This window comes from Bubalus bubalis, chromosome 16 (genome assembly GCF_019923935.1).
Source record: "Bubalus bubalis isolate 160015118507 breed Murrah chromosome 16, NDDB_SH_1, whole genome shotgun sequence".
NCBI classification, from domain to species: domain Eukaryota; kingdom Metazoa; phylum Chordata; class Mammalia; order Artiodactyla; family Bovidae; genus Bubalus; species Bubalus bubalis.
The window spans coordinates 19,926,134-20,461,095 of record NC_059172.1 but is presented as its reverse complement, the minus strand read 5'-3'; the positions used below and the strand labels follow the sequence as shown (position 1 = coordinate 20,461,095).

The 534,962-nt window shown below is 45.5% G+C and overlaps 4 protein-coding genes and 9 long non-coding RNA genes across 16 annotated transcripts; 6 read left to right on the top strand and 7 right to left on the bottom strand.

Moving 5' to 3' along the window:
• The first annotated feature begins 16,201 nt into the window (after nt 1–16,201).
• On the top strand, nt 16,202–18,524 carry LOC123329594. The gene is made up of 3 exons (XR_006545148.1): nt 16,202–16,788; nt 17,092–17,558; nt 18,252–18,524. It is a non-coding gene; the product is annotated as an uncharacterized LOC123329594 (long non-coding RNA).
• A 27,797-nt stretch (nt 18,525–46,321) lies between these two features.
• Nucleotides 46,322–59,009, bottom strand: LMO2 (LIM domain only 2). Of its 3 annotated transcripts, none has more exons than XM_025266246.3 (4): nt 58,733–59,009; nt 57,717–57,948; nt 53,436–53,651; nt 46,322–47,333 (listed from the first exon to the last, which is right to left on the bottom strand). In XM_025266246.3, exons 1-4 carry the CDS (start codon nt 58,992–58,994, stop codon nt 47,114–47,116), a joined length of 930 nt encoding a protein of 309 aa, XP_025122031.1. In that variant the 5' UTR covers nt 58,995–59,009; the 3' UTR covers nt 46,322–47,113. The 3 variants fall into 3 exon arrangements, with proteins under 3 accessions (XP_025122031.1, XP_044785211.1, XP_025122032.1); XM_044929276.2 differs by lacking the exon at nt 58,733–59,009 and adding an exon at nt 58,210–58,369; XM_025266247.3 differs by lacking the exon at nt 58,733–59,009 and adding an exon at nt 58,072–58,191.
• A 3,034-nt stretch (nt 59,010–62,043) lies between these two features.
• LOC102411413 lies at nt 62,044–77,096 on the bottom strand. The gene is made up of 3 exons (XR_006545270.2): nt 76,633–77,096; nt 68,768–68,831; nt 62,044–62,357 (listed from the first exon to the last, which is right to left on the bottom strand). It is a non-coding gene; the product is annotated as an uncharacterized LOC102411413 (long non-coding RNA).
• A 53,401-nt stretch (nt 77,097–130,497) lies between these two features.
• On the top strand, nt 130,498–159,999 carry LOC123329729. Its single transcript, XR_006545269.2, has 4 exons — nt 130,498–130,635; nt 143,944–144,103; nt 156,243–156,326; nt 159,867–159,999. It is a non-coding gene; the product is annotated as an uncharacterized LOC123329729 (long non-coding RNA).
• LOC123329728 lies at nt 158,129–162,270 on the bottom strand. 2 transcript variants are annotated; one of them, XR_006640080.1, is made up of 3 exons: nt 161,223–162,270; nt 160,875–160,980; nt 158,129–158,583 (listed from the first exon to the last, which is right to left on the bottom strand). It is a non-coding gene; the product is annotated as an uncharacterized LOC123329728 (long non-coding RNA). The 2 variants fall into 2 exon arrangements; XR_006640079.1 differs by lacking the exon at nt 158,129–158,583 and adding an exon at nt 160,265–160,385.
• A 36,451-nt stretch (nt 162,271–198,721) lies between these two features.
• Nucleotides 198,722–202,026, bottom strand: LOC123329593. Its single transcript, XR_006545147.2, has 3 exons — nt 201,838–202,026; nt 200,704–200,778; nt 198,722–198,982 (listed from the first exon to the last, which is right to left on the bottom strand). It is a non-coding gene; the product is annotated as an uncharacterized LOC123329593 (long non-coding RNA).
• A 29,870-nt stretch (nt 202,027–231,896) lies between these two features.
• Nucleotides 231,897–234,627, bottom strand: LOC123329727. Its single transcript, XR_006545267.2, has 2 exons — nt 234,386–234,627; nt 231,897–233,444 (listed from the first exon to the last, which is right to left on the bottom strand). It is a non-coding gene; the product is annotated as an uncharacterized LOC123329727 (long non-coding RNA).
• Nucleotides 234,155–269,306, top strand: CAPRIN1 (cell cycle associated protein 1). Its single transcript, XM_006062386.3, has 19 exons — nt 234,155–234,327; nt 234,894–235,103; nt 247,314–247,376; nt 247,486–247,572; nt 249,926–250,164; nt 250,244–250,326; nt 253,307–253,444; nt 254,674–254,726; nt 254,804–254,890; nt 256,075–256,230; nt 256,353–256,461; nt 258,629–258,690; nt 259,162–259,272; nt 259,451–259,600; nt 260,665–260,815; nt 264,684–264,878; nt 265,377–265,480; nt 265,877–265,940; nt 267,471–269,306. The coding sequence occupies exons 2-19, from the start codon at nt 234,894–234,896 to the stop codon at nt 267,533–267,535; spliced, it is 2,127 nt and encodes a 708-aa protein (XP_006062448.2). The 5' UTR covers nt 234,155–234,327; the 3' UTR covers nt 267,536–269,306.
• A 4,279-nt stretch (nt 269,307–273,585) lies between these two features.
• NAT10 (N-acetyltransferase 10) lies at nt 273,586–311,751 on the top strand. Its single transcript, XM_006062385.4, has 29 exons — nt 273,586–273,742; nt 276,257–276,379; nt 276,720–276,811; nt 279,930–280,101; nt 281,465–281,587; nt 283,258–283,319; nt 284,725–284,839; nt 284,935–285,042; nt 287,833–287,966; nt 289,939–290,032; nt 290,170–290,268; nt 293,001–293,137; nt 295,601–295,725; nt 296,157–296,307; nt 296,588–296,684; nt 297,566–297,682; nt 298,550–298,651; nt 298,747–298,821; nt 299,383–299,499; nt 300,332–300,465; nt 300,633–300,681; nt 303,475–303,571; nt 303,657–303,767; nt 304,682–304,854; nt 305,369–305,488; nt 305,799–305,897; nt 306,262–306,335; nt 307,281–307,364; nt 310,948–311,751. Exons 2-29 carry the CDS (start codon nt 276,272–276,274, stop codon nt 311,057–311,059), a joined length of 3,081 nt encoding a protein of 1,026 aa, XP_006062447.3. The 5' UTR covers nt 273,586–273,742; nt 276,257–276,271; the 3' UTR covers nt 311,060–311,751.
• Nucleotides 311,752–317,405: 5,654 nt separating this feature from the next.
• ABTB2 (ankyrin repeat and BTB domain containing 2) lies at nt 317,406–504,249 on the bottom strand. Its single transcript, XM_044929273.2, has 17 exons — nt 502,083–504,249; nt 366,851–366,997; nt 359,203–359,416; nt 339,723–339,875; nt 338,239–338,404; nt 335,276–335,365; nt 334,607–334,708; nt 332,270–332,366; nt 331,877–332,012; nt 328,324–328,553; nt 326,705–326,883; nt 326,040–326,145; nt 325,818–325,920; nt 325,198–325,288; nt 320,988–321,056; nt 320,248–320,361; nt 317,406–318,980 (listed from the first exon to the last, which is right to left on the bottom strand). Exons 1-17 carry the CDS (start codon nt 503,461–503,463, stop codon nt 318,783–318,785), a joined length of 3,576 nt encoding a protein of 1,191 aa, XP_044785208.2. The 5' UTR covers nt 503,464–504,249; the 3' UTR covers nt 317,406–318,782.
• Nucleotides 392,023–393,211, top strand: LOC123329726. The gene is made up of 2 exons (XR_006545266.2): nt 392,023–392,161; nt 392,978–393,211. It is a non-coding gene; the product is annotated as an uncharacterized LOC123329726 (long non-coding RNA).
• Nucleotides 495,502–502,074, bottom strand: LOC123329725. Its single transcript, XR_006545265.2, has 2 exons — nt 498,850–502,074; nt 495,502–497,675 (listed from the first exon to the last, which is right to left on the bottom strand). It is a non-coding gene; the product is annotated as an uncharacterized LOC123329725 (long non-coding RNA).
• Nucleotides 504,250–504,287: 38 nt separating the features above from the next.
• Nucleotides 504,288–510,983, top strand: LOC112579578. Its single transcript, XR_006545264.2, has 2 exons — nt 504,288–505,017; nt 510,533–510,983. It is a non-coding gene; the product is annotated as an uncharacterized LOC112579578 (long non-coding RNA).
• Nucleotides 510,984–534,962: the final 23,979 nt, after the last annotated feature.

Here is a 534,962-nt window from a genome sequence, read left to right as displayed (position 1 = left end):
CTCTAAGCAGGAGTCAGGAGCGGGGTTTGAGTTGTAACTGAGTTCCATCTTGATCTATAGTATATTCTCTGTCATTTAAGGTTTTAGTAGATAGAAGATTTCAAGAGTAAAAATAAAACAGTGCTAAACCAACAGATCTGTAGGATGGGGTTTTGTCTGCATTTCTTCCCTGAGCCACAGTGAAAGACCATGCTCCCCTGGAGAGGCTATTTTTGAAGGCTTTGATCAAACAGCTTTGGCAGAGTCTTAGGCTTAACTGCCTTTATGTGTTCTAAGGCATTTTTTCTTTTGTTAACATACCTCTAGATTATTTAGTGCAGACAGAGGGAAGAAAAGGATCTGATAAGCACCAATTTGTAGGGAAGACTGAAAACCTGTAACCATTGAAATACCCATGGAGCATCTCCCTTCACTTCTTGCCTTTAAGACTGACAGTCAGTCCTCTGGGGATTGCATCACCTGGGCAAAATTTAAGGATCACCATTTATACTCTGAAAATATACTTGGTGAAAAAAGACAATTGCTTATAAACTGCAGAAAATTTCAAATTGTGTCTAAGGTGAGCCTGTCTCTAAGTTCCAAGATATCCTATCCACCCTTTCCTGCCGGTCTTCCTTTTCTTCTCTCCTAAATCAGAGGAAATGATGACCTCTATCTATACCTTATGTAGTACCTGTGTGCAACTCAGATAATCACAATAATGGTGGTGGGAATAGAGTTGTATAAAATGAAGGTAGTGATGTAAATGTGCCTCATATACTGCCTAACCAATGGTTTTAGAAACTCAGAAACACTCAGAAAACATTTCTTGAATTGTAATCTGTTGCAACTCTATTCAGCAAATATGTGTTGAGTGCTGTGCCCGTGATTTTAGGCTATACCAGATAAAGTGATAAACAGATGTGGTCTCTACCCTTCTGTGCTTTATTCTGTTTTGCCGTTCTTGTTATTCTTCGTAAGGAGGGGCATTATGTTTCACATGCACAGTGTTGTAGATGAGTGAGTGAAGTGGCTCAGTCACGTCCAACTCTTTGCGACCCTATGGACTATAGCCTACCAGCCTCCTCTGTCCATGGAATTTTCCATGCAAGAATACTGGAGTGGGTTGCCATTTCCTTCTCCAGGGGATCTTCCCAACCCAGGGATCAAACCCAAGTCTCCTGCATTGCAGACAGACGCTTTACTGTCTGAGCCACCAGGGAAGCCTAATATAGATGATAATACACCTAATTCCATATCAGAAGACCCAGATGCTAGCTTTTGCTTCGATAGAAACAAGCAGTGTGATCATGGGCTAGTCATTTAATATAATTAGTCTTAGTATCACCTGAACCAATAAGATGGTTAAACTGGGGTTTTACATCTTTAAGAGCTCTACTAACTGTAACAGGTCTTTATTTTGTTTAGAGTTTGTACTATCCAATGTTGGAATTACGATTAGGTTGACTGGTTACGAAAGGGTAGCTTTTATGTTTTGCTTGTAAAGTCTAAGCTGCCAAATTTGGTCTACAAAGTCTTTTTCCATCTTCTTTGTCAGATCATCAGAAACATAGTTTGGATACCTAAACTCATATGATTTTGATAAGAAACCCACTTTAGCAGTTTATCTTTTTTTTCAAGGAGGGAAAACCATTGACAACAACCACAAAACAGGCATGATTTCTTGCTTAGTGAGGAATCAGAGCTTCAAAAGTAGGCTGATTCCAGCTGCCAGCTGTCACATGAAAAGCTCTTGTGAGCTAGTCCACCTCAAAGAGATGAGTTATCTTTCATTTTCACAAACCCTGCATCTATAGAGTCCATCAGTGCTTAACTATCCTTACCCTTTATCTGATTTTCCATGGCCTCATGTGATGTGTAAGCCAGACAGGTCTAGGTTTAAAAATACTTTTTGCTGTGAAAGTTAATTGTTAATTGAAAGTTGATTGATTTTTCTAAGAGTGAGCCTCTAAACATGGCCAGAGCTCATTGATATTGACCAACCCAACACCCCCTTGCCAAACCAATGTGTAAACATGAAGTAGATAAGAGAGAGGGGAGTGTGGAGCATTCACCAGAGAGAGAAGGCCGACACAGATTTTGAAAATGGTATTAATCATAATGACTTGGAAAATTTTTGACAAACTTTTTTTAGACCTTGCAGATTTAGTTAAGGTTTAATTTCATGAAAAGTTGTTGGATAAAGTTTTCCAGACCCAGATCAATAAGTATTCAACTTTCTGCATAGATTCCCTGAGCTTCAAATAGCTTGGTGTTCGCACAACCCAGAAGAGCCGTTTTTGAATTTTTATATGCGTGTGTATCACCAGTGTAGCTTATTAAGACACATATTCTGATGCTTTGGTTGGGGTGAGGACTGAGATTCTGCATTTCCAACAAGCTCCAAGGTGATGCCTGTGTTGTCTCTGAACCATATTTGAGTAGCACCATCCTGCTAGAGTCACCCCAGCTTGTGGAAGGGAAATGAGAATAGTCCTTACTCATGAGCTCCTGGCCAGGACTGTCTCTGGCCAGGCACAGAATTTTATGGAGCTAAACATGACCCTCGGCCAGTACAGCGAGTACATTACAATTCAAGTGGCGGGGTGTGAACACTTAGAAACAAAGCTGAAAGGCCATCGGGCACATGGGCAGCAAGGGGAAGGATGTTAGGATAAGGTATTTTTGAAAGAAGGTGAAAATTAATATGCTAAGATCTTAATTTTGTTGCCATTTCTAATGTGTGGATAATCTGTTCTTAATTTAGCCTAAAAAGTCAATGATTTCTTTTTTACATAGTTAAAAAGTGGCTGTGCCAACCGAATTGAAATGAACTACTTTTACTTAATGGTAGTAAAAAATGGGGGATGACAAATAAATATGGCATGAGGAAAGACAGAGTATTTTCCTGGTGGGATTCATTTGTTCAACAATGTATTGAGCCCCTGTGATGGGCCAGGCCCTGTGCTGAGTTCTGGAATCCCTGCATCAAAGTTTCCCTCTGCTGGGGGAATACTGACCTAAGGCAATTCATCTGAACCTCTATCCTTCTAAATTCCCCTTACATCCATGGAGCAGGGAGTGGGGACCCAGAGTGCTTGTCCTGGGGGCACATTATTTGTTGTAGGAGAGAAGTGAGAAGGGAAATAAATGCCTGTCAAGGCTATGGTTTTTCCTGTGGTCATGTATGGATGTGAGAGTTGGACTGTGAAGAAGGCTGAGTGCCGAAGAATTGATGCTTTTGAACTGTGGTGCTGGAGAAGACTCTTGAGAGTTCCTTGGACTGCAAGGAGATCCAACCAGTCCATTCTGAAGGAGATCAGCCCTGGGATTTCTTTGGAAGAAATGATGCTAAAGCTGAAATTCCAGTACTTTGGCCACCTCATGCAAAGTGTTGACTCATTGGAAAAGACTCTGATGCTGGGAGGGATTGGGGGCAGGAGGAGAAGGGGACAACAGAGGATGAGATGGCTGGATGGCATCACTGACTCGATGGATGTGAGTCTGAGTGAATTCCAGGAGTTGGTGATGGACAGGGAGGCCTGGCGTGCTGCGATTCATGGGGTCGCAGAGTCGGACACGACTGAGCAACTGAACTGAACTGAACTGAATTGTACCCACGGGTAATGGAGAAGCCAGGCCTTCTCTTTCTCCTCCTTCCTCTTCCTCAATTCCTTTTCCTCTTCTGCCATGGGGTCGCTAGAGTCGGACACGACTGAGTGACTTCACTTTCACTTTCCACTTTCATGCATTGGAGAAGGAAATGGCAACCCACTCCAGTGTTCTTGCCTGGAGAATCCCAGGGATGGGGGAGCCTGATGGGCTGCCGTCTATGGGGTTGCACAGAGTTGGACACGACTGAAGTGACTTAGCAGCAGCAGCAGCAGCAGCTCAATTATTACACATTTTTCCTGAGCCAGGGTAAAACACTTGGATGTGGAAATCTGCCTGTAGTGAACAACCTGACCACCAGAGGGCAGCATGAGACCATGGCTCTGCCTGACCATTACCCAGGTCCTTCTAATGAGTGGCTTCCCCACCAAAGGTGAGGATGTCAGGTTCCCAATCCTGTCTTGCTCATCCCATGAACTTTTATAAAATCACGAATACCAGGGCTCCATCACAAGCCAATTGCATCTTAAATCCCTGGGAATGGGGCACAGGCGTTGCTAGCCTTTTAAGTTTCTTTGGTGATTCTATCTATCTGCAAAGGGTTAAGAAACACTAATGGAGCAGACTGAATCCTGAAAACTGGAGCGGGCTTTTAGGAATCACCTAGCCCAGCTCATCTGTTCCCATTTCACAGCTTCGGGACCTGAGACTCAGAGATAGAAACAACAGGCCCAGGGATCATTGGAAGAAAAGGGCCTAGGAACCTGATGCTCAGCCTTCAATCGATCCTCCGTGGCATATGCCTCTCCAGCCTGTTTACACCAGCCTGGGCACCAGGGGCCAGCAGCGAGCAGCTCTTCCCTCCCCTCTGACCTCAGGGCTGTGTGGTCCCTGGCTCAAGAGACTCCTCCTGCTGGAAAATTTCAGGACTGATCTACAGAAATCACCACCTAAGTGCTGAGGGTCAGAGCCCACCTGCTCTAGGAAACCAGAGGCGGAAGAGAGGGAGGGAAGGTGGAGGCAGCCAAGTAAGGCTTCCTGGAGGTGAGGCAGGAGGAGAGGGCTGGATTGCAGTGCCCACCACGGATGGTGGGGGCCACATGCCAGACCAGAGGAACGTCCAAGGACCACCATGGAAACGTAAAATCATACAAGCACTTTGGAGCACAAGTTTGGGAGTTTCTAATAAAACTAAACATAGATTATCATATGGCCCAGCTGTTTCACTCGTAGATATTTACTCAAGAGAAATGATTACACCCATGCAGATACTTATACATACATAGTCACTGCACTTTTTAAATTCATAATAGCCAAAAAGTAGAAATAGCCCAATTGTAAATCAACAGGCGAGGCATGAACACATGTGCTGCATCCATTCAAGGGAAGACTTCTCAGCAGTGGGAAACCTCATGGGGTTGAAGGGAAACGTTCGGGAAGCGTTCGCTGACTTGACAATGGCAGTGGCGATTACATGGGGTTATACCGTTGTCAAAATTCTTAACTCTACACTTACGATGGGTGGGTGCCTTTTACATCCACATCATGACTCATCAGATTTTTAAAAACTCACTCTCCTGGCGTGATTTTATTTGCTCAGCAACGACCCCCTAGGGAGGGAAACACCTCGTGTTGCAGGTGGATAGGGGTCAATTGCAGGAGAGATGTCCTTGACTAGGAAGTGGGGTGGGGTCCACAGGCTGTGGATAAACAGGCAGCAACATAGCAGCTGAGAGAGAAGGGAGAGAGGGTGTGGGAGTTTTGGAGGGTGTGATGGGAAGGTGTGAAAGTCATTTCAGAGAGTGGGAGACAAAAAATGGACCTCAGATCTGCGCCCTCCTCAACTCCACCCCGCCCCATTCCCCTCACCTCGGAGCTCCTTTTCCCCCAGATTCCTCTTCTCCCCATCACTGTCTCATTTGAGCAGTTTGAAGAGGCTGCCAGTTCAGTTTAGAATCAGACTTGTTACCATCATTATGGAAACTCCAGGTCCTGTGACCTGAGGGCACGCAGCCGGGCCAGCATCCCCCGAAGACTTCTGCTTTGTTTCCCAGGTCCCTGCGACTTCCAGGGCTCTGGGGTCTTGGGGATACAGTGGGGCTCTCAGGGAGCAGGGTGCTTGGGAAGCTCACAAAAAAGGCATCCACCCATGGAGTGAGGAGGGTGGAGCAATAACTGAGGGCTAAGGGTGGGGAACTGGCCCGGCAGGCACAGGGACAGACAGAACAGCAAGCTGCCAGAGCCCTGAGACCTAACAGAGAAATCTTGGTCTGCAGACTTGGGTTTTCCCAGGGCTGCCAAGCATCCAGGCAGCCAGGGAATCCGACGGTGCCACTCCCAGCAAAGTACCCAGCCTGGTCTCCCTGCCAGAAGGACACCAACTCCATCCCTGTCCATTTAGACCGGCTCCTCCATGGAGGGGACTTTATGGACATCTGTCACTTCTTCACCTTGATTCCTGTTGTGTCTTACCCTGAAGAGGCAAGAGACATTTCACGCGCATGCCTATGTGTATGGACACTCAACCTACCAGAGTCAACTCTGAAATTTGTGGTTTTAAAAAATGACCTTGACTGCTAAGGAAGTTCACCTGGGCTTGGAGCCTAGGGAGGAAGTGCCTGTTTCCAGCAGCTGCTGAGATATGAATAGTTATGGAGCTAGACTGTTATTAGAAATTGAATGCTCTTAAATGATTTTGGCTAATATCTTTGTAAGCAGAGGACGGTAGCCCTGGGGTCAGGAGAGACTGGAGTGTAATCCCACTTCTCTGCTCTGTGACCCTGGGCAGAGCCGGGCTCTGATAACTGAGGACTAATCTGGCTCTAACGACATCATTCTCCTCCTTAATGCCAGGTTTCTCCAGCCACCCCCACGTTCAGAGAAAAACTCGGCATCAGCAGAACCTCTTCTCAAAATACCTTCACTCCCACAGAGAGTATTAAATCTGTGAATTAGTGTCAGGGGAGCTGCAGAGTTGACCCCGGCGGCCTGGGCAGGGCAGTGGTCAGCACAGATATCAGGCCCGGCCCTCCATCACGCAGGATGGGGGAGTCACAGTCTGGAGCCCAGCCCAGTCATCGGTCCCGACCTCCAGACCTCTGTCTCCTTTTGGTCAGAGATGGGTCTTTCCCACCATAAACCACAGAGCGTGCCAGGACCCTGGGTGCGCCCAGGAGATGGGGGCTTGACAAGGAGTGGGAGAGAACTAGAGAGTGGGCCTGCCTGAGGCTAAAGGTCATGAATTTGGTCATGGGGAGTGGGGGAATGGTTTCTCCAGCCACCTCCAGCTATACTCCTGGAGAGGGGAGCAGGCTAAGAGCTGATCTTGACCAGGGTTGCCTCTTGCTGGGGGAGCCCAAGGAGGGAAGCTGTGGTGTATGCCCAAGGCTGTTTGTAACAACTGCAACATGTCAGCTGGAGAGGAAAGGAGATGAGGATGAACGGAGACTGGATTTAACCACACCTAAGCTGTGTGATCTTAGGAAAATATCACTTAACCTCTCCAACCTGCTCTTTCCTCTTTTACAAAATGGGCATCCAAGGGCCCATTTCCATGAGGCTGTGAGCACTGAAGGATGACCTTGGGGGACACATGTTCTGGCTGATCAGGGGCCCTGGACACAGTGGGCGCAAGCGTTGCGTTACCGATGGTCCACGTGCACAACTGTGGACCGAGCGTCCCTGGGCAGCACCTGCCAGTGTGAAGCTGAGCCAAGCACCGACGGTCACCCTGCTTCCCCTAGCCCATCTCCTCCTGCAGAGCCACGGGCAGACACCCCCTCTTCCCTCGGGGCTGCCGTGAATGCGTCAGATGCTCCCATAAGCAGGCCGTCTCTCGCTGAACTCGGCTGCTGGCCTGTGGGACCCCCCAGCCACTCCTCTGCCTTTCTCATCACTAGGGCTGTGATCAGAACTGGACTCGAGGCCCCTCGGGCTGACGTCTCTCCCCAGCAGCTCCTCACAGTCCCACGAAAGGACAGCTCAAACCGTGTGGGCCAGACGCCTGTCCGGGCTGTCCCGCCGTCTCTCCCGTATACCTCAGCTCACGCCTTTGAAATGCAGGGTGCTTGCCACAGCCTTTCCTTTATCTGTGCTCAGCCAAGCCTCAGTCTCCTGTCAATTTCCTCCCCTTCACCCGAGCTGCGAGTCCTGTGGACAAAAACAGTCAAAGATTACGCTCTTCTGCCCGCCTGGAGCGACCGTCTCCAAGCCCAGCCCAGCCCACTGCTCTGCTTGGCTGAGCCTCCCCAGGTTTCCCTGCTCCGTTTCTCTCTTCTCCTGCCCCAGGTGGAAGCTGCCCACAAACTCTTCCTTCCTGACCCCTCCCTCCCGCTCTTGACTTAGACCTCATTTCTGTGCCGTGACCTCTTGGGTGACCCCAGCATCATGTGCTTCACCAATCACAGCAGTCTACCCTCAGGGACTGAACAGCCTATGAAGATAGAACCTCTGATTTGTTAAATCTCCAGTGCTCACAGTTCGTGGAGAGCCTGGTGGGATGAGGGTGTGGATGGACAGAGTGCAGGTTGGTCTGGCCCCCAGCTGGGACCCAGTTGGCTCTGTTTCCTGAGCCCACTCCACGCCTAAGCCCTCACTTCAGTGCTGAGGTTTCCAGCCAGGTGTGTCCTTACCGGCCTCCCACACCTGTGTCTCTGTCTCAAGGTGGAGTTCGGCTTGTCCCCACGCAGAGCCAACAGAGGTGGCACTTTGACTCTTTTGGTAGAGTAGTACCTCCCTTTTCTTCCTTGTTCAAAACTAAGCTCCGGCAGCAGTGGCCCCGGTTCCAGTCTTTCCCACACCCAAAGGGCCTTTCTCCTTCAAGGACACCTCCAGCCTCTCCAGCACCTCCGTCTTCATTTCCTCTTGACTTGATAACCAGGCCTGTGTCCCTGCTCTGAATAAACTCTCAAGGGACCCTCTCCACCCTCCAGCTGTTGCCTCCTTCCTCACTTCATTCTTGGCCAAAGTTCTCCGATGAGGGACCTACATCCACCATCTCTGTCTCCTCTCTCCAGCTCTGATCCAGACACCTGGCTGCAGCCTCACGCTGCACTGGACGCCCTGCTCCTTCCCCTCCCACTCTGGAGCACCCCTGCCTTCTCGGGAAGATCCTCCAGGGCAGTGTGGGCACCTGGGCCGTAGGACAGGGTAGACAAGGATCAAAATTCCATCTCCACACATCTGTTCATCTGTGCAACCTGCTGCTGCTGCTGCTAAGTCGCTTCAGTCGTGTCCGACTCTGTGACCCCTAGACGGCAGCCCACCAGGCTCCCCCATCCCTGGGATTCTTCAGGCAAGAATACTGGAGTGGGTTGCCATTTCCTTCTCCAATGCATGAAAGTGAAAAGTGAAAGTGAAGTTGCTCAGTTGTATCCGACTCTTAGCGACCCCATGGACTGCAGCCTACCGGGCTCCTCCATCCATGGGATTTTCCAGGCAAGAGCACTGGAGTGGGGTGCCATTGCTGTGCAACCTGGTGCCACTCAATTCCTACCTGTGAGCCTCAGTTTCCTCATCTGTAAACTTGAGCTGATTACAGTTCTTAATGAAATAACTCACTCACGTGCTCAATGTTTGTTCCCTCTTGTCATCCTGACCCCATTTGCCTCAAAACCCCCTCCTCCCCAGAACTTCAGTGATATTTCAGCCCTTAGCTCTGCTTTCAGCCTGACTACTCTTTTTCCCTCCGAATGCACCTGAAGCTGGCTAGCATCAGTTGAACCTTGTGTCCCAAGCTGTGTTCCCCATATCTCACTTTCTCAGTATGTGTAGCCTTCATGTAGATGCTGCAATAGAACCCATTTAACAGATGGAGGTATTAAGGCACAGAGAAGCTAATAATGACCCAAGAAGATACAGCCAACAGTGGGCAGGACCAGTGCTCAGAACCAAGTCGTCCGTCTGGCTGTAAGCTCCTTGCTTTTAACCACGAGTCCATTCTGCTGCAGTTCTGAGTGCTCCAGGCTGGGGCTGGGGCTCCTCACTCCTCAAAGCAACTCTCCCTTTCCCTGCTTCATTTGCTTACAGAGCTTTGTGTATTTATTTTCACATCTCAGTTCCCAGCCCACCTCCCTCCTCTGGACTTGCCAGACACCTCCTCCTGGTGGCCTGCGGTCATCTCAGGATCAGAGAACCCCGTACTTACTTCAGACCCCTTCCTCTGGCATTGAACAATGTGATCTTGCAGCAGATCAGTGACTTTCTTCCATTCAGCCTTGCAGACTAGCTTCCGGCCAGCTTGCCTGTCTCCTGTACTGGTTGTGAGCTGCCGAAAAGCAGAATTTGGTCCCCTGAAGGCCTCTCTCTGCCTCACATACCCTGAAGGCTGATTCAACTCTCTCTCAGATCAGATCCCCTCCCAATTTCCCTCTTTCTGCTCAGGGATCTGTTACTTATCCTTTCTTCCTGCTTCTGAAGTATTGCTCCTGCCCCACCCTTCGCCTCTGTCACCCACATCCCACCACCCAGGTCAGGGCTGCCTTCCAACGGTCTCTCAGATTCCTCACGGCCGCCTCATTCCAACTGCCCAACTGTCATCCCACCAGACCTTCACCACCTGGCCATCCCAATGGCTTTCTGGCCCTTCCCCTTATTTTTAAATGTTGAATCTAAATAAATAAATAAATGTTGAGTCTAATAATCTAAAACATGGTAATGTTTTTTAAAAAGAAAACAGTTACCTTGAATATAGCTGTGGGTCAACAGTTCACTACCTGTGACTTACAGATGAATAGCTGGAGCTGGGAGGAAAAAGATCTTTTTTTGTTTGGGTTTTTTTTTTTTTTTTTGGCTGTGCTTTGGTTTGTAGGATCTTAGTTCCCTGACCAGGGACTGAAACCGTGCCCTTGGCAGTGAAAGCTTGGATTCCGAACCACTGGACTGCCAGGAAATGCCATTGCCACTCTCCGCATAAGGAGAAAGGTCTTGATGAAAGAGCTTTTATCAAGACCTCAGGCTCCAGAATGGCCCCCAGTCCAGGATCACTGCCTTCTGGGTTTTGTGCCCTTGTGTAGCTTCCTTCCACTTAGTCTCAAGGTTGGGCTGTATGACTGGAGAATATGGCAGAAGTGATGGCATGTCATCTTTGAGGTGAGGTTATATAAGTCCTTGGGACAGCTCTCTGTTTGTCTGTCTCTGTCTCTCTGTGTGTTAGCTTGCTCTGAGGGATGTAGGACACTCAAGGCAGCCCATGAGGCAAGGACCCCGGGCCTTCTACCAAAATCCACATCACATGAGTGATCATCTTAGAAGCAGATCCTCAGCCCCCTCAAGCCTTCAGATGACTGCAGCCCTGACTGACAGCTTGACTGGACCTCATGAGAGACTCTGAGCTAGAAGGACCCATTAGGCTGCCCTCAGATTCTTGTGCATAAAAACTATGTGAGATAATGAATATCTGTTATTTCAAGCCACTAAACTGGGGAGTAATGTGTTATACAATAGGGGGCGTCTCTGGTCAGAGATCAGATCAGTCGCTCAGTCGTGTCCGACTCTTTGCGACCCCATGAATCGCAGCACACCAGGCCTCCCTGTCCATCACCAACTCCCAGAGTTCACTCAGACTCACGTCCATCGAGTCAGTGATGCCATCCAGCCATCTCATCCTCTGTTGTCCCCTTCTCCTCCTGCCCCCAATCCCTCCCAGCATCAGAGTCTTTTCCAACGAGTCAACTCTTGGCATGAGGTGGCCAAAGTACTGGAGTTTCAGCTTCAGCATCAGTCCTTCCAAAGAAATCCCAGGGCTGATCTCCTTCAGAATGGACTGGTTGGATCTCCTTGCAGTCCAAGGGACTCTCAAGAGTCTTCTCCAACACCACAGTTCAAAAGCATCAATTCTTTGGGGCTCAGCTTTCTTCACAGTCCAACTCTCACATCCATACATGACCACAGGAAAAACCATAGCCTTGACTAGACGAACCTTTGTTGGGAAAGTAATGTCTCTGCTTTTGAATATGCTATCTAGGTTGGTCATAACTTTCCTTCCAAGGAGTAAGCGTCTTTTAATTTCATGGCTGCAGTCACCATCTGTAGTGATTTTGGAGCCCAGAAAAATAAAGTCTGACACTGTTTCCCCATCTATTTCCCATGAAGTGGTGGGACCGGATGAAATGCAGGAGATTCAGGAGACTTGGGTTCAATCCCTCGGTTGGGAAGATCCCCTGGAGGAGGGGTGGCAACCCACTCCTGTATTCTTGCTGGAGAATCCCATGGACAGAGGAGCCTGGTGGGCTCCATGGGGTTGCAAAGAGTCAGACCATGACTGAAGTGACTGAGCATGCATGCATGTTGCACAATAGATAACCAACACAGAGAATGGGATCCACTCGTTCACGTCATCATTTAGTACATTTCTTTTGAGCTGCTACTATAGGTCAATGATCCTGGGTACTGGGTGTATAGCAGTGAAAAAAAAAATTAGCCAAAATCTTTACTATCAGAGTTTTTACTCTAGTCAGGGGAGTGACATAATTAAAGGAAAGAAAGTGAAAGTGAAAGTTGCTCAGTCGTGTCCCACTCTTTGCCACCCCTTGGACTGTCTATGGAATTCAGTCCATGGAATTCTCCAGGCCAAAATACTGGAGTCAGTAGCCTTTCCCTTCTCCAGGGGATCTTCCCAACCCAGGGATCAAACCCAAGTCTCCTGCATTGCAGCCAGATTCTTTACCAACTGAGCCATCAGGGAAGCCCTAAAGGAAAGAGCGATGTCAAATGGTGCTAAATGCTATGGAGAAAAATTAGTATGAGGATGAAATGTAGGGCCCATATAGGCATGATGTTGCTATTTTATACCAATTGTTCAACAGAGTCCTCCCTAATTAAAGTGCTATTTCAGCAGAGACCTGAAGAAGATGAGTAAGCAGATATATAGGGAAGAGCACTCAAGGCAAAGGGAACAGCAGGTACAAATGGCTCAGCATCCACCCACTTCTTACCATTTCATTGCTCATCCCCAGCACAGACGACCTCCCATCAGGCATAAGTTGTTAGACTAACCTCCTAACTGTCTCTGATACCAAGTCTAAGCTTGTTCTGCACAACACACGAGCAAATCAGGAGACAAGTTGTTGGGGCGAGGAATAATGACTTTATTCAGAAAGCCAGCAGACTGAGAAGATGGCTGATTAGTGTCTCAAAAAAAAGCCAACTTCCCCCCAGCCCAAATTTGGGCTTCTTTTATACAAGAAGCGGGAGCAGGTACAGGGTGTGACTGGTTGTTATAAACTTGATGACTGCGGGGACCACTGTGAGGCTGCCCATTGGTGGAGAAGGACAGCCAATGGCTGCCTCACCCTTAATACAATTCCCCACTGTCAATATCCATTCCACAGTCTTGTGGAAAAAGGGGGTGATGATCACTGTGGCCAGTTTCAGCTGAACACGGGCCACGAGGGGTGATCATGGAATGGAATTGATCAGTCTTGGGCCAAGAATATTCTTTAAAATGTTTAGTAAGTAATACAATTATTTGTCTACAACTATTTGGACGTATTGAAATCTCTTCTACAATGAGATTTTAATCTCAATGCTTATCTTTTTTGAAGAGCAACCTTAAGTCTTCTGATGGTTCACAAACCCATGGCTCTCTAGGCCCCTCAGGAGTTGGGTCATGTTTAATGACAGCGGGGCTCCCTTACCTCAAGTGGGATGAATCCATGGCTTTCCTGAAGCTAACTTAATAGATGACCGTGTGGTAGGTAATACCATGTATGGTCCTGTCCACCATGCAGCTGGCTGGTGCTCAGGCCCTTGCTCTCTCCAGGTTTTAAGGAGGACTCAGTGAGACAGTGGCACCCCACTCCAGTAGTCTTGCCTGGAAAATCCCATAGATGGAGGAGCCTGGTAGGCTGCATGGGGTCGCTAAGAGTCAGACACGACTGAGCGACTTCACTTTGACTTTTCACTTTCATGCATTGGTAAAGGAAATGGCAACCCACTCCAGTGTTCTTGCCTGGAGAATCCCAGGGACGGCGGAGCCTGGTGGGCTGCTGTCTATGGGGTCGCACAGAGTCGGACACGACTGAAGCGACTCAGCAGCAGCAGCAGCAGCAGCAGCAGTCCCCAGGTCAGAAAGGATGTAAGGCTACTTCAGTTGTTGGATATGCACACTTGCCGGAGGTAAACTCATGAACAGAGGTTAACATGGCACACATAGTTTAAACATAATTGGTGACTGATGGACAGTCTTTCAGAGCACTTATAGATTCTCCCACCCAGGCAGACACCTGGAAAGGCCTTCAAAGGGGCTTAATTTAAGCCTGCTTCTGGGAGCCTCTCTGATCTGTAGTAGGGCCTTATTCTGAGTTAAATGGACATATTTTAGCAATGCTCCTTTTTAATGTTACATTCATTTTCTTGGTTTTTCCTGCTGACTGTGGTCTCCAGGATGTACGTAACTTCCAATTAAATCATAGTGCTTTGGACACCTGTTGGATTATACTAGATACAAAAGCAGGCCCATTATCACTTTGAAGAGAGGCAGGCAGTCCAAATTGGGGCATAATATCTTTAAGGACTTTTAACCACTTCGGAGGCTTTTTCTGTTCAGGTGGTGTATGCCTCCACCCATTGTGAAAGAGTGTCCTCACAGAGTAGATGGTATCTGAAATTTCCTGTGTCCTGGGGCACTTGAGTCAAGTCTATTTGCCAGTTGTGGGTGGGGCAGGTTCCTCCGTGTTGGGTCACTATCTGGGGAGGTCTGACAGCAGTCTTTGGGTTATTTTTAGCACAAATCACATAATTTTCAGTGACTGGCTGAAGATGGTCCTTTGTAGGTTATATCCCATTATATGTTTTTAAATCCTTTGTAAGATGGCCTCTCTCCCATAATGGGTACTATTACGAATGGTCTGCAGCACAGTGTCCAAGAGGGTCTCAGGAATCAAAACAATTCCTTGTGCATGACATTTCCAGCCAGGTGAGGTGTGGTTAAGAGTGAATCCCCAGCTGGTGTTCTGACAGGTCAGTCTGCGGGAGGAGTTGATTGGCTCAACAATCCCCTTCCTTTGCTGCCTTCTTTGCAGCTTGGTTGGCCAACTGGTTGCCCTTTATTATTAAGAGTTTTGGTCTTCTAGTGGGCTGGGTAGTGCGCTGTGGCCACCTGTGAGGGCTTATGGACTGCTTCTAAAAGAAACGGGATTTCAGAAGCGTGTTTTATGCCTGTATTGTTGCAATTGAGGTGCTCCCTTTCTTTCCAGATTTCCCTGTGAGCATGCAGCATGGAGAATGCATAGCGAGAATCAGTATATTTTTTACTCCCTTCCCTTCAGCGAGTAGTAGGGCTCTTGTCAGAGCTATGATTTCTGCCCCCTGGGCTGAGCTCCCTGGGGGCAGGGCTTCAACAATCCTTTTAAGAGTTACCACTGCGTATCCAGTGCATTGCCTACCTACCCTGGCCCATGAAGCTGTTTCCATTGGTAAACGGTTCCATATCTGGCTCAGCCAAGGGTTGGCCAGTTAAGTCCAGTCTGCTAGAGTGCACCAGCTCCATGATGTGTAAGCGCAGTGCTCTGGGGATGGTCCTGAATCAACCAGGAACAATATGGCTGGATTTAGGGCTGCTGCTGCTGCTGCTAAGTCGCTTCAGTCGTGTCCGACTCTGTGCGACCCCATAGATGGCAGCCCACCAGGCTCCCCCATCCCTGGGATTCTCCAGGCAAGAACACTGGAGTGGGTTGCCATTTCCTTCTCCAATGCATGAAAGTGAAAAGTGAAAGTGAAGTCGCTCAGTCATGTCCCACTCTTTGCGACTCCATGGACTGCAGCCTACCGGGCTCCTCCATCCATGGATTTTCCAGGCAAGAGTAGTGGAGTGGGGTGCCATTGCCTTCTCCGGGATTTAGGGCTAAGTGACCTGAAATCCGGGAGAAGGAAATGGCAACCCACTCCAGTATTCTTGCCTAGAGAATCCCGTGGACAGAGGAGCCTGGTGGGCTGCTGTCCATAGGGTCACACAGAGATGACTGAAGCGACTTAGCATGCATGCATTGGAGAAGGAAATGGCAACCCACTCCAGTATTCTAGCCTGGAGAATCCCGGGGATGGGGGAGCCTGGTGGGCTCTCGTCTATGGGATTGCACAGAGTTGGACACGACTGAAGCGACTTAGCAGCAGCAGCAGCAGACCTGAAATCTTACATTGGGAGGGTCTAAGAGGATGGCTTAGCACTTTCACATTCTCCCAGAAGTCAGTCAACAGCCCCTGTTTTGTTCCAGTATAGAAAGGACATAGTTCATCCACCTCACTAGAATGGAGATGAACTCACAGAGAACAGACTTACAGACACAGATAGTGGGGAGAAAGGAGAGGGTGAGAAAAATGGAGAGAGTAGCATGGAAGCATATATATTACCATATGCTGTGTTCTAGTATATACATACCAATTTGCTGTATGACTCGGGGAACTCAAACTGGGGCTCTGTAACAACCTAGAGGGGTGGGAAAGGGTGGGAAGTGAGAGGGAGGGGACGTATATATAACCTATGGCTAATTCATGTTGATGTATGGCAGAAACCAAAGCAACATTGTAAAGCAATTATCCTTCAGTTAAAAATGTCTTTTTTTTTTTTTTTTTTAAAGAAAGGACATGGTAAGGGAAAAACACAGTGGTAGGTTGGCCCAGGATACACTTCTTAGCTTCCTGAAGTCTGTCACAAGTACTCAAGATGGTCATCCCTTAACAGTCTGTTCAAGTTGTTCTGTGAAGTAGGCAACAGGTGGAAGGATATTCCCCGGAGTTTGAATTAATGCTTGCAGACTTACGCTCTGTCTCTCATGGACATATAATCTGAAAGGTTTCTTTAAGCCTGGTAGTCCCAAAGCCTGGGCTGAGACTAACTTTGTTCTCATTGTTTCAAAGACTGTTTGGCACTCTTTAGTCCAAGTTAGGGGCTAAAAATCACGTCCCTTTAAAGCCTCCCAGGCTGGTCTGCTCCCCACCTGTACCTTCTGCATTTGTCTCTTGATCATCTCAACTCAAATCATCAGGCAAACCAGCAGCAACATCTACAGCAACACTGACAGTATTGCTCTTAGGGCCACCCTGAAATGGGACTTGACTTCACGCTAATCCCACCTGAACCCACAGACTCCTATTCTGAGACCCTCCCTGCCCCTAATCCTACCAAGGGAGAGCCCACTTCAGGATACCCCTGCTTCCTCACAGAACATCACAGGAAGCCATAGAGGCTCCCTGTAGCAGGTTGGTCTCCACTTCTGCCCACTGGGGGGGTGGGGGCTCTGCTGGTCCCCCTGGGCAGGATGGTCCCTGACTCTTGCAGTGCTCTGGCTCAGACACTCCTCGTCCCAGTGCCAGGTCAGTGTTACCATCTGGGGATGGAGTGAAAGATCAGCTGGGAGAACTTGCCCTTCAGACCCCCCTGATGGTTACAGTCACTGATGGAGGCACCAGGGTGAAACAGCACGGAAAAAAGCATCAGCTGAAACTGGTTTTGCCTCCTTAAATAGGTTGATTGATTAATGAAACCTTGATTCTATTTTAAAGAAACAGCATTGTACCCAGCGCAAGATGGGACGCCTGTCTTCAGGATGACCCTGGAACCAAGAATCTTCAGTCTACAGTGCTCAAAGAATAGATAGGATGCCACCAGAGCCCTTTAAAAAGCAAGACGTCCTTCAGTAAGGAAAATCTGCCTTCTAGCAACAGGAGTGGCTTATAGGGATGCATCCAAGAGCAGCCAATCAGCTTCCAAGTTTGAAATTCCCCTAACCCCTTAAATTTGGCCCTGAAGCCTGGATTAAGGAGACAGGTTTGAGAGCTTTGCCTCCTGTCCCCTTGCCCGTGGATCTTCCCCCAGTAAAGCACTTTTCTCAAAAGACGGATTGGTAGCTGGATAACAAGGGCAAAATCCAGTTAGTCGGCAGGACAGGGCCTTCTCTTCCCACCTTGGGGGCACAGAGCAGGACAATACAGGGCACTCAACTTCAAGGCTGAAGCCTGAGTCCTGCAGGGTAAGGGTGGGAACTACTGCACAGAGTGGGGAGCGCGCCCCTACTTGGAGCCTACACTCCAAGGCTCCTGGGTACTCTGCAGCCCCCAGAGCCCCGAAAGCCTTTCTCCAAATCCTCCAGGGTTAGGGTCAGGTTGCCCCATCCTCATGCTGCATCTTGCAGAGAACAAGTCCCTCTAAGTTCTACCTGGAAATACAACTTCCCTGAAGCACTGCGGAGAGAGCTTCCCTGGTGGCTCAGAGTGTAAAGAATCCGTCTGCTAATTCAGGAGACTAGATTCGATCCCTGGGTTGGGAAGATCCCCTGGAGAAGGGAATGGCTACCCACTCCAGTATTCTTGCCTGGAGAAGCCCATGGACAGATAAGTGGGCAGGCTAGAGTCCATGAGGTCCACAAAGGGTTGGATACGACTGAATGACTAACACACACTTCGGGGGCTCACTGGATCCTACGCTGTCCCCTTTGGGTTGAAGGATCCCAGAGTAACCACAGGGCAAAAACTGACCCCTGGGACCCAGTGAGGTGCTGGAGAGGAATCTGGGCAGGAGGGAGAGGTGGGGGGGAGAGCCATGCCTAGGTTTGGGTCCCACTCCCCAGCATCATCTAAGATCACCATCCCTCTTCCCTATCCATTCCCTTAGCACTGCTACCCCTGTGCCTTCCTGTCCCTGTTTCTTTCCTCCCCTTCCCCAGGACAAAATGACCAGTAACATCCCGAAGATGGAGCTGGCCACACTCAGAGACCTGGGCACCGTCTCAGCCCAGTTCTGCCTGCCCAGTGTGGTCACAGAGACCGCAGTCCAGTGTGGGGGGGTGTTGGTAACCCGTGGGCTCCCCTTCCCGTGCTACACATCTGGGGACCCTGCACTTAAAACGCCGGGGAGGTTATCTTCCGTCTTGTCTCTGAATGGGGGGCGGCTCAGAAGGAAACCCAGAAACAGGGTGTGGGAGGGCGGCCTTGCCTGCTTGGTCCTGGAGCAAGGTCCACGGCCCTCCCACCCGGGGTGACCCTGACACCCAGCCCCTGGGACACCTGGGCAGAAACCAGCCCCAGTGAGGAAACTGCGCCCGTGGAAGTAGTTCACCTGGTTTTCTCCTCCTTTCATTTTGGCGTCGTTTTCCAGAGGTCCACCAAGAGACTCCAGGCCTTTCCAGCATGCCACTGGGTTAACTGGGGGAGATTCAGGACTTGGGTCCTATAGGAATGTTGACAGGGAAGGACACTACCTGGTGGTCAGTGTGAAGGTTATCGAAAAGACGTCAAGGGAAACTAGGAACCATCCGCCCCCACTGGGAACACCTACCCCTTTTACAGGGACATTCCACCTTCACCCCCAGTTCCATCCTGCACCTGAAGGGGGCCCCAAAGTGCACACAGGAACACTTCAGCCCCCAGTCTGTCCGTATGCTTGCAAATTGTGGCCCCTTGGCCCCCTCGGACCCCAGGGGTGTGCTCAGCAGTGCCCGTCTGTAGTCTCCAGACATCATGACCAGGGGAGGGCAGCACCTGGGGTTCCTGGGGGTAGGAATTCCTGGGGGCAGGGAATTTCAGAGTCCTCAGCAGCCAAAAGGGGGTTGCCAAGGAGACACATCCCATTGCCCCCAGGATTTCTTACCTGGTTGGGAGAGTGGTGAGTCTAGAGAAGAACCATAACACAGCCAGGCTCTCTGACATGTGGGTCTTTTGTTGTTCATTTGCTAAGTGGTATCCGATCCGACTCTCTGCACCCCTCACAATGCAGCGCACCAGGCTTCCCTATCCTTCACTCTCTCCTGGAGTTTGCTCAAACTCATGTCCATTGAGTCAGTGATGCCATCCAACCATCTCATCCTCTGTCACCCCCTTCTCCTCCCCTCAATCTTTCCCAGCATCAGGGTCTTTTCCAATGAGTTGACTCATTGCATCAGGTGCCCAAAGTATAGGCGCTTCAGCATCAGTGGGCCTCTTGCTCTGATTTAAAGGTGGCAGTACCTCTTCCCATCTGTCTCACTCACCTGGGTGTCTCCTCTGCCCTAGATGTTATTTTTTTTCTCATTTCTCCATCCTTCTAGGTGGCCTCCATTTTTGGGGACCCATTCCTGTCTATCTCATTCCTGCCTCCTTGCCTATCTCCCAGGTGGCCTCCATCTCTTCTCTCCCTTTAGTCCCATTGAGCATGTCCTTATCAATGATAACATTCCAAGCTTACTTAACATCTATGAGTCAAAGACTGCTGTAAGTGCTTTATACGTGTTAATTGACTTAATTCCTGTAAGAACCTATGCTGTAGGCCCTAGTTTCGCCCTTGTTTTTAAGATGGGGAACCCAAGGCCACTAGAGACTAAATCTTTGCCAAAGATTACGGAACTATTTAGAACTGGGACATAAACCCAGGTCATCTGGCCCCTGGGTTTGGCCCCTTAACCACAACACCTGGCTGCCCCTCTGCTGGGTTTCTTTTCCATTTTGGGGCTTGACTGAGGCAGCGGAAACTTCATGCAGAGTTCTACACGCAATCTTGGAGCGAGTTTCACTTCTCTGGATCCCATGATCTCTATAGCTCCGTGGGCCTATTTATAACCCATGTTGCTTTGAGTTTGTATTTCACTTCAGCATTTGCTAACGTCCCATTTGAACTTTCTAGTCTTGTCTCAGACGACTTACAAGGAATGAAGAGAGTAGCAAGGGTGAGATGTCCCTGTGCAGCCAGAAAGTTGGTGGCAGGAAAAGCAGGGTCCCCCAAAGAACTGGTGAATGGGCGGCCACCAGCTCTGCCCTTCCCTCTGCATGCTTGTCCTTCAGTTCCCACCGCAGAGTCTGGTGTCGATTTCATATCAGAAGAGGGCTCTTTGTCATTACTTCCTATCCAGTGCTTGCTCACTTTTTGAGGACTGGAGCCTCACCTGTGAGTCTGTCATAGCCCCCAGATCTCCAGTTCCTTCAGGGAGACAGGTTCTCAGGCGAGATCAGGGCCTATTTGCTGAATTCAAAGAGGTTCTTCCTGCATGGGAAACATGGACCCTGGGAAGAAGCCTCAGAAAGGAGGTTTAACGACGTGTTGGCTGGTCCTGCTCTGCTCTGGCCGTCTCTACAAGAGGAGGAGGGTCTGTCCTCGGACAGCTGAGTTCTGCCATCATCACCCCTCACCACCACCCGCCAGAGATCATAAGCGGCAGGGAGGCTCTGGAGGCCAGATTCCCCCCAAATGCTGGACTTTCCAACTTCCATCCCAGGACCATCAGACTGACTTGGCTTGAATTATCTTTTGGAATTTCGGAGGCTGGAACGATGCTTCCTGTGACACTTAGGGCTACCCTGAAGTGGGCTCTCCTCTGGCAAAGTTACAGGACAGGGATAGGGTCAGGATAGAAGTCTTCTGGGCTTAGATGAGTCCAACTTAAAAGCAGGTCCCATTTCAAGGTGGTCTCAGGGCCCCTGGACTCCAGTAGAAGCCCTTGCTTTTTTTGTTGCTGTTGCCTCTGTCATCGTGATGATTCAAGTTTAGAAAAGGGGCGGAGTAACTGCTAACCCACATTGATCTCTCTGCTTAGCTACCCCAGGGCAACGCTTCCTATTTTTAATATCAACCACAGCCATTACCTTGAGCCTGTTCCTTTTGTGTCCATTAGTACTGCCATCAGTTGTCCCCGCTTCCTCTTACATATCCAATCTCTCCCTCTTAATTGGCTCCCCTTGGCATAAAAATGCTTCTGTGGTCTGAAAATCCCTTTCCATTGATCCTGCCACTCAAGCTACCATCCTATTTCTCTCCTTTTACCATCTCCTTTTACTTCTTTAAAAAACAAAAAGTAGCTCTAAAAACTAATCTATGCTGTTAGGAGTCAGGAAAATTATTTGTCGAGCTGTGGACTATGTACATTTTGCTATATATGAATACACATGCTATACATGTATCAGGAAAATGTTTTAATATAAATACATATATGCATAAAAGAACATAATTTGAGTATGTGTCTTACATAATATTCAATAAATATATGTAAAATCTATTTTAATAATGTACAATAATAAACATGCGTGTGTGCTCAATCGCATCCAACTCTTTGTGACCCCATGTACTTTAGCCTGCCAGGCTTCTCTGTCCATGGGAGTCTCCAGGCAAGAATACCAGAGTGGGTTGCCATTTCCTCCTCAAAGGGATCTTCCCTACCTAGGGATCGAACTGCCTCTCTTGTGTCTCCTTCATTGGCAGGCAGATTCTTTACCATTGCACCACCTGGGAAGCCAGAACATATGAACATATGTTACTTCACTAAAAAGTTCACCAAAAAAGAGAGTAGCCTAACTCTCTTTTCTGCACCCCCTTCTTTCTTCTCTCACTCAATCATTATCCTTCCCAGCAATCTGGCTGCCACACCCACCTTCAGAGATTACCAGGGGCAGTGACCCTTGCTAGACCCTTCTTCCTCACTAGATGCTGTCGCTAAGCTCTCCTGGCCTGCTCTTCTGTCCCAGATGACTGACTGATGTTCCACCTTCTTCTCCCATTTCTCAGGTTTTATTGCTACCATTGACTCTTCCTGGGATTCCTTTTGTCTCCATCTCTGCCTATCAAGGTTCTGCTTTCTGGCGCTGAACTCAAAGAACACCTCCTCCAGGAAGCCTTCCCTATTTCCCCCAATTCTACATTCTCTATGCTCATTTGGTACTTGGGGGGTTGCTCTGGAATAGAACTCTTCTCATTCATTCAACACTCGTGATGGGTCAGGAACTTGATACTTTCTGCCCTGTGTTAGTTATTGGTAATATTTGTATTCATTTACTTTGGCTGCACTGGGTCTTCGTTGCTGTACAAAGGCTTTCTCTAGTTGTGGCGAGTGGGAGTTGCTCTTCTTTGTGGCGCTCAGGCTTCTTGCAGTGGTTTCTCTGGCTTCAGCTTTCGTGTTCTAGAGCACAGGCTTAGTAGCTGTGGGGCATGGGCGTCGTTGGTCCATGGCATGTGGGATCTTCTTAGACCAGGGATTGAACCCATGTCCCCTGCATTGGGAGATGGACTCTTAACCACTGGACCACGAGGGAAGTCCAGGTATTGTTAATACTAACTTTTGCTATTTGAATGCAAGGAACATAGACTGGCTCAATATTTTACCTCAAATACATTGTATTAAGTCATGGGAATTTCTTTTTTTTTTTAATATTTTACAGGATTGATTTATGCTTTACAAAACTGGACTCATACTACATGGGAATTTCTTATTACCTTGCCATCTAACAATTTGTCTTCTTCTGAGAATAGAAAATAGTATTGGATTTATGACCATAGTTCCTGAGCCAAGTATGCCAAAGGTTATGTTATCCCTTTCTAGTAAGATACTTGTGAGTTTGCATCTCCCTACCCCCTCTCACTCCCACTCAAAGTTCTTTTGTTCAGGGATCCTGCTGGCTCACCTGCAGTTTTAGGCAGATGTGTTTTTCCTTTGACGGTTTAGCCTGGACCCTCTGCCTCCCCAGCTCCCACTTTCTGCAGGGTCAATGGCTTTAGACCAGAGGAGACAGTACAACTCACCCCGATGTCCTGGGGCCAGTGATGAAAGTCCTGAACAACCAATCTTATCTCTGCTAGAGTGAGTGACCTTTCTTTAGAAGCTGAATTGTTGTTGTACCCCACTCCCCTGTTTTTCTACCCAAAATAGAAATGAACAACATCAGACTGGACCCCAAGAATGTCTTTACAATGGGGATTTTTCTCCTTTGGCAGAAGATTGAAAGCAACAATATAAAATCTAGATGCAGTTGGGATTGGGGCTGCCATGTAGGGTTATTTCAGTTAAGCACTGCATGCTGCTCCTCATCTGAAAGGGCACCATTTACCTCATAGACACATTTATTATCCTGAAAATGTTTGTATGTTTATTATTATTGTTTATCACAAAGATACGTGGTTTGTATATTTATTATGACTTCCTGGCAGATGGCAGTAAAGCGTCTTGTTTTAAGAGGTTTAGTATATTTTGTTCTGCTTCCACGTACAAAGGAAAAATGAGTCAATAATCAAAACCAATAACTGGTCTAACATCATCTAAAATATTTTTGCTTCTGAACAAGAAACTGTTTTTCTATTGATATACTGACAGTTGAGTATTTCAAAAATTAAAAGAAATCATCGTTGTTAGTGTACAGCTAATTTAATGTTTCATGTTGCATCACATCGTCTCCTGTTTATTTGCTGTATTCAAAAGGTATTGCTGACTTCCCAACATAAATCTACAAGAAGTTTCATTATTCTATGAGTCACCATCAAACTACATATGCTCAAATGGTCTATAAAATAAATTATATGCACATAAATTAGAGATCACCATTTAACGACCTAGAAATTACAAAATAGCAATTACTTGTTTGGACATTCTGTTAGTGAGAGTATTAACACTTGACAATATTTATCATCTTGTTGAGTATATATTTTGTATGTTATATACATGTACGATTCTAAGATAAAATATGAATTGATTTTTAATCAGATTCTATAAAAGCATTTTTAAAATTGATTTCAGAATCAGAAAACAGAAGAAAATGAAAAAGAATAATTTAGATCATTAAATACATTTTGGAGAAAATGGAATGAGGGGTCAGTCTACTGGATTAGGAAGGATATAGAAGAGAAAACATTAAACTGGAGATCTATCTATCCGCATATAGGTATATGTATATTCTGCCTATCCAGGTATCCAGCTATGTAATCTGAATATTTAGCAATTTGAATATTAACAACACTCCAGCTGAAATTTGTCTATCTTACATAAGAAATTATGGAACTTTTTATTAAGTTTATTTTCATCAAAGTTTATCTAATTTAACTATCATCAGTGCAGGTGAGAAGTTTTCAGAAATTGTATATTCATAAATTCTTACTAGTGACCAAAAACCCTACAGTATTCTACCTCTAGGATTTCTGTGTTTTATCTATATTAAAAATTCTCTGGGGATAGAGGAAAGTTATCAACTGAAATGAGAAAACATAAGGAAGGACTGGCAGTATTCATCACACATTACCAATAAGCTGATAAATGCTATGACAGTGTTAAGAACTTAAAGTTGAAATATGTATTTGAATATTACGTGTTGAGAGAAATGCAGACAAAATTGACTTGAAAATGAAAAACAACATTGGGAGCACATCAGTTCAGTTCAGTTCAGTTCAGTCACTCAGTCGTGTCCAACTCTTTGCGACCCCATGAATTGCAGCACGCCAGGCCTCCCTGTCCATCACCAACTCCCAGAGTTCACCCAGATTCACGTCCATCGAGTCAGTGATGCCATCCAGCCATCTCATCCTCTGTCGTCCCCTTCTCCTCCTGCCCCCAATCCCTCCCAGCATCAGAGTCTTTTCCAATGAGTCAACTCTTTGCATGAGGTGGCCAAAGTACTGGAGTTTCAGCTTTAGCATCATTCCTTCCAAAGAACACCCAGGACTGATCTCCTTCAGAATGGACTGGTTGGATCTCCTTGCAGTCCAAGGGACTCTCAAGAGCCTTCTCCACACCACAGTTCAAAAGCATCAATTCTTTGGTGCTCAGCTTTCTTCACAGTTCAACTCTCGCATCCATACATGACCACTGGAAAAACCATAGCCTTGACTAGACGAACCTTTGTTGGCAAAGTAATGTCTCTGCTTTTGAATATGCTGTCTAGGTTGGTCATAACTTTCCTTCCAAGGAGTAAGCGTCTTTTAATTTCATGGCTGCAGTCACCATCTGTAGTGATTTTGGAGCCCCGAAAAATAAAGTCTGACACTGTTTCCACTGTTTCCCCATCTATTTCCCATGAAGTGATGGGACCAGATGCCATGATCTTCGTTTTCTGAATGTTGAGCTTTAAGCCAACTTTTTCAGTCTCCTCTTTCACTTTCATCAAGAGGCTTTTTAGTTCCTCTTCACTTTCTGCCATAAGGGTGGTGTCATCTGCATATCTGAGGTGATTGATATTTCTCCCGGCAATCTTGATTCCAGCTTGTGTTTCTTCCAGTCCAGCATTTCTCATGATGTACTCTGCAGAGAAGTTAAATAAACAGGGTGACAATATCCAGCCTTGACGTACTCCTTTTCCTATCTGGAGCCAGTCTGTTGTTCCATGTCCAGTTCTAACTGTTGCTTCCTGACCTGCATATAGGTTTCTCAAGAGGCAGGTGAGATGTTCTGGTATTCCCATCTCTTTAAGAATTTTCCACAGTTGATTGTGATCCACACAGTCAAAGGCTTTGGCATAGTCAATAAAGCAGAAATAGATGTTTTTCTGGAACTCTCTTGCTTTTTCCATGATCCAGCAGATGTTGGCAATTTGATCTCTGGTTCCTCTGCCTTTTCTAAACCCAGCTTGAACATCTGGAAGTTCACGGTTCACGTATTGCTGAAGCCTGGCTTGGAGAACTTTGCCAGAAGGGAAGCAAAGACCATATCACAATATCACAAAGATCCTCTCATGGCAGAAACTACTGAAGCCTGAGTACCTGAGTCATGGCTGCTCCAGCAAAGCGCAGCCGCTGCTCCTTACCTTGGATGAGGGGTATCTCCTCACCGCTGCCACTCCTGACCTTGAACGTGGAGTAGCTTCTCTTGGCCCTCCTGCACCCGTGCAGCCACCGCTCCTTGGACATGGGGTTGCTCCTCTCGGCCACCGCCCCTGACCTCGGGCGTGATCACAGAAAACTAGTCCATCTAATCACATGGACCACAGCCTTGTCTAACTCAATGAAACTAAGCCATGCCCTGTGGGGCCACCCAAGACGGGTGGGTCATGGTGGAGAAGTCTGACAGAATGCGGTCCACTGGAGAAGGGAATGGCAAACCACTGCAGTATTCTTGCCTTGAGAACCCCACAAACAGTATGATGGGAGCACACAGTATACCTAACTCAACTTTTAGCCAGGCCGCATCTAGGGAGATCACCCATGGGGCCTCAAGTACGGAGATGAAAATGGCCTTTCTTTGGCAGAAACTAAAAATTCGATAACATAATGGCACATTGATTAACAAATAATGTTATACATTTTTAAAGGCACAAAATATAAAACCAGATAATTAAAATTGTAGTAGATGTGGGGACTTCCCTGGCAGTCCCGTGGTTAAAATTATAGCGGATGCAATGAATTAATGAATTTTGAAAAAGGTAAGAAATGAAATTATTATTGGATTGTTTTGGAAACAACCCCTGGTATAAACCTTTTAGAACATGTCATGTTAGATCTGTGGATTTCCAACAAGCAAGCATTTCATATGTGAATGTCTAACAGAGGAGGTTGACCAGTAGATAACAAGACAAAAGAAAGCATATACATTTTTTCAAGGCAACTTATGAAAACTGAATCTAGAGAAATATTGGATTCAGTAATGCCACAAGTATGTGTAGAGAAGGTAATGAATTGCTACAGAAGATTCTCAAAAAACAACAACAACAAAACCCCTAGGGGATTCTATATTTTTTGTTTTGCATATTCTTTACATTTGGCATTGAATGATGTGGCAAAAAGATATTCTGACAGAACTGAATTTTTTATATCATCCAAGAAATTGTATAACTGCTCTTTTTGCTTCAGTCAAATGTTGAAGAATATTGAACATGCATTTATGGGACATAAAATTTTAAATCATTGTTGAATAGGAGATGGGAAAATTGAGTAAATGCCTTCTTGCTACTAAAAGTTAATTAGAGGGAGTATGCGGTGCTTATTGATGTTACAGATAAAAACAGATTCTCAAATATAAGTCGAAGTACACTTTTGAAAACATTCTCTTTAAAAAGCATTGCTCAGTATTAACTGAAATGAAGGAAAAACTAATGTTGTAAGCAAAATTAGATGGGAACCAAAAGTCAACATCTATTATGCCCTCAAAAGTATATAATGGGCTAAGAAAATCTTTCAAGAAAAATGAATTTATGATAATTACAAATTATCATATTTGTATTAAACAAATATTGCTGTTTAACAAGTTGCAACTTCTTGACATTGACTCCAACTTATTTAATATAGAAACACCAGACCGGGGGAGGGGGGAGGGAGATTCATTTCAAATATTATTTCCACAATAAATCTACCTCTGATTCAAACTGATTTCTATTTTTTATGTAACGGTAACAATATTTCTTTAAAAGAAAGGTTTACATATGTAAAATAGATAGCCAGTGGGAATTTGCTGTGTGTCTCAGGGAACTTGAACCAGGGGCATCGTATCAACCTAGAAAGGTGGGATAGGGAGGGAGATGGGAAGGAGGTTCAAAAGGGAGGGCATGTATGTATACCTATGGTTGATTCATGTTGAGGTTTGACAGAAGACAGCAAACTTCTGTAAAGCAATTATTGAAAACAACAAAATTCTCTAAAGCAATTATCCTTCAATTAAAAAAAATTTTTTTAAGTTTATATTGCTGAAATTATATGATGGTCTTTACAGTAGCCTAGATCAGTACTTCTCAAATTTTCATGTGTATACAGAATGCCTGGGATCTTTGTTCAGTCACTATGTAATGTCCGACTCTTTGCTACCCCATGGACTGCAGCATGCCAGGCCTCCTTGTCCCTCACTGTCTCCTGGAGTTGGCCCAAGTTCATGTCCATTGAGTCAGTGATGCTATCCAACTATCCCTGCCTGGGATCTTATGAAAATGCAAATTCTGATTTGGTAATTCTGGGATGGTACCTGAGATTCTACGTTTCTAACAAGCTCCTGGTGATGCCCTGATTCTGCACAATTGAAGGAGGTGAGTTCTAGATATCTTGTGTTATTTGAAGAACTACTCTCAATGTGAAGTACCAAAGCTGGGTGGAAATGTACGACTGAAACTGAGTTTTATGCATCATTCATCAATGTACAAAGAACTAAAAATCCAAATTTGTCTTTTTATAATCAAATATTCTCCCACCAAAATATTGTGATGTTTTTATGACAATAATTTACCAGCTCCATTTCCAAATAACTTTGAAACTTTCAAGTTATGACTAATTTTGTCAATATCAGTATCAGTGAAGAACGTGGCATCTCAAAATTATATACGCTAAAAACTATGTTAAGTCTGTAGTGTCATAAGAAAGACTGCCAATCTGGTGAACATTTCTATAAAATATGAACTATATTAAAAAGTAAGCACCAAAAAGTAAGTCAAAAAGAATTATTTCTTCCCGGGCAAGATGTCTATCAATTTTATAACAAATTATTAGATCCAAGTGACTTACATTTCTAATATGATCACTAAACATTTGAACTTTCTCTCATTTTATGATAGATCACTTAGCTGTGCAACTCATATAAAATTACTGTTTTTCTTTAGTAACTGTTATTGAGAAATAGTTAACTTTTTTAATTTGAGGAAGGGGTAGGTTTTCAGATTTGTATAAGAGGCCACGTGGTCTGGTGGTAGCCCTGGTCTGGGTAGCAGTAGTGTCGGTCACTAAGTCGTGTCTGACTCTTTGTGACCCCATGGACTGTAGTCCACCAAGCCACTCTGTCCATGGCATTCTCCAGGCAAGAATACTGGAGTGGGTTGCCATTTCCTTCTCCAGGGAAACTTCCCGACTCAGGGATTGAACCCAGGTCTCCCGCATTGCAGGCAGACGCTTTACCCTCTAAGCCACCAGGGAAGCCCTGTAATGTACATAATAAGGAATAAATAAGGTTTGGGGAAGTGTACATGATAAGGAATAAAATGACCTATGAAACCCATTTACCTGGTCTCAGGGTTTTCAGATCAGATCAGTCGCTCAGTCGTGTCCAACTCTTTGCGACCCCATGAATCGCAGCACGCCAGGCCTTCCTGTCCATCACCAACCCCCGGAGTTCACCGAGACTCACGTCCATCGAGTCAGTGATGCCATCCTGCCATCTCATCCTCTGTCGTCCCCTTCTCCTCTTGCCCCCAATCCCTCCCAGCATCAGAGTCTTTTCCAGTGAGTCAACTCTGCATGAGGTGGCCAAAGTACTGGAGTTTCAGCTTTAGCATCATTCCTTCCAAAGAAATTCCAGGGCTGATCTCCTTCAGAATGGACTGGTTAGATCTCCTTGCAGTCCAAGGAACTCTCAAGAGTCTTCTCCACCACAGTTCAAAAGCATCAATTCTCCGGCGCTCAGCCTTCTTCACAGTCTAACTGTCACATCCATGCATGACTACTGGAAAAAACCATAGCCTTGACTAGACAGACCTTGGTTGGCAAAGTAATGTCTCTGCTTTTGAATATGCTATCTAGGTTGGTCATAACTTCCCTTCCAAGGAGTAAGCGTCTTTTAATTTCATGGCTGCAGTCACCATCTGTAGTGATTTTGGAGCCCAGAAAAATAAAGTCTGACACTGTTTCCATTGTTTCCCCATCTATTTCCCATGAAGTGATGGGACCAGATGCCATGATCTTCGTTTTCTGAATGTTGAACTTTAAGCCAACTTTTCCACTCTCCAGTTTCACTTTCATCAAGAGACTTTTGAGTTCCTCTTCACTTTCTGCCATAAGGGTGGTGTCATCTGCATATCTGAGGTGATTGATATTTCTCCCGGCAATCTTGATTCCAGCTTGTGTTTCTTCCAGTCCAGCATTTCTCATGATGTACTCTGCACATAAGTTAAATAAACAGGGTGACAATATACAGCCTTGGTACCTTGAAATTCCTGTCATGTGATTAAAAGAGTCACACAGTATAATCTGGCCTCCAAATGGATTGTTACAAGGATATTCATGGTACTAAGGAGAAGAGCATTCTTGACTCTAGGTCCATCTGCCAGATACCCAGAAAGACCAACCACCAAGACCTTGTGGGAAAAAGAGGCACTGTGGTCCTGCATGGCACAGAATCCTGGAATCAGAAACTAGTCCAGCCTGTAAGGCACTCAAGCTAAAAAGTCCCTTTCTTCTGTCCTCAGCAGTCCACACGCCAGCCACACAAGCGTGACTCATTCTTGCCCCGCCTCCTTCCTTGTTCCCTTCTTCTGCCTTTGCTACTCTCTCTTTGTGGGTCAATTCAAGAGAGAGAATCTGATTGGACTAATGCAGTCACTTTCGGTCCTGCTGGACAAAACTCCTTAACTAGAACCCCCTTGCTAAGGGGGTGCTAAGAGGACACCCTGTGGCAGTTCTTCTAAGCAGGGGCCAGTGCATAGGAACCCCTTGCTTTCAGAATGGGGATATGTGGGCTGCCTGTGTAGTGAATCTTTTGAAAACAGTCCTGTTGTTTTAAAAATAATTTTGATGGAAAAAAAAATTTTTATAGAGGACATCTATTTCCCTGAATATAATAGTGATGCCTGCCTATTTTAGAAAATATAATAAAAGATAAAGAAAAAATAAAACAATCACTTAATTACGATGTATTTTTTTCTAGTTAGATATGTATATGTAAGTATGTGCATGTGGGCTAAGTCTGACTCTGTGAGACCCTGTGGACTGTAGCCTGCCAGGCTCCTCTGTCCATGGGGTTCCACAGGCAAGAATACTGGAGTGGGTTGCCATTTCCTACTACAAGGGATGTTCTGGACTCAGGACGGAATCCGCATCTCTTAAGTCTCCTGCATTCTCAGGCAGGTTCCTTACTATGGCGCCACCTGGGAAGCCCATATGTAAGTATACCTACATGCATATATAAAACCTTTATAAAATTTGAGATTACACATTTTTTTTTCCATTTATGTTGTGAGAGTTTTTCCTAGGTCATTAAAAAAAATCTTCCAAGACACCCTTGCTAACGGTTCTCTTATACTTCAAGAGATGGGCCATTATCAGCTGCTTCACTATTGCAGAACAGATGTTAATTTTTAAGCGGACTTCATCTGTATGGAAATGTCGGAGGGATGGCTGTGGGGACAATTCAGTATGTCGTGCTTTGGGGCTTTCATCTCTAGGCCAGACTGAGGCAAAATATCTCTAACTTCTGCCTCCAGGTCAGCTTTGGCAGCTCAACCTCCATCTGCACCCGTGGAAACTCAAAGAGGTGGAGGACCTGGCCTGGGGATTTTCTGCACATATTTCTGGGAAGGAGTTGGTGGTAAAGGGTTACAGAATTAGAGAGCTAAGCCGAAGGGCTGCGCCTGGAGGCCATCCTGCACGCTGAATTTACAACAGGAACCTGGGAGTCGTATAAATGAGTAATGCTTCATGATGCTCTTTTCCAAGCGAGCTGCAGAAATTGGCAGGGGCCCTTCAGGGTGTTGTCGATGTGTCTGGAATTCAAATAATTTGATTCTGAGATACCATGACAATGGGAAGCAAGGCATTACCTTGAAAGAATGATGGCAGAGACAGCTGCTACAACCAATATTCATGGAAGATGTGGCAGTAACAACTGTTCTCCATCCACTGTCCTCCCGAAATTTCTATCCTGTCTCCTTCCAGTTGCCCTTACTCAAGGGCATTAAATTAAAAAGTAACATCCCTGGTAATTCTTCTTTATTTTTTCCTCTAGTCCAGGCAGTGAAGAATTGGGAAAGTGAAATAAAAACCTTGACTGAAACTGATATGTCTCTTTAAAAAAATGATACTGACATTAGACACAGCTCAGAAGAGCGTATTTGAATATCGGGTAACATTGCAACATGTAACATCACTTGCTTCTTCTTTTAAATTTGTCTTTGTTGACTGAACGCATTAATAATTTTCCAAGGTGTAATAGCTGGGAGGATTCTGTCAGTAATAACAGGAAATCTGGTGAGCTGGGTCCTGTTATCTTTCGAATCACAAGGATTTTGCTTGTGCCGGTTGTTGCTTCCATTAGGAGAGCTGATAACCAGATCCATATTTTATTTGCCCAAATACATTGCTCATGCTACCTCTTATTTGTAGAGTGTTTAGCTTTTCTGAAGCACTTCTTTTAAGAAGCCTTTTTACCTATGGTGTAGCACTCTGGAGAAGAACCGTGGGTTGTGAGCTGCTGGTCGCAGGCTTGCCACTGTGACTTTCTTTCTATATATCTCCTTTTCTCCATCTAAAAATGGGAAGTGTTGGCCTTTTCCCCCATGTCCCCAATTCCCTGATTCTATTAACTCGTTTGACAATTTATTGCTAGTAGTAGCATTGACAAAATTCCCAGGTACCTTGACTCCATATTTCCTACAAAAGTCATATTTCTAGACAATCCTGGTGGTCCAGTGGTTAAGACTGTGCTTCCATGGCAAGGGACACAGATTTGATCCCTGGTCAGGGAACTAAAATCCCACAAGTCTTGCAGTGCAGCCAAAAAAATATATATTTATTTAATATGAATTGGGAAATTTTAACATTTTTACTCTTTATTAACCTATTGATTAGTTCTGAGAATCTGAACATGTACATAATAATTGTGACCATTTAAAGAGCATTTACTCTGTGACCAGTACTGTTCTAATGCTCTATTTTCACAACCCCATGAAGTAGGTAGGTAGGAATTATTATTCCAACCTTAAAATTGTAAGAAGTAATTTGACATATCTGGTTTCTGCTACAGAAGTACTTTGAACAGACAGTCAAGAAGAGGTAATGAATGGATGAAAATTTATCTATAATATGTCCCCCAACTGTGACTGTTTAGTCACTTAGTCTGTGTCAGACTCTTCATGACCACATGGACTGTAGCCTGCCAGGCCCCTCTGTCTATGGAATTCTCTGGAGAATACTGGAGTGGGTTGCCATTCCCTTCTCCAGGGGATCTTCCTGACCCAGGGATCGAACCTGAGTCTCCCACATTGCAGGCAGATTCTTTACCATCTGAGCCACCAGGGAAACAGATTCAGCCTTTCTCCTGGATTTGTGAAATTAGGATCGAACCTTAAGACATGAAGCCAATGTCCAAGGAACAAAGATAAATTCAGCAGTGATATCAGGTCACCTTCATGAAAACTGTCCAGGAATGTGGTCACGGGTGTGCCCTGAGGAGTTATGATTGACTTACAGGTCTCTTGCTATGGAATTAGTATTGCAGCTGGCCAGCCTTTAGACCATTATTCCTTCCTAGTTCACAAGCACTTCATTTACAGCCATGGCTCCAGGGTCAGAGCCACTGATGTACTGGGGAACCTAGAAGGCTTACAATTGGGTCTATATTATCAATCCCCTGTTGGCCACAAGCAGCGTCCTTCCATTACTGCAGTACTCTATTCCATATGTGCCAAGATATGGAAATATTAGGAAGCATTAGAAGAAAATTTTTCTTTCTTTTTTGCTTGCTCTTACTGGGAAAGAGAATTCCACCAAAATGTCCATTTCAACTCAAAGTCAGGAATTCCTTGTGGAACAAAAAAAGAGAATATCATGTGTAAACCAGATAGTCACACAAAATAACCCAGATTTATGTGTATTCCATGAAAATGAGGTCGTATTTCCTTAGCGGTCCGCCCCTCCCACCCAACCTCTCTCTCTTCAGCATGGTAAACTATACTACTTGTATCCAAAAATATTTCTAAAGACTGGAAGTCACAAGACAGGTCAGCTTCCCTCTGGCATCTATGGCCACCATCTTGAGTTACTGCTGGAGTGTGATGGCCCAGAAACGGTGCCTGGGGAGGCCACTCATTTGGGCCTCCTTCCTTCACACCAGGGAACCAGGCCCTCAGCCTCTCAGATCTAGATACGTGATATCATCAGTGTCCCAGAGGTGGTGGCAGATGGGAACGCAACTCACACAAGATTAAACTAACCGAGAATGCAGTTATAACATTCCAAAATTAAATTATCTAGGACTAACTCTCCCTGTCGGAAAACTACCAGGGAAGCCAAACCAGAACAGAAGGCTGTTGTGAAGGCTATTGAATGAGTCAGACAATGACTAGAGGCTTAGAAAGTGTCCCTGAGCTGGCGACTGAATCTTGTGTCGGTCGGGCCTAAGTTCTTTCATGCCCCTCTGGAATGAATACCCCCTACCCACAATCCCAGTTCCTAGAAACCATTGGTTTATTTTACATCACTGCTTTTCCTTTTTCTAGAACCTCAGTAAATGGACTTGTATAATACATAGCCTTTTGTGTCCGGTTTTTCTCAGGGCAGTGATTTTTGAGACCCATTCATGTTGCTTGTATCAATAGTCTTTAATTTTTCCTTGTATTGCTGAATAGGTTTCCATTTGTGCATCTCCTTTAGCAAAATATCTATTCAAATCTTTTGTCTATTTTAGATGAGTTATCTCCAAATATTGAGTTATAAGGGTTCATTAAATATTCAGGATTGTTGTTTAGTCGCTAAGTCATGTCTGACTCAAATTTAATATTCTTATGCTATTTTAAATGGTCTTTAATTTTCTTTCAGATTCTGATTTTTTTGTTGCTAGTATATGTAAATACAATTGATTTTTGTATTCTGTTGCCTTGCTAAACTCCTTAGTTCGAAGTTGGCTTTTTGGGGAGATTCCTTTAAATTTTATACATAATCAAGCTTTCTGTTTATGAAAAGGCAACTTCACTTCTTTCCCAATCCACTCACTTTCTAATTCTTTTTTCTTCCTTACCATACTAGTTAGAATCTTTAGCACAATGTTGAGAAGTTATGAGTGGGCATCCTTGAATTTTCCCCAAACTGAAAGTTTCAATCTTTCATATTATGTATAATTTTAGTTGTGGGTTTTTCATATTAATAGATTTTCTTTATCACATCTGTCTACATACACACAGCACATCCTGTTGGCTTTGTTTCTTTGGAGAACACTAATATCTTGTGCCTTTTATATAATCTCTTGTGTGAAAATCCGTATGTGTGCTTTAATCAATTCTGGGCTATTATCACCCATTATCTCTTCGAATATTTCCTCTTCCTAGGTCTCTCTATTCTTTCTTTTTGGAACTCCTAGTTCAGTTCAGTTCAGTTTCTCAGTCATGTTCGACTCTTTGCGACCCCATGACTGCAGCACGCCAGGCCTCCCTGTCCATCACCAACTCCCGGAGTTCACTCAAACTCATGTCCATCAAGTCGGTTATGCTATCCAGCCATCTCATCCTCTGTCGTCCCCTTCTCCTCTTGCCCCCAATCTCTCCCAGCATCGGGTCTTTTCCAATGAGTCAGCTGTGCATCCGGTGGCCAAAGTATTGGAGTTTCAGCTTCAGCATTAGTCCTTCCAATGAACACCCAGGACTGATCTCCTTTAGGATGGACTGGTTGGATCTCCTTGCAGTCCAAGGGACTCTCAAGAATCTTCTCCAACACCACAGTTCAAAAGCATCAATTCTTCAGTGTTCAGCTTTCTTTATAGTACAATTCTTACATCCATACATGACCACTGGAAAAACCATAGCCTTGACTAGACGTACCTTTGTTGGTAAAGTAATATCTCTGCTTTTTAATATGCTGTCTAGGTTGGTCATAGCTTTTCTTCTAAGGAGTAAGCATATTTTAATTTCATGGCTGCAGTCACTATCTGCAGTGATTCTGGAGCCCCAAAAATAAAGTCTGACACTGTTCCCACTGTTTCCCCATATATTTCCCATGAAGTGATGGGACCGGATGCCATGTCTTAGTTTTCTGAATGTTGAGTTTTAAGCCAACTTTTTCACTCTCCTCTTTCACTTTCATCAAGAGGTTCTTTAGTTCCTCTTCACTTTCTGCCATAAGGGTGGTGTCATCTGCATATCTGAGGTTATTGATATTTCTCCCGCCAATCTTGATTTCAGCTTGTGCTTCATCCAGCCTAGCATTTCTCATGATGTACTCTGCATATAAGTTAAATAAGCAGGGTGACAATATACAACCTTGATGTACTCCTTTCCTGATTTGGAACTAGTCTACTGTTCCATGTGCAGTTCTAACTGTTGCTTCCTGACCTGTGTACAGATTCCTCAAGAGGCAGGTCAAGTGGTCTGGTATTCTCATCTCTTTCAGAATTTTCCACAGTTTATTGTGATCCACACGGTCAAAGGCTTTGGCATGGTCAATAACACAGAAGTAGATGTTTTCCTGGAACTCTCTTGCTTTTTCTATGATCCAGCAGATGTTGGCAATTTGATCTCTAGTTCCTCTGCCTTTTCTAAATCCAGCTTGAACATCTGCAAGTTCACAGTTCACATACTGTTGAAGTCTGGCTTGGAGAATTTTGAGCACTACTTTGCTAGCGTGTAAGATGAGAGCAATTATGCGATAGTTTCAACATTCTTTGGCATTGCCTTTCTTTGGGATTGGAACGAAAACTGACCTTTTCCAGTCCTGTGGCCACTGCTGAGTTTCCAAATTTGCTAGCGTATTGAGTGCAGCACTTTTAGTAGGTATAGGTTGACACTTCTCATTCTAACTTCCATTTTTCTTAATCTCATTCTGGGTGATTTTCTTAACTCTGTCTATAGGCTCATTAATTCTTTGTTAAGCTGTTAAACCCATTAATTGAATTTTAAATTTCAGTTCTTTTGTTTTTCTTTCTAGAAGTTCTATCTGATACTTGTTCAAATCTACATTTTTTTTAAAAAAATAGAGACTTGTTCTTTTAATATACTAAGTAAATAATATATTTAATATATTCTTAATATATTTGGTCATTTTAAAACGTATTTATTTTATATTATCCTTTAAACTGTTTTTCTATGAACTGAAATTCTTGGGGTCTATGTGTGTTATATTTTCTGATACTTGTTCATAGCAGGATGTATACTTTGCATTTTACTTATTTAAAGCTCATCTTGAGTGAGGCTCTAGATTTTCATGGACATTTTGCATAATCTAAGTTTAGTTTTCTGTGGAAATTCTGCATGATCTGCAAGTATGTTGCTTCAGAGAAAGTTGGTATTTGTTTCTTCCCAGTGAGACAGGAAGAATCACCGGACCAGTGTAGATCTTTATTATAATTTTCTAGGCTGTGTGTGTTTTGTCAATTCAGAATCTGTACAGGCAGTAGGCCTGAGATGTTGAGTACCCAGGGGAAACTTTTGCTTGCTCTCATCCAGTACATCCAAGCAGAGATTACAAAATTCCTTGACATCTCTCTGAGTCTGTGGATAGATTTTTTTTCCAGTCCACTCTTTCACTGTGGATATGGCTCTTTGCTATCTCTGCTTTCAGGTAGGTTTTTGCTTCCACTTCACAATTCTTATCCCTTAATCCCTGCATGGTGCCACACTGCAGTGGCCAGTAACTCCCTCAGCACGTTTCAGGAATAACTTGATGAAAATTTTCTGACCTTTATTTCTGGATCTAATATTTTCTATATTTGTTTTTCCTGCAGTTCAGTTTTGCATTTAAATATCTTTTAATCAATTACATTAAAAAAGTTATAGGTGTTGTAGGCATTATCTTAGGGTGTCATCTTCCTAAACAAAACATTTTCCAGTTTACATTACGTTACTATTACACCTTTGAGTGTTGGATCTGATGCCTCTTCCCTTCCCTTGTTCAGTAATGCTGGGTATACACACTGTTGGGCACCTTGGTTTCCTTATAAACCATGGCAGGCAGGATCCGGAGCTTCACTTTCTAGTGGTTACCAGAGGGAAAAGGGTTGGGGAGTGGGGCAAAATGCGTAAAGGGCATCAACTGTATGGTGATGGATGGAAACTACATTTTTGGTGGTAAGCACACTCTAGTATGTGGGCTCAGTGGTTAAAGAATCTGCCTGCCAAAGCAGGAGACGCAGAAGATATAGGTTTGATCCTTGGGTCGGGAAGATCCCCTAGAGGAGGAAATGACAGCCCACTCCAGTATTCCTGCCTGGAAAATCCCATGGACAGAGGAACCCGGCAGGCTATAGTCTATAGCATCGCAAAGAGTTGGACATGACCGAGCACACACACACACTCTAGTGTAACAGAAGTACACATGAAACTTATATCATGTTATAAACCAGTTACCTCAACTTAAAAAAGAAGATTCATATTCTTTTCTAATGATACCAATTACCCAGAACTTAAGACCAACCATCTTTTTTTCTTTAATCACCAGGTAAGGAAGGAAAGATTTGTCTATATTCAAATGAAAATATTCTCTTCTCAGTAGTTCATTTCCTTTGATTACACAAAGCAAGTAAAACCTTAGCAAACACTGCAAATTGTGTTGCAACAACCACCATGAAGACAGTGTTTCTTCAACAAAATAATGATACCCAAGATGGTTAAGGGAGAAGGCAATAGCAACCCACTCCAGTACTCTTGCCTGGAAAATCCCATGGACAGAGGAGTCTGGTGGGCTGCAGTCCATGGGGTCGTTAAGAGTCAGACATGACTGAGAGACTTCACTTTCACTTTTCACTTTCATGCATTGGAGAAGGAAATGACAACCCACTCCAGTGTTCTTGCCTGGAGACTCCCAGGGATGGAGGAACCTGGTGGGCTGCCGTCTATGGGGTCGCACAGAGTCGGACACGACTGACGCGACTTAGCAGCAGCAGCTGCAAGATGGTGAAGAATCCCCTATTATAGTAATAACAAGAAAACAACCATGTTTTTAGTGTATGCTAAGTAATTTCAGTTACCTCTGACGTGTATCTTGAGCCTATTGACTTTTCTCCATCCTCATTGCAAACACACTCGTCCAAGCCACTGTCATTTCTCACTTGGCTTAAGCAATATTCCCCCATCTGGTCTCTCAATAAAAAGCATGTTTAATAACAATAGTGATAATAAAATGCTGCTGAGAGTCAGAGTTTTATTGCTGGAAAAATTGTAGGAAAACTGTAAGAGAGAATTTATTCTCTGAGTAAGTTTGGACTGGATAATTTCAAAAAGCTTTTTCAACTCTGGGATTGTATTATTCTGATCAGGGAGTTTCAAATTCTCTGTGGAGTAGAATCAGGTTTTGTTTTTAATTTTCAAACCACCATGGACTGATACTTTGGTAAAATACAATAGAAAGTGAAATGACCGGAAAATTTTAAAAATTAGATTCAACAGACATAAGATTATCAAATTGCTTTGAGAGTTTTAAAATGTGTTTTAATTATGGCTTACCACATAATAAAATACCTCAGAACTCAGCGGCTTAAGACAGTTATTTATCTCACATAATTTCTGTGGGTGAGAAATTCAGAACCAGCTTAGTTGATTGATTCTGAGTTAAGAGTCTCTCATGAGTGACATTCAAGGTTGCAGCCATCTGAAGACCTGACTAGGGCTTGAGGCTCTGCTTTCAAGGTGGCTTCATCATGTTGTAGGCAAGTGCTGGCTGATAGCAAGAGGCCTCAATTCCTTTTTACTGCGTGGCCCTCTCCGTAGAGCTGACTGAGCATCTTCATGGCATGGCAACTGGTTTTCTCCAGAGAAAGTCATCCAAGAGATAGCTCAGTGGAAGCCACAAAGTCCCTTATGACCTAACCTCAGACATCACACTGTATCATCTCTGCAATACACTATTGATTAGATGTGGCCATGGTTTAGTTGCTCAGTCGTGTCTGACTAGATGGGTTTGTCTTATGTGATACGAGAGAGAGACCACACAAGCATGAAGCTGGGAGGAAAAACTCTCTGGAGGAACAGACTCACAGACTTAGAGAATGAACTTATGGTTGCCAGAGGGGAAGGATGGGGGGAAGGAATAGTTAGAGAGTTTGGGATTGACCTGTACACACTGCTAAATTTTAAATGGATAAGCAACAAGCTCCTACCATATAGCACAGGGAACTGCTCAGTGTTATATGGCAGCCTGGATGAGAAGGGCATTTAGGGAAGAAAGGATACATGTATGATTTGGCTGAGTCCTTTCGCTGTCCACATTGTTAATTGGCTATTCTCCAATGCAAAATAAAAAAATTTTTAAAAAGACTCTCTGGATGTATCTTGGGAGACTGGCTACTACAAATGCTTACTCCCAATTTCCACACTTCCCTGTCTGTACACCAAATTTTGAGGAGCAAATTCCTAATCTATAAGAAGCTTCTCATCTTGCAGATGAGGAAACTGAGGTCTGCCTGAAGACATACCCCTTAATTAGAGACAAAAATCAGGTTTCGAGTTTCCATTTCAGCATTCTTTCTATCACATCACATTGACTCCTCTCTATTTTACCTACTAATTTTCTAAGTGGCATTTGCCTGAGCTTCTCACTAAGTAATGAGAATGAATCAGGTGAGGTGGAAAGACAGTGGGCGACACTCAGAAGCTGCAGCTGTGGGTTTTCTTAGATCACTGCAAAGCTATCTTCAAGGTGGCCATCAAATAGGATAATTCAGTGAGTCTGGTTCAAAAGCTTCACAATGTGACAATGGAAATGGACTTGATTTAGCTTCAAAGATTCTATTAACTCAGAGAAACGATGATTTTCTGGGAGAATTAACACACAGCCACTGAGAGAGGACGAAAGTCACTTTAATGCTTTGAAACTTCTTTCAACTCAATTCTTAGATCTTCGCACAAAACATTATAGCTTAGATTCCTGGTCCTATAACACATTTCAGAGCCAGATGATTACATCGTGATCCTGATTTCAAAGGACATGTAGAATTTGTACCAAGCTCATTTTATAAGGTTGAGAAATCACCTGCTCCAGAAACTGGCACTACCAGACCAGCTGAGAAACCTGTATGCAGGTCAGGAAGCAACAGTTAGAACTGGACATGGAGCAACAGACTGGTTCCAAATAGGAAAGGGAGTACGCCAAGGCTGTATATTGTCACCCTGCTTATTTAACTTATAGGCAAAGTACATCATGAGAAATGCTGGGCTGGATGAAGCACAAGCTGGAATCAAGATTGACGGGAGAAATATCAATAACCTCAGATATGCAGATGATACCACCCTTATGGCAAAAAGTGAAGAGGAACTAAGAAGCCTCTTGATGAAAGTGAAACTGGAGAGTGAAAAAGTTGGCTTAAAGCTCAGCATTCAGAAAACTAAGGCCATGGCATCTGGTCCCATCACTTCATGGGAAATATATGGGGAAACAGTGGAAACAGTGTCAGACTTTATTTTGGGGGCTCCAGAATCACTGCAGATGGTGATTGCAGCCATGAAATTAAAAGACGCTTACTCCTTGGAAGGAAAGTTATGACCAACCTAGATAGCATATTCAAAAGCAGAGACATTACTTTGCCAACAAAGGTCCGTCTAGTCAAGGCTATGGTTTTTCCTGTGGTCATGTATGGTTGTGAGAGTTGGACTGTGAAGAAGGCTGAGCACCAAAGAATTGATGCTTTTGAACTGTGATGTTGGAGAAGACTCTTGAGAGTCCCTTGGACTCCAAGGAGATCCAACCAGTCCATCCTAAAGGAGATCAGTCCTGGGTGTTCATTGGAAGGACTGATGCTGAAGCTGAAACTCCAATACTTTGGCCACCTGATGTGAAGAGTTGACTTATTGGAAAAGACCCTGATGCCGGGAGGGATTGGGGGCAGGAGGAAAAGGAGACGACAGAGGATGAGATGGCTGGATGGCATCACCGACTCGATGGACATGAGTTTGAGTGAACTCCAGGAGATGGTGATAGACAGGGAGGCCTGGCGTGCTGCAATTCATGGGGTCGCAAAGAGTCAGACATTACTGAACTGAACTGAACTGAGAAACTGGCACTGAGTGGATCCTCCTAAACGCATCATTCACATTATCTGTATTTGGAAGGAATTGCTGGCTTGGGACACATAACCATTACTTCTAAGGCCAAAAGTGTATTAAAATCGTGACAAACAAATAGTACAATACCACTGACTTCTAAACTAAGCTATTTTCACTCTATCATCTCTCCTGTTCTAATTAAATAAAAAACCCAAGACAAGAAAAAGTCAAGATTTCTGAAGTTTTAAAAAACGTTTTACTTGTTAAAGTATCAAGTTTAAAGAAAAGATGCTAGAATAAAAATCATGCACCTATGCATCCTTTACCTAGATTCATTTGTTAACTTTTTTTTGGCTGCACCTCACAGCAGGCTGGGAATTCCCCGACCAGGGATGGAACCCACAACTTCTGCAGTTGAAGTGTGGAGTCTTAACTACTGGACTACCAGGGAAGCCCCTTGCCTTTAGCATTTTTTTACTCATTTGCTTTGCCATTTATTCCTCCTCTCGCTCTCTACACACACGCACACACACACACACATATACACACCACATGTGAATTTCTTTTGAGAATACGTTCCATATGTCATGACCCTTTAGTCCTAAGTATTTCAGTACCTACCTAATAGTAGGGATAGTCTGTTTTGTAACCACAGTTGCCAACCTCAATACATTTAACATTTGTGCATTAGTTTGAACTAATCTACCTATTCATATTTCAATATTACCAACTGCCCCTATGATGTCCTCTGTAACTTCTCCCCTCTCTGGTTCTGGAGGGAAAGAAAAGGGCCAGGTATTAGATTCCGTCACCAGGTCTCCTTAGCCTTCTTGAATCTGGAACATTCCACAGCCTGCCTTTATTCTTTATGACACCTACATTTTTGAAAATAGAGTTTCATCTCCTCTCTTTTTGAAAATACAATATTCATCATTTTGAGTTTGCCTGGTAATTTGTCTCATACTTAGAGCCAAGCTCTGTCTTCTCAGGCAGAATGCTAAAATAGGGATGCTGTGACCCCCTGCAGAGGATCACATCTGGAGACACACACAGTCCAACCATCCCTCACTGATTACCTGGTCAAGATGCTGTCCAATTTCTCCACTGAGTGATTATGGATTTCCCCCTTGCAATGAATAACAATCCGTGGGAAGGAACTGTAAGACCATCGAAGTACCCTGCTCTTTCTCTGTTGAAATTTAGCAGCTGTTGATACTTCTTGCTTGATTCTGTCATTTCAGTATGATAGTTTCAGAAGGATGACTTTCCAGCTCCCACACTGTCTTCACATTTACCAGTTAGCATTCAAGATTCTGCAGTAAACGAGAGCCCTTTCTTCTCTCCATTTATTTATTATCGGTATGAACCCACAGATTCTTATTTTTCTCCCAACACTTTGTAACTCATTACTGTCCTTCATGATTTTCGTAATCAAATTGCCCCAGATTTGGCCACTGATAGCCCCTTCAAGCTGGCTTCTTTGTCCTCGTGACATGCCTACATTTTTTAAAGCACTTCCTTGTTTTCTAGTGTAATAAGATGTTCCAGGCCCATTTTGTACCTCCCTTGCACCCTTACTCTGTCCCTCAGAGATTCCTGGGTTTGGATTTTGATTTGCCATGCAGACTCAAAACTGTGGAAAACCCCATCTACCTGTTTATTTACTCACTGGTCCAGCCCCTCTCCAGCCAAAGGTGACCATAATCACCACCACCATGAAAACTCTGGGTTCATTTGACTGCCTGCTCTACAAGGTCGAGGTCTCTGAGTCTTTGCTCTTGTCTGTGTCACCTCCTTGCTGGTTCGGGGACATTTAAAATGCCCCCAATAGCCACGCATGGGCCAACTAAATTGTTCCTTTACTTGTGTTTCCATAACATTTTTTACATACATTTATTATGGTGTTAATCTGGTATCATTGTACTTTGGTTACATTCCTGGCTAGACTGAAGTCAAATATTTTCAAGTGACCTGGGGAGGAAGGTATTTATTTTCCCTAAACTGCAGATGGGAAACCTGAGGTTCAGGGAGGCAAGCCTAAGAGAAGCAGCAGGGCACAGGGTGAGGTCTTGATTACAGCCAACTTCTGCCCTGTATTCGCTGTAGGACCTTAAGCAGGTGACGAAGCCTGTCTGTACTTCAGTTTCCCTGGAATCAATGTGGATGACAATGAACAGTGGGGCTGTTTTATGGTGTAAAGGAGTTAATACTTGTCCAGCCTCTAGAATAGTGCCTGGCACATGGTAAGTGATGGGTAAATGTTTGTTAAGTAATTAAGTGATGTCATTGCAATTCAAATCCCAGTCTTATGATGATAAAGCTCCTAGCCACTGCTCTGTTGTAACTTTGTAGGATTAAGATTCCCTGAGAAGCAGTGATTCTATTTTTGTTTCTGCTTAGTGGCTAAGTTATGTCCAACTCTTTGCGACCTCATGGACTGTAGCCCGCCAGGCTCCTCTGTCAATGAGATCTCCTAGGCAAGAATACCGGAGTGGGTTGCCATTTCCTTCTCCAGGGGGTCTTCCTGACCCAGGGATTGAACCTTGGTCTGTTGCATTGCAGGTAGATTCTTAACTACTGAGTCACCTGGGAAGCCCAGTGACTCCAGACAGTAGTTCTATTAGAGACAGCAATAAAAGGAAGCTAGTTTGGGATATAAAACATGAATAAGACAAGAGGAAGTGAAATATCCCAGCTAACTGCTGAATTAAGTCATGGACTGGGGAAAGGTGCAGGTACCTTGTCCTGACTCTGGGTCTTGGGGCACTGGCTGCACAGCCAGGTAAGGACCACCAGGTAAATTCTGGGAGTTGGTCCCTCTCTTTACATGTCCTTGTCTCAAGTCAGTTGTGGGTTAGACATTTGACCCCCTGGGGTGACATCACAGAGACTGCCTATGCATTCACAATTCTGCAAGATGGTGCTATAGACAATCAGAAAAGTTACTTATTACTTTACTGAAGATGGGAAAGGCATTAGCCAAGTTCTTGAATGTTATGTGTGTTGTACTACTGTGGGGGTTAAGAATAAAATTTACATTTCTAAAGCAAGAATCATTTTTATTCTTACCTAACAGTTTACATAACTAAAATCTATTATTATTATTAATAATGTCGATATGCTTGAAAATGGTGGATTGCATTGTGATTGTTCTGGCAGATGACAACTGCTAGCTGAGTTACAAAATTATGTAAAAGTTTTCAGTTTAGAGACCAGAGGTAGACAGTGTTTGTCTACATGTGGAAAGGTTACTCAGGGATTAACCATTGTGTCAAATATTAGCTTTTAACAATTTAGAGCAGATGCTCTACCAAACTGGGAGATGTTGGAGAACATTCTCAAGCTTGAGCATGAGTCAGGAGCATTTTTAGGGCTTGTTAAAACAAAGATTGTTGAATCCCATCCCAAGCATTTCCAACGCATTTTGTCTGGGATGGAGCCCATGAATCTTCACTTTTAATAAGTTCTCAAGTGACTCTGATATTGCTGGTTCAGGGACCACAATTGGAGAACCACTTCCCTCTGTTGATTTAGAACAAACATCCCCTCACTGGCAGTCCCTCCCACCACCTGAGTTGAAACTCAGTATAACTAGATTTGATTTAAACAGGCCACCCTCAGCAGTCGAATTTCCCAACCACTTTTAGTATTTTACAGACCAAGGGAGCCATCACTTATTTCTCCAGCAGAAAAACAAACAAAACCCAAGCAAACCTTAAAGTTTTTAAAGGAATATCATGGTTTCTTAACTGTAGTACTAGATGCATGTTTCTGATGTCTTGATAATTAAACACATTAGGACTTCGTAGTACTTGCCAATATTTTTACGTAACAATTGAAATACACCTGCTAGTCTGTCATTGGGACATTCTTGAACTATACCTGAGAGGTGGTGACCAGCAGGTGGCGCTCTGAGTCAGTTCACGGTGGCCTGGGTGCCGTGAAAGGCAACACTTAGACAAGGTGCCTGCTTTAAATCCTCAAAGTAAGGTTCTTTTAACCACTTGTCATAAAACACCCTGAGACACACGTCTTGGAAAATCGAAGTGTCAAGCTCAGCATCTTTGCCACATTTCAAACTAGGTAATTACCTTCTCTCCCAAAGGGAATCTGTTTTATGTATTTGTGTCCTTTCTAGGTTACAGGTTTCCCAAAGGCAAAGATCTTGCCTTCCATTCACTGCATACAATGCTGAAGTGAAATGCTTGTTTTACAATAACAATCTAATTATTCCACGTCCCTCTGAGCTACACGATGACCTGTTACATACTAATTGCTAGTAATATAGAAATGTGCCTACCTCCTATAAACCCCACACATAAACCTAAGTTTTATTTGACCTAAAGGTAAATTGCTTGTTTATTTCTCCTTTTTCATATAAAGTCATTTTTCTGCCATCCCAAATTGTAAGTCATTGCCAAATACACAACACTGCATTTTAGTCAGTCATTTTTATTTTCCGCAGTTTTTTTTTCAAACTACACACAACAAATACTTTGATATAATCTAAGATAATAAAATAGTTGAACAACTTTTTTTTTTTTTTTTTAGATTTACATTTGTATAGAAACAATCTGTGGAACTCCTCACTTCAAAACTAAGGTGTCTAAAAACAGTGATTCATCAGCATTGCTTTAAATAATTGTTTGGTTAAAAGTTGCAGTTTTCATTCTCAACTAAAATGTTGTCTCCATGCAGTGTCCCTTGGGTCCAAAGCTTAAGGCCTTGGGAAGGTGGCCAAGAAGAAGAGGATGGCCATTCTTTATCTCTGTCCTTCTCTCGTGTGGAGGACAGTGGCTGCAACAGGGTTGACATAAAAACCAGGAAGAAAACAAATCAATTGCACATCTCTAGTTTTCAAGGGTCAAAGACATAACAAGTCTGGGCAGAACATGTCCCTATCTGTAGATGGAAATCCCATCATGATGGCACCGCAGCCCCCCACAACTCTCCTTGGCTAATCATGTCAGTTATTACCAGAGGCTGTGGCCACTGTCCCTAAGTTCTCCCCCAAGGCCAGTCATTTTGTGACATTTAAGTTCTGCCCCATGCATCATGTCACTTGGATGCTGTGTCTTGATTCTTGGTGCCCAGTTAGAGTCTACCATCCCCTAAGAAATGCCTCAGCCCACCCTCAAATCCCCAGAATGCCCGAGAGCATAAGACCCCACAGAGACAGGGACTTTTCAGTGAATCTCCGCCCCGAGAGGCTGGGGCCCCTGGCCTATATCATCCCATTGATCTTAGTCCACTCGTAGATATCCTGTTCACACACGATGTCGGAGTTGATGAGGAGGTATCTGTCACCCACGCAGAAATGCTTCTGACAGGCGGCACATTTGAAACATTCCAGGTGATACACTTTGTCCTTCACCCGCATCGTCATCTCATAGGCACGGATCCGCTTGTCACAGGATGCACAGAGACCATCTTGGCCAAAAAGCCTGGGGGGGAGAAAGACAGAGAAGCTAGAAAGGCAGGTGCAGAGGTAAGACTGGAAGAAACAGCCTGAGGATGGGTTCCATGATGTAGGTTGGATTTCCAAGATGTCGCGAAGCAAGGAAGAGTTGGGTCCAGACAGACGGCCAACTAATTCATCCACCTCTCCACAACTGACTATGACTAATTCATAGTCTTTCCTAGAAGGAAGAGGGTCCTCTGACATGAAACCATGCCTGGGGCATTTGTGTTTGGCATAACTCGTCCTTCTTCCGAGCTCTCTCCCTGCTTCTAGGATGCCCTAGGACCTGCCTCTGTGAAAAGAGTCTTAACTGAAGTGATTTAAGAGGTTAGCTGTGTGTAAACTGATATAGCCATGATGAAGAAGAGTATGGAGATACCTTAAAAAACTAGGAATAAAACTACCATATGACCCAGCAAGCCCCCTATTGGGTATATACCCTGAAAAAAGCACATTTCAAAAAGACACATGTTCTCCACTGTTCATGGCAGCACTATTTACAATGGCCAGGAATTGGAAGCAACCTAGATGTCCACTGACAGATGAATGGATAAAGAAGTTGTGGCAGGCGCGCGCGCACACACACACACACACACACACACACAGGAATATTACTCAGCCATAAAAGGAATGAATTTGAGTCAGTTGTGGTGAAGTGGATGAAGCTAGAGCCTGTTATACAGAGTGAAGTAAATCAGACAGGGGAAAAACAAATATCATATATTAACACGTATATATGGAATCTAGAAAAATAGGACTATTGAACCTGTTTACAGGGGAGGAATGGAGACACAGAGGTAGAGAATGGACACAGCAGAGGAAGGAGAAGGTGGGATGAATTGAGAAAGTAGCATTGACATATATACACTGCCATGGGCAAGATAGATAGCTAGGCGGACGCTGCTCTGTAACACAGGGAGCCCAGCCTGTGCTCTGCGACAATCTAGAGGGGTAAATCAGGGCAGGGGATATATGTATATCATATATAGTTTTACATACATAATTATGACTTACTCATGTTGTACGGCAGAAACAAACACAACATTGTAAAATAATTTTCCTCCAATTAAAAAAAAAAAAAGGTTAGGCATAGATTGTGTGTTTCCTCCCAAGGGAACTTTTATTTTAGAAGGGGAGCAGGAGTAAAGCCCAGGGGCCTTCTTGAGAGGAATGCAATGAAATGGGCATCTTTCTGAGGCTCCTCCCACACACTATCACATCAAGGGCTCTAATTCCACCCACGGGGAGGGCTGGTCATTAACTTCTCCGGAGCCACACAGGCCATTGCACACAACAGCTTCTGGGAGATGGAGGGAGCTCAACAGTGAACAGTCCCTCAGCCACTCGGGGGACGAGCAGTATCTCTCCATATTGAATGGAAGATCCTAATTCAAGATCCTCACTGGCCCAATGGCATAAGTCTCTGAAAAACTTCTCTTCTGTCATCAAAATCAAGACCCTCCTAAGTCTCAGTTGACTGGTCATTTATTTTAAGCAATATGCGGTGTCAAAGCAGGAGATGCACTATGGTGGAGCCTACCGCATGCTGAGTTGCTTCAGTCCTGTCCGACTGCGCAACCCTATGGACTGTAGCCCTCCAGGCTCCTCTGCCCATGATTCTCCAGGCAAGAATACTAGAGTGGGTTGCCGTGGCCTCCTGCAGGGGATCTTCTTGACCCAGGGATCAAACTCGCGTCTCTTACATCTCCCGCACTGGCAGGTGGGTTCTTTACCACTCATGCCACCTAGGGAGGCCGGAGCCTAGCGCAGTGGTTCTCAAAGTGTGGTCCTGGGACCAACCACATTGCATCCCCTGGGAACTTGCTAGAAGTGCACACTCAGGCCCTCCTGACTGAGACCTCTGTGGGTAGAGGCCCAACCGTCTGCCTGGTCCTGAATACGGCCAGGTGATGCTAATGCAGGCTGAAGTTTGGGAATCAGCCCACACGAGCTGGATAACACAAGTGCTGGAGTCAGAAGACTCAGCTTCAGGCAGGCCCGGCCCTGAGTACCTGAGTGACCCTGTTGAGACCTCTGTTGACTGTGCGCTCGTGGAATGACAGTCATCACAGCATCAACCTCACCCGGCTGTTGGAGGATGGAACGCAGCAAGTCAAAGCTCCAGTGCTCAAGGGTGTAGCCAACGCTGGATGGGCTTTAACACATTTTGGGGGTATTCCCAAAGGGGCCAGTCTTGCTGCCTGATTACATGGCATGTCAGCAGGTCTTTTCCATGGGAAACCTTCAGAGAAGTTTTAGGTAAATGCTTGTTCTTCTCAGAAGTTCTTAGGAACTTCAGCGTAGCAGCGAATCAACTGGTAGGTTCTGAGAGGATGTAGGGGCGATGAGAGCAGTTGACAAATTTAGAGCAGAATGAATGGAACCAGGAAGACGCGGTCCGTGGGTAGAGAGCTTGCAGTTACAGACAGGCTGGCTAGTTTCCCTCCAAATCCCACTCTCCATGAGAAGATCTCCAAGTGTTTTCAAAGCCCCACCTGGGAGCAAACTCATTACTGGGGGAAGAGCACTTCATCCCAAGATGGCAGATGGTGGAACTGTCGGGAACTACCACCTTGGAGGCCATGGAGTGGAAAGACAGTTCTGATTTCCTGATTGTTCAGTCAGAGGAGTTTGGGCCTGAGTGAGAATAAACGACTCACAAAACAGCATGCGTGGAAAGCAGCCAACCGCCTGGGGTGTGTGGCCCTTACGGAAGGGGAGCGTTTATTAAAGGGAAATCGGGGGGTAAATTACACACACGTCAGGCAGTTAATGACAGGAAGCATGAAGGACTAATATCTGGGAGACACCTTCAGATCCCAACATCACCTCCAATCAGCCAGTTCTCCTGGAGCCAGGGACATCCTCTGCCTTGGCTTCCATGTCTTAAGCTGTAAGACAAGAGAACTGGAAGGGAAGGAAGGCCTCTACAGCCCCTTCCAGTTCTGGTGTGCTGAGACTTCACTAAGTGAAAATAAGCTAGGACTTGACATCTAACTTGCACATTCACCTCTGGCACCAAGAATTGGTAACTTAGGCTGGCTATCCCAGAAACTGACCCTGAGGCCAGGATTTATTAAGGATGTGTCATCAGGGAAAACAGGTACAGTGGCGAGGGAAACCAGACAGAAGATGGAAGGCAGGCCAAGTTGCAGTCTTGGGCCAAGTCCCCCAGAAGGGAGCTTTGGCCTGAATGCATGGGGACTCTGGGGTGTAAGTTATGTCTCCAAGTGGCCTTGGCTCCAGGCAAGATTACTGGACTTCGGTCTCTGGCAGTGCCAGCCACTGGGCAAGGTCTGCTGGGCATTGGGTGGGTGGGTGGGGGTACTGGGCAGGCTTCTGGCTTTAACAGAAAGGTGCTGTTGAAGGTAAAACAATAGGGGGTGGGGGCTGCACTGAGCACAAAAATCATAAAAAGAGATCTGAGGGGATCTGGACTCGGTACTGACATTAACAGCTACTGTTAAGTTCCCAAGAAAACCACATAAATAGCACAGGGTTTATTTGGGTTCAGGCTTCCCTGGTGGCTTAGATGGTAAAGAATCTGCCTGTAATGCAGGAGACGTGGGTTCAATCCCTGGGTCAGGAGGATCCCCTAGAGAAGGGGATGGCTACCCTCTCCAGTATTCCTGCCTGGAGAATTCCATGGACAGAAGAGACTGGTGGGCTGCAGTCTATGGAGTCGCAGAGAGTCGGATACAACTTAGCAATTAAAAGTTTATTTAGGTTCTGCATGGGGATCTCCTGATTATATGAGGCTAAACGTCTGAAAAAGACTTTAACAGGCCAGGCAGCAACTGGAAACCCTGGGGAGAAGCTCTCCCCAGGTGGGGGGCGGGGGAGGGGCGGGGGCAAGGACTGAACACCATCCCAGCACACATTTCGTCACTCCTCCAACTTGCCTTTTGCAAAGGCGCTGTCAGCTATGTTAAGAATGCAAGCAAACAAGTCCATGGCTGAAGGGCCATGCCTGCAGCAAGAAACGATTTTTCTCCTCTGTCAAGAGGTGTCATGTCTGAAGCTTCCACCTGCCCATTTTAATAACAATATAAATATGAAAGGATGGCTGGAAACGCCTGCACTAACACAGAGTTAATTAACATGTTGCCTAGGAATGTAGCAGGGAAAAGAATTATTTCATGTCACCAAGACACAAGTTAATTAACACTGGGTTCTCCCAGACTATTTTTTTTCTATCCTTTTTAAAAATGCAAGAGATTAACAAGCCCAGGCAGCACGGGGTTTTCTTCTTGAATGTTATATAAAACCTCAGAGATAGGGAGAAACCTGGGCTCTTTTGACCTTACTCTATCTGTACTTCATTTAATAAGATTCAAATGATTTGACAGGAATGTAGTCAGGGGGCCCAGTGGGAATCATTTACCCGTCTGCTTTTCCACACTGATTTGGCAAACTAGTAGGGAGCAGAATCAGGTCTCTATTTACCCCAGTTCTATGTTCTTGTTCCTTAATAATAATAGTAATAATAAATGGTCAAAATTAAAATCATGATCCTTGGAAACTTGACTTCTTTTCTCTGAACCACCAAATTTGCAAGGACTTTAATCAGGAAATTTAGGGGGGAGAAAAAGCTTATTCTGTCAGTCTCTGGGTAAACAGATAAGCTTGCTTCACCATGGAATTGCCTGCAGTTTTTTTTTTTTTTTTTTTTTTAATGTAAAATGCTCTGAGGGCAGGTTTGGGAGAAAGAGCTGGCCTGGCAGCCAAGGGCACTGGAGTCTAAACAAGCTTCCCTGGGTTGGGTGGTCCTAATGTATTAAGGCTGCATGCTCCACAGACCCCGTACCCCACGAAGACGGCAAAAACATTGACAGCTACACAGTCGAGCAGATTTGACAGCAGAGGGCATGGAGTTACCTCTGCCGCAGCTAATACGGAGCTGGAAATTTCATATGAAACTAGAACATTCCAGGCAAAGGCACTCGTTTGAGAGTCGGAAAATTCACATAGCCAAACGTATGACCCAGAGTATCCGAGATAGCTTCAGTGCCTGTCTCAGTGGGTGTTCTAGAGTTCCTCTTTTGCCTTTCCATTCTTCCATCACTTTGTTCATTAGGTCGGGAAAGACTCTAATGATAAACGTCATGAGGGTTACTGAAAGACAGCAGCTGACTGAAGCGACTTAGCAGCAGCAACATCTCTTTGATACCCATGCACCATGCCAAGCACCTTACATGTACCACCTCATCTAATTCCCACCCCTTCCTGGAAGCAGGTACTGCTGTTCTATAACCCCATTTTACAGATGAGGAAATTGAGGCTTAGGAAGGTTATGTAACTTGTCCAAGGTCACAGAGCTAGAAAGTAGGGATGCCGGGGCTCAAATCTACAGCTGACTTCAGGGCCTTCCTGCTGTGACCAAAACTGCTTGGTGTGCTGCGGTGAGATTGTACTTTCAATTTTTCTTAATTTATTTTTAATTGAAGCATAATTACAATATTGTGTGGGGTTCTGCCATACATCAACATGGATCAGCCATAGGCATGCATATGTCCCCTTCCTCTTAGCCTCCCTCCAACCTCCCACCCCATCCCACCCCTCTACGTTGTCTTAGAGCCCCAGATTGAGTTCCTTGAGTCATACAGCGAGTTCCCAATGGCTATCTATTTATAAACATTAGTGTATATGTTTCCATGCTACTCTTTTAAAATTTCTGATCACATTATATTGAGATCTTACAAAAGAATACTTATAACCTGTGCATATGTTTTTGAAGCATCAAATGAGCTGCTAGGAATCCACCCTCAAACTTACAAGCTTCAAAACTCCCAGTTCCCTTGGCATACCCTGTGCCTTCCTTCCCCACCCTCTCCCTTTGTCTGACCCCCAGAGGGAACCATTATTCTGAATTTTGTGCTCATCACTCTCTTTAAAATCACTCTCTTTTTAAAATATGAGAATTGGACCACACAGGCATGTGTCCCCGAGAACATGCTTCTCTAACAGGAGGAAAGGCCAACTGCTCCCCTGCACAGGGCAGCTGAGACCAACGTGATCTCACCGGCCCAGGTGGCAGGCGCCAGGGAGACAGAGCCAGGGCCCCAGGAGGGCGGCAAGGTCGCACCTGAGATAGTCTCGGCGGCAGAGCTTCCGGCCCAGCTTGTAGTAGAGGCGCCGGCCCACCTCGCCCAGCCGGCACCCGCAGAGGTCACAGCTGAGGCAGTCCTCGTGCCAGTACTGGTCGATGGCCTTCAGGAAGTAGCGGTCCCCGATGTTCTGCTGGCAGCCTCCGCATGTCAGCAGGGACGGGGGCATCTGCAGCACCTCGTCCACCGGCTCCCTGGAAGGAAGGCCATGCATTAGGGATGGCCTCACCTCGGGGAGACCAGCGCCAGGGGCTCAGGAGTCATGCTGCGCCCCACAGAGAACCTCACTCAATTGTCTGGTGACATCGGAGAAAGGAGGGGAGAGCATACACCTAGGGCAGACGACGGCAAAGAGGCCCCGCCAGCCTTGGGTTAGGACGGGAAAGGGCTAGTCCCTACGTTCTAGATCCTGGAAGAAGCAAGGGCGGCACCCAGGCAAAGGGTACTGCAACCCCCCCACCTATAGCCCAGCCCCCTCCCAGACCTGTGGTCTCTCTTCTTCTTGATCCCCCCTCCCCTCCTACTCTACCTCCACACCTCATCTCTTTCCTCCCCCCATATCCCGGAGCCAAGGGCACTGCCCAATTCCAGAGGAGACACCAGGACTCTAAGAGCTGCTTGTGGCCAGAACAGTGACTAGTGGGTTAAACGTTTTCAAATTCCCTTTTGAATCTCTGTGCCACCTGGACTCCATCCCTTTCCAACTGCACGAACGTAGAGATGAGGATGAAAGGGTCCCCAAATTATTTTAGGTTACTTTCTCTTTCCCAAATAAAAATACCATCAAGATATAATAGAAATTCTCATTATTTTTAACAGAAGCTCCACATCCTATCCTTCTTATGGAATGAGTCCTTGAGGAAAAATCTCAAGGTGTTGATTAAAGCCACTGTTATATTTATAAAGGAGATCAAACAGATCTTTTTGCACATGAACACTTTTACAGCAGCAAAACTGATTCGCATGAAGTTGATTTAGGAAAGAAAATGGGGAGGGGCCAATAGTTCTTTTCGGGAGAGAGTGTGGAAGGCAATTAAACACTGAAATCTCCTCCAGGCAATTGTTAAGAGTGAGCCTGTGACATGCGTTCTTTTATTACAAAATCATACAGTGTCTCCAGTTCACTTAACTGGAATCTGAATCCTTTTGTTTTACATTTTAAAAGAAATAACTTTACTTGGCAGAAGAAGATAAAAAAAATAGAGTGCGAGAAATGATTCCTGCACCAGATGGGACATAGGAAAAACCGAATACCTGTTGATCTGTAGCAATTAACAAATGCTCTCTTGAACTTCATTCAAACACAAATCTATTTTTCAAAAATCTATTACGTTTGGAAAAATGGACCTTCTGCCAACTGTGAAATTCCCAAAGGGAATTTCCCCCTTGGTATCTTGAAGATATAAATCTGTGTCTCCTATTTCCAGCTGATGCTGGCTTACTTGGTGACCTTGCATCCTGACTGGCCTGTGCCCACAGCATTTAAGGGCCTTTATACTTAGGAAGGATGAGGCTCAGGGAATCAGTGTTGATAACACACTCTGACACCTTCAGAGAACTCTGTCTTTAAAGTGCACGCTTCCCTGTGAATATTCAGGCATATTGAAACCGAGCCCACACTTTGTAGAATGGGTATGAGGGTCGTTTGTGAGATGATCTCCTTTTAGACCAGGGAAGTGTAAAACCCAAACTAATTATCTCCTAAAACCTTGACTTTAAATAGAGTTTTAAACATCCACTGAAGCCTGACTTGTCTTTGTTTCCACAGGTTATGTATAAAGACTTCCACCCTCCCTCCTGAAAAATAAAACACCCAGCATTTTCCTGTGCCTCAGAATCACTTCTCTTCCCTTTTCACAGCCTGTGGCCTTACTTTAGGCTTTCAGAAACATTCATGGAACCTCAACACCACTGGATGGCCTGCCAACCAACTGTGAAAGAAGAGAATTTGCACTTAGCTGGTGCAAAACTGCCTGGAATTGAAATGAACTGCTCCTGTTATTCACAGGGAGGCAGTAGGGGCCACCGATGGCACAGAAGAGGAAATCTGTGTGTGTGTGAATTCTGGCTGTCTTTCTGTCTAAATGTTTCATTTGCATAGGCCTAGTCAAGTTTCTGGGTGTAATTTGGAGTTGCTGATCAGACTGACCTCAGTCACACTGACCCAAGTATGTACGCACTGAAGCATCTGGTAGGGTAGTGGTCCACAGGAGAAATGTGAAGCCAAAAAGCTACTGTCTGTGATGGCCTAAGATGAGATACGAAAGGACTGGATAAGATATTGGCTCTATCTTTCTATAATTAAAGATAATATCACATTATCTTTGGTGGATGTTCCAAGCCAATAACTGTGGGACTCAGCCTCTAATTAATATTTTACATTCTCCTAGAGCCTATCTGAACATTACACCTCAATACACTTTGGCCTGGATTTCTGGGATAATTTCTCAACAGTTTCCAAGGAAGATATGGGGAAAAAATGTTCTGCAATAATTTCTCAGCTAGCTGGTCCATCTCCAATTAGAGCCTATCTTCATTGGGCAAATAATAAAGCAAAGGATAGAGAAGAGCACCCTACTGAGCATCCTTCCGCAGATGCCTGCTGTGTTATGAGGTGAAGATGTTTCAATTTTCCAGTCTCTCTGTGAAAAAGTACAAACTTTGAAAGGAGCAAACTTCCTTCAGGGAACTGAAACCTCCAGATTTATCTTCTAATAAAAAGATTAGTGACTAAGTTCTGTTGATCGAAAAGGCATTAGGCACCTTTCAAAGGTAATTCATCCAATTCACTCTATTGTATTACTATCATCTTGCCCAGGCTCTGAAAACTCAGGGCTAAGTTGTAATTCTAGGTTTGTAAAAAAAAAAAAAAAAAAAAAAAAAAAAGTGAGCAAAGCACCCTTCCCAGAGTTTTCCTAAATAAATACTTAAAAAAAAAAAAAAAAAAGGCAATGTTATTTTTTTTCCCTGAGAATTTAAGGAAGCTGGGTTTTTGTTAGAACAAACCTGACTCCTTGTAGATCTGGCTTCTGAACCTTCAAGATTGAATAGTGATGTTTATATTCTCACTGGATTATGGTTACTTCCTGTGTTTTATGAGAACACGCTGAGCTTTTATGCTGGTAACTGAGGGTAAAACCCAGGTATATAAACACCATAGGAGGCTGAAATTGGGAGGAGGTATTTCAATCAGGAAAGCACAATTCTTTTAAAGCAGGAAAAGAAAACAAAACAAATGCCTCTTAAAAGCACAAATGGACAAGTCATTAACCAGCTCCTTTGGTCTGTGTAACAAATCCCTTCAAAGGATTTAGATGGGGACTTCAAAGGAATAAAAATTCTCAAAACCAGACAGCTAATGAATCTTAAAAGGGCATTTGCGCTGACGGGAAAATGACATCTTAAACATCCCTTTCTCCCCATGTTAACACTGAGCAGTGTGCTGAAGGTAAAGATTGGGAAGAGGGTGATACTTCAAGCCAGTCGGGGCTCAGAAAACAAATGCGGTTCATTTAGAGCTCTGGTTCCCAGATCCTAAACCCTTTGAGATTGTGACAAAAGCCGTAAGACTCCGCTCTCTGGAAAAATTCACCTAATACCCAAAATGGTGCACTAACTTTGGAGGTTCAAAGGTACCCATCGGTGGACTCCGAGGGGAGAGGCGTGTCCGCGTATCCAGACTAACTCCCGTGTTGTTCGGCTGCTCTAAAGTCTCTGGAGGCCTGAGTGAGCTCCGAGGTGAACTCTCGCACCTCCTCACCCGCGGGTCCCCGGCGCCGTGGGCAACCGCTCCACCTGCGGACCCGGAAGGGGACCGTCGGGGACCCGGGGTCGGGGGCTCCACTTGTAGTGTCCCCCTTTCCAGGACCAAACGGACAAAGAGAAGGAACGAGAGGGAAGAAGGGAGCAGAATCGAGTCCTGAAGGCTCTGGGGACTGCACCGGCGCGCCTCTAACCTCCCCCTGTGCATGCTCCTGTGCAAACTTTCTGGCCCGAAGTGGCTTTAGGGAGCGTCCCAGGGAGCCGCGAGGGGCCCGCTGAGGCGCCGGGCCGACCCCTCTTCCTGCCGCCCGCCACCCAGCCCCTCTCCCAGTGTCCCTGGAGTCACCCAAGAGGATGCGGGAGCCCCGCGCACGGCAGAGGGAACCAAGGGCACGCCGCGGGCGCGCACCTGGAGCCTTCTCGCCGGCCGCCCGCCCCACCCCGCCGCCCCGGGTCGCGAGGCCGTGGACCCTCGGTGGCAGGGGCGTCGCACTTACTCAGATGGGTCCAGGCTCTTCCTCTCGATGGCCGAGGACATTGGGGAGGGAGGTGGCGTGCCAGGCGGTGGGGGCGCTCCCTTTGTGGCGCGGGGCTGGCCGGCTGCCGGGGCTCGGACCCCCTCGGGTGCTCGGGCGCCGCCGCCGCCGCCGCCGCTCCTGCGCCTCTTCTTGCTCCGGCGCTCTGGCGGCGAGCTCGCCCCTCCGCGCTCAAGGACAGTCACCGCGCTCCCTTCAAACGCCAAAGAGAGAGAGCGAATCACCGGGCTGCCGGCGCGCCGCGGCCGAGGAGGGGACCGGGGCGCGCAGCCTGGCCCCGGGCGGCTGCAGCTGCTACTGCTGCTCAGGACTTAACCTTCCATCCCGGTCCCGCCGCCACCGCCGCCGCCGCCGCCGCCGCCGCCGGGTCTGGCTCGGCTCGCGCGCTGTCGCCGGCTCCGCGCCGCCCGCGGGGATGGTGCGCGCCCGCCCGGCCGCCCCGCGCCCCTCGCACCTTCAGCCGGGGTTGCGGCGCGCAGCTCGCCGCCGAGGGCAGGGAGGGGGCGGCGGCCTGGGGGCGGGGAGGGGACACCGCGCCTCTCTCCCCCGGCTCCCTCCTCTCTCGGGAAGGTCTATTTTCGCTCAGCTTTCCTCTGTCTCTGGTTTCATTTCCTTTTTCCTGATCACGATTCAAATACAATAGAAGGAAATCACATTTAAAGAGACAGCTGCCCGGTCCTCCCCCCCCATCATCTTTTTTCTTCCCTTTTTTTTTTTAAACGGGGCTCCTGGGGATTAGCGATACAAACAGCGGCAGCCGCAGCAAGACTGAGTTGGCTTCTTAAAGGGGCCAGCGTCGGGGACAGGGAGACTCGCTCAGAGAACACCTCTCCTTGGAGAGGCGTCTGGGTTGCCTGTAAAGCATTCTTTAGGGCTTTCCCTCTTCGGCGTTCCCCTTTTGGTTAACTAAGATTGAAAGTGACCAGCGGGCCGCTCAAGGAAGAAAGAAAAAACGAAAATGTGAAATAAACACATACAGAGATGTACGGTTCCAAGTGGCTTTCGCGCGCGTCCGGGGTTGGAGGTCCCAGGTCCGCGGTCAGGGAACGCGGAGATGCCCCCAAGACAGCGCGGCTCTGCTGGCAGAGGACTTGTGACTGCGTCCGCGCTCCAAAAAGACGACAGGAGCTGTGCGAGCAGGGACCGCACGGGCTGGGTACGCCTGAGCAGTACCAGGGGCAGCAAATCCCGAGGGAGGGTGTTTGGGAGGGACCAAGCTGGTCTGAGTCTCCTCTCCATCTGCTGGTGGCAGAATTCCCTCCCTCAGCATCTTTAAAAATCGGACCCCTGCGGTTAAACTGGCCCTTCCTGTAAAGGGCCAATAGCACTCTTCACAGAGAAAAGTGCCTCTCCAATGATGGAAAGCAATGCTTGGAGACTATTTTGCCCTGGGTCAGGAAAAGAGAGAGAAAGCAGACTTGTTTAGTTCAGGTTTCCCCTCTAATCTCAAGGACAAATTCCAAGAAGAGTAGGGAATGTAGAAGGGGAGAGGAGGAAGCTAATAGTCTTCTCTTCAATAGAGCAAAACTTTAGGTCCCTTGGGCCTCATCAGAGTTCCCTGAAAATAATTGCATCCAGAAATTATTACTAAAGGCCTACTTGTGCATGCCACAAGTCTTGTAAAGAAGAAGCTACCAGTATTCTCAGGATCCATGGTTTTATAGGAGCAGTCTAGATCATGGTCATGGGCACTGTCTTCCTGTTTTAAAGATGGCACTGAAGGGTCTGGATGAGTTCACCCCGGAAGGTGGTGGTTGAAGTCAGAAGTACATCCCTGTAGGCTTCGTTTTCCTTGTTTAAAGCTGATTCTAACTTCTTACATGCATGCCTAGAATTTACCATTGTCTGCATGCTCTTGTCCTTTTCTTATGTCCATGTCCAAAGCTTAGGTCCCTATGGGTATAATAAAAATCTCTCCCTATTTCCTCCACCGTCTCCTCTGTGTGTGTGTGTGTGTGTGTGTGTGTGTGTGTCAAAGGAAGTCTTAAGAGTAGCTGTGGGTCCAACGCAAGCCTTTCAATCTAAAAAGAACTTCTCCTGCTCAGGCCCTTGTTTTTAATTAAAAAAGGAAAAATGTCTAGCATTTTTAAGTCAGTCTAAATTACGTGATAAACATATAACCCACCACTCTACAATAAAAAATGAAAATAAACAAATAGGCTTTGATGAGCAATTCACCTGCTTACAACCAATCGATGTGTTGGTGAAACGCTAAGACTTGGGCATTGGACTGCCTGCGTTTGATTTAGGCTCTTACTTATCAGCTAGTGGAGCCTATCTAGGAAAGTCACTTAATCTGAAGAGGCAGTATTGGGTAGTGGCTGTGAAGCCAGACTGCCTTCATAACAACCCACACTTTCCTACCTGTGATCCTAGTGGAAGAGCAGGAATTTATAAACTCCCAGGATCCTTATCTGTCAATGGGGGTACCAGAGCCTATTGCATCAACTGCTGTGAGGATTAAATGAGTAAACACATGCAGTGTGGCCCATAGACCTGTAATGAACTGGGGGTAATACTGGATATGAGATTACATGCATGCAAAGCATTTGGTGTATACTAAGCACTCATAAATGGTAACTTCTGTGTTGTAGGAAAAAATCGCCGGGAGAATTTAGAGAGTTTGAAATTAAATTCAAAGGTGAAATGGAGGTTAAAAATAAGAACTTCCCAATTTCTCACCTAGGTTTGAAAACCTGTCCCATTTTTAAAAAGCAAACAGAACAGTGTCCTTTCACTCCATCTCCTTGTGCTCGTATGCAAAACATATATGCATTTTCCAGTTTAATGTTCACTATCTTGGTGACTACGTGATGTGTTTTCATCTGCTTGCTTTTATTAAATCTGATAAGTTGCTTCCTCCCTTGCTATATAGTTTTGCATGGAGCCTTAGTTGTTAAATTAAATATATCCTTGGGTTCCAGGAGGTAACCTCCAAACGGCCAACTTTGGGACATGAAGTTTCCTTTTAATAATATGCTTCTGTTTTGACCCGAATGTGTAAAGAAAGAGTGATTACTGATGACTTTGGGTCAGTTTCTTATCTTTCACCACTCTTTGGGGAGAACTTCCTTAGAGAAAGTGAATATTTGAAATGGTATCTTAAGATTTCAATTTCACACACAGTGGTTGTAAGGAATAACTGCCTGCCGGTGGGATTTCATTTCTATTCAACGGGCAATTAAATTGCTCAAATTTAAGTTTAACATTTAGAATCGAGTCTCAAAATGTGTTTTCATTATGAATAATTTTAAAGCAATCATAACCTTATTGTATCCTTCCATAGCAACCTTATGCTTTATGTAGAAGAGCGACTCAGTAACTAGGAGGCAATTCGAACATGTAAAATGGTCCTTGAGAGTTGAGGAAATCTGGACTTGATCCCTCCCCAGTGGGTTTGCAATTTAATTCCTTTTACGCACCCCGACTCCTTGCGAATCTTACATACCTTAAAATTTAGAAAATTTCCAAGTTTTCCTTCCTGAATGTGAATGTCACAGGAAGACTGAATCAGTTGGCATGATGATTCTGACTCTAGGTGGATTACTTTCTTCCTGTTGGCATTTTCTATTCTTTTTGCTTATTACATCTAGAATTGTTTTCTCAGGAAGAGCAGTTTCAAGTGACTAAGGCTACATTTCTTTGCTAAAATGGACTTCTAGTAGAAAGGAAAACGCAAATGTCATTGGGAAGATGCCAAGAATGACAATTTACCTCTTCTATTTTTTTTTTTTTTTTGCAACTTTTAGAAACCAAGTTGCATCATATACCTGTTAGTTGTTACATTCACGTATAGGAACAAAAATAAAGATTTGTCTTATTATGGCTTCAGCTCCCATGGAAACTTCTTTAAACAACTCAGTTGTCACAGGAATCTGGTTTCCAAACTCATCTCAGAAGATTTCAGGGCATGTTGATGGACATATTTTCAGAATGTTAGATCTATCAGTAACATTCATGAAAAATAAACCAGTTTTCCTATATAGGAGAAAAAAGCCCCACAAATCTTTTTGAAAAATCTTCATCAACTGAGTTTAGGAGATGAGCATAGGTGTCAGAAGGCATAACGCAGCTGTTTACCAGCTGGGTGACTTGGGGGAAGTTATTTTACCTCTCTGAACCTCAGATTCTATATCTGTCAAATGGAGGCAACAGTAAACTCAGCAGGGCTGGGACTAGAGTAAGGTCACAGGGATATCTGCTTACTTCACAGGAGTTTTAAGAAGATTCAATAGGGTCATGTGTATAAAAATGCTTTGCACAGTGATGTAAATGCTCAGAAATAATACCTGTTGTTATTACCCCATCTTTCAGAAGTCATCACTGTGTCAGGAAGCAGCCATCTCCTAGCCAGTCAGGACATGCACCAAAGAATGCTGAGACTGGGGTGCTGTAGAAAAAGCTGAAGTGTACCTAAGACATCAGCTGGCTTCAGGCTTGGGAAGCCCCCACTTTCCAAACAGAAATTCAGGAATGTGACCATTTAGGTCCTAGGTAGGCTGTTGACAGCTTCATCGCTTCCCTTCATCTGCTTCAGCCACATCCCTGATTGCATGTTTCTGATTTTCCCCTTTCCAGCAACTTCTAAATCACCTGTTAGGACTGAGATGAGAGACAAAGTCAAAGTGCTTAAGTAACTGCCCCCAAATGTCACAACTCTACAGCAAGGTCTTAAGCAGAGTTAAACTCATGGCATGTCTGAGTGGAAGGAGCTTCTGAAATGTGATTTCTCAGCTTGCTCCTTGGAGCAGTTTAAAGTGTTTCCCTAGTAGGCTCCACCCGTTCCTGCTCCAACCACAGCAGCTCTGCACCTATTGACATGTTGCTCAGCCTCTCTGGACTTCAGCTTCTGCATCTGTAAAGTGGGCATATTCAGGGTACCTATCTCACGGAACTGCTATAACAATTCTGTGAAATGAGACATATTATATAAGGTACTTGGAAAGGAGACAGGCACAGAGTAAGCTTCTGCAGAAGATTCGGCTTATACAGAGAGATTCCAGCTTTAAAATATTTGAACACCCGTTGGTGATTCAGGGCCCCATTGATGGACAAGGCAAGTGAGACCTAGAGTCAACAGTTCCTTCTTCTGTCTCTGTCCCCTTCAAATCCTCCCCCTCCTTCTCTCTTGGGTACCAGATCTTGAATTTATTTGCTGCTCTGAATTCAAGGGGGAGTCAGAGCTGGGCGAGCTGACTCACAGAGCTGTCCTGATGTCCTTTGTTCATGAGATTCATATCCTCCCTTTAGTTTCTCAGACGCAGCCCTGCCTGAGTGACACAACACAGTGCCTGGGACGCTCAAACAGCACACCTGAAATCCAGCTCCTTTCTGTGGCCTTGAAGGCCTTATCCTATCTGGCCCCTTCTCCTCTTTTTCATTACAACCCCTTCACTATGCTAGATCCACACTGATGTTTTCCCTAAACTTTAAAACAAACCAAGTCAACTCCTATTGGAGGGCTTTTGCACCTGTCCTTTCCTCTGCCCGAGATGCTCTTCCTCTAGAGCATCCTATGGCTCCCATGTATTTCATTCTGGTTCAAATGTTTATCCTCATAAGAGCCTTTTAAAATCCCATTTCTTATCATCCTCCATTCCCTTATCCCGCTTTATTTTTCTTCCTAGTATCATCATTACTTCTACTTTACTACATACGTGTTTGTAGTTCTTTTATGGGTTTGGTTTTGACCTTTCTTCCCAGCTAGAATATAAACTCCATAAGAATATGACTTGTTTCCAATTGTGTCTTTAGGACCTAGAATGTGCCTAGCACACAGTAGGCTTTCAATAACTGTTCGTTGAATGAATGAAGGAATGAATAAATGACAGCCCCACTCCCTGTGGCCAAAGTATGCCTGCACTATGCTCTCCAGGTAAAAGTTGAGAGGGAACTTGAAGATCACTTGTTTTCCTAGAGCATTGCTATTGGGAGAAAATAAGGGCCCATATACCATTCAGAGTCAGACCTAGGAATTTGGTTTGGGAACCAGATCAGACTCTTGGCTCCTAGGAACACACAGATACAGGTGGTGTCAGTAACAACAAGGACCTGCTTTGAAGCTTGATTCTCCACTGCAGGTCCCCCATGCCCCCAAGGAGATGTAGTTACAGTGGGCCAGTGCATAGAATACAGTCAATTCTATGGGTAAAGGCAGGCTTTGGATATAGATCGGCTTGTTTTAGTCCTGGTTCTTTCAGCTATGTGGTTTTAGGCAAATCATTTGATAGCTCTGAGCCTCAGTTCCGTCACGTGTAGAATGAGGATAATTATATCTTCATCACAGGGTTGGAGGAATAAAATGAGATCATGCATGTCAAATGCTTAGCACAGTGCTCAATGGATGGCGGCTATTATTAGAATTAATGAAGCTAAGAGAACCTCAAAGGAGGACAGTCGACCAGGGCAGGCCTTTCTTGACACACAGGTGGATAACTGGAGTTATGTTACAATATAGGGCTCAGTCCAAGCAGGTGGGGTCAGCCTCCTTGCCTGGGGGACTCCTGCCTTATCTTACCAGCTCGGGCAACCCCCAACCCCCAGGGGGCAGGGGGGTTAGACTCACAGACAGTTGGCCCAGCTTCATATTCAGATAAGCAACAAAAAGAGATGGCATCAGGAGCCTGTCCTGGTCACTGGTTCTTCAGAGTTGGGGGTCTCTGGTCTGAGACATCTCACTCCGGATAGACCTTCCATTGGAGGAGGGGCTGGGCTGCTTCTGGGGAAGCAGTGTTTTCTGGCATTCGTGTCTAGCTGAGGGCCCTGAGCCTGGCTGGGGAAGGGAGTCTGACCTTCCTGATGACACTTGACTTCCTAAGCTCCACACTTCAGGGGAAAGGAGTCTTGTATGTGATGCTCCTAGAAATATCTGTAGCTGAGGGAGATATCTTTCAGCCAAAACCAGGGAAAGAGCTGCTTGCTTCTTAGTGCCAATTTTCTCTGCTTCCCTTCAGCTACCCCTCATGTATCTGGCTGCCTGATTAACCCATCTGGACTACTCTTTTCTTCATTGTCACCACCCTGCTCAAAAATTTGCAATGACTCCCTTATTGCCTGTGATCATTGGCAAGTCGCTTAGCCTTTTGGGATCTTGATGCTCTCATTTTATAGAAGAAAGAGGTGGACTGAAAGGTTAGAGCTGCAACTCTATGTGAGATTCTGTCCTTCTAGAAGATCAAGACAAACTCTTGATGAGTCCATGAAAGATGCTTGTGACCCTGCCCATCCCATCGAATCAACTTCATGTCCCAAACCCCTAGAGCCTGACCCTTCCCACCAACCAGGCTGCTCCTCTTTGACCTCAGACATCCGGCTCATGCCCATTTCTATGCACTGTTTTATTCTGTTCTTTCTATCACGAATGTCTGCTTTGTCTGTGCTCCAAAACTTCGGTGCTAGAATTGTAGAAGGGTTAAGAATAGAGATTAATAAACCTGGTTTCTAGTCTCCACTTTACAACTTACTATCTGGGTAATTAATCTTAGGCAAATCTCTGTGCTTCAGTGCCTGCAGTGATAAAACAGAGGCGATGATAAATATAGGGTGAAGAGGCATGGCTGAGATAATGTATGCAGCAGGCAGAGCACAGAGCCCGGCACACAGTGAGTGCTCGGTAACAGCAATCATCCTGCAGTTTGTACAAAATCCTCCCCAGTCTTCTCTGCCTCTCCAGATTGTGTCCATCAACCTGGAGCCCACTCAAGCCACATCTCTGCACTGAAGGTTTCTCTGCCCCCTGAACTCAACTCCTTCCAGCTCTTGGTTCTGGGGCCTGGGTAGGTGCTCATTAGACTCTGCCTTGCAAAGCCATGATTTTATGTGTGCACACCATCTTGCCATCTCATAAGTGACTTATGTTCTTAGAAAAGAGAGATCATAATTTTCATTTTCACTAAATATGGAGATATTCAATAATTCCTTTTGAATTAAAGACTCCACATATCACCACCATGTTATCAATTTCCCAATTCCTAGCTTCATACTGACATTCGTCAATATGTGAGGGTCTTCCTGCTATCAGTATTGAGGATGGCCCATGCTTTGTCAGTTACAGACCTCTTTAAAAACCTACCAACTCAAAACTATAAAACTCTCATAAGAAAACATAGGGTAAAAACTACATGACGTTGGATTTGGCAATGACTTCTTGAATATGACACCTTTTATTGTCACAGGCTACAAAATGAAAAACAGACGAACTAGACTGCAGGTTAAAAACTTTTGTGTATGAAGGACAGTATTAGGAGAGTGAAAATGCACCCTATGGAATGGAAGAGAATATTTGCAAATCATATATCTGATAAAAGGTTAATATCCAGAATATTTAAAGAACTCCTATAATTCAACAGCAAAAAAAACCGAATTAAAAAATGGGCAAAAGACTTGAAGAAATATTTCTCTAAAGAAGATATACAGATGGCCAATAAGCAAAGAGAGAGAGTTTCAAGAAACAATAATCATCAGAGAAATGCAATGCACAGCCACAGTGAAGCACACTTCACATCCATCAGGACAACTATTATCCCCCAAACAGAAAACGACAAGTGTTGGCAAACACGTGGGGAAATTGGGAATTCCATGGTCTGCTAATGGGAATATAATATATATGTTATACACAACATATGGGCTTCCCTGGTAGCTCAGCTGGTAAAGAGTCTGCCTGCAATGCAGGAGATCCTGGTTTGACTCCTGGATCGGGAAGATCCCCCGGAGAAGGGATAGGCTACCCACTCCAGTATTCTTGGGGTTCCCTGGTGGCTCAGATGGTAAAGAATCTGCCTGTAATGTGGGAGACCTGGGTTCGATCCCTGTATTGGGAAGATCCCTTGGAGGAGGGTATGGCAACCCACTCTGGTATTCTTGTCTGGACAATCCCCAAGAACAGAGCAGCCTGTCAGGCTATATTCTATGGGGTTGCAAAGAGACACAACTGAGTGACTAGGCACAAGTGTATAATATATATTATATATATAATATATTAATGTAATATAATTTATGGTATAAGCAGGTTCTGCAAAAAATTAAAAATAAATTAATATACGATTCATCAATTCCACTTCTGGGTATATACCCAATAAATAAATATGCATAAAATGTGTGCACACTATCTTGCCACCTCATAAGTGACTTACATTCTTAAAGAAGAAAGGTCTGCCTTAAAAAAGAAATCCTGTCACATGCTACAACATGGTTGAAACTTGAGGATGTTATGCTAAGTGAAACAAGCCAGTCATAAAAGGATAAAGACTGTATGATTCCACTCATACGCGGTACCTAGAGTAGTTAAATTCATAGAGGCAACGAGTAGAATGGGGGTGGCCAGGGGCTGGGAGAGAGGAGAGTTGTTTTTCACTGGATATCATATTTCAGTTTGGGGAGAATAAAAGACCTTCTGGAGATGGGTAGTGGGTGAACACAACCTGGTAAAAGTTAAACGCCTTTCCCTAGGTGCACAGCTGTCCAAGGTGCAAAGAATTTTGCCTTTCATTTCAGGCAGCTTGCAACCTTCTCAGGTTCATCCATAGATATATTTAACAACATCCAATGTTATGGTGGTGCTAGAGGTAAAGAACACACCTGCCAGTTCAGGAGATGTAAGAGATGTGGGTTCAATCCCTGAGTTGGGAAGATCCCCTGCAGGAGGTCACGGCAACCCACTCCAGCATTCTTACCTGGAGAATCCCACGGACAAGGGAGCCTCGCAGGCTACAGTCCATCGGGTTGCAAAGAGTCAGACGTGACTGAAGCGACTTAGCGCACACACACACAAGGCTACAGTGAGCCCTGTTGCATGAACTCTGAGACATTCTTTGGGTCCCCCAGTGGCAATCCCTGCCCACTTAGGCCCCCATCAGCAGTGCTGGTCCCTGACTTTCGGATGATCTTCTTTGCAGGCCCACTAGGCCCCAAGGACGGAGAAAAGGGGGCAGTTTGTTACTATGTACAGCCTCCTCCTTAAAGGGACTCACGCTGTCATAGATTCCTATCTGCCCTCTCCTCTGAGAAACCGAGGGTTAGCATATAGCAGGCACAGGCTCCACATGGAGTGGTGGTGGCAGGATTGGGGGTGGGGTGGGGGGTGGTCCCATAGTAGAGCATCTTGAATGCCCCCTTCAGGGCACAGTCTCTCTCCAGACGCCCCTGGGATGCTCGTGGGCCCGTTCAGCTCTTCCCATGCTATTAGGCTACAGTCCTTCCCATCACGCTGCAGAAACTGCCTTGGTCATAGCCTGCAAAGGAGGAGCTGTTAAAAACTCTTCCATTTGTATTTTCTGCATGGCTCTCCATCTGGAAATATCTTTTATCTGGCAACTTTTGCAAAGTGAACTGAATCTTGAAGGAGGTCCTGGCAGGTTTATGCTGTCCTCTCCATCACTCCAATAAGTCATTTCCATCCTAACCTTCACCAGAATTGAGGAATCATGACTTGGTCCCGAAAACGGGACAGGCATGGCATGGCAGCAAGTCTTCCTGCCCCTGAGGCAGCTTTTTAACCCTGAAAACATCCACTGGAGGGCAAGAGTGAAATCTAGAAGAGTACACTATATACTCTTCTCTCAACTCAAACATTACTTCAGCAGGGAAGCCCCCAGCCTCTCATGACTGTATTAGGACCCATCATTATATGACCCCACTCCCAAGCTTTTTTTTTTTAAATATTTTTTCCTTTTTATTTATTTAAGTAGAGTTGATTTACAGTGCTGTATTAGCTTCTGGTATACCACAAGGCAATTCAGGTTTTTTTTTTTTTTCAGATTCTTTTCCATTATAGGTTATTATAAGATACTGAATAGTTCCCTGTGCTATTCAGTATGACTTTGTTGTTTATCTACTCATGGCCAGTTTGGATCACAATGGATAATTCTACGTTTTGTGGTTGTTAAGTACTGTTGGGTTCCCCCAAACACTGCAGGCTCCTTCTGTGTTGGAATTGAATCCAAGAGCCTAGCCCAGCATGTATTAAGCACCCAATAATTACTTACTGAAGGAATGAATGAATAAAATGCTCTTACCTGCCTCTCCACCAGTTACTTCAAGTCCAGGGTGAAAAATAGCTTCTTTTCAGAGTCGGTGTTACTGAAAGAAAAGGAGAGGAACTCTCTGGTAGGTAGTTAGAAGTAGAATGGAGGGAGAAGGGAAAAGAGTTCTTTATCTTCAGTTAGGGAAATGTTTTCACAGGTCCCTGATAAACTAGGGACAAATACCTCCAGGGCTTTGCGATGGCCTGAGCGTCCTTGATAGTGTGGCTGGGTGGGGCAAGTTGAGCTTTGGCATGGGGCAAAGGGATGGATTCTAACGGTTTCTTCACTGGTTGAAAAGGCTGCTTCCTGCCCAGCTTTCTTTTTTTTTTTTCTTCGTTATGTACCAGCTCAGCTCTTAACGCGGAGGAGTGGCCCCCTTCTCTAAGTGAGTGGAGGCCGGCAGAGCAGGAGCCATGCTTACCACTGTTGTTGGGCCCGTCAGCTGGATGGGCCAGTTGCTCTGAGAAGGCAAGTGTCCTGTTTGTGCCTCATACTTTGCAAATCTCACATCCCTGCAGGTCTCAGAAATCCCCCCATCCCTGCCCACCGACTTAGAAAGGCAAGTAGCCAGGCTCCCACTTGACTGGAGAGGAAATTAAGACAAAGTCCTTCCAAACCTGAAACCTGCCTCAACTAGAGCGCCAGGGAATATATATTCACTGGACTCTGCCAGTCCTGCTGACAGGAAGGTCTTTTGACAATTTATTTTTCAAGAGGAAGAGTTTCATTAGGCAAAAATCAACTAAAGGCTATATTCAATACCTACTAAATGGTACTTGTTGGAGCTGTTTTTTGAAGATTATAATTAGGAGTAGATGGGCCCATTGTTGTAATTAATAGCTGCTTGTTATTGAGCATGAATATGTGCCAGGAATCTTATATGTTTTATCTTAGTTAATCCTAATATAACCTTCTGAGATGAGCAGTAGTAATATTTCAATTTAACAGATAAGGAAATTGAGGGTCAAAGAAATTCAATAACTTGCTCAAGTCACACCACTATGTAGTAAGGAAGTGAATGTAAGGTCTTCTGACTCCAGACATTCACTCTTATCACGTCGTGCTCAGTCCCTCAGTCTTGTCTGACTCTTTCCGATCCCATGGACTGTAGCCCACCAGGCTCCTCTGTACGTAGAACTTTCAAGGCAAGAATACTGTAGTGGGTTGCCATTTCCTACATTTGCTTGTTAACAACACATATTCTGGGGCCCACACCAAATCTACCAGATCAAAATCTCTTGAGGCCTCAGAAAGTCCCTGGACACTCAACCTCCTCGCCAGACACTAACACAGCACTATTTTATTTTCATCCCTGTACTGATCACTATCTGAGATCTTCTCACTTATGAATTTGCATATTTTCTTTCTTCCCCATTAAGTGACAAGTTCCACAAGTGCACCAACAGCACACCCAAAGTTTTATCTCCAGATACTAAGTAAGAGTAGTACCTAGTAAGTACTCAACACTTAACTTAATTACTGCATACATTAGTAGACACTGTCCAAAGCACTGCGCTAAGGATGCTGAGTTTGGAGACAGGTTAGGAGGAAGAGAATTATTGTTAAGTACTACTGTCTCCCAAGGCTATGGGGTGGGGAAATGTTGGCACACATGCCACATATTTGCCACATATTCCAGGGAAAGAAACTCAATCCTAAAAAAATTAAGTGCAAGATGACACAGCACATCAGTGGGCGAGCCAGGTATAATGTTGTCCCTTCCTCGAGGACCTTTATCTCTTACTTGGGAAGCCAAAATGAATGCATATGTAATGGAGAACAGATATATGATTTACAGCAAGGTGCTGAACAGAGATGGAATCAGATTAATTGGATTAAGGAGAAATTGGAGTGGGAATAGATGTGGAAGGTTTTCTGGAGGAAGCATTAATAGAAAGTGAGGTACCCTTGATGAATAAATACCTGGGTATTTCCTTTGTGTCAAACTTGTACTGTGGGCTTTACCTAGAGTGGGGTATTCACATCTCTTACAACACCCTAATGGAGTAAGTACTGTGATCATAAATTTATGGATGGGGAAACTGAGTCACAGAAAGGCTAAGGAACTTGCTACAGGTCACAGAGCTGAGGCATGAGTAGGAATAAACAGCTGAGGTTTCAAAGCCCATAGTCCTAAGCACCCAGTGAGTGAAGCAGGTGTGACTGGCAGGAAAGAGCCTGAGTAAGTGTCTGGGTGTGGGGTCAGGAGTTGGAGGTGTGGTTCTGGGGTAGTACTGATGGAATAAAGATAGGTTCAGGTTTCATTTCCCTGGAATATTGTTATGATTCAACTCGACAACCTGTCTGCCATTCCCCCTTGTTTAAAGGCATTGCCTGTCCAAACACACCACCCCTTGGCTGTGATCACAAGTGACTCAAAGATTTATAATCTAATCAGACATTGGCAAAGTGAGGGGAATCCCTAGGTGAGCAGCCCCCTGACAAGATAGCTCCCTAACCTCTTCAGGGAGAGAAAGCCTGTTCCTGGGGACATCAATATAGGACAGGAGCCCACCTGCTGAAAAATGCCAGGAGGTGATGGAGAAGAGAGATTAATTTCAGGTGGTCTCTTATTAATATACTTGACTGTGGGCTGTACTGACTTTACATAACCCGTTCAGTATGTGAGGTCCACTTTCTGGTGGGAGGGTCCCTGGAGCAGGTCACCCAAGAGGCAGGGAACATTCAGAAACTACAGACTTCAAGGTACTTTGCATAAAATTTGGTTCTGGTTTGATGGCGCATCTGCTGGGCTATTTAGATGACTTTGCCTGCATCGCTTATCCACACATAGCAGGAAATTCCCTTGAGGACACATACTCCTCCTCTTTGAGGGCACATATATTACGGTGGTAAGGTCATCTGGAGCTAGTCTGCCATCTGCCACCCTGGCAGTTAGGACTTTTGCCCTTCAGTGAAAGCCTCAAGTGTTGCCACTGTTTGTTACACTGTGAACATCACAAGATTCTAATAGAACCTCAGACATTTCCTCTGCTGCATCTGCTATAATACACTCCTTATGTAATCGAGCCCTTAGTCCCACTCCTCTAGCCCCAAGGTGTCACTTTTATATCTGGGGCCATGCATAGAGAAATGCTCATCATTTCTGCTGGGGATTGTGACCAGCAGGGTCCCCTCACGGGGTGGTTGGAAAAGGTTAAGATCAATGGAGTCAGTAGAGTGTGCGGTAAGTTTAAGGAGTTGGGACATTAGGAGTGAGTTATCTAGGGGAGGGACATTGGAGAACCAGGTTCCTTCTGTAGCTTCTAATCACTCATGTTCCTTTACTATCTGGGCCTTTACTATCTTGGAGAGCTGTGCCTCCCATCATGCTATGTGGGCCTGGGAAGACACCAACACAGGCATGTGGATTTGAATGGTTACATGATCCAGACTCATGGGCCAGGGACCAAACTTGATAACATTCAATCAATGTCCTGTCGGGTCCTGGGTAAGACAGAGCAAGACCTAGAGACCCAGACCAGTAGCATCAGTATGGGTGGGTGTAGGGGGGAGCCTTTTTTCATGAGTCTTGGGTCATCTGGCATGGTGTGAATAAGGAAGTGGCTTGCCTGTAGGGGCCGAGTGCACCCAGTGACTGGGCCTCTGGGGTGTAGCCTTGACCATGTGTACATGCAGACTAGCTTGGGGAGGGCCTTAAGCAGGAGGCTTGCTTTAGGAGGTTTAGGAGGGGAAGTTTTAGCCACAGTGGTAACGGGGTTTATTGTGCTCAACGGGGAGGAGAGGGTTAAGTTTGGAGGTCTGTCTGGTGTTCACCTCTTTTGAGTGTATGGTACATGCTGAGTGGGCTATCCCCTGAGGGGAAGATCCCTGTGTTCTGGCAGGGGCACCCTGGCAGATGTTGTGGGTAACTGGGTAGTCATTCTCTGAGGGGTGGTTGTCTGGGATCAGATCATCACAATAATGCTGTGATAGGCTCCCTGGGCAAGTGCGGCTCTTGACCCAGGTCGTGGAAGCACAGGTGACGTCAGAAAGGCTGTGACAAGGATGCAGAGGGTAGAAGGCGTGTTCGAGGGCACGAGTTGCTGTGTGCTGGGCATCCAATTGGGCATCACAACTATGGCGGAGGAATCTTCAGAAGTGGGCACTAAAATGCAGAATCACATTCCATTTTTATTTTCCTGCTGGCTGCTTAGGATAATGTAATCTGCTTGGCCGGTGGTGTTGGGGAAGAAGAGGGGTACGCTCCAAATAGATAGGAATGACCGTGTGGGTGCCACATTGCCCAGGTGTCCTGGCATTGAGTAGGAAAACTGTGTCCCAGACTGAGGCTACATCAGCCACATCAGGTGGAGCCAGCTAGTGAAAACCTACAGGTTCGGCAGTAACATTTTCAGATGTGTAGGCCCCCCAGTGGTATTCAGGGATGTCATTCATAATGCTAGGGGGCATCTGTATCCCACAGCCATGAACGGCTGTCCTTGTTTCAACATCGTGTGGTAGGGAATAGAAAGCCTCAGACACATTCTTTTAGAACATCTCTTTTGCTTTTCTCCAAGATCCACATGGTGGTAGGTGTCGGTCCAAGGGCTTTCCCTACAAGAAGGGTCTGAAATTAGCTAGGCTTTAAATTCATCATAAATGCCATCATGGGGGACATTTTAGAGGCTGGTGGTGCCTGTTCACCAGGCTGGTAGAAACATAGTATCGGGGATTTTACTGTTCTGTGTATGGCCAGAGGGTGCCAGTTTAATGTCCAGACCAATGTGCCCTTGGTCTGGACATTAATCCTTTGTGGAATGAGTGCTGATTGAAAAAGGATGGAAGAATGGAGGACCAGGGGAGCTTGTAGCCGTTGGATACAGGAATTCATGACTGGAGTCTGGATCTCCCATTAGAATCAGTAAAGGCAAAATGAGGTCATTTTGTTATGGGTGAGGGGCCCATAGGAGCAGGGATCAAGGGAGATAAAAGTAGTAAAAGAAAACTGATTTGGGAAACTACATGCCATTTTGTAGCTTTAAGAAAAAAAAAAAAGCCAACTCTATAGACATCTTCAGAATTTAGTTTTATAATAAAAACTGTTTGAATAATTAGACCTTTACATTCCTGAAGATAAAATAAACATGTACTCTTTTATCTTATCTTGCTCAATAAAATTGTTCAGAAGATCAAACGTGGTAAAGACAATGTAAAATTTAACATTTTAATACTGACGTAGTACACTGTTTTACTTAACATTTTGGGGAGTAACTGCCTCTGACTTCAACTCAAGAAAACAGCTTTTGTTGCTAATGTAATCAGTTTTTGTAATGGCGTCAGCAAATAAAGGGATGCTTATTATTCAAAAAAAAAAAAAAAAAGATGCATTATCGCCGAGTCCATAGTAGCACTATGGGAGGGGCGAGCCAGTAATAGTCAGGGGTCCTGTTCACTGTGACTGGAACATGCGAATCTGGCCCAGGGAATCTGGGATAAGGGCCCATCTCAATCTGTTCTTCACTGGGAGTGTGGTTAGGCTTTTTTCCTCAGTCATTCTGCTGAGACTGACAAAGTGCACCCAGCTCTCTCCCCTAGGATTAAATATTTCTGAGAGCAGTAGAATATGGCTGGAAAAGGTGAATGTAGCCTCATATTGGAGGTGGTTCTGAAGGTCAGTCTCTAAGACTATGAACTTAATGAGCCATTAGCTCTTTGCAGACTTTTGAGCAGAAATAGGGATGTGACTGGATTGCACTGGGGCTGGGCTGGGGTGGGAGAGGCAGGAGGTGTCTTTGCTGTCTTCCTCTCCCTGGAATCTTATTCTCCAGATGCAGGTTCTCCTTATTAGAAAGGCCTTCCTTCGTCCCCAGAATAAGACACTGATAACCCTGACTGCCCACTTCCTTTCCCCACAGCACATGCACCATCCAACCCCCTATCTGTTTACTGGCTTATTTGTTTAGTGTCGGTCTCTCCCTCTCTAGTTTGCATATACCATTCAGGCAAGAGCAATGTTTGTTTTGTTCACATAAATGTATCTCCGGGGCCTAGAACAGGTCCCGCCATGTCTTAGGCGCCCTAAGGTGAATAGGTGAATAGAGTGTATTATTGCCTCATTTGATGAAAGGGGAAATTGATGCCCGGGAGAGGTAAGCAACTCACCCAGATAAGACAGCTAGCGGTTGCCAGAGTCAAGATTTGAGTCCAGAAAAGCCTGATTACAAAGACTGCTCTTCCCATAGGGTACAATACTCCAGAGGAGACTTAGACCATTATAACTGAGAAAAAGGGTCTTTAATAAACTGAAGTGGGAACCTCGACAGAAGAAGAGGGTTAGGTGGTGATGGAAGAGAGATGACAAATCCACTTGACTCCACGCTTGGAGTCCGGGAGGACAGGAAATTTCTTGGATACCCATCTGAGCATGCTGTGCCAGGCACAGTGCTGGACATCAAGGATTCAAAAGTAAACAAGACGCAGCCCCCACCTTGAGAAGCTCACCATACAGGAGTGGTGTGTCAGGGGCACACTTTCTGAATTCAGGGAGCAGGAGGGATCCCCGAGCCCCCACACAGCATCAAATGGGCATGCTGCCGGGCTCCCTTAGCCAGGCGCTGGCTGAGTAGCAGCATCTCATGGTCCTGTTCATCTGTTCAGTACAGTCACTGAACACGTGGGTTGTACCAGATGAAGTGGTGATATTACAGATACAGAGGCGGGTTAGACAAGGGTCCATTCTCAGGCGCATACAGAAGCAAGAGGTGGCAAAGCTTTCACTCTGATTCATTCACCAGCTAGAAAACAAGTGCCTCCCACGTGCCAAACACTACTAGACTCTGAGGATAAAACAGTGAACCAAGTAGTTAACATCCCTATACTCAAGGAACTTACAAGTGGTACATAATTGTATGTGGTATTATTGTTACTATTATTAATAACAGCAATGACTGGCAAGGGATAAGTGCCAACTGCTGTCAAAACACTTATGTGACTTATTTCATGTATTCCTTACAATGACCCTATGGTTGCCCCAATATTACAGAGGAAGAAACTGAAGCTGCCATCTCCCTAAAGTCTATGATTTTCTGGGAGCACAAAGGAGAGTATAACTAACTGTGATAAAGTCAGAAAAGGTTTTACAGGATTTTTCAGCGGGCACCTAAGGACATATGAGCGTCCTCAAAGCAGAAACACTGGGGCAAGATCCTGGAATGGTGAAAGCATAATGCTTTCAAAGGGTACAAAGGGTAGTTGAGAGAAGCATCATGATAAGATATGTAAAACCTGAGCCCCGTGCCTGGCAAGAATTAGATATTCTCAAATGTTTGTTCCCCTTCAGGACCCCTGTGGTGGCCGGAACACGTGACCACTCTCTCCATGCCCTTGGATTTTTAGAAGACATACAAGTCATCATGCCCATGGAGGTCACTCCAGGACGATCTCTGCCCTCAATTCAGAGTTGGAATGCTTGTCATTGCCAGCCAGGGCAACGCTTCATTGTATGAGGTCTTTGTACAAACACACACACCCACAGGGTTGCTGGGGAGTTTGTGGTAAACACCAGATCAAAATAACTGAGTGGTCTTTGTGGCTGGTCTAGAGGAACACATTACATGAGTAAATTAGCAGTTCCCCCACGACATGAGCGACCACGGGGCGCACACACACAGAAAACGCCTGACTCACCGTGGGGCCTCTCCAAGTCACAGCCCATGAATAGACACTCTTCCTTCCTCCCAGAGAGAAGCCAGGGTGCCAAATACACCGGAGAAGCTTAAATGCTCGTCTCTGCTACGGAACAGTTTTATTTTACAAGACAAATCTAATGATCACTTCTTCTGGCTCCTGGAAGAAGAAAAAAACCATTCCCTCTTGACACTGCACTCATCGGAGAGTTAATGAAGCCTACTCACCGGTCGATGATGTAATCCTGGTGACTTCCCCAATCAGCTCTAGGCCGCCTGCCCCCCGGACGCCTTCCCAGCTAATTGCCTGCTTCGCACCTGTTCCTTCTCGGGAGGCTCTGGCACCCTAGTGCCTGGGGCCTGTGCTACCTCCTGTCTCTGCCAGGACACCCGCAGGCCCTGGTGGACAGCCAGGCCCCCTCCACAGCCTGGGGCTGAGGGGGTACTTCCTTCTCACTTCTGCTCGGGGTCAGTGGCTGTTCTGCGAGGGGATTGCAAGCCCACGGCTCGGGGGCTGGGCCTGTGGGCCGCCTGGGTGTCTGACCGGATGGAACATGGCTCCCGCAGTGAACGCTCACACCACGTGTGCTCTGCGTGGCACCCCTGTGTCTTCAGGGCAGGGCCACTGCAGACAGCAACTGCCTGATGGCTCACATCCTAATTCAGACCCTCCTTCTCTGCCTCAGAAACTGGAGAAGACTCATGATTACAGCTTTGAACCAGCTCCAACAGACCCTCTGCTTCCAAGAAGCCATCCTTGACGCCATGCCTGCATGGCACCCTCCCTCCTAGGGCTCCTCCTGTTGCTCTTCTCCCCTGCACCTCCGGCCGGTATTTACTTTTCCCTCAGAGTCAGACACCGCTGAACATCTAAGCACACTCGCTCAATGGAGCACCGTATTATTCCAGTACGGGGATGCTGCAGGCTATACTAGAATGTTCAGAGGCTCAACACAGGCTTGGATCTGAAGCCTGGCTCAGCCACTTACTAGCTGGACCAATTCAGATAAGGTACACAGTCTCTCAGAACCTCAGCACCCTCATTTCTAAAACAGGGACAATGGTCCCCACCTTGCAGGGCTGTCGGGTAGATTAAATGAGATAAGGCAAGGAGAAAGAGCATGACCCATGCAGGACTGTCTCAGCCAGCAGTAATTTCAGTGTATGGATTTGATCTGCTCTTCATTCGATGTGAAATTCTAACTTGGCTCTTTTTTTGAGCCCCTCAGGGCCTGGTACGTGTATGTGTGTGTGTGTGCATGTGCACTCAGTTGCTCAGTCTTGTCCGACTCTTTGCAACCCCATGGACTGTAGTCCACCAAGCTCCTCTGTTCATGGGATTCTCCAGGCAAGAATATTGGAGTGGGTTGCCATTCCCTTTTCCAGGGGATCTTCCTGACCCAGGGATCAAACCCAGGTCTCTCTCATTGCAGGCAGATTCTTTACTGTCTGAGCCATCAGGGAAGCCCCAAGGCACACGGATAGGCAAACAGAAGTCACTCATAAGCAGCTGGGTTTGTATTGGCTGCATACTGATAAAAGAGACTCCTGACTTCTACCTCTCCTTTGCCTTTTTTTTTTTTTTAGCTGTGCTGGATCTTAGTTGGGACACCAGGGGTCTATTTGTGGCATGCAAGATCTAGTTCCCTGACCAGGGATTGAACCCGGGCTCCCTGCATTGGGCACATGGCGTTTAAGCCACTGGACCACCAAGGAAGTCCCCTCACCTTCCTTTGTCTTCACTACAAGGCTCCTATCAGCAGCTCTCCAAACCCGGTCTCTTTGGTCCTGGGCTTTGGGGCCGCATCAGGCTCTCCTTTCTTTGTGCCCCTAGTGAGCTCACTGGCTTCTGAGGTCCTGGTTTCCATGCTGTTGTTGCATCCCTAAAATGGCTACTTTCCCACCAGAGCCTGGTCTATCATCTGCCTCCCCAACCTTTGTCATCTGTCTGCTGGGCCAGGCCCTACCCCAGGTTGACAGCTCACCAGGCCTCACCCTCCAAGTGTCTTCTGAGCATAAGCAGCCCAGCCTGGTCCAAAGATAACCTTTTATAGCTGATGGTACCTCCTACCGTCCAATTAGGAGCTTGTCAATAACTGGGCCATCGCTCTTCCTGCAGCAGCTGACAGCACAGGGGCCCACCAAGTCTGCTCTGGGAGAGTGGAGTAAAATTATTTTGGTGGTGGAGGTGATGCTGAGCACATGAGTTGGAATCTAGGTGAATCTGAATCTAGTCCAGCTTCCTTGTTCTGTGAACAGATGCCTCATCCTCTTTGGACCTGCAGCAATAAGCCCAGCCCTTGGCATAGAGCAGGCACTCAATAAATAAACACAGGGGAATTGAAAAGACCAAGGACACATTTTTTAAAACTAGCAGGCTCCCTTTCTCAATGCCTGTTGATGTCCAATTCATTTCTCTTGCAAATAAGAAATTTCTTTTGCAAATAAAGTTAGCTCACATCTAATCTCTCATAATCTTCCCTTCCCTTTACTTATGTGGTTGAAAATCAACTTATACCTGAAAAGAAAGAGAGCTGATCCCTTCTTCTTTCCCCTTTCATCTTCTCTTAATCTTAGGATCATGGCCGGGCTGTCTGAAACTCAGGGCCATTTTCAGAAACTAGCGCTGATGAAGGAAATATGACACAATCGAACATTTTTCTTATCTGGCAGTGTGGTCTGGTGGTTCGCACAGAGGCTCTGCAAGTCGGAAGTCTGGCTTTCTATTTCTGGGGCTTAAGGGAAACCATGTAACAGCAGTCTTTGCAGCGCTTACTCTTGCTTTCTCTTTCTCTTGTTCCCTGTAATGAGTCCGAAAGGGAATGGCTTTACCCACAGCAGTTAGTATTTCAACCAAGAAAGGAAGCGTACCATCCTGCTGGCCCCCGCTTCAGCCTTGGTTGAGGCTGTGAGGGTTAGTGGTGAACAGATGGAAGATAATCCAGAGAAATGGAAAGTGAGGCTGATGACCCCAGAGTGGTTTGGGGCTGAGAGTCTGAAGACACCGTGATGACTGGTTTAACCACATCAAACTAAAGCTTTACTCTTGCTACAACCCAGAAGCCTGAAATTGCCAGAGCTCTCAGGGTAGGGGCTGGGGTGGGGATCTTATTCGGCTAAGGAGCACCCTGTGTGCCTGGAAAAGGAGATGGGAAATCACTGGATTTGCCTTCCAGGGAGTAATTTCAGAAGTGAGGAAATGGGGAACTCCTTTGAACTGAAGTAGAAAAATGGGAAGAGAGAGGGAGGAAGATCCAAAAAAGAGGGGATATATGTATATATATAGCTGACTTTGCTGTACAGTAGAAATGAACACAACTTCGAAAGCAATCATATGCCAATAAAAATGAAAACAACAAAAAAAGAAAGAGCCAAAGTGACAACGAATTGAATGAAACCAGAAAAGGACAAAAAGAGGCCGGAATTAAAATGAGATCCTCGGAGGGCAGAAGACTACGAGAACACACTTTGTTGCTGGCCTAGGAGAATTTACACGGTGGCTTGTGAAGGGCCTCCTAAGAGGGTATTTGTGTCAAACCAGCCTAACAGAGATAGAGGCATAAATTTCCTAGGAATTCCACTATACCCCAAACTTCGAAGTACTTCAAGTTTTGAACAGCCTGAACCTTGGTAGAAAACTTTCAGCCTTTGATTGATCAAATTCTCCCACTGTAACTATGCAAGTTCTGGGACTATATCTAGAAAGAATAGGGCCAGTTGGGGGAAAATAGTCATTTAACATGCCATTTCCTTCCTCATTTCTACTCCGCTGATCTTTAGGTCTCAATTCCTGCTACTGTAGTTGTTGTTTTAACAACCAGGAAGCTATGAGACCTTTTGGGTTATCTTTAGAGTAACACCCTGCAGAAAGTTATAGGCTGAGCCTTGGGCTGGGCCATCTTTAGAGTAACACCCTGCAGAAAGTTTTAGGCTGAGCCTTGGGCATTTGCCACGGACTTATTGCTTTGAGGTTCTCTTTACTGGGATGGTTCAAACATTATATTTTCCCAGTTAGTTATATGTGCATTTTGCAAAGTCTCAGACTACGGTGGGAATATGTTGTTTTATGAACTCCCAATGGTAACACACAGAGAAGGAGGCTGTTTTGTGTGTTTTGGGGGTGCTTTAAGGAAAAAAATCTCTCCGGAGAGGCAACACTAAGCAGAGGATGCTGTAGTCAGAAAAACCTTAATTTGAATTCTGGCTCAGCTCTTTATACAGGCAAGCCACTCACTCACTGAATCTCCACTGTTCGTCTATAAATGAGGATTATAAAGCCCTCTTCAGGCTGTTGTGAGGATTTAGTAAGACATAGAATTGGTATAATTTCTGGCACATAGTAAGTGGTAATTTATTGCCCCTCTATGCAACCTGTGACTTAATTTTTAAAAATTAAAAAAAGGGTTTTCACTGTGGAGATTTCTCTCTAGTGTATTGATGTTTATGGAGAAAAAGCTTTTAGTTGGCAAAGGCTTTCAAATTGGTATGGTCTTCCCTAGTGGCTCAGATGGTAAGGAATCTCCCTGCAATGTGGGAGACTTGGATTTGATCCTGGGTCGGGAATATCCCCTGGAGAAGAAACTGGAAACCCACTCAAGTACTCTTGCTGGGATAATGCTATGGACAGAGGAGCCTGGTGGACTACAGTCCATGGGTTCACAAAGAGTTGGACTTGTATAAGCTCACTTTTGTACAGTGATCAAATCAGCAACAACTCCCATGTGAAGTGGAGCTGAGCAAGGTCCCTGCACTGCTCCAGAAGACAGCAGCAAAGAAAGAGCAAAGCACCTGTGTCATTTTGATTCCAATGTGTTACCACCTTTATGTATCAGATAACACAGCTTAAGCTGGGTCCAGACATGTTGGAAGCAGACTGGAGGACCGGTGGGGTACCATCCCTGCGCAGGATCCAATTACCTGCAGGACTAAGCTGCTTCTCAGAAGATGACTTGTCTCAAGGAGAGGCAAAGTTGAGGGATATTTGTCTAATTCAAGGACAAGGGGTAACAGTGGAGAGAGGGCAGAATTGTTTCTGATGACAGCTAAGGCACCCACAACAGAGCTCCGGAACAAGAGAGCTATAATAAGAGTGAGTGAAAATTGAATCAAAGGTTTCTCACTCAAATATCTGGGGAATAGAAAGACGCAAGACATCGGGGCGAGCTCCTTGGCTGTGAGCAGAGATGGTACTGGTGACTTCAAAAGATGATTGCCTTGGTTTCGGCAACAGCATGGTGTTTTTGATTTGTTTTTAGTTTGTTTGTTGGTTTGTTTTCCTGCTGATTTCCTACCTAGTGATGTGAAGATTTATTTAGTTTTCATTGGGGGGCAATTAAAATATTAATATTTTATGAGACTGCAAAATACATCCTGAAAAATATAACACTAGTGTTCTGATTCTCTACTTCTCCAAATCAGAGCAATGTCACATCTGTTTCAGGAAGAACAGATTATAATTGACAGAGATATCAGGATTTTGTCAAGATTTATCAATATTAATTTGAAAAGATTATGTACTGAAAACGGCAACATGTATAAGGAAGCTACACCCAATTTTGACCCACAGATGCATTCACTTGTTCAACACATTTATTGAACGAATGCCTGTTATGTACCAAGTTGGACACAGACATCAGTCTGGTGCAGACATAAGTGCTGTCAATACACAGAGTCCACAAGAAATATTCCTAGGAAATTTTTTGCCAAGACTATTTTAGGGGGAAATGTGATGGATCTGGAGCCCCCGGCAGAGCTGGAGCCAGGGGAGCCTATAAAATTATACCTGATCACAACACCCTGTGACCCTGTTTTATCTGCAGGCTTAGATGCACAGTGGTTTAGACACATAACGCTTATCTGTGGGAAAAAAAAAATCGGCTCAACCAGGTGATTTCTAAGATCTCTATTTTGTTTGAACGTCCACAAACTGAAACTCAAAGTAAGCAGTAACAAATCACTAACCTGGCATTTTCAAAGCAGCATATATTACTTTGGGATCAGTTTCATATGGCCTTGGCTGATCAGCGTCTGAAATGGTCCACATCTTCCCCCTCTCGCTTTTACCTCTCTTTTGGCAGGATCAGGCACTACTTCCCTGTATGCCCTTGCTGCCATGTAGAATTACAAGCCCCCAGATAATAGCCAATAGGGATTTCAAAATGAATTCATCTGATTTTTAAATATTGGCAAATGATTCAAAAATATTTTTAAAACCTTGAATGGGCCAACACTGTGTACAATCAAACAACAACGACAACAAAAACAGCAAGCTAACTTTCACCTATTGCCTCCGGTTTGCAATCTGATTTTTATAATTAGGACTGGACTGAGTTAGGAGAACTGGAATCCAGTCCTACCTTCCTCTGATCTCTGCATGGCCCTGACCAAGTCATCAAACTTCCCTGGGACCCAAATTTCCTCATCTTATGATGAGATTTTGGAACTTAATATTCCTTCCAACTCGGAGAGCTTGTGCCTATGTTCTAGAGCAGGGCATCATGAATGGACATGTTGGCTCATGATTATGTTCCTGTTTTGTGTTCAAGACTAGAGTGTAATCCATGTCCTTTTGGTTGGGAGGCGAGGAGGTTCTGGAGGAACTTAATGGCTTACCTTTCCTCCTCTTCCCTTTTGTATTTTTAAACTACTGAGAACTAGACCAGGAGGCCAAGTGGGAATTAAATTGCAATATATGTTTTATAGCAGGTAAAGCTGAATAATGACCTTGCTTTTAACCTGTGGCCAGAGTCAGAGCCTCCCATTACCTCTTCCCAACTTCAGGCCAAGCTACCTGCTTGCAGACAGTTAGGGCTGCAGAATAGAACCTGACACTGACATTCTTAATGAGAACCTGGCCTCATCACCTCTTGGGAGCGTTCCTGAGTAACAGCCAGCACCCAGCATGCCCCACCTGAGTCATGCCCCAGGTATGCTCACCTGGACCAGGAGCTCCAGGAAGTAGAAGCAGAGAGGAAACCTGACTCTGCCTGCAGAGAGGCCACCAAGGACAGACACAGGGCTGTTGCTAGTCCACATGGTGCCTTTGGAAGAATTTTTTTAAAGCTTCCCCTTCCTCCAAGGAGACACAACCACATCTTGGGTCACAGCTTGGCAAGCAGGAAACAAACTGTGTTTCAGCCCAACTCAACCACTTGGCTGCATGATCACAGCAATGGCTGGCTTAGGAGCTCGCGTCGTAGGGGCCGAGGACAGAACAGCAAGGTGGGGATCTTGAGGGCTCCCTCTATACACTCGAAGTTATTGTCATAAGTTTGATGGTAACACTGACCAGTATCATAGCCACTAGTCACATGGAGCTACATAAATTGACATTGAAATTAATTGAAACTAAAAATTTCATCTCTCAGTCATACTGCTGCTGCTGCTGCTAAGTTGCTTCAGTCGTGTCCACCTCTGTGCGACCCCATTGACGGCAGCCGACCAGGCTCCCCCGTTCCTGGGATTCTCCAGGCAAGAACACTGGAGTGGGTTGCCATTTCCTTCTCCAATGCATGAAAGTGAAAAGTGAAAGTGAAGTCACTCAGTCGTGTCCGACTCTTAGCGACCCCATGGACTGCAGCCCACCAGGCTCCTCCGCCCATGGGATTTTCCAGGCAAAAGTACTGGAGTGGGTTGCCATTGCTTTCTCTGCTCAGTCATATTAGCTCTGTGTTAAGTGCTCAATAGCCACACAAGGGCTCCTCTGGTGGCTCAGATAGTAAAGAATCCTCCTGCAATGTGGGAGACCTGGGTTTGATCCCTGGGTTGGGAAGATCCCCTGGAGGAGGAAATAGCAACCCACTCCAGTATTCTTGCCTGGAGAATCTCCACGGACAGAGGAGCCTGATGGGGTCCATGGGGTTGCAAAGAGCTGGACATGACTGAGCGACAAAGCACAGCCACACAAGAGAAGATTCTAGAGAGTCCCTTGGACAGCAAGGAGATCAAATCAGTCAATCCTAAAGGAAATCAACCCTGAATATTCATTGGAAGGACTGATACTAAAGTTGAAGCTTCAATACTTTGGCCACGTGATGTGAAGAGCCAACTCATTGGAAAAGACCCTGATTCTGGGAAAGATTGAAGGCAAAAGGAGAAGGGGGTGACAAGAGGATGAGATGGTTAGATAGCATCCCCAACCCAATGGACATGAATTTAAGCAAACTCTGGGAGATAGTGAGGGACAGAGACACTTGGTATGCTACAAGTCCATGGGGTCGCAAAGAATCAGACATGACTGAGCGACTGAACAAGAACAAACCACACGAGGCCAACTGGCTACCATACTGGACAGTGCAGATACAGAACATTTCCATCACAGGAAGTCCTCTGGGATAGCATTCTTACTTTCATGGGATCATTCTTGGTTGTAGTAAGCACGTCTAAGTCTTGACCAGCTTGCCTTTCTCACCTCCCTCTTGTCACTGCCCATTATGTACTATATTCTCCAGCCTTTTAGACCATTCATGCTGCTCCTAATACTCTGGGTCATATCAAATCACTATACTTTTGTTCATGTAGCGCCTTCTTCCTAAAATTCCCTTTCTCTACTAATTACTTTTTGTCTAATAAAATCCTGCTCACCCTTCAAAGCCCAGGTCTTATGCCGATTTGCCATATCCCCTAGGTGGACACTCTTCACTCTCAAGAGCTCCCGGAGCTGCTCAGTCATCTCAGCACATTTCGTGTTGATTCTAATGGTGTCTGCCTGTCTTGTTTTCCCTGCTCATTGTGTGCCCTGGTGGGCAGGCCTTATTCACCTCTGTCTCCAGGGCTTGTGTGACAAAGACCCTCAAAGCTGCATCTCTGGAAGGGAACATACCATTAAGACTCTGGGCGAGGCAACTGTGTAATAATATCTTTAGATACAAAGCTTTGAGATTCACCAGCAGTGTTGTGCCCTCTCTGTCTCTGAGCCTCAAACCACTGGGAGATTGGCACTGTTTTCCCCAACTTCATGAGGGAATAGAGACTCAGAGAGGGGCAGTCACCCAAGATGACTCAGCTAGAAATGACAGAGTGACATTTGGACAGAAGTCTCGCTGCCTCCAGAGCTCAGATGCTGGGGTACCTCTTATCTGAGGGAGAGGCCTGTGAACGCAGCCTGGCAGACCTATACTGGGTTACTTTAGGTGGGACTAGGACAGTCGTGTACGGATGTGAGAGTTGGACCATAAAGAAAGCTGAGCGCCAAAGAATTGATGCTTTTGAACTATGATGCTGGAGAAGACTCTTGAGAGTCCCTTGAACTTCAAGGAGATCAAACCTGTCAACCCTAGAGGAAATCAATCCTGAATATTCACTGGAAGGACTGATGCTGAAGCTGAAGCTCCAATACTTTGGCTACCTGATGTGAGGAGCTGACTCAATAGAAAAGACCCTGATGCTGGAGAAGATTGAAGGCAACAGAGAAGGGGTTGGCAGAGGATGAGATGGTTAGAAGGCACCACTAACTCAATGGACATGAATTTGAGCTAACCCTGGGAGATAGTGGAAGACAGAGGAGCTTGGCATGCTACGGTCCATGGAGTTGCAGAGTCAGATGCAACTTAGCAATTGAACAACAACAGGACAAGGCGTTCTAGTTAAGCAGAGAGTTCAGGGCAGCTATACACAGACACCTGCCCCTACCCACCCACACCTGCCCCTACCAGGGAGATGACTGCACCCTGGGAGATTCTACAGGCTTAATTGCTCTGGACAGGGCTGGGCCTAGTCCAGGGACTCCCATTTGTCCTTTTATTTTCCTCTCTGACTGTGTTGTTTTTTCCTGTTGACTGGGGATGCAGTAGAAAAGCCAGTGTGACTCTGAGCTGGGAGGGGACCTGTGTCCCTCGCTTTCCCTTCTGCCTCGGCTTCAGGTCAGATGCTCTTATCTCCACTCTGTCCTCAGAGTCACCATTTCCACAGCAGGTTTAGAGGAGTTGAGCAGTTTTATGATGACATAAAAAAATATTTCCTTCCTGTGAGAGGCTTCAGTGTCATAACTAACTCCAGGCATCTTATTACTAGAACTCTTCCTGCCTAGGGAGAGATATTTTATACTCAAAATTTGTTCAGAAGAGTGGACAAATGTGGGCGAAGGAAGCCCAGGTTGTTCGGTACAGCCTGCCCTCCCACCTTGACCCCCGAACAGGTTTCTGGGAGCAGTACTGTGGGGCAAGGCAGTAAATGACACAGCTCGATCCTCTGACCTCACAATCGCTTCTGTGTTGTCTTTCTCTGCTCTTGCCCTCCTGCAAATTCTCATTTTCTTGTTTCCCATTTCTTTCTTCTGCACACACCTTAAATATCTCACAGAGTCCCCCTGGCATTGTGTGGCCTCGTGGTGGGACACTCAACACAGAAAATGCTTTGATGTGGTCTCTGAGTTCTGGCTGACCACTTCTGCCCCCTCCCAGCCCGCCATGAACTATGCCTTGAGGTCCTGATTCAGCACAAAGGGATTGAACTGTGAGCCAAGATACACACTGGCGGGGAGAAACACCCGCACATTCAGAGCCAGGTCATTTGGCTCCTGGCAGATCACCTTTCTCTCTGGCCCTGCCCGCTGCCCCAGCCTCGGGCCTCCTGCACTTGTTATTCAGACCTTGGCAACCTGATTTTCTGAGCACTGGGGTTCCTGGTCTGTCTTTGTCCCTGTGTGTGACATTGGCTGAGCCTAATCTCTAATTGAGGACCAGACTGACAACCTGTTGTCTCCTCTGCTTTGATTTAGCATTTTCAACCTGGGACTGTCCCCAGCTCATGTAAGCCCTTTATAAAGCCTGAACCTCTTCTGAAACTAAGCACTTTGATGTAGCCCCTAGTGTGAGACTGGTTGTATTTGAACCTTGGTCCTTGTCACTTACTAGTTGTGTGGCTGTGGATACATTATTTTGTCTTCCCAAGCTTCTTACCTCTTACCTATAAAAGGTAGAGATTATAACATCATCTCATGAAAGTGTTGTAAGGATTCATGGCAAATGAGATATGTAAAGGGCTTCTAACATGCCTGGAACATATTAATATTATAGAAGAGACTCAATAAAATACCATTATTCTTATCTTTATAAGTGTTTTCATTAGTTTCCAAATAAGGAACATTTTCCCCTTTTTCCTGAAACCTAACAGGCTCAAGATGATTTTCATGGAAGCATCCTGAATTCCCACAAGATTGATGAAGAAGGCCCTGCCCACATGGGATGGCTCCTACACAGACCTCTGGGGAACCCACAGTATTTCCTCTACTTCCAACCAACTCAGGACTTAGGATATTTTATGTTCATGAGCTGTCTCCAGGCCTGTATGCTGATGAGCTATAACACATATGCATTAAAAGTGATTTTATTTTCAGATTTACAAACAGCACCAGTCTTCCCACTTTATAAGGCCAGAGAAGGGTCACAAGGTCAGAGCTCTAGCCCAACTGTAGAGAATGTGCCTCTGGCCCAGGGAGGTCCAGAAGACACTTGACTGTCCCTCTCAGAGCTGCTGGACGCCCAGGCCTCCCATCCTAGGAGCCTATCAGGCTGACAAAATCTAGAGGTGTCTGAAGTACAGAGCAGGGCTGGTTGTGGGAGCAGGTGGGACTGAGGTTGGGAGAAGGAAGGCTGAACCAGAAATACCATGAGACCAAACAGATGGAAGCTGATCTCTTGAGAACTTGACGATTATGTCCAAAAGAGTATGAACAAAGCCCAAGTGCAATGTAAGCAGATGATGATGACCAAGGAACCCAAACTGATGGAGCAGGCAGAATGGTATATGTAGACTGGATGGCCCCAGAGATCAGAAAGAAGAGCAGTGAGAGAAACCAGTAGCAAGATGCACAGGCAGGAATTCTGCTATAGAGCCCAAAGCTGCCCATCCCTGCCCCTGGTCTCCTGCAGGATGAGGGAAACCTAGAAACCAATGCTGGGAAAAGGATCAAGCAAGGGGGACAGGATTTGTAGCCTGCTGCTGGGGTTCAGAACTAGGGCTCTGGTCTATCTCGCTAGGTTCTAGAAGAGCCAGGGAGGTGGGTTAGCACCACAGGGAGCAAGGAGGCAGAAAGGCACAGCACAGTGCTTATGACCTTAACCTCTCTGTACCCAGTAAGGTTTGCCTCTTTGGCACTCACCCTCCCTTTCTTGGTAATAGCCCTTGCCATTCCCCCAGGAAGCCATCTCTTCCCTGCTTTCAGTCCCTGCCACCTGTGTAGAGTTCTTACATCCAGCCACCAGAGTAGACCACATGACCAAACCTGGCCAATCAAAGCACTGTGCCTCTCTGGCCACTGGGATTGGCTCAGAGAAGAGCAGTTACCTTAGGTAGCTGATGTTGCTGCAACCATTTGTGGCCAGGCAAAATGGAGACTGAAGGAAGAAAAAGAGTAGAACAAAGAGGAGACAGTTTCTAATGATGCTGTTGCAGCCCTTGAATCCAGCTGTTCCTGGAGCTAGTCCCTGGTCCTGGGTTTTCAGTTGCATATATTAATAAATTCCCTATTAGCAGAAATAGGGAATTTATTAATGCAGCTTGGTCTGCATTTTCTATCACTTTCAACCAAAGCATCCTAACTGAAGGCTGAAGCAACTGAAGAGAGCCTATTTTCAGGCACAAGTTTGCTCATTGATAGATAGCAGTTTCCTGGTGTGGTATGAGGCCAGGCTCCCACTGGCCCAGGGCTTGGGTAAGACTCAGGCTACAGATGCCTGACATCACTGTGGATAGCCTGGCAGGGCTGGGTTGGCAGAGAAATGATCAGAGATACAGAAAGCCAGGTTCTTTCTAATGCCTTACACTCTGCTTTTGTATCTGCATCCATCTACCCTTGAAAGAGTTTATATTTATACTATACTTTCAAATATATCTTTATATTTGTATAACTCTATCTATCTATATATCTACTCTCTTGCCATGGAAACACCAAGACAGAGAAAAGTGTAGATGAGTCTCCTAGAAGGCAAGTCCCTGGAACAATCAGACTAAGAATCCCATTAAAAATTGAAATTTTTAATGACAGCAAAAGCACCCATTGCTGATATCTGTTACAGTTCCTGATTTATTCCTTCTTATAGGCCTAAAATGTGAAGACTTGGTTGCCATATGAATTAGTTTAATTAGTATAACTGCTGAACCAACAGACCCCAAAAGCCTAATGACACAACATAATTGAGATTGACTTCATGTTCTCGTAATGGCACTGGCTTGGTGAACAGCTCACAGGGCAGGCTTCTTCTGTGCAGTCATTCAGGGATCCAGATTGATGGAGGTTCTGCCATCTTCAACGTGTGAGGTCCCCTGGATTCTAGCCAGCTGGACCAAGAAAGAGCATTGTGGGAGAGGATTTTATGGGCCAAACTTGAAAGTGATGAGCAATTTCTTATTCCTTGACTACAATATAGTCCTGTGGCTGTTGTTACATGCAAAGGAAACTGGGGGATGTAGTCTCTCTGTGTGTCCAGGAAGGAGCAGAAAATATGTGTCATCAGTCCCTGCAACTGCATTTGATGTTTCTTTTCTGAATTCTGAAAGGTGCTTTGATCTTGCAATTTCTTTATTAGTTTCTTCTTGGGAAACTTTGCAATGCCCAGTGGGTTTGGGACTATAAGAACTGCCCTAGAGACTCTAGCAAATTATTTCTCCCGTGTACATTCAGCTGGATACTCAATTCATATTTGTTGAATGGATAAGTGAATTCAATAAGCCTGTTTGAAAGTAATATATTGTTTAACAGATCCAGCAGTTTCGGTTATTAAAAACTGGGGACAATAAGACAAAATTTACTATTTAACCCTAGAAATCTAATTTTCTTAGAATTTCTGCTTAAATGGATATCTCTTCCCATCCTCATTTTACAAATAACGTCAACATCATAGAAAGGAAAAATCAAAGTAGTAGAAACAAATACACATGCTCTTTCCCATTTAACTCAACTGTTATCAAGTACAGGCTACTGTCCATAGTGTCGCAGAGTCAGACACTGAAGTTACTTAGCACACACACAGCCGGTTACTACTGAAACTTTTCTCTCTTTGGGCTTCCCAGGTGGTGCTAGTGGTAAAGAGCCTACCTTCTAATGCTGGATAGACCCAGGGTTTGATCCCTGGGTCCAGAAGATCCCCCAGAGGAGGGCATGGCAACCCACTCCAGTATTCATGCCTGGAGAATCCCCATGGACAGAGGAGCCTGGTAGGCTATAGTCCATAGGGTTGCAAAGAGTCAGACATGAATGAAGTGACTTAGCACACAAGGGCAATCTTTTGAATGCTTGAGAAAACTGCTCTCTCTCTCTCTCTCTCTCTCTCTCTCTTTGTGTGCCTCTAATATACAAAAGTCCCAAGTTCTCAGCTGGTCTCAGTTTCTCTCCTTTATGGCTGCTGGAGCTTGAATATCGAAATTCCTCACCAGGGCTTTTCAATAGTATGGCTTCCTCCTGCAATGTTGAGCCTTACCATTCATTTAAAAACCATTTAACTACATGTTTTCAAAGTGCTTCCACTGCCAGGGTTTTATTTGATCCTCCAAACAACTCTGTGAAGGTGAGATGAGGTCACTGTCATCCCCAGCTCCCAGAAGGGTGACCAGGTTCACACATTAAGGTGGTCAGAGAGCTAGAAACCAGCACCCAGTTCATCTGCCTTTCCACTAAACCAGGGGTCCCCAGCCTCTGGGATCTAGTGCCTGATAATCTGAGGTGTAGCTGATGTAATAATAATAGAAATAAAGTGCACAATAAATGTAAGGCACTTGAATCTTTCCAAAACCATCCTCCCACCCCATCCGTGGAAAAACTGTCTTTCACAGGGCTTCCCTGGTGGCTCAAATTTTCCAGGCAAGAATAGTGGAGTGGGTTGCCATTCCTTTCTCCAGGGGATCTTCCCAACCTAGTGATCGAACCCAAGTCTGCATTGCAGACAGATTCTTTACCATCTGAGTTACAGTGGGCTCTAATGAAGATCCAACACAGCCAAAAATAAAAATAAGTAAATAAAATAATTTAAAAAAAAACTGACTTCCACGAAACCAGTCCCTGGTGCCAGAAATGTTGGGGACCGCTGCACTGAACCATCTCCTGAAAAAGCGTTGTTTTATTCATCTCAAATAAATCCCCTCCCTTCACCGTTTACCCCTGTTTGCTACTGCAGATAAGGAACAGAAAAAAAGACCAAAGATCCAGATCAAGATAAATCTCTTATCCTCCAGTCAACACAGTCTGTATCCAAGCCTCAAAGCAGTTCCCCTAACAATAGATAATTTGTTCACTCAACTTCCTGTCTACCTTATTTATCAATAAGGAATTTGCATGAATTTTCCTCATTGTAACCTAAGAGGCTTTCTACTATTATGGGCTGCATCTTACAGGGAGTAGACCCATTTTCCTCTAAACATCCAGAAAGGTATTTTGAAAATAGCAGAGCAGGGTGTGGATTTGTTTTGTTTTTTTAAAGTATACAGTGGTTTCCTCACTTCTATAAATACAGTCAGAGTCACTTGTTGGCACTGTATCACTAGGGGCTTAAAGATAGAAACTGGGTTGATTTCTACATAATGATCCAAATAAGAAAGCCTGAGAAATGAGCCCTGAGCCGCTAAGCCCACTGCAGTGTATATAACTGGTTTATGTTTAGCAGTGGCCACGGCAAGTTTTCCTGATTTGTGAGCATAAAAATAAAGCATTTTTCCTGTGGATTATTTCTAACCTGCAAATTTTTTCCATAGCCAGATTTGCCTTGACCCCAGGGGTAAACCTTTAGTGAGCAATGCTTCTCGCTGGCCGTTCCCATGATGCTATCAATCCCATTGTAGGACCAACAATTAATTATAACAATAAGAGAGACATTATTCATCCAGTCCTCCCTTCCTGCTCTTAAATTCATAAAAATCACTGCCACCTGGACAGCTGTTGATGTGCATGTGTGTGTGCACACGTGTGCACTTAAAGTGACCTGATTAAAATTATGTGTTAAACACACAGTGGAAAAACCCTGAAAGGAAAAACGTCAAAATAATGAAAGTAGCTGCTTAAGAGTGGTGGGAGATATGTCTTTTACCTTACTCTCTTTTTCTAAAAATAACTGTGATCCCGTTTGTTACATGAATAAAATTATCATTAATTCAATATAAAAAATTTAAATACTTTATCCTTCTTCAGTGTTTATTGAGCACCTACTATGTGCCAGGTTCTCATCTGGGTCCTGAGAATACAGGATGAATAAGATAAACACAGTTCCTTCTTTCATGGAGGTTCTCTCATAAATAGGGGAGACAGGACATAAACAAGTAATTATATATAACTGATTTATTAATGCATGTATTTAACGAGTATTTACTGAGTACCTACCACATGGCACAACTGTTGCTAAGCACTGCGGTTCAGCAGTGAACAAAGCATGTAGACAGCTTTGCCTTCAGGAAGATTACATTCTAATGATGTAAATACTGATTTATTTCTAGTTAAAATAAGTAGCACGAAGTAAAAGTACAGGGGACCTGCCTCATCTGATATCCCTGAGGAAATGACATCATTTTAAGTGCCTCAGATAAGATGAGGCTTTGTTTTGCCCGCCAGGACTGAGAGGGCTTTCCTGGACAGGGCAGGAGCTTCCCTGGGAGACTAAATTCTGGCTGAGGCTGCCTGAGTTCCATCTGCTTTAGAGAGTAGCCTGGTGGGAGAGATGCTCCCGGCGATAGGCAGACAGTGGGTAGGGATTTGAAACTGCGTCTCCATTAGCAGTCGCCATCCATTTTTGCCCCAGTGCATGATGTCTGGGATGTCCTGATACAGAAAAAAGCAAGGCCGTCCTTCCCCTGTAGCACAGACAGTAACTAATGGACCCTCCTTTCCCAGACGGGAAAAACAGAGCAAGAAAAGACAAACCCAGCCTGAGCCTGAGGGACCTGTGCTTCGCTGCTCAGGAGGAAGCAACTGCTCGATTTCTGGTCTGCCCTTCAGACAGCAGAGCTGCAGGTTGCCCGCCTAAACCGCTTTAATGCACATCACACCTGGGTCTACATGGAAATGGTGGAAGGCACGAAAATGGAACACCCAACCTTTGTCCTCACTTCGAAACCGCAGGTAAGTATTTAGGTCTGTGTTGTATCGATCATGCCTCCCACTGGCACCAGGAAAACGCTGTGAAGCAAGTCAACTTCCCAGTGACAAGGAAGTCATTCTCCTAATCCGCTCTCACTGGACAATCAGGTTGACAAAAACCATTAAGTTTTCTAAGATTAGAAATTCACTGTCAGAGGGAGCCATGTATAGAGTTTTCCACTCCATTACACCCAGGACAATAACCAGAGACCAAGTGACAGGAAAAGGTTTCTTAAAGTTTCCTGTGTCCTTGGGTGGAGGGAAATAAATTAACAAGTGCCTTCCTTTTGAAGGACATGGATTATATATTATCTCATTAATCAATGCAACCACTTCCGAGGTGGGCTGCGTCGTTGCCTTTGACAGAAGACTAAGCTGGGGCTCAGCAGGATTCAGACACCATCTAAAATCACCTGGCTCATTCACATGAGACGGGATTGAGAATCAGAGGCACTGGGCCAAGGAGGGGTCTGAAAGCTAATGACCTACTTGCTTCGGGTTGAACTGCACTTTAACCATTCTTAACCTCATTTCCCTCTGAAAGATGCAATGGTTCTCTAGTACCAGGGTCACCAACCTCCGGGTAATGATCTGAAGTGGAGCTGATGCAAAAATAATAGAAATAAAGTGCACAATAAATGTAATGCACTTGAATCATCCTAAAACTATCGCCCATCCACCTGGTCTGTGGAAGAACTGTCTTCCATGGAACTGGTCCCACGTGCCAGTTTAGAGACCACTGCTCTAGCAAGCGGAAGTACGCTGCTGTAGTGGTGAAGACAGAGGGTGCGGTAGATCTACGCTTGTGCATCAGCTCTGCTCTCACTGTGTAACTTGGCGGAAGTACCTGCCCTTCTAAGCCTCCTCCTCCTCCTCTTATTCATAAGGAGGCAATAATCTAAAAGCACTCCTCCCACAAGGGCTCTGGAGATTAAACGAGATCACATACATAAGGCATTTAGCATCTTGCCAGATACATGACAGGTACTGAAAATAGGAGTCAGTTACTAATAGGAAGTGGCTCTTTAACTTATTTAACTCAATTTGATGATAAATTTATATAACTTCATTACTAAAGGTTTGGAAAATAGAAAAAAGGAAATACCACTCATATTCATAATTACTCTTATCATCATTGTAATTCCTTCCAGTATTTTTCCAATGCGTCTTTCTTCTTTTATAGATATATTTATTTCTTTGTATTTCAGTGTCCATAAATAAAGTTCTTTTGGCACACAGTTATGCCAATTTCTTTATGTATTATCTATGACCAAGCTAGTGCTCAGTGGAGTTGAGTAGTTTTGGGACAGAATTTGGCCGGGAAAGCCTATAATAGTTACTATTTGGTTTTTGACAGAAAAGGTTTTCTGGATACCTGATCTAGAATATATGCTCTTGAGTGGAATTTCTATGTTATAGGGTATGCACTTGTAACATCTTTACTGGACAATGTCAGTTTCTAAGATGGTTGTACCACTTTTATATTCCCATCACTACATTCTTACCAACACTTGGCTTTATCTGAATTAAATGTTAACCTGTCTATTGAGTGTGCAGTGGTATCTCCTTGTGGTTTAACTTGCATTTTCCTGATTATCAATAAACATTAAGCACATTTTCAAGTGTTTATTAGCTATTGGATTTCTACTTCAGGAAATGCCTGTTCAAATCTTTTGCCCCCTTCTCTATTATGTTATCTGTCCTTTATCTATTCTGAATACAGTTCCTTTGTCATTCATATGTGTCAAAATATCTTCTTGCTGAGACGCGTCTTTAAACCTCATGATGGTGTCTTTTAATGAACAGAAATTCATTGTCTTTTTTTCAATTAGCATCATACTAATTCATTAATTTCAATTCACTTATTCATGTTGCTTCTGTCTTTATTTGAATAATTGCACAATATTCTATGGTTGACTTACCCATTCCTTCATGGTTGTTCAGTCGCTAAGCCTCATCTGACTCTTTGCAACCCCATGGACTGCAGCACACCAGGCTCCTATGTCCTCCACTGTCTCCTGGACTTTGCTCAGATTCATGTCCACTGAACTGGTGATGCCATCCTACAATCTCATCTTCTGCCACCCTCTTCTTTTGCCTTCAATATTTCCCAGCATCAGGGTCTTTTCCAAAGAATCGGCTCTTCACATCAGGTGGCCAAAATATTGGAGTTTAGCATCTTTCCTTCCAATGAATATTCAGGGTTGATTTCTTTTAGGATTGACTGGTTTGATCTCCTTGCATCTAAGAGACTCTCAAGAGTCTTCTCCAGCACCACCGTTTGAAAGCATCAATTCTTTTCCTCTGAGGCTTCTTTATGGACCAACTCTCACTTCCATATATGACTACTGGAAAAACCATAGTTTTGATTATACAGACCTTTGTTGACAAAATGATATCTCTTCTTCCATTACCTGACATTTAGGTTGCTTTCAACTTCTCCCTGTTATCACCTCACAATATGTTGGAAATGGTGTGGGCCCTACCCTAGACTTAACTGAATGAGAATCGTTAGAGAGAAGGACCAGGAATTTGAATTTTAAAAGGCCCTTGACTATTTTCATACACAATTAAGTTTGAGAATCACAGCTGTGGAAAAACTCACACATAGATGCATACGGATGTATGTACAAGAATGTTCACAGCAGCTTTGTCTGTCATAGCCTCAAACTGAAGACTACCCAAATGTCTAGGATCCGTAAAATGTTCCAAAGCAGTAAAGTAGTAAGTGGAATAATATTTAGCAATGAAAATGAAGAAACCAGAGTCGTACGTGATGCTGTGCTGTGCTGTGTCTGACTGTTTGTGACCCCATGGACTATATAGCCCAGCAGGCTCCCTGTCCATGAGGAATATGGATAAGTATTAAAAAAATAATGTTGACCACTCATACACACACACACACACACAAAAACAAGTCTAGACACAAAAGAATATGAACTTGATGATTCTGTACAACAACAGAAGGTTCAAAAATAGACAAACTGAATTATACCATTTTGGGGTGCATACTTAAGTGACAACAGGAAAGTGAGGCAAGGAAGGTATACTCATTAAAGTCAAGGTTATTCTATTTGAGGAAAAAGACAGCACTGTGTTTAGGAAATAGTACATGGAAGTTTTGGCGGGCTGGCAGACCAAGGTGATGGTTACCTATGCATTCACTTTATAATAATTTGTTAAAATATACATTTATGTTTTGTTCACTTTTCTGTATGTGTGATTTGGGGCTTGCCTGGTGGCTCAGTGGTAAAGCATCCACCTGCCAATGCAGGAGATGCATATTCGATCCTTGGGTCGGGAAGATCCCCTGGAGAAGGAAATGGCAACTCGCTTCAGTATTCTTGCCTGGGAAATCCCATGGACGGAGGAGCCTGGCGAGCCACAGTCCATGGGGTTCAAAGAGTCAGACACGACTTAGCAACTGAACCACAGAAACTTGTGTGATATATTTCACAATAAAAAAATTTGAAAGAAAAATAGCTGCCAGAAATGGTGACTCTGAGCTAGCCCTGTGTGTGGAACCTGCCAGATCCACTTCACACCTTGCCTTCCCACTTGGCCAAGTCCCCGAAGCCCACCCAACTGCAAGCTGCAAATTTATAGGCCAACCAAGCCCAGATGGTTTCCTGTGATAGCTGCTAGGGGCACAATAATGAATACATGTCTCCCCGCACGTTTCTGAATGCGTTTTGGCAGGATTTTTACTGCAGGCAGTAAAACCTTGTTACAAAGTCCCTCACTGTCTCAGGAGCTTGGTAGCATTGTGATGGAGCCACACCACCTCTTGTTATAGGCAGCCCGTCCTCCTTGTCCCACATAGAATCTTTGAGAGGGGGCTTTCTCTCATTGTCCTCAGAGGCCATTTGATTGATTGTTACTAATAATCACTGTGTTTCAGGACAGAATCCGATTCCTGTCCTCACAGCTGGAACTTCCTCTTTGCACTAATTGGAAAAACATCCTCCGGGAAACGGGGCAGCTTTATTGAGTCAATCTTTGGCCATGGCTATGTCAACTGGCAAGATGAAGTTTGCAGCAGAGAGATGAAAGCTCTGAAACCTTCCTGGTGCACTGGCCCCAGGACTGAGACCAAGAAGCCAGGCTGACTGGATCGACATCCAGATCCCCATTCGGAATCGTTAAGGGCCACATAAAGGAAGGGCTAGCTTGACAGGTTGGGGTCAATGCAGAAGTCCAATAGCCATCCCAATTAATGATTCCCTAGTTTCCTTCCCCTTCTTTCTCATTAGCAGTAGCCCTGAATGTTAGCTGCATAATTAAGACCACATTTCCCAGATTCCCTTGCAGTTAGACAGGCTCATGTGACCAATTCTGACTAATGAGAAGGCAAGCCATATATGGAACTTCCAGGAAGGGTCCTTAAAGAAAGAGTATATGTCCTTCTCTTCCCTTCCTTTCCTTGCTTTTGGCTGGAATGTAGTTGGACAGGGTTCAAGCCATCTTGAACAATGGGGTAACTGAAATGGAGTCCATGCCAGTGGATAGCAAAACACTGGACCAGCCCAGCAAAGCACTGGACCAGCCCTGGACTCACTTCCTGAACTTTTTCAAAAGAGAAGCAAACTATCTTTTTAAGTCACTGCTTTGGGGGATTTTCTGTCACTTGTGGTTGAACCCAATATTAACTGATACAAAGCATTTTTATAATGGAAAAGAAATGAAAGCAATCTCAGTAACCCATAAAAAGTGACTGGTTACATTTATTTGGCCATTTGCTGACTCATTCATCACATTTTTAGTGAGTACCTACCCCATGCCTGGCTCTCATCTAGGCATTAGGAATACAGTGATTTTAAAAAGAGAGAGAGCGATTGTCTATGCCCTCAAGAACTTTGTTAGAAGAGGAAGCAGAAGGCATCAATAAATGGACAGCTAAAATGTAGCTTAATTAGTGGAACCATAAAGGCTGAGTTGTTTAAAAATATACTCTAACAAGGTGGGAAAAATGTTCATGACGTATTGCTTAAAACAGTAGGTTATTAAAGATCATGCATAGTGAGTCCAGTTTGTAAAAGAGCATATCTATTTGCAAGGAGAAAAAGCAAAACTGATGGATACTTTGTCTGAACACCTTGAACAGTCCTGGCATTTAGCAGGTGAACAATAAATGGTTAATTAATAAAAGAATCTATCTCAGGGTGGAGGGATATTTCTATTCTCTTTTATACACTTTCCAAATGTTCCCCCTAGAATATATATTACTTTTGGAATAAGGCGAAATATATCACCATTCGGTAACAATGCGAATTATAAAGTTGAGAATCCAGACAAAAGCTGTCGCATAGAGATTTTAGTTAGAAGGTAAACTAGGCTGTGCTTAAGAAACTCAAGTCTGAGGTCTGAGTTTGGTCTCCCCCTCGGGGGGAGGACCCCAGAACCGTCTGGTTCTCTGCCCCAGGCACTGTCTGCAGGCCGGCAGGAAAGTTTGCCCAGGGCTTTGTTCTCCATTTTTAGTGGAGCAGGGCTCAGTGCAGCCAAGTTATTAAGCACTAACCCTATCACTTCTCTTCCCATGGCTCCTCTGCTGGGCCTCCTGCCCCACCATTAAGGCAGCTGTTGTTGTTTTGTAGAGGCTAATTAACTCCACACTGCATGAAGCCAGACGATAATTGGCCCCTTCACTTAATCAACTTTAATGTCTCTCTTCTGGTGGACCTGGCTGCTGCTTTTTGTTCTCGATCCCCAACAAATGCAGATCAAGGGACCTGGCAATAACAGCCTCCAGTGGGCACACGCAGCCCCTACCTGTCACCTACCATGGGGGGCAAAGAGGCTCATTTTGACCCTCAGCTCAGTGGGCAGACTCTTAAGTTCACAATTGCTGGAGCATCTTGGGACCTGGGCTTATTGCTTCTCTTCCAAACATTGCATGATGATATGAGTCATCAGATGGTTGGTTTCTCAAGAGAATCAGCCTCATCTCTGCCTGTTGCTGACACATATTTAAGGCTCTAAAACCTAACTAACTTACACAACTACTGTAAGTACATCTTACTGTTTTTTTCTGTGGCGGATGCATGTCAAGTCCTTTCCAAACCAACACGACCACCATGTAGCTCAGGGCAAGTAAGCAGTACATAGTTTTAACTGAAGAAAAAGAAATACCACTCTTATACCCATTTGCCAGATGAGGAAACTGAGGCAGTAATAATATTTACATCCATGATTGAAATGACATGCCCACTCATTACAGTCATAGACCTATAAGATTAGGACTGACATTATGATGGTCCCCATTTTTGGAGAGAACTGGAGGCTTTCAGAAAGAAAAATGCCTTTCCTAAGGTCACAAAGTGAGGTAGACAAAATAATGCCTCTGCAAAGACATTCACATCCTAATTCCCAGAATCTATGAATATGTTATCTTACAATGCAAAAGGATTTTGCTGATGTGATTAAGTTAGGATATGAAGATGAGATTATTCCAGATTATCAAGGTGGTCCCGATATAATCACCATGATCCTTATAAGAGAGACAAAGGAGGCTCAGAGTCAGTTGGAGATGTAAGAACGGCAGCAGAGAAGATGGAGGAGAGGATCAAAAGCCAAGGGATACAAGCAGCCTCCCAAAACTGGGAAAATAGAGATATGGATTCACCCCTGAAGCCTCCAAAAGGAACACAGCCTGCCAACACCTTGATTTTAGACTTCTGACCTCCAAAAGGTCAGTTTTCATTCCAATCCCAAAGGAAGGCAATGCCAAAGAATGTTCAAACTACCGCACAATTGCACTCATCTCACATGTTAACGAAGTAATACTCAAAATTCTCCAAGCCAGGCTTCAACAGTACATGAACCAAGAACTTCCAGATGTTCAGATTGGATTTAGAAAGGCAGAGGAACCAGAGATCAAATTGCCAACATCCATTGGATCATAAAAAAAGCAAGAGAATTCCAGAAAAACATCTACTTCTGCTTCATTGACTATGCTAAACCCTTTGACTGTGTGAATCACAAGAAAATGTGGAAAATTCTTAAAGAGATGGAAATACTAGATCACCTTACCTGCTTCCAACAAAATCTGTATGCAGGTCAAGCAGCAACAGTTAGAACTGGACATAGAACAATGGACAGGTTCCAAATTGGGAAAGGAGTATGTCAAAGCTATATATTGTCACCCTGTTTATTTAACTTATATGCAGAATACATCCTGTGAAATGCCAGCCTAGATAACTCAGAAACTGGAATCAAGATGGCTGGAAGAAATATCAATAACCTCAAATATGCAGATAACACCACCTTTCTGGCAGAAAGCAAAGAGGAACTAAAGAGCCCCTTGATGAAGGTCAAAGAGGCGAGTGAAAAAGCTGGTTTAAAACTCAACATTCAAAAAACTAAGATCATGGCATCCAGTCCCATCACTTCATGGCAAATAGATTGGGAAACAATGGAAACAGTGACAGAGTTTATTTTGGGGGGCTCCAAAGTCACTGCAAATGGTGACTGCAGCCATGAAATTAAAAGATGCTTGCTCCTTGAAAGAAAAGCTATGACAACCCTAGCAGCATATTAAAAAGCAGAGAAATTACTTTTCCAAAAAAGGTCTGTCTAGTCAAAGCTATGGTTTTTCCAGTAGTTATGTATGGATGTGAGAGTTGGGCCATAAGAAATGCTGAGCACTGGAGAATCGATGCTTTTGAACTGTGGAGTTGGAGAAGATTCTTGAGAGTCCCTTGGACTGCAAGGAGACCTAACCAGTCCATCCTAAAGGAAATCAGCCCTGAATATTCATTGGAAGGATTGATGCTGAAGCTGAAGCTCCAATACTTTGGCCACCTGATGCGAAGAGCTGACTCATTTGAAAAGACTCTGATGCTGGGAAATATTGAAGGCAGTAGAAGGGGATGACAGAGAATGAGATGATTGGATGGCATCACTGACTCGATGGACATGAGTTTGAGCAAGCTCGGGGAGTTGGTGATAGACAGGGAAGCCTGGTGTGCTGCAGTCCATGGGCTTGCAAAGAGTTGGACAAGACAGAGTGGCTGAACTGAACTGACCTCCAAAACTATAAGATATATATTTGTGTTAAGCCACTCAATTTGTGGTAATTTGCCTCAGCGGTTGCATGAAACGAATACTGACTTTGTCACAGCAGCAGTGGGGCGACCAATACACACTAACAGTGGAAAAGTTAAAGATCTTGGGTTTAGGTATCATAATATGAAGTCTCATTTTGACTGAATTGACAAGATTTCCCTGTACTCAATCAATATGTGGTGATTGTAGATTCTACCTTCCCATAAGAGAGGCAGAACCGTGCATGCGGGACTGTTGACTAGCTTCTCCTTGGGGCCCATTATGCCCTCTGCCACCTTCCCAAGTCCATTAAACACTTTTTTTTTTCTTTGACTGGAGTATAATTGCTTTACAATGCTGTGTTAGTTTCTGCTGTACAACAAAGTGAATCAGCTATATGTGTACATTTATGAGCCTCCCTCCCCCCACCCCATCCCAAACCCCTAGGTAATCCCAGAGCACCTTGCTAAGCTCCCTGTTCTGTACGATAACTTCCCATTTTACACATGGTAGCATTATATATGTCAATGCTACTTTCCCAGTTCATCCCACATTTCATACTTCTTACTCCTCTTTTACTTCCCAAGTATCTAAAACCCAACTCTGCCAATATAGTTCATCTGGAGAAAACCAGGGTTCTGTGTCTATCTGAAGATTGGCTTTAACCAGGACAGGATGAATCAGAGAGCTTGTGTTTGGTGTTGGGGCGACAGTAGGGAAGGGTGATTAATTCTTGCATTTGAATTCTATCAGTCCCACTTAATTCCAGTGTACCTCCATTTCATCCTTTAAAAAAAGGTTGTCATGAGGGTGAAATGAAACCTGTATGTCATGCTTAGCACAAAACCTGGCAATGATAAATACTCAACAGATGTTGGCCATAAAAAAAATCAATGCAAACTGAGCTCCACTCCTCAGAGCCCTAAGGGTCTAGAGCAGCGGTTCTCAAGCCTTAGCACGCATCAGATTCACCTGGAAGGGACTGGGCCCCACGTCCGTAGGCTTGAGGTGCGTGCTAAGTTGCTTCAGCTGTATCTGACTCTGTGCAACCCTATGGATTGTACCCCGCCAGACTCCTCTATCTATGGGATTCTCCAGGCAGGAATACTGCAGGGGGTTGCCATTCCCTTCTCCATGGGATCTTCCCCACCCAGGGATCAAACCCAGGTCTCTCATGTCTCCTTCATTGGCAGGCATGTTCTTTACTACTACCGCCACCTGGGAAGCCCTAGGTTTGAGGTAGGACTTGAGAATTTGCATTCCTAACACATTCCCAGGCAGTGGGGATGTTGCCCCACCAGGAACCACACTTTCAGAAGCACTGATTTTACGCACAGGGCAATGATCATACCTTCCATGCTATTTGTCCCTGATGACCAGCACAATGCCTGGCATATAACAAGCACAAATGCAACAAATATTTGTGGAGTGAATACATTTTTCCCTCTGTCTCCCTGAGGCTTTAAATGTCCAGGAAGCTACCCTTCTCCATAAAAGAATTCCATTCTCTATCTTTTTTTATCGCCATCATATTTACTACAACTTGGCACTGACAATCTCCTCTTCATAGACTCTCTGTTTTCCCCTTGAATACCCTCCATTTCCCCAGCGAGTGTCTCTCTCCAGGATCTCAACCTTTTCCATTAACTCCATACACTGCACAGCCTGTTCCAGGACATCAAACTTTAATTTAAACAGAAAATAATCAATAAGCTTAGCAAATTGCCCATGGCAACCTCTGCTGAGTGAATCAAAGGGTTTTATAGGTAATTTAAAGGGTGTCCTCACTCATCCCTCAAGGTAAAGCTTAGCACATTGACAGGAGCCCTTTTCTACCCTGACCCGGGAAGCTCTGGAAGGAAATGGAAGGACCTGGGTTCTGGGGATGGGGGAGGCTGAACCAGGGAGGAAGGGTCTGTCTTTCAGGATTAAAAGCTTTTAAGTAAAAAGTCCTGACATTCATTTGATATTGACCCCTGTGTGAGTAAGGGGTTTCGGGTTTGTTTGGCTTTTTTTGATGTTGCTTTTGTTACAGCATCAGAAACAGACTCTGGATAACTTCAGAAAATACAACTATTGAAGAAAAAGGCTAAATGGCTGGGTCTCAAAAATATTTGAAACCAGGGTGGCTCTCTTGAAGGCATTGTTTGGGGTGCTCCTGTGCTGTTTTCTGTCACTGTGTCTTGATTCAGGATTCATATTCCATGTGAGCATCTGAACAGCCTCCGTGGGTCACATGGTCCTCCTTTGGCCTGGGAGGATGGAGCACCCTGATGAACAGTACCACCAACAGTAAGTGGGGAGGGAGAGCTAGTTCCCCAAAGGAAAACCAAGATAGAGGAAATGAACAAGGGAATGGCAAAGGTGAACTGGCAAAAATATGTTTCTACTACAGAACTCTTCTGGTCTGGTTTTGGCTTATCACGTTCTCCAAACGAGCAACCGATCTAGCAGCATTTATGAGTATTTATGAGATCCTGGGGCCTCTGCAGGACTTTGAAGGGCCAGAAAGCACATTGCTTGGTTATCTACCCAAGCCAGGGAGCTGTCTATCATTTTCTAAGAATATCCCCAAACTCCTTTGAGAAGATTGTCCAACTACTAAATATTAATATTTGCAAACAAGACATTCTTCTCTCTATCAGGGTGATAGTAAATAATTGGCAACTGGAGTGCCCTGGGCGTGAACTAATCAAAACTATCCCAAATGTAGTGAACCCATAAGATCAAACCAGCCCATGCAATCCGACCATCTGTCAGGTGTCTCCTAAGTGGGGCATTGGAAACCTGTTTCCTTTGATCTTCACAATGGAGGCCGAGAACATTTCCTCATCCCTTGGGAGAAGTACTGGGGTCTTCTTTCCTGAGTTTCACAGGCCCATGGCTTTGTCTGGAACCTCAGGATTTAGTGTGGCAACTCTTAAGTTGGATGCAGGCTGCTTAACAGAGCTGCAATGATGTGACATTTAATCTGCTGCTTTCTCTTGCCTATTGAACTCTGGGGCCTGGATTCAACACCCAGTTTTGCTGCTTACCAGGTTGGTGACCTTGAGCAAGTGATTTACCCTTTCTGAATGTACCTTTTCATTTGTAAAAAGGGGATAATAATAGACCCTGCCTCATAAAGACTGTTGTAAGCATTACAGGAATTAAAGCTTATAAGGTGCTTAGCAGTATGCCTGGTTCATACTTGGCACTCAACAAAGGCTATCTGTTGTCATTATTATGTTATTAACATTTATTTTCTGAAAACATCAGGGGCAGAGAATCCTTGGAAACAAGTGTGTTCAGCTGCTTCCTTGGACAGAGGGGATTCTGAGGCCCTGGGAGGGAGTCATTCACCCAAGGCTGCATGGCCAGTTGGTGCAGTGCCTTGACTGTGACCCAGCCTGTGGCAGTAAAAGGGATGACAGTGGTCGTATTGACCTCATGTATAGATCAAGAAGGTGGGTACCTACGGGGTGGTATTGGGAGCCTGGGAGAACTTATCATAGAACCTGCCTCAGCCTTGGCTGTGAACAGCTGAGCTGTGCCAGCACCTCTTGCCACTCCCTGGGGAGCTTAGGGAGTGCCTCAGTTTCTTCATCTATCAAATGGGAACTTTAGTAGCACCTGCCTTCTAGGGTTGCTGTGAATCAATAATGCCCCTGATCAGCTTAGAACTTGCCTAACACTTAATTCTCATTAGCTAGTGTTAGTATCAAGTCAAAGGTGGTGGGGAGAGGGTGGAAGACCGCAGGGATAAAGATTTGGAGAACCTGGCTTGTGTCTCTAACTTGGTTTTATGCCAGCTACGTCCTTACGAGAGTAATTGGCATTTCTGACTGCCTTTACTCATGTGCAAGTATTTTTATATACCCTCTCATTTCATTTAATCTCCATGCCACCCTGCAAGCTAATTACTATTATTAGTCCATTTGAGAAATGAGACAGAGGTTAAATGACTTATACTTTATCCTTAAATTTGTTTATTATGGAAAATTTCAAACACGCATAAAAGAAAAGAGTAGGATCACAAACCTCCATTTATCTATTCACAGCTTCAACAACTATCAACATATGGCCACTCTTGTTTTATCTATATTTCCCCACCAACCTTTTATCCTCCTTCATTTATGAAGCATATTCCAGACATCATATTTTTCATCACTAAATATATCACCAGATGATAAGGACGCTTTTAAAAGACAAGTACAGTACCAGAATTCTTTTATATCATCAAGTAGCTATTCCTCTTTTATGGTTCTTATGTATCTTAATTGTTTTCTTAGAACAACAGTAATTTTTTTCACTCAATGTAGTATCATAAACATTTTACCATGTCATTAAATATTCTTCAAAACACTGTAACATATAAGCACAAATGATGTTAATAAATCCGTTAATTTGCTGAGCCAATCACCATTTATAGATATTTACATTAATTTTACTTTTAAAAGGTGCTTCCGCTAAAAAGCGCTTCCCTGGTGGCTCAGATGGTTAAGAATGCACCTGCAATGCAGGAGACCTAGGTTCAATCTCTGGGTTGGGAAGATCCCCTGGAGAAGGGAATCCACTCCAATATTCTGGCCTGGAGAATTCCACGAACTATTCCATGGGGTCGCAAAGAGCCTGACACGACTGAACAACTTTCACTTTCACTTTTCTGATAAAAGGCTGTGATAGGCTCCATTCTCCCCTTATTCTTTAGAATAGTATCCCTATTTTACTTTGGTGTAACAAAAAAGATAAAGAATATTATTTCCCAGCTTCCCCAGCAATTAACTGAGGTCAAGAGAACATCTTTAGTTAGTGAGATAAACAGAAATGGTAAATGGGGCCTCTGGGAAGGTTGCCTGGAGGAAATTGACTTAGCATTGAAAATGCTGTATTTTAGCCCTCCTTCTTTCCCTCCTGTCTACTGCCTGGACTTGAGTAGACTGGCTGGCAGTCCAGCATCATCTTGAACTATGAATATGGAAGCCACGCTCTAGAGTGGTAGAGCAGGATAGGAGGAGTCTGGGTCTCTGATGATCCCAGAGTCAGAGGTCTGTTAACCCCCAGACCTCCTTTAGGTGACAAAGCAATAAATGTTTTGTTTATGCCACTGTTATTATGGGATTTGGCTTTGTATGCAGATGAACCTAGCTCTAACAAAATCTTTGCACGTGGGCATTCTTGTGTACAGCAGTTTGAATTCTTAGCTTGTGTTCATATTTCCATTTCACTTCTCCTACTAATCTGTAAACTTCTTCAGAGCAAGCATTTCTATTTTACCTTTTTATCCCATATAATACCTATCCACAGTGCCTGGCACAAAATAGAGATTTTAAAACATTTTTTAAAATAATGAACAAACATGAATGTGGAGACGTGCTTGATCTTAAACATCTGATTCTGCTTAATTTCCTTAATTTTAAAAGGAGGTATCCATGCCTACTTGGAGAAAGAAATGGCAACCCATTCCAGTATTCTTTCCTGGAGAATCCCATGGACAGAGGAACCTGGCAGGCTACAATCTGTGGGATCCCAAGAGTCAGACATGACTTAGCGACTAAAATACTACTACTAAAATTCACATTGGAGAGGGAAATGGCAACCCACTCCAGTATTCTCGCCTGGAGAATTCCATGGACAGAGGAGCCTGGCAGGCTGTAGTCCATGGGGTCACAGAGAGTTGGACACGATTGAGTGACTAACACATACATGAATACCTACTACAGGAGCTTTTGAGAAAAACCAATGATCTGTCATTGAAAGATCTACAAAAACTATAAGAGTTTATCATGAAGGAGGACAAAAGAGCAGGGCAGAGGAGGCCTTGAGGTCAGAACATACTTGCCTTCACACGGAGCGACAGGAATGTCTCATGGCTGGAGCAGAGCTATGGAGGGGAAGAGGGATTTTACAACCCATGGTGAAGACATACATCTCATATTGGCGTGAACCTTATAGTGTTATTAAGAGACTTGACAGTGCTTACCAGAGTGCCTGTCACGTGGTAAGCATTTCCTATGTGGTGATTATCATTATAATTCTTGTTATTAATGGCAGGTGGTATAGTCATAAGACTGGGGACCTCCCTGATGGTCCAGTGGTTTAGAATCTGCCTGGCAATGCAGGGGACATGGATTCAAAACCTAATCAGGGAACTAAGATCCCACATGGCTTGGAGCAACTAAGCCCACACCGCAACTACTGAGCCCAAAGTGCTCCAGAGCCCACACGCCACAGCTAGAAAGCCTGTGTGCCACCCTACTGAAGCCCCCACGCTCTGGAGCCCAAGTGCCACAACTCTTGAAGCCCTCGCTTCACAACTAGAGAACCCATGTGTCACAACTAAGATCTGACTCAAATATTAAAAAGAAAAAAGAAAGACAATGGGCCCAGGAGTCAAAAAGAGGGCTCTACTACTGGGTTTCAATTTCAAGACACTAGCTAAACATCTTTTGCTTCTTGTGATTTCAGTTTCATCGTATGATAAATGAAGATGTGGAAAATGTAGGACCAGGTAAATGACTGTCAAATTTACATGAGCTTTAGAGCCCTTTGCTTGATGAAATATTCAATGCAAAGTCAGTGTCAAATAGACACAAAGGGGATGACTGGGGCAGGAGAAGGCAAGGGGGCCTTGAGTACCGCTGCTATATGCTTGGCCTTCTCTCCCTCACCATGGCAGCCCTTCAGGGGTCTTATGGAGGCACTGCTTAAAAACCACAAGACTAGTGCTCAGCGTCATTCGTCATTAGGGAAATGCATATCAAAGCCACAATGAGGGGGAACACAGAGAAGTTTTAGGGCACTAAAACTATTCTGTATGTTACTGCGGTGGTGGATACACGTCATTGTACATGTGTCAAATTCCATAGAATGTACAACATGAAGAGAGAACCCTAATACAAACTCTGGACTTTGGTGATAATGATATCAATGCAGCTTCACTAATTGTAACAATCGGTCCCCTGTAGTGTGGGATATCCATAGTGGGGAAGGTTGTGCGTGTGTGGGAACAGGGTAAATGGGAACTGTGGACTTTCTGCTCAATTTTGCTGTTTCTTTTGAAGTGACAGAAATGTTTTAGAACTGGATAGAGGTGATGGTTATACAACATCGTGAACATACTAACTGCCCTGAACTGTATACTTTAAAAGATTAATTTTATATTATACAAATTTTACCTCAAATTCAAAACCAAAACATCACACTAGAAGCTCTCTGAATTTTTTCCAGTTCCAGTGCTTTGCCATCCACGCCCACTGCCACTCACCATCTGCAGGAGGATCGTAATTTTGAAGTGGGTTCACGTGTGCAAGTACCCAGAAAGAGTCCCACAGTCTATTTTGACTGTTAGTCCTTATTTCCATCATCCCCTAAACCCTTCGTAGGATTCTGAGGGAAAAGGAACCCAGGAAAAGAAAGTTTTGAAAGGATAAAGAAAGTATGGAAAGTGCCAGAGCATGAAACACAGACAAGGTATGAATGTAGCATAAATAGGGGTGAGGGGTGATGGGTACCCTAATGGAAGGCCCCTGAAATGTGCCAGACTCCATCTCGGAGAGCAAAGAGACAATTATACAGCTGAAGGGCTAACTAGCGAGCTATTCCTAGTGTAGGCAAAAAAAAAAGTTGGGCTCTTTATTGCCTACAAAGGTTAAAAGGAAAGACCCTCCAGGGCTTCAAGGAGTCTGTGGAAGAACTCTGGACCAGTGCAGTCCAATATGGTAGCCACTAGCCATGTAGCTGTTGAGCAGTTGAAATGCGACTGGTCTGAATTGAGACATGCTAAAGCATAAAATACGTATGAGGCTCTGAAGATTGAGTATGAATAAAAATGAATGAAAATATCTGAATCATTTTCCTATTGATTACATGTTGAAATCTTCATATTTTAGATACATTGGGTCAAATAAATATAATTAAACTCACCTATTTCATTTTAGTTTTTTATATAGCTACTAGAAAATTTTAAATTACCTACATGGGGACTTCCTCGGTGGCCCAATGGCTAAGACTCTGTGCTCCCAATGCAGGGGGCCCTGGTTAGATCCCTGGTCGGGGAATTTGCTCCCACATGCCACAGCTAAAGATCTCATATGCCCTAATGAAGACTGAAGATCCCACAACTAAGACCCAGCACAGCAAATAAATAAATAAATATTTTTTTAAAAGTAGTAAATTCTTCCTTATAAAAGAAAATCACATGCATGACTCACAATGTATTTCCCTGGGACAGCATAGCTGTGTAGACCATTGTGTTACTCCTTCAGGGCAGAAGTGGTGCTGTTCAGGGTCTCTGTCCAGGGCAGAGACTACTCAGGCTTAAGCACCTTCTGGAAATACAGAATTCCTAAATGGTTGCCTGGAAATGTGGGTGTGTCTCAACTTAAGAAAGCACAACATACAGAAGCCAGTAAGAAAAGCAAATTTTCTTGCAGCCTGGGTATGAATACAGGTGCATCCAAAGCTTAAAGTCTTCCCCCCCCCCATTTTTCTTTTTTAAAAAATTAATTAATTAATTTTAATTGGAGGCTAATTACTTTAAATATTGTGCTGGTTTTTGCCATACATCAACAAGAATCACCCACGGGTACACATGTTCCCCCATCCTGAACCCCCCTCCCACCTCCCTCCTGACCCCATCCCTCTGGGTTGTCCCAGAGCACTGGCTTTGAGTGCCCTGAAGCAACCCCATTTTCTCAAAAAGACCAGATGGCCATAAGCATAGTGTCAGTGGAGGTGGGAGGCCCCACTGTGCTTTTCCCCAACATCCCAATAAATCTCCCAGAGTCCCAGGGGTCAAGGTCATAGAATTTCCAAAATCACTTGAAATCGACCTGGAAAATTGTAAAATGTTTATTCTGTGGCAGAGTAAAAGTTGCTGGTTTTCTATCAAGGTAGAATATAAGAACAAAAATCCAAGTAGCCAGTCCCTCACACCGCCATTTTAGTCACAGTCTGCCGGTGCTTTTGGCTGTGTTACAAAATGAAATAAATCCCTTTATAATCCTTCATACTGGCTCCAAAAAAGTATTTTCACAAGCACCAGAGCAGACCCTTTGGGCATTATTTTTTCCTATAAAAATGCTCATCTCCACTCAAAACCTTTCTCTTTTTTAATCATATCCCCTTACAAAATGGTAAACTGAAATGATTTTGGTGCAGGTTCTGTTGGATGGAGCTGGGGAGGAAGGAAATGTGGGCAGTGGTCCAAACAGAAATCCCCCTCCCAAGCTCAATATCCTCCCCAAACTCTCCGTAATCCTCCCCAGATCACTCACCTTCGATGGTCTCTGCTTCCACGCAACACAGCAAATTTCCCATTTTCTGCCTGGAAACATTTCTCTTGCATTGTCGTTACTTAAAACTTCATAGTTTGTAGGGTCTTTGAGCAGCAGGACACTCCCCTTGACCCCCACCCCTATACCTAGCTCAGTATGACTTCACATAGCACTCAATAAATAGTTGTTGAATGACTGAATGAAGTTGAATCTGATATTTGCCAACTCTGATAAAATAGAGGAAATCAATGTCAGTATTTCCAGCTAGATAGAGAAACAGGACAGCTATATAAAATGATCTGAAGGAAAAATTGCATCCAACACTTTACTTTCAGGTCTCTGAAGGAGGCTGTTATAACAATGGACTATAAATACAGGATGAATGCTATATCTATAAAGAAGCAATTCCAACACTGGTCTGCAAGAGCCAAGAAAATCCAGCTTCTTCTCCCCGAGTATATACACAGGTGCACTGTGTGGAATGAAATCCACTTAACTTGATTTTATGGACAGTGATTCATGCAAACTCAGTTCCAAACTGCTCGGCATGGCTCAGTTAAATAAATTACAGCAAGAGTAAGCCAGCCAGCAGTAAAGGCAAAAGACTGAAAATAAAAACTCGAGGTTGAGGACTGAAATTTTAGGAGAGCCTGGTGCGCCAGAATTGTCTTTCTTCTGGGGGTGCTGTAGGGGTTTGAGCAATCTTCAAGGTCAAGGCCCTGATTGGACTGATGGGGAAACTGAGGCCCAGTGAAGACTGAGTATATGTCCAAAGTCACTTAGTGAATAAGTGGCAGAATCAGGGCTCCTGGATCCCAAGTCAAAGAATTTTTCATCTTATCATCAGGCTCCTGAATGTAGTGTTCTCTGTCACAGTACCAGGTACAACCAAGAGAATCAACATGTATCTGTGGAATGGAAGAACTACCGCGTCTGCTGGGCTGGGGCTAGCCAGAGTCAGCCTGAGGGATACAGGGGAGAAAGCTCTATGAAGACCCTTGAGACTAGATACTCCTGTGTTTAGGGACGGGAGAGACTGCTCCTAGCAGCGGCCCTACATCCTCAGTGTTCCAGCTCCCACCAGGGGAGACACAACCATCCCCACACTTTGGCCTCCTATTTATTATGTGGGATAAAACTGCCTCAGTGCTCTGCTTTCCCTCCACTGGCGCTCCCCAAGGGCCTTCAAGGATAAGGCATCACTGCCCAGCTGCGGAGATAGGTCAGTGGGGATATTTGCCTCATTAACCCGTTAGCATCCCCAGGCACTGAGCACACAACAGGACAATGGTGGTGTCTCTGGGCTGTTCTGGGAGGTAACACTGCGTCCTTATAATAAATTAACTGATGGCTTGTTTCTAAGCTAGTTTGGTAATTTTTTGTTCCATGCAACATAAAGATTCTTAAATAAAATAAAGGATCTTCATAACTGGCAAAATAGACAAAGAAATTTAAGGTATGACGGTATTACAGATTTAAGGTATAATGGACTCTACACGTGGACATCACCAGATGGTCAATACCGAAATCAGATTGATTATATTCTTTGCAGCCAAAGATAGAGAAGCTCTATACAGTCAACAAAAACAAGACTGGGAGCTGACTGTGGCTCAGATCATGAGCTCCTTATTGCCAAATTCAGACTGAAATTGAAGAAAGTAGGGAAAACCACTAGACCATTCAGGTATGACCTAAATCAAATCCCTCATGACTATACAGTGGAAGTGAGAAATAGATTTAAGGGACTAAATCTGATAGATAGAGTGCCTGATGAACTATGGACTGAGGTTTGTAACATTGTACAGGAGACAGGGATCAAGACCATCCCCACGGAAAAGAAATGTAAAAAACCAAAATGGCTGTCTGGGGAGGCCTTACAAATAGCTGTGAAAAGAAGAGAAGTGAAAAGCAAAGGAGAAAAGGAAAGATACAAGTATCTGAATGCAGAGTTCCAAAGAATAGCAAGAAGAGATAAGAAAGCCTTCCTCAGCGATCAATGCAAAGAAATAGAGGAAAACAACAGAATGGGAAAGACTAGAGATCTCTTCAAGAAAATTAGAGATACCAAGGGAACATTTCATGCAAAGATGGGCTTGATAAAGGACAGAAATGGTATGGACCTAACAGAAGCAGAAGATATTAAGAAAAGGTGGCAAGAATACACAGAAGAACTGTACAAAAAAGATATTCATGACCAAGATAATCACGATGGTGTGATCACTCACCTAGAGCCAGACATCCTGGAATGTGAAGTCAAGTGGGCCTTAGGAAGCATCACTATGAACAAAGCTAGTGGAGGTGATGGAATTCCAGTTGAACTATTTCAAATCCTGAAAGATGATGCTGTGAAAGTGCTGCACTCAATATGCCAGCAAATTTGGAAAACTCAGCAGTGGCTACAGAACTGGAAAAGGTCAGTTTTCATTCCAATCCCAAAGAAAGGCAATGCCAAAGAAGGCTCAAACTACCGCACAATTGCACTCATCTCACACGCTAGTAAAGTGATGTTTAAAATTCTCCAAGCCAGGCTTCAGCAATACGTGAACCGTGAACTTTCAGCTGTTCAAGCTGGATTTAGAAAAGGCAGAGGAACCAGAGATCAAATTGCCAATATCCACTGGATCATGGAAAAAGCAAGAGAGTTCCAGAAAAACATCTATTTCTACTTTATTGACTATGCCAAAGCCTTTGACTGTGTGGATCACAATAAACTGTGGAAAATTCTGAAAGAGATGGGAATACCAGACCACCTCACCTGCCTCTTGAGAAACCTATATGCAGGTTAGGAAGCAACAGTTAGAACTGGACATGGAACAACAGACTGGTTCCAAATAGGAAAAGGAGTACTCAAGGCTGTATATTGTCATCCTGCTTATTTAACTTATATGCAGAGTATATCATGAGAAACACTGGGCTGGAAGAAGCACAAGCTGGAATCAAGATTGCCGGGAGAAATGTCAACAACTTCAGATATGCAGATGACACCACCCTTATGGCAGAAAGTTACGAAGACCTAAAAAGCCTCTTGATAAAAGTGAAAGAGGAGAGTGAAAAAGCTGGCTTAAAGATCAACATTCAGAAAACGAAGATCATGGCATCTGGTTCCATCACTTCATGGGAAATAGATGGGGAAACAGTGGAAACAGTGTCAGACTTTATTTTTGGGGGCTCCAAAATCACTGCAGATGGTGACTGCAGCCATGAAATTAAAAGACGCTTACTCCTTAGAAGGAAAGTTACGACCAACCTAGATAGCATATTCAAAAGCAGAGACATTACTTTGCCAACAAAGGTCCGTCTGGTCAAGGCTATGGTTTTTTCTGTGGTCATGTATGGATGTGAGAGTTGGACTGTGAAGAAGGCTGAGCGCCGAAGAATTGATGCTTTTGAACTGTGGTGTTGGAGAAGACTCTTGAGAGTCCCTTGGACTGCAAGGAGATCCAACCAGTCCATTCTAAAGATCGGTCCTGGGTGTTCTTTGGAAGGAATGATGCTAAAGCTGAAACTCCAGTACTTTGGCCACCTCATGCAAAGAGTTGACTCATTGGAAAAGACTCTGATGCTGGGAGGGATTGGGGGCAGGAAGAGAAGGGGATGACAGAGGATGAGATGGCTGGATGGCATCACCGACTCGATGGACGTGAGTCTGAGTGAACTCCGGGAGTTGGTGATGGACAGGGAGGCCTGGCGTGCTGCGATTCATGGGGTTGCAAAGAGTCAGACACAACTGAACTGACTCAACTGAACTAAGTGGCTGGAATGAACTGAACTGAATGGTTTTAGAACACAGCTGCAAATTCTTTGTACAGGATGATTATCCCATGAAGCAATGAGGTTTATGTCCCCTCCCCTTGAATCTGGGAAGGCTGTGACTGTCTTAGCCAATAGAGTATGAGAGATGTGAAGATATGTTTGAGTTCCAAGGATAATTCATCAATAGCCATGGAGATTTCATGTCATTCTTGGAGCATTGTGCTGCTCTATTGAAAGTCTTCCAGGACTTCCCCAGTGGTCCACTGGCTAAGAATTCACCTTCCAATGCAGGGGATATGGGATTGATCCTTGGTCTGGGAACTGAGATCACATATGCTGCAGGACAACTAAGCCCAAACACGGCAATTAGAGAAAGCCCACGTGCTGCAACTACACGCACTCTAGAGCCCTTGCTCCACAAGAGGAGCCCTCTCATACCGTGACATAGACTCAACGCAATCAAAAAAAGAAAAAGTTCTGCATACCACAAAACCAACATACTGTGGAGAGGTTACATGTTGGTGTCAACAGTTCCAGCTGAGCCAAAGCCAGCACAGGCAACAGGTATATGTAAATCAAGAAGCTTCCAGATGACTCCAGCCCCAGCCATTCCAATCTTCCTAGCTAAAGTTCATACATGCAGGAACAGTGACAAGCTGTCCCACCATATCTTCTGTAAGTTCCTAACCTTCAGAAGACACGAACAAGAAAAAAAAATGGTGACTATTTTATGTCATTAAGTTTGGGATAGTTTGTTACATGACAGTACATAACTGAAAGAGATGCATCAGTTCAGTTCAGCCGCTCAGTTGTGTCCGACTCTTTGTGACCCCATGAACTGCAGCATGCCAGGCCTCCCTGTCCATCACCAACTCCTGGAGTCCACCCAAACCTATGTCCATTGAGTCGGTGATGCCTTCCAATCATCTCATCTTCTGTCGTCTCCTTCTCCTCTGGCCCTCAATCTTTCCCAGCATCAGGGTCTTTTCAATGAGTCAACTCTTAGCATCAGGTGGCCAAAGTATTGGAGTTTCAGCTTCAGCATCAGTCCTACCAATGAACACCCAGGACTGATCTCCTTTAGGATGGATTGGTTGGATCTCCTTGCAGTCCAAGGGACTCTCAAGAGTCTTCTCCAACAACACAGTTCAAAAGCATCAATTCTTCTGTGCTCAGCTTTATTTATAGTCCAACTCTCACGTCCATACATGACCACTGGAAAAACCATAGCCTTGACTAGATGGACATTTGTTGGCAAAATAATGTCTCTGCTTTTTAATATGCTGTCTGCTGCTACTAAGTCACCTCAGTCGTGTCCAACTCTGTGCAACCCCATAGATGGCAGCCCACCAGGCTGCCCCATCCCTGGGATTCTCAAGGCAATAACACGGGAGTGGGTTGCCCTTTCCTTCTCCAATGCATGAAAGTGAAAAGTGAAAGTGAAGTCGCTCAGTCATGTCCGACCCTCAGCGACCCCATGGACTGCAGCCTTCCTGGCTCCTCCTTCCATGGAATTTTCCAAGCAAGAGTACTGGAGTGGGGTGCAATTGCCTTCTCCGAATATGCTGTCTAGGTTGGTCATAACTTTCCTTCCAAGGAGTAAGTGTCTTTTAATTTCATGGCTGCAGTCACCATCTGCAGTGATTTTGGAGCCCAGAAAAATTAAGTCAGCCACTGTTTCCACTGTTTCCCCATCTGTTTACCATGAAGTGATGGGACTGGATGCCATGATCTTCGTTTTCTGAATGTTGAGCTTTAAGCCAGCTTTTTCACTCTCCTCTTTCACTTTCATCAAGAAGCTCTTTAGTTCTTCACTTTCTGCCATAAGGGTGGTGTCATCTCATATCTGAGGTGATTGATATTTCTCCCAGCAATCTTGATTCCAACTTGTGCTTCCTCCAGCCCAGTGTTTCTCATGATGTACTCTGCATATAAGTTAAATAAGTAGGGTTATTTAATAAATATGTTAAATAAATATACAGCCTTGATGTACTCCTTTTCCTATTTGGAACCAGTCTGTTGTTCCATGTCCAGTTCTAACTGTTGCTTCCTAACCTGCATATAGGTTTCTCAAGAGGCAGGTGAGGTGGTCTGGTATTCCCATCTCTTTCAGAATTTTCCACAGTTTATTGTGATCCACACAGTCAAAGGCTTTGGCATAGTCAATAAAGTAGAAATAGATGTTTTTCTGGACTCTCTTGCTTTTTCCATGATCCAGTGGATATTGGCAATTTGATCTCTGGTTCCTCTGCCTTTTCTAAATCCAGCTTGAACAGCTGAAAGTTCACGGTTCACATATTGCTGAAGCCTGGCTTGGAGAATTTTAAACATCACTTTACTAGCATGTGAGATGAGTGCAATTGTGCGGTAGTTTGAGCCTTCTTTGGCATTGCCTTTCTTTGGGATTGGAATGAAAACTGACCTTTTCCAGTTCTGTAGCCACTGCTGAGTTTTCCAAATTTGCTGGCATATTGAGTGCAGCACTTTCACAGCATCATCTTTCAGGATTTGAAATAGTTCAACTGGAATTCCATCACCTCCACTAGCTTTGTTCATAGTGATGCTTCCTAAGGCCCACTTGACTTCACATTCCAGGATGTCTAGCTCTAGGTGAGTGATCATACCATCGTGATTATTTTGGTCATGAATATCTTTTTTGTACAGTTCTTCTGTGTATTCTTGCCACCTTTTCTTAATATCTTCTGCTTCTGTTAGGTCCATACCATTTCTGTCCTTTATCAAGCCCATCTTTGCATGAAGTGTTCCCTTGGTATCTCTAATTCTCTTGAAGAGATCTCTAGTCTTTCCCATTCTGTTGTTTTCCTCTATTTCTTTGCATTGATCGCTGAGGAAGGCTTTCTTATCTCTTCTTGCTATTCTTTGGAACTCTGCATTCAGATACTTGTATCTTTCCTTTTCTCCTTTGCTTTCATTTCTCTTCTTTTCACAGCTATTTGTAAGGCCTCCCCAGACAGCCATTTTGGTTTTTTACATTTCTTTTCTGTGGGGATGGTCTTGATCCCTGTCTCCTGTACAATGTTACAAACCTCAGTCCATAGTTCATCAGGCACTCTATCTATCAGATTTAGTCCCTTAAATCTATTTCTCACTTCCACTGTATAGTCATGAGGGATTTGATTTAGGTCATACCTGAATGGTCTAGTGGTTTTCCCTACTTTCTTCAATTTCAGTCTGAATTTGGCAATAAGGAGCTCATGATCTGAGCCACAATCAGCTCCCAGTCTTGTTTTTGTTGACTGTATAGAACTTCTCCATCTTTGGCTGCAAAGAATATAATCAATCAATTTCAGTGTTGACCATCTGGTGATGTCCACGTGTAGAGTCTTCTCTTGTGTTGTTGGAAGAGGGTGTTTGTTATGACCAGTGCGTTCTCTTGGCAAAACTCTATTAGCATTTGCCCTGCTTCACTCCGTATTCCAAGGCCAAATTAGCCTGTTACCCCAGGTGTTTCTTGACTTCCTACTTTTGCATTCCAGTCCCCTATAATGAAAAGGACATCTTTTGGGGGTGTTAGTTCTAAAAGGTCTTGTAGGTCTTCATAGAACCGTTCAACTTCAGCTACTTCAGCATTACTGGTTGGGGCATAGACTTGGATTACTGTGATATTGAATGGTTTGCCTTGGAAACGAACAGAGATCATTCTGTCGTTTTTGAGATTGCAAGTACTGCATTTCGGACTCTTCTGTTGACCATGATGGCTACTCCATTTCTTCTAAGTGATTCCTGCCCACAGTAGTAGATATAATGGTCATCTGAGTTAAATTCACCCATTCCAGTCATTTTTAGTTCCCCGATTACTCAAATGTTGACATTCACTCTTGCCATCTCCTGTTTGACCACTTCCAATTTGCCTTGATTCATGGACCTGACATTCCAGGTTCCTGTGCAATATTGCTCTTTACAGCATCGGACCTTGCTCCTATCACCAGTCACATCCACAGCTGGGTATTGTTTTTGCTTTGGCTCCATCCCTTCATTCTTTTTGGAGTTATTTCTCCACTGATCTCCAGTAGCATATTGGGCACCTACCAACCTGGGGAGTTCCTCTTTCAGTATCCTATCATTTTGCATCTTCATACTGTTTATGGGGTTCTCAAGGCAAGAATACTGAAGTGATTTGCCATTCCCTTCTCCAGTGGACCACATTCTGTCAGACCTCTCCACCATGCCCACCTGTCTTGGGTGGCCCCACAGGGCATGGCTTAGTTTCACTGAGTTAGACAAGGCTGTGGTCCTTGTGATTAGATTGACTAGTTTTCTGTGATTATGGTTTCAGTGTGTCTGCCCTCTGATGCCCTCTTGCAACACCTACCATCTTATTTGGGTTTCTCTTACCTTGGATGTGGGGTATTTCTTTATGGCTGCTCCAGCAAAGTGCAGCCACTGCTCCTTACCTTGGATGAGGGGTATCTCCTCACCACTGCCCCTTCTGACCTTGAACGTGGAGTAGCTCCTCTAGGCCCTCCTGCGCCCGCGCAGTCACCGCTCCTTGAAAGTGAGATTGTTCCTCTTGGCCACCGCCCCTGATCTTGGGCATGGGGTAGCACCTCTCGGCTGGCTGCTCCTGGGCTGTCTCAGCCTGGCACTCTCAGCTGCCACCCCTGACCTCGGACGTGGGGTAGCTCCTCTCGGCTGGGAGGAGCCAAAGCAGGAGATAAAGCACCTGGATCCACCTGACACCAATGTCACTTTCACTCTACTTACCTCATCCTCAAGAAGGCCTTGAGTTTTGGTAAAAGCAGAGGGCAGACACATAAAAGAAAAAAAGAAATATGAAGAATCAGTGCTCATGTTAGAGAGTTCCACTGGTCACTAGGGACGTAGTACAGTGGCAACTCACCTCACTACTTTGATAACGATTTGCGTGCAGTCAAAACAGTCAAGCAGGCACCGGTGTGCATGGCCCAGTAGCGCACTCCTAGCTGATGCTCAGCGGAAGTGTGTGCACACACCTAAAGGACACGCATAGGAATGTTCACAGCCGCATTTTGCACAACAGTCACAGATCAGAAACAACATTTGTCCACCAATAGGAGAATGACAACTTGTGATACGTTCATACAGCGGCATACTCTATAGTAATGAAAATGAGTGCGGCACAGCTACAAGCAACAAAACCTAGTAGAACAAAAGAAACCAGACATAAGAACATACACACATGGCCTCATTCATATACACACACACATAATTCCACTTCTATAAAGTTTGAATACCTAAAACTAAACTATTATATGAGAAGTCAGGATAGTGGTTACCTTTGGGGAGTTACCTAGGTTACCTAGGGAGTAATTATTGGGAGAGTGTGTGAAGGGGGCTTCTGGGGTGCTGGTAGTAATCTATTCACATGGTATTTACTTTATGCTAACTCACTGACCTGTATATTTAACAATTTGTGCACTTTCTATGCATATATGATATACTTGGCAATAAATTTTTTAAAATAAAACACATTAAAAATGGCCCTTCCCAGGTGGATCAAGTGGTAAAGAATCTGCCTGCCTATGCAGGACTCAGGCAGGAGACGTGGGTTTGAATTCTGAGTCGGGAAGATTCCCTGGAGAAGGAAATGGCAACCCACTCCAGTATTCTTGCTGGGGAAATCCCATGGACAGAAAAACCTGGCGGGTTACAGTCTATGGAGTCACAAGAGTTGGACAGTACTTAGTGACTGAGCACACACACACACACACACACACACACACAACAAGACATGGCTTTATAGCACTTTCTAGGAGTTACTGCCTAGCAAACTGAGGTTGGCTATCTTTTGTGATTCCCCAGGGGACAACAGGGCATCCATCTGAGTGTGGGCAGAACACATAGGAGCACTGGGATGATTCATAAACAGGCACAGCCCAGCCCCTGATAGGAGAAACCAATCTAGCAGCAAACTTAGACCAGAAGAAACCACACTGAGGAAAGTCTGCAAGGAGCCTAAATGAGATGGGAGTGACCCACCCCCAGGGCAGGGATAGGCAGGCATTGCCAGCTTTGGAGATAGGCAAGCATTTAAACTTAACAAAGCCCCTTCCAGCCCCCACTGAAGGAGCTGTTTGTTTCCGAAGGCCTGATGGAACAACTAACTGCAAGCTAAGGAGAGGAAATTACACAATGGATGTTGAAATGTGGGCTTGTTGAAAAGTTGTCACTCGAGTAATGAATGCCCTATTTCCTGTTTTTTGCTGAAAGTTAAATGCTGGGCATAATTAGCTAGTAAAAAAGCAAGCTTGGCAGCAGAACAAAAATAGCACATTTTGGGAGCCCAGGCCAATTAAAATTGTTTATGCAGCCATTTAGCAATATTTTTCTCCAAACTATTATGACCAGGAAATATGCAGCGTGAGACTGGGAGGCAAGTTCCTCAGAAGAAAAATGGCCCCCACACTGATCCTTTGAACAGCCTGCTATTCTCAGGGGATTTTATAATAAGAATGAGTACTTCCATCCTCCCGAACTCCTTGGGCCTCCTTGGGATCTTGAGAACAGCATCACTCACCCCGTGAGCGGGCAGCTGTGGACGGCGGGCTGCAACCTGCTAATGTTAAGATTAGCCAAGCTCCCCTATGTGACAGAGCAGCCAACGACTGCGGATTTAGCTGCCTAATGCAGTCGTTTAAATCATCTGGCTGATGCTGTAATCAGATTGAGTGTATGAAACGTTTTTGTTAATAACTGGACAGTCTGGCTGGTGTCAGGATTAGTTGCTAGAACTCAGCAAAATTGCTCTGAGCGAAGTCAGTCACCAGGCCAGCTCCTTCCTGCCCTCTCTCCAGCACTTTCTAGGTCTCTGAGGATCTTCCATCTCAAGGACTCAGGTTCCATCTTCCTCTTCCTCTCCAACCTCCTTGTCAAAACACGCTTTCACATCCTTCCTTCACGGTAAGATATCATGGACTGATAACTGCTTTAGAAGTCATTGATTACAACTTCTAGCTGAGAGGTGAAGTTTTGATTATGGAATTTTAGGCAGCATCCAGCTGAATTAAGGGATCTGGTAGACAGTTTGGAGGCAGGAAGCTTTCTCAGCATCCCTAAAATTTCACCCAAGGGAAACAGCCAATCTTATTTAACTTACTAGGTTAACCCACTTGACTGAACTGCTCTACTGGCTGACAGGAGAGAGAAAATCACTGGAGAATCTCACTCTGCTGTATACATTGTTCCAGAATTCCCATGCAGTTTATATCTTCGCCTAACCACCTCCTCCACTGTCCTTCTCCAAGGCCAGTATAGTAATTAAGTCCTGGACTTCCGCTTGAGCCCTCACTGTGAAGAGGGTGGTAGAGGGCGTAAGGGCTGCAGAAGCAGAGGAGACCCAGATTTTCTTCTTTAAGCACTTCCAAGTGCTTGAGCCCTGGAGAAGGAAATGGCAACCCACTCCAGTATTCTTGCCTAGAGAATTCCACGGACAGAGGAGCCTGGTAGGCTACAGTCCATACAATCCGTGGGGTGGCAAAGAGTCAGACACGACTGAGCAATTAACATACACTTGAAATTATATGACATCTGAATTTGCTTTAAAAGAACGAAGCAAGGGAACAGAACAAGTGGAGATGAAAAAGACTGACCATAAATTGATAACTGTTGAATCTGGATAGGGGTTCATAGGAATTCATTATACTATTCTCTCAACTTTCTAATGTTTGAAATTTCTGTAATAAATTTTTAATGTTTAAACAAAAAGAAAAAAAAAATCCAGGATCTTGCAGATGAATGGATAAAGAAGATGTGGCGCATATATACAATGGAATATTACTAAGCCAGAAGAATTGAATAATGCCTTTTGTAGCAACATGGATGGACCTAGAGATTGTCATGCTTAGTGAAGTAAGCCAGACAGATCAGGAGAAATATCATATGACATCTCTTATATGCAGAATCTAAAAAGAAATGATACAAATGAACTTATTTACAAAACAGAAAAACAGACTCACAGACTTAGAGAATGAACTTATGGCTGTGGTGGGGGAAGGATGAGGGGAACAGATAGTTAGGGAGTTTAGGATGGACATGTACATTCTGCTATATTTAAAAGCTATAACTAACAAGTTCCTACTGTACAGCACAGGGCACTCTGCTCAATGTTATGTGGCAGCCTGGATGAGAGGGGAGTTTGGGGAAGAAAGGACACAAGTATACGTATGGCTGAGTCCCTGTGCTGTTCACTTGAAACTGTCACAACATTTTTTGTTAATTGGCTCTATTCCAGTATAAAAATAAAAGCCTTAAAAGAAAAAAAGTACTTGAGGACACAAACATTTGGGGAAATGGAAACTATGCGTAGAATCCAGGCTGTTTCACTTATTCAATACTCCTTCTATCAACTGAAAAACTTGAGTGAGTTGCCAAGACCATGTGAAGCCAGAACTTTGGTCGGGGAGGAGGATGGCAGCCTCCCAAGCCCGAGGTATGGAGGTGAGCACTGTACACCCTAAAGGCTGCCGTTCTAAAGCCTCTTGGATTGAAACAGGGGGTTTCAACAGCAGAAGAGTTGGCTCCTTCCCTCCTGTTTATGTTCTGTTCATTTTCATATTCATTCATATGTAGACAGAAGTTATAAAATATACATCTATGAACCAAAAATAGTAATTTAGCTTGATATTAAAATTTCTCCTTTGTAAAAATAAAAAATAAATTACATTAAATTAAAATTTTAAAATAAATGGAAGAAAAAATAAAAAGCTCTCCTTGGCTTGACCCAGACTCCCTGTGTCCCTGTTTTTCTCTGACTTGTCATGTTCCTGAGCTGGCCAGGACCTTCTTGCCTCAGAAGCACGCTCTGTGCTTTTCTACTTTTGTGCTTTTTTCAGGCTCTGTCCCTGCCTGTGCTCCTTTTTCTCCACGGATCCAAATCTCTCCCATCATATGAGACCAGCCTGAATCCCACTTCTCACCCACAAAGCCTCCTTTGACCACCTCTGGCTTGATGATCTCCTATACATCTGAACCCCTGTAGCATATATTCCCTCCACCTGGCCTTCAGTCAAGAATTGCCTCTGACATATCCTGTATCGCCACCGAACATTGATTTTGGGGAAGAACTTACAGCCTCTTGCTCATGGGCATTTGGGTCAGAAGGGGACCTCTGGTCAACAGTGTCCAGGTCAGAACTAAATGAAGTTCCTGACCATGAACCCACCCCTGGGTCCCCACAGGAATTTCCTGTTAAACTCCCTCCCCCACCCCTCTGTGTTCCATTTCCTGTCCTCCCAGCCTCACCTCTGAATCACAGATTTCCCTGCTAGCCCTTCCATGCTCTCTCTCCCCTCCATTCAATAAGCATCACAAGTTTTCAGATAAGAACGCTTTAAGAGATCAGCTCTGCAGCCTCTAGAATGGCTCCAGGAGAGTTGATTCTGTTTCCACAAGCTGATGTGGTACAGTGGCTGTAACACTTTGCAGTTAGCCAACCAGGGATCCTGAAAGGTCATCCGTCCCCCTGCCATTCACTCATTCATTCAACAAATATTTTTTGAGTGTATGCTATATGCTAGAAGGGGATCCAGGCAAGCAAATAAGCAGTTGCAGTGCGGTAACAGTCTCTGATGGTGCTGGTGAGGTATCCCACACGGATGAAATTCTACTCTGTTTAACAATATGTTAAGAAGCAGGGGCCTCCATGCTCTTCTGCAGCCCTTTCCAGAGACAGAAATTTTTTTTTTATGGTTCACCCAAGTCTTCAAATATCTCAGACTCTTTGCATTGTGTTCAGTCCCTAAGTTGTGTCCAACTCTTTGTGACCCCATGGACTGGACCCTGTCAGGCTCCTCCATCCACGGGATTCTCCAGGCAAAAATACTGTAGTGGGTTTCCATTTCCTTCTCCAGGGAATCTTCCTGACCCAGGGAATCAAACCCACATCTCTTGTATAAGCCTAGTTAACAGGTAGATTCTTTACCATTGAGCCACCAGGGAAGCCTTGTTTCCATGACTTATTCTTTAAAATATTTATTTATTTGGCTGTACTGGGTCTTAGTTGTGGCATGTGGGATCCAGTTCCCTGACCAGGGATCAAACCTGGGCCCCCTGCATTGGGAGCATGGAGTCTTAGCCTCTAGACCACTAGAGGAATCTCTGTTTCCATTACCTGTTAAACTTAGCAAGAATCTTTAAAAAAGAATTGGTCAAAACACTTAGGAGTCTTCATGTAATTCAAGATGGTAATTAGGGCACGCCTCCAGCATGTCACCAGGTGCTTCAGCTTTGCCTAATGTTTAAAGTTATGCTTTAAAGGCAAAAATTTAAGCACTGAATGATTCTAGCTGTCCTTTACTGAATACATGTTCAGTGTCAGGCAATTTTTATAGGCCTAGTCGAGAGACCTGAAGGCCCAAGGGAGTCTGAATTACCATACACTAGGTCATTAGACCCTCCTTTGGTCCTGTATCCCTAGATGTCTGTCTATCTAGTGGACTTCCGTTGTGTTTCTGGACACACTCCATTCTCTTCTCTTCTGGTATCATCACTCATCTTTGTTCAATTCAGACCATCTAGTCTTCACACCCACCTTTGGTCAAAGGGTAGGTAAGTGACCCATACTATACCAAGCTGCCATCCTCTCCCTTGAGCTTGAATCTTAAGAAGCTTGGCCTGTGCTATCTAGCCTCACTGATGAATTCTGAAGCGACTTCCCATTAGGCCCTACTCTGCTTAGAGTCACTGCCGTTGATTTCTGCTGCTTGCAACCAAAGAACTGTAACCAAGACAGTGGTTCACCAATTACCATGAAAACTGGAATTCTTTTGTTCCGAAGAGAGCAAGCTGATAATGTCTGAAGCTTGCAAACTCTTCTCAGCTTTCTGTAAGAGGAGGAGGGACTCAGGCACCAGGGCCATGGACCGTGGGACATTAGAGAAAGGAACTGCCTGACAAACAGCAAACGTGCCAAATGAACGCTTTCAGGGAAAGCAGAGTTGCCTGAACACTATTGATTCTGGGCCCACTAATGGTTCGGGCTGGGGGCTGGCGTGACAGTTCTGCCCCACTCAGTGCGGGGCCGCCAAGTCAGGCCTTTCTGATGTCAGCAGGGAAATAGGAGACTATTAAGGAAGCACCTTATCAGGAACTGAGCTCAGTGTCACTGGGGAGACAGTGGCAATTAGCCTGATGGAGGCCATGAAGCAGCCCCAGCTCCCGGGCAGGTGTGGAAGAAATTAGCCGGAAGCGTCTTAACTGACAAGTCAGCTTAGGCCCCAGCAGAAAGAGGGCCCTGAGCAAATGCTGATGTGCCCTTTTCTCTGGTTGGGAAGGTCCCCAGCCCTTTCAAGTTTCTTCTGATCCACTCTCTCTAAGCACACACACACACACACACTTGCTGCTGGACATCTATGCACTTTACCAGCCCCATTTACAAAAGCAAAAAGGACTGCTCTCAGTTGAACAGTATGTTCGTATTTATTAGGTCAGGCAAGCAATGTGGTTAAGGGCTCAAGCTTTAGAGACTGGACTAGAAGGATTCACGAGTATGTGAGGGGTCTTATTTTGAAGAAACTCTCACACAAGCCTCATCACTTCACTCCCACTCCAAACACACATGAGGCAACGTCAACAGATATGACCTGAGGGCTGGGAAAACCCTTTCCTGCTCTGCAAGAGTTTACTGTGTGACCTCAGGAAAATCCCTTTGCTCTCTGAGCTTCAATTTCTCAACTATAAAATGAGGCAATTACTAGGTGATCTCTGAGTTAGCTCAGGTCCTCTGAGAAGCAGATGGCAAAAAGGGGTTGTTGAACAATTCAAAGACTTCAGAGGAGAAATTCCTGTGAGAGAAAATGAAGGGTGAGCTGAGAAAGGCTGAGAGAGTCCTCAGGCCACAATGCAAGAAGAGAAGAGGAAGGGTAAGTGGAAGCGTCTTAGATGGGCCCTAAATCTAAGGAAAGTTTAGGGAGGCCATCAAGCAGTCCTTAAGCGAGGGACAGCTGTCAGCGGAGTTCGGTGTCTCCCAGGAAGAGGTCTGCCTTAGCATCTGTGCTGTTTTCTGTCATCTGGGAAGTGTGGCCTCCGAGTAGACAGTCCAAGAAGCTCGTTCAGAGCAAGCAGCTGGGGCCTCCTGAGCTTGGAGGTCTGCGAGGTGCATTCTTTGGGCCATAATCCTCTCTAAGCAGCCTGTGTGCTCTCCTGTCTGTTGTTCTAAGAACCCTGGAGCTCTGCCAGCAGACCCAGAGCCACGTCGACATGAGGGGTCTGGCCGGGCACTGCCCCGCAGGCTGGCCTCCTGACTGGCCTGCGTGTAGCAGCTGCTCTTGGGCACTCCCCGATGGCAAAGCTGGCAGGATGTTTGTGCTCATTTAACACATTGGGATCAAATGTTTCCTGTCACTCCTATTTTTGGCTGTGCTTTGGTCTTCAGAGAAGGGAAGTGGGGGCTTCAGTTTCCCTGCTGTCGTCTTTGTTTGAAGTGAAGCCAAACAAAAGAGGCCCTACCCTGATTACATCTGTCCTGTCTTTCCTGGTTCCCCCCTCCCCAGGCTGGAGACCCTGCATGCACACGTCCACACATCCACATATAAGGATTTGTATGCCTTTGAGTTCTGGATGGGTCTGGGCTGAGGAAAGCCTAGGTTTGAGTTTCCTGGATGTATAACCCTGGGCAAACGACCATCTCCACCAGCCTTGACATTCTTCTCTATAAAGGTGGGACAATAAAACTTAGCTCTTAGGGTCATTGTGAGGATTTCATAAGACAAGGCACACAAAGTTTTTAACATGCAGCTTGGAGCATAGTGTGTGTATGCGTGTGTGTGTGTGTGTGTGTGCGTGCGTGCAAATGCACTTAGTTGCGCGTGCACATGCACTCAGTTGCTCAGTCACATCCAACTCTTTGCAACCTCATGGACTGTAGCGTGCCAGACTCCTGTGTCCATGGCATTTTCCAGGCAAGAATACTGGAGTGGGTTTCCTACTCCAGGGGGATCTTCCCAATCCAGGCATTGAACCTGCATCTCTTGCATCTCCTGCATTGGCACGTGTATTCTTTACCACTGTGCTGCCTGGGAAGCTCCTTGGAGCATAGTACGTGCTCAATAAATGATACTTATTCGTGGTGTCACCTACTAAACACCTCCTATCAGTATCATCATTCCTGCCTTCCATTGTATCTTCTCGTGAGAACAAAGGTATCAGAAATTTCTCCTGTTCTCAAGAAGCATACAGACTAGAATAAGAACATAGAGAAAAACAGAAACAGAGAACGAAAACTTGCCTGGGGAAAGAATGGGAGGAAGAGATAGGGAGTTTGGTATGGACATGTCCTTGCTGTATATTTAAAATGAATAACCAGCAAGGACCTATGTATAGCACAGGGAATTCTGCTCAACGTTACATGGCAGCCTGGATGGGAGGGAAGTTTGATGGAGAATGAATGCATGTTTACGTGTGGCTGAGTCCCTTTGCTGCCCACCTGAAACTATTACAACATTGTTAATCGGCTATATTCCAACACAAAATAAAAAGTTAAAAAAAGAGAACACACAGAAAGTTGCTAGACAGTGGGGCTGGCTTGGGAAATTTTGTCACAATCAGGACTGTCTCATTCATTTTGTGACTTCTGTTGGAGCTCCCTCTGATGTCTGTATATTCAGTCTCCTGAGCTCATGGATAACGTCTTAGACCCAACACACCATAATGTGTAGAGATGGTGCTCCTGGCGTGGTGAGTGTACTTTCCACACACTGAGAAAAGTAGAAAAGAGAGTACTGGTTGGGAGTGATGATAAAGCTAGAGGAAGCAATGGACCACCAAACCCAGGTGATGAAGGGCCTAGTAAGCCATATCAAGGAACTGGTCTTGAACCTGAAGGTAACAGGGGTGCCCTTGATGGGTTTCAAGTAGGAGAGTGATGTAATCAGATTTGTCTGATGGCTTCAGAACAATTTACCCCATTAGCGCCTTTCCCAGGGGAAAGCCTGTCCCCTGGAGAGGAAAGTATGAAGAGAAAGGATTGGAATTGCACCCGCCCCTTCAAAGCACTGTCTGCTCAAACTTTCCCTGACCTGTCCACCATCTGAACAAAGGCCCCACGGCCAGCTGGAGAGGGGCCTTGTTGATTACTCACAATTCCCTTTCCAAGAGGACAGGCGTTGATATGTTTTCTCTTGATAACACTGGCTCCTTTCGAGCAATAGGACTTCCTGTCTGATCAGAGAGCAATTACTGCACCTCCAAAGAGAAAACACTTTAAATAAATCCGGTTTTAGCCCTCCGTCCTTGATAATGGAGACGTTTGCTCACTAATCAACCACTGGCTCTGAGTTTAAGGAAGAGTGGGCATTTAGGACACCCCGTAAACCAAATCAATGTTTCCGGATTTGTTTAGTACAAGAGTCCAATGGCCAAAGGAGCCTTTCCCCAGGGAATCTGGACCCCTTTATGCCAGCCTGGGCATGGAGCTTCTGGTTTTCCTGCCCCCAATCCTTTCAGTATCTGAGGCCAGGGACCTGTGACGATCAAGGCCAAGATTTGGTCCACTTGGGGCAAGTCCAAGCTTATTCAGGTCAAACTCTGTGCCCTTTGAACTGTTTACATTAGGGGGTCACAAGGAAATTTGCATGAAGAAAGGTTGTCACCCAATATCCATCATTAACTACTGCATTTTTTCCCCACCTTGGGAGAATTTAAAAACAGAAAATTCTACCCCTAAATGAGCATTCCTACTAGAGATCATTAGTTGGCTTAACCCTCTTCTTTCCAGTATCTGCTGGGCTATCCCTCACCCCTTGCTTGCTCTTTTAAGACCAACAGAAGGATAAGAAGTGGACAATAATGTTAGTTAACATTTATATAGCACTTGCAGTGTGCCAATACTGCACCAAGCACTTTTCATATACTTAGGTGTGTGGTTTTCTCAAACACCTCAGTGACATAGGTACTATTATTGTTCCCAATTTGTTTTTTTTTTAACAAGGAAATTTTTTTTTTTTTTTTAGGTCATGCCCTGTAGCATGAGGGATCCTAGTTTCCCGACCAGGGATTGAACCCATGCCCCCTGCAATGGGAGCACAGAGTCTTAACCACTGGACCACAAAGGACGTCCCAATTCTTATTTTTAAATGAGATAACTGGGATACAAAGGAGTTCAGAAACTTTATCTCTCTCTCTCTCTTTTTTTTTTTTTTCCTTGGCTGTACCACACAGCTTGTGGGATCTTAGTTTCCCCAACCAGGGATTGAACCTGGGTCCTTGGCAGTGAAAGTCTAGATCCCTAACCACTGGACCACCAGAGAATTTCCAAGAAACTTTCTAAAGTTCAAATAGCTGATACATGGCAGGGCCAAATTCTGAACCCAGGAGATCTTGGCTGTGGATTCTGTGCTTGTAACCTATGCAGACTACCTTTCCAAACCATCATCCTCACTCCAAACATTGGCCTTCTCCTGTCTAACCCTGGCTCCATCCTTACCTCTTCCAGGGGATTTTCCTGAGCTCTTAGATTCCTGAAGGACAGGAACAGTAATCTTGTTCATCATTGCCTCCTGAGCACTTCGCACCTAATTGATGCTCAGAATAGTTATTGAATAAATATTATGAGTCATTGAGCACTGGCCCGAGGCGCTTCATCTCCTAAGGGCTGTTGTACCCTGTTACCACTCTACGTTGTAATCACTTGTCATGTGCTCACGACTGTTCTCACAAGTGAATGTCTTGCATCCTGGGATGGATGGCAAGATCTTCTGTCCTTCCTTTATAGGAAGCTCAGCCCTAAAGTGGTGCCCACTCAGAGTTATTATCTGGCTTTTGTCCACTTTCCTTTCTACTAGGTGTGGTAGGCTAAGTAATGACGCCTCAAAGTATACATATTTGAATCCTTAGATGGATATAGATGCTATATAGCAAAGGGGGGATTAAGTTCACAGATGGAGTTAATTACTGCCCTTGGGCTGGGGAGAGCAGCCTAATCCAGGTGAGCCCGGTGTGATCACGAGTCCTTGTACATGGGAATCAGACTCAAATTTGAAGACACTATGCTGCTGGTTTTGAAGATGGAGGAAGGGGCCAGGAGCCCGGAAGTTCAGACAGCCTCTAGACACCTTCCCAGAGCCTCCAGAAAGAAGGTTGCCCTTTAACACTTTGATTCTCATCAGGCTTCTGATCTACATAACGGTAAGACAATAGCTGAGTAGTGTTACCTTGGGAGTGTTGTTTTTTTTTTTCTTTTTGGGTGCTCTGTGTCTTCATGGCTCTTGTGCGGGCTTTCTCTAGTTGCAGCAAGTGGGGGTTACTCTTGGTTGCAGTTCTCATTAGTTGGCTTCTCTTGTTGTGGAGCACAGGCTCTAGGTGCGTGGGCTCAGTAGTTACTCTGTGGCATGTAGAAGTTTCTCAGACCAGGGATCGTCGCCTGTATTGCCAGGTGGATTTTTATCCACTGCACCACCAGGGAAATCCAATTGGTGATGTTTTAAGCCATTAAGTCTGCAGTAATTTGCTATAGCAGCCACGGGAAACAAATACGCTTGGTACTGAGGATACAGAGGTGAGCAAAACCAACATGATGTCTGCCCTTGACAGCTTACTGGATATTGCCACTGTCTTGGGGACTCTGGGTCTGGCTGGCAGTTCCTAAAGCACATTAGGTTCCAGAAGCATCTCTGGGACAGCAGGAACTCTGCCCTTTCTGGAGCCTGGAGCCTGTCGGTGGTGTTCAGAGCTCTCCTTGGCTCATCTGGTCACCTCTTTTGGCTGCCATATATTATTTTCTATGCGTTTGGGACTATACTGTTTTGCATAAGTACCTAATTTCATCCTGACCACAGCACTCTGAGAGAGGTATTTTTATCCCCATTTACCAGATGAAGAAACTGAGGCACCGAGAGGAAAAGTGACTTTCCTAAGAGCACACAAGTAGTTAGTGGCAGAGGTGAGCCCAAGACGTCTGACTCTGAAACCCACCCATACCATCAGCCACTCCGTTTTTGTCCCATCTTCGGCCTGCCAGCTTCACCGCACCTCTCTCCACCCCCATGCGTGTCTGAGGGCAGTTGCAGGGTCCACTCTGGCTTCTAATAATAGGGCGGAGTCCCTTGTTAGGGCAAACCCTGCTCCCACCCAGATGCACAAAGGGGTGCTTTTCTCGCGGAAGCCCAGTGAAGGCTGAGATGAGCAGGATGCTGAACGGCTCTTGAGAAGATGTCTTGGAGACAAGCCCTTGGCAGAGTGGGTAGACCAGGACAGCACCCGGTGGTAAAGAAGACCACATCTCAAGTGCAGGCTGAGGGCGATGGGCTGTGTTTCTGGGTGAGCTCTGGGCCCAGAAGTGGCCCCTAAGGAAGCCAAGATTCAGATCTACCCCACTGCAGGCCTTCACTCTAGGCAGCCTCATCTTTCTCCAGCCTTCGCCTCGGAGGCGGCTACATTTCTCTCAAGGCGATGTGACCTGCCGTCTAGACTCCAAGGGAAGAGAGGCTGGATGTGGGGACAGGGAAGGGAGGTGTTCTTAACAGCAACCGCAGCAGTACTAATAACAGCTACTATTTACTCAACATTAAAGGAATCCCGTTTAATCCTCAGAACATCCTTTGGGGTAGATTCTCTTATCACCACCACTTTGCCAATGGGGAAACTGAGGCTCAAAGAGAGGACTTCTCCAGCTCACACAACCAGAAAACAGAATCTGGTCTCCCCGGTTCCAAAGTCCATGCTGCCACAGGAGTCAGGGACACACAACTGAAATCATTAACTAGGTTGCCTGTCACCTTGACCTAAAATAGAACCGGGGAAAGGGCCGGTCTCCAGCCTGCTCCCACTTCTCCCACGATCGTGGCCGTGATGAGGCTCCCAGCTGCCTTGCTTGGGAACCTTGCCATGGGGCGTGGGACCGTCCGGCCAGCAAAGGGTGTGTGTCTGTGGGGCGAGCTGCCCTATCGCACTGGAGGGAGTGGGGAGGAAGTGACTCAATCATCAAAGGCCTGGTCTTCCTCCGGGAACTGTCCCTAATCACCATTATCCCACTACAATAATACCATTTCAGAGAGACTGTGAGCCGGGGCACTGTGTAGCCATGTAAACTGCTTCCTGTATCTGCCAAACCCAACAGCATTCGGCAATTAATAGAATCCAGCGAGGCCTCCCGCCCTGATAAGGCCGGGCAGCGCTGCTGCTGCTGGCCTTGTTGTTCAATGACGCATCGCCCTTGTGCTGCTAAGTCATTCTCTCTCCTCCCCGGCAGCATGGGGCCACAGTGGCCCGGGGTCCCTGGGAGGCAGGAAAGAGTCACACATACTCTGCTTGGTTTTGCCATTTTGTGGGGATGAAAATTATTTTTATTCTTCTGCTAAACAAAAGTCAATCCAGGCCACCCTAGGGTGCTGGAGGAGAAGAGGATGATTTGGGACTGGGCACAACCCTGGCACCCTAGATCAGGGATCCACAGATAAGTAGATGCTTCATGAGGTGGTGCAAGGGAAGAAGAGGTTAGAAAAAGTTAATACAACATGACCTCTAGATCATATCAGGATTTTTGGATTTTAAGAGCCTGTGTGTGCGTGCTAAGTTGCTTCACTTGCGTCCGACTCTTTGCAAACCTATGGACTATAGCCCGCCAGGCTCCTCTGTTCATGGGATTCTCCAGGCAAGAATACTGGAGTATGTTGCCATGCCCTCCTCCAGGGAATCTTCCCGACCCAGGGCTCAAACCCACGTCTCTTACATTTCCTGCATTGGCAGGCAGGTTCTTTACCACTAGCAACACCTGGGAAACCCATTAAGAACCTCAGATCCTTGTAAGAAACTGCCTTTAGGACATAGAGAAATGCTTTCGAAAAGGACCTAACCCCACATAAATTATCTGTGGTTCTATGGATGCAGTTGGGAGGTGACATTTCACAGTCCCAGGGCTCCCTGAATCTTGGAGGGAGCATGGTTTGACGGTGATGGCAGCTCAGAGCTACCTCCTGTCTGTGGCCCACGGCTGCAGTCCAATGTGGGTGGAAGCACCTTAAAATGCCGGGATGTAAAAGGTGCAGCTACAATGGAAAGGCATGGAGGTGCCTCAAAAAATTAAGGAAATTACCATATGATCCAAGCAATCCCACTACCGGGCATATATCCAGACAAAACTATAATTTGAAAAGATGCATGCAGCCCTCTGTTCATAGCAGCACTATTCACAATAACCAAGACATGGGAGCAACCTAAATGTCCTTGATGAATGGATAAAGACGATGTGGCACATATATACAATGGAATATTATTTAGCCATAAAAAGAAGGAAATCTTACCATTTGCGACAGCATAGATGGACCTAGAGGGTATTATGCTAAGTGAAATAAGTCAGACAGAGAAAAACAGATACTGTGTGATCTCACACATGGAATCTTAAAGCAAAAATCCAAAAAAACTCCCAAACTCAGAGATACAGAAAACAGATCTGTGGTGGTTGCCAGAGGTTAGTGGGGCGAAATGGGTGAAAGGAGTCAAAAGGTGCAAACTTCCAGTTAAAAAGCAAAGTCCCAGTGATGTAATATACAGCCTGATGACTATAGCGTATGATACTGGGTTGTACATTTGAAAGTTACTAAGAGAGTGAATCTTAAAAGTTCTTATCACAAGAAAAAAGAATGTGTAACTGTGTGTGGTGATGGATGTTAACTAGGCTTATCCTGTTGATCATTCCACAGTACATACAAATATCGAATCATTATGTTGTATACCTGAAACTAACATATGTCAATTAGCTCTCAATTAAAAAAAAACAAAACACCATTCTTCCCAGTTTTCTTTTTGGTGACCTGCAATGCGCCCTCCTTTCCTGTAAGTGGGGGAAGCATTGACTACTTAGTTTGACTCGCTTTGGACCTTTTAGCCAGATTCCCACAAAGTCATGGCTGGTCAAGTTGAAGGTGTGATTCTGACTCTTCTCCAGAGAGGGACTTCACACTTGCTCACTTTCCTCCTCTCAAGAATGATGCAAATGAAGGCAAAGGGATTTCCCCTCTCCCCAGCCAGGCCAGAAGAACCTTTGGGGAGGAGAGTGAGGCTAGAGGATGTGGGCGTTTAAAAACTGACTCTCACTTTGTAGGAAGACTCTCTCTTGGTGATTTGCAAATTGTACTCAAGTGTAGTAACTTCCCGGATTTGGGTGTTTTGTGTTGTTAGTGTTGCTGTTCTGGGTTAGGGCCCATTTCAATGAACTTCCTTGGGGGACATCACGTCATCATACTCCTGTAGTTATTATGCTCTAACAGAAGGGAGCAGGGAGGTAGAGAAGAAGGGAGCAGAGGTGAGGATGGGACCATAGCAGAGTGGGGAATAGTCTAAGATTTGAGTTCCAGATCTGCACTTCCTAGCTGTGCAATCTTGGGCAAGTTACTTCACATTCTTTTGTCTCCTGTCTCTAACAGGATAGTGATTAAAGGACTCCATGCCTCAGACTGCTGTAAGGGCTAAATGATATCATGCATGCAAAGTAGTTAATATAGTGCTTGGTGGATATAAGCACTCAATACCCACATACTGAACTGCTAATGGCTTTTATTGTGTAGTCATATTATCTCTGTCCCCCTACTCCCAGCATCCAGACCTTCCTCAGGAGCAGCAAGCGTATGTAACATCCCTTGTTATATATATGGTAGAATGAAATATAGGACCACATACCTTGCCCAGTCTTGAATACCTCCAAGGACAGAGGACTCACTACCTGACTAAGTGGCCCATTTAATTTTCAGAAAGTTCTGGCAGATGGACATTTCTTCTTTTCAGTGAATCAAAGGCTGTCTTTCTGAGGTCATTGCTTGTTTCTTGCTGTGCTCTCCAGAATCACAGGAAATTTAAATCTGATCTTTGGTCTACATGGAAAGTTCACATATTTGGAGAGAGTTGGCATACCCCTTCTGAGATGTCTCCATCTGAAAGGCTTGAGAGCCCTTAATGAGGTTGGCCACTCTTTTGGAGTTTTTTGTTTTGTTTTAGGAGGTTTTCGGTTTTTTTTCTTTTTGGAAGTTGTTCTCCCCTCATCACTTTCTCTCCAGTGAGAGGGTAAGATTAAAGAAAAACAACAATAGCAACAACAAGCCAGAAGACTCATTCACTTAGCAGAAAACACAGAGCAAGTTTCACATCTTTTGTTGTGGATATGAATCTCCATGTCTAGGCGCCGGAGCAGTTGGAGGTGGATGACTGATGGGAAGCGGTTCTGGGTACCAAGTACACGGCACTGTCCTGTGGCTGGTGGAGCAGTTCCTTCACCAGAAATGCTGGAGGAGCTTTACTGGAAAGGTAGGAGGGCCCCTCTGAAGTCGGGCTGTGGCTGGCCTCCCCAAGGCTCCAGAGCAGGTTGGGGTAGATAGCAACTGGACTGTGATATCAGGGGGCCTCAGGAAGGCCAGCGGTAATCTCTCAGGCCATACTGGATGAGCATCGAGGATCTGGGAAAGGGACACTACAGGCTTAGGTGTACTTGATTTGGGCCCAGGCGCTTACCTTCTCCCTCCTCTACATTCAATAGTTAGCTGCTTGGAAGATAATACTAGTCTGAATTCTGTCATACCTACTTCAAAGGGAATGACTCAGTTCGACTTTTAGTTGCTCCCTAACAAGGGTTTCAATCCAAATCTCTTGGTCCAATGTCATGTTGAACAATTATTACTATCACATACATTTGAGCCTTAAGTTGCTTTGCCCAGGCTTTTCTTTAATGTCTTAATAGAAGTACAGTTGATTTACAACGCTGTGTTAGTTTCAGGTACACAGCAAAGTGATTCAGTTTGAATTTGAATATATATGTTCTTTCTCAGATTCTTTTTCATTATAAGTTCTTAAAATATATTGACTATAGTTCCCTGTGCTATATAGTTAACCCTTGTTGTTTATTTTATATATAAAAGTGTGAATCTGTTCATCTCAACCTCCTGGTTCTACTTTAGTGAAAAATGTCATGGGTAATTTGATAGGGATCACATTAAATCTGTAGATTGCTTTGGGTAGTATGGCCACTTATTCTTAATTAACTTATTTATTTATTTTTGGTTGTGTTGGATCTTTGTTGCTGAGCACTGGCTTTGTCTAGTTGCACAGAGCAGGGGCTACTCTGTTGTGCTGTGCAGGCTTCTCATTTGGTGGCTACTCTTGCTGTGGAGCATGGGCTTTGGGTGCATGGGAATTGGGAGCTGGAGCACACAAGCTCAGTAGTTGTGGCTTGTGGGACCTAGAGCCCAGGCTCAGAAGTTGTGGTACACAGGCTTAGTTGCTCCACGACATGTGGAATCCTCCCAGACCAGGGACTGAACCCATATCCCCTGCATTGGCAGGTGGATTCTTACCCACTGTGCCACAAGGGAAGTCCAGTATGGCCATTTTAGCAATATTAACTCTAGCAATCCAAGAGCATGGACTATCTTTCCATTTCTTTCAATCATCTTCAGTTTCCTTTATTAATGTTTTATAATTTTCAGAGTATAAGTCTGTCAGCTCTTTGGTCAGGTTTATCCCTAGGTATTTTTTTTAACATGATTTTTAAAGTTTTTTTTTTTTTTTTTTTTTTTTACTTTCTCTTCTTTCATTGTGCATGTAAAGAAATGCAACAGATTTCTGCATATTAATCTTCTATCCTGCTACCTTGCTGAATTTTCTTATCAGTTCTAATAGCTTTTGTGTGGCGTCCCTAGGGTTTTCTATATAGAGTATCATGTCATTGCATTTAATGACAGTTTTACCTCTTTCTTTCTAGTCTGGATACCTTTTCTTTCTTTCGCGTGGCTGTAGCTAGGACTGCCAATACAGTATTATGCTGAATAGAAGTGGTGGTACTGCTTTGCCTAGGGTTTTGCATTACCTCTCGGACAAATACCCATTTCCTTTACTCTTACACAAATACCACACTCACAGCACTTCTGACACGAGATGTATGAATTTATTCCTACACCAACCAGTTCTCTGACCAGCTGGATATCCTACAGTTCAATTCAGTCCTGATCTCATGGACTGTAGCCCACTAGGCTACTCAGTCTATGGAATTCTCCAGGCAAGATTACTAGAGCAGGTTGCCATTTCCTCCTCCAGGGGATCTTCCCCACCCAGGGGTTGAACTTGGGTCTCCTGCATTGCAGGCAGATTCTTTACTGTCTGAGCCACCAGGGAAGCCCATCTACGTGGAATTAGCATCAAATCCCACAAGTTAAGGGCTCAGTCCCACAGACTGACCCTACTTCAGACACCAATCGCCAGTTCCAGTTTGTCTCTGGCATTTCTGACCAACTGGCTGTAAAGTGGGGTTTAATAATTTGCTAGGACAGTTCACAGAACTCAGAGAAACACTTAGGTTTACCAGCTTACTATGTAATAAAGAAAACAATAGACGATATGGATGAATAACCAGATGAAGAGCTTCATAAGGTAAGGTCTAGAAGGGTCCCAAGCACAGGAACTTCTGTGCCTGTGGACTTGGGCTGCTCCACCCTCTCTGCAAAATATGTGTTCACAGCCCTGGAAGCTCTTCAAATCCTGTACTTTGAGGATTTTTATGGAGGCTTCATTACAGAGGCACAATGGATCATTAGCTCAGTGTCCAGCTCTTGCCCACTTCCTGGAGGATGGAAGATGGGGCTGAAAGTTTCAAGCTTCTAATCATGGCTTGGTCTCTCTGGTGACCAGCCCCCATCTAGGAGCCCATCAAGAGTTGCCTTATTAGAAAACCTATCACCCCAGAAATTCCTAGAGATTTGGGAACTCTGTGTCTGTCAACATAAGCAAACCAAAACCTAAATCTGTAAATGCCTCATGGTTAAGAAATCAAAACACAAGGACCACAAATCATACATACCCAACTGGGCTTTCCCAAATCAGCCAATTGCTTTAGCCAATCAAATAATACCCTTGCTTTATTCCACCTCAGTTCAGTAGCCTCCTTGTTTAATCAGTTTAACAAATGTATCTGTGACCAAATAATTTCAGAAGTGATAATTATCAAAATCTTGAATCTTGTTTGCATCTTCTACATTAATATATATGTATATACGTTTAGTGTGGGATGGATATGCCTGGACCTGATAAAACCCTTAAAATTCTCCTCTTCATCTTGAGACTTTCCTGCTTCGTTACATTCAGTCACACGCTCTCTACCCTCGACCACCTGCCCTTCTTTATTCACCTTTGGTATTCAGTGCTCTTCATAACCCAGTCCATCGTGAACCTTGTCTCATTCATTCATTCATCTACCCATTCATTCCATAAATTCAACTGAACCATGTTTATTAAATTCAATCAACTGTTATTGATAGTCTGTTAAGCATGGTTCTAAGGGGAATATAGCTCTAAGCAAGACAAACATTGTCCCTATCCAGAAATTTAAACTAGACTGGTAGGGATAGGAGGGTAATGAGTGGATTGGAGACAGCCAATAAGCAAACAAATGGATGATAGTAATAAACTATCAATTTTATTTGAAGAAAAATAAGTGAGGGTAAGGAACTTGAGTGTGGCTGGAGGACTGGTGCTCTTTTTAGATACAGTGTCTAGAGAAGGCCTTTCTCAGGAGGCCACATTAAAGCAAAGACATGAACTATATCAGTGAATCAGCCACGTGTGATGGCAGAGAGTTCCAGGCAGAAGGACCAGCCAGTGCAAAGGCCCTGAGGTAGGCTGGGTTGAGTGGGTTGGAAGCAAAGTGGACAAGGAGACTGTGTTAGATGTTAAGATCAAAGAGATGGGGTGGAGAGGGCAGGATATGGAAGACTTGGTCAAGACTCAACTCCTCTGCTTTCCAGTATGTTCCTTCAGCTGCTCATTTGCAAATCCTGCCATAGTGTAGGAGGCACTTAATGTCTGACTGGCTCATTAAGCAGCAGTAGCAGTTTGCAGAATACCAAGGGGCGTCACGGATCTGCCGACACCTCCCTCGGACACACATCGCTTGCCAGGGCCAGCCAGGCGCAAATTGCCTCACTAACCAGCCACTGCCTGCCAATTTCAGCAAAGGCCTTCTCGGCGCCCCCTTGGCTTTGCTTCTCAAAGAGTCCACTCGCTGCCCACAAGTTTCCTCTGAAATGCCCTTGCCCCTGTCTTTTTCTGACCACACAACTGTGAGCCTCATGTATTCTGCCTTGACTGGTATTGCAGGGTACAAACCAAACTTGTTGCTTTCACTGCTTGGTAATATTTTGACTCAGTATTCTGAGTCAGACTCTTAAAGTATTCTGACTCTTAAATCATGTAGTCAGCAGGTGTTGAGTGAATATAACTCAATTCAGAATGCTCCTAGTTTAGAAGTCCAGGGTGAATTATAAACATTTTTCCCATGAATGGACCTTCTTTGACTTTTGTGAGAAGTGTTGGGGGTTCATGGGCCTGTAGTTAAATGTAACCAATGACATTTTTACTGAGCACCTCTCAATATCTGGCATTCTCTGAAGCACTGGTAAAACTGTGAAGAGGCACACCAGATCCCCTGGGGAGGAACTTACAGTGGGGAGGAGAACGGGCAACAAACAAACAATAAATGATCAAGGCATGTTTGGATTGTGACAAATAATCCTGGGGAAACAAACAAGGTGGGAGAGTGGCTGGGGCAGACATTTTCATGGAGTGGGTGGTCTAGGGTGGCCTCTGTGAAGATGGCTTCTGAGACTAGATCTCAATAAAAATGAGGAGCCAGCCATGAATTTCCAGCAGATGTAACAAAGTTCAAAGGCACTGAGGTAGGAATGGCTTAGTCTTTGGAGAAACAAAGGAGAGTGGATGCCCAGGGCAGGTGTATAAAGTCCAGTGAACCATTGTTAACAGGCTTGGATTTTAAGTGCAATAGGGAAGCACTGCAGGAATCTTCAGCAAAGGAATGATGAACAGTCCACTGTGGCTGCCAGGTGAAAAAGCCATCAACAATCAGCCCTGACATTTGTACAATGCTTTTCCATTTACAAAGCCCTTCCTTATTGCCTTGAAAATTCCATGGACGGAGGAACCTGGTAGGCTACAGTCCATGGGGTTGCAAAGAGTCGGACATGACTGAGCGACTTCACTTTCTTTCACTTTCCTTATTGGCAATTTCAAAATCATCACAATACCAAATGAAATTCACAGAATAATTCTTGTTTTATGGATGAAAAGCTGAGGCTCAGACTCATTCAAGTGACTAAAGGCAGCTAAAATAACCAACAAGTGACAGGACTCAGATGAAAGTACAGCCAGCTCTCTGTTGCCACAGGTTCTGCATCTGCAGTTTCAAACAACCCTGGATTGAACACAAGTGGAAAACTTCCAGAAAGTTCCAAAAAGCAAAACTTGAATTTGCCTCACACCTGCAACTATTTACACAGTATTTACATTGTATTTACAATTATTTGTTGTTGTTGTTCAGTCGCTCAGTCGTGTCTGACTCTTTGTGACCCCACGGACTGCAGCATACCAGGCTTCTCTGTCCTTCACCATCTCCTGGAGCTTGTTCAAATTCATGTCCACTGAGTCAGTGGTGCCATCCAACCATCTCATCCTCTGTCGTCCCTGTCTCCTCCTGCCTTCTGTCTTTCTCAACTTCAGGGTCTTTCCCAATAAGTCGGCTCTTCTTATCAGGTGGCCAAAGTATTGGAGCTAGCATTTATAATGTATTAGGTATTATGAGTAATTCAGAGATTATTTTAAAGGAGGATGTGCACACCCAGGTGGGAAAACCCTCTTTCTTTGAGAAAGGTACTGTTATTATCAACTTATACATGAAGACACTAAGGCTCAGAGATGATACTAAGGAGCAAATGACTCTAACATCCTTGCTCTTAATCTCCGCTGTACTTCCTTCTTTTGGGAGACAGAGTATCTTTGCTTTTTCAGCCTTGATATTTGACCCTTAAGTGTTAAATCAAAATGTTTTCTGTTAGGAACACATGGAAGAGCCTTACAAAATTCCCTGAAAGGAATCATCAATCCATTGGTTCATCCATCCATCCACCATAGCAACCATCTTTCCCTCTGGTTTATGCCAAGTTATTAAGAAAGAATGGTGGGCAGGGTAAGAGCAGGAATATTTGAATGAGCTACTGCCCTGCTTTCCCCTGAATTAACCCCTTGGCCCCTCTAGAAGAGACTGAAATGTTTCAGGATGGCTATGAAAACAGACTCTTGCCTCCCTTCTCTTCTTTGTCACTGCTTCTCTTCACCCATGGCTGGCCCTGGAAAAGCAGCTGTGAATCTACTTGGGCTGGAGCTTCTGTCTAACTTGTCATCCTAGGGAGACAACGTGTATGTCAGAAACATACACTCAGATGTGCAATTTGTTGCTCATCTGGATGAGTGGTGCCCACTGGGTCAGTGAGGCAGAAATGACCACAGCTGTGGTGCAGTGGAGACGTCAAAGGACCATATGGGCGTTTTTCTTCTGCAACACACCTTGACGAGTTCCTTAACCTCTGAGCCTCGGTTTCTTTTTTTGTTTACTAGGACAGAATTTTCCTTTTTCCTTGCCTCCTTTTTCTTCTCCAGCACAAAGCCTCTGGTATGGAAGAGGTCTTTAGTGAGACAGAACAGAAAGATTGAGACTTGGTTAAGCTAATAACAAATCAAAATGAAACTGATCAGTTGAGCTGGATAACATCAGCTAGAGCCACATCTGTTAGTCCTGTAGATACTCCACTCTAGACTCACGCAGGTAAAGCACGGGTAACCAAATAAAATGCCTGGAAGGACCAGGCAGGAAATACACATGAATGCCATTGGAGACAGCACCATCTACACCACAGGAAAAGTGCCTTGAGGAGCTCAGGCACATAGACCCGCCTCAAGAGGCAGGTGTGATTCAGTTCTGAGCCATTGTTGCCATGTGGCAACACAGGTTCATTGCTGATGAACCATTCCAGTTTTCAAAGAACACCTGAAATTCTGATTTTTATGCAAAATCTCCTTATTATAAACATTACCTACTCTGTCTACTTTTCTTGTCTTTATAATTTTATTTATTTATTTTCTTTATTTTGGCTGCATGCAGGCTTTCTCTAGTTGCAGCAAGCAGAGGCTGTTCTCCAGTTGCAGTGTGAGGGCTTTTCATTGCAGCGGCTTCTCTTGTTGTGGGACATGGACAAGGACACGTGGGCTTCCGTAGTTGCAGCACATGGGCTCAGTAACTGTGGCACAGGGGCTTGGTTGCTCTGTGGGATCCTCCTGGACCAGGGATCGAACTGGTGTCCCCTGCATAGCAAGGCTGACTCCCAACCACTGGACTACCAGGGAAGCCCTCTGTCCACTCTTCGAAAACAGTGTGGGGCCATAGAACATGCTGTGTTAAGGGGAAACACTTCCCTTCTTGATGATTCCTCCCAAAAGGAGGCATCTATAAAAACCAAACTTACATTTAGCAAAGGGAAAGTGGGGGGAGAAGTAAAATAAGAGTTTGGGATTAACAGATACACATGACTAAATATAAAATAGATAAACAATAGGGCCCTACGGTACAGCACGGGGAACTATACTCAATATCCTGCAATAAACCAAAGTGGAAAAGAATATGAAAAAGAATACATATAACTGAATCACTTTGCTGTATAGTAGAAATTACACAACATTGTAAATCAACTATACTTCAATAAAAAAATAAAAACACCGTTGGCCTCTGCCCCACTCTTCATTCATTCTTCCTCAGGTAGGACAAAATAACTTACCTGATTGATGGGTTTGGAAGAAGGCACTGGGTTATAAGAAAGAACCAGGTATTTGTAACCCCAGTGCCTTTTCTCTCCCTTTCCCTTGGGAGCTACCCACCCAAGGATTCTGCCCTGATGAAGGCCAGCCTACCCCAGTCCAGCGTGGGCAAGTCTCTAATCTGGGATTCTGTAGTAGGAACCCTATCTGCCCACTGCTATAAGCCATATTCCCCCAACATCCACTTTATTGTTAAGGTGATACATCACTTCCATCAGCATACTCTTTGGTCTTACTTCTCAGTGGGTTCATAGTTCAAGCAGGAAAAAAGAAATCCTAATTACTGGGTCTACCTCCAGGAGTCAGCTCTGGTCCCAGGTCTTACATTTGCTTCCTCTAACAACAAACTAAATCTTTGAATGCAGGATTGTAACTTCTATATCCCATGAGAATGAAGGCAGGAGTGTGCTTAGAAACCTGAAGATTGGGCTTCCCTGAAGGCTCAGTGGTAAAGAGTCTGCCTGCCAATGCAGGAGACACGGGTTTTATCCCTGATCTGGGCAGATCCCATGTGACGCTAAGCCCATGTGCCACAACTACTGAGCCTGTGCTCTAGAGCCCAGGAGCTGCAACTACTGAGCCCATGTGCCAGAACTACTGAAGCTCGTGTGCCCTGCAGCCTGTGCTCTGCAACAAGAGAAGCCACCACAATGAGAAGCATGAGCATCTCAACTAGAGAGTCGCCCCCACTCGCTATTAGAGAAAAGCTGGCACAGCAGCAAAGACCCAGCACAGTCAAAACTAAATATAAATAAATAAAATAAAATTATTCTTTAAAGTATTCCTTTCTTTAAAAAGAAAAAGAAACTTGAAGATCTTTTGGTGATTCTTTGGATGGAGCTTGGAGAGATGGGTAGAGAAGATTGAAGGGATTATGGGAAGTAAGAGAAGATGGAAAGAAGATTCAAAAAGAGAGTCACTGGACACCCATCAGAGGAGGACACTGCATGGAACAGAGGTGAGTCAGTGAGAAAAATACAGAATATTTTGTACCATCTTCTGAACATCATTTGTGTTCAGGATCACCTAACAGTAAGGTTATTTTCTTTCAGGTAAAGGTCTGTACTTACACACCCTTCCTAGGGGTAACATGAAAATAATAACATCTCTCATGCCTCCTTCACAAGGTTGAAAGGATCAAATGAGTTATCTTTGGAGAATCTGACTGTAAGACCCTGTTATCTGTATCATCAATAACGTAATTCAAGATGCCAAGAAGAGGCAAACTTACTTATTCTGAAACTCACTTTCCAAAACCCTAGAGAACTAAAATCAGATGTTCTTTTCTTGAGAATGATTTAACAGCCATTGGGAACAAGAAAAACTAATACCTAGAAAAAAGGTTAAACGGCAAAGTAAACCATTTTGAGACTCATTCATTGAACATGTATTGAGCATTTACTATGCCCCTGTCACTGATATGGGAACTGGGCATGCAAAATTGAATAAGCACCCTGAACAAAGAGAGGTTTTAGTGGTGGCAATTTCCAGCAATTCAACGTGCTGTATTTTTGTTTTGTCTGATTTTAACTGAAAGTACATTTTTAAAGAATGTTTGGGAATTATAGCCCTACAATAAAATAAGTTTTGTTTCACTTCCCTTAGCTGTTGTTTCATGACAACACTGACCTTCTGACCAGAAGCAAAATTCTGGCCTTTCTAAATATCCCGTATTGGCTGGGCTTAATGGGTTTTCAAAATAAATGGATTGCATTTCTCAACCTGTCAAAACATAGAGCATGAAGGCTTTTTCGAACTTGAAAGGCCTGCTCTGAGCATGGATTCAGAGTCCACCGTCTGAGCCAGGGAGCCGAGAGCCAGCTTATCAGCAACCTGTTATTTTTGATGGAAGCAAAGGTGACCAGGACAAAGAAATGAGCTCAGGGAGGTCAGACTAACTTAAACATGATGTCACCCAGGGCAATCAATGCATCAGAGGCCTTGGATTCTCTCAGAAGGGAATTTTAGAGGATTTTAACTGAGGCAGAAATCTAAGCCCCACCTGGCAGTTCCTGTAGGATGGTCTTCAGGAGGAGTTCAGAAAAGGGATGGCCCCACTTGGAAGATCAGCCCAGGTGCTGATGAGTAAGTCCAGGGCTAACTATAAAACGATGGGCTGTGTTATTATTAACAATGGAAGTATGGGAAGATGCTTCAGTGATAGACCAGCCCAGCTCCACTCCATTTTTTTAAGTATCTTTACGTTTTTAGAAAAAGATTTACTTATTTGGCTGTGTCCAGTCTTAATTGTGGCACACATGGTCTTTGTTGCATCACATTGGATCTTTCATCATGGCACAGGGACTCTCTGGTTGTGGCCCGTGAGCTCCAGAGCATGTAGGCTTAAGTAATTGTGGCATGAAGGCTTAGTTCCTCAGTGGCATGTGGGATCTTAGTTCCCTGACCAGGGATCCAACCCACATCTCCTACATGGCAAGGCAGATTCGTAACCACTGGACCACAGGGAAGTCCCTCCACTACTTTCTATCTGTGTAACAAGGCCTCAGGCTCCCCATTTGTGAAATGACAACAAAGGGCTGCCACACAGGGCTGCCATATGATCACATATAACAACTGGGTAGATAAGTCCCTCCTGGAAATGAAAGCCCAAAGCAGCTCTTCCTGACCCTCAGACTGGCTGCTGCGGGGTCACACCCAGGTCCTCGGCAAGGTCAAGAGAGGCTCCTTATGTATTAAGAAATGCCCAAACTGGGTCAAGCAGAAATTGTAATACTTTAATGGCTGAATTTTCCTGACTCTTTTCCACATCTCATTTGGAGATGAATGTGAGGCTCTGTGACTGAGGCCTTTGCAAAACCGCTCCCTCCCACTTTGCCCCCACCTGAGACCCTGTTCTCGGTGTATAATTGAGAGGCCCTTGGGAGTGTTGGGGCTTGTCCCCCAGGACTTCTCCCCACTATCTTATAGGCTGTGTAACAACTTTTAAGTATCTGATCCCAAAGTATGAGGGGGAAGAGAGACTCCCAGAGACCATCACTCTGGGAAGAGACACGAAAGCCCTCACCAAGCAGGGGCTTCCTCTGCAGGAAGTGTTTTATTTCACAATTAACAAAGGCAAAGAGAACCCTTTCTAGGATACGTTTTTCCCTCAAGGCCACAGGGTTTAAAACTCTCTGCCTGCCAGCCATTGCTCTGTATGAATTAGAGGAGCCAATGATTGGGGCAATATGTGCCAGCTCTGTTGAAATAAACTTCATGGAGTTCATCTGCATCTTTCTCCAAAGGGATGGGGGCTCTTGTCAAGGTCAGCAAGAAGCATCATTTTATGATTCAGCACAGATCCAGAGACCAAAAGGAGGTGTGTAGGGGAGTGGTGGGGTGAGCAGGGAGCCAAGGAGAAGAAAGGAAGGGGGGAAGGAGGCAGGCAGTCAATTACTAACTCTACCTGACCACAACCAACAGCTCATCCAAGACACTTGCAGAGTGGGTCTGGGGATGACAGGAGGCACATGAGAATCCAGCTCAGACCATGCTGTATTAGTGGTGCAGGAATCCACTGAAGTAATTCCACATATCCATCTTGCTGGCTCTGGATCCCAACAGATCACTGAAAGAACATCAAGAGCTGTCCCTGGTGTTGGCCATTACAAGATAGAAGGGTCTCTAGAAGGGTCTCCAAGCCAGGATGTGAAATAAACCATGAACAAATGCCCACAGACAAAGCCCTGACCAATGAACAACCTGGGAGCTACAATGGCATAAACCAGAGGGGGTGGATGTGGCTGGTTTATATGCTTCTAACTCTTTGGTACTGTGATTGTGAGCCAGGGAGCAATGTTTGTAGCACATTGAACTAGAAAAGGACAGTCTACAGTGTTCCCAAGTTTGCCTTCTTATTAATTATCACCATCACCTTGACCTTCACCACTACCATTTTTATGGTCATTATTGGCCATTTTCATCATTATTCCTTGCCTGTATACAGTCTCTCACAATTGACAGAGAACTTCTGCATCTACTCTGATAATTTTAGCATTACAGTAGCTCTCTGAAGTGGGGAGGGTACCCCATTCTCCCAATGTGTAAACCAAGGTTTATTGAAGGTAAATTGCTGGCCCTAAGTCATACTCTGGTTTCTTGTAAGTATTGTCAACTTATAACACTACAAATTTCCTCTGAGAATGATATTGAAATATTTAACAACTGATAAGACATAGGTAACATCTATTTCTGCTTTATTGACTATGACAAAGCCTTTGACTGTGTGGATCACAATAAACTGTGGAAAATTTTTCAAGAGATGGGAATACCAGACCACCTCACCTGCCTCTCGAGAAACCTGTGTGCAAATCAAGAAGCAACAGTTAGAACTGGACATGGAACAACAGACTGGTTCCAAATAGGAAAAGGAGTACATCAAGGCTGCATATTGTCACCTTGCTTATTTAACTTCTATGCAAAGTACATCACAGTAATCCAAGTCTATGCTCCAGCCAGTAACGCTGAAGTAGCTGACGTTGAATGGTTCTATGAAGACCTACAAGACCTTTTAGAACTAACACCCCCAAAAGATGTCCTTTTCATTATAGGGGACTGGAATGCAAAAGTAGGAAGTCAAGAAACACCTGGGGTAACAGGCAAATTTGGCCTTGGAATACGAAATGAAGCAGGGCAAAGACTAATAGAGTTTTGCCAAGAAAATGCACTGGTCATAACAAACACCCTCTTCCAACAACACAAGAGAAGACTTTATACATGGACATCACCAGATGGTCAACACCAAAATCAGATTGATTATATTCTTTGCAGCCAAAGATGGAGAAGCTCTATACAGTCAGCAAAAACAAGACCAGGAGCTGACTGTGGCTCAGATCATGAGCTCCTTATTGCCAAATTCAGACTGAAATTGAAAAAAGTAGGGAAAACCACTAGACCATTCAGGTATGACCTAAATCAAATAACTTATGATTATACAGTGGAAGTGAGAAATAGATTTAAGGGCCTAGATCTGATAGATAGAGTGCCTGATGAACTATGGAATGAGGTTTGTGACATTGTACAGGAGACAGGGATCAAGACCATCCCCAATGGAAAAGAAATGCAAAAAGGAAAATGGCTGTCTGGGGAGGCCTTACAAATAGCTGTGAAAAGAAGAGAAGAGAAAAGCAAAGGAGAAAAGGAAAGATATAAGCATCTGAATGCAGAGTTCCAAAGAATAGCAAGAAGAGATAAAAAAAGCCTTCTTCAGCGATCAGTGCAAAGAAATAGAGGAAAACAACAGAATGGGAAAGACTAGAGATCTCTTCAAGAGAATTAGAGATACCAAGGGAACATTTCATGCAAAGATGGGCTTAATAAAGGACAGAAATGGTATGGACCTAACAGAAGCAGAAGGTATTAAGAAGAGATGGCAAGAATACACAGAAAAATTGTACAAAAAAGATCTTCACGACCCAGATAATCATGATGGTGTGATCACTGACCTAGAGCCAGACATCCTGGAATGTGAAGTCAAGTGGGCCTTAGAAAGCATCACTATGAACAAAGCTAGTGGAGGTGATAGAATTCCAGTTGAGCTATTTCAAATCCTGAAAGATGATGCTGTGAAAGTGCTGCAGTCAATATGCCAGCAAATTTGGAAAACTCAGCAGTGGCCACAGGACTGGAAAAGGTCAGTTTTCATTCCAATCCCAAAGAAAGGCAATGCCAAAGAATGCTCAAACTACCACACAATTGCACTCATCTCACACGCTAGTAAAGTAATGCTCAAAATTCTCCAAGCCAGGCTTCAGCAATATGTGAACCGTGAACTTCCTGATGTTCAAGCTGGTTTTAGAAAAGGCAGAGGAACCAGAGATCAAATTGCCAACATCCGCTGGATCATGGAAAAAGCAAGAGTTCCAGAAAAACATCTATTTCTGCTTTATTGACTATGCCAAAGCCTTTGACTGTGTGGATCACAATAAACTGTGGAAAATTCTGAAAGAGATGGGAATACCAGACCACCTGACCTGCCTCTTGAGAAATTTGTATGCAGGTCAGGAAGCAACAGTTAGAACTGGGCATGGAACAACAGACTGGTTCCAAATAGGAAAAGGAGTACGTCAAGGCTGTATATTGTCACCCTGCTTATTTAACTGCTATGCAGAGTACATCATGAGAAACGCTGGGCTGGAAGAAACACAAGCTGGAATCAAGATTGCTGGGAGAAATATCAATAACCTCAGATATGCAGATGACACCACCCTTATGGCAGAAAGTGAAGAGAAACTAAAAAACCTCTTGATAAAAGTGAAAGTGGAGAGTGAAAAAGCTGGCTTAAAGCTCAACATTCAGAAAACGAAGATCATGGCATCTGGTCCCATCACTTCATGGGAAATAGATGGGGAAACAGTGGCTGACTTTATTTTTCTGGGCTCCAAAATCACTGCAGATGGTGACTGCCGCCATGAAATTAAAAGACACTTACTCCTTGGAAGGAAAGTTATGACCAACCTAGATAGCATATTCAAAAGCAGAGACATCATTTTGTCAACAAAGGTCCTTCTAGTCAAGGCTATGGTTTTTCCAGTGGTCATTTATGGATGTGAGAAGTGGACTATAAAGAAAGCTGAGTGCTGAAGAATTGATGCTTTTGAACTGTGGTGTTGAAGAGGACTCTTGAGAGTCTCTTGGACTGCAAGGAGGAGATCCAACCAGTTCATCCTAAAGGAGATCAGTCCTGGGTGTTCATTGGAAGGACTGATGCTGAAGCTGAAACTCCAATACTTTGGCCACCTGATGCAAAGAGCTGACTCGTTGGAAAAGACCCTGATGCTGGGAAAGATTGAGGGCAGGAGGAGAAGGGACGACAGAGGATGAGATGGTTGGATGGCATCACTGACTCAATGGACATGGGTTTGGGTAGGCTCCACGAGTTGGTGATGGACAGGGAGGCCTGGCATGCTGCGGTTCATGGGGTCGCAAAGAGTCAGACAGGACTGAGCAACTGAACTGAACTGAAGACATAGGTACTGACTAGGCAGGACAGACAAACAATGAATGGATGTGGCCATTCTCATTCATATAGTTGAATATCTCCAAGATGATCGACTCAAGGACATTGAACACAACATTGCATCTCTGGGACCAGCCTTCTCTGTCATTCACAGAAGTCCTGAAGTTCCCAAATAAGACTGCAAGATGAGGCACAAGAGGTGAGATGGTGGGGTCATTATTATAAACAGAGGGCTTTCAATCTCGTCTTCCTCCACCATCTTGAGACAAGGTCGTGGAAAAAGGAGGTGGGGTGGGATGGGAAGTATGATAGCTATTACATGGGTGTCTGGGCTGCAGGAAAAGGCCACACTTCAAGCTGGAAGACTGAATTCAGCCCAAGTCTTTAAGGCGTCCTGAAGAAATCCCATGGCTTTAGAAAGAAGAAGCCAGGAATTCAGAGCCAGGTGGAAAAGGATTTGGGTAGGAACCAGTTGGCAATCAAATGAGAAGCTTATTTTCCCACTGAGACATAGGAGGGTCAGCTGCTTGCTTTTTCCTGGCATGTGGTAGGTAGGCATAGTGACCTGCCTCAGATAAGAGGATGAGGCTGGCCAACAGGTAGTCAGTGTTTTCATCACACTAAAGAAGTGTGCACAATATGAACTCAGAAATTAATAGAAGATAAATCAGATTTTTTACTTTCTCAGAATCTACTCTATTTTCCATTAAAGAATGATACTAATTCTATTTTTATACTCAGTTTTATCAACTCTTGCTATGTACCATTCTTTGAAAAGGATCTCTTTTTATTTCAATAGTAATATACATTCACAGTTAGGAAAAAATTAATATAGATAAGCCAAAAAAGAGAAAAAGACTTAAAATAGCCTCTGATTTCTCTATCCGGAAATTACATGGCTTAATAAGTTAATATATATCCTCCCAGACATTGTCCCATGCATAAAACTATCATTGTTATTATGATGATTTACAAATATTTATTTTATGCCTAATGTTTTCTCTACCTACGGTCCTTCAAGTTTGGGAATATTATCTTTGTTTGACAATGTAGACTTAACACTAGGAATCTGGACATATTTTATTGCATGAGTATCTTGTTGATATCATAAAATCAGAGGAAGAATAATATTTATTAGAAATATCCAAGCACAGGGCTCAGAAACAAATCGCTTGTGCCTGAGCAGCATTCTGTGTTTTCAAAGTGGCCATGTAAAACACAAAGCCCAGTGGAGTCATATATCACTACTACATAAACAATAATAACAATTCTTGATTTATATCTTCATATTTTCTGCTTTGTTCTTGCAGAAAAGTTGGTAAAGGCTGATTAGACTGTTACACCTACTTTTTTTCAGAAGATGGAAGATAGGAAAAAATATTACCACCATGAAAGGAGGGGGAAACCCAAAGGAAAATCTGTTTTTTAAAAATCTGGGGCTTGTCAGCAAGATACACAGCTCTGAAGATTAGAGCAAAGAAAACAAATGTGTGAGTTATTTCTCGGATCAAAAGTTTCAATTATCTCTTGGGTTCACTTCTTAGGTATTTGGATATCTGTAAATGATAAGGAAGATGGCAAACTCAAAAAAAAATCTAAAATGTGAGGCTTTCAGGTGAAATGGTCCTTAACCATGTTTCTGGCTACAGTCTTCCTCATCAAAAGAATTTTTATCAGTGGGGGGAGCAGAGCTTAACATTAAGATGAAGGTTTGTTCCTTTTTTATGAGTATAATCCTTCTGAATTGATACGGAGCAGAAGTGTGTGCAAAGATATATCACCAAACAAAGGACCCCAGTTCCCCCATTTCAACAGGGAGTCATCTGTAAGAAATTATTCTGCAGGATTCTGGGCAATACATAATAATAATATTATGTGATTACCTCTAATAGAATTTCTACATGAAAGGTGCTTGGCTAATTAAATTTTGTATGCTGTTGGGTGGTAACAGTTTCTTAACCCACTGATTTGGATTTTTTTTTTTTTAACATTTTGAGCACAGCATATCCTAGTTTTATTTGGTTTTCTAAAGTGCGGCTGATCAAGGCCCTCGTGTTTATTGAGATTTACTTGCCCAGAACTCAGTCCACCCCTCTGAGCTAGAAAAAATTCTCTTCTTAGCTTTCATCTTCATGGAGGGGGAAAGTCTTATTCATGTGAAAACGTAAGAAAAGACCGAGAGAGTTCAATGTTCAATACTGAGTTTCTGTTGAGAAAGTTTCAGAAAAGAAAAAAGTAATTTGTTGTGGACTAGAAAGATGAATTCCAACATATGTTTATGCTAAAAGCAATAGGAAAAGAAAAACAAAAATGAAAAAGAAAAAAATGGATGTTCTACTCCATGATATATTTTGTGAAAACAAGAAATAGAAGAAAATCCAGGCAAAAAAGTGACAAAAAATAAAGGTGGTAGAATTGGCAAAGGTGAGAAAGCATGGTGGGAAGGGAAGCAACATTAACAATGTTCATTCTTTCTCTTTTTTTCCTAAAACAAGTAATTATGGGATACCTGTTAACGTGCAGAGCATTGTACTAAGAGCTGGGGATAAAGGTGAATCAGACACACATGGTCCAGGCCCTCACAGACCTTAAATAAGGGGGGGGGGGGGGGCAATACATAAGTAAGCAAATAAAGTGAATATTTTCTTTGTTAATTACTGTCAAAAACAAGACAGCAGGCCCAACAGGGAGTCACTTAGGCTGAAAGTCAAGAGCCTGAATGAAGACTCCAGAAATGGAATCTTAAACCAGGCAGTCAGGAATCTCCTCATCATCACTGGTCAGGTAATCTGCTTCATAAACCCCCGCCATCCCCTAAAGCAAAATCACTTGCAATAACCACCATGCTTTTTGCCCAGCGCAACTTCCTCATACCCACTCCCTTCTGCCGACAAAAGTCTTCCATTTTCTGCAGCTACTTGGAGCTCCTTTCTATCTGCTAGATTTGATGCTGCCTGACTCATGAATGGTTGAATAAAGCCAGTAAGATTTTAAATTTTGCTCAATTTTTTTTTAACATCACTGTGACAGAAACTAAGGAGTAAAGTGTGGTGTGGGGAACCCACTTTACATAGAGCTGTCAGGTTAAGATTTTCCTGAAGAAGGCAAACTTTTAAACTGAGACCTGAGGAATGAGAGAGAAGCCACCAGATAGTCTGTGTTTAGGTAGAGGGAATAGCAGGGCAGAAACACTGGGGCAGGAAGGAGTTTGCATATAAGAACTGTTAGAAGGCGCCTATGGCTGCAGCAGACTAGAGAGGCTGGTGGGACGGGGAATGAGAAAACAAAAGACCCTCTGGTGAGGAACGTGAATCTGTCCTAAGAGCAGTGAGAAGCCAGTGCCGAATTTTAAGCAGGGGGAGTCATGGAATCTGGTTTGTACTTTTAAAAGATCGCCTTGATTCTACCTCACACCATATACAATAAGGAACTCAAAACGGATCAGACACCTAAATGTAAGAGCTAAAATCTACAAAACAGGTAGAAGAAAACACAGGACTAAATCTTTCTAACTTTGGATGAGGCAATGGCTTCTTAGTGACACCAAAGTATAAGCAGAAAAAGAAACAGATGAAGTGGAGTTCTCAAAATGAGAAATTTGTGTGTTTCAAAGTATATTATAAGAAGTGATAAGGATCTGATAAGGGACTTGTACCTAAGATCTATAAAGAACACTTACAACTCAATAATATAAAGACAAAGAATCCAATTTTAAATGTGCAAAGAACATAAATAGACATTTCTCCAGAGAAGGCATACAGATGGCCAACGGGTACATAAAAAGATGCTCTACACCACTAAGCATTAGAGAATGCAAATCAAAACCACAATGACATACCACTTCTTGTCCATTAGGATGGCTTTTGTTAAAACCAGAAATAATTAAAATTAAAAAGCAGAAAGGAGAATAGTTGTTACTAAGGCCTAGGAGAGGGAGGTAACGAGGACAGTTTCCGTTTGGGATGATGAAAAATTTTTGGAGATGGATGGTAACAGTGGTTGTACAATAATGTGAATCCACTTAATGCCACTGAACAGTAACAGCTAAAATGGTAACTTTTATGGTATGTATTCAGTTTAGTCAGTCATGTCCGACTCTTTGCGACCACATGGACAGCAGCACGCCAGTCTTCCCTGTCCATCACCAACTCCCGGAGCCTACTCAAACTCATGCCATCACGTCAGTGATGTTATGTATAATTTACCACAATAAAGAAACATTTTTAAAAGGTGGGGGTGGGGACAGGAGGCAGGAAAGCCCAGTATTTGAAGGGACAATTTTCCAAATAAGATATATCAATGGCCATAAAGTACATTTTAAAATGTTCAACATCATTGGTCCTTAGGGAAAGGCAAACCAAAGGTGCCTTGATATACCAGTTCATACTCAGCTAGATGACTATATTAAAAAAAAAAAATAGACAATGACTAGAGTTGTAAGAATATGAAGAAATTGCACCCTTGTGCATTGCCAGTGGGATTCTTAAACAGGCAGTCACTTTGGTAAACACTTTGGCAGACCCTCAAAAATATCATTTAAAAAAATTTTAAAGGACTGTCTGTGGTTGATTTACAATGTTATGTTAGTTTCAGGTGTACAGCAAAGTGATTCAGTTATATGTACACATATACCCACTTTTTTTTAAAGATTCTTTTCCCATATAGTCCATTACAAAGTATTAAGTAGAGTTCCCTCTTCTATACAGCAAGTTCTTATTAGTTATCTATTTTATAAATAATTGTGTATATGTCAGTCCCAATCTCCCAATTTATCCCTCCCTCCCTCTTATCCCCTGGTAACCATGTTTGTTTTCAATATCTGTGATTCTACTCCTCTTTTGTAAATAAGTTCATTTGTGCCCTATATTTAGATTCCACATAGAAGCAATATCACATGACATTCGCCTTTCTGTGTCTGACCTACTTCATTGCATATGACATAAGGGTTATCACATTCCAGTCCTAGGTATACACCCAAGAGAAGTGAAAACATACGTCCATGCAAAAACTTGTACAAAAATGTTCATAGCAGCAGCATTATTCATGAGAGCCAAAAAGCAGAAAGGACTCAAATGTTTATCAACTGATGAACAGTAAATAAAATGTGGTTAGGGACTTCTCTGGTGGTCCAGTGGCTAAGACTCCTTGCTCCCAATGCAGGGGGTGAGCGGATCAGGGAACTGGATCCCACATGCTGCAGCTAAAACATTCTGCATGCCGAAACTAAGACCTGGTGCCGTCAAGTAAATCTTTTTTAAAATGTGGTCTATCCATACAATGTAAGCTTATTCTGCTGTATAAGGAAATATAATACTAACGTCTGCTGCAATATGGGTAAACCTTGAAAACTATGTTGAATGAAAGAAGCCAGAAGCAAAAGATCACATATTATTTGAGTCCATTAATACAAAATATCCGGACTTCCCTGGAGGCTCAGAAGGTAAAGCGTCTGTCTACAATGCCAGAGACCTGGGTTCGATCCCTGGGTTGGGAAGATTCCCTGGAGAAGGAAATGGCAACCCACTCCAGTACTCTTGCCTTGAAAATCCCATGGACGGAGGAGCTTGGTGCAGGCTACTGTCCATGGGGTTGCAAAGAGTCGGTGCACGACTGAGTGACTTCATTCAATACAAAATATCCAGAACAGGCAAATCTATAGAGAGAAAAAGTACTGATGATTGCCAAAGTCTGGGGGAGGAAGTATTAGAGAATGCCTGCTAATAGGTGTGGGGTTTACTTTGGGGGTGATTGAAGTGAAGTGAGTGGTTGCTCAGTCATGCCCGGCTGTTTGTGACCCCATGGACTATACAGCCCATGGAATTCTCCAGGCCAGGATACTGGAGTAGGTAGTCTTTCCCTTCTCCAGGGGATCTTCCCAACCCAGGGATCGAACTGAGGTCTCCCGCATTGCATGTGGATTCTTTACCAACTGAACCACTTGGGTGATTAAAATGCTCTAAAATTAGATAGGGGTGATGATGGTGCTCTAAATTAGTTTCTCTGAATATACTGAAACTCACTGAATTTTACACTTTAAATGGGTGACTCTTATGGTATGTGACATATCTCAATAAAGTTGTTATTAAAAATATATATATATATATCAACAATTTAAAGGATCACCCTGACTTCTTTACAGAGAAAACGAGAGAAAGGATCCTTGAAGGAGGGAAGTGGAAGCAGGTGGTCAATTAAGAAGCTACTGCAGCCATCAAGACAACAGGTGACAGTGATTTACATAGGGGTGGGGTGGGAGAAGGTGGCGCTAAAAGAAAGGGGGAAGCATAGGTTTCGGTTTGGGTAAATGGGTCACAGGGTGGTGCCGTTTACCACCCTCCATCAGGGAACTGAGTTTGGGTCCAAATGAGAAAATCTGCACTGAATTATGATCCCAGCCCTGTGCTGCTGCTGCCAAGTCGCTTCAGTCGTGTCCAACTCTGTGCGACCCCATAGACGGCAGCCCACCAGGCTCCCCCGTCCCTGGGATTCTCCAGGCAAGAACACTGGAGTGGGTTGCCATTTCCTTCTCCAATGTATGAAAGTGAAAAGTGAAAGTGAAGTCGCTCAGTCGTGTCCGACTCTTCACGACCCCATGGACTGCAGCCCACCAGGCTCCCCCGCCCATGGGATTCTCCAGGCAGGAGCACTGGAGTGGGTGCCATTGCCTTCTCCACCGAGCCCTGTGATGTAGGTGCAATTATCCCCATTTAAAATTAAATGAATTAGGCACAAAGAAATTAAAATAAATACCTTAAATAAATAAATAAAATAAATACCTAATTAGTTCTGTGATTAACATCAGGCTGACTGACACCTATGCTCTTTAGTACATAGTATATAAGGAGAGATTTTAAAAAGAAAAAAAAAAAAATAGAAAAAATAGAAGGTGGGAGGGGGGTTAAGGATGGAGAGCACGTGTACACCCGTGGCAGATTCATGTTGACATATGGCAAAACCAATACAATATTGTAAAGTAATTAGCCTCCAATTAAAATAAATACATTTAAATTTTTAAAAAAATAGGAAGAGAGAAAGCATGGGGACAATAAGAGAAGAAAGGTAAAGAGGGAAGCATCAGGCACTCCCAATGGACCATTTTTGCTGCCTGGTTTTGGCCTGATACCTGTATTTTGTTGTTCAGTTGCTAAGTCTTGTCTCTTTGTATGTCCATGGACTACAGCACGCCAGGCTTCCCTGTCCTTCACTATCTCCCGGAGTTTGCTCAAACTCAAGTCCCTTGAGTCAGGGATGCCATCCAACTATCTCATCCTCTGTTGCCCCCTTCTTTTTTACCTTCAGTTTTTCCCAGCATCAGGGTCTTTTCTGATGAGTCTACTCTTCACATCAGGTGGCCAAAGTATTGGAGCTTTAGCATCACTCCTTCCATGAATATTCTTTGATTTCCTAAAGTTGATTTCCTTTAGGATTGACTGGTTTGATCCAAGGGACTGTACAAGGGACTCTCAAGAGTCTTCTTCCAGTACCACAGTTTGAAAACATCAATACACTGTCACTAAGAACCAGAGAAGCCAAAAGGTATCACCCTGAGTTCCCAGTCAGTAGCAAGAGGCTGTTAATTGCCCTCAAATTTGCTTACCATCTCTCTCTGGTAGCTCAGCTGATAAAGAATCCACCTACAATGCAGGAGACCCCAGTTTGATTCCTGTATCAGGAAGATACCCTGGAGAAGGGAATGACAACATACTCCAGTATTCTTGGGCTTCCCTGGTGGTTCAGATGGTAAAGAATCCACTGCAATGAGGGAGACCTGCGTTTGATCCCTGGGTTGGGAAGATCCCCTGGAGAAGGGAACAGTTATCCACTTCAGTATTCTGGCCTGGAGAATTCCATGGACAGTCCATGGGGTCCCAAAGAGTTGGTTACAACTGGGCAACTTTCACTTTCAGTTTCTCCAGTCACAATACTGGAGTTTCTGTAGTTCAGTGCCCCCTGTCTCTCCCAAGAGGTACTGCAACACCCTCCTAACTTCCTGCTTCTGGTTCCACCCATAGGACCATCCCCATCCCAGCAATGGTGCTCTTTCTAAACTGCAGACCTCTTCGTTGCACCACCTTCCTTCAAACCCTTCGTAGATTCCCTGCCATGCTCCAGATGGAGTGTAAGCTCATGAACACAACTTACAGGGCCCTTCATACTTCTCCAGCCTCTTCTTCATTCTCTCTCCCCTCATCACACCCCCTGTACCCTGTGAGCCAGCCACACTAAACCATTTTCAAAACCCTAACACACCCCAGTGCCTCTCACTAATCTCAGGCCTTTGCATGTGCTGTTCCCTCTGTCCAGAGCAGCCAACCTTACCACTCAATTGCATTACTAACACTTGCATATTCTGCAGTCCTCCCTTACCCTCCAAGTCAGGGCTAGGCTCCCTTGGAGGTGTCCTCGTGACACTCTGCTCAGCCCCCATCAGCAAAGATGGATTAGGGGTGGTCAGCTAATCAGTCACCTGGGGCAGAAACCTACAAGGGGGAATAAAAAATCATAGGAAGTGTAATGAGATCAGAAAAATTCTGTCCTACAATTTCCTCAGATAGTATGCTCTGTGGTTGGAATGAGTACTCTGCTAAGTTCCTTGGGGCAGGGGTAACACCCCAAAGGAACTTGCTTGGAAATGCTAGGTGAGCTTTTAATGTGGTAGGGTTGGGGGCAGGGAAGCTTTCTGTTTAGGTCTTCCCAGGCGGTGCTAGTAGTAAAGAACCCACCTGCCAATGCAGGAGACCCAAGAGATGGGTTGGGAAGATCCCCTGGAGGAGGGCGTGGAAACCCACTCCAGTATTCTTGCCTGGAGAATCCCACGGACGGAGGAGCCTGGCAGGCTATAGTCCATAGGGGTGCAAAGAGTCGGACACAATTGAAGTGATTTGGCAAGCGCGCACACAGTTGTATGTTTAACTTCAAAGGGTTCGTTAGGCTTTGTGGGGACTGCAGGTTTGGAGCTGAGTGGAATTGCTCAGGACTTTGGTGTAAGGATCAGGGTTGGCACCAGCAGGTCTCCTTTCTCTGCCCTTCCCTGCTGACTGGGTCCCAACATCCCTTTCTAGTTGCGCTGGGCAACTCCGAGGGGAGAGAGAGGTACCATCACAAAAGCCCTGTTGGGTGAGCCATAATCCTGCCTCGCAAAGCATTTAGCCTTTCCTCTAATGAAAACTGAATAGATATATAGAGCATATTGATTTGATGGGGTGTCTAATTATTGGGGTGTCCAGATAATCACATATTTCAGTTCATACTCCTCAGAGCATCCTTCACATAACAGTAACTTCTCTGTAGCCCTTGCTGGAAGATAAGCACTGTGATAATCATTAATACTTGAATCAATAAGATGTGTCAAGTATTAATTCATTTAATTGTCAAAATAATCCCTTAACGTGGCTGCTATTTTATCCCCATTTTACAGCTGAGGAGACTGAGGCATACATATATGAATTGGCAGAGCTGGGTTTTGAACCCAGGCAGTGTGGATGTATCTTGGGTTTCCAACCTATATAGTACACTCCCCCTTGTTGATGGGGGCTGAGTCATCCTTTTCACTGATGCAACCTCTTCAGTTGAGTATAGACCTAATGTATAAAAAAATTTAATAGCTATTTACAGAATGAGTCTTTGATTATTAGAAGACTGTTATTCATTTGTTCAACAAATATTGAGTCCCTTCTGCATGCCTGCCCCACAGCCACATGCATCAGTAACCTCCTCCTGCCTCAATCTAATGAAGGGACCCTTTCTCCCCCATTCCTGCTAGATGTTCATGCTGCCTCTGGCTGAGACGATTGGATGATGTTTGCCATCAGTGCCTCTAAGACTCCTCACTCTCACTGCAGAGGGCCCAGGTTCGACCCCTTGTCAGGGAAATAGATCCCATATACAGCCACTGAAGTTCTCACGTACTGCAACAGAAGATTCTGTGTGCAGCAACTAAGGCCCAGAGCAGCCAAATAAATAAATATTTTTTAAAAAGTAACTCCTTTTATGTTTAGACAGCTCTGAGATTCTTCTTTGTTAAAGAAACTGGCCTCCCAAGACTTGAAGAGGCACAATTTTGTTCTGCAATCTCCTCTGCGTGACACCTCTCACGTGTGTGAAGATAGTTCTCGCAGCTTCCTCAGGTCCTCTTTCTGCTCATCTAGACCAAGCTCCCTGAGAGCCTTCCTCGGTTCAGGCTCAGATATCACTTCTGCAGGAGACACCCTTCATTCATGAGGTCATTCATTCATCCAAACTTTACTAACAACTCATTGTGTACCATGTACTTTGCTAGAACCTAGAAATACAGAAATGAAGACATAGTTCCTACCTTCAAGAAATACAGCATCCACGGGAGAGGGGGACGTTTAAAGAAATAATTGCAGCATCACTGGCAAGTGCTGGAACAGGGATGTGACGGGACACAAGGGCCACTCAGTCCAACGACTGACTTTTAAACTGGCCATGCTAGGGCATTCATTTTGACCATAATTATCTTGCATGGTGATCACCAGAACTAAAAAGACTAGAAGAATTCTAAAAAGAGTACTTCCACCACTCTGATCTAAATGTGATAATCCTAAGAATGCAGCCCAGAACTGTAATTAATTTATTTAGCAGATGACTAACTTAAAAAAAAAAAACAAAAAACTTCTGGTATTAATTTCATGAAATGCAATTAGGTCCATTCTGTGCAAATGAAAAAAAAAAACAGATGGATGGATAGATAGAGTGACAGTAGATAGATATAGGAAATATTTTATATTTATTCATCCTTGGTAAATACCTGCTCATTTCAGTCTAGCAAAGCACTCAGATACAGCGCCAGGCCTAGGAAGCAGGGTTGAATTTCCAGTTCTGCTTCTTCTAGCTGCAGGAACTACCTCTTTAGTCTATTTAGGGGATTAAGAGAAATAATGAATGAAATTATCTAGCGTATCTCCAGCCCCAAGCTTGGTGCTCAAGATATGCTAGCGATATTTATTCTTGGCTCACTGGTTCATCAAGATTTTTTTACACCTGTGTCCAACACCATATATGTATATATCTACCCCCCAGCTTCATGCCAACTGCACACCTGACAGTTTGTCGTCTGGTTTTCAATAATCCCCCCACTCCTGACTCTTTTCCTCACCTGCATCTGCTTCCCCTCAATTTCAAGCTTTTCTTGGCCCAAGCTTCAGGCTCTCAGAAAGTTGACAAACCAGCATCGCCATCTGCAGGACAGCATGAGAATCTGGGTAAGAGAACAATTTCAGGGTACCAGATAAACTAACGCAGCTGTTTTGTGCTGGCGTTAACAAGGCCAAGTTCACAGGTTCATCCCCAAAGGGGCCAATTAGCTTTACACCGAGAAACACTTCGGAGCACAGACTCAGCCTCTAACCTTGGCCCCCAGTTCGCACGTGTGTGGCTGTCGGTTAGAAAGTAGTCATCAATCCAATCTCATTTTGTATAATTTCTTAAAAACAATTGTAAGGCCGTGTGGAAACAATGAAGATGAGCAAGACCTGCTCCCTGTTCTCAAGGAATCTTGAGCCTGCGGCTTTGTCTTCCCCAGTTATTCCTGAGACATTAATAGGAGTTATGAGAATAAATGACTCCACCGCGTTAAATTAGTTTGGGAAACACTGATCTAATCAAAGTCAAGCAGGTTCTTTGTGGAAGGGCTTCCCAGAGCCTTTAACATGCTAATATGCACTGTTAATTTTCCAAGAAGGAAATGTAAGATGCAGTGTCTCTCAAATTTGGCAGCCATGAGGCATCCCTCTCTTAAAAAAAAAAAAAAGCAATGAATTTGCTGTCCCAGGGTATGACTGCTTCCACTGAAATATCTATTTTAAGAAACAACTCATCCATAGAGAAAAGTTCACAGTCTATTGCTAGGTTTTTAAAAAAAGCAGACTATAGAACAGTATCCTATTTTGAACAGACAGAACAAAGATGTATATACACTGGCAAGGAAAAAGAAAAAGATGAACCAAAATGTTAACACTGGTGATCTTTTTGTTGAAAGAGCTGTTGTTTTCTGTGTTCTTTATGTTTTTCAAGTTTTTAAAATTGAATAGACATGTAAATTTTAAAATAAAACCCACAAAGCACATGTTCTAGGATCTTATGCATGCTAAGTTGCTTTAGTCGTGTCTGACTATTTGCAATCCTATGGACCAGAGCCCACCAGGCTTTTCTGTCCTTGGGATTCACCAGGCAGGAATACTGGAGTGGGCTGCCATGCCCTCCTCCAGGGGATCTTTCTGACCCAGGGATCAAACCTGCATCTCTTAAGTCTCCTGCATTGGCAGGCAGATTCTTTATCACTAGCGCCACCTGGGAAGCCCAGGATGGTATACCAGCATCATAAGACTACTATTGTAGAATACTAGTAAGAGCGAACATTTACTGAAGGCCAAGTACCTGGCTCATGGATTATCTAGATAATCTCATTTAAACTTTACATATAAATTGTAGGATATAAGGAATGCTTTTTCTTTTTTTGTATATTTATTTTTTATTGAAGTATAGTTGATTTACAATGATGTGTCAGTTTCAGATATAAAGCAAAGTGTTTCTGTTTTACATATATATAGCGCATAGGTTATTATAAAATACTGAGTATAGTTTCCTGTGCTATACACTAGATCCCTGTTGGCTATCTATATTATGTATAAGAGTGTGTCTATGTTAATCCCAAACTCCTAATTTATCCCTCCCCTCCCCTTTCCTTGCGGCTCAGCTGGTAAAGAATCCGCCTGCAATGTGGGAGACCTGTGTTCAATCCCTGGGTTAGGAAGATCCCCTGGAGAAGGAAAAGGCTACCCACTTAAGTATTCTGGTCTAGAGAATTCCATGTTCTCTATAGTCCATGGGGTTACAAAGAAGTGGACACAACTGAGAGACTTTCACTTTCACTTTTTCTCCTTTCCCATTTGGTAACCATAAATTTGTTTTCTGTCTATGAGTCTATTTCTATTTCGTAAATAAGTTCATTTGTATCATTTTTTTTACAGTTCACATATAAGTGATATATGGTATTTGCCTTTCACCATCTGACTTAGTATGATAATCTCTAGATCCATTCCTGTTGCTGCAAATGGCATGATTTCATTCTTCTTAATGGCTGAATAATATTCCATTTTATATATATACACACAATACATACAGATTAATGGACATTTAGGTTGCTTCCATGTTTTGGCTATTGTTAATAGTGCTGCTATGAACACTGGGGTGCATATATCTTTTCAAAATATGGTTTTCTCTGGATATATGCCCAGGAGTAGGATTGTCAGATCATATGGTAGTTGTATTTTAATTTTTTAAAGGAAGCTCCATACTGTTCTCCATAGTGATTGTACCAATTTACGTTCCCACCAACAGTATAGGAATACCCTCTCCATCATTTATTATTTGTAGTGAGGTACTATCTCTGCCCTAATTTAAAGATGGAAAATTAAAGGAACAGATAAGTAAACCCTGTGAAATCAGAATTTGAAGCCACTGCATCCCACATTTCCTGTCTAGTGCACTTTCCCCAAGACAAACACACCCCATAAAAGAGAGAGGATTCTACTCCTCTGGAGAGAGAGACTATTAGAGGACAACAGTGAGATAGCTTTGCTACACAGCTTGTGGCTGCCCCTTATTAAATGCTTGCTGGTGCCAAGAATTATTCTAAGTGCTCTCACAGATACAAACATCTAACGGAACAACAGCTGGGCTCTACTGGCCCTTTAAGATCTGCCGTCTACAATACTGTTTGGGCCATCTTTCTCTCTTTTCTCTCTCATTGGCCACTGGAAGCCCCCAAAGCTATTAAGCCCCCCAAAACTATTTATTGGGCAAAGCAATTCAGCCCTCTCCAACTTCTATGGTGTATTCAGCTCCAATTTTACTGTGGATCATCCAAACACTATTCATGAAAAAGCACAAAGGAAAAATGTATCTTCTCACTGACATGAGGCATGCCTACCTCCTTTAAAAAACAGAAGTGTTAATGGTCAGTTTTGGCTTATAATGCTACCTTTATTTTCTATTATATATATATATCAGTTCAGTTCAGTTCAGTTGCTCAGTCGTGTCTGACTCTCTGCGACCCCATGAATCGCAGCACGCCAGGCCTCCCTGTCCATCACCAACTCCTGGAGTTCACTCAGACTCACGTTCATCGAGTCAGTGATGCCATCCAGCCATCTCATCCTCTGTCGTCCCCTTCTCCTCCTGCCCCCAATCCCTCCCAGCATCAGAGTCTTTTCCAATGAGTCAACTCTTCGCATGAGGTGGCCAAAGTACTGGAGTTTCAACTTTAGCATCGTTCCTTCCAAAGAACACCCAGGACTGATATCTCTTCATTGACTCAGAGGACATGAATTTGAGCAAACTCCGGAAGACAGTGAAGGGCAGGGAAGCCTGGTATGCTGCAGTCCATGGGGTCGCAAAGAGTTGGACACAACTTACTTAGTGACTGAACAACAATAGCATATATATGCTGACTGGCATGCAGGGTCTTCAATCTTTGTTGTGGCGTATGAACTCTTAGTTGCAGCATGTGGGATCTAGTTCCCTGACCAGGGATCAAACCAAGACCCCTTACATTGGGAGCACAGAGTCATAGCTGGTGACTGCCAGCAAAGTCCATATATATATATATATATATATATATATATATATATATAGTTGAAGTTCTTTTGTTAATTCCATTCTACAGATGAGGACACTAAGGTCACGTGACTTTAGTTTGTGGTTGCACCGCTCTTTGAACCAGGCCTGTTCAACTCCACATAACACCAAGATTTAGAGCAGAGTGGGGACACTCGAGGCTCCAAGACACAGAAACTGTGCCCAAATGGGCTCTTACACCCCATCAGGCTGACTCTGTTTCTTCAGTGTAAGTGAAAACAGACAGGGTAGAAAAGACCCCCGACTGAAGAAGACACACAATTCCTCACCTTCAGGTTGAGAAATCTGGTCCCACAAAGCAGTTAGAAGTGATTTATTGAGCAGCTTACCTCACTGACAATGGTAGCCCTCTGATAGGAAATCTCTTTTTCTCTGCTCCCCCACCATTCTTGTTTCCTCTAGAGGAGTCAGGCAGGCAACCATCTCCATTCAAAATTTACTGCATTATGTTAATTTTTTAAATTATAAGATATACCTTCACTGGCCCTCCTTGGATCTGGAGGGAGAGGATTATTAGACCCTTTTCCTTATTGGGGCATCTTGTACCTCAGCCTGAGGTCCCAGGCTCCTGCAAAGAGGAACAAACCAGGTTTTTGTCCTTCCTCTGCCTTCCAGCTGTGCTTGCCTCTGAATTTTCCCACCAACTGAGCTTTAAAGGGCAAGCAGGGCTCAGGGCAGGAGGTATCACAAAACAATTTTGGACAATATGGGTTCTTCATTACATCTGTGAAACGCCACGAGCACCTTTGACCAAACGTTAATACTGCACAATTTCGACATCTTATGGAGTTTGAGAAATGGGGCTGAAGGTTGATTGGGGTACAAAAAATAAATCTTTTCTATTGCCACAAAGCAGTTACAGTTCCACAACTGAAATACCAGCCCTTTGGAAAAGCTATCAAACTCACTCATGCAGTTGGGTAATATCATCATCCAAAGCACTCCTTAGATGTCTGGTGTTCACAGCACAGCTCGAAGTAACTTAAGCGGACACAGTCTATTATGTGGGATGTTTCCAGGGCTGGATGTATGTTTCTGATGCTGGCAGTGAAACTGGTTCAGACAGATGCCAAAGAATCCCTCTCAGAGGCCAGCATGGTATATGATCATCATAACTAACATTTATTGCCAGGACCATGGGACAGGTCTCACTGATCTTTAGAGCAAGCTTTGCAGGAGGGGCTATTGTTACCCCTGATTCACAGAAAATGAAACACAGATGTTAGTAGTCTAAGATGTTCAATAACATCTCCTAGATGTTAAGTAACCCCAGGATGATAGAGCTAGAAAACAATGGTTGTTGTTTTTGTTGTTGCCGTCTAGTCGTTAAGTCGTGTCCAACATTTTTGTGACCCATGGACTGTAGCCCACCAGGTTCCTCTGTCCACTGGATTTCCCAGGCAAGAATACTGGAGTGGGTTGCCATTTCCTTCTCCAGGGGATCTTCCTGGACCAGGAATTGAACCTACGTCTCCTGCATTGCAGGTAGATTCTTTACCACTGAGCCATCAGGGAAGTTATTAAATGATGGAGCAGAATTCAAATCCAAGGCCCCCTGATGCCATGCTTCTCACACTCAATCACTGCATCATACCTGTGTGACTCACGTAGAATGGCTCCAACATGAGTCCTGGAGTTGCATACCCATGGATGCAAATTCTGGCTTCAATACTCAATTAGACCAGGTATATAATCTCTATATATTTTTTTCACTTCACCTGCAAAACATGGGGACTCTAATGGCTAGCTTGCCAAGAAGTAAATAAGTATTTTTATAACCAAGTGCCTCCAAAGATCCACAAGGATCAGTCAGTCCCAGAATCAGAACCCTCTTCAAATGCAGGAAAAAGACTCCTATGTCAATAATTATTGTTTTTTTTTCATTTGTGAAGCCTCTTAGCCCATAGTAGGCACTCAATAAATTGCAGCTATTGTAATTCTATATTCTATATGCTATACTGTATTATAAATTTATATGCGTGCTGTGCTGTGCTTAGTCGCTCAGTCATGTTTGACTCTGTGACTCCATGGAGTGTAGCCCACAAGGCTCCTCTGTCCATGGGGATTCTCCAGGCAAGAATACTGGAGTGGGTAGCCTATCCCTTCTCCAGGGGATCTTCCTAACCCAGGAATTGAACCGGGGTCTCCTGCATTGCAGGTGGATTCTTTACCAGCTGAGCTACCAGGGAAGCCTGTAATTTTATATACTCTTAACTTATCTTTAAAGACTAATCCAACCCATCTATTTGAAATGCTACTTAAATGAACATACTTTTCCACATACCCTCTTACTTTTTAAAAACTATAAACTTTAGTTCTCCTCATCCATGTTAAAACAGAGTGAGGTGTGTAGCAGGAGCCCCATTTTAGCAGCTTCAAGCTGTGTTTCTCAAAATTTAGGTTCATTTGCACAGGTTTGGAAATCTGAATAAACACATTTCCAGGACCAAGCTGCTATTGGCAAACAAATTAGTGGTGAGACCTACCTACCAGCCTGGTTTAAATACAAGGACAACTTCAGGGTTAGAGAGGAGACAAAGATATTGTACACAGATTTTTCCCCTGGCCCAGCTCCTGGGACTGTTTATATGATTTGACCCAGAAGTTCCTACCTCTTGACCTGAGACTTTTCCTGTAAGACTCATGTCATACTGTAATCTATCTGTCCCACAGCAGCCAGAGGGTTCTTTCTAAAGTGTATATTAGGAACTTCCCTGGTGACCCAGTGGTTAAGAATCTGCCTGCCAATACAGGGGACACGGGTTTGACCTCTGGTCCAGGAAGATTCCACATGCCTTGGGGCAACTAAACCCACGTGCAGCAACTGCTGAGCCCTAGAGCCCTTGCTCTGAAACAAGAGAAGTCCCCGAAGTGAGAAGCCTGCCTTGCAACTAGAGAACGTCCAGACACAGCAAGGAAGACCCACTGCAGCTGTAAATAAACAGACACTTAGTTTTAAAAAAAGTATAAATTAGATTGTGTCAACTCCTGCCCTGTTTAAAACTTTGAGTAGGTTCCCATTGCATCGATACAATCCAAACTCTGTATCACAGCTCACAAGACACAGCATGGTATGGCCCTTGCCTCCCTCTCTAAGCTCATTTCCCTCCTCCTCTCCCTTTACTCACTGCACTCCAGCTATGATGGCCTTCTTCTGCCATTCCTGCCTTAAGGACTGGCCCTTGCTGTTCTTCCCACCTAGAACACCACCTTAGCTAAGATTGCCTCCCCTGGAACTAGCTCCCTGACCCTATCCTATGCTACCTTTCTTTATAGCACTTACTAGCATGGGAATGTGGTTTATTGTAATATACGCTCCCCATATCAAGAACAGTAGCTGGTAAAATATTCTCTGTCCTCTGCACTCACTCACCCGGGTTTCCAATCCCTGCTCTGGTAGCGGTTTAGTTGCTAAGTCAAGTCCAACTCTTTGCAACCCCATAGACTGTAGCTCACCAGTCTCCTCTGTCCATGGGATATTCCAGGCAAGAATACTGGAGTGGGTTGCCAATTCCTTCTCCAGGGGATCCTCCCCACCCAGGAATCGAACGTGGGTCTCCTGGATTGCAGGCAGATTCTTTACCAGCGAAGCCACCAGGGAAGCCAGTAACCCCTGCTCTACACCCTGGATTTCAGCACAGCGTCTGTCTGTCTTTGCTTGGCCACCCATTTGAATCTCGTTGTCTGGCTTTCTGACCTCAGCTCATATGCCTCTTTTGACCTCACTGAGTCTTAGTTGGGCAGATTCCTTGGATAAAAGCATCGCTCACAGCCTTACTTGAGAAATACTTCCTCTGCCATCCTGGGTCCCAAGCCCATTTCCTAGCCCATGTAGGGGCAGCAGTCTACACACGCTTTCAGGACTACAGTAAGGCTCCACGTGAAGAGGCCCACTTTGGCCACTGGACCTTGAAGCAGCTAAAGAAGAAACTAAATGCCATTGTCCAGATGGAACAGTGCTCCCATCTCCTCCTGGGGGTGGGCAGCTGAGAAAGCCCATGACACATGGTATCACATGAGGATGCCCTGCTACATGCAGAAGCAACAATGATCAAAACCATGACTATTACTATTACTATCATTTAATGGACTCCATAATCAGGACTAGGTGCCAGGTACTTTATGTTCATGAGCCCATTTAATTTTCACAATAAAATTAAGGTAAGTGACTATCTCCATTTAAGAGATTAAAAAAAAATCAAGCCTCAGAGACAGATAAAATTATTTGCTCAAGATCATATAACAAATGAGTGGGAGAACTCCAGAGCTCATGCTTCCCATCCCTACCCTCTAAGTATTCAATGGACAGCAAGGAGATCAAACCAGTCAATCCTAAAGGAAAACAACCCTAAATATTCATTGGAAGGACTGATGCTGAAGCTGAAGCTCCAATACTCTGGCCACCTGATACGAAGAGCCAACTCATTGGAAAAGACCCTGATGCTGGGAAAAATTGAAGGGAGGAGGAGAAGGGGATGACAGGACAAAATGGTTGGATGGCATCACTGACTTAATGGACATTTGAGCAAACTCGGGGAGATGGTGAAGGATAGGGAAGTCAGGCATGCTACAGTCCATGGGGTTTCGAAGAGTTGGACACAACAGAGCAACTGAACGGCAAAGTATGTTCAGTTATGGGTCTCTTCACACCTACACACACACACCCATACCAAATTATGTATTCCTCCAGAGCTAGGATTTATTTCTTGCTCACCACCCACATAGCATAGGGGCTAATCCTTAGTGGCTGGTCAGCACATTTTTGTAAATGCATTTCTAATGCTATTGGATTGATATTATAATTTACATATACTATAATTAATAGATCAATATAAATATTCATAACACACCACTGTTGACTTTCCTATTCTGTACCATTGGCCATTTGGACTATTTCCAATTTTTAGTTTTAATGTGCAATACGGTAATTGCTTTTACTGGAACATGGAATGGGAGAGAGAAGCAGAAGATGAATCTAATAAAGGAAAAATTACATTCTGCATCTTTCATGAGGCCATTCAGGGTGGATCCAATTAAGTAATATACTAATTACATAAAATAGAGAAACAATTCTGGAGTTATGATAATAGAATTACAAGCCTTTTCTAGCAAACTTAAATACCACAATTTTCACTAGAGAAGCATTTAATATATTGCAAGATACACAGTACCCTCTTATCTAGACAAAATCCAAAATTTCTTTCAAAAGTATTAGTCTATGGATAGACGTGTTAAAACCTTATAATTAAGAAAATGGTGCTGAAGCTGAAACTCCAGTACTTTGGCCACCTCATGCGAAGAGTTGACTCATTGGAAAAGACTCTGATGCTGGGAGGGATTGGGGGCAGGAGGAGAAGGGGACGACAGAGAATGAGATGGCTGGATGGCATCACTGACTCGATGGACGTGAGTCTGAGTGAACTCCGGGAGTTGGTGATGGACAGGGAGGCCTGGCGTGCTGCGATTCATGGGGTCGCAGAGAGTCAGACACGACTGAGCGACTGAACTGAACTGAACTGATGGCTATATTTTAGCAAACTGACTTTATTTAATAATGTGCCAGAAGTGTGTGTGTGTGTGTGTGTGTGTGTAGTACTTTAGGTCTGTAGTTTCTGGTTCAGATTTTTAATTTGGTTTTGTATTTGCTTTTGTCACGCGACTCTCAGGTGCCCTCTAGTGGATGAACTGAAGAACAGTTTGTGCCGAGAGGCATTGGTCATCTTTTTACATATTACATGCCTAAAAATGATCACAATTCACACTTTTAGGTTTACATGAAGGATATAAAATTAAATTATTTTTAAAGAAAGATTTCATATATTTATGGATGGATGGATGGTTTAGTCGCTCAATCATGTCCGACTCTTGCGACCCCATGGACTGTAGCCTGCCAGGCTCCTCTGTACATGGGATTTTCCAGGCAAAAATACGGAGTGGGTTGCCATTTCCTTCTTCAGGGGATCTTCCGGACCCAGGAACTGAACCCAGGTCTCCTGCAATGCAAGTGGATTCCTGCATTGCAGATGGATTCTTTACCGACTGAGCTATGATGGAAGACCCTTGTATATTGGCCTCAGTTTATTTTAGATAACTGCTACTGGAAATTTAATTTATCCCACTCTCTTTTGAAACATCAGATAAAATTAATATCATGGTTTTAATCATCATAAATATATTTTTCAAAGGACCCATTGGTAGTTTACATAAAATTATTAATTTTCTCCCAAATACAAAGAATTTACAAAGTGACAATATAACCCAGCCATAATTTGTTGCTTTAGGGAGACATTGAAATGACATAGGCAGAGAGGTCACCATTTTCCAAAATGTACTCTGTGAGATACTAGCTCCCTGGTGTGCTGGTGGGGGAAAGCGGGAGCTCCCAGTTGAGAGACATTTCAGAAGATTAACTCACTCCCCTTATTTTGTTTCCACACTCAGTCCATAAATTTCTTTGATATGCTTTTCTGTGCTACTTGCTCATGGGAAGAGAATGCGGTAGATAACATGACACAAGCTTTTCAGCTGGCTCTACAGCTCAGGCTATCACTGTGAATTTAATTGTTAGCATTCATATTTATGTAGAAACACATATGCATGTGTATGTGTGTGTGTGTGTATGTGTGTGTGTGTGTAGTCAGCTAGCTAGCTAGCTATTTAATGAATATGGGCATAGCAAACATACCAAACTCTTAATAGTGCTTTATTTCTTGGAGGTGTAGCAGGTGGAAGTGAGTAGCAGAGGGTTTCACTTTCAAAGTTATACTTTCTCTAATATTTGAAAGTTTTACAATAGGCATGTTTAACTTTTTGTTTTTTCATGTTTAACTTTTATAATCAGATATATACGTGTGTGTGACACACATTGATTATCATATTCAATTGTAGAATTTGAAACATAAAAAACATTTTCCCAAGCAATGTCCCCAAACGCACCTCTCAAGCTCCCACGTGCCCAGACTAATCCAATCTCTCTTAAGGAGGGCCCACCCACCAACCCACCTCTTCTCTCCAAAACTCCCCGCATTTGCTTATATCCTAAAGGCAAAACCTGGCTGGACTCCTGCCTGGTTCCTAGAGCAGAAGCTTAGAGCGCCCCCTTTAGGCCTAAGGCTCCTCAGCACTAACCCTGTCTGTTTCAGAAGATGCAAGCCCCGAAGGTAACGTGGTGTCAGAGCTGAAACCTGCTGCCCCTTGAGACTGTCTTCTCACTGCTGCTTGTGGTTTTCCCCCAGCAACCTTCAAATTCTTTGTAGAAATAGTTTATCTCACTGAAAAATATAAAAGTCATCCTCACAAGACTCTAAATTTTCATTTGCTCTGTTTAATAACTTCCCTCTCCCCCTTTTCCCTCTCTCTGTACTAGCGCATATGCACACGCACACACCACCACCACCAGTGTCCAGTCGTGTAAGCACACCCCCCAATTATAGCTGCACTCTCAGGGTGCTTACAAAATTAGGTTTCTCAGACTCACAGAGAACAAACTTATGGTTACTGGGGAGAAGAGTAGGGTAAGGGATAGATACGGCTTTAGGGAGTAACATGTACACACTGCTATATTTTAAATGGATAACCAACAAGGACCCACTGTATAGCACAGGAAACTCTGCTCAATATTTTGAAACAACTTAAACTGGAAAAAAATTTTTCAAAAAAATAGATATACATATATGTATAACTGAATCACTTTGCTGCATGCCTGAAACTAGCATAACATTATTAATCACCTATACTCCAATTTGGAGAAGGCAATGGCACCCCACTCCAGTACTCTTGCATGGAAAATCCCATGGATGGAGGAGCCTGGTAGGCTTCAGTCCATGGGGTCGCTAAGAGTCCGATACGACTAAGCGACTTCACTTTCACTTTTCACTTTCATGCATTGGAGAAAGAAATGGCAACCCACTCCAGTGTTCTTGCCTGGAGAATCCCAGGGATGGGGGAGCCTGGTGGGCTGCCGTCTATGGGGTCGCACAGAGTCGGACACGACTGAAGTGACTTAGCAGCAGTAGCAGCATACTCCAATTTTGGAGAAGGCAATGGCACCCCATTCCAGTACTCTTGCCTGGAGAATCCCATGGACGGAGGAGCCTGGAAGGCTGCAGTCCATGGGGTCGCTGAGGGTCGGACATGACTGAGCGACTTCACTTTCACTTTTCACTTTCATGCCTTGGAGAAGGAAACGGCAACCCACTCCAGTGTTTTTCCCTGGAGAATCCCAGGGACAAGGGAGCCTGGTGGGCTGCAGTCTATGGGGTCGCACAGAGTCAGACACGACTGAAGCGACTTAGCAGCAGCAGCAGCAGCAGTAGCAGCAGTAGCATACTCCAATGTAAAAATCAGGATTCTGCATCAATAGAATGACAACCAGACCCCAGGTCAAGAAGAACTCATTAGAATAAATGCTATTCCATGTCTGGGAGCTGGGCAAATTCACCTTGAGACATACTCTCTCATTGCCTGCCTTCCTCAGAGTAAAGCAAGAATCTAATCTCCAGGCTGTAATAAGTTAACTTTTATTGAACACTGAACATACACAGGAGGGGCCTTCCCTGGCGGCCCGGTGGTTAGGTTGTGGCGCTTTTCACTGCCAAGGGCCCAGGTTCAATCCCTGGTCTGAACTAAGAGCTACACAGCAAAACAAACAAAACAAAAAAATCCCATAGGAAATGGTCTCTATGTTTTGTTTTTATGTATTATCTCATTTCAACCTTACAATAACCCTCTGAAAGGGGTACTATTCTTCTCCCCCATTTTATAAAAGACTGAGATTCAGAGAGCTTAAATAATCGATCCAGAGGAATACTACATAAATGCTCAGCTTCTTGCAAGCAGGGGACGTGAACTTGTGTGGGGCGATTCTTTTGAAAATGTTCAATCAAGGGCTCTGCAGTCCACAGCTAGTAGGGGCTAGCCCCAAGATTTTCCCACAGTGTGCTTACTTCCTGGAATGGGCAGGATGCCACAGGCTGTCAACACTATACGAACACAAGATGCATCATCCAGGAATGCCTATATTCCTCCCAGGTTTTTTGGGGGGAAAATATTATTTTATCATGAGAAGAATAGATACATCAAAGAGTATAACACAAAACTTTTGTGTATTTAGGATAAAATGCAAAAAGATAAAATCCAGCTAAAACCATCTCTCAGGTGAAAGGTTTCATCACACCACTGTGATGCTTCTCCAGCTTTAGAGTGCGTGCCTATCACCTGTGGGCAAGACAGCACAGGTGAGAGACCTCTTAGTACTATACACAGTTGGCTTAATGCCCTGCTGCCAAAGTCTGGAAATTCTTACTAATTTTTAAATGAGGGATTCTCATTTTCATTTTGTACCAGACCCTACCAATTATCCAGCTGGTCCTGCCTGAGAGTTTTGTTGAAATAAGAGATCCTGGTTCATTGTACCTGGGGTTCTGCGGTTCTAACAAACTGCAGATAAAGCTTGCTATTGGTCTAAGACCACTCTTTGAGTGGCAAGACCCAGGCTTTCACTTTCATCCACAGTTTCCAAAACTTCCTCTTCTTATAAGAACACCAGTCATATTGGATTTGGACCCTCCAATACGACCTCGTTTATCTTAATCACCTCTTTAAAGGGCCTACCTCCAAGCACAATCACGTTCTGAGGTCCTAGGGGTCAGGACTTCAACATATGAATGTAGAGGGTGGGGGGAACACAACTCAGCATAACAGGTACAGAAGACAAAACCAAACAGAAATAACGTGTCAGTGGGTCCATATGCAGCTTTTTTTTTGTTTTTGCTGTTATTGTTCTTTATTGTTTTTTAAGTTTTACTGGAGTATAGTTGATTTACAGTCTTAGTTTCGGGTACATAATAAAGTGAAGCAGTTATACATACACATATATCTACTCTTTCTTAAGATTATTTTCCCATTTGATTCACTGCAGAGTATTGAGTAGAGTTCCCTGTGCTATACAGTGAGTCCTCATTATCTGTTTTATATATGGTAGTGTATATACGTCAATTTTAATCTCCCAGTTTATCCCTATCCCCCCAATCCTCTGGTAACCATGGTGACTACTTCTGTTTGTAAATAAGTTCATATGCTCAGTTCACCAATTCACCAATTTTATATATACAATTCAATGAATTTTGACAAGTATGTACAGTAATGTGATCACCACCACAATCAAGACAGAACACTTTTGTTCCCCCAAAAGTAACCTCATTATATGTGTGTGTTGCTCAGTCGTGTCCAACTCTTTGCAACCCCATGAACTGTAGCCTGCCAGGCTCCTCTGTTCATGGAATTCTCCAGACCAGAATACTGGAGGTAGCTATTCCTTTACTCCAGGGCATTTTCATGACTGAAGGATCAAACCCGGATCTCCCGCATTGTGGGCAGATTCTTCACTGTCTGAGTCACCAGGGAAGCCCAACCTCATATATCCTTATAGTCAATTCACTGCCATAGCTAGCCCTCGGCACCCACTGATCTGATGTCAGCGCACATGCAGCCCATTCTTGATTTCATCACTCTCCGCAATGCATCCTTTCTCCTCAGGTGACTGTTCATGGAGGACGAGGAATTCTTCCAAGGCAGGCCAGCAGTGTGTGTAAGAGCTCTGGAATCTCTTCTTCGTCACTAACCGCGGAGAACTTGGGCAAATTCCTTCATGTTGTGGGCCTTAGCGTTCTTTTTTGTGGCATGAGGATAACAATAACGCCTGCTTCAGAGGATTACCGTGAAGATTACATGAGGTAACCTCGGATCTCCTCTTCCCTGTTGGGCAAAAGAAACTATCAGCATTTTTGTATAGACTGCCCTTGAAGAGGTCTTTGCAGCCTTCCTTCCCTAAGGAAAGGTCCAGTGGGTCTGATGTCTAGCCGAGTGAAGGGCCCCTCCTTGCTTGTAGGGCTCCAGGGAGGGTGAGGAGCTGGTTTGCAGAGTGAACCCACAGATCTTCTGGGAGGGAAAAGGCTGACCCTGTCTCCATTCCCAAACCTTCTCCCTGAGAGCTGGAGTTAGAGAGATACGTGGAAATACTTGAGGACAATTCAGAAAAGGATTAAGAAGTAGGAAAAGACAACAGGTCCAACCTGTTACCGTGTCCAAGCTTGTACTCCTCTCCGCATGGCAGGTCAATAAACCAAGGGAAGAGTTGTTGTGGCAAGGAACAGCGACTGTATTTGGAAAGCCAGTAGACCTAGAAGATGGTAGACTGCTGTCCCAAAGAACTGTCTTGCCTGGTGTGGATGCTAGTTTCTTTTATGGAACAAAGAGGAAGAGGAAAGGAGGTAAAGAAAAAGAGGCAATAAGTTATTTCAAATATTCCCTGGTTCTGGCCGGACTGCAGAGGCATTGTTTGTATTCCTTCTTGCCTGGATCCACTCACAGGTGGGCCGGGTCAGGAGGTTTCCTATGAGTGAAACCAAAGTATTTTAGCTTAACACTCAGGCACGGGAGGCAGGGTTCTTAGAGACGGGGCTTTATGTATGTTACTGCTCAGTTGTGTCCAACTCTTTTGCAACCCCGTGAACTGTAGCCCACCAGGCTCCTCTGTCCATGGAATTCTCCAGGCAAGAATACTGGAGTGGGTAGCTATTCCCTTCTCCAGGGGATCTTCCTGACCCAGGGATGGAACCTGGGTCTCCTGCATTGCTGGAAGATTCTTTACTGTCTGAGCCACCAGGGAAATATATACTTTAAGCTAGAGGCAACATCACTTTGGTGATTAACTTGTAGCAAAAGCATTAGAAGACAAAGATTAAAGTGAAAGAAACTGATCCAGTATGGAGTCAGATTTGTTCTTCCCTATTACAAACTGAATTCAGAGATGTGGGACTTGTCATCAGGCTGGGCAATTTGAACTCAGAAGGGAGAGTGCAAGATGGGGATTCTGGGTCCCTTTTGAATGCTGGATGCTGTCATTGGTTCTGCCTATTCCTCAAGGCCAGTATATTTTTAAAATTTTATTTATTTATTTTTGGCTGTGCTGGGTCTTCCTTGCTGCTCAGGGGCTTTTCTCTAGTTGCGGCGAGCAGGGACTTCTCTCTAGTTGCTGTGTGCGGGCTTCTGGTTTGCAATGGCTTCTCCTGTTGCAGGGTATGGGCTCTAGGGCGTGCGGGCTTCAGAAGTTGCAGCACATGGGCTCACTAGTTGGGCTCCCGGGCCCTAGAGCACAGGCCCAATAGTTGTGGCTTAGTTGCTCTGAGACGTGTGGGATCTTCCCAAATCAGGGATAGGACCCTTGTCTCCTGCATTGGCAGGCAGAGTCTTTACCAGTGAGCCACCAGGGAATCCCAAGGCCAGTGTATTTTAAAAACAATAACCCTAGAGGCTCAGATCTATTAGGAATGACAAGGAGATTCTCCGATGAGCACAATCTAGAGGCATCTCCTCCCCTTGAATAACTGTTAGTGAAGAACTGGGTTGGTGAGCTGAGGCCCCACCTCTGCAGCATCTCAAGCAAGAATTGGGCTTCGCGTGAACTCTGCTGCTGCCATCTTGCAAAGTTAGTGAGAAGTTGGGCCCCATCCCCACCATCCTGGAGTAGCTTTGCTTCCAGTGGACGTGGCTATCCATTGGGGAATCAAAGAGAACTGTGGACAGCTTGTCCGAGAGCCCCCTCAGGGAGAGTGGCCCTGGAGGACATAGCGTTTGTCCTTGAAGAATTCCCCTATCCCTGATGCAGCAGATTCTGCTCTAGCAAGTGGGGTTACGGCAGGAGCAGAGAACTGTTGTCCACTGCTTTGGCCACTGCCTACCATAACCGGCTCCCACCACGCTCGCTGCCCTTCCCTGTGCTCCAGCCACCGAAATGGGACCAGACACGTGTGGATTTCTTGCCACAAGACACATGTCACAGCTCCTGGATTCAGGATACCCAAAGGAAGAGGGGTGGAGCCCTGAGGACAGGGTGATGGGACTGCTAACCTTCCAGCTCTTACCAGCAGGTGGGGCCTCAAACAATGTAATCTGAGAAGTGACCGAGAACCTTGTACCCGGGAAGAGGGAATCCTCTAGAATGTAGTACAAATAGTCTCTGCTGCTGCTGCTGCTGCTAAGTCACTTCAGTCATGTCCGACTCTGTGTGACCCCATAGACGTCAGCCCCCCAGGCTCCCCCGCCCCTGGGATTCTCCAGGCAAGAACACTGGAGTGGGTTGCCATCTCCTTCTCCACACACAGTAACTGCCTGTGGCGGTGGAGGGGGAGGAAATGGTAGTTATTATTATGGGAAAATTAATTACTCACAAAATCCCACCCCCACCCCCACTGCCATCACCACTGTTTTGTTTTGACAAAATGGAAAAAAAAGAGAAGGCACTTCTCCCTACCAGCAGAAGAATGACACTCTAGTCGGGAATATAATCTTCCCTCAACCTTAAAGGGTTGCGTAGAGGATATGGAAAGTCCTGAAGTTCCCTCCTCACCTCCCTCACCTGTCCTTCCACCCTTACTCCTCCAGGCTTCATCGCCTACTACAGCTTTAACCATAGCAACCGGGCTGGTAGGAAAGGATGAAAATGCCTACTCATCCTTCCAGAGTCAGGTAAGTCTTCACCTTGTCTGTGAAGCCTCTTTGCTGCTTCACTTCAGCCTCAGAGGAGACAACCTCATCCGTTATCCAACGCGGATATCCAACGCCCAGATCGCAGGCCTGCCTCACAGCACTCGTTGCATTGCTTCAGAACCCTGTTTATATGTTTGTCTCTGTGCCGACCCCACCATCTCCTTGGGCACATCTGTACTCCTCCACGTTTGGATTACTACCTGGTACAAAGAGCTGCTCAGGGCATTTCCACTCGTGAATGTTGGAAACTTAACGGAGGGGAGGAGACTGCACTGAATAGGCATGAGATGGGTGGGAGGCAGGTTGTCCCAGGAATGGAGCTGAGCCAGAGCAGCCTCAGAGGACAGAAGTCATGTCCTCAGCCTCCAGGAAAGCTGTGCCCGGTATTCAGGCTGTTGCAGGCAGGGAAGGGAGGTAAGAAACTGCAGGAAAGCTATGGGGTCTGAAGCAGAGTAGATGGGACGAGGAGGGAGAAGCTGACATTCAGATCAGTGTGCAGCCCTGGAGGGTCAGGACTAGAGGTTCAAGGCTGAGACTTGGTGAGATTTCAAGGCCTATTTTTAAAGGGTGATGACTATAGAGGCAGGGGTGGCTTGCAGGACTGCTGAGTTTAGACAGAGAAAAACGTCTGTGCAGAATTCTTCTTCATTGGCTCGGGGAAGTAGGAAAGGAATCCATCCAGAATGAGTACCTTACAATCACATTTTTACCTTTTAAATGGCTAAATTGCAGACATCATCTCACTTCAAAACAATACAGAGTGATAGCCATCAGGCCTGGTTTCAAATCTCACTTACTAGTTCTGTGAATTTAGAGAAGTCACTTCAAGTCTCCGGCCTTCAATATATTCTGTCAATAAAGGATATTAAAATCTTCCTCAAATGACTAATAAGGAAAATTTAAAATAATGGATGGAAAGTGTTTAGCACAGGGCCTGACACAGGTGGACATTTCATACTAATTCCACACTTCTCCATGCCAAGAAGGGATGCGTTTCTCAAATGTTTCTTTCTGAATCCATCGAAACTACCAAATCTTGTCACAATTTGTCTTTTAAATGGCACGTGAGTGCTCAATACAATTGCACAATCCAAAACTGGTGCAAATGTCCCCTTGCAGGATCTGCAGAGGACAGCGTGGGTGCTTGCCAGGCTTTGAACTATGTTCTTCTCCTGTCTCTCATCTGTTACCTGGGGGACGCAATCTGTGCCATTTTATTTTCCTGTTCTTTCACCTTTGAGTGATGAGGCAATAATCATTGCTGCAGGAGCATTTACTCAGCCGAGCTATTTCACCAGCCTTTCACCCTAGAATATACTCTTTGTTCCCCAACTGAAAATTGGGCTGTCTTTCATGAACAGAGATGACACCGTGACACTCTTCACCTTCAATGGACTTTGTTCGTTTCCTTAAAATAACAATAGGTGGTGGTGAGCTATCCACAAACATGTTTCATTGGGATCTCAGCCTTATTAGTAAGAAACATGGTTGGAAGACTGAAGCACAAGGCTGGAAATTTGTGCAATTACAATTCCAACCTTAGCCATAAAACTGTCCCGTATCACAGGATGGATGGATGGACATATAGACTGAAATTTCAAATAAGGAGTCTCGAGGATGGCTCTGTTTGTATGATAACCAGCTTCCATGGGGAAGGAGGAAGTGGTCTCTTCTGTTATACCATTAATCTACTCTCAGCACATCACCTGTCATTTATCACACCTTTATAATAACAATGAAATTCTGTAAACACAATGGAAAACACAAGGTGCATAAAGAGTCTGTTTTCAATTTAAGGTCAAACCAAGGGCAAAACATCCATTTTATCTAGTTTACTAACCCTGGAGAAGGGAAAGGCTACCCACTGCAGTATTCTGGCCTGGAGAATTCCATGGTCTGTATAGTACATGGGGTCGCAAAGAGTCGAACACAACTGAGTGACGTTCACACTCACACTCACTCCATGAGAGATATTTGGAGATACCCAATAGCTCTTGTCATGCCTTAAAACTAGCCATATAAACATTAGCCATACAGTGAAATGGCCAGCACACCCCAAAGAATTCAAGTCTATAGATGTTTCAGTCCCAAATGAAGGTGGGCTCTGGATAGATTTTGCCACTTGTTAAATGTATGACCGTAGGTAATAACCTGACCTTCCTGAACCTCAGTTTTCTTGTCTATAGATTATGAAAAAATAATAATAATTAAAAAGAGAGTAGTTTACAAAAAAGGTAGAGCTATAATGCTAAACAACAAACACTTGGAAGATAGGTGATTGCAATTAAAATGTTTTAAGATCCTTATTTTTTATTGAAGGGAGCTAAAGCTATTGACTAACTTTAAACTATGTTAAAATAGTTATACCTTTTACTGAGTAATCAATTTAAGAATAAAAACAGAATATATTAATATAACTTTCAAACAAGTAGAAAAATGGGAGAACCCAGAAAATTCTATCAAGTAAGTAGAACTGAGTTAAAAAGAAACAAACACACACAAAAAGACATAAAGCATGGTAGGAAAAGTCAAAATAAGATAGTAGAAATAACCCAATATGCATCAATAAAAATAAATGAAAAGGAATTTAATTTACCTGTTGGAAGGCAAAGATTCTCAGATTTTAAAGGAAACATTCTGGTGTTTACAAGCAATATCATTTTAAAAGGATGAAAATCACCTAACTAAACCAAAACTACCTAACCCTCAGATAAAAGCTAAGTAAAAGAAATCTGATGTAGCTATGTTATTATCACACAAAATAGACTTAAGGGGAAAAAAATAAAAGCATCACTAGAAAGAGAGAGTCATTATGGAATGATGAAAAGAGTAATTCCCAGACAGTCATAAACATCTCTGGGCTTGTGTGTGCCTACTAACATGTCCTTAAAATATTTATAGAAAAAATGGATGGAATTACAAAAAAGAAATTGACAATTCTCAGTCATAGTTGGGAAATTTTAACATACCGCTTTCAGAATAGACAGATAAAGCAGACAAAAGTAGACAAAAGAAAATAAGAGAGCTTCCCTGGTGGCTCAGACAGTAAAGAATCTGCCTGCAATGCAAGAGACCCAGGTTTCATCCCTGGGTTGGGAAGATCCCCTGGAGAAGGGAATGGCTACCCACTCCAGTATTCTTGCCTGGAGAACTCCATTGTCAGAGGAGCCTGGCACACTACAGTCCATGGGGTCGCAAAGAGTCAGACCCGACTGAGTGACTAAACACCTTCACTTTCAAAGAAAATAAATCTGAACAAATTTAATCAAATGACATATAGAATTCTGTGCTCAATAATTCAATATTATACATTTTTTCAAGTACACATGGAACATTTACAAAAGGTGACCCCAACTGGGTCACAGAGAAGTCTCGATAAATACAAAATAATTTATATAATTTAAACTGCGTTATCTAACACACCACGAAATTAAAAATACTTTAGAAAAAACATAACCAATCCCCTCATCATACTGTACTCTAACAAAGTTAGAAAATTTTAAATACTTTTCTAAATAAATACATTGATCAATTAAGAAATCTTATAAAATTATTAAATATTTAAGAAAAAATAACAACAAAAGAACTATATATCAAATAGCTAAGGCAGTTTTTGAAAGAAAATTTATATCCTTTAAATTACTAGAAAAAAAAAAAGATAACTTATTATGCAATGAAAGCAATTAGAAAAGAGCCACAGAGTGTATACCAAAAAAAGGAGAGGGGAGAGACTAAAGTGAGGCATGGAAATTAATGAATAGAAAATAAGGAACCAAAATATCAACAACACCAAAATCTTGTGTTTCAAAAAGATTAATATAAAGACAACCCTCTGCTGAGATCTATTAAAAGGAGGAGACATAAGCTATACCAGAAATGAAAAGAAGAACACAATTACAGTGAATTTTAAAATAATAAGAAAATATCATAATCAACTCTATGCCAAGATATTTAAAATATAGATGAAATAAGCAGTTTTTTAAAACAACTAAAAATCATTAATATTGAGTCAAGAAGAAAAAAAACTCCACTGGACTTTGTAATAAAGAAATTGAGCCATTAATTCAAAATCTATTCATGATAAAGCAATGAGAAATGAGTTTTCAGTGAACAGACCAATAAAAATCAAAATATCTGATAATGCCAATAATTGTCAAGGACCAAGGGCCATATGAATTCTCAGACTCAGATGATGGGAATGTAAATTGGTACAACCACTTGGGAGAATCTAAAATTGTAGCTCTGTACTTACCCTATGACCTAGCAATTCTACTTCCAGGAATTCGCTCTAGAAGGCTAGCATATGTCTATAAGAACAGATGTACAACATGGGTCATTTCAGTGTCTTTTAAAATTGTACAAAACAAAAATTTATATAAATTTCTATTAGTAGGAGGTTAGATAAATAAAATATGCTATCTATATGCATATAGAAAGCCAGGAAGACTATTAGGTGAAATGAATCAACATAAATGTATGTTTCAAAAAAAAAATGTATGTTTCAACAAAAATAAATCTTAAGAACAAAATTTTGAAAAAGCAAGTGGCTGAACAATACATATAGTATGATATTATATAGCAGTTTTAAGAACACAAAATAATATCTATTGTGGATTCACACAGATAATAATAGATACCTATAATTTTAAACGGAGAAGGCAGTGGCAACCCACTCCAGTACTCTTGCCTGGAAAATCCCATGGACGGAGGAGCCTGGTGGGCTGCAGTCCATGGGGTCGCTAGAGTCAGACACGACTTCACTTTCACTTTTCACTTTCACGCCTTGGAGAAGGAAATGGCAACCCACTCCAGTGTTCTTGCCTGGAGAATCCCAGGGACGGGGAAGTCTGGTGGGCTGCCGTCTATGGGGTCGCACAGAGTCGAACACGACTGAAGCGACTTAGCAGCAGCAGCAGCATAATTTTAAAACCTGGTTGGGATGATTCAAATCAATTTCAAGACAGTGGGTTCTCTGGGGAAGGAGGGAGGGAAATGGAGTGGAAGAGGATTCAATCATATCTGCACCATTTTATTTCTTTAAGGAAAAATGTGTCAAGTCTAGACAGTGTTTATGGATGTTCCTGTTATTCAGTGTATTTCTTTGGTACACTTGAAATGTTTGTGACATTTTCAAAAAAATAGAAAAATTAATACCAGCTCTGTCTTCCTTTATAAACATTACAGGATATTTTCACAAAGTTCTGTAAACAACAAAGCTCTACACGAGTGTGAATGAATGTGCTCTTCCACTGTCCTGACGGTGCATGTCTCCTCTTCTGGGCACCAGAGCCCAGGGCAGAGGTGTGGAGCCAAGCTGAGCCTCTCTTACATGCAGTTCCTACAAGGTCAATGTTAAGATCAGATCCAAGAGGGACTGCTGGCCCTAGTTTAAGTGACATGTCAAAAAGCATAGAGTCAGAAGTGTGGAGAGCCAGAAACCGGAGATAAGAAAGGCAACCTAAAGGAGGGAAAGTGTACTAGGGGGATGAAAACCAGGGCCCAGGGATCTACCCCAGCTGAAAGGGAAATGGCATGAACAAATTCTTCAGGTGAGGACTGAGGTCCACAGAGGTTTCCACGTGGCTTCATAAGTCAGCTCTTTGAGAAGAACGAAGTAGACGGAGGTAAAGTCGTTATGACTTCTGTTAGATGTGGTACCTTGCAGTTTCATCAAGTTGGTTTTCCTTGTTCAGGCTGCTTCTTTGATGATGCTTCTTGCTCTTGAGACGCAGGCTGCATTTCTCACGTGTTGCTTGTGTTTGACCTTGTATTGTGGAGTGAAACGGTTGCATTCACTGTGAGCTAAATGCCTAGGTTTTAGGGTCAATGAGACTGAAGTTTGAATCTTGGCTTACAACTTACTAGATGTGTGCTCTTGGAAAAGTTTTTTAACTTCTCTGAGGCTTCATTTTCTCATCTGCAAAGTGGAGCTAGTGAAGGGGCCTCCTCCACAGAGATGTCAAGGAATCAATTAGCAGCATGGTGCCTGGCACATAAAACAGTTCATGAGGGTGACCATTTTTTGTAAATAATGATATTGTTTTATGAATACTGTCAGACATCTAAAAACAACAGTGTAGACTTTTGTCTTATTCCAGAGATGTGCCAGGAGGGAGAATACTAATTACCCAATTAACAAAAGGCAGTTGATTCTTTCCACGAGGAGTCCCTTTGCAAATAGCACACAAGGTTTCCAGGTAGGAAGGCCTATGTCCTCTGCTGACAGTCACAGCAGATTCCTCAACCTCCTCAAACCAGGCTGATCAGGATTCATGGCTTCTAGTAATTGATCTTCCCTGGTGGCTCAGATGCGAAAGGGTCTACCTGCAATGTGGGAGATCTGGATTTGATCCCTGGGTTAGGAAGATCCCCTGAAGAAGGAAATTGGCAATCCACTCCAGTACTCTTGTCTAGAAAATCCCATGGACAGAGGAGTCTGGTAGGCTACAGTTTGTGGGGTTGCAAAGAGTCGGACACAACTTAGCAACTGAACAACAAGTAATTGCTCTAGTACCCGCTTCAGCTAAATCCTGTAAACAGAGGTAACCAAGGAAGTTCATTCTAATATTTGGTTAAAAGAGAGAGAGAATTAAGAGAAAGTGTATTCTGGGACTAGATATGACGGTTGTACAACATTATGAGTGTACTGAATATCACTAATGACAAATTTATGTTATGTATATTTTATCAAAAAGGAGAGAGATGCAAAGGTAACTTCTGAGATCCACAGATTAATCCATCCGATGCAAAATTAGACTACATTTCCAATAAAGAACAGAGGAGACAAGCAGTCACTTTTTGAACTGACAGGATGTATAAAAGATGTGAATATACTGTACAGAACAGATGAAAGTATTCTGTGTCATACTAGTGACCTTTAGCTTGTCAAGGTGAACTGAAACCCAGATCTGTCCAACCTCTAAGAAGCAACTGCCTATGATTTGAATTCAGCTTTATGGGAATGCACCAAATGTGACAAGTTCCACTGATGCCCCTCTCTTGGTGTGGTGATGGTAGTGAGGTTCTTCATTTCTCCAAGTTGTCTGGCATAGGACTTACATTTCCTAAGAAGGACACAAAACTTACCAACAGTTCTTTTCTTTTCCCCAAATTAAAGTCAGGCATTTGTTAGCTTCATATGTTTAAAGAGGAAGTAAGAATACGTTGTTTGGGAGACTTCTGACATAGACGATCTTTTGCTACATGTTAAAGGGTTTCCAATCCAAGTGAAGACTGGAACCTCACTTGTGACCTTCAAGGTCCCAGCAGAGCAGGGAGCATCTCTGTGGGGGAGAGGTTCCAGGTGCATCTCAGTGCACATAGCACGCATCCCCGAGGACTTGTGCTGAGCCCAGCACTTTGCTAAACTCATCACAAACATCATCACTGTTAACTATCACAGCAACCCTATGAAGACAGGGACTATTATTATGCACATTTTATAGATGATGAATGTGATGCTTGGAGATATTAACTTTCCCAGAGTTACATGGCTAGTAGGTAGTGGAGCCAGATTAGAACTCAGGGTGGTATGACTCCACATCCTGAGCTGTTTAACCACTTAGCTCTATGACCTCTGTTCCACCTCAGTGGAGAACTGAGTTTCACTACATTTTTTTTTCCACCTCTTGCTCTGCTTTCGTGTAGGCTGACTTTGTCCTCAAATGGGCGTTTTCTTTTCTTTTTCAATTTTATTGGAGTATAGTTGATTTACAATGTTGTGTTAGTTTCAGCTTCACAGTAAAATGAAACTAACAATGTTGTGTTAGTTTCGGGTGTATGCATATATGTGCTTTTTTTTTTTTTCATTCTATGAAAAAGCAGGCTTTTTCTACATGGTGGCAAAGATGGTCCCAGCAGCTCTAGGTTTCCATGATTCGTGGCATCTGTGCTTTCCTGAAGGAGACTAGATATCATAATTGTCCTGGGGAGGGCTCTGTGGCAGGTTCCCTGAATATGCTCCCCCCAACAACTCTTCCCTTTCCTATGTAAGCGCACCAGTCCTCCATTAAGACATGGAGTCTGTTTTCTTTCCCACTGAACCTGAGATGGTTATTCTCAGACCAATACAAGGTGATGAAAATGGCCTTCAGGAACGTCAGAGTTCAAGCTTTTAAAATACCAGCAGCCTTTGTTTTCATTCTCATGCCATAAAGAATCCTGGGCTATAATACTGGAGAAAGACCACACGGGGCAACCCTGCAGGTTGAGATGTCATGTGGAAGGAGCCCTGTGAAGGAAAATCAAGGCCCCAGAGCTGAACGTCATCAATCACCATGGCCCAGACCTTCCAGCTCAGCCCAGCTGCCAGCTAAACCAGTTGCATGATTAAACCCAGCCAATACCATGGGGCAGAAAAATGCCCAGTCAACCCACAGAATCATGAGAAATAGCTAATCGTGGTTGTTTAAAGGTGCCAAGTTGGGAGGCATGGTTATGCAGTGATTGGCTTGGCATGGGTGACATCACATGTCCAGGGGCACACAGGCCTCTGAGTAGAAAGGTGTGCTTTTCCAGTGTCCTCCCTTGAAACCTCAGTGGCTACTCACAGAAATGCTAAGCAGCTGGGAAAAAAACCTATGTCCACCTGCTTCCTGTGGGTTTATATTAATGTGGCCTTCAGAAAAAGCAAGGACACTGGGGTCCAGATATTAATACTTGGATGTGAATATTTGGCTCTCTCTCTTTCCAATGAGTCACAATGAATAAGACATATTGCCTCTCTGCATCTCTCTAAAAACTAGAAATAAACTGAATTTTGCATACAAGCTTCTTTTGTGGAGCTGAAGTGAGAGTTATTCCACAAACATTTACTGAGCTCTCCCAACAGACTTGACAGTACCCATTACATTGTCAGCTCGTGGAGAACAAGCTCTTTGTATTGTCATGTTTTCTAAAGTTCCAAAATTACTTATTGAATGGATGGATGGTGACGGATCCTAGCGATACAAAGACAAATGGAGAAATGATGTCTGAAAAGTTCAAAGTTAATGGTAAAGAATATGTGCAAAACTACAAAGTGGGGAAATGAACACATTTTCAATAGGTTTCCCGTATTTTTCTATATTTGTTTCTTTTTGTCCCCCTTCTCTACAAGGATAGTGTTTTAAAAAAATTAATACACATTTAATTTTCTTAAAAGTTTTATTTTTATTATTTTAACCTTTTAAATACAATGATTTGCTAACTCCTTAATTAGATTTGCTGGATCTTCCCACCTCATTCCCAAGGAGATTTGCAGAAGCTTTAAAAAAAGAATCATCAAATGTAACAGGATAAAATGTAAGAAAATTAGGGCAAAGGGAAAATAAAGGTCAGAACAGTGACTTGTTAATCTGTAACTTAAATTACAAAATACCTTGGCTTTTTTTTTTAGGCTGGTATCTTCACTTAAGGTAATTAATTTATCACTGGTGCCAAGATTTCTAGAAGCAATAAAATCTGTTAAATTAGCCACCTGTAGTTTTGCCATAAACAGGTCCACTCAAATTTCATTCTACACATCGATTGGTAAGAAAGGTCCTGAGAACTGCCCCTCTTCCAGTTGGGCTAAGTTGACCAGTTCAGCCTAGGAATGTAACCATTGTGTATATGGTGATCAGGAAGGAAGCCGTGGAGACTAGTAGGTGAAAACTAGAAAGCGGCTAATAGCTAAGGCTTCAGGCTCATGACTCTATGACTTACCAGATATATGACCTTGAGCAGTCATCTTTCTAATCTTCAGCTTCCTTATCAGTACAATGGCTGAATTATAGTACTAAGTGAAGTGAGTGAAAGTCGCTCACTCGTGTCTGACTCTTTGCAATCCCATGGACTTTAGAGTCCATGGAATTCTTCAGGCCAGAATACTGGAGAAGGTAGCCTTTCTCTTCTCCAGGGGATCTTCCCTACCCAGGAATCGAACCAGGGTCTCCTGCATTGCAGGTGGATTCTTTACCAACTGAGCTATGAGGGAAGCAACACATAAAAGATGCTCAGTATTGCTGATAGAGAGATGCAAATCAAAACTACAATGAGGTACCACCTCACATTGGTTGGAATGAACATCATTAAAAAGTCTACAACTAATAAATGCTGGAGAGGGTGTGGAGAAAAGAGAGTCCTCTCATGGTGTTGATAGGAATGCAAATTGGTGCAGCCACTAGAGAAAACTGTATGGAGTTCCCACAAAAAAACTAAAAATAGAGTTGCCATATGATCCAGTAATCCCGCTTTGGGGCATATACACAGATAAAATTATAATTCAAAGAGATAATGCACCCCTATGTTCATATCACTATTCGCAATAGCCGAGACACGGAAAAAAACCTAAATGTCCATTGACAGATGAATGGATAAAGAAGATTTTATATATATATATATATATATATATATATATATATATATATAGTTCGGCCATTGAAAAGAATGAAATAATACCATTTGCAGCAACATGGATGAACCTAGAGATTATCATTGTTGTTGTTCATTCACTAAGTCATGTCCAACTCTGTGACCCCATGGACTGTAGCACAGTAGGCTTCCCTGTCCTTCCCTATCTCCCAGAGTTTGCTCAAACTCATGTCCATTGAGTTGGTGATGCCATCCAACCATCTCATTCTCTGTTGGCCCCTTCTTCTCCTGCCCTCAGTTTTTCCCAGCATCAAGGTCTTTTCCAGTGAGTTGGCTCTTTGCATGAGGTGGCCAAAGTATTGGAGCTTCAGTTTCAGTATCATCCTTCTACTGAATATTCAGGGTTGATTTCCTTTAGGATTGACTGGTTTGATCTCCTTGCATCCAAGGGACTCTCAAGAGTCTTCTCCAACACCACAATTCAGAAGCATCTATTCTTCAGTGCTCAGCCCTATGGTCCAACTCTCACATCCATACATGACTACTGGAAAAACCATAGCTTTGACTACATGGACCTTTGTCAGCAAAGTGATGTCTCTGCTTTTTAATACACTGTCTAGGTTTATCATAGCTTTACTTCCAAAGAGCAAGCGTCTTTTAATTTCATGGCTATAGTCACCATCCACAGTGATTTTGGAACTTAAAAAGATAAAATCTGTCACGGTTAAAGATTATCATACTAAGCAAAGTAAGTCAGAAAGGGAAAGACAAATACCATATGATATTGCTTATACGTGGAATCTAAAATATGACTATATGAACCTATCTACAAACCAGAAACAGACTCACAGAAAGAGCAGACTTGTGGTTGCCAAGGGGGTGGGGCCTGGGAGAGGGAAGGACTGGGAATTTGGGATTAGCAGATGCAAACTATTATATATAGAATGGATAAACAACAAGGTCCTACTGTATGGACTTCCCTGGTGGCTCAGCTGGTAAAAAATCCGCCTGCAGTGTGGGAGACCTGGGTTCGATCCTTGGGTTGGGAAGATCCCCTGGAGAAGGGAACGGCTACCCGCTCCAGTATTCTGGCCTGGAAAATTCCATGGATTGTATAGCCCATGGGGTTGCAAAGAGTCGGCCAAGACTGAGTGACTTTCACTTTCACTTTCCTACTGTATACCACAGGGAACTGAATTCAATATCCTGTGATAACCATAATGAAAAAGAATATGAAAAAGAATATGAGTCATTTGCTGTCCAGCAGAAATGAACGCAACATTGAAAATCAACTATACTTCAATAACATTTTAAAAAATAGTACTGAAACATAGGATTGCTGTGAGAATTAAATGAGATAATCTGCCTAGCAGATAGTGCATTTTCTTAAGCTTTAGTATTATCACCATTGTAATAAAGAGCAGATGGATTGTGGAAGGGAGAGGGTCTCTGGATCTTGGGCAGGTGTAATTTCATTGTAAGTCTGAGTGAGTGGGTATTAGGACATTTTTGGTGGCAAGTGGAATGGAGGTATTATTGATAGTTTGAAAATTATTAAGGTGCTTTTATATTTAGTTTGTCAGAATACATGATATTCACCTTAGTCTTCCTGGGGCATCCTTCTGCCTAGAGAGATTGAAAGTGTTACAGAGGAATATAAAGAGGAAATCCAGGTTCTGGCACTCAAAAATGGGATTTTTCTATATTACTCTAGCTTTGCAAGTCATACTATTATGAGAGAATTGCATATTTACCTTTACCTCCATCTTTATTTTTCAAGCTCTAGTCTTGTTGAGTTCCAAGGAAGAAGAAGAAGGGAAAGCCTGCTCTTTTCTTGGCCCCAGAGGTGTTATAGAAGGGAGGAGAAAGAAAAAGAAGCAAACTGTGTTTAAACATGGGGTCCAATTTTCCCTCTCTGGGCTTCAGCAAGAGGCTTTTGCCCCGCTGCCCATTTAGGTCTCTAGAGACACCTTGATAGCTGTTCTAAAGCAATCAGGAAAGCAGTCATATCGCATCCACTAGTTTGGTAGCTCAGCTGGGTCAGACAGAGGCAGTCCTGAGGTTAAGGCTTTCTGAGCAGCTCTCAAGCATCGAGGGGCTGCAATAAAACTGCCATGCTGGAGCAAAGCCATTCTCCCTGTCCCCAAAGCTGGTGGGACACCAGAGAGAGTGGACCTTTGGCTGGGGGCCAGATGGAAGCTGAGGCAGAGTTTCATGGGTCTGCAGCTGGGGGTGATGAGAGAAAGCCAAGACAGCAAAGAGAACAGACTGTATCCTCCACTATAATGCCTCGTCACCACCACCCCAAATAATGTTGAAAGAAACCTCTTCAGTGTGACCTCAGACCCCTTAACCACTCTGGGCATCCATTTCCTCGTCTCTAAAATGAAGAGGTAGTTGGTATAATCTCCAAAGCTCCCTCTAGTCATGAAAGTTTGTGATTCTACCATTTAAATCAATGTCAAACCTCCTAATGCATACAGTTTGTAGTATGAAGACAACCTAATTAAAGTCACAGGTACCCCAAGAGTTGCAAAGGAGTTATAAGGCCTCATACTTAATGAATTTCAGGGATACTACCTTGACAAAAATGTCCTCTGTTATCATATCAAGTAACCAATTAAACAGAATTAATGAGCTTCTACTTTATGAATTTTAAGGTCAGATATTAAAACTCTATATTCCTTACTACTCAGCAATAAAATGCAGGAAACTATTGATATATAAAACAACATGGATGAATCTCTAAATAATTATTGAGTGAAGGAAGCCAAGCACAAAAGATTATGTACTGACCGATTCCATTGTATTAAACTTTCTGTCCATCACAACAGAGGCAGATCAATGGTTGCTTGGGAGGGCGGTTTGCAGAAGGGATTACAGAAAGTGCTTGAGGAAACTTCCGGTGGCGATGGATGTATTCACTATCTTGATTATTGGTGATGGCTTCGTGAGTGTATATATATGTCACACTCAGGAAATTCTACATTTTAAATATATGCAGCTTTGTCGTTTAGTCACTCAGTCATGTCAGACTCTTTTGCAACCCCATGGACTGTAGTCAACGAGGCTCCCATCGGCAAGGATTTCCCAGGACAGAATACTGGAGTGGGTTGCCATTTCCCTCCCCAGTATGTGTAGCTTACTGTATGTCATTTATACTTCAATAAGTCTGTATTTTTAAAAGTTTGCATTTTACAAAGCAAAAGAAACTTTATATATTTTTTCATTTGTCAACTTCAGTAGGAAATATGCGCTGAAATAAAATTTTAACTCAGTTATTATATTGATAAAAAGAAAACAGTAAGAATATATGAATATAGCAGAATATAAATATACACAATACATAATATGTATGTTATATGCACGTGCTCAGTCATGTCCAACTCTTTCACGACCCCATGGACTGTAGCCCACAAGGTTCCTCTGTCCATGGGGTTTTCCAAGCAAGAGTACTGGAGTGGGTTGCCATTTCCTCCTCCAGGGGATCTTCCTGACCCAGGGATTGAACCCTCATCTCTTGAGCCTCCTGCATTGGCAGACAGATTCTTTACCACTGTGCCAGCTGGGAAGTCATGTATGATTATATGGACTCCAAATAAGTTTTAGAGCATATAATCAAAACACAAAGCATATAATCAACATGCTTTGTGTTTTCAGGGTGCTAAGCTAGTGGGCAACACGATTAAGGCCATATCCATTAGACTTCACGTGTCTGGAGTCAAAAGTTGATTATAGATTCTATCTAGATTGTAGATTCTATTTAGATTCTTCTGCTTTAATGGGTCACAACACTGAAATCAGATTTGCTAGACTTGAGTAGAAAGTGGTCATCCTATAAAGCAACAAAATATTAACTCATGAGATGCCATACATGTCTAAAGTATATATGGTCCAAGATCCTTAAGCTTCAAGATTTAAGTAATCATATTGTCATTTGTTTAGATTTTGTTCAGTCAGGACTGAGATGCTGTTTACTTCCTTTTGAATGCTTTTCCTGCAACTAAAATACAGTCATCGGTGAGCGGTTATGTCTCAGGTATCATCAACAGGTGTACATGGCAAGCCTTCCATCTCAGGTGTGGGTCACTGAGGGAGAGTAGCAGAGAGGAGCACTCGCCTTTAAAAAACTAAGCAAAACATCTCTCTAAAATGATATTTATCAATATTGGTTATGTGCATTTGTTTTAACTTCAAAAGCAATTTTAGAAATCAGTATTGAAGTATAATTGGATTCTTGCAAATCCCTAATTGTCACACCTTTTGGTCTTCTTTGGAAAGGAAAGCTTTTTAAGAAACAAGCACTGCAACTCACAGAGAGAGCGGGAGAAAAGTGTGTCAGAGTGGCCAAAAACAAAAGTCCCTTGTTCTGAAGAAATGTGTGGATTTGAAAAGATTAGCAGAAGAACAACTCAATTCACATAATGGCATACACATTCTCCATAAGAATTCAAATGCTTTGTGTTTTCAGGGTGCTAAGCTAGGGTGCAACAGATTAAGGCCATATCTGTTGATTATGTGTGTGTCTGGAGTTGAAAGTTGATTTTAGATTCTAAAGTTTTCTTCTAAAAATAAAAAATAAAGTTTTCTTCTCTGTTAGGCAATGAGATTTTCAAAGATGAGTTTCAGGGCACGTGGTGACTCAATTTTTGTGGGGATGGGTTGACAATTGCAGCTATATTTTGAATGCATTGAGGGACCCTTTCATCCTGGAGTAGTTGAGAACTTGAAACTCGTCAGGTCAGGACTATCCATGTCTCATCATTCTGTTGTTAAATGAATAGCAGTGGAGAATGAGGCCAGAATACCAGCAAGGGAGAAGAGTCTGCTGCAATATGGATAAAAGAGGACAAAACACATGAAATCATCCTGTTTGGGAAGGTGGGTGGGAAGTCTTGGGAGACCAGAACAGAGTGTTTGCAGTGGCCATTTCCTCTGCTGGTAAGAGCCCTCAGGTTTTATTCTGAGGAAAGCACCCCTCGGCCATTATCAGCTGTGTGGTTTGCATGGGGTTGACCCCGGCTTCAATTCTGGGATGGACTGTAATTGGTTTAAGCCACCCTCTGCCCTTTGATCACCATCATCTTTCCAAAATAGGCACACAATGCAATCTTAGACTAGGTGCAAAGAGATACCATGATATGGGGGGTGTGAGGAGGGGTGGGTTCCTTCTATTCATTGGGAACTCTATTCCCCTGAAGAGTGGTTTTAAGGAATTCCCTGGAGATCCAGTGGTTAGAATTCAGTTTTCACTGCCGTGGCCCTGGGTTCAATCCCTGGTCGGGGAACAAAGATCTAATAAGCCACACGACATTGCCAGGAAAAGAAAAAAAGAGAGATTATAAAAGCTAGAGGCCCGGCCCACTTGGTAGTCATTTTCTTAACTGAGTTCGGGGGTGCCCAGAGCTTCCAGGAAGGCACTTTATGGAGGATAGAGTCAGCCCAGCAGAGGGCAGAGGGAAAACGTGAAGAAAAACAAGTCCTTAAAGTCATTTGAGCTACTGGATCAAAATATCCCCAATATCGGATACCACTGTACTTTCAGTTAAATAAACCAATAAACTCCATTTATTGCTTAAATGAATTTTCTATGACTTGAAACTAAAGAGTCCTAACTAATCACTGATCATTTTATAAGGTTTGTGGATATCCCTAAAACATGCATAAGATTAAAATGGTTAAATGGCAAGTTGTATGTTGTGCTGTGCTGTGCTTAGTCATTCAGTTGTGTCCGACTCTTTGTGACCCTATGGACTGTAGCCCCTGGGCTCCTCTGTCCATGGGGCTTCTCCAGGCAAGAATACTGGAGTGGGTTGCCAAGCCCTCCTCCAGAGGACTTTCCTAACCCAGGGATTGAACCCAGGTCTCCCACATTGCAGGCGGATTCTTTACTGTCTGAGCCATCAGAGAAGCCCAAAAATACTGGAGTGGGTACCCTATTCCTTCTCTGGGAGTTCTTCCCGACCCAGGAATCGAAATGTTATGTATATTTTAACATAATTTTTTACATGCAGCAATATCTAGAAAAAAATACCCAAGCTTATGAGTCTAGAGCTTCTGAGTGTACCTAAAAATCCCTGGAGAGGTCACCTAATTGTTCAAAATTCACCTTTGCCAGAGTCCTCTAAAAAGGCTTTTTTTTTCTCCCCCCAGCAGGTCTGTATAGGCATCCCTTCAATGGTAGCAGCTTTTTTTTTAACCATTCTTTTTTTTTTATTGATGTATAATTTATAATGTTGTGACAGTTTCAAGAGTACAGTAAAGGGATTCAGTTATATATACATGCATATAAATAAATTCTTTTTCAGACCTCCATCAGAGGTTATTACAAGATATGGAATATAATCCCCTGTGCTATACATTAGGCCCTTGTTGATTTATTTTATATATAGTACTGTAATATATGTTAACGCTAAACTTCTCATTTATCTCTCTCCCTCCCTACTAATCTCTTTGTTAACCATACATTTGTTTTCTATGTATGTGAGTCTATTTCTCTTTTGTAAATAAGTTCATTTGTATCATGTTTTTAGATTCCACTTATAAGTGATGTCAAATGATATTTATCTTCCCCTATCTGGCTTACTTCATTGAATATGATAATCTCTAGCTCCATGAATATTGTTGCAAATGGGATTATTTCATTCTTTGTTATGGCTGAGTAATATTCCGTGTGTGTGTGTGTGTGTGTGTGTGTGTGTATGTGTACTCCATTGTATATATGTACCATATTTTCTTCATTCATTCATCTGTCAAAGGATATTTGGGTTGCTTCCATGTGCTGGCTCTTGTACATAATACTGCTATGAACATTGGGGTGTTTTTCAAATTAGAGTTTTCTCCAGATATATATATATGCCCAGGAATCAGGCTGAAGGATTGTATGATAACTCTATTTTTAGTTTTTTTTAAGGAACCTCCATACTATTCTCCATAGTTGTGTAGCTTGTATTCTTTTATTGTTTCCAAACCATTTGGGCCCTGTAAAAACACACACATACACACACAACAACAGCAAAATTAGGACTAGCTCTCATTCAGTTGGGTGCTTGTTCTGTACAGGTACTGTGCTGATTAATTTATGTGTATCATTCAATTTTTTAGTAACAATTATTCTTATTATCATAACTACTTTATACATTGAAAAACTGAAGACTGGAGGAATTAAGAAACATGCCATGCTTGCACAGGAAGCAAATGACAATGCTATGACATGAACTCTTTCAGGACCATGTTGAAGAGTAAAAGCTCCCTCTAACAATGTTAGCTACCAGTGGAAGAAGCCAAAGAGGCTGGTCCAAAGCCTCTGAAGCAGAGATGCTCTAGCCAATGTTTCCTCTTCTCCAGGCAACAAAAACAGAAAAGCCAGTATTGGTTAGCAGCACACACACTTGCACATAAATTACATGAAACCCCAGGATCGTTTATTTCTGATTAGAAATTTCCCAACAAGCTCACTTTCTTCTGCTTTTGTTACTTTTGTACAGTCAGTATATGTGCTAGATTTGTGGTCAGCTGTGGGGTAAAGGAGATGAGCATGGAACAGGACAAGAGCTGGGAAGGAGACCGAAGAGAATCTTGAAGGGTCCCGAATAGTTTGCCAAGGTTGTGGATTTTGATCACAGTAGTGACTTGGACAATTACCCAAGGACACAGATGAATTTGAGATATTGCATGAGTTGGGCTCCAAGGATATGAACTGAGGATGCCTCAAATTATAAAATGGGCAGATTCATTAGCAGAGAATGGGCAGACCAGTGTCCAGATCTCCAAGTCTCGTTGTTGTTCTTTAGTCACTGAGTCGTGTCTGACTTTTTAGTGACCCCATGGACTGTATCCCACCAGGCTCCTCTGTCCATGGGGTTCTCCAGGCAAGAATACTGGAGTGGGTTGCCATTTCCTTCTCCAGGGGATCTTCCCTACCCTGGAATCAAACCCAGGTCTCCTGTGGCTCCTACATTGACAGACAAACTCTACCACTGAGCCACCTGGGTAGACCCAAGTTTTACTTATCGTGTCTCATTTAATCCTCATCTATGATATAGGTATGGATGAGGAAAGTGTAATTTAGAAATCCATTTAACTCACCAAGTTAACTCAGTTAACTTACCAAGATGTCCCGTCTGTCTAGCTACAGACACCTGGTCCTTGACATAGTCTTCCTCGGTGAGGAACTGAGATGAGGCCTTGGGATTAGGAAGAGCATCTTGGCTATTGGTCTGGGGATGAAAGCTGTGGTTTTCAGTTAATGAGAATAAGTCAGACTCTGGAGGTCCTGATAATTGCTAAAGCAGAATTGATTTTTTGGGTAGTCATAACTTTCATAACTTTTATGCAGATGACACCACCCTTATGGGAGAAAGTGAAGAGGAACTAAAAAGCCTCTTGATGAAAGTGAAAGAGGAGAGTGAAAAAGTTGGCTTAAAGTTCAACATTCAGAAAACGAAGATCATGGCATCCGGTCCCACCACTTCATGGGAAATAGATGGGGAAACAGTGTCAGACTTTATTTTTGGGGGCTCCAAAATCACTGCAGATGATGACTGCAGCCATGAAATTAAAAGACGCTTACTCCTTGGAAGGAAAGTTATGACCAACCTAGATAGCATATTCAAAAGCAGAGACATCACTTTGCCAACAAAGGTCTGTCTAGTCAAGGCTATGGTTTTTCCAGTGGTCATGTATGGATGTGAGAGTTGGACTGTGAGGAAGGCTGAGCGCCGAAGAATTGATGCTTTTGAACTGTGGTGTCGGAAAAGACTCTTGAGAGTCCCTTGGACTGCAAGGAGATCCAACCCGTCCATTCTGAAGGAGATCAGCCCTGGGATTTCTTTGGAAGGAATGATGCTAAAGCTGAAACTCCAGTACTTTGGCCACCTCATGCGAAGAGTTGACTCATTGGAAAAGACTCTGATGCTGGGAGGGATTGGGGGCAGGAGGAAAAGGGGACGACAGAGGATGAGATGGCTGGATGGCATCACTGACTCGATGGACGTGAGTCTGGGTGAACTCTGGGAGTTGGTGATGGACAGGGAGGCCTGGCGTGCTGTGATTCATGGGGTCACAAAGAGTCGGACATGACTGAGCGACTGAACTGAACTGAACTTTCATAATTTGACCAAAAAGAAATTGCTGAGATGTATCATAGCTAATTATCATAAATTATAGTGCTTTGAAATTTTCCATCTCTTGCATCATATGTAGGTGTATTGATTCATTCAACAAAGATGCCTTGATGTCCTACTGTGTGCTGGACACTGTCCTAGGAGCTGGGGGTGTAAAGATTAACAGGATTCAGCCTCTGTTTTCAAGTTTGCAGTATATTGAAGAAAATCAATATTGTAGAAAATAAAATACTATGTGCCAAGTGCTATAATAGAGATACTTGAATAACTCTGCTGCAGAAGCTTCAAAAAGGTAATGCTAGAACTGGGCCTTAAAGAATAAGCAGAATTGCTTCAATAACATTGTTGTTGTTTAGTTGCTAAGTTGTACCTGACTCTGCGACCCCATGGATCGTAGCTTGCCAGGCTCCTCTGTCCATGGGATTCTCCAGGTAAGAATATAGGAGTGGCTTGCCATTTCCTTCTCCAGGGGATCTTCCCAACCCAGTGATTGAACCCACATCTCTTGCATTAGCAGACGGATTCTTTACCACTGAGCCACCAGGGAAGCCCTCAAGGACATTACAGGAAGGAAAGATTCTAGGCAGAGAGGAATTGGGGTCTGCAAGGATGTGGCAGAACAGTCTGTCTATAGATCAACATCAGAGCTTGTGATACTGGAGTATAGGTTACATCAAAAAGGATTTGCTGGGGGAAGTGGGTAGTATGGAGGAAGTAAAACCCAGCACAATTCAGAAATCAAACAGGGATTAAAATGCAGTGCATGTGTTCATCCTTTTTGAGTTGGCTGAGAGGTAAGCTAGCAGGGTATAAGTTATGATTTGTACCAAGGTAAAGCAGTCTGGGTATAATCAAGGGAGATAAACCATATAGTAATTAGTAGGGAAAGCCTAATATAAAGAATTATTAACTATAACAGGAGTTTGGAGTCATGAGGATTGGCTCTAAAGAATATGGAAACAGTAGATTTAATGTATAACAGCATGTCTATTTTATAATATCTAATAGCCCTCACCCCTAGGATTGAATTAGAGCACTGAAGGAAGAACCCCCATGGCCACCAAGGCTGAGATCCAGATCTTGTTGGAGAGGGCATGACCATGGCTCTCTGGATGGCACAGAGGTGTTGGGATGCTGCACCAGCAGGGCTTACCAGCTGTGTCATACACATCATTATGCTGGACACTTCCAACTTACATAGTGCAGGACGTTGCTGGAAGAAAAAGATTAAATGGAAAAAAGAGATGTGTCTTGAAGTAAAAAAATAAACAGGTAGATAGATAAATAGAAGCTTCCTGAAGGCACTAATTACTTGCTGGCTAGGCCAGAAATAGAATTCTGGTTTCAAATTTCAGTTGAATATTCTTTCTACTAAACCCTGAAGTGTGAAGAATGGTCATTAACTCACACTGTGTGAGCTTTTAAAAATGATCAAGGAGGGTAATTTTGCTTGAAAAGGACAATTTGCAGTTATTTGGGCTTTAAATTAATATTCAATTTATTAAAATTATACATCAAAACCAATTATCTTAGATTTTTTTTTAACTTTACCTTATAAGTGTTATTTTAGTTACAAATCTAGTAATATTTTTTGACACTCAATTACTTAAAGTTTAGCAGGTTTAATTCTCCCAAATAACTAGTTTCAAATTTACCGTGTGTTAGTCACTTAGTTGGGGGAAGACAATGGCACCTCACTCCAGTATTCTTTCCTGGAGAATCCCATGGACGGAGGAGCCTGGTAGGCTACAGTCCATGGGGTCGCACAGAGTCGGACATGACTGAGCGACTTCACTTTCATTTTTCACTTTCATGCATTGGAGAAGGAAATGGCAACCCACTCCAGTGTTCTTGCCTGGAGAATCCCAGGGACGGGGGAGCCTGGTGGGCTACAGTCCATGGGGTTGCAGAGTCGGACACGACTGACGCGACCCAGCAGCAGCAGCAGCAGCAGTCACTTAGTTGTGTCCAACTCTTTGCCACCCCAAGGACTGTAGCCCACCAGGCTCCACTATCCATGGAATTCTCCAGGTGAGAAATACTGGAGTGGGTCGCCATGCCCTTCTCCAGGAATCTTCCTGACCCAGAGATCGAACCTCCCCAATGCAGGCAGATTCTTTACCATCTGAGCCACTGGGGAAGCACCTCAAATTTACTCATGTAATAAATACTTTAAGCAGAATTTGCATAATATCCCCCCAAATACTTCAAATAATTTATAGGTAAGACTTACAACCTTATTTGCAAAATCTTTTTAAGCACTTAAGCACTTCTTACAAATGCAATAAATAAAATGCTTTAATGTAGTAAATCAGTTTCTCTTGCAAAGAGTAATTCTGTTAATAATTATCATATCCTTCAGCTTAAAATAACAAGTCTAAAATAAGTCATATATTCCGGATAAAATAAGCTGTCTGATTCTCTGATATGCCAGATTCTCTCACCGTATTAGGCACTGTATCAGTCAGACGTTATTGGTCAGTAGGAAACAATTCCAAAAATCTTAGTGACTTAAAACAAGAATTTGATTTTTCACTCATACATCATGTTCACTTTGTGTTGACTGGGGGGTCTGCTGCAGGCCCTCCTCACTCTTGGACACGGGCTGATGGAGAAGTCCCTAAATGGAGTGTTGCTGGTGGCAGAGTGAGAGAAAGGGGCAAATTGTGTCCTAGTTCTTAAAGCTGTCACACCAACGTGACACGTTATTTCTGCTCACATTTGCTTTGCTGAAGAAGTTACTTGGCCACCCCGAATTCCAAAAAGGCAAGAAAGTATAATCTTTACCATATTTCTCTGCTCTGAAGTGGAGAGCTAGAAACACTTTGTAAGGAAAGCATCAGTAGTCATCATAGACACTATAAATAGGAAATGTACATGTGATCCTAATGACTAAAAGCCAATAGTAAACGTGTTGTTACTGATTTGACTTACCCAGTGGTCTGTTGGAGAAACCAACTTGTACCCACTTTTAGAGCTGACTGTAAAATTTACAGGAAATTTGCAAACCTATAAACAATCACTATTAAAAATTATTTTTAAAAATTAAATTATTTAAACTTACCATTAAATAAATTATATTTAAAACAGAAGTAATAAATACTCAAAACACTTTATTTTCAAATTATTTAGAATAATTTGACTTTTAGAGCTGACTGTAAAATTTACAGGAAATTTGCAAACCTATAAACAATCACTATTAAAAATTATTTTTAAAAATTAAATTATTTAAACTTACCATTAAATAAATTATATTTAAAACAGAAGTAATAAATACTCAAAACACTTTATTTTCAAATTATTTACATATTTTAATGTTATCTCTTTTCTTGAGGTTATTTCCATCTATTGTATCTGTAATGGTAGAAATAATTTATAATTTTGATGTTTTATGGTGCATCCTTTTCCAACTCTGCACTCAGTAACATCTCCTTAGATTATAATTGGCCATGGTAGGAGTATATACACCATGGAAATCAGCAAACACTATAAATCAGGGTTTGATTTATTGTTTTGTCAATTATCTAGACTTAAGGTAGTGAGGGAACAAATGTTAGTAACACCGTTTAAATTTCAAAGTGTATGATGTCTGTAACAATTACACTGTGACTAGCACAAAAATAAACTGAAGAAATATTCTTCCAGTGTTTTAAAACCATTATCTCATTCAGTAAAGATGTTAATCATGTTATCGACATGATTAATAAGAGAAGTCCTGACACCCATATTTTTTGTTTTGTTTTCATCCTACCAGTTCATGTGAAGGAAAATATTTACCAACATTCATGTTGAAACTGTACGCAGCAGCAGCAACCAGTGGTTGGCTATGGCTGTAAGATTTAGGTAAAAATCCAGAGCGTTTTGTGACAATCCATTGTTATGTAGAATTTAAAATAAGTATTATATCTTATTATAGGTTATGTTCTAGCCTTTCATAGCCTTAAAAATAGCAATAAAAAATATATATGTATGTATATAACATACACACATGCAATCACACACTTTCCTCCAGAAAACGGGTTGTTGATAATTCAACAGCACCATGGGGCTTATCTCATCTCAATATACCTTACTGAATTTGCAATCTTCTGGAAAAAGTTCAAATCCTCAATTCTTTGAGTCTGACATTGTGTCACGCGAGTGTATGTTCCTTGGTTCTTTGTCTTGTCACAACAAAGATTTGGAGCAACGGACATTAAAGCCCTCGGTGCATCACAGCTCTCGGGTCTTGGACAAACCGTGTTACAGCTCTTAGGCAAATCAGTGTTACAGCTCCATTTTATTTAGAAGATAGCAGGAGAATCCAAGACTTGAAGAGAAGAGAGTGGAAGAGTGCGTGGGGAGGGAGAAAGAGAGAGAGAGAAAGAGAGAGAGAGAGAGAGAGAGAGAGAGAGAGCATGCGCGCGCATGCGCGCACATGCTCGTCGGAGAGAGAGTCCGTGAGAAAGCGCTTTGGCTCCTCCTTTTATGTTTTTTTTCCTCCACCTGGGCCTGCCCTATGCAAATTGGGCTTAGCCAGGAGTGCTGTTTGTTCTGCCTGAAGTTTTCACTCTGGTCCTCGGACCTTCCTTTGACCTTCCTTGTCTTTTAGTCACTGCCATTTTGGACTCCTTTACCCTATTCTACCTACCTAACATTCCCCCCTCAAGAGATGGGAGGCCCAATTCTTTGGGAATAGGGGCATCAAGGTCTTTCTGGCTACTTCCTGCTGAACTGGGACGGCGAGGGGTATTGGGCCTCCCCCTCTTGCTAGTCTCAATCCTCAGAGTCCTTATAGCGGTGTCCAAGGGTATGTGATATTTTCCGTGGTCAGCTGTAGTTTTATATCTTTGTTGAACTGGCACTGCATGTTGTAGCTGGTTGACCTGGGCAGAGACAAAGCAGGTTAGACAATTGACAGTACATAGAATAATCATAAGCATCATCAATATAGCATAACAAAGACTAGTAGGGACATTGGTCAATTTTAACTTCACATGGCCAGGATGGTTTAAGTCCCTCCTTGTTCAGGGATCAGAAGATCTATCTCCTGTCTGTTTTGGAGTACAGTCTCTGTCAAGCTGTGTTGGCTCCTTAGAGTTATCCTGAGAAATCTTATCCCCAGAAACCAGGTTTTGGGGGTGTTCATTAGAATGACACTCATTGGTAGTTCTGAATAGGTATCTGAGATCTCCCAGGGGCTCACAGGTGTATTGAGTGTCCTCTTCTGTTTTCTTCCATGGCTTGACTCGTGAGTAGTGAATCCAGGAGTCATGTCCTGGTTGGTACCTTGACTGCTGTGGGGGTAGAAAGTATTACAGGGTAGGGGCCCTTCCATGTGGGCTGGAGTTGAGCCTTTGGGGACCCATCTTTCCAGACTTTAATTAGGACTTGAGTTCCTGAAGCATATAGTGGTAACTCTTTAGAATCTTTTGGGTCCTGGTTCATACCCTACAAGTGTATATCCTGTTGGAATTGCCCAATGGCTATGGTATAAGACTGGAGGGTCTGAACCTCTGGATCTAGGAAGAGGTCATTGACATAAACAAAAGGTCTCCCATATAGCATCTCATAAGGACTAAGACCAACCTGTTCCTTAGGGGCAATGCGGGTGCGGAGGAGAGCTATTGGTAAAGCCTCCTTCCATCCCAGGGAGGTCTCCTGGGTTATCTTTTTTATCGCTGGTTTTAAGAATTGATTGGCTCTTTCTACTTTTCCTGAAGATTGAGGCCTCCAGGCACAATGGAGATAATAAGTAATGCCCAATGCTTTCGAGACTCCTTGGGTGACCTTAGAAGTAAATGATGTCCCATTGTCACTTTGTAATGACCTGGGCAGACCAAATCTTGGAATGATTTCATGGAGCAGTTTTTTAACTACCTCCTCAGCCTTCTCGGTCCGGGTGGGAAAGCCTTCAATCCATCCTGTGAATGTATCTATCATAACTAATAGGTATTTATATCCTTGAGAAACTGGCATCTGGGTGAAGTCCATCTGCCAGTCCTCTCCTGGGTAGGCCCCACGTCATTGGACGGGCTGGGCCAGCTGGGGTCTTCGAGCTCCTTGAGGGTTGTTTAATTGGCAAGTGGGACAAGAGGAGACCACCTGTCTTATAGTTGTTTGGAGGCCTGTTCCTCTGAAGGACCTTTCTAGTAATATTTGGAGGGCCTTTTCTCCTAAATGAGTAGTGGCATGTAAGGAGTTAACCAACTTCCATTGGAGGTTTCCAGGCAGAAAAAGGAGTCCCTCCTTTTGGAACCACCCCATATGATCTTCTTGAAAGCCCTCACTCTTAGCTTTAAGAGTCTCACCTTCAGTATATGAAGGAGTTTCTGGCAAATTAGTCTGTGGAACTAAGGTGGCAATCCCTATTAGGTCATGGTTCTGTAATGCTGCTCTCCTAGCTGCCTGATCAGCTGCTTGGTTCCCTCATTCCACTTCTGTGTTCCTTTTTGGTGTCCTTTACAGTGGGAGACTGAGACCTCAGTAGGCAGATGGACCACTTCCAAGAGTCGAAGAATCTGATCACCATATTTGATTGGGGACCCTCGGGTGGTCAAGTGGCCCCTTTCTTTCCAAACAGCCGCATGTGCATGTAGCACCAGAAAGGCATACTTGGAGTCAGTGTAAATGGCTATTCTTTTTCCTTTTCCCAGCTCTAAAGCTAGAGTCAGGGCTATGAGCTCAGCTAATTGGGCTGAAGTACCTGGTGGCAGAGGCTTAGCCTCTATGGTCTCAAAATTGGAGACTGCTGCATACCCGGCTCTTCTTTTTCCATCCAAGACAAAGCTGCTTCCATCAGTGTACCAGATTTCCTCAGGATTGGTCAGAGGATCTTCCGACAATCCCTCTCGGGGTTTTGTCCAGTGGTCCAAGGTTTCTAGACAAGCGTGAAAGGGGAGAGAGCCCTCAGGGGTAGGGAGGAGGGTGGCTGGGTTAAGAACCTCACAAGGGGATATAGTGAGGCCTGGATTTTCCATCAGCATTACTTGATATCTGAGGATTCTTTGATCAGACATCCATAAGTGGCCTCTCCCATTTAGGAGTTGTTTTACTTGGTGGCTGGTAAAAATAGTTAGTTTGCCCCCAAAGGAGAGTTTTAAAGCATCTTCTATCATGATTGCAATAGCTGCAAGATTTCGAAGGCAGGGGGGCCAACCTCAGGAAGTTGGATTGAGCCTCTTGGATAAGTAAGCTACAGGCTGGGGCTCAGATCCCAACCTTTGAGTTAACACTCCCAAGGCTATTCCCTCTCTTTTCATGGACATAAAGTTGGAATGCTTTTTCTGGGTCTGGCAACCTCAAGGCAGGTGCCTGAGTTAAGGCCTGTTTTAGTGTGGCCTCTGCCTCCTTTTGAGGAGTTCCCCACATCAGTGGGATTGAATCATTTCGCCCCTTTAAGCTTTCATATAAGGGCTGGGCAATTAGACCATAAATGGGTATCCAGATTCTACAATAACCAGTTAGCCTCAGGAAAGCTCGCAATTGTTTTCAAGTCGTGGGGGAAGGCAACTGGAGGATTCCTTGTACCCGATCAGAGGACAGCCTCCTGGACCCGTGTGTAATCTGAACTCCCAGGTAAGTGACCTTTGTCTCAACCATCTGTGCCTTAGCACGGGAGACTTTATATCCCCTTTCTGCCAAGAAGTTTAGAAACTGAATTGCATGTTGTTGGGCACTTTTCTCATCTGGAGAGCAGATTAGTAGGTCATCTACATATTGTAATATTTTCCCATTAGGTCCCAGGTCCAGATCTAGGAGATCCCGGCTAAAGGCCTGTCCAAACAGGTGGGGGCTATCTCTGAACCCCTAAGGTAATACTGTCCAAGTCATCTGTTGGTGTTTTTCTCCTGGGGCCTCCCACTCAAAGGCAAAAAGGTATTGGGATACTTTAGCCAGTGGTATGCAAAAAAATGCATCTTTGAGATCCAAGACTGTAAACCATTTGGCACTGGGTGGGATTTCTCCCAAGATTACATAGGGATTGGGTACTGTGGGATGGAGGGGGACTACAGCTTCATTTATGATCCGGAGATCTTGAACCATTCGCCAGGTTCCGTCTTTTTTCTTTACTGAGAGGATTGGGGTGTTACATGGTGAACTGGTGGGGACCAATAGCCCACAAGCAAGGAATGTATTTATTAAAGGCTGTAGTCCCTCCTGAGCCTCTCTTTTGAGAGGATATTGTTTCTGGTTAGGAAACCGAGTGGGATCTCAGAGGACAATGATGACCAGTTCAGCTTGGTGGGCTCGTCCAGGAATCCCTTGGTCCCACACCTGGGGGTTAATTTTGTCTTCCCATAGTTTTTGGTCCCTCTCTATTGAAGGTGTAATGGGTTCTTCAGTAGTAACCAGGAGCTGTAGAGCTCTAGGGGCTGAAAAACTTCCTATCACAAGGGTGGTCCCCACTTTAGTGAGTATATCTCTTCCCAATAAGGGAGTAGGACACTCAGGGACCACCAGAAACTGGTGGGAAAATATTTGTCCATCCCAGCAACAAAGAAGTGCTCGGGTGAATCTTTTAGTAGTTGCTTTTCCTGTAGCACCCAAAATGGTACAGGTTTGGGAAGAGAAGGCTCCGGAGTAGGAGATCAAGACAGAGTAGGTAGCCCCTGTGTCAACCAAGAAATTCTTGGACCTACCTGCCACACCAGCTGCACCCTTGGCTCCAGCCCCGTGATGGTTATCTGTGACAGGTGGGCTGGCTGGAGCGGGCCGCTTCAGTCCTCTTGAACCATCTGAGGGAAGGCTTGGCGCTTGACCTTGAGGCTCTTGGGTCCCGAGGGCAGAGTGCCACCCAGTGTCCCAGTTGATGGCATTTGTGGCAAGCCATTCTAGGAGACTTGTCATGGTTTGGACACTGTTTGGCCCAATGCCCCGCCTGTCTACAGATCAGGCATCTGTCTCATGCCTTGTGCCTCAAGGACTCGGGGTTTGCCATAGGGCTTCTCTGGAGGGCGGCCAGCATCTGGGCCTGCCTTGTCTCTTTCTTTCTCTCCTTCTCTTGGGCCTTGGCCTCCTTCTCCTGTTCTCTGTTATAAAAGGTATTGGTGGCTGTCTGGACCATCTCATCTAAAGAGGCAGCAGGGTCCTGCTGTTGTAGCTGCCGTAACTTAATTCTGATATCTGATGCACATTGGGACAGGAATTTGTCCTTTAAAATCACCTGTCCCTCATAAGAGTCTAAGTCCAGGTTGGTAAACTTTTGGAGTGAGTCTTTTAGCCTCTCCAGAAAGGCAATGGGGTTCTCATTGGGCTCCTGAGTTATTGCTGAGACTGGGCACAGTCCCACAAGTAATAGGCTTCTTTCTGTTTCCATAGGTAGACTTCCTTAGAGGTGAGTCTTTCTGAAGCTTATCCTACCCAGAACTGTTGCAACCTGAGAGCCAGGTGTCCCCGGGTCAGGGTGCAGATCCCCAGGCAGGCTGAGGCGTGACTGCCTCCTAGAGATCGAATCCCCGGGCAGGTCGAGGCGTGACGGCCTCCCGAGGATTGGGTCCCTGGGCAGGTCAAGGCGTGACGACCTCCTGGGACCCCTGGGACTAGAGGATCCCCCAACAGGTTGAGGCGTGACAACCTTTCAAAGACCGATCCCTAGGCCGGTCAAGGTGTGATGACCCCCTGGGATCCCCCGGACTGGAGTTTGGGCGTCCCCAAGATCTCCAGTGTTAACAATGCTGGGTAGAATTAAGAGATTTGTCCTTAAGGGTGAGTCTTTCTGAAGTTTATCCTACCCAGAACTGTTGCAACCTGAGAGCCAGGCGTCCCTGGGTCAGGGTGCAGATCCCCAGGCAGGCTGAGGCGTGACTGCCTCCTAGAGATCGAATTCCCAGGCAAGTCGAGGCGTGACAGCTTCCCGAGGATTGGGTCCCTGGGCAGGTCGAGGTGTGACGACCTCCTGGGACCCCCGGGACTAGAGGATCCCCGAACAGGTTGAGGTGTGACAACCTTTCGAAGACCGATTCCTAGGCAGGTCAAGGCGCGATGACCTCCTGGGATCCCCCGGACTGGAGTTTGGGCATCCCCAAGATCTCCAGTGTGACCAGTATTGGGTAGGATTAGGGGGTTCAAGAGTGGGGTAATGTTACAGAGTATTTCCCTCACAAGGCCAACTATTTTCTGGTTGTCTCTCCAGAAGATTGTAGAAACCTTGTGGGTCTGGATGGGGCTCAGGAAAAGAGCATGAAACAGGAGGGAAGGGGGCAGAGCACAACCTTTGAAGAATGACATAGCACAAGGGTATAATGTAAACCAATTAAAATCAATTGGGTCCAAGATGACAAGTCAACTTCAAGTAAACCTTAATCCCCAATCTATAAACCAACAGACACACCCAGAGGTGGCAAGACAGCTCCAAGGCACAAGGTCAGAAGAGGGAGGAGTGGGTGGTTCCCCAATGGCTGGGATGATCCTCTCACTCATTAGCATATGAATGCCATCCCCTCTCAAAACCTAGCCAGGCCTAATTCCTTGGCCGAAGCCCTTGCCCTCGGCAATGGTTCACACCCTGAAGGGTGGCTTCTCTGGATCCTAACAAATCTGCCTCTTTGTCTCTCAATGAATTTTTGCAATGAGACATTAGAGCCTGAGTTTCACTAGTTTTGGCCGGGCTTGAGTCCCGGGAGAGAGCTGAAGGACAGGAGGAAAAAGCAGTGGGAAAAACATGCCAAGGAATCCCCTTCATAGCCCGCCAGAAAATTTGCTAAATATCTGACCAGTGCTCACAGTTTCATTGGTCTGATCTTTGGCACAGAGAAGAGAAAGGACAGAAGAATCCCCACCGACTTGTGTAACAGCTACTGGGGCTCAGCAGATAGCGCCTTTGGGACATGCTGAGGAGTAGCCTCTCCTGAGTCCCTCAATTGTGCCCCTGCCACTCGCCTGTTTGCGGGAGGTTCGAGGAAACAAGAAATGAGAGATTGTAAAGGTCCCTCCAGCCATAGGAGTGAGGACCTCTTACCTTAACCGGAGGTCTTCTGGAATCTGAGACTGGGCCGCGTGAGCTTTCTGCTGAGTTCATTTTTTGCTGTTCCAGTTTCCAGCACGATGGGTCTTCCCCTGCACTGGATTTCTTTGCCTTCCGCTTCTAGCGTGGGAGCTTCGCTGAGTTGGGCTCCTGCTGTGCTTGGCCTCTTCCACGCGGAGGTTGTTTCATTAAAATCTACCAGAGGGTTTAAAAAAAAAAATCTACCAGGGTGTACTGAGGTAATCCTTGGGTTCTTGTGATAGGAAATTAAAAAAAAAAATTGCAGTAATAAAATTCTCCATGAGGAAAGAAATACCCTGAACCATGGACTTGCTTCTGTGTCATGCAAAGGAAAATGAAGATACTGGGTCCGTGAGAAGGCCCTGACTTGCCCTCCTAAAGAAGCAGTCTTTAAGAGAATGATGGTGTGGATGACGCCGAGTGGCTGTGGCATCGGGAATTCAGGGTGATCTTGGCCTAGAGCACCTTGGGGATAAAGACCAGCAGCCCTAGCCCTGCCTCTGCCCTGCCAGGGTTTCAGCAGGCCTAGCCCCACGGCAACAGTGTTGAGCAAAAACTTCTCCACACAGAGGGCCAGTTTTAATGCTGAAAACTTGGCCTCTGTGCACTGGTGCTGAATCGATTCTTGGAGGCAGAGTTTGGGGTGAGGTAGAAAATAATAGCTTTACTGCTTTGCCAGGCAGAGGGGGACACAGCAGCCTGGTGCCCTCAAAAGCTGTGTGTCCCAACCTGGGAGGATTTGATGAGTTTTCAGGGTGGGATTCAAGGTTCGAGGGTGGGGTTGCTGATAAAGGCCTGCACACCTTTCCTCTAGCCTCAGGTTCTCCTAATCTTGATGCTCTTCTCCGGTTCCATTAATCTTGCCTCAGGTGGTTTCTTGGCTGCTCAGTATCCCCTCCCTTCCCCAACTAGCAACTGTTCCAATCTGCCCTTTGGAACGCAGGGAAGATCACGGAGGCTGAAGTCTGTTCCCTACAAACAAGAAAGATAGAAAGGTTTCTGTGCTCAGGAGCCCCACAGTTTCCGTTTCAACTGAGTGAGCAGATAGCATCCAGGAGCAAATGTAGCAAACTTGAGACTCCAGCAGATCAGTCTGACTTTCAGCTGCAAAGCTTCAGAAGCCAAGCTATGCTAATGACCCAAGGCCTGAAGGTTTTTGGCTCTGAGTAAAGTTTTTGTGTCAGGTGAGATTCTTTTTCTAGAGACGTAGCAGAAGTTTGACTCTGAGAAGGAAGAGAGGAGGAGGAAAGAGAAAGAAGAGAAAGATAAGGAGGAAAAGCTTGGCCTTTAAGACCAACATGAAGTTGGGATTGAAATCCAGCACCAGGGCAAAGGGCAAGATATTCACTCTTTAAAAAAAATTTTTTTTTAATTATTTATTTATTTAGCTGCACCTGGTCTTAGTTGCAGAATGTGGGCTCTAGTTCCTTGACCAGGGATCAAACCCAGGCCACCTACTTTGGGAGCATGGAGTCTTTCTTAGCCACTGGACCACCAGGGAAGTCCCAAGGACATTCACTATTAGTAGAATGGGAATGAAGGTACTCCATAGACAAATCGTGGTAGGTTCAGAAAACGAAGATCATGGCATCCGGTCCCATCACTTCATGGGAAATAGATGGGGAAACAGTGGAAACAGTGTCAGACTTTATTTTTCTGGGCTCCAAAATCACTGCAGATGGTGACTGCAGCCGTGAAATTAAAAGACGCTTACTCCTTGGAAGGAAAGTTATGACCAACCTAGATAGCATATTCAAAAGCAGAGACATTACTTTGCCAACAAAGGTCTGTCTAGTCAAGGCTATGGTTTTTCCTGTGGTCATGTATGGATGTGAGAGTTGGACTGTGAAGAAGGCTGAGTGCCGAAGAATTGATGCTTTTAAACTGTGGTGTTGGAGAAGACTCTTGAGAGTCCCTTGGACTGCAAGGAGATCCAACCCGTCCATTCTGAAGGAGATCAGCCCTAGGATTTCTTTGGAAGGAGTGATGCTAAAGCTGAAACTGCAGTACTTTGGCCACCTCATGCGAAGAGTTGACTCATTGGAAAAGACTCTGATGCTGGGAGGGATTGGGGGCAAGAGGAGAAGGGGACGACAGAGGATGAGATGGCTGGATGGCATCACTGACTCGATGGACATGAGTCTGAGTGAACTCCGGGAGTTGGTGATGGACAGGGAGGCCTGGAGTGCTGCGATTCATGGGGTCGCAAAGAGTCAGACACGACTGAGCGACTGATCTGATCTGACAGGGGAGCTTGCTACCAAAGCCAAAAGTACAGAAATATAATGTTTCTTAAAGAAAGAAGTACTTTAAAATATATAGTCTTTTAAAAGAACTGTTTTCTTGCTCTCTAAATTTTAGGCCCAACATCAGACAAAGCCTCAGTTACTCTGACCTAAATTATAGCTCTAGATCTTGGCGTGAGTGCTCAGTCATGTCTGATTCTGTGTGACACCATGGACTGTAGTCTGCCAGGCTCCTCTGTCCATGGGGTTCTCCAGGCAAGAATACTGGAGTGGTTTGTCATTTCCTACTCCAAGGGATCTTCCCAACTCAGGGATTGAACTTGGTCTCCTGTAGTGGCAGGCAGATTCTTTACCACTGAGCCACCTGGGAAGCCTAACTGTAGATCTTAGATAAGTCATTAAACTCTCTGATTCTCCATTTTCTCATATTGGTAAAAGAACACCCACCTTGCTGAATTATTGTGAAGATTAAGTGAAAACACATATGAAGTGTTTGGCATTTTTAAGTGGCCAGTAATGGGTAACCATGATTATTTCTACTTAGGCCTTTCAATCAGAATTAGACTAGCAGTACTTCATACTACATTTCTTTTTTAAGTCAAAGAAAGTACTGGATATTACTCAGGGCTTATTTTTTAATTATTTCCTTAAAATTTATAATTGCTTCATTAATGATTTGTAAAGAAAAATTTATTAAGAAATCTTGATTAAGGACCTCCCTGGCTGTCCAGTGGTTGGAACTTCAGCTTCCAATGAAGGGGGTGCGGGTTTGATTCCTTCTCTGGGAGCTAGGATCTCATGTCCTTGTAGCCAAATAAACCAAAACAGGAAACAGAAGCAATATTGTAGCAAATTTAATTAAGACTTTGAAAATGGTCCACATCAAAAATCTTAAAGAGAAAAAAAAAAAACAAAAAACGATTAGAGGAGGTTACCTGGGACTTGGGGAAAACAACCCAGTTTGACATATAGTCCTATACAGGTACCATCACATCTTTTTTATGTTACCTAAATTTCAGGTATCAGAGAAGGCAATGGCACCCCACTCCAGTACTCTTGCCTGGAAAATCCCATGGAAGGAGGAGCCTAGTAGGCTGCAGTCCATGGGATCGCTAGAGTCAGACACAACTGAGCAACTTCACTTTCACTTTTCACTTTCATGCATTGGAGAAGGAAATGGCAAACCACTCCAGGGTTCTTGCCTGGAGAATCCCAGGGACGGGGAAGCCTGGTGGGCTGCCGTCTATGGGGTCGCACAGAGTTGGACACGACTGAAAAGACTTAGCAGTAGCAAATTTCAGGTATAGTGTATAAACAGAGGGTGACAGAGGATGAGATGGTTGAATGGCATCATCAACTCAGTGGACTTGAGTTTGAGCAAAGTCTGGGAGATAGTGAAGGTCAGGGAAGCCTGGTGTGCTGCAGTCCATGGAATCACAAAGAGTCGGACAAGACTCAGCGACTGAACAACAATAAAAAGGAAAAAGTAGCCTCTGAAGGACTATGCAGAGCAAACTCATTAAGATGTGTGATTTTGTGGAAAAAATACTCCTGGTGATTGTGATGTGTGCTCATAAATATTAATTTGAATGAATGGATTTCCAATCCCCTAGACTCCACGGTGGAGAACCTCTGGGAGCAAAGTCAAATTCTGTTGCCAAGTTGTGCTTAGTTGCCCTCATTTCCAGTTAACTTTATCATGCCCAGAGGGTACACAGCAGACTTCAGACCTTTTAAAGACTTATCAGACAGGAAAAAAAAAAAGACTTACCAAACAGATATTTTACTTCCTGGTAGGTCCTTGCCTCTGCAAGGGTTTGTCCTGCCCTTGCCTGGAGCCAGAGTACACAAAGGTACTCCGGAGTGTCCCCTTTCTTTCCCATAGCCAATCAAAGGGAAGGGAGGGCCCCATATAAATCCAGTCTTGTCTGGAGAAGTTACACAAGTAAGCTTATTTTTTCTCTTTTCATGGAGACTAACGGACTAAGTTAGTGTAACTTTGGGTCATCAGTCTCCTCTAAAGACCCCATGGAGGTTTTTGTTCCCCTTTAGAACACTGGTGTCAGAAGTGGGGGATTCTACCCTCCATCCCCAGAGAGTTGGGCTCTGACTCAAAATGCCACTCCTTTCTCTACTGTACTTCCTGCTCTGTGCTCAGACTGAACTTCCAGCATTAGTTTGACTCACACTCCAGTGTTTCGGTCTGAAAGAACTCACATGACTTTTCCCTCTACCTAGCAGCAAATGATGGCCAGGAGTGATTCACAGACATGTGTGATTTTTCCCTGGGAACTTCACAAGCATTAGGAGAGAGAGGGAAATCTGAGATGTACCATACCATCTTCATATCAACTATTAATAAGTTAGGGCTTGGAGCTTGGAGATTCTGGAGTTTAGGATCAAAGGTGTTGCTAGAATTCAAGTCAAGTGTCAATGAGGTTACTCTTACATGAATATTCCAAATGTCACTTCTCCAATCCTTCTCAGATAGTTTCAGGGAAAACATTAGAAACTATTTGGGTCCCTGCCAATCAATTAGGTAAGGTCTTGGAGCATCAAGATAACAGTTATCGGTGTAATTGTGACTCCACTTATATAATTCAGCTTGTGAAGTCTGAGATCTCAGAGTTATCAGTAGTTCTTGGTGGTTCAGGCAATCTCAGTGCTTCTTAGTGGAGCCAGACGCCTGATTCAATCACTGCTGAGCCTTCACAATCAAAGCCCAACAATTCCACTGGGATGCGGCTTTAGGCCAGCCTCTAATTCTACTGGATGCAGTACAAATCTTTAATTCATTAGGTAGCGCTGCTCTGTGCTAGGCTCCTGAGGCAGTTGCTCCAAAATGTATTTCTGGGCTCCATAGTATATTCTCTGGAACTAAGCTGACATCATTTGAATTAAGACCAGATCCTCATACTGCCCCCATGCTGAATGTATTAAGGTCAGTGGCATCAAGTTGATACCATCTAGAGTGAGTGGCACCAAGCCCTTTGTGCATTCGATCAGAACCTGACATCCTCTGGGAGGTGGCTGGGACTAATCTACTCTGCACTTTCATCCCTGTTTTCACTGCCACATTAGTGACTGGTCTTCCATTACATCCATAGTCTGAGAGTGTGGTCCTTGGATCAAAATAGCCACACCAGCTGGGAACTTGTAGTGCAAATTTTCAGCTACTCAATCAGAAACTGTGGGAGTGGAGCCTGGCAATCTGTGTTTTAACAAGCCCTCCCCCTGATTCTGATATACTGGAAAGTTTGAGAATGACTGCACTATGCCATCACCCCCATAATCCTCCCTATTTCCTTGTTCCTGTATTGGTTCCCCACTGTTCTAATACACACCTCCCCACCCAAACTTTTCAGCGTGCCCTCTGGAGCACCTGCCCTATGATCAGAAAATCCCCCTGTAGCTACTACAGTTTCCAGGAATGTTCTCCATATCTCCTGGCATCAGTTGAAACCTGCTTCCTTCTAAAGCAGCCCTCTGTGATGGTGGATCAAACTCATATCTGTTTACTCTGGGACAGGCCCTTGTCCTCCTTCTCCCCATCACCATCTCTAGGCCATTACTTCTACCCCATCCTCTTGTAAAATCTCCTATTCCTTTGAGGCTCATGCCCTGTGGTTAATCCACCCTTCCCCTCCTCATCTTTCAAGTCTTTTGTACCAGGTTCATCCTGGGCCACTTCAAAGTCCATAGTGATGGCTAACACCCAAGCCCCTCAATTTCTTGACCATCTTATCTCCAATGACCTTCTCCTTTGTCCTATACTACTGACTTCCACAGTTACACTGAGAACCTTTGCACTTTGAAATTGCTTTCCCTCTCAAATCACAAATATAAGCATCCCATTCCCCAACCACAGATTCTTGCATTACAGTTTGCTTGGTCAGGTGTTTCCATCATGATCAGTCTCTAACCTCTTTGGGATACCTCGGCCCAAAAGCTCCCCTTTAACTCTATTTACGTTGTCAACTCCTTGGTTCCTTACCCAACTTTGATCGGATGGTCTATCACTGCAATCAGTCTCTTGCAATTATCTTCATTTGCTTTGTTTTTCTAATCTTTTATCACTACTCTGGTCAAACCCAACATGGTTATCAACCATCAATACATCACATATTGAATAAGCATCCACTTTGTGACGGGTGCTTTTATAGACACTGAAGATGCAAAATGAACAAGAGAGATCATGGCCCTGACCTTGTGGAATTTATATCCTGCAGAGGTGGGGGGTGGGGGTTGGTGGTGGTGGCAGAAAATAGACATACAGAAGTTTGATGCACATTAGCTCATGATAAGTGCTTCGAGGAAATATAAGTGCGGGGAAAGGGACAGAAAGCAATGAGGATAGGAGGGCAGAGAGTGGATGGGCAGTGCTATTTTAGATGTAATGGTCTGGAAAAGAACCACCAAAGAAGTGGCTTTTAGCAGAGAATTGCAGTGAGGTGAGAACCATGGCAAGGGAGGACATTCTCAAGAAGACCAGGTGCAAAGACCTTGCAGTGGGAGTGTGTTTTGCCTGTAAGAAGAGCAAGAGGACAGGTTGCCTGGAATGCAGAGAAGAGTAGAAGATGAGGTTGGAAAGACATCCAGAGCCCACATCATGAAGGCATTACAGACCCCAATGAGGACTTGGGACTTGGTTTGTCCAAAGAAGCCACTGAAAAGTTTTAAGCAGCTGATAAAAATAGTCTGACTTTACTTTGAAAAAAATACTGTGTAGAAAATATTTTGTGGGGAAAGCATGGAGGTAGCTGGGACATGGTGATGGGAATGTCACTGTGGTCCAACCCCAATTGAGAGATAAAGGTATTCAACTGTGGAGGTAACTGTTGAGGCAGGCCCAGCGTGGGTTGGAAAAGAATTACCAGACACAGGGCATTTCAGAAGGGAGTGAGTCAATTAAGAATAAAGAGCAGAGATAATGTGGGCACTGTGAGGGCAGTGGGCCAACCTCCTGACAGACCAGGGAGAGTCGACCATCTTTGTGAGTTAATAGTCAATTTTTATAGCCTCAAGACAAAGAAAATTCCTGCTTCAAGCTTGGCATTAGGTGATTGGTTGGGGCACTCTAGGGTGTTTACTGGAGTGGGCGTCTTTGCCTAATTGGGAGTCAGTAAGCTTGTTAGTGATTATCAGAGGGCTTTTGGCAACAGTTACAAAGGAGTTCAGTCAGCTTTGGAGGTGTCCTTGGTTCTGGACTCCTCTTCTGTGGCCTTGGTGCAAGGCCTCGCACCTGTGGCCGGGGGCAGGACTCAACAGCACCCATGTGCTTTCTCCGTACTGCTCTCTGAAAGTGCAGGCCCTGAACTAGCATCATCCGTATCCCCTGGAAATTTAGAAAGCAAATCCCTAAAGCACCCCCAACTCATTTACCTACATGTATTAAATTTCTGATCTCTTACCTCTCCCTTCATTCTCAGCAATTAGCCCTCACTTTCTGCTTCATGGCGGGGAGGGCGTGTGATAAAAGAATCTATCATGCAAAAATTCCTTCAATTTGTGGCTGCTGCTGCTGCTAAGTCACTTCAGTCGTGTCCGACTCTGTGCGACCCCATCCCTGGGATTCTCCAGGCAAGAACACTGGAGTGGGTTGCCATTTCCTTCTCCAGTGCATGAAAGTGAAAAGTGAAAGTGAAGTTGCTCAGTCGCGTCCAACTCTTGGTGACTCCATGGAGTGTAGCCTACTAGGCTCCTCCATCCATGGGATTTTCCAGGCAAGAGTACTGGAGTGGGTTGCCATTGCCTTTTCCCAATTTGTGGCTACCATATCTATAAAATTATTTCCTTCTATTCATACTAAATAGGTATCCCTCCTTCTAACTGTAGCCTTTCCTTCTACCTGTTAATGGCATTCATGAAGACTTGTCTGCCAGAATGTTAAAAGTAAATAATTTCCCTCACTTCGACCACCAGCCATTAGTCTATCTCAAAGCCAAATATCTTAGAACATGTACTCTGTCTATCCTACAATCACCTTACTTTCTTTTTTTTTAATTTTTAAATTAATTTTATTTATTTATTTTTGGCTGCACTGGGTCTTCATTGCTGCACATGGGCTTTCTCTTAGTTGCAGCAAGCGGGGACTACTCTCCATTGCATAGGCTTCTAATTGCAGTGCACCTTACCTTCCTAACCTGCTTGGACCTGACTTTGATTCCCACCATTCTTCTGAAAGATCTCTCACGAGGGTCCCCAGTGATCTCTTGCTGCTAAAACAATAGAGAGCATTCAGCCTTGTCCCACAAGTATGCCTGTACCTCAGATGAAATTATTGGAATAATTTTGTATCAGTTTTATAAAGAGCTGCCACCCCAACTCCATCCCAATACTTCCACACTTCTCACTCAGACCCTTCCCCTTAGTTATCATCATCTAATAACTAAGAGGTTAATGCCAGGACCAGTAAGGGTCTCCTTACCCAACTCCTGTGTCAGGCTAATATGCATTCTCCTTGGTTTGTGCCCAGCCACACCAGTTGTTAAACATTAAAAAAAAAAAACAAAAAAAACACCTCATCCAAGTTAAAATCAACACGTTTTCCAGACCCCATCGTCACTGTTTAGAATTATTTAGCACAATCAACTGTTTAAAACAATCTCTTCCTTTGATTTCTGTGATGCTACATTCTCCTGGTCTTCTTCCTGTGCCTCTCAGTTTCCTATTTTGACTTTCCTTGTTGACATCACCTTTATTTATTTATTTTTATAGGAGTATAGTTCCTTTACAGTGCTGAGTCAGTTTCTGCTGTATGACAAAGTGAATCAGCCATATGATATATATATGTTAGTCACTCAATCTCGTGTCTGACCAACTCTTTTCAACCCCATGGGCTGTAGCCTGCCATTCTCCTCTGTCTATGGAATTCTCCAGGCAAGAATACTGGAGTGGGTAGCCATACCCTTCTCCAGGGAATCTTTCTGACCCAGGGATCAAACACAGGTCTCCTACATTGTAGGCAGATTCTTTACTGTCCAAGCCACCAGGGAAGCCCATATGTATGTATGTATCCCCTCTTTGGGGGACTTTCTTCCCATTTAGGTCACCATAGAGCACTGAGTAGAGTTCCCTGTGCCATACAATAGGTTCTCATTATTTATTTTATACATAGTAGCTAAGAGTCGGACTCGACTGAACTTCACTTTCACTTTTCACTTTTCACTTTCATGCATTGGAGAAGGAAATGGCAACTCACTCCAGTGTTCTTGCCTTGAGAATCCCAGGGATGGGGGAGCCTGGTGGGCTGCCGTCTATGGGGTCGCACAGGGTCAGACACGACTGAAGCAACTTAGCAGCAGCAGCAGCAGCAGCAGTGTATATATGTCAACCCCAAACTCCCAAGTCATCTCATCCATCTTCCCCTTTGGTGTCCATATGTTTTTTCTCTACATATGTGTCTCTATTTCTGCTTTGCAAATAAGATCATCTATACCATTTTTCTAGATTCCACATATATGCATTAACATTTAATATTGTTTCTTTCTGACTCACTTCATTCTGTATGACAGTCTCCAGGTCTATCCACATCTCTGCAAATGACACAGTTTTGTTCCTTTTTATGGCTGAGTAATATTCCATTGTATATGTGTACCACAACTTCTTTATCCATTTCTCTGTTGATAGAAATTTAGTTGCTTTCATGTCCTGGCAATTGTAAATAGTGCTGCAATGAGCACTGGAGGGCATGAATCTTTTTGAATTATGGTTTTCTCCAGGTATATGCCCAGGAATGGGATTGCTGGGTCACACAGTAGTTCAGTTTTTAGTTTTCAGAAAAACTTCAATACTGTTCTCCATATTGGCTGTATCAATTTACATTCCCACCAACAGTGTAAAAGAGTTCCCTTTTCTCCACACCCTCTCCAGCATTTACTGTTTGTAGATTTTTGATGATGGCCATCCTGACTGACTGAAATTTCTCAAAAGATATGTTTGTCATTCTGATCATTCAGGCCTCCTTTATTCTAATGATACTATCCACATGAATGGGCAATTTCACAACAATTTAACCTTCCTTTCCTCTCATGCAGTGGCAGGCTGTGGAGTCAACAAGCTTTAAAGAATAGAAGAATAATATTGACTTTGTCTTACTTCTACAGGTTTACAGTATTTCTCACCAGAAATACTGTAGATTGTATTCTTTAGCCGTAAGACATCATCTTTAAATGTTGGTATTGTCCTGGGTTTTCTTCTCTTTCTCAATAGATCTCACTTATTCTAACCTCAGAACTTCAATTAATATCTGTACGTGAATGAACCCCACATTAAACATTTAACTAAGACCTCTCCTCCAAGCTCCTGACCTAACTTAAATATGTGCTTAGCAAGTCATTTGGTGTCTCATAAAACCTACAAATGAAATGTATGAACTTGAACTTTCTGTCTTCTGGTTTCCCATCTGGTCCTGCTGCAGAGATGGTTCTATATCCACCTAGTTGCACAAAGCAGAAACCTAGGAGTCATCTGTGACTTCTCTCTCTCCCTCACCATCCCCTCATATTCCATCAATTACCACATTCTATTTGTTCACCCTCTAAGATACATGGAATATTTATTAAATCCATTCCCCCTTTATCCACTACCAGTCTCTGGTTCAATCCATGATCACCTCTCGCCTCACTGATTAAAGTAGCCTCTTGTATTCCTACATCCATATTTGCCTCCCTCCAAATCCATTTTCTATAAAACAGCCAGAGTGATCTTTTAAAAATGCAAATCTGATTAAACCTATATATCCGGTTTCACTCCCCTGGGGTTCAAAATAAGGTCACATTCCTCTTCATGTTCAAATCAGGTGACTGGGAGCCTTCAACTTGTCTCCCTTGTGTGATAACTTCACATGCCAAAGGTTCAGATTGTCTTAATAAATGGAACTGGAAAACCTGATCATATTCTTTTTTCAAATTTTATTTATTTATGGCTGTGCTGGATCTTTGATGCTGTGTGTGGGCTTTTCCCTAGTTGCAGTGAGCAAGGGCTACTCTGCAGTGCTTGGGCTTATTGCGGTGGCTTCTCTTGTTGAGGACCACGGGGGTCTAGGGCACGTGGGCTTCAGTAGTTGTGGTGCGTGGGTTCGGTAGTCGTGGCTCTCAAGGCTCTAGAGCACAGGCACAGTCATGTTACACAGGCTTAGTTGCTCTGTGGCATGTGGGATCTTCCTGTACCAGGGATCAAACCCATGTCTCCTGCATTGGCAGGTGGATTCTTTACCACTCAGCCACCAGGAAAGCCCAGCTCATGTTCTTTTTGACTGCTGCGACTGTCAGTAAAACACCAGACTCCCCTGGTCCTCTGTCCTTGTCTAGTCCTTATCTGTTGCTGCATGATCTGCAGTGACCAGGCACAAATGTCCACCAGATAGCCCAAGGTAAGCCTTATTCAGGAAAAGAGAGTATTTTGATGATCTAGTTTCAACAGTATTTCAGTTCTGGAAATAGGGAAAATATCTTTCTTTCCAAGTGTTATATTCATCTATAACAGCACAATGCCATGGTGGGCCTGGGACTCAAGTGTTCAAGCTCTTCCCTCACACAGCTCATTTTGTTCACAAACATGGGTTAGAAGTGCTGCTGCTGCTGCTGCTAAGTCACTTCAGTCGTGTCCGACTCTGTGCGACCCCGTAGACGTCAGCCTACCAGGCTCCCCTGCTCCTGGGATTCTCCAGGCAAGAACACTGGAGTGGGTTGCCATTTCCTTCTCCAACGCATGAAAGTGAAAAGTGAAAGTGAAGTCTCTCAGTCGTGTCCGACTCTTAGTGACCCCACGGACCACAGCCTACCAGGCTGCTGGTAGGTGTCAAAAATTGCTTACATTTCCCTGGGGCAAAATGTTAATGCCTTTATGAATTCAGTTCAGTTCAGTTTAGTTGCTTGTGTCTGACATTTGGTGACCCCGTGGACTGCAGCATGCCAGGCCTCCCTGTCTATCACCAACTCCCAGAGTCTACCCAAACTCATGTCCATTGAGTCGGTGATGCCATCCAACCATCTCATCCTCTGTTGTCCCCTTCTCTTCCTGCCCTCAATCTTTCCCAGCATCAGGTCTTTTCAAATGAGTCAGTTCTTTGCATTAGGTGGCCAAAGTATTGGAGTTTCAGCTTCAACATCAGTCCTTCCAATGAATATTCAGAACTGATTTTTCTTTAGGATGGACTGGTTGGATCTCCTTGCAGTCCAAGGGACTCTCAAGAGTCTTCTCCAACACCACAGTTCAAAAGCATCAATTCTTCGGCGCTCAGCTTTCTTCACAGTCCAACTCTCACATCCATACATGACTACTGGAAAAACCATAGCCTTGACTAGATGGACCTTTGTTGGCAAAGTAGTATCTCTGCTTTTTAATATGCTGTCTAGGTTGGTCATGACTTTCCTTCCAAGGAGTAAGCGTCTTTTAATTTCATGGCTGCAGTCACCATCTGCAGTGATTTTGGAGCCCAAACAAATAAAGTCTGACACTGTTTCCACTGTTTCCCTATCTATTTGCCATGAAGTGATGGGATTGGATGCCATGATCTTCATTTTCTGAATGTTGAGCTTTAAGCCAATTTTTTCACTCTCCTCTTTCATTTTCATCAAGAGGCTCTTTAGTTCCTCTTCACTTTCTGCAATAAGGGTGGTATCATCTGCATATCTGAGGTTATTGATATTTCTCCCAGCAACCTTGATTCCAGCTTGTGCTTCTTCCAGCCCAGCGTTTCTCATGATGTACTCTGCATATAAGTTAAATAAGCAGGGTGACAATATACAGCCTTGACGTACTCCTTTTCCTATTTGGAACCAGTCTGTTGTTCCATGTCCAGTTCTAACTGTTGCTTCCTGACCTGCATACAGATTTCTCAAGAGGCAGGTCAGGTGGTCTGGTATTCCCATCTCTTTCAGAATTTGCCAGTTTATTGTGACTTATGAATTAGTGTATGCAAATTGATTTGTTCCTGCTCAAGTTTACTCCTGTAACATTTAAGGCCTAAATGCAAAGGGTGTCACCAGAGGCTGGCAGTGTGACCTCCAGTGCTAATCAGGATGCACTTGAAGCTAAGGAGTTAGTTTAAGGGTCTACTTATTTCTGAGAAGTATTATATAAGTTTAAAGTGTACAGCTTGATGAGTTGGCTTACATACATCATGAAATGATGATTTTAGTGAATAACCATCATCTCATATAGGCACAAAATTAAAGAAATAGAAGACAAATTTCTTTCCTTGTGATGAAGATTCTTAGGATTTACTCTCTTTCACGGATAACATACAGAAGTGTTAATTATGTTTATCATATTGTACATTACATCTCTAGTACTTATAGCTGTAAATTTGTACCTTTCGACTGCCTTCAAATAATTCCCCCTCCCCCCAACTCTCTGCCGCTGGTAACCACAAATTTGATGACTTTTTCTTTTCCTTTTTTTTGGCCAATCTGTGAGGCATGTGGGATCTTAGTTCCGTAACCAGGGATTGAACTCATGTCCCCTGCATTGGGAGCATGGAGTCTTAACCACTGGACCATCAGGGAAGTCCCTTTAAGTTTCTTTTTACAAGTTTGTTTTTGAAATATAGTTGACCTATAACACTATACTAATTCTTGTATACAACATAGTGATTCGATATTTCTTTCAAATATATATATACCTTTCAAATATATGATATACCTTTCAAAGTGATCAACAAGAAACTCATTTTTAACCAAAATGTTCCTGTCACCTTCTAGATCCTGTCTTTGGTAGGCTGTCTGATGACTAACTCACAGGAGAATCCCAGAAGCTATCACTTCCTACTCCTCACATCTAATCAGCCACTAATCCTTCCTTGATGATTCTATGAATATCCTTAGAATTCAGCTCTGACATTGTTTTAGTTCAAGCCTTTATCTATTCTCTTATCTTCTATTCAGTTCCTGCAGGTCACATTGTCTCAACTTCCAATCCAACCTCCATGCTGCATTCACTGATCTTTCTGAAACATGAATGGTCCCACCTCTGTTCTCTTTAAAACTTTTTAATTAACACCCAGTGCCTATTGCAAGGATAGGATTCTTAATCTGAGAAGCATGAAGTGAAGTCCAAATGAATGGGCATCAGAGGAACTGTGGATTATATACATATTTTAGGTGTGCATTTTCCCAATGAGATGGCCCATTTTAATCAGAACTTCAGGGGAATATATTTCCATAGAAAAGCTAAGACCTACAGTTTGAGCTTAAGTTGTTTAGCTGAGATGAAAAAAGTTTTTTCATGACCTGGCCAGTCTTACCATCTGTATCTCCCTCCTGCCATCTCTCCCCAGTTCTACTCCAACCATATAGAACTGCTATGATTCCTAAAACGTGCTATATGACTTTATGCCTCCATGTGCTTTTGAGCAAAGGTCTGTCTAGTCAAGGCTATGGTTTTTCCAATAGTCATGTATGGATGTGAGACTTGGACTGTGAAGAAAGCTGAGAGCCGAAGAATTGATGCTTTTGAACTGTGGTGTTGGAAAAGACTTTTGAGAGTCCCTTGGACTGCAAGGAGATCCAACCAGTCCATCCAAAAGGACATCAGTCCTGAGTGTTCATTGGAATGACTGATGTTGAAGCTGAAACTCCAATACTTTGGCCACCTGATGCAAAGAGCTGACTTATTTGAAAAGACTCTGATGCTGGGAAAGATTGAAGGTGGGAGGAGAAGAGGATAACAGAGGATGAGATGGTTGGATGGCAATACTGACTCAATGGACATGAGTTTGGGTAGACTCTGGGAGTTGGTGATGGACAGGGAGGCCTGGTGTGCTGCAGTCCATGGGGTCACCAAGAGTCAGACACGACTGAGTGACTGAACTGAACTGAACTGTGCTTTTGAGCATGTTGATCTCTTTGCAATGTCTTTCCTATTTCCTTTATCAACTTTTGTCTGCTTGTAAAATTTATCTTTCAAATCCAGCTCTGGCAACATTTCCAGACAGCCTTCCCTGGTTCTCTCCTACAAAGAGTTAACCAATCCCAGTTATGAGCCACCTTTCTTTGATATACAGGCATCCAGTTTTGCCTGTATTTTTGATCATAAAAAATGGAAATATTTTAAGGAGACATTTTTTATGCTATATAACATACCTGCAGAAGTGATCAAACCATAAACATGTAGCAGCTCAATAATTTTTACAAAGTGAATTTTACCTGTATAACTACACCTATGATCAAGAAATAGAACATTTCCAGGACCCCCAAAGCCCCTCTTTTGCTTCATCCTAGTCATTGCTGCTGCTGCTGCTAAGTTGCTTCAGTCGTGTCCAACTCTGTGCGACCCCATAGACGGCAGCCCACCAGGCTTCCCCGTCCCTGGGATTCTCCAGGCAAGAACATTGGAGTGGGGTGCCATTTCCTTTTCCAATGCATGAAAGTGAAAAGTGAAAGTGAAGTTGCTCATTTGTGTCCGACTCTTTACAACCCCATGGAGTGCAGCCTATCAGGCTCCTCCATCCATAGGATTCTCCAGGCAAGAGTACTGGAGTGGGGTGCCACTGCCTTCTCCGATCTTAATCATTACCTAACCCCAAATATAACCACTGTTCTGATTTCTTATTATCACAAATTAGCGTGCCCATTTAAAAAAGTCTCATACTCTTGTATCTAGTTTCCTTGATTCAACATTCTGGATATTAGACTGGTCCATGTTGTTTCTAATGGAGGTGGCTTGTTGATTTTCAGGGCTGTATAGCACTTCTTTGTATGAATATACCACTTATATAGCCTTTTGCATTATTGATGGACATTTGAATTGTTTCCATTTTTAGTTAGAAAGACCAATGTTGCTCTGAACATTCTTGATCATGTCTTTCAGTTACCATATATATGCATTTCTATTAGGTGTACGTCAAAAAGTGAATTTTCTCCATTAAAGGGTATGTGAATATGCAGCATTAGGAGACACTGCCAAATACTGTTCTAAAATGGTGAGGTCAATGTATATTCCTGTTAATATTGTATAAGTATTCCAGTTTCTCTACATTCTCATCATTATTCATCCATTTCAGTTTCCAAATTTTAGCCACTTTAGTGAAAGTATAGTAGTACCATGAGATATATTACACTTTTATTTCTTTATATGTCTGTCTACCCATCCCCCCTTTTTTTGTCTATCCTTTTCAATCCTACTTTCCTTGAGGTCATGAGACTATGTCTCATTCAGCATTGTGTGTTAACATGGACGGTTTCTGGCACACACAAAGTACTAAGGAAGTGACTTCCTGAGTGACTACACTGTTTTCTGAGAAGTAATAAGGATCTGAGAAGACTTTCAAATGCCAAAATCAAGTTTTTAGGTAACCATCCATCTACCCTGCCTAAGTTTAAGTCGAGTGCTAATCATCATACATGTTTGAGTGTCCGTCCACTGCCAGGACTATTCTTCTGGTACTTTCTCAAGGATTCCCTAGCTAGGTACTTTATAGCATTGGCCAGGAATGTAAATACCAGAACTGTGACAGTTCTAAACACAGAGTTAAAAGAGAGCTTGAAATACAATTGTATTTTCCCTGCTTTCTGGCAAAATCTGAGCCAACCAAAGCAGGGAAGAAGCTCTTCTTGTTTAAGATACCCAATGGAGCAAATCAAACCCACAATGAGATACCACTTCTCACTGAGACACATTCACTAGGATGACTATAATAAAAAAGATGGATGATAGCAAATATTGGCAAGGATTGGAGAAATTGGAAATTTCATACCAGACAGGTAAGAGTGTAAAATAGTGTGGCTGCTTTGGAAATCAGTTTGGTAATTGCTCAGAAAGTTAAAGGTAGAGTTACCAGAAGACCCAGAAATTGTACTCTACGTATATACCTAGAGAACTGAAAGTATGTTCACATAAAAACTTGTATGTGAATGCTCACAGCAGCATTATTCATAATAACCAAAGAGTGGAAATAAGCCAAATGTGCATCAGCTAATGAGTGATTAAACAAATTGTTATATGTACATACAATGGAAAATCATTCAGCCATTAAAATGAAATGCATGCTACAACATGAATCTTGAAAATATTGTGCTAAGTGAAATAAATGAGACACAAGGCTGCATATTGTATGTGTGCTAAGTCACTTTAGTCATGTCGGATTCCTTGCGACCCCATGGACTGTAGCCTACCAGACTTCTCTGTCCATGGGGTTTTCCAGGCAAGAATACTGGAGTGGGTTGCCATTTCCTCCTCCAGGGGATCTTCCCAACCCAGGGATCAAACCAGCGTCTCTTAGTTCTCCTATATTGGCAGGCAGGTTCTTTACTACTAGCACCACCTGGGAAAGTGAAAGTCACTCAGTCATGTCTTACTCTGTGACCCCCGTGGGCTGTACAGTCCATGGCATTCTCAAAGCCACAATACTGGAGTGGGTAGCCTTTCCCTTCTCCAGGGGATCTTCCCAACTCCGGGATCGAACCCAGGTCTCCTGCATTATAGGCAGATTCTTTACCAGCTGAGCCACCAGGGAAGCCCAGCACCACCCACGAAGTCCCACCTATATTGTATGGTTCCATCTATATAGAATATCCCCAAAAGGCAAATCCATACAAACAGAAATTAGTAGTAGCCAGGGGCTGGAGGAAGGGAAAATGGGGAATGATCACTTATAAGTACATGCTACCTTTAGAGTGATACAAATGTTAAAATTGGATAATGATGATGATTGCATTACTCTGTGAATACACAAAAAACTACTGAACTGTACACTTGAACAGGGTGAATTATATGGTGTTTTAATTACACCTCAATATAGCTATTATACAACACATTAAATTTTTTTGCATATTTTACTTATTTGAATCATTTGTATAAACTTCTGTAATTTAAAAACAAGTTTAAAAATATATTTATGATTTGTATTTTTCCTCTTGTGAAGATGTTGCACAAACATATTGTCACATTAATACCTTTCCTTTTCCTCTCATCAACCCAGCCTAGAATCCTAAAGTACTGGTGCCTTTCTTTTGTTGGTGGTTATGTTTATAATTAACTAATTTTTGGTTGTGCTGGGTCTTTGTTGCAGTACTTGGGCTTCTCATTGCGGTGGCTACTCCCTGTTGCCGAGCACAGGCTCCATGGGCTTTAGCAGTTGTGGCTCATGGGCCCTACAATGTACAGACTCCATTAGTTGAGGTGCTGGGCTTCATTTGCTTTGAGGCATGTGGAATCTTCCCAGAACAGGGATCGAACCCATGTCCCCTGCATCAGCAGGTCGATTCTTATTCACCATACCACCAGGAAAGTCCTGGTGTCTTTTTTCTTTAGGTGGATGTTAATACTGCATTCATGAAGTGTCATCAGCTCTATCCCAGATGAATGCCAAGGGATGTGATCTTGCAGTAGGACAGTGTAGTGAGCAGCATTTGGTTTATACAAGAGCAGCCTAGGCAAAGGAGGGGCTGGTTCCTTCCCTCAGTGTCCTTTGGAACAGTGGCTTAATGGAGTTTGACTAACCTGTCCAATATCCCCATCTATTTAAAAAATTTTAAAACATTATTTAAAAAAGATTTTATTGGAGTATAGTTGATTTATAATGCTGTTAGTTTCAGGTATACAGCAAATCGAATTAGTTATACACATAACCATTCTTTTTTAGATTCTTTTCCTGCAACATCTATTTTCTTCTCTTCTGGCCTGTTAAAGAGGAAAATACAAAACAAACAGCAGCAGAAACTGTGATATTCTGATATATTAGAATATATTACTGTCATCATTGATGACTTTTAAGAATTTCTTCTCCCCTAGTTTTTCTTTGCTCCAATCTTTAAAGAAAAAATTCCTCTAATCCTGTGCTTCTCAAAATGTGGTTTCTAGACCCACAGCAGCAGCACTAGAGGGCTTGTTAGAAATGAAAATCATGGGCCTGTCCCACATCTGCACCAGGCTTCTGACACCGTGGGGGTGGGGCCCCATGAGCCCAGTGTTGAGAAGTCCTCCCAGTGATTCTGAAGCATAGCCCATGCTGTAGTATCACTAAATCGTGCCCCCCTTTTTTTAGCCAGCAGCTTTTCAGTATAATATACAGTAGTAGGCAGTATAGATTTGCTGAGTCACCTCCCTTTCCCTTAACCCTGAGCAGTCCATTCACCACTCTGGATTCTCTCCAGCGAATGTTTCCTCAACATTTTCTCTCCAATCTTGGAATCCGATTGCTCCTTTCTGAATAGAATTTGTGGTGCCTTTCATTGTTTCTGGGGATTGCCAACAATGCCCTACTTAAGAGATCCTCATAGCACTTCCTGGCAAGAAAGATAAGAGGATGTCATGAAAAGAGGTATTTTTGTTTGAATCTTTATGAAACGTTATGAAACATTTTTTTGTGAAAATAAGTGCTCCAATTCACAAACTTGAATGTGCAAAGGGGAATTTGATTTTTAAAATACATATCCCTAAGTCTCAGATTCTGGGATGTAGATGTACTATCTGGGGTGGAGTCCAGTTGTCTTCATGCTCACAAGTGACCCTGGTGATTCTGAAGGTGGTGGGCCTTGCTGCCTTTGAGAAACACCACACAAAGCAGGAGATTTAGGGTGGGGGTGGGGCTTCCAGAACTCTCCCCTTTGCAAAATTGACACTCTCTGGAAAATTCTACAGTTAAAAAAAAGTAACACAGGACCTACACCTTTGCAGGACCTTTTTCATTTCTTTAATTTAGTGATTTGTTTAGGAAATCTTTTAGTCAAGTTCTTTGACTCTCAAGATTAAAAAAAAAAAAAATTAACACCTGAAAGGTAAACCATTAATGTAGCAGCTGTTTTTTTGATGTGAAAGTTATTCTTGAATAATACATATCCTGACCAGTTGTAGAAACTATCCTGAATAAAGTACCTTCATTCTATACTTATATTCTCTTAATAACTTTGAGACATGGAAAGTTATATTCCTTCTAAAGTTTGTGTGGCAGTTGTCACTGTGAAGGAAATTCTTTTTCTTAGATTATTGTTCAAAGTGGATCGTATATATCAATATTAGTGGGTGAAATGAATACAGCCTGAAAGAGACCATGATTATGCCTCAGTTGCTAGGATTCAAGGTGATTATCTGTTCCCAGTTTAGTGTTACATCCTTTCACACTTTCTAAGGATTTTTTTCTGCCAATGTCATTTCAATATTTTTACTTGTAAAGCACTGGAAAAACGACTGCATTTTAAGTCTCATAAAATAGAATGGAGTTGCCAACCTCCCCATTATTGGCATTTGGACTTTGATAATACTGCAGGATATTTAGAAGCATCCGTGGGCTCCACCCACTAGATGTCATAGCACCTCCCCCTCAAGCTGGGACAACTTATACTCCAGACATTGCCAAATATCTTTAGGGGGGTAATATTACAAGTTGAGAACCACTGAAATAGAAACATCAAGTTAAAAGAATGTACAATTCACTTAAGTAGCCATACAGAACATTTTAATGCCTGTGGTCAAAGTATTTTTGCTTTTATGTTGAAAACAGTGTGTCACTTCTAGGAGTGTTCAATAAGAAACAACACTATTTTGTGAAATCTGAAAAAACTATTCTGGACACATTGTACCTCTGTTAAATAAGAAGCGGATTTTGAAACATAACATTACAATTAAGAAAAAGCAGACATCAGAAAATGTAAGTGGAAAAGAAGATTATCACAATAGAACAGGGAAAAGAGCAGTATGGACCAGTGATAGCAATGTTGCAGTGATACAATGACATACTAGTAGGCAATACTTATTGACAAAATATTTGTGCCAGGCATGTTATTGCTTCTGCAGATACAGAGATGAAAATGTTTTCTTCCATTGAAAAGTTCAGGGACACAGACAAATTATATTATCATAAAAAAAGAATGTACTGCAAAAATTATGATAGAAATGTCTACTTCTGACTTGTAATAAAATGATTGAAAAATAAGAATCCTAGCTTGTGTGAGCAGGGTGGTTCACACTTGGCCAGGTTTCTGTCAACTTGACACAGAAAATCAGTTAAAATAATTCAGACAAAAGTTCTCTTCTGCAACAAAGAAGCTTGAAACATTAGCTTACTGGGTGATGTGAGTTGAAGCAGCTGAACTATTTTGCCAAAATGATCAGGGTAAGTGGTTCAATTATTCACTTCTCTAGACTGTGGAGATGTCAGAGTGCTATTGTCTGATGAATTAAACAAATGAACTTCAACTTGGGAGATTTGTGTTTTTAAAACATATTAATATTGGGTATAACTTTAATACCAGGGTTTTTGGAGAAAGTATTTTCCATTTATAGACATATTCTGCTCTCCCACTGGCTTACTGGGAAAACCCTTTAATTTTCCTATTTCTTCAGTGATACTGTAACTCCAAGTACCAGGTGGCTCTTCAGCAGAAGAAAAGGCAAAAAGACAAAGTATTAAAAATTCACATAAATGTAGCTTCAGTTGCCTTTTTGGCAGGTGGGATATAGGCAAATTTGGTTTGCTGGGATGGTGGCCTTGGTCTGAGTGAGGTTAAAGATACTGCTTTGTCTTTCTGGACCTGCTGACCTGAATAAATAACTACAAGAATGTCAGAAAACCAAGGACATGGGACTGGGATAACACTGTTGGAAGTGAGACCACAACAGCTATTAAGTCTACCAAGTATTTCTGGTTCACCTGGCTTCCTTTTGGGCATCTGATAGGATAGCATCTCTTGGTTGGATGGGGTCATGTGATTCTTTTTAGCGAATGAGGTGTGAGCACACAAGACCCAGGTCTACTCTCTGGAGTATCCAACTGCTTGAGAAACCCTCAAGCTCTTACTCCTCGTGGCATGCTGCTGCTGCTGCTGCTAAGTCGCTTCAGTCGTGTCCGACTCTGTGCAACCCCATAGATGGCAGCCCACCAGGCTCCCCTGTCCCTGGGATTCTCCAGGCAAGAACACTGGAGTGGGTTGCCATTTCCTTCTCCTCATGGCTTAATTAGCAATAGTTGAGACATGGTTTCTCTATCAGCTTGAATCTGAGTGCTGTGAGCAGAGCCCTCTGCTGAACCATGATGGGTATGGGTCATTTATTTTAAGCCAGAGTTTGGCAAAGTTCTTGTGTAAAGGATGAGACAGTATTTTAGGTTTTGCACGTCATAATGTCTCTATCACTATTCCTCTACTCTGCGGTTCTGTGGCATGAGAGGCCGTAAAAAAATATGTACGAGAATGGATGTGGCTGTGTCCCCTACCTCCCCAAACTATTTACAAAAGCAGACAGAGGGCCACTTGGTTCAGGGACTATAGTTTGCAGATCCCTATTTTAAGTCACAGTTTTCAGGACTATTCAGTCAGTTCAGTTGCTTAGTTGTGTCCAACTCTTTGCGACCCCATGAATTGCAGCACGCCAGGCCTCCCTGTCCATCACCAACTCCCGGAGTTCACTCAAACTCACGTCCATTGAGTCGGTGATGCCATCCAGCCATCTCTTCCTCTGTCGTCCCCTTCTCCTCCTGCCCCCAATCCCGCCCAGCATCAGAGTCTTTTCCAATGAGTCAACTCTTCGCATGAGGTGGCCAAAGTATTGGTGTTTCAGCTTTAGAATCATTCCTTCCAAAGAACACCCAGGACTGATCTCCTTTAGAATGGACTGGTTGGATCTCCTTGCAGTCCAAGGGACTCTCAAGAGTCTTCTCCAACACCACAGTTCAAAAGCATCAATTCTTCGGCGCTCAGCTTTCTTCACAGTCCAACTCTCACATCCGTACATGACTACTGGAAAAACCATAGCCTCGACTAGACGGACCTTTGTTGGCAAAGCAATGTCTCTGCTTTTTCATATGCTATTTAGGTTGGTCATAACTTTCCTTCCAAGGAGAAGCGTCTTCAGGACTGTTACTGCAGCATAATAACCTAGCCTACCATGATATCCTGTGGGCTGAGATGAATCCCCAAATGACAGTCTTTATCATGTGTTGTCATCTATCCTCTTTCAACAATCCACTTTCTCTTTTCTTGAAGCCTAATTTAACTGACCAGTCTCTTCATGTTCTTGTAACTGCTATTTCATAATGTGCCAAAGTAAAGCAGAAAAGGCGTTTCCTTCTTAACACCTAATCACAAGACCTTTTCAGCTCAAACCTGAATCACCAAATGTCTCCAAGTCACTGGTTCTCATATTTTAGCAGGTATCAGAATCACCCAGAGGGCACAGATTGCTGGGTTTTACCTTAAGTTTTTGATTTTATAGGTTTGGGAAGAATTTGTCTAGTAGCTCATGTCTGATCTTAAAGGCAACAATCAAGTTCTAATAAAGCAGTAAAAAACTTTTAGATTTCACTGGGCATACAAATTGGCTGAGAAGCTTGTTAAAATGCAGATTACCTCTGCAGATTTGGGGTGGGGACTGAGATTTTGATAGTGATAGTCAGGCTGAGGACACTAATTGCTGCAAGAAGCTAAAAGATTCTACTCTTCCTTTATAGCACTTAGCATAGTGTTTATATTAGAGCCAAGCACAGTTCTGTGCTTAAGTCTTGAATAACCTCAGGTCAACTTTGACTTCACTCACACCTAATGCGTTAGCAAATCCTTTTGGTTCTGCTATTACAATGTATTTATAAAGCATCCAACCACTTGTCACCACCTTTACCGTAACACCCTGACCTTGGCCACCACCATCTCTGGGCTGGATTATTTCAACAGCCTCTTAATTGGGCTCCCAGCCTCCGTTCTTGCTCCACCCTCCCTCTCACTTCTCACATTTACTGTAAATTCTTTATATAGCAGCAAGAGGGTTTCTTTAAAACCCAGGTTGATTAGGTTACTCCCTTGTTTAAGACTATGCACACAGTGACTCCCCATTTCATTCAGCAAAAGCCAAAGTGCTCAGTGGTCTATCAGACTTTACCTGCTGGCTCTCTTTTATATCTTAGACTTCATCTCCTACTCTGCTCTTGCCACTCTGGCCTCCTTGCTGTTCTTTGAACCCACCAAACACACTCCCATCTCAGATCCTGGCACATGGCTTTCCCTCTACCTGGAAAATTCTTCCTCCAAGATAAGTGAGTGACCTTTTTCCTTCAGTCTTGGCTCAAATGTCACTAACGCTTTTCCTGACCAGCTTTTTTCCCACCTCTTCACTCTGATATCTCCCGACTTAGAATGAAGCTCCATGCACACAGAAATTGTTTACAATCCCTAGCGTTAAAGAGTTCCTAAGGCATAGTAAGGTGCCCTATAAATATTTGAATGAATAGACAACAGACTGCAACTAACTGGAATATCTTGAGGATGTAGGCTGCTGCTTCTCCAGGCTCCCTCAGGATACACGTTGCCAACCAGTATTACTCATTTTATTCTCCAGTAAACAGTGGGTTTGGTAGCATCCTTTCCTAAATCCTTTTCTTGGAATTTAAATAATAAACTGGGTCATTTACTGTTGTCATACATTGTGTTGCTGAATTTTCCATTGCTTAAATTCCTTTTAATACATTTTCCTAAAGCATTTGGCCTTTCTTTTGTTCACCGTCCACAACCTTATTCCAAGGCTGGAATATTTCCCTTGGAGGAAAAAAAAAATCTCATGTTCATTTAACATTCGCTTAAAGTTTTAGGTAAATCTAAAACAAAACGAAAAAAGTCTGATCCATAATACTCAGGCCTATTGGGTACATGTTATCTTAAGATAGCTGAAGATTATTTGTAACATGAGTCCAGAGTTTTATAACTTAAAACCATCCATCTTGCTCATTTCCAGTGCGTTCTACAGAGAACTTCTAGGCTACCAGGTGATTGTGTTGTAGGGGAAGCGGCAACTTCTCTTTAGACCTTTTGAGGTGTGGGTTTGCTCGCTCTGCATATAAAGGAATTCTAGAAGCTGGGATTGCACCACCCACCCCACGCACCCCTTACTTGCAGAAACCTTTTTCTCCCCCCCAAAGCCCCCCCGCGAAAGGGCTCTCCGTGGGGCAGTTGCCAGCTCCAGATACAGCTGCTTGACACCTATTGTCCCAGTTTGGACGTCCAGCGATTTCGCCTGAAGGACCCTAGCTTCGATTTCGCCCCAAACTCAAGCTACCGCTCCGGCAGCCTCCCCGGGGCCCTGCCGACCTGTACCGGGCGGCCGCCCCCTCAGACCAGCGCCTCGGGCAGGGCGGGCGGGCTGCCAGGTGGGCCCTTCCTCGCAGGCGTTCACACCGGGCAGCCCGAGCGGCCACGAAGGCCCCCGCCCGCCGCTTCTCCTGCCCCCTCCGCCCCAGAGGGCTGGCTGCCTAAGTCCCTCCCGCTCCCGGCTCTCCGCCTCACTAGCAGCGGCTCTCGGTGCAGCGGGGACAGGGTGCAGCAGCCTGTGCCCACGGAGCGCACGACACTGCTCGGAACGCACCACCACCCTTGTCCCCTCAGCCGCCCACTCGGGATCTCCAGCAGCCTCCGCGCGTGCACGGTGAGCGCCACCCCGGGCGCTGAAGGGGAAGCGGGTCGCTGCCCCGAGTGTCCTTTACCTCCGGATCGTCTGGACCTGCGCGAGTGGCTTGCTCCTCAAGTCTCCTTTTCCCCACCCCCACCCCCGGTCATTTCCAGTGTCCTTCACCCTACTCCGCCTCTCAGCCCCGACCTCTCTCTTCCCTCCCTTCCTCGCAGGGAGGCGAGGCCCGGCCCTTCCCAGTGGGGACCGTTGCTCTGGCCGTTGGCGGCCGGCGCTGCGAGGCCCCGCCCCCGGCGCGAGTCTTGGTGCCCCGGGGCCGGTAGGCCGAGCCGGAGGCTCGCGCGGGGGAGGGGCGGGGCGGGGGGCGGTGCGAGGCCCGTCCGGGCGCCCCGCTGGCGGGTCGCGCGCGCGCCCGCGGCCCCTTCCTGCCCTGGCGGCGCGCGCCGGCCCCGTCCCCACCCCCACCCGCTCGCGCAGGCTCCCGCCCGCTGCGCGTTTTGTCCCGCGTCTCGCCCCGTCCGCCGACTGACTCGCCGCTCTTGTCCTTCCTCCCGCTTTTTCTTCTCTCCCCTTACGGTCTCAAGATGCCTTCGGCCACCAGCCACAGCGGAAGCGGCAGCAAGTCGTCCGGGCCGCCACCGCCGTCGGGTTCCTCCGGGAATGAGGCGGGGGCCGGGGCCGCCGCGCCGGCTTCCCAACACCCCATGACCGGCACCGGGGCTGTCCAGACCGAGGCCATGAAGCAGATTCTCGGGGTGATCGACAAGAAACTTCGGAACCTGGAGAAGAAAAAGGTGCCAGGAGCTGGCGGGGAAGGGAGGGTTTGGTGCTCGGACCCTGACTTGCTGCAGGCTTTTACCCTCCCAGCCTCGGACGCTTCCCCTTCGCCCAGGCCCGGCCTCCGCAGTTAAGCGGAGCTTCGAGCCCAGAAAACGGGCTCCGCGGGGAGGTGCTTGTCACCTGACGCGGACGCGGCGCTGGCCCCCAGGCCTCTTTATTACCGTCCTCCCGCGGGGGCCAGGCCTCCGGCCTCGGCGACTGGGTTGTGTGAGGGTGGGGGCCTGTCCCGTCGCCAGGCATTTAACTGTGATGCCCTGCTCTCGCTGGCGGAAGCCCTTTTTCTGTGACGGGTGTCAGCGGGGGGAAAGGAAGAGGTCCCGGGGCGGGGGCGTTCAGGGTCCAACCGACTGCCTCGTGGAGTCGGGGCGGCCTGCGTCCTGGAGCCTTGGGGCTGGTCGGCTCCGTTGCCGTGTACTTGAGGCCTGCGCAGCGGCCCCTCTGCTCCCTCGGGAGGGAAGTGCTTGGGGTTCTTAAACGAGAGTCGCTTCTCCCTCTCAGGTCCCTCTCAGGCAGGCCTTGGATTTGCTACCCCCGCCCCCCTCTGACGGGCGCCCCTTCCTCCTTTGTTTCAATTGTCCGGGTGTCCCCCCGAGCCTCACGCTTCACCCGACCCCTAGAAGATTTTCTGCAGCCGCTCTTTGCCCCTTGGGGACGCACTCAAGAGGGCTGGGAGGGAGACTGCACGGGTTGAGACTCGCGGGGGGTGGGGGAGGGTGGGTCCGGGTTGGACGGAGGGGCTCGCTAGGTCTCTGGGCACATGGAGAGCGCGTCTAACATGGCGGCGGCTGCGGGGAGAGGGAAGCGCTGTACGGGAGCTGCATTGTGAGCACAAAGCGAAAGAGGGGGAGGGCAGAGACCAGGCAGTCGCCCGGCTGGCCTCCCTCGGTCCCCCCTCCAAAAGAAAAATCGAGCCACACCCACAAATTTTGGATTGAATATTTAACCATTCCTAGGTCACACTGTGAGGTTTATCTTCAAGTTAGCCTTTTGTTTTATGCTTTCAGCGCAGGACTGTGCCAGCTCTGTTTAGAGGGACACGTGTGTGTGTGTGTGTGTGTGTGTGTGTGTGTGCGTGCGCGCGCGCCTGTGTGTGTACGTGTAGAGAAAGGGTCTTAGCAGAATGAATAATTCAGCCTTCAGTAAGATTGGAGGTGGAAAGGGAAAACAAATCAGTAGTACAAAAAAAAAATGGAGTAGTTACATCTGTAACTATTATGCAAACTTTTGCCTTTTACCTTAAAAAGGAAATAACTTGGTTTCAAACAGAATAAATCGTTTAGTAGTTTTTGTTTATCTGCTTTTAGTAAAACATTTATTGTAACATCTTGAATTTTGAAGAAGTTACTTTAAAATGTTTATTTTGCCAGCCACCAAATAGTGTTAAGATGTAATGGTAAGTACTTGGCTAAAATTTGGGCTGTGGGAAATAACTTGAAAACTGGTTATATTTAGGCCTTCATTATTTTGATCGCTTGTTTAATGATTCATTTTACATTTTTCGGGGGAGTTTTAAAGCATTTTTAGAGTTTTAAAGACTGTCTTCTATGTTTGGAAATTTACTTGAACTTTATTTGAAATTGAGAGATGTGCTAGTTGTGGATTTCTACCTTTTGCTGATCCTTTATTTTGATTAAATAAGTGTGATTTATTAAATAAGTGTGAAATAATAGTTTTATCAATGCTACCAAAGCAACAAAAGCATTTTTATTGTTAAGGAGCTACATTCAAGTATGTAATAAGATAAGCGTGCTCAAGACCAGTGTCGTTTGAGTCTGCCATCTTTGTAAACTGTATTTGAAATTGAGACTTAGCTACATTATAAAAACCTCTTAATTCAGTAAATAACCCTGTCAATCTGGTATTTAATACCCAAATGAAGAACAGTATTAATGATGTAATATTTTAAGATATCTTAATATAGATATTTATGTTTTAATGACTGAAAAATGATTCTTGAAAGACATTTATAATATAAAGTCATGCACTGATTACCACGTAACTTGGTTGTGAGGTAGGTTGGATTCTAGTGTTCAAGTGTATCTGAAAAAATTAGTAAGCTAGTTTTATGAATCCTATGAGGGCCTGAGCTGTGACAGGTCTTTCCTGTGTATAGGTTTGTAGTACTAGACATTGCCTACCCCCTTTCCCCCAATTATAAAGGAGAAAATAATGTAGTTATTATTACAGAGATTATAGACAAGGCTAGCAAGTAGTGAAAAATTCCCTTGTAATGATGGAGATTTAGTACACTACACAAAGCAACAAATGCTTTTTCTTTTTTCCCTGTCTTCCCAGTGTTAGGGTGTTAGGTAGCAGAAAGGTCAAATTTCAGTTACGTGAGGCTTTTTGGTAACTCAGAGACTGAGCTACCTATTTGTTAAATAGTTGAGTTGGTAGTACCAATGTTGTGACTTACTATTAAAACTGTAGGTTTTAATTTTTGAGAAACTCGGGGCATTCGGGTTTTCCTCTATAATTTAATCACATCTAGTTTCTAGTTTAAATAGAAATTTTTCTATATCTAGATGATTACTATATGAATGGATTTAACTAGGATCCGTTTTTTAATAGTGTTTCTAATACACCTAAAGTAGGATTTACGTTACAAATCAGTTTTCAGTCTTCAGCTTCTTGAGCAAGTTAGATTTGAGTCGTATTTTAGTTTTGACCTTTTCATAGGTGCCTTCTGGACAAAATGGCTGTTTCCAGGGATTCTGAAATTAAGTATCCCGATAAAAATTAATGCTTCATAGGTAATACCACAAAACATAGAGAATTGAAATAATTTTATTGTACTTCAATGAAAAAACAAAGTTATTTGGTGGAAAGCTAAGCATCTGTTTAGTGAGAATGCATACTTAACTTTGAAATATGATCCTATTATGTAATGCAACTAAATGGCCTGGTGGTTTTTTGAAATTTGGGCTTTTAAACTATGTGAGTGTTCAGCAAAGAGAAGAAACACAGCTATAATAAACAGAATCGTGTCAAATTCCATTTACCAATCTTTCAACTGATTAAAGCACAAGTAACAATGAACTGAGTGATTGTCTAGTTCATCAGTTGGCATAGAACTGGGCCCTAGGCTATGCAAGATGATATTTTAACTCAAGGTGGTGGGTTTAGTCACTAAGTTGTGTACAACCCTTGCAACCTCATGGACTGTAGCCTGCCAGGCTCCTCTGTTCATGAGATTTTCCAGGCAAGAATACTGGAGTGGATTGCCATTTCCTTCTTCAGGGGATCTTCCAGACCCAGGAATTGAACCCTGGTCTCCTGCATTGCAGGCAGATTCTTTACCAACTGAACTACCAGGGAAGCTGCTTTAACTCAAGGGAGAGCTCTTTTCTATGGTAACAGGTAATCATTTTTGAGATAGAATAAAGGATGTTTTAATAGATGACATTTAAAATTGTTAAACTCCATTGCAGGTATAGTAAGTTTAGACAGTAGTGACTTTGGTAGGTGAAAGATTAATCAGTGCTGTCTAGCAAAATGACCTGGCAGTTTTTAACCAATATGACCAGAAGTGATAGACAAGTATACTGTTTTTCATACCTCCTAAAGTCTTTTTGTTCTGTGTTTCTTTGCAGTTCATATTATTCTGAAAAAAGGATTGCTTATTGTTAGGATAACATTTCTTTACAGAGCAATGCAGTGTGCCTCTCTTAAGGATTTTCAGTGCAGATGTTGTACAGAATTCTCAGTCTTTTGAAATAAAAATGTTTATAACTTGTATAAGCAGACCCTTTTCTTGGGGATAACATATGAAGTTTTTCTTGACAGTTAAAATCTCTGAAGTGCTAGTTTTCCCATTGGTTGCATGGACTATTCCTCTGCAATGCAGAGAGCAAGATTACTTTGTTTTGCATTCACCTTGTCACAGAAGAAAAAGTATAACGCTTTGTTTGTTTCCCTCTGCTTGTCTGGGTGTGCTCTGTGAGTATTTAAAAATTGAGTTTGAAAAGAAAATGATGTGAATTATCTCATGTGATGATGCAAATACCTTTTTCTGGAATGAGAGTAGAATCCTAAGTATGATAATAAGAATGTGTTGTTTTAAGCTGGCCATATTTTATTCTAGGATAATTCCTATGTTTGTATCAGAATATTTGTATCGGATATTTATATCAGAATAAGTTTTGTCTGAGTTAGAGGTTAAGCATACAGTTTGTCATAATTTTATGTAATTTCTTAGTTTATGTTTAGAACTAGACGAGGACTAACCTAGTACTATTTCATCTTTTAAAAAATTAATATTTGCAAAAGTTTAAACTTAAAAAACAGTGTGGTCTTACTTTTATTATCATACTGTTATAGAATCTTTGAAATATGTTAAGAGCTTAAAGCCATTTTAGAATTTATTCCAATTCATTTTACAGAGGAAGAAATTGAGATGCTCATGTGAAATGACCCAGGTTAAATAGGTGAATTCCAAGGTCTCTTGTAATGTTTTAGAGGGGTAATTAGAATTTGTAATGCTTTGCAACATAGTGTACTTTTTCAAGTTACAGCTGATCCTGTGGAACCAAGCCTTTTACTTCAAATAACTGAATTTTATTATGTTTTAAAAAATTTTTATTTATTTTTTGGCCACACTGTGACATGCCAAATCTTAGTTCCCAATGGGATCGAACCCTTTCCTCTTGATTTGGGATCATGGAGTCTAAATCACTGGATTGCCAGAGAAGTCCCCCCACATACTTTAATTTTAGAGTTTCTCTATTTAAAAAAGGTGAAAGCAAAAGAAAAAGGCTTTTTTATTCTTCTGTAGACCTATATAGTAACATCTCATTGCTAAATTTGTGTTTGTAGGCTGTCTAGGTAATGGCCTCCAGCGACTAGCAGTACAGGTGAAGTTCCATTTAAAGTTTGTCTTCATGCTTACTTAAGCCCCAGATGCACATTTGCTAGTCTCTACTCAAGCTTGGTATGTTATAGGCCAGAAAATCTGGGGATAACATTACCAGTAGAGAGAAGTAGGAGATGTGTCAATATTTACATCTTAATTCTCGTATTCCAAGTTTCTAGATTTTTTTTTTTTAAATAATTTGTTCCTTTTGGGAGAGGAAATAAATAGTATGAATGCAGTAGAGGAGAATGAGAGGAGTAGCAGAAGAGAAAGTCAGTCAAAGTTGAAATTGTAGGTGCTTGACTTCTCATCTTTTTATTTCTCCCAGTAGCTGTATACTAGTGCTTTAGTTGGATAGAGTATAAGTGTAAACACACAGATGACAGAGACCTTATTGCGCCTCTGCTCAATTGCTATTTCTGAGGAAAGAGTAAGGTGTGCTTCTTGACCATGCAGTCTGTTTCCTTTAACTTCTTGTGCTACCCGTTGTCTGTACATTTTCTTTGCATTTTTATATTGTCTTATGTTCTGACCTTATGCATTTTTTCTAATAGGTAGTAAACTGCTGGAGGGCAGAGACTATTACTAGTATCATACTGTGCCTTGCACATGGGGTGTGCTAAATAAATATTTGATAGATTGACTAAATCATTACATAGCAATACTTGTATTTTCATCAATAAAATCTTGTTAAAATGGATTAATCCATGAGGGGGAAAATGCTTTTTTGTATAGAGCTGTTTACTTGCACTGTGTTTTTTTTTTTTTTTTAATTGGGTTTTTTTCCTGAAGGATTTTTTTTTTTTTTAAGTGAGTAGAGTTGATGAATAAGCAATTAGAAAACTCCTATCTTAAAATCTAGGTAGTGTAAACAAGATTTGTTAATAGTCTTTAGGAAGGAGGACAGATGATTTTTGGTATTTGAACCATTGTAGATTATTAGAAATTTCACTGCATTCCCCTTAATACTCTTATCCAAATATAGACATAGCTGAAATATACTAATCATTGGGGAAGAAAATTTTTGGTCTCCATTTTAAATGAATTAAAAGGTTCACATCTTTCTATCAATAATTGAAGTCCCTGCGGAGTATATAAACCATTTAGTTGTACCAACTCATTGGCTGAAGCAACTAACAATTCAAAAGACACTTGTTAAGATTATCTCTGGTCAATTGTTTCTTTCTTTTTTGGATCATTTGTTTTTCAAGTTCACAAGCTTTAGACTTTATAAGAATATAAATCAAAGTAGGTGATGTTGGAACTCTAAACTTTTTCATTTTCTTACTAAGGTTAGGTGCATTCTTTCATTCAGACTTAACTACATAATTACTGCCATGGACAAGGAATAAGTTTTTATAGGATTGTCGTTTTTCCCCCTCCAGTTGAACAAGTGAAAGTGAAAGTTGCTCAGTCATGTCCGATTCTTTGCGACCCCGAGGATTATATAGTCCATGGAATTCTCTAGGACAGAATACTGGAGTGGGTAGACTTTCTTTTCTCCCGGTGATCTTCCCATCCCAGGGATAGAACCCAGGTCTGCTGCACTGCAGGCAGATTGTTTACCAGCAGAGCCACAAGGGAAGCCCAGTTGGACAAAAGTCTTGTCAGATTATAACTCCTGGTTAGGTACTTGCCTAAAAAATTATCTTACAATGGGACATTAGATAACAACTGATTTAGCATCCTTTTACTGTTCTTCAGTGTTCAGGAATCCTGCAGTCTTGATACTCAGTGAGCTTCTGTATTAATCAGTCTTCTAGGGCCTGGTAAATGCTCATTTCTCAGTGAAAGTCTGTTTCATTTTTGGACAACTCTTAAGTTCATGATGTTGGAGTTACATCCCTGACACCACTGTTAAATATTTTTTCTGTAACAGCTCAGACTCCTGCAACATGTGAAGGCTTCTAGCATTTGGAGAGAGCTGCTATGAATCTTCTATGAATTGTACTCTATGTTATCTATACCCTCCTTTTAAAAGTTGAAGGAACTTGATTCTTGATGCCTTTCCTGTCTGCTGTGAATTTTACTAGCAACTCAGTCTCAGTTGAATTGAGGAACGTTTGCTGGAGGCAGTCAGGTGCCTACCACTATGTAGGCAAAGTCAGAACTCATGTTTTTAGATGAAGAACAGGAATGCAGGGATTGGGGACTTGAAATGTCTAGAAAGGGCCACTGAGGATTATGGAAAGATAAGAGGAAAAGAAATCTTTCTCTTGTTGTATTTACATTATCATTCTACAAGGTCTTTCAGTACTACAGAAGTGATTTATTTGGCCTGGAGAGAAAGTAATTTGAGATATAGCTAGGTATTACTACTATTTTTGTTATTTTAAGCTTCATTTTTAAGTATTTCCCCACAGTTTAGAGATTTCCTTAATTGAGAATGAGAGTTACATAGTTTCCTAGGTAGTCAAGCTAAAGATGTCTCTGCTAATTTTTCTTGTTGTTATTGTTTACTAGTTGTCTATTAGTAACTAGTTGTTACTGTTTACTAATTGTCTACTAGTAACTAGTTGTTAACTGTTGTCTAGTTGGTAAAGAATCTGCCTGTAATGCAGGAGATCCGAGTTAGATTTCTGGGTTGGGAAGATCTCCTAGAGAAGGGAATGGCAACCCACTCCAGTGTTCTTGCCTGGAGAATCCTCAGGGACAGAGGAGCCGGGGGGGCTACAGTCTATAGGGTTAGAGAGTCTAACACGACTGAGCGACTTAGCACATAGCCCTGTAGCACCTAGTGAATTTTTAAAAAATGTTTAGATAAAGCAGCTTTGGTGATGAAAAAAATCTTGGAGGGGGAGGGATGGAAGATCTGGGTGTACTGCAGTTCTGGAGAAAGGAAGAAGACAGCAGCAGGAGGGCAGAAATGAAGTGTAGCAATAGCTGGAATAGAGTGGAAATACAGTGCTGAGGCACAAGTGATTTTTCTGGGATAGGTGACCTTCAGTTCAGTTCAGTTCAGTCGCTCGGTTGTGTCCGACTCTGCGACCCCATGGACTGCAACACGCCAGACTTGCCTGTCTTATTATCACCAACTCCTGGAGCTTGCTCAAACTCATATCCATAGAGTTGGTGATGTCATCCAACCATCTCATCTCATAGATGACCTTAGGCAAGTTATTTAATTGCCCTTTCAGTTTCCATTTAAATGAAATGTGATTGATAATAGTGCCTGCATGATAGTTTAAATTTGAATGCCTGTCATAACAAATACTCTGAACTGTTACAGGCAACAAAGAAACCAAGAGTGGGACTGGTTTCTCGGTACTACATGACAGTATAGTCTTAGTCTTTGACATGTACTGGGTAGTGTCTAATTCCATGGTTCTGCTTTAGAGATTCTGATTATGAGTAACCTGGAAAATGGCCCGATTTTTATCTTGCTCATGTGTGCTGTGCTCAGTCACTCAGTTGTGTCCAACTTGTTGGAGCCCCATGGGCTCTCTGTCTGTGGAATTTTCCAGGCAAGAATACTGGAGCGGGTTGCCATTTCCTATTCCAGGGGATCTTCCTGACCCAGGGATCAAACCTCCATCTCTTATGTCTCCTGCATTGGCAGGCAAATTCTTCACCACTGCGCCATCTTGCTCATATGTGGTGCTATAAATGAATTTTTAACACATTAGGGATGCTCAGTTGAAAAAGGAACCCTGAATTGAATTTTCAAGATGGATATTTCAAGATAGAATCTAAGAGGGCAGGTTTCAGTTATATCAATATTGTGGTAGGCTTTCTGACGAAGATATCTGATGCTAGAAAAACAACTCCATTCTGCTGGGAAAAAAACTTAATATTCATTTTATGTGAATGATACGAATATCTAACAAATTTGTAACACTATGTTAGAAACTGTCTTCGAGTTTAGGGAATGAAAAAGCTGTGTTTGTCTAGAGTACTTTATTCCTGTCTTTGCCCCTCTGTTTTTGTGGGGGTTAATGTTGGACCTGTCAGTTTGACAAGCAAATCCTTATTTATGTAATGATCTTAGTTTGTACTGCAAATTTTAACCCCAAGTGGGCAATTTTTCTACTTGTATTTAATGCATAGATCTTTATTTTGGCTACACAGAGATCCTGCGGGTGACAGTATTTCAAGAATTTGTGTACCATGAAGCCCAGTTTCACATAGTAGCTGCTTTCTCTTGTCATTGACCTCTTAACCGTCCAGTTATTGCTGTGTGACAGATTACTCCGGGACTTACCTCATTTCGTCATGCGCACAGATGATGCCTGTTAGGGATTCAGGGCATACAGTGGAGTTGACCTGCTCTGTGATGCCTGGGGTCTCAGCTGGGAAGACTCAACCTTGTTTCCTCACATGTCTCATGCTTGGGCTCGGATGACGTAATGCTAGAATTGCTGACCAGAATTCTTACCTGAGACCTCTCTTCAGAGTTTAGCTTCCTCATAGCATGGCAATCCCAGGGTTATTGGACTTGTTAAATGATGGCTCAGGGCTCCAAACATGATTGGTTTTAGTGACCAGCAAACAGGGCAGAGATGCATTGTTATTATGACTCAACCCTGGAAGTCACATAGGATCATCTCCACTGTTCTCTTGGTTGAAGCCCGCTCAGTACTATGGCAGAGGAATTAGACTAGTTTTTAATGAGAAGTGCCAAGGTCACATTGTAGAACAGTACAACGTGAGTCGTCTTTAGAAAATGTAATCTGACATAGATCTTGGGGTTGGATGAAAAGCAAATTTCCTGCCATGTAGAAAATTGTAGCTTTTCTGCCGTATCTCGTCCTAGGATAATATAGATGCATACTCAGGGATTCTTGTAGGTGGACGTCCTGACAGTATCCTGAAATCTGACAATCTTAACATTTTTGTGTAGCACAAGATTTTAATTTTTTTATCACTATTATATAAGCTATGTCTTTGCAAAATAAGTGTACAAAACAGAAGGAAAAGATTCTACCTGTAATTCTACCACTCAGGTACCATTCTTAACACCTTAAAAAATATTTATATATATGTGTACATATACACACACACATACACACACAGTTTTTAGGAGTTTTAAGTTCTCCAGACATTTAATGATAAAGCTAGGTATGTGAAACCATCCCCTGTGGATTTGTAGAACATTCATTATGTGCTAATGTCCTGATTTAGCAACAGTTTTCTTGAAAAATGTATAATGCCATTAAAAGGGGGAGATAATATATGTATAAGCTAACAGCAGTTTTTCTTTTGCCTAGTGGCTAGAACTTGAACTGTGTACTGGCACTAAATTTCAGGCATTCCTGTTGGCATATCTTTATTTGTATATTTCTAAGTACTGGAATGCAGAGTATAATGCTATTATTACATCATAAATCATAATTAAAAGCAAATCTTTAACTTGTTTAGTTTTGTTTTTTTTTAAAGTAGCCTGTCCTTTTAAAAACATGAACTGTCTCTGTTCATCCTCAGTGTTTAAGGCAGTTTAACTTCTCTCTTAGGGGTTAGGTGTACCGTATCAGTGTAAAAATCTTGATTCATTTTCTTAAAGACTAAGGTTTCCTTTTAAACAGAGTAAGTACCACAAAGTCTCTCATGGTTGGAAGAAATTCAGAATAATATGGTTCACTTTCCTAAAGTGTCAGATTTTTTTAGGTAATACATGGACATGTATTAGTCAAGTTTTCTTTCGTCTGATTACTAAAGAAAATCTCAAATTGTTGACATTGTTATTCTAGACTTGAATTTTATATGAACTTAGTTGGAGGCTTATTTTTTTAATGTATATATTTAATGTTTTAATTATTATAAACGTATTTATTTTTGGCTATGCTGGGTCTTCATTGCTGTGCAGGGGCTTATCTAGTTGTGGAGAGCAAGCTTTCCTCAGTTGCTGAGAGCAGAGGCTGCCCCTAATTGTGGTGTGTAGGCTTCTCCTGTTGCAGAGCATAGGCTCTAGGGTGCAGGTTCAGTAGTTGTGGTGCCTAGGCTTGGATGCCCTGGGGCATGTGGGATCTTTCTGGACCAGAGATTGAACTGGTATCCCTTGCATTGCAAAATGGATTCTTAATAACCGATGGGCCACCAGGGAAGCCCTGGGGGCTTACTGTTGTGTAAATAGTTCACCTAAGTAAGATTGAATAGTTTCATCATCCATTAATGTTTCAATGATTGTACTGATTTTATTTATTTACCTTTAGTATATCTAAAGTGTGATAAACTTTAATTTAAGGTAAAATGATTATGAAAGTTGAATACTGTTTGTGGTACAAACAAAATGGATCATTTGAAAACAACTTTCTAACACTGCTTTTAAGCTTGTTTCTGTGCCTCTGAGTTTTATCAGAACCTTAGTTTGTATCTGTTTTCTTGATTTTTTTTTTTTTTGTTGTTGCCAAGGGTAAGGAATAACTATGTATGTTTGTAATTTATTGTGATTATTTAAGATTTTTCTTCCTTAACTTATATTTCTATTTATTTCTCCTCTGACCCTTAAAACAATTGAATTTTTGACTATACCTTATTACCTAAGTATGTTTGTGGTGGAGTTTTTTAAATTTAAGAATAGTAGCCTAGGAAACCTCCAACTTTGGGCGGGTGGAGGGATGAGAGAATGATCTTAAACCAGAGGCTTAATTTTCTTCCCCCACTCTTGCTCATTTAGTTACGTTTGTGAGAACATAAAGAGCAAAGCTGATGACTAGTGTACTGTGACTGTAAGTGATAGCTTGAATTTACTTCATTTTTAAGGGAAATGAGTGGGGCACATCAAAGACAGTATGCACATGTGTTTATTGAGAAAAACAAATACACAACGTACATGAATTCTTTGGCGAGGATAAGAACAAAAATTTAACACTTAGTAAAATAAGGTATCTGATATGGTCACTTGAGTGTAAGTGGAATCCTCATTGAATTGTGGCTGTCACTCATGTAGATGGGTATCATAAGCTTGGGCCATCTGGTGCACATCTTTTTTGAGAAGCCCAAGGATGGGGAGGGACACACGTATACCTGTGGTGATTCATGTTGATGTATGGCAAAAATCATAACATTGTAAAGTAATTACTCTCCAATTAAAATAATTTTTAAAATAAGCAGTAACTTATCATTGACTTATAATACAATATTTGGTATCAGCATGGCAGAGATATTTAAATTCATTTTTTAAATTCACAATTAAACTAATGCTATTTTACATACTAACTTAAACTGTAGTTTATCTAAAAAGTATGTAAAAAGTACGTTTAGGGCAAGATTTCAGACAAACTTTTAAAGAATTATATGGGTTTGTTATTTTAGCATTGTTAAGCTGGTATATACTTCCAGTATGGAATATAATTATTTTTTTCTTTTAATATAGGGCAAGCTTGATGATTATCAGGAACGAATGAACAAAGGGGAAAGGCTTAATCAAGATCAGCTGGTAAAGATGTTATATTTTATTTAGATTTTATGTTACTTATTTTAATAAGATTAATTTTGTGTTTCTTTGTGTTTCCAGTAAAAGTTGGATTTTCTTTTTGTTATTTTAGGATGCCGTGTCTAAGTACCAGGAAGTCACAAATAACTTGGAGTTTGCAAAAGAATTACAGAGGAGTTTCATGGCATTAAGCCAAGATGTAAGTAAAAGGCATATCTGTTTATAAAATATTAAAAATGAAGGCAGAAAATTTTGTTGTATTTCTTGAGTTTTAGTTTTTGCATTACTGTTGATAAGTTCTCTGCAAAGCGGAGAGGATTGGATCCAATTATATCTAAGTTTCTTTACAATTCTGTAAAGTTTAATGTAACAGCCTTGAAGATGCCCTTTAAAAGGACTGAATTTCATATATGGCGGACATGTATCATTGGTCTAAAAAATTATCTGTGCAAATATATACAGTCAGCCTTCTGTATCTGCAGGGGTCTGGATCCGAGGATTGAAATCCTAGGTTGGTTGAATCTACAGATACAGAGGGTGTACTGTAAGGTACTTGGAACATCTATAGATATTTTGGCATCCATGAGGTGTGGAGTAGTGTGTCCTGGAGTTGAGTCCCCTTGGATACCAAGAGATGGTTGTATAAATGTGATAGACTTCTATCTTCCATGTATTCCCTTATGCCTCAGGACTATCTTACAATACTGTTAACCATCAGAAAATAAAGAGGCTTGTTTATATAATTGGTTACTACTTTCTCCATTAGGGATCTTAAGGTATGTGGCCGGCTGATATGTTGCACTTGTTTCAGCTCTTGATCCAACGAAGGGGTGTGTTTTTCCCCAACATCTTTTGATGTGACCAAAGTCTTTGGGAACAGGATAAAAAATACTAGCAAAGTCAAATACTTTTCTTGACATTTGAGACCAGAAAGTTAATATCCTTCTGAATTAGTGTTGGCTTCTTGGAGAAGGGCTTGCAAAAACTTTGAAATATAAAGTTGCCTCTGATTTGTTGAAATAAACAGTTTATTATGTGATGAGAGACAATGTAGTACATAGATGAAAAGTTCTGATTCTGGAACCAAGCTGCCTGGTTTGAATCCTGATTCTGCCACTTTTACTTAATAGTTGTAAGACTTTAGAGAAAGGATTACTTAACTTTCCTATACCTGTATCAGTCAGGGTTTTCCAGAGAAAGAGCCAGTAGTTTAGAAAGGAAAGGGAGAAAGAGGGATGAGGCTGTCACATTGCTTCAGTTTTCTTATCTGTAAACAAAACAAAACAATTAGTGCCTACCTCATTATAGGGTTGTGCTTAGAACAGTATTTGAAGCGTAACTAATGGTTCATGCACTTAATATAATGGTTCATGCACTTAATATTATTGTTACTTATTAAATTTGATTGAAGGTGGGAAATATTGATGATACTCCTGAAAATGGAGTAGGAGTTATTTGATTTACATCCAAGTAGGGATTTGTTCCATTTAGTTTAGGTCAGAGCCTCAGGCTTGAAGAACCCTGCCCAATTTCCCAATTTCTTGTTTCTGATTTTTTTTTTTAATGAGTCATAGAAGTAGAATTACCATATACAATTTAATATAGAGTATCTATTTCTGAAGCTCCTGTCACAGTGTAAATGAAGATACTTGTATCTTCCTTTGATTTTTTTTTTTTTAACACTGGTTAAAAAAGGAACTTTTCACTGGGCCCTTAACTTCGTTGGCAGTCTTTTAACTCTGATCCTTTGTTGCATTTTCCACAGTTACTAAACACATTTTTTGTTTTGTATTCAAGAGCTTCTTTAACCTAGTTCAAGCCTACCTTTTCTAGTCTTCATATTCTTCCCTACTTCTCATTTCATCCAAAGTGGTTTTCTTTATTGTCATACTTCTTTTGCTTTGTCAACTTATTTTCTCATTCCTAACTTTCTTCCTAGAATGGAAGTGGTGGATTATTTGGGATAAGAGGGTAGTAGTGTGTTTGACATCTCCTTTTAAGTCAGTAGTAGGCAATTGAAATTAGAATTTCGAACCATTTTCTATTAAAGATAGACATAAATTTTTTTTTTTAATTGTGGCTGTGGTAGGGTTTCTTTTTTAAAATTGACTCTGAACCTTAATGAAAATTTTTAGTTTTTATACTTTTTATAATGGAAAATTTTAAGAACTAAAGACTATAATGAACTTACATTTACCTATGCCTAGCTTCTACAGTTAGCATCATTTCATGAGCAATTATATTTTACCTATACGCACACTTATGTCCTCATTTCCTGTCTGCTAGATTATTTTGAAGCAAATATTTGTTTCATTGGTACCATTTCTGTAGTGTAATACCTTCTAGGAAAACATGTGTTTTGAATTTCTAATAAATAACTACTTAAAACAGTTCCATTTATTAAACTTTTAATGTTGGGAGTCATTCTTTTGTATGTCAGAATCACATCTAACTCAGTGAGTGAAATGTGTCTTATTTACTTTGGACCTGAAATTGAAGTAAAAGTTTTTATAAAATTTATTTCTATGTCTTATGTTTATGTCTTTATGCAGATTCAGAAAACAATAAAGAAGACAGCACGTCGGGAGCAGCTTATGAGAGAGGAAGCTGAACAGAAACGTTTAAAAACAGTACTTGAGCTGCAGTATGTTTTGGATAAACTGGGAGATGATGAAGTGAGAACTGACCTGAAGCAAGGTTTGAATGGAGTGCCAATATTGTCTGAAGAGGAATTGTCGTTGTTAGATGAGTTCTACAAATTAGCAGACCCTGAACGAGACATGAGCTTGAGGTATAGTGGTATAATAGAAACTTCTAAATGTTGTGTTGACAACTGAAAAGTAATTAACCAGATGTTTTATTATTATTAGGTTGAATGAGCAGTATGAACATGCCTCCATTCACCTGTGGGACTTGTTGGAAGGAAAGGAAAAACCTGTATGTGGAACAACTTGTGAGTATCACTGACAACTTTTGATTTTTGTGACTAAGAACCTTTAAAGTTTAATTTCCTATTTAAAAGTAATGTTAATTGAAGAAAACTTTAGAAATATGTAAGTAATATTCATCCACTGTTTACTTTTTTACTTTTTTGTTTTGTTTCCTTTTTGTATGTTTTTATTTTTTGCAATTTTTTTTGTGTGTATATAAATCAAAACATCAGCTCAAACAACCAAAAATCGGTAAAGATGGGAGTCCTAAATTAACATAGTTTTGTTCTTAACGTATTCTGTTTCAGGGGGACAGATTAACACCAAATTGGCTTTCATTGTTTTTGGTGTTAAATGGAGACTGGTTTTTCCTTATGGATGAAATCTTGTGAAAAACATTTACTCCACCCCATGCATTCTATCCATGGTCATTGCCTTAGTTTTTTTTTTTTTTTTTTTTTCTTCTTAGACTTCTGCTAATTTCGGATATTCTTTTGTTTGTATTTTGAAAAAGCTAATTAATTATCTAGACCAACAATCTATATATGAGCTCCTTAACTGTAAATATGTAGGTTTTTTTTTTTTTTTTAAGATATTTTTAAGTTATACTGCTGCTGCTGCTGCTAAGTCGTTTCAGTCGTGTCCAATTCTGTGCAACCCCATAGACGGCAGCCCACCAGACTCCCCCATCCCTGGGATTCTCCAGGCAAGAACACTGGAGTGGGTTGCCATTTCCTTCTCCAATGCATGAAAATGAAAAGGGAAAGTGAAGTCGCTCAGTCATGTCTGACTCTTAGCGACCCCATGGACTGCAGCCTATCAGGCTCCTCCGTCCATGGGATTCTCCAGGCAAGAGTACTGGAGTAAGGTGCCATTGCCTTCTCTTACTTCAGTAAATTAGGAATTTTAGATTTTAACCACTTAGTAAAGGGGACTGGATTGTTAGCAGTTTTTAATGTTGATTTACGGAAGTAGATATTTGAATATACTTAGGAGAAGGAAATGGCAAGCCACTCCAGTATCCTTGCCTGGAGAATCCCAGGGATGGGGAAGCCTGGTGGGCTGCCGTCTATGGGGTTGCACAGAATTGGACACGACTGAAGCGACTTAGCAGCAGCAGCAAGGCAAAAGTATCTGTATGCCTTGTTTTTTAGCTTTTATGATTGAAAAGAAATTACAAGAGTTTTTGGCAAAACTGTATGATATAATTTGGGACTTAAGGAAATGGGTAAATCAAATATGAGGAGCCAATGCTTGTGTATCTTTTCATGTAAGAAATCCGTTTTCTTGATTTGTTGACCTATGTTGTTTGTATTTCTTGGTTAAAAAAAAAAAAAACAACTTCTTGATTTAGTTTTGCTACAAATATGTCCTGAATTCCCCACTTGATTAGAAAGTAATTGACATGGGTGTAAATTTGTTAGATTCAAAAGTAGCTTTTGGTCATGTCTGATAAAATTTTCATGAACTCTGTTGAGTAATAAGGGTTAAAGTCTAAGCCTGTCCCTTGTTTGATGTTATTTTCTACCTAGCCTCATTCTTGCATCTTAGGAATGTACAGTTAATAGAAAGGTGTAATTTACTCAAATTAGTGTGGTTTTTGCATTCAGCTTTCATAGGTTTTTAAAACGGCTCTGAGGCAGGAGATTCTGAAGGAGAGGGAGAGAGAGCACATGAAGTGTTCTGTTCGGTATTCAAAAAATTGTTAAATAGTTTATTTGGTTATGCTGCGCATCTTGTGGGATTTTAGTTCCCGTCCAGGGATTGAACCCACGCCTTTGGCAGTGAGAGCACAGAGTCCTATCCACTGTATGGCCAGGAAATTCCCAATAGTTTTATACCAAAGGAGTATAGGATTAACTTTATACTCCTTTGATATAATGTCTCTGAAGTTTCATTTTTATGTATAGTTACCTATTAATAGTTCTTGATCTACATCTACTATACAAGGCCAGGAAATTAACTCCTGACATAGACCTTCACTTGCTGCCCTGACAGCTTTATGTACCAAGTTCTGACAGTTATATTTGCCTTTTAAATATCTTTTGAATCTACTTCTTTCTCTACTTTTCTGCTTTTTCTCTTCTGCAATGCTCTTACCTGAATTCACCATCCATCCCTTTTTAGAATCTTTTAATGGTTTTATTTTAATTACATTTTTTATATATATAGTTTGTAAGACCTTGCAAATTCTGGCCCTTAACAGTCTTTAGACTTATATCTTCCTTATGCTTTTTCCTTGTTTCCTTTGCTTCAGCCTCAATGCATACTTAAATTGACTTGTATTTGGCACCCTTCTTTGTACAGGGCTTTGTAAATGCTGTTGCCTCTGCCTTGAAATACTTTTTCCCTCTCTACGACTCATCTTCCAGATCTCTTGTAATCCTTACACCAGGAAAGCCTCTTGTAATCCTTACACCAAGAAAGCCTCTCATGGTCTCTGCTTGATTAGGTCCAGTGCATGTACTTCTGTGTAGTTCTTTTCACAGATGGTATTTTACTGTTTTTGTGAGTAGTTGAGAGCTCTTCTCTATTGGACTGTTAGCTTAGGGAAGGCAAATACTACATGTTTCACATACCTTTCTGTAGCCCCAGTGCCTAGTACACTTTTTAACATATAGTTAGGTGCTAAATAAATGCTTAATGAATGAATAAATGATAATCGGGAGGGCAGATACTGTGTCTTTTACATACCTTTCTGTAGTGCCAGTGCCTAGTACATTGAGTAACGTATAGTTAGGTGCTAAATATATGGTTATTGAAAGAATTAATGATTTTATTTTGGACTTTTTTTTGGACTAACTTATTTAAAATGCTTAAAATTTAATACAAATAATTTCTTGTTCACTTATTCTGTAATAAATTTCTTTTGGAATTTAATGTTTTAATTTTTTAAGTAACAGTTGATGGGTTTTTTTTTTTTTTTTTTTTACTATATCTTGTAGAATGTTTAATCTTTTAAGTCAGATAGTCTTAAGATTATAATTCATAATGTGTTTTTAGATAAAGCTCTAAAGGAAATTGTTGAGCGTGTTTTCCAGTCAAACTACTTTGACAGCACCCACAACCACCAGAATGGTCTGTGTGAGGAAGAGGAGGCAGCCTCAGCACCTACGGTTGAAGACCAGGCAGCCGAAGCTGGTGAGTACTCAGGTGGCTATGAACTTTAGTTTAGGGTCTTGGTTTTACTTTCCTCTGCCACAGCTTCAAGCTAGACATTTATTTAGTTACATTTGTACACTTAGATTTTTAGAGAAACTTGAAGCATTACTAAATATTGACAAAACACATTAAGAGTAATTCCCAGAGGTATTAAATATCAGTTATTTATCTTATTGCTCTTTATCCCTGTTACAAATGTCTTTCTCTTGCTACATTATTGGTCGGTTGGAATATGGATAAGGGGGCAACTATTGTATATATGGCTTTTCAAATAGATTTTTGACTAATGTGTGCTCATTTATTGTGGCTTATTACCATGCCAGTATTTGAGGAGAATGGTATGAGGTTTTGTTGTTGTTGTTTTCTATGATGGAGAGTTACAACTATAAATGTCTCAGGCACCAGAGATCTATTCTAGCACCCAGTGTATCACTAATATATAGGTAAACAGTTACTATGAGGACTTTTATGTTACATTGATGAATAAAATTTTGAGTACTATTGGAAGCATTGTCTAAGGAGTATTAGTTTTGTTGTGATAGGTAAAAGCATGGATTCTAGAGTCAGATTGCCTGGATAAGATCTTGGCTACAACACGTGTTAGCTATGTAAAACTTGGGCAACTTACTGAACTTGTGTAAGTTCAGTATTCTCAGGTTCTTCATTTAGGAAGTAATATGTATACGATGGTAAGCATTTCATACAAGTGTTAGCTATTAGGTTGAAACTAGACAGGAACATTGCAGATTGGTGGAATTTACAGTTGCAGATACATATAAAGCAATTTAAGTCAGGGTTTTTTGTTTTTGTTTGAGGGGAAGGGGCTTGCAAGATCTTGATTCCCTGAGGAGGGATTGAACCTGGGCCCTGGCAGTGAAAGCACTGAGTCCTAACCACTGGACTGCCAGGAAATTCCTAAGTAGTCTTTCCCACCCCACCACCACCACTTTTACGAAGTAGATAAGTGTGGAGACTAGGGTGCTGGTTTATTGGCATCATATTTGATCCAGAATAATTACTGTTGAAATAAGCCTGGAATACATGGTAAAAAAAATGTTTTCTACTATTGTAAGAGTAATAAAATACAGAAACTTACTATTAACTAACTTTGTAAATTCAGACTATATGATGGGGAACTGGATTTAAATGAATTGTTAACTTTTAAAAATATATTTTACACTCTTTTGTATCATTTTTTAACCTTTTAGAACCTGAGCCAGTGGAAGAATACACTGAACAAAATGAGGTTGAATCAACAGAGGTATGATTTTTATTTTATGCTAGCTTTTTCTTTCTGTCTTTCAAACAGAGGTCTCAAACATTTACTTTGCTTTGCAGTATGTAAATAGACAATTTATGGCAGAAACACAGTTCAGCAGTGGTGAAAAGGAGCAGGTAGATGATTGGACAGTTGAAACAGTTGAGGTAAGAGTTCTCGGTTACAAGGTTGTCTTTTGTCTTTAATTAGTACTTTTTATCTCTCTTAAGAACAAATTTAGATTTTTAAGTATTTTGCATTATAAGTACACTTATTATAATAACAGACTCATTATATAAGACTATTCTATTTAAAAGGTGATTTGTTTCTGTTGATATTTAATATAATCACCGCTTTACTGTTCCAATTACAAGAAAATATACAAATATCTATGTGGTTTATGTGCTCAATCTATTAAAGTACACAACCTGTTAATCAGGTTGCACCATGAAAATCTAGTCTCCTGCATGGATAGCCTTCAGAAAGACTACGTGACGGGATACATTGATGTGTCATCTCAGACTCTTCCTTCACCCTGATGCTGTTGATTACCAAGTTCTGTTAGCTCAGTATTGCGTATAAAGGAACTAAGGTTTTGACTTGCCCAATGGCACCCCACTCCAGTACTCTTGCCTGGAAAATCCCATGGATGGGGGAGCCTGGTGGGCCACAGTCCATGGGGTCGCACAGAGTCGGACACGACTGAAGCGACTTAGCAGCAGCAGCAACAGCCAGGCAGAGAATTTTGTAAATTTGAAATAATAATAATTAGTGAGATTTCTTAGCAGAGCAGGGAATTACTTAAAACAATAATTAGGAGAAATTATTAGGAAGATGATAGGTAGAGTGAAATTTGGCTTCTGTAACAATTTAGACAAGGTGGGATAGAGCTTGATCCTATGGTACTGGTGGAGAGTGAAATGATAGGAACTCAAGTTTAATGATAATAATAGCTAACATTTTATTGAATGCTTAGTATATATCAGGTACTGAGATAGATATATGTTTATATATAGGTGTATAGGTTACTTACTGTAGAAGGGTTAATAGTTTAAGCAAAATACTTGGTTTTAGGACATAGACACAGTAGTCTTTTTTTTTTTTTTTAAAGCTGTTTACAAGGTAAACCTGAAATGCTATTAATATGTGGCAACCCTGTGGAATTGGAAACACTGTAGAAGTGAGAGCATTGATCCGAATGTTAACTTCGACTTAATTTGGTCAGGTTGACGACATTCAAATCTATTATTCTGTTTATAGTATACATGGTATGTGTAATTTGGGGACCAGTCATGACGGTGATGGATGTAGCTCTGTCATTCTACCAACCTGTCTTCCTCTTCTGCTTTAGGTGGTAAATTCACTCCAGCAGCAACCTCAGGCTGCATCTCCTTCAGTACCAGAACCCCACTCTTTGACCCCAGTGGCTCAAGCCGATCCCCTCGTGAGAAGACAGCGAGTACAGGACCTTATGGCACAGATGCAGGGGCCCTATAATTTCATACAGGTAGGTACTAGTCAAACACTGTGATAGATAGGTTAAGTGTTTACGTTAACTTAATTACATTATATCCTACCTAAACTTTATATATTATATCCTACTTAAATATCAATTGCATTATATCCTAGGATTCAATGCTGGATTTTGAAAACCAGACACTTGATCCTGCCATTGTATCTGCACAGCCAATGAATCCAGCACAGAACATGGACATACCCCAGCTGGTTTGCCCTCCAGGTTGGTAGTGACATGTTTATGTGAGAAATATAGAACCAGTGTTTTTAGGTTATGTAAAGTTTGTGAAAATTAATCTTTTTATTTTTAATGTTTACTTTCAGATCTTGTGTCTTTTAATTTGGTAAGAAATGGTAACTCTTTTTTCCTATAATATGAACCATAAATGTAGTTCCATTGTTATTAGTGGTGGATTTTTTTTTTTTGGTAACTTTATTGGCATGTGGACATACAGAAACATACATGCAAATTTAAAGTGTGATGAGTTTTTACAAATTTGAACTCACCAGCACCCAGAAGTGGAAGATTACTAATACCCCAAAAGCCTACTTGTGTTCCCTTGTAGTCTAGTTACTACCTCTTCCCTTGCCCTATAGCAGCCACATCCTGACTTGTACAACTATAGATGTGTTATACCTGGTTGGTTTTTGTTTTGTTTTGTTTTTTTTTTGGTATGATGAAATTTTGCTTGGCTTTTTAAATTTCAAAATTAACCTAGGAATGGACTTCCCTAGTGGTCTTGTGGTTAAGACTCTATGTACCCAATACAGGGGGTGCGGGTTTGATCCCTGGCAAGGCAACTAGGATCCCACATGCTGTGTGACAAAAAAACATTATCTGTATTTGAAAAAAGGAAAGACCAAATGACTTTTAAAAAATTAATCTAAAAAAGATAGGTGTCTTTCTCTGAAGGATGATTGCAGCTTTTTAGGAGGATATCTGAACATTTTATTACTTAAAAATGAGATGGAGTAGTGAGTGGGTAAGGAAATGCTTAAGAGGAAAGTAGAAGAGATGGACTAGAAGACAGCTGAAGTTTCCATTTCTCACTAGTCTTATATACAATTATTTGAAACAGCAGCACAATAAATAGGGTTGGTGCTTTTGTATTGGGTTAAGTGGAGCATCTCTTAAAGACCATTAGCAATTTTGAGTCTTGTTTTTTTCCTACAACATGTCAGCATTAAGGGCATAAACATGGAACAATATGAAGTAACATATTTATTGTTGATCTTAAATGTTATAAAAGGAGTTGCTGGTGAAAGCAACTAGTAAACTATGTTTAATGCTGGTAAGTCACCTCAGTCGTGTCCGACTCTGTGCAACCCCATAGACAGCAGCCCATCGGGCTTCCCCATCCCTGGGATTCTCAGGCAAGAACAACTGGAGTGGGTTGCCATTTCCTTCTCCAATGAAAGTGAAAAGTGAAAGTGAAGTCGCTCAGTTGTGTCCGACTCTGTGCGACCCCATGGACTGCCGCCTATCAGGCTCCTCCGTCCATGGGATTTTCCAGGCAAGAGTACTGGAGTGGGGTGCCATTGCCTTCTCCGAAACTATGTTTAATAAACATAGTTAATATGATAAGTTAGGATTTTTCTAAAGGAAAGGGAGCTCTTATCTCTACCAAGAGTTAGAAAACAGATGAGGGACTCACAAAGTTATTAGTGTTCACTTTTTGAGCTCTACCAGAGGAAGAAAATACATAGTTTTCTTAGCTATGCCAGTCAACACATGCACCACTGATGTAACCTGTAAAGCTATTTAGAATTTTCAGGTGGTGGTAAGTCAACTAGACTCTCCAGTGAAAATGGATGATTTCCAAATGACTAACCAAAGATACTGTATTTTTGATTATCTGTTTAACCATGATTTGGAAGAGTAGTGGAAGAATGATGAAAGTTGACAATAACATGCACACTGAATTGAATATAGGCTTTTTAAAGATAAATTTTTATTTTTTCCAGTGGAAGCATTTGAAATTATATTGAAAGTAGATAGTTAAAATACTTCTGAATATTATCTATCTCAAAATATTGACTATGCTCCTTTGTAGTTAACGGCTTTAAAAAGCTCTTTTTTAGGGATAATTCTAGCATTGATTCTTACTCTGCTTTATACCTATTTGCTGGTATTGTTTCACTAACACTCCAAAAAAAAAAGGGAAAGGCATGTGGTAGTTGATTAATAATAATGAGTATCAGTTAATTGAAAATGCTCACTTGAAAGCTAAAATCCTTCCTGTACTTCCCCATTTATTTTCCTAATTGCTAAATAGTTTATTTAGGATTTGGCTATAGAAAATTGACTTTAGAGACTAAGTAAAAGATATTTATACATCTCTGAAGAAATTTGATTTTGTATGACAGTATTTTTTTGGTCAATTTTACAGTTCATTCTGAATCTAGACTTGCTCAACCTAATCAAGTTTCTGTACAGCCAGAAGCTACACAGGTAAGACATATTTTTGCAGTTTTTGTTTTTAATCAGTTCTTAGGTCTCTTTCTTAGCTAGCTTATGAAAACCAAGTGTGAGTTTGATCACTGTCAAGTCTGGCATGAGTAGCTATCAACTTTTATTTCCATGTTTACATTTATTTTTCTTTCAATAAACTGATAAAAACAATGTATTTGTTAAACCTTATGGTTTTTAATTATAATGAAGTTTTTAAATTTCAAACTGAGAATTGGAGATGACATAATTTAGATTTCATAATTTTAAAATTTAGTGTAGATATTATCTGTATTTATAGGGAACTTCGTAATTGGGCTTGGGTTTATTAACTTTGAGCTTTAATAATATATGTATTTTTCCAGTTGTTAGGTTTTATAGTCTCTTTAACATGACTGTCTATTTCTTAGCCCTGTATGTAATGAAGTTGGTTTATAACAGAATGAAGCTTTGATTTCTTTACTTCTTTGTTAGGTTCCTTTGGTTTCATCCACAAGTGAGGGATATACAGCATCTCAACCCTTGTACCAACCTTCTCATGCTACTGAGCAACGACCACAAAAGGAACCGATTGACCAGATTCAGGCAAGTTTTGTTTTGAATTGGGTGGAGGCAAATAACTGTTAATACAGTATCTCTTTGTTTTGGACCTAACGCATTCACTATATTATTTTTATTTCATAAGATAGTTGAGTTTATTAACATACGTATGGGTCTTAGTTCACTGCATCTGTTAAAGTGCATCTGTTCACTTTGTGTTTAGGCAACGATCTCTTTAAATACAGACCAGACTACAGCATCATCATCCCTTCCTGCTGCTTCTCAGCCTCAAGTGTTCCAGGCTGGGACAAGCAAACCTTTACATAGCAGTGGAATCAATGTAAATGCAGCTCCATTCCAATCCATGCAAACGGTAAGCAGATTAAGTCAGTTGACATTAAGTGCCTGGTGTGTACTATCTTAATGTAAGAGTCTCAGCAAAATGACACAAAAACTTTGTGCTTGAATCTGCATCTACTGTAACTTTAGGTTATGTTTAATTGAACATGAAACTCATTTTTTTCTGTTCACAGAGATAAACTTGAATCTTAGGAGTTATGTGCCTACATCTTGTTTTGTAGTTTCACCGTTTAACAGAATTTTAAATTTGAAAAAAGTAGACTGATATATATCATTGGTCTTCCCTTGTGGCACGGTGGTAAAGAATCTGCCCCCCAATACAGAAGATGTGTGGGTTCGGTCCCTGGGTCAGAAAGATCCTCTGAAGAAGGAAATGGCAAATCACTCCAGTATTCTTGCTTGGAAAATTCCACGGATAGGAGCCTGGTGGGCTACAGTTCATAGAGTCCTAAAGAGTAGGACACGGTGGAGCATACACACAACACAGATCATTACCTAGAGATTAATTGTTTACACTTTATCATATTTACTGAATCTTTTAATTTACTGAATTATATCTCAGAGTAATAGATGTTATGATACTACTCTTTGGTTCTTCAGTGAGCATCTCTAAATTGCAGGATTTCTAGAAAATAATGATAATGAAAATACTGTGATCAATGGAATATAGCTAGAACAGTGCTCACAGGAAGATTCATAGTCAAATGCTTAAAATACTAATTTTCGATTAAAATATAATGAAATACTCAAAGTTCATAGATTTAATTTATCAAAGTGATAATGTATCAGGGGTTTGCATCGTTTAAGATTTCTCATTTATAATAGCATTTCCAAGGATTCTGATCCTGTGTCTTCTCAGATTTTTAATCCCTGTTTATACTCTGCTAAAAAGTGCTTTATGACGTGTGTGTGTGTGTGTGTGTGTGTGTGTATGAGAGAGAAATAAATGTCTTGAGACTTTTGTGATACTTGTTGTTTACATCTCAGTTAAAACCAGCATTGAGATCTGCCATTTTAAAAGTAGGAAAATGATTAGCATAAAGGGAAGAACTAATCATTTACTTTATTTACTTATAGGTATTCAATATGAATGCCCCAGTTCCTCCTGTTAATGAACCAGAAACTTTAAAACAGCAAAATCAGTACCAGGCCAGTTACAACCAGAGCTTTTCCAGTCAGCCTCACCAAGTAGAACAAGCAGAGCTTCAGCAAGAACAGCTTCAAACAGGTAGGAAAACCAGTGTCACCTCATTGGCTTCTTGCTTTCCACTGGAGTGATTGACATTGTTAGGTGAGTTTGGACTTGACAGTGGCAGTTACCAAGAGTTTTTATTTTGGTAGTAGTCCAAAACAAATTAATTTTTCATTGCTGATTCTGAGTACAATCAAGTCCATATTTGCTGTATGTGAATTATGTGCAGGTTTTGGAGACCATATGCCCATTTTCCTTTGGTCAGTGAGTTTTCATAATAGCCTATGTCATTGGTGATTTTAGTGGAATTAAACTTGCTATTTGAATTAGGATCAACTTTGGTTTTAATTGCTAATAATTGAAGCCTGGTAGCATGATATCTGGCAGCAAGTCAGTTATACAAAGTTAAGCAGTAAAGGCATGGTAAGGCTACATTTAATAGACTAGGTTAAAACAAAGTCCTTGCCAGCAAATAAGGTCATAATTTGGCCGGTTACCATATCTCTCACAATAGTAGGTTTCTTATATTTGTAAGACATACATATATATATTTTTTAGGTCTTTGCTAATTCAATTCAAATAATTAGAGATTTAATTTGAATCTCACAGCAAACTAGTAAACCTGACTGATGTGAATAACTCTTCTGATTTCTTGACAGACTTGGGTCAACATAATTTTTCTTACATATCCCTGTGGTAGTTAGCATCGCTAATCAGTAGAGTTTGAATCAACCCTACTCTGATAGAAATTTGGCAGTTATGCAGTCTATGCTTCTGAATGATAAAATTGGACTTCTCATTCTCAGGCTTCTTTAATTATTCAGTGCCATGTAAAGGCATACCTTGAGGAGATTGCAGGTTTGGTTCCAGACCACTGCAATAAAGCAAATACCTCAAAGTGAGTCATATGAATGTTTTGGTTTCCTAGTACATATAAAAATTCTCTTAACACTATACTATAGTTTATTAAGTGTGCAGTAATAGCATCATGCCTAAAAAACAGTGTACATGCCTTAATTAAAAAATACTTTATTGCCCCAAAATGCTAACCATCCTCCAAGACCTCAGAGTTGTAACATCAAAGATTGCTGACTGCAGATCACCATAACTTATCTAATAATGAAACAGTTTGAAATATTGTGACAATTACCAATATGTGATTTATCATATTGATAAATTTATCAATTTGATCTATCATTTGATTTGGTTAGTTTTGCCTTTTGTGCCAGTTGAGTTCAAGTTATCTTATATTCTACTCAGCTTCACTAATTGACTATGAAGCATTGATGCTAGATAATCTTTTTTTACCATGTCAAAATATATGTTATTGATGAAAATTAACTTCAGTACATTTACAGAGATTTTCAATACAAAATAAATCAGCCCATATGCTTTGCTCAAATACATCCACACTACCACTAGGTAGCCATCAACTCTTATCTAGAATATTGCAACTCTATCCCTTGACTCTTACGTTAGCCCAGTCTGTTTTCCACACAGTAGCTAGAGTGATTTTAAAATGTAAATCAGATGTCTCTCTTCCTGTTCAGAGCCTCCCAGTGACTTTCAATTATATTTAGAAAAGAAACCCAGTCTTTACCTTAGTTTACGAGATCCATGATCTAGGTCCCTGCCTTGATCCTGTTGTATGTCCTATTTTCTTCGTTATGTGCCCAAACAAACAGCCACAGACACAAATTCTCTTCTTTCTTTAATGTAAAGAAAAAGTCGTTTATGCTTTGTTTTCTTTTTGCCTGAAACTTTATTCCACTGTTTGCATACCTTGCTTTGTGACTTTTAAGCCTGTGCTCAGATACCACCTCACAGAGACCTCCCTTCATTGCCTTGTCCAAATATAATGTGCTTACTTTAGTCATTCACTTACCCTACTTGGTGTTTTCCTTAATCTCTTATTACCTGAAATAATATAGATGTTTTTACTTGTATGTATATTTTATTTACTTATTATTTCCTACTATTAAAACTTCCTTATGGGCAAGGATTATGCGTCAGAAACTATCTCATCCCTTGTGTCTAGGACCTGGCTTGGCATGTTGAGGGCGTTAAACGATATTCATTGATTAAGTCAGTGTATCCCATCGTTTTAGACATTTTTTTTTTTTTAATATTTATTTGGCCACACCGGGTCTTAGCTGTGGCATGTGGATCTTTAGTGGCAACATGTTGGATCCAGTTCCCTAACCAGGTGGCTGGCCCCCAACATTTGGAGCGTGGCGTCTTAGCCACTGGACCACCAGGAAAGTCCCCTATCATTCCAGAAGTTTTGGATTAATATCTCATCAAGGATGACCTGAAAAAAAGATCTGGCAAGGATATTTGACTTTTTTATTATGGACTAAAAGTGCGTGCTTATGCTTTATGTGCATGTAACTAGGATCTTTAAAATAAAGATCACACTTTAATTGTTCTGCTTTGAGTTTCTTGCAGTGAGATTTGACCAAGGATAATAAAGTTCTTACTGACAAAGTTGAAAATTCACTTCTTCTGACCATTTTCTTCCTGCCTATGAATGAATCTTTTTATTAAAAAAAAAAAAAAAATTTTTATAGCCACACCATGTGTCATGGCAGGATCTTAGTTCCCCCACTAGGGATCAAACCCGTGTCCTAACCGCTGGATCGCCAGGGAATTTCCTGAGTGAATCTTTATGGATAGAAAATGTTACTGGTACTTGTGATATTTGTTTTATAATTATGTTTTGAGAATGTAGTAAAAGATAATTTATATAGAAAGATCATATTGTGCTTAGGTGTATTTGGTCCATTACATAGTTCAAAAAAAAAGAGCCTTTTCTTCCTAGGCATTCTCTATAGTTTTTTCATTGCAAAATAGCATTCTGAGAACTCATAAACATGGATTTCTTAAAGATACAAAGTAGGTCAGATAAATTTTCAAGACTCACACTACCTTTTCTCTCTGCCCAAACATACGAGATTTGGGCTGACTGGAGGCTGCTGACTTTTTCTTCCTTGAGTATGGCTCTTCCTTTGGTCTATACCTTCCTTATCTCCCTAAGTTACTGTTAGCATTGTTTTTTCTCTCCTGTGAATTATGAACATTGGGGTAATACCAGGAATGTACCTTGCTATTTTATTTTTGAAGGTTTCTAGATTTTAGGCTTCTCCCCAGTGTGGAAGGAGGAGGGATCTAAGAGTATGGACAACCTTCCATACTAGAATACTTCCATACTTCCAATAATAGAACCTTCACTTCAGGGGGTTAAGTGCCAGTGTGAGTACTATTTAATTCTTTTCTAAATTGGCTGTGCATTAAAGATACTTGAAATGTACTCAAGTATTATGATAGGGTATATGTTGAAGGCCTCTGCTGATTTATCTTTGTAACTGAGTATTCTAGCTATAGCTGCTTAACTATGGGGAAGGTATGTTTTTGTATGTTTTAACAAATATCAAGAGAAATTTTGAGGAATAAGAAAACTAGCAATAGGAGCTTTATTATAATGAAAAGAATTAAATGGTACAGAATCTAAGTATTTCAGTACATAAAATCTTTTGATTATTGTAGGTCATTTGTGCTATACAGAGGTGCCTCTCAGAAGATGTTTAAATAATACAGCTCTTCAAGTCACTTGGAAGGGTAGAACGGTGTGCTTTCACACAATGCGTGCTCTCAGAGATCTGGAATTATTGTTGGAGAATTTCATTCTCTTAGCTTAGTACAGGGGTAGGAGCAAGACAGGGATTTCATTAATGTGTAGTTTTCTCTGTTATTAATATGAAAATTTAAGGACAGAATTAAACTTTGAGGAGACTGTAAGACATTTCTTAAGCGAGAAAGCATATAGGAAATCAGGCAGATTGTAATGGTGTGTGTATTTGTGTGTGTATACATGTATATATGTATTTTTTTCTTTCTGTTATAGTGGTTGGCACTTATCATGGTTCTCAGGACCAGCCCCATCAAGTGACTGGTAACCACCAGCAGCCTCCTCAGCAGAACACTGGATTTCCACGTAGCAGTCAGCCCTATTACAACAGTCGTGGTGTGTCTCGTGGAGGTTCCCGTGGTGCTAGAGGCTTGATGAATGGATACAGAGGACCTGCTAATGGATTCAGAGGTAAAGACAAAACCCCCCAAAAGAAAGTTCATATTCTTTTATGATTTGCACAGTATATAGAAATATGTCATGTTTTTTATGAAAAAATTGTATCTCTGCATTTGCTTCTTAGGTACAGTGTAAACCTTTTTTTTTTTTTTTTTTTTTGTATGTGTTGATAAGAGTTATTTAAGTTGGCAGAATTGGGACTGAGTATTTTGTATCTATTAAACCCATATCTACCACTGTCCTGTAAGGGATAGTGCTTTCTATAAATTACGAGACCTTATGGAGATTTGTTGTTTTTTGTGTGTGTATGTGCAAGGATGGGTAACTAGTTGTTTCATCTTCTAAGGCAATAGAGACAAATTAGATCAGGGTAGGAAATTAGAAATTAGTTTGAATAACTAGCATGGCTTACAGTTTTTCAGTTCTTCCTTGGTCAGTAGTGAGAAGGTAAAAACTCCTTAAGATAAAAAAAAAAAAAATTATTTTTTTTCGTCTTGTCCTAAATTTTAGGAGGATATGATGGTTACCGCCCTTCATTCTCTACTAACACTCCAAACAGTGGTTATACACAATCTCAATTCAGTGCTCCCCGGGACTACTCTGGCTATCAGCGGGTAGGTGAAATTGTTTAAAAATATAAACCTGACCTAAGTACCGCAGTGAAAGGAACTAATGTAGTTGCTTGACGAACTAGAATAAGTAATTTGGGGCTAATTTTGAACCTCTGTACAAGATACTTCTTTGTGGAGAATGATGACTTTTGCTTTCCTTAGCACTCAGTATAGGGATTCATTTAATAGTTTTCTAAACACAGTGATTTTTATGAGCAAAGAAGTGTATCTCGTTGATCTTGAAAATCAAAGAAGTACTACTACGGAATATCTTACAGCAATGCTATGTTTAAATGTCTAAAAGAATAACAAAGAATTTTGTATGCTATAAAAGACTGTAAGAATAGAGTAAGCATTAAAAATTACCTTTTCTTCAGTACTAACTAGCTTGTCTTTTAGGATGGATATCAGCAGAATTTCAAGCGAGGCTCTGGGCAGAGTGGACCACGGGGAGCCCCACGAGGTAATATTTTGTGGTGGTGATCCTAGCTCCTAAGTGGAGCTTCTGTTCTGGCCTTGGAAGAGCTGTTCATAGTCTGCATGTAGGTTACATGTTAGGAATACATTTATCATTTCCAGAGTTGTTGCTAGGGATTAAATGAAATGCTCTGTTTCTAAAACTTATCTTGAACCCAAATTTAATTTTTTGAATGATTATCCCTGTTACTATATAAACTGTCTTGAAAACTAGAACATTTCTCCTCCTCAAGAAAGTGTTTTTCCAACTGCAAATTATTTTTCAGGTCCTAAAACCTGCTAAATGTTTTTAGGAAGTACTTAAACCGAAACATTTTTGTAAGACATTTTTGGAATGAGATTGAACATTTATATAAATTTATTATTCCTCTTTCATTTTTGAAACATGCTTATTATATTTTAGGGCCAGAAACCCTTTAATGGCCGGATAAGCCATAGTTACATTTAGAGAACCATTTAGAAGTGATAGAAAATTGAAATTTCAATGACTTTTGGACCACTATTAGTGATATAAATGTCATTATTTCTGAGTTTTAAACAAAGCCTCCAAATTCATAACCAACTTGCAGGACTATACTTAAAAATTACATGTTTAAGAGTTTTTTGTTTTGTCTCTTAATATAGGAAAACTACTTCCTATTTGGGTAGGAAGTCAATCTGTGTAACAATTAGAGGTAGCATTTCATACGATCTGAAGTTCTAAATGGTTCTCTGATTTGAGGGAAGTTGAATTGATTTCCTCTAGATATTGGCCATAATATGTATACAAATGTATATTAAGGAGGAATTACAAAATTCTTTAATTTCAATGCTAGTAGAAACTGGCCAGCAAAAAAGGTGCATTTTTTTTTTTTAAATTATGGATCACTTGGGAATTACTGACTTGAAGTATCAAAGGATATTTGCATGTGAATGTGGGTTATGTTCTTTCTCACCTTGTAGCATATTCAATGAAAGTTGAGTTGACTGGTAGCTAAAAATCTGTTTTAACAGCATGTAAAAAGTTACTTTTTCTGTTACAAGTCATTATACAATTTTGAATGTTATGTAGTTTCTTTATAACAGTTTAGGTAATAAGGTCTGTTTTTCATTCTGGTGCTTTTATTAATTTTGATAGTATGATGTTACCACTGAAATGTAAGCTAGCGTGTGTACTAGAATGTAAGCTCCATGAGAGCAGGTACTTTGTCTGTCTTCACTGCTGTATCTATTTCCAACGCCTGGTGACAGTGCCTGGCACATAGTAGGCACTCAATAAATACTTGTTGAATGAATGAATGAATGAGTACTGGTGGAATACTCCATTAGCTCTACTCTTCTTTTAACTAGAGAACATGAGCAAATTTGCGCATGACAACTTCCAGGACAGGTGAAACTTGAACACTGAAGAATTGACCTCTTAAACCTAATAATATGACAAGCTGCCCACATGCTTCTTGACTTCAGATGAAAATCTGCTTGAAGGCAAAACAAATAATATTTGAAAGAAAAACCAAATGCCATTTTTGTCTTCTAGGTCGTGGAGGGCCCCCAAGACCCAACAGAGGGATGCCGCAAATGAACACTCAGCAAGTGAATTAATCTGATTCACAGGATTATGTTTAATCGCCAAAAACACACTGGCCAGTGTACCATAATATGTTACCAGAAGAGTTATTATCTATTTGTTCTCCCTTTCAGGAACCTTATTGTAAAGGGACTGTTTTCATCCCATAAAGACAGGACTACAATTGTCAGCTTTATATTACCTGGATATGGAAGGAAACTATTTTTACTCTGCATGTTCTGTCCTAAGCGTCATCTTGAGCCTTGCACATGATACTCAGATTCCTCACCCTTGCTTAGGAGTAAAACATAATATACTTTAATGGGGTGATATCTCCATAGTTATTTGAAGTGGCTTGGATAAAGCAAGATTGACTTCTGACATTGGATAAAATCTACAAATCAGCCCTAGAGTCATTCAATGGTAACTGACAAAACTAAAATATTTCCCTTGAAAGGAAGATGGAAGGAGTGGAGTGTGGTTTGGCAGAACAACTGCATTTCACAGCTTTTCCACTTAAACTGGAGCACTGAACATTTAGATGCATACCAAATTATGCACGGGCCCTAATCACACAGACAAGGCTGGTGCCAGCCTTAGGCTTGACACGGCACTGTTCACCCTCTGGCCAGACAACTGTGGTTTAAGACACATGTAAATTGCTTTTTAACAGCTGATACTGTATAAGACAAAGCCAAAATGCAAAATTAGGCTTTGATTGGCACTTTTTGAAAAATATGCAACAATTAAGGGATATAATCTTGATGGCCGCTTCTGTACTTAATGTGAAATATTTAGATACCTTTCAAACACTTAACCGTTTCTTTGACAATGAGTTTTGTAAGGATTGGTAGTATATATCATTCCTTATGACGTACATTGTCTGTCACTAATCCTTGGATCTTGCTGTATTGTCACCTAAATTGGTACAGGTACTGATGAAAATCTAATGGATAATCATAACACTCTTGGTTACATGTTTTTCCTGCAGCCTGAAAGTTTTTAAAAGAAAAAGACATCAAATGCCTGCTGCTGCCACCCTTTTAAATTGCTATCTTTTGAAAAGCACCAGTATGTGTTTTAGATTGATTTCCCTATTTTAGGGAAATGACAGTCAATAGTTTCACTTCTGATGGTATAAGCAAACAAATAAAACATGTTTATAAAAGTTGTATCTTGAAACACTGGTGTTCAACAGTTAGCAGCTTATGTGGTTCACCCCATGCAGTTTAGTGTTACAAATTTTATGGTTATCTCCAGCAGCTATTTCTACAGTACTTGCACTTATCTTTTGTCTAACCCTAACTGAATTATCTGTTTCACATGGAGGTATTTATATTCAAAGTGGTGATTCCCTCCCATAGATGTATAGAGAGAGTCCCAAGCCTGATGACGATGGACAGTTTAGTAATTTATGTATGATGTTGAAATTTGTGCTAGCAGTTGGAGCACTAGTTCTGTGTGCCTATGAACTTAATGCTGCTTGTTGTATCCCACTTGACTTCATGGGAAATTAATCCCACCTTATATTAAGCAAAGGCTACTAAGTTAATGGTATTTTCTGTGCAGAAATTGAATTTAGTTTTCAGCCTTTAGCTAAGGACTTTTTCCAGTAGGTGCTCAGCTACTTAAACCCATAAAACTATTCTCAAACATTCATCATTAGACAACTGGAGTTTTTGCTGGTTTTGTAACCTTCTAAAATGGATAGGCTATTGAACATTCCACATTCAAAGTTTTGTAGGGTGGTGGGGAAGGGGGGAATCTTCAATGTTTATTTTAAAATAAAAGAAGTTCTTGACTTTTCTCATGTGTGGTTGTGGTACATCATATTGGAAGGGTTATCTGTTTACTTTTGCAAATAAGTATTTCTTCTGCTAGCACCTCCCCTTGTGTGCTTTAAATGACATCTGCCTGGGATGTACCACAACCATATGTTTGTTTTGTTTTAGGCAGATAGATAAAATATTTGTGGTTTACTGGGTAATCCCTAGATGATGTGTGCATACAATCTTTCTATATATAAAACTAACTTTGCTATCTGTGTAGAAAATAATTTCATGACATTTAAAATCAGAATTGAAATAAGTTCTTTATACAGTGATCTCTATGAATCAGTTCAGAGATGGGATGGGGGAAAAATGCTTTCTAGGTTTCAAACTTCTATGCATTAGTGCAGATGTCGTGAATGTGTAAAGGTATTAGTAGTTTGATTATTTCTATGTATGTTTTTAAAAGAATCGTTTGTTCTTTTTGAGAGATTATACCTCTTTTTTGGCATTCTACCATTGTAGTCTAAATCTAAAATTTTTATGCCTCAATTCAGACTATATTTTTTAAAGGAGCACCTCTCTGTGGGGCAGAGAACTTTTTAAAAAGTCCCATTAAGATCTGAGTCTTGGTACTAAGTGTTCTGTATAATTCGTGGATGCTTGATGCTTGTCCTCCCTGCAGGAGGCCTTGTGTGGGCAAATGCATATTCTAGCAGAGTTGAAAAGAGATGGTTGTCACATGTGGCACTGTGGCTTGGTATAGCAAGATGCCATATATAAAGTACTTTCATTTAAATGCACAGTATCAATCATCTCATGAGAATAATGAGACTTCTGTTTTAAAGCTTTACAGTGTCATTGATTACCTTGGCTAGGGCAATTTTATTTTCAGATCTTAATATCCCTAAAGAATATTACTGAAAGAGGTTTTCTGATCATCGTTATCTTCATATTAAAACAAAATCCGTTAAGTATTTTTTTTTAATCAGCTAGCTTCTGCTGTTCTTAATCTCCTATGTATATATATATATATATATATGACTCCGTGATGTGGGAGACGTCAGAGACATGAGAATGTGTATTTATTCTCAGAAGGTTAATTAACAGATGTTCTGTTAACAACCAGTTCATAAAATGTAGAAAGTAGTTGAATATTCAGCCTCCTAAGTGTCTTAGGAAATTTGTATTGTTCATTATATTTTCAATAATCTATCTTAGGGGGAATTGGATACAGGTAAGCACAAAGTTAAAACCCATCATTTCATCTCATCTGAGTTTTTGAATCTCATCCCATTTGAGTTCTTATTAAGCACTCTTTGAAGTTTTATTGACTGTAAGTTATATTAAAAAAATCAGTATTGCTCTTAAGCTTATTATCCCTTCTAAAGAGTTAATGGGGGGAGGGAAAACCCTCAGGAATATGAAAATAATTTGTTAAGGTTCATTCTATACCCTTTCCCATTTTGAATTCTACAAATATACTGGAAAAGACTAGTGAATGTTTTAAATTACATTAGATTAAATCATATTAAAACCTGATACCTTAATTGTCCTTGAGTGAAGTTTGCTTTAGTTGTTTATACCACTGAGCAAAGCTCTAAGTGAAGAAGTGCTACTTGTGAGAAGAGAGGATAAAACCTTAATTTCTGTTAGTCTCACCTTGTTAGACTACTACAATTCTTCTCAATTGGGATCTTAATACCTTAAACAGCGGTTCTGAAGCCTAATCCAGTCTCATGCAGAAGACTGACTCCTTGAGTATGTAAGTAGTGAAAGATAACCTGATTCAGTGAAGGCAATTTTTACTGTTCTTTTAGTACTGGTTTTCTGTAAGTACTGTATTTAGATTAGGGAGTCACTGTATTAAGTCAGTACACCAAAGCTTCATTCAGCAAATTTGGGTCCTCTTTGCCAGGTCACCATTCCAAGCACTAAGCATTCAGTGGTGACAGAATCGCTGGTTCCTGCTCTTATCAATCTGATCAAAGATGTTGATGTGATGATACTAAAATACAGCAAAAGCCATGATGCAGCAACATGGTTGACGATATAGATATTAAGGCTGTGATAGGATATGACCTAGTCAGAATTATCAGGAAAGACATTTTTGATGTGAATAAGACTTGAAGGATGAGGAGTAGTAAACTGGTAAAGAACGGGAGAGAACTGCATGTCCAAGTCCAATCGCCAATGACTGAGAAACTGGCTAGAGTGAAGTATAGGTTTTATAGAGCTAGAGAGGCTGAAGCAACAGGTAAGGACTACTGAGAACAGCTTTGTAGTTCTATTCCATGGTAAGTTTTGTTTCTTGGGAGTTGGAAACAGGTAAGTTTTAAGCTGCGTGTATAGTGGTTGGGATTGGGGGAGGCGAGGATGGTGGGTCACCTAATAAAATTGCCATTTAATAACACTCAAGGCAGGGGATTTCCTGGCAGTCCAGTGGCAAAAGCAAAGACAACAGTGTTGAGAGCAAAATATTATGGTGCAAGAGATGACTTGGTGTAGCCCGTGTAAGAAATGATTACAACATAAAGTGCAGGGTGGTTGTGAATGGGTTCTACACATTTCTATCTGGCCACTGCTCAGTATCCTTTACTGAGTTTTCCAGGACTTGGTTGCAGACTCCATCCCTAGCAAATATTCTTCCCTAGTTGATCTTAACCAATCCCATTACTGACTACAGTCATCATTTTAGTCACTCAGAAGTATTTCTAGGTCCTAAACTCCCTCAAACACACCCAAACTTCATGTCTTGATTTTGAATGTCATGAGTATTTCAGATTTATCTGTTCATGGACGTATATCCAGTGGCTCAGAGCAAATACCTTGATATCATTGGTTTCCTTTCATACCTTGTATCTATAGTCCTTAAGCAAATGCATATGATTCTACCTTAAAAACAGGATATATCCTAAGTCAGCGAGCACTTGAGACCACCACCACTATCAGAACAGGTAACAATAGTAGCTTATGATGGTTCTGTTTCTACTCTTGCTCTCCTGTAGTACAGTTTTCTTGCAGAGCAGTCAGATTGAGCCTTAGAGGGCAAATCAGGTTTTGTCACTTCCCTGTTATTCAGACTCCAGTTGTTTCCCTAGAAACCATGCCACACTTAGAATCCTAAATCTGGCCCATGTGCCTAATGTGTCAGGCCTAATTTCCTACCGTTTTCTATCTTGGCTACTGTACTCTGGCCACACTGAATGCTTTGCTGAGACTTTCACCGTCCTGGAAACTTCATGTGTGGAAAGCTTTCCACTCAACTATTAAAAAGAATGTTAAGGCTCATTCTCTAAATTAAGGTCTTTGCTCCAGGTCACCATTTCACAGTACTTCCATGTCTTCTGTGTGCGTTAGTTTTTACTCACTGAATATTTTTTTCTGATCACCTTTTTCTTACCAAGACTATGTTAAACTTCAAAAGGGATAGGAAAATTTTGATCATTTTTATCTTGTCTAGCATATTGACATTTTGTTCAGGGAATTATGAAATTATGGTTGTTGGACCTCATGGGTGGTGCTGATTAGGTCTGTAGCTACAGAATTACATTTTGATTTGACGGAGTTGAAGGTAGAAAGGGAAATTAGTTTGGCTGATAGAGGCATCAGAGAAAAGCTGAGCAGAATGTGTTTAATTCAACCTTCTGGCCCCCCAAATTCATGACTATATATGGCCTTTAAAGTGAACTGCTTGACAGTTCGCTTAGGGGTGGGGTAGAGGGAAGTAACTAAACAGAGCAGAACCCCAGAGCTGGTTTTCATAAGAACTCCAGCATTTGACAGCCAGGTACAGGCCTAAAGAGCCTGCAAAGTACAGTGGCAATAATATTGGGTAGAAAACTTACGGACTCCCAGACAAATCTACGAGGTCATGACTGAGGATGAGGAGGGTCAAGTGAGCTGAACGAGAAAGGTCTGCTGATTGAGTTTCCCTATCTTGTCACATTAGGACGTTATTTAAAATAAGAGGACTCAAAATTATGCGCACATCTTGGGAGCCAGTCATCTCGCATAACCAGGCTAACACTCAAAACCTGGGCCTGTCTGGGAACCCGAGCTAGCTCCACGCAGTGACAGGCCATGCGGGTGCGAACATCTACTTATTCTGCCCTCCGTAGCCACGGTATCTTAATTCTGACCTGGAGAGGCAAACGACACCCAGCACCACTGCTACAGCCAGCGGAGACGAACCGTACAGCTGCGGTTGATACAGCTCCGCCCCGCGAGCTCTGACGTCATCACTCAGCGACCGGGTTGAAAAGCTCTGTTCTCGCCGTCGCCGCTCCTTTAGTGCGTCGGCGCACGCCCCGCCTTCAAGCGCCCGAGCGAGACGCTCGTCGCGGAGGGGTGATCTGTGAGAGCCGGCAGCCAGACATCCGTTAGGCTGCGCCCGCCTCTTCCGCAAAAGTTCGGTGTCCCCACGTGCTTCCGCTTTGCTCTTGGCTGGAGTCCGCCGGGCTCGGGGCGCAGGTATCCTTCACGGGATGGCTGGGGGCGGGTGCCGAGGTCGGCGTCGGCGTCGGCGTCCTTTTTGGGCCCGATGAGACTGGCTCCAGGACGAAGGCTTTGCATTAGTGCTGGTGCCCGACACATGCCGACTGCCGCTCTATCACGACTGCCACCTCATCCGGGTGCTCCTAGATGACAGGACCCTCTGCTTCTAAGCACTCTTGAGGGTTGCATGACTTGATCGCTTCCCTCTAGGGGCTCTAGTTGGGGTGGAGTGGGGTAGGTTGAGTGGGTGAGTGACAACACTTTTGGTTTCCGCGGAGCTTGTCCACAGTTCCTGATGGCAGCACCTGGCATTGAACAGAAACTATCTCATTTCATCCAGATCCTCCCAAGCTGGTAGCTGCATCACTATGCTCATTCGTTTATACTCTGTATTCAGCAGGAACACTCAGGACTTTATTTTGTTTACCAGTGCACCTAGAATGATGGCCTGGTGCATAGATAATATGTATATTTGTTTGGCTGATAAATGAATACTGAAGAATAACTATCCTTCTCTGCCATCAAGGCCTTCCTCATCCATTAAGCCTTCCTTGGCAACTGCAGCCCACAGTAATCTCAGACTTTCACCTGTCTGTAACAATTAGTGTTACATCTAATTTTATCTGTCTTTAGGCAGATTATCCCTCATTTCTTTCTCTTAAATATTTTCTCTAAGGAAAATGAAAACTCTGAAGTCAGGACTTTATTTGGTACTACTTCGGGGACTCCCACAGTAACTAGAACAAAAAGTAATAATTGGTTGTTGGTTGGTGGTGGGGTTTTTTGTGTGGCTGGCAACTGAGCTCACAAGCTGGTTGGTGAACTGGAAACAGTTCATACTTTGAAATCAGGAGGGCACCTGAATGTGAATCATGTCTCCATCATTTTTCTTCCTTGGTGGTATTTGAGTATTTATACTGGGTCCTTTCTTTATAAAATAAGAGCCATTGGTTGTGACATAGTGTTTTACAGTAAGAAAGAACTGCTAAAATCCATGTTTGGATTGAGAGTTTAGGAAGACAGTACAGGGTTAAGTTTCAGTTAATGAGCTTTGTGTGTAGAATGCAGCTAACACTGGAGAGTCTAAGTGACATGTCATTTCTATTTTTAATTGTAGAAACAATTGATATTTCTGGTGTTTTTTGGTGTATCTATTATGGTAATGATGCAATGTTCTATCATATGTAATCACAATAACTTGAAATCTCTTTGTACAGGCTTAGGTATAGTTTTCCTTCCCTTGAGGAAGCAATTGTACGCATTCCATCATAGTAATATTCATTGATTTCTTCTTCTGATTTTGTTAGTAATATATGTTAATTAGAAGAAAAAAAAAACAAACTCCCCAAAAGAACAAAATAAGAATCATCCATTATCTCACTGTCCATTAATAACTACATTTAAGGTTTTTTTTAAATGTGTATTTAAGATATATACATATACATATCTTGCCATGTTTTCCTCTAATAAGCATCTATATCCATATCCTTAGATAAATCTTGAAAGTGATTTTGAACAAATATTTTTGAAAACTTCCTTATTTTCCCATGGATATATCATAGGTTTTAATTCTTTTCTTTTTGTTTTTTAACTTTGTTTCTGATTTTTAAAAAACTCCTCCAGAGGGGTGTGAATTATAGCTTTCCATGCCCATGGGAACATTTTCTTCACCTTTCAAGCCTAAGTGAAGTGAAAGTTGCTCAGTCGTGTCCAACTCTTTGCCACCCCATGGACTTTGCCAGTCCATGGAATTCTCTAGGTTAGAATACTGGAGTGGGTAGCCTTTCCCTTCTCCAGGGGATCTTCCCAACCCAGGGATCAAACTCAGGTCTCCTGCATTGCAGGCGGATTCTGTACCAGCTGAGCCATGAGGGAAGCCCAAGAATACTGGAGTGGGTAGCCTAACCCTTCTCCAGCGGATCTTCTTGACCTGGGAATCGAACCTGGGTTTCCTGCATTGCAGGAGGTTTCTTTACCTACTGAGCTATCAGGGAAGCCCAAGGGGACATACCCTAGGTCAACTATTTGGTAATGTTTTTAAGCCAAATCTTAAATGACTTATTATTAAGACTATCAAAACAGCTATTTCAAAACAATGTTATCAGAATGTCCTTAGCATTGTGATTAAGATTAAAAGCATGAAAATGTACAAAAGATACATAGCAAAGTCACACAGTTCTTTTAATCTATACATTTCTTGAGGTATTTTTAGAAGTTCTGTTTCCTGAATTTTTCTTCCTTCATCTCTTTTTTTTCTGAGCCTCAGTCATGCTGTGATAGAGTCAGATTACACGTTTGCAGTTACAAGCTTAAGTTTCCTAATACAAAAAAGGAGGCTGATGTCTTCCCTAGGGAGTTGTTTGAGGGTTAAAAAAATACTTTTAAATGTGTGTAGTTCAGCTCCTGTCCCACAGGAGGCAGCCAACTAATGGTTTTCACCCAGAACCTGGATGTTCATGTCCAGTTGTGTTTCCTTTCCTTCTGTTTTAGTGATAATTTTTCACCATGCATCGGAAGAAAGTGGATAACCGAATCCGGATTCTCATTGAGAATGGGGTAGCTGAGCGGCAAAGGTCTCTTTTTGTTGTGGTTGGAGATCGAGGGAAGGATCAGGTAAGACCTGGTAAATGCTTCCTGGCTTTTTGTCCTGTTCCAGAGAGTCAGCATGTTACGGACCATCTGGGGTTTTACACATAATGACATTAAGGTCTCTTTGGTGTTTTCTTTAAGTGAAATGCCTAGTGGGAACGTTCCTTTGTTTCTTGAAAGTGATGAATAGGTATTTAGAGTTATTAGCAGATAGGTTAACAGCTTTTGATACTGAGCACAAGAGTAAGTGTATGTGATCTGGTTTCTAGTCCCAACCTGGGTGCTGCTTGCCTTGTGGTCTTGGGCCTGGCCATCCCAGAGGTCTCTTTTGTCCCTAAGAGTCTGTGGCTTTTTTCTTTGGCAGGTAGTCATACTCCATCACATGTTGTCCAAAGCAACTGTGAAAGCTCGGCCTTCGGTGCTGTGGTGCTATAAGAAAGAGCTGGGCTTTAGCAGGTAAGTCATGCCCCTTTGAGTGTCCCATCCCATTTCCCATCCCTGCTCCTTAGTTAAATGCCAGGAAATGATTCTTTGACCTAGGTTTTAAGGGATTGTTAGTAAAGGCGCTGTCTCTGAGGACACTTCCCAGTAGAGAAAATAATAGAACTGATGTTCATTCTTAATTTCTGACAATAAATTTCAAAATCTTTTCATGCTTTTTTATGTTCCCAGCCCAGTTCCTTGCTTTCTGCATGCCATTTTTCTTCCTAGTTTTCTCAGCTGATCGAGCTCATCTAATAATGCTGGTTCCACCTGATACCTAATGCAGCAGCTTTTCTCTTCTTCTTTTCAGAGCTCTTCTACTAGTCTGCTGTCTGACAATTGGCTAGTTTTTTTTTTTTAATTGTTGAACTTAAGACTTCTTATACTAAATATGAGACCTCTAACACAAACATACTTAGGCACAAATGGAATCTGTTGAAGTACAGTTGTCCCTTGAACAGTGTGGGTTTGAACTGCAGGACTCCACTTACGTGTGGATGTGTTTCAGTAGTAAGCTCTACAGTACTCTGTGGTCTGTGGTTGGTTGAATTCTCTGATACAGAGGAGCTATGGTTACAGAGGGGCCGACTCTAAGTCAGACATAGGTTAACCCTCAGGTTTTTCAAGGGTCAGCAGTATTCGGGTTAGCTACTGAAGCCTACGGGGGTGAGATTTCAGCTTTGCCTTGGGGGTGCTGAACAGCCGCGGTGCTGACACCCTGGTCCTTGCTCTGTCCCCAGTCTTTGTGTCATCCCTCGTGTCTGCTCTGTTCTTTCCCACTTCAGGACAGCTCTCTGCCTTCTGTGGTCCCCATTGCAGAAATCGCCCTTGAGGTTTACATGGTTTGGGTTCAACAGCACAGAAATCCATCTTTCTCCCAAATTCTTTTGGAAAGATATCCAGCCCTGGGCCAGAGGCAATGGGGTGGGCCACCGAGTAGGAGCCTGGCAGTTCTACCTACGCCCGTATGTGGGGAGGAGTTTGGTGTGCGGGGTGCTGATCCTTGGCAGATACACCACTATAGCACGACGTCAGAAACGCTCTCCTTTTACTCCGACCACCTTCCTAAACGCTTCCCTCTCTCTGATCTCATCTCCCCCCCCACAACCCGTTCACCTGTGTGGTTCTGTCCTTGGGCCTCTTTCCCCTCCATTATCCCCAGATGTAAAGCTTGTCTCTGGGGTGGACTCCGAGGGTGCGTCTCCAGCCCCGGCTGCTCTCTGCTCTGGTGAAACCCCCTGCCTTTTGCCCCTGCTCCCTCCTCCACTTGGGGTGCCACTTCCACCTCTCTGTACTCACCTGCTGAGATGCTCCCCTCGGGTGCTCCCCTTTGTTCAGGGCCTGCGTCCTGCAGGAAGCTTTTCCTAAGGCCCTCAGACTTAGCGCATGGCCCCTCTGCCCTCTTTAGCCCTTGTCTCTTTGTACAGTGCTTGGCACCTTACCTTCTCTCTCCCTCAAGATGTGATCACTTGCCCACTGGTAAGTAAGTTCATTTAGCGAGGAGGCCTCTCCTGCTTATCTTTATATTTTCATACTTTCAAAGGATCTGCCATATTTTACTAGGTGCTCAGTTACTATTTGTTGAGTGTATTGTTAACAGGCTCTAACATTTTAATTTTACTTAAGTACCAAAGGCTATATTTGATTAGTTCTTATCCTTTGGTCTTTAAGAGACTTGATTCTGCTTAAAAGAAACTCGATTTTGAATTAGATAGTTTTGCTTTAAAAACATTACAGAAGCTTTATTGTAAGAATATGAAAAATACAGAAAAATCTTAAAGGTGAAAATAAAAAGCACCATATTTTCAATACTTAGGCATTGTTAGCATTTAGCTGTATATGCAGTATGTATTTTTAAGACATAATTGGCATATTCTTTCATAATTGGGCAGGTAACCATTTTTAATACAGATTGAGAATAAGGCCTGTTGCCTCTCAGCAGAATTTTAAGTTTCTGGTGCTCTGATTCTCATTGCTGTACACTTGGTAAATGTCAGAATGGCAATTCAGGGTATTCTGGGCAGATTTGCCTTTCAACTTAACCCACCTGATCTCACTTTTAAAAAAAAATCCCTCCTGTGCCTCTTATAGCTCTCCCAGCCCTGTCTAGATGTGGCAGAGCATCAGGTTAAAGCTGATGCTAAGTCACAGGCTGAGGAACTGGAGGCCCAGGGGGAAGGCCTTGGCCTTACTCTTCAGTTAGAAAACTGTGATAAAATTTTGGTCTGCTGTACCTCTTGGTTCTGGAGTTTTCTTGTTCTCTGTTTTCTCTGAAAGAAAGAGTTGGGACTTCCTGGCGGTCCAGTGGTTAAGACTTTGTCTTCCAGTGCAAGGGCTGGGGGTTCATAGCCCGTGGTCCAGCAGCTAGGATCCCATGTGCCTGGAGGCTAAAAAAAACAAAATGTAAAGCAGAAGCGGTATTGTAACTGATTCAGTAAAGACTTTAAAAACGGTCCACAGCAGAAAAAGTCTTAAAGAAGTTAACTGACACTTGGGTATTCAGAGATGTTTAGGATGAGAGAGAAGTTCAGGGATGTCTGGGAGATGTCCAGATTCCACTCTAACCCGTGTATCCTCTGTTGGTGTTGTCTTCAATTAGAACTGCCCTTGAGGACTTGATCCAACCATCTGGGAAGGAAGTGGATGAATTCATTTAGGAAAAATGAATAAAATAACCCACCATCATGATGCCTCTCCTAGGTTCTCTGGGAAGGAGTGCCGTGAAATTGAAGTATGGGCTTGAGACTGAGATAATGAGTCCACCAGGGTTTAGGTTCAAGCTCTGGCTAAATGTGGGGTTTAGGGACTCCCATTACCCTTCTTGTTAAGTGAAGTATCAAAATGGCAGGGTTCACAAACAGACTTATACTATCTCCTCTGAAGCCCTTCTCTTCTAATGCTTCTCCAGTTTTGTTTTTTCTTTTTTTTTTTTTAGCTTTAAAGCAAGGGAATTAGCCCTACAATTTCCAAGTTCCCTTCTAGCTCTGAAAGTCTTAAGTGGGGGATTGTTGAGTCTATTCCCTTCTCCCAACTCTAGCCTCTCCAGTTAACTGGCTCTCATGGGGTTGGGGGTGGGGTGGGGTGATTACAGTCATCGGAAGAAAAGAATGCGACAGCTGCAGAAAAAAATAAAGAACGGGACGCTGAACATAAAGCAAGATGACCCCTTTGAACTCTTCGTAGCTGCCACCAACATTCGCTACTGCTACTACAGCGAGACCCACAAGATCCTGGGCAACACGTTTGGCATGTGTGTTCTCCAGGTGGGTGACTTCCCCCAGCCCGCACCCGGGGGCAGAGCACTGAGGGGTGCTCGGGCTGCCTGGTTACCCACGAGAACAGAGGGACAGAGAGGAGAGAAGATGCCTGTGTATTCTCCTTCCCCCAGAATTTATCAGTGGAAAACTTGGCCATTTTCCCAAGGAACTTGATAACTCACCACCATAAAAAGAGCGTTTTCTATCTAAAGCAGCACTTGTCCAGAGGTACCCAGACTGGTAGTGATGCTCCATCACACCTGGGTCTAACCAGCTTGATAGAGCACAGAACTTTGCATGACCCTAGAACCCCAGACCTTGTTAGATCCAACTGAAGGCTTTTATTAGAACTTACTGTCTTCTTAGAACTAACTGAAGACCAGACAGGAGTCAGACTTGTTTTAACTCACTGGGTACAGACCTGAGCACTCTTACATCCTGTCCAAAGTGCTTGACTGAACAACCAGCCCCCACAATCAACCGTCTAATTCTTAAAGTCCCCTCACTCCACCCCCTCACCCCCAACCCCCCCGCAGAAAACTCTGGTGAGTTTCTTCACTGGCATATATTTTCTCTTGCCTGGCAAGTTCATAGATTGTTTCACATTTTTGTTTTGAGCTCTGGTGGTCTTTGTTTTATTCTTTGATTTTTTGACACCTGGGATTTCATCCATTGCCCCCTCTCCTGCCCCCGAAAGAAAACATTTAAGCACAAATCTCCACATTTAAGCTCAGGTTCCCACTGTTTCATCATGTATTTATTATATGCATGCACTGCTATAATTACATGTATTATAAAACATACCTTATAAAACATAGATTAAGAAATGAGATGGGAAATTCTGAATAGAAGTTCTGGTTTTTTCTTTCTGCAGTCCAGTGGGTTGTCCATGCATTTTTGGGTTACATCCCACCTTGGAGGCTGAGGAGAGCGTTTTGCCTGTTCTCACCCCATCACTGACTGCTAGGGAGTTGCTTCTGCTCGCCAGTTACCAGATGCAGTGATGATGGCTCCTTTAGGCAGTGGCTCCCCCGTGTGGTACAGTAGAGTTTTGTCAATTTCTGCCTATGAACATAGAAAATGAATGTGAGATATTTCTGAAATTCTTGTGAGAATTAATGAAGACTGGAGAACTTCTTTCCAAATAAGATTTTATCAGGGATTATGGGAAACACTTTGACATATAAAACCAGATACACCTGTTCTAAATAAGTCCTAAATAAGGACTGTGTGTGTGTATGGGGGTCCTGGTGAGTTGGTAGGGGGTATCATCTTGAGTTTGTACTCTAAAGCCTTCTTTGCCTCCTGGTTAAGCTTCCCTGCCATGCTCTTTGCATCATCAGCTAGTTCTAAGGTCTCCTCCTTCCAGGATTTTGAAGCTTTGACTCCAAACTTGCTGGCCAGGACTGTAGAAACAGTGGAAGGCGGTGGGTTGGTGGTTGTCCTCCTGCGGACCATGAACTCACTCAAGCAGTTGTACACAATGACCATGGTAAGGCCCTGCTTTTTTAAACTTGATTATGGGGGTTCAAGTTAATCTGTGTTTTTCTACTTTCTTTTAAGAATTCTTACTGAGCAACTCCAGTGGACAGTCAGCATCATCTCTGGGCTGGGAGCTGTAACTGCAACTAAGGAAAAAGTGACTGCAGAGATGTCTCACTGGCCCTGGGTCTACTGGGGAATGTGAATTGTGCCTTTGCTCTCAGGCATTTGCAAATATTACACCAGTGAGATGCAGATAGGATGCGGCTGTTGTGTAGTTAAATTTCTGAAGCAGTATTCAACAGAGAGCCACGCCAGGGCCTGCACTTGTGTGCTATGAAAAGGGGACCATGTCCTGACATCCTCCCCTGCCCTCTCCCTAGTAGGTGATGAAGGAACACTGCCATTCCACTCCCAGGTTGGCTGAAACTTCGACTCCAAGTGGTGGGGTGGGGGGAATATTTTCTGCCCAAGCTTTGGACCTGGCTGTAAGTGAGGAAAGTGTCCCCCTGGATGCACAGCTGGTCTCTGACTCATCGGCTCTGCCACGTGGGTGTCGTGTTCTTCGAGGCAGGTTTTGAATCATGTCCATGGCCAGCTGCTCGGGAACTGTTAGGATTGGCCTCGGGGTTTCGTGAGCTGCCTTCATCTGGTGAAATGGGCTTTCTTCAGATCTAGAGCCTGCTTCTTGTCGCATTCCCCCACCACCGCTTCTCCTCACCCCAGCCCCTCTGGCCTCCTTAGAGGTCCTCAGATGTGCCCTCTCCCCTCAGCACATTCTCACCTGAGGGCCTTCCCACTGGCTCTTCTCATGGGAATGTCTGCTGGCTCACTTCCTCACTGCAGTCCAGTCCCTGCCCAGATACCACCTCCTCAGCGTGGCCCTCTCTCTCACCCCCTGTAGAATATGTGTTTCTCCCATCACTCATCAACCTGTTTTATTTGGCTTCAAAGCATGTTACAGACCTCTAAAGTCAGACAGTACTTGCTTATCATCTGGCTTCCTGTGCTAGTCTCCAGACTTCATGGGAGCAGGGACTGTTTTCCTCCCTTGTATATTCCTCGATCCTGGAAGAGTGCCTGGCCTTTAGTAAGCCCTCCTTAAAATATCTGTGAACAAAGCTGTCTCTTTATTCTCCCCCTGCTCTTACTTGGCCGCCTGCTTACCACCTCAGAGGGCCTTCCGTCACTACCCTGTGTAAGGAGTCCCCCTTCCCACCCCACCCCATTAGCTGTCACTATGCCCTGTTTCTCATTCGTAGCATTTCCCAAAATTTCTATCTATTGATTTGTCTCCATCCAACCATTTGATGATAAGCTTCATGAGAGTAGGGGTCATGCTTTACCAAACTCCAGCGTGTACCCCTCATGTCTGGTGTTGGCATGTGCATTTTGAGCAAATGAATATATTTTGAGATGCTAGATAAAATGTGGGAAAAGCTAAAGATGAAGTGAGGGGATGTTTGTTGTGATGAGAAACACTGCATTTAGCGTCTGATTCCAGCTCCAGCAAATCGCATTCAGCCAGGTTAGCACAGCAGGTTAGGTGGGAATGGATTTCGATCCTAGCAGCATCGCTGGTGCCTCTTTTATCCCAGGGCTGCTTGCTGAAACTTCGTCACATCTGGACGCTGAGCCTCAGTGCCATTAGCTTCTACTAATGTACGTTGTCTCTTTTAGGATGTGCATTCAAGATACAGGACAGAGGCCCATCAGGATGTGGTGGGAAGATTTAATGAGAGGTTGGTCTGAACACATTTTCCACTTCCTCACCTGTGGGAGACACGGGGGTTGGGGGGGTGGCGCGTTTTTGTCTTGGACACAGCTGAAAGCCATGCTCTATGTGAGGGAGGGTGGTGCAAGAGCCCCAGACAGTGAGGTCCCCAATCACAGCGGTAGTCGTGCCGCTCACTGGAAGCGGTAGAGTGAGTGGAAGGCTGGGGCCTGGATTCTGTCTTGCTTCTGGCCCTCACCAAGTCACTGTCCACTCTGGCTTTTCGCCTGCGCAGCTGTCAAAGGGGTAATCTGTCTGGATCCTGTTTCCCCAAATGTGTTTCACAGAACATTGGTGTTTAAGAGGGATCTTATGACAAAAGGGTTTTCTGGCACACTATGTCTAGGAAATGGCTGATACAGTTTTTCCTTTCTGAAGACTCATGTGAGCCTGTTGTAGCCTCTGAAAAGTCTCACAGCACGAGGGACCCCAGTTTATTTGACCCAGAGCCCCGTTTAGGGAATACCAGTTAGCAACTTTTGACAGCTTTAAGAAGGAAGAAGCCATGGCCTAGAGCAGTGGTTCTCACCCTGAGCAGTCTTGCCCTTGGAGAGACTTGGCAGTATCTGGAGACACTTGGATAGTCAGGACCTGGCTGGGCGGGGTGGGGCGGGGCGGGGGTGTTGGGAGGTACAGGCCAACGATGCTGCTAAAAAGCTGAAAGGGGGCCAAAAAGCACCACCACCACCCCCTAAGAAAAATGATCTGGCCCACAGTGTCAGTGCTACTGCAGTTTAGGAATTGGCCTGGGGGAATTGTGGGGCCTGGTTTCAACCCCTCTGAAGCTGCTCAGTGGAAGGTGCGGGTCTGGAAGTCACCCGGTGCTGCCGGATGGGAGTGAAGCCCGTGAAAGTAGAGCAGGAGGCCCTTTTCTTGCAGCTGTGGGACAAGCTTAGATTTTACAGCCAAACATGTTTTTCTACACGCAGAAATGTTTGTGCACTACAGCTAAAGGGAACTGTCCTCTCCACCCTTTTCTTTGTTTTTCCCTCACTGTGGCAGAAGGGTGTCCATTTGTGTGTGTGTGTTTGCCTCTATGGTTGGTGAGAAGATGTGGGGTGGCTTTGGGGTGGGCTCAAGGAGACACCTAGTGCTAGAGGGTAAACCTGGAGGATGTGGGAAGGGCCAGGGGACCCGGAGCTGAGGGACTCTGCACAGAAAGAGCACTCATAATCAGTCTCTCAAGAGAGTTCCCCGTAACTGGTCTCCTCTGCAAATCATGTTCAGGTGCCTTGTAAAGGAGGCAGGAATCATCCAGCCCTGTTCTACAGATGATGGTTTAGAGACGTGGGCTGGATAATTTTCCTAAAGAAAAGCCCTTACTTGTGTTGACATTGCTCCCAGCACCTCACAACGGTGGTTTTGTTCCTCAGGTTTATTCTTTCTCTGGCCTCGTGTAAGAAGTGTCTTGTCATCGATGACCAGCTCAACATCCTGCCCATCTCCTCCCACGCCGCCAGCATTGAGGCCCTGCCTCCCCAGACGCCGGTGAGCTGCCAGGGCCCGGGAATCTGGGGAGGCTGTGTTTCCTGGGCTGACCCTCCGACGGCAGTGGTGAACCTTCTCCTCCTCCTCTCTGTTAGGATGAGAGTCTTGGTCCCTCTGATCTGGAGCTGAAGGAGCTGAAGGAGAGCTTGCAGGACACCCAGCCTGTGGGCGTGTTGGTGGACTGCTGCAAGACCCTCGACCAGGTGACATGTGTTCGGAACACCCCCATCCCTGTCTGAACCACACAGAGGGAAAAGACAGCGAGCAGAAAACAACAGAAGCCAAGTTAGGATGAGGCTTGGCTCTCTGTGGGGCAGGGGCCTTTTCTTTTGCTCACACGTGGGCACGCAGCACCAGCATAGCACAGAAGTCTGGGATTATCTGCCCCTTCCCCCTGGTTTGTTGTTTGTAGCTGTTGTTCAGGAAGCTGGGGTCGGGAGGAGACGGGTTGCGTTTAAAGAGGAACCCCTCCAGCACAGGCTGATGGACCTGCGTTCTTTCATTCTCACTGAGTTTTGATGACATAGGTTTTTGTTTATGCCTTGTTCTTAAGTGAGGAGGGCTGGAGGCACCTAGTACTCAGCCCCGCTCCAATGTGAGTGCTGAGGAGGGCCCTGTGATGAGGGTACCCGGTCCACCTGGTCTCTAGGTACAGACAGCAGGCTGGGAGGGAGCTTCCAGGATGCATTTCTGTGCTCCAAGTGACCGGGGCTGGTAAACTTGGCTTCTCTGGTGGTTCCTGGATGGTGATGGGAGCTGAATAGACATGGCCCGGAGACCTGCAAGCTGTCAGGTGTGTGCAGAGTTCTGATCCAGCCTGAGCAGACAAGCAGCACAGGCCTGTCAGCCCTGGGATCTTCCCTCGTGATGGAAAACAGCTGCAGTGACGCCGCCCACTCGGGGCTGAATCCCAACAGGCTGGTTTCCCTTTTCTTTCTGGAAATAGAATCACCAGCTACACAGCGCTCTCTGCAGCCCAGGCTGCAGGCTCCAGGTTGCTTTTCAGCTACTTCCTGGTACTTTCTTTATCATCAGAGAGGGGGAGTGAGAGAGAGGATGGGGAGAGGGCAGAAGTGACCACGACTGGTAGTGCCCTCCCTTCTCCTGGCGCCCCTGCCCTCCGTGCTGCTCTTCATGTCTGCCCATGGCCACCTTCTACGTTCATGACTGGGCAGTGACACTTAGGCCCAGGCAGGAGGAAGGGGCGGGGCTCGAGGAAGCTCAAGTCTCTCCAGCTGGAAACACTCAGAGGGGATCCAGGTCCTACTCACCGTAACCTGGCCTTTGCTGAACCCTGTATCATATCCTTTTCTTGTTGCTCTAGAGTAGAGAAGTGAAGCACTCTGATAAAATGTACATGGAAAAATCCATGAACATAATAAAAGGGTATGAAATTTGGACTAAATATGTACTCTAAAATAATATTCTAAAATAAATGAAAAACCAGTCCAAAAAAGCACATAATTTACAAACAAAATAGATAGCCAGTAATTATATCGATTTGAAAAAGTGCCTGCTTTCTGTCATAACTGAAGTAACACAAACTGAAACAATGATCCTAAGTTCCCATTTTGGGTTGGTCAAGACTTAAAAGTTTAGCAGTACCCAGTGTTGGCAAGTGTGGGGAGAGAGCAGATTAACCAAGATGGTGGTCGTCAGACCCCTCTTGCCCACAGCCTCTCGCTCTCGCCCCACGTTTTGTAAATACACGGTTATGTAACAGCTGAGCTCACTCACAGCACTGCACATGCGTGTCATGGTGTATCTGCTTGGCCACAGGCCACTTTTGCTCTGTAAACATACATGAGCTTGGAGAACGCAATGGCACCCCACTCCACTACTCTTGCCTGGAAATCCCATGGGCGGAGGAGCCTGGTAGGCTACAGTCCATGGGGTCGCTAAGAGTCGGACATGACTGAGCGACTTCACTTTCCCTTTTCATTTTCATGCATTGGAGAAGGACATGGCAACCCACTTCAGTGTTCTTGCCTGGAGAATCCCAGGGATGGGGAAGCCTGGTGGGCTGCCGTCTATGGGGTTGCACAGAGTCGGACATGACTGAAGAGACTTAGCAGCAGCAGCATACATAAGCTCCACCTGAAAAGCCTTTGCCACTCCGTTGCCTCTGTATTATGGCTGTCTTATGGCTGTGTCCACTGGGTCAACCATAAGAGGAGAGCTTAGCGAGTCTGCTGCTAGGCTGCCGTGCCAGTCAGAAGAGAATAAACATATTTGCAGTTCCTATGACTCCTTGAGTTTTCTTCCAGCTTCTCTGCTCACGCCTTGCCGACCGCGGGCTCAGCAAACAGTGTGAACAGTGAGATAGTTGGCGTAGTTGGCAGGATTATACAGCAAGACAGCAAGGCTGCAGAGAAGGCCTTTCGTACATGGGTGGGGGTTCCATAACTTGGCATGACACCCATTTTAATGCACACATACTCTAACTCAGCAGCTCTTCTCCTGGAAATGTATCCTAGAGATAATGCCCACTGCTGTATCTGTACAAATGGTGGCAGGACACAGTGTTGGCTTCGACCATAGTGGTGGAGGAAGAGGATAGTGAGGAATGTGGGATTTTTATGTTTTGAAGGACAGGATTTGTTGATGAATCGGGTATGAGGAGAAAATGGAGGTGACTTTTGGCCTGAACAGTTGGACACTAGCTGAGCTGGGGAAGGTGGTAGGTGGAGGAGGACTGGGGGGACATTAGGTGTTGAGCGTGAGACAGGTAGTGGACGTAGAGGGGGCAGTTGGGTGTATGGAAGAGTCTGGTGTGGGGGAAGAGGTCTGGATGGAGATGTGAACTGGGGGTTTATCAGCATCTGGTTGGTGTTCAAAGCCTGGAGACTGAGAGGAGATGATCACGGGAGTAAGAGTCTAGGCTGTTGGTCGGCGAGAGCGGCCCCGTGTCCCCTGCTCCCCCCCAACTCCAGTTTAAATGGCTGAACCTCGGCCTTTCTCACAGCTCACCCAATATGTTTCTCTTGCCACAGGCCAAAGCTGTCTTGAAATTCATTGAGGGGATCTCAGAAAAGACCCTGAGGAGTACTGTTGCGCTCACGGCTGCCCGAGGAAGGGGGAAATCTGCAGCCCTGGGACTGGCTATTGCTGGGGCGGTGGCTTTCGGGTAAGGGGGATCCCGGGCTTCAGGCACCCTGAGCTCTGCGGGAGCCGTGTGCAGGACTAGGGGTCAGAGGGGCTGCTCCCAGTGTAAGCGAGCTCCTGAGTGATTTCGCTAGATCTTGGGCACCTATCTAGAGAGAGCAGGTGTCCCTGGGGGCTAAGTGGTAAAGAATCCACTTGCCAGTGCAGGAGATGCGGGTTCAGTCCCTGGGTTGGGAAGAGCCCCTGGAGAAGGAAATGGCAACCCACTCCAGTGTTCTTGCCTGTGAAATCCTAGAGAAGCCTGGCGGGCTACAGTCCATGGGGTTACAAAAGAGTTGGATACAACTTAGTGACTTGTTCAGTTGTTGTTCAGTCGCTAAGTCGTGCCCAGCTCTTTGCGACCCCATGGACTGCAGCACGCCAGGCTTCCCTGTCTTCACAACCTCCCAGAGTTTGCTCACACTCATGTCCATTGAGTTGATGATGCCATCCATCCATCTCATCCTCTGTCACCACCCCCTTTTCCTCCTGCCCTCAATCTTTCCCTCAGTCTTTCCTAGCATCAACTTAGTGATTAAACAGCAACAGCTAGAAAGAACAATGCTGTTATCCCCAGATCCCAAAGGTACACGTATATGTGTCCTGGCACACAGATACCAGGGCCTTTGTGATAACTATTTAGAGTTGAACAAACACACAAGAGCAAAGAAATGGTGGTAAGGAACTTTAAAACTCTCAGGAACTGAGCCTGTGTATGACCAGCTTTGCTGACCGAGAAAAATACAGGTTTGTCATTTTAATGATTTGATCAATAGACAGTCTTGTTTGCATTGAGGAGCTGCCTTTGAGAATGACATCACTTGCCATTCTTTTGTCCTGGACTGAAGATTTATGAGCTGCCAGGAGAGCATGTGTTTACAGCTTCACAGATACAAATAATGGACTGTAGGATTTACCGTGTCCTATATACATGATCTTCCTTGGTGCTCCTGAGAGCAACGTTAGTGTTTCATAGATGGATAAACCCAGGCTCAGGGAGTTTCAGTGACTCACCCAAGGTTCCCCCAAGTCAGTGCTGGTTGTGCTGGGACTGAACTCGGCTCCTAACTGTTACTCTGGCTGCTCTAGTGGTACCACCTGGCCCTCTGCCTTTAGCATCCTTTATACTCAACAAGGATCCCTCAGAGGCTCACTGTGGCCTTCGCCTGCTCACGACGGAGCACTTTGGCTTCATGATTTGAAAACCTGTCAGCATAGCTAGTGATGAGAGTGAAGCCCCCTCTGGGCCAGGGGTGCAGGGCTGGGGAGCTGGTGCCGTCTCTGACACTCTTGTTCAGTCGCTCAGTTGTGTCTGACTCACTAAGTTGTATGCGACCTCATGCACTGCAGCACACCAGGCTCCTCTGTCCTCCCCTGTCTCCTGGAGTTTGCTCAAATTCATGTCCATTGAGTCGGTGATTCTCTCTAACCATCTCATCCTCTACCACCCTCTTTTCCTTTCGCCTTCAATCTTGCCCAACATCAGGGTCTTTTCCAGTGAGTCGGCTCTTCGCATCAGGTGGCCAAAATATTGGAGCTTCAGCATCAGTCCTTCTCATGCGTATTCAGGGTTGATTTCCTTTAGGACTGATGGGTTGGATCTCCTTGCAGTCTAGGGCTGTCTCGGGAATCTTTCCCAGGACCACAGTTTGAAAGCATTGTGCCCTCAGCAGTGTGCTTTCATGGATGCTGGTAGCTAATTGCTGGGGTGTGCTCCCTTCAAATTGGCAACTTGTTTTCATTAGTTTGGGAGCAAAAATACCCTCAGGTCTGCAGTTGTTTTACTTTTCCTCCTCAAAATGTGTGTCCTGATTTTTTTATCTCCCACCACTGTCTCTTGTTATCACCTGTGTAACAGGGGCAAACAAAAATATTTTCTTTTTTTTAAATTCTCTTAACATTTCTTCAATTTCCTAATTACTTAAAAGCAAAAAAATCCTCCTTTTGTTCAACAGGTACTCCAATATCTTTGTTACCTCCCCGAGCCCGGATAACCTCCACACTCTGTTTGAATTTGTGTTTAAAGGATTTGATGCTCTGCAGTATCAGGTAGGAAGTTAGGATAAGAGATTATTTTGATTCCATGCTGAGTATAAATCCAGGTGAAGTCTGTAGAATGCAAACTTATTTTTGTTTCGAAAGCTTGTTTCTGATGTTTGGTATTGGTTTGGCTTTTTCCCCGTCAGGAGCATCTGGATTACGAGATCATTCAGTCTCTCAATCCTGAATTTAACAAAGCAGTGATTAGAGTGAACGTGTTCCGGGAACACCGGCAGACCATTCAGGTGAGGCGTGTTCCAAATCCTGCCACGTGGGGCCAGTGTGCTGCTGTGTATAAATGTTCTAAGATGTCTCTATTATAGCTGTTTTATGTGATGTGTAATTACGTATCTTTTAGACAGTGTTGTTGCTTTACAGTAAACCTGTTCCATATTTTCAGCCTCTTCTAAAGAAAAACATTCAAGCGAACTAACAAATGTATGTAAGCCAGATTGAAAAGTTGTAGTTTTGTCCCTTGAAAACTGAGTATGCTAATCAACTAAGAGAAATGGAATCATTTTCTCTGACGTCATTTCTAATTCTGCTTAGTTACAGCAGGTTTTGAAACCATGCATCTATAGCTAGAACAATAACCTTACCGTTTGAAAGAAGAAAAGGTCTTTGTGAGATGTACTCGGAATCTTTGTGGTTTAGTCAGTGGCCTACTTTCCTTTTTAAACAGTGTTTCCCCGAAAGCTCTATAAATCTCCTGTGCTTTGTAAGCCTGAATGGTCTGTACTTGTCCAAAGGCTACAATTTTGTTAAATCATGACAGGCTTGCAGAAGGGATGGGGCCCTATGGGCTCCTAATGGAGTAGGTCTATTGAGAATTTTTTGGAGCTGGGCTGGGGTGGGAAGCGGGCCAGGTAAATGTGGCAGGTTACACCCTTGACCTTTGTGTATATGTCTGTCAAGTAGGTATACCTTTCATCAAAGATCTAGGCTATAAGTAATGTTAAGTGCTCATGCCTTTTTCCTCAAGGACTGTAATTTTTTTTCTTGCTGAGTCTCTAGACTGTTCTTTCTGTAATTTCTTCCTACTTTGGTCTGGTTCTCTCAGCTTCAAGGAGGAAAGGCCAGTGTTGGGGTAGGGGTGAGGGGCAGGCTGCAGGCCGTGAGAATACAGAGATCTGTTGAAACTTAAGAGAAATACACAAACCAGAGAAGGGAAGCCTTGCCCTGAAATGCCTGGCTCAGCCCTCGCTGCTCCTGGGGTCTGTCTTCAGAGACCCTCTCATATTACCAGAGTCATTTTGTCTCTAGGCTAGAGTTGAAGTGTAGAAGAGGTGACCTGATTTTATGAGGCTACATTTATGTTCCTTTGAGGCCTCCTCTTGTTGGAAATTGAGATATAGAAGAATATTAGGTTTAAAGTCAGCTCCGCCTCTCCAGGGTCTGCTGCTTTTATGAGGTGCTTGTTTAGTTCTTCTCTGTAAAAATCCAAGACATGGGGCCCCATTGAGGGCATGTATCCTACTGTTGGAAATGAGAGGGGTCTCTGCCTCTTTGATCCCTCAACTTCTTGCAAAACAGTTACAAAATCTTATTTGTAATGAAATAGTTCAGACTACAGAAAAGCACAGAGACCGATGTAACACAATACTGAGGTGCCCAGCACTCAAGCCTAAGAAATGCTGGTATTTTGCTGCTTGCTGTGTTTGTTTCATATCTTAAAAGCCATTTATATTTGTGTTTTAAAGATCTAAAACCTCAGTGTGGAAGTCCCTCTTGTACCCTTCCCCATCCGTTCCCTTTTTTCGCTCCCCTTAGATAACTCTGCTCTGAGATTGTGTATCTCCTTTCAATTCATGTGTTTATATTTTCCTACGTAATTATGTATCCATAAATGGTAGCATACCGTATAGGCATACTTTTTCAGCATGCCTTTTTTCACTCAACACTTGTTTTTGGGTTTGTCCAGATTGAAGCTTGAGATCTGATTCATTTTTAAGCACTGTGTGAGTACATTAGAGTTTATATGTGTCTAGAATTGGAATTGTTGGGTTTTGGAATATGCATAGCTTTCCATCTTTCTCGGATTTTGCCAAATTCTCCTTTCAAGTGTTTGTGCGGGATTACCTTCACCCCAGCACTTTCCTGAGTTCTTGTTTCCCCATGTCCTCACAAACATTGGTGTTTTACTACTAATTAAATTTTGCCCGCATGCATAGGAAATAGGATCTCCTTGTCTTCAGCATTGTGCTAATTACTAGTGAGGTTGAATACTGTTGTTAATGTTAATTGGCTCTTCAGGTTTCCTCCCCTGTAAAATACCTCTTCGTGGTCTTTTGCAAACTTGAAAGAAGCAGGAACCCCTGAAGGGACTGAAGAGGTTGTTGATGCGCGTAAGGGAGCCAAGTTCATGGCGAGTTTGTGACAGGCTAGTAACACAAGTGTGTGAGCACTAAGAAGACCATGGGTTTTAGAAGTGCCCCCACCAGTGCGGGGAGAACTGGGCTTAACAGAGACGGTGTCACAGCAGGGCACACAGTGCGCAGCGTGCCGGAGATGCTTGGAACCTGAAGTCTTCCTCTTCAGCCATCGCTGGGGCCAAGCTTGCCTCTGGCCCACAGGTCAGAGTGCGGCTGGGGGAAGCATGAGAAAGAGGGGAGAGAAAGGAAGTGGGGGCATCACCTGTCACTCGCCAGGTCCTAGGCAGAGCATTGGTGCAGATTTACTTAATTTTACCTAATTTACCTAATTTTTTTCTCAAGCAGCCATCAGTATTTCCTCCATTTTCTGGAGAGGAATCTGAGGCTCTGAGAAGAAGGGCCGCACAGTCAGTGGTTGAACTGTTAGGCCCCAGGCATCTGACTCTAAGCTGTCCCTGCTTTGTCCTACCAGGGAAGGAAGAATGAGAGAAAGAAGACAGAGGACGGGGGAGAGCGGAAAGAGAGGGCCTTTATGGTGACTCACCAGCGACTGCAGCCATGGTATCGGCGGCCAAGCTAACAATGTACATTTTTCCTTCCCGCAGTACATACATCCTGCAGATGCTGTGAAACTGGGCCAGGCTGAGCTCGTTGTGATTGATGAAGCTGCTGCCATCCCCCTTCCCCTGGTGAAGAGTCTTCTGGGCCCCTACCTTGTTTTCATGGCATCCACCATCAATGGGTGAGCACCGGGGCAGGAGCCGTTGCCCCCTTTACAGGGTGTTGCCAGTTAGGTGGGATTTAGTGAACGTGACCTGGGCCTGGGTGGATAGGGCTGATACCTAAAGTTTGAGTCTTTGGGCCCGCTTCACTCTCTCATCGGCCTTCTCTTTTACCCCTTCATAGTAAACTATAGCTCCCTCTGGTGTGAGCTATAGCCCACCAGAACAGGCAACACCAGACTGAGGAATTTCATTACCCAGTTGATGAATGTCTCCTGTCTAGGTCTGACCAGGTTCTAGGGAGCACATGGATGGCAATACCAATGTCTTGGGCTTCCCAGGTGGCGCTAGTGGTAAGAACCCGCCTGCCAGTGCAGGAGACATAAGAGACTTAGGTTCGATCCCTGGGTTGGGAAGATTCCCTGGAGGAGGGCATGGGCAACCCACTCTAGTATTTTCGCCTGGAGAATCCCATGGACAGCGGAGCCTGGTGGGCTGCAGTCCATAGGGGCACAAAGAGTCGGACATGACCCGAGTGACTTAGCACACACACGCACCACTGTCTTATCCCCTAGAATTATGTGAAAATGTAGTATTAAAGTAACTGTGTAATTATCATAAGAAAGCAGACTCAGGAGCTTTTTCAAAATTTTGAAATATTTAGTTGTTTGCTATGGGAAAGGGAGAAGGGGAAGGTAAGCAAAAAGAAATCCAGTGATCTGACTCTCTAGAGATAGCTTGTTAGAATTTTGGTGTACATTTATTTTACTTTTTCATTTTGAATAAGAACATAAGCATAGTTTCCATAATGTTTTGCGTTTGCTTTTTCATGTAAAAATATACTGGGAATTCTTTGGTGGTTCAGTGGTTAGGAATCTGAACTTCCTCTGCTGGTGGCCTGGGTTTGATCCCTGGTCAAGGAGCCAAGATCCCACAAACTACACAGTGTGGCCAGAAAAAAAAAAAAGAATATACTGTGAAATCGTCCCAGGTCAACGTGTACTTGCCTTCATTGTTGATTTCTATATGGAGGTCACATTTTGAAGAAATGATTCTATATTTTAGATTTATTATTTGACTGCTTTACTTACACTGAAAATAGTTAAATAAGATGGATTTTACTTTTTCTGGTAACATCTTTATTGAGATATTATTCACACTATACAATTTACTCATTTAAAGTGTGAAATTCAGTGATTTTTAGTATATTCATAGAGTTGTGCAGCCATCACGACAATTTAGAACATTTTCATTTTCCCGGAAAGAAACCCCATACCCTTTAATTATCATCCTCCAATTCCTTCCTTTTCCTCAGTTCTAGGGAATCACTAATCAACTTCCTATATGTATGGATTTGCCTAGTGTGAACTCTTGATATAAGTGGAATCTTTGAATATGTGGTCTTTTGTGATTCTAACTATAATGTTTGCAAGGTTCTTTCATGTAGCTTATATCAGTACTTCATTCCTTTTCTTGGCCAAGCAACATTCCGGTGTGTGTTTATGTACATCTTGTTTTTCCATTCGTCTGTTGATCATTTATTTCTCTCTTGGCTAGTACAGTGCTGCTGCGAACATTCACATGCAGGTTTTGTGTAGACACGTTTTCTGTTCTCTTGAGGGTATACCTAGAAGTCAAACTAGTGGGTCAAATGGTAACTTTCTAACTGAAGAACTGCCAGCTTGTTTTCCAAAGCAACAGTACCATTTTACATTCCCACCAGTAGTGTGTAAGGGTTCCATATCTTTGCTAGTATTTGTATGACCTTTTTGACTGTAGCCGTCCTAGTGAGCATGAATGGTGGCTCGTGTGACCTTCCTTTGCGTGCCCCTGTTAGTTGGCTGATGTGGGGCGTCCTGTCATGTGCTTTTTGGCCACAGTGTATCTTCTTTGGAGAAGTATCTATTCAGGTCCTCTGTTCATTTTTCTAATTCAAAATTAGAAAAATTTTCTAGTTTATGTCCTCTTTCAAGGGAAAGTAGTCATGAAAAAAATTACTTAGATGGTGGCTTTGTTTAATCTTGATTTTTCCAAACTGGAAATGCTCTCTGTTCATCTTTCAAGCATGCAACTTCTCATTAATCGACCATTCATCTTTGTTCCAGTTCCATTATACTACAGGCTTTGGTCATGTCATCTTTTTGGTCTTTGTCTTTTAGTTCGTAGTACAGCCCTGTGAGTTGTGTACACTAGTCCCCTTTTGAGGAGGAGGCTGAGAGAGGTTCAGTTCCTGGCCCAGGGGTACTAAATGGACATGCCAGGACTTGAGCCCAGGCCTAGATGGCTCAGAGCTGAGCCACCATGCAGCCCAGCTTCCTTTGGGTGTGCACATGCCCTGCTGGAAGTTCAGAGGTGAAGGGCTGTTCTCAGCAAGCAGGAGTCTGGGGTTTCATCAGGTTGAGGACAGAGAACTACTTTCTCAGTCCCCTCCTGGAGAGGTGATTTGGCAGCTCGAGCCTAACTGCCTTTGCTTTTTCTCCTAGCTACGAGGGCACTGGCCGGTCCCTGTCCCTCAAGCTAATTCAGCAGCTCCGCCAACAGAGTGCCCAGAGCCAGGTCAGCACCACCGCTGAGAACAAGACCACGGCGACGGCCAGGCTGGCATCAGGTACCCCCGGAGCTCTGGATGGGCCTGCGTTGCACAGCAAGTCACGTCACACTTTTCCTGGATCCTTCCCCTCATGACATTATGGGTGATAGCAGACCTTCTGACGATCAGGCAGAGAGGCTGAGTCCCCAAGAGATGACGTTGCTTTTCTCTGAGGAACAGCAAACTAGTGAGCAGACGGGAGGCTGACCTGGGCTTCTGGTGACTGGATTCCTGTTTGTCACCATCTTGGGGCATTGGTTGCCTTGACGTAGTGAGACCTTTGGGGATTGGTGTCCAGACGAGTTGAACATCCACCGGAACAATTTAAAACCACTCAGTTTAAATTCTTGAGCCATATTTATGTGGGTACCACATGACAGAGATAAAGTAGAACATTTGCCTTGATCTCCTGGACAAAACGTATTTAGTCTTGTGTGTGTTTTGAACAGTGCGAACCCTGCATGAGGTTTCCCTGCAGGAGTCGATCCGATACGCCCCTGGGGACGCCGTGGAGAAGTGGCTGAACGACTTGCTGTGCCTGGATTGCCTCAACATCACTCGGATCGTCTCCGGCTGCCCCTTGCCTGAAGCGTGTGAGCTGTATCCTCCTGGGTTCCATTCGTCCTGTGAAAGGGAGAGATGATGGGAGAGTTAAACTGAAGGTTCTGGCCCTTTGCCTCATAGGCTGCTGCTCTGGGAAGAGGAGAAGGTGGAATGTTCTTGATTTTCCTTCTCTTCCTTCCCTGCTATGTTTCTGCTTAGAACCAGGGCCTCCTCTTCCCAGACTGAGGGAACCCACGTATCCAGGTTGTCCTTGGAAGTAGCGTGTCTTGTTTGGGGCTCTCTTTGATATGTTTTGGTTGCTTAACCTCAAATCCAGCTACTATGTTAATAGAGATACCCTCTTTTGCTACCATAAGGCCTCCGAGGTTTTCCTCCAACGGCTTATGGCTCTCTACGTGGCTTCTCATTACAAGGTAACTGAAACCAGCCCTCAAGTGGACTTCAGCAGTGAATTCCAGCTCTTGGCAGTGCCTTTTTACTTGACTTTTTTCATCTTGTGTTACCCAGTGGCTCAGGTGACCATTCCACTGGGACTAGAATGTCCTGATGTTGGCAGGGGCCGGGGGTTCTACTTCAGGGTTGCATTTCCTATTGTTCAGGCTTGTCTTTTGCTCCAGCTTTGTATACGGAGCATGGGATTTCTGCATGTAGCTCCGTGTGTGGTGGCTGGAGAGGGTGGTAAGTGTTGCCCATTTTAAAAGGGGTACTTATATTTCTTGCCACTTGGCTGAATGGATGGGCTGAGATGACATAGCATTTGTAATCTGGGGGGTGCTCTGTGACCTGAGACCAGCCTTACACCCCCCCGGCTATTTTCAGGGATCAGTGAGTGAGAATTTAGAAAATTTGGAAGTCTTAAAAACTAAAAAGATAACATTGGAAGGGACACTTTGTGTGTGTCTAGGTAGCATTTTTATGAATAATAGCCTTTAATAGAAGGCTGAAGGATTGGTGTTAGAAGCCCTGAGAGGTTTTCCTAAAATAGCAGCCTCTTATCAAGAGGACCTTCACTTCCCAGCTGTGAGGTGCGTAGTGCTGACTAAGCAGTCCTCCGCCCCCGCTCTGCAGCCTCAGCGCGCGTGGTGAGGTGACTGCGAACATAGGAGGCGCGTCGCACTGAAGCCCTTATGGAGAGTGTCAGGCTGCCCAGCCGAGATGCTGGCATGTGCTTTCCTGGGCATCAGCACTTCACTCAGCTTCGGGAAGGCAGTTCTCCAGTCGTGATTCTGGAGTAGCCGCTCGAATAAGGACGGGATGAGGAGTGGTTCTCACTGACCGAGTTTGTGCTCCACAGAACTCTCCCAACGACCTTCAGATGCTTTCTGATGCCCCTGCTCACCATCTCTTCTGCCTCCTGCCTCCTGTGCCCCCCACCCAGAATGCCCTTCCAGAAGTGCTTGCCGTCATCCAGGTACAGAAGCTGAGGTGTCCTTGTGGCATCAATTTGGGAACCGCTTAGGCAGTCAAGGATTAGTGGCTCAGTAACGGGAGTGCAGAAGTAGAAGCTGTTGATTCCTGGGCTGGAGCCAAGTGACTGGGTGTATCCAGGCAGGCAGTTAGGGTGCAAAGGAAACCACCACCCTAACACACACCCAAAGCTTCACTGTTCACGGATGGCTGAAAGGCAGAACTGGCTTTGCATATTTTGACTTACAGCTCCTGAAACAGAACTTTGTTTTCCTGTCTATTTCAAAAGCAACCCATGGTACTTGTAAAATTAAAAGGCAGATTGGAAACATGTTTTTAGTGCCTGGCACGTATTTATGCATTTCTTTATTGTTTTTCTTATTCACAAACATGGGATCATAGTATTTGGCAATCTTTTTTTCCAACATGTCAAATATTCATAATTTGCATAATTTTTAAGGGTTACTGTTGTATTTCGTTATATGCACATACCGTGTTTAACTGTGTTTACCCATGCATGAGTCATTGTGAATTTGCACGGTTCTGTACAGAGCCATATGACCCTCCCGAGTCTTAATTGATGAGCTCACGTGTACACCGTGTGTGGAGACCCTCGTCTAGTGTGGTTTTGCTTTCTGGGCCAGGAGGATGTCAGTATTCTGCCTCCTTAGGTGACGGTGTCAGGATGCCCACAGGACATAGTAATGAAACTTCCCTTAGAAACAGATGAGTTGGTTACAGGGTTAAGTGTGAGCGGGAGTGGAAACAGCTGGCCTGGGCAGAGCAAGGGGAGGGCGCAGGTGAGGTTCTATGGGTGGGTGCTCTACCTGGAGCCAGCCTCTCTCTCTGCACCATCCTGCTTTCCCCACAGGTGTGCCTTGAGGGGGAGATTTCTCGCCAGTCTATCTTGAACAGCCTGTCTCGGGGCAAGAAGGCTTCAGGTGACCTGATTCCATGGACAGTGTCAGAACAGGTGAAGTGCTTTCCCTGGTGTGTCTCGGGGGGCTAAGCTGGCGATGTTGGAGTCTGTCTTTGTTGCTAAGTTACTGGCTTGTGCCTCCCTCACAGTTCCAAGACCCAGACTTCGGCGGTCTCTCAGGTGGAAGGGTGGTTCGCATTGCTGTTCACCCGGATTATCAAGGGGTAACGTGTCCTCGTGCCTTCAAACCTGGTGCTATTATTAGTTGCAGGCGTGTTGCTGGCCGCTCAATGGGCCAGGTGTACTTGGTTATTTAAATAGGAAGCTGCTCAAGGAGTAGCAGACCCAGGTGCTGTGGGTGGTTTGCCCGGGGCTGGATGGGCAGGTGGGATGGTTGTATATGGTTGCTCTTCCCTTTGTGAGGACAGAGAGCTGGGGAACCAGATCTTACTGTCATGACTGCCTGTCTTGGAAGTCTCCAGTGAGGAGTTAGCTGGAGAGTCATCAGTTTGGGGCTGGCTGAGCCGTGGATCAGAAAGCGTGGCCGGCTGGCCTCCCACTTGGGTGGCAGATGGGCGGGCTAGATGGTACAAGAGCGAGGGTCTTGCTACATGAGGTCTTGAGGGTCTCTGCTTTGACCTTGTTGGGGGGTTTCATTGGTTCTCTTTGCCAAGGGCAGGGTGACCTGGAGTAAGGCTTTCTAGAAGCGGTACGGGGTGCAGAAGTGCGTGGACACTGAGGACATCTCTGCTCCCCTCGCCCGTTTCCCTCGTGTGTGCTCACAGATGGGCTACGGCAGCCGAGCCCTGCAGCTGCTGCAGATGTACTACGAGGGCAGGTTCCCTTGTCTTGAGGAGAAGGTCCTGGAGACGTCGCAGGAGATTCACACCGTCAGCAGTGAGGTAAGCATCTTCTGGCCGGGTTCCTGGCTCCTGGCAGAGACCAGGTTTCTCTCTGGGTCTTCGGGATCATCCTCAAGAGCAGTCTCATGGTCTGGGCTACCATGGGCCACAGCAGCTGAGCTCCTCTCTGGCTTTGGAGACGCTTCTCTCTCTCCAGCTAACACTGAAACCGAGGCCCTCGGGTCAGCGTCATCAGCTTCATCTGGAGACATGTTAAGTCTATCACCGCTGAATCGAGGCTCTGGGGCAGGACCCAGTAGTCTGGGTCTTCACAAGCTCGCAGGTGATGCTGATGCACTTTTGAGCTTGAAGCCCTGGCTCTGCAGTCTCCTCCCCTCAGACTGAAGCCAGACGCAGGGAAGCTCTGTCTTTCTGGACATAACACTAGGAACTGGGGCGGCTTTTCATGCGGGTTCATTTGATTTTTCACAACGTGCCTGTTCAGGAGGTGGGGAGGGCTTGTATTTAAGGTCAGGCTCAGAGGTTTGTCACTTCCAAGACACTGCAGCCATCTGGTGGCAGACCTGCGTCGTCAGCCCATCTTGAGAACCCTGCCTCTATGTGTTCGGTGTTTCTAAACATGTGGCTGTTTCCTGAATTCTGGGTTCTGAGGAGTGTGATTCCAGGCTCGTCTAGGGGTTTGGGATTCTTGGGAATGATCACTGGGCTTAGTGGTGTGTTTCCATTTTTAAAACCATGGGAACAAACCTAGAAACCCGCCCCAGTTTTTGGTGTGTTCGTCCAGAGCCTGGTGTGGCTGGGGTGCTTGGGCATGTCGCTAACCTTCCTCCTCCTCTGCTGGGTGGGCATGCCCTCCCCCGACGTCCGCCAGGCCGTCAGCTTGTTGGAAGAAGTCGTCACTCCCCGGAAGGACCTGCCTCCCTTACTTCTCAAGCTGAACGAGAGGCCTGCTGAACACCTGGACTACCTGGGGGTGTCCTACGGCCTGACCCCTAGGCTCCTCAAGTAAGTGTCCTCTGGGCCCTGGTGTCCTGAGAACTCGCGCTCTATGGGCTGTGGCTGTCTGTCTTGGGGCAACAGCCATCGAAGATTCCCCGTGGCCCTTCCCAGCCTTGTATGCCAGCCGCTCCCAGAAGGCACACATGGCGACCTGCTGTCTCGGTCTTTTGCAGGTTCTGGAAACGAGCTGGGTTTGTTCCTGTTTATCTGCGACAGACCCCGGTGAGTGAGGCATGTGGCAAAGAAGGGGCTGGCGACAGGTGTGTCCTTGCAGAGCCCTGGCTCCTCTGGCTGCGCTCTGAGCAGGCGCCCCTGTGCTGCCAGGAGGTTGGCTCTGATGGCCCAGGGCAGCCGGCCTCACTGAGACGCCACGTGGTCACACTCATTCCTGCCCCATCTCCGCCTCACGCAGTTGAGCGGCTTTGTGTTCGACTGAGATGGCAGAGGTGCAGATGGACTTGTTCCCCTGGTTCTGGAATCCTGTCACTGGGGGCCTTCTCGAATATGTACTTTTTAAAAAAACAGGAAGGAAAGTGGTTTTAGCAGTGCTTGGGGTAAGTTGGCATCTGAAGGAGGGATGCGATTGTGTGGTCAACAGAGCCATAGAGAATAAAGTGTTAAGCTGGGAGAGCTAGTGAGTCAGGTTATTAGAAAAAATATTTAGCACCTGTGGTGAATCAGGCAGTGAGTAAGATAAGCCAGGAAAGCTTGCTTTCTGATGAGTGGAAATTGGCAGCACAAAGTGAGCAAGCAAGAAATGCTCAGGTGGCGATGGCGTGGTCAGTGGCCAGGCTTCCGGGGTGACCTTTCACACTGCAGCCTGAACGGCCAGAGTGGGCCAGCCGTGTGACAGCCCTGCCCGCAGAGAAGAGCATTTCCAAGCAGAGGGCACAGCAAATGTGAGGACCTGAGGTGGAAAGGACATGGGTGATTTGAAGGAGATACAAGGCCGGTGTGGCTGGAGGACCCTTGAAAGGATGGTGGTTCATGGTCCCTGTTCTGGTGGAGGGAGGGGTTAGAGGGAAGGTTCTGGGGCTGCCATGTGGACACTGGACCACAGTTGAGGCAGGGAGATGAGCGGATGAGAGGGGTGGCGTGGCTCAGGGGGACATAGGGGAGAGAAGGGGCCAGATGCCAGGGGTGTTTGGAAGGTGAACTGAGTAAGAGTCGAAGGGTGGAGATGTGGAAGATGAGTGAACAGAAGGCTTGAGGGTAGTGCTTTGATTTTTGGCTTGAGACACTGGGTGTTGGAAGTGCTGTTTGCTGACATAAGACTCAATGGGGAGGACCAGATTTGGAGGTGGAAGTGAGAACTGTTTTGGGGTCTAATAAGACCTCCAAGTGGACATAGGGAATAGGCAGTTGACCACAGGAATCTGGAATTTGAAGAAGAGGCTAGGCCTGGAGACAGAGATTTGAGTCATCAGTGTGTTCTTAATAGAATATACTCCTGGATAAAGGATCTTGGAGGGGGTCAGTGTCTGTTTTCTTCACAGCTGTAGCCCCAGCGCTTAACAGCGTCTGCTGTGTATAGTGTGCGTTCAGTACATACTTTTGTTCAGTGAGTAAGTTTTTAAAGCTGTTGAAAGTAGGGGCTGAGAATAAAGGTGAGTCCTTGGACGTTCCAGCATTTAGAGGAATGAGTTGGAAAATACATCAAGGTGGGGGGCTGAGGAGGAAGAGCTGTGAGATGTAGGAGAAGGGCAGGGTCTGTGGCTTAAGGAAGGGGAGTCATTGCCCTCAAGACAATGAATAAGTTGAGGACATTTGACCAGTGGACTCGGGCACTGGTGGTTGGAGTGAAGGTGGCTTCTGTGGAGGGGTTACCCTGACAGGAGAAGAGAAGGAGGGGAGGAGATAGACTGAATAGGTGGTTCCTACACGAGGCAGAGGGGCCAGAGGAATAGGTTGCTGGAGGGAGATTGGAGTTGGGGTGGGCTCGTCAGCCGGGAGATTCCAAACATGCTCGTCGGCTGCAGACGGTGGTCCTGCAGAGCTCATGCAGACACAGGTGAGGGGGCTGATGACAGGACTGCAAGCCCGGAAGAGGCCGGAGGGCAGGAGAGGGGCCAGCGCATCCCCCACAATTGGAGGGCAGTGAAGAGTGTGGGCACAGAGGGCGTAGGGCGGCTGGTGGAGGTCGTGCCAGGAGGGTGATGTTTTCTTGATTGCTCTGTTTGGCCGGAGAGGGGAGGCCAGCAGCTCAGAGGGAGTGTGGGAGGTGTGGTTTTGGAGAGCTCAAGGTCAGTATCCAAGGGAGATGCTCATTTGAGAGTTCAGAGCTGGACTGGTGAGGAACACGGGGTATGGCTGCTTCCACGGGGCAGGGGCGGCTGTGGAGGGGCTGGGTCCTCATCAGCAAGGCTGGTCGAGGCTGGGGTGTGCCTTGGCCGTCGACTGCAGGGAGCACACAGGAGCCAGCGAGTCCAGCACAGTCCGCAGTGCGTGCCTGTGTTCTGGTGCCGTGCCCTGCTTGCTTGTGACTTGGTGGTGGCGTTTTGTTACTTGAATGCCCTTCAGTTGAAATCTGTTAGATATTTTTATGGTGTTGGGCTGTGTGGTTGTTGTGTAGTAAAAAATCTTAAAACCTGTGGCCACTGTTTTAGAACCTAGAGGAGCCTGCCCCGTAAACCTGTTGCCAGCATGAGAGCCCTCGCCGTGCTGTTTGCTGGCCATGGAGTCTTTGCTGTGAGCGCCCAAAACATGTTGACTGGGTCATGTGGTGTTTAAGCTGTAATGCCTCTCGGCTCATAGTCTGACCTGCTGTGAGCCAGGGGCTCACAGCAGAAGGCATGCTCTGAAGGTTTGAGCAGCTTTGCTCCATCGCGGGGGCCACCAGGACAGAGTAGCCTCTGGAAGCTGTCATGTAGGCAGTGGGCCCTGCGAGAATGAGGGCGAAGCCGCCCCTCCCTCTGGGGAGGAAGCAAGGGTCCGTAGAGCGTACTTATCCATGCGCGTTGACAGGGGCTTCATAAAAGGGGGCCTTGGTGCCAGTCAGGGATCTGTGTTCCCCAGAATGACCTGACCGGAGAACACTCGTGCATCATGCTGAAGACACTGATGGACGAGGAGGAGGCAGACCAGGGCGCCTGGCTCTCCGCCTTTTGGAAAGGTGAGTGGGGAGTGGACACAGGGAGCAGCCAGGTGACGGGCCCCGGGCTCTGCAGACCTCTGACTCCATCTGGTTGGACCCACAGATTTCCGAAGGCGGTTCCTAGCCCTGCTGTCTTACCAGTTCAGCACCTTCTCTCCTCCCCTGGCTTTGAACATCCTTCAGAACAGAAACATTGGGAAACCTGTGCAGCCGGGTGAGCTGGCCGGGCGGCTGGAGGGGCTTGGTCGTGCGGAACGTATGGGAGGCGGGCGTGTGGTCCAGGACGCAGGCTAGACTAGGCTTGGAGAGACCAGCTGCAGGCCTGTATCCCCCGCCGCCACCTCCACTTAGCAGTCCTTGCCCCATCCCAGGGCATCTGTCATGCGCTGTGCCTGTCATCCCCACGACAGGACTAGAGGCACGTGTGACTTGGCTTCAGAGACATATGTAAGGCCTGCAGCTAGTCAGTTCTGGAACCTGTTCTAAATTCCATGAGCTAGGGCAACTAGCTCGATTCTGAGGCTCCATTTCCTCATTCATGAAATTGTAATAAGAATCTGCTGCCAACCTTCTGTAGCCAACACACAGAAGTGCTTTGGGCACACAGATTCTGTTTGAATACTTAAAATATAAAAAAGGTGTAAAGGATCATTAGTGCTAACAGCTGTGGGGATTTTTCCCCCTGTTGGTTGTTATGTGAATGTGTGTCTCTTTTGGAATCAATTATATTTGGGTGGAAAAATCTATTTCTGGAGCTGGGGGTGGGAGCCTGTGTGCTGCCTGCGAAGCTGGGTCCTGAAGAGAAGTGACTAAGTGGGGAAAATGCTGGGGTCCTCTAACCCCAGGGCACTGATGCTCAGAGTCCCATGCCAACACGAGGGTCACACACCACCCACCCCCGTCACACAGCCTGGACTGCCTCCCCTCTGCATGAGGAGGTCAGGGCTGCCTGAGGCGGGGTGTTGTATGGGTGGGCAGGCACTTGCGGGTGGTCCTCCCCTGCTCTGGCTGAAGACTAGTAGAGAAACAGCTGCTGGGTGCCACCCGGGGACCCTTGTGCGTTCCGTGTGGGAATTCCGGCAAGGGTGTCAGGCTGCCCTGACCTGTCTGGCTCTGTTGCATGTCCAGCCCTACGCCGGGAGGAGCTGGAAGCACTCTTCCTCCCCTACGATCTGAAGAGGCTGGAGATGTATTCACGGAACATGGTTGACTATCACCTCATCATGGACATGATCCCAGCCATTTCCCGGCTGTATTTCCTGAACCAGCTGGGGGACCTGGCCCTGTCTGCGGCCCAGTCGGTAGGTTACCCGCTGCTCGTGTGCTGGCTTTGTGGAGCAGTTTATATGCTGGGAGTTGATCGGCTGCTATGACATAACTTTGGGCATTTAGTTCTTCGTGGTTCTGATAGCATTTACGTCTTCATGGTTCTGATGAGGGGGTAGGGGTCCCCTTTTGCAGGTAGGGGACCCTTGGGCTCTCCAGTCAAGCCGTGCACCCAGAAAAACAGTTAGTAGAAGAGCTGCTGTCTGAATCCACATTCTTCTACCCCACCATCTGCCTCGATTCTTTCTCTGCTTATCAGAGGTCCAGGAGCACCCTGTATAGTCACACAGCTATGAAGCGGCTGTTTGCCGGGATAAGAAGTTAGTCTGGGGATTTCAGGAGGAAGGCGTGCTTCCTGGTAGATGAGCGGGAAGATTTCCTAGTGCCAGTCGACGTTTTGACCAAGGGAGAGTAACTCTGGTTCTCGGTGCCATTTTAACGGATAAAAGCCTGTTCTGGCAGCCACTCCAACAGATTTCCTGTCCCCAGGCTCTTCTCTTGGGGATTGGCCTGCAGCACAAGTCTGTGGACCAGCTGGAAAAGGAGATCGAGCTGCCCTCGGGCCAATTGATGGGACTTTTCAACCGGATCATCCGCAAGGTTGTGAAGGTAACCTCAGCCAAGGGCAGGGTTTTGGCCCATTTTCTGCCCAAAGATGCAGAAATGTTAACATTTGGTTCTGATTGCCTCGGATCTTCTCTCTCTCACACACACGCAGAAATGGGGGGCTTCAGCTGTAATATTCTCTCCCAGAGGCACCCCTGATTGGAGTGTACCTTGTCTCCACTCTGTTTTCCTGCTCCCCCACGAGTGCATGGACTCCTAAACCACGCGGAGTGTGTGCTAAATGGTTTAGTAACTAGTGGCTGGGTCTCGGCTGCTCCTTCATCTTCTGCTTCTCGGCCTTGGTCTTTTGTAGCTGTTTAATGAAGTGCAGGAGAAGGCCATCGAGGAGCAGATGGTGGCAGTGAAGGATGTGGTTATGGAGCCCACGATGAAGACGCTGAGCGACGACCTGGTACAAACACCGAACCTCCTCTCTCTGCCCTGGAGGAAGAGCCCTCGGCACTGGCCCGGCTCAGGGGCGCTGGGGTCCTAGGGGTGTGAGGAGCGCAGTCCTCAAGTTTCCCTGCCTTTGTATGTGCTCCCCGCCCTGGACAAGGCCTCCCGCTGAGTGTGTGTGAGAGCCGGCAGTCAGGCCACTTCTGTTGCGATACTTGTTTGTCCTTTTAGATTTTTCAGAAGGCACGTTTTAACGTTCGTGTACACTTCAGTAAGAGCTTCCTCGGCAGGGGTGGGAAGTGGTGCACGTGGTGAAGGAGAGGTGTGACGGTGTTCCTCCCCCTCACCTCTGATTATCCCCTGCCTGACTCTGACCACAGGATGAAGCGGCCAAGGAGTTTCAGGAGAAACACAGGAAAGAAGTGGGGAAGCTGAAGGACATGGACCTCTCTCAGTAAGGCCCCTCGGCTGCTTGCGGGAAGCACAGAGACTCTGCTCCTTTCTTCTGATTCACATCCTGGGTGCCCCGGAAGTTGTGTTTCATGGGATTGTTCTTAGAAGCACTAATAGCTAAAAACCTCCGCATTCACTATTTGCATAATTTTGAAAGATTTGTTTTCCCCATATCTGCTCTGCCACTTTGTAAGTCACGACTTGCAAATGGTGTTGTGTCCCAGGCCCCTTAGGGGAGGGGGCTGCTGATCCATAAGCACCCACTTTCAGTGGCTACTTTTTAATACTTGGCTTTTGATGTGAATTTGAAGAAAGGGTTCTATGGCCAACATTCCAACAAAACTCCCTTGTTCTCCAGCCTTCTATGCCCTGGAAGTTACAGCTCTTTTTGAGCTTCAGCTACAATGGTGGTGTCTGCCCCATAGATTGTGAATAATGCTCCAGAATTGGGTAGCCTCTGAGCCTTTTTGACCCTTAGTCCTGTTGCTGGGTCATTAGGGATGGTGGTTGGACATCAAATGGAGGCAGCCTGGAGGTCCGAGAGCAGGGTATTGAGCTTTGCCCTTGGCTTTGCAGCATCAGACCCTTGACTTGCCAGGACTGCTAGATCCCAGAGGTGGGGGGGGCAAGGCGCAGTCCAGGGGCTTGTGGGCTGTGGAGGTGGGGGCGAGCAGGGAGATGGTGGGGGTGATAGGAGGCTTCTCCTGGTTGGTTGCTGAGTCAGCTAGAAGTCGGGTGGCTGCCTTCCGTGCCCATGACCCCTGCTGGCCCTGCTTGCTCCGGTGACGTTCCCGTCCCCTGCTCTCTGATGTACAGACGCTGGCATATCTCAGCCTGGCTTTCATGGCAGGACATGTGTGATGAGAACGTCACCACCCTCTTACTTTCTTTTAAGCTGTCTTTTCTTCCTTTGAGCAGGCTTTGATATTTCCTTTTACTTTTTTAGATATGTAATCCGTGGGGATGATGAAGAATGGAATGAAGTTTTGAACAAAGCTGGGCAGAATGCATCAATCGTCAGCCTGAAAAGGTGAGGGCCCGGCATCCACCAGGCAGGGGAGGCCTTCTGGCCTTCTCTCTGCTTCCCTAGTAGCTTTCACTTGGGAAAGGAGGCTGGAGCAGGTGCTTTGAGGAGTCACTGTTCTCTCCTTTGAGGGTTGCTCCTTTTGTATCGTATGTCCTACTGATCAGTTGGAGGCTTGGATCTCTGCGTCCCTCATGTTCCTAGACAGTCAGGGAGCTGGGCTTGAACAGCCCTGGAGTTGCTGCTGACTGAGCACTTCCTGGGGGCTTTAATGCTGCTTTCCCTTCATGCTCAGGACAGCAGAGGTGGCTTTGTTCTTACATCACTGCTTTTCTTGTATTGAAGTGTAATTGACTTGCAGCATTGCTGTGCCGCAGTGAAATGACTCGGTTATACACACATGTACTTTTCATGTTCTTTTCCGTTCTGGCTCGTCACAGGTTGTCGACTGTAGTTCCCTGTGCTGTATAGTGGGACCTTACTTATCCATTCTGTATGAACCAGTTCGCACCTGCTAATCCCAGGCTCCCACGCCATCCCTCTCCTGCCTCCCTCCCCCTTGGCAACCGCAAGTCTGTTCTGTTTCTGTGACTGTCTCAGAGAGAGGTTCATTTGCGTCACATTTTAGATTCCAGATATCAGTGATGTCATATGGTATTTGTCATTCTTCTGACTTATTTCACTTAGTATGATAATCTCTGGTTGCATCCATGTTGCTGCAAATGGCATTATTCCATTCTCTCTGCGGCTGAGTTACTTCATTGTGGATGCGTACCGCATCTTCTCTACCCACTCATCTCTCAGTGGGCATGTAGCTGCTTCCAGATCTCGGCTGTTGTGAGTAGTGCTGCTGTACACATAGAGGTGCATATACGCTTTTGAATTGTAGTTTTATCTAGCTATATACCCAGGAGTGGGATTGCTGCATCATTTGGTAATTTTTAATTTGCCGAGGAACCTCCATGCTGGTTTCCGTTGTTGTTCAGTCTGTCTCTCTGCGACCCCATGGACTGCAGCACTCGAGCCTTCCCTGTCTTTCGTCATCTGGTGGAGTTTGCTCAGATTCATGTCCATTGAGTCTGTGATGCCATCCAATCATCTCATCCTGTTTTCCATATTGATTGCACTAACTCACATTCCCACCAACAGTGTAGGAGGGTTCTCTCTCCACATTCGCTCTGGCATTTGTTAATTGTAGACTTTTTAATGATGCCCTTCTGACCAGCATGAGGTAGTACCTCTGTGCTTTTGACTCGCGTTTCTCGAATACTTGGCGGTGTTGGGCATACTTTCGTGTGTCTGTTGGCCATTTGTACTTCGTCTTTGGAGAAGGGTCTCTAGGTCTTCTGCCCATTTTTTGTTTTGTTTTGGTTTTTTTAAATTGAGCTATATGAACTGTTTGTATATTTTGGAAATGGAAATTAAACCCTGGTTGATTGCATCATTTGCAAATTTTTCTCCTATTCTGTAGGTTTCTTTTTGTTTATGGTTTCCTTTGCTGTGTGAAAGCTTGTAAGTGCGATTAGATCCCATTTATTTATTTTTGTTTTTATTTCTATTTGGGAGACTAACCTATGAAAACATTGGTATGATATTTGTCACAATGTTTTGCCCATGTTCTCTTCTAGGAGTTTTATGCTTATATCAGTGCTTTAAAGATGAAGTAATAACCAAGGCTCTCTGGTGTTAAGTGGCCTCCCAAGAAGCATATAACTAGTAAGAGATAAAGCCAGAATCAGGACCAGGTCTTTCCACTGCAAAGCCCGTAGTTTTACCTGCTGTACTCTCCTTCCTCTAAGCCAGTGGTTCTCAACGTTTTGCGTTGTAGACCCCAAATGGCTTTTGTGCATGTTGGTTGTATCAATATTTCCCACTTTAGAAATGAAATACTGAGAAGTTTAAAAAAAAGTTTTCTCATTCAAAATTAACAGTCATGGACTCATTATGGGTTTAAAATTTTTTTTTTAAATAATCTTTTCATAAGAATTTCAGTGAGAAGAGTGGGAATGTTTTACATTTATGTTTTTCCAAATCTCTTTAATATTTGGGAAACTAGAAAGCAGCTGGATTCTCTAGTCTGCTTCTGCCTTCAATCTGCTGTGCTATCATACGGCTGGTAGCCTCTGCACGTTATGTATTAGGATTGTCTTGAAAATAGTTTTGACTTTGGGGCCCACCTGGAGGGATCTTGGGGAGCTCCAGGACTCCCTGGACTGCTTTTTGATAAACCTTTGCCCCAGCTACTTCTCTGCGGAGCCATGTGTCTGAGGATGGAGTAGTTCCGTGGGCCAGAACCTTCACTGGAGTTTCCCTGGGGAGCATGTGAGGCCTCCCCTGCCCTGGGCCTCTGGAGGTGAGGCTTCCAGGCTTGGCTTGGGGGTTCGTGGAGAGGGTGCGTTGTTGGCATTGCCATCAACAGGGTCCGCTGAAGAGTTTATTTGGAAAGAGGACATCTTGTGACTCTAGGAGCCATAGACCCCCCCAAATCAGGATATCCTCTTCTGCCATCTCCATGAATCACTGTGCTGCCTGGAAGCTTCCACCGTCAGTGCTGGCCTCGTTTTCCTGATGGTCTCTGTTGTGGCACAAAAGCCCACTGTCGGTGCGTCCTAATTTCTGGCTTGGATGAAAAAGCAGACGTGGCCCAGGGCTGATGGTGGCTGCCGCCTCGACTGTGGTGGCTTTGGAGTGAGGCTGGCTGAGCACGCGGTGTCTGACAGCCTAGTCCCGTGCTCCGCCTCTCCTGCCTCTGGGTCGGCTGTCACTGCCTGGAAGAGCCTTCCGCATTACTATCCAGCCTGTGCGGCTGTTCGTGCATCCACGGTTCAGTGTTGACGTCAAAGCTTGTGCTTTTGGAGGTGAAAACGCTGACTGTCATTATGTATGCATCTGAGGCATCTTTTCTTTGTTTTATTAGCAGTCATTTCATTCAGGTGATGTTAATGGTCTCCGGACAGAATTGTTCACCCTCTTCTTCTAAGGAGGTGTTTGTTTCCAGGGCAGAATGAGACTGGAGAGAAATTTGTAACCTGTAACCTGTCAGGAAGGTGGCCGTTTCTAGCCATTCTCTTGTTAATCTGTCAGCGAGGACCAGTAGCCAGCTGAAGTGTGTCCCTATGCCTTTGGGTTTTCTTCTCACGTAGGAGAGGTTAACAGCACATCAAGAAGAACTGTATGGCTTTTCTGGGAATTTCATGCTCTGTATTATATTGGGGACTGTCCTCACGGTCACTGGGATAATATGGCTGGTTTCCAGGGTAATCCTCAGTGGTAATTGATGGGAATGAATTTTTCTTGTGATGCCTTGGATTTTTCTTAAGTTTTAGGAGGGGAAATTTCAGGAGTTCAGGTGTAGGTTTTTTCCCCTCCACAGACTAGGCCTGGTCAGGGCGGGAACTGGGTTGGTGCGTTGTGTCCTCAGCCCCCAGCACAGCGCCCCGTAGGCCTGCAGAGAACACGTCTGTGTAACTGCACATTCTTACATCAAGTTTCAGATGACGGAAACCCTTTTTCAGACAAAGCAGAGCAATCTGAAAGAGGTAACAGATCCAGCCTGTTTTTCTTTCGACTCTTGTTTTTTCTTTTCTAGTGACAAGAAAAGGAAGCCGGAGGCCAAACAAGAACCCAAACAGAACAAAAAGTTGAAGAAAAACAGAGATATGAAGAACAAAAAAGATATGAAACTGAAGCGGAAGAAATAGTGGAGAGACACTTGGGCGTCGGCGGCTGACTCGTAAGGAAATACCCTGACTTGCGGGACTGAGTGGCAGCTGACTGGACTATTAAAAGCAACAGGATCCCCAGGAAACCCAGGAGCTGGCCAGGAATTCAGTCTGTGGGCTGAACATGGCTTAAGGCAGAGTCGCTTCCGAGGGGGTCTGCTTAGAGCTCGACGGTTGGCACACCGTCCGTGCCGTCTCTCTTCCCCCCAGTCCAGGCCTGCCTTTCCCATGCGTTCATATTTCGCTTTGGGCCCAGCTTTCTCCATTCCTTCCTGCACGTGTTGAAGCCGTGCTGGCTCTCGTCTCTTCTCAAGCATCAAGTACACGGCTGTCTGGAGACCCCAGAGGCGGTGGGGGGAGCATCAAGGCCTGTCGTCATGAACTTGCCCAGGCTCCCTGAAGCCTGGAGTCCCAGGAGCTCTAGTCCAGCCGTATGGCCGTGTCAGCCACGTTTAAGCACCGGGACCCACACTGCCATGTTCCGACCCTTTCCTCCCCCAGCAGTGACCCAGAAAAGCTTGACTTCTCAACTTAGGGAACGATATGATATCTGAGTCCTGGAAACCTGTTATTTCATCCATTTGGGGAAAAAATGTTGGGAAAGACCCTTTTGCTAGCATGGATGAGGGGAGATAGAGAATCTATTTTTAATAAATAACATCCTAGAAAGACCAGCGGCCTGTGTGCTCGTCAACTGCACCTAGATGGGAGTTGACTTTGCCCGTTTCTTCTGGTGGATCTTGGCTGCAGGTGCACTTGGGAGGGTGCTGGCATCGAGGCTCAGGGTGGCTGGGGCTTACCAAGCTGGGAGCCTGTGGGAGAATTGGCCGCGCTGACCCGTGCTTCCTGTGGTCATTCCGTAGGGCTTGGTGCGGCACCTGGAAGCCAGCCAGAGGGGCCTCTCTTCATCGCTAGCTCCTGTCAGGTCATTTGGTTCCCTCGTTTCTTGTGGACAGGAGTGCGGTGGCTTCATGTGTACTTTGGAATGTTTGGTATCTATTTTCCAGTCCTAAATCCGATACCATTGTTACTGAAACCTGGACCCTACCATCCTTGACCAGGGATCGAACCCGGGCCCTCGGCAGTGGAAGCTTGGAGTCCTAACCACTGGAGCACCATGGAACTCCCCCTCTGCTGATTCTGTACAGTCGTTCCCTATTCATGTCACCAAGTGCAGGGAGAGTTCAGAGTGGAAGTTGGCTCCGACGTGCTCTGGTTCTGATCTACCTTTCTCCTCGCCTCTGCGTGTGAGTTGCTGGTCATCTTTCCGAGTTCCCTGAGTCAAATTTCAGCTTCTGTATTTTTTATTTTTATCTAAAAAATTCCTGCGGTGGCCTTGGTTACTGTTCCTCCTTGGTTTTTCATAGACTTTAAAAGGACTGTCTTCTGTGAATCCAAATAGATCCTTTCCTCAGCCCTGGTAGATTATCTGGTTCCTAGAAGTCTAGTCTGTGGACAGGGAAGGAAGAGAGGAGCTTCTGGAGCAAAGAGGATTAAATGTGCAGCTCCCAGGACAGATGGCCACAGGGAGGAGAGCAGATTCTGACCGCCTGTGCCTGGGACCACCATGCCCTCTCCCTACAGGAAAGTTCAATGAGATGAAAAAATTTTTTGATCCATTTTTCTCAGGTGAGTGCCTGAGCCTGCCTTTTAGAGAGGATTTTTTAAAAACTTAATTTCTTTGGCTGTGCTGGGTCCTTGCAGTGAGTGCTTTCCTCTAGTTGTACAAGGGCTGCTCATTGCAGTGGCGTCTCTCGTTGCGGAGCTCAGGCTCGAGGCGTGTGAGCTTTTAGTCTCCCGGGCTCGAGAAGAGCAGATTCAGTAGTTGTGATGCATGGGCTTAGTTGTTTCGCAGCATGTGGGATCTTCCCAGATCAGAGATTGAACCCACGTCTTCTGTGTTGGTGGGTGGATTCTTTACCATGGAGCCACAAGGGAAGCCCATCAAAGAGGGTTTTCTTCAAGAGAGTGGCTAAAATGCAGGCACAGCCCGAAACGATCTGAGCTGGCTGGTGTGTGAAAACCTCTCCAGCCACATCATCTTACAGGTGCAGGACCCAGGTTGGCCTAGTCCTGGCTCAGCACCTCTAGCGTCAAAGCCTGTCCTCTGCTCTTCCGTGGACTCGCTCTAGCCTTGATGCCGGCTCTGCCTGGCCCTTGCTGTGACCTGGAGCACACTTCTTCCACCCAGGCCCACGTGTGTGTAAACTGCAGGTGGCAGTGACAGCACCTCCCTGAAGGGCTGTGGTGAGGAGCAGGCGTTCACCACGGCTCTCTGTGTTCTGTGGCACGTGTAACCCGGGGGAGCTGCTCTGTTACCCACAAGCGCTACGATGGACTGAATGAGGCCGGGCTTTGTTCTAAAACCACAGCCTGTGCTCTGGCCTTTCTCTGTGCGCATGAAAAGGAAGTGAGCATTCCACCTACTGTGTACAGTCTTGGTGCTTATGTGCAAAGTGTGTGTTCCTGAACAGGCCTCTGCCCTTGGTGGCTGTGATCTTGGGTTCTCCTCCAAACCTGAAAAAGCACGCCTCCCCCAGACCTCACCATCTGGCCTCCAGACAGAGGGACATCTGTAAAGCTCGCTGTCTCAGGAAATCTCACTTGCAAAATGAATTCAGATAGGCCGCCGATGAATGCTGTCACCAGGCTGAGGAAGGGGCCGAAAAAGCCTGAACAAAGAAGATTCCTCAACGGTCTCATCCCCCCGCCACTCCGCCGAGCCGCAAGGGGGCTGGTGCTGGCCCGCTTCAGTGCTTCCACTGCTCATCTGTCCCCCACAGTCCCAGAGGACCCTCGAGTGACCAGGAGTGACACAAAGGGGGCTGCTGAGGCTGGGGGAGGGGAGGAGAGGAGTGACCGTCACCTTGGATAAATGTAGGCTCATTATCTGAGGCCATCACACCAGCCGCCAGTCCCCTGGCCCGGAGAGGGTGGGACTGGCCTCCCTGGGGCCTGAATAGGCGACTCCAGACGCTGCCCTCCATTCTCTAAACAACTGGTGAAAGCCGAAAGGTGGTGAGATTCTGCAGAAGGCAGGGGGTGGCGGGAGAGGGAGATGCTGAGGTTTTTCTTGGGCTTTCAGTGGTTCAGCTGAGGAGAAAGCTGTGATAATCCCGACATCTGGCTGCTGTGGGCCAACCGACAGGAGCAGAAGGGAAAGGAAAGTATCAGGAGCTGGGGGCAGACTTGGCTTTAGCCTTGGTGGCCTGTCGGGATGAGTTTCCTGTGGAGACTCTGGCCGAATCAGCCCAGCTTCTCAACTGCCTGCAGGGCAACTGGAGTAGAAGGAAACCACCCCCTCATTTCCCTTAGCAGGGTCCCCTGCTAAGGAGAAGTTCACCGTCCTCTCCCCAGCCTGCCTTTGGCTGCTAACAGCCTGAAGTGGGCAGCAGAGGAGAGAAGCCCCCACGCTCCTGAGCGGTGGCTGGAGGAGGAAGCCTGGTCACTGGGGCAAGGTAAGGTGACAAGACAGTCCTGTTTCCATGCTAGTTTCTCCTGGCTCCTTGGAGAATGATTTTTTTTCTAATTATTATTTAAGTGCTTGCTTTGAACATGTTTCTGCTACACGCAGGCTTGAAGAGGCCTTGCTCCTCTTATGTTACCTTCCCTTCAATCTTCTGCCCCCTAAAAAGAGAAAATACGGCTGAGCTCCTGTATGGAGCCAGCTGGTGACTAGACCTTGCTTCTTAGGCTGTATACTTGACTGAGGCATCTCCTGCAGGGATGGGGGAGCTTGTAGGGAGGGTGGGCACAGACCTCTTAAGGGGAGCCCCTGGAGATGGTGAGTGCTGGGAGGGACAACCCACCCCAAACCACCTTTGCAGCAGCCTCTGCCCAGGAGGATGGTGCCAAGGGGTGTGCCTCCCACCTGAGGCCACCAGAGGGCGCCATGGGTCCATGGCGAGCCCTCTCCCCACAGAGGCCAGGGCCCCAGCCTGGGCCTCAGGCTGCCACCCCTGAGCCCCCATCTAGCAAAGCCCACAGTGGGTCTGTCTTCATGTTGTCCCCCAAATCCAGAGTCCTGGCCTGTTGGTCACTGAACCACAGCCACTCCTGAATTTCTCCTCCTGCTTCAGACGGGAAACATTTTAAAAACCTTTATTTCTACCTGGACTTTGCACCTAAGACAAACTACCACCTACTCCAGAAAGCCTTTGGGCCTGAGTCACTGGCTTCCGGTCTTCTGTCCATTAACAGGTGACACAGCCAGCAAGCGCTCAGCAGGGCCTGAAGGCGGCAGCCATCAAAGGGCAGGGGGTCCCTCATCAGGCCCCCCTCCTCCCTGTGCTGGGCCACACAGAATTGGATCGTGGAAGGATTTGCAAACAACTTCTGACAGCCTAGCAGTAGTTCTGCACATCAGGGCGGTGGGGCCCAGGACACAGCAGGAAAGTCCCTGACAGCTGTCTTTTAAAAAATTGTATTGTAGTTGTACAATGTTATGTTAATTTCTGCTATGCAGCAAAGTGATTAAGTTTTAAATATATTCTTTTTCATATTTTTCATTATGATCTATCATAGGATACTGAATATAGTTCCCTGTGGTATATGGTAGGATCTAATTTTTTATCCATTCTATATATAATAGTCTGCATCTGGGAATCCCAAACTCCCAATCTATTCCCCGCCTGCACTGCTTGGCAGCCACAGTTCTGTTCTGAGTCTGTTTCATAAATATGTTCATTTGTGTCATATTTTAGATTCCACATGTAAGTGATATCATATGGTATTTGTCTCTCTGACTGACTTAGTATGATAATCTCTAGGTCCATCCGTGTTGCTGCAAATGGCTTTATTTCATCCTTTTTTATGGCTGAGTAGCGTTTCATTGCATACGTGCACCGCATCTCCCCCACCCGTCCCTCTGTTGATGGCGTTCAGGCCGTCTCCATGTCTTGGCTGTTGTAAACAGTGCTGCTGTGAACATGGGGGTGAAAGTACCTTTTCAAATTAAAGTTTTGTCTGGATATATGCCCAGGAGTGGGATTACTGGATCATATGGCAACTCTCTTTAATTTTTTGAGGAACTCCATACTGTTTTCCATCGTGATTGTGCCAACTTACATTGCTACCAACAGTGTAGGAGAGTTCCCTTTTCTTCATATCCTGTCCAGCATTTATTTGTAGACTTTTTGATGGTCATTCTAACTGGGGTGAGGTGGTATACCTCATTGTAGTTTTGATTTGCATTTCGCTAATGAGTGATGATGAGCATCTTTTCTTGTGCCTATGTCTTCTTTAGAGAAATGTCTCTTTAGGTCTTACTCATTTTTTGATTGGGTTTTTTTGCTTTTGTTTTGATGTTGAGCTGTGACAGCTCTTTCTGTATTTTGGAAATTAAGCCCTTGTCAGTTTCATTTGCAAATAATTTTTCTCCCAGTCTGTAGGTTGTCCTTTTGTTAATGGTTTCCTTTGCTTTACAAAAGCCTGTAAGTTTGATTAGGTCCTGTTTGTTTTTGCTTTTATTTCTATTGCCTTGGGAAACGGACCTAAGAAAACATTGGTATGATTTATGTCAGAGAATATTTTGCTTATGTTTTTGTCTAGGAGTTTTATGGTGTTATGTCTTATATATTTAAGTCTTTAAGGCACTTTGATTTTTTGTGTATGTTGGAAGGGAGTGATCTATTGATTTACATGTGGTTGTCTGGCTTTCCCACCACTTGCTGAAGAGACTATCATTTTTCCACTTTTCTTTTTTCCATTATTCCTGCCTCCTTTGACGAAGATTAATTGACCATAGGTAAGTGGGTTTGTTTGAGTTCTCCTCTTCCACTGATGAATATGTCTGTTTATATGATAAGCGCCAGTGCTGTGCTGTTTTGATTACTGTGGCTTTGTAGTATTGTCTGAAGTCTGGGAAAGTTTTGCCTCCTACTTTCTTTTTTTGCAGGATTGCTTTGGCAATTCGGGGTCTTTTGTGGTTCCATTATAAATTTTAGGATTATTTGTTCTAGTTCTGTGAACTAGATGTCTGGATATCCCCAAAATCTGACAGCTTTTTCCTGGCATTGGGCTCCTGTCCTTCCAGTCCAGCTCAGCGCCATGTAAGTACTTAACGAATGGGAACACACCTACCCCATTTGACAGAACAGGAAGACTCAGGCCCAGTGAGGGTTGGATCCAGGCTCAAGTCCTGGGTGGGGCAGGGCAGGGGTTAGCGGCTGGCCACGCACAGCTTCCGGTAGAGGCTTTGTTCCCTCTGAGACACAGGTGTCTCAAGTAACAGGGAATCAGCTCTGGGTTCTCTTCCTGGTCCTTAAGGGCTCCTCCCTAGCTCTGAACTTTGGGTAACCCTCTATAAGGAGCCATGAGGCCAAGGTCATTGTTAACAAGTGTTTATTGTTAATAAAACCATAGTACATTTACAATAAGTGACAACATTAATATATAGTTACAGTATCATACAATATTACAGCAATAAAATAACACCTATTCCTTTGTACATCCAGCTCAAGCAGCTAGTTGAAAATATTTTCCAGGGTTGTAAACCCCCAGGGTTTTTCAAGGTGACTGAAAGGACACCTCCTAAAGTGCCTGGGGCTTCTGGTGAATAAATAGTTTCTAAGGTACGGCCAGACAGCCAAAGGGGACATCCGGCACAAGCTGTTCCGGAAGACGCCTCGGATGTCTGGTACATAAATACGACAAGGGCCCAGGCCCAGCGATGCGTCCCCACCCCGGAGAGCCTGGAGCCTACAGGATGGCAGGGTCAGGTAGCAGGGAAGTAGGACCTCTTCTCCCAGTCCTTCCCGTCTACCAATGCCCCGACCTTTAAGTTCCCAGTGGGAAGTCTGGGCCCTGCTCTCTAGTCCAAGTTAAAGGACTCTTTCACTGGAGAGACTGGACTGGCGGGATGTTTAGGGCTCTGCCTAATTCTAGGCTTGGGATTTTCAGAATCAACCCTTTTACATTGGCCCCTGAAAACAGCAGCAGCAACACAAGCTGAGGCCACCAGGCTCCTCCACTGTGGCCGTGCCACCCTTGGCTCAGACCAAAGCTTTGAAGACGCTGGCGGGGGAACTAACCGCCTGCACTACTACTCATTGAGCAGGCCGGCGGTCCCTCTGCGCCAAGGAGCCCAGACACCAAGGAAATAGACTGAAAAGGACCCTCTTCGCAGGATCCCCAGGCCCCCTGGAGGCCACATCGGGTCTTTCAAAGGCACAGCCTTAAGTTCAGGTTTGTCTGTCATGACACTGAGGGAAAAACAAACACCAGCTTTTGACTGAAATGGCCTGGGGCCCAGATAGAACATACACTCTCTACATTCATAAGAATGCCCACACCCCCCCAGGAGCCCCACTTAGGACAGTCTGAGCTGCCCGAGGCCCTGGGGGTGGGCTGGTTAGAGCCCGGAGGGCATGACGAGAAGCTGTGCAGAGCGGGATCAGCGCGGGCCTCCAGGAGGGGCACACGAGGGTGAGTGCACGGCAGCCCTCTGGTGCAAGCAGGCGGCAGGTGTGGGGAAGGGCCACTTGTGGCCACACCTGCCCTTGGCTCATCACTGGTTGAGCAAATGGTTAGGCTCTGGGCCTGCCCGAGTCTGGCTCCAAGAGTGCCGGTAACCAGTCTCAGCCCAGCAGGGCCCCAGCGTGTCCACTGGTCCTGGCTATGTGCTGACCCAGACACCCCCAGGAAGCTCCCAGCCTTCCTTCCCACCGGGAGGCCTAGTGACAGAGCCAGCCGCCCCCACACGTCACACCCGAGAGGTGACGTAGAGCGAGTGCACGCGCTCGGCCAGGGTGCTCTGCAGGTCCTGCAGTGGGTCCAGGCCCTGCACCTTGCTGCTGCGGCCGTAGATGAGCTGCCGGAAGGAGTCCTGCTCCAGCAGGGCCTTCATGTGCTTGAGGAAGAAGCCCTCACAGAACAGGGCCAGTTCGGGGGCGTTGTGGATCTGTGGGGGCAGGGAGAGGGGTGAGACCCACAGCTTCAGCATAGCCCTGCCCAAAACTACCCCCAAGCAGTCCTCATGGGCAAAGGTCCAGCTCCAAGCCCCAGACCTGGGGAGGCAGGCAGGCCCTATATCTGCATCTTAGAGCAACTGAATTCCTCATCTGAAGTCCTTCCATGAGCATCTCCTCAGGTTAGACTGATCTGGGTTCAAATCCCAGCTGTGCTGCCAGGAACATCCTGGCATCTTGTTCTCGGCCTGGGTCCTGCTGGTGACGGCTTGTTGAGGGGCGGTCGTCATCCCCATGGGATTGGAAGCTCCCTCCCTAAGGGCAGGGGCTGTCCTGGTGGGATGTGCAGCATAAGGCCCAGCACACGAGTGTTCACGTGGTAAGCACTCACTGAGCACTGAGTGCCCTCTCTGGGCCAGGCACCGGGTGCAGGCCCTGAGGCCCAGGTCTGTGAGGCTCGTTCAGAGCTGATGTTCAGATCAGGGGGACAAGAGAAGCCAAGGAACCAACCAGGCCAGGTGACCATGGACAGTAGTCAGTGCTCTGAGGCAGTGGGAGTGGGTATGGGGCAGAGAGCTGTGTGACTTGGGGGCAGCTGGGGGAGGAGACTTGCTGGGGGACTGCAGCAGTCCTGGGGTGGAAACGAGAAAGAGATGGGGGCCATGTGGCCGGTGAAGAGAGAGGGAGGCATTGGAAGGGGAGATGGGAGAGGGTCCTGGGGGCCTCGTAAGGGGTGACAGATAAGGGCTGGGTCTTTACTTTGCAATGGGAAACCTTTGAAGAGTTTCAGTAGGGGAGTGGCAGGGTCTTCACACTTTTCAAAGAGCCTTGTGGACTGCAGGGCGAAAGCCAGGAAGTATTGGAGGCCAGGCCAACGCGATCGTCCAAGAGCAGGGAGAGTGGAGGTAGCGGGACGGGGAGGGGTGGCGGATGCATTGCGGGTGTGGGAGGTGACCGTGGCATCTGCTGCAAGGAGGAAGACTAAGGAGGACCAAGCTGGGGAGAAACTCGAGTAGTGTTGAGAACTGATCTGACTTGGAGGGGCTCTGCTCTTTGCTGCCCCAGGTCTCACTGCCCAGTGTGGCACAGCTGGCACGGGACCTGGGGTCCACCCGGCTCAGAGCTCAGCTCCCTAGCTGCGGGGCCGCCCTACTGGGCGGCCATGACCTCAGGCCACTGAGAGGGTGACACTGTCCTTCAAAGCTTCCAGGGCACAGCAGGGTGAGTGATGGGGGGCGGGGGCGCAGCGGTGGCCCTCACCTTGGCATACTTGTAGGTGTTCACGGCGCTCTCCACGCTCAGGGTCTGGGAGCACAGGATCTCACAATGCCGCTGCAGGGCGTCCAGCTGGAACAGGCTGGCAGCTGACAATAGCTGGCAGGAGGAAGACAGGCCGTGGGTAAGCGGGGCCAGGCCCGTGGCCCTGGCATCACGGAACAGAGAGCCCCTGACCCCCAGGACCCTCCCTGCCCACCTGCCAGTTAAGTCCAATGGCCTTGATTTATTTCTACCCCAGGCCATCTAGGTATTTGCTAGGATACCTTGGGAGGTATCCGATAGGTGACAGACACTGGTTGGAATTTCTCATGTTGTAGCCTTCAACTACGAGCTGCCTGCTCATCTGCACGACCTTCTAGGCAGGCGCATGGCCAGCAGCGGGTCCGTTCTCTAAGCAGTAACCTGGTAAGGTGGGGGGGGTACCTGCTGCCTTCTGATCCTCCCGGGCTTTCCATCCTCAGGGGTGGCCCTTCTAACCCTGAGGTGTCACCTGGGAGGTTGGGTTCCACAGGCACACCATTTCCCACGTGCTCAGAAGAGCAAGGACCTGCAGGGAAGCAGGGGGTCCTTGCAGAGGACCCCTTCCTTCCCTCCTCCTGTCTCCAATGATGTGTTTCTGAGAGTGGGGTGGGTGAGACCTGGCAGATGTCTCTGCTGGGCACAGGCATGGTAGATGGCCTCAGGAGCTTCCCGCTCCTCTCCCCGACAGGCCAGGTCCTCACCTCGAGGATGTCACTGGTGGGGATGTCCATGGATTCCGTTCCCCCGTAGTACAGATACTGCATCATCATCTGCAGGAAAAAGGCCCCATGTGAGTGCCAGGTGGACCCACAGCACCAATGTCCCCACCCAGCGCCCCTGGAGTGCCGCTCCAGCCGCTGCCCGCCCCTTGGTGCCCCACGACCTCTGTGTGCCAGCTTCTGCACACCGCCCGACTCTCGTCAGGCATTTTTGTGCTTCCCCTGGAATGCGTATGGCAAGCTGCCTTCAACAGAGAGGCTTTGCTTCAATCCTCACAACAGCCCTGTGAGCCCAGGAGGGCGGATACTCTTCACAGCTGGGGAAACTGAGGCCAGGCAGGGAGGCTGATGAGGCGGACCCGCCTCCTCAGAACCCTTCCAGCATACCAGGCACCTCATGACTCATTTTCTCTTCTTACCGAAATTCTAAACGTGGGGCTCTGAGGGGGAGACTGTCCACCCTCAGAATCCTGACTCCTGACTTCCCCATCCGTGCTAGCCAGACCCCGACCTCCTCCTGGAAGCCAGTGCCGCGCTAGGGCCCGGGGCCTGGCCCAGAGGTCACCCTGCGGACCCCGGGGGCCCTGCGGCACCACATGAGGTGGCCTGGGGAGGGGGCTATGTTTAGTTCTGCTGAGGTCTGACTTACAAGCTCTGCCATCATGCTGGAGACTGGGGAGTTTCCAGCTGGAAGAAGAAAAATGATTCTCCCTGGTTGGCTGAAGAAACGGCCCCAGCAAGGAGCTGGCAAGGGTATAAGTAAACACAGCTCCAGCCGGCACAGTTGGGCTCTGTTAGGACTGGCCCCGAGGCTGGAAGGGTCTAGAGGAAAGGAGCCCGCGCTGGGGCAGGGCGGGGGAGGGAAGAGGCCTGCCAGCCGCGTCCAGGCCCGAGGCCTGTCCAGGAGGCATCAGCCCGCCCCCTCCCCTCAGAGGAGCATGGGCTCCCAGAGGTCTTGCACAGCCCCTGCTGGAGCTCAGGTGGAGATCTTACAGTTACACGGATGTACCTGTCTCCCCCTACTGCAGGCAGTGTGTGCCTCGGGTGGGCCCACGTCTGGCTTCCTCCGCCATCCCCCACCCTGGGAGCTGAGTCCCCAGGACTGGGAGTGGGGCAGCTCCCATCTCCAGGCATTCTTTCCTAGGTGTTAGCCTCAGGGCAGCCCCGAGGTGAGAAGGGGCCCAGCCTGCGGCTCCTCTTCCTGGCCTAGAAGAGGCCTCCTGCCGCTTTTGGAGCTGGTCTGGGCCAGGCCCAACTCTCGTGGCACGTGGATCTCCCTGAGGCACCTGAATGCAGATGAGCCCACAGAAGTGGGACCAGAATTGCTCTCTTGGAGCCTCGCTGGGGGAACCGGGCTGCTAGCAGGCAGCTGTGGACATTAATTTCTCACAGCCCGGCAGCCCCCAGGCAGGATGTGGGTCATCCAAAGCAGGCAGCCTGCAGGGCTGGAGCGGGCAAAGGGCTGCTCCCAGCGGGGCCCCAGGCAGGACCAGCTGCAGGGATGGCCTCGCTTCCTTCTGCCCAGAGTGGGCCACCAGGAGCATGACCACAGGAAGGCCCCCAGTTCTGCAGGGCCAGGACTGGGGCCAAGAGCCATATCAGAACGGCAGGGCTATCCCCCAAAGGCCTAGGTTTAGTCGGCAGTGACCCTGGCAAGAGTCTACACCTGTGATGTCTAATCATAGCCACTGGCTACCTGTGACTTTTGAGCATTTGAAACATGGCTGCTCTGAATTAATACGTGCTGTGTCAAAACTGCATTGCAAACACTTAGTGTGAAAAGAATAAAACATTTTGGCTACATTAAGCTAAATAAGAATAAAATTAATTTCACCTGTTTCTTACTTTTTCCTTCATCTATTAAGCAATTTTACATAACCTCTGTGCCCAGCATTATCTTTCTATTAGAGATAGTATTGCTTAGATCTCCTTGGGCCTCTGTTTCCTGTTTTAGAAAACAAAGATCTCAAGTTCTCTTTGTGTCGTGAGAGCCAATGAGATGTCTGGGGGCTGCTCTGAAACTTAGGCTTTTTTAGGAGGCCTCGGACCTGGATCGATGGCTTCAGCCGCACGCCGCCGCCCCCCTCTCCCACACCCCGCCCCGAACACTGCGGGATGGCAGAGCTTTGTTCCCAGAGAACCCACAGGGCCAGGCCAGTGGCTAACGTGCCCCAGGCCCACGTGTGCCCTGAGGTTAGACCTGTTGTCTCTGTTTACCCCGTGACAACCCTGAGAAGTCATCAAGGGCTGCCCAGCCTCCCCGGCCTCGGGCGTCAGCCCCTGTTGAGCAGATGCTGCCTCGATGGCAGGGGGGTCACCCTTGTCCCACGTGCACCCTCACCCCACCTCCCGCCCAATCCCCTCTGCCCTTCTCAGATCCGCCTCCTGGGTCGGGTCGTGAACCCACCTCATGCTCCAACTCACCTGGACTTTGGGCTTCTTGGCCAAGCAACTTTCTAGAGTTGCTCCCCTCCCCAGGGAGTTTGGCTCAAGGGATGGGAAGAGGGGAGGGTGGACACCCTACGCCCGACCCTGGGCCGCCTCCAACGCCTGTCATCAGTTGCTGCCAAGTCCCCCATTCTCCCCTAATCCACACCCCTCTACCCTGCTGCCTCTACCAGTTGCCATCATCACTCAGCTGGATTTCTCACCTGTTCCCCTGGCTGCAGTCCTGCCCATCCTCCCCTCACCCTCCAGAGTGTATGAGGTCACGCAAACTGGACCATTCCACACGTCCTAAGATTGAACCCTGGCTCTATCATCTCCCAGCTTTGTGACCTTGGACAAGTTACTGAACTTATCCGTGCCTGCGACACCTCATGGACCAAGGGGGATAATAACATGTGTGCACCTTTCTGGGCTGTGCTGTGACTGATAAATGCACTTAGAACCATGCCTGGCTAAGTGTCAGCGATGGCGGCGACCTCACAGCAGCTTCTAACTATCCTTGGGTTAAAGCGCAAGCCCTTCATGCGATGGCTCCTCGGGGGCAGCCTCAGCCTCATTTCTGGATGTTCTTCTGAATGGCTGCCACGACTTGACCAGAGAGCATTTCCTGAACAGGTTGTGGTCTCTGGTGGTCGTGGTCTCTGCATGCATTGCTCTGTCTACCTGGAGCTCCCGATACCTGGCTGACTACCCTGGTCCCCAGGAAATTTCCTCCTCCACAGCTTCAGTGCCCTTTCCTGCACTGCCGCTGCCTCCCCCACCACTTCCAGTCACATTCATTCATAATCCTGTCTCCTGGAGGCCAGGGTCCCTGTCCTGTTTACTGCTGCCTCCATGGTACCCATAAGTGACTAAATGCTAAACAGATGACTGCTGGGAACGAGAGAGAGGGACTAAACCCTTTTAGATGGTGGCTCCTCACGCTTCTGTGAGGCTATGATCTCCCCATTAGGTCACAAGCCTGTCCCGGGCAAGGCCAGGTCCTGGGCTCACATACCAACTGCCTCTTAGCCTCTGTCTCAGCCCCTAAGGGTCACCCCTACAGCCTGAAGATCACTTTCTAGAAAGGAGCTCCCCACTGGGGATCAGCTTAGACCCCAGCCAGTCCCTTCCAGACCTCGCCTGCCACTCCCGGCGGCCAGCCTGTGGAGCTTCCATCACGCAACCTCTGACGTTCAAGGCCTGACCTTGATGATCTCTCAGGACCAGGATGGGCTCCCCGTGGCTCTTTCTGCTTAGCCAGCACGGCTAGGGTCTGATGCCGGGGAAGAGTGATGGGCCTACACCGGTGCACGTGCACGTCGCTCTCCACCCACCTGGGGTCTTGTTAAACTGTGGGGAGTCCCGGCATGGGGCCTGAGGCTCTGCATTCCCAACAAGTGCTCAGGCAAGTCTGTACACTGGGAGCTCACTCAGGACAAGGGCTCACAGGTTGCATGTGTGGTGTGCGCCTGTCTTTACATGCCCGTCAGGCTGCCCAGACCCCTCACCCAGTGGTTAAAGCTCAGGGCCCATGAAACAGACTCTGAAGCTGCAAACTCACAAGGGAAAGGCTACCCTGGCTGGGAAAAGCCTAGATGCTCCAACCTGACCACTGAGTCAGCAAAACACAGAAGGCATTAGGGATGGAGGGGAAGACTATGACTGACTCACAGCTGACCCCGCCCAGATGGACCAGCCAGGGTCGGGGTCCTGGTGGGGAGGGGCACCCCTAGAAAAGCCCTCAGCGCTGAGGTACACACACCTGGAAAATGTGGTACTTCATGTCGCCGATCTCGATGGTTTTGCTGCCGTTGCCATCTTGCTCTGATTTATTGGTCATCAGCGTCTTGAACCTGGAGCCAAGGAGATGAGACAAGGAGGGGCTTGAACGTGACTTTTATTCCATCACTGTGTGGCAAAGGCCCCATCCATCGCCTGACTGGTGACCAGGGGACAGGAGCATTTTAAAAATCACTGCTGTGCTCGCAAAGAATTCTGGGCAAGTGACGTTTTACATCGTCCTAGGCTGACAGACGGCTGGGCTGAGCCCCGATCTGTCCCAGCTGCCCTCTAGCTTAGTGACCGTTAACACCTGTGGCTGGAAAACTGACCTTCATGTTAGAACACTCATGATTTCTAATCATCAAAAGCAATGGCTTGACCAGAACAACGACTCAGCTCCTCTTGGAGAACTCTGGGTCCTCTCGTGACTGTCCTTCTGTCCCCTGTGGGTGGGTGGGGTCCCCTGCTCTGTGACCACCCTCTCTGGGGTAGAGGCTCTTCTCCAGCCTACCCGTCACCTCATATCTAAATGAAGCTGCACCCACCCCCCCCCACCCCGCTTCCCAGGGGGGCAGAGAATTCATTATCTGGGCTGCCTACCTGTTAGAAGCCGTCACCAGCAGGACTTTATGTGCATAAAACAGCTTTCCTTCCACGAGGAAGGTCACATCTGACATCTCCTTGTTGTTCAAAAAGTGAGGATCTGTCGGGGGGGAAGGAGAAGGGGATGATGGAGGCGCCCGCCGCCCAGGCACTTGGGAGGGGGAAGGAGGACAGAGATGAGAGGGAGGGGAGAGGGGAGAGGAGGCGGGGAGGCCTCACCGAGCCTGGCCGGCAGCGTCTTGCGGAGCTCAGGGATGCGGGGGATGGGGCTGCTGCCGTAGCAGTGCGTGAAGATGGCTGCTAGCTGCTGCGTGACCGAGTCGTTCTGTGGGGGGAGAGGCGGGGAGGGCCGTCAGCTGGACCCCCATCTGGAGGCCGTGTGTTTACAGCTCCAGGTACGCCAGGCTGGCTTCAAAAGTCCAGGCCAGGATCAGCGCAGCACTGCCCTTCATTCCGCCTGGATCTGGTCTGGCGAGGGAGGCCCGGTCCTTCCACACCGACTCCTCAGACTGCTTTCTTGGCCAGGCTCCGTCCCAAACAGACCCCCGGCCTCTGCAGTCAGGCAACGAGGGTCCGGGCAAGGGCTGGACGTCCACCTGCGGGGTGCCTGTGTCCTTCCGTCCCTGTGAGGGGGGTGTCCCTAAGTCTGTCTGCCTGTGTGTCAGTCTCTGGGTCCGTCCTGTGGTCTGTCTGCGTCCTGCGGTCTGTCTGCCTGTGTGTCAGTCTCCGGGTCTGTCCTGTGGTCTGTCTGCGTCCTGCGGTCTGTCTGCCTAGGTGTCAGTCTCCGGGTCTGTCCTGTGGTCTGTCTGCGTCCTGAGGTCTGCCTGCCTGTCCAGTCTCCGGGTCTGTCCTATGGGCTGTCAGCGCCTCCGGGGCTGTCTCACCTTGCTGGTCTTGAGGATGTCAAACATGAGTGGCAAGCCCTCGGTCACCAGCTCCTCATTGTACTCCTCCTCCTTGATGGAGCTGAAATCCCGCAGGAGGCTCTGCACCACTGAGTACCGAGACTGGGAGAAGGATGTCCTCAGAGACTCGATCCAGACGTGCAGCTTCCAGGGGACGCCTGGGCCAGGAAGAGGTAGGGCAGTCACCCCCCGGGCAGAGTGCTCCCCAAAGGGACCACTGAGCCCACCTCATGACAGCCCCCTTTCTGGCAGGCTAATGCACCTGATGCCTGCCCAACCGGGGGCACCCCCTCTCCCCAGCTCAGCGCAGCCAGTAAGGAAAGCATTCGTTCACCCTGACGGGCCTCCCTGAGACATAAAAGGGTCTCAAAGTTCCCATCAGATGAGGGGGAGGAATGGCTTCAGGCCAAGTGCAGGGAGCCTGAGCTCTGAAAATCCACGGCTCAGCCTGGGAGCCTTCAAGTGCAGGCCTAGCACCCATACTGGCCCCACTGGCTTGTCAGGCCCCGGAATTACCTACTGGGGAGGAACCATTATAATTAGGAGGGGTGGCCCCGGAGACTCGAACGCCCGGAGGATATGCAGGGACCCTGGGGACAAGAGGACCCCATGCCTGTCCAGAAGCCTGAAATGAGCCCTGTTCTGTCGCCGAGGGCTTTTCCCAGCGCCTGGCTCCCTGGTGTGTCTGTGCACACGCAGGGCCGTGTAATTACTGTTTACCAGCTCCCTGGAGTGTGTCACTGGGGCCGCAGAGTAATCCAAAACTGCTCTGTAAAGGTCATGACAAAAACTAGTGATGTTTCCGATAATTAGAGATTGTTTCTTACTCCCCAGCCTCACTGTGGATTTAAAAAGGTCTGACGGCATTCCCTGGGGACATGGTGCCAAGGGTAGCGTCAGCATCCCTGGTTTACTGACTGTGTGCAGGAGTGATAGTCCCATTTCATAGGGAAGAGCACTGAGGCCAGCCCGCCCCCAGAGGGCCGTGTGGCTCCCGCTTCCTTGGCCCAGCGCTGGTGTTCATGTGTCATGGCCCCCAGGGAGAGGAGCGATGCTGGCGTCATGCACCGAACACCCACGGTTAGTGGGCCTGGGCCCTGTGCTGTGTGTGACAACTTCACAACCGTAGGGGAGGAGCACTAGGGAACGTGGCAGGGCTGGGATCTCCCCCAGGTCTGTCCGACCAGCCGCCTGGGAGGAAAGAAGTCTGCAAGCTTGCAGGCCAAGGAGCGGGGAAGGCGGGCTGATGGACTGGAGAGCATCTCATTGACCAGAAATGTGGACTCCTGGTGCTCTAGATGCTCCCACATGCCCAGGCCTCGACCAGGGAAGTTGGGGGCCCTGAGGGCACAAGGCTGGGTGAGGCTTTTGATATGTCCCCACTGAGGACTGTCTGAGGCTCAGGGCACCACCTGTCTTGGTTTGAGAGGATGGAGGCCCTCCCTGCACTCCACTGCCTCCTGGCCTGTCTGGCCTGTGGGCCTGGCCCTCTCGTGTGTGTGTGTGTGTGTACATGCACACTGAGGAGCAGCACAGCATGTGTGTGTGTCTCTGTGTGTGTGTGCCTGTGTCTGTACACGCACACCACGTGGCCTCACCCAGCGCCCTCAGCTCCATGGTGATGTCCACGTAGCCGTGCTCTGCGCTGTAGTACATGGCCTCCTGGAGGGCCTTGGTGCGCGTCCGGCTCAGTCGCATGGGCCCCTCGCTGCCGCTGCCCTGGCTGGACGCATCACTCTCTTCCACGCCCTCAGCCAGGATCTCCTCCAGGGACAGCACGTCTGCTTTGGCCTGCTGTGGCTGCGTCAGGAGCTTCCTCAGGACGTTCCTGCAGGGAAACGGACAAAGAAGGGTGATGTCCAAGGCTCCCGCCATGGATGGTGCCTGCCGAGCTGCCTTTCAGTGTCCTGTGGCCCAGACGGGCCAACTACGGGGCATCTTCGGGCAAAAAGGGCTCATGGTCTTCCCTTCCCAGGCAGGCTGGGCCCCCAGGTGAGCCAGGGAAAGGTGCAGAAGACCTCTCCCTTCTGCCATCCGGGTACTGCTGAGAAGTCATGAGCTCTGGGGCTACGCAGGCTCTGCCATCCTGTGTGATCTGACAGGCTGTTCTGCCTCTTTGAGCCCTGATGGGTTTGTCACTGTAGCATGGGAAATCAGTATCATCCTCTCCCAGTTAATGTCAGGCTCAAGTGACATCACATGCAGAGCCTGATACACAACAATCATCCTAATAGCAGCTGACGTGCATATTCCCACGTTGTTGTTCAGTTGCTCAGTTGTGTCCAAGTCTTTGCGACCCCATGGACTGCAGCACGCCAGGCTTCTCTGTCCTTCCTTCATCATCTCCAGGAGCTTGCTCAAACTCATGTCCATCGAGTCGGTGATGCCATCTAACCATCTTTTCTTCTGTTGTCCCCTTCTCCTCCTGACTTTTATCTTTCCCAGCATCTTTCCAATGAGTCGGCTCTTTGCATCAGGTGACCAAAGTATTGGGAACTTCAGTTTTGGCATCAGTCCTTTCAATGAATATTCAGGATTGATTTCCTTTAGGATTGACTGGTTTGATCTCCTTGCAGTCCAAGGGACTCTCAAGAATCTTCTCCAAAAAAAAAAAAAAAAAAGAATCTTCTCCAACACCATAGTTCAAAAGCATCAATTCTTTGGCACTCAGCCTTCTTTATAGTCCAACTCTCACATCCATACATGACTACTGGAAAAACCAGATCTTGACTAGACAGATCTTTGTTGGCAAAGTAATGCCTCTGCTTTTGAATATGCTGTCTAGGTTGGTCATAACTATCCTTCCAAGGAGTAAGCGTCTTTTAATTTCATGGCTGCAATCACCATGTACAGTGATTTTGGAGCCCAAAAAGATAAAGTCAGCCACTGTTTCCACTGTTTCCCCATCTATTTGCCATGAAGTGGCAGGATGCCAGGATCTTAGTTTTCTCAATGTTGAGCTTTAAGCCAACTTTTCACTCTCCTCTTTCACTTTTATCAATAGGCTCTTTAGTTCTTCATTTTCTGCCGTAAGGGTAGTGTCATCTGCATATCTGAAGTTACTGATATTTCTCCTGGCAATCTTGATGAAGCTTGTGCTTCCTCCAGCCCAGCATTTCTCATGATGTACTCTGCATATAAGTTAAATAAGCAGGGTGATAATATACAGTCTTGACATACTCCTTTCCCAGTTTTGGAACCAGTCTGTTTTTCCATGTTCAATTCTAACTGTTGCTTCTTGACCTGCATACAGATTTCTCAGGAGGCAGGTAAAGTGGTCTGGTATTCCCATCTCTTTCAGAATTTTCCACAGTTTGTTGTGATCCACAGTCAAAGGCTTTGGCATAGTCAATAAAACAGAAGTAGATGTTTTTCTGGAACTCTTTTTTTTTTTTGATGATCCAGCGGATGTCAGCAATTTGATCTCTGGTCCTTCTGCCTTTTCTAAATCCACCTTGAACATCTGTAAGTTCACGGTTCACGTATTGCTGAGGCCTGGCTTGGAGAATTTTGAGCATTACTTTACTAGCGTGCTGCTGCTGCTAAGTCGCTTCAGTCGTGTCCGACTCTGTGCGACCCCATAGACGGCAGCCTACCAGGCTCCCCCGTCCCTGGGATTCTCCAGGCAAGAACACTGGAGTGGGTTGCCATTTCCTTCTCCAATGCATGAAAGTGAAAAGGGAAAGTGAAGTAGCTCAGTCATGTCTGACTCTTTGCAACTCCATGGACTGCAGCCTACCAGGCTCCTCCGTCCATGGGATTTTCCAGGCAAGAGTACTGGAGGGGGGTGCCATTGCCTTCTCCAGGGGTGCCATGAGATGAGTGCAATTGTGCAGTAGCTTGAACATTCTTTGGCATTGGAATGAAAACTGACCTTTTCCAGTCCTATGGCCACTGCAGAGTTTTCCAAATTTGCTGGCATATTGAGTGCAGCACTTTCACACTTTCCATGGAGCAAGCATGTTTTAATTTCATGGCTGCGGTCACCATCCACAGTGACTTTGGAGCCCAAGAAAATAAAGTCTTTCACTGTTTCCATTGTTTCCCCATCTACATGCCATAAAGTGATGGGACTGGATGCCATGATCTTAGTTTTTTGAATGCTGAGTTTCAAGTCAGCTTTTTCACTCTCCTCTTTCACCTTCATCAAGAAGCTCTTTAGTTCTTCTTCACTTTCTGCCATGAGAGTGGTATCATCTGCATATCTGAGGTTATTGATGTTTCTCCCAGCAATCCTGATGTTGCCAGGTACCAGTGCATTTTACCCTCCCTGAGAGAGGAACCTCAGTATTCATGGGTGATGAATACATCTTGCTCATGTCACACCGAGTGGGATGCAGACTCAGAGGGGGTTCCAAGCCCCAGGCTCTTCTGTCGCATCCTGTGGCCTGGGGCTCCAGATGGCTGTCTCATGGGCAGGCCCCAGGCCACTTGGGGGTGGGGCTGTCTCCCTGCAGACCTGCCTGCCCCTCCCCAACCCCTTCCCCACCTTGTGATGGAGGCTGGGCTGTGCAACACTGGGTACTCTGTTAACCCGCTGAGTTGACAGAGCAACAGCGGGATGACCCAGGTCCCTCAAGGGAGTCCCTCTTTGTCTTCTACTCACCTCTTCCCTGTTGCCCTTTGACCCCAGAGCAGCCTAACTCTGGTTAGGTGAGACCAGCTGTTCTGGTCTCACCTCTGCCCTGTCACACCCCCAGAAGGCCTGGCCCCTAAAAAGCAGGGTCCACCACCCGCTCCTGGAGCAGGGTGCGATTGCTAGCAGAGCCATCAGGAGCATCTTCATGGTGGGGCTGAAGTCTGGGTGGAAGCCCCTAGCGCTCCAGGCTGTGGCGGGCAGTGGAGAAGCAGCCCAGGCACAGGAACAGATGGGGTCCTGGGGCAGCCCTGGGTGGCTGCAGGTGGAGGGTCTTACGGGGGAATGGGAGGGCCTGCCCTGGGCACCCACCACCCTGTGTTTCCAGGCCTCCACCCTCTGGGCCCACATGCTGCCTGAAGACCTGTATCTTCTTTCTGGCTGGTGTGCAGGCAGCTACCCTCTATCCACCCCTCCCCTCCATCTCTGGAAAGATCTCCAGGCCTAGCTCTTCTGCTCCTGAGAGCCTGCTTCATGCTCCACAGAACACGGGGTAGGAAGCCCTGGGTGGGTACCTGTGGCCATGGGCGGCCGAGTGGCTGAAGCAGTTCATATCCTCATGGAGGGAGGAGGCCATGCCGTTGGCTTCGAGCATGCTGAGGAGGGGGTCGGCGCCCCGGCTAAGCAGCAAGCTGACCAGCTCGTAGTTCCCTGAAAGAGACGGGCCAGGAATGCTTCCACCACCCACGTCGCTGCCCCTGTGCTGGGCCTGTATGAACACTGAGCACCATAGAAACACTGACGATGGAGTGAGGGGGAGCCCCTGGTGACCTGAAGCAGGGGTTTCAAGGCTTGCCATGGGGGTCTCTGTGTGTGGCTCAGCCAGGCAGGGTGACACTGTGAGGAGGGCCAGGTGGAACCACAGGGCAGTCAGGGACCCTGGCTGGGCAGGGCAGCGGCACACCTACCCGCCGCAGAGGCCAGCTGCAGGGGCGTCTCCGCATAGCTGTCTTCGCCGCCGTTCACTGCAGAGCCCTCCACGTGGGCGCCAGCATCCAGGAGCAACTGCCAAGGCACAGGAAGGGCACTTGAGCATGGAGGGGAGTGTCGCCTGGGTTGGGTGCAGGGGCGGCTTCGGGGAGTGACCTTTAGTTTCCTCCTGGCATGTGACCAAGAGCCAGCTCCCTCAGGCATCCAGAATTGTAGAACTCCTGGTTACCTTCACGGCTCTAAGTGCTCAGAATCTTCCCCTCTGCTTTTTGTGGTCTTGGACCAAGCCCCTGAGCTATAGGGACCTCTGAGCTATCTCCCCCTTTCAAACAGTTTCCTACAAACTGGCCGCAGTGAAGAATAGAAGGTAGGTGTGTGCTAACTCGCTTCAGTCATGTCTGATCCTTTGTGATCCTATGGACCATAGCCTATCAGGCTCCTCTGTCCATGGGCTTCTTCAGGCAAGAATACTGGAGTAGGTTGCCACGCCCTCCTCCAGGGGATCTTCCTGACCCAAGGACTACACCCACATCCTTTACGTCTTCTGCATTGGCAGCCAGGTTCTTGACCACTAACACCACCCGGGGAGCCCAAGAATAGAAGGCAACACCGTCCAATCAACCAGGGGAATCTGAGGCTCTTGACACAGCAGAGGTTGTGGGAAAGACAGAGCCAGTAGGGTCAGAGCTGAGTGGCAGTGCTGGCCGCCAGCGAGTGGGTGATCTGGGGCGGGTATCTCAACTCCCCAATCCTCCGTCTTCCTCATCTAGAAAATGGGAGAGAGGCCTGTCTTGCAACATTGTTGGGGATTAAGTGAAGAGGTGCTCAATTCTCCATAGGGGCTCAGTAACCAGTGGCTTCTAGGGCTCCCTTCAAAGAGGTTCCATGAGCTGCCCAAGGCTGGGCAGTGCAGGGCTGGAACAGAACCTGGCTGTCTGGGACACCAGGTGGCCTCTCCTGGTTCTGGCAAGGGCAGGCCTTGCAGGGGACAGACAGAGCAGGGCTAACAGATACCAAGCGGTGCCCGCTGGGCTGGCTGGCTTTGCCTTGGGCGGGGGTGGTGTCAGCACACCACCAGGTGACTTCAGTCCATCTCACCTTTCCTGACTGGCTGCTCTGGAGGGAGCCGCCTTTCCAACCCTCCCAGGTTTCCAGAGACTGAGCCTCCTCAGAGACCGCGCTTGAGCAATTGGGCCAATCCTACCCACCCCTCACCTGGGACCAGGTGTGAAGGGTCCAGGCTGACCTCTCAGTCTCCCCACAATGTGGGTGTGGGGGTGGCTGTTGGCGGGAGGCTCTCATCAGTCAGCAGCTGCGGCAGCGCTGTCTGAGCCAGAGCATCAAAGCAGCAGAGGAAGACAGAGACCTGCCCGACAGGGTGAAACTGGGCACCAGTCCAGACAAGCCCAGGGCACAGCCCTGCAGGCCGGTCTGGGCCAGGGTGGAACTCTGCTCAAGGTCTCAAGAGGACAGTCACCGAAAAGCGGGCAGGATATGGCAGCCGACCTACTGACCACCGGCTAAGGAATCTCTCGTATAGGCCAGGACTATGTGGACAGCAAACAGGTCGACATGACCCCTGGCCTCGAGGGACCCACAATCCAGCAGATGGCAAGGGTGTCATGCAAACTCCCAGGAAGGAGTTTCTGGAACCCTGCAGGCCTGAGGAGAGAAGGCGTCTAGGAGCCGAGTGGCAGCGTTGCCATGCCCCGTCCATAGCTTCCACTTCCAGGCCTGCCCTGACCCTCGGCCAGCCACAGCTACCGGGGCCGAGGTGGGCACAGTGTGACTTGGCTGAGCAGTGTCAAGTGACAGGCGAGCAGTGTCAATCTGAGTCTTCTGTCAGGAACTGAAATGCTGAGAGACTATGGCTGCTAACGGGGAGGGGCAGAACCAGAAGGACCGCATGGTATAAGCCATAGAATTCATGAAGGAGTAAGAACAGCTCAGGGTTGGAAGGATGGCTGGAGGAAAGAAACACATCTGTGCAGATCTGAGCACATCTGCACAGATTCCAGATTCCAGCACAGCCCAAGACTCACCCACGGATGCAGAGAGGCCAGGCAGGCCTGGTATCATTTGGACCTGCATCTTGTTCCCTAAAATCTCACATTAGAGCCTGCTCACATCCTGCTCACTAGAGCCTGCTCCTTGGGGAAAACCAGTTGAGTATCTGTCCTGCTGACCCAGTGAGCTGGCCTTAACCAGTGTCTCTGGTGTCTCTGATCCCACTCAAGACATGTGAGGCTGGGGCTACGCTTGGGGTTCAGCCCATCTGGCAAGCTGGGCGCATGGCACACCTGGCAGGAGCTCACCTGGACCACAGAGATATGTCCATGCAGCACAGCAAACGTCAGCGAGGTCCAGTGCCGGCTATCCGGGTGGATGGAGGGGTGCCTGGGAGAGTTGCTTGGAACCTGGGAAAATGCCACAAGGGATCAGTGTTTCCAAGGTGAGTGACATTCCTGGGCAGGTGACACGGGGCCTGAGCTAAGGGGGAGCCCTGCAGGGATGGTGGCCAGGAGTCAACTCAAGTGCTTTTTATATTCGATTGGCAACGTCTGCCTGGAGTCCCTTGTGGACAAGGCTCAAAAGGATGTTCAATTAGTGATGTCTGCCCTGGGCAGAGAGATGGCAGAAGGGGAACACTTTATGCCTCGGAAGGAGGTAGAGCAAGAAGTGTCTGGAGATGGTAGGGATGGCTGGGGACTAATTTGATACCAGGGGAAAAGGGCTACAGTAACAGAATCATGGCCATTCTCTCCAGTGGACTCCCCTCTGAGCTCACTTCTCTGGCAGAAAGCCCGAATCTTGAGAAAAAACCGTCTTTGCTAACTATGATCTCTGTGTATCTTATATTTCCAGTTCTCTGAGACACATCTACTCTGTTGTCCAAATCATCACAGCCAGCATGGATGATGAAGACCTTGGGGTGTTCTCTCACTGGGTTGGGGGCCCCGGGCGGCCCTTTGGGGCTTTCTCACCTGGATGTCCAAGTTGGCTCCAGCATCGATCAACATCTGGACCATGGCTTCATCCCCGGCAGCACAGGCATACATCAGTGGCGTCATACCCTATGTGAAGCAAACGCAGATGCTAAACTGTCTGGAAATAGAACATGAGGACACGTGTTCCATAGGTGTCTGCCCTGGAAACCAGATAGAGGTCTCCTGCTTGACCAGCTGCTCATCTGGAACAATCTTGGGTCTTGTGCTGGACAGAAGGGGCTGGGCCTGCCCTTCCCAGGCTCAGGGGACATATGACACCTGAAGGATGAGTAGGGGACATTTCCATGAGCACTACAGGTGAGAGGGGCAAAGGGCACAGGCCCTACAGCCAGACTCCAGTACAAAGGCAACCCCTGCTGTAAACTTTGTACAAGTTACTTGTACTCCTCTCTGCCTCAGTTACTTTATCTTTAAAATGGGAATAACAACAGTATCTACCTCACTGGGTTGCTGTAAAGAGTATGAGTTACTATGTATAAAGTGCTTGGCCCAGCTAACTAAGGATGGGCTAACTAATTAAAATAACACAACACCACCATCACGGCTGCCATGCTACACTGACATATCCACATCCACCCCAGGCCCTGCGCCGGTAAATCACCATGTGAAGTGCTTTACATGCATCATCTCATTTAATGACCATACCTTCCCTATTGGGGAGGTTCTGCTATTATCCCCGCTTCACAGATGAGGAGCGAAGATGGGGACTGACTTGCCCCACAGTCACACAATACGTAAGAGGATGGACTCAGACGGAACCCAGGCCTGCATGAGCCCAGAAGCTCTTCTCCCTGAGGCGTCTCACACAGGGTGGAGGGGTTGACGTGAATGTCTCTTGCTGTGAGCAGTTCTGAGCTTTTCTGAAAGCTGAGGCCCAATCCCTACCCAAATTTAGGTGGGCGGTTAACGGAGCCACCCCCTGGCCGGGAATCTCCTCTGTGGCCAGTAACAGCAAAGGCCGCAGTGGAAAGCACTATTCCACAGCTGGATGCTGGCAAGCGTTTGTCTGGAGCCCCGCGATGTTATTTATTAGGTTATTTGTGTGTAGACAAGATCTCCTTACCTCATAAATCCTTGCCTAGCGCCCAGAGATAAAGAAATGGCCTGAGATTAATCATGGCTGAGAGGTCTATCTACCCCACAGATCATTCTACAAACACCGAGGCTGAGGGAACAAACAGGACTGGGGCATTGAGAGAAAAGCCACTGAATGAGAACCTGACTTTGTTTTATTCCCCTCGGCACAAGCTTGACTTCTTTTTTCTCCACAGGTCTGTATGTGATTCAGACTATAAGCCGTTGACATGTCCTGTAAAGAGAAGCTACTTTTTTTTTGCATGTGGTCCCTCCCCCTAAAGAGGTTGAATCAAGAGACACTGATGAACAGGTTTCAGGGATAATCATCCTATCGACACCAACAGATGTGGAGGCACCTTTATGGAGCATTTACTAGGTGTGATGCAGAAGTCTAGGGGGCAGGCACTATTATCCCACAAGTTGGAGGCGAGGAGACAGGCTCAGGGGTAAAGCAGCTTGTCCGAGCTGCCACAGCTACGATGGGAGGACTAAACTCCAGCCCTGTGAGGCTGGCGTCCATGGTCTTCCCCACCCTGCTGCTGGAGGAGGAAGACATCTCCCCCAGGATGAAAGCCCCGGAGCTCACGTCAACAGAGGCACCTTGGGGAGACACGACACCCAGCCTGTCACCTCCCGGAGCCCTCCTGCAGCAACTCTCTCAGCCTTGTGGTTTCCTGTCCCAGCACATGCCTGACTGTCCCACCCCATGCTCTGGCTCCCAGCATCTCCCTTCCCTGGGATGCCTTCCCCAACTCCTCTCTGCTGCACCCACCCCCCCCCACCCCCTCCCTCCAGCATGACTCAGGAAGAATCCTTCTCTGACTGCTCCTGCCTGACTTGCCAAAGTCCACTCTGGCTTGGGTTCACCAGGCACCTCATCACAGCCTCTGCCATGTCACCATCTCATCCGAGGGTGCCACGTGACCTCTATGTGACCTATGTGACCTCTATGTGACCTCTCAGCTGCTGTTTAACTTCTCCCAACCTTTCTTGTGGACTTCTAAACTACAGTGCCATTACCCTGGGGAAGCTCACGCAACTGCATCAGATAAAAATTGCATCTCCCACAGGTGGGGAAGGGCCTGGGGTCGGCCTGCTTGGATTCTTCTAATCCCAGCTCTGCGCCTCATTAGTTGTGTGAGCTCTGTACCCCAGGCTCCCTATCTATAAAATGGGGATGAATCCTACTTCACAGGGCTGTGGTCAAGATTAAATGAGTTAATCTGTGCAAAGTGCTTAGAACAGTGCCTGGAACACAGGAAGTGCTGTATAAATGCCAGCTATTCACAGCAAAAACAAAAACGAAAGCAGGTCAAAAAACTCCGGTCAAAGTCTGTCTAAAATTCCTCCATCGCCTCCAACACTTCCTATCCCCTTTTCTGGCTTCATTTAATGCATCAGCACTTTTCACTAACACACTCTGCATTTCATGACTTTATGTTTCTTAGCATCTGTCTCCTCCTCTAGCATGTTAACTCATGAAGGCAAGGATTTCTACTGGAGCATGGCACACAGGATGCCCTAATACAAGTCTCAGTGATCATTATCCCTAGCTCGCTATCAAGCTGATTTCTCTGGACGTTCTCCTGGCCCTGCACCATCTGGGACAGCCTCCAGCTTTCCAGTGAGGGGAAGCCGAATGCCTGTTACAAATGATTTACAAGGGGTGCCTGGGAAGTCTCTGAGTGGGTCATCTACGTAGACGGCAGAGTGTGATTCGGGAGGAACCCGCTTCTTAGAAACACAGCTGAGTGGGCGGGTCTCAGGCCTGGGGCAGAACAGACTGAACCACCAGTTACCGCAGTCGCACATCACTGCGGACTCTGGTCCTGAGCCTACCTGGCGGAGCACTCGGAACGCACCTGGTCGTCCATGGTGTTCACCCCGTCGGGGCCCAGGGCTTCGATCGCCTGGCTGATGAGGTCGGTCCTTCCGCAGTTGAGCATGCGGAAGCCCAGGTCCTGGTTGAATTTTTCAGTAGCCGCTCGGGCATCCAGCCTTCGGAAGGAACTGAAACAGCATTCGGGTCTGCGCAGAGGAGACCAGGTGTTCAAGCCTGGCTGTTTCTGCTAGGACATGGCCTCGCTACGAGAGGTGACTCTGCGGCGCTAGGCCGATGTGAGGCGTGAGGAGGGCATGGACGGGGAGGACGGGGAATTACCATCTAATCGGCTGTGACTGGCCTTGTCATGCTCGGTGACAGGAAAAGCACATGCTTTAGCTTTTCTATAAACACGCTAAAGAAGTGCTCTGAGCTCTTGGGAGCTGTCAACAATCAGAAATGAAATCCCCCACAAAATGATCTCTCAGGGGACTTTCTGAGGCGGAAGAAGCTCTGGTTGGGGTTTGGGCCACACACAGTACTTGGTTATGTATTTTTTTTGCACGGAGTAGGCTGTACTCGTTCTCGAGAATGGTCATCGAGGCCAAGTTCCAGTCCTCGATGCTCCATCCTCTCCCCTCTGTGCTTCCTGGTGAGGCCCAGAAGCACCAAAGAAACGGCAGAGAGTGGACCAGACTCCCAGGTGCAGCCAAGCCATCCTACCAAGGACAGCCATGGTCTGCAGAGGGTGAGCCATGGGCTTTTGATAGCTGGCTTTTGCCTGGAGCCTTGATTGGGCCACAGAGTAGAAAACACGTGTCATAGGACGAGGTCGTAGCATTTACAATGGAGAGAGAAGAAGGGGAGGGCAAAGCGAGGCTCTCCCAGGTCAAGGATGGCCAGGGGACTGTTCCTCTGGAACAACTTCAAAAGGCCAGTCCAACACAACAGAGGCACACTGGGAAGGAAACTAAGGACCCAGGCTTGGGGCCACATGGGCCTGGCTTCAAATTCGGGCGTGGTCAGCTTGCTAGCTGAGAATCTGTGGGCAAGTTACTGCTCCTCCTGATCCTCAGCTTTTCCATCTGTAAAATGGGCATTAAAGCTCCTTCTTCTCTGAGGTTGTCAAAGGAAATGCACATAAAACAGAAAGAAAATGCACATAAAATAGGAGAGCTCAGCACCGGCCTGCACCTAGGAAGTGCTCCAGAAAGTGGTGGCAATCGCAGGGAGGAGGGCCCACTCTGCTGTGTACCCCAGTAGCCCCACTGTGAGCTCTCTCTCACCCAAAATGCAAATGGGAGTCTGCTCTGTGCCAGACCCGTGCTGCGGAGGACACACTGGAGAGCAGCCCAGGTCCAGAACAGATCAGTTCTAACAGGTGGGGTCACGAAGAGAGCGCCTTAGAGCAGATCCAACGAGTGGACTGCAGCCCCTGCTTTCGGCTCCCTCCTGATCCAAGACAGTGAGGGAGCAGCGGGTTTACCCAGGCCCTCCCCGCCTCACTCCTCCCCGGTTCCATACTTGAGCTGCCGGGGCTCGCAGTCCAGGCCGGGCAGCAGCAGCCGGGCCGCCTGCCGGATGTCACCGCTGTCCACGGTGAGGCTGCGGCGGTGCTCCGCGTACGTGATGGCCACACGCATCCACTCCATCAGCGGTGGCAGCAGCATGAAGGGCCTGGGGGGGCGGCAGAGAGAGATAGAGGGTCAGGCACCCCCTTGAGCACCCCCTCTCACGACAGCCATGGAGGCTGGGCCCACCCCCCATAGAGAGTCATGAGGTGTGGAGGGGACCTGACCTTCTTCCTCAGGGAGACCCCGATCTGTCCCCTTCCACAGGAGCTCTGTCAGGGCTTGGAAGGAATTCCTGTCATGGGCCACGAGCAGAGCCTGAGGGCCTCGGGTGGCCCAAGAGGAACTGGAGACTCCTGCCCCCTCCACAGAATTAAGGCGGGCTCTCCAGGGTGTTCGGGGGCAGAGGAAAGAGTCCCACAGACCCTGGTGTGCTGCTGAGCCCCTTCATCACCACAGACAACACCCCGTGGCTGTTTCCTTCTTTACCTGTGAGACGAGGTGATCCCCACTTCTCAGGACTACTGGAAGGCCCAGTGAGATGACGCATATCACACTATACATGCACGGCTAACAGCTGCTCCCTCAACTGACCCCTGGGCTGAGGTGGATCTAGTCCCTTTCTGCGGCAGGCTGGCGGCCCCGGCCTGGTGCTCCAGGTCCTCCAGGGAGGGAGTCCCGGGGCCTGTGTCGCACCCAGAACCCATGGCCATGGTGTGAGGCAGCTAGGAGGCCGGGAGAGGCAGCTCAGCGAGGCTTCGGAGCTACAAACTCAAGGGGCACCTACCGCGGGTGTTTTGTGGGCCACCAGGGGGCGCCACTCACAGGAAGGTGACTACAGCCCCCTGGTGGAGCAATATGGCGGCTCTGCCCCTCAGGGCCGGTCCCTGCCCTCCCCACCAAGCTGGACTCCTGTCTGTCTGTCGTCTGCCTGTTCTGGTCTCCAACAGTGAGACCTCAGAACGCTCCACAGCCTAGCAGACCTCACGCTGCAGAGGGGCCCTGACAGCTGGTCTTGGCTTCATGCCTGCCGCCCCCTTCCACCACCCCCCACCACTTCCTCTGATATCCTGGGCTCCTCATGCGATAGGTCCCTGCCGTCACCGTCTTTCCCTCAGACAGGCAGAGAGGTATTCTGTCCAGGAGGAAGACCTCCATCCTTTCTCCTCAGCTTCTGAGTAAACCACCTGCAGGGAATGTCCTCACGAGACTTCTCTAAGGTTTCCAAAAGCTTAGGTCATCTTCGAAGTTTTCAAAGCTTCTCTCCTTGAGGGCAAAGGATGCCTTTGATTTATTTATTTAATAAGATAATCAGATGGGGTTTGTAAAAGCGGCTCATGTGGAAGTTATTTTGGTGTCCTGGTTCTGGCATTCTGAAAATACACCTGGATTTGAATCATTTCACTGGTGCACTGTGTGATTAGTCACTCAGTCGTGTCCAGCTCTTTGTGACCCCAGGGACTATAGCCAAGCAGGCTTCTCTGTCCATGGGGATTCTCCAGGCAAGAATACTGGAGTGGATTGCCATACCCTCCTCCAGGGAATCTTCCCAACCCAGCGATCGAACCCAGGTCTCCTGCGTTTTGGGTGGATTCCGTCTGAGGCACCAGGGAAGCCCAAAGTGCGCTTACTGTACCAATTGCTGTGATGACAAGGTGGCCAAAGGCTGGGAAAGGCTTGTAGCCCTGGCCTTCAGGGATGCTCAGATCATCACCCCAACTGACTTTCCAGCCCTGACCCAAATCTTTCATCAGGACACATCAGACCACCAGGCACTCATGGTTCTCAAGCCCACCCTGGCTGTCCCCACCTCCTTGAAAGAATGAACCAGCTCTCACCTCTGCCCATCCAGATCCTCTTTATCCTTCAAGGACTGGTTCCAATGCCACTTCTTTCTAGAAGCCTTCCCACATCCCTTCTCCAATGAAAATACTTCTCCTTCTCCAAGATCCCTTAGAACTCTACTCTAGAATAAATATGTCTCATGTTCCTGACTAGACTATTTCTCTTTAGACAAGAATGATGCCTCCACCATCCCTGGTTCTCCAAAGTATACCCAGCACAGGGTCTGGACACAGCAGATCCTCAGTTAAGTTGAATACTGAAAGGATGGCTAAGCATTAGGAATGTGACAGAATACACCCAAGTTTTCAGTTCTGAACCAAGTCCTCTTTCTGCCCAGAAAAAAAAAAAAAAGACATATACTTTTCAAGGGCACAGTGTAGACTAGTTAAGAGTGGGAAGCCAGGACCCTTAATGGGGAGCTTGTAGAATCCAGGAAGGAATCGTAATTCATTTCTGAATTACCCTCCTGTTTATTAAGATCTTCCTTGGTTGTGAATGCCCATTTGAATTCCCCCCAAATATTTTGGAATTTTACAGTTCTTATACCACAGCGCTGCAAGGTAAGCTTAGAGAAGCTACGTCTACATATTAGTCCTTCTGATTCAAGGGGAAGGCTTTATTTAATCCACCAGCACTGGAGACTGAAGCGTAAACAAAAAGATAGTTCACGGATGTGCCAGCCATTCTTCCCTATTGTGGCCAACAGCCAAAACAAAGAGCCAAGTGTGGCCACAAACGCTCTCAGCAGCGTCTCCCAGCTGCCCTACGGGAAATCCGAGAGGGAACTCAGGAAACCATGAAGTCTAATCAGATGGTGTCATGATTCATTCCCCAGGCTTGTGCCTCTTACAACTCGGCATGTGAAAAGATAGAATATTGGTAACTGGTGGGCAGATACTGGGGACTGGTTCATTAAGCCTCCAATTTACCAACTTAGCTGGAGAGGTGGAAAACTGAAAACTACATTTCCCAGATTCCTTTGTAATTAGACTTCACCATTAAGATATAGCTGCATGAGATCTGATAAATGGACGTGAGGCGAAGGTCCCCTTTGTGTCTTCTTTGCTTGGTTCTACTAGTAGACCAAGTCATAAAACATGAGGTACTACTTTCCCCCTGTCGAGCATTCCAGTGTCCATTTCCCGACTTCCTGAGTGCTTCAGAGACAGCAGTATTGCTACTGAAGACAACAGCAAAACCTCTTGACTCCAGCTTCAATCCTGAACTGCAGTTTCTGGGGTTACCTCAGAGGGAGAAGCCCCCAATAGCAAGTTTTGTATTGTTCTTGGTTGGAGTCACTCCTGGAGGTTCAGCCTTAGACCTGCTCCTTGAGCCCACACAATGATTCTTTTGGCACACAATTCCCTGCATTAAATCCCTTCCTGTTGAAAACATCCTAGGTGTTTTCTCTTCCCTGTATTGCACACTGATTAATATTCTCAACATACAAAAATACTCCAGGGTTAAGGCTATCACTATGCCTCTGACTGGTGCCCACTTGTGCACATCCAAGGCCATTGCAGCCCCCCAAATAATCCTTTTGGGCCTTTCTCCTGGGCCTACCCACCGGCTGACCTGTGGCCCATAGGAAAGTAAAATGACGTGCAATTCATGGACTTTCTCAGTAACATCCTTCCCTTGGCCTGTGGGCTCCAGGCTACTATTTCCTTTCAGGTTATTTCATCTAGCCCATTGGGCATGCTGAGAAGCTGGTCTTTATTACTGGACATTCTGGAAAATCCCTATAAAAACTCCCATCTGTACTGGCCACGGCTGTGTTCTAACACGGGGTGAAAGCGCTCCAGAGGAGCAAGGCTGGGAATGATTGGCTATGCACCATCCCCAGGGTCTCTCTGGTTCCAGAGAAAAAGGCCCGCTTCCCTCTTTTTGCCTTTTCGCCAGGCTGTGGTTGGCCGCAAGCCACTGCCTGTCCTGTGCTGGGCCTGGCACCTTGGACTAGTAGTTCTCGAGTGCTTTGGTCTCAGGATCCCCTTTGTACTCTTACAGATTATTCATGCCCTCAAAGAGCTTTTGTTTATGTGTGTTGTTCTATCGCTAATTACTGTATCCGAAATTAAAACAGAGAACTTCAAACCTCTGAACACATAGGTTCACATTCTGTCAGCCATCAGAGTGATACTATGCTTGTATGTCACACAGTCTCTCAGAAACTCCCCAAGAACTTGTGAGAAAATGAGTGAAAAGGCAAATAACATCTCATTGTTATGAAAATAATGCTGACCCTGGGGCCTCCTGAGAAGCCTCTGGGACCCAGAGGGTCCCCAGACCACACTTTGAGAACTGCTGCCTCAGGCAAATGCAGCCTTGCCCTGGGGCAATGCTGCTCTCAGGCGTGGGGCTGGCATCCCCCCCCAGTCCAGTCAATTCTAGAATGGTGTGTGGTGAACATGCACACTCCTGGCTTAAGGATCTGAGGATTCCACACCGAATCTTCACTGGGAGAAAGTCCTAGTTTCTAGAAGCCACTGAACTGAGTCTATAACCTTGGGCATATCATTACCTTCTTTGGGCCTGTTTTTCTTTTAAACATGGGGTTAGGTTGGTGGTTTCTAGACACTTACCATCATGAGAAGCCCTTTTGCTGTTATTTCACAGCCTCCATAAGATAAAAGCTGTACCTTCTGTACAGAGGTCAAGTACACGGGCTCTTGAGGGAGACTGCCCTAGGTTGCAATCCACTGCACTCTTGATGAATTAAATTATAATCCTGTGCAAGTTATCTTCTCTCTCTAGACTCAGCTGTCCCATCAACAAAATGGGTATCGATAATAGGGCCACCTCACAAGACAGCCAGAAGTATGTACATAAAGTGCTTATTAGCACATGGTAAGTTCTTGGTAAAGGTTAGCTGTTACTATCATTTTAGTGTCTGTTGATAGAGAAAATACATAATAGCAGAAAAGGCTGCAAGAATCTATTAAATGCCTCAGCTCCAGCCTTCATCAAGCCCAGCCAATTCCCTCTCCAAACCCCCCAACCTTCCTGCAAGTATAAACATGTAAAGCTTGCAAAAGCCTGCCAGCGAGCTGCCCACCACCCACTCCACCCCAGCTCATAAAACACAGCAACAAACACAACCACTATGTCGAGTGTGATCTGGAGACTGTTTCTGGTGGTGCAGGGCCTTGGCCGTCAAGAACCCTAGACCGGGGAAGGGGCAAGGACAACACAGACCCAGGAACTTTGGGGTCATGAACAAGCGAGGGTGTGAGGGGGTGGGCATGGGATACTGTGAGGGACCTGCAGTCCTTGAGGGCTGCTGGCGGCTTAACCTCGGAAACACCACACATACACTTGCAAACACATCCGGTTGGGCTGCTACTGTGACAAACAAGGCCACTTAAAAGGGTCACCGACTCCAAGCATTTGTCTTTGTGCGCATAAAATAGCAATTCATGTCATGTGGAGAACTCGTAAAATATAGCAAAGAAAGTGGGCCTTTAACAGGAAGTGGGGTGAGGAGGAAACAGAGGCCCCGGGAGGCCCAGTGTCTCGCCTAAGGTCAGAGAACCCTTCAGCAGCAACAGGGAGACCAGCTCCAAGTGTCGTGACTCAGTTTCTCTTCTCCCTCTTTAATCAAACAATTGAGCCTGAGTATATCAAGCTAACAGGCTCACAAGGCCCCTCACCAGGACCAGGCCTGCAAAAGCCATTTTTTCCCATTAAAAAAGAAATGAAAGGGAATAAACTTCTTAAGGCCTTGGTTTTAAGAGGTCCCTGCAGCCCGGAAAAAAAAAAAAAAAAAAAACAAACCCTGCCCCACTCAGCAAGCGTATGATTTATTGGGATTACAGTCCCATAAGCGGTGTCTTAACAACATGAAACAGGAAACGCCTCCGATTTCCAGCTCAAAGCAGGCTCTGTTCTTCCTTGAGGTGGGCAGGGGCCTTGGGGAGAGAGTCAGGTTGGCAGATGGGGCACAAGCCTGGAACTGGAGGCCCAGGCTTGATAAGACCTTGTGCCTCTGTCCCCACCGGGCAGGCCAAGTCTGGGTCTGTTCCTTCTGTGCCCACCCATGAGGACTGGGTTCAAGTATTCAGGCAGGTGGGTCTGGGAGGTGCCCACTGGCTGGGTAGGCCCTCGACACCTGGCCTGAGCTCAGCCCAGGGAAACCTGGGCCTTCCACTGTTGACTGGGAGCAGATGGGGCCTTGGGGCACAGGCCTGGCTCCTGGAGCTGGAAGGGTTTGGGGAGGCCCACAATGCCTTAGGCTAGCTCCATAAGAAGATATCCTCATCACCATCTAAGGTCAGCCCACCCCGAGGTAAGGATCCTTAGTCTAGGAAAGGACTCTCACAAGGACCAGCCACACAGATGATGGTCAAGGGAGGGGCTGGCCAGGAGATCTCCCACCCTCAGCCCTAAATTCTTGCACTGATTTTGCCCTGCCTTTAGTGAGGGTCACTGCTGAGCCCTAGGGTGGAATGGGGTGACCTTCCCTCTAATCCTTCTCTCTTCAGGACCTTGCTCGGAAGCACACTGCTTCTGCACCCCACCCTGCCATGCTGCCTGGGTTGGGCCTGGCAAGTGGCACAGTCAAGAACCTGCAAAGATGCCAACCTTTTCCCAATCAAGTGCCAGCTCTTCAAGCAGAGACTGCTCTGGGTAAGTCAAGGTTGGCTCTACTTTGCCAACTCTGAGGCCCTCAACCCCAGATCCCGCAAGATTTCTGGAGGGCTGCGGTGGCCTAACACCAAGCCAAAACATCCATGGAGAATGAAACCAACATTGTCCCAAATGAAGTCAGATTCCACTCCCAGCACAAAGGACGCGATTCTAGTCTGGCTCACATCTTGGACTAATTATTTTTCTAGAATGGCTTGGTAAACCAGAGTGGTTTGGCTCAGCTTGGAGTCAGAGCTGAGCAGGCATCTCTCTTCTGACTCTGAGGACTATCTTGCCCCCACAGTCCCTTGGCCTCGGACCTGGCAGCTGACCCCTAACAGAATCTCCACCTGGGGTCAGGTGACTTCTGTGAGAGGCAGGGCTTGGGGCTTTCTTCGGGGAAATATGCTTTTCTTATTAAAACCCATCTGGTACAGATTAGAGGCATCAGAAAAACCTCTACTTGCTCAGATATGCATATGGATATAAATTTAGATTACAACCCAGTCATGATTGGCTGTGAACGACTTCCCTGCCTCTTCCTATTGGTTGCCCATCAGGGAACCCCAACATGAGCTACGGATGGGAGGCCAATAGTGTGGCAATAGGGGTATCCTAGCCCAGCTCCTCAGGCAGTCAGGATTACTCGGGAAACACAAACAGCTAGTGTGTACAGAGCATCTGCTAAGCACCTGGCACTGTTTTAAGCCCTTTACATCTATTGACTCATCTCATCCTCATTGCTACTTTAGGAAACAGGTATTATTATTGTCCCCACTTTATACATGGGGAAACTGAGGCCTGTAGAGGTCAAGTACCTTGCTCTAGGTCACACACCTAGTAAGTGGCAGAGCGGGGAGGTAGTCCCAGGCAGGGTACCCCCAAGATCCAAGCTCCCAAATGGTGTACTCCGCCGCCACCTAGCTTAGTAAGTTTACTCTGGCTTCCCATTTTCTGGACCCTACGCCACCGCTTTCATCTTGGGAACGATGAGTATTAAGCACAGTAACTGTGTAATCTGTCACCAAGCCGGACCACATTTGAGAAGGAAGAGGAGTGCTCCTGCCAATAGCTCTGGGACAGCAGGCATAAGAGACAAGGGTCTCAGGCAAACACGAACTCCCGGCCTCCCTAGTGTTTAGCACTTGGGTAAAGCACCTCGCCTGGCTCGTGGGTTCCCTGCAGCAGTGGGAGGCCCTCTCTGCCCACCCGCCCGAGCCTGGTCTCCATTCTGCTCCTGCACGGCACATGCATGCTAACTCGCTTCATTCTTGTCCGACTCTTTGCCACCCCATGGACTGTAGCCCGCCAGGCTCCTCTATCCATGGAATTCTCCAGGCCAGAATACTAGAGCGGGTGGCTATTTTCTCTTTCAAGGGATCTTCCTGACCTAGGGATCGAACCCACATCTCTTATGTCTCCTGCACTGGCAGGCAGGTTCTTTACCACTAGTGCCCCCCGGGAAGCCCCCAAACATACACCAGCTGTAATCATTTTGCTAGCTGGCATTGCCTGCTTTCTCCTCAGACTAAAATTTCTCTGAAGGCAGAGACTGCTGTTGTCCATCCCTCAGGACAGAAGCCCACGTAAGAGACTCAACTTTTGAATTTAGAAATGCACAGCACGCCTCTCACTCCTGGAGGCAGAGCCCTCAAGCTGCAAACATGTTCTCAGGGGTCTGCTCTTACTCTAGTGCTCTTCGCAGGGTCCCTGAGCTCTAAGTCAGCCAGATGAGCTCATGAAATGGGGAAGCACTTCGTCTTCCATGCTTGGAGGCCTGAGCTGACTTGGGTATTAACAAATGGTTCTCTTCAGAAAAGAAAGAAAATATTGCCCTGATAAAAAGATAACCATTTCACAGAATTTTCTACCCAGGAACCGCTTCCTGGGGGAACTCGGCTGACTGGGGCTAAGGCGGTTTTTCTGGGAGGGTGGAGCCGTTCCAGGGAGGCAATGGCAGGTGCGGTTCAGCAGATGTCCATGTGGCCTTGAGCCTCGATTCAGGGGACACAGCCATCTATCTTTGATAACTGGGCCTGACTCCAGGGTGGCTTCTTATGTGGGTGGATGTTACAGATTTCAGTGGAGACTGCACCCCTCCACCCTCTCCCACCCAGCAGGGAGGGCTCCCAGTGCCGCGAGCCTCAAGGCGTCTATCTGGCCTCTCAGGCCAAGGCCCTCCCACATGGTGGCCTGGCTGGTCAGCAGCTGGCCCAGCCAGCCGAGTATCACTGCTTCCCACCCACCTGGAATGCAGCGGGCTGAAAGCAGGCCTCTCTCCACCTGGCTAGGGTGTGGCTCCCTTGGCCTCTCGGCCACACCTCACCCATGGGGCTCACTGCTGCATGAAGGTGTAAGAGATGCAGAATCAGCCGGCTCAGCGTCTGTGATGGCTGACAAGAGACCATAGTTCTTTCACCATGTGAAAGAAGTCAGGCCGGCAAGGGCCTCTAGCCTGCTCAAACACAAGCTCCTTCTTTTGAACACAACGCTTTCAAACCATGGTGAGGATGCTTGTCAACACTCATGGACCTCGGCCAACAAGTCAGGCTGGAGAGGAGCCTATGGCTTGGCTGTCCTGCTCCATTTATCCTGTGGATAACTGCTGAGCATTGGGGTGGGGGTTGGGTCTTTTATTTAGTCTCTGAATAGGTATTCCTGTCTGGACTCAGCTGGTTATCATCACACAGCATCTGCCTTCTCCCATACCCCAAAGTCTAAGGCAGAAAGGGGACCCATTCACACAGTCGGGTGAAGCGTTTCCAGAAGGGACTTTCCTGGTGGCTCAGTGGTTAGTTAAGACTCCATGCTCCCAATACAGGGGCCTGGGTTGGGTCCCTGGTCAGGGAACTAAGATCCCACGTGCCACAGCTAAAACATCTCACACACAGCAATGAAGATCCCAAGTGCTGAAACCAAGACCCGGCACACCCAAATCAATCAATCAATCCAATGGCTCAAGTGGTAAAGAATCCACCTGCAACGCAGGAGACACAAGAGACAAAGAGTTTGATGCCTGGGTAAGAAAGATCTCTTGGAGGAGGAAATGGCAACCCACTCCAGTATTCTTATCTGGAAAATCCCATGGACAGAGGAGCCTGGTTGGCTACAGTCCATGGGGTCACAAAGAGTTGAATGCAACTGAGCACGTGATGAAAGGATTAAAAAAAAAAGTTTACAGAAACTTCTAGGAGGAGGTAGGGGCATGTCTCTTGAGGCCTGGCAGAGAAGCACATGTGTAAGGGTTAGGGTTACCAGTGAATTTGACTTGTACTGTAGAGGCAGTGGACTCCAACTCAGTCAGAGAAAAAGGTTCCCAGCACTTGATCATCCTTTCTGTACCCCCAGCCCAACTGCAGCTTCAGGGAAGATGCTGGCCTGGGTAGTAAAGCAGTAAAGCCACATTGCTAAGATTTGCTGAGGGCCTACTATGTGCCAAGTAAGCAAACTTTACCCTTTAACAGCTACCCTGTAAGGGAGGTATAACTATTAGTCTGCGTTTTACAAATGTGGACACCAAGGCTTTGAGAGTTTTGGATACATGTCCAAGGTCACACAGCTAGCCAGTGGTGAGCTGTCTGGCTCTAAAGTGAAAGACTCCAGGGTCTTTCCAGAGACCAAACTGTCATGCATGAAACGCTCTGAGCCCCTGGCTGGTGGAGAATTGGAAGGCAGGCACGAGGGAGAAAAGAGTTACTGTAGTGTGCCCGCAGGCCTGCTGTGCCCACCTCCAGCCTCTGTGCCCACCGCCTCATCAACACTGAAGGCAGGAGGGACTGGGGTGCTGGGCTGGGGCCCAAAGCCCCAAGGGAACACTCTGGACCCCTTAAGAGCCTTCTGTCCCCAAATCAGAAATATGAAAATAGCCAAGGAGGCGGCAGTCAGAGGCGTTGGGCTTGTGGGAGGAGGGAGGTCTGGGAGCTGGCTGGCAGGCAAGTAGGAGCAGGCCAGAGCCCGCCCATGTGACTGTAGACATTGCCTGAGCTCCTATCCTGCCCCATCCCCAGGGGTCTGGAAAGTCCACACTCAGCCTCGGAAGCTGCCTTCTTTGAGAAAGCAAACTCCATTCCCTGGAGTTGGGACTTCCCAGCACCGAGGCTCTCTCTGGGAGCCTGGCGATGCTGTAGACAAAGGGGATTGTGGCTATGTGTTATAAAAACATCCCCAGGCCCAGCAGTTCCCGGTCCTCTCCTTCCCGGGGGGACCGGTGGTCGCAACAATGGGACAGGAAGTCACACGCAACAGGCAGCCCCCGGGGCGCTTGTCAACGGCTGGGCTGGGATCCTGTCTCCAGCCTCTGTTATCTGGCACTGCTACTTCCTCTGTTTGCCCCCTGGCTCACTCCTTCTCAAAAGCTGGATGGATGCCCCCCTGAGCTGGCCACCCAGAGCCAGCAAACTCAAGCCTGTGGGGGAAGAGGCCCCAAGAAATTGAGAGCGAGCAGCTCAAGTCACAGGAGGTGCTGATGGAGGGACCAGCTTCCAGGGTCTTGTTCTTTCTCCCCTGGAAGGCGGGAGGGAGGTATTGCCTGTGACACCGTGAATTCACTGTAGCTGTATCATTGGCTTTCCCTGTCTAAGCTCTGAGCTGTTCCTTTCTAGCTGTGACTTTGGGTGATTTTGGGTGTTCGTCTTGCTTTCTGCTGTGGGAGAAGGCCTCAGTCTGCGCCTTCCTTCAAGAGCTTCCCTTGAGAGCTTGTGAGGAACTGCTAGACAGCTGTGGTTATAAAGTGCTTTATAAGCCATAAAACTGTCCAGGACTTCCTTGGCAGTCCAGTGGTTAAGAATTTGCCTGCCAATGCAGGGGACACAGGTTTGATCCCTGGTCCTGGAAGATCCCACATGCCATGGGGCAACTAAGCCTGTGAGCTGCAGCTACTGAAGCCCATCACACCCTAGAGCCTGTGCTCTGCAGCAAGAGAAACCACCACAAGAAGCAGCCCCGGCTTGCCGCAACTAGAGAGAGCTTGAACACAGCAACAAAGAGCCAGTGCAGCCAAAAATAATAAAGATTAAAAAAAAAATAAAAAACTTTTGTCCAGATGTTTGTGACGTGAAAGTCACTCAGTCGTGTCCGACTCTTTGTCACCCCATGGACTACACAGTCCATGGAATTCTCCAGGCCAGAATACTGGAGTGGGTAGCCTTTCCCTTCTCCAAGGGGTCTTCCCAACCCAGGGATTGAACCCAGGTCTCCCGCATTGCAGGCAGATTCTTTACCAGCTGAGCCACCAGGGAAGCCCCCGGATGCTTACAGCCCATGTAAATATATATCAGTTCATACCACTCCCACACTTAACACTGGACCAAACCAGCAAGCGAGGGGCCTGGGACACAAGCACACCACTGACTTTGGAGCATTTGACTTGCTGCTCGGTTTGCGAACCAATGGGTGGATGAAATCCAGTTTTTAGAGTTCTTTGAGATTCTTGGACGGTGGGTTGTGATAAATCCAAAGTTTGTACATATTTCTGTTCAAAATGGTCTTCACTGAGCTAGTCCTTTGGTCCATCTGGTCTACCAAATCTTTGTCACTTGCCTGGTTCGCTGGCTACTGTCAGGGTGAGATAAGATGGAATTAAAGGGAGAGACTGAAGGAGGTATATATGAGAGAAAAAGAAAACAAGCATTTTGAGTTGATGTGATTTTTAAAATCACCATTGTTTTGGGTTATTTAAGCATTAAACACGATTTCGTTATGAGTCCTTTCACAGGTTTATGAAAACAGTAATTACACAGCTAATAGCAGCTACCATGTATGAAGAGCTTATTCTGTGCTCAGTCCTTTCAATGGATTGCCTCATTTGATCCCTACAAAAACCTTGGCGAGAAGATCAAGCCATTTTTCATGAAAATCTGGGGAAACTGAGGCCTGATAAATCAACGTGCCCATAGTCACACAGCCCATCAACGGCAGAGCAGAGATCCCAGGGATGGTCTTTCTGACTCCGTAAGTCCAACCTTTAGGCTCTATAGCCTATCTCACTGAACAAAATACTTAACTGCTTACTCTGTGCCAGGGAATGTTCTATGTGGAGTCACAGTGGATACACTGACCCTTGGCGTTTACCTTCTAGAGGGGTGAGAAGAGGGCAGAAAAGGAAGTAAGCAAATCCATAGACAAGGTAGCTTCAGACAGAGGAGGGTGCTTGGAGGAAAATAAAAAGGAGATAGAAGGATGGGGAATGACTAGGGGTGGGAGGGATGGCTCCCTGTGTGCAGTGCAGACCACAGACAAGTGGCTTCAGAGGTCCCTGGACACACCAGCCTGAGGAGTGCATGGAAAAAAGTACTTAATCCACCCAATAGCTATTTTTATTTCTTTTACTTCCATTCTGGTAAACAGATGGAAATTTAATGCACAAAAGGGGGGAGTAGAAAGAAAAGAGCTTAACACTGCAAATCTTCTTGAAATGGTATTTAAGGGAGCCACAAGTCAGGAGTACAAAGCCGTCACTGCCGTCATCTCTATTATTTGATAAGAAAACACTTTCGCAAGCTGAGCAAAAGATTAATGAGCCCATTTCTTCAGACTGAACACTCAGCCTGTCTGCGGGTGCCTCCTATTTATGTAAAGTGCTCATCCGAGGGGGAACAGCCCCCTCCTGCATCCGGGCTGGAACAAAGAAGGGCCTCTCCTCACTGTGGGTTTCATGTGTGTTGGGAGCCCTGCCCCAGGATTTTGAGGCTCCCCCAGGAAGCAAGTACTGCTGGGATCTTCACTCTCCACAGGAGGAAACCAGGGCTCAGAAGGTAAGGAGACGTGTTCGGATCACGTGGCTGGAGGAGGAAGGGCTGGCTTGAGCCTCATACACCTTTGAGAAGGCAGGTCTCCATGGGAAAACCACTCAAGTCCCACTTAGAAGCATCTACCTAGACAAACAACAACCAGTGATGACTTAAAAACACACACATACACCTATTCTGTGTTTGAAAAAAATGTAGATCTGGACTTCCCTGGTTGTCCAGGTCCTAGTGGTTAAGAATCCACCTGCCAATCTAGGGGCCACAGGTTCGATCCCTGGTCTGGAAAGATCCCATGCGCCACAGAGCCGCTAAGCCTGTGCACAAAATCTACCAAAGCTAGCACGCTCTAGAGCCTGAGGGCTGCAATGACTGAGTCTGTGTGCCCACCTACTGCTTGTGGCTGCAGCCAGAGAAGCCACTGCAACGAGAAGCCCGCGCACTCCAACGAAGAGTAGCCCCCATGTGCCGCAACTAGAGAAAGCCTACACACAGCAGTGAAAGCCCAGTGTAGGGGAAAAAAAAAAGGAGATCCATGTCGGTCACAAAATACACACTGTGAAGCAACAAAATCCCTCTGTGACTTCTGCTGCTCACACCCCATCTGTCCCAGTGTCTTGTGGCTGGTCTTTAAGGCCCAGTTAGAAGCCCAGTCTGTTCTAACATGCCCACCCCACTCCAAGGATGCCAGCCTTCTCCAAGATCCTCTGGAACAGGATGTTGAGTATGATGAAAAAGAAGAAGGAAAAGAACATGATGATGACTGACACATACTGTGTGCCAAGCATGAATACTTTGCACATACTAACTCAATCCCCACGACACTTCTATGCAGTCTGCACTCATGGTCCTGTGCTGAGAAGAAACTGAGGCATAGAGGCTAAATGACCGAGGCCACCAGCTCGTAAGTAACACAGCTGGGATTGAATCCAGGCCAGTGGCAGGGCCTGAGAGCTGACCTAACGAAGTACCAGACAATCAAGCTTCCTGTAACATTATCTGCCGGCTCATGCTCAGTTTTTCCCCCTTGCCTTGTTTTTGCCTCTCTTATTAGGCAAGAGACTCAATCACATGAGGCACTCCTTTGTGATTCTCTTATATCCCTTCCCTGCTGATCAACAGAAGTATAGCGAGAAATGTGAGTTAATAAGTGAAGTGCTTAAGATGGTATCGTATCTGTCACTTAATACGTGCTGTATAATGCTAGCTATAATCAGTAGGGGTGTTTGTAAGTAGGAGTAATATTAGGAGTTGCATTATTATTATTATTGGTAGTGGCAGTAGTTATCTTAGTAGTATCAATAGTAGTTAGTAGTAGTATTAACTGTATGAGTTGTAGTCATATTACTAACCCAGATGCTGCTTGAGAACTGCTTTTAAAGAGACATCATCCTAAAGAAACATTCATCATCAATGAAGAGAGACTATTCTCAATGTCAACCATGTCATCTAAGAATGCTGATGACCATAATGCGGGCGGGGGGAGGGCGGGCAGGGTGACGGCCGCTGTTTATTCTTATGGACCAGGCACAGCTTTACTGCACTCAACTCATTTAATCCCAGTAGATCTTATTATCTTCACCATTTTACCATTAAGGAAACTGGAGGCCTAGAAAGATGGGCTGACATGTCACGCTGCAAGAACATAGTAGAGATGACACCTCCAGGATGACCCTGGAGGCTGGTGGAGCCCCCAGCCTTGGGCAGTACCTGAGGTCATAGTATGCACTTTAAGTAGAGTTGGCCAGAACCCTGTGGGCTCACATCTTTGCTAACTCCAGCTTTTCTGAGTTCTGTCCACATACTTTCAGGAACCCCCTTGGCCAGCAAGACATGGATTAGGGCACCCAAGGGCTGGGCTGGACAAAGAGTACCTTCTTCTGGGATCCCACCTGGAAAAAGACTTTGAGCAAAAATAGCTCCATGGGAACTGGGGACTATGTCTGGTATCAAACCAGCATTCCGGGCCCCATGTCACTTCTGACCCTGCCGGGGGTGAAGGACCACGTACCAGACAGCTCTGGGGTGGCTGCTGGTAGGAGGGCCTCTCCTCATAGCAGCATGGGAAGGGCTTCCTAGCACCTGCATTCTCAGAGCAGTACAGGTGCTGAGAGGGGATGTAGGGGAGAGGGCAAATGGAAACCAGTTGATCCTGAAACCATGGAGTCAGACATCGGGGCAGGGCTTTCTAGGCCACAGGCTCAGCCCTCCGCTTGCCTTGGCCCCTGAGGTCCCAGCCCCCTCGGGCATCATTCTGGACTGTATTTCTTTGTTCTTACACAGTTTCTCTCTCTCACCCCCAGGTCCCCCCTCTATCTCCTGCCACATGGTCTTGGCATTCACTTGTTCCTTCTGCCTGATACTAATCATCATAGTAGCTAATACTGAGCATTCACGGTGTCCAGGTCCTGCTCTAAAAAAGTCCTGTCTGCATTAGCTCCCTAGCACTCATAACTTATGGGTGGCTGTGAGGCGTACATGTTACTTGTTTACAGAACTCACGCTTTGCAGAGACTAAGGGACAGGTTGAAGGTTCTAAAATCAGACAGTGAGAAGTGAGATCTCTTTGAATTGCAGTTTTCCCCTCCAATTGCACTCCGTTGGCTAAGAAACAGGACACCAGATGTTTCTAAGCTGCATCTCAAATCAGACGCTCCTCCTGGCTCAGTGTCCTGAACACCAGCAGGGCCTGAGCTTTTGGAGCGTGCTTCTCTCCACAGAGGGGCACCGTGCAGGGCTGGGGTGGGGAGAGGGGAGCCAGGGGCCAGGGCGTGAAGCTCAAGCAAATGAACTGGGGTGTAGACAAGCGGCCCACCTTCGTTCCCAGTATTCCGCAGGTGTCTGGCTTCTCCAGGCTGCTGGCAGCACTTCTTGGGGAGTCTGAGCACCCCCAGTGCCCAAGGTTCTGAGGCAGAAAGCCAGATTTCTGCCCCCCTCCACCTCCGCCCCCTCTGCCTCTCTAGCTGTATCTGTCTCCCTCCATGTGCTCTGCTATATGATGTTCTCGTCCAGCAACTCACTGGTGAGACAGCAGACCTCCCTCCGCTCCTGCATGTCTCCACAACCTCCCTCCCCACTTCCCCAAACTCCTCATTCCCAGGAGGACCATGCCCTCTGTTCTGGCTCCCCGTCCCTCTGCCTCCAGGCACAGTGAGTGAGGACCATGCTGAGCCAGATGGCTGTCCATTCTCCTCCAGACCACGGAGCGGGGGGAAGCAGGCTCCCCCCATCTCCCTGGGTAACCCTGGATCTCTGACAGCAAGTGCTTTCACTTTCTGAGCTTGGTCACGGGTGATGATGTGCCCTGCAGGGTGGCAGCTGGGACTAATCCTGTGTTTTAGACCCTGCCGTATGCCTCGCTGGTGCCTGTGATGCAAAGCTGCCAGCAAGAAAGGGATCCTGGGAGGGTGCAGGGAGGTTTCAGCTGCAGCGGTCCTCCCCAGGAGGCGAGGAAGGTGTCCTGGGAGAGGAGAGGCTGGTGGGGCTGAAACAGCCCTGGAGGAGGTGGGTCCCCAGGGCTGGGACCCACCTAGATTTTCTTAGAGCTTTAGGATTGGCTTTCAGCCGGGGCTGGGAATGCTGTAGCCTGGCTGGTGGAGGGCGAGGGCCTTCAGATCAGAGACCTGATTTGAATCCTTGCCCAGGTACTCAGCAGCTCGGTGCCCCCCAGCCCTGTGCCCCCATTTGTAATGTTAGCACGCACCTTGCTGATTCACTGTGGGGCATGGAAGTAGCAGAAGTAGGTAGAGCTGCCCCTTTAAAGGGAAGAGGCGGCTCCTTTCACGTGTGTTATCTCACAGCCCCATTTTACAGATAGGGAGCCTGAGGCGTGGAGGGGCCTGTGTGGGAGGCTGGATCTGAGCTCAGGCTCTGTCTGAAGCCTGTGCCCCCTTCCCCACTGCTTCCCGGCTCACCGTGCTGGCAGATGCAAGCACGTAAGAGTGCCTCCTTGTGCCCCTGCAAAGCTGCCCCCTTGCAGTCCCTACTTCCCTCCTCCCTCCAAACCCAGGGCAGGAGGCCATGGGGAGGATGGTCCTCATGGAGAGATACTGGAGCCCCATCGACTGGTGTAGAGGCGGCCTGTGGCATAGCAGGGACCCAGGATGAGCTTCGTGGACAGATGAGTGCATGACCCACCCGGCCCTTGTCAGCATCATCGTGGTCACACACAGCACCCAGAGGGAAGGCAGAAGGGCAGTTTCTTCAAAGCGGAAACCTACGAGCACCGGCTGCAGTGGTACCATCTATGGTGTCATGGGCCAAACCCAAGTTACTGAACTGAGCTCCTTAGCCTACGCGTGCGAGGTCATGGAAGAGGTCCCTTAATCCCAACAGAGCCAGACATCCCCAAACCATCGAATCCCCAAGCAGACCCAGAGGTTCTGCCCTATTCTGGTTGCAAGACCTGACCCCATGTTCCAGACCCGGGACAGAGGGAGGAACCTCAAGGGAATGAAGTGGGGGACGGGAGAGGACAGAGACACTGCCAGACTCACAGAAGCAAAGGGTGTCTCCCTGGAGCCCTAGCAAGCTCCAGCCTCTGTGCACAGGAGTGAAGAGGGTCCCCAGAGCTCTGCTGAGGGTGTCAGAGCGGCAGTGCCTCACAGGGACATGTGGCCTGGCCTGCGGCGGGAAGGCCAGCCTGGCTCTCCAAGGGCGGCAGGGCCTCCCTTGGGCGGCAGGGCTCCCAGAGGGAGCCCAAGTCCAGCAGGACTGCTTAGCAGCCCCAAGGTGGGCCATCAGAGAGCTGTTGGGCCGTCCACCCGCCTGGGTATTCTTAAGGTGTCCTCCTTACCGTGCCCAAATCTGACATTTGGGGATTCTTTTTGCCTCCTGGTGGTTCCAATTTTCCATGTGTCTAACACTCATTTGAAATGATTCATGGAAAAATGCCTTTGCGTCCAATTTCTTTGTGCCACAGACAGTGCGGTTTGTAAATAATGGGCTATCTAAACACACACTGGTGTGTGTGTTACCACTCCAGCGCAGCTGCGACCATCACACGCAGACAAGCGGCTTGGGTCACACAGGAACCCTGATGCCATGTTTCGGAACATCAGGCCCTGGGAATCCTCCCGGGAGGAAAGCCAGAGGGTGGCCACAAAGACATCCCAGGGATTCTGGGCACAGTGCCTGCAGAAGAGCACCTCCCCGGCCAACGCCGCAGCCAATGGCCATGGTCACAGCCCAAGGGCCAAGCCGCCCAGCCTGGGGCAGCGGGTCCCAGGGAGGTACTTCCGCCTCCTCTCCCAGTCACCTTTGCTTGTGTGACCCAGCCTCAGGCACCCTTGGGGACCTCACCGACCAATAAGCAAGCCCCCTCTCTCCCCATCCCCACCCTCTCCAGATGTTTTCTTGGCCCTTTCACCCTCCCAGCCAAGCTCTGACAACCACAACAATTTCTCCGCAAAGCAGAAACAGCTGGGGCGGAGGGCCCGTGCTCTGACCCCACCTCCCTGCTGGTGCTTCCTTCAGGGAAGCAGGGGCCTCCACCTGCCACCTTCTCACTCTGTGTCAGGCCCTGCCTGCCTCGGCTCTGCATTCGCTAGATAGCTCCCAGAGGATTAAGATGATGATGATCCAATTCCATCAGTTGGGAAAGGGCTGGGCCCCTACAGGAGAGCACTAGACTGAAGCCAGCAGGCCTGGGCCCTCAGGCTGTTCATCCACTAAGTTGCTGGAGATCAGATAATCCGCCAGAGCCATGATGTTCCCATCCGTAAAATGAGTGGACGGGGCAAAACATGCCTGAGATTTCTAACAAGAATTATGGTAACAGTGACATCGCGGTCATCAACAGGTGACGGCTACCACTGATGGAGGGCCAGTTACCACCCAGACGTTGTCCTAAGTGCTTTTTCTGAGAGCATGAGCTCACACGCGTCTTACCACCCACCTTTCTAGGTAGGAGTGAATACCTCATTTTATAAAAGAGGTAAATGAATTTCTGAGAGCCCAGGTGATGAGTGCTAGAGCTGAGAGGGGCCAAAGCCCAACTTCGGAGCCTCAGCAACCCACAATACATCAGTCCAGGGTCAACAAGCCCCGCTGCACTCCAGGGCCAGACCTTCCTCCATCTGAATGCACAGCGCCGTGTCAGGCCACCTCCCCACAGGCAAACAGGCCAGGGTCAGGGCTCTTCGGCCACCTTGTTGGTCACTCCACACGCACACGGGGTCGCGTGGCCCACCAGGTACACAGCCCAAGGCAGAGCCCTACCGCTCATTGTTCAGCGCCATCCTCGGGGGGTCCAGGTTGGGGTTCTCCATGGACTCCATCTGTGGACATCGCAGGAAGTAGTACAGTGTGTGGAGGGCGTCGGGGGACCAGGTGATGGGCTGGGGCGGCTGGCGGGCCTGGCGGGCGGGGCTGGAGCCTGGACACAGCGGGTGGCGCCCCTGCATGTGGTGCATGGCGCGCGAGACCAGGTCACCTGGCGGGGAGGAGGGCAGGAGAGAGCGGGAGAAAAAGAAAACGTTTGAGTGGCCAGTGCACATTCTTCCAAGGATCCTTGCTGGCTAGAGGAACAGTGCCTAAGCCGGCATGCATAATTACTGTTTACCCAGAGGCAGCAGGCGGAGCTGGCAACTGTCACCCAGACGCACAATAGCGATCTAGAGTCCCTTTCACTTGCAGTCCTGCCCTAACAGTTCAATGAAACACTTGGCAGGGCCCGGCCCCACCAGCCCTTATGCTAATACAGTTTCTTTTTCAACATCCCCACTCTCTCCACCATCCCACGGGCCTGCTCCCGGCTCCGACCATGGGAATCTCTCTGGGCCTCTCCTCTCAGCCTCTAATTCCCGTGCCAGGCTGTGTGGTGGTTCTTTCCCGTGCTGTCTGGGGCAGTTCAAGTACTTCTTTTTTTGTTAATTATTTTTAAAGTTTTTGGCTGCGTGGGCCCTTTGCTGTGGTGTGTGGGCTTTCTCTAGATGCAATGGGGGGCTTCTCTCCAGTTGCGGCCCTCGGGTTTTTGTTGCAGAACATGGGCTCTACAGCATATGGGCTCAGTAGTTGAGGAGTGAGGGGTTAGCAGCCCCGTGGCATGTAGGATCTTAGTTTCCTGGCCAAAGATGGAACCCACATCCTCAGCACTGGAAGGTGGATTCTTAATTACCAGACCACCAGTGAAAGCGAAGTTGCTCAGTCGTGTCCGACTCTGTGATCCCGTGGACTGTAGCCCACCAGGCTCCTCCATCCATGGGACTCTCCAGGCAAGAATACTGGAGTGGTTTACCATTTCCTTCTCCAGGGGATCTTCCCGACCCAGGGATTGAACTCCAGTCTCCCGCACTGCAGGCAGATGCTTTACCCTCTGGGCCACCAAGGGAGTCCCCAAAGTGCAGGTTCTTCTGCAGAAAAGGGCTTCCCTTTCCAATGGCCCCAAGGAAAACTCTTACCACCACTGTCCACTATGCTTACTATGTGCTGGGTGTTCCATTTTTCTAGAAAAAGGATTTAATTTGATTTGTACACTGCTGGGGTCCAAGTATATCCCCATTTTACAGATGAAGAAACTGAGGTTCATCTAGTAAGTAAATATTTACTAATCTCATGCATTTCCCTGGTCACAGGGATGCCCCGGTGTCCAGAGGTTAAGTAAATGGTGGAGTCTAGATTTGAATCCACATCTGTGTGTCTCCAAAGTCCATGAACTGAGAGGAGGCCCAGGCCACGGCCTGCCCTCCTGAAGGTTGTGGGGTCCTCAGGTTCCTATATCCTGTGCTGTGATTCTTCCCCAGTCAAGTCTTTTCAACACCCCACCAGCTTAGGACAGGAAACATGCCATCATTGTGTGAGGCCACAATGCTGAGAAAGGATGGTGAAACAACCCCAGGCACCCGCGGGCCCCTCGCTCTAGGAGAAGTGGCGCCTTCCGTTCTTCTCAGGCCTGAGAACTCAGAGGAGCGTCCCCTGAGGGTCAGCTTCCTACACCCCCATGCAGTTCCTCACAGATAGCCCCTTGGATAGAAAGCCTCTGCGCAAAGCTGAACCTATGGAGGGAGAAACCAGCAGGTTTTATTATGGCAGGAAAAGTGTCATTTGATGTTGGCAGGACCAAATAAATCATTCACTTATTCCCTTAAACTTCCCTGCGGAGCATCTGGGTCCAGTACCCTGTTCCATGTATCCCTGGGGCCCTGTACAGGTTCTACTGCACAATAGGTGCTCAGCAAACATTTGAAGAATGAAAACGTAGCCTTACACATTCACTTCATTCTGAAACATTTCTGGTGGTACTTGACTTGAGCTCATCAGATGCCAAGTCCTCCCATGACCGCCAGAGTGACAACATTTGGTTTCCAAGTAGGGACAGTGGCAGTCCTGGAACTAGAGCCCTCCACGCATGGAAAGAGCCCTCCATGCCCCCTCACCCCTGGGTCCTCACTCCTCTATATACAGCGGACCCTGCTCAGCCCACAGCTGTAGCTTGGGTGCCTCCTGCCAGATCCCAGGGCCAAGAGGGCTGAGAGCCCAGAGTCCCTGATACCTGCCTGGTTCCATCCCCAAAACTGACTTAATTGGCCTGGGGCAGGACCCACGTGTCTATAGTTTGTAAAACTTCCCTTGCTGAATCTAATGTCCAGTCAGATTTGAGAATCATCAGGTAAGCGGATTAAAAGCGTAGATTCCAGAGTCAGACCTGCCTGGGTTTCAAACTGTGTGCCTTCTGTAAGTTACTTATCAAAGCCTCAGTTTCCTTATCTGTAAAATAATTGCTTCTAACCAGAAGTTCTGAGAATTCAAATAAATAACCAATGTGAAGGACTTAACATCATGCTTGGCACAAAGGGCTTGGTAAAGTTAAAAACATCACCATTATTATTACTGTCTTTTGTTGTTGTTATTCTTCTAGACTACAGGCCACCTTGTCATGCTCTTCCTCCTGGGACCTCTGCCTGCAGTCAAGAGCTGCTCCACCTTTCCCAGGACAGGAGGAGTCCAGCCCTGCAATGTCAGATCCCAGCTCTGCCCTCAGGTCCTGGGCGGTAGAAACTGGTCCCAATAACCCCAGGCCAAGCCACCTCCCAGAAGCTACTTGCAGAGCTACGTTGGCTGCAATAAGTTGAAACCTGGCTCCCGTATCTCCAGGTCTGAATGTCATAACCGTTGGCACGACCACAGGACCATGAGGAGGAGAATTCAGAGTCCCTGATAGCATCAAAGAAACCTTGGTGAAATATCATTTCAAAGTTTGATAAGGTAGAAGTCGTTACCATTCATTACATTTAAGATTATTGCGCTGTTACTGGTGTAGACCCCGTGGCAGCACGTTTCCAGCCAGAATGCAGGCAAGAAAGTCAAGGAAGGGACAGAGGTGCCTCCTAAGGGTTCCCTAAAAGGGAAGCCAGGAAGAGAGAGGCTTTCCGAAAGTTCGGAAAACCATGAAGGCATGGGAACTAGAGATGGAGACCCTGGATACTTCGCTCCAAGCCAAGCTGCAGGCGACCAGTCTCTCTCAAAGACCAAAAAGACAGATGCCTGCAGACAACTCTGATCAGGCATCTAAAGACTTAAGCTGCGTTAACAGGCAAAGATAGCCGCATGCTCTGGATGCTCTCCCTGAGAGACTGTCCTCCCTGCCACTTTCTATTTTCTAGGCTTTGTGACAGACATGAAAAGATACGACAAAATCTCTAGTCAACCACCCCATCAGTGAGGCATTTCCATTTCACAGATGAGGACACAGGCTTACACAAGTTAAATGTGTCCAGGGGTACAAGCAGCAAGGGGACCAGCCAGGATTTGAACTGTGGTCCCTGTGTACCAAACACATGCTCTCGAGCATTGCAACATTGCTTACTCGAAGGGCGGTCTGCAGACTGGAACAGGTCTGTGAAACTGGTGGTTACTGGTTCAGAAGTTCAATTCAGAAACTGAAAGTGAGCTTGAAAAAATTTCCAGAGCAGTCTGACAGAGTGATTTTTATACCTATTTAATCTAGTAATAAAATAAGATGACTTGCATCTGACCTGCACTTTATTTTGTGTTTCTAGACATTCCTTTTTATTTTATAAAAGTTTCAGCTTGCAATAGAGCTATGCTAAGTCGCTTCGGTTATCTCCAACTCTGCGACCCCATGGACTGTAGCCTGCCAGGCTCCTCTGTCCATGGGATTCTCTAGGAAGAATACTGGAGTGGGATGTCATACCCTCCCTCCAGGGGATCTTCCCAACCCAGGGATCTAACCCACATCTCTTGCATCTCCTGCATTGGCAGGCAGGTTCTTTACCACTAGTACCACCTGGGAAGCCCAACAGAGCTGAGGATATACCACTCCTGGCCCATCACCACAGTGAGTTTGAGAAGCTGCAGCCCGACGGGGCTATGCTATTGGTTTGGCACAACTGGGCTCTCAGAGCTGCTTCTGAAATGTCTTTGTACTAGAGAATCAATTGACCCTAAGCTTGATGAGACTTCAGTCTAAAGCCCAGGAACACCCAGGAACACCCAGGAGCAGGGAGAAACACCCTTTCTGCTTGCTAGTCATGAGAGCCTTGATCAGAGGTGCTATGGGTTCCCTCTGGGCTGTCTAACACCCTTCTGGAGCCATTGGATAAAAAGAGCAGGGGAGAGACTTCCCTGGTGGCCCAGTGCCTAACACTTTGCACTCCCAATGCAGGGGGTCGGGTTCAACCCCTGGTCAAGGAACTAGATCCCACATACCACAACTAAGGGTCTGCAAACTGTACCTAAAGATCCCACAGGCTGCAACTAAGATCTGGTGCAATAAAAAAAAAAAAAAAAAAAAAAGAGCAGGGGTAACCTGGGATTTAACACTGTCTCCAAAATGAGGCCCACACCACCTGGTTCCCTTTAAAAAAGTGTTTCATTTCTTTCTTATTCCCTCCCATTTACATTCTCATAAGTAGAGAGGGACAGAGGAAAAGACAAGTGGCTGGAGCTCCCTGTGCAGCAGATACAAGAGTGAGACTTCCTGACCTACCTGGCAGGCTGGTCCTGGCAAGGTGCAGTGAGAGGATGCATGTGAAACCCGGGCTAAACTCTCAGGGACAAGGTACTCAGTGCCAAGTATCACTAGCCTCATTAAGTTCTTTAGTCTCGGAGGGAAAAACTGCAATATCTGCCTCCACCTTCAGCTTCTTCCTCTTTCATGATGATTAGCAAAAACACTGGTTTCAGAGTGAGAGAGCTTGGGAGTTGTGCAACATGACACAGCCAGTTGGGTTGCTGGTGAAAGATGCTCTGGGCATCCTTCTTACCTTTGGCCTGAGGAATGGCTGAGCCAGGATAAGGACCAATCCTAGGTGGGCTTTAGGAGGCAAAAACTGGATGACAGACGATTCACTGGGCTTCCCAGGTGGCACTAGTGGTAAAGAACCTGCCTGCCAACACAGGACAGACAGGTTCAGTCTCTGGGCTGGGAAGATCTCCTGCAGGAGGGCATGGTAACCCACTCCAGCATTCTTGCCTGGAGAATCCCATGGACAGAGAAGCCTGGTGGTTTACAGCCCATAGGGTCGCCAAGAGTTGGACACAACTGGAGTGACTCAGCATGCAGCGAATTCATTTCTACACACACACAAACACAGGGCTCAGATACTGTCCTCAACACTAGTGATATGTACTCCAGGGGTACAACAGAGAAAGTCTGCATTCTTGTGATGGTGATTTTCTAATCACATGGGAGAGATGACCAACTATTCACCTGCCAAGTGTCCATTAGTGCTTGGAATAAACCAAAGCCATAAGATGGGACACAGAGGAATGAGGGTGGGACCTTGAGTCTCTGCAGGGTCTGTGGGGAAGGCCTGTCTAGTAAGTGTTATTTGGCAGAAATTTGAAGAACGTGCCATGATTGGGCACCTGGGGGAAACGGTCACGGGCAGAGGAATGACTAGTGCAAAGGCCCTGGGGTAGGAGGATTTTGGCCAGGAGACCAGGGTGGTTTGCAGGGCGGTCAGCAAGAGAAGAATAGTAGGTGATGAAGCCAGATGGATGACATGTCCAGTCCTGGATTTCATGAGTGTGTTGGAAAGCCATGGGGAGAATGGAGGGGATACTGAGCAGCGGAGTGACATGATCCAATTTGGGTTTTAAATAGCCCTGGTTTGGGCTGAGTTGTTGGACGTGAAGGTGGTAAAAGGAGAAAACCAAAAATCAGGATAGTTTTAGAAGGTAGAAACAACAGGACTTGGTCCCTGGGCTGAGTGACAAGGACAGAAAGATGACAAGCCTGTCCCCTGAGAGTAGTTTCTGAATGCCCCCCTTGTGTTTGACTGTGGTTTGTAACAGGCATGGAGACTACTACAATAAAAGGCTCTATGATAAAAGTCAAGATCAGATTCCAATCTTGACCTCAGCTGCCTTGAGATGCTGGTGGCTGGGCTGCTAGCCACGTCTAGGAAGCCCATGCGTGAGTGTGTGCTAAGTCACTTGAGTCGACTCTTTGCAACCCTATGGGCTGTAGCAAATCATAGCCCTAAGTAATTCAGAGCTTTGCTAAAGCTAGACACAGCAGGAGTCAAGCCCTCACTTGGATTCTTCCAATCAGCAGTCTGACTTGGGGGCAATGACTTTTCCTCTCTAAGCCTCAGTTCCCTCACCAGGACTGCTGAGCTGTTCTGCAGAGTAAATGAGATCATGTGAGTAAGGTGCTTTATACAATGCCTTGCATACACTAAGTGCTCACAATGTTCCGAATGCGAAACAAAACCCAAGTGCTCTCCAGTGGACTGAAGCCTACATATGTTTCCCATTGTCCTCGGGCCAGAAGAGTTCATCACACAGACTCTGCGTAGCTCCAAAGACAGCCCACACACCCAAGCCCACTTCCTGCAGGGGCCCCAAGGGGCAGGGGACCCAGGTGGCCATGCTGGAATGCCCCTAGGAGACAAAGAGCCTGAAGTCCCGCTTTCCGAACCAGCCCTTTTACCAATCTGCTCTGTGACCTTGAACCAGGCACCTTCACTTCCTGTCCTGGGGAGGGAAGGAAGGCTGGGGGCAGGAAGGGAGGAAGCTGTGTCCTAAAGAAGCAGAAAGGCTCGCCATTCACTATTCAGGGGCCAGAAACCTCAGAGAAATCACAAGCGGAAAAGGCGGGAGCAGAGTGAAACTCCATCTGTTTCCACGCTGTGTGCTACGACCCCGGGCGGGTGTGCCCACCCTCTGCTGGGTGGGCTTATGACACAGAAAGGGAGAACTAAGGAAGCTGAGAGTGCAGTCTGATTGCTCAAATAATCGGGATAACGAGAGGGAGAGACTGGGGGCACAGGGATCTCTGGCCTCCTAACACACTTTTTTGAAGCAGCTGTCAAGCAGTAATGACCTAGACCCAGGGGTTTCCCAGTGTGTTTCAGAGAGCCCCGAGGTCCTGGGGGATGCCCAGGGCGCTGCAGGGCTGAGTCCGCAGACCACACCCGCCTTCTGCAGCCAGAGAAGTTCTGCTTTTTTCTTTCTTTTTTTATGTTGAGGCTTCAGTACATGTGTTCTTTCTAACACTGGCTATAAATTCAGAGTCTTTGGGGCCAGGCAGGTAAAATAAATGCATGAGACAGGTCAGCTATGAGATACCGAGGTATGTAACAATGAAGGGAACGCCTGCTGTCCCCTTAGCTGCCGCTCAGCTCCCCTGATCACCGGCATTCAGGGCTGGGGCACAGTGGTGTCAGATGGTCTGATTTCTCTAGAGAAACCAGAGATCTGGGTTTGGATGTGATTAAAGGTACCTGCTGGTCAATCCATGCATGTGAGTGGGCCACTGGTTTGCAACCTCTGGCCTTAAAGGATGGACAGTTTTCAGAGAAGGCAGGACACGGGCAGAGGAGGAGGAAGCCAGGACCCAGAAGGTGGGCTCTTCCCCACCTCTCCCTCGGGGCCAGTGGGCTGTGGGGGCTCCACTCACTCAGCTCAGAGATGCTCCCTACACAGGTGGCCAGGAGGGACTGCTCCAGGGTCCGGAGCTCCAGCTGCGCATAGGCGTCGGCTCGCTCGTCGTGGCCCAGAGATCCCCCGTTGTAGGGGCTGAAGTACGCGGGGAGGGAGAGGACACCTGTGGGGAGACAAGGTGGATGTCAGTGAGTATAATCAATAAACAATCGATGATAAGAATAAAATAGTTTTATTTGAGCCAAACGGAGGACTAGCCTAGAAGTGTGCTGCCCAGATTACTCTGAGAAACTGCTTCAGAGAAGCAGTCTTCAGCACAGTTTTGTATCTTGTCAGAATAAAGGATATTAAACAAGTCAGTGTTACATCTTTTCAAAGTTTGAAAAGAAAAAGAAAAGAACAGACCGGCACGTACACAGAGAGTCATTAAGGCCTTCGCACCTGGGAAGGGAATCTTTATCATCCAGGGAGAGACAGTAGCAGCATCCCAGGAAGAGGGGCGTTTCATCTTTATTTTTCCATTTTTTAAAAAAGATTTTTTTGGCTGTGGACCAGTTTTAAAGTCTTCATTGAATTTGTTACAACACTGCTTCCATTTTATGTTTCAGTTTTTTAGCATGTGGGATCTTAGTTCCACAACCAGGGATCGAACCCCCACCCCGGCACTGGAAGGTGAACTCTTAACCACTGGACTGCCAGGGAAGTCCTTAAACTTTATTTTTAACATAGACATTATTTGCTTCCGGTCAATGTGCCCTTTTCTTCAGCAATTAAAGCAGATGTACAGTGTATGTTTGATAGGCCACCGGTTATTTTGGTTAGCATAAAATTCAAGTTAGGGACTTTCCTGGTGGCCCAGTGGCTAAGACACCAAGCTTCCAATGCAGGGGGCCTGGGTTCGACCTCTGGTCGGGAAACTGGATCCTGCATGCTGCAAGAACTAAAGATCCCACATGCCAAAATGAAAACCCAGAGCTGCCAAATAAATAAACAAACAGCAACAAAAAAATCAAATTAACTCATGTATAAGCCAGAATGACTTCCTTATATCTCAGTATGTGAAAATGTCTTTTATCAACAAGTCGCCTGAGGAAGGAAGCAAAGCTGGAAAACCACAGCCCTGTTTCCCATCTGGTGGAGTGGGCCAATTGCAAGGTTCCACTTAGGATAGCTGACTTTTAACTGTGGCCGGTGCTGTGAGAGCCAGAATGCGGGGTGGCCCACCTGCATATGTGGTTTAAAGCGGTGGAGACCACCCCTTCTTGAAGCTGCACAAGGTACTGGCCTCCAGAAACCCGTGGGCCACACATTCCTTCCCCTCTTCACTCGCTGAATATTCAGAGTGCTTCCCAGGCATTGTGCGGTCTTCAGGATTCCAGGGTGACAAAGAGACTGGCGTTGTCCTCACATTGCTCAGGGAATGGGGCATCAGATACAAAGGTCCACCCGCCCACCCAAAGGCCAGCATCACCCCCGGAGTCCTCTCACTTCCTCATGCTGCCCACACACCACCCCCTTCTCCTTCTCCAAGCCAAGAACAGGACTAAGAGAAACCAGAAAAAAGGATGCTGGCTTCCCCCACTCCAGCCACTGGCCAAGGCCAATTAGTGTTTTTCATTAGCACTTCAACAACAGAGGAGCCGAGCTGTCAGAATCAATCCCAGAGGGTGACAGCGTGTAAATTTCTTCAACTCTCTGTGTGGCTTCTTAGAAAACACCAGAAAAGCAAAATCAGACTGGCTTAAAATTGAGGCGTTGGTTGTTGAGGCATGTAGCCACAGAGATTCCCAGTTTTTGATAACCACTATTTCTTTGATCAAGGCATCTTTGTCCAACCCCCTTGAACTTTTTTTTTTTTTGAAAAAGCAAAATACCCACAGGAATTTAATCAGTCACTTTTGGGAAAAATCTCTTAAAATTCCTTGAGATAATGGGAGAGCCCCTGGAATGTGGCCAAATCCGGGCTAGGATTCCCTATCCTGCCCACAGAAATTGTCACAAGGATGACAACAGCCATGGGCCCCCAGCAGAGAGCTCAAGACAGGGCCTTGGAGCTGGAGCCTTTGGGCTCATGATTCTGGCTCTGTCACTGAACCAGCTGTGTGACCTTGGGCAAGTTACTTCACTTCTCTGTGCCTCAGATTCCTCATGTAACTACAGATAACAAAGGCTACTGAGCTTACAGTGTGGCAGTGAGAAATGACTTGAGTTGCTGAATGTCAATGCTTGGACTGCTGTGTGGTTCAGAGTTAAAGGCTCTTCAGTTGCTATTACAGGTATTTTTCCTATGTGCTGGGAACGCAGACTTCATGTATTATTCTTTCAACAAGGTAGGGACCTCTGTCTCCATTTTAGATACTGTGCAGAGAGTTTTAATAACTTGCTCTACCAAGTGGCAGAGCTGGGATTCAAATCCAGGTCTGACTGGCCCTAGAATATATGCATTTCATCCCTCTGTGAGCCCAGATTCACACCTCCAAGCTCACCTATGGCTGTCCTGATTCAGGGCTGTTATCCCTGCTTGGTTCACTCCAGAAGTCCCTGTGCTGGGCCTCACACACAGAGCAGTCTTCCTCCTGCCCAGATCCTGGCAGCGGACTTTGACCAGTCTCAAGGTTCAGCTGCTGTGCAGCCCTGCCCCACTAGCCTGCCCTTCCCCCAACCCCGCCTCCAAGCCGCCTCTGTGCTCCCTCTCTGCCCTGCTGTGTGCCTGAGACCTGCGCCCTGAGTCTCCCTTCGACCCTTCCAGGATGGCAGTGGTGACTGGCCTGGCAAAGCTGGGCATCAAAGCACTTTCTCAAAGCTCTGTCTCCAGTGGGAGGAGGAGGGTATGACTGGGTCCCCAAAGCGGAACCTCTCCCTGACAGCTGAGGACCCAAACACATTAGGAAGGGCTGGCTCTGGGCATTAAAACAAGTAAAACAAAAGACAACCCCCACCCACCCACCCCCTCAACTAAAAAAGCTCAACCCCACGGACAGCCCAAACATTTGGGAGGGTCTCTATGCAACGAGAGGTCCTAATGCAGGCCTCACTCTCCCCCTTCTCTTCATTATTAATCCACAGAAACAATGCCTGGGACATGTGGATCAAATTTACAGTGCTTAGGGCAAGGGAATAGGAAGGTCAGCTGATTTGTCAAAGGATTCCCAGAGAGAAATATTATGTCAGTGGATCTAGTAACAAGAGCTGGCAGCTCCATTAATAATTGTTCCCACTTTCCCAGTCATCACCCACCCAAAGGGGCTTTCACTTAATACTGTGGCAAAGGTAATTACAAGCCTCTTATTAATAATAGTAACTGATGGCATCACAGCTTTTGCATAGTACCTTTTGCTTTTAAGAGACTTCTAACACCGAGTACGTAATTTATTCTCCTTGCAAGGGAGGTAGGGTGGTCATTATCAGTAATAGCCACTGCTGACTTTTATAGCAGGCTCGCTACCCAGGATTGTGGTAACTTTGTATGCAAGATCACATTCAATTCCCAAGGCTTTATGAGGTAATGTTTGCACCCATCTTATAGATGAGAAAACCAAGGCCCCCGCCCCCAAAGTTAAGTGATCTTCCCAAGGTTATTGAGGGTCAGGAACTGAACTGGGGCTAGATGTCAATCTCTTGAGTCTCAAGATGTTGAAATAAAAACGATGTCCTAACTTTGACCACCTTGTCCTTTAGTTAGAGAATGAGGATGTGTGCGAGAAAAGGGGTTCTGTTCTGTTTGGGCCTGGAGTCTGAGAGGAGGAAATATAAAGATCCGGAAATACGACTTTCTTTTTTTAATGTGTCTCCAGGCACCACCTGCCAAGGATCCCCGGAGGCCTCACATGAAGCTCTACGGACAGAAGGCCATCTCTCATTCCCCTTGATTTTTCCAGGATGCAGTTCCACAGCTTGCCTTCTGAATCTGCTGAGTCTGTCCCCCTAAGAAAGGTTTTTTTTTTGGTCAATGTGAAATTCTTCTCTCTCCCACACAAGCCTGTTCTTCAGCCGTTCTCACTGGAGATGGAAAACGTTTGCCTTAAGTTCTCTCAATACTGTGCCTTCTTTGCCCACAGAAATTCCCAGCTTTATGACATGGGCCTGGGGCAAGGTTATTTTGGAAAAAGGGCTTTCCAAAAACAAAACAAAAAAACAAAACAAAAGAAAGGCAAAGCATCCCCCTTCCCTTTACTAAAATCCTTAGAAAAAACTGTTTATTTCAGTCATGATGGAAAAGAAAGCAAGTCCGAGTAAAATCTTTATTCCTTTACTAGTTAATAAGGACACCCAAATCAATCCCTATTGAACACTGTAAAAGTTACAGAGAAAACCCACATGCATGGCTCAGATCATTGCCGTGAAATGAACTACTGCGTGAGAACCAGGGAAGAAGTAGACAAGATCCAAGCATCCGCTGCCTCTCTCTTCTCCAAAATCAGCATTTCTGTTGAAACAAGGTTCCACCCCATCTGCTTTGGCTCTATGTGAAGCCTCTAGGTTTCTCAATCTACACACACAACCACAATCTTCTGTCACTCCATTTTTCTCAAGCAGGTTGCCCAACCCTTGAATCTCAGAACTCATTATCTCATTCCCCAAAGCTGTCAGTCCCTTCTCTGAATACAGCACAGCATCCACCCAGTTGCCCAAGGACAGACCTATGAGTCATTCTTATCAACTCTCTCCCTCCTCCCCCACACATCCAACCAACCACCAAGCCCTGCTGCTCTCACACCTTCCTATCTTAAAACTCTGTCACTGCTGGTTCGGGCTTCCCTCTGGATCCTGCAAGCGGCCCCTCCCCTGTCTCCCACCTCCATCTCACCCTGACATCCCTCACTCTGGCCGTGGGTGCTAAGTCGCTTCGGTCATGTCCCCATGGACTGTAGCCCACCAGGCTCCCTTGTCCATGGGATTCTCCAGGCAAGAATACTGGAGTGGGTTGCCATACCCCCTCCAGGAGATCTTCCCGACCCAGGGATAGAATCCCCTGTGTCTCTAACATCTCCTGGACTGGCAGGTGGGGTCTTTACCACTAGCGCCACCTGGAAAGCCCAAGTAACTAGCGTTACTCTGGATACACACTCTTCTCTTCTCTGGCTTTAAACTCTTCAATGACTCCCCAGCTCCTGAATAGGTTCAAAGGCCTTTCCACAGATAAGAATAGATAATATTCTTCTCTCTATGATACTTAGGCATGAAAATAATTCTGCCAGTAAAGGGGGAAATTCCCAGCACTTCTCAAGAAATCAGCAGAGTTAAGAAGCCTACGCACACCTGATCCTGGTTTCTCAAGCTGTTTTCCGGGTTTGGTCACTTGGCTCTGCTTCAGTCTCAGGTTCCTTCCCAGATGATTCTCCACCAGTCCCCAGAGAGGGCGCCATAGAGTCAGATGGGAAATCCAGGGCCTAGAAGACGAGTCCTGCCTTCTTTCTGGTAGTCAACCAGGAATTCAAGCTGGGTTTCAGATTGCAGAGGTGCTGGTTCCTCCAAGCAAGCAAGCAACAAGGCAGAAGCCAGTGGACTGCACACTGGGTTGACAGACCAGACTTGCAGTGCTAAGGATTTTCAGAAGCAGGACTCAGCCCAAACACCAAATCAAAGGGGATTTCATTCTCTTCTCTGTAAGATAAGGTGGTCAGTTGGATGGCCTCTTAAGTCTGATGCAGCACTCAAGTATACACTTCAAAACCTTTTCCCCTACTTTCATTTCACTATTTAACTTCTGAATTGTCAACAGTGGAAACAAATAGGCCCTGATAGCATTATTTCCTATGATTTCATTCTCCCCCAGTTATAACAACACTCTCTCCCCATACATACATATACACACAAAATTGTAATGTAAAAATAAGCTTTTTTGGTGAAAACCAGATAGATTTACAGTTCAGTTTTTATGACCAGTCATCAACAGGCCATCAAGATGAATCGATTCACAGGGCAGCAATGGAGACGCAGACATAGAGGAACAGACTTCTGGACAAGGGTAGGTGAGAGGAAGGAGAGGGTGAGATGAATGGAGACAGTAGCACGGAAGTATATACTAACATATATAAAATAAATAGCCAATAGAAATTTGCTGTATAACTCAGTGAACTCAAACGGGGGCTCTGTAACAACCTAGAGGGGTGGGAAAGGGTGGGAGGTGGGAGGGAGGTTCAAGAGGGACACCAATGGCTAATCCATGTTGATGTATGACAGATATCAAACCAATATTGGAATGGAATCAATTAAAAATAAATAATAATAATAAAATTAAAAGTGGGAAAATTTTTAAAAGGCCATCAAGACTGTAACTGAATTGTCCCCTCAACTCGACATGGCATTCCTAGAGCTCTGTGCAGACTTGCGAATGTTGTTTCCAGGGAGCTGTGACTCTGGTGCAGCCAGAGGCCTGTGCAAGCCCGTGTGCCTAGTGCACGCCGTGTGCCTAGTGCTAGCCCGTGTGCCTAGTGCAAGCCCGTGTGCCTAGCACCCTGTCCTGTCCCCGGCTCCTACACACGTCCCCTGACTCGCTAGCCGCCTCAGGGAAGCTTATTTGTGAAGACAGCAAAGGCCACCGTCTGTCTCCTGCTTCTTTAAAATGAAACCCAGGATGCAGAGGATTGCTCTTTTACTGCCCTTGAGAGGAAACTTGGCAGGGCATCTTTTTGCCAGTTTTCTTAGGAGCTGGAAGCTTGGGTGGGGTTCGATCCATAAGCTTCTGAAAATAAAAATTATATTGCCCCACTGAACAGTTCCCAAATAGCTCACATAATCCAGCCATTTTTACTTTTTTTAAAAAGTGTTTCCATTCTCCGATCTGGAATGTTATATATAGTACGTTTAATGCCCAGTTTTTGTATATTAGTCACACTGAACAAAGTGCTGAAGAGTTAAAGCCGGAATATTTTCCAGAGAGACCCAAATGGAATATAAGGACAATTGATTAAAAAGAAACAACCCACTTCATGGAATGGTGTCTCTCCTGATAGTCCAAGTTCAAAGAGATTGGGGGAGGAGTATTGAAAAAGGGGAAAGATGAAGGAAATAAGGAGGAAAACCTAGAACTGGAATGAAATCTGCTGACTTGATGAACTATCAGTCTTCCCTGTAAAAATGGTTCCTTAAGAGAAATCAAATACTCATGTCATTCTCAGCCAGCACCCACCTAAAGATGAGAGCACCATACTGTGAGACCCAAGAGTTCAAGTGAGGAGCAAAGGTGGGGAGACGGGAAGAGAGAAGAGTGCGGGTCCCAGTTGAGTTTGGGAAGCAGGTTTGAACCACGAGGTAGTAATGGAGATGGCTGACCCCACACTGGGCAGCACTACCACTCAGATGAAGCAGCATTTGAGCCCCTGTGAAGACCCTGGGAGTGGTCTCATTACTATCGGCCAGTACTGTTACTCGCCCCTTTTTACCAGTCAGGGACACTGTGGTTTGGATGGCACTGGTCACTTGGCGAAGGTCACCAAGTTAGTGGCAGAAGTGGGATTCAGACTCAGCCTGCCCATCCTTCGAGTCCACACTGCCTCTCCCACGGGCTCCGTCCACAAGCTCAGGGACAGGAGATTTCTTCACCACTTACCAGTCCAATTAGGACTGCCCTTTCCCCTTCTTCCTCAAGGTCAGGAAATTAAAAGCAAACATAGCCGTGCTCTGGTTAACACTCCACTCTAAGTTATCAGAACGCCACCAGGGCTGAAGGTGGTCTTCTGGTTAAGAGAGGCCCAGAGGGCTGGGAGCTTGCCATTAAACCATGAAATAATAACGGTTTATGACTGCCCAGGGAGCCAGGGGCCAGAGGACCCAGGGCAAGATCAAAGGCTGATGAAGTGCAACATGCTTGTTGCCAGAATCAAATTCTCTTTAAAAAGATGATTAAAAAAAAAAATGGTAAAAAGCAAACCTCACAGTGAATACTGGGCTGGAATTCATCTCTCTTTGGAATCCTTGACAGTCTTGGGCCTGCTGGTGGGGCTCCAGCTTGGGGAGCTGGCCCTGGGCTGCCTCTCTTCCCTCCAGTTGGCAGCAGCACCTCTGAACTCAGGACTGGCTCACCCAATTCCCAGGCGGCTCCAAGCGGGGTGAAGATTTAGATGGAGAGAGGGGCCACCAGAGAAAAAAAACAACAGACCAACAAAGTGGGGCGGGGCGGGGTGCGGGGGCAGAACTTGAAATCTCCGCTAGGAATGCCACCTCACAGGCATTTTGGTGATTTGTTTAATTAAAGTTCGTATCAGTTCCATCCCAGACCCAGAGGACGAATATGCCTCTAAAAGAACGAGTTAAGATCATGACTGGCTGCTTAATTGTTTTGAAGTAAAGATGTAACAAAATGCAGCCTGTTCATTGCCATTTCCCTCCTTTGCAAGAGAGTAAAGCCAGAGTAACCGAGCAGATCAATTTCAGGAAATTAAACCTAAAGGTGAACTCTGGAAAACTCAGCACCAGTCACAACACGGGGCAGTATGGAGCGCAGAACTCACACGCGGACCACTGAGCTTTTTCCTGTGGAATAAGATATCTGTGGTGTTTAGAGTACTTTTTAAGAGATTCTGGGTGGCCTATCTCCAAAGTATTGATGTAACCCATCAAGAACTTGAGTGACCCAGGAAGCCTGAATCTTGCAACTGCCGCCTCTTAAAAAAAAAGGAAAACCCACCACGTGACCATGGTCCTTTGTCAAATGCCGTCCTTGACCCATGGTGACTGAGCACGCCAGTTCCTGTGAGCCAAGGACAACATCCATCCACACTTGTATAAAGGCAACAGCACATTTAACATGCAGACACACAGTCATCACCCTGAAATATCAACCCTTCCCCCAGCTCACGCACACACCACCACGGCGAGAGTGGTTCTCTCTATGCTAGGGCTATAAAAATGTTTTGAACTACTACACTTTCTAAACTTTATACAAATTTGATTTATTGGTGTTGTAAAAAGTGACTGTTATAAGAGAAATAGGGGACAAGATGGGGGAGATAGAAGGAGAAGGATGACAGATCATTTCTTCTGAGTACAGGAATATCTATAATTTCAAATATGGCAGAAAGTTAACAGAAATTAAGTTTTTATATAAGAAAACAAATGAATGTTTTGGAAAAAAAACAAAACTATGATCTAATTACTTATAAAGAGCCCAGAACAAAGGTCATTTAACGTAAAAGTTATTCCTGCACGGGAGAATTTGAGGTGGTTTTTTTCCCTCCATTAGTCATCATACTTTTTTTTCTACTGATTAAAAAATGAACATACATATTTTAATAAACATAAAACCATTATTACAACTGTTGTGAGCTCATGGAGGCACAAAAAGCAAATAGAAAAAAACCTAATTGTTTTACATAAATGTTAATCAAAAAAATAAGGAAAAGAAACTCAGAAGTTGTTCTATATGCCTAAGCAGGAAGTGAGATTTTGTCTGCAAGTCTCATTCCAAGAATCAGCCTCGCTAAAGGCCAGCTCCTTTACCTGGCCAGATGGTGGTGACGGAGGAGCCATCTCCTGTGGCATCCTGCTGACACTCGGTCCAGCCGTGTACACACTGAACCTGTGTGATCATGACGCACCTACCTACACAGTGGCCTCAGCCGCCAGTAGAAGCTGCAATGTGCCGGGACTGAGAGGTCCCAGAGCTGGGGGGAGAGCTGGGGGAAATCTTAATGTCACAGGAATCACCAAGCTTGAAAAGGGGGGCTTGCCACTGCCATTGCTGGGGTGGGGGCAAAGGCGGGCGCACGGATGGGAGGGAAGGCAAAGCTCCTCCTGGGAGTGATCCCTGAGCTACATCCCCAGCGAGAGCAGTCCTGCAGCAGGTAAAAGAGGCGGGTGGAAGACGTCTCCATGTGTCAGCCCAAAGGAAGGAGAGGGATAAATCAGCCTGAGCACAAGTCATTCCTTGGGGATTAAGAAAAAAGAGGCAAGCATCATAAAGTCCAGGGCAGATGGCCAAGATATTTATTAATAGAACATGAGCACATTAGTCAGAAACGTACTGTTGCTAGAGTCCTTCTAAAAATATAACCTGCTTTGGTTTAGATCTTTCAGGTGATTTAAGAACATGAATCAGAGGGAAGAGGTTTAAAACTCAGCTATGAATCTTATTAACTGTGTAACTTTGGACTAGTTACTTAACTTCTCTGAGCCTCAATTTGTTCATCTGTATATAGGTCCATCTAGTTAAAGCTATGGTTTTCCCAGTAATCATGTATGGATGTGAGAGTTGGACCATAAAGAAAGCTGAGCACCAAAGAATTGATGCTTTTGAACTGTGGTGTTGGAGAAGACTCTTGAGAGTCCCTGTGGATTGCAAGGAGATCCAACCAGTCAATCTTAAAGGAAATCAACCCTGAATATTCGTTGGAAGGGCTGATGCTGAAGCTGAAACTCCAATACTTTGGCCACCTGATGTGAAGAACTGACTCACTGAAAAAGACCCTGATGCGGAGACAGATTGAAGACAGGAGAAGGGGACAACAGAGGATGAGATGGCTGGATGGCATCACCAACTAGATGGACATGAACTTTAGCAAGCTCTGGGAGTTGGTGATGGACAGGGAAGCCCCACATGCTGCAGTCCATGGGGTTGCAAAGAATCGGACACAACTGAGCAACTGAACTGAACTGATATAGGCCTAATAATAGCTCCTAGTTCACAGGATTATTTGAGAATTAGAAGTTATGTAAGAATTTAGCAAAATGCCTGAAACATAGCAAACATGTAATAAATGGGAATATTCTTATAAAAGACTTCACTGATTCCCAGGGCCAACGGCTTTGGGATAAAGCCATCAGATTCCATATAAAAGCAATATCACTATTTGCAGGAAGTAAGGGACCCGAGGCCAACCTATCCCATTAAGTTCCTAAAGGCCTGTGCTGATAAAGAGTCATGCTTTACTCACCACAGATGGATCATTTACTCTGCATTCATCTACTCCCTTCTTCTGTTTACTGATGACCTAATAATCTGCCAGAAGTGGCTAAGTTCTGGGGATTGGAAAGTAAACAGGACATTGTCTCGACCTCTTGACGTTTGCAGTCTAGTGAAGAAGGGCAGACAGTAAACCAGCCAAGTCAATAATATGTGAAAAGGGCTACATGGAGTTGGACCAAAGAGCCCAGAGGAGGGAATCTAAGTGGACTATGTAGGCCAAGTAGTCAAGGAAGGCTTCCTGAAGGAAGAGACATAGCTGGTGAGTAGACATCAGTTGGATGGGGCTTTCAAGCAGAGGAAGGGCCTGTATAGGGAGGATCTGGGGCAGTGATAGGCTGGGGAGGGGTCCCCTGGGACTTGTCATGAGGCTGTATTTGTAGAGTCAGCATGTTATTCATACTTAGACTATGTGTTTATTTGGGGCAGCCTGGGAGGTGGCTAAGGGAGATCACTGTCCTCCCTCCACCCACCCTTGGAGCCAATATGAAGCTGGGATCAGTGAACTTTTCCCACAAAGGGTCAGAGAGTAAATATTTTTGGCTGTGCGGGTCTCGGCTACAACCGCTCAACTCTGCCAGTGTAATGCGCGTACACATAAACAGATGGGCACAGATTTTTAAAAGAAGTAATTAAAAAAAAAAAAAACAAAAACCTATTTGGCTGCTCTAGGCCTCAGTTGCAGCATTCAAACTCTTAGTTGTGGCATGTGGGGTCTAGTTTCCTCATCAAGGATCAACCTGGGCTCCCTGCATTTGGGAGTGTGGAGTCTTAGCCACTGGACACCAGGGAAGTCTCCACATGGGCATAGATGTGGAATTTTATATCACCTTCATGTGTCACAAACTAGTCTTTTAATAGTTTTTCAAACATTTAAAAATATAAAACTAATTACTGGCTTGCAGGCTATACAAAAAAACAGGTGTCAGGTGGGATCAGGGCCCAGGTCTGCGCTTGTCCACCTCACTACTAATCCAGAGCCCCTCAGAGGGATGCAGAGGGTAACTCGAAGGGATGGGCGAGTGTAACAGGCCTCCTGGGGAGGAACCAGGGAGGTGGACACTGGTCACCTCCAGTGACCAGGAATCTAAGGGGCTGGGACTCTGTCCTGAGAGCAAGGAGGACTCATTGAAGGGGGTTCACCAAGTGAATGATAGGGTCATACACACAGTGAGACAGATAAATCGGGCAGCAGTGTGGAAAGGGGTGGGAAGGAGTTAGATTAGAGAACCCCACTGAAGGCTGAAGACATCTTCTTTGTCAGGGAATTCACAGTATAAAAATCCACCTGGGCTACTGCTTTGACTCTTATTTCAACAAAGCTGCTCATTCCTTTTAAGCTTTCGCACTAAGCACTTAAACATCAAAGACGGAGGTAAAATTTTGGAACTAAAATTCATTAAGGAATCATTTTTAAGACCAGAGAAGTGAAAAACATGTTGGACTACTTTTAAAATTGGTGATGTTTCCGGATGAAATTAAACCAGTTAGCAAATTTCAGTCCCAGTTGTTATGGCTCCAAAAGGTAATTCACAAAGAATGAGAGAATTCAACACATGCTTTAAAATCTGGGCCAACAAAAGACATCCCCATGCCAAGTGGGTTGGGGACACCAGAGCCCAGAGTTGAAGTCACTCCCTTCATCAGCTCATATATGGCACAAATGGACATACCCATGTACCACCCTGCCTTCCCGCCCCCAGAAAGGGCAGCTTGCAGGTAGTTAAAACCCACAGACTGAGAACACATACTCTAAGGCCATGGGACCTTCTGTCCCAAGGTGGACTGATGACTTCAAATAAGGAACAAGTATCTAAGTAGGCTCAGGGCATGTTAGCACTGTGCTTTTCCCATCACTCATTCACCCACTCAAACCTTCATCACATGTCTATTAATTACACTGAGCTTAGTGCTAGAAATACAGAGGTAAGACCCAGGTCCCTGACGCTAGAGGAGAGGAAAAACATGTAGACAGATAGCAAAAGGCACCGTAATAAATGGTAGAGGAGAGGGCTCTGCAGTAGGTACTAGAAGCTTATAAGGAATTTGAAGAGAGGGCTTTTGCTATGTGCCGTCATCATCAGCAAGGGAAGAAAAATAACAGGATGTTTCACAAAGCCCCTGCTTACTCCAAGAACCCTAAAGGCACTGAACAGACTTTATGAGTTGCAAACAGTCCCTGGTCATCTCGTGTCTGGGCAACATCACACAACACGGGGTGGGCTGAAGGTGGGGAGGAGGTGCAGGGAAGGATGTCCCCACAGAATGCTCATTCTCAGGATGGGGACACCCAGACCTCACTGGCTCTCTCCCAGGAGCCCATGATCTTCCTATCTTCAAGATGCATGAAAACTTTCAGCTTATTATCCGGATACTTGAAATTGCCTGATGTTCTCAGTGACCTATTCAATGCTGTCCTTCTCCCTGGCTAAGAGAACCCTGATACTGCCCAGGATGACTTGCAGTACAAGCCCTGGGGGCCCCCTTCCCAGACTCCTTTACAGCTGTGCAACATGATTTTGGACAATGAGACACAAACTCAGGACATCGGGGGTTCTGGAGAGCGCTGCTTTTCCTTATCTAAAAGGACAGGCTGTCCAGCTGGCAGGACCTTCGTGTTTTTCCTGGTCTTAAATGTGACACGCTGTCTGAAGAAGGACAGCAGCAGCCGTTATGCCTCCGGGAGGCAGGCCACCATGCAGGGCGTGGAGCTACAGGAAGGGACAAGACCAGAGCCTACGTGCTAAGGATGGCAGAGCAGAAAGTAGAAAGAGCCTGGGTCTCTGACCATCTCGCTGAGCAAGCTAGCTACCACCAGCAACTGCCAATCTCTGAACTTGTTACAGGAGAAAAATACCACAGAGCAGGTGGCGTGAACAACAGAAACTTGTTTTCTCACAGTTCTGGAGGGTAGACGTCTGAGATCGAGGTGTGGGGAGGGCTGCTTTCTTCCTCTGACGCCTCTCTCCTGGGCTGTCTTCGCCCTGGGTCTTTATGTGGTCTTCCCTGTGTGTCTGTGCCCTGATCACCCCTTATAAGAACACCAGTCAGGCTGGATTCGGGCCCACTCACAGGACTTCATTTTTACCTTAATTACCTTAAATAGAGTCACATTCTGATGTGCTGGGGGTAGAACTTCAACCTATGAATTTTGTGTGCATGCGTGTGTGCTAAGTCGCTACTGTCATGTCCAACTCATTGCAACCCCATGGACTGTAGCCCACCAGGCCTCCTCTGTCCATGGGATTCTGCAGGCAAGAATACTGGAGTGGGTTGCCAAGCCCTCCTCTATGGGATCTTCTCGCCCCAGGGATTGAACCTGTGTCTCTTATGTCTCTTGCCCTGGCAGGCGGCTTCTTTACCACTAGCACCTGGGAAGCCCCAGTGAATTTTGGAGGGTCACAATTCAGATCACCATAGTAGTTTTCTCTGACTTGCAGATGAAGTAACTTTTCTAGTACAGATGGTTTCTGCAAATCATTAGTTTGCAAAAAAAAATTTTTTTTAAACCATGGAACTGTTTGTTCAAATGAAATCATATCGTGAGTCTGATGATAAAGCCATCTCCCCACTCCCAGGGCCCCTGCATCTCTATAGAGATTGAAAATGTGAGCTCACCGCCTCCTCTCTGTGGCACTGACCGTGCACATGCCAGACAGGAACTCTGCTAAGAACAGAGTATTCTGGCCCATGTGGTCTAGTTCCCCATGAGCCTGACATGACTGCAGCAACTTGAGCTCTCATTTTGTTCAGCATAAGGGCTGGCATCTCCCTTCACCGGGGAATCTTCCTGGCAGACCATCTATCAGCAGAACGCCACTCACAGACTTTTTTTCTTTTCTTTTGGCCATGCTGCATGGCTTGTGGGATCTTAGTTTCCCAACCAGGGATTGAACCCGGGCCCTCGGGCATGAGAGCATGGAGTCCTACCACGGCAGAATCCCCACAGCTTATTTCCATTTAAAAAAAATGCAGAAAGGCAAAGGAAGAGAATAAAAATAGTAATTTTACCGCCCTGAAATAATCACCATTGACATTATAGTTTAATATCTTTTCGCACTTTGCTTTGGAGTGTGCGTGCATATTTTTCTGCATGCTTGCATACTTTTAAGAAGTTAATATTTTAATCACCCTTTTCCACTTAATATTTCACAGACATCTTTCCAAGGCCCCAAATATGGTTTCACGTTATCCCTTTCAATGGCTACAGCACACTCCATTCTAAAGGCTCACAGTACCAAGTGCTGTTATTTTAGGTAAGTCAGGAGAGTCCCACAATATGACTTCACCGTGGGCAGTGGCCTCCTGTCACATCAAACCCCAGCGCTCGAGCACTGACAGGACCCCTGCTTGTGGTCCCAGCCCTAGAACTGAGCCCCGAATATCCACATGGAACCTGCCAGAGAGAGGTGACTCTAACGGCCTCATAATAGACATCGGCATCATCTCATTCTGAATTTGAGGACCGGGTGTCACAAAAACTGAACTAAAGCAGCAGGAAAAGGTGGCATTTCCTCACAGGTGTCTGTGGGTTGCAGACTCTGGCTTCCAGAGGCCTTGGAGGGCTGACTATGGGTCTGTCATTCAGTCAGGGAGCAACCAGGCCATCTGGTCTACCGACATCCAGCTCTGGAGGTGCACCACAGGCCCGCTCCTTTCCTCCTGCCAGGAAAGCTGGGACCCTCTGTGCTTTCCACGCAGAAGCCAAATGGGAAGGTCTTGCTAAGCCCCCAGGGGTTTCTGCGGCATGCTGCCTGGGAAGAGAGGCCTGTCCTTGGGGAGTGCGTTTGTCCGCTGCCCTGGGTGCCTAGAGCCGTGGCCCGTCTGCAGAGCTGGAGGTGACCCTGTGCACTTCTTCAGGCTTTGGCCGGAGTCCCTCCCTGTTTGTTTTACAAACTCCTACTCAGAGTTTCAAATTAGGCTCATTAAAAAGCCAGCTCCCCACGGGGCTATAAACGTCACATAGACAAACAGAGCGTTAGTTTACAAGGCTGGCGAGTGATCCGCCCACCACGATGGCCTGGACCTGGTGGATACAGTGAATCAGCCTGATCGGGCAGTACCCCCTCCTCCACTAAGGCTGTGTCAGCCACCGGCCAGAGAAGAGGCAGGCCAAGGACGGCCTTCCTGGCCAGCTGGGCTGGATCGCACTTGGATTTGAGCAACATAACTAACAGCAGGGAAAGAACTGCCTCTCTGACACCCTCTGCGGCTCTCAGCTTTTTCTCACTTTCTTTGCAGCACCCCAAGTCTGCGTCCAAACCCCTATAACCATTCTTACAGGCAGAGGCGGTTGCCAACAACATAGCTCCCCACATTCTCACTCACGCCTTGAGCAGATTAACCTTATCTTTCTGTGGGGGTGTTTCTCCTGCCTGGGTGGCTCTGGTGGGCTCCTGTTCTAGCTCCGGCAGATCTGCTTTGCAGCTCATGCCCCTGTGAGGGGTTGTGCCCTGCAGGCGGAAGGCTGCAGTGAATGGAGGGCAGAGAAAAGTAGACTCCTGCTTCCCAGCATCAACCTCATTATTCGAGTCACTGACCAGTCAGCATGCCGCAGATGACTCTGAGGTGGAAGCAATGTCACCTTAGAGACCTTACTGTCCACCCCCAGGCTCCCTGCCAGATGGTCGAGGTGAGAAAGCATCAAAATCTTAACTGCCTAGACTAAAATTTCAAAAGATCACTTTTTTGTCCCTGGGCTTTACTATAACACACATGGCATCTCCTCCTTCCAAACTCAGAAGAGCCTGACATGTATTTATTAACAGCCAAGGCTGGAAAGGACTACAGAAACCACAAAGCCTCTCATTTTGCACATCCCCATGATTCGTCTTTATTTAATATGCTGCCACTATGGTATCAATATTCACCACACCCCCCAGTACAGATGGCACTGTCTGATCAGTCCCTGATGTTTGACATTCCCACACGACACCCTGAGTAGCTGCCTGAGGACTCAGTTCTGGTGATCAGGAGCTCGTGTGCAGCCCCAGCTGCTAGAAAGTTTTCATTTAATCCCACCTGTCTTGTTGCAGCTTCCGCCTCTTGTCTTGTGTCCACACCAGTAAACTGACTCCCCTTTCCATGTGGGGGCCCCTCCCTCCATCACAGGTCCTCACCTGGTGTGATTCTAGCCCATTGAGATCTGGGAGCCCAGGACTCAAGCACACCCCCGGAATAGGTTATATGCGTCTATCCCGACTGGTTCAGAAGAGCAGAGGATGGTCCACTCCCCTCTTTCCAGATTCTGAAATACTCATGATTGCAGTCTCTGCACTGGCGGCAACCCCCGTTCCTGTCCTTCCTCTTTCTACCCAGTGACTGCTCAACACCTTCTTCCCAGAGCTGTTGCAGACCATGGCACAGTGGTCACGAGTAGAAGCTTACGGGTTGGGCAGACCCAGCCTCAAATCTGGCTCTATCACTTACTCACCCTGTGGCCTTGGACATGTGACACCTTGTCAGAGCCTCAGTTTCCCCATCTGTAGAATGGGGATAACACCTGCTCTCAGAGAGCACCCGTGACAGTTGAGGCCCCAGGAATGCACAGTGCTGGGCACGTGATACAAGGACAGTGTCCCTGTCTGTGCCATCGTCCCCATCAGTGAGGATGTGGCCTTTTACCACCATCGCCCTCGGCCCTCTCCCAGGGTTCTCGGGCTCCCACAGGAGCTACTGTGATATCGACAACCCTTTTACCAGAAGCTTATAAAGGGCAGAGGCTATGCTTTTCGCCTTACTACTTCCCTCCCTCTGTCATCTCTGCAGTTCCAAGAACATGATCGATGCTTCATAAGTAGGAAAAACCCATGTTCAGAGAACACGAATTTATTTTAACTTTAAGCCTTAGTGAAAACATTGGACCCTCTCACTAGTAAAGCAAACCACAGAATAGCTTTGGCTTCAGAATAGCTTTCTCTTGACTGCGCCTCCTCCCTTTGCCTGGTCTGTTAGGAGATGGCTGTCTTGGGGACAGATGTCAGAGGGTCGGGCGCTGACTGCAGACCCAGGCACTCAAGCAGGATGGAAAGAGAGAGGGCAAGTCAGTCTGCCCTCCACCTTCCCACTCCAGGTCCTGGTCCTGGTCCACAGACAAGCTGGAGGGGAGCACGGAGGTGCGGGTTCGGAGGCTCTGAGTGGTCATAGTGACATCATAGCTCTAACAGCACTCTGACTCCACGCTGTGTGTGCAGACTACAGAGCCCACCCTCAGCTCCTGGTTCTCCTACTCCCTTCCCTTAGAAAGAGAGAGAAAAGGAGGGAAGAGGGAGAAAGGGAGGGAAGAAAGTGTGTCTGAAAAATAAACATGAGCTATATGAGTGCCTTGAGCTCAGAAGCCCCGTGACGTTTCAGAAGAAGTCACCTACACGTAGATGACTTTTATTTCTTCAAACAAACACCGGAAACGGAAACGGCTTGGTAGGATAAGCCATCCCTCTGGCCCCTACCTAGAAGCCCCGTCTCTTGAAAGAGGTAGTTTTAATGCAGGGGCTTTCCTGGGGAAATGGGAAGCAAAACCCAAGGTCCCCTTACATGAATGACGACCCTGTCTCCTTAGGGAGTCATTAACAGTGGCAGACTAGAAGAGGATATGGAAGGGGAGTATGGGGTCCACACAAAATGCCCAAGACCCCTTGGTAATGTAACGGGCCCCATTTACTCTAAGAAAACTGACACTGGGACTTCCCTGGTGATCCAGTGGTTGAGAATCTGCCTGCCGATGCGGGGGACGCACTTTCTGGTCCAGGAAGATTACACAGGCTGTGGGGCAGCTAAGCCCACATGCTGCAACCACTGAAGCCCGGGCACCTAGAGCCTGTGCCCTGCAACAAGAGAAGCCACCGCAATGAGGAGCTTGTGCACCACAATGAAAAGTGCCCCAGCTCGCAGCAACGAGAGAAAGGCTGCACAGCAACGAAGATCCACCACAACCACAAATAAATAAATAAAAGAAAACCGACACTGCAGGAGGTTAAGCAACTTGCCCAGGATCCCACTTCCAAGCCAGGAAGCAACAGGATCCACGCTCTACACTGCTCCACTGTAGGGAGTCTGGGCCCAGCACTGATAAATCAAAACTGAAGACGTCACATATCATTAAATCTACCCTTTGAATACGTACAACTCAGTGGCTTTTAGTATATTCACAGAATTGTAAAACCATAACGACTGTTTAATTCCAGAACATTTTTAATAGCCCCCCAAAGACACCCCCATTCCCTGTCTTCCCCACCCCTGCCCAGCCCTGGCAACTAGTAATCTACTTTGTCTCTATAAATTTGCCTACCCTAGGCAGGTTATGTTAATGGTATCATACAACATGTAGCCTTTTGTGCCTGGCTTCTTTTACATATGTGGCACAGTATTTTTAAGGGTCATCCACGTCATGCTGTATCAGTGCTTTACTTCCTTTTGTGGCTCAACGATCTTGCGGTGTATGGCTAGACCACACTTTACCTTTGCAACAGTTGATGGACATTTGGATTCTTTCCACTGTTCAGCTATTACAGATAATGCTATTGTGAGCATGTACTTACAAGTTTTGTGAGCACATGTATTTTCATTTCTTGTACATCTACACCCAGGAGTGGAATTGCTGAGTCATATGGTAATTTTACATTTGACTTTTTGAGGAAGTACCAGAATATTTTATCACATTGCCTGCATCACTACATTTCTGCCAACAAACAGTACGTGAGGGTTTCGATTTCTGTACGTCCTGGCCAGTACTCGTTACTGTCTGTTTGGTTACTAGGGTGCATGAAGCAGCATCTCATTATGTGATAATCTTTTAAAAAATTATTTATTCTTTGACAGTGATTCCATGCCAAAATGGAATTCCTTGAGGGCCATTACAAAAGACATGAAAGAAACACCTAACACATAAGACAAACATAGCCAACAAAAAATCAGTCACGGGAGATTAGATGACCCTAAGAATGAAACTCACTCACTGGATTCACATTAAATTACTCTTATCATTATAATCAATGCATGTTGACTGCAGAAAAATACAGAAAATACAATCAGGTCTAACGTAGAAAATAAAAATCACCCACAATCCCATCACTTAGAGGTACTGATATATTTTTTAAACATACAGTGTTGCTTCATTTTACTTACTACACACTATTTTCTTGACATTAAATGTCTTTGAAAAAGTCTTTAAGTGTCTACGCAGTAATTGCCACCTGCTTCAGGTTCTACTACTTTGCCTGACATTTGCTCTTCTACCTGTGTCCACTTTCTTGTAAAACTTCCCAATATTCAGTTCACAAAGCAGAGCCTCTGCTTGCCCCTGGAGAGTTCATGGGATGGACAGCTACATACCTGTGTGAGAGTGCACATACATGCCCGAGAGTACACACACACACACACACACGGCCTTCCCATTTTCCTGGGATGCTGGGCAAGTCTTTAGTCTTTCATCAGTAAAATGGGACTGGCTTGCGACTTCACTTTCATGCATTGGAGAAGGAAATGGCAACCCACTCCAGTGTTCTTGCTGGAGAATCCCAGGGACGGGGGAGACTGGTGGGCTGCCATCTCTGGGGTCACACAGAGTTGGACACGACTGAAGTGACTTAGCAGCAGCAGCAGTGTCTACCTCAAGCTGCTGATTTGGCAGAAGGCTTAGTTAGTGACCACCTCTTCCAGCCCCTTCCCTGTTATTCTCATCACAAAACTATTGTACAGATTTGGCTGTTATTTCCCCAGTAGCAACCAGTACATCCCATACCCAGATCCTGGTTGCCAATACCACCGAAAGGACCCAGAGCTCCCTGGAGAAATGGCAGATTCTAGGAATGGGGCAGGAAATACACAAGATGAAACTGAAGCATCTTGTAATGCCGGAAAGTAAGACAGTGCTAAAAAAAAACCAAAAGCCAGAATGATGGGGCATGTCAAAGGGATGCAGGGGCCAAAGAAAAGAGCTCTCAATGACCCAGGATGGAACAATTTCAGCAATCGAGGATTACAATCCAAAGTGTAAACTAAATATCTGTGTATCATATGATTAACAATAATTGAACAAATGATCAAATGGATAATTGAGGGGAAAACAGACAAACCTTCCACTACATCACAGCAGAGAAACCTGACAAACGTCCCAGGGGGCAAGGTGAGCCTCATCAGTGGTAAATCATGTTGACAGCATGTACCCTGGGCACGATGTGATGAGAAGGGCACTTTGCTTCTGTGGTCTTCCCCCGCAAGAACCCACAATCCCAACCTAATTATGCGAAAAACCTCAGTCAAACCCAAACTGAGGGACCTTCTAAAAAACACCTAAGAACAGCAGCAAGGAAAGGCTTAGATGCCAAACTATCACAGCGGAGAGGACTCTAAGATGATAGGGTGACTAAATGTAGTAACAGGGTCCTGGAAACAGAAAAAGGACAACAGGTGAAAACCCAGGAAATACTAATGAAGTACGGACTTCAGTTAATAACACTGTATCAAACTGAGATACTTGTTGAGACAAATGTACATGTGACAAACGTAAGATGATAAGAGGGAAAACTGGGTTTGAGGCATCTGGGGACTTACTGTAATATTCCTGCAACTTTTCTCTAAATCTAAAACTATTCTTTAAAATTCATTCAGTTCAGTTCAGTTCAGTCACTCAGTCGTGTCCGACTCTTTGTGACCCCATGAATCGCAGCACGCCAGGCCTCCCTGTCCATCACCAACTCCCGGAGTTTACCCAAACTCATGTCCATGGAGTCAGTGATGCCATCCAGCCACCTCATCCTCTGTCGTCCCCTTCTCCTCCTGCCTCCAATCCCTCTCAGCATCAGGGTCTTTTCCAATGAGTCAACTCTTTGCATGAGGTGGCCAAAGTACTGGAGTTTCAGCTTCAGCATCAGTCCTTCCAATGAACACCATAAATGTTAATAAATAAGTAAATCCTACAAACAAACAACAAAAGGAATGTCCCAGAAATGGCATCATGTGGACTTCCCTAATTCCTAGTGAGGGGAAGAGCACTGAATCTGCTGGGATTTTTTAATTTTTTTGGCTGCAACATGAGACTTGTGGGATCTTAGTTACCCGACCACGGATTGAACCTAGACCCTTGGCAGTGAAAGCTCAGAGTCTTAACTACGGGACTGACAGGGAATTAGCACAGTATATCTATTGTTGACATAACTTTCTGGGCCCCAGATGGAGCCACTCCAGCCCAAAGTACCACATCAGCACACTGAAACTTTGATAACTTTTACATCCCTTTCAACACTCCACTTGATCAGAAATGCAATATGGATCCAGTCATTTGATCCCCAAGTGCCAAGCCAACTCTGGGCTTTTCCACCCAAACAAGGCTGACCATGTGGCTCTGGCCAATCAGCTATTTTTTCTTCCCCTCCTCCTTGTTCTTTATTCCATAAAAGCTCTTGCCTTCCACCCTATTTTGCAGTTCTCCAAAAGGAGCCCGTCCACTTCATCAAGCGTTAAAGTTTGTATTAGCTAAATCGTCTTCTTCAATCCTTTTTTAAACACTATTTATTCATGCGTCCATTCCAAATAAAACATTTCTACTGAGCCCTTACTGGAGGCCAGGCACCGTGCTGGGCCTCGAGGATGTACTGGTCCAGAGAACAGGTGTTTTTTTCTCTCTGCTCTGCTGGGACCATGAGGGGAGATGCCCTGGGGAACTGACTTGGTCCTTCTGTAGCTAGGGAGGCAGCTGAAGCTTGCTGGGTGAATGTTAAGTTCACCCCAGTCACTTGCATATAATGGTCACCCTTGGCTCACTGTTAGGCATTTAACAAGGCTGTTATGTTTTAGGATACTTGGGTTTGGTTTATTTGGATTTTTTTCCTCCAGATCTTTGTTTCTGATTATAATGATAAATATGATTATTATTTAAAAACTAGAAAGGCAAACAAATATAGAAAAAGAAAGTTTTCTGTACTCTTACCTCCATAGATAATTGCTGTATATTTTTTTCTTCAAATAGCATTTCTTTTGGTGCATAAATTAACCATATCAATATTCCCTCCTCTCACCACAAATGGGATTTTTTTTTTTAAGGCCATGCCCCTCGGTATGTAAGATCTTAGTTACCAGACCAAGGATCGAACCTGTGCCCCCTGCATTGGGAGCTCAGAGTCTTTAACTACTGGAGCGCCAGGGAGGAATCTCACAGATAAGATCTGCAGTGTTCTGCTGTAAATGCCTCCCCAAATCTGAACTGTGCCTGCCACCCCCTGCCCCCAGTCTCACAGGCATCTAGTGAAGCTGCCAGCTCCAGGGCACCTGAAGCAGAGCCAAGCTGGGGCTGCAGGTATTTTCCACAACAGGTGCCCTAGTGAGGGATTTTCCCCTTTTCCTGGCTCTTCCCCTGCGGGGGTAGGGCAGAGCCAGGAGCCTCTCCCCAGGGAGATGCCCATAGCAGGCCATGAGTCAGGCAGATGAGCTTCCGGTGTGAAGTCACACTGAGGCGCTATTTGTGGACACCCAGCAGGGCCAGCTGAGTGTGACTCAGAAAGGCAGGAGTGAATGGAGGAGGTTCGGCGTCAGGCGAGAACAGGTATCAGCTGAGAATGAGAGCTGTTGGGCTCACCTCTCCCTGCCCTTCCTAGAGCAGAGGCTGTAACCAGAACTTCAGAACCACAGTAAATTCCCCAGGCTTTTCCCATCAGGGGGATTCCTGGGTTACTTTCACTGAGAACAAGGCCATCTATGTCCAGGGTGAGGCTGGTAAGTGTGACTCCAGACTCGCAGAGGAGAGATGCAATTCAGAGTGCCAGCATCATGAGAACTTCACTTTTTATGCCAGTTCTGGCTCTGCCTCTCACAAAACAAGGCACACAATCGTTTCCTAATGCAAACACACAGCTACCAGGGAGGGCGAAGCACTGTGGACATGCAGGTGAGTTAAGTCTGCCTTGTGAATTAAATCTGCCTTGAGATTACCAGGTGATGCTGCCTGCTCTTCTCAGCCTGAGAGCTCTGGGGATACTGACTCTGCCGTCCTTTTAGTTCCCCGGAAGCATTTACACAGAGCTTCTTGTGTCTGAGTATTTGCTCAGCTGTTCAATGTCTGGTGCTTCCCTCCAAAATGTAAACTCCTTCCGGCAGGGGTTACCTGAACAATGTCAGGTACATAGTAGATGTTCAATAAACACTTTCGGGGTGGGGGGGGAATGATTGCCATCAACCTGCTGTTTGACCATGACCCTGCATTAGCTACTTGACCTCTAGGACCTCAGTTTCTTCCTCTGTAAAATGAAGGTGGTTTCTTCTCTAGTGGTTAGGGTGAATACTAAAAAGGGCAAATGCACACAAAGCCCTAATGCCTGACACGTGGCAAGAGTTTGCCAATGAGCCAATAAGTGGGCTCTGTTCTGTTATTATCATCAGAGGTAAGGAACAGATCTGGGCCCCTTCAATATATGCCACGTTTCCAATATTTAATGAGCTAGTCTTTGTTCAACCAGCCACACAGGAAGTGAAAGATCAAAAGGACCTGGTCCCTGGGATCCCACCTTCCTAAATGGGTTTGCCCATCAGAGTCATCCAGGACTCTGTTGAGGGGCGACCCCAAAGTTTGGGGGCCCCAAAGCTGGTGAGCCACAAGTCATGGGTCCTGCTGACACGACCCCTAGGAAGCAGCAACAGGCAATCCATCACTAATTGTCACAAAGCTTGTCCTGATTCAGGCTGCTCAGGCTGGTTAACAGCACTAATCAGCCGCAAGAGGCCAGCCATTAGCTAACTTAACAATCTTTGTGCCCCAGATAACAAAGACAGGAAGGCAGAGTGGAACTCGTCTCCCCTTGACATGAACTTTCCAGGTAGCAAAGCCCTAAACCGAGAGAGCGGTTTGGTGGAGGCAAACGCAGCACCTGTCTTCTCAGCTGCCCAGACCCAGGGCAGGTCCATCTCCAGGACGGGAAAGAGGAGCTGCAGGGAGAGATGAGGGCTAGGAGACTGCTCTGCCATGGAGAGGAGAGCTTCCAGTTGGGAAATCCCTGGAGACTCTTGTTGGGAGAGGGGAAAGTGGAAAAAGACAGAGGCTGGAGAAAAAGGGGGAGGAAAAATAATCAAAATAGAGCAAGTTATATCCCTTGAAAGAAGAGGTCCTTTGGAACAATCCCTTCATCTGAATGCTTAAAAATACATTTTGAAACAGCTGAGAAAATGTGGAAATTTTCTCCTTCCTTAGCTCTGACAGTTGAAGTTTAGAAAATTCACGCTTGCCTTCCACCTTGGCCTTGTGTAAAGGGCGGAAAACACAGGATTCAGTTTAATATGCTTTTTAAGAACAGAATTCTCCCTGACTTGGGTTTCTTCGTCTGATGGGTTTCAGAGACCTAATTTCTAGGGCTGGAGAAGGACCTTTTCCCTCCAGATTTTCCCGAGGGCAGCTCCTTCTCTTCCTCCCCCGCGCCTGGGAGAAGCGGCACATGACAGGTAGCTGGCAGCAGAAAGGACCCCACTTTCTTTTGATCCCTTCTCTGCCCTTCTCCTCCCAATTTACTGATTTACTCTGGGAGGCCTCAGGGCCCAAGGCCGGGCCTTGATCTCTAGGGGAAGCAGAAGTGATTGAGATGCCGATACATCAGGCCTGTGTGCAGGGCTGGGAGCAGGAGGCAGGATAAAGAGACAAAGAGGAGGAAGGGGGATAAACGAATTCACATCAGCGGCAAAGTGCCTCTCCTTGATGGATGAGCCCCTTACTCTGCCCTAATCACTCTGGATGGCCTCGGCATCTCGGACCCGCCAGAGCCATCTGGGAACCCTCAGGGATCCGGACTCTCGGTTCCCTGGGAATGTTTTGGCAGTTATGATCTGTGATCCTCAAGTTTATGATAAAGTTGAATGTAAACACAAAGACAAAATTCATCATTTAAATTGTAAGAAGGAAGCAAGCTGTTTAGAGGTATCTTAAGGAGTTGTGGCCAAGAGCATAGGCTCTGGGGATAGATCATCTACCTCTGAATTATTCTGGGCAAGTTACTGAATCCGTGTGTGTGTGTCTCCTTGTGTGTATCCATTTGTGTGTGTGGTTTTACTGAATCCGTGTGTGTGTGTGTGTGTCTCCTTGTGTGTATCCATTTGTGTGTGTGGTTTTCCCCATCTGTAAAACAGAGTCCACAACACCACCTCTATGGGGTTGCTATGAAGAGTAAATGGGCTAATGGATAAAGTAAACACTCAGTATTAGCCGTTTTTTAACCATTACCCTGGCTATACCCTCACGTTCTTTTTTTTTTTTCCTTTTTGCAGCACCTAGAAGCATGTGGGATCTTATTAATAGTCCCCCAACCAGGGATCGGACCCATGCCCCCTGCCGTGGAAGTGTGGAGTCTTAACCACTGAACCACCAGGAAAGGCCCTATTTCTGCATGTTCTGATTTCAAATTGATTTCCTGTTATCTCTAAAACCCCTCTGCCAGATTACTTGTAATTGCTATTGTGATTAGAATCTGCTCTTTGTGAAGAATCTTCTTACTCTTTGAACTATCATTTGTGTAAATGTGAACTTGCCCACTTAACACTGTGAAAGGGGGCCCCAACTCAAGAAGAGCCTGAGGCCACATAGTAAAGAAGCCAGCGGTGCTCAGAGAAGTATGGATAATTCAGGATCTGCATCCCCTTCTAGAGAGGACAGCTACTGGTAGGGAAAGGACAGGACCACAGGCATAAACAACTGTGAAGGCTCAAAGATACCTCAGTGAAAACAAAGCCCCAGCCAAAGGAACGAAATCCTGGAAACACCCACTTTCCGAGGCCAGATCTGGTCCAGCCCACCTGTATTTCTGTAGCTCTTTTCTTTTTTGGGGAGAAAAAGTCTGGTCTTGACTTTCTGAGCTCCTCTGGTTTCCTCAAGGCAAACTGGCAGGAAGCCAGGGCACCCTAGGGTCAGGGCACTGTGGTTATCATCAACTTCCTCTGGCATCTAAGAAGGAAGGTCGGGACGGGATGGGGCAGACACTTCTATCCAGAAATGTACTCTCCTCCCCTATGAGGCCAAGCTCCCTCTTCCAGCCTTCCCTGATGCCACGTGGTCCAGGAAACCATTCTTGCTCACCTGGCTTTCTGTAATAGCCTAGCTGATCTCCCTGCTTCACTCTCTGTGCTCCACTCCCAAGAGAGGGATCCTGCTCAGACCCAAGAAGCCAAGTCTGATTACGGCACTCTTCTATTCAAAGCCCTCGGGGGCCCCACCCTCTGCATGTCCACCCTTCACCCAGCACAGCTCTCTCAATGAGTCTTTAAATTGACCTCAAAACTCTTTGTCACCCTCCATACCCCCACCTCTCTGGCCATATCACACTGGCTTCTTTGCTGTATTCAAACACACCAGGCATGCTATGGTCACAGGGCAGCTAAACTTGCTGTTCCTTTTCTTGAAATGCTTCCCAGGGATCTGCACTGGCTAGCTCCCTCACCCCTTTCAGGACTTTTCACAAAAGCTGCCTTTCGGTGAGGTTTTCCCTGCCCTTTATCTGCCCGCTTCCGTCTCCCCCTGTTCACATTCCTGGTAGTACTTGTTGCCATCAGCTCAGTCACTCAGTCAGGTCCAAGTCTTTGCGACCCCATGGACTGCAGCATGCCAGGCTTCCATCTCCATCACCAACTCCCGGAGCTTACTCAAACTCATGTCCATTGAGTCGGTGTTGCCATCCAACCATCTCATCCTCTGTCATCCCCTTCTCCTCTTGCCTTCAATCTTTCCCAGCATCAGGGTCTTTTCTAATGAGTCAGTTCTTCACATCTTGTCGCCATAACACCAAGCATACTATGCTTTCTACTTAATTATTGTATTGTTTTATCTGTCTTTTCCGAACACAGCATAATCTTCAAGAGGCAGGGCTTTTATCTATTTAATTCATATTTTAAACATCCAGAACAATGCCTGGAATATAGGAGGTGCTTGAATGAAGCTGTTGAATGGAGATTTGCTATGACCATATTCATCTTCATCCATTGTTGTTGCCGTTTAGTTGCTAAATTGTATCCGACTCTTCTGTGATCCCATGGATTGCAGCCCACCAGGCTCCTCTGTCCAACTTCCTAGGCAAGAATACTGGAGTGGGTTGCCATTTCCTTTTCCAGGGGATCTTCCCAGACCAGGGATGGAACCTGCGTCTCCTGGTTGGCAGTCGGATTCTTTACCACTGAGACACCAGGAAAGCCTGGATATTCATCCATGGGTTTGTATAAATATTAATCCAGTACCTACCATACAGCAATTACTTAACATCTACAATCCCAGTTAGCCTTGCAACAGCCTGTGAGGGGAGATCTGGCCCCCACTTTATAAATGATGAGACTGACAAGTGGAAGCTAAGTGACTTGCCTGAGCTGGGCTGCTCTCTTCCATTGCATCTGATCTCATTACTCATTATGTTCCCTTGTGATCACTGGCATCTATTTTCCCTGCTGGATTTGAAGCTCCATGAAGGCCAGGGCTGCATCTGGCCTGTTCAGCAGTCCATCTCTGGCACTCAGGAAGTATCTGAATGAATCCCTTTGATAAGGAGTGGAGGGGATTCACTGCCAGCTCCTTGGGTTTCCCTTCCTATCTACAGTTTTTCAGCAGCATGTAAAGCAGTTTACCCTGAGGCTGAGCCAAGCCAAGAATTCACTCTCAGGCCTCTACCTCTTTCCTATCCTGCCCACCCCCACCCTGGGCTCTCTGCCAGCAAAGAACAACTACCCAAACAGACTGTAAGACAGGCTGTAACTCTGACTTTGCAGTAGTACAAGGTAAGTCCCTTTGACAAGTCTATGGGAAGAACTGACCTTTGGGCGGCTGACTGCAGTTGCTCCTCTCCTCTGGCCCTGTCCCCCTCCCCCATCACCTCCCAACCACTTGGCAAGGATCCACCAGAGACCCACCGCCATCCGAGGAGCAGGACGGCATTCTAATTTGAGTTGACCATTTTTCCAGAGAAGCAAGTTGTCTACTGTCATGAACACTGCCCACTCCCACTCCCACCCTCCACGGCATAAAGAGCCAAGAGCCTGGGGGACTGAGCTATCATTTAACAGTCCTCTGGAGTTTCTTCTTCCAGTTACACAATCAACTTCCTCACCACAAAAGATAGTTAATGGACACAGAAGATCTGACAATTCATATGAAAATCATCATAACCTCAATTGCTACTCATTACAGACCTTTCCGGTTGCGTGTGTGTGACTCCCCCTGACCCCCCATCCTAAAGCCAAGTGAACTCTTAAAGAGCATCTGCCTTTTCACAGTTTCCAAAACGTCTCCATCTGATGAACTGACTCCATTAGCCGGCAGGGAAGCCAAGCTGCTGACAGGAACAGCTCAAAGGCTGGAAACCACAATTCTAGGGACTTTCTGATGATCCAACCCAGCCAAGGCATAAGGGGTGATCTCATCACTGAGGGGGTCCCAAGAAAGGGTTTCACTTTCTTCATTGCCAACCAGCTCCCAAAGAGGGGCCCCCCGGATCAGCACTAGGTAATCAGAGATAGGAGAGATTTTCTCATAATAAACGAATAACGCAACCACTGATGTTCCCGGCTCTCCCCTGCCCCATCCCAACAGAGGAGTCTGCCCGTGACTATTTGGGCTGAAATCTTCAGGGAGGCCAAGTTCTCAAGGTTTGGGGGATAGGAGGGGGAGGGAGTTGGAGACTTTTCAGGTCAGAGTTGCCCTTTTTCTAGAAGCGGTGCATTATGGCATGGTGGTTAAAAGGGTTTGACAGCCAGCTGAGTTTCAGTCTCAGCTCTACCAATTACTATCTGACTTTGGGCAAATTACTTAATCCTTCTATGCCTCAGTTTCCTCATCTGTACAAGCAGTGAGTAACACTTTTTCATGGAGTGTTATGAGGATTAACACTTCTGCTTCTAAAGCATAACAGGGGTGGGGGACAGAGAATCTAACTAGGCATTTCTGGAATGAGGCAGGAAGGTGGAGACAGGAGGCAGCGTTTGCCCAGGGCAGTCCAAGGCTGTCCACCTCATCCTCTGGATTTCCAGCCAGCTGACATCGGTGCTGCCCAAGAACCACGAAAGGGGTGAAGAAATGGGAAGGTACTGGAAGGACACCATGAACCACACAGCTGTCTCTGGGAGTCTAGGACTGAGAGGCGAAAAGAACCACTGACTGATGGCAAACTTTTAGGATCCAAGGCTGCTGTGGGAGTTAAACCCATCTGCAGTGTCTGATGAAGGTCCTACCTTGATCTTACCTCCCAGGCCCTCGTTTGCTTTAACAAACCAGAGAATCACAAAGCAGAGTGAACTTACCCACACTGGCATCTGAATCTCTCTGCAGAGTCACTATTCACCTTAACTGTCCTCTTGGGGCCCCCTGCCACCCTCCTCCCTACTCAACTGCCAAGACTGCACAACGACTCTGTGCAGAAAGAGTGAGTCTTGGCTTTTGTACATGAAACGGGAATCCACAGGGGCTTGGCTACTGACTCCTGGTTAGGACTGCAGGGCTGTGACGTGCCTCGGTGTCACCCACGAGTCAGACCTTGCCACGCCCTCCCGAACTAAGGCTTTATTACTGAACCAACGGGGCCAAGAGGACACTGCTTCCCAATGGTAGGAACTCTCAGGCTTACGCTTTCCCAGTGGTAGGAACTCCCAGGCTTATGCTTTCCCAATGGTAGGAACTCCCAGGCTTATGACTCAAAGAATTATGTGGTCTGATCTTCAAACAAGACGATGACTTTCAGGTTCCTGATACGCAGAATCTGACACACTGTCCCTAAGGCAATGGGTGGTGAGGCAGACACCTGCCCACTGCAAACACCTCTGCACACAGCCCTCAGTGAGTGGAAGCTCCTGCTGGACTGTGGCTTTTCTTTCTGGGGGACGAGGTAGCAGGAGGGGTAGGGACAGTAAGTGGACTCTGTAGCAGGTGTACTTGTACTTTTTTTTTTTTAATAGCTTATGGACTTCCCTGGTGGCTCAGATGATAAAGAATCTGCCTGTAATGAAGGAGACCTGGGTTCAATCCCTGGGTCAGGAAGATCCCCTGGAGAAGGAAATGGCAACCCCCTACAGTCTTCTTGCCTGGAGAATCCCATGGACAGAGAAGCCTGGCAGGCTATAGTCTACAGGGCCACAAAGAGTCGGACAGGACTGAGCAACTAACTTCACTTTCACCAGATTTTATTTCCCTGACCAGGGATTGAACCTAGGTCCTCAGCATGAGAACATGAGGTCCTAACCACTGAACTTCCAAAGAATTCCCCAGGTGTTCCTGTCTTAACTCTGAGGAAAGAGAGGCATTGGTGTCCTGGGGGAGTGTGGATTTGTGGGAAAAAATGGCCAGGTGGGGTCTTCTGTCCTAACGCATGTGGTGTGGTGGAGCTAGGTGGAGCTAGCTAGTCCCCGCAGGCTTCTGAGCACCTCTGCATTGAGCTGAGCCATTCTCGGGTTCGTCCCCTCAGTGACTCCTCACCAAAGTCTCCATAGGACAGGCACCACAGTGTCTTCACTTTCTGGAAGAGCGAACTGGAGCCTGGAGGTCAAACAACCCTCCCACTTCCTGGCCCCTGAGTGGAGAACTTCAAGTGCTTACTGAGGGTTTACCCCAGGCATGGCCCCAGGTGAACCAAGAATTATGACTGAACCAAGGGGGCCAAGAGTACACCATTTCCTACTAGTAGGAACTCCCAGGCTTATGACTGTTAAGAATTCTTAAGAATTATGCAGTTTTCAAATTGATATTCAAACAAGATCATCTTGATGATCTTTGATGAAGATCATCTTGATGATCTTTGATGAAGATCATCAAAGCTGATCTTCAAACAAGACTGTCCTACCCCTCTTCAGTCAGTTCAGTTCACTCGCTCAGTCGTGTCCGACTCTTTGCGACCCCTTGAATCGCAGCACGCCAGGCCTCCCTGTCCATCACCAACTCCCGGAGTTCACTCAGACTCATGTCCATCGAGTCAGTGATGCCATCCAGCCATCTCATCCTCTGTTGTCCCCTTCTCCTCCTTCCCCCAATCCCTCCCAGCATCAGAGTCTTTTCCAATGAGTCAACTCTTCGCGAGAGGTGGCCAAAGTACCCCTCTTAGCCCTCCTCTTTCCCTTACCATCTCTCTTCCTCTACCCGGCTCACAGGCAGCCTGCTGAGAAGAAGCAGAGGACTGAGGAGGGGAAATGGCTGTTGGTGGAAGTTTCCACCTTTCCTATCACACCCAAGATAACCTCGGCTTCTCAAGAACACTCTGCAGCTGCAGGAGGGGAGGCTGTCACTGCCCATTGAAAGAAAGGAGACGTGTGAGACATAGCCCCTGTCAAATCCTGTTTGTGCTGAGGACAAGTCACTTAACCCTTCTAGATCCCACTTTCATAACCTCATCCATAACCACCACTCTCTCCCTCCACCTCCAACCACAGAAATCACCAACTCCGGATGAGTCCATTCTAGAACTCTTGCTCAATATGCCCTGTTAAGTATCTCATTTAATCCTTAAAAATAATCCTAGCCTTAATCGTATATTGTGGTGGTTTAGTCATTAAGTCGTGTCCAACTCTTGCAACCCCAGGGACTGTAGCCTGCATGGCTCCTCTGTCCATGGGATTCTTCAGGCAAGAATACTGGAGTGGGTTGCCATTTCCTTCTCGGGGGATCTTCCCAACGCAGGGATCGAACCTGGGTCTCCTGCATTGCAGGTAGATTCTTTACCTACTGAGCTATGAGGGAAGCCCCTATATTACAGATGGTTACTATTTATAAGAATGAGAGCGGAAATATTGATCCTCTTAGATGGTTACCATGAAGACCTGATAAGATCTTGCATGGAACGCACTTAGCACAGACTTCAGTGTTTGAAAGGTGAAAATTGGAAGTCCAGGGACAGCCCTGAGGTCAAGCGTCAGGCTGGACAAGAATGGAGCCCTGAGAGGGTACAGACAGAGCCCCTCAGGTTACAGCCCCAAGGGGCTCTTTCTTCAAGAGCCCCCCATGCCCCAAGTGCAGTGACTCAGAGGAGGGCATTCTACTACTGATAGGAAACTGGAAAACCCCACCTGCCTGCGACCAAGACCCTTTATTACTAGAGGAGATGAGTGGACGTGTCTGGAGAATGGATGGAATTTGAAGCTTTGGGTCCTGAGTCTAATGCTGCTATTTGGGGTCATAATTTGCAAATCACCTGTTTCCTTCTTGCCAATGCCATGCCAGGCCCTGCACTAGCCCTGGAGATACAAAGAGAAATCAGAGTGGCTACTCTCTGAGCAGCCATCCTGGGTACTGGCAGGCCACAGCAGGCCTGTCCTGGGGACTTAGATGCTCACCTCTGGAGATGTCACTGTTGGCTAAAAGAGGTGCTTTCTTTCTTTTTAAAAATCACTTCTAGTCGTTAAACAAATAAACAGCTCTAAAACACTTAGGAGATAAGACGACACTCCATCAGGACTTGCCTGACCTTTGACAGCTCAAAGTGAAAATGCCAGGAAGCCTCAGCTGGCTGGCTGAGGGAAAAGCAGATAACCAGCAGTTTCACCAGCAACAAAGAGACTGAAAATCCTGCACATTTTTAGCATGTGACTAGAATAATCCACAGCTGGGCCCCTAGCACAAATGCAGGATAATAAAGCTTGCAGAAATCAGGGACAGCCTTCCTTAGGACTAAGTGAGGCTGGCTGTATTAAGCCTTTCAAGCAGATCATCTCATTTAAACTTATCAAGTTTTCACTGTAAAGGCCAAGTTGGGTTTAGAGCTAGTCTAGCTGTGTTACTCTCAATATTCACCCCCATTCACCCTCCCCACCCCCACCCTCACGACCTTGGTGGTGGTGGTTTAGTCGCTAAGTCGTGTCCGACTCTTGCAACCCCATGGACTGCAGCCCGCCAGGCTTCTCTGTCTATGGGCTTTCCCAGGAAAGAATACTGAAGTGGGTTGCCATTTCCTTCTCCAGGGGATCTTCCTGACCCAGGGACTGAACCTGACAGGGAAGCCTGGTGGGCTGCTGTCCACAGGGGTCACAAAGAGTCGGCCACGACCGAGAGAATTCACGACAACTCCTGCGTTGTAGGCAGATTCTTTACCATTGAGCCACCAGGGGTGATGTTGGGCACCTTGTTTAATAACTTCTTTAGGCCTCAGTTTCTTTGTCTGTAAAACTGGGATACTAGAACTTATAAAATTGTTCTAAACATTAAATAAATAAATCCATTATAAAATAAAGAACTCAACTTAGGATCTGGGACACAGTCCTCCAAAAATATTAGCTTTTGCGATTATTCTGATGACTGCAAACAGCCCGATGACAAGCTATGTGTCATCTCTGTATTTTACACGTGATACAACTGAAACTTCCTAAGGTCAGAACCAACTCACATTTGTGTAGTTTCCTGACACTCGCACCCTGCTCACCACACGGCCTCCCTGGGGACAGTGGGCGAGACCACTGAGGCCACCTCCCCCAAAACCTGCTTCAAGGCCAGAAGCCTGTAGATTCTTTGGGTTTTCCCATTGGGAAATCACCTCCTGAATAGGAATGCATTTTGGGGTCTGTGGAAGCAGACTGCAAACCAATCACTGGAAACGTGTGCTGGGCAGACCCGAGGTGCCGAGACAGCTGAGGAGCCAGTGGTATCTGAGAGCAATTTGTCTCCGGCTGTATTGGTTTCTGTTTGTTTCCTCCTCTGATCCAAAGTGGGCTGGGAGAGGGCAGGGTGAACAGGAGCTGACGTCGGGGTTACTCACAGGGAGGCTGTCTTCTGGCCACAGCCCACCTCCTCCCTGTGGCTCTTCATACACGTCTGCACACCCTGGGCTCCTTTCCAACACGCCGAGTCTCATAATGAAGACAAACAGATGCTTTTTGGTGGACTGCTTCCTCTACTCTGAGCTGGAGGCCATAGCTTGGCTGCCACTGGCAGAACCCAGCCAGAGCCTTGATCTTAAGCGTGAAAGCCCACGCCTCCCTCTGATGCTATCACACCTGGGACCAAAGGCCCCAGTACAGCCTTCCTTGATTCATTCATTGAGAACAGATGATGGTCTACTGGGCTTAGAGCAGGACAACAAGACCACAGCCTGTGCCCACAGAGGGTGTACGATCCAAGTGGCAAGAGATTTGGATCAAGAAATGCCGGTGAGGGACTTCCCGGGTGGTTGCGTGACTAGACCTCACACTCCCAATGCAGGGGATCTGGGCTTGATCCCTGGTCAGGCAACTAGATCCCCCATACTGCAACTAAAGATCCCGCATGCTTCAACTAAGACCCAGTGTAGCCAAATATTTTAAAAAAGAAATGCCAATGAAGTCACTTCCTATCGAGATAATCTTTCATTAAACACCTCAGATGATGTCACTCCTCTGCTCAAAGCCCTCGGAGGGTCCCCCATCTCTCTGAGTCAAAGGTGAGGCCTGAAGATGTCCTCTCAGGCCCTACAGGGCTGCCCTGAAACGCCCCAGATCTTACTGCCCGTGTCCCCACTGGAACTCATCAGGCCTGTGGGCTGTCAGACAGGCTGTCCTCTATGCCTGGAATATTCCTCTTCCATTTTTCCAAGTGCAAAAATCTCTCTTCTCCCTCCAGCCTGCGTTTTAACAGTCATAAGACCCACTTTGAGCAACCTATCTCAAACTCCAACTTCACTCCATGAACCCCTGTGACCGCCCCTGTTCCCCGTCCACCTCAGCTTGCTCATTCCCTCTTTCCGCCTTCTGGTGTATACTTCCTGTGTCACGGTGTACCATCTTCCCGTCTCCCCCCAGCCCCCCTAGGATGTATGTGTTTTATTTCCTGACATGTCCTGAGCACCCAAAAGTGTCTGGCACCTCACAGGCACTTGGTAAATATTTACTGAATGGGTGAAAGAATGAATGAACACATGAGAGGGGAGGCAGAGGTGCTGCGAGCACTCAGAAGAAGAGCTAATTCCATCTGGGGAGTCAGGGAAAGCCTCTCTCCCCACACCCCAGATGGTGAGGGGCACAGTGGAAGGGGAGAAGAGGGGAGGGAATGGCTTCCTACCAATCCTGCCTGAGGGAGGGTGAATGCGATGCTGCCGGCCCCTCCCCCGAGAGATAATCCCACCCGTGGGCGGGAGTCACTAGGCCTGACAATGGCCATCCCAGGTACTACTGGTTGCCTTGAGCATCTCCACTTCAGTCTGAAGACTCCATCGGAGACAGCTGCTCTCTGAAGCCTGGATCTCTAAAAGTTCTTATCAGTCAAATCCTTGCTGAGGTTTCTTAAGAAATAGTCTAACCCTAGCTATGAGGCTGAAGGGCAGAACAGAAGCACCCAACAGAAAATTAAAAATAAATGATATTTATTGAAAGCACATTTTGACCCAGGCACTATTATAAATTGTTAACCTGCTTAATTGCTGATAAATTGTGTACCTTCAATATGGTGATAGGTAGACCCACCTCACAAGGTGATTGTGAGCAATGCAGGAATTAGAGTATGAAGTATAATACTTAGAACGTATAGAAAGTGCTCTTCAACTATTTGCTACTCCATCCCAGGTGGCACTGTTGGTAAAGAATCTGCCTGCTAATGCAAGAGACACAAAAGATGCGGGTTGGATCCCTGGGTCAGGAAGATCCCTTGGAGAAGGGAATGGCTACCTCACTCCAGTATCCCTGCCTGGAGAATCCTATGGACCGAGGAGCCTGGCAGGCTATGGTCCATGGGGTCACAAAGAATCAGACATGACTGAGCACACACACACACTCCAGCACTATCTTCAGCTTACAGGTGAGAAACTGAGGCACAGAAAGATGACATAACCTGGACCAATCTTGCCAGCTACCCAGAGGCCAAGCCAGATCCAAACACTAGCCGTCTGTGTTCAAGGCTGATACTCTGCCTGTATCACAGGGTCCTCACAGAATGCTTCTTCCTAAGAGAGGGTCCTCCAAGCAGATTTTTTTTTTTTTTTTCTGAAAATTAAATTGTGCTTGCCCTTACTTGTAGGAAGTTGGCTAAAAGATCCAGCAGCTAGGTACGGCTGAGATGCCCAGGACCCACCAGCTGCTTCCAAGGCTGTCCTCTCCTAGTGTCTAGAGCCAGAGTGTTGTTCTGGACAGTATTGTACACTGAGGATGGATCCTAGCCCTCAATGCTGCAGACACAGAAACACACAAACCCCAGCAGAGGAGAGAGGTCTTCCTCATCCTGGGGCCACAGATGTCCGTCATTTATGGACTGGTCATTGCTGTCAGTTCCTGGCAATATGTGTCCACCAGCAGTGCCCCATACAAATGCCAGTGGAGGGGCTGTGGGGTTGGCTAGGAGCCTGGGTTTCTTGCTCCCCTATCCCCAACAATCTTAGTCAGTTGCCCCTGCAACTCCCGGAGCACCTCCTTCCTAAGGCTGCCTTGGTCATATCCACACCCTCGGGGTCAGCCCTGGTGTGGACGATTCCCCACCAGACACACTGGCAACCAGGTGCGAGTGAGCCTTCCCCTTGGCCCAATTCCCCCAGCAGGACTGGCACAAGCCCCAAGGAGGACTTGAGGGCTGTGGGCAGGGTGCGCGGGACCACTCGGGACTGAGAGCCCAAGCCACAGGAGCCACCATCTGGTTCTCAATCCCTACCTCCCCTCCTAAATGGAGAGAATTCTGTTCAAATGAAGGCTCTTCAGCCAAACAAGAAACCAGTCAGGCCATCAAGTGGGTTTCTTAAGTTCAGCAAGAGTGGCCAAGGTTAGGCAGCCTCTTGTCCAATCTGTGACAAAAGAGCTTTCTGTTGGTTATTTAGAAGATGAATCTGGCCTCCCTAAACCTTCTTCTCAATATCTACACACCCAGCATTCCAACTTGCTCTGTACCCTCGTACAACAGAAAACCCTACTTATTTCTATAGGTTCATGCTTTTTTTAAAAAAATAAAGTTCATATTGATTTTACACAAATGAATTTCTTTATATTCGGGCTAGAAAGGCTCAACAGATCACTTTTTGCCAGAAGTTGTTTCTTAAAAAGTTGGGCCAGTGTCTCCTGTATGAATCTGCCTTGGCCTGTTGACCAGTTGGTGCTGTGGGCACCAACAGGCTGCCAAGTGGGCTTCGCCCCCCACCACTGCCTCTGCCTCAGCAGCTCTGAAAGAAGTGCTCTAGATCCATCCACTGTGGAACCAAGGACCACCAGGGCCACAGAGCAGGCCCAGAAGTCTCAGCAAACCAGCCACTTTCACCTCTTGTGTCAGCAAAGGCTGGTGGCGATTGGACATTTACTGCAAACCAGACGCCCTGCTAAAAACTTCACAAGCATCCTATCATTTAACCTCCCGACAGCTCTGTGAGATAAGCTATTATGGGCACTATTTTGTACAGGAAGAACTAGGTCCAGAGGTGTAGGGGAGAACAAAACTTAAATTGGAGTATCTCAGGGCTTTATGTTGGGTGAAAGGCATGTGTGTGTTTAGTGTATACATGGCCATGGGAGAAAGGGCCGCACCGGGGCTGGGGTCCCGCTCAGCTGGGAACCCACCATGGAAAAACCCACATTTACACAGAGGAATGCCACGGAGTAACGGTTCATTCTTTCAAAGGGTTAACTGCAAGTCTCCTATTTAAGAAAGAGACTTCCTCACAATCTTTAATTACCACTCCATTCTCATTCTGCTTTCCTAGACTCCAGGGCAGCTGTCACCCAAAGCGGGAAGGATTTGTGAAGCAGGATTTCCACCCAGTCTGCTTCAGAGGCGGCTCCGCCTTTGGAGAAGGACCTGAAGGATCGTTCAGGCTCCTGACGTGATCACCACACCCTCTCCTCAGTTCACTCGTGTGTGTGTAAAAAGAGTGAATTAGTTCACGAGTGTGGTTTTCATCAATGAATCCAAATGTACAACTTTTAAAAAGAAGGATATGTTGAGCTTGGGGGCAGGATTTCAACTGCAAAATCCACCCATATCATGTTTACTTAAATCATGATATGACATTTATTTTAAGGCCTAAAACTTTGTATGTATTATAGAAATGACACTTGCAACACAAACCCACTGCAAAGGTGACCATGACCTGCATTTCTGTGGATGCTGGCCAGAGGTGGGACCCAAGGACCAGCGCTGACTCAGTGATGGGAGCTCAGCAGTGCCTTGCACGTGTGTGGACCCTTAGCGACAAGTCTGAGTCTGGCCCCTGAGCTACAGTGGATGTGTTGATATTATCACATAGGTATCAGAGAGCAATTGAAAACATTGCAAAGAAGTGGTGAAACACTAGGCATGCTCAGTCGCTAAGTCATGCCTGCCTCTTTGAGAGCCCATGGACTGTAGTTCACCAGGTTCTTCTTCCATGGGCTTTCCCAGGCAGGAATACTGGAGTAAGTTGCCATTTCCTCCTCCAGGGGATCTTCCCAACTCAGGGATTGAACCCATGTCTCTTGCATCTCCGGCATTGGCAGGCAGATTCTTTATCACTGAGCCACCAGAGAAGCCCAAACTAACCATAATTGAATGGAAATTTAAATCAGATTCTACAAAAGCAAACAGCTTAAACCATCTTTGACCAGAAAAATCCCTGAGGCTTCTCAGAGAGTCAGAAGCACTTTGGCATCATCCCCTAATAGCACAAGGCCTTAAATGCTGAGGCCCAGAACACTGGCTAGAGGGCAGGCCACCTGCTAGGTCACTCCATGACCTTCTGAGAAAGGCAAGGCCGTTTGAATCTGACCCCACCTGAAACCTAGCTCAGAGCTTTGTCCTGGTCAGGAAGATATTTCTTCAGCACCGTCTCTTCACACCATCAGCAGAGCGGAAGAGACACAGCAAGGTTTTGGCCAACTGAGACAACTCCTCAAATGACCTGGAGGGTCAGCCCTCTGCTTATGTGAGATGAAACTCAGTGCAGGGAGAGGACAGATGGATGCGGAAAGTGAACAGTCACGGCACAAAGAAACTACAATCTTTCAGTCTCCACACCAGCTCCTTCCACATCCTCAGCAGCCTTGACTGAAATTCCCTCTCAAGAGGGACGGCATCAACTCCAAACTTCTTTCTGCAGCACGTGGATCAGGTGTCCCCTTTAAAGAAACTGCAGCTGCCGTTACTGCGACCTTGCCACGTGGCAGTAGTGTGTGTTAGCTGCTCCGTTGTGTCCGACTCTTTGAGACCCCATGGACTCTATCCTGCCAGGCTCCTCTGTCCATGGGATTCTCCAGGCAAGAATACTGGACTGGGATGCCATGCCCTCCCTCCGGGGGATTGTCCCTCCAGGGATCAAATCCACATTTCCTGCATTGCAGGCAGATTCTTGACTGACTGAGCTACAGGGAAGTCCCATACCATATGTTGGGCACTATGCAAACCAGTTTCGGCTCATTTAACCCTCAGGATGATGCAGAGAGGTAGGCACCACATCCCCATTTTACAGATGAGAAAACTGAGATTCAGAGAGGTTAAAGTAACTCTGAAGGTCACACAGCTGGTTAGGGGCAGAGCAGGACTAATACTGGTCTGACATCAAAGTACATGTCTTGGATCGCTATACTTATCCCTCCTGAATCTCTGACATTACACCAAAGAGGAAAGGAAGGAGGGCAGGTGCCCGAGCACTGGCAAGGAAAAGTTGGCGGCAAAGAGGTGGACATTCCCACTGGCTTAGGAGCAGGGCTCAGCCTGGTTGTGGGACAGAGAAGGTAGGAGAGGCCTCTCAGAGGCAAGGAGGGTGGCTCCTCCCTTCTCCTATGACAACCACACCAAAATAGACAGGGAGAGGCTGCTGGGGGCGTGGGAGCGCATCGCTCCCAAGTGAATCATGCCTGTGAAGGGCGAGGTGCTGCTCAGACAGTAGACACTATTTCTACTCTGCCAGCCTGAGGGCTGGAGGGTGAGAGGCAGGCGCTTTGTTAAATAGAGAAATACGGCATCCCCTCCCCCAAGCACCAAAGGGATGTTGGGGTGACTGGCTTTGTGGAAGACCCTGTCCGCCTCTTTCCCCTCCGTCACTGCTGACCAGGGGCCCACGGCCACGCCCAGCAGGGTGTTAGGTGCTGGGGCTGGGGGAGCCACATACCATCCATGAGTTGCAAGAGATACTGGAGGGATAAAAGGAGAATTCTTCACTTACTTTTATCTCATATTACACACATCTCTGTAAGAATCCTTAGCATTCCACCACCACCCCCAGCCGCCCCTGGGACCAAGCGCAATGCTAACAGGTTAAAATGTTCTTCCAGTCAGACCACTGCCCAGACAGACACAAGGTATACGCAAAGGAACTATAATGGAGTTCTCACAACTGTCCCTCGTGAAGTAACTAAAGGACAACACAAGGGTATTGACAGGAAAATGAGAAGTGACCCATAGCAGCGTTAGCTGTAGTCGGGAAGATGGAAGAAGAGTGTGCAAGCTCCTGGTTACCGTCGTTCTGCTTGTGTTCAGGGAACTTGGGAGCTGATGGAGGACTCTCCTCACCCATCCCACCCGGAGTGCTCCCGGAGTGGGGTGTGCAGGGCGCATGCAGAGCTAAGAGTCCCGGGTCATCCCTTCCTCCTGCCCCAGCCTCTTCCCCCAAGGAGCTCCCAGCTCAGCTGGGGAGGAGGAGACTTTCCTGAGAGAAGGAAAGCCTGAGTTCAGGTTCCGGGGCTCAGAAAAGGGGGGTGAGCCACCTGACATGGCCTGGTGCCCACGCCGGAGCCCTACGATGCCACACCTGGGAAGGTGACAGCTGGGGCCACAGCGAGGGGCCAGGTGCACAGGCCCCTTCCTGAATCTTCACGTTTCCCCGCTTGTTTTTGGTTTGTTCCTTGAAACGGCCACATCTGTGCCCCTGCTAGGCAGACCCCCCTCAGGAGTAGCACATTTTGGGGTGTGCGGGCAGCTCGTAGTGACCACTGCTTAACTAGTCCTCCTCATCACAGTGGGAAGATGGAGTATGGGGAGCGGGACCCCAGCCCCGCTGGACCACGGGAGGGCTGCCGACTCCTTCCCAGAGAACGCAGAACAGGGCTGAGCGAGGGAGAGTGACTGGGTTCCTAAGAGTGTGTTTAGAGCACTCCCTGACCCCACCCTGCAGTCGATCCCTTTGTTATTGAAGAAGCTGTCTCTGGAAGACAGGAAAGCAGAAAGGAGAAGAGGAGGCCAGAGGAGAAAGGGGGCGTTATCCTCCCAATCCTGGGTCCCAGGACTGTCCCGAGGCTCAGATCTCCTGCCCTTGGGCTCCACCTGCTTCTAATAAACCTCCTTTTAAATTTCCACCTTATACTCCAGTATGTTTCTTATAACTTGCAACCACAAGAGTCCTTCCTAACCTAGTGCCAGGGCCAATGAAACTACCAACTGGGCCAGAGGAGGCGGGGTGGTCTCCAGGAGCCATAAGGCGACTGGACATCTGGCCTTCTCCTGGCCTGGGCCCAGCTCAAGGCCTGACTCCATCCCTCCATCCACAGAAGAGCTGCTTCCACAAGCTGCCTTGAGTAGAAAAACCACCACCTGTTAGTGCCGGCCCTGTGCTCCCTGCCCACCCCTCCGCTAATCCCCAGGTCCACCCTGGGGAAGACTCAGCTCTGTTATCTCCTCAGCATTCTTCCCTGATGACATCAGGACTTGCTCACTCTAAGTCAAACACCCGGGTCCCTTCCAGGCTGGGAGCATCACCTCCACCTCTCTCATCTCAGTACCTGCATCTGGGTCACTTGCATGCCTAGAGGCCTCACCTGGGCCAGGAGACCCAGGTAACTGGGATTTTTTGCTTCCTTCCTTCAGAAAGACCAGGGGTACCACTCATGATACAGCCCTCCCCTTGCCCAGCCCCTCCACCTAACCGCCACCCTCTGCAGCCACCACTCCACAGGAGCCCCGGTTATCTCAGCCTCTTCCTACCTGGGATCAGGGCCCTCCTCCCAGACCCACCCTGGAAGGGAGCTCAGTGCCACCTTCTGTGCCCGAAGGATGGGCTCCTTCTCTGCTTCAGGGCACTTGAGACAAAACCACCTTGTCTGGCCATCACCCCTTGGGCTTAAAACTACCACTCCCCTCTTTCAATCTCCCACAGTGAAGTGTGCTGTTCTCCCCTGGGGAAGGTGTAAGGGCAGTGAACGCGCTGACCTGTATTTTCCCATATGCTACAGTATTAGAGGGACAGTAGCAGCCACAGCTCAACAAGTCATGATGTCAATGATTCAAGAAATTATCCGAGCACTTAGGACATGCCAGGTACTGAGCTGACTGCTAGGCAGACACGGTTTCATGAAACCCCCACAAGCACCTTGGGAGGAAGGGACTGTTATGTTTTCTGTGTTATAATGAGGAAGTGGGGGCTCAGATAGTCGAGGTAGCCTCTCGTGGCTTATGGTTGGTGCCTGGCAGAGAATGGAATCAAACCCCTTCCTCCCTTGCTGAACTTTCCTCATGACTACAAGCTCCCAAGCCCCTATTTCTTCTGATCCCAGAATGAAGGAAAGCTTCTATTTCCACCCCTTCCTTACATTCCTCTACGATGCACTAGTGGATGTGGTAGTCACCCACCACTTAAAATAAGGCCAGTGAGTTATCAGGAACCACGTATTTATTTTTATTTAATTTTAATAGCCACATGTGGCTAGTGGCTACCACACTGGAGAACACAGGTATAGAATTGTATTTTGTATAAAGTACTTCCATCCATATCATAACATTCAATTTTCAGGTGAGCAGGGTAAGTGCTATGCACCCCACTTACAGATGAGAAAACTGAAACTGAGATTTGCTCAAGTGAAGCTGAATCCTTCACTCTCTAAGTTCCCAAACTATTTCCATTACATGACCTTTATACCCAAACTTGACCTCTGATCTGAGGGCCAGTGGGATGGTCCTGATGGAGGCCCAGTCTGGCTCCATCATTAACCTGACAAGTCGCTTCTGCACCATTCTCTGTACTGAGAGGCACAGGATGGAGGGTTTCAGAGAGCCTGGGGCATGGTCTCCTCAGACCAGAGGGACCACTAGGTGGTCAAGATTCAAGATCCTTCTAAAGTTGCTGTGTGGTTCCAAGTGACTTTTCTAAAAATGAGGAGAGGGAGGGAGAAATTAGATTAATTATTTTCCCTCTTCCAATAGTCTTGTCGCAATAGTATGACCCTGTGCTGGCCTCCAAAGCCCCCTTAAATGAAATTAAATTCCTGATCATTTCCTTTAGGATCAATCCAATCCTTAGGATATGGCCATTTCATCAAAAATGGTATAATGCACTGGGTGGGCATTCGGTCCTTACCAAACACCCCAGCACTAAACTAATATTCATTCCCATTCCTGTTCCTTCGTGAAATCCAACTGATGAGTCTTAGCTAACTGTGACGCCTACATTATCATCAGCTTATAATCTCTTGGTGGGGGTAGGGCTGGAGAAAATCTAGAAGCAGAAATAAATCACACAAGGAAAAGTCAAATGGAAAACACAAATTTAATAAAACACAGACAGAAAATAAACCATCAGCCCAGCCACTGGTGACCAGTGCAATGTTATTTTTTTCCCCTCTGGTCCCTGGTGAATGCCCCCTAATTCTGGGAAAGGCTCCTTTTCGTTTTCTGAGTCAGGCTTGAAGGCATACTGCAGTATTTCAGCCTTGGGTTTCTAGCAGAGGAACAGACCCAGTCTTGTCATATGATTTTCGGCACCTCTACTATAATAACACATCGTTTGTGGATCTATGCTAAAGCAAACACCATCTGGTGGCTGCATAAAAATCTGTCCGGGGTTCTGACCTTCACGATGTAAGGGGTTTGTTTGGGGAAAGGAGGCCGAGTGTGGGGAGGACCAAGTCAGTAATGAGACACGGTGTCGGCAACCTGCACGGTGTGACATGTGGAGGCTCAGTGGAGGAAAACGAGGCTGGTGTCAGGTTCCAGACACTCAAGGCAAAATCGCCAACGATTCTTTTTTTGTTTTTTCTTTCCCAAGTGAAAAAGGTTTCAAGAAGTCTCTTTTCTCGGTGTCAGGCCCCAACACACACATACACACTCAGTCACTTGAGAGTGGGTGGTCCAGGAGAGCCCTGGGCTACCCCAAAGTAAAACTATCTTCTGCAGAACCTAGCTGGGGAGTTCTCCATTTCTGTGGACTGTCCCAGTTGCACAGCTGCAGGAGTGAGACAGAATTTGCCTTGTCTGCAGCCCCGCATATCTTGTCGCTCTGAATTACTAACATACCACGGTTCACCCAGATACAGGGCACTCATTAGACTCAAATGCCTTTTCAGGTGTTTAGCTGCTTAAACAAGAACATATTTAAAAATTCTAACTATGCAATAAAATCCCATTATTCCTCACATATGAAATTATGAAGGGCAGCAAGTCCTGGTCCTGTAAGTTGACTTCTCATGAAAATAGGTCTTGACATTGACCTCTGACCTGTCCGTTCTGACTTGAATAAATGGAGTCTGTTCTGAGCACATGCAGAGGACAACTGCTCCAGAATGAATGAATATCCCTTGATCCCTCAACATGGGATGAAGAAATGAAAAGAAAATGAAGCTGGGAGTCATTTGAGGCTCAGGAAGACCTGGTTCTACAGCACCAGAGAAAAAAAACACATGACTGAAACATTTAGAACCGGTCAAAAGCAACTCAGACCAACCAAGTCTTCAAGGGATTTCTGGACTGTAAGACATAAAGAAGAGTTTTTAGTCTAAGGGCTTCCCTGGTGGCTCAGCTGATAAAGAATCCACTTGCAATGTGAGAGACCTGGGTTCGATCCCTGGGTTCAAAAGACCCCCTGGAGAAGGGAAAGGCTACCCACTCCAGTATTCTGGCCTGGAGAATTCCATGGACCGTATAGTCCATCAGGTCACAAAGAGTTGGACACGACTGAGCGCCTTTGACTTCACTTTTAGACTAAAAGGGGCCACAGAATTCAGCCTGGGAAAGAGCAGACTTGCTGACATATACCCAGAAGAAGCAGGTAACTGCTAGAACTTTCCGTAACGATGAAAATGCTCTATCCCTGTGCTGCCCTACGCAGGGGTCACTAGTCACATCTGACTCTGGGCCCTTGAAATGCAACTCATGGACTGAAGAACTGAAGTTTAATTTACTATTAATTAAAATGTAAACTTAGATAGTCTTGCAAGTTGAGCAGCACAGTAAGATCAAATCACGAAGCACTATTTATGGAAAAGTCCAAGAACCGTCTCCAGCAAAGTTATCTGACGGTTATTCTTTTTCTTTCCTTTTTATAGCCCCTGGCCCTTCAGGGCCTCTCAAAATCACATCTTCTCACGCCAGGACACAGAGCAACAACACCCAGGAGGCTGACTAGGGAGAAACCATCTTCTAGCCATAATGGACACCTAAGCATGCCCTGGAGGAGACATTCTCCACTTGAGGGTTGTTATCAATCACTTGACACCGCCAAATCTCTCCAGAGCACATCCCAGCCATGGACCACGCTGCCTGGCTCTCTTCTGCCCCTCACCCCAGAGTCCCTGGGAGACAAGGCTGGAATAAAGGCAGTACCCCAGCTCCCTTTTGGGGTCTGCAGGCAGAGTGCTCTAATGAGCCCCAAAACTCCACTGTCCATCAGAAACCCAACCTGTTTTGCCCCACAAAAACCTCCAAGATGAAGTCCCATGGCATACTTTATGGATTGTCATAAGCTTTATGCCACTCATTTCAGAAGTTACTGATCATTACAGTATACCTCTCACCTGCTTTCCCTGCAGCTCATTTGAATAAAGGGAAACTTACCAATTTCTGTCTCACTTTATTTTCTTCCCCCATTTGATCCTCACAATGAGAGAGGCAGAGGGAGGTAAGATCACACCTGTTTTAAGCACACCTGTCAAGGGTTCACAGAGGTGGAGTTAACGACCAAGCGAAACACTGAGGATGGTCTCGGGTTGCTCTGGGCAAGTCACTGAACCTCTTCTTGCTTCCGAGTCATCTGTAAAAGGGGAAGAACCACAGGGCCTGCCCCTTCGGATCGCTGTGAGTCAGAGTATGTACGCTGCTCGGCCATGCGCCCAGCACAGGGAAAGCGCTACTGAGGCGTCTGTTCTTGGTGAGAAGGCTGGTATGTGTGTGTGTACATGCGTGGGGAACATAACTGTATGCTTATACACCTGGTTGTAGAAAGCCTCTGAGGCTTCCCCAGAGGCACCAAGAGCCGAGGATGAGGACCTGGTCGAGTGGACAGGGAGAAACAAGCCAAATAAAAAACGAGGATTTTCTGAACGCCATAACCCACCTGATCCCAGCCGATAAAGCACCTGCCCTCATGGAGCGGTGTGCTGCCTCCTGAATAATCCATGCACGAGGTCCCCACTGCTGATGACGGTGTAATTCAATGAGGGGTCTCCGGAGAGGACACGCCACTGAGCACTGAGGTTCTGGGGCTTCGAGAAGGCAGAATTCCCAGATCAAGTTTCTCCCCAGACCTCTGTCTAGAAACAAGCCTGTATCTTCCAGGGATAAACCTGTACTGATAACTGGGAGTAACACAGTTTTTTCTAAACTGACATTTGGCCCGGCACTGCCTCATAGGAAGAACTCCACAATAGTTTCTTATCTCATCTTTTCTTAAATATTCAAATCCCTTTATTACATATATAAAAGCTGATGCCCAATGAGACCGAGCATCCTGCCCAAGGCCAGCCAAAGGTGACGGCAGAGCCGAGGGGACACTGAAGCTCAGAATTTCTTCTCCAAGCCTCCCACCACCCTCTTCACAGCCACACGTCCTCCAAATGCCTTTTCCTGTCCTGTCTGGCTTCACAGCATCTTTACATTTAAATGATACTTCATAAGGCACATTCATACCTTCTGCTTCAGTTACCCTCACCTAGGTTTAATAACCTGAAAGATTTTTTCACAGAAAAGATGCAAGTTGATAGGAAAAGAGAAATGCTGCTTGGAATGGATAGCCACTTGAGTACACACTGTAGCAACTGTGGATGTGAAAAATCCAGATTTACCTAAAAGATAAATATGCATTTGCTTCTTTGCTTGATGAAACTATTTACCATAGGATTCTAATAAGTGGCCTGTTTTTCTCATGCACTTGAAAGAGGATTTACCTACAAAACCCTCCTCCCTCCAACATTTTTGGGTTTATACCAAGTGTATTATGTGAAAAATGTACATTTTTCTCCTGCCTGGCTTTTATTTCTGAGAAACCAAGGTGGTGATAAAAGGACTTAGAAGGAAGGTGATGATTACTGACAACAATGATTCGATTCCCATCTTCTAGATTAATAGAGAAGTCTGAAGAGAATTATAAACCCCGGAAGAGAGGTCTCACGGAAACCTGGAGCCTACTCAGCTGTAATGAGTTAATCCACGCAGACCTCATGCAGAATGGGCATTATGATACATTTATAATTATCAGCATTTTCACTCTTTTAAAATGCTCTCACCCATTCTCTTCTGGCTCCCCACCCACCCAAGGCACAGCCATTTTCACAGATTGGTGAATAAGCTGCATTCTTCTGGTTTTTAACAAACACTGCACAGTGCTGTCTGTACCACCCCCCAAATTAAATCAGACTTGTTGCCACACAGCTGCAACGACCGGCTGCCAGCATCTCTGGGGGACAGCGGGACTTCCGACTTGGCAGGGTGGTCTGCTGGTTTTCACAGAGCCCGTCCAGTCCCCAAATGCCACCACACCCCCTGGTACGGTGAGCGCAGCACCCAGCAAGAAAACAACACGGCCTCACATCGCCGTCTGAACAGCGGGAAGGCCATCACTGTCAAGACCGTTCTCTCACCAAGAAGCAAATGAGTCCAGCAATGCAGCAGGCTCGGCGCTTGGCACACGGCTCTCAGTAACGGTGCTGTTAGCTAGCTGTCAGCACTGCAAATGGGTTCTCTCTTTTAGGGGTGCAAAGGCACTTCCAGCAAGTCCTCTTTTGTACCACTCTTGCCACCGGCTCTGGGCAGCTAGTATTCCCTGAGCGAGGCATCATCTCCAATCGGGGCGCCCCCCTGAAGGTGGGAATCAGACTGAGAAATAAAGGAACCTACCCAAAGTCACCCTGCTGTATCAGAGGCAAGATGTAGACCTGAGTTGGCTCAGTGTTATCCTCTCTCTTCTCAAAGCCTTGGAGGGGCTCAGATCTAGTGAAATAAAGACAAAGGAGGGGCTGGAGACGCTCCTGTGACAAAGTGGCCGGGATGCACAGTACGGCCAGGGGCATCGTCTAATTACACCTCCAGCAACTAGAGAATCTATCCACCCCACCCCCACAAGCTGCCCCAGCGGATCTGTCTTTCTCCACCAGCCTTGATAAATTATAAGGCCCCACAGCAGGGATTGTTTCTTCCTCTCAGCTTTGTTTGGAGCATTGTCCTAGCAAGGCTCAAATAAAGGGCCATTATTAATAGTGACAATAACGCAATACTGTTTTCTCAAGGGCCTCCGCGAGGGCCGGCCAGACCAGCGCCAGGCCGCTCCCCACCGCCTTTCGCTGGTGGTTCTCATCTGCAAACCCTCAGCTGCCTGGGGCCCTGTTACACAGTGCGGCCCTCTCCACGTGGCATTGCCTGAACTACACCTTTACAGGTTCTCCAGGGCCCTGAAACCCTGACAGGAGAGAAGGGCCCAGCACAGCACGCCAGAGGCCCGGCAGAGGAATGGACGAGGCAGCCGCGGGGACAGCATCAGGCCAAGGAGATAATGCGACCCCGGTTTGTTTGAACTGAGCCCACGTGCAGCCCAGGGCCTAGCGCTGAACGGCTCTGGGATGGCTGAGCGTCAGGAACGCTCTGGGGGAACTCTGGTTTGCATTAGACACCTGGGCCAGCGGCATCTATGACAAGGGTGCATCTCTGGAGAAGCTGTGCTGATGGAGAGGACACAGAGGGCAACCACTGCGCATCGGGGCTCCTGTGTGGGAGGCCCCATGTGCACATTTGCACGAGAGCCTGTGTTCTCAAGATTTCAGAGAGAATCATTGGAGTTCTACTAGAAATTCATTAATACAGGTTCAGTGGGGGAAACCAGAGGCTTTTACAGCCACGAAGGCCACCAGCAGAAGGAGGCAGAGTGAATGTGAAGGGTGGGGAGGATTTGAACAAAAGTTCTTTCACAGGTACTCAACTGTTCATGAGCATAGCTCTGTATGAGCACTGTAGACAGTACTCACCTCCACTCTCGCGCTGACAAATGTAAGGTCTCCTCATGCTTTGCTTTTACTGTCACCTGGGACAGGCCCAGGTAACCAAGTTTATCTGAGTCAGAAGAGCTTTGCTCTTCCCTGAGGGTCTCCTAGGTGTGAGTTGGCGTGTTCTTGAGGAGGCTGGAAGGCAGGCGGGCGGGGCACACACCTGCCCAAGACTAATATACTCCCGCTCGTTCCCTATGAATGAGCACTTGCTGTGGACAGAGCTCATCTCCCTCCAGGCCCAGTGGGGAAACAAAGACACACGCGCCTACATCGGACCTCAGGAGTCCTCCAAGTCCAAAGGGCGAGATCTTAGTCAGAAATTAGAGGCACATCTAATATGCACAACACAGCCGCCACTCTGCTCCTCCCCAGCCTTCCTGCTGACGTGTGTGTGTGCGTGTGTGTGTGTGTGTGTGTGTGTGTGTGTGGAGGGAGGTGGGGGAGGGGAGGGCTGTGATCTGGGGGCCTGGGAGGTAGACCTCGAAACGGCCTGCCAGTAAGGCTGGTGCGGGGCTTGCTGCAGGCCCAGGCAGCTCTCCTTTCCACATTGACAACTTTATAGATTCTGTCAGTTGATTGGTTTTGCTCTGTCAGAGAAAGTCTCCCAGCATCTCCTCTGAGGGAAGCGATCCAGGCAGGCCTTACCTGGCTTCTCCAGCAGGACAAAATGGGAGGGAGTCCCAGCTCCATTAGGAGGGTCCCCAGGCCCACCTGATCTTTGAGGAACAGCTTGGAGGGAAGCACTGGATGGGGAGCCCAGTGAGCAGGGCCCAAGGCTGGGATTCTAACCTCAACTCTCCCTTGGTACCATCCTCTCTGGCTCTCTGTCCTAATTTCTCCCTCTGTGAAATGAGTGCTTCGATTTCTGCTGCCCATACGACTAAATGGCAGTACATCGAAACCACATCAAGAGTATAGTCAAAGCTATGGTTTTTTCCAGTAGTCATGTATGGATGTGAGAGTTAGACCATAAAGAAAGCTGAGTGCCAAGAATTGATGCTTTCTAACTGTGGTGTTGGAGAAGACTCTTGAGAGTCCTTGGACTGCAAGGAGATACAACCAGTCAATCTTAAAGGAAGTCAATCCTGAATATTCATTGGAAGGACTGATGCTGTAGCTGAAGCTCCAACACTTTGGCCACCCAATGCAAAAATCTGACTCACAGGAAAAGACCCTGATGCTGGGAAAGATTGAAGGCAGGAGAAGGGGACGACAGAGGATGAAATGGTTGGAAGGCATCACTGACTCAATGGACATGAGTTTGAGTAAGCTCTGGGAGATAGTGAAGGACAGGGAAGCCTGGCATGCTGCAGTCCATGGGGTCACAAAGAGTCAGATATGAATGAACAACTAAACAACACCAGGCATACCTTGAGGATACTGCAGGTTCAGTTCCAGGTCATTGCAATAAAGTAAATATCTTAATAAAGTGAGTCACCATATCTTCTTTATCCATCCCTCTGTTAATGGACATTTAGGTTGCTTCCATGTCTTGGCTTGTCAGTAATCATTCAGAGTGCTGCTATGAACACTGAGGTGAACGTATCTTTCTGAACTATGGTTTTATCTAGATATATGCCCAGGAGTGGGACTGCTGGAAAGTAACAGTATTAGTTGCTCAGTTGTGTCTGACTCTTTGCAACCCCATGGATTGCAGCCTGCCAGGCTCCTCTGTCCATGAAATTCTCCAGGCAAGAATACTGGAGTGCGTATCTATTCCCTTCCCCATGGGATCTTCCCGATTTAGGGATCATACCCGGGTTTTCCATGTTGCAGGCAGATTCTTTAACATCTGAGCCACAAGGGAAGACCAGGGATTGCTGGATCAAATGTCAACTCTATTTTTAGTTTCTTGAGGAACCTCGACACTGTTTTCCATAGTGGCCGCACCAATTTGCATTCCCGTCAACAGTGTAGGCAGGTTCCCTTTTCTCTATACTGTTAGGAAAATACTCTTTGAATGGAGGGGGCAGGGGGGATACTCTGACCATGAGGTGCCAAGGCCTGGGATCTGGTCTTACCTCTGCCACTAATTCATTCTAGGACTGTGCAGAAGTCACATTCCCTACCCAGCCTCAGTTTCCCCATTTGAGAGCCGAGCTATTTGATCAGAGCGGTCCCTTCTTGCCGACACTGTGCGCTCCTCTATGGGGCAGGAAAACAGTAGCGTGTCTTGTTGTTTCTGAGCAAAGGCCTTAATTGTTCTCTGCAGCATGAGCTCCTCTATCACAAAACCACAACCTCTCCCCTCCCTCCCTCCCCACGGCCACCCCCTTCCTCTGAGATCCACAAGACTGCTACAGAACATTCATTTATTTTTCTTCGGTGCTGGGGCTGAAAACTCTGATGACTAAGCCATTGAATTTTAATATGCTACTGTGCTCCTTGGAGGATTCCTTCAGTTCTCAGCTCCCCCTCTCCCTGCCCCCTGCGCCCTCTGCGGACATGTGGTAGTCGTTAGGAACAGTTTGATGAAGTTTAGATTCACAGAGTAAAGGAGAGACCCGGGGAGAGCTGGGAGGGAGGCATGATAAATGGACACAACAGTCCAGAGAGCCACTCAAAAAATAAACAGAAGGCTCCTTTTGAGTGAGTCCACTAAAAACAAATTCCAGAAAAGCTCTTTCCTCCTTTTCGGGGGGTAGGTGGGATGGTAGAGGTAGGAGAGAAAAGTTCTCTTGATGTTAAAAAACCACGTTCGGAGAAAGAAACAATTCTCTTTCAGTGCAGCCGCCAGAAGGCACAGGGACTGCCACAGCCATAGGTCACGAATGCTAAGCCCTCCAAAGCTGAAGCTGGGCAACTAACTCTCCAGTGTCCAAGAGGCAGTGACCCTCACGAGAGCCAGCCAGGGCTAGCAGAACTCTACGGAGAAACCTGGGTCACCACGGCCAAGTGGGAAACACCCAATGGCCAGGAATGCCCTGCCTGGCCTCAGTCTTGCACACTTTCTGAAAACCCCTGCAGTCCAAGAGGACTTGCCTCCTACCTGTCCCATGGGCATCACTCCCTGCCCCTCAGCCCACATTTCCATTCACGTAATTTAAAAACTACTGACTTGAACTCTGGACATGACCTGGGTAACACTGGCTCCAGAGAATCCCTGTTAATATGATTAGGCACAAAGATGAAATTGTAGTTATAAAAATGCGATTTTTTTTTAAAGAGATGCTCACTCCAGTAGGAGGGGGAAAGATGGCATGATATGGGACATGCTTTCAAATACTTAAGCAACAACAAGGACAAAGCAATAGGTGAAGTGGGTAAAAAATAGGAGAAGTGGGAGTTTGATCCTGGGCAGTGGGAACATGGGGAATTTTTCATACAACTCTTGACGCTTCTCTGTACATTTGAAAATAGTCGCAATAGAGACAAAGACCATCTTAAACAAATCCCAGACTTTCAACAGTAAGATTTCCTTCTCAACCTGAGTTTCTTTGTGTGAGCTGCGCGTTTTCAAGCAATCACCCTTGTACAGAGAAGCCCAGCATCTCGGGAGCTTTGGGTGCTGATTTCATTTGTTTGCCATACAAACGAGCTTGGCCAACTAGACGCTACCTAAGAAGGAAGTATCAGTGCTCTTATGCTTTCCAGGAGGTCCCTGGAGACTTCCCTTATTAAATCGCCTTCCTCACTGGTGTTTTATGTGGGTTATCTCCCCAGGGATCTCTCAGGCACATTCTTCAGATGCTCTGAAAGTTGGTTATGAAAATGATAATTCACTCTTCTTCCAATTTTACAACTGTAAAAAGCACACAGATGCATGCAAAACATATCTTCACTTTCATTTTATTTACTGGCCATGCTATGAGGCAGATAGGATCTAAATTCCCCAACCAGGGGTTGAACATGCACCCCCTGCATTGGAAACATGGAGTCTTAACCACCGGACTACCAAGGAAGTCTCCTTTTTTTTTTTAAGCTAGTGACTAATTTTTCCTCTTACCCATTTGAGAGCCCAAGTGAACAAGCTCGGATAACCCAGTAAAGAAATACTCTCTGCAGAGCTCCTGGAATGAGAAACGCAAGGCAGGAGGCTCCATGATTCTGAGGACCTGCCCTTCCCTCCACTAGAAAGCTGTGGACCAGGCAGAGGACGGCCATTCCCAGAAGCTTGGAATCAGAAGGCCTGGGTTTGTATCCTGCTCTGCCACCAGGCAAAATCTCAGGCAGGTCATTGAAACCTGCAGTGCCTCTACAGCCCCGTTTGTAGAATGTGGATAGTGCCAAGAGCTTTGAATGGCATTAGAAGGTGGCACCAAGGGTGGGTGAGCTGCCTGCATGAGTTTCCTAGGGCTGCTGTAACAAAATGCCACACATGGGGTGGCTTTAAACAACAGAAATGTATTCTCTTACACTTCTGGAGACTAGAAATTGGAGATTAAGGTATTAGCTGGGCCATGCTTTCTCTGAGACCCTGGGGAGAGGTCTTTCTGGCTCATTCCTAGCTTCTGCTGGTGGCCACCAATCCTCGGCCTTCCTTGGTGTACTGATGTACCACTGTAATTTCTGCCTCCACTTTCAAAGGTTCAAATTTCCCTCTTACTATAAAGATGCTGGTCCCACTTTGGTAGGACCTTGTTTTACTTAATTACATCTGCAACAACCCTATTTCCAAATCAGGTCACATTCTGAAGCGACAGGGGTTAGGATTTCAACCCATCTTTTGGGGGACTTAAGCCCTGGGCTTCCCAGGTAGTTCAACAGTAAAGAATCTGCCTCCAATGCAGGAGACACAGGAGACCTGGGTTCTATCCCTGGGTTGGGAAGATCCTCTGGAGGAGGAAATGGCAACCCACTCCAGTATTCTTGCCTGGAAAATTCCACGGACAGAGGAGCCTGGTGGGCTAGTCCATGGGGTCGTCTTAAAGAGTCAGACACGGCTGAGCACATGAGCAATTTGTCCTTAACACTACCCTCACGAGCCTATCAGAGCTGTGGCTGCCCTCTTTGCGTCCTGTCAGTCCCAGGCTGAGGGAAACTCTGCAGACCAGGCCTGCTGGATGGTTCATACGCTGGAGAAATGCCCACTGTGACAGGAACAGCCTCTTCTCTTTTTGCGGTTATTGCTGAAACGGAGATTGGTTTAAGAAAAATACTGTGGTTTTCACCAGGAAGTACCCCTAGCTGGAGCCCAGATGGAAGTGTTCCTCTATGGCAGTTAAATGGAGAGAAATTCTTGGTTTTACATCTGAAAATATCCTTGGGCCACCCATTTGCAATAGCACCTGCGTCTGGGTGGGAGAAGAAGTGAGGGAAAGAGGAGGAGGGTCTGAGTCACTGCCCCTCCACCATCTACAGTAGGGGGTGGCCAACTTTTTCTGTAAAGAGTCAGAGGGCCTTCTGGTCACTGTCGTCACTACCCAGCTCTGCCAATGCGTGCAGAAAGCAGCCACAGATAATACCTAAACCCATGGGTGTGGCTGTGTTCCGGTGAAACTTGATATGGACAGAGAAACTGGAACTGCATAGAAATTCTGCCCACCGTGAAATGCTATTTGTCTTTCGATTATTTTTCAAGCTTTCCATATAGAGGGCAGAATGTGTCCTGTGGGTCACAGCTTGCTGATCCCTGATCTACAAATAGCACAATCCTCTACAAATAGAGGTTGTGTACTGTGCGTTCATCCATAGCACACCATTCTGTCATATCACCTGACTTTTCAATACAGTTTTACATTTTCATAGGATCACATAACCTGATCCTCTTATCTACCCTGTTGCAAGGCACACTTGACATTGTTCCCATTTCACCAATGAGAAAACAGACTCCAAGAAGTCAAGTGCTCAGTTAGCAAGTGGTAAAGCCAGACTGTAACTTATGTCTTCCAACTCCTCGTCTGGTACCCCCATGAATATTTCACATCATAGAACTATACTCCAAGTCAGCTACTTCCCCACAGATACAAGTACACACCCACAACTCCCCAAGTCTGTGTGTGTCATCCTTCAGATCACTTTTCCTAATCTTTCCACAATTAGGGAGTTGGTACAGTGCTGAGAATTCTCCTTGAGAATTCCAGCTTCCTACCTAAGACGGTCAGACATGACACTGACTTCACAGAAGGAAGGACAATGAGCAGCTGCCTACTGCTTCTACTGTATCCACATACAGTAAGAAGCAGAGTCTCGGGATCAACTGTGGACCAATTAACTCCCAAAGCATCAATAGGCTGCACCTTTGGAAACAGAGTTCCTTCATCTACGTCAAGAGTTGACAACTAGATGCTTGTGAACACTGAGAATGTAAGGTAAATGAGTGACCTTGGTGGGGGGGTGGGGGTGGGAGGGGTGGAGGCTTACAGCAAATTGGATAACATTTGCTCCTTGCTCCACCCAAAGGAGGTAGATGCTACTCAGCTTTAGCCAATGGTTGCCAGATCTGGAAATCTAATATTTTAATGATAGCATACGAATTTTTCTTTTAAGAGTATCAGGTCGAAAGATATCCATAGGCCACCGTGTGCATCCTTTGCCCTGAGGCTGGTCTCTAGACTTTGAGCAGCTATTGCCATCTTGCAGTACATATAAGAAGATGATTCTTTTTCCTAACAACACTCATTACTGGCAGCCAGAGAGGGGAGGATGCATGCATTTTTTTGAGAAACAAGCAACCACATGACCCTGAATAAAGCAGGATGGAAGCTAGGAGGCGTGGAAGCTTAGAATAGATAGAGACTGAATTATTCAAGACAGGTTCAGCCCAGGGCAGAAATAAAAAATATATCCTTGCTGGATCCTGATTCAGACTAAATTGAACTTGACGATCCCCTGTCACAAGACACCTTTGATGGAAATGAAGATGATAATCACAGATGCCCTCCAACATGGTGATTGATAATGTTCCCTCTTCCAAATCACAGCAATGTCCTTGAGTCCCAGGAAGGTGCCTGGCTTGGGTCCAATACCCAGACTCTGTCTGGATCAAGAGGAAGGCATTCTAGGCTGGATAGGTACCCTCTCCCCAGTTCACACTCTGTAGCACCTGGCAGGGCTCCATGTTTGCTGAGCAAGCGTGTGGAAATCAACACTATGGAACACCCGTGCACTGGGTATTTTATCTCATTTGATATTTGCAAAACAAAAAACAAGGAGGAAGGGACTGCTATTATTCCTGTTTTATTCTAGGAGTTTAACTGTCTCAAGGTAAAAAAAAGCTAGTGGGAAGTCAGACTAGAACGTGAATCCAGGTCTGAACCCAAAGCCTGCTCTCTCACTGAGATGTGAAAAGCACTTGCAATTCAGACCCTAAAACATACATCTAGGGTGGCTGAGCTCGTATGGCTCCTTCATGGAAAGGAAGGGATGATGGGGAAAGAGAAAAGATGATGGTGACCGACAGGTGTGATTCCTTACAGGGCTGCCACAGACCAAACAAGGTTGCAAGGCTGCTGTCACCTGGGGAGCTCGACACAGAGCCAGGCCCCCACATCACACGCCTTCTAAGTATTCTTACATCCAAAAAAGCATTATGAGTTTATGCTCTGAAGTCAGAAAGACTCAGGGGCCTTGCAGCTTTCTCCTGAATTTATGCAACTTGTTTAACTTTGTCATCCTTTGATTTTCTCATCTGTACCTAAAGATAATAAAAGCACCTGTACCTCACTGGGCTGCTGGGAGGATTAAACAGTGAGTGTAAAGTGCATATTAGCATGGTGCTTGGCATAAAATCCTAGTTCAATACAATGTTGGCCATAGTCTATTTGCTGGAACCTCTTGTTTTGAAACAACTATAGATTCACAGGAAGCTGCAAAAATCATACAGAAAGATCCTATGTATCCTTCACCCAATTCTCCTAGATGGTTATGTCTTGCAGTGCAACAGCAAAACTAGGAAACCAACACTGGAAAAGTATTACAGTTTTAGGCCATATTATCACACGTGTATATGGTTTATTTTTATAATAACAACTATTTTTTTAACTATTATGAGAGGCAGTAGAGGACTGTGGGTAGTGTGAAGCATCCAACGCCAGGCTGGATTCTCAGACTGATTTGGCCTTTCCCAGCTGTGTGACCTTCAGCAAGTTAATTCACTGCTTTGTGCCATGGGCCCCCTTCTCTGTAAAAGGGAAGCAACAATAACAGTACTTCTCTGACTGGGATACTAGGAGGATTAAATAACCTAATATATGTAACATGCTTAAACAGTAGCAGACAGGCACTTAATTAAAACTCCACGATTCTTTAAGCTACTATTACGTTCACTAGTTTCACCATTCCTGGGAGCCAGGAAGGGAGTGGGAAGAATAATTTTGGTCTAACGTCTGTCTGTTGCAAGCCTCAGATCTTTTTTTCCTTTGTTTAATGGTCACGATGCTTTACAGAAGTGAGCCAAGGAAACACCAGGGGTCTGCTTTTGTTATTTTGGAATAAACCCATGTTGTAACTTGAATAGAAAACTCGGGCCTGAGGAGCCTGCCTTTGGAAGGGTGGGGTCTCTATTGGGGAGCCTCGGTTGACTCCAGGTTCACTGCTTTGGAGGGTAAACTGGCAAGGGACGTGGGAGGGGCAGAGCCGGCAAAGGCCAGCACTTGACCCTGGATTAACACCAACGCAGAGTGCTCTCGCTTCCTCTTAAAGACTCCTTCATCCATCTGGATGGTGGTCCCCTAGATGGGCTTTACAGCTGAGCAGCACTAGCCCACCTCAGAGGAGACTGATGACATAGGACCTGATCCTGACAACAGCTCCCATGGGAGGGGAACTGGTCCTGGCCACAAGGTCTGGCTTCAAGGTCAAAGTCCCTAAGAACTTACATCCCCTTATGCACTAGTATTAGAGCAATGAGGTAGAAAAGAGGAAGGAAATCACACACATCCAGCTGCATGGAGGGCTTCACCCCAAAACAGGCTGTTGCTATGGGCGAAGGGATGACAACCATCATGCTAACACCTCCCACTTAGTAAGCACTCAGTTCTCAGGCCAATTTTTGGTGTATTACCATCTTCCCATCTTTTAATTTCTGTATTAAAAATCTTTTTCAATTGAAGTATAGTTGTGGTACAATGTTACAGAAGTTATAGGTGTACACTACAGTGAATTCAGTTTTTAAGGGTTATACTTCATTTATAGTTATTTTAAAATATTGGCTACATTTCACACTGTACAATATATCCTCATAGCTTATTTTCCTACCTAATAGTTTGTACCTCTTACCCTTACCTCTGTATTATCCCTCCCCACCTTCCTATCTTATAGGAAGAGAACAGGAGACTGGAGAGGCCAAGGTCACAGCTAAATATGCCGCAGGGCCAGGATCCAAACCCAGGATCACAAACTCCCAGACTGGAGCTCTTAGCCACCAGGCTGCACTCCCTGTTTCATGACCACAGCTCCTCCTGGCTGGGCTCTCATTTTGTCCTTTATTAATGCTATGGTTCAGTTCTGGTTAGCCTTTCTACAATGACCTTATGCATCCATCTTTGCATTAACTAGTGCATTGAAATGGTTATACTACATCTTTAAAATGAATAAACAACAACAAAACAATGCACACCTCAGATAACATTAAGAAAAGGAAGAAGAATATTTTCTTTTCTGGCCAAGCAGGTCTCAGTCTGCAAGCTGAGAGGTACAAAATCAGACCAGTGGCTTTGCAGAACCCCATTTCTGTCCTGGGATCCCATTAGATACGTGGGTCAGTTCACATCGGCTGGGCCTGGAGCTATACTGTACAAACGTGCCTTAAAACCTGCCTTGAAACGTTCCTGTCCCGGAAGTTCCTGCTTCTCCACTTCCAGTCTGCTCTCATCCCCCGTCCTTCTAGAACTACACGAGGTGATGACGCCAGTGGAGAGAACTGAACCAGCAGCTTTGACCGTCTACTTCCTGCCTGGGCCCCATTCCCAGGCTGCTGAGCCTTGCAGAGTGAACTGCGATGACTCACCTGCGCTCCGTGCCGGTCCCGCTCACGGCTCTGCCCCACTCTGTCCGGAGCCCCAGTCTGCACCTGAACGTCAGATAAACAAACCATGGAGGCCTGATCACATCCCACACTGACTCCTTTACTTCAAAACCCAACGGGAAAAATCAGATTCCATCATTTGGAATCTGTTTGGCTTGGAGCCACGGCCGCATGCCTTACCCAAGACCTGAGTCAGAACGGGGCTGCAGCCCACAGATCGAGGCTCAGCTCGGGAGAGCCCCAGAGGCAGGCATCGTCCTCCCAGCCCTCCCGGAACCAGGGCTCTAAGTTATGGCCAAAGCAAAGCTGGTGCGCCCAGTGGAGAATGTTCCACTCCTGCTGCGGGGACAGTACCCACTAGCCTTTCTCCAGAGCCGTTCAGTGAGGGGGAAGCAGCAGCAGGCCACAAGCTCCCCCTGAATCTTGGACATTGTTTTCCTTTTATTCTGCCTTCAAAGGGAGCTAAAAGAACAACCGGATCTCAGATTTCTCACCTAGAAATAACCACAGATGGCATGGGTACCAACCGCAGCCTTGGTTTCCATGAATATCCAGGTCCTCCGGAAGCCACCCCACTAATGTGGATCCCAGCTCTCTGCTTCCCTCTCTGTATCATTGTCATCTGCTACTAGCTGGCATGACCAGTTCTCCCTGGGCTTCTGGTTAAGGGCAGATGTTAATTACACACAACGAGCATAGGACTAACAATACGTTCTACTCTCCTTCCGTGTCTAGAACACTAAAGCTTACACCCCAGGTCTCCCTGTCAGGCGAGCAATGTGAAGTAGTTCTATCAGCTGGACAAAACCCCACGGTGGTCTGCACAGGTGGGCAAGGCTGTGGTTAGGGAAGGTGCCTGTTCTGCTGGAGATGGTACAAGGGGCCCCTGATGGGGGGTGGAGAAGGGAGATGCTGGACAAGCACTTCAAGCAAGCCCACCATCAAACATCTGAACAGAGACCTTTCTACAATTTAGTTCAGCTACTCAATGAGATTCCGGAAAATAGAAATGGCAACTGGGCCTTACCAATGTTGGGGGCTCAGAACTGACAACTCAGGGGTCAAAGCCCTTGTGTCTAAGCAGGGGACTCCGAATTACCCCTCCAAATGGCCAAAGGCCCTCCAGTGAGAAAAACAGTACATTAAAATAGAAAACATTTGACGCTAAAGAGAGCCACGTCAAAAATCCTGACTCGGCGTGACTAACCATTCTCAAGACCACACTGCTGAAGGGTCCTGACCAATTTAAGAGTGTTTAAAAAGCACTTAAAATAGATCACCTTCCTGCTCCCCCAAACTTAATCAGTTATTCTTGGCTGTGAATAAAACCGATGGTGGGACTTACTTAAAGCTATACTTCGTAATCCAGTTATTATTCTTAAGGGAAAATATTAATGCATAAAATCCTTCTTGGCTATATACCATGTGGAAAAAATATAGAGCAACAAGATTCTTCCGCGCATGCACACACACACTCCCCCACCTCCCAACCCACTCCGACCCAAGCCTGCCATCTCATCTCTGCTCTATTGGCAGGCACATCTGGATTATATAAATTTCAAGTACGGTTTTCAATATTAGTACCGCTTAGGGTTACAATACTTGACAAATCTCGAATGCCAGGACGTCAAATCAAATTAGCTTGACCAGCCACAGGAGTGAGGGAGTGAGAAGGATGGACGATTGGAGAACTGTAAAAACAAACAAGAGCTTGCAATGGATCCACTGTTTCTTGTTGGGCCGGCGCAGAGGTTTCAGAGGTGACCTAATCAACTCTCAGATCCAGGATCGTGGTAATCTGCAGGCCCACACTTCCATTTCTTACCAGAACAATCAGAGTAAGCAAGCAACGAGGCTCAGGGAGGCCTGACGGTGGGGGTCAGGGGAAGGGGGGGTCCGGTCATCCATCCTGATTTCCATGGTCCAGCATTGTGAGGACACTGACATTTTCAAATGATTCTTGTTAAAGCAGTTCCATTGTGAGGCAGTTTTGTGGATGAATGCTATCCTCCAAAGACACAAAGTATATGAAAAACACTTTTCAGGATAAATTGATGACTCCAGATCTTTCATAGTGTTCCAGTCTCATACTTCTGGATCAAGCTGAAACAGTTAGACCAAGGGCAGGCTCAGGAGATGCTCAGTTGTCTGAAAATATGTGTTTAAAGTTAAAGAAGCTACTCGAATGAACAGCCCTAATTAATCCAGTGTCTCATAAAGAGCATCTTTGAAATGTCAGAATTTACCTCCATCACTCAAGTTAAAGTCTTACTCCCATTGGAGGCATCTCCTAGCAAGTCATGATCCTGCTATTTCAAGAGGGCCGTGGGTCGGTGAAATACTGAGTATTTTATGCTCAAATCTAAAAGTGACCGGTTACCAAAACAAAATACTTTTGCCAAGTACTTTTAATTCTACCACTTTCTAAATGTCTTATTTAAAAAATAACAGATTCTCCTTTCTTAATGTTCATATAATTGCTTGTTATAAACTCTTGTAGGATAATTAGATATCTTCAGTGTTTTTACCTAGCCTCTAGGGATGCTAACATTAATAAAATGCCAAGAAGGAAAGGCCAAGCAATTCATTTCCCAAACATATTTGGCCGTGGAACCTTTTCCTGTGGTCTGTTTCACATGACCAGTATTCTGAGAATTACTCTGGGGATCAGTTGAGGCTGAAGTAAGTCCTCTACTTAATCATCATCATCCTAAGCTCACAGATAAGGAAACTAAAGCTGTCCAGTGTGCTGGCTTCCATTCTGATGCATTGAGGGAATGGCTGAGTGTCATCAGGCCCTGGGGGACAGAACTATGTCTTCTTTCTGACTCCCTATAGCAGCCTGTAGGGTCTGAGCTTGTCAGTAACACAGCTTACTAGTTGCCGTTTGTGGTTGTCTAGTCGCTAAGTCGTGTCTGACTTGTTTGCGACCCCATGGACTATGGCCCACCAGGCACCTCTGTCCATTCCCTTCTTCCTGACCCTGGGGATCTTTCCGACCCAAGGATCAAACCCACCCCTCCTGCATTGGCAGGCGGATTCTTTATCACTGAGCTACCAGGGAAACCGGCTGCTGCTGCTGCTAAGTTGCTTCAGTCGTGTCCGACTCTGTGCGACCCTATAGATGGCAGCCCACCAGGCTCCGCCGTCCCTGGGATTCTCCAGGCAAGAACACTGGAGTGGGTTGCCATTTCCTTTTCCAATGCATGAAAGTGAAAAGTGCAAGTGAAGTCGCTCACTCATGTCCGACTCTTCGAGACCCAGTGGACTGCAGCCTACCAGGCTCCTCCATCCATGGGATTTTCCAGGCAAGAGTACTGGAGTGGGTTGCCATTGCCTTCTCCGGGGAAGCCGGCTAAGTCTCCCAAATTTCCAATATCCTTCTGGGAATGGATATGGCCAAGTTCATGAGAACTAAATCACTATACACACAAAGCCGTGTGCTAGCATGTCCAAGCACCAGCTAGGAAACCAGAGATGTGCTCCACGCCAGGCCACCACCACGGAGAGGCTGGGAAGATGCCCAGTGATCTTGGCCACTATGGACAGAGTGGACTCCGAAGGCCACAGTGAACCTCCAGGGTGGTCTAATGTCTGATACTGGCTTGTGTAGGGAAAGAGCATCCAGAAAAGCAGGTCTATGGGTACAGCTGTGGGAGGTGGGAAAGGGTGCCTATGCACTGGTGTCCTGTTTTCCTTCCTGCGTCTGACAGTCACTGGGGAAAACGATACAGAAACCAGAAATCACTTTCCTACTTCAAAATGAAACCTGAAAATATGCAGGAACCACCTACTCAGTGTGGTAGAATGAGCCTTACTGAGGCACTACTTCACTCATCAGCATCGGTGCCACCGTTTCCGGAAAGCTCATGCTGTCACGGGCTTTGCATGTGTTCTTTAATCCTTTATACAGTCCTAGGACGAGCCTCTTCTATCCCATTTTACAAATGAAGTAATGAGGTCAGCAAAGTCAGAGGTCCACAGATGGGGCAAAGTCAGAATGTGAAGCTGGGTTGATCTGGTATCATAGCTTGAGCCTCCCCTTCATCCATCCAACGAATATTTAGGAATCCCTATTAAGATGGGGTTAAATGGATCAGACAGGACTTCTGCTCTCAGGAAGAAAGAAGAGGTTAAGATGAAAGGCCCAAGGCCGACAGAGTCACTGGCAAACACTGATAAACAAAATGCCTTCTGTATCCAGTCACTATTCTAAATCTTTTTGTATAAATAAACTCATTTGACCCTCATGAAAACCCTATGGGGTGAGTACTATTATTCCCATTGTACAGATGAGAACATTGAGTTACAAAATGGTTAAGAACCTGCCCAAGGTCACACAAACAGAAAGGATGGAGCTGGGATGGGACCCTGGCACGTGTGGACTTGACCACTGCACTACTCGGCATAGCAAAGAGAGGCCAGGGGCAAGCCTGGAGCTGAGCTGATGAGACTAGGCCAAGCTCCTGGACAGTGGCTCTGCAGCCTGCCTGCTAGGCTGTTCTGGCTGCAGTCATCCAGGTCGGAGAGGAGACTCTGTGCCAGGTCAGAATGCCCTTCTCAAGCTTCAACCACCCGGCCCAGGGCCCCTCTTCCTCTCTCTCTGCCTTGTCAGAAAGGCACAGCTCAATCATCTGCTGGCAGTGATTGTTTTTCCCCAGCCCTGTCCTAAGCCTTTTGACCTCAAGGCCCCTATTACTAACCTAACAGGCATGTCTAGTGCGATCTGCCCACAGACAATGATCCATCAACCCTTACAGACTATGTTAAGCCCTCAATAAAAACAGGCAATTTAAGCACTTACTATCCAGCTAGCTACTAAGGGATACTTTCTATGTTATTACTTCTAATTCTTACAATCACCCTATTTTATAAATAGGACCCTTAGGCTTAGAGAAGTAACTCACCCAAGGGTGACCCAGGAGGCAAAATGGTAAGTAAAAAGCTTGGGGGATTTGTAATCCCTGGGAGATCCCACCACATGGTGCTGCTTTTCCCAAGACATGCATGAAACAACTACAGCATAAAGGAGAAAATGGGAAAGGCCCTGGTAGTGACACAGATAAAGCAATACTGGAGAGGTTGCCTCCAGCCAGGAGGACGTGGTGGCATTGAAGTGGCTGCAGCTGCCTCTCACAGTGGAACATGCTGGGTTGAACAGCTAAGTTCTTGGCACTCCAGGAACAAGAACCTCCACCCCAAACCACAGTCTCAGCTATGGCATGACACCCAGCAGACTGTCTCCCATGCCAGAAGTATGCACTGAGGTTCCAATGTCCCTTGAGCATTCATCTGGCAGGAGATCTCCAACACCTGCTCCCCAGATAGCGTATCCTGGTTCTACCCAGGCTGCCTGGCAAATCCTTATCTGCCCCTTGGTGTTGAGGCCACTCCCCTCTCCAATGCTGGCTCCCAGCTCCATCCTGGCTAGAAACTACCTCTAGTTCCCCTTTTAAGCACAGCTGCCCACACCCAAGCCTCAAGCTCTTCTGGCTCCTGCTAAAATCCAGGGTGTGGCCCCAATATACACATACAGCGTCATGCTTCCCACTCACTCGCAGGAGCCTCCATACCTCCCCTGCGTCTTTCTGTTGAGACTATCACCAATGCCTTGCCAACCAGACTTCGGAATTCTAGCACAGCCTTCTGTGGCTGCCTGGTAGGTGGCCCACTGCACTGCAGAGCCCAAATAATTTGTTATCTTCAGAAAGCCCAAAGAATCCCCTGTGGTCCAATAGTTAGGACTCCATGCACTTACTGCCAAGGGCCCGGGTTCGATCCCTGCTAGGGGAACTAAGATCCCACGTGCTACAAGGTGCGTGGCCAAAAAAACACACAAAATACCCAAGAAACAAAAAAAGAAAAGCTAGATGATTCCACAGTGAAGCTGCACCACATTGTTTTGGCATATTGATGGCTTATCACCCGATGTCGCCATTAAGACACAAAGCTACATCCCAGGACGGAGTCAAGACTCACAGTCCACCCTCTCATTCTTGGAGCACTGTCTTTCTTTTTATATTTATTTGAAAAGTTATTCTATATAAATCATTAACACCATGTGCAAATAAATAGCTGCAGATGGCAATGCTGATATAACAGAAAACACTGTAAATGAAAATGTCCAGAAATAGGTGATGGATTACATAAATTCATTATACAGAACATTCCATAAGAAATAATTTGTAAGGTATTTTAAATGAATATGTAGAAAAGCTCTATTTACTGACTTGGAAAGATATCACTAACTATTGAATTGAAAGCAGGTTATAAACTGCGTGAAAAAGTTCAAGTGTTCGTGGCTCAGTCGTGTCCAACTCTTTGTGACCCCATAGACTGTATCCCACCAGGCTCCTCTGTCCATGGGACTCTCCAGGCAAGAATACAGGAGGGGGTTGCCATTCCCTTCTACAGGGGATCTTCTCAATCCAGGGATGGAACCTGGGTCTCCCGCGTTGCAGGTGGATTCTTTACTGTCTGAACCACCAGGGAAGCCCAATTGTGTGGAAAAGAAAAGAAATCTCTGTATGTGAAACAAAGCTCTTAATACGTGAATCAACATCTTGAAGATATAATCTCCAAACAATAAGAATACAGACGGTTTTATCTTCTTTTTTGATGACCCATATTTAAAAATTATGTCTACATTAAACATATTGGCTGTACAATAAAATTATAAAAACATTTTGTCTTGATTCAAGAAGCAAGCAATATGTGTTCACTTAGCAAATGTAAAAATATACACTGAAGGGAAAAAAAAAAATCTCATAAGTCCAAACTTCAAAGTTTCAAATTTGACCCACGATAAGCAGTAGTTAATTTAGGGCACAGATCAAGACAGAAAAACTGTCACTAAATACTAGCCAACCTAGAGGGTACCATCCAAGGTGGCTTGAGAGGACACTTTTTCAGTCTTTCAATACCAAAATATTTCCTTGAGAATAAGGAGAGGCTGCTGCCAAGAAACTTAGTCCCAGGGGCCCAAGACCCACACTTAGTTTCTTAGTCTTGGCAAACATGCTTTAAACTGGTTTTCTTATTTCCTGACAAGGTCCTTCACCAGGCCAGAAGGAAGGGAGACTGTTTCAAGAACTGGCTTGATGGATGTTGCTGAGTTCTCTTACTTCTTGGCAAATCCACAGGAGGGTTTCCCTCTCAGATTCATGTCCTGGTACAGAGTTTCTCAAACTGCACTGTACACAATCCTACGGGTCTTGTCACAACCCAGACTCTGACTCAGGAGGTCTGGGGTGGCGCCTGAGATTCTGCATTTCTAACAAGCTCCCAGGTGAGGCTGAAACTGGTCCAGAGATCAAGTTTGGAGCAGTAAAGCCCTCGCCGTGCCTCTCACATAGGAGAACTTGGCTCAGCCCAGGGAAGCTGAAGTTAAGCGACAAACCCCATCACTCAAGAGGGGAGAAATGGCCTGGCTTTTGGAAAACTCTTACCTTCTCAGGATACTAGCAATCAATTAGCAAATGGAACCCTAAAAGACCTTGGTGATTCAATGTTCCTATCAAAACAGGTCATTTACCACAGTTACCAGAGAGAGCAGCCCCAGTGTCTGGGCTGCCTTCCAGGAACTCTGTGATTAACCAGAAACAGGCTTGGGTGCCTGAAAAAGATTGGCAACCCCAAAGTTCCCTTCAGAAACAGAAGGCTCATGACCCCAGTGAATCAACCCCAAATAGGAATTCTGACTGGCTGCTCTGAGAGCTGACACTGGAAGGAAGGTAGGGGGGGTGAAAGACCAACTTCTCCTGTGGCAGGAGAAAGGTCACAGGTAGGATGGATTAGAGAAGGATGAAAAGGAAGCGGAGAATGGGTAATGGGAACAGGAAAGGTGGAGAAAGCCGAGGACAATGAAAACGTTAAGAGATGGACCCGAGAACACTGCTGCAGCTGGACACCTGTCCCCAAGGGCCGTGTACAATGGCAGCAGGCACTCAGCTTGCACACATCCCACTTGATACTGTCTGGACCCCGAGGGGCGTTAATGAGGCTGGGTGGTGTGGCTGACTCCATTTTTCATCACTGACACTCAGACAGGCTGTTCCCAGCCCAGGACCCTGGCCAGTCAATCAGCCCTGTGTATAAACACCTTCCATCCTCAATCAGCAAGGAAGGCAGGTGCTGGAGATCTGGTCACGGTCAGTTGGACAATCTGATAAAGCCTTCCTGGGGTCGCCATGGCCCGAGAATAGGCCTAGCATAATTAGACCAGGCTGAGAGTCTGTCAGGCAGCCCAGGCGGAAATAACAGGGCCTCTGCCAATCAAAGGGAACCGCGACTGGGGTGGCGGGTGGGGAGGGGACGTTTGCTGTAGAAGTGGACGCTGGGGGAGGGGAGGTTTCCCTGAGACTGGCCGGTGACTCTGGTGGGGCTGCGCAGCTCATTATGCGAGCCCTGGAGCTAGGCGGGCGCTATCGATCACTATCGGGGGTCTCTGGGGGCTCGTCATTTTGCAGCATGACCCAGTGTGCGCTTTGCTCCGGCGGTAACCAGAGGAACATGGCAATGCATCCTTGCTAATGGAAAAACAGGTTGGCCTTTTTTTCCACTTCCCCCCCTTTAATTATCTGGCATGCCTCTTATCCATGAAGGTGCAGAAATGGACAGTAACAATGAAAAGGCCACAATAGGTTGGTAGTTTACAAAGTCTTTCTACACAGGTGATCTCAGAGAAGCCAGGGAAGGGTTGATGCTTGAGAAGGCAGGGGCTCATGCCCCTGCCCTTGGGTCCTGTTACATTCACCCCATCACACGTGTGCACAAACTGCTTCATTTATTCGGGGATGCAGGCTTTGTCAAGAACTGGGCGGAGCGCACCAGCCCCTCTCCCAGCCTGAGACTGCAGCGTCCGGCCAGCCTGCCTCTCACTGCCTTCAGGAACGTGGACCCAGGACACAGTGAGACACCCTCTCCCCTATCCTTTTATTCCACTGTTTCCTGTTTAAGCCGAAAGTTGCCCCCCTGCAGCTTGGAACACAGTGGGCAGCGTCTGTCCTTGATCCATGTGTACCTGGCAGGAGTCAGCCAAAAAGCCCCAAATAAATTCAACTCCATAGCCCAACCTCCAGTACTGAAGGTCTCTTGGGGAAAATCAAAGGCGATTTACATTGCACGTTTATAGAAGATAGCTCGATACGATCTCCCTTTACATACCCGGTTAATTCCTTAACCATCCTTTCCCTGAGCCCTCCTCTCTGTCCCCCACTCTGTCCTCAGTTTTCTCCATCCATTGCCATTTTCATGCTGCTTCCTCCCCCTTCTCTCACTCCCAGGAAAACAAAAGCCATTTGATTACTATTCTCAACATGTCCTCTTGGAAGCTTAAAAACATATTCATGGGCATTATGCTACATGAAAGAAGCCAGTCTCAAAAAGTTATATACTGCAAGATTCCATGTGTATGATCCTCTCAAAGACAGAACTATACTGATGGAGAACAGATCAGTGGTTGTCAGGGGGTGGGGGAGGGGATGAGTGACTATTAAGTATAGACAGGGGGAGCTTTTTGGGGTGATGGAACTGCTCTATATCTTGACTGTGACCGTGGTTACTCAAATGTGTACAACAGAACTGTATAAACATTCCGCAGAGCTAATGTTGCCTGCTCAGACGTTTAGTCGTATCCGACTTGTTTGCGACCCCATTGACTGCAGCCTGCCAGGCTCCTCTGTCCATGGGCTTTCCCAGTCAAGAATACTGGAGAAGGTTGCCATTTCATTCTCCATGGGATCTTCCTGACCCACGGACTGAACCCATGTCTCCTGCATCTCCTGCATTGGCAGGCAGATTGTTTACCGCTGAGCCACCAAGGAAGCCCAAAGCTGATTTTACTGTACTATAATTACAGATATATATTATATACATGCATCAACAGAACTGAATTCCTGGGATGGGGGTGGGAACATTCTGCAGTTATGAATGATCAACTGAGCCTAGTCACCAAATAGATCCACTTCTTCAAAACTCTTCCAGTTTCTGAAGATAGCTTGTATACAACACGCACAGCCTCTCTGCCCAAGCCAGGGCCTCTGCATGCATGACTTGACTTTTGGGGACCCCCTTTCATCATATGTAATGTAGATGTAGACATCCCCACAGGATGCCTCCCCCATCTTGACTGCTTCTTACAATCAGAGGAACATTCTAGGCCTATCTTGTAAGACTTTGGCTACGCCCCACCCTCCCACCTGCCTCTCAGCCACTCCATATCTCATGCACTGGCTTTCTTTCCTTTCCTCCCATCCACCCAGTGTCTGTCCATTGCCATGCCTGTGGCAGCTTCTCCCCACCAGAACTGCTCCTTCCTTCATCCTTGCACAGCCTTCGGCTCACTGGGGTCTCAGCTCAGATGCCTCCTCAGAGGTGAGAGGCCTTCCTGAGCCCTCAGTATACAGCAGCTCTGCTCGCTCCTCTGTGTTTCCACGGCTGTTTTTAACATTTTTTCTTTTTATAGAACTTTTTACTCTCGCTTGTCTGACCTCCCCGTGAAAGAATGAAAGGGTGTGTGTTCCACAGTCAGAGGAACACCTTGCTCACTGTTGAATCCACATCACCAAGAACAGGCCCCTGAACGCCCCAAACGGAGTGAACAGGCCATGAAGAAAGAGCTTGAAAAAAATTAGAAAACCATTTCGGGGGAGTAAACGGAGAGGTGGAATTCCAAATCCATGAATTCTCTTATGCCATTTTCCAAAGGTTTTATACTCAGATACTTCATCTCATTTCCCATGACACTTAACTATTAAAATCTTCAAACAGACTGCAACATTGAAAGTGTTTTATAGTGAACACCTGTATAGCCACCATTTAGAGGCTATCACTAACATTTTGCTATTCTTATTTATCACCTATCTAGACATCTGTCTGTCTCACTGTCCATCCTTTCTCCACCAATTTCTATTCAGTCATCTAAAAATGCCCATTGCATAATCAAAGTAAACAAACCAGAGAGGAGGACACTCTTGGAGGCAATCCTAAGCGCAAGAATCATCCAAGATTTCCAATAACGGCTCCCCTAGAAGCCGGGCAGCCCTCCCAAGTTTCATGAGTGCTCTGAACTGGATCTGAAAGAACAAGACAGAAGGACAGAGCACGAGATGTGTCATTATCCCATTATCTCATGAGTCTTTTAAGTGGTGTTTCCAGCTGGGGGATGAGGGGGGTGCAGGATGGGGTGGTTAGGGACTCACAGGTCCACCAGGGGTGCCAGTGAAGAATGGCCCCAGCCACATAGCCAAGACCCTACCCTAGAAAGCCAGGTTTCCGTCTTGCTGCAGAAACTTGTCCCCAGCTGCATGAGGAAGGCGGAGAGAGGTGTTGAGGCAAGGGTGTACCGCGAGAAGTTCCACCTTATTGGCCCGACATGCAGCACAGCCTTCCTCAGCTGGACACTCCTGCATCTGGTCCCAACATCAGCAGTGACCATCACAGTCCCTCTGGGGTTATTCGTCCCATTCCCTCACCCCTACCCCTGCCTTCAAATGGAAACCCAGCCCCACGGCCATTTTTACGGAGGTCACGTTGGCTGACTGAGAATCTGCTTTTCCAGTTTTGGCGTCGGCACTGCCTGGAAACTGGCTCTGCCCTTGGAGAAAGTGGGTCAGTGGCATAAATCAGTCAAACCCTGCCTGACAGCGATGGAAAGAGCGAATCAAACTCGACTTTGTGCTTCCAGGCCCAGGAGGACCTGCATGCCAGTTCTCCAACATCCAAGTCCTGTGACTTTTCCTCAGCATCCCTGAGCATCGGGGGTCCCTATTCTACCATGGCTGAAGTTTAGAATCTGATGGAAGGTAATGGATCTTCTCTCCAGGAGAAATAAAGTGTTCAACAACACAACATTTTGCAATTACTTTTAGGGTTCACCATGGTACATCCGCGAGGCCTCTATATCCCCAAAGTCATGGTTAAGGCTAATGTAGCATGATATGACCATGTGCTGGATGCTTTTCCTATATTGTCTTATTCAGTCTCACGAACATCTTTTATCATTCTATCATTCTCAGAGGTAGATCATGAGGCTTAGATAGGCAAAGCAATAGCCTCCTAGAAACACGAACTGGTAGAACTGGTACACAAACTCCAGAAACTGGTAAGTGACTGAGTTGGAACCTACCCAAACCTGACTCTAGAACCACAACACTCATGGCATCTGGAGACTCCCATAAACCAACTCTGCTCAGGCTATAACTTGCAGCTACCCCTGGCCTCAACTCTTCCTTCCCATCCAGATGGTTTACTAAGGTCAACTGATGAGATGGTCCTTCTGGCAGGGGGCAGTGTGGGGCCCGGGCCATGAGCCAGGAGTGCAGCCTAGGGCCTAAACAAGGGAGGCCTGGGGGCAGGTAACTAAGACCTGAGAGATGGTGAACCAACCCCCAAGGCAAACTATATCCCATAAAGAACCACAATCCACAGCAGATGTCAAATTGCACCCACGAGCCCAATTTAAACCAGATGTATATTGTTTGGCCCACACAGCTTTGCTTTCGTTAAACCTGAAGTTTGAACAGTCTTCAGGCAGGACCTGCAACTGACTGCAGTCCCCACTATTCCCAACTGCCTCACTTCCAACATCTTCATTAAAACAAATCAACAGAGATGAATGTCCTAGCCCTGAAAAGACATTTGAATGGAACTGCTAAATCACAGCAAATCAGCTGTATTGACCCTACCATGGAAATCTGATACAGGCCTCCAAATGCTCCTCTTAGTGTCTTGAATTCTACATATCCCAAAGCTCCTACCTTGGACTTTCTCAGAACACCAATTTCTATGTCAGCTCACAAGCTAACACTTCTCTAGTAAGCCAATTGTTGTTGCTGTTTAGCTGCTTCAGTCGTGTCCAACTCTGTGTGATGCCATGGACTACAGCCCTACAGTCTCTTCCGTCCATGGGATTGTCTGGGTAAGAATACTGGAGCGGTTTGCCATTTCCTCCTCCAGGCGATCTTCCTGACCCAGGGATCAAACCCACGTCTCTTGTGTCTCCTGCATTGGCAGGTGGATTCTTTACCACTGAGTCATCTGGGAAGCCCCAAGTAAGTAAACCAACAAAAGTCCTCAAACAAGCAGATACTAGCTCACTCCAATTTTTGTTCTCCTAAAGTCAGAAAAAATGTGAATTAATAAAAACATTGGGGTGTTAAAATTTTTTATTATAAAAAATTTCATACATGAAAATGGAATTAAAAGATGATTTCAAATGGATCCATTATAACTGTGGTTAAAAAAAATACCTGGTCACAAACCAAAACAAAATCCAACCTAGTCTTCTGCTTTAGCTTCTGTTATTCATTTGACGCAAAATATTTACGTAAGTTAATAGGTTTCTACAAAAATATAGTGGGAGAGAGAGGCCATTTTCTACAGACAAAGTACATACAATTATGATCACGTTTATGTTTCAAAGGTGCATCTATACAGACACATAAAGACAGGAAGGGTACACGACATACCACCTCACACTCATCAAAATATGGCTCTGATGCAAAAATCAGAAAATAGCAAGTGTTGGAGAGGATGTGGGGAAACTGCAACCCTGGCACACTGTGGTGGGACTGTATAATGGTACAACCACTGTGGAAAACAGCATGGAGGTGCCTCAAAATATTAAAAACAGAACAACCATGTGGCCCAGCGATCCTACTTCTGAGTATGTAGCCAAAAGAACTGAAAGCAGTGTCTGAAGAGACTATTTGCATTTCCATGTTCTCAGCAGTATTATTCTCAATAGCCAAGAGACTGATGCAACCCAACGTGCATCGATGGATGAATGGATAAACAAGCTATGGTCCATACATACAATGGAATGTTCAGTTCAGTTCAGTTACTCAGTCGTGTCCAACTCTTTTTCACCCCATGAATCACAGCACGCCAGGCCTCCCTGTCCATCACCTACTCCCGGAGTTCACTCAGACTCACGTCCATGGAATGTTATTCAGCCTTAAAAAGGAAGGATTCTGTCACATGCTACAGCATGGACGAACCTTGAGGACATCATGCTGAGAGACATGATCTAGTTACAGAAAGACAAATACTGTGTGATTCCACTTACATGAGGTATCTAAAGCAGTAAAATTCATAGAAGCAGAAAGTAGAGTATCAGGGGCTGGAGGTAGGAGGGCAAAGGGGACTTGTTTAATGTGTACAGAGTTTCAGATACGCAAGATGAAAAATCTGGGGGATATGTTTTACAACAATTCAAATATATTTAACACTACTGAATTAAACACTTAAAACTGGTTAAGAAGGCAAATGCTAGGTTTTTGCTGCTGCTAAGTCGCTTCAGTCGTGTCCGACTCTGTGTGACCCCAGAGACTGCAGCCCACCAGGATCCCCCGTCCCTGGGATTCTCTAGGCAAGAAAGTGAAATCGCTCAGTCGTGTCCGACTCTTAGCGACCCCATGGACTGCAGCCCACCAGGCTCCTCCACCCATGGGATTTTCCAGGCAAGAGTACTGGAGTGGGTGCCATCGCCTTCCCCGCTAGGTTTTTACCACACTTTAAAAAACATTAAAAATGAAAAAAGCAATTACAGACGATAAGAAGGATGAATACTGCTCATGTCTGGGAGTCCCTGGAGGTAGGATCATTGAACCCATTTGTACCCTCAGTTCAGTTCAGTTGCTCAGTCGTGTCCGACTCTTTGCAACCCCATGAATTGCAGCACGCCAGGCCTCCCTGTCCATCACCAACTCCTGGAGTTGACTCAAACTCACGTCCATCGAGTCGGTGATGCCATCCATCCATCTCATCCTCTGTAGTCCCCTTCTCCTCCTGCCCCCAATCCCTCCCAGCATCAGAGTCTTCTCCAATGAGTCAACTCTTCACATGAGGTGGCCAAAGTACTGGAGTTTCAGCTTTAGCATCATTCCTTCCAAAGAACACCCAGGCCTGATCTCCTTTAGAATGGACTGGTTGGATCTCCTTGCAGCCCAAGGGACTCTCAAGAGTCTTGTCCAACACCACAGTTCAAAAGCATCAATTCTTCGGTGCTCAGCTTTCTTCATAGTCCAACTCTCACATCCATACATGACTACTGGAAAAACCATAGCCTTGACTAGACGGACCTTTGTTGGCAAAGTAATGTCTCTGCTTTTCAATATGCTACCTAGGTTGGTCATAACTTTCCTTCCAAGGAGTAAGTGTCTTTTAATTTCATGGCTGCAGTCACCATCTGCAGTGATTTTGGAGCCCCAAAAAATAAAGTCTGACACTGTTTCCCCATCTAACTCCCATGAAGTGATGGGACCAGATGCCATGATCTTAGTTTTCTAAATGTTGAGCTTTAAGCCAACTTTTTCACTCTCCTCTTTCACTTTCATCAAGAGGCTTTTTAATTCCTCTTCACTTTCTGCCATAAGAGTGGTGTCATCTGCATATCTGAGGTTATTGATATTTCTCCTGGCAATCTTGATTCCAGCTTGTGCTTCTCCCAGCCCAGTGTTTCTCATGATGTACTCTGCATAGAAATTAAATAAGCAGAGTGACAATATACAGCCTTGACATATTCCTTTTCCTATTTGGAACCAGTCTGTTGTTCCAGGTCCAGTTCTAACTGTAGCTTCCTCACCTGCATATAGGTTTCTCAAGAGGCAGGTCAGGTGGTCTGGTATTCCCATCCCTTTCAGAATTTTCCACAGTTTATTGTGATCCACACAGTCAAATCAACCCTGAGGGTACAAATTTGGCATTTTATTGCCAAATTTGTACCCTCAGGGTTGGTTTAATTTTTTTTTCTTTCCTTTTAACAATGATTGGATATTATCAGACAAAAATAAGTAGAGATAACGCTTTAAAAAAAATAAAAAGAAAGAATGTCATGTTTAACAGGGTTCTAAGGATCGGAGAAGGCAAAGGCACCCCACTCCAGTACTCTTGCCTGGAAAATCCCATGGATGGAGGCGGCTGGTAGGCTGCAGTCCATGGGGTCGCTAAGAGTCAGACATGACTGAGCGACTTCACTTTCACTTTTCACTTTCATGCATTGGAGAAGGAAATGGCAACCCACTCCAGTGTTCTTGCCTGGAGGATCCCAGGGACGGCGGAGCCTGGTGGGCTGCCATCTATGGGGTCGCACAGAGTCGGACATGACTGAAGTGATTTAGCAGCAGCAAGGATAGGATATGGGATTATTCATTAATAAGAATTACCTGGGTGATGTACTACTCTAGAATAGTTGGCAAAAAGGCTCCATCTGAGATATCTGGGCCAGGGTGCTGGCCATTGAAGTTATGCTTATTTGAAACAGAGTGTGAGCAAGAGAGATCCAAAAACACCCATATAAACGCTTCTCTCTTGAACCATGCTTCTAAAAGCTCTGTTTTTTATATTTAGAGAGGGCTCTGCAAATTCCTGACTTTTGTATAGAACCATATTGTGTTTTTCCAGTGGTCATGTATGGATGTGAGTGTTGGACTGTGAAGAAAGCTGAGTGCCGAAGAATTGATGCTTTTGAACTGTGGTGTTGGGGAAGACTCTTGAGAGTCCCTTGGACTGCAAGGAGATCCATCAGTCCATTCTGAAGGAGATCAGCCCTGGGATTTCTTTGGAGGGAATGACGCTAAAGCTGAAACTCCAGTACTTTGGCCACCTCATGCGAAGAGTTGACTCATTGGAGAAGACTCTGATGCTGGGAGGGATTGGGGGCAGGAGGAGAAGGGGACGACAGAGGATGAGATGGCTGGATGGCATCACTGACTCAATGGATGTGAGTCTGAGTGAACTCGGGGAGTTGGTGATGGATAGGGAGGCCTGGCGTGCTGCAATTCATGGGGTTGCAAAGAGTCCGACACGACTGAGCGACTGAACTGAACTGAACTGATATTGTGTTTATGCACATGACTCCTTGAGTTTCTGCATTTCTGAAATCAGAATGGAGATTATCATCTAGGTATAGTCTAAACATAGACTTTCTGATTTCCCCCAAGTAATATATAAATCATTATTTCAGAAAAACAGCTCATATACTAAAGAAATACTTCTTCAACTGCAGTGCTGAGAAATTTAGTGGTACTTGGATTAACATGAAACAGAAAATTTTAATGTGTTAGGAAAAAACAATAAGCCCATCAAAAACTCAGTGTTATGGATAGTATTACTCAGAACAAAGCTGGATTTTAAAAAATTGATATCAATAGAAATATTGAGTAGAAGAATGTAGTTATGTGGTATTTAGATATAGACAAAATGATTGTGAAATCATTAGAGGATTAAAGTATAGAAACGACTGGACGAGGCATGTGTCTTTGCAGAGGGAGATTGAATTTGGGTGGAAATATAATAGCTACCCTCCCTTGCTCAGTCCCATTTAAGGTCCATAATCTGCATTTTCAAGATGGCAGCTGGAGTTAGGGGTTACACAGTGGACTGGGAGCAGAGAAGACTCAACTTTCTCTTGTCAAGAATATATCCAATTCCTCCCTGACCTCAGCAATCGATACGAACCCAAGTTACCCCAGGAAAACACTTTCTAAACTTTATGAGTGTAGTTCTTCTCTATAATAGGTGGCCGCCTATTACAAAGAAAGATATTTTAAGCAGCTCATCAGTCACACATGGCAGATATGAAAATCATCTAAACATCATCAAGGACAGGCGGCCTTCAGAAAAGCTTCTGAGGGGGAAATAAAAGTAGAACAAAAGAAAAGTGTGTGCCAGAGAGGGCAGAAAAATTGTGACTTGAACACAGATGGATAAGTGTCTCCGGGAATTCCACAGTCAGGACTAACGGCTAAAATTACCAGCTTAAACTGTTTCCCATGCTCCTTCTCTGAAGTGCTATAAATGGAAACAGTTATAAATTTTTTTCTCTAATAAAGTGTTCATATTCTCCTTTCTAAGACGCAAGAGACTAACACTCGCCTAAGACCAACTGAGGGAAAACAGCATTTTACAGCCACCGTACAAACTCTGAAAACCTTGATCTGGCGAGCGGAGAGGAAGCCGTGGTGCCGGGCTTCCCAGGCTCCCTGCACACAGCAGAGACTGGGGTCTGTTGAGATGTGTGCATATCAATGAGCTTCGGATCTAAGTCAATGCCACAGCAATCCCCAAGGAAACGGGCTAAGTGTTCATAACAGCCTGCTAACTTTGGGAATTCAGAGGACAATAGTATCTTTTTCTAATTGGATCAGAATCCGCTTTGATGTCTTCATCCCGAGTGGACCAGTTTCTGCTTCCCAGCCAGCCTTTCGCTGGCGGGTGAGGGGTCTGTAAGCACACTGTCAGCCTGGAGGGAGCCAGAGCTGGAGACTCCTTTGTTGGCTGAACACACAGGCTGCAGAACTGGTGGATCTGCTTGGTCAGATCACAGGCTGAGACAGAGATGGCTCCATGCTCTCTGTGGGGGGACACTGGACTGAAGACTGTTTCATTAGCTGATCTTGATTATATCTGCTTTCGAAAATTGTTTTTAATATTATTTAATGCAAATGGGCTTTTAGTTGGGCAAAATGGTCTGCACAGCACCATCCCTACTAGTAACTAGAGTTGGGTTTTTTCCAAGGTTTTGAGTGGCTTACACAAATAACAAAAAGGTACATTGAAATGAATGCAGTAGGAATCTGAGCTTGACTGATTTATACATCTAAAACTTAGGCCATAAATACTAATTTGCTGAGTCCCAACCCCAGTCCATATATTTTCTAGATCTAATGAACTGGGGAAGGTGGGAGGTACATCTAAGAAGGCCTTAAAGCAAATAGATACTTCAATCTGTATGAAGCCTTATCTAAAGTCCACCGGATTCCTTCTGTTCATCCAATAACCCCACTCCCTCCCCAGTAATGAAGGCAGGGAAAGCCACAGCGTTCTGAGAGAGGACTGGGAACAATTTAGTGAAGACTTACTTGGAAACTTTTTAAAACAGCTGCAAGAATCTACATGTCTTGTGGCACAAAGATGATCTTTCCGACTCTGCATTGGTAAAACGTTAGCCTCGACTGAAACCAGCCAGTTTCCTTGAGGATATTTTTAGTCATGGTCTGTGAAGACGGCAACCAGGCCAGGGTCGCTGGTCGTTACTCTTCTCAGAGACCAGTCAGTCATTTGCCTTCACTCCTCTGGAACACAGAATATTTCTATGTGCCAGGGCATTTGCTAGTAAACAGAGCAACATTCCACCTCAAGGGTCTGATAGACAATAAGCAAATACATATGGCAGTTAGCAGCTGCTGAAACAAAGAAAAATTAAGCAGACAAAGAATGGAAGGGATGAGAGCATGGAGCTCTCTTAAGGGGAGGTCAAGGAAGGCTTCCTGGAGCAGGTGGCAGTGAAGCCAAGACCTGCCACCAAGAAGGGGAGCCTGGCATGGGGCCACTTGAGTGACGGTAACAGTACGTACACAGCCCTGAGGGGTGGTAACAAAGGGGTCACCCAGGAAGGCAAGGGCCAGATCACAAAGGGCACAGAGGTCACCAAAGGACTTCGGATTTTATTCAAAGTGTGAGGAGAGGCCTGTGGCCAGTGGAGGGCCATGGTCTGAGCTGGTTTCAGGGAGCAAGAGTGGGGGCAGGGAGACAGGTTAGGAGAATGCAGCGGAGGAGGAAGAAGACATGGTGTAGCTGAGAGAGACCAGAGGAGACAGACGATCCTTTGAAGGCAGAGCCAAGAGGCTGGCTGATGGGCTGGCTGTGCAATGAGAAAGAAGAATGGGGCACCACTGCTGGGGTTTTGGCAGTGAGACCAGAATATTCCATTGATACAGGGAGGCCCTGGGCTGGAAGCAGGGTCTGGGAAGGTGAAATCAGGACCTGTTTTGGGCGTGGAACATTTGATGGAGGAAGGAGGAGAGTCCGGGGTGAGGGAAGCAGTCCAGGCTGCAGGTATAAAATGAGATCTCAGAACCAAATGAGATTACCCCAGGGATCAGGTCTCAGGGCTGAGTGCCAGAGAGCTCCCTCGGGAGGAGGAGGAAGAAGTCACGAAAGGGACTGTGAGGCAAGAGTGTGGGGCCCCAGAGGCCATATGGGAAGGAACTGTTTCAAGAAGGAACGAGTAACCAGCTGTATCAAATGTTGCTGAGACACCCTCGAAAGGTGGGGGAAGAAATCTGCGTGTGTGCGTGCACATACATGTGCAGTGAGAGATGGACGGAGGTAAGGACACAGGAAACGTGGTAAAATATTAATTAACAGCCGGAGATCTGGATGAAGGATGTATGGGGATTTTTTAATTCTGTTCTTGCCATTTTCTCTATATGTGAAATTTTGTCAAAATAAAAGTTAAAAGAAAAAAAAAATGATGCTTCTGAGAGAGCCAGTAAGATGAGGACTGAGAAGGGATCAGAGTCTGACAAGGCAGAAGTTGCTGATACCTTAACAAGGCAACTCCAATGGGGTGCTGCTGCGGAATCTTGCTTGCTGCTGCTGCTGCTGCTGCTAAGTCACTTCAGTCGTGTCCGACTCCGTGCAATGCCAGAGACGGCAGCCCACCAGGCTCCCCCGTCCCTGGGATTCTCCAGGCAAGAACACTGGAGTGGGTTGCCATTTCCTTCTCCAATGCATGAAAGTGAAAAGTGAAAGTGAAGTCGCTCAGTCGTGTCTGATTCTTCGAGACCCCATGGACTGCAGCCTACCAGGCTCCCCCATCCATGGGATTTTCCAGGCAAGAGTACTGGAGTGGGGTGCCATCGCCTTCTCTGATCTTGCTTGCTATGGGTCCTACAAAGAATGAGAACTGAGAAACTAACAACACTAACTACAGACAGCACTTCCTAGAGGTTTCCTTATACACTGGAAAACAGAAATGGAAGGGGACAGTGAGCAAGGGGTCAGAGAAAAAAAATTAAAGGTGGTACTTATCTAAGATGGTGTATTTGTCTGCTGATGAGAATGACCCAGCAGCGATGGTAGAACCACAGAAGCAAAGCTCTTCCATAGGCTACAGGGGTTGGGGTGCTGATCTACAAGCAGAGGGTTGGCACTAGTTATGAGGAGAGAGAGGTCAACCACTGGAGGCGGGGCAGAGTGTGGGGGTTCAGAGGTTCCGACACAGGGGGATCTTCAATTTGGCAAAGGAAAAATAAGGAGATCTCCTCCTGATGACTTCCATTTTCTCAGTGACGTATAAAACAAAGTCAGCAGTTGAACATGAAAGAGAGTAGGTGTTTAAAGTTTCAGAGAGAAGAGGAGGTGTGGGAAAATAAGAGAGTGAACTGACTATGGAATGTAGTAGGTGTGCCAAGCAAAGCAGAAGGCTCAGCTGAAGTATGTGGCCATAAATTTAACGTGAATCTAATCATCATGGTGTGTACATGTTCTTCTGAGCCACGTTCAGCTGCTTGGGTGATGGCATGGAGAAGGCAAATTTGGGTTCAACCAGGGTTCGAATTTTCCAGAGAGTGTAAGATAGAGTGAAAGGAAAGGCAGTAATTATGATGATGAAATCTAAGGTGAGTAGGGAGAGAAAAAGGGTGAAGGCTGTTCATAGCACAGTCAATATGGGTTGGAGGTCCTCCTGGAATGGAGGAATCACTTGAGTTGTTGGGACCAAGAGAATGAGGCTAGAAAGACAGGACGCGGTGGTCAGAGGGAAGGAAGCTTAAAAAGATAATTTCAAAGATGTTGTAGTTATTCTTGGTCATTAAAAAGCCCTGAGTCTGACCCTGGGAGCAGGTGACTGAAGTCAGATAAAGGGCAAGACCATTGGAAGTGAGGGAGTGAAGGAACCAGCATCCTTTGTGAATGTTAACGCTGCCCACAAAGAGGCGGGAGTTACTGTCAAGAGAGAGGCAGTGAGGCTGGCGTGGGGTCTGAAGACATGAACAGAATTGAAGGAGGGAAAGCAGGTGACATAACCTGAAGTGCTATATGCTTCAAAGAAACTGGATGTTCTTTTCTTTTTCAGGAGAAAATAAGGGAGAAATGGTCTGGAAATGACAATAAGGAACAAAGGAGAGTCCTGACCTGTATCCAAACTCTGTATACAGGTTGTGAAAGAAAGAAATAGCCATGAATTCAGAAGGCTGTCGAGATAATGCACTCCAGATTCATGCAGATTTCCATACAGCAAGATGGAAAAGGAACTTTTTTTTTTTTTTAAGCCCTAGATTTCTGGATAACTTTCTCAAAGACCTTGAAAAATTTACCACCATTCATAATGAGTTTGAAGAAGACTTTTAGTAAGTTAGGCTATTATTCATATATACAATTTAGCTTTGTGTATATGGCATATTATGCAAAGGAAGGAAAAGAAAAAAGCAAACAAAAAATGCACTTTGTAAAAGTATTTAGCTAAGGAAAATAAGATTTAGCTTTAGCCACTTGTGTATACATTCATTTTATATCTCAACTTGTTACCCTTGTACCTGGCACACAGCAAATGCTCTGTGAATTTAGGAATATATTTGCTTTTCCTTAAAGGTCCCCGCCCCTCTGAAGCTTTTGTGTCTTGTGCTTATTCTTTCTCTCCAGTCTTTTAAGTAGTTAAAGACAGATGGCCAAATTCTGGTAACTTTTTCTAATGTGCTGTCGAGCAGAAGAATATCTTAGTGTGAAAACAAAACCACACTAGAGAATTTTCAAGCTGAGTGTAAATAGACAATTTGTCCTATTTTTATCATCTCACTCAGACTCAGAGAGGCTAAGTGACTTACCCAAGATCACACATGGTGTGTAAGAAATAGAACCAGAACCCAGGACTCCTGGCTACCAACCACCCCAACATACATCATAAAACACATGCTTACATTTCACCACAACATTACCGATCAGACTCAATCACTCATGGTGTACCTTTGGCATAAAACTCAGGTCTTAATTTCTACCTTTAAAATACAGAAGATTACAGAAAAAAAAATTGGGGGTGGTGGTGGAATCTCACTTCTTTTCTCTTTTAAACCAATTACTTTAAAAAACCATTGTAGTTTCTGGTCTTTCCATTAAAAAGCACAGCATTCGGCTTGGGTACACCAAAGCAAAAAAGTTTATAGGGTTTCCTACACACAACTGGACCTGCACAAATGTTTAAGTTAATAAAGCTCCTTGTTCTAATTTTATTCTTGGTGCTTCTTCACTCTCTTTCAAATTCTGGTCCTTGAAAGGTTTGAGTGATTGAAGACGCAGCTTAACGTTTCATAGAAGCTTCTCAGGGACATTTGCATTAATCCTCTGCTCGGTGCAATGTAGAAAACATTAAGTAAAATTGTCTGAAGTTAAAATATGTACTTAATTCCCACTACAGTGGATGAATCTTTTTAGCAGATGTTTTTCTGGAATGGCTGGTGATTATAAAATAGGAAGACCTAAAAGACTTTGAATCAAAGTAGGTAAAGAGACTGGATTGGGCAAGGGTTTGGACCAGGGGGCAGGAATGGCACATCAATTAAATTTCCAGATGATTGCTTATAAAAAAGAAGCTGTCTTCAGATTGTTTCTAGGACACGGCTATAGACAGTGGCCATGGACCAGAGAAAGTGAACCTAAATTGATGTCAAAAAAAAATCTTTTAAGCAAGATGTTCCTGTGATGTTTAAGCCAAGATCTCTGAGGGTATTATTGGGTTCCCTGGTTTAGAAGGACCATGTGTTTGGGAAGTTGACAGTGTAACCCTCATGGCAAACAATGAAGGCCGAGTCTGCAAAGCCCAGGGAGGCTGCAGGTCCACCAGGGACCTGCCAGCCCACTGCTCCTGGTGGGAGTTTTTGGCCAGCAAATGAACCCTGCCTGAGCCTAGGAGATGGGCCTTTCCATTTGAAACTGGCATTATTTTTCCCAGGCTCAAACTGACAGCAGCTACTTTAGGTCCTCCTGTCAAGAGTGGGCTCATCTGGGGATCCCACTCTGCATGGCTCTTCCATCAGAAGGAAGATAGAAGCAGGGCCATCTGGGCAGGGTGGCAGAGTATGGCCAAGGTTGGCATCCTGGCTCTACCACTCACCAGCTCAAAGATCTGGGGTCAGCTACTTAACCCCTGTGTTTCAGCTTTGTCTCTGTTAAATGGGAATAATATTACTTCCTACTTCATAGAGTCATTGGAAAGATTAAATGAGACAAGAATAAAGTAGGTGGTACAGTGCCCAACGGGCTTCCCGGGTGGCGCTAGAGTAAAGAACCCAGCTGCCAATGCAGGAGGCATAAGAGACATGGGTTCAATCCCTGGGTCAGGGAGATCCCCTGGAGAAAGGAATCGCAATCCACTCCAGTATTCTTGCCTGGAGAATCCCATGGACAGAGGAGCCTGGTGGGCTACAGTCCATAGGGCTGCACAGAGTCAGACACGACTGAAGTGACTTAGCACACGCAGTGCCTGGCACCCAGTTAGTGCTCCCTGCCTCTTATTCATGAGGGGTGGGCAGGGAGGGATGGGAGTTGAAGGTGATGGATGCCTGCACCTCCAAGGTAAGGAAGGGGTTTCCTGTATGGCTCTTAAAAATACATTGTTTTCTTTAGAGGAGCACTGAATCTAACTGCCAGGCTAGCTCAGCATGAATACCCCTACATTAAGAATCATGTCACACTCTTGTTTCACAAGTCACGGAAACCCGAATCAGACTGCATTCAGCTTTGGGTGGTGGGAGACACAAGGCTTTTCAATTTCCCAAGCCATGATCAGAATGAAATGTTCTCGCATCAGGCGTTCCACGTTTTAGAATTCAATTACAAAACCCTACCATTTAGCTTGTTAGGCTGGCTGCCCCACCCCAGAAACAGTGACAAAAAGACAATCTTTATAGCCAGGCTCCAAGTTCCAAAGCTATAAATCACTGGTTATCGGATGGAGTGGAACTCATTAATATAAACGAGAAGCCTGAAAGGCACCTATTAGCATGCTATTAATTTGTTTGATGATCTACGGCATGGCCAGAGCTAAAATCGTTAGGCTGGGCAACATGGCATCTCGCGTTGAAGAATAATCCGGTCCCATTAATTCTGGTCTTGGGCTTGCCAAATGTAATTGGGCATAATCAGAGCTCATACATCTCCTCATAGCTTTTTCATCCTTTCTTTCAAAAGAAAATTGGGGGTGGGGAATCAAACTCTGGGTGTTCAACAAAGGTAACCAACGAGAAGAGGTTGCCACAGCCCCACGAGGACTAAATGCTTCTTTCCACCCTTCTGTTTCCGTTCCTTTGCTCTGCCTTTCTTGCATGTTCCGTTCTCATGAAATGACTGTGAATCATAAACATTTCAAGTTGGTTTGTGTACATTTCCTGTCCATCAGAAAGCTAGAATAAAATAAGCTACAAGGATATACTTTACAATGTAGGAAATACAGCCAGTATTTTGCAAAAACTATAAATGGAGTATAACTTTAAAAATTGTGAAAATCACCGTGTTGCACACCTGTAACATATAATACTGTATATCAACTGTACTTCAAGTTTAAAAAATCTAAAGGGGAAAAAAAGTTAGCATAAACAAGCTTAAATTGGAATAATCACATCAACCAGCAGAGCATGAAGGCCTAGCCTCAAAGCTGAAAGGGAGAGAAGGGGGGAAAGGCCTGTGAACTTTGTTGCACACGTAAGTTTTAGCACCAATCTCTCTGTCTACAACCCAAAGAGGGATCCACCTCTGAGGATTCAGAAGTCTTCCGTTTCTCCTCAGTTTGGAACCCTTAACATTAGAAAACATTTCAACATGTTTGTATGCTCAGAGCATAAAGTTTGGCAAATCACAGAAAGTATAGGGAAGAAAACAAAAACTATGTGTGTTTCCCCCATCCTGAGATAATCACTGATAACACTTTGGCCTAGTTTCATACATAAGACATTCATGTATATTTTCCTAGAACTGGACCACGGCATACAGGGTCCTGTCTCTGCCCTCTTGTCTCCCATCTCTGGACATTCAGGGAGCATTTTCCTATGCCATGCGGCGTCCATCAAAAATATAATCTTTAATGGATGGTGGTCACAGCTGTACATCATTGAGTGCACCTAATGCTACCAAATTGTACACCTGAAAATGTTTATGTTTAAAATGCTAAATTTTATGTTATGTACGTTTTACTACAATAACAAAAATACATAATCTCTCCCTGACTTTACTAAAATTAAACTCTTACCTTCCTATCGGAAACCCATGACTAGATAAATTCAAACCTGTCAATGGACATTCTACTGGGGAAACTTGACAGCAGGCATTCCTGCATAAACATCTCTGGCGTGAGAAGGCCTGCTGATTCTCCACGCCCCAGAGAGGGGCTGACTGCAGCCATAAAGATTACCAAGGCCTGAAATCAACTTGGTCTGCTTGCTATTTCTGTCACCAACTTGTGCCAGTGTTTGTAAAAACCTGGGTGCAGCAAGCAAAGCAAGATGCTCCCTGTGACCAGCTAATGCTATGGAGCCTCCAGCCCTCAGAAACCAGACCTACTGAAGCCTGGTACCCAGAGCCCCAATCAGGAGAGCTGGGACATTCCTGGCAGTTGGTTTATTACCCAGACACATTACAGATTCACCAGGGGGTTCTAAGCTACCCAGGGGTCTGGAGCTATCAAGCCTCCAGTTGTAAATGGAACCTTATCTGCAGATCTGTATCTTGGGTTGTTGGTGCTTCTCTTTGAGGGTTAAGATGGGCATCTGATAAGGCACCTCCAATTCAATTTCCTGTCTCTGGCAGATATATTCCTGATGGGTTTCACTCTCAACATTCTTGTCCTCTGATTTCAGGCAGAGACCCCAGGACACTTTCTCAGGTCCTTCCCAAATAGACAGACCACACACTTAGCATCTCCCCTTTCCCACAATCTTACTGGACTGTGGTATTTATGAATATGACAGTGTCAACTCACTTCATTGGTCAAGAGGGAGAGCCACAGGAAGGGGTACAAAGGTCACTTCCTGTGCTGAGTGCTTCCTCGGAGTGGCACCCAACCACAGCCAGCCAACCATCAACCAAGGATGCTTACAAACGTTTCCATCTTCCTTTTCTATCAACCAGTCAAGCACTGTCCCCATGATAAGAGGATTGGAAACAGCCTCCCTACATCCAAGGCGATAGGAATCGACAGCAAGGAAGATGTGAGTGGCATGGTGTGCAAGCTTCCTGTCGAGAGGAGGAAGAGATCAAATGCTTTCATTTTCAATTGCCAGCGCCAATGCACACTCTATCCTTTTCAGTGGAGTTGCACTTTAAACGCATTTAACATACATGAATGCAAATATAAACACGTGAAGGAAAAAACACTAGTGGAAAATACTTACATGAATCTAATGGGGTGCCAGCACTGCTCCAAGCACTTCCTATACGTGAATTCATTTAATCTTCCTAATAACTTATTAGGTAGGCATGATTCCCATTTCACAGATGAAAAAACAACATAGAGGTCAAGTAACCTATCCATGGACACGTAGATCGGAGGTGGCGGGGCCAGGATTTGAACCCAGCAATGCAATTGCAGAGGATTCTTAACCAACCACATGGCCACAGAGGCCCTTGTCGACAGGCGTTTGCACCGCCCTCCCCTTCAAAGGGCATAGGCCCCAGGGTGAACATGGACAGGACCATGAACCTGTGCTCCCTGTTGGTCCAGTTTCCAGGTGCCTCAGGTAGTATACCAGAGAAGGCAATGGCACCCCACTTCAGTACTCTTGCCTGGAAAATCCCATGGATAGGGGAGCCTGGTGGGCTGCCGTCTATGGGGTTGCACAGAGTTGGACACAACTGAAGCGACTTAGCAGCAGCAGCATGTAGTATACATTCCAAGCCACTGAAAAAATTTTCTGCAGAAAAATGTTGGCCACGTATGATTTTTGCTGTGTCCACTGACATCGGAGCCTCACCCCTGAGTAAGGTTAGGACTCGTGGGAGAGCATCTGAGACATCTACTGCTGCTGCTGCTGCTGCTGCTGCTAAGTTGCTTCAGTCATGTCTGACTCTGCGCGACCCCAAGGACGGCAGCCCACCAGGCTGCCCTGTCCCTAGGATTCTCCAGGCAAAGATACTGGAGTGGGTTGCCATTGCCTTCTCCAATGCATGAAAATGAAAAGTGAAAGTGAAGTTGCTCAGTCCGACTCTTAGCGACCCCATGGACTGCAGCCTACCACGCTCCTCCGCCCATGGGATTTTCCAGGCAAGAGTACTGGAGTGGGGTGCCATCGCAGAGTTAGGACTAACTGCAGAGCACCCATATCGGAACACACATCTCAGGCTCAAGAAAACGTGGACTTTGGTGCACTTGATCTGGAAGAGCTCCTTGCATCTGCAAGTTAATATCAAAATGTCTAAGTCTCCACACTAAACTCAGCGACACACCCAAGAGACCTCTGGGGCCATTGGTTAATGGCAGTGTTTTCCTGAAACATGTGAGAGGGGAAGCCCTTATCAGACAAGCTGATCTGTCTCGCACTTAGCTGTCTTCTCTCCGAAAAAGAACACCCTGCAACATTTGACATGATACTCACAAAAGCATCACCACTGAAGTAGTAATACCACATGGACCTCTTTTCCAGCAAACTGAAAAAGTGAGTCAACAGAGCAGTTGGTTGTTTTGTTTTTTTTTTGCCTTCCTGGCAGAAAATAATCTTGCAAGTCACATAAATGAATATTCTACTGGTGGCTTTGAGGCTTCACCGGAAATGAATGAAGTAAAAGAAGATGAGGCTTATGATAAAGACCTGCTATCTCAGTATATTTCATTCATGATGATTTCTGCCTTCAGAGACAGTTAAAGGACGGGGCAAAGGACTAGAATGTTACTTACCCACATACCCTTCACCTAGATTCACAAGTTGTTAATAGGTTGCCATGTTTACTTTTCCTTTTTTGCTGAACCATTTGAAAGGTGAAGACACCCGGCTTCCTCTACTGATAATTTAGCATGTATCACTTAACATGAGAGACATTCTTCTATATAAGACTGCCAGGACTTCCCTGGTGGCCCAGTGGTTAAGTACCTGCACTTCCACTGCAGGAAGCATGGGTTCAAACCCTGGCTGAGAAACTAAGATCCCCGCATGCTGCACAGTACAGCTGGAAAAATAGACCACCATTCTCAAGAAAGTGCATATTGACACAGTAATGTTATCTAATGTTTATTTTTACATTATGTTGACGTGTGATACAATTACAATTAATGATATATTAATGTTATAAGGTAAATATATGTACTTGGAATATAATTATATTTACTTCTGAGAGTCAGTAAAATCTCATTTAAATAAAACAAAACAACTTGGATTCACTATTAGAGGGAAAAATAATTCTATAATGTACCAGAGCGCACTAAGTATAACAATGCTGCGAGTAAAATAACTTTCATACGATGGATAAATATTTGCATGATATTAAACTAATTTTCTCATTATTCAACACTGTAGACCCCACACGGGGATAAGCTCAACGCACCTGGACCCCAGCACACATCTGGGAGATTGTTTTTAAAAGGCATTCCATCCTTTGCTTGTGTCCCTGCCTTTTGCCATGTGGTTCAAAAGTACTTCTCCTTCAGGGAAAATAAGACTGGAAGGTGAACTGTTTCCTTTAGTTGTTGCTTTTTTTCCTTTTCATAAATAAATATTACTTTATAATATTTAGGAAATCTCGCTATATGAGAGTTTGGATGAGCTCAACACATAGGAGTACTCAGAAGGGCCTCATGACTGACTCACAGCTTGCGTGCCTAGTTTTCCAGCCACAGCAATAAATGACAACTAACATGTTAATAGCATGAGAAGATGAGAGAGGACTTTAAAAAAAAGGAAAAAGCAGAACAAAGCTTTAATCAGGACTCTACGGGGCCACTGAGAGTGAGATTGACTTTCCTGTAGGCAGCCCTGAATGATCCACTTATTCAGAGCTTGGTAGCCTAAGAACTCGTACAATGACATCCCGAGTCAGCAGGTATCATCCCCCAGACTTCCTCCTGGTGCTGCCAGAACAGTGTACAGCATCCCATGCTCGCTCTGCTTCAAAAGGGTCTCCAACAGAAGTTCAAAACAACTAGGTCATTTCTCTAAAGTACCCACAAGATCAGGACCAAGAAATGACTAATGCTGTTCTCTCACCCAGGTCACACGTTTATCCCTCTGTCTTCCCTAATCTCCTCATGTGCATGACCCACATTACCTCTACACCCTAAAACTCTTGCATAACTCCACACCCCACGTACCTAGAACCCAGCTCTTCAGCAATCTTCACCACCCAGCACCCAGCCATGATCAGGAAACGATGGAAAAGAGTCTAAGCTATCAACAGAAATGCCATAACCAGACTTCCCTGGTGGTCCAGTGGTTAAGAATCTGCCTGCCAATGCAGCAGACATGGGTTTGATCCCTGGTCTGGGAAGATTCCACATACCATGGGACAACTCAACCTGTGTGCTATAACTATTGAGCATACACTCTAGAAATGCCATGACCCCCATTCATGGCTCTGAGAAAGCTCTTCAGACTCACACCACAATTCTTTCCTTTCACATATGTTCAAGAGTGCGATTTCCTTGGGGACACAGATCATGCTCTCTGGGTCTGAGTCTTAGATTATCAATGGTTATGAGTCTGGCTCCACAGGAGACGAATCTCTAGGAATTACAACACAGTGAAATTAAAAAGCTGGGTCTTTGGGAATTGACGTTGTCAGGAAAGTTACTTCACTACTCTGAGTTTTCATTTCTTTATTCTTAAAATACAGTCTAAAACTTTCTTCTAGGGGTATTGTGAGATAAGAGATTATACACTGAGCCACTGGGCACTGTGGTTAAGACTGGTTCTGGAGCCAGACTACCCGCCGGGGACTGAATATCAGCCCAGCACCTTTTGCTCTGTGACCCTGGACAAGTCGCTTTACTTCTCTGTGCCTCAGCGTCCTCTCCGGCAGGATGGGGATAATAACAGCACCTACCTCATAGATGACTATGAGGATTACCTGAGTGGACACATGTGATGAGATGAGATCACCTAGTGTAGAGCAAGCAATCAATGAATGCTATTACTAACCACTGTGAGTACATGTGGCCTTCCCTGGAGGTGCAGCAGTAAAGAATCTGCCTGCCAATGCAGGAGGTGCGGGTTCAATCCCTGGATCACAGAGATCCCCAGGAACAGGAAATGGCAACCCACTCTTTTTAGTATTCTTGCCTGGGAAATCCCATGCACAGAGGAGACTGGTGGGCTACAGTCCATGGTGTTGCAAAGAGTCAGACTCAACTTAGCAACTAAAAAACAACAACTAGTACACAGTACGTGTACACTTCCCAGTCGCTTATCACCCAACACATAGCAGATATTCAAAAGAGTCTATTAACTGAAAGGAAGCTGGCTGGTTTTGTTTCTCAGACCACAGCTTGTTCACAGCTGCCAGAAGTGGTAGCTAACAGCTTTATAAAGGCTGAAAAATGAGAAAGCTAGTATAAAAAACGTAAAACAAGACTGAATGTGGGGCTGTTTAGTATTGGAGTCAACCCCAGGTCACATCTTGGGGTGCCTGAGTGAATCACTCCCTTACAGCAAGCACAGGGCTGTACAAATACTCATACAACAACCTTGAGTCATCGAGAACACTCACATCTGCTCTGCTCAGTCTGTTCAAGAAAACAAAACTGTGTGAAATGCTTTAAAAAGCCTCTGGCCCTCAAGAGTTAAGCAGTTTTACTATTAACGATGAAGTGCAGGCACTTATAAGACATGACTGTTCAGTTGCCCTGGATGATGGGCACCCCTATGGTCTCCTTGGAGAAGGCAATGGCAGCCCACTCCAGTACTCTTGCCTGGGAAATCCCATGGATGGAGGAGCCTGGAAGGCTGCAGTCCATGGAGTTGCTGAGGGTCGGACATGACTGAGCGACTTCACTTTCACTTTTCACTTTCATGCATTGGAGAAGGAAATGGCAACCCACTCCAGTGTTCTTGCCGGGAGAATCCCAGGGACGGGGGAGCCTGGTGGGCTGCCGTCTATGGGGTCACATAGAGTCGGACACGGCTGAAGTGACTTAGCTTAGCTTAGCTTATGTTCTCCTGGGTGGACATTTCAAGCTGAGGAAGAATGAAGATTTACTGCAACGCTGAGGCAGCTTCAACGTCGGGCAGCACCTACTTGTGGCAGTCCCCTCCAAAACCTTGAGGGGGGGTCTAGCAATGTGTTCAGGTGAACATGTGCTTTCATAACTTGTGACCAATGTAAGACTAGGGCTTAGGTAACATAAGGTTAGCTACATCAGTTAGGGCTGCCATGTCTCCCCACTCCAACTGACCCTCCTTTACACGTCCCTGAACATCAGGAACGCATTTCTGGGAGCTGCTTGAAGGGAAGCTGAGCTGGGGAGACAGTGAGTTGAGTTTAGTGGTTAGTAAGCAGTCATTTCCAAGTATAGTTAATATATTCTCATGGAAAACAGTCAATTCTATTGATTGTCTAGGCAATAGTATATTCTATTCATTGTCATATAACAAAGGCGACCAAAGCTCCCCAAAAGGAGGGGGAAAATATTGTTGAAATTGCCATGCAGTTTAATAAAATGATTTTTCTTGATTTTGTGACACATGTCAGCTTTTGAAAATGTGTTGGGGGATTTTCTGGTGGATCAGTAATTGAGACTCCACCCTCCTCCACCCTCCCACTGCAGGGGGCACAGGTTTGATCCCTGACTGGAGAACTTAAGATTCCACATGCTGCATGTGGCCAGGCCAAAAAAAAAAAAAAAAAAAACCCAAAGTGTGTTGCAATATTTTTCTCATTCTAAATAAATATTTACTTTTACGTCTCCCCTTGCATTGCAATTTTGGATTATTTTTCTCAACTGGATAAACTTTAGATCTCACAAAATCTGAATTGCCCGACAGTCGAAGAGCGTGAGCCTGACCCGGAGACTGACTGACCATGTGGTGTGAGAGGTACCTCCCTCCACGGAACTGTGCCTCCACTCTCTTTACTAAAAGGGGGATAAGCACAATGAGTGCCTGACGCTTGTCAGTGAAATGAGATAAAGCACAGAAAGGGCTGAGAGCCAGGATGGACTCCAGAAGTACCTTTAAATGTGGCTCATCTAAACGCTGACGCTTTTCCAGGCATGATCTGCAGATTCAACTTGTTAGTTACAGCTGACTTAAATATGTCACAGACACCCGACTCTGGACATGGCCCAAAACTGCTCCTCTCCCTAGCTGCTGCTCCCACCCCCATCTCACACCCCTGTCTTGCGAGAAGAATCGCTTCCTCACTCTGCCTGTCAGCTTGCTCCAGGACCCTGGTCTTCATTCCAGTGGACCCAGCCAGGCCTCACACACACCCTGGTTTGTCAGGCCCCAGAAGGGCTGCCTTGTGCCTGAGAGTGGAGACCTGTGAAGTGAGGCTGGACAGCAGCACAGTATTTCCAGGCTACAAACCCAGAGAGGCACACTGCAAGTGCTCCCAAATTTATCTGCTGCCGAGAGGTCTAAAAATACCAAAGGCGAAGCTTAATCATGTGAGTTTCAGAGTGGCTTGAACAAGGCCTCAGTCCTCATGGTTCTCCTTACCTCCAAACCAAACCATACTGATTTACCAAGAAAGAAAACTATAGGCTCCCGATGCACACAAGCTTCACACCGATCCCTCAATCACACCCTAAAACCAAGTTAAGGCCGAGACCTCACCTAAGTAGAAATTCTGGAGCTGCCAGTGACATTTTAACTGAGGACAGAAAATGTTTCTCTAAGGGTAATAGCTGACATCATTCTCCAGGGCTGAGTATTTTTTTAAAGTTTTTTTCCCAATAGGATGCAATTATTTAAACACATGACTTAGGGTGTGTTGAGAGGTGTGGTGTGACTGTTGTTCAGTCACTAAGTTGTGTCTGACTCTTTGTGATCCCATGGAATGCAGCATTCCAGGCTTCCCTGTCCTCCACTATTTCCTGGAGTTTTCTCAAATTCATGTCTATTGAGTCAGTGATGCTATCTAACCATCCATCCTCTGCCACCCCCTTCTCCTTTTGCCTTTAATCTTTCCCAGCATCAGAGTCTTTTCCAATAAGTCGGTTGTTCTTCGCATCAGGTGGTCAAAGTATTGGAGCTTTAACTTCAGCAAGTGCAGCCCTAGTTACTAGCTTTCTGTCTCAGGGTAATTTCTCATTTGAGAGGAAGCATAAAGGAAGGATAATCAACCCCTACCTTGTGCTGAGACAGGACTTCTGTCAGTTCATTCAGAGAAAGTGACTCACCCAGAAGGGCATCTTCAAATGGACGGTACACATCCAGATGGACAGTAAACACTCCCCTGTTTGGTTCAACACTGGCATCCCAGGAGAACCTGTACTGTCCACCCACTTTCAGAGGATCTCGGAAGCGAGAAACACTGGACTTGAGGGGCAGAAGCTTCTGGTTCAAATCTGCAAACGGGGCAAGAGTGCTGAGCTCTAACTGGGGGCAGTGACTGCCCTCAGGGGGTTGCTGCAAGGGACAGTGGTGACCTACAAACAGTGCACATGCATGCGTGCCGAGTTGCTCAGGTGTGTCCCCTTTGCAACCCCATGGACTGTAGCCCACCAGGCTCCTCTGTCCATGGGATTCTCTAGCCTGCACAGGGTTGAGCAAATATCTGCTACATTGGAACCAAGTCTCTGGCTTTTGTTTCCAGTACAGTGTTCGGTACTTTAGACCAAAAAGACCACTCCAAAACACTCCCTGCTCCCAAGTGGTTTGCAATCCTCAGAGTTCTCATTGTTGTCCTTTCCTCTCTCAACTGATTTAAGAAAAATAAGCCTCCCCAAGAATAGTCCTTTATCTCAGACTATGCTTTGCAGCAGCAGCAACTCATGTACACTGAGCACTTACCAATGGCCATTAGCTATGTAGGTGTGTTCTGTGCATTATAACATTCAGTCCCCTTGACAGTCCCTGTCTCATAGCTTTTATTATTTTCATTTTGTGGGAGGAAACAGCCTCTGAGAGAGTATGGAACTTGTGTTGGATTACAGGGCAGGCAAGTGGCAGAGTGGGGCCACAAACACAAGCTTAAGTGACTATAAAATCCGTGTTCTTAAAAAAAAAAAAAAAACCAACTCTCTCCTAGTGAAAGATGCACAATCAAGTCAAACCTATACCCTTGATTTGGAAACAGGCCAGGAACCAAAAGGGTTAATAGCAGCTTGTCATTGTCAGCGGGGCAATGTATATAGAAGCCCGCGTGCATTTCTTGCTCAAGAGGTTCTGGAGCCTTCTGTGGAGTGAGCTCAGCTTCTGGAGAGCAAGCAGCTGGCAGAGAAAGGAGTGCAGGGATGGCCAGACGCTCGTCACAGGCGCTGCTCCGAGGGCCGGCTCCCAGACGACCGCCCTGTTGGCCGGCTCCTGGGCACACCAGCTGTGTCCTGGGGAGGATGTGGTCTGACCACATTCTTTCAAGTGTCTGGTAGCTCCTTGCAGGCCACCTGGCTCAGAAGGCGAGCCAGCACCTGAGCGGCAGCCTGGGTCACTGGGAGACTCACTCACCTCTTGCCCCAGTGGGGCCAGTGTTTCCTGGTTAAGCCAAGGCCCTTCCTTTCCCTCATAAACAAGCTCGTCATTGTGACCAGCAGCATCTGACAGGTGCATGTCTGGAGAAGTCATCTCAAACACCCAAAGAGACAGGGGAGCTGGTACTGCACACACAGGATGATATCAGCCATCCCATGTAAGTGAGAGCAATGCCACTGGGAGGACTCATCTACCTGTTTCTTCCTCTTTAACAGGCTTAAGAGTAAGGCTTCACTCTCTGTGGCAAAATGTGTTAAGCCCTCGCTCAGAACAGTGCCTCTGTTTACTATAACATTCATCAAGTGTTGCTAGCAATTGTTACTACTCTTATTACCCTTGGGATGGGTAGCAAGAATTTATAGATTCACTATGGAAAAACTGCAACCCCTGCTGCCCTTGGAGAGGGACTTGCCCCAGCACCATCTCAGGAAGTTCTCCTCCAAGCTGCGGGCAGATCACAAGGGCACGACCTGGTTGCCACACAGTGCAGGGGAGGGTGGGTAAAAGGGAGAAGGGGAAGGATGAATGGCTCAACATGCTCAGAAACAGAGCGGACCCCAAATCTACAATAGCAAAGGGGACTGACGCCAGCGACAGAGTGACGGTGGAAAACACTGCCTGGAATGGTCCCACGCATATGGCTTTGTTTAATTCTTGGATATCTAGCATCCCTAACTCAGCAAGGGCACCCTGGAGGGCTAGGGAAGGCTGGATGAACAGCCGTTCCGCATGCCCTGAGGTCCCATGGACCAGCTGGTCCCATCAGACTTCAAAGCTGTTCTTCTTGGAAATATTGAGATAGAACAGAGACTTCTGCGATCTGTTCAGAGACGGAGGTGGGGTCTGAGTTTATACTTCAGTCCTGATGAAGGCAAGGACCACGTATGTTTTCTTTAATGAGTCTGACCCAGTGCCTGGCACACATGTGCTTTATTAGTCAGCCAGGGCTGCTATAACAGAACACCACAGATCAGGCGGCTTAGACAACAGAATTCAGTTCCTCTCAGTTCTGCAGGCTGGCAAATCCAGGATCAAAGTCCAGCAGGGTTTGGTTTCTGATGAGCGCTTTCTTCCTGCCTCGCAGATGACTGCCTTCTTGCTGTGACCTCACATGGCAGGTCTCGCTTATCCTCCGTCTCATTCTCTCTCCATATCTGTCTCTCATCAGCTCTCTCTCACCCCCCTACCCCCCGCCTCCTCTTATAAGGTCACCAATCCTATTGGATGAGAGCCCCACCTCATGGCCTCATTTAACCTTAATGACCTTCTCAAGACCATATCTCCACATTGAGTCATTTTGAGGGTTAGGGCTTCAGCACATGCACTGGGAGTGGAGGGACTCGCAGTTCAGTCTAGAGCATATGTATTCAATAGTACTTGTTGCATGGAGAAAGGAATAACTAGAAAGGCAGGCCAAATATGTGCTTTCCAGGGCCTACTATGCCACACACCATGCTCGGCGCTACAGGGTACAATCTCTTCTCTCCCCCAGCAGCTCTAGGGCAGAGGTGCCAGGTGGTTCTCATTTGAAAGGAGGGAATTGAGGCTAAAGAGATCAGGGTTGCCTTAGCGCAAGACACCTGGCTGATGAATGGCAGAGTCCAGCCTTCATCCCAGATACCCACCCTTGAAGCCTGAACCCTCTTGACAAGGCTGACTATGTGCCTGTGGGGCCCAGGGCAAAATGAAAATGGGGATCCCCCTCATTCAAATATTAAGTATTTCACAAGAACTCAGACAGCAATGACAGGTCACTGGGCTGAGTGCGCACGACCTGTGAGGCCCCACAGGCTGTATACCCGTGAGGCCGGCCCTGCCTCTTGGTGCTGGTGCTGAGAAGTTGAGGGCGACATGGAGTTTACAAGGCTAATGAACCCCCTAATGGTCCCAACGTTCATTTTGCCAAGTTCCAGCCCATCTCTCCAAATGACTTCTCCAGAAAGGCTGCCACGTATTATCTTACCCTCCTTTGAAAAAGGGAAGACTGGAAAATTCCCGGCCAGAAGACTTGGAAATTCCACATTAAGAAGAGGCTTGCACTTGGGCGAGTCTGTCTTCTGGAGAGTCTGCGTTCACAGGAGGCCACGTGAGCAGCAGACACTCTATCTGTAAAAACCAGCCTGCCTGGCATTTGGAAGCCTAAGTGGGACCAGAGCCTCGAGGCCTGAGGAGCCTCGGTTACCACAAAGCGAGCGGTGTCCTGATTAAAACCAGGGGCCTGAGGTTGCTGGAGTTCACTGAGTAAACACACCCAGTTCAGGGTTGCCTGGTTTCTGCTGACGGAGAGAAATGAGTATCGGAAATCACCTGTGTGCGGGCCCTTCCTGACCCCGGGCCCTGAGGGGTCTGGAGTTTGACTCCCTGGGGTTCAAAAATGCATCTCTGGGAAATTTTGAAATAAACTCCAAAAAGCTCTGGGGAACACAGCTCCAAAATTCAGAAGGAGGAATGGAAACAATTAGGCTGATTCCAGAGCTGAGTTCTGGGTTCCTGTTCACCCCTTTTTCCACCACCCAGCTCCCTCCTACTCCATCCTCCTCCCCCAAACCCCAGATCACAGCCCTCCCACAGCCAAGTGAGGGCTTGACTCCCTGGCTGGCCTTGGCCCAGAGACTTTTCTTCACCAAGAGTTCAGTTCTTAAGTGCACAGGTATCCTCAAATTCAATTTCTCTTTTCCAGGTAGGAGCAGCTACCCTGCATGGTTTAGACCATCCTTCGTGGCAGAATTTCAGTGGTCCTGACACACAGGCAGAACCCCCAAACCCCCGAGGGGCTCAGCCCCTTTACAGAGAAGGGACTCGCAGTGGCGTAGGAGAATTTGTCCCAGGCCAGCTTACACAGCAGTTTCTAACCAACCCATGTCCAGCTGCTAAGTAAACACGTGCAATTCAAGTTCAAAGGGAAGGGAAAAAAAAAAAATCTTCCTTCATCCTACAACTTGACATGATCAGAACCAACTCTGGGACCAAGTGGCCGGATTTGTTAGAACAGGGCTAAAAATGTCACCAGCATTCTGTTTTACCTGCCCAGCAGGATGGAAATGACTTCCAGCCTCCAAAGGGTGAGCCCTGGGGCAGGGTGTGAAACCAACCCAGGGCACTGAACTTGAGGCTGTGTTCTGCGGTCAGCCCCAGACCCTGCCCCTCACAGGACCACTTGTCACATGAATAGTCGAAAAGCTGCAAACTGCTCCCTTTTATCCTTTTTGGGAAGCAAAGATACTCTTTGGATTAACTCCTACAGTCTTCTCATTTGCTCCCCTAAAACCCACAGGCTTAAGTCAGTGACCAAGGGCAAACATGTGTTTGCCACAAATATTTCATCAACTACAGACACACCAGGCCAGAGTGGTGAAAATAGCAAGGCCAAGCTACTATTTCCACTGGTACTGGGTTGCTAAAACCCAACTTAACAGATAATCTGTGAGCTTCAGAATATACATATATAGACACAGATGTAGTTTTGTTTCTTCAAACACACTGTGTGCTCAAATATGACAAAACTGTAACAATAAAAACCACACACAAAACATTTCCAAAAGTAAAGCTGGATTGGGCCTTTGCTACCTGACCATATGATGGGTATATGTGCAGCGTGCTCCATCATGTCCAACTCTTTGCAACCCTATGAACTGTAGCCCGCCAGGATTCTCTGTCCATGAGGATTCTCCAGGCAAGAATACTGGAGTGGGTTGCTATGCCCGTCTCCAGGGGATCTTCCCAACCCAGGGATTGAACCCATGTCTCCTGTGTCTCCTACATTGCAGGCAGATTCTTCATCCACTGAGCCACCTGGGAACCCCCTATGATGGGTATACCAAGGACCGATATGGGGCAGTGGGCCCAAGGATAGGTGAGCAGCTTATGACATAGTTTCCACAGTTTCTTGATACACTAATGACTTCTTTGGGAGAAGCTCAGAAAGGCACAAGGGATAGAAAGATCTGGGCAGAACACCCAGACCCAATCAGCATTAATTCCAGAATTCTTATGCAGGAGGTGCTTAGGGCACGAGAGGCATAAAGGCCTGTTTGCTTCTCTGACACTAGCAGCCAATTCCAGAACCAACAGAGCTGGAGCAACTGCACTTAGGAGTGTAGGGGAGAATCCTCGATTATGCAGAGTGGATTTTCAGGTGTTTCATAAAACATGATCCGTCTTGGGCAGGTTAAATGTGTCACCCATGAGATTGGTTTCTATTCTAGCTCAGCTTGACACAGCCTAGCTCAGGGAAACTTTACCCTTTGATTCTGCTGCCTTCGGCTTAGACGGTCATCAGAGTTACTACCGCATTGCTCACAGCCCTGTCTACCCCAGAGACTACAGTCTTCCTGTGGGAAAGGGGGCTGGGACATGTGGCCTCTCCCCTATACTGTATTCTTCCTTCCCAGGACAGCACTTGGCCACAGGTGGCTCCATGGGGAGGTGCTGACTGGGTGGACACACGCAGCCCTCACTAGTAAGGAGAAGAGCTCATCAACAAGATTAAGAATCACTGAGACTTCCCTCATGGTCCAGTGGCTAAGATTCTGTGCTCCCAATGCAGGAGGCCCAGGTTTGATTCCTGGTCAGGAACTAGATCCCACATACCACAGGAGTTTGCATGCCAGAAGGAAGATCAAAGATCCTGAGAGCCACAAGTTAAGACCCACCACAGTCAAATAAATATTAAAAAAAAAAAAAAAGAATTGCTGATTTTAAAGGTAACCAGAGACCACCTAGAAAAGTCACAGCCCAACACTTCCCCAAGAAGGAAACACAGGCTCTGAGGGGTCAAGGGACTGGTAGAGATCACTCAAGTCAGCTGGTGGTGGGGCCAGGACATGACTCTGAGTCTCAGCCACTAACAGGACGGAGCAGTCATCAAAATCCAACTTAGATTTCTGGGCAGTCCGAAAGAAGGTGGTTTTTCTGGATTGTGAGTCACCAAGTAAATAGAGAGTCCAACAGCCCAGGGGACTATTTTGCATTCAGTGCCAGCTGAGGAGTCAGAATTCAGTGTTCTGAGTTGGGAGGTGACCCATAATGTGATAAGGATCCAACAAGCTGCTCTCAGGTCTTCTTGAGAAATCCATAAACCCCACTGTTTAGAGAAACAAGATGCTTTGATGAAGGAATACCAAGTATCTTGTGGTCAAGGAAAAAAGCTGGCACGCCTTTCAAAGGACCGTCCCAGTTATTAGTCTTGAGTCAGCTCAGCTGCCAAAGGCACCTCTTCCCAGGCTCTCATTCCAGAGTCAGACACTGCACAGCAAAGGCTCCTGAAGCTGGGGCCATCTTGTCAGCCTCGCAGAGGAGCAGATCATCACTGGAGTAGAGATCACCCCAAACTCCAGGAGCACACAGCAAGGAGCAAGGCAGTACAGTGTAGCTCTACTGCCTGGGCCCGGCAGATAGGAAGCCTTGATTCAAGCCATCTTTCTCACCATCCCACTGACATCAGGTGGTCATTCCACAGCCAAGTGGAGAAAGTCACAGAGTCCTCAGCCAAGGCTCATTTGAGCTTTCTTACAACCTTGTCATAGAGGAGCAGGTCCAATCAGGACCAGTTGACGCCTGGGCTGGTCAGTGTCTAGGAGGTAGGGCAGGGAAAACCTAAATTTGAGACAGCTCCAAGCCAAAGATGGGCTTTGGGCAAGAAGGGAATGGCCAACACAAACCAAGTAGTTGCCATGCTGCCATCTTTGGGAAGTGGTTAATAAGGTGGGTTCTGGAGTTAGCTGGACCTGGGCATGAATCCCCTCACCATCACTCATCACCTTGTGATAAGTTAATTAACTTCTCCAAGCCTCAGTTTTGTCCTCTGGAAAATGAGACACTTGATCTTAGAAAGCAAGTACATTACAATGGATTAATAGGCATAAAACATTTAATCCATTACCTGGAACATAGAAAGCCTTTAACACATTACTTATTTTATTTTTATCCTTAATACCTAGCTTCTTCCTGGAGATCTCTAACCAACAGAGTTGGATCTGATTCAGTCTCCCTGTGTGTGTGCATAGGTGACCCAAACAGGAATTATTAATAGTTCTAGCTTTGGAAGGCACTGGTGTTTTCATTGGATGAAGGAACAGATTTTCTTTCTTAAGGATGTTAGACTTGAGCTAACATTTAAATATTTTGCATTTCCTGGACAAGCCATGTCAGAAGACCGAGTCTTAGATAGAAATGTACCCAGTGACTGAAGCAGTTCTAGCAGATGATGAGAAATGAATTTTCCCTGGATGATTCCCCAACTGGAAAGGCCATGGGCCATTGCAACTCTGCACAGATATAGAGATTTATGACAACAGGTCACTTGAATGGACATGCCTCATTACAGCAGAATCTTTTCTTTGTAAAGCAGAGTACAACCTAGAAACCCAAGGGGTCATTTTTGGTAGACTGAGTTGAATGCCTTTCCCATTCACTCACCTTCCTTTCACCAAGTACTTATTCCACAAGCGCCATGTGTCCACAGTAGAGCGCTGCCAAATTCTAACTTTATTTCCTCTGGATAAGCCCTAACTGTTGCCTGCTGTCTCCTGAGGACACCTCACTCTATCGGCAAGTGGTACACGCTAGTTTAACCAATCTCCAACATGGTATTTTATCTTTCTTGCAGCCATCTGTGCTAAAATCTTCCATAAAGTTTTACTTTGCACTATATAAAGATATTTCACTTCGGGTTAAGTCTTTGCAAGGAGAGAAGGAACACACTTCCCATTCCCAGATAAGTCAAACCTTCATAAATGTTTCTGGACAAATCACAGAGCACCATGTGCCAGGAATTCAAAGAAAAAGGGGAAACATTAACCAACCAATTTGAAAATAAATAGTAAATAAATAGGCTTAAGCAGGAGGGTACAGATAGAGTGTGAAGGTCAATCCCCCTTTTCTGATCCAAAGAAAATCAAACATTTTGGAGATGATATTTCTTTTTCTAGAAAGATGCCTGTGAATAGGATGCTTCTGAGCACAAAAAAATGGTCTTACTGTCTCATAAAAAGACATCCCTGGAAGAGTGGCTTCAAGATGGTTAGTTGTGTCATCAAGGACTCAAGTTATTCCCCTTTTGACCCCTCAGTTTGCATCAGGATAGTGCAAGAGAAACTGTTAGTCACTCAGGTGTGTCTCTTTGTGACCCCAGGGACTAGCCTGCCAGGCTCCTCTGTCCATGGAATTCTCCAGGCAAGAATACTGGAGAGGGTAGCCATCCCTTCTCCAGGGGATCTTCCCGACCCCAGGACTGAACCTGGGTCCCCCACATCGGAGGCAGATTCTTTACCGCCTGAGCCCCCAGGGAGGCCCCAGGATGATGGCTTCTCCAACTCCCCTGCACAGTCATCAGATGACTGCTGCCACGGCTCTAGACAGCCCCACACGACACCAGAAGTCTGAAAAGATGACCTCAAACTCGGGTCACCCCTTTAAGAGAGGAAAGTCCTCCAAGAAGCCCCACCTAGCAGACGTCCCTCAACGGCCTGAGCTGGGTCACGGGCCCATTCTTCAGTCAGTCACTATCAAGGGTCACGGGCCCCTTCTTCAGTCAGTCACTATCAAGGGTCACGGGCCCCTTCTTCAGTCAGTCACTATCAAGGGTCACGGGCCCATTCTTCAGTCAGTCACTATCAAGGGTCACGGGCCCATTCTTCAGTCAGTCACTATCAAGGGCACAAGAGCCACAGCTGCCAAGGTAGTCAGGTCTCACGTCTGGGTCAGGAGCAAAGGCCCAGACTCATGAGGCGCATGGCTTCTCATTCCGGAGCAGAGCCACGGCTCCATTAGCAAGAACAAAGGATGGAGCAGGGGCTTCTGATGCCGGTTTTGGAGACAATCCAACGATATCTACAGTAGTTCAAGGTCCTCTGGGGCTCCTCACAATTTAAAGTACATATTGAGCCAGTAAGACATGCAAAAACCATCCCACTCCTGCAGGTCTGATGTCAAATACCTTTCCCTTTGTGCTCATCATGAAAATACATCTAAATGAACAACGATTTACAATGTGAAGAACATTTTTGGAATCTGATTCAAACTAATCAACTCATCTAAGATATTTCTGAGGCAAGCAGGTAAATGTTAATATGGACTAGGTCCTATAGATTATATGAAGGAATTATTACTAGTATGACAATGGCATTGTGAGAATTAAACATGAGAAATTACATTAGCACATAAACAAATCTTGTTTTAAAGGATGCATACTGCAGGAGACCTGGGTTTGATCCCTGGGTTGGCAAGGTCCCCTGGAGAAGGGAATGGCTGCCCACTCCAGAATTCTTGCCTGGAGAATTCCATGGACAAAGGAGCCTGGCGACTTATACTCTATGGGGTCACAGAGAGTCAAACATGATTGAGTGACTAATACTTTCACTTTCATATTATATTTATATCATACATCTATATAGATAATATATCTATATTCCAATAAATTTCCTACTCTGTTAAAGTGAATGAATACAATTTCTTTACCCAGTTAAAAAAAAAAAAAAGGATGCATACTGACGTATTTAGGGATAAAAATACCACAACGTCTAGGATTTGCTTTAACCTATTTCAGACAAAGAAAGGAAACAATGAAGAAAGCATCAAAATGGTAGTAACTGTTGCATCTGAGTGATGGATATACAGTTGTTCATTACTTACATCTCTACTCTTTTTTTTAAACTTATTTATTTTTGGCTGTGCTGGGTCTTTGGGCTTTCTCTAGTTGTGGTGAGTGGGCTTCTCATTGTGCTGGCTTCTCTTGTTGTGGAGCAAGGTCTCTAGGGCACAGTTGCTCTGACGCATGTGAGATCAGGGACCCCATGTCTCCTGCACGGGCAACCAGATTCTTTACCACTGAGCCACCAGGGAAATCCCTCTACTCTTTTTAATGTTTGAAAATTTTTCATAATAAAAAATTTTAAAGTATTTCATAAGTAAGGAAAGATATCTCTGAGCTTACCTCCTGAAAGCTTACCAAGCCTTTACGTTGTTCGTCCTTGAGACCCTTTACACATTTTCTTCCATCTTCCTAGAATGTTTTTGCCCAGATCTTTTCATTAGTCAGCCCTCAGTATCCATGGATCAAAAATATTAAGAAAAATTCCAGAAAGTTCCAAAAAGCGAAACTTGAATTTGCCACATTGGTAACTATTTACATAGCATTTACATTGTATTAGGCGTTACAGTCATCCAGAGCATCCTCCGATTCTGGTGTCCAATCGGATCCCGGAACCAGTCCCCTGCACACCCCGAGGGATGACTGTACTGCTTCCTCCTCAGATTCAGGACTTGGTCCACTTACCATCTTCTGATTTTACCAGCTCTGCATTCCTTCTCTACCTTAGTCTGATTTTGTAGTCACTGTGTTTCAACACTCTTACCACTACTTGAAATCGTCCCACTTGTCTATTTATTAGTTATTGTCTATTTCTTCCCTATAGAACAATCTCCATGAGAAGAGTGACCTTGTATATCTTATATAATCTTTCCCCAGTGCCAAACCAGCACCTGGCATAGAGTAGGTACTCAAATACTCCTAAGAATACACTGAACTTTCTTTCCACTGAGCCTGGATTCATCAAGGGCTCCAGGAAGTGATTATCTTTTGATTAGGTGTGGCCCATGAAGTGGTATCTACTTGTCACTCTCATGCTAGGTTTCACTATTAAAAAGCAGGTGCCAGTGTGACAGAGTTGCCCCTCCAATAGTTCTTCCTGGGGTCCATTCCTGCCTATTCAGGAAATGCAAAACCTAAGGCTCCAATTAAACCTCAGCCTTGGTAAGCAATACTGCCAGACCACTGGATCAGCTTCCAGAAGGTTATTAAATAGCAGAGCCCAGCTGCCAAAGTCTTCTGAGGCTTGGCATGCAGGGAAGGGCTCCCTGTGGGGACCGCTGGCTGTCCCTGTCAGTTACAGATCAGAATTTCCAGCTCTGCTGCTCTTCGGCTTCCCACACCCTCCTGCCAAGAAAGCACACGGAGGCACAAAGACCAAAAGCTGGAGTCAGGAGGCCTACATCCAGCCCAGGCTCTGCTTCTACTGGCGTGCCCGCGGGGAGCCCGCTTCACCACCTCCCACCTCGGATTCCATGTCTGAAAAGTGCACTGCTTAGGCCATAGTCGGAGACCCTTATAGTTCTAACCTCAGATTCAAGGTCCATTTTCAGAGCTTTGGTATTATGGGCATGCATCCTGGCAAAGAGAAGGTCTCCTATCAGCATTCACAGGAGGATGGGGAAGTGGACCAGGCTGGAAACAAAGGAGGCTCTGAAGTGGACCATTAGTGGGCTCCAGCAGAAGGACTGAAGATGGTGGAGAGTACAGGATCCTCAAGACAGATTAGGAGCTCCTATACCTTCTGCTATGTTCTTCCCCCATGAGACCTTCTGATAATGGGATAAAACCAATGGGTCCAAAATCTGCTATTTATTGGCTAGGTGACCCTGGGCAAATTAAACTCTCGATGCCCTAGTTTCCTCATTTATAAGATGCAAATAATTATAGTACCGACAGTATATGGTGGTTGGAATATAACATAATGCCTGTAAAGAACTTATTTAGAACAGTAACATTCAGAAAACGAAGATCATGGCATCCGGTCCCATCACTTCATGGGAAATAGATGGGGAAACAGTGGAAACAGAGTCAGACTTTATTTTTTTGGGCTCCAAAATCACTGCAGATGGTGACTGCAGCCATGAAATTAAAAGACGCTTACTCCTTGGAAGGAAAGTTATGACCAACCTAGATAGCATATTCAAAAGCAGAGACATTACTTTGCCAACAAAGATTCGTCTAGTCAAGGCTATGGTTTTTCCTGTGGTCATGAATGGATGTGAGAGTTGGACTGTGAAGAAGGCTGAGCGCCGAAGAATTGATGCTTTTGAACTGTGGTATTGGAAAAGACTTTTGAGAGTCCCTTGGACTGCAAGGAGATCCAACCAGTCCATTCTGAAGGTGATCAGCCCTGGGATTTCTTTGGAAGGAATGATGCTAAAGCTGAAACTCCAGTACTTTGGCCACCTCATGCAAAGAGTTGACTCATTGGAAAAGACTCTGATGCTGGGAGGGATTGGGGGCAGGAGGAGAAGGGGATGACAGAGGATGAGATGGCTGGATGGCATCACTGACTCGATGGACGTGAGTCTGGGTGAACTCCGGGAGTTGGTGATGGACAGGGAGGCCTGGCATGTTGCGAGTCATGGGGTCGGACACTACTGAGCGACTGAACTGAACTGAACTGATGACTCACAGTAAGTGCTCAAAGCTAGCTATTACTACTGATGAAATAAAATTCATATTTTATGGCAAGACAAGAAAAAATTTTTCCCTGCCTGTTTGGGCCTCCTCCCTCCCCTTCGGCATGTATTGTGCATCTGTATTAACCAGACCTTCTTAGGAGATAACCTTGCCTCTTAATCCCATCCGGGGTCACCACCCTTTAGGAGATAACCTTCCTTCTTAATTTTGTAAGGGGCCATGACCCACTACTCTCTGTACGTGTAGATCTGGATTGTGTAATCTGTCAATAACATGTCATTTAATGTACCTTCCCCTCTTTCAAAAACTTATATAATTGCTTTGACCTCTAATAGGCAGAACAGTTCTCAAAGCTTTCTGAAAGGCTGTTCCAGGGTTTTAATCCTCAGTTTGGCTTGAGCAACATTTTCCATTTCTTTCTTAGATTGACTGATTAGTTTTTTCTTCAACATTATTAATACTCTCACTGTTAATACTAGTCCAACTACATACTAGACTACCCAACCCAGAAGGGAGAAGATTCTGTTGCCTGCTGGATAAATGAATGAATGAATGAGATAAAAACAAACTTCATTCCTTCCAGGTTTGCCTCCCCTCTCTACACTGTCTGATGGGTTAGGACAGTTTCCTCCCAAACAGATTTTATATGGAGCAACCTACATGGTGGTAAGCATTCCACACCACTCTTAAAGTAGGAAAATATTAATTCCAAGTTGATTGTGAAAACATACTTCTTAAACCTTAGAGCACCTAATTAAAAAGAAAAAAAAAAACCTACACAATACAATCAAAGAGGAAAAACAGAACAAACAAAAAATGGTAGAAGCTAGATCCAAATATATCAAAAGTTATGTTAAATAGCCTAAATGCACCAATTAAGAAAGAGATTATAAGAGTAGATAAAAAAAGAATATGCAACTCTACGCTGTTTACCAGAAACTCACTTCGTAAATTATATAAACGAATAATATTAAATGTATGGAAAAATACACTAGGGAAACATGTACCAAGAGCAAAGGGGAGTGGCTATAATACCAGATAAAGTAGACCAGGGCAAAGACAATTATTAGGGACAGAGATGGACACGACAGCTCTAGCGTTTATATAAAGCATCAGAGAAGATGAAGTTTCTACAGAATGGGGTGGGAGCATGCAGAAAGGTCCTCTTCTCCCCATTGGACACTCCCAGCCCCCCGAGGACCCAGGAGCAGAGACGCCAGCTCTCCCTCTGCGGCCTCCGGCACATTCACTCATCTTCACTTGCCCCAGATTCCCTTCCAAACTCAATTACCTTTAGAGGGATGCATGCATGTGTGCTCAGTCATGTCTGACTCTTTGCAACCCATGGGCTGTAGCCCGCCAGGCTCCCCTATCCATGAAATTTTCCAGGCAAGAATCCTGGAGTGGGTTGCCATTTCCTCCTCCAGGGGATTTTCCTGATCCAGGGATTGAACCTCTTTGTCTCCTGCATTGGCAGATGGGTTCTTTACCACTAAGCCACCTAGGAAGCCCACCTTTAGAGAGAAAGCAATGCCAAAAGGGATAGGAGTCAGTGGCTTTGTTGAAAAAGTCATCCCATTCCCAGAATTATCTATCCCCTCATTCCTAGCGGTAAATTCTCAACTCTATAGCATCATATTATTCACAGGGCTCTGCATCCCTATTGATAACAATGGGGGGGGGGGGCAAAAAAATTCCCTCACTTCTACTCTTCCCCCCTCCCAGATATATTTCTCCCAAGTGAAACTAGACAGGGGGCAAAAAAGAAAGAAAGAAAAAAAAAAAAACCTTCAAAACTCAACTGATCCAGCCCAGGAGAAAGGGTTCTGGATTATGTTTTCTGCTTCCAAGACCTTGGCAGGGTTAGTTTCAACAAGCCCCCGGCAGCGTGCTGCACGGGCAGGGTGTGCTCTGTCTGCCGTCTGGCTTCCAGACCCAACCCCTTGCAGTCTGTTTAACACCTTCAATCCCCAGACTGCTTGAGACCTCAGATGTGTCATCCACCCGTGTGCGAAAATCCGAAGATCACGGGGGCCTCTGCCACTCTGGAGAACTCTGATTCCGCCCGATTCCAGAAATAGAGATTTAGTTTGTACTCAGACTGGTCTTGCTGTCCTGGCTGCAGACAGGCTGGACTGGCAGCTCAGAGTCAAAAGTCAGACAGATGGAAGTGTCACGTGAGTCAGACAGGCTGGCAGGAGGCCCACCCAGTATCTTCCTTCTGGAAAGGCACTGGTCTCAGTCGTGAGGCAATCTTCTGTCTTTCCAGGCCTGCAGTTTCACGAGTGATGAAATCTGCTATCGGGGGAGAACTCAGTTTTTTGACTGTGAAAAATCCTGCAATGACAGTCTCCGTCCACAGTACTGGGTGAGGGATGTGTGATTTGCAGCTGGAGAGAGCTGGTGTGTGAGTCTGGCTTTGCAGTTTGCTTGCTGTGTGACTTGGGGCTGGTGGCTTAACCTCTCCAAGCCTACATTGCTTCCTCTGCAAACCAAGGACTTAGCATCTGCTCTCCTATTGGTGTTATGAGGACTGAAAGAAATGATGTATGCAAAATCCTTAGCATGGGGCCTTCTCAGAGTAACTGTTGAATAAACAGCAGCAGGCTCATTCATTCCTCCAGGGCAGAGACCACTCCTTCTGTGTCCACCATGATGGCTACAGGATGCCTGCCAAGGGACAGGCACTCAGGCAACGCTCATCAGCTAAACGTTCCCACTATCTGGATCCAGTTAGCTGTAGGTACTTCCAAAGGAACATTTGATAACACCTCTCCTTGTCTGGTCTTCCCTGGTGGCTCAGATGGTAAAGCATCTGCCTACAATGCGGGAGACCCAGGTTTGATCCCTGGGTTGGGAAGATACTCTGGAGAAGGAAATGGCAACCCACTCTGGTACCCTTGCCTGGAAAATCCCATGGACGGAGGAGCACTGTAGGCTACAGTCCATGGGGTCACAAAGAGTCAGACACGACTGAGCGCCTTTACTACTTGTCTGGTTTAGTTCTGAAATGAAAAGCAAGTGAGCCACCAAGCCATCTAGGATCCTGAAAGCATGTGGTCTCTCATATTATCACACCTTCCATTTGCATCCGCAGCTGATTAAAAACAATCTGTGAGATGAACCCATCTGTAACACTTGACAACAAGCCACTCAGACCAAACATTCTCACTAGACCTTGAAGCACAGCAAGGTGGCATCAAGTTGGAGACAGACTGAAGCAGACAAGTGGCACTCAACTCATTTGGCATGATTTGAAGATACCATTAAGACAGAAACAAGCCTAGTCACCAGCTATTCAGGACCTAAATGGCTCTCTCCCCCAAAGCTATAATCTGAATATTTAAGAGGTACTCCAAAGAAGCACTTTTCTTCCAGAGAGGAAAGGTTACATTAGAACAAATATATACTGAAGTCAGTGGATATAATAAATAATAATTGCCCTAATAGCTGCAACAAAAAGCTACTTGTAAGCTTCCCGTTCTCATTAATGGTCTGTTGAAACTCACCAAATAAAAAATTTACCCTTCCCAGCCTTAAGTGGCAGATGTCTTTCTCTCTAAAACTGGTTTTTTCCATTATACTTTTCCCTCCGGATCTCACTGCTCATCTTCCCCCTGCTGTACCCCCAGGTCTCCCAATGTCTCATCTCCACTACATCCACTCTTCACTCCTCTGCTGCTGCTGCTAAGTCGCTTCAGTCGTGTCCAACTCTGTGCAACCCCATAGACGGCAGCCCACCAGGCCCCGTTGTCCCTGGGATTCTCCAGGCAAGAATAGTCGAGTGGGTTGCCATTTCCTCCTCCAATGCATGAAAGTGAAAAGTGAAAGTGAAGTCGCTCAGTCGTGTTTGACTCTTAGCAACCCCATGGACTGCAGCCTACCAGGCTCCTCCGTCCATGGCAGGAGAAGCATTTTCATTTCCTCCGTCCATTTTCTAGGCAAGAGTACTGGAGTGGGTTGCCATTGCCTTCTCCACCTTCCCTCCTCTAGAGCCCACTTATAGTTCTTGGACCGCGGCGGGGAGGCGGGGGCGGCGCCCAGCATGGGGCAGGACTACAGTGATTGGTTCAATGGTGGGCATGTGACCTAAATCAGGCCAATCAAAGCTCATACAGTTTTGTTTGAGCTGTTGGGGAAGCTGCCCTGTCCCCTTTGCTATTAGGCTTTGAAGCTTAAGCTGCTGCAGACAGTTTATAATCACAAGAGAAAAGAGACTGGATAATGGAGCCAACCCAGGAGCAGAATCCAGAGGAGCCAGCCAGCAAGAGCAAACAGGGTCCCAAAGACACCACTGAGGCCCTGAATCACACCCATGTGGCCAACGCTACCTTCAGAACTTTCAAAAAAGCCAGCAAATGTTTTCTTGCTTTAATCGGTTTGAAATGTGTCTGCAACCTGCAGAGTCCCGATGTAGAAATTTTAAATGGAAGCGCACTTATAAGTAGCAGCGTTATGACTTCTTAGCATCAGTGAAATTACTTAGAATGTAAGCATAATCCACTAGATTCCCAGAATTCCTTCCCATCTGCCTGCCCTGAAGAATGAATATAGGACTGGCCATTTCTGACCAAGTGGTGGCTGACTTGGAAATAGGATCGTCTCAATTGGATAATATATTTCAGGTTAACAGGCCTTGGGTAATGACAAAGCACTGGTCTCTCAGGAAACCTGACTTCTGGTCCCCACTGGGTTGCTTTTGGCTCTAGGATCTCAAACAAGCCTTTTCTATGGAGAATGAAGCCATCTGCCTCTAACACCAGGAGAATGGGAGGCAGTGCTACCTGGTACTTAACAACATGGGCTTTAAGTCAGGAAGCTTGGGGTTCAAATCCCCAGTCCACTCTCAACTAACTAAGTGATCTCAGGTAAGATGTTTCTTTATCTGTGAAAGGGAAACAATCAGTATTATTATGCAGGGTCATTTTAGGATTAAATAAGGTAAAATGCTTTTGAACTGTGATGTGGAGAAGACTCTTGAGGGTCCCTTGGACTGCAAGGAGATCAAACCAGTCACTCCTAAAGGAAATCAACCCTGAATGTTCTTTGGAAGGACTGATGCTAAAGCTGAAGCTCTAATACTTTGGCCACCTGATATGAAGAGCCGATTCATTAGAAAAGACCCTGATGCTGGAGACTATTGAAGGCAAAAGGTGATGCTTAGATAGCATCACTGACTCAGTGGACACAAGCTTAAGCAAACTCCGGGAGATAGTGGAGGACAGGGAAGCCTGGTGTGCTGCAGTCCATGGGGCCGCAAAGAGTCAGACACAACTTAGCAACTGAATAACAACAAGATAAAGTTTGTGAAATGTTTAGCAATGTGCCTGGTATAAAGACTCAATAAGTGTTAGCTATAATAGCTGTAAGACCAAATGAGAAAGACTGCGAAGTACTTTGTAAAAACCATTAAGCGCTATACCCATGTTAGGGATTATCATCATCACGTCCCCTCACTCCTAAACTAGTCATGGTTATAAGGTCACAGTGTGGGATAAAAGCAATAAACTCAATAAAATGAATTCAACTGATAAATTATACCCGATCCAGGAAAGAGAGGGAGAGCGAGCGTGCTGTCAGTGGGGCCTGAGGGTGCCAACTGCTTGCTCTGTCATTTTGTCAACAGGGTAGCACACTCCCCAAGAAACACATGGGGGCAGTTCATGGAAAATGCAATCAATAGCGACCTGTTAAACGTTCCTCTGGAGGCCTGGAACTGTTCCCGGGCTAGAAACAGTCTGGCCTGTGCTGAACTTTTCCAGAACTACATCTGCAAAAAGAACAAGATCCCCTTCCTGATTTTTCAATTTAACAGCTTCACGGGCGGGATGAAAATGTGCTTCTTTATGAATGAGAAATTTCAGTTGCTGGTCTTGGCAGCACTGATTTCCAAGAATCCCAACCGTGAGGAGGGCTTCCTTACAGAGGACCCCTCCCATTTTCCACTGGCACATCCCATAAAGCAGGTGAGGGCTGGGTATACCAGGGCTGCTCACAGAAAAGAGACAGCCCTGGTAAAACCAGAAAGATATTCCTTTCAGGTGTTAGAGGAACAAGTTCCCCCCCTAGACCAAAGGGACGCTGGTTCTTTTGCAGTTTGGGAGCTTCAAACACACACACACACACACACACACACAACAAGCCTAAGAAGTACTCACTAGGAACATACAAAAGAGTCACTGCAAATAACCTAAGTATTGCTTAATGTGGAAAAAATTAAAGCTTGAAAATCAGGTCCATAAAATGTTAAGGAGTCTTAGAAAAACAACCTCATTTGATTTTGCAGTACGCGTTCAGGAAAATAGATAGATTGTTCTCTGACTCTCTTTTCTAACTGCAGCCTGTATACCCGCCGTGTGTATTTTGGACTCTTTCCCACCCTGCCATGATTTCCTGTCTAAGTCTGGGTCCCATGGTAACTGGAGAAATTTGGCGTGTTGGCTCCGTTCGCAAGGACTGGCCCCTCGAGGGATGCCAAGTGGGTATCTTCTTCCATAACAAACACATCTCTCATCTGGTTCTGTGGCAGGGTTACTCTCTTACTCATAAAACCTTACTAATAAAGTCTTCAGTTTGCAGATGGATCTCCCCACCCAGACTTTCTCACTCACCTCGAAGGGAAATGAAAATCTTGTGCAGAATCAGAAGACCTGTGGATGCAAAATTCTATAGCACAGAAGAGAGGGGCTATAAGATTGCTGACAGGAAAAAGAAAATCAATGGCCTGGCCACCAGCAAAAGAGTCAAACAGTTCAGTAAAAACAAAATCTCATTCATCGGGTAGGCACAAGTTACCCTTAGAAATGTATTTCCTGAGAGTCCCAAGGATGCACTGATGTGGGTCAAGCGTTTTGAGGGCTAACTTCTGTTTATCTTTCAGATCTCAATGCAAATGACACCACCTCCAGAACTGCAATAACCCTGTGGCTCCCCCACCCCCATCTGGATTAGGGGCCAGGGTCTTCCAAGTATAGTACATAACAAACTGTTACAAATGCCCCTTTAATTCTTTCTACCCAACTCAAAGCTTCTCCCTGAAGGGCAGGGACTGTAACTTTTCACCTGCCTTCTGACACAACACTTGATGTGATGTAGGTATCCTGTAAATGTGTGTACAGGTTCCTGTGGCCAGACCGAGCCCTAGACCACATCATAAGTACAGGGAATTTGCCCTCAAAGCTCTCTTTGCCTCCTGTGTCATCACTGCACCCACCAACTGCACAGTGCTACCTCCTCCTTCATAAAGACCTCCCCTGAGGAAATGACACAATAAAAACCATTCAGATCAAATGGAATCATACGTCATTAAAGTTATGACCCCCACAACACGCAACTCCCCACCCCCAGACCTTGACACCTCTGCTTCCCTCCATGTCCCCCACCCTAGAACTAAGGAAATAAATTATAATTGTTGAATTTCAGGTAGTCACAGTGGTAGATTGTTTGGGGTGCTTTGCTCTTTAACAGATGAGCTGGAAAAGGTGGCTCTTCCTCTTGCTTCTGAAACCTTACCGATGACCCCTGACTCCCGGCACTTGGGTGAGCCTGGCATCCGGGGACCCAAGGACATCTGTCCAGTGCAGCCCTTGCCAGTAACACCTCTGTTGATTTTGCTAATAGAGCAAACAGACCCTCTTTTAAAAAGAGGCAGAAGCAGCAGAACTCCCCTTTCTTGCCCATTTCCTCTGCTTATTAAGCGAGAAGGACTTGTTTTACTATGAAATGCTGAAAGCTGCAGAGGGCACAATCTCAGAAGTGTGTTGGGGGGGGGTGGGGGGTGGTCCCAGGGTGTGATGGATCAGAGGGCAGAAGGAGCACGGGAATTGCAGTGAGACCCAGGGAAGGGCCTATGTCCCTGGGTGAAGAACAGGCAAAGGCTTAAGTCAGCCACACAATAATCCACCATCACCAGCTCTACCTGACTGTCCACTGTTTTACAAATGTTTCACTAATGGCTTTACACATGTTGCCTCATTTAATTCTTTCAACTCAAAACAACAACACAAGTTCTACAATTTCAGTTTTAAAAATGAAGAGACTGAGCTGGGGCTCAGAAAGATTTCTTAACGTACATAGCCCCCCAGAAGTTCAAGAACAGGCAAGCTCATGGATGGTGACAAAAGTCCAAATAATGGATACTTACGGGGAAGGGAATAGAAACTGACAGGGAAGAGTCCCAGAGGCACCTCCTGGGGTGGGAGCATCTTGAATCTTGATCTTGACATGGAATGGGCTACACAGGTGTGTGCCTGGCAAAGATTTCATCAAATTGTACACTAAGATTCTACCCTTCATGTACCTCCATTTAAAACTAGGGAGAAAAACAGAATGCCTCAATCTCAAATCACACAGTGAAGATCCCCACATTGAAGCCAGGTGTCTTTACCTCCAAAGCCTACGCTCTCATCTCCTCCACTTTCACAGATTCAGAGGAGAGGGGTAAGACGTAGGATCTTTAATGCCCAGAGGCCAGGGACTTACAAGCACATGACTGGGGTGTCTCACAAGCCCCCCCGACAATGCTTCCCCTTTCCCTTAAGAGAGGGAGCCACAGGCAAAGAAAAGCCACAGGCAAAGGTCATGATGCTCAGGGGTGGCAATGGAAGCAGAGAGGTCTCAGATCATACCAAGGCAAATACCATGAGGTCCAACCCAAACATTTCCTTCCCTCGGAAAGAAAATCTCCTGGCTAGCATGAGTGCTCAAGTGGTTCCAGTGAAAGCCTCTGTATCTAGCATAGCATGGGCAGAAACAAACCTGTCTTTGTCCAGCTGCTTTAGACACACATGGGAGCTCATGTCCAAGACCGGCCCAGAAAACCTAAGAAGCAAGGCAGCTTAAATACCCACTCTGTTCCGTGTCACCATGTGGAAGCCACTGTGGCTGGAGGCGGAAAAGCATGGTTCTCGGGGTATTTTGCACAGATGACAGGCAATCTCAGGTGGTATTAATGGTGGTCTGTGCCATGAGGTGCTTCACAGGGTCAGGATAATAGTTACCACCTATTGAGAACCCACTATTATTTTAGCCTCAGTTACACAAATTGAGTGTATTCTAATGCTTGGTTCATGACCATTTTTAGTGAGGTACAATAATGTGAATTCACCTCTAAAACAAAAGCTAGAGCCTTGACAATCGCTTCCCTCCCCCTCACCATCAGTTCATCCCTTTCCTTCTCTAGACCCAGTGTGACCATCATTCTATCACCTGTGTTTTCCATTCCTCACTTCCTCCTTTGGGGCTTCCCCGGTGGCTCACAGGAGCCGCAGGTTTGCACTCTGGGTCATGTAGATCCCCTGGAGGAGGGAATGGCAACCCACTCCAGTATTCTTGCCTGGAGAATCCCATGGACAGAGGATGTAGCAGGCTACAGTCCACAGCGTCTCAAAGAGCCTGGCATGACAGAAGTGACTAAGTATGCACGCACCAACTTCTGCTTTATGCAGTATTTATATAGCTGTGATGACCTTCTCCACTACATTTTAAAAATTTAACTTTGTAAAACGTGTACCGGACTGTATGTAATCTTTTGAGGCTAATTTTTATCTTCACTTATTATATTTCTAAGGTTCATTCAGCTCCGAGTTTCCCCCTATTGTCAGCTAAGCCCATGCACCTTGTCAGAAGCTTTGCTTACATTTTTGCATTTCACCTTTACAACAGCACAAGGCAGCTACTGTAGTCTCTACTTTATAGATTAAAAAGCAAAATAAACAGGAAGAGGGGCTTCACATTAAAAAAAAAAATCAGCTTAGTTGAGATTAAACCCAGATTTGTCTCCCAAGCCCTTGATCTTTCCACCATAATGCTCAGCATGTGCTCATGGGTGAGCGGGCTCCCCATCACAGTACAGAAAGGGGCACCAAAGACGTCTCACCCAAACAGTCACTGCCATCAGCATTATAATGGCCACTGCACTGGGCACTTCCATGCCAGGCACTGATTTCAGGCATCTTAGAAGGTAGAATTCCTTTAATTCCTGCACCTATCACACGAGGTAGGTAGTATTATTTCCATTTTACAGACAAGTAAACTGAGGCAAGGAGATGTGAAGCAATTTGTCAAGGAAGCAGTGGATCTAGGATTTGAATCCAGGCAGCCCAGCTGTACATCCAAGCCCTCAATCACAAAGCTGTATGCTTCTCAGTCTAGACAGGAGGATGGCCATCTGAGTACAAGTGACTAGGAAGGATGCTGGCAAAGAGGGGCCTGTGCTGAGTCTGCATCTGGGTGGTAAGTATGGCACACCCAGACCTGACTGACTTGTCTATGGAGGCAGGCCCTGACCCCAGGCCGCCTTCCCAAAAGAGCTGCATGCAGGGGCCAAGTAGGGAAGAAGGAAATGGGGGGGGGGGAGTGGCGGGGAGGGGGTGGCAGCTGATGACCAACCTCTGAAAACCAGGGCTAGCAAGGCCAAAGGACAGGGTCTTAAAGAGATGGCACAGAGAATCCCTATGGAAAACCTGACATTCTACTTATAAGATTCTTATTCGATATACTCTCAATAACCTAAGGATTATGTTTAAAACTCTAGCCAGCTTTCAGAAATGGAAATTATAGGCTCTGAGGTCTGGTCACACTAACCTCAACCTCCAGTTCTGTCACATGCTGTGTGTGACCCTGGAAGTCAAGTGAAGTGAATTGAAAGTTTCTCAATCATGTCCGACTCTTTGCAACTGTAGCCATGGACTGCAGCCTACCAGGCTCCTCTGTCCATGGAATCATCCAGGCAAGAAAACTGGAGTGTGTTGCCATTTCCTTCTCCAGGGGATCTTCCAGACGCAGGAATCGAATTCGGGTCTCCTGCATTGCAGGTGGACTCCTGCATGGCAGCAGATTCTACCAACTGAGCTACCAAAGAGGGAAGCCCAAGTCATGTAAACTGTCTCCAGGCCTCAGTTTTCCTTATCTGTAGAGTGGAAATAAGTAATAGAACCTACACCTTTAGGCTATTGTGGGGATTGCATGAGATAATCCAGGCAAATCATTTAGAATTGTCCTGTCTCATAGCCAAAGATAAATAAATATCAGCTTAAGATGACTATCAGCCTGTGTTCTTATCTCCATCACCTCACAGCTCAGTTGATAATGATTAAACAAGATGGTATCCCACAACTGTTGGCTCTCTTTTCCAAGGCAACACCCTTCCCCACCTCCTCCTGCTCAGGGACCTAAATCTCCATCCCACTGCTCCCAGAGGAGCAGCCTCACTTGCCAGCTCTAAGGGAGCTTTGGCCCAGTTGCTGCTGTTGTTGTTTAGCTGCTCAGTCTGTTGCTCAGGTTGCCATTTGCCCACTGCATGTTCTTAAAGGAGCCTCGAAGGCAAAACCCAAGTCTAAGTGACAGAAGATGGGATTCACCTGAGGCGCATCTTAAAAACACAGACATCCTGGTCCCACTTCTAGAGATTTTTACTTAATACATCCAAGGTGGGTTCCAGGTGAATTTTTAAAGTATTTCAGCAATAAGCCAGGCCTGGAAATGACTGATTTAAGTGGTTTCTGTATCTTAGGAAGGAGGGGAGCATGTGTGGACTCGTGCTTTACACACATGTACACACACCCCACTGGGTTCTTTTGAGGTTTGAGGGGCCCCAGTACTAATGGAGGGCTTTTCTTGGTGACTCAGCAGTAAAGAATCTGCCTGCAATGCAGGAGATGCAGGAGACACAGGTTCAGTCCCTGAGCCAGCAAAAACCCCTGGAGGAGGCATGGCAACCCTCTCCAGTATTCTTGCCTGGAGAATTCCATGGCCATAGGAGCTTGGCAGGCCATAGGCCATGGGATCGTAAAGAGTCAGACACAAATGAGTGACTAAGTGGACAGTGGAAGACATCACAGTACAGATAACTAACAAGGCCACTATTTGCCAAGAAGAGTCTGAGTTAGCCATTAACCAGAGGTGATCTATCAGTGCCTGGAAGTCACACAAAGGACAAGGGTTCGGTCAGCCTGGGAGGGCCCACGATGGGGCCCACGTTAAAGAAATGTCAACACAGTGATGTAATATCCTGGCCCCCAACTTCCTTCCCTTGGAAGCTTCCGGTTGAGAGTGGTGCCTCCCCCAGTAGAGCCATGAGCAGAAGGAAAGCAGGGATGTCACCGCGGCTAGTGGCATCTGGATCCCCCTGATTTTAAACCCATCTCTTGTAACAATTGTGATGAAAATTACTCGATTCCCCACATACGGTTCCAAGCCATTTGGATTTTGTTACAAGAGGCAGATTTAGCACATGCTGGATGTGGGCAAATGAGTGGTAATTGCATAACTCCCTGGGCATTTCACACCACAAATTAATCCTATAGAAAGAATCCACTTCTCTCAGATTATACCGGTTGGCTGGTGGTGCTGGTCATACCACCAGCAGTAAGGAAGCAGGCTGCTGGGTAGCAGCTGAGGTACAGAAATGACAATTGCAGAGTCATGCTGTTTACCCCTACCATCTGAAAGACAGACAGACAAGGAAAGGAGGGAGGGAAGAAGGGAGTGAGAAAAATACAAAGAGAAAAAGACCACAAAGAGACCCATGGTATGCAAATTTAACTTAAGACACTCAAAGAGCTAAGATTCACCTAAAGACCACTTCAGAGTAGACAGCTAATATGCCCTCAAGCAGAAAATGCAAACAGCCCCTTAAAGTGAAAGCACACCAAATGCCACTGCCTGGACTCAACGAGGATGAGGACGGCAGAGATGGCGATGGGCGGCATCGGCCGTGGCACCTGGAGGTCGCACAGTGTCAGGCACCAGGCTAGGTGCTTTATCCTCACCACCACCATGCCAGGTAAACTCGTACACTGTTCCCATTTTAAGGATGCAGAAACTGAGGTGCAGAAAGGTTAACTAACGGGCTATATTGTAGGGAATATGCTATGCACAGGCCTGTACTATAATTAACAGGGCTTCTTTGAAAAACAAGAATGACTTTCTCATCACCCCCAAGCAAAGGGCTGGGAGCAGTAAAAAGTACATCATGGAAAGACATCTGGTCCCAACACTATATGATTTGTGCAAGTGAGTAGTAGAGTCAGGGGTTGAACCCAGGCTTCAGAGGTGAGCAAACATCCTCTCAGACCCGTTCTATTCATCACATCAGAGAGGCCTCTCCTGGTCCTACTCTTTACAGGGGATGTTCCTTTCAAAGTCATCCTCGGCCAGAATTCCACTGAGGGCTCTCTCAGGCCCAGTCCTCATATAGCAAAGGGCACAAAAGGACCACAGGGCAGGTAGAGCACTAACAGCCTTAATCTCTTGGATAAACGTCAACCTCCAAGAAGCCAAAGACTCTGGAAGGAGCTCACCTGGTGGCAGTTCTCCAAGTGGACATGACGGGTGGGCTTTAGGCAAAACACCTCTGAAAAGAGCTCACCTCAAATGGTAGAAGGAATAGGCAGTTCCTGAATGAGAGGTTCTAGTTCAGACAGACCTCTTCTGACTGATGACAAAGGGTTACCCAACCAGCCCTGGAGCAAAGAAGAGACTTGGAGGAGAAAAAGCAGACCTCAAGTTCAAGTCCCACTGCTTGGTACTAGGAGCACCAGCAGGGCCAGCAGCAATAGTGTTCCCCCAAGCCTGTTTCGTTGTCTTGAAAATAACAGTGAAGTCGCTCAGTCGTGTCCGACTCTTTGGGACCTCATGGACTGTAGCCTACCAGGCTCCTCCGTCCATGGGATTTTTCAGGCAAGAATACTGGAGTGGGTTGCCATTTCCTTCTCCAGGGGATCTTCCTGACTCAGGGATTGAACCCGGGTCTTCGGCACTGTAGGCAGTCGCTTTACCATCTGAGCCACCAGGGAAGTCAACAACTCATTTGAGTCGTTGAAAATGACAACAACGACTCAAATGAGAAAACCTATGAACAACTTTGTAACACATGTAAGTTGTTACCATGTGTCAAGCATTCTGCTAAGGGTTGTATGTGTACTTTTTAATTTTGTTTAACCCTCACAAAACCCCTACAGGGTACTTTAAGATCACCAGTTCACTGATAAGGGACAGTGATAACTTCAGAGGCTAACTTGCTCCAGGCCAGGCAGCTTGGAAATCATAAAAGCTGACCCTGTGGTCAAGGGTCTAGAGGTTAGAGCCACACAACTCCATGGCCTTACTCTCCACATCTATGAATCTTGTTTCTGCACACAGATGGCTTCAGAGAGGCTGGATAATGGTAAAAATTTTGAGACCTGTAAAAACTCAGCTGGCCGCAAGTGACCAACCAATGGCCACTTTGGTGGCCACATGCCCCATGGAATGTCTGCGGTGATGGAGATGGTCCATACCTGCTTTGTCTAATCCGATAGCCACCTGCCTCCCATGACCAGTGATCACTGGAAATGTCACGTGCACGATGTTTTAACCATATTGAATTTTATTAAATTTCAATAGCTTCACAAGTCTACTGGCTGCTGTGTTGAGTAGAGCAATTCCTCTCCCTCTCAGTATGTCAGGTGTCCTGGCCCCCACGCTGGGAAGACTGTAAGAAAACATGCGCTTCCCAGGGCAGACCTTAGTGTGAAGGAATAAAACAAATTCTTCCTGCCCCAGAATAAACATCATCGCTATGATTTTGGAACCTCTGCAGCTGGAAGAGAGAAATGACGGACTGGAAAACAAATGGCCTCGCCTCATTTTTTATTTTTTTCCTTTTAAAAGAAAAAAAAAAAACCTGTATTGAGCCTCTAATTAAATTACTTAGGAAAGGTTGTCACTTTTTTGGGTGACAAACTCTTTCATCTTATGATGACACAAGAGCTAAAATATGGTAGAAAGAAAAAACCAGAGGGTAAACAAGAAGAGGCCCAGCACCCTCTAAGGTGTCATAAATCAGGAGGAAATAGACTTGAGAAGCTAACCGCTTCCAAACTCTCTTCCTCTGAAACTATTTTAAGCAACCCACACAATCTCTCAGAGGTTATTTCATTCACAGCAACAGAAGAGAAGTACCGTGCCTCGCAGAATATGGCTTTAAACTCCCAGAGAAACAAGTATCTCCACCACAGCCCTCAGGCGGGTCAGGCTGGTCACCCCTCTGAGCGATGTTGCTATTTTAAGGCACCTAAATGGCTCGGTCCTTCGGAAGCCATGAGGGATGCTTTTCCTCTAGCCCTCGTGGACCAACCCATTCATTTCTTGGCTCAGGAAATCTCTGCATGTGCTTCACCCCTACCCGGGCTGCCGCTGAGGACAGAGGCAGTCTGGTGAATGAAGACCTCCGAGCCCAGCTGATCTGCCAGCTATGCTATCTTGACCTCTCTGAGCCCCAGTCTCTTCAGCTGTCAAATGAGATTAGTGAAGTGAAGTGAAGTTGCTCAGTCGTGTCCAACTCTTTGCGACCCCATGGACTGTAGCCCACTAGACTCCTCCGTCCATGGGATTCTCTAGGCAAGAATACTGGAGTGGGTTGCCATTTCCTTCTCCAGGGGATCTTTCCGACCCAGGGATCGAACCCAGGTCTCCCGCATTGCAGGCAGACGCTTTAACCTCTGAGCCACCAGGGAAGCCCCAAATGAGATTAAGAAGACTACAAACCTCACTGGGCAATCATAGACTACTCAACACCATACATGTGAAGCATGTGGCAAGGGCTGGGACTTTGTAAAGGCTCAACACGTAGCAGGCATGTGCTGGAGATCGGAGCTGAGCATTGAGTTTCTCAGCTTCTCTGGGTTGGGAGGCAACAGGGTGTGACTGAGTGGGGAATCAGGGGTGAGGATGCTGGCGTTTGATTATCGTTCCTACCTGTCATTAGCTGTATGACTTTGAACAAGAGACTGAAATTCCCTGAGCCTTGGTTTCCTCCTCTGAAAGATGGGATTAATCTCCCTCTTTCAGCAGCGGGCTGGGTAACGTCATTACATGGTGCCACTGCCATTCTAGATCTAACCGTGCTCTTTTCATGCGGACCTCACAGCTCAAGCTTCTCTTGGGTGTGTTTTGGTGATCCCGCCAGAGGAGCAAGCCAAATCAGCATGGCTGGGAAGTGAAGGGAAGTCACCATCCTGGGTGGGGCAGACTCGAATGCTCTAGAACAATGATTTTGTTTTACCATGAATAATAGGTAATGTCTGAGTGCTCATAGAGCATCAGACTCTCCCAAGAACTACCACCCACACAGTCTGGTTCCTATTCCAGATCATTTATGTCAGAATTTCTGGAGATGGGGCCTTCACACACACACACACTTTTTCTTATTAAAAGCTCTTCAGGTGATTCTAGTGTGAATCCAGGGTTAAGAGTCCCTGAAACAACTCTAAGTTAGGAACCATGGTATACCCATTAAACAGAAGAGGAAGACTGAGGTTCAGAGACGAAGTAACCAGTTGGCTATCAGGCAATGGTGACTCTCAGATTCCATCTCTTAGCCACCGATGTCACCTGAGCAGCAGGGGTCAAGTCATCTCACTGACACCTGGTTACTCCCAAGGTCTTTCTGAGACCCCTCTGGGCCCCTGTGCCCTCTCAAATCACCCCCAGTGATTCTCTTTCCGGCTAAATTTCTGACCCAGACTTGACCTCCAGGAATCCAAAGCTGCTTGGAAATGGAAACTCGCTTTCCCAGAACCGAAGGACACATGTTCAAAGTCACAACAATCCATAGAACAACTGGGCCTAATTAAACAGACTTCACACTAATGACAGGAAACAATGGATCTGACGATCTTCATTAAAGGCTGCTGGCTGCCTGTGAAGACGCTAGAAGACAAAATTTAGGGGGGCTCTTAAAGCCATCAACCAAAGAATGATAAGACTGAAAATTAAATCTGCACTGCCTGACGTCCTAACCGGCCCTGCTGCGCAGTGCCTATCCTCCGGGAAGGCAAAGGAGGGCAGCGAGTCAATCCACAGTGACTATAGATGTTTGCCGTGGCCTTTCCTCCCAGTCAAGGGGACAGGCGGCCACCCTCCTGCTTGATCTCTCTCTGTATCAAGTTTGAGACAAGCAACCAAAACCACACCTGGGTCTCTGGCTCAGCCCTGCTTTTTCCATATAGAGCTGCTCCTCTTTCAATCCACGGCCACTCTCTCCTTTCAGTTGCTCAGACCATACACCTTGGGGGTCACACGGATTCCTCACTCATCCCTCACATCCAAGCTATTGGCAAGTCCCGCTGGCTCGGACTTCAAAATGCACCACTAGGGACTTCCCTGGAGGTCCGAGGGTTAAGACTTCGCCTTCCAATACAGGCGGTGCGGGTTCAGTCCCTGGTCAGGGAGCTAGGATCCCGCATGCCTTGCAGCCAAACACCCAAAACATAAAACAGAAGCAGTATCGAAACAAATTCAATACAGACTTTGAAAACGGCCCACATGAAAAACATCTTAAACAAACAAACAAAACATACATCAATAACCTCCTCCACTGACACCCAAGCCACCATCCTCTCACCTGGATCACCACCAAAGGGTCCTGAGCAGTCATGCTGCGCCCCTGCTTGATGCTCCAGTTCATTTCCAACATGGCAGAGAGCGTGATCTTGTTAAAATATACATCAGACCATGTCATTCCTGGGCCTCGGCCCCTCCAGGGGCTCCCAGCAGACTTAGAATTGGAAGCCAAGGTGCCACGCAGTGGCCTCCAAGGCCCTACCTGGCTGACCACTCCCTCCCTCCCATCTCTGATCACATCTCCTTAATACGTATATACCCAGCTCCTGTCACGTGTCCCCTGGCCTCCAGGGCCTCACCCCACACTTGCTGCTCCCTCGGCCCAGAACTGCCTTTCCCAGCCTGGCAGGCCTCACTGGGTCTCCTCCAGCAGGCTTTCTTCCTCCTCATGATCCTCTGGGCCTGCACCCTCCCCTCCTTCGAGTCTCTCATATTCATTTGTTCTAACACTGCACACAGGAAATCCTCAATACATACATGCTGAACAAAAAAGTTGATGCACTCGAAACCGAACTCTTAGCGTCTTCCTGGATCCCAATCCCCAGACCCTCCCACCGTAACCACCCTGTGTCCTGCAAGACCAACACGGTAGAAACCATTGCAGCTTCTCCCAGGATAGTTACAAGCATCCGTGGGACAGGTGGTGGCGGCAGGGGGGTGGGGCGTCTCTGTCATCTTTCCAGGGGTAGCTCTACCCCGGAGGCCCTCTCACCTGCTACTGAACTGGGTCTCGGCACAGCCCTGGCCTGCCTGGCTTGTCCTGGAGAGATCGCACATCCAGGAGAACAGCTGTGAGCAACTTGCTTCCAAATGGTGTCCCCACATACAACGTGTTTTCCCGGCTGCTGAAATGAGTTAAAGCAGCAGCACCGGGTCTCTCTTTTCACAGGAGCCACTTTTTTTCAGTCATGACTGCTGCTTCTCCAGCACATTTGATTCACCTTGAACTTGGGAATTCATAGAGTAGACGGGCCGGGGTGGGGAGAGGGACAAGCCGCCCCGCTCACCCGGCTCTGGTGGGGACCTCCCCAAGCCCTGCTCAAACTCTGCGACTGAAGGAAATTGGGGTTCAGAACCCGTACCCCTTGGGCTGCCGAGCTGCCCGTCTCAATTTCAGAATTCCTGGCAGCCTGTCATCCTCACTTACTCTCACTTTCCCTGCCTTTGAAGAACCGGCCCTGCCAACGGCAACAAACAGCATTTAAAAATATCTTGCTGGATTATACTGCCCTGCCTTCTAAATTCCTCACAATGCCTGTCTCTGTCCCACACAGTATAAAGAAGGGTGTACCATATTTAATTTTTTTTCCCTAGCTGCTCCCTGCTATAAATATCTGAGGCCGGGTAGGCAGGCTGCAGACACCAGCTGCATGAAGTCACCTCGGGGCTGATCCCACCACCCAGCAGGCCAGCCAGGACCTGGACGCAGCTGCCGAGCGCTGGAGGGGTGGGTCAGCCAAGAGTAGACAGAACTCACCTTCTGAAGAAAGTGGGGGAAGAAAACTCTAAGCAGAGTAATCACAGTTAATCCTAATATACAAAGGATGGTGTTTGGTCCTACTACCCGGGCCGTCTTTTCGAGAGCTTGGCCAGCCTCATCCCGGGCCATTTCTTTTCCAAGGATACTAATTACAGGGCTCGACCTTAGGAAAGTGACTTCACAATATCCACGTGGGGTCTAGAAACATTGTCGGAGACAGAGGGGCCCTTGGAGAATCTAGTCCAACCTCTTCAGGCCACAGATAAGTAACAGAGAGCCAAGAAGATGGAGTGATTCACTCCAGGTCATGGAGAGGCCAAGCTCCAACCCAGAATATTCTGGATCCACAGCCTTCACTCTCTGAACCGGATGGTCCACAATGCTTGTGCGTATACACTTGCTTGGTCTGTGAAACGTGTGTTCATGAACAGCTCTCACTGCAAATAATGCTTTCACTATCTTAAAAGACACAGGAGAAAAGTTGTAAAAATTTCAACAAAACTTTGCTGCCTCAATTTTAGGGACAATTTTCATGCACTAAAAGACCTGTTTCACTCTCCTCGTGGTCCTCTTTAATCTCTCCCCACCCCTAACCTTCTACCTCTGGTACTTCCAAATTCAGCTCTCCTATGTAATTTTTTCATCATGAAACTGACCACCCCCTACCCCTAACCTCTTGCCTAACTCAATTTTAGAAAACAATGGACTAAAACCATTAACCATAAATGATTGTATGTGTGTGTGTATATATATATATTGTGTGTATGTATATATATATACACAGAGAGAGTGCGCAAAATATTCAAGAGAATTCTCTTTCAAGTGACAAATTCCTTTGTAACACTGGGGTCAGGAAAAGGTCTAACACCCGAGTCATGGGCTAAGCCATTGATCTATCTCATTTCACTACTGTCAGAGGACTTCAGGTGGACTCTAGGAGTTCAGTCCAGGTGGCACTGAGCTCGAAGGTGGTTTCTACAGTATCAAACAGTTAACAGGACTGAAATCTTGATTATCAGTGCTCTGGAAACACCTTCAGCAAGAATGAGAAGGTGACTAAATCTCTCAGAATTGAGCTGTTGTTTTCAAAATGATATGCTCCAATCTGGAAGCTGAACATACCAAGCACAAATCTAAAGTTCTGGGACCCTCTTATCCTGTTTTCTGTCCCTCTCTGCCTCTATGTTTGAGAATCCTGCCTTGGCAAGAGTCAGGCCAACAGCCTCATTTAACAGGTGTGCCAGCCCCAATCTTCATTCCCTATTGGGACTGCTTTGGCTTGAAATGCTACATTCAGGGCCTTGCAAGAAATGCCAGGTCAGAAGTCAAATTGCATGAGGGAAGTAAAGTTGATGGCAGCCTTGCTCTTCAGGCCCTCTCAGACCAGGTCTGCTGGGGTAAACATCTTCTTTCCTTACTTGTAGTCTTAGGACAGAGGCCGGGGGGCATTTCTGAGGTCAAGCTTTCAATCAACAAGAAGGGTAATGGGAGGTCTGAGGCTGTGGTTACGATGCGCTGGGGAGCAGACACACTCCATTTCTGAATTATAAAAATGAGTTTTGGAAAACTCTCTTCCTGAGCTCTGGCAGGCTCCTTAACATCTGGATAGAAGATGTGGGAAAGTTTTCCTCTCTGCTGTGTTATCTGCCCTGCTCCTCCTCGTCATGCGTCTGAACCTTCCAGCCAAAGAGGGTCACTTTTCCAACACACACACACTGGCTTCCAGGTCTTTGCTCACACTGTTCCCTCTGCCTGGAAGCCTGCATGCTCTCAGCACCACTTCCCCTTCCCCATCACAGCCCGGCCCGCCCAAGTGCCCCTGGACCACATGCTACATCCTCCACAAAGCAGCCCCGACTCCCTCCCTCCCACCCAGCCAGGGCTCACCTCTCCCCTTTGAGCTCTGCAGTCACCCAAAGCTTCAAGGTCCCCATCTATGGGGTGGACAGTATATCTGTCTTACAGAGTGGCTTGGGAGGATTAAGTAAAATGGCTTATGAAAAACACCCCTAATGGGAAGTGGGGAAGATGTGGCTTTAGCATCACCTGTCATTTGAATGTAAGGACCCTAAACATCCTTGGAAGGATCCATAGACATGCTTTGCTTTCCCGGCGTGTGTGCATGGTCACTCTGTCATGCCTGACTCTTTGCGACCCCATGGGCTGTAACCTGCTAGGCTCCCCTGTCCCTGGGATTTCCCAGGCAGGGAAACTGGAGTGGGTAGCCATACCCTTCTCCAGGGGATCTTCTCAACCCAAGGGACGAACCCAGGTCTCCTGCATTGCAGGAGGATTCTTTACCGTATGGACCACCAGGGAAGCCCCTTGCCATCTCTACTAGATTCTAAACTTCTTGATGGGCAAGATCCATTCCCGTCCTCCTCCCATCTGTCTCCGTGGCCTTGGATGTAGCTGGCGCTCGGCAAGCAGCTGATTAACGAGGCCGGCGTGGCATTCCTCAGGCTTACTCGGGTGGTGTTTCTGAAGCTTCTCCTCCCAATTCGGGAAGCTGCTCCAAGCCTACCGCCAAAGTTGCAAAACCATTTAGGCCTTTTTTAAAACAAGCAAGAAGACCACAAAGTATGTTTACATGACAGGCCGGCAAACACAAAACACCTGCTGTCCTGTGGCTCAGGGCTTGGCAGCTGCACGAGGCGGGGTCCCAGACACAGCAGAGTGACTCCCCAGCAGAACGCGCGCAGCTTTGAGCCTGCGCCATCACTGTCCTCCGGCAGGGTCAGCCTGGAGCTCAGGAAGGAGGGTCGGCTCTCACTGCCAGCCCTCTTCATCTTGAGGCCAAGAGGAGCCATAACCAAGCAGGGTGCAAAGGTGCCTTTTCCAGATTCCGTGACTTCCTCCTCCCAATTAGTCACCCAGGAAAGCTGTGTGACTCATCCTCGTCACCCTGGGATTTGGGTCACGGTCCTCCCCTGCACTACCAATGTCCACTTCGGCAAAAAGTGAACTCGACGGGTGCATGCAATACAGTTTGCAAAAAAATGTAACAGTGATTAGAATGATTATTTTATGTGCAGGCCCAGTGCAAAGTCCCTTGCAGAGACCTTTAGTAAATCCTCCCAAACATCCTACGAGTTGTGTACTCTTTTTAGCTCTACTACAGAGCAGTATTTCTCAACCAGGGGCAATTCTGCACCCCCTAACAGACATCTGTCAGTGTCTAGAGACATTTTTGATTGTCACAACTGGCCAGCTGGGGTGGGGAGAGTGGGGCAGGGAGGATGCTACTTGGCATCTAGTGGGTGGGGGCTGGGATGCTGCTAAGTATACTTCAGGGCACAAGACAGCCCTGCAACACAATGTACCCAGTCCAGGGACTTCCCTGGTGGTCCAGCAGTTAAGAATCCGCCTCCCAAGGCAGGGTATGCAGGCTTGATCCCTGGTTGGGGAACAAAGATCCCAAATGTTGCACAGTAACAAAGCCCTTGTGTCACAACTAGAGAAACCCCCACGTGTGGCAACTAGAGAAAAGCTCGTGCACCACAACCAAGATTCAGTGAAGCCAAAATTAAAAAAAAAAAAAAAAAAAGCGATGCGGTCCAAATCCTGTTATGGAGGAAGAAACCAAAGCATAGCAGTGACCCTGCCTGGGATCACGCAACTCACAAGGGAGGGAGCCAGGAATGACACCCAGGCCGCCCCACCCTGGGCAAGTTCTCAATGCTCAACCCAGCGTCAGCTCTGACGTCCTGGGAGCAGTGAGTATTCACGGGGCATAACCGCCTGTGGATGAGAGCCGGCCCCACGCTTTATAGTCGGGGACTTGAAGTGACTTGCTCCAGGCCCTGGTAAGAGGCAAGGCAATTTGGGACCCAGCTCAGACTTCAAAGCCGGAGCATCTCCGCGCTTGCTACGCCGATTCCTTCTCTCCCTGTGCTCCCAGCTCTGACGTTTCACCAACGGCCCAACACTGTAGGGGACTCAGAGGAAATCAAAGGCCCCTTCACAGAAGACTTTCTGCCGGCTCCAGAGCAAATGAGTTGCGTGTCCTGAGGCCAGTGGCCTAAACATGGGCTCCCTTTGGGTTCTCTCCCGCTGGGTGTCCTCCTCCAAGCTGGCTCTGCCTGCTCTTGGAAGATGGAGGCGGCAGCTTTTCCATTCGGCTAAACTTGTTGATCACTCAGCAGCTGACACTTGTAAAGCCCTCCCTGGGCAGCAGAGTTCCCTGCCCCTCAGGAGTAGCAATAAAGGCGCCTTAAAATAGATGCCACCTGCGGGACACTCTGGGCCCACCAGCAAGCAGCGTTTAAACAGCATAACACATCTTCTGGAGGGAGATCCATTCTTGGGCCTTGATGCCTGGTTTTCACCTTGGTTGTGAAGATTCTCTGGCCTAAAGGATGTAAAGTGCCTGGACACAGCAGGCCATTAACAAGCAAGATCTACGATAGGGACCACTGAGTCTGTGAGTCTGACCCTCGCCTCCACTGGCAGAGGGGCAAATACTGCCCTGTCCCTCTCTACCTTTGTTTCTGGGACTCTTCACAGGCCTAGGGCGTGAGTGACATGGGGCTTGGCCCTGGCTCGGCTGTCACCAAGCTGTGAATCCTGTGTTCCCAGAGACCCTCCTGTGAAAGAGCATCCCACTCGATGGGTTTTTATAGGCAGTGGGCAAGATCCCAGATGAAAAGGTTTCTGAGCTGTGCAGAGGTCAGGCCTGTTATTACAGCTGGAGGAGTGTGGCAACAGAGACAGAGCACTCGCCCACAGCCCCAGCTGGGGGAAGGACAGGTACTGATGGGGAAATGGGGTAAGGACCAGCCTGAGGATTTGCAGCCCAGTGTCCCTGGCTTATTTTCAGACCTGAGACATTGTCCATGCATCCCTGGATGAGGAGGTAGTTGAATGCCTTAGTGCCATCCTCAGACTGGAGGCAGATGAGGTGCAACACAGAGGCAACCTCTTCTGAGCAGTGCTGCGCTATGCTCACTCAGTTGTGAATGATTCTTTGTGACCCCATAGCCTATAGCCCACCAGGCTCCTCTGTCCATGGGATTCTCCAGGCAAGCATACTGAATGGGGTTGCCATTTCCTTCTCCAGGGGATCTTCCTGACCCAGGGATCGAACCTGGGTCTCCTGCATTAGCAGGTGGGTGCTTTACCACTGAGCCATCCGGGAAGCCCTTTGAGCAATAGTCATCCACAGACAGCCCTCTAGGGCAGCTCTGCATGCAAGATGGGATTGGTAATGCTATTCTTAGGGGAACTGAGTGCCTCTTTGAACTCGGTCTTCCTGTGGATCTATCTGTGGCCAGTTAGACGGCTGCTGTGAAACCCCCACTGTGGGTGCTGCACACTGAAGGAAGCCCCTGTGACGCGAAATCCTTATTTACACTGACTCATCACAGTGTAGGGAACCCTGCTCATGATTAGAGGATCAAAAGATTGAATGATGTCCCCATGGTTTGGGTACCCTCCAAAATGCTGCCTCTCTTCACCGAGAACTTGAATTTCTCCACCACGGTAGAAAGCGGGGAAGAGTCTTCTGAGGGCGTCAAAGGATTTCAAATGAAGTTCTGGAATTAAACATTTTGCATGGTGGGATCAATCATTTGTCTGACTGCCACTCCTGGAGTGTCGCTGTGTGCCAGACCCCGTGGGAGGCACAGGGGAGGCACGGATGCCCATGAGCCCACAGAGTGATGGGGTGACACGCGCAGGAAACGACTCAGGAACCTGCCCTGGGTGTGGGGAAATTCACAGAAAGGTGGCCCTTCCACTGGTGTGGAGGCAGGTAAACCTCCTGGAGGAGGCCGAACAACCCCACTTTGTTCTTCTAACAACTTAAAGCTGGGCTGCATTTCTCAGGCATTCAAGGGGGAGTAAAAAAAAGTCTGTGTTTCCACAAGCTTGCTTTGTTTCAGTTTTACTAGCTCTCTTGGCTTCAATAAAACAGTTAAAAAGGAGGGTAGCTGCTCCCCCTCCCCAAACTACGCAGGTGTGGAAACTGATTAAACAGCAACTAGTGGCTCAATTAACCCTTGCTCCTGGAGTTGATTATCACGACGGAAACCCATCCTAGAAGCTCAGTGTTAAATGAGTTCCACAACTAGAAGAGCTTTCTAGATGCAGCCCTTTCATTTCTCCGCTGCAAATGAGATTGTTGGGATTTGCCTCACCTGATAAATAAGCAAATAATTCAGAAAGGTCCTCACTTTTTTTTTTTTTCCTTTGAGATCCTTAGACAGCAGCGGTATTGATATATTATCTATTCCTAATGAAATTTCAGAAAGGCCTTCCTTGGCCATCATTTAAATTAGCCCCAGTCATACTATCCCATTACTTTGCTTTTGGTGGTTGTTAATAACAGTTACTGCTAAAAGTAAATCCCTATTTGTTCACTTTTTCCTTGTCTCCTCCATTAGTTCACTTCATGAGAGGAGGATCCTCCCCCTCCCCCAATTAATCCACAGTACTTTTAATAGTGGTGCAGGGTCCGTGGTCAATAAATATTTGTTGAATGAACCACAACTATTTATTAAGCATTTACTATGTGATTCAATATTTACATCTATGATATCATCCAGTCCTCACACCAACCTGAGGAGTTAAGTGCTGTTATTATCCCCCATTTTACAGATAACAAAATTGAGGCTTAGAATGGTTAAGAAATATGGCCCAGGTCACTCATAGAAATAGCAGAGGTGAGCTTCAAATCCTTACTGCGATTCCAAAGTTTTCGCTCCTTACCATTATGATGGAGCTCCTTTCATGTACATCCTGGTTACTGCTTTGGAGTAGGAATATTCTCATCAAAACCCTATCATTTAACCTAGCATCTCCGAATGGAAGGAAATTATCTCCAAGGCCATGGACATTCGTGAACATTTAGTAAGAAAAATGGCCAGTGAGAAACCCCAAGCGATGCTCAGCATCAAACTGACATACAACAATGAGCGAGGGAGGGAAGAAGGGAGGTGTGGATGAGAGAAGCTTCTATTTTCTGCCAGCTCCCTGTTTATAAATACCACTCTATTAAAGTGGTTTCTCTACCTCTCTTAAGGAAGCCACGAAGATAGCATCACTTAATGACACTGCCCTGGGAACAGGCACATCGATACCAAATGAGCAAGCGAGATATAACTCGTGGTGAGCTATGAAGCTGAGATCATGTTTTATAAACACCATAGAACTTTTATCATCCATCTGGGGTTGAGCAAAACCATATTTGCCCAGTACTCTGAGTAATGGACTGGACTAGATGGATTAGGGTTCTTGAATTCCCAGCTGGAAGACATTAAAAGTTTAAGAGCCCTATATACCTGACTCAAATGCGTGTGCCCTTGCTGTATAATTAGCAGGCATAACAACAATAAATATATAATTTGAAGGGAAGACCTGCAAGACAAGACTGTGAGCCAGCAACTCTCCCATGTGCGGCCATCTGCCAATTAGACTTCAGCTGTGTAGACGGTAACCTTGCTGGCCTTGGCTTATTTTGGTACAACAAAGGTTTAGGTTCTCTCCACTTCCTTCCTAAGCAGTTTGTGCTTCCCTCTGAAGTCAGCTCTCAGGCATAAGTAATTCATTGCCTCTCTACTAGACATTCATTTCACTTTGTCTAAAGGGACTTAATAAATGAGCCTGGTTATTGTTTCCTGGGGCCACCCTCAGGTTTTCATGTATAAAAAATGAGCATCCATATTACTCAGGGGAAGCAAATGGTCACCTGTCTCACTGGAGAGCTCCCTGGAGACTGAGGAGTGAGTCGAGGGACACGCTTGCTCGGGGCATCCTGGACATGTGTCGTCTGTCACACAAGAGCCCTGCCGTCTCAACTACCATGGCTTAAGAAGGATTGTTTGGGGTGTCGGATGGAGGGGAAGAGGTCAAATCACGGGGTCAAAACCCCACCCTGTAAAGAAAATCCCAAGGAGTGATGACCCTAGATAGGAAATAAGCCCGTTCACGGAAAACACCTGTGTTCTAGCCACTTCTCACATTCTGAATTTTCAGAGGGCCCCGAGGAGGCAGCTGCTCTTAACAGCTTCAATTCACAGTTAGAAAAACCGAGAAGCCTCTCAACCTGAGGGGCACCAGTTCTGTGTGAAGGGCATGTTTTGTTTGTTTGTCACCTATTATCCACCTTAGGGCCTTGTTTTTTTCTCCTAGGAGTCTTCCTTCTTTGAGTTCAGACTGGGCCTCCCCTCAGCCAAAAGTTCAGGCTGCTTCCCCTGGGCTCTGACAACCGTATGGAAATCCCCCTGCCCTCCACTTCCTGTCCTGGAGCCTGTGTTCCCCCTGCTGATGCCACAAACCTGCAGGGCAAAGCACAATTATCAGCTGTGACATCATCAGCTGAGATTCTGGACTGACCTCAACTCTGACCTAAGAGGAGGAAAATTAAAAGGCAAGTGCTCTTCTTGCCATTCCTGGCATCTCCTTTCAGTTGTGCCAGAATTAAAAACAAAACCCAAGAAAGTCAAAGTCAGCCATGCTGGTAGAGACAGACTGTCTTCAAAATGAAGTCTTTAGTTGTCAACTGCTCCCCTTGGAAATTGGATCAATGAAAACAAAGCTGCTTCCTCTCCTCCGGTGGCTAAAAGCTTGACCTCTGGAGCCTGACTGGGTTCGAATTCTTGTCACTTAATATCCGTGTAAGCTTGGGTTAATCACTTGACTGCTGGGTACCTCAGTTTCCCCATCTATCTAATGGGGATAATACTATAGGTACCTACCTAATAGGGGGGCTGGGATTACTTAAGTTTATATATTAAAGTGCTAGAAACAGAGACTGACACACTGTTGAGTGCTAATTTAAGATTTTCGCTATTACGATTATGTAGAACCACACTTAAATATGACTCCCTTTATGCCTTTTCCATACCCCCTGGCCTCTTCCTCTGTACCACTTACTTGCCACTGAATGCAGCCCCTAAAATCACCCTCCGATCAGACTGTAAGGATGTTTAGCCAAAGTATCATTCTAGAGAACTGATGGTTTGCTGACTCCTGAAGTTGGAGTCTGGTAGGCAGTTTACTGTTGAACCCAGGTCACACCGTAACCTTTCTAGTGAAAAGGTCAAGTGCTTTGCTTCCCTATCACTCTGCACTGAAGCTATGTCCTCTTTCAGAGAAAGGCAACTACCCAAAGGTTTCTTTCTGGCACTTGACACAGTGCTGTCTGCCCATCCCCCACCCCAGTTCCCCCTAGCTTGGTTGATGACTATGGGGTCATACTTTCTTTCAGCAAAGTCTAGAAGGTCATGCACTTAATACCAACATAGGGTTTTAATTAATTGCTCACTTGGTTGGTGACAGCTTGGAAAGTCAGGTCTGGGAACTGGCATGTGATTCCCTTTACCGGGAAGGGGGTTCAGAAGTCACCATGTTCCATCACCCTGGGCTCAGAGTCAAGAACCCACCACTACCTCTCCACCTTTCCCCAGAGGGCCCTGAAAGGCATCCTTCAACCCAGCAAAGCTCAAGGTGGCAGGGCCAGGTCCCGGGCATCCACTTCCCCTCCTTCCATCCCACTTAGCCAAGACTTCGCAGCCCAGACCCTCTGGCTGCTGCTACTGTACTCGACAGAATTAGGACCGAACCGTAGTTGATCTACCCAGTGGTCGGGGAAAGAGGCCAACTACAGACCCATCAAGGCAGAGGGCCACAAGGCAGTCCGCTTCGCGCCAAGAGAGGTTCAGGGATGGCTTCATCAAGAGGTTCAATCAGTGAATGGCCCCCAACAGCGACAACACGACGCAGAACAGGAAGCAGAAGATCAACCACTACTTTGCCCTCCGAAAGTCAGTCGCCGAAAGAACCACCTCGGGAAAGACTCCTTAATGAACTCCTCTACCCAACGACCAAACGCTTTTTCTCAGGTCTTGAATCTCCTTGGTCCTAGGAAATTCACCCCCTGCGTAGCCCAGGTTGGACTCCCCCCCCAACCCGGTCCACGGGCCCGGAGCCCGCGAGCTTACCATTGGCGTTCTTGCCGCAGATGAGATGCTCATAGGGCTGCAGGACGCCCCAGAGCTCGGCGTCATTGTTGATGACCATCTCCAGGGCCTCAGCGGACACGTCCCCGCCTCCGGCCCCTCCGCCGTCGGGGCTCTGGCTGGCGAGCACCCTGGCCCGGATCTCTTCCACCAGATTCTCCATGCAGGCGGTGAGCGAGATGGCCGCGTACTCGTGGATTCGCACGGAGATGCGGGTGTCCACCATCCAGCGAAAGAAGCGGCCCACTGAGAAGGTGAGGCCGCAGCGCGCCGACTTGCCCCGGCGCAGCCCGTCGCCCGCGCTCATGCTGTATAGGGACAGGGCCTTGACCGCGGCCAGCGCGCAGCTCTCGGCCAGTGCCCAGCTGTGCACCAGGCGCACGGCGCTTTGCACCTCGAAGCGGGTGCACTTGGCGTGCAGCACGCTCAGGCGCTGCGCCTCGCGGGCCACCCGGATGAGCGCCCGGCGGAGCAGCCCCGCCAGGCGCCTGACCGCTTCGGCGGAGAACAGGGGCTGCCGCCGGCCGCTGGCACCTTTGCGAAGGACCCGGGCCACGTCTCCCTCGGTCCAGGGGAACTCCTCCAGTTCGGGCAGGCGCGGGCAGCGCGAGAAGAGGTCTGCCACTTCGGGGTCCTCGGGCAGCACCGTGTTCACCGTGTCCCAGCTGTTGTGGCGGCTGTTCATGGAGCCGGAGTAGCACCACCAGGCCGCCCCGCGGTGTTGCTGCGCCGAAGAGTTGAGCGCCTGCGAGTTGGACTTGGAGGACGAGAGGCTGAGCGAGCGGCACGAGTCCCCGGCCCCATACCCGGAGTCCAAGGTCAAGTCCTCCAGCGTCTTCAAAGTGGAGCTGTACGTCCCGGCCATGGGGAGCCTGCCCGGGGCGGCCTCGCCGAGCGAGGGGCGCTCACAACTCCATGCGCCCTTCCCCAAGTGGGCAGAAACAAGCTCTAGGCTCTCCGGGGCGCCCTCCTTTCTCTCGGCACCGCGGGGCTCGGCGGCCGCATCGCCTGCCCGCCTACCCGGCGGCCGCAGGAAGGTGGGCGAGATTCGCGGCGGCCAGAGCCCCACGCTCCCGGCGTCCCGACTCTGAGCTGTCACTGGAACGATCCTCCGCTGCTCCTCCTCCGCAACCCCCCTGGTCCACCTCAACTTTCCTGAAGCAGAGCGTCTATTCTCCGCAGAGAAGGGATCCCGAGAGAACAGGGCGGCGGCGATCGAGGGAGGCGGCTCCCGGCGTTGCGCGAGTCCGGGACCGACCTGCGAGAAAGCTCTCTGCAAACTTCTGCGCGGAGCCAGCCGCCTGCACAGCTGGGTACTCGGCTGCCGCCAGCATGCAAATAACCCGGGCGGCCCACCAATCATCGGCCGCGACGGGCAGGGGCTACACCAATGATCTCCCAGAGGGGCGGTCACTTTGCTGATTTCACTCCGCCGCGGGTGAAACCCAGCGCAGGCAGAGGCGGGGCTGGAGGCGGAGGGTCTGGAGGAGCCGCCGAGGGAGCGGTGGAGGAGGGGGAAAGAGATGGCGAGTGAGCGACCTGGCGGGTGGGAAAGCGGGGATCGAAACGTTAGGCTCGGAAGCTGACGAATTAAAGAAAGAGGTAAAGGAAAAGCCACTGTGCGTTGCCACCTTCCCGCCGTCCAGGCTTTGGGCGTCCGCAGCTCCTTTTCAAACCCTTTTGGTGTCGAACACCAAAGCCAGCGAGGCGAGTATGGGTAGGGGAGCAGGAGGGGTTGGGACTAGAGGAGGGAACCGAGGCCTGGGGGAGGGGACCCAAGTCAGACGCCCCACCTCTCTCTCAAGACTTTCTGCTAAGCCCCTCCCCCTTTCCCGAGACGAAACTCCAGTTGTATTTGGAGGGAGGAGTTTGCTCGTGTTTTCTTCTCTTCCCAAATCCGTCCGGTTTTCTTTACGTTGTTTTCTAGGCTCCAATCAGAATAGAAATTCTTAATCTGGCATCTGATAAATGGACAGCCTCCAGAGGGCTGCGATTCCTCCCTCACCTCTCCCCGCCACTTGAAATATAACACACGCAGTAGTCTGAGTACTACTCCAGGGAGAAGGCCGTAACTGATCAGATTTGCAGGAGTCGGTGACTTTCCTGTTAAACTGTACAACGCCGCTTGCTGTGTTGGATCCTTCTTGTGCCTCAGTGTCCGAGTGTGTGTGCTGGGGGCGGGGGGGCGGTGTGGGGGTGGGGGGCGGGTATTACACACGTGCGTAATGGGTGTGCGAAAACGAAAAACGTCCCTAGTTGTGGCCTGCGCTTGGAACATCTGGCTGAACGCTCCTCTTCCTAACGGTGTGCCCTCAGGCGAGCTCTCTGCCCGGCTCAGGACCCGCTTTCCTTCAGGGGTAAAATGAGAGCTGACCTCCAAGCAGCACCGTTGTAAACCTGTCTCATGCACTTGTCCAGAGGCGGTATATCCAGCAGATCCATGCCCTGTCCTACCCAGGCCGGCAGCTGTCCTGTAACTATTCACAGACACGTGCACGAACGTGGACACGCCTCCTCCTGTGGAGCCACAAAAGCAAGGAGGAGATTGTGCAAGCATTTCCCCCAGGTCAGCCTCCTCCTGCGCTCTTGAATAGCTGCTTTGTACTATATCTCACAGGGTTTTGACCTTGGGCTGTGAGTTGCATACGAACTAGAAATGTCTGGTTTCTCTCTCTCCTTCTTAAATTAATTGCCCTTTCCCGGTGAAACTCCTTTTGCTTTGGCGGTTTTAACTTAATTTTGCCTTCCAGCGCATCTTTCTTTATGCAATACCGCCGCCTGGTGGTTACAACTGGGAATGGCGTCAAGGCTGGAAGTATTGATACTAATGAACGATGTTAAGTCCGCAGGAACCAAATCAAAAGAGGACACAAGATGTGACTACATCTTCTATAACAGAGATAGGAAGTCAAAGTAGGTAAGGATATTCAATTTGCTTAAAAATGTGAAAAGAAATTTGATACGATTTAAATCTTACTCAGTTCAGTCTCTCAGTCGTGTCCGACTCTTTGCGACCCCATGAATCGCAGCATGCCAGGCCTCCCTGTCCATCACCAACTCCCGGAGTTCACTCAGACCCACGTCCATCGAGTCGGTGATGCCATCCAGCCATCTCATCCTCTGTCATCCCCTTCTCCTCTTGCCCCCAGTCCCTCCCAGCATCAGAGTCTTTTCCAATGAGTCAACTCTTCGCATGAAGTGGCCAAAGTACTGGAGTTTCAGCTTTAACATCATTCCTTCCAAAGAACACCCAGGCCTGATCTCCTTCAGAATGGACTGGTTGGATCTCCTTACAGTCCAAGGGACTCTCAAGGGTCTTCTCCAACACCACAGTTCAAAAGCATCAATTCTTCGGTGCTCAGCTTTCTTCACAGTCCAAGTCTCACATCCATACATGACTACTGGAAAAACCATAGCCTTGACTAGACAGACGTTTGTTGGCAAAGTAATGTCTCTGCTTTTCAATATGCTATCTAGGTTGGTCATAACTTTCCTTCCAAGGAGTAAGAGTCTTTTAATTTCATGGCTGCAGTTACCATCTGCAGTGATTTTGGAGCCCCCAAAAATAAAGTCTGACACTGTTTCCACTGTTTCCCCATCTATTTCCCATGAAGTGATGGGACCAGATGTCATGATCTTCGTTTTCTGAATGTTGAGTTTTAAGCCAACTTTTTCACTCTCCTCTTTCACCTTCATCAAGAGCCTTTTTAGTTCCTCTTCACTTTCTGTCATAAGGGTGGTGTCATCTGCATATCTATAGTTATTGATATTTCTCCTGGCAATCTTGATTCCAGCTTGTGCTTCTTCCAGCCCAGCATTTCTCATGATGTACTCTGCATATAAGTTAAATAAGCAGGGTGACAATATACAGCCTTGACGTACTCCTTTTCCTATTTTGAACCAGTCTGTTGTTCCATGTCCAGTTCTAACTGTTGCTTCCTGACCTGCATACAAATTTCTCAAGAGGCAGGTCATATAATAGTAAAGCCAATGTCTCCCTCTAATGGACATTTAGAGGAAATAAAATCGGCCAAGTTTTTTTTTTTTTCGGGTTTTCTTTTTTTTTTTTTTTTTAATCATTTTGTTGTGCTCCTCCATAAAAAGTTAACCCTAAAATAGGTAACGACTGGGAAGCGGCTATATAACACAAGGAGCCCAGCCTGGAACTCTGTGAGGACCTAGAGGGGTGGGATGGAGAGTGGGGGAGGGAGGATCAAGAGGGAGGGGGCATATGTATATATTCAGACCTCCCAGGCTGCGCATGCACCGAAGACTCAGGCGACATCTAAATGTTGTTGGGGAGGAAGGGGTTCTGACCAAGCCGAATGTGCTCCATAAAAAGGCTATTTTCTATATTTATGTTGGGGAAAAGTCACTTTAAAGACTAGTGCTGTTTGGAAGCAAAGCTTTTTCTTTTTTGTCAATGGAATGCGGTGTTTTTTTTTTTTTTTAACTATTAAATCACAAGGAATAACAGATGCTTCAATCTCCTCTTTGATAAAAGGACAGACTGAGATTTGAAAGACGTTTGCACAAATCTGTGAAACATAACCCTTCGCATTATTTTTTTATAAGCATCAGTTGCCATCATGTTTTGTAGTTTGGGTCTTGATTTCAACATTGTTGGTGAAGAAAATTTTCAACAAATATGCATTACCTGTATGAAGCTAAGGGGCTTCCTAGGTGGCTCAGTGGTAAAGTATCTGCCTGCCAATGCAGGAGACAGGGGTTCAATCCCTGGGTAGAGAAGATTCCCTGGAGAAAGAAATGGCAACCCACTCCAGTATTCTTGCCTGGAAAATTCCATGGATATAGTCCATGGGATTGCAAAGAGTCAGTCACGACTGAAAACACACACATGTGTATATATTTATTTATCACTGATTCTCCTTGTTGTATGGCAGAAACCAGCACAACATTGTAAATTAAACAAAAATTTTTTTAAATTTAAAAAGTAACAAATATGACAACTGGAAATTTGACACAGGGAACTTACTGAATGGAAGGGTTATCTAGGAAACTATCTGGAATGTATCTTGGAGGAAAAGAGCAAATGGATTTATCTTAATATATTCAAGTTACTTGATGATTTGAAGTGTAAAAAGAATAAAACATTTGTTGCTGTTGTTCAGTCGCTAAGTTGTGTCCGACTGTGCGACCACATGGAATACAGCATGCCAGACTCACCTGTCCTTCTCTCTCTCCCAGAGTTTGTTCAGATTCATGTCCATTGAGTCAGTGATACCATCTAACCATCTCATCCTCTGATGCTCCCCACCTCCCTCCTTTTGCCTTCAATCTTTCCCAGCATCAGGGTCTTTTCCAATCAGTCAGCTCTTTGCAACAAGTGGCCAAAGTATTGGAGCTTCAACTTCAGCATCAGTCCTTCTAGTGAATATTCAGGGTTGATTTCCTTTGGGATTGACTGGTTTGATCTCCTTGCTGTCCAAGGGTCTCTCAAGAGTCTTCTCTAACACCACGATTCAAAAACATCAATTCTTTGGCACTCAGCCTTCTTTATGGTTCAAAAGATGTCAAAGCTATAACAAACCTGCTGCTGCTGCTAAGTCGCTTCAGTCGTGTCTGACTCTGCGCGACCCCATAGACAGCAGCCCACCAGGCTCCCCCGTCCCTAGGATTCTCCAGGCAAGAACACTGGAGTGGGTCGCCATTTCCTTCTCCAATGCATGAAAGTGAAGAGTGAAAGTGAAGTCTCTCAGTCGTGTCTGACTCTTAGTGACCCCATGGACTGCAGCCCACAAGGCTCCTCCATCCATGGGATTTTCCAGGCAAGAGTACTGGAGTGGGGTGCCAACCTAGACAGCATATTAAAAAGCAGAGACATTACTTTGCAGTCAAAGGTCCATATAACCAAAGCTATGGTTTTTCCAGCATTCATGGATGGATGTGAGAGTTGAATCATATAGATATTTTTCTTGATTTCCTTGCTTTTCTTTATGATTCAATGAATGCTGGCAATTTGATCTCTGGTTCCTCTCTGTTTTCTAAATCCAGCTTGTACATCTGAAAGTGCTTGGTTCATTTACTGCTGAAGCCTAGCTTGAGGGATTTTGAGCATTACCTTGCTAGCATGTGAAATGAGTGCAATTGTACAGTAGTTTGAACATTCTTTGGCATTGTCTTTCTTTGGAATTGGAATGAAAACTGACCTTTTCCAGTCCTATGGCCACTGCTGAATTTTCCAAATTTGTTGGCATATTGAGTGCAGCACTTTACTAGCATCATCTTTTAGGATTTAAATAGCTCAGCTGGAATTCAATCACCTCCACTAGCTTTGTTTGTTATAATGCTTTCTAAGGCCCACTTGATTTCATACTGCAGGATGTCTCACTCTAGGAGAGTGATGACACCATCATGGTAATCTGGGTCATTAAGACCTTTTTTGTATAATTTTCCTGTGTATTCTTGCCACCTCTTTTTAATCTCTTCTGCTTCTGTTAGGTCCTTACCATTTCTGTCTTTTATTGTGCCTATCCTTGCATGCAGAGTACATCATGAGAAATGCTGGACTGGAAGAAACAGAAGCTGGAATCAAGATTGCCAAGAGAAATATCAATAACCTCAGATATGCAGATGACACCACCCTTATGGCAGAAAGTGAAGAGGAACTAAAAAGCCTCTTGATGAAAGTGAAAGTGGAGAGTGAAAAAGTTGGCTTAAAGCTCAACATTCAGAAAATGAAGATCATGGCATCTGGTCCCACCACTTCATGGGAAATAGATGGGGAAACAGTGGAAACAGTGTCAGACTTTATTTTTCTGGGCTCCAAAATCACTGCAGATGGTGACTGCAGCCATGAAATTAAAAGACACTTACTCCTTGGAAGGAAACTTAAGACCAACCTAGATAGCATATTGAAAAGCAGAGACATTACTTTGCCAACAAAGGTCCATCTAGTCAAGGCTATGGTTTTTCCTGTGGTCATGTATGGATGTGAGAGTTGGACTGTGAAGAAGGCTGAGCGCCAAAGAATAGATGCTTTTGAACTGTGGTGTTGGAGAAGACTCTTGAGAGTCCCTTGGACTGCAAGGAGATCCAACCAGTCCATTCTGAAGGAGACCAGCCCTGGGATTTTTTGGAAGGAATGATGTTAAAGCTGAAACTCCAGTACTTTGGCCACTTCGTGCGAAGAGTTGACTCATTGGAAAAGACTCTGATGCTGGGAGGGATTGGGAGCAGGAGGAGAAGGGGATGACAGAGGATGAGATGGCTGGATGGCATCACTGACTTGATGGACGTGAGTCTGAGTGAACTCCGGGAGTTGGTGATGGACAGGGAGGCCTGGTGTGCTGCGATTCATGGGGTCGCAAAGTCGGACACGACTGAGTGACTGATATGATCTGATCTGATCCTTGCATGAAATATTCCCTTTATATCTCCAATTTTCTTGAGATCTCTATCTTTCCCATTCTGTTGTTTCCCCCTATTTCTCTGCATTGTTCATTTAGGAAGGCCTTCTTATCTCTCCTTGCTATTCTCTAGAATTCTGCATGAAAGTGAAAGTGTTAGCCGCTCAGTCGTGTCTGACTCTTTGCTACCCTACGGATTGTAGCTGCCAGGCTGTCCATGAGGTTCTCCAGGCAAGAATACTGGAGTGGGTAGCCAGACCCTTCTCCAGGGGATTTTCCTGTCCCAGGGATTGAACCCAGGTCTCTTACATGGTAGGCAGATACTTAACAGTCTGAGCCACCAGGGAAACTGCATGCCTACCAGTAAATTTCAGAATCCTGTGAATGTTAAATTGCACTGCAAGGATTTGTTCAGCAAAATTCAGTGGTGGGAAATGATACTGGACAAACAACTGAATTTCATTAGTCAATTAAAAGGAACAGAGATGGATAGGAAACCTGTATACTGAAAGAGACTTAGAAGACATATCAGCCAATCACAATGTGTGGAATTTATTTGTAATTTTTAAAAAATCAATAAAGATTTGACCTTATGAAACAATTGGAAATCAGAAACACTGTCTGGATATTTGCTATTATGAAATCATTGTTAGTTTTTTGATGTGGTAATGGTAGCATGGTTATATTTAAATGTTTTTATCTTTTAGAGACACACACTGAAATGTGTTTTGTAATTTTCACCTTTAAAAAAAAGAGAGAGAGACTTCCCTGGTGGTCCAGTGAGTAAGAATCTACCTTCCCATGTAGGGGATGTGAGTTCTATCCCTGGTTGGGGAAGTAAGATCCCACATGCTGAGGGGCAACGAAGTCTGCACAGGGCAGCAAAGACAAAAAAGAAAGATCTTTCTGGAAACATCTGGTAAAGGGGCTAGAAAGCCAGGACAGACGATTAAGACCGTAGATCTCTTGTCTTTGATATATTCCCCAAGGAGTTCTATAGTCCTCTTGAGGACTGGAGATACAAACTAAGCCCTGTCTGTGTTTGTGTTCTATGTGATGGAGGAGAAAGAAAAAGAGGAAGAAAGATACTGATAGAGAACAAGTACACGGAACCCTCTGAAAAACGAACCAACTGACTGCAGTTAATCTTTCGGGGAGTTGGCAAGCCAGATAAAGTACAAAACTTCAGACTAAGGAAAGAATGGATGCGGCTTCTTATATATGCGTGTGTGTTTAATGAAGGCAATCTGGTAGTAATGTGCTTAATCTTAGGAATGCAAATTATATCAGAAAAAGAGAAAGCAAACCCACGTTCTTAACTCAGGCCTGGCCTAAACATAATCTTCAAAGAAAAACAACTGTCATGTGGCTGGACAAGTTAAAAAGAACATGATGAAACCAAAGCAAATATTGGGAGAATTTCCAGTGGAGTGAGCACTTCGAAAACAGATTTGGGATTACCTATGCAAAAGTTATACAAGGCAAGAGCTTGAAATAAAGTGTGCAAACTTTACCTTGGGCAATCTCTCATATTTGTTACACAATTTCTTACAAAATAAAAAAACAATGTGAAGGTTGTTGTTGCTCAGTAGCTACACTGTGTCCAGCTCTTTGTGACCCCATGGATTGCAGCACACCAGGCTTCCCTGTCCTTCATTATCTTCTGGAATTTGGTCAAGGGGACAAAATACGGTAGAATTTATCTTGAAAGAGAAGAGGTTAATATTATTTAAATACAGAGAGAACTCTCTTGGGCTTCCCTGGTGGCTCAGTGGTAAAAAAAAAAAAAAAAAAATCTGCCTGCCACTGCAGAAAATTTGGGTTTAATCCCTGGGTTTGGAAAATCCCCTGGAGAAGGAAGTGGCAACCTCCTCCAGTGTTCTTGCCTGGGAAATCCCATGGACAGAGGACCCTGGCGGGCTACAGTCCACAGGGTCACAAAAGAGTCGGACATATGTTAAGTACCATGAAGTTACGTTAGACAAGGTCCTTGCCATTAAAAAACCACATGGCTAACATGTAGAAATGGGCGCATGAGAATAACTCTCCTGCATAACAAGCTTTGCGGTGCTTCTCAAAAGCCACTCACCAAGGGCCATTGCCAGTTTATGACTCACCACATGGATTGATGCGTCTAAAGGAGGAATGGGACAACCACAAGGAAGGAAATACCCCCACGGAATGCCAGAAGAGCTGAAAAAGATGCTGGTAGACAGATGAGTGTGCCATGGTTAGCAGAACAGCTTATGGTAGCTGGATTTCAAGCAGAGCACTCAGTTACTCAGAAAGCACGGATGGTGTAGAAACCGTGAGGTAACCCTTCCATTTCTTGAGACCCAAGGTAGCCCATTCCTGACTCAGGTATCATTTTTCTGGACCTCAGTACTAAAGAGACAGACAGGCAACACAGAAACAGACCCACAGACATAGGAAACAATCATGGTTACCAAAGGCGAGGTGAGGGAGGCGTAAATAAAGAGTTTGGGATTAATACATACATACTACTCTATATAAAACAGGTAACCAACAAGGACCTACTGTACATCATGGGGAAGGATATTCAATATTTTGTATAACCTATAAGGGAAAAGGATCTGAAAAAGAATAGATATGTAAGTGTATATAAATGAACCACTTTGCTGTATACCTGAAACTGACATAACTTGACAAATCAACTGTATTTCAATTTAAGAAAAAGTTTGTGTTTTTGTACATGATATTGCCCAAATTTTCCAAATAAAAAGTTCTACTTGTAAAAAATAAAATAGACAAAAAACAGAGAGACAAACAGATCATTTGAAATGAAGAACCCCAAGTTGACTAAGGAAGGGGAAAAATAATACACTTTTCCAAAGCATGTTCTGCTGAAGAGCCTCATGAGATGGTCTGTGAAAAAGGATTCAGTGGTTAAGCTCAGGAAATATTGCACTCTGTTTCTCCCTCTACTATATTCATGATGCAATATTTTGTTTAAGACTCTGTTTATATGGTTTTGACCTAGTATATCCCGGGCTTAACTGGGCAGAGACCTCCAGCCTGCCTACAGAGTTGCTCTAAAGTGACTGGGACTTTTTTTTATTTAACTTGAAGCAGAAAATACAGCTCCATTGTTTATGTATCTGCTCAGGCAGTGGTGGTAGGGCAAGGCCCTTGGAATGAATCCAGATAAATCCCAGAACAGGTCAGTGTTCATCTGACCCCTGCACAAAGCTGGAATTTGATGATTCTGTTGGACGCAAGTACTGTTCCAAAGGTAAATATAAACCTAGGGCACTGGTCCACGGGGGGAAAAGGAGGTGGTGTGCGTGAGCGTGCAGGTGCGAGTAAGAAGTGCACAGAGTAAACAAGATGCGGGGAGGCATCTCTCCAAGAGGGAGTTCTGCCTGTTAGGCAGCTGGTATCTTAGATGTGATAGCTGTTATTAGAGACGCAGCCATTAAGATGTTAAAGGCAAGAATTTTAAGGGATGGGCTGAAACTTAAAGCTACAAGGCTGAATTATAGCTACAGAACAGAAAACCCAGGAACTGTTGCCAAATCCCCATCTGGATGTTGTATACACCAGTTATCAATGAACTGCAATCGTGCTCTTCTGTCTTGGCATGGAAAATAACTACAGTTAAGTAGGACTTTTCAGTAAGTTCAGTCGCTCAGTCGTGTCCGACTCTTTGTGATCCCATGGACTGCAGCATTCCAGGCCTCCCTGTCCATCACCAACTCCTAGAGCTTACTCAAACTCATGTCCATTGAGTCGGTGATGTCATCCAACCATCTCATCCTCTGCCGTCCCCTTCTCCTCCTGCCCTCAATCTTTCCCAGCAGCAGGGTCTTTTCTAATGAGTCAGTTCTTCACATCAGGCGGCCAAAGTATTGGAGTTTCAGCTTCAACATCAGTCCTTCCAATGAATATTCAGGACTAATTTCCTCTAGGATGGACTGGTTGGATCTCCTTGCAGTCCAAGGGACTCTCAAGAGTCTTCTCCAACACCACAGTTCAAAAGCATCAACTCTTTGGCGCTCAGCTTTCTTTATAGTCCAACTCTCACATTCATACATGACTACTGGAAAAACCATAGCTCTGACTAGACAGACCTTCATTGGTGAAGTAATGTCTCTGTTTTTTAATATGCTGTCTAGGTTGGTCATAGCTTTTCTTTCCCATGAACAGTATGAAAATGACGCTTAAATTTGCAATATTTACTAAACATTCATCTCTTAAGATTCATCTGGCATTCTTACTACACATTAAAAGTCTCAGTCGCCTTTCCCGGAGTTCCTGATTCAGTTAGCCTGGAGTGATTTGAAACAAGCTTTCTCAGGTGATTTCCCATTCCCCATACTGTGTAGGTAGGTATGTATTTGAATTGAAGTATATTGACCTGCCATAACACTCTATTAGTCCTGAGTTCACAATCTAGTGACTCAATATTTCTATACATCACCAAACCATCACCATGATAAGTCTAGTTGCCACCTGTCACCATACAAAGTTGTTACAATATTATCGACTGTATTCTCCATGCTGTGCATGTCACCCCCTTGACTCATTTATTTTGTAACTGGATGCTTGTACCACCTAATCTCCCCCACCTATTGCTCTCACCCTCCCACCCCAGATGATTCTTATCAGGGCCTGTTTTGCGTGTCCTGATTCCATAAGCCTGGAGTGTGATTCAGGTGAAAGTATTTTAAACAAGCATTCCCAGATGATTCTTATCAGGCAAGTTTGGAAACTAAGGCATTTGTCTCTTGTATAAAATATAAAAGTTTGAGCCCCACCTTCAGGGACTCTGATACAACAGGTCTAGAGCCTAGGAACATTCCATTTTAACCAGTGGCTCTCAGGTGATTCAAACAGGGTGGGGCCCAGGAAACTCACTCTTCAATACGTGTTAGGAAGTTCTCCTGTTCCCAGCAGGTGGCACTCTCGTTCATTTTGGTAAAAGCTTTCACTTAAAAAGTCTGGTTCTTTAATCATGAACTGGATCTTAATTTTATTTTTTTAAGTTTAAAATCTCCTGAGTGAGTAGATCTGGGACCAAACAGCTATTCCTACTGATGAATTTCTTCCAAAGTTTGAAGATGTCTCTGTTTGCCCTTAAGAAAGGGCAACTCCAAGCCCAGGGATAGCTGATTTGTAGGTGGGACTGGAATAAATGATTTTCAGAGTTCAGACTGGTCTCCTTAGGCTTTTTAATGCTGAATTCATTTTAAGACAATTAAGGCTACAAATGTGATGGGAATATATCTTAACACCAAAGGGTTAAAAAATTGAGCCTCTATTTTAGTCTGTTTTATTTATTTTTTGGCCTCACCGCTCAACTTGCAGGATCTTAGTTCCCCAACCAGAGATTGAACTCAGGCCTTGACAGTGAAATTGCCTAATCACAGCCAGGGAATCCCCTTTTTGAGTCCTCTTAAAAGCACTCTGAACCAAAGTAAGAAACCAACTTAGAATTGAAGAGGTTATTGGATTTTAGGGATGACCCCTGTATTATAGATGAACCCTGAAGCACATAAAATTTCTTGCCTCAATTTGGTCAACAAATCGGGATCAAAAACCTGATGAATAACCAAGATTAATAACCCAGATTTGTGACCTCTACTTGAGTGATCTTCTTTAAACACTTTAAAGAACCTTTTCGTTATTGAAAATCCCAAATATATTAAAAATACAATTTTATAATGAACCCCCATGTACTCATTATCCAACTTTAATAATTTTCCATTTATGATCAACCTTGTTTACACTGTCACCTACTTCCCCATCTCCAGTACTTTTTAAGCAAATCTCAAGTGTCATGACACTGAGTAATGTTCATCTAAGTCTTTGCTGGGCTGACACAGTGGTTTCGGACAGCACTAAAGGGACCATTCTTTTCTTCACATGTTCACGCTGCTCCATTTATTTATTTATTTAGTTTTGGCTACGCTGGGTCTTCATTGCCGCACAAAGACTTTCTCTAGTTGCAGAGAGCAGGGGCCGCTCTCTAGTTGTGATGCGCAGGCTTCTCCTTGTCGTGGCTTCTCTTGGCAGCACAGGCTCCAGAGCTCTGCAGCTGCGGCATACGGGCTTAGCTGCTCCTCAGCATGTGGAATCTTCCCAGACTAGGGACTGAACCTGCGTATCCCCTGCCCTGGCAGTCAGATTCTTATCCCCTGTGCTAACGGGACCATTCTTAGGAGTCTTGCTAGTTTCACATTGAGAAATATCCCCTGGGGTCACAAAATACATCTCTGATGCCAAAAAGACACTTTCACATGTGGGCTCTCCTTAGGTTATGGGGTTCAGAGTACACTTTATTATGTACTCGCTTCCTCTCCGATATGAAAATCTCCATGGTATCAGGATGAACAATTACTGTTACTCTGTTTTCTTAATTTCTGAAATAAAGCCAATACACCCAAACATTTATCAATAGGATATTGAAGGGAGCCACTCTCTAGTAATTATTTTTCCTGTGCATGGGTTTTGGTTTTTAAGTCATCACCACCCCAAGCAAAGCTAGAAGCAAGATGCCTTAAAAGTTTATATTAGCAATTTAGGATAGTGCCTTTTTAAATATTAACATATTTTTCTATATGTAAAATTTGTATTTAGAAAAATAAAATGAAAGTAACAACCGTAAAACCATTACATAAAGTTTACAAAGTAGGAAGTGAAAGTCCTTTGTTTATTCTTTCAAGCTCATGCCTCTTAACTGTTGCACATTCAGAATTTTTCCTTAAGCTTAACACACACCTCTCTACGCACACTCACTACTTTTTCTCTTTTCACAGAAATGGGCTTATGTAATAAGTAAGTTCTGCAAAATATCATGGTCATCTTTACAAGTTAGTCGTGCATTTTACTGCAGTCTTTTAAAATGACTGAATACCATCCATTGCATGGTGTGCCTTACTTTCTTCAGCTAGCCCTTTATTAAGGCTTTCTATTGTGTTTTTTCTTTATTGAGGCTTTTTATTGTGTTCTTTCTTTCTTCATTCCTTCCTCCTTTCTTTTTTCCTTTCTCACTTTTTCTTTTTTTCTCCTTTATTTCCCCCTTTCTTCCCTCCCTCCCTCTTGTCTTTTTCTTTCCTTCCTTCCTTCCTTCTTTCTTTTCTTCTTTTCTTTGTTTCTCCTTGTCTATTTGCTGTACAGACAATGCTGCGAGGAACTTTCCCACCTAAATCTTTCACCAGAGTCCCTACTCCCCGCTTCTCCATGAAACTGTCCCTGGTAGTCTAGCCTATTTTAATTTCCCACATAGTGCTCTTACCTGTTTCATAGGTGACAGTTCTTAAAACAATGTATTGGGTTGGCCAAAAAGTCCATTCAGGTTTTACATCTTATAGAAAAACCGGAATGAACTTTTTGGCCAACCCAATACTTTGTTGGAGGTAGCTAATGAACAGACCTGATACCCTCACCCCCAGGCTCACCTCATACTTTCCCTGCTCCAGGCCTGGCTCAGCCATTTCTCCACAGATCCCCAGTGCCTTTTAGTGGGATCTCCTGGAACCATGTCTTTCATGAAGCTTTCCATCACTTTCCAGACCCCACACACTCTTTGATCCCATTTCTGCTGCAACCATCTTTCCTCTAAGCAGTGCAGCTCTTATTTACTCATCCGGTTTTCCCATTTTATTATCAGCACCTTGAAGGCAGAGATTATTTCATTTAACTGTGTATCCCCAGTAAATACTTCAGTACAGTTCAGTCACTCAGTCGTGTCTGACTGTTTGCAACCCCATGAATAGCAGCATGCCAGGCCTCCCTGTCCATCACCAACTCCTGGAGTTCATTCAGACTCACGTCCATCGAGTCAGTGATGCCATCCAGCCATCTCATCCTCTGTCGTCCCCTTCTCCTCCTGCCCCCAATCCCTCCCAGCATCAGAGTCTTTCCAATGAGTCAACTCTTCGCACGAGGTGGCCTAAGTACTGGAGTTTCAGCTTCAGCATCATTCCCTCCAAAGAAATCCCAGGGCTGGTCTCCTTCAGAATGGACTGGTTGGATCTCCTTGCAGTCCAAGGGACACTCAAGAGTCTTCTCCAACACCACAGTTCAAAAGGATCAATTCTTTGGTGCTCAGCTCTCTTCACAGTCCAACTCTCACATCCATACATGACCACAGGAAAAACCATAGCCTTGACTAGACGGACCTTTGTTGGCAAAGTAATGTCTCTGCTTTTGAATATGCTATCTAGGTTGGTCATAACTTTCCTTCCAAGGAGTAAGCGTCTTTTAATTTCATGGCTGCAGTCACCACTGCAGTGATTTTGGAGCCCCAGAAAAATAAAGTCTGACACTGTTTCCACTGTTTCCCCATCTATTTCCCATGAAGTGATGGGACCAGATGCCATGATCTTCATTTTCTGAATGTTGAGCTTTAAGCCAACTTTTGACTCTCCTCTTTCACTTTCATCAAGAGGCTTTTTAGTTCCTCTTCACTTTCTGCCATAAGGGTGGTGTCATCTACATATCTGAGGTTATTGATATTTCTCCCGGCAATCTTGATTCCAGCTTGTGCTTCTTCCAGCCCAGCATTTCTCATGATGTACTCTGCATAGAAGTTAAATAAGCAGGGTAACTACTTAGTCACATGGAAAACATTCAACATTTTTGTTTTGAACAGATTGATGAATGGCACTCATCATGTATGCCCAATAATGTGATTGAATTGTTTCATGGGTGTATGTCTTTTCTTTCCAACTACATTGCCTATTTCTTTCCAACTACATTGCCTATTTCTGGAAATAAAGAACTCTGATTTATATCTCCAAACCCTTCCCCTTCCACCCAAGAGCAAAGTTTAAATCCCGAATAGGCACTCAATAAATATTTGTTGCATTAAACTCAGTTGAGTTATACTGAATTATGTAACACACATTGCTCAAAACCAGAAAGTTCTATCTCCTTGTAACACATTTTGCTTGTTAAGACTGTATGGCAAAGGATTTGTAAATAGTTACAAAATGCTACAGTGTAGGACATTTAAAACACTCTTTCTCTCTCAGGCAAAGAAGATTCAAGATAGGATGGATTAGCTAGAAAGAAACCAGGATCATAACAAGAAACATCATTTAGGCCAGTGGCTGGGATGAATTACCACAAACTCTTAGTCAACAACTGAAAAATAGTTTAGTGAAATAGCTCTTCCGATTACCTTACAACCCCACACAAAATCTGCACTTATAGGGAGCAGATGAGATAGAATCAATATTCCTTATTCTTCCTTATTGTTGAAGTGACAATTTATAAAGTGATGACTCAGATTGTGACTGTCTTAGCATCCATTCTGGCAGTTTAATAACAAGAGTCAACATCATTCGACTCTTCCACTCATATACAAATCTGTTACAACCTTTCCAAATTTCTGTAGGAACAATTGATTTGATAATTTTGATTAGGGACTCTGTTTTTGCTATCATCCACTTTTGCTTTTTAGAATTTTTTTTTAAGAGGTGTTTTAGGTTCACAGCAGAACTGACAGGAAGGTACAGAGGTTTCCTGCAGACTCCCTGCCCCTGTGCATACACAGCCTTCCTTCCCCATTATCAATGTCCTGCACCCCAGAGGCATATATGTTACAATTAATGAACTTACACATCAGTTCTTCCTTGCTCAGCCTTCTTCATGGTCCAACTCTCACATCCATACATAGCTACTGGAAAGAAGGCTGAGTGCCAAAGAATTGATGCTTTTGAACTGTGGTGCTGGAGAAGACTCTTGAGAGTCCCTTGGACTGCCAGAAGATCCAACTAGTCAATCCTAAAGGAAATCAACCCTGAATACTCCTTGGAAGGACTGATGCTGAAGCTCCAATACTTAGGTCACCTGATGCAAAGAGCCGACTCATTCGAAAAGGCCCTGATGCTGGGAAAGACAGAAGGCAGGAGGAGAAGGAGACGACAGAGGATGAGATGGTTGGATGGCATCACCAACTCAATGGACATGAGTTTGAGCAAACTCTGGGAGATGGTGAAGGACAGGGGAGCCTGGTGTGCTGCAGTCCACATGACTGAGTGACTGAGCAGCAACAACGCTGACACAGCATCGTCCCCCAGAGTTCATAGTTTACATCCAAGTTCACTCTTGGTGGTGCACGTCCTGTGGGTTTGGATAAACCCACATGTATCCACCACTTTAGTATCACACAGAATAGTTTCACTGCCCTGAAAGTTCTCTGTTCTCCACTTTTTCGTTCTTTATTCTCCTTCCCCAGTCTCTAGCAGCCACTGATTTTTTTTATCATCTCCACAGGTTTGCCTTTTCCAGAATGCTGTGCAGTTGAAATTCATCTGCCTTTTTGGAGTGTTGGAGAGGGAATACAATTTGCTCTTGTTCAGACTTAGTCTGGAAACTGGTGGCTTAGGAGGACCCAGTGGAACTCTTGGGGCATAATCTTGGGGATCGTGTCTTTTAGTTCTCTGTAATCTGACTCCTCGGTTGTTTCTCATAGTTTATAACTGGGGTCTTGTGTTACATCTAGTAATAATACCTCAGATACCCTGGAAACTAGAAGAGCCAGATAAGCTGTGTTGGAATCATCCTACCTCATGCCCTGGGGGCTCAATTGGTAAAGAATCTTCCTACAATGTGGGAGACCTGGGTTCAGTTCCTGGGTTGGGAAGATCCCCTGGAGAAGGGAACGGCTACCCTCTCCGGTACTGTGGCCTGGAGAATTCTGTGGACTGTATATGGGGTCACAAAGAGTTGGACGTGACTGAGCTACTCTCACTTCCCTTCACTTCACTTCACCCTCATGCCCACATTGTGCCCGCTACAGAGTTCCTGGCTCAATGCTTCTCAATGAAGGAATCTCCTACCTCATTATTCTGCTTCTCATTTTCTTTTAATAAAAAGATGAGCCCCAGAGAGCAAGCTGCTCTTTATTTGAGCAAAGTTAACATGCTGACAGTCAGCTTGGAGTGGACCAAGATCGCATACAAGTTTACAGCAGGAAATATACCCATGGTTTTGGCAAGCCACAGTTTAATGTAGCCCAAGCAGAATCTTGCCAAGGGTGCACTTAGGTAGTTTGAGATACAAACACTGACATCAGAAAAAAGATATCTTGGGAAAAAAGAAACCCAAACAAATGGGGTGGTAGCCTTCAAGTTATCCTAGGCAACTTGCCAATCAGGCTTCAGGAAAACATTACATTCAGAACTAATCATCTTCCTATGTTTTGTAGCAACGTGATGCCCTCCAGCCTGCTGCGGCAGTAAATGCCACTGAACTTTGGCCCATGGTACATGCCTCTTTGATCGTGTTTAATTTACAGCAGCTAGGACTAAAATCCAAGAGGGCAAAAAGCAACTGAGCTGGGAGATATCTAATGTGGCTGTTTGTCTCTAAATGTGACTACAGGTGAAGCATTTCAAATATTACGTGACTTTACTTCTTAAGTTTGTGCTGAGGAAATAGGAATGAGCACAGATATTTAGCAACAAAAAAAATTCATCATAGTATTGTTCAGTCAGTTCAGTCACTCAGTCGTGTCTAACTCTTTGCAACCCCATGGACTGCAGCACACCAGGCTTCTCTGTCCAGCACCAACTCCTGGAGCTTACTCAAATTCATGTCCGTCGAGCTGGTGATGCCATCCAACCACCTTATGGATGAGGTGTGTTGTAGTACTGTTAGTGATTGTGAAAAGATAGAAACACTATAAATGTCTAACAGAAGCAGATTGCTAAAATAATAGACTATCCATATAGTAGAATATGGAGCCATTTAAAATAGTGCTGTAGAAATATATCTTTTATCTTGAAATATGTTTACCATATATTCAATGAAAAACGTTTATAATGTTTTGATCCTACTTTTGTTTAAAAAGAACAGAAAGCAACCTAGAACACTAAAGTTTGGGAATTCCCTGGCATCCCAGTGGTTAGGACTTGGGGCATTCACTGCCGGGGCCTAGGTTCTATCCCTGGTCAGGGAAGGAAGATTCCACAAGCTTTGTGGCAAAAAAAAAAAAAAACAACAACAAAAAAAAGTAGATGAAATTACAGTTTCAAAGTATCTTTTTGGGAGGGGCCCTTGTCTATATTATTTGATCCTTCCAAAATCAGTATGTATTACTTTGTTACAATAAAAGCAATGCATTTGGAAAATGAAGGTATGGGGCCTGAACTTCCCTGGCAGTCCAGGAGTTAAGACTCCAAGCTGCCAGTGCAAGAGGTACAGACTTGATCCCTGGATGGGGAGCTATTATTAAGATCCCACATGCTTGTAGTGCGGCCAAAAGATGTTTTTTAAAAAAGTACAAGGCAGAACTCTAGGAAGTATTATGGAAGTAAATAGATGAACCAAAAGTTATAGAATGTTCAGTTTTCCCCCACATGGCAATTTGTGCCCTGCTGAGATGTAATGAATATGTTTCAACAGCATATTTCACATCCCTTTGTGATTTGTCTGTTCGCCTATCTGCCTCTGCTTCAGCCCAACCATCTCGAGAGCTGGGATTATTATTATTTATCACTGTGTGCCTAGCACATAGGTCAGGAATCTATTATGTGATGAGTAAATGTTGAATAATTGAGTAAACAGCACACTGAGGAGTGTTGAGAGATTTCAGTTTTAGATCCAAGACATGGTGTTGATGATCACACCATCTGTCTTGCTTTAACCTAGGAATGTAGTCAATGTATTTATTTATATTAGAACATTGAAAAAAGCAGTGGTTCTCACACTTAGACGATGATCAAAAATATGTGGGAGCTCTATTCCCAAACAAACAAATCAGAGCTTGACATAAAGAACTGTAAATATCACCAAGGCAAAAATCTAGCCCACCACAGAAGTCCTCGAGGCAAAGTTAACAGAAAGGGTCAGGGGCCATGGGCTAAAGGTAAATAATTCATAGAAATCACACATATGTGTTGTGGGTACTACAGCAAAGAATATCAGGTTTGGGGATCTTAGAAAGTATTGCTGGAAAATGGCAAACCAAACAATAATAATACTCAGTGCTTTCAAGGGTAAGGAAAGGCGGGACTTCCCTGGTGGTCCAGTGGTTAAGCCTCGGAGCTTCCTCTGCAGGGCGTGCAGGTTCCATCCCTGGTTAAGGAAGTAAGATCCCGCATGCTTCACTATGCACTGACACCTCCCCCCAAAGGGTAAGGAAATGAAAATATACTTGGATGCATTTTTTTCTGGAGATAACCAAAGCATACCCATCAAAAGCCTTACAAATAAGCACAACTTTTGACCTGGCTATTTCACTTCTGAGGATTTATCCTACAGAAATTATCATGGATGTGCACAAAAAAGTAGCTGTAAGGATGTTCAACACAGTGCCATCTATAACAGGAAAAAATCAACAAAACAAACTGTATCAGTGCCCAATGGCAGAGAACTGGCAAGGATAATAATCATGGAACACCCATTAGCATTCTGTTAAGAATAACTCATGACAACTAAAAAGATACTAGATGCTGTACAAATGTATTTCTAGGTATGAAAAAATGTGTCTAATATGTTATTACATTTTAAAAATAAGTCATATTATAGGGCAGTATGCAAAGCAGACCTAATTTTTATAAGTGAAAATATACATGTATATCAAATATAATTGGTAATGGTTTTCTCTGAAGGAGGGAGATTACTGACTCAAAATTTTCTTTTTTTTCTCTTTTCTAAGTTTTTTGGAGTAAACCTCAGAGAAGGCAATGGCACCCCACTCCAGTGCTCTTGCCTGGAAAATCCCATGGACGGAGGAGCCTGGTAGGCTGCAGTCCATGGGGTCGCTAAGAGTCGGACATGACTGAGCGACTTTACTTTCACTTTTCACTTTCATGCATTGGAGAAGGAAATGGCAGCCCACTCTAGTATTCTTGCCTAGTGAATCCCAGGGACAGAGGAGCCTGTTGGGTGCCGTCTACGGGGTCACAAAGAGTCGGACACGACTGACATGACTTAGCAGCAGCAGCAGCAGCAGCTCTTATAAGAAAAAAAGAAAAAGACTTCAGAAAAAAATATACATATATTAAAGCATCATACAAATAAGATCAAAGGACAAAGGGTTTATTTTTATTTTTTGAAGCCAGCTCTTATATAGCACTTACTATACACAACTCATGATTTCAAGAAAGTTACATGTATTAACTGTTTAATCCTCCTGAACACCCTATGATTAAGTCACAGAGCTAATAGAGCTAGGATCTGGTCCCTGCAAGCCTAACTCTGGAGTCTGTCCTCCTAATGAACACCCTACCACTAGGGAACAAATCTAGGTCTGTGTCTGTCTCTCTTCTGACATACCTTAATGATGTCTGTTTTTCATGTCTCATTGATTCTTGGCAGCTTGGAAGGAGCACATACTGGAGAGGATCTGCCTTGCTTTTAGGAATTGACTTTGAGAATGACTCTAGGCAAGGAACAATGGGTAAACTTTCTCACTGCCTCTTGCCCTATTTGCCGCACTGGTTAGGTGTAGTGCCTACTCCTGATTATTGATACAAAAGATTCACTCTCAGTGTCGAGAGTTTTCCTGATAGATTTCTCCTATGAAAAGCCTACTTTCCCTAGTCTTTTAGCACTTGGTGGCATACTCAGCAACTCCTAGCAAATCTTCAGAAACCAATTATTGCTAATAGGATAAGGGACATAATGTGTTGATGATACGTCACCCTTCCAGGCAACATGTACATACACAGGCCTTCTAGAAATTATTCCTGCAACCAAAGAATTCTCATTTTCTTGGTAGGTATTTTGGACATTGCAGGAGACATAACTCAGGCATTAAGAGTTCAGCAGGCTGAGCTAACAGCTGTTTCCGGTTCCCTCATCCCCGTCAGCTTCCCTATAAAGTTTGCAAAAGCGAAAAACTCCTGTTCCCAACCTCTTTCCATCCAGGGGTGGCCAGGCAGCACAGTGCTAGCCAGTAAGTTGTAGGTGGTAGTCTGTTGGGGGTTTGGAAAGATTTTTCTTTTCTTTCTTTCAAGTTCTCTTTGAGTGCAGATCTTTATTGGGTCTTGTGGGATCTTTGGTTGTCCAGCTAGGGATTGAACCCACGTCCCCTGCATTGCAAGGCAGATTCTTAACCACTGGGTCACCAGGGAAGTCCCAGATTTTGCATTTATGATAAAAGCAAAAGGTTAATGTTTGTGTGCTCCAAAGCCTCCTCTCACCCCTCAACAAGTACCTTCAACTTGATACCTGGAGCTTTTTTTTACTCATTTGTGATGGGAAGGAAAAGGTCAGAAGATGCCAGTCCAGAAATGACTGAGTCACTGAACCGTCACCAGCAGCTGCTCAAGTCCAGACTTTTGTCTAAATGTGTGAAATACAATCTCTATGTGTTTAAACCACAGTTAACCAGTTGTCTTTCTCTGTCAGCCAAAGCATTCCTAACTGATCCACACATCTTTAAAAACAGACCGCAGTTCCATTTCACAGCTCTAGTTTTACCCAGAACCTTGAAGGGCAGTCCCACTATTGTAGGAAGACAAACAGAATAAAAATTCCACACAATTGTGGGGTTTGTCCACAACATTTCTGGGCATGTTACATGTCTATTTAATTTGCGGTTACTTTAAACAGAAAGATATTAATGTTTAAAGATCGAAGCTACTGTCTAAGGCTCATCATGGGTTCAGAAATACTATACACAGCTTTAAAAATTCTGCTGTTTTACTGACTTGATAAAAATATTTGATAAAGTGAATTTACTCAGATATTTGATTACTATTTTTCAGTTTAGTTAAATCCAGTGCATAACACAGGTGCTAGCTGGTCAGGCCTGGTTCTTTTCTTTCTTACTCATCTTTCGTTTATCTTTCCTCATTTCTTCCCCTCCCCACCTCCTTCTCTTCCTCTTTTAATTTTTTTGGTAAACTGTATTCCCATACCAGAAAAAAAAAAGTATAGCATATAAAAATACAGGAAATTCCCTGTCAATTCAGTGGTTAGAACTCTGAGCTTTCACTGCCGAGGGCTGGGTTCAACCTCTGGTCGAGGAGCAAAGATCCCACAAGCGTAGCCTAAATAAATAAATAAAATAAAGGTACAGTGTAATAAATAATAACGAAGCAAACAGGTCAAGATTGAGGTGCTGAACAGACTTAGAGAATGAACTTATGGTTGCTGAGGCGGAAGGATGGGGGGACGAGATAGTTTGGGATGGATAGGTACTCAGTGCTATATTTAAAATGGATAATCAATAAAGACCTATTGTATAGCACATAGAACTCTGCTCAGTGGTATCTGGCAGCTTGGACGGGAGGGGAGTTTGGGGGAGAATGGATGATGTATATGGATGGTTGAGTCCCTTTTCTGTCCACCTGAAACTATCACAACATTGTTAATCAGCTATACTCCAGTATAAAATAAAAAGTTGTTTGTTTGTTTGTTTGTTTTTAAGAGTCACCTGGTGGAGATCTTCTGTTTATCCCCACAGATCCACTTTCTATCTGCTGTTTGCCTGGAGGCTGACCTGTGTTACCAGTGAGCAATTTGGCCTTCTTGGCTGTCTCTTGGGTCTGCCCGAGGGGAAGCCATGGCAGGAAACCCTTCGGAGAGACACTGGGAGTTGGGCCTCTATTCCTTTGGCTCCTAATGGGAGGTCATCTCAGGCTGGCTGTGTCTTTCCACTCCTTTTAACTTGGTAGACTCTACTTAATTTTCTATCCCTTCAGCCCCAGGGATTATGCCCTCCCCTTATCCCTTCAGGCTCAGGGTGGTAACAGCGTGGCTGCCACTAACTCCAGTTGCGAAAGCATCTCCTGTGCTTCCCTATACCTGCCCCTTTGTAATTATCGTCTTTTTAATGAGCCCTCTTCAAATTATGCTGTTTTGAGTAAACCCTCTGTTTTCCAATGAAAACTTGATCCAGTACAGTGACTACTGACAGCTTGTAACTATTTAAAGTTTATTTTATTTTTAGGGGCTTGCCATTTTTACACTTTTTTATTTTGTATTGGGGTATAGCCAATCAGGGCTTCCCTGTTGACTCAGATGGTAAAGAATCTGCCTGGAATGCAGAAGACCCGGGTTCAATCCCTGGGTAGGAAAGATCCCTTGGAGAAGGGAATGGCTACCCACTCCAACTGTAGAAGGAAATAGCAACCCACTCCAGTATTCTTGCCTGGAGAATCCCATGTACAGAGGAGCCTGGTGGGCTACAGTCCATGGGGTTGCAGAGTCAGACATGACTGAGCAACTAACACACACAAACATACACACAAAGCCAATTTTAACAATGTTGTGGTAGTTTCAGCTATACATATACATGTACCCATTCTCCCCCAAGTAGCTATTTAAATTTTAAATGAAATAGTTTTAGATTCTAAAATGAAATAAAATTAAAATTCAGCTCTTCGATTACACTAGCCACAGTTCAAGTGCTGGATAGCAACACATGACTAAAGACTATGGTATTGGCCAGCTCAGATGTAGAGAATTTCTGTCATCCCAGGAAGTCCTGCTGAATGGCACCAACAGAATATTGACAGTCCCCAGAGTCCCCAGAGGCTCTTTCTCCATCATACTTCTTTTATTCCACCCTTGCTTTTCTTTATAATTTTACAACCTTTGTAAACTTTCTAAACAATACATTTTGGGTTTGCCTAGTTTCAACTTTAAAATGTAATTTTACAGCATGTATTTTTGTTGTCTGGCTTCTTGACTATTTTGAACACCCGCTTGTGTGGTAGATAGCTAATGCTTGTTCATTCTCCTTGCTATATAGGGAGATAGTGAAGGATGGCATGCTGCAGTCCATGGGGTTGCAAAGAGTCGGACACAACTGAGTGACTGAACAATGACAACTTTCCATTGTACAAATACATCACACTTGGGAAAAAACCCATCTCTTCTACTGTTGCTGGATGCTTGAGAACATGGACACATTCCTGGAGTGGAATTGAATGTTTGGGTCATAGGGTGTGCATTTGTGCCTTTAATGGATCATTCCAATCTGTTTTCCAATGTAATTGAACCAATTCATGCTCCCACAAACAGTGTAGGAAAATATCTGTTACTTCACTCCCTCTCTAGCACTTGGTACTTCAGATGTTTGCATTTCAGGCATCCTGATGAGTATGGAGTAGTATCTCCTTGTGATTTTTAAACTGCATTTTCCTGTTTACCAATGAGGTCAGTATTTTTCAATTTCATTTTTTCCCCTATATATAGTTAAGTGTCTCAGCATCATTATTAAAAAATACAGTCCTTCTTCTATGCTCTGTATTGCCACTTCTGTCCAATCAAGTTCCACATATATGTGGGTGCTATTTTTTTTTTAGGATATCCTTTTCTTATCTATTGGTTTCTTTGTCTATGACTGTATCAATTCCACACTGTTTTAATTATCATAGCTTTGATATCTTGATATCTGTTGAAATAAATCCTTGTTCATTTTTCTTATTTAAGAATGTCTTAGGGATTTTTGGCCCTTTGCATTACCACATATGTTTTAAAATTAGCTTGTCAAGTTCTAAAAACAAAACAACATGAAACTGCCCAAATTCCATTGAAAGTTTTGGTTAATGAATATAGTATAACTCCTCATTTAATCAGACTTTCTTCAATGTATCTCAATATTATTTTATCATTTTGCCTATAGAAGTCTCTTTTTCCTGTGGTCATGTATGGATGTGAGAGTTGGACTGTGAAGAAGGCTGAGCGCTGAAGAATTGATGCTTTTGAACTGTGGTGTTGGGGAAGACTCTTGAGAGTCCCTTGGACTGCAAGGAGATCCAACCAGTCCATTCTAAAGGAGATCAGCCCTGGGATTTCTTTGGAAGGAATGATGCTAAAGCTGAAACTCCAGTACTTTGGCCACCTCATGAGAAGAGTTGACTCATTGGAAAAGACTCTGATGCTGGGAGGGATTGGGGGCAAGAGGAGAAGGGGACGACAGAGGATGAGATGGCTGGATGGCATCACTGACTGGATGGACGTGAGTCTGAGTGAACTCCGGGAGTTGGTGATGGACAGGGAGGCCTGGCGTGCTGTGATTCATGGGGTCACAAAGAGTTGGACACGACTGAGTGACTGATCTGATCTGATAGAAGTCTGTTATGCCTTTTAAAAACAATTTATTTCTAGGTACTCAATATTATTAATGCTGTTCACTTTTCAAATTTCATTTTCTAATTTTGGGAGGAGTGTGAAAATGCTATTGATTTTTCTGTATGGACTTTGTATCCTAGGAACCTTGCTAAGATCTCCTACTGCCCTAATAATGTATGAATAGATTCTTTTGGATTTTTTCCATTATTGTATAATCTGAAAATGACATTTTTTCCCCTTCTTTTTTCAATTGCTGTATCTTGTATTTCCTTTCTTCCTTTATTGCACAATCTAGGGCCTCCAGCATACCCAACAAAGTTAAGCAAAGGCTATGATTGGAAATGTCTTTGTCTTTGCAACCTCCAGAGGAAAGATTTAACTGATTCACTCAGTTAATTATTTGCCTTCTTCCCCCGATACCTTTTATCTGAATAAGGAAGATTTCTTCTATTCCTATTTTAAAGCATTCCTTATTATTATTTTTTAAAAATCATCAATGGATATTGAATTTTATCAAGTCCCTCCTTTTGTTGCATCCATGGAAATGATCTTAGGCCTTCCCCCCTCTAATTCATTTATATGGTGTGTGTATACTAAGTTGCTTCAGTTGTGTCTGACTCTTTGAGACACTGTGAACTGTAGCCCGCCAAGCTCCTCTGTCCATGGGATTTTCCAGGCAAGAACACTGGAGTGGGTTGCTATGCCCTCCTCCAGGGAATCTTCCTGACCCAGGGATTGAACCTGCGTCTCTCATGTCTCCTGTATTGGCAGGCGGGTTCTTTACCACTAGTGCCATCGGGATGAGTTGCCAGTCTATTTCCTAATACAAATATCTTAAAATATGTATCTCCAGGTATATCAGTTTAGGCTCTTTTGATTGCAAAAGTAGTGTAAGCCAACAAGGGAACTTATTGTTTGATTTAATGATAATTTTAGCACAGGTGAATTTAGGCATCCACTTATGTCATTAGGCCTCTGTTTCTTGCTGCCACTGTGTCTGCTTTCCTCTGTACTGGCTCCCCTGCTTCCCATGCCCCACCCCCTTATCTGGGGCAGGACGACTGCCAAAAGCTACAAGGCATCTTCTTCAAGCTTAAGACCTACCAGAATAAGGTTAGACTTCTTTCTTTCCGTTTTCCCAGCAAAACTGTCATTATACGTGACTGGGTCATGTTCCCATCCCTAAAGCCATTACTAAGCCAGTGGAATACAGTGACCTGATTGCTTAGGTTTTAGTCATGAGTCCAGTCCTGCAGCTGGGATGACATCAAGTTATCCTGAAGCATGTGGATGGGGGCAAGGGCAGGATATAGGGGATTCCTCAGAGGAAAACTGGATGGCTACCAGAATTAGCATAAAAGGATGTCTCCTTCAATAACCTAGATCTTTACTGCTACCGGTACCCTGCTACATCTTAATTTGATGATTTTATTTGGCTTATGTAATTTAATTTATTAAGTGCTAGGCATCGTGTAAGTGTTACAGATAAATTGCTTCTATAATTCTCACAACAACCCTAGGAAGCAAGTCCAAATATTACATTTATAAAATGTAGCCCAAGTGACACAGTTGAAGGGACAGAGCTGAGATTGGAACTCATATATATTTATCTCCAGGTTTGGATTTTTTTATATTCCTTAGCACTGTTTCTCTGATCATCTAACTCTAAATTATAACGATACTGAAGTGGCGAATCTAGTTTTCTAGATGTAAGACCCTTCAAGACCCTTTACCTCATTTCTACAGAACTTTGAAACATCATCCATGAACAATGTCTTGTAATTTAACATAACCCCAGAGGAACATACAAGCGGAATGTTACACAATTCATCACATAGGATGGACATCAACCAGAGAGCTATATGAAACATGGGTTAGTGCTAGCTTGACTTGTTGCATAGCATGGGGCCATTTCTGAATTTAGGTTGCCTGTGCATTGGCTGCCTAATCCCAGAGTTTCACATTAGGGAAGTTGAAACACTAAGGAAGCTGTCTGGCTGGTAATCATGGCATAATGAGGATACAGGTCCCTGAGGTCACATAAAATGTTCTTGTTGTGCTTTCCATGCTGCTGAGTGAAGTGCTAAACCTTGGAGTCTCTAGTGCCTTGTGGACACCCAAGGGTGGGATCTCTGTGTGTTCCGGGGTGACCCACCTTCTCTAGTCTCTGGTTGTCACCTTCTGCAGAGATGCTTTGATAACCATTATAATTGGAGAATGAAATTCTATTGCTGTCCAGTTATCAGTACATTGCTTCTTTCTTCAAAATAATCTTACATTAAAAATAGCTGGGCTCCAATTAAAATAGACTACACGTCAGTCTGCTATATTTCCTGTCTCCAACTCATTGCTTCTGTTATTCTCTATACCTAGAATGATGGGAAACTGGTTTAGTTTAGGTTTGCTAGAACAAACTTCGCAAGTGCATAGTTTTTTGTTTTGAGGTGTTGGTCTTTTTACTCTTTTTTTGACCACTGAGCTGTGGAATCAAACCAGCCCTGAAATAGGCCCTGCTTATTTATGGGCCTTCCTGTTATTATGTGACTGATTGTTTCCTTTTATTATTTAGACCAGTTAACATGTATTTTGTGTTACATATGTGCAGCTGAATATATCCTAACAGATATATTAAGATGTTCTAAGATGAGAATTTAAGAATTTTATCTCTCTGTGCTTATTTTTATCATCAGTAACATTAATGGATTGGAATATGTCAGAGGTCATTTAATCTATCTTTAGCAGTGAAATCCATTTTTCAAGCAAAGTCTTGCATGGAACATATAAATATACAAAATACATTTTAAGAAATCAAGAAATGAGCTCCTCATTCAGTAATTCTCATTATTGGTGGCAAATATTTCATTGTTTGTGCAACCTTTCATTTCCTTGGAGTACAATTTAAAACTGACCAGTGTAGATAATAGAATATATGTAATCTATTATGTATAGTAAAGTATGAAATATGTAAATATATATTAAGTAGCTGACATCTCTTGTTCTGACTCCGTGCCAGGGATTGTGCTGAGGTTTCTTTTTTTTTTTTTTTTTCTCCTGAGGGCTTTTTAAATGCATGGTTTTCTTTTAAAGTCATAACTTCATGAAGTAGATATTTGTATTTACTAAACAGAATAATAATACCTACCTCAAGGGATTCTTGGGAAATTAAAAGAAGATCCTAGAAAGCTGAGTGGGCAATTGAGACATCCTGCAATTTCCTTTCATTGAATTTGAACCTGGGAAGAGGTGTCCCTGAAAATGTTGCCTAGCCCTGGACTTTCTGATTCCAAGTCAGGAAATTCCCCCTTTTTGTTTAAGTGACCTTAACTGATATACATTCTTTCTGAAATTTAGTTTCAGTGTTCTCACCAGTAAAAATGAGATTTGATGTGTAGTCTCCTCTGTAATTCTTTGTGATATGTTGGTTCTTCCAGTGGCAGAAAATAATATCAAGAGCAGTACTGTAAGAGGAAAAATAAAGAATGCATTCAGAGATGCCCTAGAATGTGTGCTGAAGCCTACAGAATCAAATTAAAGATGAGTCACAGAGAGGCTTAATGGCTTCCCCGGGTTCTACAAGCTCTAAGAGTCTAGAGTTGAGACTAAAATCCAGAGATCTCCAATTCCTAGGTCCATGCTGTTTATACTTCACGCTGCCCCTAGCCAACTTGCTGATCTTGGTCTCTAATAACACTGAGTTTAGCCAACAGGAAAGGAAATCTGATGGGTATTAAGAGCACGCGTGTTCTGTAGATGAACTTGCTGCACACCATAAACTAGAACAACTCTGTGAACCAACTATTTTCCAGTACAAAATAATTTAAGTCAGAAAATGCAAGTATGCTCTGAATTTGACTGGTCAGGACCTCCTATGGCCGTGTGAAGAAAAGAATGTTAGCACGGTGATTTTCTGTGTCCATAGAAGTGTGCCTGTAATTTTGTACTCTGACTGTAACCCTTCACGTGGAAAGTTCATGTACAGAACCACTGAAATATATTTGGTAATTCTCTCTAGCTTTTGCCGTTTCTCTGTTAGCTGGAAAACTAAAAATGCTGCAATACTCTCAATGTTTTAGATATAATTTAATTCGTTGAGTGGTCACTGGCTTCTCTCATACTTCAACAGATGAAATAAGCTGGCCAAGGTCTTACTTGCCTTTTTCACACGTTCTCTAAGGTTCTTGTAAGTTTTCTGGGAATGAGGTCCCCACCTTTTTATTGAGAACAGCCTTATCGTATTGTGATAACTTCCAAACATTTTAATGTGACCCAGATGTTACCACAAGCCTCCCAAGGCCCCTCCTTGCCAAGATGGGCACTTTTCTGATGAAATTTCCATCGCGCTGGATCCAGCTCCCACACCACTCTTGTTTTGGCTTGAGGCCTGTGCCTTTGCAGGAACCTGCCCCTAACATTTGCAAAGCCCAGGGCAGGGCAGAAATAATAAGAAAAGCTCACATGGCAGTTGTCTACATATTTAATGAACTATTAAATACTAAACTATTAAGTAAAATACTGTCCTCCTACCTTGACAAATATGTCTTCATAACAACACAGAAGGCCAGGTTGCAATTTATTCATTTATTTTGGCCATGCTGGGTCTTTGTGGCTGCACTCAGGCTTTCTGTAGTTGCAGCGAGCAGGGGCTGCTCTTCGTTGCAGTGCAGGGGCTTCTCACTGTGGTGGCGTCTCTTGTTGCGAGCACGGGCTCTAGGCGCACGAGCTTCAGCAGTTGTAGCGCTCTGGCTCAGTAGTTGTGGCTGGGGGGCCTCCAGAGTGTGGGCTCAGGAGTTGTGGGACACAGGCTTAACAGCTCTGCAGCATGTGGAATCTTCCTAGATCAGTATCGAACTCATGTCCCTTGCATTGGCAGGCAGATTCTTACCCACTTATTCTTCCCCATCAGGGAAATCTCAGGTTGCCATTTGGAATTACAATTTAGAATTCTTGGACTTCTGATTCACCCCTGGAATTTGGCAGTGTAGGGAGAGTTGAACCCTGCCAACTGAATCCCTCTGCTCCCTGTCCATCCTCCAGTTTTTTTTTTCCTGTGCCCCCTCCTCCACTATCTCACACCATGAAAAGGTTTCATGTGTAGCCATGGACATTCCAGCATGTCTAAGTTCTGTGTGCTGGTCCTCAAATAGCAACTCTGTGGGGCAAACCTTAGTCCTATTAACATGCACAGCAGCAAGATGGGCTATCATTAGGAGGATGGACCCAGCGATAAAGCTTGTGCAGGTCCTAAGCGTGGGCTGGGGTCCTTTGGGCAGGGTACCGGAGCATGGTCTGGGGAGGTGGAGGGTGTGGTTCTCAGACCAGCTGCATCAATATTAGAAGCTTGTTGGAACTGTAGAATCTCAGCCTTGCTTGAAAACCTAACAAGCCCCATTTGGGGATGCATTCACATCGCAGTGGGATTAGCTCTGCTGTAGAATGGGGCTTGGAGTCTGAAGCTGGATCCCTCTGGCCCAAGTTTAAGGAGAATACTGCCTTTTGCTGTTACCTCTCCCTCGGTTATGACCCCGGCATGTGACTCGGTCATGTTTTTCTTGATTCCTATTATCCCCCATGAGAAAAAAAATGTTATTTGTGGAATCAAATGTGTGATGAGGATTTGGAGAAAGGGCCAAGGAGGATTATGCAGCAGTGCTATCCAAGCCTATAACAAAACGGAATCAGATTCTCTTGTTCTTCAAAATTTCCTTGGTGATTTCTAGGTCTCTTCCCTTCCGACCTCCATATTACTGGATCTCAACAGCTTAAAATCTCTTTTGCTTTACCATGCAGCTCACTCTCTTGCCCCCAAACTCAGCTTCAGGATCCCTTTACTTAGTTAAGGACTTGATGATATTTTTGCTAAACCCTGGACTTAATTTCCCTGTAACTCTCTGCAAAGGGGTGGGTATAGTATAAAGATATTTGTATTTTATAATTCATGGATACAAGTTATGCCTCCCCCCAAACAATCTTACAGATGAAAGAGAGGACAGTTAAGTTCTTAAATACTAATTGTTTTTCCCTTTACCAGGTAAGGCTAAGTAATTGTTGTCGTCTAGTCACTAAGTTGTGTCTGACTCTTTTGAGACCCCATGGGCTTGTGTAGCCTACCAGGCTCCTCTGTCTGGGGGATTTCCCAGGCAAGAACAGTGGAGTGGGTTGCTATTTCCTTCTCCAGGGGATCTTCCCAACCCAGGGCTCAAACCCATTACTCCTGCATTGGCAAGTGGATTATTTCCTAGTGAGACACCTGGAGAGCCCAAGGCTGAGTAGACTTCTTCAAATTGACCGCGTCTTCATAGCTTGCAATTTTTTTTTCATGCAATCATTCACCATTAAAGGTTCACCTAATTGCTAAAATCTCCTCTTTGTATTGGAGAAATATTCCCCTTTTGAATCTCAATATGTATATGGTTTCCCACTATCATCCTTAATTTTAATTGCATTTCTAGATATACTATATTTAAATGCCATTGGTATAAATGGTTTC

Coding starts and splice junctions, on each gene's coding strand:
- LMO2 (XM_025266246.3), bottom strand. CDS start 58,994: ATGGAGAGGAGACTCAGACCAGCTTGGTCCCTCCCAAACACCCTCCCT. Junction 57,949..58,732: donor ACTTGGAACCGTACATCTCT/GTATGTGTTTAT, acceptor TGGCGTTTGAAG/GGAGCGCGGTGACTGTCCTT. Junction 53,652..57,716: donor AAGAGCCTGGACCCATCTGA/GTAAGTGCGACG, acceptor CCTTCCTTCCAG/GGAGCCGGTGGACGAGGTGC.
- CAPRIN1 (XM_006062386.3), top strand. CDS start 234,894: ATGCCTTCGGCCACCAGCCACAGCGGAAGCGGCAGCAAGTCGTCCGGG. Junction 247,573..249,925: donor TCATGGCATTAAGCCAAGAT/GTAAGTAAAAGG, acceptor GTCTTTATGCAG/ATTCAGAAAACAATAAAGAA. Junction 250,165..250,243: donor GAACGAGACATGAGCTTGAG/GTATAGTGGTAT, acceptor TATTATTATTAG/GTTGAATGAGCAGTATGAAC.
- NAT10 (XM_006062385.4), top strand. CDS start 276,272: ATGCATCGGAAGAAAGTGGATAACCGAATCCGGATTCTCATTGAGAAT. Junction 293,138..295,600: donor ATGGCATCCACCATCAATGG/GTGAGCACCGGG, acceptor TTTTTCTCCTAG/CTACGAGGGCACTGGCCGGT. Junction 300,682..303,474: donor TTTATCTGCGACAGACCCCG/GTGAGTGAGGCA, acceptor TGTGTTCCCCAG/AATGACCTGACCGGAGAACA.
- ABTB2 (XM_044929273.2), bottom strand. CDS start 503,463: ATGATTGGTGGGCCGCCCGGGTTATTTGCATGCTGGCGGCAGCCGAGT. Junction 320,362..320,987: donor CCACCAGTGACATCCTCGAG/GTGAGGACCTGG, acceptor TCCTCCTGCCAG/CTATTGTCAGCTGCCAGCCT. Junction 318,981..320,247: donor ACACCTACAAGTATGCCAAG/GTGAGGGCCACC, acceptor CTGCCCCCACAG/ATCCACAACGCCCCCGAACT.